The sequence below is a fragment of the Stomoxys calcitrans genome, chromosome 5 (genome assembly GCF_963082655.1).
Source record: "Stomoxys calcitrans chromosome 5, idStoCalc2.1, whole genome shotgun sequence".
Taxonomy (NCBI): domain Eukaryota; kingdom Metazoa; phylum Arthropoda; class Insecta; order Diptera; family Muscidae; genus Stomoxys; species Stomoxys calcitrans.
In genome coordinates, this window is record NC_081556.1 from 56,751,380 (window position 1) to 57,321,712 (window position 570,333).

At 39.7% G+C, this 570,333-nt stretch overlaps 5 protein-coding genes and 2 long non-coding RNA genes across 15 annotated transcripts; 5 read left to right on the forward strand and 2 right to left on the reverse strand.

Moving 5' to 3' along the window:
* Positions 1-18,545: 18,545 nt before the first annotated feature.
* LOC106083305 (Krueppel-like factor luna) lies at positions 18,546-450,590 on the reverse strand. Of its 2 annotated transcripts, none has more exons than XM_059368425.1 (6): positions 450,026-450,590; positions 440,778-441,530; positions 386,722-386,757; positions 289,078-289,135; positions 28,005-29,099; positions 18,546-18,944 (listed from the first exon to the last, which is right to left on the reverse strand). In XM_059368425.1, the coding sequence occupies exons 2-6, from the start codon at positions 440,787-440,789 to the stop codon at positions 18,772-18,774; spliced, it is 1,374 nt and encodes a 457-aa protein (XP_059224408.1). In that variant the 5' UTR covers positions 440,790-441,530; positions 450,026-450,590; the 3' UTR covers positions 18,546-18,771. The 2 variants fall into 2 exon arrangements, with proteins under 2 accessions (XP_059224408.1, XP_059224409.1); XM_059368426.1 differs by lacking the exon at positions 450,026-450,590 and adding an exon at positions 309,165-309,451 and having other exon boundaries at positions 440,778-440,803.
* LOC131997574 (uncharacterized) lies at positions 291,063-292,801 on the forward strand. 2 transcript variants are annotated; one of them, XR_009398279.1, is made up of 4 exons: positions 291,063-291,349; positions 291,697-291,841; positions 291,912-292,299; positions 292,384-292,801. It is a non-coding gene; the product is annotated as an uncharacterized LOC131997574 (long non-coding RNA). The 2 variants fall into 2 exon arrangements; XR_009398278.1 differs by having other exon boundaries at positions 291,912-292,801.
* Positions 293,537-304,103, forward strand: LOC131997573 (uncharacterized). 7 transcript variants are annotated; one of them, XR_009398273.1, is made up of 8 exons: positions 293,537-293,620; positions 294,709-294,772; positions 294,837-294,934; positions 301,670-301,782; positions 301,848-302,651; positions 302,999-303,143; positions 303,214-303,601; positions 303,686-304,103. It is a non-coding gene; the product is annotated as an uncharacterized LOC131997573 (long non-coding RNA). The 7 variants fall into 7 exon arrangements; XR_009398274.1 differs by having other exon boundaries at positions 303,214-303,304; positions 303,434-304,103; XR_009398275.1 differs by having other exon boundaries at positions 303,214-303,304; positions 303,437-304,103.
* Positions 358,743-360,447, reverse strand: LOC131997571 (uncharacterized). Its single transcript, XM_059368424.1, has 2 exons — positions 358,912-360,447; positions 358,743-358,831 (listed from the first exon to the last, which is right to left on the reverse strand). The coding sequence occupies exons 1-2, from the start codon at positions 360,370-360,372 to the stop codon at positions 358,823-358,825; spliced, it is 1,470 nt and encodes a 489-aa protein (XP_059224407.1). The 5' UTR covers positions 360,373-360,447; the 3' UTR covers positions 358,743-358,822.
* Positions 450,591-519,095: 68,505 nt separating the features above from the next.
* On the forward strand, positions 519,096-542,509 carry LOC131997906 (uncharacterized). The gene is made up of 6 exons (XM_059369776.1): positions 519,096-519,190; positions 535,746-535,904; positions 536,388-536,442; positions 539,012-541,082; positions 541,182-542,287; positions 542,380-542,509. The coding sequence occupies exons 1-6, from the start codon at positions 519,096-519,098 to the stop codon at positions 542,422-542,424; spliced, it is 3,531 nt and encodes a 1,176-aa protein (XP_059225759.1). The 3' UTR covers positions 542,425-542,509.
* An 819-nt stretch (positions 542,510-543,328) lies between these two features.
* On the forward strand, positions 543,329-544,327 carry LOC131997907 (uncharacterized). Its single transcript, XM_059369777.1, has one exon. The coding sequence runs from the start codon at positions 543,329-543,331 to the stop codon at positions 544,325-544,327; it is 999 nt and encodes a 332-aa protein (XP_059225760.1).
* A 10,867-nt stretch (positions 544,328-555,194) lies between these two features.
* LOC106083302 (protein twist) lies at positions 555,195-557,865 on the forward strand. The gene is made up of 2 exons (XM_013246235.2): positions 555,195-556,709; positions 557,022-557,865. The coding sequence occupies exons 1-2, from the start codon at positions 555,409-555,411 to the stop codon at positions 557,263-557,265; spliced, it is 1,545 nt and encodes a 514-aa protein (XP_013101689.2). The 5' UTR covers positions 555,195-555,408; the 3' UTR covers positions 557,266-557,865.
* Positions 557,866-570,333: the final 12,468 nt, after the last annotated feature.

Consider the following 570,333-nt stretch of genomic DNA (forward strand, 5'->3'; position numbering starts at 1 on the left):
CAGTCTTTAAAAATAGAGACATTGAGCTGAAACTTTGAACTGATTCTTTTTTTGTCCATAAACAGGTTAAGTTCGAAGATGGGCTATATCGGACTATATCTTCATATAGCCCCAATATAGACCAATCCGTCGATTTAAGGTCCTAGGCCCATAAAAGTCACATTTATTATCCGATTTCGCCGAAATTGAGGATAGTGAGTTGTGTTAAGCCCTTCGACATACTTCTTCAATTTGGCCCAGATCGGTCCAGCTTTGGATACAGCTGCCATATAGACCGATCTGACGATTTAAGGTTTTGGGCCGTAAAAGGCACATTTTTTTGTCAGATTTTGTCAACATTAGGAACAATGAGTTGTGTTAGGCCCTTCGACATCCTTCTTTAATTTGGCTTAGATCGGTCTTAATTTGGATATAGACCGATTTCTCGATTTAAAGTTTTGGTCCCATAAAAGACGCATTTATTGTCCGATTGCGCCGAAATGTGGGACAGTGAGTTTTTTTAGGCTCTTCGACATATTTCTGCAAATTGGCACAGATTAGTTCAGATTTGGATATAGTTGCCATATAGACCTATCTCTCGATTTATGGTTTTGGACCCAAAAAAGGCGCTTTTATTGTCCGATCTCTCAGAAATTTGGGACAGTAAGATGCGTTAGGCTCTTAGGCATTTTTTCTGCAATTTGGCCCATATCAGTTCAGAATTGGATATAGTTGCCATATAGACCGATCTCTTGATTTAAGGCTTTGGGCCCATAAAAGGTGCTTTTATTGTCCGATGTCGCCGAAATTTGAGACAGTTAGTTGTGTTAGGGCCAACGACATTCCTTTTCAATTTGGCCCAGATCGGTCCAGATTTGAATAAACCTGCCAAAAAGACCAATCTTTCTATTTAAAGTCTTTATTCCCCTTAAGGCGCATTTAAAATGACTTAAGTTAGGCTTTTTGACATCCGTGTCGTATAGGGTTCAGATCTATTTTTAGATATAGCTACCAAAAAATCAATATTTTGTTCTCCAAGTTAAACCATTACTTGTACTTATTAGACCACTCAATGTCTGTGCTGAAGTTTGTCCAAAACGGACCAAATTTTGATATAGCTGCTATGGGGGCATAAGTTATGCATTTTTCACTGGATTATGGCGAAAAATAGTTTGCATATATACCCAGGGTGGTGGGTATCCAAAGTTTGGACCGGCCGAACATAACGCCTTTTTACTTGTTTTTATTGAAAACAACAAGCAATTGTTTACTATCCACCAAAAACAACGTGATGGCCCGCTACCAAGTGCTATAAGTAACTGGAGAAGCACAACCTGCTTTTGTTGGCGAACTCGAACATATCTAAATAAACAAAATGGTTATATATTGTATATTGTTTCTGATTTCTCGGAAACTATACGACATAATAACAGGGAGTTTAGTTGTCATTATTAAAGTTTTAACCCGATTGCACCACAAGAAGAGAAAGTGGTCTCGAATGGGTTAAAGATGTAAACAAATCCGCACGGCCAAACTTATGCCATTTTTTCTTTTAAAATGGAAATATAATCCTATGTTTAACAATTCATTTCTGGTGAAAGACAAATTAAAGAAATTTCCGTGCCAGTCTAATGTTATATCGAAGTCATACTACAGTTTGTAGAGAATTGTGATTTTAGTTGTTGCTAGTTTTTTGGATTCGCTTGTAATTATTTCCAACGTAAATTTAACGTTTATTTCCCACTTTCAGTTCATCAAGATTTACCTGAAAGCATATCGTCTCGTCTCGATCATCTTGCCGCTTGCTTCAATATCAGATTGAAACGGTTAGGTTTTTGCAGATTTCATTGGACTCCGTACGTCAGTCAGTATAAGAAACAACGAGCGTTCCAAAAAGTCCAAGCTAAAGCTACGATTGGCTAACAGAGCATAAAAGCGCAGTTTTTATGTCTGATGTGCATTTGCACTCACATCTGCCCATACGGCTCTGCTTTTGCTGCTTGCATGTTGAAAAGCACGTAAGGATATGTTTGTTTATGGGAGTAATTGTTGCAAATGCTTATCTGCTTTTGGATGTTTCTCACTGACAAAATTTATGAAAAACTGTTAAATTCGATAATTGAAAATTCGTTTTATCTGCGTTTTATTTATTGCAAAATAAAAGCCTACAATTGCAAAGTCTCTGCAAAATTTCTGGGTGTTTGACATCACAGAGAAATAAACTCAATGTGGGAATGTTGACTTGGAAACCATATTGTTTAACTCGAAGAGAAATAAGTTTGACATTCAAATATTTCAATCAACTCTAAGACAGGTGTTCAGAATAGTAAAAAATTATACTCCTTGTTCCGGTCGTATTCTAATTTCCCTTCAATAACTTGACGAATGCAATTCAATGGTGGAGGGTATTTAAGACTCGGCCCGGCCGAACTTAGCACGCTTTTACTTGTATGTCCGCCCGTACTTGTTATTTATTTCGATCATTGGGGATTGCAAATGAGCCATACCGATTCAAATTTATAAATGGCAACCATGTAAACAAATCCTTAGTTTTGACTTCTTGTGTCTCTAGAGGTCAATATGCACAAAGAAATTTTGCACATGGACTTGTGTTATAATTTCCAACATCCGTACTAAGTATGATCCGAATCAGTCCAAAATGGTAGTGAGTACCAAAGATTAGGCCCGGCCGAACTTAGTAAATTTTTACTTGTTATACACACCACCATTCGATCTAATCTAATCAAGTCATTTCGTTTGTAAAACCTCGAAATCTTGATCTAGGACCCCATAAAGTATGTATATTCCTGATCGTCTCGACATTCTGAGTCGATCAAGCCATGCCCGCCTCTAGAAATCACGATATCGGTCGAACGCGTTAAGCTACCCGCTTGAAATTTTGCAAAGATGCTCAATATTGATGTAGGTCTTTGGACCAGATTGGTTCGGAATTAGATGTAGCCCCCATATAAATCGATCTGCCTTCATCAGCCCCTGGAAGCCGCAATTTTTGTCCTGTTCTGTTATCTTATTCTCAACAACAGTACCAAGTACGGTCCAAATCGGAGATATATGTTTGATACCTATTCTTTAAAAACAAGTAAAAAGGCGATAAGTTCGGCCGGGCCGAACTTTTGATACCCACAACCTCGGGTATATATGTAAAACACCTTTCGTCAAAATCCGGTGAAGAATGCATACCTCATGTCCCATAGCAGTTATACCGATTTGGACCAAATACTAATAAGTACAAGTCATTGTTCAATTGTGTATAACAATATATTGGTCGTTTTAGTAGCTACTAGCTGACCTGGGCCCGTTCCGCTGCGCCTTCTTTTACTTTATATGGAACAAAAAATTCCTTGGAATATTAATTTTCGACAATTAAAGAGTTTTTAGTGAAATACCATGCAAAATTGACTAACAGTTTAACAATATAAGTGCCTTTATCTGAATCCCACATGAGCTTTATTGGTCTACGAATTTAAGTTTGGATGTAAGGTGTACTCCATTCTTAAAATATTTAATTTCAGCTCGATATTCTCATGATTTCTGATTTAGTGGTGTCTTCGGGGAGGAGGTGGTCCCCCAGATACTTGGCCCTGAAAAAATACCAGCATCGTGCTCTTCCCCTAAATACCATTTATTTAAACCCCATATTGCCATTGGCTTAAGAGGAGTTTACAGGATGAGGCATCCCCCAAACACTTGGGCCCAAAACAAGTTATCAAATTCGTTTTCTAATCTCAAATACCTTTCATTTAAGCCACATATTGTCATGGTAGAAAATTTTTTTCCTTTGGGGGTATTTTGGGAAAGGGGTGATGCCCTAAATACATGGTCCAACATTTGAATATCAAATTCGTATTCTACTCCGAAATACCTTTATTTGAGCCCCATATTGCAATGGTCACTAAAAAATTGCTGTTTGTGGGGTATTTTGGGAAAGTGGTAGACCCCCAGAAATTGGTCCCGAAAATGGGTATTAATTCTTGTTCTACCCCCCAATACCTTTCATTTAAGCTCCACATTGACATGGTCGGTAAATATGCCCAATTTAGGGGTGTTTTGGGGATTGGGGTGGTCCCCCAAACACTAAGCCCGGAAAAAATATCTGCAACGTGCTCTATAATCATATATCTATATATCATTTATTTGAACCCAATATTGCCATTGCCCTCAAAATTGGATGTCAAATTCGTTTTCTAACCCCATTTAAACTCCTTATTGCAAAAGTCAGCAAATATGTCCGGTTTGGGGTATTGACCCTAAAAACTATGAATATTTAGTTCCACTCCGCAAATATGTACTATTTGGGGGTTTTTATGGTGGTGGGACGTATGCGACACGGATGTCGAACAGCTTAACATAAGTCACTGTGTAAAATTTCAGTGAAATCCGATTATAAATGCGCCTTTTATGGGGCCAAGATTTCATTTCGAGGTATCGGTCTATATTGTTATATCCAAATCTGGACCGATTTGGGCTAAGTTGCAGAAAAATGTCGAAGAGCCTAACATAAATCACTGACGGGTCTACGCAGTCCGAATTAAGAGAGTGGGCGACGAATGCGCATGCAACATTGTGGAACAGGGAAACGGTCGGTAGGACGGCGAAAATCCTATGGGGGGATCTAGATCGTGAGAAGACGAGGCTGTTACTGAAAGGAAGCAAGAAGGAAGTTAGAATAGCTATTGGAAGTGTCACATTCAGGATCGTACTGGGAAGGCTCACAGATGTTGAGCACTATGTAGGCGGGCCGTAGGCTCGAAATGGGGCCTGAATCCTAGGATAGTTCACTGGCTCTACAGGAGCGTGAGTAGACCAATACTTACTTACGCCTCAGTAGTTTGGTGGACTGCTATGGAGTAAAAGTGCAACATAAGCAGTATACAACAGTTTCAGAGAACATGTTGTCTTGGCAGAGGCGGAGCGATGAGGACCACGCCCACTAGAGCACTGGGGACTATTCTAGACTTATGTAAAATCGGTGCGGCTAGTGATAGCATGTGTAGGGCCTGCGGGTAAGATGATGAGACGTTGGAACATTTCCTTTGTCATTGCCCGGCTTTCGCGTCTAACAGATACCGGCACTTAGGTGGGAACACAATATTGAAAACAATTAAGGATTTTGTAAGAAGCTCGGAATTCCTAACTTAAAAATTTCTTTTTAGAGGTTACTTTATTGTTTTTAGAGCCAACAACAAGCCTATTACTGGCTTAGGTGTATGTCCATAGTGGCATGGGCGGATTAATATCTGCACCCTCTTTTCAACCTAACGTAACCTAACCTAGAACAGTTGTTGGTACTCATACCAAAACGACATATGCAATTTCAACCATATTGGATAAGAATTTTAAAATAAAACACTTCAAGCAAAATTTCGGCTAAATCGGATAAGATTTGCGCCCTCTAGAGGCTCAAGAAGTCTATTCGGGAGATCGGTTTATATGACGGCTATATCAGGTTATGGACTGATATAGACTATACTTGGCACAAATGTTAGAAGTCATACTAGAACACTTCATGCAAAATTTCAGCCATCGGATAAGACTTGCGTCCTCTATAGGCTCAAGAAGTCTATTCAGGAGATCGGATTATATGGCGGCTATATCAGGTTATGAACTGATATAGACTATACTTGGCACATATGTTGGAAGTTTTACCAGAACACTTCATGCAAATGTTCAGCCAAATCGGATAAGAATTGCGTCCTCTAGAACTCAAGAAGTCACGACCCAAGATCGGTTTATATGGCAGCTATATCAAAACATCGGCCGATTTGGACCATTTACAATCCCAACCGACCTACCCTAATAAGAAATATTTATGCAAAAATTTAAGCGCCTAGCTTTACTGCTTCCAACGTTAGCGTTTTATCGACAGACGGACGGATATGTCTAGATCGACTTAAAATGTCATGACGATCAAGAATATATTCTCTTGATGGGGTCTTGGACACATATTTCGAGGTGTTATAAACGGAGTGAAGAAATTAGTACATATATAGTGGAGGGTATAATGAAGAAGCACCAGCGAAGAAGTCTTTAGAAGGCGACCACGATAGTACATGCAAACCGGGATGGCCAAAAGCCCGATGGTAAGATCAAGTGGCGAGGGACATCTCGAAACTCGGTGTAAGAGATTTCGGAAGGAGCGCAGAAGATTGAGGCGCTTGGAATACTATTCTGCGTGCGGCTTATGGGACAAATGTTTTGTCATAGCTAATTAACGAAAAGTAAATGGGATCAAGGCCTTTAATTGGAATGCGAGCAATCTTATCCACCATGAAAATTGTGAATAGACTGTAATGCACTATACAGAATAAATGTATCGAATTCATTTATTGGTTGAACCAAATCCGAAGCATATAGCAATGCATTGTTCATAATCTCAGATTTGAGTTTGTTTCTAACAAACAACATTGGTAACATCCTAGTCAATTAACATACAATCACAAATATGAAAGTGTTGGTTTGTGAAGTGGGTGCTATAATGGCTAAACGTGCAATGACATTCAATTTACTTACCGCTTATATCCAAGTCAGATGGCCGATGGCATTGTTTCAATTGCCATGTGAATGTGTGTGTGTGTGCGGTGGTTTTTTGTTAATTAAAATGCAACATTTCGTTGGAAAATTTTAAAATAACTTTATTATTTATATATAAATATGTGTTGTAAAAATGTTCGTATAAAAAATATACTAAACTTGATTTAAGAGTATGCAAAAAAAAAAAGTTAACAGATTCTGAGCACCATTCGAGTGGTCTATTGAGTTGGTGTTGCTTGCTGTCCGATATGCTTTTGTATTGTCATTTTTGTTGTGGGCTGTCAGATGTCAGTTACCTGTACGCGGAATGAGTGAGTGAGCCAGCGAGCAAGAAGGTACGTATTATAATTTTTATTGTTTTTATTATCCGCCATCAATAGCAATATTTCGTTAATTCTATGAAAAAGGAGACAAACAAACAATGGTTGGTCGTTTATTGGAATGCTTAGTTGAGTGGTGTTTTGGTGTTTCTCTAATTAAAACGGAATACATTCATACTTAGTATGTGTCTTTAGTAGATACAAGTCATATAAGCTAACAGCCCATAGCTCCAAGTTAGAAGCCGCTAGCTCTGAGATTCACGATATGCCTGCACTGACCACTGGCGCAACAGACAGAGACAGAGAGCGAGATATGCTTTACATTACATTATTGGTTTTTCCATCTATGTACAGAATTGAACTAACTACGAGTACAAACGAATAAAATCGTAAAAAATGTAACTAAATTTAATGCAAATAAATACGATACCAAAAAAAAAAAACATTACCTTACATACGAATACATTTATGCTACGTATAGTAATATGATCTAAAATGTACAAAGAACTCACACGATTGTGTGAAATGAACCAATCAAATTAAAGTTAATCTAAAAAAAATAAATATCTGCTGAAATGAGTAATGGTGGTACATTTGTTGCAATGGAATCTTGCGAAAATACATTTAATGATTCTCCATACAAGTCCGATAAATAATTTTAGCTTTGCTTTTTTTTGAATCTTTTTAAGTCTATCTTAAATCCTATAATGTTATTGATTTCGTTTAAGGCCTCCTTGAGCAATATACCTAAAAAGAAATAACTTTAAAAGTAGACATCCAATTGGCTTCAACAGCTTGTTACACCAGCAGTGGTGCGAAGAATTTTTTCTTTTATTTTTGAAAGTGTTTTAAACTTTTGTTCTTGTGTTTCTTAAACCTCTAAATTTGTATTAAACATCGATTGATCTACAGGCAATATTTGAATTAATCCTTTATTGGCATCTAACCTTTGCCATTGTATACGAGTAGAAAGAGGTTAACTCCGGAAAGTTTAATACGATGTTGACGAATGACAATTTTCAAACGGGCTTGAGTCTATTTGTACACCCTACTTCTGTGGAACAGAGTATAGTTGAACATGTTACCAAAGACCAATAGAATTTTCTCTCATTTTCAAGATTTTTGTCTGTTTTAATTTAATTGAATTTAATGATCTTTGTCCTAAATTTAATAAAAATCCCACCAAACACGACCAAAAACTACCAAATGCTATAAATGTCTTTATATCCACCACCGAAGAGTTGGTGGAGGATATTTTACATTCCATTTGGACATTCCATTTGGAGAATATAAAATTGTAAATTTTCAACGCTACAAAGTCGACCGTCGTTATTAATATAGAATCTAGACATGTCCGTCTGTCTGTGTGTCGAAATCACTGTATAGCCTTAACTTCAAAGGTGAGCTATTGCTTGATATAGCATCCTTTATCTTAAGTTCATAAAGTCGTATTTTTGCCCCTTTTTCAATGATCAACCGCACCGAATAATAGCGAATAAAGCGATCTTCCGATTTAAATGTTTGAGCGCAGAAATGCGCTTTTACTACCCATATTCGCCATTACAGGGAGTTGCATGGACCCCTCAACATCTGAGCATGGGTCAGATCTGATCATATTTGTATGCAGCTGCCACAATGCCCTGATTAACGATGGAATGCATTGAACTCTCAAAAACCGCATTTCTTAGCCAGCATTTATGAAGTTTGGAAGAGATACCTTAACATTATAGTCAATATCAGAACTTACGGCATTTTGACTGAAATATTAAGCAGTAAGACCCCTTGTAACAGTATTTGGCCCCTTGACATCCATGGTTTTGTTCTGCACTCTTAACGAATACACAGAAATGAATTTTGATTTATCATCAGTGATTTTTTCAGTATGTAACTTGGTATGTTGGAAAAAACCAACCAAGCATTGAGGTCAGCCTACCAACCTACCAATGCAATGAAAATCTACCAATTTTGGTAGGAACCTACCACAAAGGGCAGCACTGATCAGAATGATATAATCCTAATATTCAAGGATTCTGGAGTTCAAATAGGTCGACAAAGGGCAAGCCTCCAGAAAAGTCAACACTAATGAGTTCTACCGACGAAATTAAGTCTCTGAAGGACAATAATACATGGGCGATTGTTCCGAAACAAGACAACAAGAATGTTATTGGTTGTAAATGCACATTCGAACCATAGCGTGATGCAAACGGTATAGGTCAGCGATATAAAGCACGGTTAGTTGCACGTGGGTTTGTTCAACAAGTTCGGACAAGACTATGACGTGGCTTGACAGTCCATTTTGCGTATTTTGCTGTCAGTTGCTGGTGTTGATGTGAAATCTGCTTTCCTCAATGGTGAACTTGGAAATCTGTGTGAAGTGAGCAAATCGGATTTGAGAAAAAGGCTGATGGATTTGTTTGCAAGCTACGAAAAATATTGTACGATTTAAATCAGGTCCAGCTGCGAAGGTTTTAAACAAAGCTCTTCAGATCAATGCTTCTATACAAAACACATCACCGAAAAGGGACATGTGTACATCTCGCTTTTTGTTGATGATATTTTGGTAGTAAGCGATTCAACTGTATGCATAAATCAAGTAGAATGTTTGCTGAAACTAAATTTCGACATCACCAATCTTGGAAACGTTTTTCACTACCATGGTTTATAGCTCATAAAAGACAAAGAATTTTAATTTTTGCATTCGGTAGAAGTCATTTATTGAGAATTTACTTACAAAATTTGAAATGCGGAATTGCAAAAGTTCAAAATACCCACTTGACCCTGGTTACGGCAACAGGGCATCTAATAGGTCGATTATGGATTGCAACCAAGCTTCACTTGAGTTGCCATCGGGCAAATTTAATATAAAAATTTCAAGTTCTGTATTGAATTGCATAATTTTTTACCAATTTATTTGGTAGCTGTATAGTCAAAACACTGTTATTGAATGAAACTGACTTGAAATGAAAAAATTTGGCAGAGCCCGGCCGGGATTCGAAGCTGGACACACGGAGCAATAGCGAGAGCTATTGCTCCTATAACGGCGATCTCAAGAATTTTGCGAATTCAATCTTAATTAATGTTTCGGTTATTGGAAATCGCAAAAATGTTCCGGTTCCAATTCGGGCAGTCTAGCCTCTGCGAATTGAAAATAAATGCAGTGATTTCATAATAATTATGAAATCTTTTTTAAAAGTGCACATCTAAGGAGCAAAATCACATCCTAATAATCCATTTTTATGATTTTTTTACAAACAATTTTTTATATATTTAACAACAATCCAAATTTACCGCTGTTAGTATATTTGCGAATTCGTTACAAAACACATGGAAATAAACAGCTGATAAAATTTTTCTACAAAATATTGAAAAAACACCAGTAAAAGTATATCGGATTAAGAAGACAGTTTGGCATTATTCTATTTATATTTGTGTCTTTGCAAGAGGTTTTCTGTTGAATTCAGCAAATTTTGGTCTGTGGCTGAGTTCTTGCTACATAAAACACACGAGGTTAACGTAACATTGGTGGAAGTTCTGAATCCTGACTATGGTCCGGCTTCTGCAGATAAATCTCCATCATTGTAAGGCCGCTTCGGCGGCACTAAAGGTCCTCCTGTTGGCAGGGGGAGTTGATGTGGTTCTTACCCAGGAACAATGGGTGCGTGGAGGAATGGTTCGTGGATAGTGGAATGGTACGTGGCGAGAAGAATTCCGAGATTTAAACTACTCAAGAGTATGGGAAATAGGAGACACAGAGCCTGTATTCTTGCAAAGAGTAGTCTAAATGTTTTTCTTCTTTCCTCGCTAAGCACAGAAGATTTAGTACTAGCCAGCCTTGCTATTAATAAGTCTAATTATTGGCTGGCTTCCCAACATTTGGCACACGATTTAGAGATGCCGCCTTCAAACCTTAAGTTGCTGGTTGAAGCCGCTTTTGCAGGGAAGAAGAGCCTCATTGTAGGAAGATATGCTAATGCACATCACCATATATGGGGAAGTTCGGATGTCAACGAAATGGGTGAGCTGCTTATCGAATATATATAATCTGGCGAATTGTAATAAACCTTTATTACCAGGAGAAGTCTGTAGGTACTAGATATTATATTTGTAATGCAAATTTGCCCATGAACATTCCATTAGGGACTGGGGCAAACTTCTCACAAATCAATGAGTGCTGTCCGATTCAATTGTGAGCTCAATGATAAGGAATCTGCTTGTTATAGCCGAGTCCGAGCGGCGTGCCGCAGAGCGACACCTATTTGGGGAGATGTTGTTACATGGCAAAGAACCTCACAAATGTCGCCAGTATTAGGAAGGGATGACAACCGCAGAAAAGTTTCTGATGATCCTGCCAGAATTCGAACCCAGGCGTTCAGCATCATAGGCGGACGTGCTAACCTTTGCGCTACGGTGGCCTCCTTTGTATCGGAAGATATAATCGCAGGAATATATCAAGAATGTATCGAAATATAAAATCGGAACAATATGCGACTGGGAAATGTTGGATGACCATCATCGTTATATTATTGTTTCAGCCTTGGAGAAAATACTGCAGAAGTGGTCTCTCGGCTTAACAGAAGAAAGTCGGATTGAGATAAATTTCGCCACGAATTCCGCACGTCTTTCCCTTCTAGACTAGAAAAGGAAGTGGAAACTGTGGAGGATATAGACATAATGGTCAAGCGGATCACGGACATGCTGTCCTAGTGCCAAGCCAAGGGGCAAACAATGACCGCCATGGCGGACCCCAGAGCTGGTTGGTCTCACAATTGGGACATCTGTAAGGCTGAGCTAAGAAAATATAAGGGCAAGCTGAGAAAGGCTCAGAACAAATTCTGGCTGGAATTCTGTAGCTCCGTGGATGATACATCTAAGACCTCTAGGCTAAGGAAGATTCTCTCCTCCAGACCTATTACGGTGGGGAATATTCAGAAATCAGAGAATGTTTGGACAATGTCTAGTGAGGAAACACATGAACTACTCGTTTATTCACATTTCCTGGGAAATTTTCCAACGGATAACGTGGCGCCAGAAGAGGTTTTCAGTGATATGCATTCGTCGGAGGTCATTAGGGAAATTGTGTCTGAGCCGAAAATCCTTTGGGCGATAAGAAGTTTCGGCTCCTTTAAGTCGTCAGGGCCTGGTGATGTTCCTTGGCTTAGGGAGATAAAATTTGCTTGTATCAGGTATTATATATGTCTGTGAGATGGAGGGACATGAAGGTAATTTTCATTCCGAAAGCAGGAAAACCACACGAAGGCCAGAAATTTTCGTCCTATTAGTCTGTCATCCTTTATGCTGAAGACTCTTGAGAAGTGGATAGAAACATACCTTGGGACAAAGATCCATAGAGATAGCCTGTAGCGCCAGCAGCATGCATAAAGTTAAGGCAAATCCACTGAAATAGCCCTTCACGACCTAGTCGGCTACATAAAGGGTTTTCTCACTGTGAAGAAAGATACGATGGTATTCTTGGCATTGAAGGTGCTTTCAATAATATAAAACCGACGTCATTTACGAAGGAGTTGGAGTTTCTAGCTATCAATCTTCCGCATGCAAGTTTATTAATAACTTACTTACTAAAAGATGCATTACGGCGGGCTTGGGATCAGTGGATCTAACAAGATGGGTCAACAAAGGAACATCTCCTTGGAAGGAGAGACAGTTTCCCACATTCAATTGAAATTGAAATCTGCGGGTATGCCTCTAGCTACATGTAAGCTAAGTTTTCAGGACCAGGCCAGACCAAGCCAACGAATGATAGATGGTCACAAAGACGGGAAGCGAGCATTCCAAAACTATGTGGCCTAATCTAGACTTCTACCGCTATTACCGCCAGTGACAGCCAACTGGCAAGAACAGACGTCTCAGTCATTGTGTCCGTCATGGCAGGTCACTGACAGACTTAAGGTTCCCAGGAACGACTTCTGCAGAAGCTGTGAGGACATCGAAGAAGAAGAGATTATAGAACACCTTCTGTTGTTAGGCTTTTTAAAGCGATCTGGATGGTTCAACGGTAGGAACTATAAGGCATCTTCCTTCTTCTGTTTCTGTGATATCACAATGGACAAAAACAACTAAGTGAGTCTGATGGCAGACTGACACTTAAACCTATCCTAACTGAATTGCGTCTGTCAGAATAAGAAACGGTGGAGATATATATAGATAATGTACACTGAAGAAAAAATATGACCCAAAAATGAAGAAAGAAGGAAAGAAGTTGTTGTGCAAAATTATCATGTGTGGGCGAGAGGTTTAATTTCACAATAGGGCAAAAGTAAAGTACCAAAGACGAAGGATCACCTTATTTGCGATATATTCGAGACGTATCATAGATAGGGGGATCGAGGTTCTGGTTGTAATAACCTAATTCTCGCATCCGCTATCGAGCGAATTTTCGTTTGTTCTATGCACGGTATCTCTTTATATCAAGTTATAGTCCGATTTGGACCATAAATGAATGCTGAACATTGTAGAAGTCATTGTGTAATATTTCAGTTCATTCGGATAAGAAATGCGCTTTTAAGGGGCTCAAGAAGCAAAATCGGGAGATCGTATGTTGATGGTCATGATAGAAGCCGTTGTAGAAAATTTCTTCCAATGCGGATAGGAATTGCGCCCTCTAGAGGCTCAAGAAGTCAAGGCCCAAGATCGGTTTATATGGCAGCTATATTAAAATATGGACCGATTTGACATATTTACAATCCCAACCGACCTACACTAATATAAAGTATTTGTGCAAAATTTCAAGCGGCTAGATTTACTCTTTCGAAAGTAAGCGTGCTGTCGACAGACAGACGGACGGACTTGAAATAGCATTACGATCAGGAATATATATAATTTATGGGGTCTATGACGCATATTTCAAGGTGTTATAAACAGAATGACGAAATTATTATGCCCCCATCCTATGGTGGAGGGTATAAAAAATGCGAAACTCGATCGTAATAAGTCGATTACGGATGCTAGAATAAGGCCTCAGGTATTTAAATGTGAGGTCAAGTATCTAGCGGGAATGCCCCAACCAAAACGCTAGGAAACGAGCATATAAACCGGTCGGCACAATATGCAGTAAATTACGAATATAAACGCACTAAACGCACAAAAACCTTTTCTGTATCATGAATATAGACCGATTAGTACAAAATAGGACTTAAATTAAGGTTTTAAGTAGTAAAGTACAAATATTCTTATATTTTTATACAATAAAATTACGATTTTTTTTATCAAAAACGGCTGAACCTGTTTTGATGAAATTATTAGAGTTTGGGCTTCCTATGACAATAGTGCATGGGGCGGACCCTCCCCCTATCGCAGTTTTCAAAAACGCCATATGGAAATGGGTACATGGGTTTAAGCGAAATGTTGTTAGCATTTGAATGATAACCCACAAAAAACGAAACTAGCATATAACTGTTGAGTAAAATAACCTGGAGGAGCCTCCCACTCACAATACACCCCAAAATTGGCATGAAATATGATTGAGCACAAATTTGACATACAATAAAGGCCTGCAAGGTCATAGTTTTCTCTTTTATTGCCATTTGCATTGCTGCGACAAGCGAACAACAACACAATATTCCATGAAGACTGAACAAAAATGAGATGTCATAGGTTGGAATGCCGAAACAACCACCATGTCATAAATTAATATCTCAGCAAGCATTAAAGATAGTTGTTTCAGAAAATAGGCATTATAAAACCTTTATCCCAATTTGTAATTATGGATATTTATGGTACTTCAAATAGCTCCAAACGATGGGAGTAAATTCATTTTATCATTCTGTTCCACTTTCCATTTCCAGCCCCACAAAGTTTAAATAATCTTGATAGTCGTAAAAATCTAAGACGATCTAGCAATGTCCGTCCGTCTGTCTGTCTGTTGAAATCACGCTACAGTCTTTTAAAATAGGGAAGTTTAGCTGAAACTTTGTACAGATTCTTTTCTTGTCCATAAGCAGGTTAAGTCCTAAGACGGGCTGTATCGGACTTTATCATGATATATCCCCATATAGACCGATCTGACGATTTAAGGTCTTAGGCCCATAAAAGCCACATTTACGATCAGATTTTGCTGAAATTTGGGACAGTGAGTTGTGTTAGGCCACTCGACATCCTTCTTCAATTTGGCCCAGATCGGTTCCGATTTGGATATAGTTGCCATATATAGACAAATCTTTCGAATTTAGATCTTGGCCCCATAAGTGGCGCATTTATTATCCGATTTCGCTGAAATTTGTCACAGTATATTATTGTATATTACATTTTTCGACATCCGAGACCTGTATAGTTCAGATCGGTCTATTTCAGGATATAGCTGCCAAAAAGACAAATATTGAACCAAAATTTAACAATGACTTGTGTTAATGAGACCGCTTAATGTAGGGACCATATTTGGACATAGCTGCTATGGTTGCATAAATAATGCATTTTTCACCAAATCATGAGGAAAGGTGGCTTACATATATACCCGAGTTGGTGGGTTTCCAAACTTCGCCCCGGCCGAACTTAACGCCTTTTTACTTCTTTATACCCTCCACCATAGGATGGGGGTATACTAATTTCGTCATTCTGTTTGTAACTACTCGAAATATCCGTCTGAGACTGCATAAAGTATATATATTCTTGATCGTCGTGACATTTTATGTCGGTCTAGCCATGTCCGTCCGCCGTCCGTCCGCCTGTCTGTCGAAAGCACGCTAACTTTCGAAGGAGTATAGCTAGCCACTTGAAATTTTGCACAAATACTTCTTAGAAGTGTAGTTCGGTTGGGATTGTAAATGGGCCATATCGGTCCATGTTTTAATATAGCTGCCATATAAACCGATATTGGGTCTTGATTTTTTGAGCCTCTAGAGTCCGCAATTCTTATCCCATTGGAATGAAATTTTGCACGACGTGTTTCGCTATGACTTTCAACAACTATGCCAAGTATGGTTTAAATCGGTTCATAACCTGATATAGCTGTCATATAAACCGATCTGGGGACTTAACTTCTTGAGCTTCTAGAGGGCGCAATTCTTATTCGATTTGGCTGAAATTTTGTACGACGGATGCTCTTATGACCATCAACATACGTGTTTATTATGGTCTGAATCGGTCTATAGCCTGCTACAGCTTCCATATTAATCGATCTCTCTATTTTACTTCTTGAGCCCCCAAAGAATGCAATTCTTATTCGAATTGGCTGACATTTTACACAGGTCTCCAACATATAATTGAATTAATTTTTGATATATGTACTCCATATTTCTCACTTGCGTGCAACAGTTTCTTTGTAGAGCTAACTCGAGTATGAAATATGGGGGGTTTACTGATGGGGGTATACTAACTTCGTCGTAACTTATGCAAATTTCGAAGAAATAAAGCTAAGTGCTTGAAGTTTTGCACAAATACTTCCTATTAGTGTTGGTCGGTGGGGATTGCAAATGGGCAATATCAGTTCCTGTTTTGATATAGCTGCCATATATGCCGATCTTGGATCTTGATTTAATGAGCCTCTAGACAGCACCATATTATCCGATGTGGCTGAAATTTTCTAGTATGGACTAAATCGGTCCATAACCTGATATAGCTCTCGTATAAACTAATCTCTCGATTTTATTTCCCGAATCCCTATAGGGCTCAATTCTCATCCGATTTGGCTGAAATTTTGCAGAATGACTTCTCCATTATAGAAACCAAGTAGGGTCCGAATCGGTCCATAACCCGATATAGCTTCAATAGCATGTCAATTTTTATCCTTTATCCTATGTTTGCTTTTAAAGGGAAATACGATCCATGGTGAAGGGTATACAAGATTCGGCCCGGATGAACTCAGCATGGTTTTACTTGTTTTATCTACCTGGGATGATGTCACCTATATGTCTGTGTTATTGCACGCCATGCCACGCTAGGGACCCTGTACATGTGAGCATTGTGAGTGTAGTTGTGGTGAAGTTCATCTGTTTTTTTTTTTTTCAATTTTTACATTTGCATCTGAAATGAACTTATAACCCTGAATGTCTTAATTATCTGAATAAAAGAGTTTAACCATATTTTAAAAAATAACCTTTTTTCAAAAAGCTATTTCAGAATGCTGCGAAGCGCTTGTTAAACAAAAACAAGTAAAAGCGTGCTAAGTTCGGCAGGGCCGAATCTTATATACCCTCCACCATGGATCGTATTTGTCGAGTTCTTTCCCGGTATCTGTTTTTAGACAAACAAAGGATAAAAGAGAGGATTGTGCTAATTGAATTGAATGTTGGAGACCACAGTAGAATTTCCATTTGCAAAATTTCAGCCAAGCCGAATAAGAATTTTGCCTTTTAAGGGCTCAAGAAGTAAAATAGTTAGATCTGTTTATATGGAAGCTGTACCAGGCTAAAGATTCAGACCATATTTGAAACATATGTTGGGGGTCGTAGGAGGAGCCGTTGTATAAAATTTCAGCCAAATCGCAAAATAATTACGCCCTCTTGAGGCTCAAGAAGTCAAGATCCCAGCTCGGTTTATATGGCAGCTATATATATTTGAACTATATTTGGCACAATTGTTGGAAGTCATATCAAAACATCTCATGTAATTTCAGCCAAATTGGATAGGAATTGCGCCCTCAAGTGGGTCAAGAAGTGAAGATACAAGATCGGTTTATATGGCAACTACATCAGGTTATGAACCGATTTAAACCATAGTTGGCACAGTTGTTGGAAGTCATAACGAAATACGTCAAGCAAGTTAAATCGGATAGAAATTGCGTCCTCTAGTGGCTCAAGAAGTCAAGATCCCAGATCTGTTTATATAGCAGCTATATCAAAACATGGACCGATATGGCCCATTTACAATCCCAACCAACCTACACAAATAAGAAGTATTTGTGCAAAATTTCAAGCGGCTGGCTTAACTCCTTTGAAAGTTAACGCTTTTTCGACAGATAGACGGACGGACGGACATGGCTAAATCGACTTAAAATGTCACGACCCACAAGAATATATATACTTTATGGGGTCTTAGTCGAATATTTTGAGGAGTTACAAACAGAATGACGAATTTAGTATACCTCCATCCTATTGTGGAGTGTAAAAAACTAAAGGCAAACTGTCAAGGGGGCAGGCCCTAAAAATAACAAATATTTCTCAAGGACTATTGTACGATAACAAAACATTTGTAGATATTTTACTACCGGTTTTTAAAGGTCCCATTTTGAGAAAATAATGTGGACTTGAACAATTTTTTTTCACTTAATTTCTCCGAAATTCTGCTTTTTCGCTTCCATTTTAGAGCGAGTCGATATTTTGATACTTGTTTGAAATTAAATTTCATCCAAATCGCTGCCCGCTTAAAAACCAATTCCAAATTTGGATGATATCTTGCATGACGAGTACTCCAAATTAAGTTTTAGTGGGTTAAATTTTGATTAAATATTTTCAAAAACATAAAATAATTGTTAAGTGTTGAACCATATGGTAGGTACTATTTAAAAAAGGTACTAATTAAACTATGTTCTGACATAACGATTACCAGCCATGATATATTGTATACGTCCCTTATATCAAAAAACGCTGTTCGAATTAAGTTTAAGATCAATGATGTTAACTGGTCCTTAACCAATAGTTGTCCATGTAATTGGTATTGTATTGGACACCTGTTAAGCTTAGGACAATTATGAGGTTCAAAGGAGTCCCAGTTGGGTCCTAAATTTAATTTTGATTTCTAAAGTGTTTCAAAAAACGCGACATTTGCATACTGCTTATGCATAACAAGCTGTGATTAAATTATTTGCTTACAGCTACGAGTATTTAAATATTTATCTTAAGTTACGAACTAACATCTTTAAATAGATAAAATATACAATTAGAATTTGCTAACTGCTTTTGTGTTTTTTTTATGAACATGAATTGGGCTAAGGAGATTTGAGTTGATTTTTGGGCCTGGACACTTAGCATCAATGACGACGCATATGTAGTGATAGGTGGTCGGATCGACTGAACGATCGGGTGCATAGTTGACATCTGAAAGGCTTGACACCAGTGTGCTTGCGATAATGGCGGGTTAATTCGTCAGAACGTGCAAAACGCCAGACACATCCTTCCCAAGTGCAGACATACGGCTTCTCACCTAAAAAGAAAAACCAAACAAATTAATTTAAATATGGTTGATAAAAATTTGTCTGTTTTATTGGTGATTGCTAGATGGAAAGAAATCAGAGATACTTCATTGCGAAAATCCTCAATTTGAATTTTCAATTTACAAAAATTTTCCCTTTTTATACCCACCACCATAGGATGGGGGTACACTTATCTAGACATTCCATTTATAACACCTCAAAACATTCGTCTAAGACACAATAAAGTATATATATTCATGAACGTCGAGACGATCTAGCCATGTCCGCCGTCCGTCTGTCAAAATCACGATAGAGGTCGAACACGTAGAGCTAGCCGATTGAAATGCTACACAAATACTTGTTATTGATGAAGGTCGTTGGGAATCCTGTTAGTATATGCAATTAAATACTTGTGGTATTGATACTTTGTTTTTACATTTTAATTTAATCATGTATGCTTTGTTCTTGAATGTATATTAGAAGCATAATTTTCTTTTTCTTGTCAGTCGTACAAAACTTTTTCTTCAATAAAAACCTTTTCTTGTATTACCCTAAACATTTTAATTTATTGAAAGTTATCTGGTTATGGGCCCAGATATGGCGGAAGAGATGTTCGCACTGCATTTGTTCGAGGGTCGGAATTACGATAATTGGAAGTTTAGATTGGAAACGGTTTTGAACGAACACAATCTGTTGGAACTAATACAGAAAGATGTCACGGAACTTATTTCGCAAGAAACTGTCGAGGCTAAGAAATTGGAATGGAAGAAGAAGGACGCGAAGGCGAAATCTTTGATGAAAAGAAGAATTGGGGATTCACATTTGGAATATGTAAAGGACAGCAAAAGTTCTTTTGAAATCTTGCAATCATTGTCAAATGTGTTTGCCAAGAAAAGCATTTCAAATCAATTGTTTCTCAGGAAAAAGCTGTTGACCATGAAATGTGAAAGCAATGAAAATTTGAACTCGTTTTTCCTCAAGTTTGATAGTGTTGTTCGACAACTGAAATCGTCGGGAGCTACGTTGGAAAAGTTGGATACCATTTGTTTGCTACTTCTTACTTTGCCGGAATCCTACAATAACGTGATAACAGCAATTGAAACATTGAACCCAGATACTCTTGAAATGGACTTTGTCAAAAATCGTTTACTTGAAGAGGAAAGAAAACGTATGTGTTCTAGCAATGAAGATCCAGTGGAAAGTGTTGCTATGAAAGTTTCATTTAAATTCAAATGCCATTATTGTGGCAAAATTGGACACAAAAAGAAAAACTGTTTCAAATTTAAACGAGATCAATCTGAGAAATCTGGAAACGTGGCCAATTCCGATTTGTGCTTTATTGCTGACGAAGAATGCTATACAAGTCAAGTGAACAGCAATATGAAATGGATAGTTGATTCCGGAGCCAGCGATCACATGGCCAATGATGAGCGATTTTTCTTCGAGTTGCACAAGCTAGATAATCCAGTAATTATTGGTGTTGCAAAAGATGGTGTAAGTATTGTAGCCGAAAAATGTGGAACAATTGTTGGATACGTCAAAGTGAATGGGAAGTTTTCAAGGTGTTCAATAAAAAACGTTTTACTTTGCAAGGATCTGAAATGCAACTTATTTTCTATACGACGCATTGAAGAAGCAGGGATGAAAGCCGTATTTGAAAACAAAAGAGTGAAAATTTTTAAAGGGCATACTTTGATGTTGGAGGGTGATAGACAAAATAAGACATATGAATTTCAACTGAACTATGAAAATGCAAATGCCAATTTAAGTAACCATCAGCAAGTCGCAGATTTATGGCATCAACGACTATGCCATTTAAATGAGCAAGATATGAAAAAGTTTAAAGCAATGGTATATGGGATGGACGATATTAAGGATCAAAAACCTTTTTGCGAATCATGTGTTTTCGGAAAGCAACACAGATTGCCGTTTAAAGGTAAGAAAGACAAGGAATATTCTCTTAGACCTTTGCAGCTGATTCATAGCGATGTATGTGGACCCTTAACACCAAATTCCTGGGATGGAAAGAAGTACATATATTGTAACATTCATAGATGACTATTCGCACTTTACTTGTGTTTATATAATGGCTAATAAATCAGAAGTTTTAACACATTTTAAAAACTACAAGGTAATGGCTGAAAATTTGCATGGCACTAAAATTTCAAAATTGAAGTGTGATAACGGCGGTGAATATTCATCGAATGCATTTAAGGATTCTTGTAGAAATTCTGGAATTACAATACAATATACTCATGCTTACACACCAGAACAGAATGGAAAATCTGAAAGGATGAACAGAACTCTAATTGAAAAAGCAAGATCTATGATATCAAAAAGTGGTGTTCCAAAATATTTGTGGTCTGAAGCAATTTACTGTGCTAATTATGTCACAAACAGAAGTCCAACCAGCTCTCTTTCATCCAACAAAACTCCTGCTGAAGTCTGGTCCGGAAATAAGCCTAACTTGTCAAACTTGAGAGTGTTTGGCTGTGCTGCATATTCCCATATTCCAAAAGCTCAACGAACGAAACTGGATATGAAATCGAGGAAACTACTTATGATTGGTTATAGTGGAAATGGCTATCGTTTATGGGATACAGCTGGAAGGAAGCTAGTTCTGTCAAGAGATGTTTTATTTAATGAGACCGAGTTTAATAATCCGCTGCCTGTAAGAAAGGATGTATCTATAGTACTAGAGAAGTCGTATAAGGAAAATGAAAATAGCCTGGAACAAAGTACTGGGACTGAAGAAGAAAACAGTGAGGATGAAATATTCGAAGAAACAGTTAATTTCCCGGAAGAACCAAATATGTTGGAAAATGGCGATATAGATCCAGTTGTGCTTAATGAAAGCACAGAACCAACTGTAGAACTGCGTAGAAGTACAAGAACAATAAATCCCCCTAGACGATTTCATTATATGGCTTTGGCTTTAAGTGCAGAACAATTTGTATCGGAAGTTCCTACTAGATATGAAGATGTTGAAAACTGTATTGATGCTGATGAGTGGTATGCTGCAATTAATTCAGAATTAAATTCTTTGAGCAAGAACAACACATGGGAATCAGGTCAACGTCCAAACGCAAAAAGTGTCGTAAGTTCGAAATGGGTATTTCGGCGAAAGTTGGATGAAAACGGGAATCCAGGTGAATACAAAGCACGAGTTGTTGCTAGAAGATTTACTCAGTGTCAAGGTTTTGACTACAATGAGACCTATTCTCCTGTGGCTAGAATTAGTATTTTCCGTATTTTGTTAGCAGTCGCGAATAAAATGAAATATATCATACATCAAATGGATGTCAAGACCGCGTTTTTGAATGGATATCTATGAGAGGAAATATACATGGATCCACCGAAAGGTCTTGAATGTAAATCAAATGTTGTGTGTAAACTTAACCGTTCCCTGTATGGATTAAAGCAATCACCTAGAATGTGGAATGAAAGATTTAATTCCTTTATATTATCATTGAATTTTACAAGATCGAAAAATGACTATTGCTTGTATATCCGCACAGACAATGGCAATGTAATATATTTACTGCTTTATGTAGACGATCTTCTTATTGTTGGCAACAATATGAAAGCAATTCAAGATTTAAAATTACAGCTCAAATCGGAATTTGAAATGAAGGACATGGGGGACATTGACGTCTATTTGGGAATTAAAGTAAATAGAAATATTGAAGAATCCACAATTGAAATGACTCAAAAAGGTTTCATAGTAAATCTATTAAAGAAGCTTGGAATGGAAAACTGTAAAAATGCAGATACTCCAATGGAGCCTAAGTTGTCCTTACCTAATGATATCAATGAGAAAACTCAACTCACTAAAGAACCTTACAAAGAATTGATTGGCTGTTTAATGTATTTGATGCTTACTTCGCGGCCTGATATAAGTGTCAGTGTAAACTATTTAAGCCGTTTTCAAAATTGAGCTACAGATTGTCACTGGAGTCATCTGAAAAGAATTCTTCGGTATCTAAAGAAGACCAAAGATATGAAGCTTTTATTTGATGGAAAATCTGATGAGACATTATTTGCATATTGCGACGCAGATTGGGGAAATGATACCAACGATAGAAAATCTTTGAGTGGTTATTTAGTACAATTATTTGGATCTACGGTTTCATGGTCTTCTAAGAAACAACCAACGGTTTCACTTTCTTCGACCGAGGCAGAATACATAGCACTTTGTATTACAGCTAGTGAAATTATGTATCTACTGAAATTATTGCAGGATTTGAACATAAATATTGATTTGCCTATAACTATTTACGAAGATAATATGTCTTGCATAAAGATCGCGGAAGAGCCTAAAGAACATCAACGAATGAAACATATTGATATCAAATATCATTTTCTCCGAGATCTGGTTCAAGATAAGATAATCAACATTGTTTACAAATCAAGTAAGGAACAAGTCGCAGATTTCTTTACCAAGTCTTTGACAAAAATTCCTTTTGAAAAATTTAGAAATAGTATTGGATTTATTTTATTGGATGGGGGTGTTAGTATATGCAATTAAATACTTGTGGTATTGATACTTTGTTTTTACATTTTAATTTAATCATGTATGCTTTGTTCTTGAATGTATATTAGAAGCATAATTTTCTTTTTCTTGTCAGTCGTACAAAACTTTTTCTTCAATAAAAACCTTTTCTTGTATTACCCTAAACATTTTAATTTATTGAAAGTTATTTAATCCTCCCCTGGAAGCCGCAATTTTTGTCCGAATTTGCTAAAATGACTTCTTGAGTCCTTGCAAGACGCAATTTTTGTTCGATTTTGCTGAAATTTTGCACTCAGTGTTCTGTTACGACTTCCAACAACTGTGCCAAATACCAAATAAGTCTATAACCTGATATAGCTCCTATGTAAAGTGGTCTCTCGATCATCTCTGTTCGGTTCCTAGAAGCTTTAATTTTTACTGGTTTGGCAGAAGTTTGGTATGTCGAATAAAATTATGCCCTTCAACTAAATATATTTTGTATAAGTTTTTAGCAGAACCCATATTTTGTAAAAGTTTTAAGCAGAACCCATGTGGTGGGTTCCCAAGATTCGGCCCGTCCGAACGTAGCACGCTTTTACTTGTTTTCTTGTTAAATTTGAGTGCATGAAGCATTATAGAGTAACAAGAAATCAAATTTTAAAAAATTTCAACTTTCAAATTTCAAATCGCACGACCGAGGCGACCGAATGACTGGACCATTTCGTGATATAACACGTTCTCCAAATTTCGTTTCCAATGAATTGATTGTGCCATTCGCTGTGTGGCTTGTGGTGTCGTCTTGTTGGAACGTCATGTCCTCCAAGTCCACATCATCCAATTGGGGCCAAAATGTCTGTTTTCATTGAACAGTAGCGATTGCCATTCACAGAAAAATGTCTTGATAATCTCGGAAGAACTACGGCCCAATAACGCTGCCACCCCATAAACCGCACCAAACCATAATTTTTTCAGGATGTAATGATGACTCATGGAGAACGTGTAGATTGCTGTCTGACCAATAACTCATATTTTGCTTATTGACGAAGACATTAAGCCAGAAATGAGCCTCATTGCTGAAGACGATTTTTTGATGAAAATGATGAGGCAACTAACTCAGAATTTCGGTAGTAAACTTTAATAAAAAGAGCGGCAAGTAAATGTGACGTCGATTGCTGTCCCTTTAGGTCTACTTTTTTAGCGTCCCCGAAAAAAACCACATTTTTATACCCATCACCGAAGGATGGGGGCCACATTTTTATACCCATCACCGAAGGATGGGGGTATATTCATTTTGTCATTCCGTTTGCAACACATCGAAATATCCATCCAAAAATCTAAGACGCTCTAGACATGTCCGTCCGTCTGTCTGTTGAAATCACGCTACAGACTTTAACAAGTAAAAAGGCGTTAAGTTCGGCCGGGCCGAAGTTTGGATACCCACCACCTCGGGTATACAAGTAAACCACCTTTTGTCAAAATCCGGTGCAAAACTCATACCTTATGTCCCATAGCAGAAATATGTGGAGGGCTTAACTTAACTCTTTGTCCACAATTTCGGCAACATCGGACAATAAATGCGCTTTTTATGGCCCCAAAACCTAAAACCGAGAGATCGGTCTATATGGCAGCTATATCCAAATCTCGACCGATCTGTGCGATCATGCAGAAATATGTCAAGGGGCTTAACTCAACTCACTGTCCCAAATTATAGCAAAATAGGATAATAAATGTGGCTTTTATGGGCCTCGGACCCTGAATCGGAGGATCGGTCTATATGGCAGCTATATCCAAATCTAAACCGATCTGAGCCAAATTGACGGAAGACGTTGAAGGGCCTAACACAACTCACTGTCCCAAAATTCAGCAAAATCGGATAATAAATGTGGCTTTTATTGGCCTAAGACCCTAAATCGGCGGATCGGTCTATATGGCTAAATCAGGCTATGGACCTAGCTTATGGACTTAGCACAGATGTTTGAAGTCATAACAAAAACACTTCGTGCAAAAATTCAGCCAAATCAGATGAGAATTGAGCCCTCTAGTGGCTAAAGTAGTAAAGATCCAAGATCGGTTTATATGGCAACCAGAGATGGCCTGTCAGAAACAGTGACGTATATGACATACATTTCCGACGTATATTACATACGTCGAAAACGTCGTAAACCTAGCCAAAAAACTAGGTTTCTGACAGAAAAAAAATTCGAACGAAAATATGTCGAATCTGATTAACTAAAAATTTTGGCATAAGTAATTTTTTCCTCCTGGAGATGAAAAATATTGAAATTGGAAAAAATCGGTTAAGAATTAGAAAAAGCTACCGTAGGTTTACACGATTTTTACCAATATTGTTATAAAATGAATGACATCTGAGGTAGTGTCAAGTGAAATGGTAGATGGCGTGTTAAGTATGCTAATGTGAGGTAATGTCAAGTGAAATGGAAGGTGGCGTGTTAAGTATTTTATTGAATAAGTAATGTTATTTTTAAGTATTGTTATTGAATAACATAATTAACACTCCATGTACCATTTCACTTGACACTTCCTCAGATGTCATGCATTTTTAACATATGTCGTTTACAACAGCTTTCAAAAAGCAAATTAAAACGGGAGAAGCAAATAATTTTGCAAAAGGATACAAAATAATTGCAATTTCTAAATATAATTGATGAAAACTAATAATTTATTGATTTTTTGCTTCAAAATCCTTAAACGTTACTTTATAAATTGACTTGAAGTTGCGTATATTTCCAATTTATTGTGTGAAAAATGTAAATGCAAAAATTAAAAAAAAACTTAATATTTCTTTTATTGCGAAATTTTTTTACATAAATATAAACTCTTCTATATACAACAAATAAGTGACAAAAATATTTGTTAAAAATCAAACTTTTGCACTGAGTTATTAAGGTTTATGACGTTTGCGACTTTTTCTACGTTTTATACAAGTATACGACGTTTTCGACTTTTACAACTTTTTGACAGTCGGAAACCTAAAAAATCGTCTTACGGACCATCTCTGATGGCAACTATATCAGGTTATGAACCGATTAGAACCATACTTAGCATAGATGTTTGAAGTCATAATAAAACAATTCGTGCAAAATTTCAGCCAAATTGGATGAGAATTGCGAACAGCCATCTCAGGCAATGTGTCCGTCATAACAGGTCACTGTCTGATCGGAAAACATGCTGACAGACTGAAGGTTCCCAGTAACGACTTTTGCCTAAGCAGTGAGTCCTCACGAGGAAGAAGAGACTATAGATATATCTGCTGTGTGTGTGTCCCGAACTGGCAGTCAGAAAGAGTTCCACTTAATGTTCTCATTTCTTTGAGAAATTGTATGATTTAGCGGCTGCGAACATTCGCAAGTTGTTGGGCTCTTTAAAGCGACCTGGATGGTTCAACGGTAGGAACTAGGAGGTATCTTCCTTCTCCTGTTCCTGTGGTATTACAATGGACGAAAACGTCTAAGAGAGTCTGATAGCAGACTGCCACTTTAACCTAACCTAAACTAGTTCGACTGCAGAAAGTTCATCAGTTGCCAGCGTTATGTGCTGGATCGCGTTTTTGGCGAATTCATGGACTATGAGCTCCATGGATCGCCTTGATCACCAAACATCGAGTACTTCTTTGATGCGCAATGATGACGAATTGAAAGCAGCCTTCAGGAATAGTAAAACTCTGATTAAGGAACTGGAAGCCACCGTAACGCAGAGGTTAGCATGTCCCCCTATGAGGCTGAATGCCTGGGTTCGAGTCCTGGCGTGACCATAAAAAAATTGTGTCCAGCGGTGGGTTTACCCTCCTAATGTTGGCTACATTTGTAAGGTACTATGCCATGTAAAAACTTCTCAACAAACAGCTGTCGCATGTTCGGCACGCCGTACGGACACGGCCATAAAAAGGAGGCCCCTTATCATTGAACTTGAAACGGACTACATTCATTGGTATGTGAGAAGTTTGCTCATGTTTCTTAGCGGAATGTTCATGGGCAAAATTTGGAATAGTTTAGCTAGATTCCAAACATTTGCAGTGCACGCTGGAACTCCCATGCTTTTCTATCTCCTTTTGCGTTTATTCTGATGTCTGAACCCCGAAACAGGTTTCGTAAAATCTGTTCATTAATTTCTTACTCATGGCCTGATCACTGGTTCAGTAGTCAATTGTTTTACGTTGAAGATTTGTAGAACCATTTGTAGCTCTGAATGACTACTCCAATGATCTTAAATACTTGAAGACCCACTGAAAAAAAATGAAACTCCAACTAATCAACATTTCCCGAAACAACCAGTGCTGTGAGTGTGCGATCAAAGTTATGCAAGATTAGTAAAACTTTTGCCGCAGCAAGGACAACGTCCGACTAAGATTCATCCTATCCAATGACAAAATGAATATTAAATGAAAATTTAAGGTAAATTTAGTGGGGGCGTTAGAGGGCATAAGTGTATTTGAATTTTCAACCGAATCTTGCAATAATTTGGGATTCTTAGGTTTTTAGGAGATGTAGTCGGGAGGGTATTTTGTCAATATTTGGTGGTGTTTAACAGCAGATGTTATAAGAAATACTTTTTCACATACCTGTATGCGTTCGTTTGTGTGCTTTTAGGTGAGAACTTTTTGTATAAACTTTATCACATCCTTCGTTGTCACATTTGTGCACTTTGCGATTTTTTGAGGGATCACCGCTGCAACCGTTGGACGTTCCGCTAATTACACTCGTATCGTTTGATCGCCCAAATGCATTACTGCCGCCAGGAACTATGCTGCTGAAACTGGTTTTACGATCGGCTGAGCTCATTGAACCGAATGCTCCCTGGTGATGATACGAATGGCTGAATGGCGAACTTTGGTGATGATGATGGGCTTCGGCCATCAGTTTCCAAGGTGAAACCGCCGCCGACGAGTTGGCACTTTGGGCTTTATGGCTTAAGACAGCCGCATGAGCGGTGGGACTGAAGGCCGAAGCCGACAGGGCTGGACTGGCCATTGAGAAGGCCGATGTTAGGGCGGCAGCTGCAGCTCCGCCACTGCTACCAAAGGCAGTGGGTGGAATATGCACCGCAGCCCTCCGTTCCATGGTGTACTTATAGGGATTCTTGAAGAGGCTAAGCAAACTAAACTTCCGATCGTAGTCCTGAAAGTACGAAGACGCACTGCCTCCGCCACCATTGGTTGCTGAGCTGGCACTGGAGAATGACGATGTTGGCGAGTGGGCATGCAGCGAAGAAGACAAAGCGCTGTGCGAGGTTGCAGACGAACTGCCATTGCTTTGGCTGCTGCTCATGTAGGGTATATTGTTCGATGTATTGCCACTATTGCTCGTTTCGTCCTTGAGACGGCGGTAGGTGAAAAGAAATGGCGAGGCGGCTAAAAAAGGCGGTATGGGCAGCTTTGTTACCGCTGCCGAGGCACTTGAGAATGATGAGTACTGGCGGTTCAAAGCCATTTGTGCTGAGGCCGATGCCGAGGCAGATGAGAAAGGAGAATTGCGACTGTTGTTGCTACTACTGTGGTGTGAGTTATTGCTGGAGAAGGCGTTGTTGCGAAAGGCACTTGACGCAGATGTGCTGGATGGTGATGGTGCAGATGATAAACTATTGTAATTACTTTTAATCAGCGCTGAGGTGGCTGACGATGATGCAGTTGATGATTTGTAGCCTTGGCTCTGAGATCCTGTAACGAGAAGAGGCAAGCGGAAAACATTCGTTTTATTATTTAGATATCATAAACAACTCAAATAAGACAACGAAAGGTAAGCAAGACTCTTCGCCGCCATTTAAAATCTCTGAAATTGGCAAACACTCTCTCTCTCTCTCTTTCCATATTTTAGGTTTTAAATTTATAAATAATGATAGCTTCTAATAGATTTGACAGCAAATTTATCCTTTATCCACCTGCGGAGGACTCTGTGAGTCGCGTTTAAATGTTCATCACTGATGCCTGGCTTATAAATCATTTCAATGTATTTATCTTGAACAACAGCAACGAGACTCTGACAAATCATAGCAGTTGCAATCACAATGACCAGCTTGTTCAGCGGTCAATCCCCAAAGAACCTGGCACTCTCCACATAGACGTGGCATTGGTGTATGAAGTCATACTGGGTGATGTCGTTGGTGATACCTGGCAATTAGCTCAAAATTTTACCAAGCAAAGAGTTTTATTGATGACCCCCCAAAGGCAGTGCTCTTTTTCAAACGAAATGCAATCAATATTCCTGCATCCAGTGGTCTACTGCATGAAATCCACGAAACCCACTTTGGCAATAGGGCACAGTTTATTAATGTAAAATGTCTTAAGAATGCAATTAGGGTATGTCGAAGCCATAATTCGTTGACGGACACACATGGAGCAAAAATTGAGCATATTTTAAAATATTATTTTTGAAAATGAACTCAGTGGTTCGTTTCTCAAGAAGTGTGCCACATTTGATGGCTTCCACTACAGAACTTCCCAGCTATCCAAACTTAATGGCTTTAGTACAGTAATGGCATACTCACATATTTTCACATAATTTCCGAGCCCGATAGTTATGTTCTTGTGTACTTCCATGATAATTGGCAAATGTTTATGTGCATTTGCCCATGCTGCCTTAGTTTTAGACTTGGTGCCCTTGAGAACACTGTTGACTTGTCCCATTACCGTTTGGAATAATTGAAGTCTATACAGATGGTATCTTAGCTGCTCAGTATTAAGTATGACGTGACAGTTCATACTATAAACTGAGAAAGCGGACATTAAAATAATAAAAACAAGTGAGATCGTGCTAAGTTCGGCCGGGGCGAATCTAATATACCCCCTACCATGGATCGAATTTGTCATTTCTTTGAATGACTTTTTCAAATAGAAAAATACCAGTCATTGAAATACACCACCTCCAAAATTTTAGGCAAATCGAGTAATAATTCTGCCCTCCAGAGGCTCAAAAATCAAACTGAGAGATCGGTTTATATGGAGCTATATCAGGTTTTATGCCGATTTAGACCATACTTGGATCAGTTGTTGGAAGTCATACCAAAACGACATACCCAAAATTTCAACCATACTGGATAAGAATTGCGCCCTCTAGTCTGACTTAGACCATACTTGACACAGTTGTTGGAAGTCAAAATAAAACATTTCATGCAAAATTTTGGCCAAATCGGATAAGAATTGCGCCCTCTAAATGCTCAAGAACTCTATTCGGGAGATCGGTTTATATGGAAGCTATATCAGGTTATGCACTGATTTAGACTATACTTTTCAGCCAAAGCGGATAAAAATTACACCCTTTAGAAGCTCTAAAAGTCAAGACCCAAGGTCGGTTTATATGGAAGCTATATCAGGTTATGAACCGATTTTAACCATTCTTAGCACAATGGTTGGAAGTGATTCCAAACCAACATATGCAAAATTTTAGCCAAATCGGATAGGAATTGCGCCCTCTAGAGGCTCAAGAAATCAAGACCCAAGATCGGTTAATATGGCGGCGGTATGAGGTTATTGACTGATTTAAACTATACTTCACACAGTTGTTGGAAGTGATACAACAACACCACGTGCAAAATTTCCGCCACATCGGATAAGAAATACACCCTATAGAAGTTCAAGAAATCAATATCCAAGATTGGTTTATGCCAGCTATATCAAAAACATAAACGGATTTGGCCCATTCGCAATCTCAACTGACCTACACTAATAAGAAGTATTTGTGCAAAATTTCAAGCGCCTAGCTTTACTCCTTCTAAAGTTATCGTGCTTTCGACAGACGGACGGACATAGCTAGATGGACTCAGAATGTCATGACGATCTAGAATATATGTACTTTATGGGGTCTTAGACGCATATTTCGAGGTGTTACAAACGGAATGACGAAATCTTATGGTGAAGGGTATAATATGTAATTCTCAATGGGAGAACTGAAAACTTTGGGAGCTAGTGTTACCGCCAATAAGATTAATTATAACTCACTTTACCAACACCGTATTGCACCCAGATTAGAATCTATCGATCTTCAGATACACCTCAGTAAAGTAACACGTGAAGGTTGAAATATGTAACTGCAAATGTTCGCAATATCTAACTCTTGTTCTATGCATCAAGAGGTCAATTGTTAAGGTGTTAAACCTGGGGGAATGCCCCACCCTCAAAACACGCAGATTGATATATAAACGATAAGAGCAACCTGGGTGTCAAATACCACAACAGTAAAGTGCATATTGTTATACAAATTCGGACCCAAGAGCCTGTGGGGCCACCCCACCCCCAAAAAGCCCCAATACCTGATTGGGCAATATGGGTATTAATAAGAAAGGTATTTGAATTCAAATAGTAATTTTGCTTCCCCAACCCAAAAAACCCTCAATAGAACATATGTATTTACAAATTTTGGCAATATGGTATCATATGAAAGGTATTTAGAAGTACAGTACTAAACTGATGTAAAACATTTGACTCAAGGAATCCGGGGGTCCGCTCTTCTCCCCAAACAACTCCCTAATGGGACTGTATGCCTTTTGAGACAATATAGAATCTAGATTTTTATTTGCGACCACGTTACTGAGGGATCTTCCCCAACAAAAATTAGAAGCAAACTGCGAAGTTGATCGACAGCGACTACATTTTACTAAGGTTGAATTTTTGTGGTTGTGGTTTACTGAATCTGATATCCAAATTTTGGACAAGCGTCTCAAAAAGATCGAAGGCAAAAAAACATGAAGACCGTTCTGGACAAAATAGGACTCCAGTGAATGGTCTTTGGTACTAAAGTGAAATTTTTGCAATCAAGAAGTATCTGTGGTTCTTTGAAAATGTGATAGATTGATTTTGATGTGGTGTTTCCCATCCCACATTTATTCAAAATCGAAAAATTACCAAAATTGCTGTAAAATTAATAAAAATACATCAAATAGTTTATTGAATATTGTGATCGCTATTGGGTTCAGGAACTATATTAAAAAAAAAAGTTGTCGCTAAATTCTCCTTAGTTTTTCGTACATAACACTTCTGGAAATCATTAATCGCATTGTAAAGAGTTGTTCTTGGAAGAAAATTAGAAATTTAAAAAGTATATTTTGAATACTTTACAAAATATTTTTTTTTCAAGTTTTTTGCCTATTAGGTCGAAGATCATTAAATTTTGCAATTTTTGTTTGTTTCTCTTTCGAGACGAACTCAATAATCGGAGATAAAAATGGAAAAGGAAAGCCAAAGATAGAGACACACACCAACCACTATGGGACGCGTTTCGTCTTTGGTTAGAAGACTTTTCAACCATATTAGGAGTGATGGCTTTAAGGGCCGTGCGTTGGTATCTTGTATTTGAATCGTATTAATAGCAAAAACGCATCTATGATACAATTACCACATTAACCACACTCGAACAACAGCGAGAGCCATTGCCGTCGTCTTATCATTCGAAGCCATCAATACAACTTCCAACAGATGCACAAAATCATGTGTAGTACGGAAGAAGTGTAATTTGTCACAGAATGAATGTTTGTCATTACAGAAAAATAAATGCGTTGGGAAAAGTACAGCTAATAGACAGGGTTGTCGAGTGTGGTTAATGTGGTAATTGAATCATAGATGCGTTTTCGCTATTAATACGATTCAAATACAAGATACCAACTCACGGCCCTTAAAGCCATCACACCTAATATGGTTGAAAAATCTTCTAACAAAAGACGAAACGAGGCCCATAGTGGTTGGTGTGTGTTGCTACCTTTGGCTTTCCTTTTCCATTTGCATCTTCGATCATTCAGCTCGTCTCGAAAGAGAAACAAACAAAAAAAAAAACACTTTACAAAATATTTAACTGTGCCCAAATCTACGGTCAAAGTCTACCTAACTAAAAAATTTCTATGAGAATCAACGCTGCTTGCTATTGAGTACTATATTAAGACCCTTAATCACAATGAGCTCCGTATCAATTGCTTAAGCCTTTGCAAGCCCAAATCCCCATCATTTAAAGAAACTTTATTTTATTGAAAAAAAAGTGAACATAACTTGCCTTACGATCCATAAAATTATAAATCCAGTAGTATATACAAATAATTTGTACTTGTGGGATTACGAATATGTTTCCATGTAGATAGGCATGTGCCTTCGACCAACTCATGCAGAAACTGTCTTAATGAAAAAAATTGTTCCCTTGTTGCAATTTTTATATTCTACCCCACTACTGTAGTACAGGGTATTATAACTGAGTGCATTTGTTTGTAACACCCAAAAGGTAGAGAGATAGACCCATTGATAAGTATACCGATCGACTCAGAATCACTTTCTGATTCGATTTAGCTATGTCCGTCTGTCTGTCTGTCCGTTTGTCCATGTTAATTTGTTTACAAACTACAGGTCTCAATTTTCATCCGGTCGTCTATAAATTTGATACAGGCATGTTTTTCGACCTAGAGACGAAGCCGATTGAAATTGGAAAAAATCGGTTCAGATTTGAATATAGCTTCTATATATATGTTCGTCCGATTTGCAGTAATACTGCAAAAAAATGATCATTTGTTAACCGATTCTCACGAAATTTGGTAGGAATAATTTTCTTTTGACTCCCGACTCTACTAGAGCCACTGCAGGCGCATTTAGTGACCAATCTTCCCAAAAATTTTGTACAACGCTTTCCTCGACGACTTCCACAATATCGATAAAGTTTGGTCGAAATCGGTTCTGATTTAAATATAGCTCCCATGTATATGTCCGTCCGATTTTCGCCCCTAGAGCCACTCCAAGCGCATTTATTGACCAATCTTTCCAAAATTTTATGCAACGCTTTCCTCAACGACTTCCACAATATCCATATAGTTTGGTCGAAATAAATATACATGGGAACTATTCCCATGTATATGTTCGTCCGATTTTGAGAAATATTCCAATAAAGTACTCATTTGATTACCGATGCTCTCGAAATTTAACAGAAATGTTACTGGGGAAATTCATAGAAATCGGTTCAGATTAAGATATAGCAGCCATATATTTATATCACCCGATTTTCATTCCTATAACCACTGCAAACGTATTTACTGACCAATCTTGGCAAAACTTTGTACAACGCTTTCCTCGAAGTAAATAAAAAAATGGCAGGCGATTTGGTGGTGAAGGCCAGAGGACTGCCGTAAATAAACTTAGTTAACCCGAAGCCTTTCGGGTCGACGCAGTCCGAGTTAAGAGGGAGTGGGCGACGAATGCGCATGCAATATTATGGAAAAGCGAAACGATCGGTAGGACGGCGAAAATCCTATGGGGGACCCAGATCGTAAGAAGACGAGGTCAGTATAGCTATTGGTATCCTAACGGGACACATAGCTCACTTATGTAAAACCGGTGCGGCAAGTGATAGCATGTATAGGGCATGCGGTGAAGATAATGAGACGTTGAAGTATTTCCTTTTTCATTGCCCGGCTTTCGTGTCTAATAGATACCGGATTAATATCTGCACACTCTTTTCAACCTAACCTAACCTAACCTGTTTTGATACGTTGTATTTGAATCGTATTAATTGCGAAAACGACTCAATGATACAGTTACCACATTAACATTAACAACGCTGGACTACCCTCTCTATTAGCTGTACTTTTCCCAATGCATGTGTTTTTCTGTAATGACAGACTTTTTTTGCGACAATTACACTACGACTATTACACTACTTCCATAGTACACATGATTCTGTGTATCCGTTAGAAGTTGTATTGATGGCTTCGAACACTAGACAACGGCAACAGCTCCCATTGTTTCTCATTTAAGAAAATTTTACTCAACTTTTGTATTTAGATTATATTTAATATTAATTTTTTTCTTTAACCACAATAATTTTGGGTGGGGTTCGAGCCCTATAGCCCTTCCCCCTGGCTACGTGCCTGGCTTCCATATAAACCGATCTCCCGATTATATTTCTTGATTCTCTAGAGGGTTTAATTCTTATCCGATTTGGCTAAAATTTTGCACAACGACTTCTCCTATGATCTTTAACTTACTTGCCTGATATGAGCTGAATCGGTTCATAACCTAATATAGCTCCCATATTAACCAATCTTCCTGAGCCCCATGTAGGGCGCAATTCTTATTCGATTTGGTTGAAATTTCGCACAATGACATCTGCTATTCTATCAAAGTCATATATTTCCAAAAGATTCAATAGCATAGCAATTCTTATCCATTATCCTTTATTTGCCTACAAGAAGACAAAGACCAAAGAACTTTACAAATGCGATCCATGGTGGGGGTATATAACATTCGAACCGGCCGACTTTAGCACGCTTTTATTTGTTATACCCACCACCATAGGATAGGGGGTATATTCGCTTAGTCATTTTGTCGAAACATCCCTTTCCGACCGTACGTATATTTCGATTTGTTGTAAAATTCTAAGATGATTCAACGATGTCCGTGTGTCTGTCCGTCCGTCTGATACGTCTTTTAGATGCAAGCAGGTTAAGTTTTTGAACAGGCCCAATCGGACCACATTTGGATATAGCTGCCAAATATAGACCGATCTGCCGACTAAGGGTCTTAAGCCCATAAAAGCTGCATTTATTATCCGATTTCACTGAATTTTGAACAATGAGTTGTGTTAAGCCTCTCAACCCACGTATGGTTCAGATAGGACTTTTGTTTAGATATTGCTTCCATATAGACGGATCTTCCAATTTAGGGTTTTAGTCCCATAAAAAGCGGAATTATTGTCTGATTTCGCAGAAAATGTTACTTTTATATGCGTTTTTGGGACCTGAATAGAATATGATCTAGACCAGCCACTGTTAAGATATAACTTGGATATGGTGGTGGATTTATTATAAAATAGGATGATTAATATATCCATGGTGGTGGGTATGCAAGTTCGCAACGGTGGAACTTAGCGCGCTTTTACTTGTTACACCCACCACCGAAGGATGGGGATATATTAATTTTGTCATTCCGTTTGCAACACATCGAAATATCCATTTCCGACCCCATAAAGTATATATATTTTGATCAGCGTACAAATCTTAGACGATCTAGCCATGCCCGCCCGTCTGTCTGTTGAAATCACTCTACAGTCTTTAAAAATAGAGTTATTGAGCTGAAATTTTGCACAGATTCTTTTTTTGTCCATAACCAGGTTAAGTTCGAAGATGGGCTATATCGGACTATATCTTGATATAGCCCCCATATAGACTAATCTGCCGATTTCGGGTCTTACGCCCATAAAAGCCACATTTATTATCCGATATTGCTGAAATTTGGGACAGTGAGTTGTGTTAGGCCACACGACATCCTTCTTTAATTTAGCCCAGATCGGTCCAGATTTGGATATAGCTGCCATATAGACCGATATCTGGATTTAAAGTATTGGTCCCATAAAAGACGTATTTATAATCCGATTTCACTGAAATTTGACACAGTGACTTATGTAAGGCTTTTCGACATCGGTGTTGTATATGGTTCAGATCGGTTCATTTTTAGATATAGCTACTAAAAATATCAAAATATTGTTATACACAATTGAACAATGACTTGTAGTTATTAGTATTTGGCACAAATCGGAATATATTTCGATATAGCGATATAGCATGGAGGAAATGGGGTTTACATATATACCTGAGGTGGTGGGTATCCAAAGTTCGGCCGGGCCGAACTTAATGCCTTTTTACTTGTTTATCTTCTTGTCTGTTTATTTCTACTGCTACTTCTAAATTTTCCGTGAACATTCCATTAAGGAACAGGAGATACTTCTCTCATATCAATGAGTGCAGTAAGATTAAAGTTTAAGCTCAAAGATAAGGGGCCTCCTTTTTTTAGGTCCAGTCCGAAAGGCGCTCCGCATAGTGCCACCACTTGATAGAGAAGTTTTACATGGCAGGATACCTCAAAAACGAAGCCAATATTGCTTGTGCAGGTATCGATCCTTGGCAAGCTCCTTGGGGAGCGAAAATGTTCGGATGCGAAAAAGTAACAAGGCAACAAAAATTGTCAAAAACGGACAATGTTGCTTGAAAACTTTTTCCTGGTGTTCTTGCCAGGACTTTAACCCAGTCACAGTGCGTCATAGGTGGAATTGCTAATTTCTACGCAACAGTGACGCGTTTATTTTGAAAACAACACGTCTTAAAATCCTTACTGTTGAGACTTATTCCCTAGTTCGTAACCTATTACTATCCTTTGCTCGTGGAAGAAGTCTTTAATTATAAGGAATTTTTTTGACAACATATCGTAGTGTTTTTAATATCTTGCCTTGCTCTTCTGACATGTCCCTCATTTTCACCTTGTGTCATGAATTCAAAGAACCAAATATTTTCAAAAATTCTTACCTTAAGGTAAAAACTTGATGCAAAAGGCATTTAATAGGCAAAATCCTAAAACACTTGTGGGCAGATGTGATGGCGACAAGTGTCAAATCAAGAGATACCGAAGCAAACAATGAATTCTTGAATACTGCCTCAGCTGGCATTCTTTTCGTGGCATTGTTTTGGGTGACAGCATTGTTGGACCAGTGAGCGGCAACATGTCTGTCTGCTCTTATTAAGGCCATCATTTGTAGTTCCTTCGTGTCCCCTGGCAATAAACATTGTGAATAAATTGAAAATTATGCTCCTCGAAAGTAACCGATTGGATGGGGAATGCATGGCCGCCGTCACAAAGCAAGTGGCAAGTGGTGCCAATGCCTCTGACCCAGTGTCAAATCGAGTCAAATGCAAATCAAGAGTTCGGCTTGATTTTTTTGGCTTTTGCCTTCGAAAGCGTGCCATTTGCTGCCCGGCTAATATCTGGCTCTGCCTTTGGCTGGTGGCGATGGTGGTGAAGTCAAATGTCTTTGCCGTTTCCATTTCCCATTTTAAATCCATTTCCATTTGCCGAGTGCAGCGGTGCAACTGCAACTCTGCCACTTGGCAGTGTGACACAGAGATCAGGTTAAATGGATCACGACTGGCACGGATTTGTTGTAAAGTGTTTTTCGATTTTGTTTTCGGCTGTGTTGCTTGGTGTTGTTATTGTTGCTGTTGTCGTCGTTGCTCATTGGATTAAGCGGCATTAACAACTGATGAAGTGGTTGTAAATTGCACAACAAACAACACAAGTGACGAAACATTGCTACCAATTTCGAACAGGTGTGAGTGACTCGAATTTTAAGCCAATTCAACAGCAACCGAAATAATAGAAACACCACACTAATAGAAACCGACAATTCTAGACAAAAAGAATTTCCAAACACATTTACCAAAAAAGCTACAATTAGTGTACGATAACGTGTGAATTTGTAAATATAGCACTCAATACTTGTGATTAGAAGACAGAGGATGTTCAAAGGAACAAAGTAGACAACAAGGAGCATGTGTTTCAGCCCATCACATAATTCAAAAAATCAGTTCACGGTTAAAGTTTTCTTCTCTTGTCAATTAAAGGACAATGTTATGATTCCAAAACTGGTGACAAGTCAACACCGAAGCGGACTGAGAAGTTAGATTGTATTGTATATACATACCGAAGCAATCGTCTATTCAGAGTATAGCTTTTGCTGGGTTATTCTTTTTTGGGGGGATACTGTTATTGTCACCAGGTGACATTGGTAGAGGGGTATCTTTGCCGCCAAACATTGTGAAAATTTTCCTTTTTTTAAATCGCGGTGGACAGGATATCAAGAGGATCTTTAACAGAGTAGAGGACCTGTACGAACCTGGACTGGTTCAAGCAGTAAACTAGGTGAGCGAAAAGAAACTTCTGGTCGAAGTTCTGCGGAGAATTGTAGGGCACTAGTGAGACATCTGGTTAGCGCAAAGTGCTCTCTATTAGCAACCTTAAGACGGTGGAACCACTGAAAGAGACACACTTCCCAGGCAGCCAGGTGGAGTTATGGGAAAAAGATATTCCATCTACGGAAAACGCTATCGGTGACATTGTCAATGAAGAACTAGTTCTTTTTCCGGTATCTCTTTTTAGGCAAACATATGATAAAAGAAAACAAGTTATGGTCCGATTTGAACCATAAATGTATGCTGAACATTGTACAAGTCATTGTGTAATATTTCATTTCATTCTGATAAGAATTGCGCTTTGTAGGGGCTCAAGAAGCAAAATCGGAAGATCGGTTTATATGGGAGCTGTATCAAGGTATTGATCGATTCAGACCATATTAGACAAGTATGTAGAAGGTCATGAGAGAAGCCGTTGTACAAAATGACTCCCAAATCGGATGAGAATTGCGCCCTCTAGAGGCTCAAGAAGTCAATATCCCAGATCGGTTTATATGGCAGCTATATCAGGTTATATACCGATTGCGCCATACTTATCACAGTTATTGGAAGTCATAATTTCAGCCCAATCGGATGGGAATTGCGCGCTCTATGGGCTCAAGAAGTCAATATTCAAGATCGGTTTATATGGCAGCTATATCGAACCAACCAACCATACTAAGTGCAGTTGTTGGAAGTGCTACCAAAACTCCACGTGCAAAATTTCAGTCCAATCGGACGAGAATTGCGCCCTCTAGAGGCTCAAGAAGTCAAGATCCAAGATCGGTTTATATGGCAGTTATATCAAAAGATGGACCGAATTGGCCCATTTACAATCCCAGCCGACCTACACTAATAAAAAGTATCTGTATAAAATTTCAAGCGGCTGGCTTTACTCCTTCGAAAGTTAGCGTGCTTTCGACAGACAGACGGCGGACATTGCTAGATCGACTTAAAATGACATGACGATCAGGAATATTTATACTTTATGGGGTCTCAGACGCATATTTCGAGGTATTACAAACAGAATGACGAAATGAGTATAGCCAACATAGTGGAGGGTATGATAATGTGGACATTTGGCTTTTTCCAGTCATTAAATCAGCCGGACCGGGAAAAATCAGTCCGGTTATGCTGCAATAGTCTCTTGGCGGTACTCTACTGCGGCTGAAATGAATTTTTGGGGCGAGCATGGCATTGTCCTACATACCGAGAGTATGGAGAGAGGTCCCAAGGCGGAAAAAACAAAAAAAAAGTTTATAGGACTATCATTCAGTTATCGCTTTTGCTTAAGACACTAGAAAGACTGATAGGACCTGAAGATGAGGATGGAACTAGCATCGAAGAACTTGAGTGGGGCACAACAGGCATACCGCGAGGGAATGCCGGTTTTTCGCTAAAGACCGTTTTCCATGAAGTGCTACCAGTTGTCGAGATGTCTCTCCAGCTGAAGAAGTATGTGATGGAGGCCTTGCAGGATATTGAGGGACATTTAACAATGTGGAGATATGGTCGCAATTTAACCCCCCGGACAACACAGGGGTCCACCCGAATATCTCCCGGTTGTATGCTACGCGGCAAGACTAGGGGCATAGTGTGGTCAGAAGGCGGTTGAACGCCTCAGGGAGGAGTGTACTCGCCAATTCTATGGAAACTAGTGGCAAACGAAATCCTGTTGAATCTCAACAAGGGTGGTGCGAAAATAATTGTAAATGCAAAATAAGTCGTACTATTGACACGAGGCAAGAATCTAGTAAAGGTCGTTGGATAGACTATGAAGATGGGCTACGTGAAATGGGTTTCGAATAAACCCAGAGAAGAACAAACCCAAAGAAAACAGAGATGTCCATTTTAACTCGTAAATATGAGATACCGCATTTGAGACTCAAGTCTTTGAATGGGATCTTCCTTCAGTTGTCGAAGGAGCAAAATATCTGAGCCTAGTCATCGATTCCAAACGGTCGAGGAAAAGGAATATGGAGGAAAGAAAGCGAAAGGCATCGCAGGCGGGTGTGGAAGCGATGCTAGATATACAACCTGTTGAGGTCTACAAACGGAATTGTGCCGCCAAAGTTTTCTCTTAAGCTTGAGCTTGGCATGCTGAAAGAGAAACAAGTAAAAGCGTGCTGCTGGATCAATTTCAGTCAAATCGGACAAAAATTGTGGCTTCCAGGGGCTCAAGAAGTCAAATCGGGAGATAGGTTTATATCGGAGCTATATCCAAATCTTAACCGACATGGCAACTATTTGCAATCCTCAATGACCTACATCAATACTTAGTACATGTGCAAAATTATGCGCTTGACCGTTATCGTGATTTCGACAGGCGGACGACATGGCTATATCGAATCCGAATGTCAAGACAATCCAGAATATATATATTTTATGGAGTCGCAGATCAATATTTCAAGGTGTTACTAACGGAATGTCTAGATTAGTATACCCCCTTCCTATGGTGGGTACACAAAAACGATTCGGGTACAGGGAAATCCCGCATGATGATTACTGTGGAAGCTGCCTTGATGAGGTTGAGAAAAAGGCGATCGAGCACATGCTCTGCTAATGGCCGGGTCTACAGGGGCAGAGGCTTTCCGAGTAGACGTAAGGCTGACCATGAATCTGTGCTTCGGGGATGTACATACGTGTGGGAAGGCTAAGCGCCTGACCCCGACCCTTTTTATACCCACCACCGAAGGATGGGGGTGCATTCATTTTGTCATTCCGTTTGCAACACATCGAAATATCAATTTCCGACCCTATAAAGTATATATATTCTTGATCAGCGTAAAAATCTAAGACGATCTAGCCATGTCCGTCTATCTGTCTGTTGAAATCACGCTACCGTCTTTAAAAATAGATATCGAGCTGAAACTTTGAACAGATTAGAGTTTTGTCCATAGCCAGGATAAGTTCGAAGATGGGCTATATCAGACTATATCTTTATGTAGCCCCCACATAGACCGATCTGCCGATATGAGATCTTAGGCATATTAAAGCCTCATTGATTATCTGATTTCGTTGAAATTTGGGGCAGTGAGTTTTGTTAAGACTCTCAAAATTCTGATACTACACGGATTGGTCCAGACTTGGATTTGACTGGCTTTTAGATCGATCTTTCGAATTAAGGTCTTGGGCCTATTACAGGCGCATTTATTGTCCGATTTCGCTGACACTTGGGATAGCGAGGTGTGTTAGGCCCTTCGACATTCCCGTTCAATACGGCCCAGATCGTTTCAAATTTGAATATATCGGTTATATATACCGACCTTACGATTTAAGGTTTTAGGTCCATAAAAGGTGAATTTTTTAACCGATGTTTCTGAAATTAAGCACAATGATTTAAGATCGGTCTATATTTGGATATAACTGCATATAAACCAGTCTATCAATTTAAGATCTTGGGACCATTAAGGTACATTTATAACTCGATTTAGCTGAAATTTGAATCAATCGGCTGTGTTAATAACACTTCAGCAGAAGTGTTATATATATAGCAGATCGGTCTGCATTTAGATATAGCTGCGATATAGACCAATCTCGCGATTAAAGAACTGTTAAAGGCGCACAGCGAGCCCTTTTAAGTTTTTCGACATTCTTACCCTATATAGTTCAGATCTGTCTATATTTGGATATAGCTGCCATGTACATACAGCGATTTACCGATTTAAATTCTTATGCTCGGATATTGGAATGAAATTTTGCACGACGTGTTTTGTTATGATATCCAACAAGTGTGCCAAGTATGGTTCAAATCGGTCCATAACCTGATATGGCTCCCATATAAACCGATCTTGGGTCTTGACTTCTTGAGCCTCTAGAGTGCGCAATTCTTATCCGATTAGAATTAAATTTTGCACGACGTGTTTTGCTATGATATCCAACAACTGTGTCAAGTATAGTTCAAATCGGTTAATAACCTGATTTAGCTGCCATATAAACCGATCTGGGATCTCGATTTCTTGAGTCTCTAGAATGCCCAATTCTTACCCGATTGGAATGAATAATATGAAAATATAGCTGCCATGTACATACAGCGATTTACCGATTTAAATTCTTATGCTCGGATATTGGAATGAAATTTTGCACAACGTGTTTTGTTATGATATCCAATAAATGTGCCAAGTATGGTTCAAATCGGCCCATAACCTGATATAGCTGCCATATAAACCGATCTTGGGTCTTGACTTCTTGAGCCTCTAGAGTGCGCAATTTTTATCCGATTGAAATGAAATTTTGCACGACGTGTTTTGTTATGATATCCAATAAATGTGCCAAGTATGGTTCAAATCGGCCCATAACCTGATATAGCTGCCATATAAACCGATCTGGGATCTTGACTTCTTGAGCCTCTAGAGATCGCAATTATTATCCGATTTGCCTGAAATTATGTATTACGGATCCTCTCATGACCATCAACATACGTGTTTATTATGATCTGAATCGGTCTATAGCCCGATACAGCTCCCATATAAATCGATCGCTCTATTTTACTTCTTGAGCCCCCAAAGGGTGCAATTCTTATTCGAATTGGCTGACATTTTACACAGGTCACCAACATAAATTTTAATCGTGGTCCAAACCGGACCATATCTTGATATCGCTCTAATGGCAGAGCAAATCTTTTCTTATATCCTTTTTATACCCTCCACCATAGGATGAGGGTATACTAATTTCGTCACTCTGTTTGTAGCTACTCGAAATATTCGTCTGAGACCCCATAAAGTATATATATTCTTGATCGTCGCGATATTTTATGTCGATCTAGACAGACCATAATAAACACGTATGTTGATGGTCGTGAGAGGGTCCGTCGTACAAAATTTCAGGCAAATCGGATAATAATTCCGACCTCTAGAGGCTGAAGAAGAAGAACCCTGATCGGTTTATATGACAGCTATATCAGGTTATGAACCGATTTGAACCTTATTTGACATAGTTGTTGAAAGAAAGAATAAAATACGCCATGCAAAATTTCAGCCAAATCGGATAGGAATTGCGCCCCCTAGAAGCTCAAGAAGTCAACTCCCCAGATCTGTTTATATTAGAGCTATATGAGGTTATGAACCGATTTCAACCATACTTGCCACAGTTGTTGGATATCGTAACAAAATACTTCGTGCAAAAATTCATTCAAATCGGATAAGAATTGCGCCCTCTAGAGGCTCAAAATCAAGATCCAAGATCGGTTTATATGACAGCTATATCAGGTTATGGACCGATTTTAGCCATACTTGGCACACTTGTTGGATATCATAACGAAACACGCCGTGAAAATTTCATACCAATCGGATAAGAATTGCACACTCTAGAGACTCAAGAAGTCAAGACCCAAGATCGGTTTATATGGCAGCTATATCAAAACATGGACCGATATGGCCTATTTACAATACCAACTGACCTACACTAATGGGAACTATTTGTGCAAAATTTCAAGCGGCTAGCTTTACTCCTTCGGAAGTTAGCGTGCTTTCGACAGACAGACGGACGGACGGACATGGCTAGATCGACATAAAATGTCGCGACGATCAAGAATATATGTACTTTATGGGGTCTCAGACGAATATTTCGAGTAGTTACAAACAGAATGACGAAATTAGTATACCCCCCATCCTATGGTGGAGGGTATAAAAATTCCAGCGGTGGTTATCCGCTCCTAATGCTGGCGACATTTTCGAGGTACTATGCCATTTAAAACTTCTCCCCAAAAAAGGTGTCGCACTGCGGCAAGCCGTTCGGACTCGGCTATAAAAAGGAGGTCCTTTATCAATAAGGTTAAAATTTAATCTGGCGGGACTCATTGATAAGTGAGAAGTTTGCCCCCCTTCCACAATGGAATGTTTAGGCTTAATATGCATTTTTGATCTTAGTAATGCGTTGGGTTATTATATAACCACTGTTTCATGTTTTCTTCCACAAGCCGCGTATCCACTTTCAAAAACTGCAACTTTTTGCAGCAAATCCTTTCTTGTTATACAACCTAGTCGATGCATCTGCAGTTATATCCCTAAGGGCTCAAGAAATTCAATCTTCTTTATGTCTAATGGTTTCCAAATTGCCTACGGATATTCATCTCTTGTCCAGCTATTCACTCGAAACACCAAAAAGGCATCCTAAAATCGTTTGTGTGTAAATTGACATTGGTTAACTATTCAGCAGACATGTGGGATTAATGGGAAATGGGGGACTAAGTACTAAACGTAAAGAAACTCCACGTATACACTCACATAGAAGTGTTGAAAACTTGTGAATTAACGAAAAGACATGTATGCCAGTCCCCTACCCCTCCAACTATGAAATTGACAGCTGGCCCAAAGTCTTGTGACTGTTACTCCTATGGAGAGAAAACAACCACATGATTTTCTTGTTTGTGTTTGATATATTGCTCGGAGCATCGTTTTGGCCACATTCTATTACACGTTCAGTTAAGCGGTGTTATTAAAATAGATGGCGATTTAATTGAATCGGTTATCAATGTCAAATTATAGCCTCAGAAAATTATGTAGGTGCACTCTTGTTCATCGTACTTAGCCATTGGGTCAAGATGATAGGAGTTGGAAAAGACAGGCCCATCTATATAGGCGTTGCCAAAAGGCCAGAATCAATATGCTTAGATAAACCAAATAAATTATTTGCACTGCTAATGAAAATTCGACAATGTAGAAAATTTTGTCAAAAGAATAACTGCAATTTTAAATTTACCCAATAAAACGCAATGTACTTAATGATATCCGACGGACCAAGGGCCATGTTGTGACTATTTTTATACCCTCCCCCATAGGATGGGGGTATACTAATTTCGTCATTCTGTTTGTAACTCCTCGAAATATTCCTCTAAGACCCCATAAAGTATATATATTTTTGATATTAATGACATTTGAAGTCGAACTAGCCACGTCCGTCCGTCCTTCCGTCTGTCTGTCGAAAGCACGCTAACTTTCGAAGGAGTAAAGCCAGCCGCTTGAAATTTTGCACAAATACTTCTTATTGGTGTAGGTCGGTTGGGATTGTAAATGGGCTATATCGGTCCATGTTTTGATATAGCTGTCATATAAACCGATCTGGGATCTTGACTTCTTGAGCCGCTAGAGGGCACAATTCTTATCCCATTTGGCTGAAATTTTGCATGAGGTCTTCTTATTATGAGTTCCAACAACTGCGCTGAGTAGGGTTCAAATCGGTCCGTAACCTGATATAGCTGTCATATAAACCTATCTTGACTTCCTAAGCGTCTAGAGTGCGCAATTCCTATCCGATTTGCCTGAAATTTTGCACGATGTGTTTTGTTATGACTTTCAATAACCGTGCTAAGAATAGTTCAAATCGGTTCATATCCTGATATAGCTTCCATTTAAACCGATCTGGGGTCTTGACTTCTTGAGCCACTAGAGGACGCAATTATTATTCGATTGGATGAAATTTTGCATGAAATGTTTTGTTATGACTTTCAATAGTTGTGCTAAGTATGGTTCAAATCGGTTCATATCCTGATATAGCTGCCATATAAACCGTTCTGTGGTCTTGACTTCTTGAGCCACTAGAGGACTCAATTATTATCCGATTTGGCTGAAATTTGGCATGAGGTGTTTTGTTACGACTTTTAACAGATATGTTAAGTATCGTCCAAATAGGTCCATAACCTGATATAGCTGTCATATAAACCTATCTGGGGTCTTGACTTCCTGAGCGTCTACAGGGAGCAATTATTATCCGATTTAGCTGAAATTTTGCACGACGTGTTTTGTTATGACTTTCAATAACTGTGTTAAGAATAGTTCAAATCGGTGCATATAATGATATAGCTGCCATATAAAGCGATCTAGGGTCTTGACTTCTCGACTTCTTGAGCCACTAGAGGACGCAATTATTATCCGATTTGGCTGAAATTTCGCATGAGGTGTTATGTTGTGACATTCAATAACTGTACTAAGAATAGTTAAAATCGGTCCATAACCTGATATAGCTGCCATATAAACCGATATGGGATCTTGACTTCTTGAGCCTCTAAAAAGCGCAAGAATTATTCGATTTGGCTGAAATTTTGTACAACGGCTTCTCCCATGACCTTTAACATACGTGTCGAATATGGCATGAATCGGTTTATAGCCTAATACAGCTCCCCTATAAACCGATCTCCCTATTTTACTTCTTAAGCCCCTTAAGTGCGCTATTCTTACTAGATTTGGCTGAAATTTTACACAATGACTTCTACTATGGTCTCCAATATTTAATATTCTTTCATCCTTTGTTTGCCTAAAAAGAGATTCGGCCCGGCCGAACTTAGCACGCTTTTATTTGTTTCTTTTCTTTTCAAGGGGGCATTACAGTACTGTTGTGTGCAGGCTGCTTTAATAGGTGGAGTTTGCCAATTTTTTTTATCAACTTTTCCCCGCCACCATTCTTGTGCACTGTGCACGTCCATGTTCCCGAAATAATCACTATTTTAGCTGAATTAATGTCCAACTGAATTGATATTTCTTTCTAAATTTTTGGTATACCCATAAGACATGCCACACAGCCGCCTATCTTTTAGAACCAACAGTTTGCGGAAAAGTAGTGATAAGGTATGACACCGTGGTTTATGTTGTATAAATAATTGTTCTTATTAGCATTTTGATCTCACCAACGCATTTGATTTAAATGTTACAGGTCAATTTTCTTTTCTCCTTTCTAAGGAGTAAAGCTAGCCTCTTGAAATTCTGCACAAATACTTGTTATTAGTGCAGGTTGGTTGGGATAATAAATGGGCCATATCGGTCCACGTTTTGACGTAGCTGCCATATAAACCGATCCTGGATGTTGACTTCTTAAGCCACTGGAGAGCGCAATACCTATCTGATTTACCTATAGCTTGATAGAGCTCCCCTATGAACTGAACTCCCCATTTTATTTCTTGAACCTCTAAAGGGGCGCAATTCTTATTAGATTTGGCTGAAATTTTACACAATGACTTCTACTATTATGGTCTAACTAAAACTAACCATAACTTGATATAGTTCCAATATCATAGCAATTCCTTTCTTTTATAAATCGTTTGTCTAAAAAGAGATACCGGGAAAGAACTCGATAAATGCGATACATGGTGGAGGCTATATAAGTTTCGGTCCGGCCGAACTTAGCACGCTTTTACTTGTTTATTGCTACTTTTATACCCACCACCGAAGGATGAGGGTATATTCATTTTGCCATTCCGTTTGCAACACAACGAAATATTCATTTCCTACCCTATAAAGTATATATATTCCTGATCAGCGTAAAAATCTAAGACGATCTAGCCATGTCCGTCCGTCTGTCCGTCAGTCTGTTGAAATCATGCTACAATCTTTAAAAATAGAGATATTGAGCTAAAACTTTGCCCAGATTCAATTTTTGTCCATAAGCATGTTAAGTTCGAAGATGGGCTATATCGGACTAAATCTTGATATAGCCCCCATTTAGACCGATCCGCCGATTAAGGGGCTTTGGCCAATAAAAGCCACATTTATTATCCGATTTCGCTGAAATTCGGGACAGTGAGTTATGTTAGGCCACCCGACTTCATCAATGTTTCAGATCGGTCCAGATTTGAATATAGCTGCCATATAGACCGATCTCTCGATTTATGTTCTTGCGCCCATAAAAGGCGCATTTATTGGCCAATTTTGCCAAAATTTGGGACAGTGAGTTGTGTTAGGCCCTTCAACATCCTTCTTCAAGGACTTCTTCTTGACCAGATCGGTCAAGATCCGATGACCGATCTATCGATTTAAGGTTTTGGGCTCATAAAAGGCGCATTTATTGTCCGGTGTCGCCGAAATTTGGAACAGTGGGTTAAGTTAAGCCCTCCGACATACTTCTGCAATATGGCCCAGATCGGTCCAGATTTGGATATAGCTGCATAAGGTATAAATTTTTCACCGGATTTTGACGAAAGGTGGTTTACATATATACCCGAGGTGGTGGGTATCAAAAGTTCGGCCCGGCCGAACTTAACGCCTTTTTACTTGTTTAAGATTCAGCGTGATTTCCACAGACAGAGGGACGAACGGACATTGCCAGATCGTCTTACATCAAGAATACAACATTATCAATCATTTAAAGACTCTCTTATTATAATGCGTTTTTGTGAATTTAGCTTAGGTTCTCTGTTGTCTCGTCCCAAAGTAATTTTTCAAACCTTCAACGACATTTTGACTTTCATTTTAGATTTATATAGCTGCCATTAAACCGATCTGGGATCTTGACTTCTTGAGCCGCTAGGGGGCACAATTCTTATCCGATTTAACTGAAATTTTGTACAACGGCTTCTCTTATGAACTTTAGCATACGTGTCAAAAATTGCATGAATTGGTTTATGGCCCAAAGCAACTCCCCTATAAACCGATCCCCTATTTTACTTCTTCCGCCCCTAAAGTGCGCAATTCTTACTAGATTTTGCTGAAATTTTACACAATGACTTCTACTATGGTCTCCAATATTCAGTTCAATTATGGTCCGAAATTAATCATATCTGGATATTGTTCCAATCACATAGCAATTCTTTTCTTTTATCCTTTATTTGCCTAAAAAGAGATACCGTGGCAGGAGCTCGACAAATGCGATCCATGGTGGAGGGTATATAAGAGTCGGCCCGGCCGAACATAGCACGCTTTTACTTGTTGCTTCTAAAAAACGGTTGGAGGGAATATAAGATCCAAGCCGGCAGAACCTGCTTGTCGTGAAGTATTTTCCACCAAACTTCATCTAGCTAATTTGTGCAGACAAAGCGGAATCAGCTTGAATGTACATTATAAGGTTACCACTGTGCAAGTTGCCGGTAGTTTGCATGTTTGTCCTGAGATGATTTTCGCGGCTATGTCTGCCTAGTTTCAGAAACACCACTTGAAAGTCGGAGTTGTCTGAGTGGTGTCATAAAAAAGTGAATGTTGCCCCGAGATTGCAGGTAGTAGTGAGATTAAGGGAAAATGTAAACGCCATGGCCTGCATCTTCTTCCCAAAAGTTATTATCGTGTGTTCGGCGGTGTCGTTGCTGCCAATGTAGCAGTAAGCATTCGTTTCTCATAAAGCTCATAAACATTTCACTTGCGGTTGCATGTGATCGCTCACTTGTTCCCGTGCAGTTGCGAGTACATGAGCATTTAAGCCGCAGCCAAGGCAGGGTGCTTGATGGTAATGATGCCAAAGGAGAGTGGTTGACTGCATGGTTGGATAACAGTAACAGCCATACAGCGAGTGAACGCACGCTCAAGTGGCAAATAAAAAGCAGTAAACGAAACAAACGCATCGATCGTGGCTTAGCGATAATTATGATGAACCCATACTTAAAGCAAGACAATTTGTTGTTCAGTTCAATCGAGTTAACTCGAAAATGCAAAAATCTCAGAGATGTGTATGAGTACATTACAGTGATCAAAATAGATTTATACAATAGAATGAAAGAAATTATGATATTCATTCTTTACTGCAATAACTCCTAAAGAAAATTATGGTTAAAAAAAAACAGGCTAAAGTAAAACAAGTAAAAAGGCATTAAGTTAGGCCGGGCCGAACTTTGGATACCCACCACCTCGGGTACATATGTAAATCAGATTTCGTCACAATCCGATGAGGAGTGCATTATTTATGCACCTATAGCAGCTATGTCGAAATATGGTCCTATTTGGATCAAATTCGGCACGGACATTGACAGGTCTAATAAATACAAGCCACTGTTCAATTTTGTAAAACAAAATATTGTTCGTTTTGGCAGCTTTATCGAAATATAAACCGATCTTAACCATATAGGATACGGATGTCAAAAAGCCTAATATACGTCAATGTGTCAAATTTCACCGAAATCGGATAATAAATCCGCCTTTTATGGGACCAAGACTTCAAATCGAGATATCGGTCTATACGGCAGCTATATCCAAATCTGGGCCGATTTGAACCAAGTTGCCGAAAAATGTCGAAGTGCCTAACAAAATTCACCGATCTAGACCAAACTAAAGTGGGCTGTCGCAAAGCCTAACACAACTCAATGTCCCAAATTCCGGCAAAATCGGGCAATAAATGCGAATTTTATGGGCGCAAGTTCTTAAAATGGAGAGATCGGTCTATATTGCTGCTATATCCAAATCTGGACCGATCTGGGCCAAATTGAAGGGCCTAACACAACTCACTGTCCTGAATTTCAACAAAATCGGATAGTAAATGTGGTTTTATGGGCCTAAAATCTTATATCAGCAGATCGGTCTATATGGGGGCTATATTTAGATGTAGTACGATATAGACTATCTTCGAATTTAACCTACCTATGGGCTAATTCTTTGCAAAGTTTTAGCTCAATATCTTTATTTTGAAAGACGGTAGCGTGATTTTAACAGACGAACGGACGGAGATGGCTAGATCATCTCAGATTTTTACGACGATTGAAAATATATATACCCTATAGGGTCGAAAATGGATATTTCGATGTGTTGCAAATGGAATGACAAAATGAATATACCCCCATCATTCGGTGGTGGGTATAAAAAATTAAGATAGGAATTTGGTTAACGTTGGTCATAGTGCTTCAAATCCAGAACACATTGCAAATTATGAATGAAATTAGACCTAATATTTACGTGACTCATGGTCATGAGCTCAAAATGCATATACCTACATCTCGGCAGAAAAATTAAGACTGAGTATAAAAACAATTTTAGGAAATATTTGAAACATTTATATGAGAAGTAAGTACAGGCTAAAGTTCGTCATTGCCGACCTTTTGATACCCTAACTAAAAATTGTTGAAACCACATGTCACGAAAGTCAAGATCTTGCATTTAGGGCAAACAAGTTGGATATCAACTCACGGTAGCGCTCACCATTCACAGTTTCGTTCCGATTCACATTATTTTTGAAAAAGTACGGTCCAATGATGCCACCAACTCATAAACCGCACCAAACTGTGACTTTTTCTAGAGCTACCCTACGGGAAATGGGACAGGACCCAAATCTGCCATGGGATAGGGCCTCTGGTGATAGGGACCGGTTCCAGTTCTCGTCTCCTTAAATGGAAAAAACCTATCTCTTTTTTAGGGATTTGTCGCTAGAGGTAACGAATTGCCACTATTCAAGCACTGTAGGATAGGCCTGGGACAGTTCGAAAAGGATGAGTATTATTTACAAGTATTTTTAGGGAGATAACATAAGTTAGAAAATACATTGAACGTATTGTTCTTAATTTTTAAGAATAATTTAGCGACTTTTTAACAAATAATTAAAAATCATGAGTTACGACAATTGAAACTTTTCATTCCCTTTAAAACTTATAGCCTCCAAATGTTTGAGAGCTGAAAGGTGGTTTAATGTAACACCCTGTGTTGTACCCTTTATTAGTGAAGAGAGCCACTTACATACATTAAAGGAAAGGATGCATATCAATAGGTGAAAAGTTTTGTCTTTATAACGGCTGCGGTCCCCTTGGACCTCATCGAATAGATATGACAATCGCAATGTTGGTTATCGAAGGGTTAATATTGCTTTAAGTTTTTCTGATTAAACTGAGTAAAAATTGAGCAAGTGGAAAATGACAGCACTATTCAATTGATTTTTCAAAAATATATGTAAATTTTTTCCAGGTGCAGAAATTAAGGATATGGAACAACATACCCTTTTTAAAAAAAAATTGGATGTGGAACAAAATTACATTTCAATACCTCAAAAACTTAGGGGTTACGCCAACATTTCTTGAAATCCTGAAAAAACATACCACAAAATCTTAGAAATGATCATAACTCAAAAAATTCAGAAATGGCTTACCATTGGGCCGAAGTTATGTCGCCTGGATTACTTGCGCACTCACAAGTAAACGACTGAGTATTTGACATTTCTTCCTCTGCTTCTTGGAACAAATTTTAAGGAGTCTATACGTTTCCTCTGTGGTAAATATTCAAAGTAAAATTTTGTTGTTGATATTGTTATTGTTAATCAAATTATATGTTGGAGACCTGTGCAAAATGTCAGCCAATTCGAATAAGAATTGCCCCCTTTGGGGGCTCAAGAAGTAAAATAGAGAGATTGATTTATATGGGAGCTATAGCGGGCTATAGACCTATTCATAATAATAATAAATAAACACGTATGTTGATGGTCATGAGAGAATCCGTCGTACAAAATTTCAGGCAAATCGGATAATAATTGGGACCTCTAGAGGCTCAAGAAGTCAAGGTTCAGATCGGTTAATATTATAGCTATATCAGGTTATGAACCGATTTGAACCTTAATTGACACAGTTGTTGAAAGTATGAATAAAATACGTCATGCAAAATTTCAGCCAAATTCGGTAGGAATTGCGTCCTCTAGAAGCTCAAGAAGTCAAGTCCCCAGATCTGTTTCTATGACAGCTATATCAGATAATGAACCGATTTGAATCATACTTGGCAGAGTTATTGGATATCATAACAAAACACGTGGTGCAGAATTGCATTCCAATCGGATAAGAATTGCGTACTCTAGAGGCTCAAGAAGTCAAGACCCAAGATCGGTTTATATGACAGCTATATCAGGTTATGAACCGATTTGACCCATACTTGGCACAGTTGTTGGATATCATAACAAAACACGTCGTGCAAAACTTCATTCCAATCGGATAAGAATTGCGCACTCTAGAAGCTCAAGAAATCAAGACCCAAGATGGTTTATATGGCAGCTATATAAAAGCATGGACCAATATGGCCCATTTACAATCCCAACCGACCTACACTAATAAGAAGTATTTGTGCAAAATTTCAAGCGGCTGGCTTTACTTTTCGAATGTTATCGTGCTTTCGACAGACGGACGGACGGACATGGCTAGATCGACTTAAAATGACATGACGATCTAGAATATATATACTATATGGGGTCTCAGACGCATATTTCGAGGTGTCACAAACAGAATGACGAAAATAGTATACCCCTATCCTATGGTGTAGGTTATAAAAATTGGGTATCTTAATTTAGGGTGGGGTACCTGGGGGGACCACTTCGCCTCAACAACCCTTAAAAGGGATACAGACCAACCATAACATATGGACTCAAATGAAAGGTTGTTGAGAGTAAAAACGAACTTGGTATCCGATATTTGGTCAAAGTGTTTGAAGGAGCGGCCCACCCCGAAAACCCTCCCAAGGCAGACATATTTACCGAAATTTCAAAATATGAATCTGATATGCAAATGTGGGACTTAGTGTTGGGGTGCCGCCCATTTACCAAAACACCCCCCAAAGAGGACATGTAACCGACCATAGCAATATGACGCTCACGTGAAAGCTCTTTAGGAGTAGAGCACGAATCTGATGTCAACATTCGGGAAAAGTGACTATGGGCCCACCCCACCTCCATTATACACCACATATATGACGTATTTTTTAACTATTGCTATATTTACCTCAAATAAAAGATATTTTAGAGTAGAACACGAATCTGATACATATTTTCAAGGCCAAGTCACTCAATGGCCGTCCCAACTCCCCAAAACATCCACCCAAACCAGACATGTTTGTCGTCTACAGAAATATGGGTCTCATATGAAAGATATTTGGAAGTTGAGCACGAGTCTGATATCAACATTCGGGACCAACTGCCTAGGGGACGTCCCACTCCCATTACAACCCATAAATAGTACGTATTTGCTCACCATGGAGGCACGATGTTGGTAGTTTTTAATACCAACCCGCCAAATATTACACATTTGCTGACTATTGCAATATGTGGCTCAAATGAAAGGTATTTGTGATTAGAATACGAATTTGATATCCAATTTTAGGGCCAAGTGTTTGGGGGACTGCTCATCCTATAAACTCCCCTTAAACTGGTAGCAATATAGGATTTTAATAAATGGCATTTGAGAGTAGAACACGATGCTGATATTTTTTCGGGGCCAAGTGTTTGGGGGACCACCCCAACCTACAAAACACCCCTAAATCGGATATACATATTTATCGACCATGGCAATATAGGACTCAAATAAAAGGTATTTGGGAGTAGAGCACGATGTTGATACTCACATTCGGAACCAAGATCCTGGGGGTATCTGGCGAAATACAGATATTTGGAAACGCATTTAGGTTCCTGGGTGTAAATTACCTTGTGCAAAAGAAGCATGCATTTACTACCTGGTTTCACCGAAATTTGGCGCAGTGAGAGTGAATATAGCTTCATCTAGATCGGTCTCCGAATAATCTTATTGTGTCCATAAATTTCACATTTTCATCGGATTAAAATAAAATGTCGAAAGCACATGTGTTCGTTGTGGTAGGCACCCAAATTCGGCTCGGCCCAACTTAATGCGTGAAGGTCGGCCTTAATTTGACACGAGTTGTTTCCTTAGCCATCTGAAAACTCTTCATAAATGGGTTCATTTAACGATATTGTCCCATTTACACTTAAAGATTAGGTGCAGATACTATATAGTCGGATCGCCATTTTTATTTCCTTTCCTTACTTGTTTTACATTCGAAGTGAATAAAACTTTGCTGCCACACGCAAAAGAATAATTCGTTTCACATGAAGGTAATTTTCGACATTCAAAATTCTTTTATGAAAAACGTTGTACATAGCTCACGACATAAGTACATGTTTTTATACCCACCACCACAGGATGGGAGCATACTTATCTAACCATTCCCTTTGTAACACCTCGAAATATTGATCTGCGACCCCATAGAATATATATATTCTCGATCGCGTCGATACTCTGAGTCAATCGAGCCATTTCCGTCCGCCTGTCTGTCGAAATCACGATAGTGGTCGAACGCGTAAAGCTAGCCTCTTGAAATTTTGCACAGATAATAACTGTTAATGTAGGTCATTGAGGATTTCAAATGGGCCATATCGGTTTAAATTTGTATATAGCTCCCATATAAACAGACCTCCCGATTTGACTTCTTGAGCCCTTACAAGCCGTAATTTTTGTCGGATTTGGCTGAAATGTTGCAAACAGTATTCTGTTATGACTTCCGATAAGTGTGCAAAGTACGGTCTAAATCGGTCTATAACCTGATATAGCTCCCAAATAAACCAATCTCCCGATGTTACTTCTTGATTCCTTACAAGCCACAAATTTGTCCGATTTGGCTGAAACTGAGCATGTAGTGTTTCGATGTGACTCCCAACAACTGTGCCAAGTTCGGTCTAAATCGGTATATAACCTGATATAGCTCGCATATAAACCGATCTCCCGATTTGACTTTTTGAGCCTCTGGAAGCCCCAATCTTTGTCCGATTTAGCTACAATTTTGCACATAATGTTCTGTTATGACTTTACACAACTGTGCCAAGTACGATTTAAATCGGCCTATAACGTGATATAGCTCCATATAAACCGATCTCGTGATTTGACTTCTTGAGACCTTACAAGCCGCAATTTTTGTGAGATTTGGCTCGAATTTTGCACATAGTGTTCTTATGAACTCCAATAACTTTGCCTAGTACGGTCCAAATGGGACTATAACCTGATATAGCTCCCATAAAAACCGGTCTCTCAATCATCCTTGTTCGATTCCTAAGAGCTTTACTTTTTGCTGATTTAACGGATGTTTGGTATGGCGAATAAAATTATGCTCTCTTTTTTTTTTTGTGTTTCGTAGTTTTTCAAGCCAACCAAGAGAATGCAACGCCCAAAAGAGAGACTTCTAAATAAGTGTTGAAGAAAAGAAATTGCCAGCTGCTCAGGCAAGGCAGGACACATGTCACCCCGCTGGTGGACACTTTTCGATAATTGGGTTTCTTTATCTCTTGGGCACCATCGTGAACTATGTCCGTCCGTCTGACCGGCCTACAATTCACAGCCTGTTGTTCGTAGTACTTATAGTTGAGATCATAAGTACAAGTCCTATGTGAAATCTCAACTACTACTACCAGAATGTTCTGTACGGGGTTTCAATTATTTTTTCTTTACTTATAAATTAGTTTAGTGTCATGTATATTTATATATTCTTTTCAATTTAAAATAGATCTCAGTTGGTAATTCAAACTCTTCCAGAGTTTATTTGTATTTAACGGGGCTTTTCAGGGACGCTACAAAAGTAGACCCACAGGCGTACTTTTGAGCATCAAAGTCCTGTGGGTAAGGTTTTCCATTTCATGATGGAAAGATATTCGAACCAACAACGAGTCGAAATTATTAAAAGAAACTACCGAAATTCGGAGTCCGTGGCCTCATAATTGTTATCGAAAAATCTGGCTGAATGGCTTTGCCAATAAGCAGAATATGCGTTATTGGTCAGACAGCAATCCACACGTACTCCATGAGTCATCATTGCATCCCGAAAAATTTACGGGTTGGTGCGGTTTATGTACCGGCGACTTCATTGGGCCATACTTCTTCCATGATGTTTAAGTCCAGTACGTTACTGTTAATAGGAATCGCTGCCGTGCAATGATAACATAACATTTTAAGCCACTATTGGATGATATGAACTTTGAAGACATGTGGTTCCAACAGGATAGCGCCACAACCCATACAGCGAATGTCACAATCAATTTGGCGAAACTCAATCAATTTGGCGAAAGTAAAGGCGTGCTAAGTTCGGCCGGGACAAATTTTACATACCCTCAACCATGGATCGCATTTATCAAGCTCTTTCCACATTATATCTTTTTCGGCAAATAAAGGATAAAAAAATATTGAATATTGGAGACCATAGTAGAAGTCATTGTGTAAAATTTCAGCCAAATCTAGTAAGAATTGCGCACTTAAGGGACTGAAGAAGTAAAATAGGGAGATCGGTTTATTGGGGAGCTGTTTTAGGCTATAAACCTATTCATGCCCTATTCGACACGTATATTAAAGGTCACGGGAGAAGCCTTTGTACATAATGTCAGCCAAATCGGATAATACTTGAGTCTTTTAGAGGCTCAGAGAGGCTCCCAGATCCAGATCCCAAATTATATGACAGCTATATCAGGTTATGGACCGATTTGAACCATTTTTAATGCAGTTGTTGGAAGTCGTAATAAAACACGTCGTGCAAAATTTCAGCCAAATCGGATAAGAACTGCTCCCTGTAGAGGCTCAAGAAGTCAAGACCCCAGATCGGTTTTTATGGCAACTATTTCGGGTTATGGAACGATTTGAACTAATCTTAGCATGGATGTTTAAAGTCATAACAAAACACCTCATGCAAAATTTCAGCCAAATCGGATAAGAATTGTGCCCTCTAGCGGCTCAAGAAATCAAGATCCCAGATAGGTTTATATGACACCTATATCAGATTATGATCCGATTTCAACCATACTCAGCACAGTTGTTGGAAGTCATAATAAAACACCTCATGCTGAATTTCAGCCACATCGGATAAGAATTGTGCCCTCTAGCGGCTCAATAAGTCAAGAACCCATATTGGTTTATATGACAGCTATATCAGGTTATGGACCGATTTGAACCACACTCAGCGCACAATTGTTGGAAGTCGTAGTAAAACACGTCGTGCAAAATTTCAGCCAAATCGGATAGGAATTGTGCCCTCTAGCGGCTCAAGAAGTGAAGATCCCCGATCGGTTTATATGGCAGCTATATCAAAACGTGGATCCATATAGTCCATTTACAATCCCAACCGACCTACAGTAATAAGAAATATTTGTGCAAAATTTTAAGCGGCTAGCTTTACTCTTTCGAAAGTCAGCGTGCTTTCGACAGACAGACGGACGGACGGACATGGCTAGTTCGACTCAAATTGTCATGACGATCAAGAATATATAAACGGTATGGGGTTTAGACGAATATTTCGAGGAGTTACAAACAGAATGACGAAATAAGTATACTCCCAGGTATATAAAAAATTTATTTTCGAGTTTAGACTCTGTAAAAAAAATGGAATAATGTTGTGCGTGAGAATATCTCTATACTAGTGTCGAGCATATTGGAATTATTTGCTAGCCCATGAGCTTGTTTGGGATTATTTAATTGTGTAAGTACAGTGTAATGTTCAATATGATTGCATCAATGGTCTATACACTCAAATATTCATCTCCCTCTTTCTTTATTAGAGAAGAGAAAGAGAATAATTTTTTGTCCAGTAAACGAATGATCGTTTGTGGCTATCGCAACACTTTCGTCATTAAAGAGTTTTTGGTTTTACGACAAAAGAAAGGTACTTTTACAGTAAGCGAAGCCGCTAAAGGGCTTACAACAAACAAAGTTAGTTATGTTCAATAATGCTGGGGCTACACAGTTTTATTTTTTTGAGTGCATGTCATTCTGCAAACTTAGGCAGAAGTAGAAGATTTATTCGCATATACAAAGACTCTCCAGTATAAATTAGTGTGTGTGGTTGCATGGATCAGGAGCTTCGCATAACTGACAATAACAACTTGGAAAAATGAAAGAACATGTGTTTTTCCGATGGAGGTTGGATTTTTGCCAAAGTCATCATGAAGGCGACAACGATCGTGATCATCAACGAAGTGATGATGACGCTGATCATCATTAACGAGCGCTCTGCCCGCTTGAGCCAAGCGTTTAACCGCTTAAAAATATGCATTTGCTGCCATGCGGATCTCATCGCTGGAGAGCTTTGTTTTCGTACGGTTTTGTTTTTCAGTTTTAAGTTTTATTTTCATTCAGTCGTTTCGACTGCTGATTGCGGAAAAGTTTAGAAAAACAGAGCAATAAATTACGAAAGTGGTTGATAGGGTTTAATGTGCACTTGGTGCGCGATTGGTTATAATTGACAGTTAGCTGCTGGGAACGTTCGAGTACAGCCAGTACTCATATGCCCGCCTGTTGGTGGCAGCAGTGTGATTGTTGTTGTTGCTGTTGCCGTCTCTGTTGCCGCTGTCTAACGTCGGAGGTTTAGTTAGTTGCGGCTTGCTCCATCGCTTAGAGACTTAATTGCCAACTTCGTTACATTAAGTCAGTCAGTTTGTTTGGTACTGTCGCATTTAACATAAATAAAATATTGGGCGCATGTTCTCCTCCGTGGCTAGAACTCGTACGTCAGTCTGTGCACTTTTCTTCGCCGCGAATCTGACTGTGGCTGCCGTCTACATGTTGTGTCCCTCTGTCGTCCTGCTATCTATTTGCATCTAAATCTATGGTACTTGATTTAGAATAGAGAGCAACAAATTTCCTTTTTAACACCAAACCATTTAGCCGAGACAAACATATTTAAGATAGCGAATCTCACCAACAGACTAGTGACGTTATCCCAAAGATTATGAATAGGGTAGCAGAATGGTGAGCCAAAAGTTAAACGTTATATGGAGATAAGACCAAAAACAAACAATTTGCTTTTTTTTGGCTTTGAGTGGGTTTTATATTAAATCTTTTTATCGCTATTCTAGCATTAGCGATCAGATAAAAAAAACTGATAATTTATCAAGGGTTTAAGTTTTAATACATGTTGTAAAATTCTAAAACTGACAATAACATTGAGAAAATTAGGTTAGGTTGAAAAGAGGGTGCGTATATTAATCCACTCCCACGCCAAAATGGACATACACCTTAGCCTCTCGAAAAAGAAAACCTAAATTAGGAGTTCATTGCTACTTTTAAAATCTCAAATAGTTTTCCATACCGCGCCCCTAAGTCGATTCATGTCTGGTATTGTCTGTCCATTTAAGTGTCGGTGTCTGTTAGCTGCGACACATCCCACACTTTCCCACATGCTTTCACTTACCGCACCTATTTTTGATAAATGAGCTATGTGTTCCGTTATGATACCGAAAGCTATACTGACCTCTTTTTTCTTCTCTTCGTCTTTTCACTGTCCGGATCTTCCTATAGGGTTTTCGCATTGATTGCCAAATCATCTGCTGTTTTATTCCCTTTACTCCGTAACGACCCGACATTCAAGCAATGCGGATCGTGTCATCCTCAGAGAAGGCGTTAATCTCCTTCTAGCACTCCAAGACCGTTCGTGACCTCACCGTTCTGGTTGTTATTGCCCGGATGGCCGGTTTACTGTCCGTAAAGATGTTCATACTCGGCGTATTCGCGTTAACACCACCCCCCTTCGAGCATTCCGTGATCGCTCGGATCTCTGAACCGTATTATGGTCAGGCAGTCGAAAACAGATCTCGGTCTCTGAGTTCACAATTTATACCCCAGGCCCACTATGTCTTCTAGCTTTGATCCATCTGTATAGCACGAGCTTCCAGATGGCGATGACAGAGTTCCGTCAATCCAAGACGGTTCCGCTGGCAGCAGTGCACCGCACTCAACCTCAAGTGTTGTCTCAGGTATCCGATCGGAAAAGTTGTTAAAAGTTTTTTTGTAACATTGCAGGCCACCGTAGCGCAGAGGTTAGCATGTCCGCCCATGACGCTGAACGGCAGGATTCTAATCCTGGATAGAACATCAGAAAATATTTTCATCGGTGGAAATCCCCGCCTAACGCTGCCGACATTTGTGAGGTACAATGCCATGTTCAAAACTCGGCTATAAAAAGGAGGCCCCTTATCATTGAGCCTTAATTTTGAGTTGGACAGCACTTTGTGACATGTGAGAAGTTTGTCCCGGTTCCTTAGTGGAATGTTCATGGGCAAATTTGTTGCATTTCTGGGCTGTGATCTGACCAGGCGCACTACTGGATTCTGTCAAGAAGGAAGATATTTCTTCTCGACCAATGGCACACACATGGATCCCAGCAGTCCTTCTGATCCTGAATTCATTGGCTTAGGAGATCACTCGTCACAATCTTTCAACCACAGACTGAAAGATTGGTAAATTGGAAGAGGCTAAGCATATCGGAGACATGCAGTATTCTTGCTTAACTCTGGCTGTCTCGCGGACCAAAAGAGATTTAAAATAGATCAACAAGTAGATGGAAAATCTAGTGTGAATTATTATTCACATAGCTAAAGTCTGGTGGTTCTTGGTCGGTGGGTCTTTTGGTTGGATTGGGTTTTGGGTGTGAGCCAGCGGGGAAGTAGGGAACTCAAAAGGTATTTCGACAGCATCAGCAGGAAAAGCATCTAATAACGAATCATCCACCGCGCAAGTGTCCGGCGACCTAAAGAAGAGTCGTTACACTGCTTTCGGCTTCCCCTGGATGCGTAGTGAAACTCATTATCCCAAGATCAAACGAGTGTTGTCGGGAAGAACTGCGGGTGGTCTCAGACGACAAGATAACGCAACAGTGGTGGAAAATCTGTGGCCGAATTACCGAATTACAAATCATGACGTATATAAACATTTGCGTTCTTAAATATCAAAAATTCTCTTTCAATAAGGAAATGCATAATTCACAAAAGAGAGATTTTGAACAGTTTTACTCGTTCACGAATGCAGTAATTCGGCCCCTGAACACTAATTTTGGTCCGATTTCTGCGGATAAATCTCCACCATCGTAAATACTATCTAAGGGTACAACTGATTGTAGAAGAAGATGTCAAATTTTCGATATTAGCAACAGTCGATGTTTTTAAAATAGATATCGATCGATATTATCGCTACTATCGTTAATTCCCTACCACCATTTTTTTTTAATTAAAACAACTTAAAATGCATTAAGTTCGGCCGGGCCGAACTTTATATACCCACTGCCTTGAAATTAAATATATCTTAACGACTGTTCAGTTATTCAGAATCCGATAAATGATGCACAATTAATGAACCCATAGCAGCTTCATAGAAATATAGTCCGATGTGGACTAATTTCGGAATAGACGATGAAGGGACTGTAACAGGAATTACTGTGCCAAGTTATTAATATCGGGTAATAGATGCGCCCAAATGGGCACGGGAGATCGTTTTGTAAGACAACTTTAAGCAAATATAGTCCGAACTTGAGCGTACTACGTAGATACAACTTTCGAGTAACTCAGCATAAAACACAGTGCTAGATTTCAGAGAAATCGGGTAATAATTGTGCCTTTATGGGCTCAAGACCTTAAATCGGGAAACAGATATATATTTCGGATATATGGAAATATGGTCCGGTCTAGTCGTAACTCGGTACGGATGTCCAGCTTTTTTACATAACTCCATGTGCTAGGTTTCAGATAACTAATCTTATGAGATTAAGACCTAAAATCGGGAGTTCTGTATATGTGAGCTATATGCAATTATAGTCCGATCTAGATTAAGTCGAGGGTAATAATACAACTCGCTGTGCCAAATTTCAATGAAATCAAATAATCTCTACGGCTTTTGTGGGCCCAAGATCGAGACCAATCGGGAAATTTTGCAGCAATATCCAAATATGGTTCGATGTGGATAATACGTGGTACGGATGTCAAGCGTTCTACCATAACGTCTTAAATTGCTGTGCTAAAATTTCAGCAAAATCGGTAATAAATGGAGCTTCTATGGGCATAATATCTTAAATCGGAAGATCGGTCTATTTAAAAGCTATACAAAGATGTGACCTAATATAGCCCATCTATGAACTTAACCTTAGCCTACTTGGCCAAAAAATAAGATGTAAAATGTCCATGGTTAAAAAACATGTCTAGATTGACGGGAATTCTGCGGGTTGGGCGGACTCCAGACAATTGGAAATCCAATTTGGCTCTACCTCCCAAATTTTTTCATATTTGGCATAAATGGTTGTTATGTCCAGTTTGGAGTGGCTTTGCAGCTGGGTCCGTGATAATGTCCTGTTGGGGGCTGTTTTCGATATGCAACGGCACCACAAACAGATCAGATTCGTTTCTACCCTTAACATAAATAACTTTCATTTGGCACCCATATTGTGCTGATCTCCTCCCTTAATTTTTTTTTTTGGGTTGGCACCCAACTTCAAATTTGCCAATAATTTCGCTTTGTCCATGTCTAAGCTCTTGCGTTTCGGAAAATTAAAGTAAAAATTTCTCAAGAATTTCAAGATTTAAGGTCTTGCGCCCATAAAAGGCGCATTTATTGTCCGATTTGCCAAAATTTAGAACAGTGAGTAGTGTTAGACCCTTCGACATCCTTCTTCAATTTGGCGTAGATCGGTCCAGATTTGGATATAGCTGCCACAGACCGAACTCTCGATTTAAAGTTTTGGGTCCATAAAAGGAGCATTTATTGTCCGACGTCTCCGAAAGTTGGGACAGTGAGTTATTTAGTCCCTTCGACTTTCATACTCAGTTTGGCCCAGATCGGTTCAGATTTTGATATAGCTGCCATATAGACCGATCCAACGATTTGGGGTCTTAGACCCATAAAAGACACATTTATTATCCGATTTTAGTGAAATTTTGACAGTGGGTTGTGTTAGGCCAGTCGACATCCCAGTTCCATTTAGACCGATCTCTCGATTTAAGGTCTTGCACCCAAGCCCCTTCTTCCTTATGGCACAGATCGGTCCAGATTTGAATATAGCTGCCATATAGACTGATCTCCCAATTTAAGGTTTTGTGCTCATAAAAGGCGCATTTATTGTCCGTTGTCGCCCAAATTTGGGACAGTGATATATGTTGGGCCCTCCGATATCCTTCTTCAATATGGCACAGATCGGTCCAGATTTGAATATAGCTGCCATATAGACTGATCTCCCAATTTAAGGTTTTGGGCTCATAAAAGGCGCATTTATTGTCCGTTGTCGCCCAAATTTGGGATAGTGATATATGTTGGGCCCTTCTTCAATATGGCACAGATCGGTCCAGTTCTGAATTTAGCTGCCATATACACTGATCTCTCTCGATTTAAAGTTTTGGGTCCATAAAAGGCACTTTTATTGTCCGATATCGCCGAAATTTTGGACAGTGCGTTGTATTAGGCTCTTCGACATTTTTCTGAAATTTGCCAAAATCGGTCCAGATTTGGATATAGCTGTCATATAGACTGATATCTCGACTTAAAGTCTTGGTCCCATAAAAGGTGCAATTGATAAAGACTTGTACTTATAAGAATTTGGTCCAAAACGGATCATATGTCTATTTAGCTGCTACCGGATTTTCACGAAAGGTGGTTTACATATATTCCTGAGGTGGTGGATATCCAAAGTTCGGCCGGGCCGAAATTAACGCCTTTTTACTTGTTCCTTTTGAAGTTTACCACACTAACATATCATGGGATTCAGGCATGGCACCACTCGTAAGTCGGTTAGGTTCGTTGCGAATACAATTGTATGATATCCCTCATTTGTGGCATATAAACATGATGATTTCATACGGAATATATGCCAATAATCCGGAGCTACAACCCATTTGAATTGTTAACAAATAAAGGCGAAAAATCATTAGATGTTTCCCTTGGCCAACATCGATAAACTTTACACATACATAAAGCCAATGGTCTATGATCTCTAAGTCCCCGAAATCTTATTAATGTTGACCAGGCCCCACTAAGTTTAAAAAACCTAAAGGATTCTCTTTCATGTAGATCACAAGATTGCCATAATATTTTTGTTCAAATAAATAGCAAAAACCTTACACACATATGTACACATGTAAAAACACACAACACACTTCATCTAAAAGTGTTGACATGTGTTCCATGTTGTGGGCAACGAAAAGTCACACAGAACTTTTTATGGTAATGGCAACTGACTTTATAGCCAATTTGTGAAAATAGCAACGCAGTCTTGCTTTTCGCATAGCCCACGGGTTCACGCTGGTCTCAATTCTCATAAAACATAAAAAAAATTCTATTGAGAAATACGAGTATAGGATTGAATGCGCATTTCAACTGTGCGTAGCAGTTTTTGCGCATGCGCGTTTATTTTAAGATATTTCTTGTAGATTTGAGCTCCAACCAAAGCCAGAAGTGCGTTTTGTTCATTTCGCAGAAAGCGCGTAACATGCAACGTCAAAGATGTGATCACATTTTCTTAATACTGCCTCTACTTGATAGTGTGTTACATTTAGTTCCATGGTGAGCTTGTAACAAATACCATGCTACGAAAATAGTGTATGTATATCGTTTGACTAACAGTACAACAATATAAATGCTTTTATCTGAATTCCATATGACCTTTATTAGCCTATGAATTCGCTCGGAGGGTTTAGGGTCATTAACGATTGGGTGTTAGATATACTCCATTCTTCAAAGTCTTTATTTCAGCCCGATATTATCATGATATCAAATACCATTTAGTTAAACCGCATATTACCATTGGTTTAAGGAGAGTTTATGGCTCAAACACTTGGCTCCAAAATTTTTACTCCTTGGGGGTGGTTTGGGAAAGAGACGGTACCCCAAATACATGGTCCCACATTTGAGTATTAGATGCGTATTCTACTTCCAAATACCATTATTTGAGCCCCATATTGCGATGGTCAGTAAATAATTGCTGTTTGCGGGGTGTTTTGGGGAAGGGGTTGACCCCCAGAAAATTGGTCCCGAAAGTGGGTATCAATTTCGTACTCTTCACCCCAATACCTTTTATTTGAGGAGTGGGTTGGTTCTCCAAACACTTAGGCCTGAAAATGTATCAGCTCTATTCTCAAATATCATTTATTTGAACCCCATATTGCCATTGGCCTCAAAATTGAATATCAAATTCGTTTTCTTATCCCAAATACCTTTCATTTAAACTCCTTATTGCAAAGGCAGCAAATATGTCCGGTTTAGGGTAAGGGCTCCAAAAGCAATCAATATCGAGATCAACTCCCTTTAAGACCCAAATTGTTATAGTTTGTAAATACTTCCTATTTGGGGGTTGTTGTGGGGGTGGGACATCCCCTAGGCAGTAGGTCCCAAATGTTGATATCAGATTCGTGGTCTTCTCCCAAATATCTTTCATTTAAGCCCCATATTTCCATAGTCAGCAAACATGACCGGTTTGGGGGCCCCATAGATACTCGTTCCCGAATATTGATATCAAATTCGAGATTTACTCCCAAAGACCTTTCATTTGAGCCCCATATTGCTATGGTCGTAATTTGTCCTCTTTGGTGGGTGGTTTTGAGAAGGGTGGCCCCCCAAAAATTTGGCCTCACATTTGGATCAGATTCGTATTCTATACTCTAATAGCTTTTATTTAAGCACATTGCACACAGCATATTGCCGTGGCCAGTAAATAAGTCCTGGATATCAAATTTTTATTCTACTCTCAAATACTTTTCATTTGAGTCGCATATTGCCATGGTCAGTAAATATGTCCGATTAAGGGGTGTTTTGGGGATTGGGCTGGTCCCCCTAACACCTTGTCCGACAACTGGATATCAGATACGTTTTCTTATCTTTAATACCTTTATTAGCTATTTTAGTGGCATTTCCAAATCTGAACCGATTTTGAAGAAATAATACCGAACCAAATTTCGCATAAATCGACTGAAATAGTATTAATTGCGGCCTTATAAGTATAAATCTAGCGATATAAACGTGGGAGTTATATCTAAATCTGAACCAATTTTTCATAGCGTTCGTCTTTGGGTTAAAAAAATGATATGTGAAAAAAATCGATATGATTTGATAAAAAATGTGATCTCCGCCTTAACTACAAGCAACGAAAGACGTACAAATGGTACAGAATGCATACACGAACAGACGGACATGACTAACCCGAATTAGGAAAGATTTTTGACTCGAACCGTACACTGCATCATAGCCACAGAAGCAGACCAAAATACTTAATCCTACCGATCGTCATTATATTGCATATTCCATTATTGGTATCAAAAGGAAAAAATAAAGGGTAAAACGTTTTAAGCACAAACTTTAAGTTTTTGGAACTCTCTAATGTTAACCCGTCTGCTATCCAACCGATGTTAGAATACTTCTGAAAAGTAAGGATGCGAATTAGTTATGCATAAGGGCCGAAAAGGTCTTGGAGATGATGGCATACGGCTGGACTAATCCTAGGGATCTCAAGGTTAACCCAAAGAAGACTGAAATTTTCCTATTCACGAGGAAGACGAAGGTTGGCCAATTTAACGCAGCACGTTTCATCAATAGACCGATTTCGATATCTGACAACTGAACTGAATTGGATGTGTCACATTCATGGGCGTACCAGTACCTAAGCGTAGTGTGGTGTTAACGCCGAAGACGTCAAGTGTCAACATCTTTACGCACGGTAAAACGGTTATCAAGGCAATAGGCCTATCGGGTCGATCAGTCCCCAGAAAGGTCATGGGCAACTAACGCACATGTAACACTGTGAAACTGTGCAGTGATCGGTAGGACGACGAAAGTCCTAGGGGGAGATTTGGATGGTGAGTAGAAAATCTATCACTGAAAATAAGTAAAGGAGGTCGGCATTGCTTTCGAAATCCTATCGGGACACAAAGGTATTCGAAATCACCTATGCAAAATAGGTGCGACAAGTGATAGCATTTGTAGGTCTTTTGGGGATGATGTAGATGCATAAGAGTATTTTCTATGTCATTTAGGTGGGGACAAATACCAGACATGAACCAATTTAGGGGCGTGAAATGGAAAGCCATTAGAGATTTTGTAAATATCACGGAATTCCGTACTTCGATTTTATTTGTTCCAGATTACTTTTTATACCCCCACCATAGGATGGGGGGGAATACTAATTTCATCGTTCTGTTTGTAACTACTCGAAATATTCGTCTGAGACCCCATAAAGTATATATATTCTTGATCGCGACATTTTATGTCGATCTAGCCATGTCCGTCCGTCTGTCCATCCGTCCGTCTGTCTGTCGAAAGCACGCTAACATCCGAAGGAGTAAAGCTAGCCGCTTGAAATTTTGCACAAATACTTTTTATTAGTGTAGGTCAGTTGGAATTGTAAATGGGCCATATCGGTCCATGTTTTGATATAGCTGCCATATAAACCGATTTTGGGTCTTGACTTCTTGAGCCTCTAGAGTGCGCAATTCTTATCCGATTGGAATGAAATTTTGCACGACGTGTTTTGTTATGATACCAACAACTGTGTCAAGTATGGTCCAAATCGATTCATAACCTGATATAGCTGCCATATAAGCCGATCTTGGGTCTTGACTTCTTGAGCCCCAAAGGGTGCAATTCTTATTCGAATTGGCTGACATTTTGCATAGGTCTCCAACATATAATTTAATTGTGGTCCGCACCGGACCATATCTTGATATCGGTCTAATAGCAGAGCAAATCATTTCTTATATCCTTTTTTGCCAAAGAAGAGATGCCGGGAAAAGAACTCGATAAATACGATCCATGGTGGAGGGTATATAAGATTCGGACCGGCCTAACTAAGCACGCTTTTAGTTGTTAGTATTCAGAGTGCACAAGAAGCCGATTACCGGATTAGTTGTATGTCCATAGTGGCATGGTACGGATTAGCATCCGCACCCTCTTTTCAACCGTACCTAACCCAATGTTACCACTATGGTAACATTTTATTACAAGTACAGATTGGTCGCAGATGGTTACCGATATTGGCGACAACAAGAATACTCAAGAACCAATATTTAATGGCAATAATGAATTTATACCGCCTAGCTCAAATGATATAGTAACCCTCTTGAAGAACAACAAGTCGGCACAAGTCGATGGGTTGCCAGATGAACTATATATGAGCGTAGGCAATACCTTTTACAATTTGGCTTAAAGAACAAATGCCTGATGATTGTACCTCACGCACACGACATATGTGTGCGTACTGTGTAAAAAATTTTGATATTTTTGGTTATTAAAGCGACTGAAACTCTGTTTATTCCACCATATACTATTGGGTTGCCCAAAAAGTAATTGCGGATTTTTTAAAAGAAAGTAAATGCATTTTTAATAAATCTTAGAATGAACTTTAATCAAATATACTTTTTTACACTTTTTTTCTAAAGCAAGCTAAAAGTAACAGCTGATAACTGACAGAAGAAAGAATGCAATTACAGAGTCACAAGCTGTGAAAAAATTTGTCAACGCCGACTATATGAAAAATACGCAATTACTTTTTGGGCAACCCAATACCTTTCATTTGAGCCTCATATTGCTATGGTTGGTACATGCGTACCGTTAGGGGGGTATTTTTGGAGGTGAGGTGGACCCCCATATATCAGATTCATACTCTAAATGAATGTAAATAAACAAAATTTCGCTTAAATCTCCCCACCCATATCCGAAATCTGTCATTTTTGAAAATAAGGTAAGGATAATGATGTAGATCTCATTTGTTTTGGTGGTAGATTGAATTGCCCCGTAAGTGGATATCAAATTCATACTCTACTCCCAAAAACCACATTTTAGATTCATATTACTATAGTTGGTGTATATGTGTGGTTTAAGGGGAGCTTATGAGGTGACTCACTTAGACGTTTTCGTCTATTGTAATACCACAGGAACAGAAGAAGGAAGATGCCTTCTAGTTCCCACCGTTGAACCATCCAGATCGCTTTAAAAAGCCCTATAACTTCCGAATGTTCACATCCGCTAAATCAGACAGGTTCTCAAAGACTAACTGCTAGTGCGGGACACACACACAAAAGGTGTTCTATAGTCCCTTCTTCCTCGATGTCCCTACAGCTCCAGCAAAAGTCGTTGCTGGCAACCTTCAGTCTGTCAGCATGTTTTCCGATTAGACAGTGACCTGTCATGATGGACAGAATGACGGAGACGTCTGCTCTAGCCAATGGCAGCAAAGCAGTAAACCTCTTCGAGTCTGGATGAGGCCACAGAGTTTTGGAATGCTCACAGCCCCCTCTTTCTGACCATCTATCATTCGTTGCCCATTGGGCCTGGTCATGAAAACTTAGCTAACATGTCGCTAGAGGCATACCCACAGATTCCAGTGTCCTTGGATTGTGTAGGGTAGTTCCTGAAACACTAAGCCATAGAACGGGTATCTTAGTTGAGCCCATTTTACCAAGATCCACAAATATGTCCAGTTTGAGGGGTATGTATAGTGGGGCGGCTACCCACGCACTTAGCCCTGAAAAAATATCAGCATCGTGCTCTACTCTAAAATTTATTTTATTTAGGGAGAGTATGTGGGGTGAGACCACCCCCGAATACTTGGCCTGAAAATTGGATATCAAACTCGTTTTCTACTACAAAATACCTCTTATTTATTGCCATAGTAGGCAAAAATGACCTATTTGAAGGGAGTTTAGGTAGCGGATCCTGAAATATTATCGGCATCGAGTTAAAGCACTATTTTGTTTGAGCCCCATAATGTGAAGCATTTTGAAGGTGGTTATCAAGGCTACGGGCCGCTTTCAGATCCACACTATTTTTTTTTTTTTTGTATTGGTCATCTATATTCAACATCATATTGCAAGGCTACCACTTAGAATACCACAATTTTAAAGATCCGCAGGTCATCCTGTGTCTATCCAGATCTACTACCAAAGACCTTTTATAGCTGTCCTATTCTATCCTGATCGGCTTTCATATATTATTTGTAAATCCTTTTTTTATGAGTAGAACAGGGGGAGGGGAGTTGCCCTCTGATACATCCTTTCATTTGAGTACAATATACTCTCGGTAGTCCGGCGGAAATGGTCGGTCCCCCGACGCTAAAACCCACAAAAAAACAATTTATTTGAGTCCTTTATTGTCGCGATCCACATGTCCTGCTGAACGGCAGGGCATGACCCAGATACTTGAATCTGTTTATCAACATTAGATTCGATATTTATTTATATCTACTGAAATAGAACTTCCTTTTAATTCACATAATATCCCGCTCGAACTACACGTCCTATTGAAGGGTATTTAGCGGTCCCAAACTATGTCCAAATGTGTATACGTACCAGATTCGTAGTCAACTCCCAAACACCTTTCATTTGATACCCATTTTGTAACGTTGGACATTAAGCCTCGTTTTGGTGGATTTTGGGGTTGGGGACGCCCCTTTGACACCTTGGACCAATTTCTTATAACACATGTGTACTCAACTTTCAAATACCTTTCATTTGATACCCATATTGTCCAATCGGTAAATATGTACTGTTGAGGGGGTTTCGGGTTGTAAAGGCGCCTTAGACACATAGGAATAAATTTGTATATTAGCTTTTAATCTACTTTAAAATACCTATCATTTGATATCCATATTGTCAAAATTGTGGGGAGTGGGGAGGCGCCTCAGACACCAGAATATTATCTGTAAAAATTTCATGAAATCGGTTCAGCCATTTTTGAGTCTATATAGAACAGACAATCAAACTAATAACCAGAACGCAACAATTTCTTTTTTATATAATTGACAAGCTGAAACGGCCCCGCTCCGCTGCGACTTTTTTAACTCTCAAATATATTTTCAGGGTGAGGACACTTCGCCCGCTGGTACTTGAACTTAAATTTTAATATTCGTTTTCTGGTCTCCAATACCATTCATTTGATATCCTTATTGTGTCCATCGGACCCCTTTCGGATATAAGTGGCGTAAGAGTCTGCCTCCACCCGACATCTAAAAATTATATAGCCTATGTTTCCTTCAAGACAAACGTATACAATCTATGAAAATTTTATGAACATCAGTTCAGCCAAGTATCATATAGTCATAATGGGTCTAATGGCGTTTTTGAGGGGTGGAGTGATTCCCTATATTTCGTTCTGATTTTGAGATTCGAAATCTACTCCCGAATACCTTTCATTTGAGCCCCATATTGAAATACACGTCCAATATGTCTGTTTGGGGAGTTTTGGGGTTGGGGCGGCCCGATGGGCACTTAGACTCAAATTTTAATACCATATTCGTATTCTACGCTCCAATATCTTTCATTTGATACCTACATTGTCCCGACCGGTCCACTTTTGATTTTTTGTTGTATTTTTGACATAAGGGGGAGGGTCCCCCTTCCGATACCGAAAAATCGTATAGCCTATGTTTCGTTCCGTATTTTAGTCTATACGGAGCAAAAAACCCGAGTTCCATATATTCGTGATAGGCTAATGTGCCCTTTTTGGGCGTTTTTGTGGAGGTGGGGAGACCTCCTCTACTTCGACATAAATTTGTTATCTACTCCCGCATACTTTTCATTTCATTGTTCTTATCGGTCCACTTTTGATTTTGGGTGGTGTTTTTGGGGAAACGTAGGAGGGTCTTAGTATTTGGACCCAACTTTTATAATGAAATTCGTACTCTACTCTTGAAACCTTTCATTTGAATGCCATGTTGTCTCGATAAGTCATTTTTGGGTAGTACTTTTGGATGTCGTAAACCATAAAATAAATCACTGTGTCAAATTTAGGCGGCATCGAATAATATGGACCAAAATAAATAAATATGGACCAACGCCTTTTATGGACCAAAACCTTAAATCGATATGGCAGCTATATCGAAATCTGGACCGATCATGGCCAGATTGCAGAAATATGTCGAGGGGCCTAACACAACCCACTGTACTAAATTTCGCCGACTTCGGACAATAAATGCGCCTTTTATGGGCCCAAAACTTTAAATCGAGAGATCGGCCTATATGGCAGCTATATCGAAATCTGAACCGATCTGTGCCATATTGCAGAAAGATGTCGAATGGCCTAACACAACTCAATGTCCCAAATTCGGCGACATCGGACAACAAATGCGCCGTTTATGAGCCAAATACCTTAAATCGGCGGATCGGTCTATATGGTCAAAAAAAGAATGAAAGAATCTGTTCAGAGTTTTAGCTCAATATCTCTATTTTTAAAGACTATAGCGTGATTTCAACAGACAGACGGACGGACATGGCTAGATCGTCCTAGATTTTTACGCTGATCGAGAATAAATATACTTTTTAGGGTCAGAAATGGATATTTCCATGTTTTGCAAGCGGAATGACAAAATAAATATATCCTTTTCCTTTGTTGGTGGGTATAAAAAGAGGATCAGGGTTGCGTATGAGGAATGGCGTACGTTATATCTTGTAGTAGTTATGCGCAACCTTGTCCAATTGTGTATTTTATATGGAGTACAACATGCAGTGATACAAATGTCATGTTTGCCGACTATGGAAATATGGGGCTCAAATTAAAGGTATGTGGGAGTAGGCCACGTATCTAATATCAACATTAGGGGCCAACAGTCTAGCGGACGTGCCACCACCATAACAACCCCCAAATAGGATGTATTGTATTTGCTCACCAAGTCTATTTGGGTCTTAAAGAGAGTGGAACAAAATATTCATAGTTTTTAGGGTCAATACCCCAAACCGGACATATTTGCTGACTTTTGCAATAAAGAGTTTAAATGAGATTAGAAAACGAATTTGATATCCAATTTTGAGGGCAATGGCAATATGGGGTTCAAATAAATGATATATATTTAGATATATGAGAATAGAGTACGTTGCTGATATATTTTCCAATGCCAAAACACCCTTAAATCGGGCATATTTACCCACCATGTCAATGTGGAGCTTAAATGGACGGTATTGTGGGGTAGAGCAAGAATTGATACCCAAAATACCCCACAAACAGCAATTTTTTAGTGACCATTGCAATATGGGGCTCAAATAATGGTATTTTGGAGTAGAATACGTATTTTAAGAATGGAGTACACCTTACATCCAAACTTAAATTCGTAGATCAATAGAGATCATATGGGATTCAGATAAAGGCACTTATATTGTTAAACTGTTAGTCAAGCGATATACTATTTTCGTAGCATTGTATTTCACTAAAAGATCTTTAATGGTCGAAAATAAATACTCCAAGGAAACTTTTGTTCCATATAAAGTAAAAAAAGGCGCAGCGGAGCGGTCCCGGGTCAGCTAGTTTTATATGAAGTATAACATGCTGTGGTACAAATGGGCCATGGATGCCGCAAGAAGTATAGTGTTTTGTTTAGTCCTCCCATTCATGAATGGAGCATATGTAGTATTAAGATTAGACATCGCGCAATTCTCAAGTACAATATGAGCAACCCATTTCTTGTTCGAACGACGTTATTATATTTTAAAGTATTGCTGATATGCAAACTTGACAAAGTCGCTTATAGGCTTTCTGAATTGTCTTTAACCTAGATTTTTGTGTCAAAATCGTCTAATTGAAAAAAAAAAAAAAAATATTGAGGAATCCTGAGTATCCATCATGGGTTCTGGTAAAAATGTCAAGAAAATATATAGATCGGTTTATGTGGGGTCTATATCCAAATCTGAGCAGATATGGCTCATTTGCAATCCTCGACGACCTAATTTGAATTATAATGCCAAGACGATCCAAAATAAACATACTTTATGAGGCCTCAGATAAATATTTCTAGGTGTTACAAACGCAATATCTAGAATAGTTACCCCCATCCTATGGTGGTGGGTTTAAAGTTTGATATATAAGATAGTTTATTGATAGCAGTGCGAGCGCAGCAGCTGTATTACAGTTCCTTTTGTACTGACAATGGGTTGCATTTCAGTTAAATACACGAAATCGGAGGCCATCATTTCACAGGTTTTAGCATGTCCACCTATGACGCTAAGGCTCGTGGTGAAAACATCAGACAAATATTTTCAAAGGCAGTTGGCATCATTAAGGTGAGGTACTGTACCACTTGGGCTGCCATATAAAAACTTCTCCACAAAGAAGTGTCGGACTGCAGCACGTCTTTCGGACTCGCCTACAAAAATGGGCGGCCCCTGTTCCTTAATGGCATGTTCAAGGACAAATCTGCATATTTGAAATGTGCCGTATATTTGGAGTAGATCTAGTGGAATGACGTATTCCTGAATGATTTTGTTTTTATACCCTCCACCATAGGATGGGGTTATACTAATTTCGACATTCTGTTTGTAACTTCTTGAAATATTCGACTAAGACCGCATAAAATATATATATTGTTGTTCGTCATGACATTTTAAGTCGATTTAGCCATGTCCGTCCGTCTGTCCATCCGTCCGTGCGTCTGTCTGTCTAAAGGACGCTAACTTTCGAAGGAGTAGAGCTAGCCGCTTGAAATTTTGCACAAATACTTTTTATTTATGTAGGTTAGTTGGGATTGTAAATGGGATGTATCGGTTCATGTTTGGGTATAGCTGCCATATAAACCGATTACGTGTCTTGACTTCTTGAGCCACTAGAGGGCACAATTCTTATCCGATTTCGCTGAAATTTTGCATGAGATGTGTTGGTATCACTTCCAACAACTGTGCTATATATGGTTGAAATCGGCTTATAACCTGATATAGCTGCCATATAAACTGATCTCAGGTCTTGACTTCTTGAGCCACTAGAGGGCGCAGTTCTTATCCGAATTGGCTGAAACTTTGCATGAGGGGTTTTATTATGACTTCCAACAACTGTGCTGAGTATGATTGAAATCGGTTCGTAACCTGATATAGCTGCGATATAAACCGATCTCGGGACTTGACTTCTTAAGCCACTAGATTTTTATCCGATTCGGCTGAAATTTTGCACGAGGTGTCTTATTATGACTTCCAATAACTCTACGAAATATAGTTCAAATCGATACATAACCTGATATAGCTGCCATATAAACCGATCTTGGATCTTGACTTCTTGAACCACCACAGGGCGTAATTATTATCGGAATTAGTACAACAGTGTCTCTCATAATCTTAAACATACGTGTTAAATATGGTCCGATATCGGTCCATAGCCTGATATAGCTCCCATATAAACCGATCTTTCTATATTACTTCTTAATACCCTAAAGGGTACAATTCTTACTCGAATTGGCTGAAATTTTGCACAATGACTTCTACTATGGTCTCCAACAGACCGGACCATAACTTGACATAGCTCCAATATTCTTTTCTTTTATCCTTCATTTTCCTAAAAGGGATATCGGGAAAGGAACTCGACAAATGCGATCTATGGTGGAGGGTATATACGATTCAGCCTGGTCGAACTTAGCACACTTTTACTTGTTTCAATTTGTTTAACGCTACTGGTACTGCGCCTTTATTTGAAATGCTGATTTCCATGGATTTATATAGGATTTCAAGGGTTTTGTTTTTTCAATCTGTTTAACGCTTTTGGTATTGCGGCTTTATTTGAAGTGCAGATTTCCAAGGATTTATTTAGGATTTCATCCAAAATTTGGATATTTTCAACATTCATACTTCTCTCCATATTTTTGTCAAGACCAGATATCTGTAGCTCCCATATAAACCGATCGCCTTATCCGACCTCCAGTAACACTATTTTACTTGTGTATATTAAAATCAAAACCACCTCCTGTTTCTTTCAGAATAGCGATTCCGTAGCTTCATTAGTTGTCTCTTGGTGGGAAGCACTTATTCAAGTCCATCTAGAATCAGACCCTATATTTGATTAGGGATCTTATTTTGCCTATGGAACTTCGCTTAAACTTTCGTCTACTTAATTCGATGACACTTTGGCAAGCTGATGTTGTCCCTGGGCAATATCAGTCAATATGTTCAACAGCATCAAAATAATGTGTAAAAATCGAGTATTCTAAAAAAAGTCCTGGCGAGAAAAACAGAAAAATATACTCATGGTGGCAACACTGACAAACTTCTCAGCATAGGGGTTGCCTTTAAATCTTTTAGCTCTTTATATCTGTTAGCACTAATTGATGGGATGTTCGTGAAAAAATTCGCACTAAAAATTTCCAAAATACTTTTATAGTAAATTTTGCAACGATTCCATTGCGATCTGTAATTCTAAAATCAACTCCATTTCCGGTATAGGGTATCAAAGGCTTGGCTCTGTCTGCTTTACGGTACATGTCTTTCATTTGTACACATATGGCAATCTCTGACGTTTTTGTTTTTGGTATTTCCGCAAAAGATTTAAAGGTGAAAATGCAACACTTGCAACAACATTATTCAGCATTAATTGTATTTTATTGGAGAATCATTTGCTCTCTCACTCCCATGGATCGTGCCACACACATTCTAGCATTGAACACTGGAACATTGTTTGGGGCACTGAAGCGGAAATTAAAGGTCGGCAAGGGGAATGAGAATTTTGGTGTGACAACACTATGGTCGCACAAACGTCTGCTCACACTTTTTCTAAGCCTAGGCCGTGTATGCCTAGATAGACAAATATTCTGCATAGCGCTGGAAAAGATTGTCAGCACGATGGGGGATTTTGGGCCTTTTTGCGTTAATGAAATTTTCGAAACGCTTGTGAAATGTTTATCTGACTGAGTGGTTGCTGTTGTTGTTGTTGGTGCTGTATTAACAGTGCCAAACATAGGTATCTGCAGTCTACATGTGTAAGTAGGTTCGATCTCGACTATCTGTCTGTTCTGTCCGTCGGAGGGTATATCGCTCCTTCGAATGTTGCTGGGGATAAACCCACATGCATTTAGCTTGAACTTTTCTTCTTCTTCTTCTGCCATTTGAGAAGTTCATATGAATGTTTTGGGGCTCATGCTTTCGAGTGTTTGGGTGTGTATTCGAAGACGCTTTCCTCTTGCATCTGCCACTTATAACACTGAAATAGGCGATCAAAGCATCTTTTGGGCTTGAGAGCATAGATGCCTACAAACACACAAACGTATGTAGCAAAATAGTGTACCAAAGGTAAGCACACGACTTTGCTGAAGATTTGCGAATGTTTTCCCACAGTTTGACTTAGTTCTTATTTGTATCCATCCATTCCTTCTTTTTTATTGTTGATGGGACCGTCGTTGTTGTTGTTGCTTATTTTTTTTATTTGCGAACCACTCCGTTTCTTTGGTTTAGAGAAAAATCGATTGTTTTGAGCAAATCTTCCCAGGAAAATCCAAATATCCCCAAATGGAATGGAAATATCGTTTAGAGCGACACAGCTAGAGCATAAAAAGGAAAAAAATGAAAAACTTGGTTGGCAGGCGTAACAAACCAACAGACACTGAGGCAACTTATGTTGTGGTGCATTTATTTGAGGCGCATTGCGTAAGGCCGCAAGCTAAGTTGAAGGGCGCTGATAACCTAAACGCTTACGTTTTGTTTCTTTTTATACCCACCACCCTAGGATGTGGGGTATACTAGTTTGGTCATTCTTTTTGCAATACTTCGAATTATTGATCTGCGGCCCCATAAAGTATAAAACATTATCTTGACATTTTAAGTCGATCTAGACATATCCGTCCATCGGCTAAAATCACGATACCGGTCTAACGAATAGAGATATACTCTTAAAATTTTACACAGATACTTCCTATTGATGTGGCTCCTACACTCACAAAAGCCTGCTGAATCTAGCAAACACTGTTTGCTGTTTGTTAGTAGTTAATTATGCTGCTATTACAGCAGTAGTTGTGCAATTTTAGAACAGCAGGCTTACTGATGAAAAGTCTTTTGTTAGCTGAAAATGCCTGCTGCTTTGTGATGGCTTTGTTAGAAAAAAATTAAATGAAAGAGAAGATATTTAGAAGGAAAATGAGCAAAAAGGTTGCGGTCATGCATCCACTCTGCGCGTCAAAGGATAACCTTTTGTTGTTTACTGCACAAGCTGTTTGTAAAATAATCTTGAGCACAGAGAGCGCACATGCGTTTTATTTGGATACCCACTACCTCGGGTATATATGTAAACCAAGTTTCGTCAAAATCCGGCGAAAAATGCATACCTTATGGCCCATAGCAGCTATATCGAAATATGTTCCGATTTGGACCAAATACTTATAAGTACAAGTAATTGTTCAATTGTGTAAAACAAAATATTGGTTTTTTTATGCAGCTACATCTAAAAATAAACCGATCAGAACCATATCCGACACGGATGTTGAAAAGCCAAACATAAGTCACTGCGTCAAATTTCAGTGAAATTTAATTATAAATGCGCCTTTTATAGGGCCAAGACTTTAAATCGAGATGTCGGTCTATATGGCAGTTATATACAAATCTGGACCAATTTGCGCCAAATTGCAGAAAAATGTCGAAGAGCCTATCGCAACCCACACTCCCAAATTTCGGCGAAATCGGACAATAAATGCGCTTTTTATGACCCCAAAACCTTAAATCAAGAGATCGGTCAATATGGCAGCTATATCCAAATCTGGACAGCTCTAGGCAAACTTAAAGAAAGATGTTGAGTGGTTTAACACAACTCACTGTCCCAAATTTCGGCGACATCGGACAATAAATGCGCCTTTTATTATTCCAAAACATAAATCGAGAGATCGGTTTATATGGCAGCTACATCCAAATTTGGATCGATCTAGGCCATATTGCAGAAGTATGTCTAGGGGCTTAACTCAAGTTTTGCAAATTTTGCACATGAACATTTTACTAAGGAACAGGGGCAAATTTCTCACATATAAATGAGTGCAGTCCGATTTAAGTTTTAAGTTCAATGATAGGTCACTTATCATTGAACTGTCCCAAATTTTGGCGACATCGGACAATAGATGCGCCTTTTAAAGGTCCAAAACCTTAAATCGAAAGAGATCGGTCTATATGGCAGCTATACCCAAATCTAGACCGATCTGGGCCAAATTGAAGAGGGATGTCAAAGGGTGTAACACAAATCACTGTCCGCAATTACTTTTTGGGCAACCCAATATATACTTTATAGGATCGGAAATGGATATTTCGATGTGTTGCAAACGGAATGACGAAATTAATATACCCCCAACCTTCGGTAGTGGGTATAAAAAACCAAACAAATTTGTTTCCTCGCAGAAGCGGAATAAGAGAGGGTACAATACGAGGTCTGATCAAAAAATTACCGTTATTTTAAATTTTTCCAAAAAGTATTTATTTTTTCATCAAAAACTATCTTGTCACCTTCAAAGTAATCGCCCTCAAATATTTTTTTCGTTTTTTCCAATCACCGAAACACTTCTGAAACACGCTTTTTGGTTATACAAAACTTAATTCAATTTCTTTGACCCATTTTTTCGAATGGTAAAAAATCGAAGACTTACGTTTTTATCTGTCAAAAAAGTTGACAATGCAAAATGGCTGATATTACAAACATATCTAACACTATACGCGAAATTTTAGCCAAATCGAATAAAAATCGCGGCTTGTAAGGGCTCAAGTAGTCAAATCGGGAGATCGGTTAATATCATGTTCTTGACCGATTTGTTGGGAGTTATAACAGAACACCATGTACTGAATTTCAGCCAAATCGGATAAAACTGCGGCTTCCAGGCGATCAAGAAGTCAAATCGGGAGATCGGTTTATATGGGATCTATATCAGGTTATACACAGATTTAAACCGTATTTAGCACAGTTACTGGAAGTTAAAACAGAACACCATGTGCAATTTCAGGAGATTGGTTTATATGGGAGCTATATCAAGTTATAGATCGATTTGGACCGTACTTGGCTCCGTTGTTGGGAGTTATAACAAAATCCTGCAAAGTGCAAAATTTCAGTCAAATCGGAGAAAAATTGAGGCTTTAAGGGGCTCAAGAAGTCAAATCGGGAGATCTGTTTATATAGGAGCAATATCAGGTTGTAGACCGATTTGGGGCGTATTTGGCACAGTTGTTGGAAGTCATAACAGAACACTATGTGCAAAATTTGAGCCAAATCGGATAAAAAATGTGGCTTCCATGGGCTCAAGAAGTCAAATCAGGAGATCGATTTGTATGGGAGCTATATCCAAATCTGAAACGATTAGACCAATTTGCAATCCCCAACGACCAACATCAGTATTAAGTATCTGTTCGAAATTTCAAGCGGCTACCTTTACGCGTTTTTGATTTCAACAGACGGACGGACATGGCTGGATCGAATCAGAATTTCGAGACGATCAAGAATATATACTTTATGGGGTCCTAGATTAATATTTCGATGTGTTACAACCGGAATGACTAGATTAGTATACCCCCATCCTATGGTGGTGGGTATAAAACGGAAACATATAGGGATATGTATTTCACACGCGACAAAACGTGCCTCCTGGGTGCTTTTCTACGAATAAGTCGATAGCGTTAGTGACGTCGCCAAGATGAAACTTATGTCCAAACCAAAACGTTAGTAGACGACATAGGAGTGAGAGCAGAGACAATGGAGGAAATGTTAAGGCTTTTGATGAAAACCCATTTTCCACAGGATACGACGGAGATACCGGACTCACAGAGATACCGTACTCTTTGAAATGAGGTTGATCGAAGGCTTATCATTACATATTTTATGGTGAAGTAATCCTTAGAGAGCTTCAAAACATAAACGTCACCCGTACCGGATGGGACATTTTCGGCGTTACAACAAAAGGAGACCGATTATCTGGAGCACTACCTTGCCAAAGTTTCCACAGCGTGCCTAGGTTTTGCATATGCTCCGAAAGCCTGGCAGGAGGCAAGGGTGGTGTTTATACCCAAGCCCGGCAAGGCAAGTTATGCGTCACCAAAGGCCTACAGACCAATGAGCCTTACATCCTTTCTACTCAAAACCAAGGAATGCATTGTGGATACTATGATAAAGAGTTGGACATCCAGCGAACATCTCATACAAACATACAAACAGCATGCCATTATCAAGGGAAGGTCGATGGAGACCGCCCTGCACGAGGTTGTGCATTAAATAGAAGAATCCTTCGATGCCAAGATATACACATTAGCGGTTTGCATTGACATCGAGGGGGCTTTTAACAATGTTCGGACCGACACACTGATCTTATCCTTAAACCAGTACCGGATGGGCCCTATATTTAGAGACTGGATGAACCATATGCTAAGGAACAGGTGTATAAATTATGTGTCGCATGACATGCATATGGGGGAGAAATTGGCACAAGGCACGTAAAAGGGGGTCATTACTAGACCACTATATATAACCTATTATGGGTGCTGACTGAGGAGGTATTTGAGCCCGTTTGATGATGGAATTGAACCCAACGATGTTATAATACTTCTAGAGGTAAGGATGCGAACCTGCAAAATGGCCGAAGGGGTCTTGTTAATGGCACTGGACTGTGCTAGACCTAGAGGTCTCAATGTTAACCCAGAGAAGACTGAAATCTGCTTGTTCAAGAAGAAGACGAAGGTAGGCCAATTTGACGCACCAAATTTCCTCAACGATTTCGAAATCTGCCCAGTAGTTTGGTGGACTGAGATGGAGAAAAGTGCAACATAAGGTTAGTAAAACAGGTTCAGATAACATGTTGTCTTGACTTTTGTGAGGTACTTTGCCATGTAAAGACTTCTCCCCAAAGAGGAGTCACTCTACGGTATGCCGTTCGGACTCGGCAATAACAAGGAGGTCCCTTATCGTTGAGCATAAATTTGAGTAGGACAGCACTCATTGATTTGTGAAAAGTTTGCTCCAGTTCCTTAATGGAATGTTCATGGGCAAATTTGCATTTGCAGTATTGCCATCTTGAAAGTCATGTTACCCGGTTGATCAAAGATAGAGTACAGAGTGGGTCTGGGGGTCTACATTGAGAACCCAGGACTGAAATCTGTTTTAGACTGCCTGACAATAATAATATTTTGAGAGAAAGATTCTTCGTAAAATATATGGACCAGTTTGCGTTAACGGAGAATATAGGCGACCTATGAACCACGAGCTGTATGAGCTGTATGACGACGATAGCATAGTTACACGCATCAAAATACAACGGCTGCGTTGGCTAGGTCATGTTGTCAGAATGGATGAAGAAGCTCCAGCAAAGAAGGCTTTTGAAGGCAAACACGGTGGTACACGCAAACCGAGAAGACCAAAAGCCCGATGGAAAGATCATGTTGTGGGCGACACATCGAAACTTGGTGTCAGAGATTTTAGAATGAGCGCAGAGGACGAGGCGGTTGGAACGGTATTCTACGTTCCGCTAGTGGAACAAATATTCTGTCATAGCGAATTATAGAAAAGAAAGAAGGCAATAATAACGTACTGCAGGCGGAGTCCGGGTGATCACGGATAGCCTGAGGTGGTGTGATTTCAACGCGAGGACGTTAATGGGTACACCTTTATGAATAGTAAACTGGCTATAAGGGCAATAATAACCAGGACGAACAGTGTTGGAATGTAAGAAGGAGTTTAAAGCCTTCTCTGAGAATGGCACGATCCTAATCGTTTGGATGCAGGTCGATAAACTTGGTTAACCCGAAGCCTTTCGGGTCGACGCAGTCCGATTTAAGGGCGTGGGCGACGAATGCTCCGTGTAACACTGTGGAACAGCGAAACGACCAGTAGGACGGCGAAAAACATATGGTGAGATCCAGATCGTGAGAATACGAGGCTATTACTGAAAGGAAAAAGGCAAGAGTTCAGTAAAGCTTTCGGTATCATAACATTACACATAGGACTACGAGCTCACTTATGCAAAATCGGTACGGCAAGTGATAGCATGAGGAGACGATAATGAGAATTTGGAGTATTTCCTATGTCATTGCCCGGCTTTTGCGGCTAAAAGACACCGGTTCTTTGGTGGGAACACAATACCAGACATAAGCCAACTAAGGGGAGTGGTATGGAAAACAATTAGGAATTTTGTAAGCAGTACGGAATTTCTGACTTAATTTTTTTTTCTAGGTTTTTTTTTAGTATTTTGTCTTAGGTATATGTCCATAGCAAAATGGGGTGGATTTATACCCGCACCCTCTTTTCAACCTAACCTAACCTAACCAAAGCATCATTATTTGCGATTGGGTTTACAGTTCAGCTAGCCATACGTATAATACAAGCTTAATTCACCAAATTGAGCTAACACTTTAATCCGACAGCACACTTTGGACACCTTACTAAAGAATGGATTGTATACTTCAAACTTTAAGGAACAACGGGAATATTTCCCTTACATCAATGAGTGAGGACCAATTTAAGATTAAGTTTAGTTATAAGGGACCAACTTGTTATACCCAACTTCGAACTGCGTCCCGCTGAAATCATTATAAAGAAGTTTTGAGCCCTGTTCTCCAGCATCATAAGTATACATTAAGTTGATTACTTTTTTGGTTTGTTTCTCAAAAAATTATTTCCTCTTACAAGAATAAATGATCTTGTGCCTGTAAATAACCAAAATAAAATTTGTAACATTTTAATATTGAAAAGGGCGCACACAAACCGCTTTGAAACGTAAAATTTTTTAAATAGTTTTGTGCGTGAGATTTTTATACCCTCCACCATAAAGGGTATACTAATATCGTCATTCTGTTTGTAACTACTCGAAATATTCGTCTGAGACCCCATAAAGTATATATATTCTTGATCGTAGCGATATTTTATGTCGATCTAGCCATGTCCGTCCGTCCGTCCGTTCGTCCGTCCGTTCGTCCGTTCGTCCGTTCGTCCGTCCGTCCGTCCGTCCGTTCGTCCGTCCGTCCGTTCGTCCGTTCGTCCGTCCGTCCGTTCGTCCGTTCGTCCGTTCGTCCGTTCGTCCGTTCGTCCGTCCGTCCGTCCGTCCGTTCGTCCGTCCGTCCGTCCGTCCGTCCGTCCGTCCGTCCTTCTGTCTGTCTGCCGAAGGACGCTAACTTCCGAAGGAGTAAAGCTAGCCGCTTGAAGTTTTGCAAAAATACTTCTTATTAGTGAAGGTCGGTTGGTATTGTAAATGGGCCATATCGGTCCATGTTTTCATATAACTGCCATATAAACCGATCTTGGGTCTTGACTTCTTGAGCCTCTAGAGTGCGCAATTCTTACCCGATTGGAATGAAATTTTGCAAGACGAGTTTTGTTATGATATCCAACAACTGTGCCAAGTATAGTTCAAATCGGTTTATAACCTGATATGGCTGCCATATCAACCGATCTCGGGTCTTGACTTCTTGAGCCTCTAGAGTGCGCAATTCTTATCCGATTGGAATGAAATTTTGCAGGACGTGTTTTGTTATGATATCCAACAACTTTGCCAAGTATGGTTCAAATCGGTCCATAACCTGATATAGCTGCCATATAAACCTATCTTGGGTTTTGACTTCTTGAGCCTCTAGAGTGCGCAATTCTTATCCGATTGGAATGAAATTTTGCACGACGTGTTTTGTTATGATATCCAACAACTAGAGGTCGCAATTATTATCCGATTTACCTGAAATTATGTACTACGGATCCTCTCATGGCCATCAACATACGGGTTTATTATGATCTGAATCGGTCTATAGCCCGATACAGCTACCATATAAATCGATCTCTCTATTTTACTTCTTGAGCCCCCAAAGGTCGCAATTCTTATTCGAATTGGCTGACATTTTACACAGGTCTCCAACATGTAATAATATAATAATAGCAAAGCAAATCTTTTCTTATATCCGTTTTTGCCTTAGAAGAGATGCCGGGAGAAGAACTCCCAAATGCGATCCATGGTGGAGGGTATGTAAGATTCGGACCGGCCGAACTTAGCACGCTTTTACTTGTTTTATATCGAATCGACTTATATCTAAGATTTTCTCTAATCTTAAATAAAAACTCATCAAACTATGATGATACACTGAAACTAAGATGCATAAAAGTCATCACCCTAATATGTATTCAACAATGATTTTTTGCCTATACTACATTTCTACCCGGCAAGTCAATTTGAGTCTTGTTCATTAGGGTGATGGTTTTTGATTTTTTTTTTTTTTTTCAAAAATAATTTCCTTTTGTCCGAATAAATGAACTTTCGTCTACGAGTATAAAATATTAAAATAACACTTATTCCATTAAAATAACTTTAAAATTACATTTTTAAGAAAATTTTTAGATCATTTTGTGCCCGAGATTTTTTTTTCGAATCACCTTATATGTATGATTTTATCTAATCTTAAATAAAATGTCATCAAAATATGATAAAGGGATATGAGGTTGTAAAAAAGTTATCACCCAGCGTACATGCTAACCTATGCGCCACGATGGCCACCAAACATTAAAAAAAAAAAACAAGTAAAAGCGTGCTAAGTTCGGCCGCGCCGAATCTTACATACCCTCCACCATGGATAGCATTTGTCCAGTTCTTTACCCGGCATTTCTTCTTAGGCAAAAAAGGATATAAGAAGCGATTTGCTCTGCTATTAGATTACAAGTTGGAGACCTGTGTAAAATGTCGGCCAATTCGAATAAGAATTGCGACCTTTGGGGGCTCAAGAAGTAAAATAGAGAGATCCATTTATATGGGAGCTGTATCGGGCTAAAGACCGATTCAGATCATAACAAACACGTATGTTGATGGTCGTGAAAGGATCCGTCGTACAAAATTTCAGGCAAATCGGATAATAATTGCGACCTCTAGAGGCTCAAGAAGTCAAAATCCCAGATCGGTCTATATGGCAGCTATATCAGGTTATGTACAGATTTGAACCTTATTTGACACAATTGTTGAAAGTAATAATAAAATACTTCATGAAAAATTTCAGCCAAATCGGATTGGAATTGTGCCTTCTAGAAGCTCAAGGAGTCAAGTCCCCAGATCTGTTTATATGACAGCTATATCAGGTTATGAACCGATTTGAATCACACTTGGCACAGTTGTTGGATATCATAACAAAACAATTCGTGCAAAAATGCATTGAAATCGGATAAGAATTGCGCCCTCTAGAGGCTCAAGAAGTCAAGACCCAAGATCAGTTTATATGACAGCTATATTAGGTTATGGACCGATTTGAACCATACTTGGCAGAGTTGTTGGATATCATAACAAAACACGTCGTGCAAAATTTCATTTCAATCGGATAAGAATTGCGCATTCTAGAGGCTCAAGAAGTCAAGACCCAAGATCGGTTTATATGGCAGCTATATCAGGTTATAAACCGATTTGAACCATACTTGGCACAGTTGTTGGATATTATAACAAAACACGTCGTGAAAAATTTGATTTCAATCGGATAAGAATTGCGCCCTCTAGAGGCTCAAGAAGTCAAGACCCAAGATCGGTTTATATGGCAGCTATAACAAAACATGGACCGATATGGCCCATTTACAATACCAACTGACCTACACTAATAAGAAGTAATTGTGCAAAATTTCAAGCGGCTAGCTTTACTCCTTCGGAAGTTAGCGTACTTTCGACAGACAGACGGACGGACGGACGGACATGGCTAGATCGACATCAAATGTCACGACGATCAAGAATATATATACTTTATGGGGCCTCAGACGAATATTTCGAGCAGTTACAAACAGAATGACGAAATTAGTATACCCCCCATCCTATGGTGGAGGGTATAATATGAGAGATATGGCTTAATAAAATTCGTTTTTCTAAGCTGACAAAAAACAAGTAAAAGCGTGCCAAGTTCGGCTGGGCCGAATCTTATATACCCTCCACCATGGATCGCATTTGTCGAGTTCTTTTCCCGGCATCTCTTCTTAGGCAAAAAAAGGATATAAGAAAAGATTTGCTCTGCTATAAGAGCGATATCAATATATGGTCCGGTTTGGACCACAATTAAAATATATGTTGGAGACCTGTGTAAAATACCAGCCAATTCGAATAAGAATTGCGCCCTTTGGGGGCTCAAGAAATAAAATAGAGAAATCGATTTATATGGGAGCTGTATCGGGCTATAGACCGATTCAGATCATAATAAACACGTATGTTGATGGTCATGAGAGGATCCGTCGTATAAATCCGTCGGCAAATCGGATAATAATTGCGATCTCTAGAGGCTCAAGAAGCCAAGATCCCAGATCGGTTTATACGACAGCTATATCAGGTTATGGACTGATTTGAATCATACTTGGCACAGTTGTTGGATATCATAACAAAACGAGACGTGCAAAATTTCATTCAAATCCGATAAGAATTGCGCACTCTAGAGGCTCAAGAAGCAAAGACCCAAGATCGGTTTATATGGCAGCTATATCAAAACATGGACCGATATGGCCCATTTACAATACCAACCGACCTACACTAATAGGAAGTATTTGGGCAAAATTTCAAGCGGCTAGCTTTACTCCTTCGGAAGTTAGCGTCCTTCGGCAGACAGACGGACGGACGGACAGACGGACGGACATGGCTAGATCGACATAAAATGTCACGACGATCAACAATATATATACTTTATGGGGTCTCAGAAGAATATTTCGAGTAGTTACAAATAGAATGACAAAATTAGTAAACCCCCCATTCTATGGTGGAGGGTATAAAAATACATTTTGAAATTCCAACATTGTATCGGGAAATTGGTTTAAAAGGCAGCTGTATCCAAATATAGTTAAACCTGAACCATACTAAGCACGAATCTCAAGGGTCCTAACACATATCTCATTGCAAAATTTTAGCAAAACTGGGTAAAAAGTGCGGCCTTAATCGGCCTAATACCTCCGAACTTAACCTGCTAATGTAAAAAAGTATCTTTGCTATGTTTCAACTCAATATCTCTATTTTTAAAAACTGTTGCGTGATTTCAAAATACAGATGTAGGGACGGACAGACGAACGGATATTGATAAATCGTCTAAGATTTTTACGCTGATCAAGACTTCGGTATGACCAAATGAATGTAGCCCCATCTTTCGTTGGAGGGCTTAAAATCAGTTCAATAGTTTCAAATTTATCTCATTAGTTTTCTATTTGAGGCAGCTGTGTAATATTACCAACTATGATTTCTGCTTTAAATACCGATATGATTATCAAGCGATACACGATCTTAGTGCATTGTATGGCCTTCGGGGACTCTTATTCCGCTTCTGTTATGGCATTCGAACTATTCACATATGTGCGAACATGTGAAGGTGTACATGTGCAGATGAGTCCAAATAAGCAGTCTAAGAGTTTCAAAGTCTTTTCCAGACGAGAGCAGCCAGCTAATGAGCAGAAAAAAAATACCAACTGAACTATCAAGTCTTCCCCAATATTCTCGGCGTCATCAACATCAACATCAGAGCGTCGTCTAAAAGCTGCACCTGACTCAAAGTAGCGGCACATTTGCACCACACCATAAAACTCAACAAAAGCTGATGTTAACTCGTCTTTGGCTTCTCTGCCAAATCGAACTTGGTCGAACGTCCCACCAGCTCTGGCGAAGCTGGGTTCCATATGTGACACAATATTCGCTCGTTTACTCGAACCTAGAGCATGAATGAAACAGCCCCACAAAGTGTCTGTCATTGGTTTCAGAAGACATTAAAGAGCTCGCTGGACGGACGATCGGCGATGGTGGCCAACCGTACATAGAACCTCCAGCCAGCCAACACAATGAGTGCATCCATCCATTCGATGCCATTCGAGCTGAAGGCGAGGACAGCGGTCGCGACGGTGCAGTGCACATGGAACAACGGCTCAGTTTATTTGTTTTTTACGAGCAAATTGTGCAAATCTCTGTGAAACTTAAGAATTGACAACAAGATAAATTCAAATTAATTTCGTTTTCATAACAGTTTTGCATTCATTTGTGCGACCGACGAACGACACACTAACCGGCCGGCCATCCATCCGACTTAGCGGAGGAATCAGCCAACTAAAGGAGAGTATTTTGTTAAATCGCTACCATAAATTGCCCATGTGTGTATGATCGTAGGTAGGCCAACGTTGCCTGACCATTCAATGGATGGAGCTGACCACCGTCCGCTTGACAATCTTACATATGCTTAGTTTTGAGCCTTTGCCAAAATACCGACCACCGCTAAGTGGCAACAGCTTAAAGAGTGCTCCACTAAAGCGACTTCTATTTCTTTTCGGCGACAGCGGATTTGAATTCTGTGCGTTGTGTGCCGCCATTGTCGTCATTGTTGGCTCACACAATGTCACCATGCATCCATGAATGGCCAGGAGATTTTCTTGTACTTTTGGCCCGACAAGTGTTTATCGTCTCAATTGAGATATGGCCGCGGCCATGTGTGAAATGTTTGGTGTTACTTCTTTTTTTTTTTTTTTTTGTTTGTTGCCGACTTGTTTAAGGAGATTGTCCCCCGATAACTAAGCGGTGATCAATGACAATGAAGCAGAATAATTTAATGTGCAGCCTATATTCGGCATGAATTGCTATTTTCTTGAATTAAAATGGAAGACCTGCTACCATAGTTACAGGTAAAGTTTACAACTCAGTATATGTCATAGAAGTGATTTGATTTCAGCTTTATCTGATTAGAATTTTACCTGACAAGAGTAATTAACTTCTAAGCTAAGATGCCTATCATCATGGATTCTATAACGTACACGTGAGTCAAATGGGTCTGCCTTGGCAGTTAAACAGGTGTAGTATGTCGTATGGTCCCAGATCACAATCAAGAAACACATTCTGCACGTTGGCATCATTGCAGTATCTACTCAATTACGATCCAAATGCAGCCTCCTCAACTCCTATAGGACAAGAACTGGTGCCAACGTGCAAGATGTGTTTCCCGATCCTGACCTGGGACCACATGACACCTGTTTAACTGCCCATCCAGATCCACTCGACTCAGATCCAGATCCCTCTGGACTCACACCACCTTAGTTGTAGAGTTCCTGGATCTGGATATTCAACAGAACCAAGCAGACAACAACAAAACAACAACTCACCTACACTGCATAAACGTTGATACCAAGTTGGAATTTGGAGTATTTATCCAATTACTTCAATCCTGAAAGCTACTTTCCTAATGCCTTTCTCCATTCGATCTTTCCATCGCAGTTATATTCTCTTCTGTCATCGTTAAGCACTCATGGATTACCATTGAAAAACTTTCAAGCTGGAGCATCTCCTTCGTCATATCTATCATACTGTGCTTTCTGTTTCATGTCACATCTACTCATATTTTCACCAACAACACAGATTGGTTCTTATGTTTTTGCGAAGGATTTTCCACTAAAGTACTATCATGCCTGCTTAAGTAACTCCCCATTCAGTATCTGGTAGACCGTTATTTTTTTATTTTCTGTAGAAAGTATTTCTATAAAATTATGTTTCAGTACATTTTTATACCCTCCACCACAGGATGAAAATTGGAAATTTGCCAATTAAAACTTCATTAAGAAACAACGGAGATTGCTCTGAGAATTCAGCCTCAAAGGCGGACATTCTAACCTTTTCAGATTTATATTTCGAAGTGTTACAAATCAAATGTCTAGATAAGTATACCCCCATACATGTGTAAATTTTTGATTGTATTGAAAGTCTGAGTCGATCTAGCCATGTTCGTCCGTCTGCCGAAGGCCCGATTGACTTCGAACATCGGTTAAGATTTGGATACAGCTGCTTTGTAAATGGCCCTTCGATTTGAATTCATAAGCCCATAGAAGAAACAAATAAAAATATGATATGTTCTCCCTCAAATTGGTTATCACCCACAGTGAATTATACTAAAAATTAACAAATTTTTGGCAGAAATTAGATACAGGCACTTATATTGTTAAACTGGTAGTCTAGCGATATACTATTTTCGTAGCATGGTATTTCACTAAAATATCTTTAGTTGTCGGAAATAAATATTCCAAGGCAACTTTTGTTCCATATAAAGTAAAAGAAGGCGCAGCGGAGCGGGCCCGTGTCAGCTAGTATCAGAACAAATTTCATTGCCATTTGGTCTTTAACAAAAATTCATCAAAATTTTTTCATTAGAAAAAAATCTATACGGTTCCCGGGCTTGAGCAAAAAAAAAAAAAAAAACATTCTCATTTACGTCCTGGTTCCTTTATAAAGTGGTCCTTCGACTCAACTTCTTGGGCCCTTAGAGGTCCCTAATTTTTTTCCAATTTTTCTAAAATTTTTGATGTTTAGACTTTCTGTGACTTCTAACATTTATGGTAAGTATGCCCACAATTTCTCCTTATTTATTTGAGCCCCATATTGAGAAGGTTAGTAAAAAATTGCTGTTTGTGGGGTATTTTGGGAAAGGGGTAGACTCCCAGAAATTTGGTCCCGAAAGTGGGTATCAATTATTGCTCTACTCCCGAATACCTCTCATTTAAACTCCACATTGGCATGGTCGATAAATATGCCCGAGGGGTGTTTTGGGTATTGGGGTGGTCCCCCAAACACTGAGCCCGGAAGATATATCAGCAACGTGCTCTATTCTCATATATCTATATATCATTTATTTGAATCCCATATTGCCATTGGCCTCAAAATTGGATATCAAATTAGTTTTCTAATCTCATTTAAACTACTTATTGCAAAAGTTAGCAAATATGACCGGTTTGGGGTATTGGCCGTAAAAACTATATATATTTACTTGCACTCTCTTTAAGACCTAAATTGTATTAGTGAGCAAATTCGTCCTATTTGGGGGTTGTTATCCTTGTGGGACGTCCCCTAGACAGTTGGTCCCTAATGTTGATATCAGAAACGTGGTCTACCCCCAAAAACCTTTAATTTGAGTCCCACATTTCCATTGTCGGCAAACATGACCGGATTGGAGGGTGTTTTGGGGAATGGATGGCCACTCAGTGAGTGGGCCTTGAAATTATGTATCGGATTCGTGTTCTGCTCTAAAAACCCTCTTATTTGAGCCGCAAATGGCAATAATCAGCAAATACTACCTATTTAGGTGGTGTTGTGGGGGTGGTGTGGTCCCAAAGACACTTTTCCCGAATATTGATATCAGATTCGTGCTTTACTCCCAAAGACCTTTCATTTGAGCGCTATATTTATATGGTCGTAAATTTGTCCCCTTTGGGGAATTTTTTGGGGAGGCGGCCCCCCAAACACTTGGCCCATATTTGGATATCAGATTCGAATTCTACACCCAAATACCTTTTATTTAAGCCCATATTTCCATGGTTAGTAAATAATTCCTGTTTGGGGGTTATTTTGGGAAAGGGGTGAACCCCCAGAAACGTGGTCCCACATTTGGATATTAGATTCGTATTCTACTCGCAAATACCTTTCATTTGAGTCCCATATTGCCATGGTCGGAAAATATGTCCGATTTAGGGGTGTATTGGTGATTGGGGTGGTCCCCCAACCACTTGGTCCGACAATTGGATATCAGATACGTTTTCTTATCCTAAATATGTTTGGTAGGTTTTAGGTACCCCATCCGAAGTTTGGATACCAAATTTTTATTTTTAGGGTACTATATGAAAGCTGGCGAGACCATCAGAAAAAATTTTCAACGGTGGTTTTCCCTTCCTAATGCTGGCAACATTTGTGAGGTACTATGCCATGTAAAACTTCTCTCCCAAGAGATACCACACTGCGGCACGCCGTTCGTACTCGGCTACAAAAAGGAGGCCTCTTATCATTGAGTTTAGAAACTTGAATCGGACTGCACTCATTGATATGTGAGAAGTTTGCGCCTGTTCCTTAGTGGAATGTTCATAGGCAAAATTTGCTATTTGCATATGAAAGCACACAAAATTTCGTTTAAATCGCACCGTCCATCTCCGAGATCTGGCGTTTCTGATATCAAAAAATGTAGTACCCTATAAGAAAATCGGTTCAGCCGATTTTGAGTCTATAAGGAACGCACAAACAAACAAACATCGATCGAATAACAAATTCCATGATTACAATTCAATCTTGACCACTGGAATTATTCCACATTCTTGGAAATCGGCAATCATAGTTGTCATACCAAAACCAAATAAGGACAAAACAAACTTCACGGGATATCGACCTATATCTCAGCTACCCTATTTAGTAGAATTATTAGAGAGAATAGTTTCTAATAGATTAGCATGGTTTTTAAAAGCACGTAAGTTGCTGACAAACAATCAATTAGGATTCAAATCTAAACGAGGATGTACAGACGTCTTGTTACACCTAGATTACTATGTAACAAAAGCCCATTCAACTAGAAATCACACCTCTATCTTAGCTATCGACTTCGAAAAGGCGTTCGACCGTGTGGCCATACACATTATTCTACGAATATTGAAAAAATGGGGTGCAGGATCAAAAATTCTTAACTATATTAAGTCGTTTCTTATTGGGCGTACATTCAAAGTACGTGTCAACAATGTTTTCTATTGTCATTTTTCGTGGTCAAATCTCAAGGTTCACCATTATCCGTAACTCTGTTCCAAATAGCTTATAACGAAATTAGCAACATCATAAGTAAATACCCCAAAACATATCAGTGCTCATGATTTTTACATTTTAAATATGATTAAAAACAACTCCGACGCTAACGAGTTATTCAGCAAAATAGTTAAGGATATACTCATATGGAATGACACATCCGGCGACAAGATATCGTTCCCTAAATCATCCATCCTCCACATATGTAGAAAACACAACTGTCAGTGGGATGACTTATAGATAAACGGTGCAATAATTCCTCAAGTAGCCTCCCTTAAAATCTTTGGTGAGAAACATATATCCAAAGTCAAAAAAGAATTCATACCTCGTCTGAACATCAGACGATATCTCGCTAGGAAAGGTTTTACACATATAAACCCTCTTACTAACTTTGCCAAAACTTTAGTACTCAGTAAAATCAACGATGGCTTCTTCTAATATGGCAAGTGCTCCAAATCAATGCTAATATCAGTTAAAACAGAATATCATGACACTATTCGTACCAGCATCTATTCATATCGCACCACGACTCTTCATAGAGTCCGGCCTGCCTTCTCTTGAGAGGAAATAAAAAACCAGCTATTGCCCTAAATACTTTCCATGAACGCGTCGGTTATTGATTAGGACGTGTCACGAATAATTACTGCAAAAAAAACACCAAAGATCCATTCGACTATGTACAGCTGTATGCACTACAACATCATTGGATTTCGAGAAAAGCTCACCAAATATCCTTTACTCTTCCCATCGATGTCTCTCTTCCAACTGCGATGTCTCTTTCTCCCAATTAGCAAAGAGTGAACTCTCCAATAGAAATTTACAAGCAACTTTATTTTGATCTGGCGAACAGATATAGGGACTGGGAGTTTCTGTTGACCGACGCTTCAAAGAATAACAATAGCACTGCATACACTGCAGTTGACAACTCTAGACTTTTACTAGGAGCAAAAACCATATCAAATTATTATTCAATTTTCACTGCAGAGGTCGCCGGTATTATTTGCGCCTTGCAATTTATAAAGCCTAATAAAAAGAAAATAATAATTTTCTCTGACAGTCTGTCAGTGATAAAAGCTATCATTAACATCTCCAATACATACTGGAATTGTGTAAATAAAATATGAGGTATTTTAACTAAACATGGGGAAAAAGTTAAAAGGATATGGAGTCCGGGGCACGTAGGAATAGTTGGCAATATGTATGCTGATAATGCCGTCAAGTAAATCCAGACCCATTAGTGGAAAAAGAAGACATTAAATGTTTTATCAGTTTTTATGAACCTAATAGAATTCAAACATCACCATTAGTTAAATTTGTCCAAAAAAATGTAACCCCACCACCTGGTATAGCTTTCGTTTGCAATGGTGTTGCTTATAGAGTGTGGAAAAACGTTTCATTTCCTACACCGTACCCAGTCTACTGCGTAAAACGTCGCACTTTAAATCAGCTGCTATTATTTCATAGGCACCTACACCAAAAATAAAACATTTGCAAAATGTTGTCCCCAATAAATGCTACATTAGTGAACCATTTTTTTTCAGAATCGAAATCACCCTAAGATATCCGCAGAACATTTTCCAATCGGCAAGCAATACAAAGTTTCGCTCTTGTTGTATGACCAAGCGTCGCCGCCGATGAGTCTTTCCCTGAGCCCATTAGTTAATAAAATTGTCCATAAAAAAATTTGCAGTATTTTTATCCATTTCACAGTACAGAAGGATTTTGAGAATTCCTCGATTGCGAATCACAGTTTGGTGGGACCCCCCCTAAATGAAATCATGGCCACTCCAGTGATGGGAGCTTTATCCAAATATAAACAGATACGACTCATTTGCAATACCCAAGATCAACATCAATAAAAAGTATCTGTGGAAAATTTCAAGACGATACGGGATGACCGGCCGATACGGGATGACTATGAGCACCACACAGGCTGGAACTTTGAGCTCCGACTTGTGTGGTGCTCATCGATATCACGGGAAGCTTAGATGAAAGCTACCGGGCGCGTCCACAGGTTGCAGATGGTGGAAAGCTCCGTTTTTATGCGGAGCAGCTGCAAATGCGGCCGCAGGCAGTCAGCGATTTTCGAGAGGAGAGTCTCAGTGAGGAGTCAGGTGGCACAGACTCTTAATTAAATACTGAGTGCCAATGATACTTGAGATGACAAGGCGAGTTATTGGCGCCTTTAAATAACCAATGGCCAACATCAGCGTCTGTTCCCAGGTTAGGGGCGGCTGGCGGCTAACTTCGGATCTTGAAGCAAGCGGCTCACCACAACGAGGGATACGTGTGCAATCCCACAAAACCCATGCGGTTGGGGCGCTGGGCCAGTAACCCGCCCCCGGAAAACATAGAACTACTATGAAAAACAAAGGAATAGTAAAAACGGATCCCCCAACGTTGACGACCCACGCAAACGAAAAAAGACAATGATTTGCGGATCTGCACCTGGAATATCCGCACTCTTTATAGAGAAGGTGCAGTATACGCGCTGGCGGATGTATTAAAGAAGTACAAGGCAGATATAACCGCCTTATAGGAAGTGCGATGGACTGGGAATGGCGTCACTACAACCCAAAACGGTGACGAACTATACTATAGCTGCCATAACACGAGGCATGAATTTGGCTGCGGATTTGTGGTTAGTCGGAGACTGAAACAGCTTGTCTAAAGCTTTACTCCGGTGGATGAGAGGCTAGCCACAATCCGCATAAATGCCAAATTCTTCAACATCAGTCTTATTTGTGCCCATGCCCCGACGGAAGACAAAGACGAGCAGACCAAGGATATTTTCTACGAGCGCCTAGAGAGAGAATATGACCGCTGCCCCGCCCATGATATTAAAATCGTTCTGGGAGATTTTAATACGAAAATAGGGAAGGAAGACATTTTTGGTCCAACAGTCGGAAAGTTTAGCCTCCACAAGATAACGTCCAGTAATGGGTTGAGGCTGATAGATTTCGCCGCGGCAAAAAACATGGTAGTTAGTAGCACCAGATTTCAACATAAAATTATTCACAAAGCCGTCACCCGATTAAAACACGAGAAACCAAATTGATCACGTTGTGATAGATGGAAGGCATCCATCCAGCGTGTTAGATGTACGATCGATCCATGGAGCGAATACAGATTCGGATCATTAACTTGTTGGAGCAAAGGTTCGCACCCGTTTGAACATGACGAGAAAAGTACGATCTGACACTACACGGAAGCTGGGCATTGACTGACCCAACTGCTTCATGAAAGCACTCCTTGTTCCGATGATATAATGGCGCAGTGGCAAACTATTGCCCACTCCATGGAAAATGCCGCGAAATCCGTACTTGGGTACCGGAAGCTTCCTCCAAAAAACCCATGGTACGACCAAGAGTGTCGGGAAGCTACTGAAAACCAAGAATGTGGCATATAGAGCAACCCTGCAATCCGTAGCAACGCGCCAGATGAAGGAGAGGTATCGGGAGAAAAGGAGAGAGGAGAAACGTCTATTCCGCAGAAAGAAAAAGAAAATGGAAAGACGTGAGTGCGAGTGAATTGAGATTTACGGCAGTCAGAATGAAGTCCGGAAATTCTACCAAAGAATTAAACACCAAACCGATGGCTTTGGTGCAGGCACATCCTCCTGCAGAGACTAAGACGGAAATCTGGCAAGTGACACAGAAAACATGCTGAGGATATGGAAAGAACATTTTATCCAACTGCTAGTGTCCGACGTTGGCCGCGAAGAGTATACCGCAGAACCAATACCTGATAATAACAAGGCAGCAGGAGCCGACGGGTTACGCGCTGAACTATTCAAGACAGGAGGCGACAAGCTGATAAGGCGTATGCATCAGCTTAACAGCGCAAACTGGCTAGAAGAACGCATACCCGATGATTGGAACCTCAGCATACTATGACACGTACACAAGAAAGGAGACAAGACGGAATGTGCCAACTACACACCAATAAGTCTCCTCCCCATCGCATACAAGATACTCTCGAGCGTACTGTGTGAAAGATTAAAACCTAAAGTCAATGAGATAATTGGGTCCTATCAATGCGGCTTTAGACCAGGTAAATCCACCCTAGACCAGATATTCACACTGCGTCAAATCCTGGAAAAGACCTGAGAAGGATAAATCAACACCTACCATCTCTTTGTTGACTACAAAGACGCCTTCGATACTCCTTTACGTCTGAGTTTGGTATCCCTGCAAAATTAATAAGACTCTGCAGGATGACACTTGCTGATACGCGTTCCTCAGTAAGAATAGGAAAGAATCTCTCCGAACCATTTAATACCAAACGAGGTTTCAGACAAGGAGACAGCCTACCGTGTGAACTCTTTAATATCCTGCTGGAGAAGATTATACGAGATGCAGAAGTGAATAGATATGGCACACTAATCACAAGAGAGCACATGCTACTTGCCTATGCAGACGATATCGATATCATGGGTCGGTCACCGGAAGTAGTAACTTTAGCCTTTGAAAGAATCGAAAGAGAGTCAGTGAAAATGGGTCTGGCAGTAAATGGAGATAAGACGAAATGGATGGTTGCAACTCCCAAAAAGCCTTGCACAACCGAGCAGATAAAGAAAATGGAGAAAGTTGGGAACCACAACTTTGAGATAGCCAGTATCGGCACCGCCGTAACCGAAACGAATGACACCAGAATAATACTGGCAAACAGATGCTACTTTGGACTAAGTAAGCAGTTTAGAAACAAGGCCATCTCTCGACAGACGAAGACTACATTTTACAAGACACTGATACTACCCGTGCTGTTATATGGTTCTGAAGCATGGGTACTTGTGAAAGCAGATGAGGCAGTGCTTGGAGTATTTGAGAGAAAGATTCTTCGCAAAATATATGGACCAGTTTGCGTTAACGGAGAATATAGGCGACCTATGAACCACGAGCTGTATGAGCTGTATGACGACGATAGCATAGTTACACGCATCAAAATACAACGGCTGCGTTGGCTAGGTCATGTTGTCAGAATGGATGAAGAAGCTCCAGCAAAAAAGTCGTTTGAAGGCAAACACGGTGGTACAAGCAAACCGGAAAGACCAAAAGCCCGATGGAAAGATCAAGTTGTGGGAGACACCTCGAAATTTAGTGTCAGAGATTTTAGAATGAGCGCAGAAGATCGATTCGCTTGGAACACTATTCTACGTTCGGCTAGTGGAACAAATATTCTGTAATAGCCATTAAAAGTAAAATAAAGGAAAATTTCAAGCTGGAATCTTTATTCGTTCGATAGATTTCGCGACGGACGGACGGACATGGCTACATCGACTTGGAATGTGAAGACTCTTAAGAATATACATACATCATGGGTTCGCAGATCAATTATTCGAGGTGTTATAAACAACATGGTGGCGCTCGGTTCAGTAAACTTGATCATTTTGGTAGTTAAGCAGATCGTAAGCTAAATTAGAAAAGTTTTCTCGTTTTGATATTCGCCACGTTCGTGGCAGCCGTCAACTCCTTTGCTCTCTTGAATCTAATTATACCCTTCACCACAGGATGGGAGTATACTAATTTCGTCATTCTGTTTGTAACTCCTCGAAATATTCCTCTGAGACTGTTCAAGTCGGTTCATAAGCTGATATAGCTGCCATATAAACCGATTTTGAATCTTGATTTCTTGAGCCACTAGAGAGCGCAATTCTTATCCGATTTGACTGAAATTTTGCAGGAAGTGTTTTGTCATGACTTCCAACAACTGTGCCTAATATGGTTTTAATTGGTCCATAGCCTGATATAGCTACCATAAAAACCGATCTGGAATCTTGACTTCTAGAGCATCTAGAGGTCGCAATTATTATCCGATTTGGCTGAAATGAAATTGTACAACGACTTCTCTCATGAACTTTGACATACGCGGCAATTATGGTCTGAATCGGTCTATAGCCTGATACAGCTCCCATATAAATCGATCTCTCTATTTTACTTCTTGAGCACCCAAAGGGCGCAATTCTTATTCGAATTGGCTAACATTTTATACAGTTCTCCAACACATAATTTAATTGTGGTCCGAACCGGACCATATCTTGATATCGTTCTTATTGCAGAGCAAATCTTTTCTTTTATCCTTTTTTGCCTAAAAAGAGATGCCGGGAAAAGAACTCGACATTTGCGATCCATGGTGAAGGGTATATAAGATTCGGCCGTCCGAATCCATTCAACTAATGTTTTCTCAGTGAAGGCATAACCACTCCGCGATATGTAATTATCTTCATATGACTACGGGATTTATTCTTAACACTTTATTCCTACCTCCTAACACCTTGGCCCCACTCTACAATGAGACATTTTATTCTTAGTTTTCAAAATATTAAATCTCTCTTAAGTAAGAACGGCTTTCTTTTTCTTTATTCAAAATTGATATCCAAAGCATTTCCATACTTGTCATTTGTCTATGAATCAAGCTTATCTAGGACTTTGACATTGACGGCATAGTCAAGCGGTGTTTATTGCATTTCATAAAGTAAGCCGTTTTGTTTAAAACAGCGCACAATTTAGATAAGAAAAGCGGTGTTAATCGTAAGACAAATTTCACATTAGTTAAAGTTTAAAGCTAAACATTTCTTAAAAAGATAGAAAAGTAATAAGTTCTAAGCTTTGTTCTGAAGGCATAAGCGTAGAAAGGCCTCTGGGGGTGGGCTAAGCACCTCCCAGAAAAGTTTAAGGTCACCAGAATTTTAAATGCTATGTTGGTTTCGATGGTTCAAGTTCCCCCAGACAAATGGTCTGGTGGCTCCATAGCCTAAAAGCAATATTTTATTAAGACTGTATACGCTTAGATTTAGTTAGTAAGGCCAAGAATTGGCTGGTTTTTATACCCTCCACCATTCTGTTTGTAACACCTCGAAAAAGTCGTCTGTGACCCCATAAAGTATATATACTCTTGATCGTCAAATCAGTTTAAGTCGATCTAGCCATGTCTGTCCGTCTGCCTGACGAAAGCACGCTAACTTTCGAAGGAGTGAAGTTAGACGTTTGAAATTTTGCACAAATACTTCTCATTAGTGTAGGACGGTTGGGTTTGTAAATGGTCCAAATCCGTCCATGTTTTGATACTGCCATATAAACCGATCTTGGGTCTTGATTTCTTGAAATTATATACAACATGTTTCGCTATGACTTCCAACAACTGTACTAAGTATGGTTCAAATCGGCCCATAACTTGATATAGCTGCCATATAAACCGATCTTGGGTCTTGATTTGTTGAGTCTCTAGAGGGCGTAATTCTCGTCCGATTTGACTGAAATTTTGCATGAGGTGTTTTGTTATGACTTCTAATAACTGTGCTAAGTAGAGCGCAAATCGGTGCATAACCTGATATAGCTGACATATAAACCAATCTGCGATCTTGACTTTTTGAGCCTCTAGAGGGCGCAATTATCATCCGATATGGCAGAAATTTTGTACCACGGCTTCTCTCATGACCTCCAACATACGTGTTTAATATGGTCTGAATCGTTCAATAGCTTGATAGCATAACAGTTCTTATTCAATATTCTTTGTTTGCCTAAAAAGATATACCGCGAGTAGAACTCGATCCATGCGATCCATGGTGGAGGGTACATAAGATTCGGCCCGGCCGAACTTAGCACGATCTTACTTAAATACAAAGCTTCAATTTTTACACATTGGCATGTAGAGCACACTTGTGCCTCGAATGCAAATGCAAATTTAGCCCATGAACATTCCACTAAGGAACAGGGGCAAACTTCTCTCAATGAGTGGGGGCTCAATGCTAAGAGGGCTCATTTTTATAGCCGAGTCCGAAGTTTTTTACATCTCATAGTACCTCACAAACGTTGCCAACTTTAGGAGAGAAAACTACCGCTAAACATTTATTCTGAATCACTCTTACCACTATGCTACGGTGGCCTCTAAAACCCAAGTCAAATACCGTATATTATATTTTCAATAAAGAAAATTGCATACCCACTTAAGGTTAGGTTCGATTTATTTGGCAGTCTACTATCAGACTCACTTAGGCGTTTTCTTCCATTGTGATACCACATGAACACGAATGTCGAGTTTTACGCAGATACCTGCCATCACGGCCCAAACCTGCGAGGCCCAATGCGTCTACCAACGTCCCCACATGTGGTAACCCATACATGAGTACCAATTTGTTCCCACGTATTTAGACGTGTTCACCTCCTTGTTTAGGAGCGAAGCACTACCTAAAACTCCTTCCGATCTATGGGTCAAGGCACCCGGTTGAAAACGCAACTCCACGCCGAGCTTATGCTCTACCCGCGATTTGGGTACAAACGACAGCCACCACGTTTCTCCCTACTGGGGCCTCACCATTGTCAGGCTGAAACCAAAGTTCCAGGGGTTCCTGACAACCGATATCACATGAACAGTAGAATGATGAAACTTTCTTGTTCCTACCGTTGAACCATCTGGATTGCTTTAAAAAGCCAAACAACTTGCGTGTATGTTCACATCCGCTAAATCAGACTGGTTCTCAAAGAAATGAGAACCTAGAGTGGAACTCCTTCTGACTACCAGTGCGGACCACACACACAGCAGATGTGCTATAGTCTCTTCTTCCTCGACGTCCTCACAGATTCGGCAAAAGTCGTTACTGGTAAACTTCAGTCTGCCAGCATGTCTTTCGATCAGACAGTGACCACATGACGGAAACAATGAGAGAGACCTCTGTTTTAGCCAGCGAGAGCAAAGCGGCAGACCTCTTCAAGTCTAGATGGGCCACATAACCCCCAATTTGTAACCTTTTGTCATTCGTTTTCCTTCGGGTCTGTTCCAAAAACGTTGCATACTTGTCCCTAGAGGCATACCCACAAGGTTGTTCCTGGTCTTGCAAGCTCGTCTGCTTTACAATTTGAGTCAAGCATTTAGCATCCCTGTTTATTAATAAACGGCCGAGGAGCAGCTTTGAGAGAAGAGTTTTAACATCACCTTTGAGAATGAATGAAAAAACCTCTTGAACATTGTATCAATATATCCCATATGTGAGAAATTGAATACCTTAAGAAAATCCCGTTAAGAGACAACAGTAGCCCAGCTGTCTACTGGCCCACCATATCCTCGTCGACGAAGCTGTCATAACTCAGGTGTTGAATAACCTTTAATAATTGGCTCTTGTAATATTTCACTTAAGGTTTCTATGCAATCTCGTATGTTCGGTAAACTAACAGTCTGAGTTGGCCGGATGGCCATGCGACTTGCTGGCTGGTTGACCGGCCGGCTGGATGGTCGCTTTGTCAACATTCCGTTGTTGCAACCATAAATCGTTCCTTTAAGCGATGTTTTGTAAAGGTGTGAATAAAAAAAGCCAACAAATTCTGCTATGGAATGCGCGAAACAATTGGTATTCGTTTTGATGGAAGGGGCAATTAACTTTTTTCTATAATCCACGTTTCTATTGTGTTTGAGTTGTTGGTGTTTGTTATTGGTATGTCACCTAATGTTGCTTGCTGCTGGCGTTGGTGTGGCATGCATTCGCACTTTTGGTCTATCATTCAATTTAGACAACTTGTGTGGCAAGACGTAATTGTTTGATGGATGGACGTATGGATGGACGGATCACTACCAGTATGGAGCGATGCGACAGATGGACATGGCTGTTGGGTTTGAAGTATGCTTTTTGCTCTCCCCACCGGCAACTCTTTCGAACAACTAAAACAATTTAGTACAAATATGTCATTCGCCGATGTTCAAGCGAACTCCTTAATTAGAAGTGGGCAACATTTAAATTATTGTGAATGTTTAGTTTTTTACAACTTTGATTGACTTCGCAATGGATGCGTGAGAATTAATTGCAGGCTTGGGTGCTTAGATGCTAAAGTTTTCCTAGCCTTTCCAGTATGTGCTAGTTCCCATGTACCATGTTGCTTATGGAGAAATAAAGCAACCAGGTAACTGACTAAGGCATATTATTATTATTCTAAATATAAATTCCTTAATAGTTTTGTTTACGTTTTAAGACTAGCTTAGATATATTAGTACATTCTGATACTACATGTTATATATAAAGGGTGATTTTTTTGAGGTTAGGATTTTCATGCATTAGTATTTGACAGATCACGTGGGATATCAGACATGGTGTCAAAGAGAAAGATGCTCAGTATGCTTTGACATTTCATCATGAATAGACTTACTAACGAGCAACGCTTTGGTGTGCCTCATCGCTGAACAAAATTTGTCAAAATTTGAACACATTTCGAACCGAACACTGATTTTGGTAATAAAATTCAATGATTTGCAAGCGTTGCTCGTTAGTAAGTCTATTCATGATGAAATGTCAAAGCATACTGAGCATCTTTCTCTTTGACACCATGTCTGAAATCCCACGTGATCTGTCAAATACTAATGCATGAAAATCCTAACCTCAAAAAAAATCACCCTTTATATAGCTGTACCTCAAGGTTAAATTACTCACTTAATGCAAGTACAATCTGCTTAACACAAGTAAAAACTATAGTAAGTTATTCCGGACAGTTATACTATGTTCAGTTCAAAACTGTTTTGGACAGACGACTCGTTTCCCCTTCATAATGCTCTAAAAACGAGTCGTTTTTCCTTTAAACTTAATTTTTTTTTCTGTCAGCCAACACGCAGGGGATGCCCCCTATGAATGCAGTGCATTGCGTTGGCGAGAGGAAATTAGGAATTGGAGGGGGGAAAAGGATGTAGTGTTTATTGACATTTGTCTTAAAATTTTGGATGTTAAAATGGGTGGTGAAAACATTAGCCGGAAGACGATTCCACATTCCACGAACGATTCGGATGAAATAAGAATTCTCTCTATAATGCATTGTGCGGTCCGCTGGCCAATCAATTACAAACGGGTGTGAGTTCCTGGAATGTCTAGTATCACTGACATATATCCTTACATCATGAATAAGACGACGAATATCAGATGAACACACACCATGAAAGTACCGATAGAACAGCGCCAAACAACCCACATTGCGACGATGATGAAGGGAGGCAATAGAGTGGGATACCCCACTGTCCCCAGTCAATGGCATCGCTCTCCTCTGTATACGGTAACTCCAGTGATGATTTTGAAGCTCCAGCCCAAACATGTGAGTTGTACTGCATTTTCGGTCTTATGAAAGTGTGTCGATGTTAAGAAGATCAGACGGAGTGAAGTAATTTTTCAATGTTTAAGGAAGCCTAAACACTTGAATGCTTCTTTCGACACTTCAAATACATGTTTAGGCCAACGGACATCACTTTGTATTTTCATGCCCAGAACATCAAGAGCTTCTGAGTCTTCCGTGCATTAAAATCTACTCGATTCATTGGACCCTACTCAGAAATGGCTAGCAAATCCTGGCAGAGTATATCGTCCATAACCCGCCTCTTGTCCTCAATCTCTTGAAAACTCGGCCCATGATGGAAAGAGTTCGGATGACAGAGATTACTGTCATCCGCAAATGAGTAGATCGAATTCGATGTCTGACCCAACAGATCGTTGATGAAAATAAGAAAAATAGAAGGAGAAAGAGCAGAGCCCCGAGGTAAACTTGCGGTCAATTTGTGCTAATTGGATGAAAACCCATCTATAACGACTCGAATAGTGCGATCTCTGAGAAAGCTCGAAATAAATCGAACGAAGCCATTACCGATACCAAATGCGACACCCTTTGATAGTAGTGCACCGTGCCAGACCCTATCAAATGCCTTGGAGATATCGAGAGCCACAACCTTACTCTCACCAAACTGGTGCATTGAGCGACTCCAAAGTTCCGACAGAAGTGCCATGACGTCGCCGGTAGAGCGATTTCTGCGGTAGAACGATTTCCCATACTTTCAACGCGCCGGGAAGACTCCGACACGGTAGGTAAGGATGAAAAGGTTGCGTAATGGACGAACGAGCGTCGAAAAACATTTGCGTAAGACAAGCGTTGATATGCCTTTCGAGCCCGGGGATTTATTCACGTCTAGATTCTCAAGAACCCTTTTAACTCTACGAGTTCGATAAAATATTTGGGGCATGATGCCAGATATATTTTCGATTGAGGGGAGTGTTTGATTGCTATCCGGCAGGGAAGAGTTCCCTGCAAATATATCAGCCAACAGGTTAGCCTTATCAACCGGGTAAGTGAAGGATTGATCATCCTTAATAACAGTTAGAATAGATGAAGAACTACCCTTTACCCTTTTAACGAACGACCAAAAGCTCTTACTTCCACGTGTAGAAGCAAGAACCATAGTACGCATACGCTGTTCGTAAAGAAATTTTGCGCGCCTAAGCACACTGGCACACGAAGTTCTTGCCTGCTTGCGCAGCAGTTCAGTCTTGGCATTTTTTATCCAAGCGCCCGTTCCTGATTGCCACCTCTTTCGATCTGACAGCATCTCTGGTTAAACCAAACTTTGTCGTCTGATTTAGCCGTTATAGTCTTATAATGGCAAAAAGAATCGTTTGCCACAAAAACGAGTCATTCAAAGGATGTGAGCCCAAATAAAGCCTAAATTGTGCTTAATAAACACAACCCTGAATAATGTCAAAAAATCATGAAATTTATGTTGCAGTGTTAAAAACGAAATATGCAAAACATCTCAACTGGTGTGAATGATTGAAGCATAATCAGAAAAAAACTTTTTGTCGTTCGTTCCCACGCCAATCACAAACTCCTTGGACCAACGTTTATAAAACCCAACAACGAATTTGCCGACGAGTCAATTTGCAAATTAAAACGTAATCTACAATCCAAAATAACACCTAGATCAATAAAGGAATATACGTTATCCAATTTATTACAACCTATATAATAATCACCTAGAATAGGTCTAACCCTGAAAAGAGATAACTTCTTGCACTTCCTAAGATTAAGTGCCATGCCATTAACATTGAACCTAAATGGCTGCCCTGTGGAACACCAGAAAAACAGCTATATCTTTGGAAAGAATATTATTAAAGTAAACTTTCTGTGTACTTTCTTGTAAATAAGAAGTTAACCAATTCAAAAGCTTGTCGCATTTGGTGTCGGTAATGACTTCGTTCGATTTATTTCGAGCCTTTTCAGAGATCGCACTATTCGAGTCGTTATAGATGGGTTCTCATCCAATGAGCACAAATTGACCGCAGGTGTACCCCCGGGCTCTGTTCTTTCTCCTTCTCTTTTTCTAATTTTCATCAACGATCTGTTGGGTCAGACATCGAATCCGATCTACTCATTTGCGGATGACAGTAATTTCTGTCATTCGTACTCATTCGATCATAGGGCCAGTCTTCAAGAGATTGAGGACAAGAGGCGGGTTATGGTCGATATACTCTGCCAGGATTTGCTGGTTATTTCTGAGTGGAGTCGAATGAATCGAGTAGATTTTAATGCACGGAAGACTCAGTGCTGCTTGTTGTCACACAAACGATTCGCTGACCCATTACGATCATCTTTGTCTATCAACGGTGTAGATGTTGAGCAATCAGAAGCTCTTGATGTTCTGGGCATGAAAATACAAAGTGAGGCTCGTTGGGCTAAACATGTATTTGAAGTGTCGAAAGAAGCATTCAAGTGTTTAGACTTCCTTAAATGGTGTAAGAATTACTTCACTCCGTCTTATCTTCTTAACATCTACACACTTTCATAAGACTGAAAATGCAGTACAACTCACATTTTTGGACTGGAGCTTCAAAATCATCCCTGGAGCTACTGGACCGTGTACAGAGGAGAGCGATGGCGTTGACTGGGGACAGTGGGGTATCCAACTCTATTGCCTCCCTTCATCATCGTCGCAATGTGGGTTGTTTGGCGCTGTTTTATCGGTATTTTCATGGTGTGTGTTCGTCTGATATTAATCTTCTTATTCCTGATTTAAGGATGTATGTCAGGGAAACCAGACATTCCAGGAACTCACACCCGTTTCTAATTGATTGGCCAGCGGACCGCACAATGCTTTATAGAGAGAATTCGTATTTCGCCCGAACCGTTCGTATGTGGAATCGACTTCCGGCTAATGTTTTTCCCACCCACTTTGATATCCAAGGATTTAACACAAATGTCAATAAGCACTACATCCTTTTCTCCCCAACAATTCCTAATTTCCTCTCGCCAATGCAATGCATTCATAGGGGACATCCTCTGCGTGTTGGCTGACAGAGAACAGTTGGGAACCCCATCATGTCAAGTTTAAACAATAATAAATCATGCACCACAGTATCGAAAACCTTACTAAAATCTGTGTAAATTAGATCTGTTTGAAATTTGTTTACAAAACCATCATATACATAATACGTCAGTTTTATTACGTTGGTCAAAGTCGACCTCCCCTTAACAACGGCGTGTTGGTAGGGTGAAATAATTGGTGTGACATAATGGGATATCCTACGAGAAACCAGGAGTTCAAACTGCTTTGGTACTCGTATTGCACTTACTTTCGCAAGACCCCTGTAATTTTCAATAATATATTTGCTTCCATTTTTATGTAAAGGAATTATATAACTTGGCCTCCAGGAATGAGGAAAATATCCTGAAGATAACAAATCATTCTCGTAGGCTCAAGATTTAAGAATATTCGCTGGTACACCATCCGGCCTGGTGTTTGGGAACACTTTAAAGGCTTCACACCTTTCAGCAGACAGTAATAATTCAATTTATTACTGTCATAAACATATTTGGAACAGGAAGACATGTGGTATAACTAGTTTGGAAAAAGTCTGCAAACATATCGGATATCTCCGAATCGTCAGAAGATTCCCTACAATCAAGCTTCATGCAACTAGGGAATTTATCCCAATCTCATGACAGCCGGTTCTACGTACCGGATTGACCCGATGGAGTTCTTCATCGGCAAGGGCTCCCGCATCAGTGTAAACACACTGCGACAACAACAAGGGAATTTACGAACCTTTCTCTTAGAATTCACAAACTTATAAAAGCTACTGGGATTACTGTAAAGACAATTCCTCATCCTGACAAGATAATCAGAAAAAGTGTTAAGTTCGAGCGGGCCGAATCTTATATACACTCCATCATGGATCGCATTTGTCGAGTTCTTTGCGCGGTATCTCTTTGAAGGCAAATAAAGAACAATGGATTAGAACTGTTATGTTTGTGGAGCTATATCAAGTTAAAGTCTGATAAGGACCATAAATGAATTGAATGCTGAACCTTGTAGAAGTCATTGGGTAATATTTCAGTCCATTCGGATAATAATTGCGCCTTGTAGGGGCTCAAGAAGCAAAATCGGGAGATTGGTTTATATGGGAGCGGTAACAAACTATGGATCGATTCAGACCATATTAGACACGTATATTGAAGGTCAAGAGAGAAACCGTTGCACAAAATTTGTGCCAAATCGGATGAGAATTGCGCCTTTTAGAGTCTCAAGAAATCAAAATGCCAGATCGGTTTATATGGCAGCTATATCAGGTTATTTGCCGATTTGCGCCATACTTAGCGCAGTTGTTGGAAAGCCAAATCGGATGAGAATTGCGTCCTCCAGCATCTCATGAAGTAAAGATCCAAGATCGGTTTATATGGCAGTTACATCAAGTTATGAACCGATTTAGACCATGCTTAGCACAGTTATTAGAAGTAATACCAAAACACCGCGTGCAAAATTTCAGCCAAATCGGATAAGAATTGCTATAGGCTAAAGAAGTCAAGACTCCAGATCGGTTTGGCAGCTTTATCAGGTTATGAATCGACTTCGACCATATTTAGCACAGTTGTTGGAAGTGAAAACAAAACAACAATTGCAAAATTTCAGTCAAATCGGTCGAGAATTGCGCCCTCTAGCGGCTCAAGAAGTCAAGACCCAAGATCGGTTTATATGGCAGCTATATCAAAACGTGGACCGATTTGGCCCACTTACAATCTCAACCGACGTGCACTGATAAAAAGTATTTGTGCAAAATGTCAAGTGCCTAGCTTTACTCCTTCGAAAGTTAGCGTGCTTTCAACAGACAGACGGACGGACAGACATGGCTCGAGTTAGATCGACTTAGAATGTCATGAAGATCTATAATATATATACTTTATAGGGTCCTATACGCATATTTCAAGGTGTTGCAAACAGAATGACGAAATAAGTATACCCCCATTCTATGGTGGAAGGTATAATAACATCTCATATTCTCAGTGTTGTATAATTGGTATAATTCAATGAAGTATTACATTTCTTAAGTTTCTTGAAAAGTCTTCTTTTGACATTACGCTAGCGTCATAGAATAAGCTTTTCCCCTTTTAGAATAAGGCCTCACAGTGGGAACAGATATTTCGAAAGCATCATTCAGCACATTATAAAAAGACGAAATTCGCAAATGCAAGTGGCAATCAGAAACCCAGCCAATGCCGAATAAAATCAAATGCAGCAGCTCAAAATCAACACTGCCAAAATCAAATATTAGTCCCGTATCCTTTACTTGAATATATTTCATCATGTCATGCAGCAATAGAACTTATTTTGCAAAAAAATGGAATTAACTCGTGAACATTTTCGTGCGATCATTTTTCACAACTTTCGCCGTGGATTATCTTGACAAGAATGCATTGATGAACTTGAATCTTTGTATGGCGATGGAGCACCATCGTATTGCACTGAGTAAAACTGGTTTAATGAATTCAGTCTTGACAGAAGCTCATTCAAAGTCGAATGTCGAGAAGGTCATCCAAAAACGGCAGTTTTAACAGAGAACATTGATGCCGTGCGTGATTTTATAATGTATCGTGGATGTATGCTTATGAGCACGAAACAAAACAGAAATCAATCGCGTGGGTCTACGAAGATGACTCAAATTCTAGGAAAGTTGTTCGTCTGTTTCTTCCGCAAAACTGTTCCGCTTGCACAACGTAGGAGTTCAATTCTGAGTGGCACATCGCAATTTGTTGGTCTGAAGTTTTAGGAGAAATTCGAAAATGAACAAACGAGGACGAGTCATTGTTCACCACGACAATGCGAACCCTCACACGTCGTCATTTTTAACCAGCCAAAACTGACTTGGCGCCCAAAGACTATTTTTACTCCCACTCATTAAGGAAAAAAATGCTTTAAAGGTGTTTCAATACTGGATTCTACAATTGGTTTGGTTTCATTTGTTTTTCAAAAGAAAACTTTGAAAAACAATAAAACCATGTTTAATGGTAAATATTTGTAATTTTATTATTAGGCCAGAAACTTATTGGGTTGCCCAAAAAGTAATTGCGGATTTCACAGCTTGTGACTCTGTAATTGCATTCTTTCTTCCGTCAGTTATCAGCTGTTACTTTTAGCTTGCTTTAGAAAAAAAGTGTAAAAAAAAGTATATTTGATTAAAGTTCATTTTAAGTTTTACTAAAAATGCATTTACTTTCTTTTAAAAAATCCCCAATTACCTTTTGGGCAACCCAATATACAGCAACCTTCATGGCTTTCGCCCCATTTAAGAGTTTTCTGCAAGCCTTTCTTAGACCAACTAGTTTTTGGATCTACCATGGCAGTAGCAGTTTGCTTGGTTTGGCTCTAGGTCATCGTGATCTATTTGATGATTACAGTTTAGCTGAAGCATCACCTTTGCAGTATTTTCTCCAAGGCTGAATACAATGTAACGATGATCCGAGAAGATTGGATTGATTGTCGATCTAGCCATGTCCATCCGTCCGCCTGTCCATCCGTCTGTCTGTCGAAAGTATGCTAACTTTCGAAGGAGTTAAGTTAGCTGCTTGAAACTTTGCATAAATACTTTTTATTAGAGTAGGTCAGTCGGGAATGTAAATGGGCCAAATCGGTCCATGTTTTGATATAGCTGCCATATACACCAATCTTGGGTCTTGACTTTTTGAGCCTCTAGAAGGCTCAATTCTTATCCGATTTGACTGAAATTACAATAACTGTGTTAAGTATGGTTAAATCGGTTCACAATCTGGTATAGCTGTCATATATACCGATCTTGGATCTTCACTTCTTGAGCAGATATAGCTCGCAATTTTCATCCGATTTGGCTGAAATTTTGCATGAGGTGTCTTGTTATCACTTCCAATGACTTGCTTAGTATGGCGCAAATTGGTACATAACCTGATTTAGCTGCCATATAAACCGATCTGGGGTCTTGACTACTTGAGCCTCTAGAGGTTGCAATTCTCATTCGATTTAGTAGAAATTTTGTGCAACGGCTTCTCTCATGATCTTTAACATGCGTGTTTAATATGGTCCGAATCGATCAATACCTTAATACAGTTCCCATATAAAACGATCTCCCGATTTTGCTTCTTGTGCCCATACCAGGCGCAATTCTTATCCGAATGAACTGAAATATTAAAAAATTAATCGGACTATAACTTGATATCGCTCCAATAGCATAACAGTTCTTATTCAATATTTTTTGTTTGCCTAAAAAGATCGGCCCGGCCGAACTTAATGTCTTTTTATACCCTCCACCATAGGATGGGGGTATACTAATTTCGTCATTCTGCTTTTAACTACTCGAAATATTCGTCTAGGACTCCATAAAGTATTTATATTCTTGATCGTCGTGACATTTTATGTCGATATATCCATGTCCGTCCGTCTGTCTGTCCGTCCGTCTGTCTGTCCGTCCGTCTGTCTGTCGAAAGCACGCTAACTTTCGAAGAAGTAAAGCTAGCCGCTTGAAATTTTGCACAAATACTTCTTATTAGTGTAGGTCGGTTGGGATTGTAAATGGGTCATATCGGTCCATGTTTTCATATAGCTGCCATATAAACCGATCTTGGTCTTGACTTCTTGAGCCGCTAGAGGGCGCAATTCTTATCCGATTGGAATGAAATTTTGTACGACGTGTTTTGATATGACTTTCAACAACTGTTCTAAGTCAGGTTCAAATCGGTTTATAACATGATATAGCTGCTAGCTAGAGATCGCAATTATTATCCGATTTGCCTGAAATTTTGTACGGTTGATCCTCGCATGACCATCGACATACGTGTTTATTATGGTCTGAATCGGTCTATAGCCTGATACAGCCCCATATAAATCGATCTCTCTATTTTATTTATTAAGCCCCCAAAGGACGCAATTCTTATTCGAATTGGCTGACATTTTACAAAGGCCTCCAACATATAATTTAACTGTGGTCCGAACCGGACCATATCTTGTTATCGCTCTAATAGCACAGCAAATCTTTTCCTTTATCCTTTTTTGCCTAAGAAGAGATGCTGGGAAAAGAACTCGACAAATGCGATGCATGGTGGAGGGTATATTAGATTCGGCCCGGCCGAACTTAGCATACCTTTACTTGTTACTTGTTAATTATCGTACATTAAAGTTGTACTGTAAGACATCAAGAATAATAAAAAATTAAATCTGGTTTTTGGCCGGTCCTTTCATTTCCCCTGCACAATAGCTGAGTTTCCAAGCCGCAAATGATTGTTGGTGTAGGTATCGAACTCTCATTTCTCGATCGATTCGATTTCGAATCAATACAAAAGAAATATCCTGTCGATTTGATTAGTCATGGTCAAGTGCTTAATGCTATATCACCTGCAAATCGCTTGTCATGCTTGTACTAATTTAAGCCTTTAGAAGATGTATCGCCAATATTCGCAGACATACAGCTACCCATCCCCATGTAATCAAAGCCATGAATAATTGTCACCAATTTATGGTCATTTCTCGGTTTCAAACGCACGCACCGTTTTAAAGAAGGCTTAATGCAAATAAATGATAGAATCTTTGCAAAGTGAGATGTGAACGAAGAAGGGGATTTGCAATGAGCACACGTTCTAGGCTGCTCATACGTTAGTCGTTCGTAATGGTGAAGTGAGTAAAATTAATAGTCACAACTTCATGTTTAATTTATTTGAAAGTACAAAACTTGGCTGCCAAGCAAGCGTACACCGTACGGCGGTATTTGGGGAAGTGGCATTAATAACGGCTAAAATAAAAATACATGAGCAGCGGTGCTGGTGCTGGTGCTGTACTGTGTTTGCCCCCGGTGCAGTTTTGGAGGCACTGCTCATTTCCTCTGGTATTGTTCATCTTTATGGCAATGTCGTTTTAGTTTGCTGACAAAAGTTGTGAGCGGCAACTAAGTGCGGCTCCTTGAGGTGAAGTGAAGTGAAATGCGTTGTGGTCACTCCCAGCACAGCATATGAGGCAGATGATCATGACGATGGCAGCATTGATGAAGACAATGATTTTAAATGCGTTTTCGTTGTTAAACATTTAGCTGTTGCTGCAACAACTTTTGTTGGACTAGTGGTAATGGCATGGAAAAACTAACATTAAATAACCAATACAAGTCACTCATTTCCCCCCCTGTAATGGCCAGGCCAACCAACAACACAAATGGTAGACTTGAAAAGAAACAAGCCAAAGCTGCATCAGCAGCAGGAACATTCACAACACCAACTGTTGCGGCAGCAGCTACAACAGCTTTAACAACATAAATGAATAAACAAACAAAAATCAGAAAAATCTTTCATTGCGATTTCGCTGGATGAATGTCTAAGCCTTCAATCCTACTTACGAATGGACGCAAGGTCTACGAATATATTCACTATGTGAAATACTTTGGGCGGACGAACTATTATGACGCTACGTCAAATAAATGTGAAGAGTGTCAAAAATGTACCAGCTCTCGAATGTACGATGTACACCAAAAGCCTTTAAGAGGTCTAAGTAAAAAATAAAGGAACAATTAAACAGGCGTTAAGTTCGGCAGGGCCGAACTTTGTATACCCACCACCTCGGGAATATGTGTAAACCACCTTTCGTCAAAATCCGGTGAAAAATGCATATCTTATGCCCCATAGCAGCTATATCGAAATATGTTCCGATTTGGACTAAATACTTATAAGTACAAGTCATTGTTCGATTGTGGGGCCAGGAGAAGGAAGGGTTTCGGATGGCCTAACACAACTCACTGTCCCAAATTTCAGCAGAATCGGGTAATAAATGTGTCTTTTATGGGCCTTAAATCCTAAATCGAAGGATAGGTATATATGGCAGCTATATCCAAATCTCAACCGATCTGAGCCAAATTAACGAAGAATGTTGAAGGGCCTAACATAACTCACTGACCCAAATTTCAGCAAAATCGGATAATAAATGTGGCTTTTATGGGCCTAAGACCCTAAATCAGCGGATCGGTCTATAAGGGGGTTATATTAAGATATGGTTCGATAAAGCCCATCTTCGAACTTACCTTGCTTATGGACAAAATCGTATATAACCTCCACCATGGATCAAATTTGTCGATTTCTTATTTCGGTATCTCTGTTGTGCTGTTTCAAGCTATAGACCGATTCAGACCATATTTGACACGTATGTTGAAGGTATGAGAGAAACCGTTGTACACAATTTCAGCCAAATCGGATAATAATTGCGGCCTCTAGAGGCTTTAGAAGTGCAGATCCCCGATCGGTTTATATGACAGCTATATCTGGTTACGGACCGATTTTAACCATACTTAGTACAGTTGTTGGAAGTCATAACAAAACGTGTCATGGCAAATTTCAACCAAATTGGGTAGGAATTGCGCCCTCTAGAGGCTCAAGAAGTAAAATATGGAGATCGTAAAAAATTATGCCCTCTAGACAGCTTATATGACAGCTATATCAGGTTATGAACCGATTTCCACAATTGTTTAAAGTCATACCGAAATACGTCATACCAAATTTCAGCCAAATCGGATAAGATTTGCGCCCTCTAGAGGCTCAAGAAGTCAAGATCTAAGATCGGTTTATATGACACCTATATTAAAACATGAACCGATATAGCCCATTTACAATCCCAACCGACCTACACTAATAAGAAGTATTTGACAAAATTTCAACAGGCTAGCTTTAGCTCCTTCGAAGTTACCGTGCGACAGAAAGACGGACGGACAGAGGGATGGACGGACAGAGGGATGGACATGGCTAGTTCGACTTAAAATGTCATGACGATCAAGAATATATATACTTTATGGGGTCTTAGACGAATATTTTGGGGAGTTACAAACAGAATGACGAAATTAGTATACCCCCGTCCTATGGTGGAGGGTATAAACATTGATAAACACGTTAGGAATGATACGTAGCACAGTTGGTGGAAGTCATAGAGATACACGTCATGCAAAATTTCATTCCAATTGGATAAGAATTTCGCCCTCTAGAGGCTCAAGAAGTCAAGACCCAAGATCGGTTTGCAGGATATTGCAGCTATATCAGATAATGGACCGATTTGAACCATACTTGTACAGTGGATGGATATCATAACAAAACACGTCGTTCAAAATTTCATTCCAATCGGATAAGAATTGCGCCCTCTAGAGGCTCAAGACAGACGGACGGACGAACGGACAGACGGGCGGACTTGACAAGATCGACATATTCGATACTGCGCATAGAACTAGACAAATGCGATCCATGGTGAAGGGTATATAAGATTCGGCCCGTCCGAACTTAGCATGCTCTTACTTGTTACTTCTCAGTTTTGATGGTCTTCATCAAGGGATGGGGCAAATTCGAGACGGAAGGTTAAAATTCTGAGTCAAACAAAACAAGCTTTTGTAGCGAAGGAAATGTGAGGTTTTCCATAGGGAGGAGAGAAGGAAAGAACTCTCCTTGTGGTGGGCATTGATCAAGTCTCCGTGATAAGTTTGGCTAAAGCTAAGTGAAAGGCTGTCTTTTTAAAAACTGTGCAGTGGAAGGTGACGCAATATTGCCTAACGAACAGGGACTCGACGATGGAACCATCCAAAGAAGCCTATTACTCAAGTTTAAAAGACTTGCATTGGCAAATATCCTATTATTGGAACATCAGGCAGCGCAGGGACGGGAAACTCAATACACCCTAACGAACAGGGACCTGACGATTAACCGATCACCGACTTTATCAGGATACAAAAGATTAGGATTGGCAAATATCCTAATATATCGGGCAGTGCAGTGACAGGAAAACCAATACAGCCCAACGAACAAGGAGCCTACGATGAGACCATCACATAATTCCCAAAAACCCCATTTACTCAAGTTCGGATGACTTGGATTGGTTGAGATGCTAATATTGGAACATCATTCAATGCAGTCTAAAGAACAGGGAGCAGACTATGAAACCATTACCCAGCCAGATAAACCTCCACCGGATCGAGAAAGTTTTAAACTCCATCAGAGCTACACACACTCTGATGGAGAAAATCAGCAAGGGCAAGATTCATATTGCTATAATTCAGGAGCCATAGACGACCCGGAATAAAGTCTCTGGACTAACCCATATCAACTACCAATTATTTTATGCTTACACTGCTCCTCGGCCGAAGACAGTTGTCCTCTTCGAGAAACGAAAGCAGCCCAAGATAAAACCCGGATGACCGGGTAGATTCTCAATATTGGGAAAGCGGTCTGCAGACTTTGTGCAACAAATTATGCTACACCGAAGACCTGCAGACCTTTAAGCCTTACGTCCTTTTTAGTTAAAACCACGGATCGTATTGTGGATACCATGATAAAGACTAGGACATCCCGATAACTGCTCAAATGCATGACATGTTCTGTGTCAAGGGAAGAGTGTGTGTGACTGTTCTACATAAGGTTGTGTATAAAATAGAGGAATCCTTCGATGCCAAGACGTACACATAGGGCCTTTGAGGGTTGAATCCGAGGAAAGTCTACTGGTACTACAGGAGCATAATTAGACCCATTCTTACTTACGCCTCAGTAGTTTGGTGGACTCCGATGGAGAAAAAGTGCTACATATGAATAATGCAACGGGTTCAGACGACATATTGCTTGGCATAGGCTGAGCGATGAGTACCACGCCCACTAGGGCACTGGAGACTATTCTAGATTTTCTACACATAGACATACAAATTAAGTGCGAAGCAGCCACAGCGCTATGAGACTTAAGGCAATGGGAGAATGGATTGAGGAAAGGAGCAGATCTTACCATTGTGGTATAATCGAAGCGACAATAGGAAACCTGTAAGGAATGGAAGAGGTTTCTGAACGGATACCTTAAGACTATACTTGATCAAGGCTAGTGGACAGGGGGGTCTACATTGAGAACCCAGGGACTGAGATATGTTTTAGACTGCTTGACCATAATACGGTCCTGCAGCCGTAGATCAGGGTGATGAGGTGGTGTGATGTTAATCGTTGATCGTTTTGGTGCTAGGCCATATGAGGAGTAAGGGGGAATAAAAGAGAAGACGATTTGGCAGTGGAGGCCAGAGAACTGCCTTCAATAAACTTGGTTAACCCGAAGCCTTTCGGGTCGAAGCAGTAGAAAAATTACTGTACTTTGCCAATACCACCTGCTAATATTTTGTTCGCGTCATTGGCAAAGATTTTTGATAACATTTGGTATCAATTTAATAACAGACAAAGAAGGCTATTAAGAATTGACGGCGTCACATTTGTATTCTTGGCATCGCGCCGGAAGTGTTGTTGAGCCTTGTACTTAAAATATGGGCGCCACAAATACAATACAATACATTTTAATACAATGTTCAAATACACAAAAGCGATGAAAATGGAAGACGTAAAAATTCTAAGGACATTCTATTGGGTTGCCCAAAAAGTAATTGCGGATTTTTTAAAAGAAAGTAAATGCATTTTTAATAAAACTTAGAATGAACTTTAATCAAATATATTTTTTTTACACTTTTTTTCTAAAGCAAGCTAAAAGTAACAGCTGATAAGTGACAGAAGAAAGAATGCAATTACAGAGTCACAAGCTGTGAAAAAATTTGTCAACGCCGACTATATGAAAAATCCGCAATTACTTTTTGGGCAACCCAATATTAGATTTCATATCAAAATTCGGTTAGTATTTGGAATGAAATGTAGAAAGGCACAACCGAGTTCTACGTCATAGGCATAATTTCAAAATTAGATTCGATATGTCAGCAAAAACAATAGATTTCTGTCCGGTGGCTGACCTAACAGGCGGAGAAAAATGTGATATTTTGCATCCTTATACTTCAGTGGGATACCGTGCATAGTAATGAATGCTCACACTTGGTATCACACGCATATGCACTTGGTTAGTCAGGTCGGGTTATTGCAATGGATCCAAAAACCTCATCCACACCACATCAATATTAGCGACTTATGCGATCTAACTGTGCTTAAAGCATGGTACGCGCCTGCCTAACTGATTGATAAAATAATTGGTTGCACGTGATCGGCGCATCAGTATTCGGCTTTTGTTTCGGTGCAACCAGGCAGCGGGCATTGGACGATGGGAGGAAAAATGCAGCAACATTCATTTTCATGTTGCTGAACAACAAGTGCGTGAGGAAGAGGTTTTCAATACGTCCACCACCAGCAATGCCAATTCGTTGTGCTATCCGCAGTCAAGAGGCGCGCGAAAGAGAAAGGTACAAGTGTTAAAGTGTTCTAAAAGTAATAAACGTTAACACAAACACACTCACTCTCACATACAAAGATCAGCATTTATAATTTATTGCTGGCCGAATCCCAATTACATCTCTGTTTGTAAAAGGCGACTAAATGCTGTTGCTGCAAACGTTATTAACTTTGGCTCTTTGACTTTTCCGTTGCCCCCCCCCCCCCCCCCCCCCCCCTCTCTCTTTGCAATTACATTTGGTTGATACTGTGCGCATTAGATGTGGTCATGATATAAACATCAGCCGACAAGACACTTGTATTATTCACAGGTTCCTGCGTTTAATTCGAAGAAAGTCGTGAGTTCCCAATACACGTACACGGAACAGGCCAACAACAGCTATGTATGAATGTGACTGATGTTGAAGGCGCTTGATGCCAGTTCGATTTGTAAATTGTCCAATAGCACTTTAAATGGATTATTTAGGAATACATTTCTAACGAAATAACTCCCATAGGACAAAATAGAGTTTTGCCACCTCAAACAGTTGGCTAGGTTATAGTGTCTGCCTGTAATTCCACTCTCAGACTCGATAAAAGCGAATTTAAGTTCTCAGAAAATTTTCATGTTTCTTCTAAAGGAAACTGCTAACAACGCGGGCAGTTTATATCTGATAAGAACAACCTCGCGATATATCGTAAATCCCTTTTGCTCAGCTCACTGGTGAGATATAGCCTAAAGGCGACAGTAACTTCCACCGGATATTATAACAGACGAAGAGAAATACTTATAAACAATTAATAGCGTGCTAAGTTCGGCCGGGCCGAATCTTATATACCCTCCAAAATGCATCGCATTTGTCGAGTTCTATTCCCGGCATCTTTTCTTAGGCAAAAAAAAAAGGATAAAAGAAAATATTTGCTCTGCTATTAGAGCGATATCAAGAGATGGTCCCGTTCGGACTACAATTAAATTATATGTTGGAGACCTGTGTAAAATGTCAGCCAATTCGAATAAGAATTGCGCCCTTTGGGGGCTCAAGAAGTAAAATAGAGGAATCGATTTATATGGGAGCTGTATCAGGCTAAAGACCGATTCAGACCATAATAAACTCATGAGAGGATTGGTCGAACAAAATTTCAGGCAAGTCGGATAATAAATGCGACCTCTAGTGGCTCAATAAGTCAATATTCAAGATCGGCTTATATGGCAGCTATATTAGGTTATGCACCGATTTTAACTTTATTCGGCACAGTTGTTGAAAGTCATAATAAAACACGTCGTGCAAAATTTCATCCAAATCGGATAGAAATTGCGCCCTCTAGAAGCTCAAGAAATCAAGTTCTCAGATCGGTTTAGATGACAGCTATATCAGGTTATGGACCCATTTGAACCAGACTTGGCACAGTTGTTGGATATCATAACAAAATACTTCGTGCAAAATTTCATTTCAATCGGATAAGAATTGCGCCCTCTAGTGGCTCAAGAAGTCAAGATTCAAGATCGGTTTATATGGCAGCTATATCAGGTTATGAACCGATTTAAACCTAACTTGGCACAGTTATTGGATATTATAACCAAATACTTCGTGCGAAATTTCATTTCAATCGGATAAGAATTGCGCCCTCTAGAGGCTCAAGAAATCAAGACCCCAGATCGGTTTATATGGCAGCTATATCAGGTTATGAACCGATTTGAAACTTGGCACAGTTGTTGGAAGTCATGGCGAAACACGTTGTCCAAAATTTCATTCCAATCGGATAAGAATTGCGCCCTCTCTTTGGGGTCTTAGGCCCATAAAAGCCAAATTTTTAATCCCATTTTGCCAAAACTTGGTACAGTGAGTTGTGTTAGGCCAGTCGATATCCTTCTTTAATTTGGCCCAGATCAGTCTAGACTTGGATATAGCTGCCATATAGACCGATCTCTCGATTTGAAGTCTTGGCCCATAAAAGGCGCATTTTTTATCCGAATTCGCCGAAATTTGGGACAGTGAGTTATGTTAGGCCCTTCAACATTCTTCTTCAATTTGTCTCAGATCGGTCCAGATTTGGATATAGCTGCCATATAGACATATCTCTCGATTTGAGGTCTTGGGCTCATAAAAGGCGTATTTATTGTCCTATTGTGCCGAAATTTGGGACAGTGAGTTGTGTTAGGCCCTTCGACATTTTGCTTAAATTTGGCTCAGATAAGTCCAGATTTGGATATAGCTGTCATATAGACAGATCTCTCGATTTAAAGTTTTGGGCCATTAAAAGGCACATTTAATGTCCGATTTTCCAGAAATTTGAGAGAGTGACTTGTGTTAGGCTTTTCGACATCCGTGTCGTTACCATATACGATCGATCAGATCGGTCTATATTTGGATATATCTATCAAAAAGACCAATATTGTGTTCTACAAAATTGAACAATGACTTTCACTTATCAGACTACTCAATATCCGTGTCAAATGTGGCCAAATCGGACGTATTTCGGTTAATCTGCTATGGGGGCATGAATTATGCATTTTTCATCGGATTATGACAAGAGGTGGTTTACATATATACCCGAGGTGGTGGCTACTCAAGGTTTGCCCCGCCTTTTTATTTATTTTTTATGCCGAGTCCGAACGTCGTGTCGCATAGTGACACCACTTGGTAGAGAAGTTAAACATGGCAGGATACTTCACAAATGTAGCAAGCATTTATAAGGGGATAACCACCACTGAAAATTTTTCTGATGTTTACGCCAGGATTTGCACCCAGGCGTTCGGCGTCATAGGCGGACAGGCTAACATCTGAGCCACGGTAAAGTTCTTGATAACTTACAAAAATCTATGTTGATCGAGTTTTTAAAAACTGATTTTGTTTGTTTTTGGTTTGAGTATACAATATTTGGGGGTTTTGGTAAATCGGTTTCTTGCCAAAAGTTACCCATTTCTTACGAATGGTTCATTTCAAACTATATTTGTTGACAATAAACAGAAAAAATATAGTCCTAAATTTGACCGATTAAAACATGGTATCGAATCATAAAAAACTCGTCAAACATGGTGTTAATTGCCTTAATTATTTTCGTCATTGAAATCCAACTTTTTTAGTTTCATTGCAAGTGATTGGCAAAGAAGGCATTCTTTGAACACATTTTTAATTGTACGAACTAAATTGTTATTTAATAATACAAATTGTGAGTTTCTATTTTTTTCTATGCGTTCTGTTGTGTCTTTTTTCACACATATGTAATATACAGACACATAGTGGCGGCGGCTAAACAAATAATTTTTTTTATTTATCTCTCAATAAAATAATTTATTAAATAATACCTAGTCCACCCAGGCACGCTCCGTTGTGCCTTCTACAATATACAGAATAAAAATCTACTTGTAAACACAATACTCCAAAATGCTAGGTGGTACTTGGTACTATAACTTAGTGCATTTGTTTGTAACACCCAGAAAGAAGAGAGATAGACCCATTGATAAGTATACCGATCAACTCAAAATCACTTCCTGATTCGATTTAGCCATGTCCGTCCGTCTGTCCACGTTAATTTGTGTAAAAACTAGAGGTCGCAATTTTCATCTGATCATCTTCAAATTTGGAACAGGCATGTTTATCGGCTTAGAGACGAAACCTATAGAAATTGGAAAAATCGGTTCGGATTTGGATATAGCTCCCATATATATGTTCGTCTGATTTGCAGTACTTATGTAATAAAATAGTAATTTCTTAACCGATGGAAATCGGTTCAGATTTAGATATAGCTTTCATATATATGTCGCCCGATTTTAACATCTAGAGTCACAGCAAGCGCATTTATTGACCAGCTTGCAAAAATTTTGCACACCGCTTTCCTCGACAACTACCACAAGTTTGGTCCAAATCGATACAGATTAAGATAAAGCTCCCATATATATGTTCGTCCCATTTAGAAAAATATGGCAATAAAGTGCTCGTTTGTTAACCGATTCTCACGTAATTTGGCAAGAAGGATTTTCTTATGACTATCGACATTACTGGTGAATTTAATAGAAATCGGCTCAAATTTCGGGTGTATATCACCCGATTTTAACTCCAAGAGCCTCTGCAAGCGTATCTATAGGCCAACCTTGGCAAATTTTGCACAACGGTTTCCTTGACGACTACCAAATAATGTGAGAAATTTGCTCGAAATCCGTTCAGATTTAGATATAGCTCCCATATATATGTTCATCCGATTTGTCTTAATAATGCAATAACAAGTAAGAGCGTACTAAGTTCGGTCGGGCCGAATTGTATATACCCTCCATCATGGATCGCATTTGTCGAGTTCTTTGCGCGGTATCTCTTTTTAGATAAACAAAGAATATTGATTAAGAATTTTATGCTATTTGAGCTATATCAAATTATAGTCTGATTCGGACCATACATGAATTGAATGCTGAACATTGTAGATGTCATTGTGTAATATTTCAATTCATTCGGATAAGAATTGCGCCTTGTAGGGGTTCAAGAAGCAAAATCGGGAGATCGGTTTATATGGGAGCTGTATGGAAATAGTGCATTTTATATTTCAATATCAGAAGGGGGTTGTGTGTGATTGCTCTGCCACCGAACAACCCTTAGGGGCATGTTGCGCGATCTGGTAATATGGAGTCTCAAATGAAAGATTGAACGAATCTGACATAAAAATATGACGTCAAGTGTTTGAGGGTCATCCTTAAACACCTATATTGACAATAAGGATTTTACAAGTGGAGTACGAACCTTACTTGGAAATATGGATTCAATTTTCAGAGAGTTTTACTCTAAAAGGCACCAATGTCCGTGTAGCCTCACTATGACAATATGGGGCTCAAGTTCAAGGAATTTGAGAAAAGAGTAGAAATTTCACATCGAAAATTTGTGTCAACAATCTCAAGCCCCCAAATCTGCTCGAAAAGACATGTTGCCGATTTAAAATAATCTGGGTCTAAATGAAAGGATTTTAGAAGTAGAGTACAAACATAGTATTCAAATATCTAGTAAGTGGCTGAGAGTTCGACTTATACCTAAGATTACATGTAGCCCAATAATGGCAATATGATATTCAAATGAAGGGTATGTGGTAGTAGGGTAAACATTTGCTGCGTCCACTTGTAAAAGCTTTAGACAGCAAGTGTGGAAAGCACCTGAATAAATACCAGGCTAAGTACCGTGTATTCAACCGATAGACATTGGCAAGTTGTGTATGCCAATAATGTGAAGTATATTTGAAGTCAAGACCCATGAGTCCTAGAAGTTTTGATTATCAATATAAGTAAATTTTTATTCTGTGCGTTGTAGAAGGCACAAAGGAGCGTACTTGGGTGGACTTGTATAAATAAAAGAGTTGCGTGAGTCACTAATTGCTGACTAATCATCGCCCAGCCCAAACGGCTAAAGCTAGAATTATGAAATTCTGCACACATGTGGGTCTTGAGTCATAGACTTGGTTTAAGGCTGGATTTGGTGATATTTGTTCGTTTAGGTACTAAAAAGTACCAAACACTACGAAACGGTACATATTTGCCCAACGCGAACGGAAAGGGCTAGAATTATATTCTTGAGCTCAAATTAAAGAATGTTTCGAAAAAATCGTACCGGAAGTAGAGAAATGTTGCGTTTAGTACCGCAATTGGTACTTTCTTTGTAAATTGAACTAGAGCTCTGAAGTTTGGTACTAAGATACACCATGGCAACATTAATTGGATGACTGAGGTACGTAATGGGTGAACTTTGTACAGGGCGGATGTATAGTGGCAGAATTTTGAAATTTAAATTAAGCGACTTCTGTTGCAAATGGATAAGAGTGAAAAGAAAAAATGGAAAAATAGTATTGGTAATTGGTAATTGGTACCATTTGGTACTTTCTTTTTAGATGAAGGCAAAATGCAAATACAATGAAAATTTTGCCCATGAACATTCCACTAAGGAACAGGGACAAATTTGTCACATATCAGTGAGTGCAGTCCGATTCCAGTTTAAGCTCAATGATAAGGGGCCGCCGAGTCCGAAAAGCGTGACGCAGTGCGACATACTTATATTGCATAGTACCTCATAAATGTTGCCAGCATTAGGAGGGGAAAACCACCGTTGAAAATTTTGTCTGATGGTCTCGCCAGAATTCGAACCCAGGCGTTCAGCGTCATAGGCGGATATTCTAACCTCTGCGCTACGGTGGCCTCCCTGCAGGCAGATGTCTGAAATTTGGCATGTGGACACAACGAGGAAATTATACGATGGGTGACAAAATGATCTATTGGAAATTCGTCCATTTTGGTACATAAACTGGTACCAACTTGGAACCTTCTTTATAGATAGGTCTAGAGGTCCGAACTTTGGCGTGCACATACAACTATTGGGTTGCCCAAAAATTAATTGCGGATTTTTCATATAGTCGGCGTTGACAAATTTTTTCACAGCTTGTGACTCTGTAATTGCATTCTTTCTTCTGTCAGTTATCAGCTGTTACTTTTAGCTTGCTCTAGAAAAAATTGTAAAAAAAGTATATTTGATTAAAGTTCATTCTAAGTTTTATTAAAAATGCATTTACTTTCTTTTAAAAAATCCACAATTACTTTTTGGGCAACCCAATAGGAAAAATATGGTGGGTGACTTTGATCTTATTACAATTCGAACATATTGGTATCAAAATTAGTACTATTTGGTACTTTCTTTATAGATGGAGCTATAGGTACGAAATTTGGCATGTAGGTGCAACTAAGCAATAAATGATGGATGACTAAATGATCTTTTCAAAATTCGTACATTTTGGCTCAAAAATTGGTACCATTTGATACTTTTTTTACAGATGGAGCTAGAGGTCTGAAATTTTGCGTACAAGTACAACTAGGAAAAATATGATGGATGACTATGTTTTTTTACAATTCGTACATTTTGGTATCAATATTGGTACCATTTGGTACTTTCTGTGCGGTTGGAGCTAGAGGTCTGAAATATGGCATGTAGGTGAAACTTGGAAATATATGATGGGCGACTAATGTTTTTTCATAATTCGAGCATTCTGGTACCAATATTTGTACTTTTTGGAACTTTCTTTATAGATTGAGCTATAGCTCCGAAATTTGCCATATATAGATACAACTAAGAAATAAATTATGGATGACTAAATAATCTGTTCAAAATTCGTACATTTTGGAAAGAAAATTACTTACTTTTCAGATGGACCTTGAGGTCTGAAATTTGGCATAAAGTTACAACTAGGATATATATGGTGTTTAATTAAAAGTTCTATTAAAACTTCGTACACAAAGGCGCCATTTGGTACTTTATGTTTAGATGGAGCTAGAGGTCTGAAATTTGGCATGCAGATACAACTAGAAAAATATGATGGGTGACTAAATAATCTATTCACAACTCATACATTTTGGTACCATTTGGTACTTACTTTGTAGATGGAGCTAGAAGTTTGAAATATCGCATGTAGGTACAAGAAGAAATATATAAACCATTAAAAATTCGTACATTATTTGGCCAAAACTGCAAAATAGTACGAAATAGCTTACTTTTATACGAACGGGTCTCATCGCAGTATCGACGAAAATATGACTTGTGGAAGAAAACGTACTAATTGTGGTGTAATTGGTACCTTGAAAGAATATATTTATTAGATAGTTTTTATTCGTATATTTAGGTACTTCAATGTACAATATGGCACTTTCTTAACGGAGTGAGCTAAATCACTCAAAATAGGGATACAAGTACGCCTTTACTATACATTTTGGGCTACCAAAAGATTCAAATCGTACATTTTGGTATTAAAACGAACAAAATGGCACATGCTTTACGAATTGAGATAAAGCACTCAAAATTAAAACCAAAAAAATCCTTCCTGCCAAATTTCAAGAGAATCGGTTTACAAATGAGCACTTTATTGCAAAATTTCTCAAACTCGGACGAACATATATATTGGAGCTGTGTCTAAATCTGAACCGATTTCGACCAAACTTCTTCTCAGACATGTGGTAGTCGCTGAGGAAAGCGTTGTAGAATTTTGGCAAGATTGGCTAATAAATGCGCTTACAGTGGCTCTAAAAGTGAAAATCGGGCGATATATAAGAGTTATATCTAAATGTGAACGGATTTTTATGAAATTATCGTATTATCGAGAGTCAAGAGAAAATCCTTTCTACCGAATTTCAATAGAATCGATTAACACATGACCACATTATTGCAATATTAGTCTAAATAGGGCGAACATATATATGGGAGCTATATCCAAATATGAACCGATATTTTCCAATTTCAATAGGCTTCGTCTCTACAGAAAAAATGTATGTACTAAATTTGAAGACGATCGGATGACCAGTAGTTTGTACAAAAATTAACAGATGGACATAGCTAAATCGAATCAGAAAGTGATTCTGATGCGGTCGGTATACTTATGAATGGGCCCATCTCTCTTGATTCTGGGTGTTATTATAAATGCACTAAGTCATAATACCCTGTACTACAGTCGAGGTGTAGGGTATAAAAAAGTGAAAATCGAACATATGTAACCAACGAAATTTGAAAATTCGTATATTCCCGATCGTCTTGATATTCTATGCCGATTTACACATGTCCGTCCGTTTATCTGACGAAAGCTAACTACATCCCAAAGGAGTAAAGCAAGGCGCTCGTAATTTTGCACAAATTCTTTCTCTTAGTGTAGATCGGCTAGGATTGTAGGGCTAGGAATGCGCCCTAGGCTCGGCCCTACAAAATATTGTTCGAGCTGCCAAATTGTTCGAGCTGAAGGGCCGATGTTACCAAGGTTAAATCCCTCCGTAAAACTATGGGGCCAATGACAGGGTTTCGAGGCAAAAAGTCAAGTGGATTTCCACGAAATTTAACATAAGTACCTGCGACAACCAAATGACAGCACTAATAATTTGTGTGGTCAACTTAAAGAAAAGTAGCTTAAAAATTACAGGAAAAAAAGTCTACTGAGACGGTCACTAAACTAAAAGATGGCGATGTTGTAAGGAAATGAGGTCGTCCATATGTTGGTTATAGCGAGGGAAGTGAGCGACAAAAGAGAAATGTTGCTTCGAAAGTGTCGTCGGAATACAGACTCAATACCCAGCTTTTGATTCATGCTGCTATAGCTAAATCTGGATCGATTTTGATAAAATTTCGGGCACATATTGGAAAGTCAAATAAAAAACCTCATGCTAAATCTTTATAAAGGTGTGGCCTTAACTGTGGCTCCTACAGCCTTAAAAGATAATTTTGGAAAAAAGCTAGCTATATATATAGCTAGGTATATATATATATATATACCTATATTTATGTTCATCCGATTTGGATTTTTTTACCAATCGCAATATTTGGTAAATTTAAACCATTTCACTCAAAATTTAGCTGGAAGGTTTTTTTTATGGCTCTCAACATTACTGGTGATTTTCATAGAAATCGGTTCAGATTTAGATATAGCCCTCATAAATATATTTCGCCCTATTTTCACTTCCAGATAACGGATCTGTACAAAATTTGGCATGGACTGTATTATTACTGATGCTAACATATCTGCAAGATTTCATCAAAATCGGTTCCGATTTAGATATAGCTCCAATATATATGTCTCGCCCGATTTGCTCTTGAATGGCCGTAGTTACCACAATTTTCAGACAATTTGCACAAAATTTGGCACGGACAATTCTGTTGCTGATATCTGCAAGATTTCATCAAAATCGGTTCAGATTTGGGTACATATATGTATCGCCTGATCTGCACAAAATTTAGAACGGATCGTTTTGTTACTGATATTAACATATCTGCGAGATTTCATCAAAATCCATTAAAATTTGGATGTAGCACGCATACATATATATCACCGGATTTGTACTTATATGGCCATAGTAGCAACAATTTTCAAACGATCTGTTTGAAAGTTGGTTCAGATCAGATATAGCTCCCATATACATATGTGTATATATATTGCCCGAGTTTATAATTGTAGGGCAGGTGTAGGGAATTATATAGTCGGCTCCGCCCGACTTTTGCCTTTACGTCGAGCAGAGCATACTTGGCATGGATATTGGAGGTCATAGGAGAAATTATTATTAGCTCATTCCATGACATAAATATAAGGGAGAAAGTGGCACAAGGTACGCAACAGGGGGTCATTTTATTGCCACTCCTTTCGGTGACCAAAAAAAGTTAAATTAACTGGTAATAGGCTTAAAAAAAGCAAAAGAAACTTCATCAAACCCACCACCGAAGGATGGGGGTATATTCATTTTGTCAATCCGTTTGCAACACATCGAAACATCTATTTCCGACCCTATAATGTATATATATTCTTGATCAGCGGAAAAATCTCAGACGATCTAGCCATGTCCGTCCGTCTGTCTTTAAAAATAGAAATATTGAGCTGAAACTTTGCACAGAATCCTTTTTTGTTCATAAGCAGGTTAAGATGGGCTATATCGGACTATATCTTCATATAGCCCCCATATAGACCGATCTGCCGATTTAGGGTCTTAGGCCCATAAAAGCCACATATATTATCCGATTTTGCTGAAATTTGGGACAGTGAGTTGTGTAAGGATCTTCGAAATTCCTTATCAATTTGGCTCAGATCGATCCAGATTTGGATATAGCTGCCATGTAGACCATTCCGCCGATTTAGGGTCTTAGGCCAGTAAAAGCCACATTTATTATCCGATTTCGCTGAAATTTGGGACAGTGAGTTGTGTAAGGATCTTCGCAATTCTTCATCAATTTGGCCTAGATCGGTCCAGATTTGGATATAGTTGCCATATAGACAGATCTGCCAATTTTGGTTTTTGGCCCATAAAAGCCACATTTATTGTCCGATTTTGCTGAAATTTGTGACAGAGAGTTGTGTTAAACCCTTCGACATCCTTCTTTAATTTGGCTCTGATCGCTCAAGATTTGGATACAGCTGCCATATAGACCGAACTCCCAATTTATTTTGGGCCACAAAATACGCATTTAATGTTAGATTTCGCCGAAACTTGGGACAATGAGTTGTATTAGTCTCTTTGACATTTTTCTGAAACTTGGCCCAAATCGGTCCAGATTTGTATATAGCTGCCATATAAACCGATATCTCGATTTAAAATCTTGGCCCCATAAAGGGCACATTTATAATCCGATTTCGCTCAAATTTAACAGGCTTTTTAGGCTTTTCGACATCCGTGTCGTATATGATTCAGATGGGTCTGTATTTGGATATGGCTACCAAAAAGACCTTTTTTTTTGTTCTGCAAAATTGAACAATGACTTGTACTTATTAGACCACTCAATATCTCAATATCTATGTCGAATTTGGTCCACATCGGACCATATTTCGATAAAGCTGCTATGGGGGCATACATTATGCATTTTTCACCGGATTTTGACAAAACGTTTTTATTATGTAAAACGTTTTTATTTATTTCAAGTTATGTGACTACCACCATGTTTATACCAGGTCCCCTAATTACGCAACACCATTCGTATATCACTCATTGGTGGTATCCATATCAACTAAATTTATTTCAGCTATTTTGATAGAGAAGAACTGATGGCCTTTTTTGCGTCATCCCAAAACCATATTTATTTAAATTATTATTATTTTTCTTACCAAAGAATCGTATCTTGGCATTAGGATTGACATGAATTGCTTTTACACTAAATTTATGGTCCAGAGAGAGAGAGAGAGAGAGCTGCTGTAATGGCTTATTGATGTAGGCATGTCAAAAGACAATGTGACGAATACAACAAGAACATAAACTGGAATCATGCAAAAGAACAGTAAGCCAGGGTGCGAGTGAGATCCACCTATGAGTCATTCAATGATCACTTCAATCCAATGTTTTGTATTTATAAAATAGTACGAATACTCCTTACAAATAATTTTACGTTCTTTGCATTTGGAGAAATGCTTCAATTCTTTTTACGACCAAGTAAACGAGCTCTTTTTGGCATTATTTGTAAGAGTATTTTCTGTTTTTTTGCTGATATTTCGATGGAGGAGCCCGTATCTGCACCATTTGGTTTCTTATTTATTCTTTTACTGCCTATTCGGACGCTAATTTTGCATAAACTTGACTTAGTACACGACAAAGTTCCCACGTTACAGTTTGCTGAAACTTGTCTAACCTTCCTGATGGGTTTTCGTTGGTTTCCTTATAGAGCTCCGTCATACCATTTCTATGAATGAAGTTGTATTTTTTCACTGACGACTACTACTCAAACCTGCACTCAACAGCCATCGATCAAAATTGATGGGGATGTGATTGGATTTTCTGTGGTTGATGTGAAATATATTTTTTTCTTTAATAAAATAAGCCAAGTCATTGCTTCTAAAATAAAATTCAATATTTACTTAACTGTACATGACATAAACCCTAAAGAAAAGAAAATGTAACAAGGAAAAGCGTGTAAAGTTTGGCCAGGCCGAAACTTAAGTACCTTCAGCCATGGATCGCTTATGACAAGTTCTTCGAATAGTTTTTATACTCTCCACCATAGGATGGGGGCATACTAATTTCGTCATTCCGTTTGTAACTCCTCGAAATATTCGTCTAAGACCCCATAAAGTATATATATTCTTGATAGCCATGACATGTTAAGTCAATCTAGCCAAGTCCGTCTGTCTGGCAGTCGGTCGGCCCGTCTGTCCTAAATCGCCCAATTTGACTTTCTGAGCATCTGAAGGGCGAAATTATTACTTGATTCGCCTGAAATTTGCAGTTGGTATTTTTCTTTGTCCTCTAACAGCCATGCAAAATTCGGTCCATTTCGGTCAATAACTTGATATAGCTCAAGTAAATTTGAAAAAGTCATTCAAAGAACTTGACAAATGAAATCCGTGGTGGAGGGTATATACCGGCCCGGCCGAATCGAGTTTTGGTCAGAACCAAACACTTTGTGCTAAATTTCAGCCAAATTTCTAAAAGCTTAAGAAGTCAAATCGGATGACCGATTATTATCCGATTATTTCAAAGTTATAAAGGTACTATTTGTTATGACTTCTTAAATGCATGACAGGTACGATCCATATCGGTCTGTTACCTGGTATAGCTTTTATATCGGTCTATAACTTGCAATGATTCTTTCAAAGAACTTGTTATCTATGGTGTAGGGTTTATAAGATTCGGCCCGGCGAACTCAACTTGCTGCTACTTGTTTTTAATATTTTTTATTGAAAGTAAAATTAAAGGACTGAATGACTGCGACAGTTATTTCTATACCCTTCACCATACGATAGGGGTGTACTAATTTCGTCATTCTGTTTGTAACTACTCGAAACATTCGTCTGAGACCCCATAAAATATATATATTCTTGATCGTCGTGACATTTTATTTCGATCTAGCCATGTCCGTCCATCCGTCCGTCTGTCTGTCGAAAGCACGCTGAAGGAGTAAAGCTAGTCGCTTGATATTTTGCAAAATACTTCTTATTAGTGTAGTTCGGTTGGGATTGAAAATGGGCAATATAGGTCCATGTTTTGATATAGCTCCTATATAAAACGATCTTGGGTCTTGACTTCTTGAGCCTCTAGAGTGCGCAATTCTTATCTGATTGGAATGAATTTTTGCACGAAGTATTTTGTTATGATATCCAACAACTGTGCCAAGTATGGTTCAAATCGGTCCATAACCTCATATAGCTGTAATATAAACCGATCTTGGGTATTGACTTCCTGATCCTCTAGAGTGCGCAATTCTTATCCGAATGGAATGAAATTTTGTACGACGTGTTTTGTTATGATATCCTACAACTGTGCCAAGTATTGCTCAAATCGGTTCATAGCCTGATATAGCTGCCATATAAACCGATCTTGAATCTTGACTTCTTGAGCCTCTAGAGGTCCCAATTATTATCCAATTTTCCTGAAATTTTGTACTACGGATCCTCTCACGGCCATCAACATACGTGTTTATTATGGTCTGAATCGGTCTATATCCTGATACAGCGGACACTGACTGAGACGTCTGTTCTAGCCAATGACAGCAAAGCAGTAGACCTCTTCAAGTCCAGATGTGGCCACACAGTTTTGGAATGCGCAAAGCCTCCTATTTTTGACCATCTATCATTCGTTGTCTTTCGGACCTGGTCCTGAAAAATTAGCATACATGTCGCTAGAGGCATACCCAAGGATTCCAGTGTCCTTGTAGTGTGCAAGGTAGTTCCTAGCCTCGCAAGCTGGCCTGTTTTTGAATTCCCTGGGATATCTCTGTGGCACGGCACCCAGAACAGGTGACTTTTGAACTGTTCAGCCATCTCGATGCGAGATCTGTGACAGTCGAAGGCGGTTTTTGTGCTCAGAAATTCGTTCTCCAGGGATTTAATGGCTGCCTGGCTGTCCGAGAAGATATTTATGCCAATCGTCGTAATGACATTATATCTTAGCCATTCCACCACTCTCTTAATGGCAAGGATCTCTGCTTGAGACACACTGCAGTGGTCGTGTAACCTCTTCGATATGACCAGTTCTAGATCTTTAGAGTACACCTCAAAGCCCACCTGGTCGTTTAGTTTGGAACCATCCGTCTAGAAGTCTATGTAACTTCTATTACCAGGGATATCGTAGTTCCAATCGGTTCTATCAGGAATAGTGGTATAGTAATTTTTATCAAAAAGCGGCTCAGGTAGGGTGTAATCCACACTGCCTGGAACATGGAATATTGTATCAAAGACAACACAGTGTCCGTAGCCGCCACATGACCAATGAGAAAGCTCCCTTAACCTCACGGCAGTGGTCGCTGCAATTGAAATGGATACCCACAATGTCCAGAGGCATAAGATGTAGCATTAAATTCAGTGCATCAGATGGTGTCGTCCTCAGTGCGGCTGTGATGCACAAGCAAGTCATCCTTTGGATACGGTTAAGTACTGAGCAGTAGGTGGATTTTTGAAGTGCCGTCGACCAGACCACAACACCACAAAGCATAACAGGTCTGACAACTGCAGTATAAACCCAATGCATGACACGCGGTCTAAATCCCCAACTTTTGCCAGTGGCTCCCTTGCAGGTATATAGGGCAAGAGTGGCCTTTCTTGCCTTTTCCAAAATGTTGGGTTTGAAGTTCAATTTCCTGTCCAGCAAAACACCCAGGTGTTTTGCGCTTTCTGTAAAGAGATCATTCTCCCCACCCAAGGAGACAGGTACCACTGTAGGCAACTTGTATCTCCTGCTGAAAAGAACTACTTCTGTCTTGCACGGATTTTTACCCACAACACTTTCGGTAGCCCACTTTGCTGTTGCACGTAGAGCTTCCTGAAGTATTTCTCTTAGAGTGCTGGGAAACTTTCCCCTAACCGCAATTTCCATGTCATCAGCATACGCGACCACTTTTACGCCTTTTTCTTCCAGAGACAATAATTTATTGTTAATGGCTATATTCCAAAGTAGAGGAGACGGTACACCTCCTTGAGGTGTTCCTCTGCTGACCCATTTTTTAGATCCACAGATCCCAAGCTCGCCGTAATGCATATTTTAGTAAATAAGTTATTTATAAAATTTCTTACGGCAGAGTTGATGCCTATAAACTGCAACTCCTTCATGATTGACGTCGGCTTTACATTATTGAAAGCACCTTCAATGTCAAGAAATGTTTCCATTGTAAAGGGTGATTTTTTGAGGTTAGGATTTTCATGCATTAGTATTTGACAGATCACGTGGGATTTCAGACATGGTGTCAAAGAGAAAGATGCTCAGTATGCTTTGACATTTCATCATGAATAGACTTACTAACGAGCAACGCTTGCAAATCATTTTCAGTGAATGGGCCCTAGAAAAGTTGGCAGAAAATCCGCTTTTTTATCGACAAATTTTGTTCAGCGATGAGGCTCATTTCTGGTTGAATGGCTACGTAAATAAGCAAAATTGCCGCATTTGGAGTGAAGAGCAACCAGAAGCCGTTCAAGAACTGCCCATGCACCCCGAAAAATGCACTGTTTGGTGTGGTTTGTACGCTGGTGGAATCATTGGACCGTATTTTTTCAAAGATGCTGTTGGACGCAACGTTACGGTGAATGAACACATTTCGAACCGAACACTGATTTTGGTAATAAAATTCAATGATTTGCAAGCGTTGCTCGTTAGTAAGTCTATTCATGATGAAATGTCAAAGCATGCTGAGCATCTTTCTCTTTGACACCATGTCTGAAATCCCACGTGATCTGTCAAATACTAATGCATGAAAATCCTAACCTCAAAAAAATCACTCTTTATATTCCTTGACAACGAGAGAACCCTCTATGTAGCCGATTTGGTCGTGAAGGGCTGTTTCAGTGGATTTGCCTTTACTATATGCATGCTGCTACCGCGACAGGCGATCTTCAGGGATCTTCGCCCTAAGCTTTGTTTCTATCAACCTCTCAAGAGTCTTTAGCATAAAGGATGACAGACTAATAAAACGAAAATATTTCGCCTTCGTGTGGTACGGTTTTCTTGCTTTCGGAATGAAAATGGCTCTGGTGTTCCTCCATCCCACAGGTATATATGACATTTGGATGCAAGCAGAGTAAATCTCCCTAAGCCAGGGAACCAGTCTATCAGACACAGCTTGTTAATTCAACCGGTGATACATCATCAGCACATTGCAACTTAAAGGAGTCGAAACTTCTTATCGCCCAAAGGATTTTCGGCTCAGACATAATTTCCCTAATAGCCTCCGACGTAACTACCTCTTCTGGCGCCACGTTGTCAGTTGGAGATATTCCCGGGAAGTGTGTATCAACGAGTAGTTCTAGTGTTTCCTCACTGGACATTGTCCATGCATTCTCTGTCTTCTGAATATACCCCACCGTAATAGGTCTCGAGGACAGAATCTTCCTTAGGCTAGAGGCCTCAGATGTGTCCTCCACGGAGCTGCAGAATTCTACCTTGAATTTGTTCTGAGATTTTCTAAGCTCGCACTTATATTTTCTTAGCTCAGCCTTATAGATGTCCCAATCGTGTGGTGCTCTTGTGGCTTTTGCTCTGTTTTCCATTTCCTTTTCTAATCTAGAAGGGATAGTGGTGCAGAATTTGTGCCGAAATTTATCCCAATCCGCCTTTCTTCCGTTTAGCCGAGGGACCACTACTTAAGTGTTTTCTCCAAGGCTAAAACTAATATAACGATGATCAGAGAAGCTGTGGTCATCCAACACTTCCCAGTCGCATATTCTTCCACTTATATCTTCCGATACAAAGGTAATATCTAGTACCTCCTGCCTGTTCCTGGTAATAAAGGTCGGTTTATCCCCTTCATTACAAATCGCCAGATTCCAACTTCTAATATATTCATTAAGCAGCTTACCCCTGAATCGTGTGCCATATATAAGGAAGCCAGCCAGTAATGAGACTTGTTTATTTCAAGGCTGGCTACTACTAAATCTTCAGTGCTTAGCGACGGAAGAAGAAAAACATTTCGACTACCCTTTGCAAGAATACAGGCTCTATGTCTTCCCCGTACCGTTGAGAAGTTTAAATCCCAGAATTTGTAGTCCGCGTACCATTCCTCCACACCCTCATGGTTCTTGGATAAGAACCACGTAAAATCCCCAAGCCATCAGGAGGACCTTTAGTGCCGCCGAAGCGGTCTTAAAATGGTGGAGATTTATCTGTAGAAACTGGACCATAGTCAGGATTCAGAACTTCCACCACTGTTGTGTTAGCCTCGTCTTGTAGGTTTGTTTGTAGGTTTGTTTGTTTGTTTGTATGTAGGCCAATCACGACAATATGGGACTCACATGAAAGCTATTTAGGATAAGAAAACGTATCTGATATCCAATTGTCGGACCAAGTGCTAGGGGGAACACCCCAAGCCCCAAAACACCCCTAAATCGGACATATTTACCAACCATGGCAATATGGGACTCAAATGAAAGGTATTAGCGAGTAGAATCTGATATCGAAATGTGGGACCACGTTTCTGGGGTCAACCCCTTCCCCAAAACACCCCCCAAACAGGACTTATTTACTGACCATGGGAATATGGGGCTTAAATAAAAGCATTTGAATGCAGAATACATCTGATATCAAAATATGGGACCAAGTGTTTGGGGGCCGCCTCTCATTAAAAACATCCCCCAAAGGGGACAAATTTACGACCATAGCAATATGAGGCTCGAATGAAAGGTCTTTGGGAATAAAGCACGACTTTGATATCAATATTCGGGAAAAGTGTCTATGGGGCTACGTCACACCCACAACACCACCCAAATAGTAAGAATTTTCTGACTATTGCAATATGAGGCTCAAATAGGAGGGTTTTTAAAGTGGAACACGAATCCGATATATATTTTCAAAGCCAAACAGCCCCCAAGACGGTAATTTTTTCCGACTATGGAAATATAGGGCTCAAATTAAAGGTATGTGGGAGTAGACCACGTATCTGATATCAACATTAACAACCCCCAAATAGGGCGTATTTCCTCACCAAGACAATTTGGTCCTAAAGAGAGTAGAGCTAAATATTCATAATTTTTTGGGCCAATACCCCAAACCGGACATATTTGCTGACTTTTGCAATAAGGAGTTTAAATGAGTCTAGAAAACGAATTTGATATCCAATTTTGAGGGCAATGGGGTTCAAATAAATGATATATGAGAATAGAGCACGTTGCTGTTATATTTTCAGGGCTTAGTGTTTGGGGGACCACCCCAATCCCCAAAACACCCCTTAATCGGGCATATTTACCGACCATGTCAATGTGGAGCTTAAATGAAAAATATTGGGGGGTAGAGCAAGAATTGATACCCATTTTTGGGACCAATTTTCTGGTGGTCTACCCCTTTCCCAAAATACCCCACAAAGAGCAATTATTTACTAACCATCGCAATATGGGGCTCAAAAAAAGATATTAGGGAGTAGAATACGAATTTGATATCTTAATGTAGGACCATGTATTTAGGGCATTACCCCTTTCCCAAAACACCCCAAAGGAAAAAAATGTTCAACCATGCCATGTGGCTCAAATGAAAAGTATTTGAGATTAGAAAACGAATTTGATAACCTATTTTGGGGCCATGTGTTTGGGGGACGCCTCATCCTGTAAACTCCTCTTAAGCAAATGGCAGTATGGGGTTTACGTAAATGGTATTTTAGTGAAGAGCACGATGCTGATATTTTTTAGGGCCAAGTATCTGGGGGACCACCTCTCCCCCGAAAACACCACTAAATCAGAAATCATGAGTAGACGGGCTGTAATGAAGTATTTTAGGAATGGAGTACACCTTACACCCAAACTTAAATTCGTAGACCAATAAAGATCATATTGGATTCAGATAAAGGTACTTATATTGTTAAACTCTTAGTCAAGTTAGTTTGGTATTTCACTAAAAGATCTTCGAAAATAAATATTCCAAGGAAACTTTTGTTCCATATAAAGAAAAAGAAGGCACAGCGGAGCGGGCCCGGGTCAGCTAGTGATATCTATATATCCGTAAAGGCGTAGCGTTACTAAAACATCCAGACAGATGGATAAGCATACGGACATCGCCAATTTGTCTTAAAACTTGACGACAATCAAGAATAAATAAGCAAGAAATAAAGCGTTTTTGTACTATTCAGTAACAATGCTAATTCCATTTGATCGAATAAACATTGTGATAAGCCATGAAATCTTATTAAATCAAATGTGAAGCATTTAGAGCCAATTATGTTGAACCCGTTGGTGGCTATTTACTCTCCGCCACCATGTCAATAAGCCATATTAGAAAAAATTCTTAGCCTTAATTGTGTCTAAGTAAATTATAAGGCAATTTTTCAATAAAGTTGTTAACAGAAAACGATATCTCAACACTAAGTAGGTGTAATTTACAATGGCTACCGACTGGCCTGACGAACTCTCAATATCGGTACATACATTCGGACATAGCAGGCCAGTAGTTAGTCAGAGGTAGTCACTTGAACCTCCATACTTACTGGCTGCTCTGCCACTGTAATGGGGAGTGATTGAGAATGGCAAAAAATAGTTAAACGCCTTACCAGTAAGGCCGGCATAGATGCCCAACCCAAAAATTGTTAGCCGCAACTTGTCAGATCACACAGAACAAGTGATCTTTTCATTATTGGCGTATTTTTTACGCTCAATTGCTGTGAATTTATTAATTGCACTTGGTATCTGCCATGGACGAGCTCGCTGGGAAACCACACTTGGGCAAATAAAAAAAAATTCTGTGAGGCACGGGTATTAGCCATAGCAGCGGGCATCAGCATCCAGCCAACCAACCAGCTACAACGGCTGTGTGTGAGTGATCTCTCCTCCCCAGCCAACCAACGATGACGACCGACCAGTAGAGGCTCGAAGCGCCGCCAATCCAACGGGCAGATTGCCAAGAGAAAGAGATTTAATTAATTGTAAGATTTGGTAGTTGACTTAACACGACCAAGCGATAAATTTTGCTCTGATTTGCTGGCGGAGGCAACTAAACCGACGACGACGACACATACTCGCCCATACAGAGCAGCATCAGTCCCAATGCCAGACTGGGCCGGAGACCAAGCGCAATACATGACACTCACTCACTCGCTTACTCCACCCTGCTCCATGGCGGGCAATGTCGTCTCGTAACATAATGTGAACACTTGTGGACAAATTGTGGTAATTGAAATAAATGTCTTTATTATGTCGCACGACCACTGCGCGACAAAGTGTTAAGCGGTGGACCCACTCCAGCTGCAGACACACCATCTCGGCAGAAGTAGAAACACAATCGGATAGAACGACGACATTCATCCACAGCAGAGCCAGCCAACGACGACGCGAGTCTAGATACAAACTAGGGTGTGTCCAAAATGCTCCTAGTAATCATTTTGTGTTTGGTTAATTTCGAACAATAGCAAATTAAATTGTAAATAATATCAACAAAAAACAACCACAACAACATCATCAGAAAATACTAGCGGCAAGCCAACGCTGGTCAGATTTCGAATCAATTCATTTTAGTTGAGGGGAGTCCATCGCGTTGAATTCAATTCGGAGAGATTCAATTGGATTCGATTCACTTTGATTTCGCTTTTGTTGTTGGTCAACCATAAATTATAGACTATTATACAGAACCCAGTGTATCTGGCGGCTATTATGGGCTGAGCCAGTGGGAGGGTTTTGTTTATCATGAAATAGAGATGTTGGCACTCATTCAGCAGTTCACCGCTCATTCATGCAGCATACCTTAATCCCACATTCAAATAAGAAGAAAAATAACTTAATTAAATTTTCTCATGATTCACACAAATATTTAGATTTTTTATACCCTCCATCATAAGATGGGGGTATACTAATTTCGTCATTATGTTTGTAACTACTCGAAATATTCATCAGAGACCCCATAAAGTATATATATTCTTGATTGTCGTGACATTTTATGCCGATTTAGCCATGTCCGTCCGTTCGTCCGACTGTCGAAGGCACGCTAACTTTCATAGGAGTAAAGCTAACAGCTTGAAATTTTGCACAAATACTTCTTATTAGTGTAGGTAGGTTGGGATTGTAAATGGGCCATATCGGTCAATGTTTTGTTATAGGTGCCATATAAACCGATCTTGGGTCTTGACTTCTTAAACCTCTAGAGGGCGAAATTCTTATCCGATTGGAATGAAATTTTGCACGACGTGTTTTGCTATGACTTTCAATGACTGTGCTAAATAAGGTTCAAATCAGTCAATAGCCTGATATAGCTGCCATATAAACCGATCTTGAATCTTGACTTCTTGAGCTACTAGAGGGCGCAATTCTTATCCGATTTTAATGAAATTTTGCACGAAGTATTTTGTTATGATATCCAACAACGGTGCCAAGTATGGTTTAAATCGGTCATATAAACCGATCTGGGGACTTGACCTCTCGAGCTACAAAGTACAGGTAGCAAGTTTCATCCGATCGTCTTTAAAGTGTAAATTTCAAGCGGCTAGCTTTACTCCTTTGAAAGTTATCATGTTTTTCACAGACAGACAGACTTAAAATGTCATGGCGACCAAAGTTATATATATAATTTATGGGGTCTTAGACTAATATTTCAATAAGTTACAAACGGAAGGGTATAATAAGCAACAACAAGTAAAAAGGCGTTAAGTTCGGCCGGGCCGAACTTTGGATACCCACCACCTCGGCTATATATGTAAACCACCTTTCGTCAAAATCCGGTGCAAAACTCAAAACTTATGTCCCATAGCAGGAATATGTGGAGGGGCTTAACTTAAGTCTTTGTCCCAAATTTCGGCAACATCGGACAATAAATGCGCTTTTTATGGCCCCAAAACATTAAACCGAGATCGGTCTATATGGCAGCTATATCCAAATCTGGACCGATCAGTGCGATAATGCAGAAGTATGTCAAGGGGCTTAACTTAACTCACTGTCCCAAATTTCGGCGACATCGGACAATAAATGCGTGTTTTATGGGCCTAAGACCCCAAATCGGAGGATCGGTCTATATGGCAGCTATATCCAAATCTGGACCGATCTAAGCCAAATTCACAGAGGACGTCGGAAGGCCTAAGACAACGCACTGTCCCAAATTTCAGCAAGATCGGATAATAAATGTAGCTTTTATGGACATATAACCCTAAATCGGATGATCGGTCTATATGGCAGCTATATCCAAATCTGAACCTATCTGAGCCATATTGACGGAGGATGTCAAATGGCCTAACACAACTCACTATCCCAAATTTCAGCAAAATCGGATAATAAATGTGGCTTTTATGGGCCTAAGACCCCAAATCGGAGGATCGGTCTATATGGCAGCTATATCCAAATCTAGACCGATCTGAGCCAAATTGACGGAGGATATCGAAGGGCCTAACACAACTCACTGTCCCAAATTTCAGCAAAATCGGATAATAAATGTGGCTTTTATGGGCCTAAGACCCTAAATCGGAGGATCGGTCTATATGGCAGCTATATCCAAATCTAGACCGATCTGAGCCAAATTAACGGAGGATGTCGAAGGGCCTAACACAACTCACTGTCCCAAATTTCAGCAAAATGGGATAATAAATGTGGCTTTTATGGGCCTAAGACCCTAAATCGGCCGATCGGTCTATATGAGGGCTATATCAAGATATAGTCCGATATAGCCCATCTTCGAACTTAACCTGCTAATGGACGAAAAAAGAATCTGTGCAAAGTTTCAACTCAATATCTTAATTTTTAAAGGCTGTAGCGTGATTCCAACAGACAGACGGACGGACCTGTCTAGATCGTCTTAGATTTTTACGCTGATCAAGAATATATATACTTTATAGGATCGGAAATGGATATTTCGATGTGTTGCAAACGGAATGACAAAATGAATATACCCCCATCCTTCGGTGGTGGGTATAAAAATTAGCCAAAAACAGTCAGAGATTTACTATCATCTAAGCGTAAGGTCAGGAAAACGCTGCGGAAAAATAGAGCCCCCCAAAATAAAATTTTTAGAGCTTAAGAGTTTTAAACAATTTACAACAAGGATTAAATGTCGCATGAGAGCCATAGAAAACATTAGCATGTCGGAAAAAACAAACTACGTCTGAAAAAAAGCAAATACAGCCTTTGGAAAGCTATTAAACACTTAAACCATGTGAAGCCAAAGATACAATCATTGAAACTTATATGGAAAGTATCTGAAATAATCGTATATGAAAAACCCGGCAAACCACCAAACGAATTGAAATCCTACAGGCCAATGTCCTTGCTTCCAATATTATCAAAAATATTTGGAAAATTGTTTGCTTCTAGAATAAAGAAAATAATTGATACAAGATATTTATTGTAATACCCCCACACCAATTCGGTTTTCGAGAATGCCAATGAACAAGTTCGCAGAATCATTAATATCGCTGAGAAGAAGTTTTCTTGGATGTGGGACAAGCTTTCAAAAGGAATAGCATAAAGGCTTCATATATAACTTCCATAAATACTTGCCCATTGAATTATATGAAATTTTAAAATCACATCTACAATGTCGGTACTTTAAAGTAAACATTGAATATGAATACGCGTCCCTAAAACCTACGACAGCAGGAGTCCCGCAAGGCAGCGTAAAAGGACAATTTATATCTTTTTTACTCACATGATATAAAAAAGAAAGGGCTAAATTCGGACGAAGCTGGCTTTTTGATACCCTACACTACATTGGGCATGCAGACTTAGAATGTAGAATTTCGAACAAAGTCCGAACTTATTGTAGTTATCATAGAAGAAATCACTGGGCTAAATGGTGAGAATATCGCCTGATGAATGCGTTAGAAAAATGCCCTAGAGGAGAAAATCGTATTGATATGGAAGATGACAAAGGCAAATTTTTACTTTCAAAATCAGTTGATACATATATAGGAGCTATATTTAATCTGAACCGATTTCTATGAAATTCAACAGTATTTCCCATTTTTGCATGAATCGATTATTAAATGAACACATTATGGCAATATTAGTCCAAACCGGGAGCTAAATCCAAATCTGATACCATTTCTTCCAGTTTCAATAGAATTCGTCTCCAGACCCAAAAAAATGCATGTGACAAATTTGAAGACGATTGGAGGAAAATTGCTATTGCAGACTGACATACATAGTTAAATCGAATCAAAGAGTGATTTTGAGTCGATCTGTATAATTATCAATGGGTTTATAGCTCTTTCTTCTGGATTCTACAAATTCCCTAAGTAATAATACCCTGAACCACAGTAGTAGTACAGGCAATAAAATAGCTGCCATATTAGAACGAGTAAAGATAACTCAATGGAATGGTCGGAGCTGAGGTGTTATCGAGGTCAAGGGGAAAATTTCAATGCTCAAGGTGTTCTGGGCGCCTCTTGGCAGGGCCCAAGAGGCATTTCGAAAAATTATACGGGCTGTCAAATCTTCATTTTAAAGTCTGATTTTTTTGCTGGATAGTGCTTAAGAACCTCTGAAAAAGTCCTGGCTAATTTTGCGTAAAAGGTGGTTCCTAGGATATGGCTCCAGCATCCTCCATAAATATTCAGGTTCCAAACGAGCTTTCTTCTTAACTGTTCCGACTTGTCGCTCTCAGTAGGATATTGTCTGGAATCTCTATAATGGGAGGGCAGGCTTGCTCTTCCCAGATTACTTGAATGTAGGCAGATCTTATTTTTTTTTGCTGTTTCGCAGTGTTCTGTTCTTCGGAAGACCTGATTCACTTTTCAGATTCCATAGAAGTGGTTGGAACTTCCGTTCTATCTCAACGAGCATCCTGACTTCCTTGCCGGTAAATTGTCTTCAGTTTAATTCATTGTGCCCAGGATAGCTTTCTAGTTCTTGTTGCGAACTTAGCAATGTTTTCGCTTACTTCTGTTCTTATCCCGCTGACCTCATCTCTCGACTCGGCTGTGATGACTGTTTCATTTACACAGTCGTTGTTTGAGTCTGAATCGGAAACACCAACTTTACTAAAGTCTGGGGATGAACAATGCATACCTCTGGGTTAACCGTCTCTTCCTCATTTCTTAGTCTGGTCGGGCGCTTGAAGCATAAACCTCGACTGCAAGTGCCTTCGCACCCAGGAGGAGGGGCGTACAACCTGTTACCTTCTGATATCATAGGTCTTTGGTGTCCATTCTGAGCCTACTCCAGGACTTAAGATATGCCACTGCCCTGGAATTAGACGCATATCTTCAATATCCAAGTGGACAACACAATCGCAGCTATTCTCAAACGGCTATAAAATTTCTTGCCTAGTAGGTTCCTCTAACGAGATACAGATGTTTATGAAGAGCGAATTAAAAACACGTCCGCTTCCTTATAATTCTTTTATAACAGTCAAAAGTTTAGTGAATGTCATAAAACTCGTTTTGGATTAAGTTTAAGCATAACTTAACACAACTGCACATAGATACCTATGCTCTTGGAACAACGAGCAGTACAACACATACAGTTTAAGCAACATCGTGTGACATCGTTTAGTTGACAGATCCCTAAAAAAAATGTTCATAACTTTGGTAAAGTGTTCGTCAGGGCAATAAATAAAACAATTTTTTGGAATAGATGATTTTTTCTTCCGTATTAGTCGCGAAACACTCTTCTACGATATAATTGGACAATTCATTGCATGTGCGGAAGTTTCAGCAACTCTTTGCTATGATTCTTTTACAACCCATTGCGTTACAATCGTCCGTATGACTCGTGAAGCACTCTTCTAGGTTATCATTGTGCAATACATTACGTGGGCGGAAGTTTTTGAAAGTCTTCACGAGGATTATTACGCAACCCTTCGCGTTACACTCGTCCAGACGATTTGTTTATTAATCACCTGAGTTAACTTTTCGCTATTGTTTTTATTTTCAAGCTTGGTGCGCTTAGGAATTGTATTGAATTATGTTATTTGATGTTTTATTTTGAGTGGACAATTTTTCGCAACACCAAACAGAATTCTCAATTGGCTTATATGACGATTGGTACCTATGTGACGAATATGATGAGTAATATAATTTTTTTTGCGTTTTTTCGTATTTCTTACGTTTTTGATGAACAACAAAAATTGATGTTTGTTTTTAAATCTTTTAAGCGATAGAGCAATATTTAATTAATGTTCCAAAACACTTATTTTACTCGTCCAGACGAGAAATGCGCAACTCTTCTAGAAGCGTATTGTATTAATCTTCCAAAACACTCATTTGTTACTCGCCCACACAATTCTTGCGCGATTTTAGGATCTTCCAAGACTCTTCTGAATTACTCTTTAGTAAATCATATAGAAGATTCGCACAACACTCTTCCACAAGATTCGTCTCGGTGAAACGTTCCTCACGACAACGGAAACGTCCGCGATCGTAACCTTCTTATAGAAGATAAGCGGAAGATTGTTTGACAATCAAAAATGTTTGCATATAGCTACTTCTGTTAGTTGATCGTTGGTGTTTTACTACACCCCATACAAACAAAATGTTGTATTTTCAACTGTGTTTGTATGCTCAGTGGTAAACTATTGCCCACTCCATGGAAAATGCCGCGAAATCCGTACTTGGGTACCGGAAGCCTCCTCCAAGAAACCCATGGTAGGACCAAGAGTGTCGAGATGTTACTGAAGCCAAGAATGCGGCATATAGAGCAACCCTGCAATCTGTAGATGAAGGAAAGATATCGGGAAAAAAGGAGAGAGGAGAAACGTCTATTCAGCAGAAAGAAAAAGGAAATGGAAAGACGTGAGTGTTAGCGAATTGAGATGTACAGGAGACAGAATGAAGTCCGGAAATTCTACCAAAGAATTAAACATCAAACCGACGGCTTTGGTGCCGGCACATCCTCTTGCAGAGACAAAAAAGGAATCTGGTAACTGACACATTTTACCCAACTGCTAGTGTCCGACGTTGGCGGCGAAGAGGATACCGCAGAACCAATCCCTGATGATGGTATAGAATGTTTACCTCCTAGTCAGAATGAGGTCCAAGTAGAACAACAAGGCAGCAGGAGCCGACGGGTAACCCGCTGAACTGTTTAAGACCGGAGGCGACACGCTGATAAGGCGTATGCATCAGCTTATCTACGCAATCTGGCTAGAAGAACGCATACCCGATGATTGGAACCTCAGCTTACTATGTCTCGTACACAAGAAAGGAGGCAAGACGGAATGTGCCAACTACAGAGGAATAAGTGTCCTCCCCATCACATACACGATACTCTCGAGCGAACTGTGTGATAGATTAAAACCTGAAATCGATGAGATAATTGGGCCCTATCTTTTAAATCCACCCTGGACCAGATATTCACACTGCGCCAAATCCTGGAAAAGACCTGAGAAGGATAAATCAACACCTACCATCTCTTTGTTGACTACAAAGCCGCCATCGATACTCCTTTACGTTCAAAGGTATTTCAAGCCATGTCTGAGTTTGGTATTACCGCAAAATTTATAAGACTCTGCAGGATAACACTTGCTGCTACGCGTTCCTCAGTAAGAATAGGAAAGAATCTCTCCGAACCATTTAATACCAAACGAGGTTTCAGACAAGGAGACAGCCTATCGTGTGATCTCTTTAACATCCTGTTGGAGAAGATTATACGAGATGCAGATGTGAAAAGATATGGCACACTAATCACAAGAGAGCACATGATACGCGCCTATGCCGGCGAGATCGATATCATAGCTCGGTCAACGGAAGTAGTAACTGCAGCCTTTAAAAGAATCGAAAGAGAGTCAGTGAAAATAGGTCTGGCAGTAAATGGAGATAAGACGAAATGGATGGTTGCAATTCCCAAAAAGCCTTGCACAACCGAGCAGATAAAGAAAATGGAGAAAGTTGGAAACCACAACTTTGAGACAGTGAGCAAGTTTATCTACCTCGGCACCGCCGTTACCGAAACGAATGACAACAGTTTTGAGATTAAGCGAAGAATATTTCTGGCAAACAGATGCTACTTTAGACTAAGTAAGTTGTTTAGAAACAAGACCACCCCTCGACAGACGAAGATTACACTATACAAGACACTGATACTACCCGTGCTGTTATATGGTTCTGAAGCAGATGAGGCAGTGCTTGGAGTATTTGAGAGAAAGATTCTCCGTGAAAAACATGGACCAGTTTGCGATAATGGGGAATATAGGCGACGTATGAACCACGAGCTGTATGAGCTGTATGACGACGATAGCATAGTTACACGCATCAAAATACAACGGCTGCGTTGGCTAGGTCATGTTGTCAGAATGGATGAAGAAGCTCCAGCAAAGAAGTCTTTTGAAGGCAAACCGGGAAGACCAAAAGCCCGATGGAAAGATCAAGTTGTGGGAGACACCTCAAAACTTGTTGTCAGAGATTTTAGAATGAAAGCAGAAGATCAAGGCCCTTGGAACGCTATTCTACGTTCGGCTAGTGGAACAAATATTCTGTCATAGCCAATTAAAGTAAAAGTAAGTAAGTTTGTGTGCTCATCATTGTTATGAGGCATAACAGTTATAATTCGATATTTGGGCGGATTGTGTAATCATTCCTAAGAAACTTTGTTCCTAACTATTACTTACAGATCCTTACGTGTTGAACTAAACGGTCCTTTATCGTTTAGTTATTTAGTTGGCATTCCCAAAGAATAATTGATTTAAAGACTGCTTTCACACAATGTTTGCTTTCACTTCAGTCCAATGACCTCCCTCTGTAATTTTGCATACGAAATTCCTAGATGTTTTCGCTCCTTGAGCTACCAGCTAAGATTTGGTCTTCCCGCCAGGGTGAGTGATATAATATAGTTTTGGCTACAACGTTCTTATCTTCTGTCACAAATTGACCAAAACTCACTCCCCCATTAATGTGGAAGAATTCCTTAATTTTCAAAAACTTAAAATCTTGACACATTTTTATTCTATATAGGATGTTTCCAAAGCAAAATCTTATATATATTATTCCATTCGGTTTCCATTTATCATTTTCACGGTTCGTAAACAAACATGCGTAAATTATACCACAGTTTCCAATGCTCACCATTGTTGCTTCAATTGTGTGCTTATATTCATTTTAATGGGAGTACACGCTTGGATAACCATTTAGGTGTGAAGGTTAATGGCTATAAAAGCGCACTTGGATGATGGGGGGCATTCATCTAGGTATGCGCAAGGAAAATGTGGCTAGAACCCATAAATTGGGTGGAGTGTTACAACCCAGGGCTGCGAATGCATATCCGTATGTAAAAGATGGAATGATTTAAACTTTGTTGCCCATGGGGCTGAATTCTAATCTGCGATAACTATTCATACTCTGAACAACGTGATCAGCCCATGTAGGGATGGTGTGCTAGGTGGTAGTGTAATCAGTATCTTCTTTCGCCCATTCAACTCCTCCAGTTCTCTATCTTCGTTCTCCGTTCACCATTGACTTGGGCACATAGCTGCTGTGCTGCACTCACTGGAGCGCTGTCAAACATGGAGTGTGAACTTTAATTGGCACAGTCTACAGCCGTAGATGGGCAGCAAGCTGGCTGGCTGGCTGGCTGGTTGGCTGGCTAGCAGGCAGGCAGTCTCTTCAGCTGGGCGAGATGGTTGAGGTGACTCATACTGTGATGATTTCCATCAGTGTGAGCCATGTCGTGATTCCAATGAACTTATTTACTCGCGCCGTTGTCTTGGCCATTTATTAGTGCTGGTGTTTGTGTTATGGCTTTTTGTTCACGTAATTCTTTTTATTCGACTTCTTCGTGGTCTTCTTTTCTGTTAGTTTAGGAGGTTCCCATTCCTGGGTCGGTCCGTGACTACTCCTGTCAGGGAGGCGGCTGTGCGGAGAGGGAAATATTGTAATTTTCCCAAGCATCCTCCACCATGGGGACTGATGCTGCCGCTGCTAAATGGTACTTTGCACGGTATTCCAGCGACAACAAAAACGACAGCGACGACGATTTGGCGTGGCTTGATTCACTTCATCGCAACGTCTTTGCTTTGACTGCCAAGTCACTTAACGGTAATTTCATGGCCACAATAAATTTGTTTTAGGTTTTTTTTTTCTTGTGTGCTCTTGCCGCTTTTTGTTGGCTTGGTAAATGGATGCGCAAGCAGGCGAGCGGACGGGCGATTGAATCAGATCGGTGGCATGGCTTTGCAAAGATGCTACCCAAACGACCAGAATAGTGTTTCTTAATTCCCCCATCGCCCCTCCTACCAAAGGTACTGATGGGGCGACCTGATGGGTGTGTGTGTGACTGGCAAATGTGATTTCTTGTAATTCAAGGCAATCGTTGTTGTTGTTAATTTGAAAGCAAAAGTGTTTGTTGTGCGAGCTCTCATTTCTTAATTTTTATTCGTGATCACAGTGTCCTCGGATGTCTCAAAATAAAGTGTAAATATTGCGAAAAGGAAAGTAACGCAACTTTCAGACCTATATAATGAAAAAAATGTAGACCGATTGATTTTTGCTCGCGTGCCACGTGCAATTGATTTTTTCTCACTTTGCCAAATTTCTGCGAAATCTGTTAATGTCTTATCTTGTTAGACTTGTCTTGTTAGTGTCTTATAGACCCAAGAAATTAAATGGGGAGATAGGTATATATGTCAGCTACATATATCCAAAAATTCGGTCTAGCCCATACCTTGGTGCGAATGTCGAGGGGTCTAACACAACTTGCTGTGGCGAAATTCAGAAAATCGATTTCATTGCAGCAAGACCTTTAATCGGGAGATCGTTATAAATAGCAGCTATATCCGGTATATATGGCAGCTATATGCACAATGGAGGCCACCGCGCCGCACAGTTCAGCATGTCCGACTATGACGCCGAACTCCTGGGTTCAAATCCCGGCGTGAACATTGTACAATTTAATTGGACTGTTCTTGGGAAGTTTAGTAGTAGTAAAATGCACATTGCAGCTTTAATGGGCCTAGAAACTTAAATTGGCAGATCGGTGAATAGGGCAGGTATATTGAAGTCCGATATAGTACATTTTTGAAATTAACCTGTCTTCAGGAAAAATAATTTCTCTATCTGTTTTTAAAAAATCCTCTTAACTAACGCTTTGATGGTCATAGGCGATTTGAATATACCGTATATTGCTTCACTCATAGAAAAGAGTTTGATGTTAATAGCAAACACTGTCTGCTGAATATAAGTAGTAAAAATGTGCTGCTATGACAGCAATAGTTCTGCTATTACTGCAAATTTCAGAGTGGCAGGCTTACTGGTGAAAATTCTGTTGTTTGATGAAAATGACTGCTGCTTAATTATGAAGAGGATTTTGAAAGAAACAAGTAAAAGCGTGCTAAGTTCTGCTGGGCCGAATCTTATATATAAAAATCAATTTGTGTTTGTTTGTTTGTTTGTGTGTTCCTTATAGACTAAGAAACGGCTGAACCGATTTTCTTGAAATTTTCACAGATGGTGCATAATGATCCCGTGGTGAAAATAAGGTACTACATTTTTTGATATCTGAAGGCGGGGCGAACCCTCCCCCTTACCCTAATTTTCAGAAACGCCAGATCTCGGATATGGGTGGTGCGATTTAAGCAATATTCTGTGTGCTCTTATATAGTACCCTAAAAATAAAAATTTGGTATCCAAATTTCGGATGGGGTACCTAGGGGGGCCGCCCCACCCTAAAACCTACCGAACATATATTTAGACCAATCACGACAATATGGGACTCAAATGAAAGGTAATTAGGATAAGAAAACGTATATGATATCCACCCCAACCCCAAAACACCCCTAAATCGGACATATTTACCGACCATGGCAATATGGGACTCAAATGAAAGGTATTTGCGAGTAGAATACGAATCTGATATCCAAATGTGGGACCACGTTTCTGGGGGTCCACCCCTTCCCCAAAACACCTCCCCCCCAAACAGGACTTAGTTACTGACCATGGGAATATGGGGCTTTAATAAAAGGTATTTGAGTGTAAAATTAGAATCTGATATCAAAATATGGGACAAAGCGTTTGGGGGGCCGCCACTTCCCAAAAACATCCCCCAAAGGGGACAAATTTACGACCATAGCAATATAGGGCTCAAATGAGAGGTATTTGGGAGTAAAGCACGAATTTGATATCAATATTCGGGAAAAGTGTTTATGGGGCCACCCCACCCCCACAACACCACCCAAATATTAAGTACTTTCTGACTATTGCAATATGTGGCTCAAATAAGAGGGTTATTAGAGTGGAATACGAATCCGATATATATTTTCAAGGCCAACTCACTTAGTGGCCGCCCATCCCCCAAAACACGCCCCAAGCCGGTCATGTTTGCCGACTTTGGAAATATGGGGCTCAAATTAAAGGTATTTGCGAGTAGACCATGTATCTGATATCAACATTAGGGACCGACTTCTAAGGGACGTCCCACCACCATAACAACCCCCTAATAGGACTATTTGCTCACCAAGACAATTTGGGTCTTAAAGAGAGTGGAACTAAATATTCATAGTTTTTAGGGCCAATGCCCCAAACCGGACATATTTGCTGACTTTTGCAATAAGGAGTTTAAATGAGATTAGAAATCGATTTTGATATCCATTTTTGAGGCCGATGGCAATATGGTCCAAATATGGATAATGTTGGAGGCCACCGTAGCGCAGAGGTTAGCATGTCCGCCTATGACGCTGAAGAAAAAATTGTCAACGGTGGTTTCCCCACCTTATGCTGACAACATTTGTGAGGTACTATGCCATGTAAAACTTCTCTCCCAAGAGATACCACACTGCGGCACGCCGTTCGTACTCGGCTACAAAAAGGAGGCCTCTTATCATTGAGTTTAGAAACTTGAATCGGACTGCACTCATTGATATGTGAGAAGTTTGCCCCCGTTCCTTTGTGGAATGTTCATGGGCAACATTTGCATTTGCAATGTGGGGGGACCACCCCTAAATCGGGCATATTTACCTACCATGTCAATGTGGAGCTTAAATACAAGGTCTTGGGGGAAGAGCAAGAATTGATACCCATTGCGTGCTCTCTGGGCCACTCAGTCGGTTACTCCGCTGCGGGTTAGGTCTCTCTTGGCAAAGACTTATCTTGTTCCTGGCATTCTCTACGGCTGTGAGTTGTTGTAAGTTGATGAATGTTAAGACTCATTTACATATTTATTTTTATTCTTTTATACTTACCTTAATTTCTTTTTTTTCGGATCAACTAAGTCTATTAATTCCTCTTTAATTGATAAATTCACTTTTGTTTTTTTTTTCTTTTAAATTCAAATCTACAAAGCTACAAATGTTAGTTTTTTTCCGTTAGTAAGTTATTCATTCAAAATCTGTGATGTATTGTATTGCTATAGATTCTTAGTTTTAAGTGTTTACTATGTACAATTGTTGGAGATATTACCCGCACTTTAGTTATAAGAATTTTATATTCTTGTTGTGCGGGTGTAAATAAATAAATAAAGAAGACATCATTCTCTGGGGGTCTACCCCTTTCTCAAAATACCCCACAAACAGCAATTTTTTCTGACCATCGCAATATGGGGCTCAGATAAAAGTATGTAGGACCATGTATTTTAGGCATCACCCCTTCCCCAAAACACCCTCCAAAGGGTAAACATTTTTCGATCATACCAATATGTGGCTCAAATGAAAAGTGTTTGAGATAAGAAAACAAATTTGATAAGCAATTTCGGGGCCATGTGTTTGGGGGACGCCTCATCGTGTAAACTCCCCTTAAAACAATGCCAATATGGGGTTTAAATAAATGGTATTTGAGTGAAGAGCACTATGCTGATATTTTTCAGGAGCAAGTATCTGGGGACCACCTCACCCCCGAAAACACCACTAAATCAGACATCATGGGAATATCGGGCTGAAATAAAGTATTTTAGGAATGGAGTACACCTTACATCTACATTACATAAATTCGTAGACCAATAAAGATCATATGGGATTCGGACAAAGGCACTTATATTGTTAAACTATTTTTAATTGTCAACATAGGTGTTTATTATGGTCTGAATCGGTCTATAGCCTGATACAGCTCCCACATAAATCGGTCCCTCCTTTTTTATTCTTGAACACCCAAAGGGCGCAATTCTTTTTCAAATTGGCTGACATTTTACATAGGTCTCCAACATATAATTTAATTGTGGTCCGAACCGGACCATATCTTTATATCGCTCTAATGGCGGAGCAAATCTTTTCTTTTATCCTTTTTTTACCTAAGAAGAGAGCCGGGAAAAGAACTCGACAAATGCGATCCATGGTGGAGGGTATATAAGATTCAGCCCGGCTGAACTTAGCACGCTTTTACTTGTATGTCCATAAGCAGGTTCAGTTCTAAGATGGACTATATCGGACTGTATGTTGATATAGCCCCCATATTAGTTAGTCCTATAAACACCACATTTATTATCCGGTTTTGGGACAGTGAGTTGTATTAAGCCACTCGACATCCCTACTCAATTTGGCTCATATCGGTCCAGATTTGGATATAGATGCCATATAGACCGATCCGACGATTTAGGGTTTTAGGCCCATAAAAGGCTCATTTATTGTCAGATGTCGCCGAAATTTGGGACTGTGAGTTGTGTTAGGCATTCGACATTTTTCTGCAACTTGGCCCAGATCAGTCTAGATTTGGATATAGCTGCCATTTACATCGATATCTCGATTTAAAGTCTTGGCCCATAAAAGGCGCATTTATAATCCGATTTCAGTAAAATTTGAGACAGTGACTTATGTTAGGCTTTTCGACATCCGTGTCGTATATGGTTCAGATCGGTTTATTTTTAGATATAGCTACTAAAAAGACCAATATTTTGTTATACACAATTGAAAATTTACTTGTACCTATTAGTATTAGGTCCAAACCGGACCATATTTCGACATAGCTGCTATAAGGCATAAGGTATGCATTTTCACCGCATTTTGACGAAAGGTGGTTTACATACATACCCGAGGTAGTGGGTATCCAAAGTTTCGCCCGGCCGAACTTAACGCCTTTTTATTTGTTTTTAACTTATGTTGGATTTGTAACTTTAATTTTGAAAATATTAATTGTGCAGAAATTAATAAACAAACAAATACATCAAAAGTGTACTTGGCAATGTAAGGTCTTAAACAAATTTAAGACCTTACATTTCAGGCAGAATCCATGGTAATCCGTTTTTATTACATTTCGTAAAATTTTTATTCCCTTTTTTCAACGCTCAATCCATTCACCTCTATGAGTCACTGTACAACGTTAACCTAGTTGCGCAGGCTCTATGTAAAGAGATTTTCCCATGGATTTTTGTCTTAAACGTATCAGTTTAGTTTTGGATGACAGTAAACTTTGCTATAAATTTCATCAAAACATTTTGTTTGGCACGAAGTGGTAATGATTGTAAAGAATATGACTATGACTTATAAAATAACCATAACAGAGTCAAATCTTTGCCGTCAAATTTTCGCTTTGAAGGCAAAGAGCTCTTCTGCCATGGGAGAATAGCATCGTAACATCGAATTGGAAACAATAAAATCAAAATGAAATTGTGGTAGGTTGTCTGCGGGTGGTACGAGCACCATGGTAGGTGGTGGAAGCATTTGTAATGAAATCTAACCATTTAAAACATTTGGAGGGTGGTGATCTTCATCAAATAAGGCGACGAAAAGAGGCCAATCAACGAATGTTATAGCCATAATATATCTACTACTAATGGAACAATATGGTGTGAAAAAGTTCACACACAACTCATGCTCATGAGTGTACACTTTGGTAAAATGGAAAAGCTCTTGGGTTAAGGAGACTGAACAGTTTGTCAGTCCAGCAATAATCACAGCATAATTAGTGCTAGTGGTGAAGAAGATATTTCGACTACCAAACATCTCAAGAGATATGGATTTTTCTTTTTATACCCACCACCATAGGATGGTGCAATTTTGTACGACGGATCCTCTCTTGACCATCAACATAAGTGTGTATATTATGGTCTGAATCGGTCTATAGCCCGATACACCTCCCATATAAATCGATCTCTCTATTTTACTTCTTGAGCCCCCAAAGGGCGCAATTCTTATTCGAATTGGCTGACATTTTACACAGGTCTCCAACATATAATTTAATTGTGGTCCAAACCGGACCCTATCTCGATATCGTTATTCTCTGTAGCCAAAATCAAGGATGCTCCAAAAAAATTTTAAATAGAATTTGTAGATTATTTAAGTGAAAACCAATAAGGAAAGGCAAAAGTCGGGCGGTGTCGACTATATAATACCTTACACCACCTAGTGCATGTAGTACCTTTTATATGTAGAACTTATCTCGAAATCTAGTCCGACTTTAATTTGGATACAAATTGAAAGAGCAATTTAGAACCTTATAAGATTTTGCTACCATAGGACAAAAGATTTGGATTTCCACATCTTAAAAAGGCCATATCGTATAAAAGATTATATGGGAGTTATATTGAAATCTGTGCCAATTTTAATGACACATACTGCTACGTCAAACAGAGCATCTCACGCCCTAAATTGTAGAGATGTGACGAAAATTGTGGTTTTTACTGCCTTAAAAGCCCATATCGGATGAAATATACACATTAGCTCCAATCTAAATTAGGACTAATTTTAATGAAATTTTGCGCACGTATAGGAACGTCAATTTTTAAAGATCGGACCAAAATTGTGGCTTTTACATCCTTAAAAAGCCAAATCGGATGAAAGGTATATATGGGAGCCATATCTAAATCTGAACTGATTTTTATGAAATATTGTACATACATTCACAAGAACGACTTCACGCCAAATTTGGTAAAGATCGGACCAAAATTGTGGCTTCTACAGCTTTAATACTTCTAATCGGATCAAAGATATATATGGGAGCTATATCTAAATCTGAACCAATTTTTATGAAATTTTTCAGATATATTCCGTCCGTGCCAAATTTTGTGCAGATCGGTTGAAAATTGTAGCTACTACGGCCATTTAAGTGCAAATCGGGCGGTACATATATATATATATGGGAGCTATATCTAAATCTGATCCGATTTTTATGAAATTTTGCATACATATGTAGACCAAATAAAATACCCAATGCCAAATTTTGTGAAGATCGAACGAAAATTATGGCTTCTACAGCCTTAAAAAGCCTTATCGGAAGAAAGATATATATGGGAGCTCTATTTAAATCTGAACCGATTTTTACAGAATACATGGACTCACAGACGGACAGACGGACATGGCTAAATCGAATCAGAAGGTGATTCTAAGTCGATCGGTATACTTATCGATGGGTCCAGCTCTTCTCCTTCTTAGCGTTGCAAACAAATGCACAAATCTATAATACCCTGTACCACAGTGGTTGTGCAGGGTATAAAAACAAGTAAGAGCGTGTTAAATTCGGCCGGGCCGAATCTTACATACCCTCCATCATGGATCGCATCTGTCAAGTTATAGTCTGATTCGGACCATAAATTAATTGAATGCTGAACATTGCAGATGTCATTGTGTAATATCTCAGTTCATTCGGATAAGAATTGCGCCTTGTAGGGGCTCAAGAAACAAAATCGGGAGATCGGTTTATATGGAGCTGTATCAAGCTATGGATCGATTCAGACCATATTGGACATGCATGTTGAAGGTCATGAGAGAAGCCGTTGTTATATGGCAGCTATATCAGGTTATGAACCGATTTGAACCAAGCTTAGCACAGTTATTGGAAGTAATACCAAAACATCGTTTGCAAAATTTCAGTCAAAACGGACTAGAATTGCGGCCTCTAAAAGCTTCAGTAGTCAAGACCCTAGAACGGTTTGTATGGCAGCTATACCAGGTTATGTACCGATTTGCGCCATACTAAACACAGTTGTTGGAAGTCATAACAAAACACCTCATGTTGAATTGCAGCCAAATCGGATGAGAATTGCGCCCTCTAAAAGCTGAAGAAGTCAAGACCCCAGATCGGTTTATATGGCAGCTATATCAGGTTATGAGCCGATTTGAACCATATTTACTTCAGTTGTTTAAAGTGATACCAGAACACCGCGTGCACAATTTCACTTAAATTGGACGAGAATTGCGCCCTCTAACGGCTCAAAAAGTCAGGACCCAAGATCGATTTATATGGCAACTATATCAAAACGTGGACCAATTTGCCCTATTTACAATCCCTACCGACCTAGACTAATAAAAAGAATTTGTGCAAATTTTCAAGCGCCTAGCATTACTTCTTCGAAAGTAAACGTGCTTTCGACAGACAGACAGACGGACGAACATGGCTAGATCGATCAGGAATATATATGTATACCTTATGGGGTCTTAAACGCTTGTTTCGAGGTGTTACAAACAGAATCACGAAATTAGTATACCCCCATCCTGTGGTGGAGGGTATAAAAATAAGCGTTGAAATATGGCCCAAACTATTACAACTAGTTAGATTTTTGGCACTTAAAATGACTTCGTACACACTAGTAGTTCAGACTTTTGTAATAGTGCGAAATATGTTTTCAAACCATGGAGCTTTGTTGGTCAGATGAAATGTCTTAAAATTTGCTGCAAATGAAAAGTTCCAAAAAACCAGTCCCACAAGCAAATACTCGTAATGCATTATGGTAATTGATGTTGACGTTTTATGGCCAACACTTTAGTAGCGCATAAACAGTGCTAATGCCAGTTGTGGCCATTAAGCATCACTAAATCAATAATCGGCTATGATTATAAGCCAAATGCAAAAGACATTCAACATCGTTGCGCCCAATAAAAGAGACCACTTTTATCATAAATATTTTATGAAAACACTTATACGAGGGCTTATCCACTCCAAACTATCCAACAAAAAGTGTTGCCATTATTCAGCTAAAGTTGTCAGTCGCAAAGTCCGCATGTACGGACCAGCTAGGATCTTAAGATTTACACCCTCGGATAGGTTATCACTTGCTCTCTGTGCAAGCAAAATTTCATGAAGATCGTGTGTGTCGTCACACATCGAAAAAAAACTGTTGGCATTGCGCCAAAATTTCACGCTTATTTCAAACGTGGCACGAAAATCGAAAATACTCGAAAAGTCATTAAAGCCGATAATATTTGTCAATATTTCAGACGTGCGAAGAGCCTTTTGTTTTAGTACCCTACACAACTACTGTGGCATACAGTTCGGTAAGGTCACGAACATACTTGGAGTGTAAAAAGGAGATTAACGCCTTCTATAAGCATAGCACAATATTCATTGTATGATTGCTGGGCCAAAGCGGAGTAATTGGTAATGAAAGGGCAGACGATTTGGCGGTGAAGACCAGGGGACTGCCGTCAATAAACTTGGTTAACCTGAAGCCTTTCGGATCAACGCATTCCAATATAAGGGCGTGGGCGACGAACGGCCATGTAACGAATCTCACTTCTAGCGCCCCGTTTCGAAATTTCTCAACGGTAACGTTAACGAATGGGGTATGCGTTTTTCTAGCCAGATTGCGCAGATAAGCTGATGCATACGCCTTATCAGCGTGTCGCCTCAGGTCTTAAATAGTTCAGCGGGTAACCCGTCGGCTCCTGCTGCCTTGTTGTTCTTTAGTCGGGTCACTGATACTTGGACCTAATTCTGACTAGGAGGTAAACATTCTATACCATCATCAGGGATTGGTTCTGCGGTATTCTCTTCGCCGTCAACGTCGGACACTAGCAGTTGGGTAAAATGTTCTTTCCATATCCTCAGCATGTTCTCTGTGTCAGTTGCCAGATTTCCTTCTTTGTCTCTGCAGGAGGATGTGCCTGCACCAAAGCCATCTGCTTGATGTTAAATTCTTTGGTAGAATTTCCGGACTTCATTCTGACTCCTGTACATCTCAATTCGCTCACACTCACGTCTTTCCATTTCCTTTTTCTTTCTGCGGAATAGACGTTTCTCCTCTCTCCTTTTCTCCCGATACCTCTCCTTTATCTGGCGCGTTGCTACTGATTGCAGGGTTGCTCTATATGCCGTATTCTTGGCTTCAGTAGCATCTCGATACTCTTGGTCGTACCATGGGATTCTTGGAGAAGGCTTCCGGCACCCAAGTACGGATTTCGCGGCATTTTCCATGGAGTGGGCAATAGTTTGCCACTGCGCCATTTTATCATCGGAACAAGGAGTGCTTTCATCAAGCAGTTGGGTCAGTCGAGTGGAGAATGCCGCTGCCATTTGTTGTGTTTGCAGCTTTTCAATGTCCAGCTTACGTGCAGTGTCAGATCGTACTTTCCTCGGCATGTTCAAACGAGTGCCAATCTTTGTTGCAATATGGTAATGATCCAAATCTATATTCGCTCCACGGATCGATCGTACATCTAACACGCTGAATGAATGCCTACCATCTATTACAACGTGATCAATTTGGTTCCTGGTGTTTTGATCGGGTAACAGCCATGTGGCTTTGTGAATATTTTTTCATGTTGAAATCTGGTGCTACTAGCTACCATGTTTTTTGCCGCGGCGAAATCTATCAGCCTCAACCCATTACTAGACGTAATGGGTTCCCTTCCCTATCTTCGCATTAAAATCTCCCAGAACAATTTGAATACCATGGGCATTTTCTTTCTCTAGGCGCTCCTTGGTCTGCTCGTCTTTGTCTTCCGTCGGGGCATGGGCACAAATAAGACTTATGTTGAAGAATTTGGCATTTATGCGGATTATGGCTAGCCTCTCATGCACCAGAGCAAAGCTGGAGTCGAGTGGTTTCAGTCTTCGACTAACCACAAATCCACAGCCAATTTCATGGCTGGTGTTATGGCAGCTATAGTATAGTTCGTCACCGTTTGGTGTTGTAGTGACGCCATTCCCAGTTCATCGCACTTCCTGTAAGGCGGCCATATCTGCCTTGAACTTCTCTAATACATCCGACAGCGCCAGCGCATTGTTGTATCTTCTCTATAAAGAGTGCGGACATTCCAGGTGCAGATCCGCAAATCGTGATCCTTTTATCGTTTACGTGGGTCGTCAACGTTGAGGGGGTCCGTCTTTGCTATTCCTTTGTCTCTCATAGTTTTCCGGGCGCGGGTTACTGGCCCAGCGCAACCGCATGGGTTTTGTTGGATTTCACATGTATCCCTCGTTGTGGCGAGCCGCTTGCTCCAAGATCCGACGCTCGCCTCCAGCCGCCCCTAACCTGGGAACAGACGCTGATGTTGCTCATTGGTTGTTTGAAGGCGCCAATAACTCGCCTTGTCATTCCGTACACAAGAACGGAGGCAAGACGGAATGTGCCAACTACAGAGGAATAAGTCTCCTCCTCTCCTCGCATACAAGATGCTCTCGACAGTACTGTGTGAAAGGTTAAAACCAAAAGTCAATGAGATAATTGGGCCCTATCAATGCGGCTTTAGACTTGGTAAATCTACCCTGGACCAGATATTCACACTGCACCAAATCCTGGAAGAGACTCGAGAAGGACAATTCAACACCTACCACCTCTATGTTTACTACAAAGCCGCCTTCGATACTCCTTTACGTTCAAAGGTATTTCAAGCCATGTCCGAGTTTGGTATCCCTGTAAAATTAATAAGACTCTGCAGGATGACGCTGGCTGATACGCGTTCTTCAGTAAGAATAGGAAAGAATCTCTCCGAACCATTTAATACCAAACAAGGTTTCAGACAAGGAGACGGCCTTTCGTGTGATCTCTTTAATATCCTGTTGGAGAAGATTATACGAGATGCAGATGTGAATAGATATGACACACTAATCACAAGAGAACGCATGCTACTTGCGTATGCCGACGACATCGATATCATAGGCCGGTCACCGGAAGTAGTAAATGCAGCCTTTGAACGAATCGAAAGAGAATCAGTGAAAATGAGTCTGGCAGTAAATGGAGATAAGACGAAATGGATGGTTTCAACTCACAAAAAACCTTGCACAACCGAGCAGATAAAGAAAATGGAGGAAGTTGGGAACCACGACTTTGAGACAGTCAGTAACTTAATCTACCTCGGCACCGCCGTAACCGAAACGAATGACACCAGAATAATACTGGCAAACAGATGCTACTTTGGACTAAGTAAGCAGTTTAGAAACAAGGCCATCTCTCGACAGACGAAGACTACATTTTACAAGACACTGATACTACCCGTGCTGTTATATGGTTCTGAAGCATGGGTACTTGTGAAAGCAGATGAGGCAGTGCTTGGAGTATTTGAGAGAAAGATTCTTCGCAAAATATATGGACCAGTTTGCGTTAACGGAGAATATAGGCGACCTATGAACCACGAGCTGTATGAGCTGTATGACGACGATAGCATAGTTACACGCATCAAAATACAACGGCTGCGTTGGCTAGGTCATGTTGTCAGAATGGATGAAGAAGCTCCAGCAAAAAAGTCGTTTGAAGGCAAACACGGTGGTACACGCAAACCGGGAAGACCAAAAGCCCGATGGAAAGATCAAGTGGTGGGAGATACCTCTAAACTTGGTGTCAGAGATTTTATAATGAGCGCAGAAAATCGAGGCGCTTGGAACGCTATTCTATGTTCGGCCAGTAGAACAAATATTCTGTCATATCCAAGTAAAGTAAAGTAAGAATCGCTGAGTAATTACCACCCTGAATTGAGTAAAATTCAAATGAACATAATAATATGAACAATATGTTTGAAAAGAAATATCAAAACGAAATACGCGATGGTATTAAAATCATTTGAAGCGCCCCAATCTGTTAGGAAATGAACTTACCTGCGAATTTCCAATTAAAGATAGAACAAACTTTTCAGTTTATTGCAATTACATACCTACAAGTATAAATAAGAAATACGAAAATGAGTTATGAAAATGAAGTACAATTACGCTGAAATAAACAAAACCCAGCAAAAAATCACATTACTTCCTTCCGAAGTTAGCGTGCTTTCGACAGACAGACGGACGGACGGACGGACTGACGGACATGGCTAGATCGACATAAATGTCACGACGATCAAGAATATATATACTTTATGGGGTCTCAGGCGAATATTTCGAGTAGTTACAAACAGATTGACAAAATTAGTATACCCCCCATCTTATGGTGCAGGGTATAAAAATAAATAATTAATAATTTGCATGCTTGTGAGCAAATATTTGTTCAAAATTATTTAAGAGATTTTTAGAACGGGAAAGTGTAGAGAGTTACAGTGGCTTAAAAAGCCAAATTTTCTATAATGGCGCAGTGACACACCATTACCCACTCCATGGAAAATGCCGCGAAATTAGTACTTGGGTACCGGAAGCCTCTCCTAAGAAACCCATGGTACGTCCAGGAGAGTCGAGATGCTACTGAAGCCAAGAATGTGACACAGAGAGCAACCATGCAATCAGTAGCAACGCGACAGATAAAGGAGAGGTAACGAGAGAAAATGAGAGTGGAGAAACGTCTATTACGCAGAAAGGAATTGGAATCCGAACTAGTGAATGGTAGTCAGAATGAGGTTCAAATAGCAGTGCCCCTATTGAAGCAGCCCTATACGTTCAAAGATATTTCAAGCCATGTCTGAGTTTGCTAATACACGTTCCTCAGTAAGAATAGGAAAGAATCTCTCCGAAACATTTAATACCAAACGAGGTTTCAGACAAGGAGACAGCCTATCGTATGATCTCTTTAATATCCTGCCGGAGAAGTTTATACGAGGTGCAGATGTGAATAGGTTTGGCACACTACTCACAAGACAATAAATGCTACCCGCCTATATCAACGACATCGATATCAAAGGTCGGAAGGTCACACCGGAAGTAGTAACTGCAGCCTTTGAAAGAATCGACAGAGAGTCTGCGAAAATGGGTTTGGGAGAAAATGGAGATAAAATGAAATGGGTGATTTTTAATTCCAAAATGCCGTGTACAACCAAGCAGATGAAGAAAATGGAGAAAATTGGGAACAACTACTTTGAGATAGTCAGCAACTTTATCTACCTCGGCACCGCCGTAACCGCAAAGAATGACACCAGTTTTGAGATAAAACCAAGAATAATACTGGCAAACAGATGCTTTTTTCGATCAAGTAAGCAGTTTAGAAACAGACGAAGATTACACTATACCAGACAATGATATTATCTGTATTGTTATATGGTACTGAGGCCTTGGTAGTTGTAAAAGAAGACGAGGTAGTGCTTGGAGTGTTTGAGAGAGACATTCTTAGTATAATATATGGACCAGTTTGCATTAATGGAGAATATAGGCGTCGTATGAACCACGAGCTGTATGACGACGATAGCATAGTTACATGCATCAAAATGCAACGGCTGCGTTGGCTAGGTCATGTTGTCACAATAAATGAAGAAGCTTCAGCAAAAAAGGTAAACACGGTGGTACCCGCAAACCGGGAAGACCAAAAGCCCGATGGAAAGATCAAGAGGTGGGAGACACCTCGAGAGATTATAAAATGAGCGCAGAAGATCGAGGCAGTAGGAGCGCAGTTGGAACGCTATACGTTCGGCTAGTGGAACAAATGTTCTGTCATAGCTAATTAAAGTAAAAAAATATTGGCCATAGCTTGATATATCGCCTCTATATTTAAAAATGTCATTCAAAGAATGAGTCAAACACGATCCATGGTGAAAGGGTATATACCATTCAGCCTGGCCGAACTTAAGCGTTTTTATTAGCTATATAAGATAGTCACTCTCGTATTCCATACTTACCTATAACATAGGTATTGGAAGGTTATTGAGTGTAGATGTGAGCACCGAGACCTCCTATCACCATTTAATTGACCACAAATGTTGGTTGTTATATGACTTTGTGGGGAATTGGGTTCCGAACACCTGAGATTACAATCCCATATTGTGACAATCGTCTTTTATGCCGGTTTTGAACGATTTGGATGTGAGCAGATATCTAGAGCAAATTTTAATTATCATCTTCCTGCCCTACCGTAGCAAATATTATTCATCAGAGTCCCTTATTGTCATGGTTGGTCTATATATTTTCCATTTTCGCAAATTTAAGTAAATGGGAGCGGACAGATATCAAAACCTTGAATAGTCTGTCGTTTTTTAAGGCTCACAATGATATTCCACCCATATATTTTTATACCCACCACCGTAGGATAGGGGGTATATTCATTAAGTCATTTCGTTTGCAATACATCGAAATATCGATTTCTGACCCTACAAAGTATATATATTTCGGATCGTCGTAAAATTCTAAGACGATTTAACCATGTCCGTGTGTCTGTTCGTCTGTCCGTCTGTACGTTGTAATCAATCTACAGCCCAACGTCTTACGTCTCCCAACATAGGACCCAAATATGGTTCAGATCGGCCTATATTTAGATATGGCTAACATATAGACCGATCTGCGACAAAGGGTCTGAAGCCTATAAAAGCTTTATTTAATACACGATTTCGCTGAAATTTGAAAAGGTAAGTAGTTTTGCGCTTCCTAACATACAGGGTGGCTGATGAAAGCCGCTACCAAAAAAAAATGTAATAACTTTTTTTCTATTTAATAATAATAATTTAATAATTAATTTAATTAATTAATTAATTAATTTAATTAATAATAATTTAATAATTAATTTAATAATTTAATTTAACATGAATAAAAGAAAAATGTATTCCATACACCGAAAAAAAAATGTAGCAATATTCATCATTGTAGCAATATTCATCAGCCACCCTGTAAATATGCTGCAGATAGGACTATATTCAGATATAGCTGTCATATAGACCGACCTGCCGATAAAGGGTCTGAAGCCCATGTAAGCTGTATTTATTACCCGATTTCGCTGAAATTTGAAACATTGAGTAGTTTTACGCCTCCTAACATAGGACCTAAATGTGGTTCAGATCGGACTATATTTAGATATAGCTGCCATATAGACCGATCTGCCAATAAAGTGTCTGAAGCCCACAAAAGCTTTATTTATTACCCAACTAGCTGACCCGGGCCTGCTCCGCTGCGCCTTCTTTTACTTTATATGGGACAAAAGTTTTCTTGGAATATTTATTTTCGACTATTAAAGATCTTTTAGTGAAATACCATGCTACGAAAATAGTATATCGCTTGACTTACAGTTTACCAATATAAGTGGAAGTAATGTGTACTCCATTCTTAAAATAATTCATTTCATTTTCATTCATTTTCGGGGGAGAGGTTGCCCCCAGATACTCGGCCCTGAAAAAATGTCAGCATCGTGGTCTTCTCTTAAATACCATTTATTAAAACCCCATATTGCCATTTGCTTAGGAGGAGTTACCAGTTAATGGTCCCCCTAAGACCTGAAAATATACCAGTAACGTGCTCTATTCTCATATATCTATATATCATTTATTTGAACCCCATATTGCCATTGCCCTCAAAATCTAATATCAAATTCGTTTTCTAATCTCATTTAAACTTATTGTTGCAACAGTCAGCAAATATGTCCGGTTTGGGGTATTGGCCCTAAAAACTATGAATATTAAGTTCCATTTTCTTTAAGACCCAAATTGTCTTGGTGAGCAAATACGTCCTATTTGGGGGTTGTTATGGTGGTGGGACGTCCGCTAGACAGTTGGCCCCTAATGTTGATATAAGATACGTGGTCTACTCCCACATACCTTTAATTTGAGTCCCATATTTCCATAGTCGGCAAACATGACCGGCTTGGGGGGTGTTTTGGAGGATGGGCGGCCACTAAGTGAGTTGGCCTTGAAAATATATATCGGATTCGTATTCCACGCTAAAAACCCTCTTATTTGAGCCTCATATTGCAATAGTCAGCAAATACTTACTATTTGGGTGGCTTGGGGGGTGTTTTGGGGGATGGGCGGCCACTAAGTGAGTTGGCCTTGAAAATATATATCGGATTCGTATTCCACTCTAAAAACCCTCTTATTTGAGCCTCATATTGCAATAGTCAGCAAATACTTACTATTTGGGTGGTGTTCTGGGGGTGGGGTGGCTCCATAGACACTTTCCCGAATATTGATATCAAATTCGTGCTTTACTCCCATAGACCTTTCATTTGAGCCTCATATTGCTATGGTCGTAAATTTGTCCCTCTTGGGGGATGTTTTTGGTGAGAGGCGGCCCCCTAATCACTGAGTCCCATAGTTGGATATCAGATTCGTATTCTGCATTCAAATACCTTTTATTTAAGCCCCATATTGCCAAGATCAGTAAATAAGTCCTGTTTAGGGGGTGTTTTGAGGAAGGGGTGGACCCCCAGAAACGTGGTCCCACATTTGGATATCAGATTCGTATTCTACTCGCAAATACCTTTCATTTTGAGTCTCATATTGCCATGGTCGGTAAATATGTCCGATTAGGGATGTTTTGGGGTATGGGGTGGTCCCCCTAGCACTTGGTCCGACAATTGGATACGTTTTCTTATACTAAATACCTTTGTTTTGAGTCGTGATTGGTATAAATATATGTTTGGTAGGTTTTAGGGTGGGGCAGCCCCCCTAGGTACCCCATCCGAATTTTGGACACAAAATTTTTATTTTTAGGGTACTATATGAGAGCACATAAAATTTCGCTTAAATCGCTCCACTCATCTCCGAGATCTGGCGTTTCTGAAAATTAGGGTAAGGGGGAGGGTCCGCCCCCCCCCCCCCTCCCCTTCAGATATCAAAAAATTTAGTACCCTAAGCATACGCATAGGTTCGACGCATAGGTGCTCTCACATCCTTCTGGGTGTATTTGCTTAAAGTGGTAAATTTTTACTTAACCAGTTAGAATTGTATTTTTTGTGGCATCCTTTAGACTCGCACACAGAACTAGAAAGGTTGCAAAAAACATTCGAAAACTATTTCAATTCCTCATGTATAAATGAAAAGATTTTACATGTTGCATGTCGACATTAATAAAGCAATTTTAATGGCTTGCTGTAGTGACTGCTTTTTGGAAACAAAGTTTACAAGCAGTTTAATCGCGCTAGAACGAAAAGTGGAAAACTGGTGTTCTAGTTGTGTACTTGAACACCGTTTGCTAAAAATCATCAAATTGAAGCGAAACGGCATCGATCCATAGAATTCTTGAATGTTCGCATGGGTGCCTTATGTACAAGTGTTAAAAACACTCCATTCATGACTTGACTGGCACATGTAACGATTCTGATTTGAATGGTGTCGCAAACGCAGTACTGGCATTATGCCCTCAAACCGTAGGCCAGACCACATTAAAGTGATCTGCAGATAGGACTATATTCAGATATAGCTGTCATATAGACCGACCTGCCGATAAAGGGTCTGAAGCCCATGTAAGCTGTATTTATTACCCGATTTCGCTGAAATTTGAAACATTGAGTAGTTTTACGCCTCCTAACATAGGACCTAAATGTGGTTCAGATCGGACTATATTTAGATATAGCTGCCATATAGACCGATCTGCCAATAAAGTGTCTGAAGCCCACAAAAGCTTTATTTATTACCCAACTAGCTGACCCGGGCCTGCTCCGCTGCGCCTTCTTTTACTTTATATGGGACAAAAGTTTTCTTGGAATATTTATTTTCGACTATTAAAGATCTTTTAGTGAAATACCATGCTACGAAAATAGTATATCGCTTGACTTACAGTTTACCAATATAAGTGGAAGTAATGTGTACTCCATTCTTAAAATAATTCATTTCATTTTCATTCATTTTCGGGGGAGAGGTTGCCCCCAGATACTCGGCCCTGAAAAAATGTCAGCATCGTGGTCTTCTCTTAAATACCATTTATTAAAACCCCATATTGCCATTTGCTTAGGAGGAGTTACCAGTTAATGGTCCCCCTAAGACCTGAAAATATACCAGTAACGTGCTCTATTCTCATATATCTATATATCATTTATTTGAACCCCATATTGCCATTGCCCTCAAAATCTAATATCAAATTCGTTTTCTAATCTCATTTAAACTTATTGTTGCAACAGTCAGCAAATATGTCCGGTTTGGGGTATTGGCCCTAAAAACTATGAATATTAAGTTCCATTTTCTTTAAGACCCAAATTGTCTTGGTGAGCAAATACGTCCTATTTGGGGGTTGTTATGGTGGTGGGACGTCCGCTAGACAGTTGGCCCCTAATGTTGATATAAGATACGTGGTCTACTCCCACATACCTTTAATTTGAGTCCCATATTTCCATAGTCGGCAAACATGACCGGCTTGGGGGGTGTTTTGGAGGATGGGCGGCCACTAAGTGAGTTGGCCTTGAAAATATATATCGGATTCGTATTCCACGCTAAAAACCCTCTTATTTGAGCCTCATATTGCAATAGTCAGCAAATACTTACTATTTGGGTGGCTTGGGGGGTGTTTTGGGGGATGGGCGGCCACTAAGTGAGTTGGCCTTGAAAATATATATCGGATTCGTATTCCACTCTAAAAACCCTCTTATTTGAGCCTCATATTGCAATAGTCAGCAAATACTTACTATTTGGGTGGTGTTCTGGGGGTGGGGTGGCTCCATAGACACTTTCCCGAATATTGATATCAAATTCGTGCTTTACTCCCATAGACCTTTCATTTGAGCCTCATATTGCTATGGTCGTAAATTTGTCCCTCTTGGGGGATGTTTTTGGTGAGAGGCGGCCCCCTAATCACTGAGTCCCATAGTTGGATATCAGATTCGTATTCTGCATTCAAATACCTTTTATTTAAGCCCCATATTGCCAAGATCAGTAAATAAGTCCTGTTTAGGGGGTGTTTTGAGGAAGGGGTGGACCCCCAGAAACGTGGTCCCACATTTGGATATCAGATTCGTATTCTACTCGCAAATACCTTTCATTTTGAGTCTCATATTGCCATGGTCGGTAAATATGTCCGATTAGGGATGTTTTGGGGTATGGGGTGGTCCCCCTAGCACTTGGTCCGACAATTGGATACGTTTTCTTATACTAAATACCTTTGTTTTGAGTCGTGATTGGTATAAATATATGTTTGGTAGGTTTTAGGGTGGGGCAGCCCCCCTAGGTACCCCATCCGAATTTTGGACACAAAATTTTTATTTTTAGGGTACTATATGAGAGCACATAAAATTTCGCTTAAATCGCTCCACTCATCTCCGAGATCTGGCGTTTCTGAAAATTAGGGTAAGGGGGAGGGTCCGCCCCCCCCCCCCCCCCCCCTCCCCTTCAGATATCAAAAAATTTAGTACCCTAAGCATACGCATAGGTTCGACGCATAGGTGCTCTCACATCCTTCTGGGTGTATTTGCTTAAAGTGGTAAATTTTTACTTAACCAGTTAGAATTGTATTTTTTGTGGCATCCTTTAGACTCGCACACAGAACTAGAAAGGTTGCAAAAAACATTCGAAAACTATTTCAATTCCTCATGTATAAATGAAAAGATTTTACATGTTGCATGTCGACATTAATAAAGCAATTTTAATGGCTTGCTGTAGTGACTGCTTTTTGGAAACAAAGTTTACAAGCAGTTTAATCGCGCTAGAACGAAAAGTGGAAAACTGGTGTTCTAGTTGTGTACTTGAACACCGTTTGCTAAAAATCATCAAATTGAAGCGAAACGGCATCGATCCATAGAATTCTTGAATGTTCGCATGGGTGCCTTATGTACAAGTGTTAAAAACACTCCATTCATGACTTGACTGGCACATGTAACGATTCTGATTTGAATGGTGTCGCAAACGCAGTACTGGCATTATGCCCTCAAACCGTAGGCCAGACCACATTAAAGTGAGAGCCATGAAGGAGGTTTGCACTCGACAATGCAAACAAAACAGACATCATTCAAATGCTCTCGAAGAAGCCAAGTCCAAACAAGGAAGGATCTTTGGAAATATGAAATGGACAGGGGCAAACGACGCCAGTCAGCATCCGATGAACAGATGTGTGAAATGACGCTGCATTGATTCCAGTTGTCGTAACACTCACTCACTTGCTCGGTCAGTCAAGTCAACAACCGGCCGTTTTGAGCTGGTCATCCACTAAGCGTTACACCGATCTGTGCTTCATGTGATTTTCAACAGTCCATCGTCTTACAAGTAGGTAGTAGAAGTAGTACCCTTAGTGCTACCTTCAAATTCAATGAATCCACTAAAGGCAAACGACACCGTGTGGCGTCGCTAGCGGCCGAACGAAATGGTGGACGAAACACATGTACCCGTAGTACGAGTACATGCATCACTAGTCGATCCATCCGATAAAAATAATTGGAAGTTGTTGTAGTTGTTGCCAAAAGTAGTAAGCCAAAAAGTACTAAACTTTATTTGTTAAACGCTGCGTTTGCGAATGCTCGAGTGCACATGCATATAGGTGTTGATGTGTGCGCGTTTGTGTTTGTGGACGCGACATAATAGGGATGTCCACAACAAACACCCTCATATTTAATGATAAGGCAAAAAGGAATTGCCCATCGATGCCTTTACCAAATACCATGATTTACAAATACAGAGCTGAACCCGGCTAGCTTAGCAACTCCTTTTTTCACAAAGCGACCTATGTTCGTTTGGATCTTTGTACCTTACATCATAGGGTGCATTAATCCAATCATTCAAACTACATGTGAATTGTTATCGGGAATACCTTTTGGAATCTGCTTTGGAGCCAAGGGCACGCAAGCATTTCAAATTAGGAATGACTAAATGCCATTGTTCAGCATTTCACCTCGTCTACACATTAGCTGTCCAATTCGAAGCCACCCTGCTGCTTTCCTATGTATCGATAAATAAATGTTGCCCCCACAGGATCCGATCACCTGTACCTCTTAATGGGGACCTACAGGTTTCAATCACAATCCGAATAGATGTTTTCAAAATAATACGTTTTTATTTGTTTTTTCTATTGTCCAATCGTTTTCATATCAGGGGTCAATGGGCCCACTTCGCCGGTTAATATATCTATTTTGTATTCTTCTCTTGTACTTGATTCCAAAGAAGAACGTTGAATTTATGCTCTGATAGGCCTATATATCCGACATATCCTTTGGCTGTGAAACAACCACCTGTCTTTTAAGTCTTAGTCTGTCTGGATGGGTCCCAAAATCCCTAAGTGTAATTTAAGATGGGGCATCCCATATGTTTGGATATCAGAATCGCAACATAATTTCGAATACCTTTCATTTTAATCCAGTTTTGTCGCAATCGGTTCATATGTCCTCTCTGGTGCTAGGCAGTCAGCTGACACTTGGTCCCCAACATAGGGATAGAGCTTCCCTCCTGAACGTTTTTGTGTTACTAATAAGCCAGGCATGGGCATATACACATACTATAGCAAATTATTGTGTATGTACGCAAGAACATAGTGGCATGGGCTATATGGGTTCTAAAAATAATTCAATTAAATCCATTCATGCATCGCGGAGATGTCCTGTTATCTGTTATTAACAAATAAAAGCGTGCTAAGTTCCGCCGGGCCGAATTTTAAGTACCCAATACCATGGAATCCTAAAAACAGTTTGCCCTAAAAATACACTTAACTGAGTTTGAATTTGAATTATTTTGGTCTCAAGACGCCATATCGGGATATCGGTACTAAAGGCGGCCTATATCACCATATTTAGCAATTCAAATAAAACTTAACACTGATGTTTTAAGTCACAAGATAGGGTTTTGGGCCAAATTTCAGCCAAATCAGGCAATTATTTAAACTCCTAAGGGCGATCAAATTCGGGGATCGGTTTATATGGGTGCTATATCTGTTTATAGAACGATTCGGATCATACTTGGTTTGGATGTTGAAAGTCATCACACAAGTGTTTGTTTAAAATTTCAGCCAAATCGGATGAACATTGACGTTACTAAGGGCCCAACAAGTAAAAAAAAGGGGATTGGTTTATATGGGGGCCATATCTGCTTATAGACCGATTCAGATCGTAATTAGCACGGATGTTGGAAACCATAATTCAAGTCTTTGTTCCAAATTTCAGCCAAATCGGATAAAAATTGAGGCTTCTAAGGGATCAGGAAGTCCAGATCCAGAATTTATATACTTTATGGGCTCACAGATCAATATTTCGAGGTATTACTAATGGAATGACTAGATTTGTATACCCCCATCCTATGGCGATGGTACAAAAATTTGGATAAAGGAAGATCTCTCAAATAGATATAGAAAAATTACAAAACATCTCTGAAAATGGCAAATAAATCGGGTAAACTAAATATTTGTGAGTGTATATAAAACAAAAAAACACACCATGACAAGTATGCATAAGACTATGTAGACATGTAGGCATAAGCTAAGTTCGGCCGGAACGAATCTTGGGAACCCAACATCATGGATTCTGCTAAAAATTTATACAAAATAAATTTAGTTGAAGGGCATAATTTTTTTATTCCTCATACCAAACTTCTTTCAAACCTGCAAAAATTAAAGCTTCTGGGAACCGAACAGGGATGATCGAGAGACCGGTTTACATGGGAGCTATATCAGGTTATAGACTGATTTGGACCGTACTTGGCACAGTTGTTGGAGGACATAACAAAACACTTCATGCAAAATTTCAGGCAAATCGGACAAAAAATGAGGCTTGTAAGGGGTCAAGAAGTCAATTCGGGAGATCGGTTTATATGGGAGCTATACCAGGTTATAGACTGATTTGGACCATATTTTTCACAGTTGTTGGAGGTCGTAACAAGTAAAATTTCAGCCAAATTCGACAAAAAATTGTAAGGGCTCAAGAAGTCAAACCAGGAAATAGGTTTATATGGCAGGTTATAGACCGAATAAAGATTCATTAATGAAAATACTTCTTTAGACCAAAAAATACAAAAAAACGCCTTTTTCCCATATTTCGATTTCCAACTGTATAACTGTTAACTGAATAATCAGATGTGGACACTTGTCGCGGCAAAGTCATTGTAAATTTTGTCACAAATCGGAATCATGCAAAAACAAGTAAAAAGGCATTAAGTTCGGCCGGGCCGAACTTTGGATACCCGGGGTACTTGGGTATATATGAAAACCCCCTTTCGGCACAATTAGGTGAAAATTGGATAATATATGCACCTACGACACGGATATTGCGTGGGCTAATAAATATAAATCACAGTTGAATTTTGTATTTCAAATTTCAACAAAATCGGGTAATAAATTAAGCTTTTATGAGCTTCAGACCCTTATGGGCACATCGGTCTATATGAGAGCTATATCAATATACAGTCCGATCTTTACCATATTTGGGTCGGATAGCGGGTGGGCTAATAAATATAAATCACAGTTGAATTTTGTATTTCAAATTTCAACAAAATCGGGTAATAAATTAAGCTTTTATGAGCTTCAGACCCTTAATGGGCACATCGGTCTATATGAGAGCTATATCAATATACAGTCCGATCTTTACCATATTTGGGTCGGATAGCGGGTAGCCTCAAACTACTTGCTGTTTAAAATTTCAGCGAAATTGGAAAAAAAGTAAAACTTTTATTCGCTTCAAACCCTTTACTGGGATATCGGTCTGTATGACAGCTATATCTAAATATTGTCCGATCCGAACCATAATTGGGACGGATGTCGGGAGAACTATAACTGTTTCAAATTTCAGCGGGTAATAAATAGAGCTTTTATTAGCTTAGACCCTTTATCGGCGGATCGGTCTATATTTCAGCTATATCTAAATATACTCCGATCTGAACCATATTTAGTTCCTATGTTAGGGGGCGTAAAACTACACAATGTTTCAAATTTCAGCAAAATCAGTTAAAAACTAAAGCTTTTCTGGTCCTTAGACCCTTTATCTGGAGATCGGTCTATATGGCAGCTTTACCTGAAAATAGTTCGATTTGATCCATATTTAGATCAGATATCAGGAGGCTTAAGATAACCCTCTGTTTCAAATTTGGACCAGATGTCGGGAGGCCCAAAACTACTCACTGTTTCAAATTTCAGTGAAATCGGATGAAAAATAAAGCATTTATGTACATTAGACCCTTTATCGGAAAATCGGTCTATATAGCAGCTATTGTATATCCAAATATGCTCCGATTTGGTCCGTTCAAGAACTTAAGCAGCGTGCTTCAAAAAGACGTATATGTGCCAAATTTCAGCTGAATATCTTAATTTTTGAAGGCTGTGGAGTAATTACAACAGACGGACGGACAGACACACGGACATCGTTAAATCGTCTTAGAATTTTATGACGATGACGATCAAATTGATATTTCGATGTGTTGCAAACGGAATGACTAAATGGTGGGTATAAAAACGGAAAATCGAACCAGAAATGCCTTCACAATTGCAAAATACGAAGCAGATAACGGTCAAAATTGCACAAACAAATGTAAGTCAAATATCTCCGAATCCGGTGATGTTGTTGTTAACTTTAAGCGGACTTTTTGTAGGGATTTTCGAGCATGGTTTTAACATGGCAGGATACCTCAGAAATGTTGCTAGCATTAGTAAGGGAAACCACCGCTGAAATATTTTCTGATGTTCGCTTCGGGATTTGAACCCAGGCTTTCGGCGTTATAGGAGGACAAGCTACTCCTGCGCCACGGTGGCGTCCTTTATTGGTACATACATATTCACATATATATTATCGGGTCCATATTTGGATGTAATTCACTAATTTTCCATATTGACGTGAATGGTCAACATTTTGAGAAATGCTAATTTGTCCATAAACATTCCATTAGGGAACAGGGGGAAAGCTTCTCACATATCAATGAGTGCTGTCCGATTCAGGTTTAATCTTGATGATAAAGGACCTCATTCTATAAGCGGAGTACGAATGGCGTGTCGTAGGGCGACACCTCTTTGGAGGAAGTTCTTACTAAGCTGCCATGACATTTATAAGTCCATAGTACCTCAAATTTGTCGCCAGCTTTAGGCGATAACCACAACTGAAAAGTTTTTTTGATGCTCTCACCAGACCTCGAACCCTGGCGTTCAGCGCCATTGACTTGCAATTACTTGACTTTATATTTGATTGTGAACTTGTACTTTACTGCCGATTATCTTCTACTTGAGTTGAAAGTGGGTCTGATGGGTTTACATATTAACATAAGGGGTTTCTTTGGGGCCTCAAATTTTAATTCTTATTGTGTTTGTTAATTGTTTTTTAGGTTTAAATCGAAATTCATTTCGCAATCCCTAATGTGCGAAAAGGTAAAATGTGTTTTGTATTTTAGTGGAAATGGTCACAAGTTTGAATGTTGTGGTTCTTGTCAATTATAACTATAAAACATATTTTATTGAATGCGAACGATTTTAGTGTTGCCGTTTTTTCTTTTTTTTCCATTTTGTTGGTGCTGCTGGTACTGCTGCTATTGCCGTAGCTGTTGACTGTTGTTTATAGATCATGCAACAACCAGAGGCCGAAAGAGCCGTGGCAACCTACGATGACTTTGGCTAAATTTGGTGAATGCAAAATTGGATGTTGCTGGCTGCCCGGCAAGCCGTATGGCAACGACAAGAAGTATGTTTTGTATTTTCCCACGATCATCAATGATGGCTAAATGAAGTGGTTGTTCCTCTTGTTGCGGCGGCTGCTGCTGCCGCTGCTGTTTTAGCAGGAGTAGCTCTTGTTGATGGTGTTAGCAACGCTACCACTCCAGCCAGCATCAACAGCAGACAATTTGGTCCATGATGTCACATAAAGTACTTCAGAATATTCCATAGTAACACTTCATATACAACCTTAAACCGAAAAGGAGACCAAAAGCCAGCAGATGGACAGACTTGTAAACATCGCATTCGTCCAATGTTATCGCGCCAATAAAGTCATTTGGAGTCTTCTTGAGTGCTCTTAAAATTGTGTGTTTTACAAGCTCCATTTTAATTTGGAAATACATCTTCTCAGCTACCGGCCAATGCTGCCTGCACCTAACTAGACCCCAAAGGAAGCCGGGGGCATCAGCTTGTATTTGTAATTCCAAATATGGCCAATATGGCATGTAAATAATCCCTTTAGAGCAATGCGGGAAGATATTGAGTTTGGTGTCGCGGTTTGACAAATACATTGCCATAATCTATAAAAGGCCATATTTTTGGCTACGGATAGGGGAGCTTACTAAGTATCAGTGACGAGTAGTGTGATTGATTTATGATGAAAACTCTTTGCCGATATTCCAACTTGCCATACGTTATTCCTTAATGTGGAATACTGTAATTTGAATTATACATGGGCATTTCTGAATACAAAAATTCGACTACACAGAGTAATGCAAAATCAATTTCAAATATTTCGGAACATTATTTGGCATGAGCCGTTAGGAAAACTGTCGAAAAATTGAATAAATATCGAAGATGTCGGTGTTGTTTTATTTTCCCCCTCAGTAGATTTTCTCGCTTATTTTGTATGAAGAAAAATGCTTACATAGGTTAGGTTAGGTCGAAAGGAGGGTGCTGATATTAATCCGCCCCATGCCACTATGAACATACAACTAAGCCAGTAATCGCCTTGTTGTGCACTCTAAAAACTATAAAGTAACCTCTAAAAAGAAAATGTTAAGTTGGGAATTCCGTGCTACTTACAAAATCCTTTATTGTTTTCAATACCACTCCCCTAAGTTGATTCATGTCTGATATTGTGTCTGGTATCTGTTGGACGCGAAAGCCGGGCAATGACAAATGAAATGCTCCAACGTCTCATCATCTTCCCCGCATACCCTACACATGCTATCACTTGCCTCACCGATTTTACATAAGTGAGCTCTATGTGTCCCGTTATTATACCAATAGCTATACTGACCTCCTTCTTGCTTCCTTTCAGTAATAGCCTCGTCTTTCCACGATTTGGATCACCCCATAGGATTTTCGCCTTTCTACCGAACGTTTCGCTGCTCCACAATGTTGCATACGCATACGTCGCCCACTCCCTTAACATAAATCATAATTATGAACATTGATTTTTTGGATGAATGTTGTTGTTGCAGTCACGTGCTGAACGCCTGAAGTGTTTCTATACCCACCACCATAGGATGGTTGTATACTAATCTAGTCATTCTGTTTGTAACACTTCAAAATATTTGTCTAAGACCCAATAAAGTATATATATTCTTGATCGTCTCTACGTTCTGAGTCGATCTAGCCATGTCCGTCCATCCGTCCCTTCGTTCGTGTGTCGAAATCACGATATTGGTCGAACGCGCAGAGCTAACCGCTTGAAGTTTTGCACAGATGCTTAATATTGATGTAGGTTGTTGGGGATTTGCAAATGGGCCATATCGGCTTAGATTTAGATATAGCTCACATATAAATCGATCTCCCGATTTGACTTCTTGAGCCCCTTAAAGGCGCAATTTTTGTCCGATTTGGCTGAAATTTTGGGTGTAGTAATCTGTTATGAAATCTTTCAACAACTGTGCCAAGTACGGTTCAAATCGGTCTATAACCTGATATAGCTCTCATGTAAACCTGTCTCTCGATAATCCTTGTTCGGTTCCTAGAAGCTTTAATTTTTGCTGGTTCGACAGAAGTTTAATATATAGAATAAAATTAACCCGTTCAACTAAATTTATTTTGCTCTATTGTTTTTTTACCCACCACCGAAGGTGGTGTAACCACCACCGAAGGATAGTGGTATATTCATTTTGTCATTCCGTTTGCAACACATCGAAATATCCATTTCCGACCCTATAAGGTATATATATCAGCGTAAAAATCTAAGACGATCTAAGCATGTCCTTCCGTCTGACTGTTGAAATCACGCTGCAGTCTTTAAAAATACAGATATTGAGCTGAAATTTTGCACAGATTCTTTCTTTGTCCATAAGCAGGTTAAGTTCGAAGATGGGCTATATCGGACTATATCTTGATATAACCCCATATAGACCGATCCGCCGATTTAGGGTCTTAGGCCCATAAAAGCCACATTTATTATCCGATTTTGTAGAAATGTGGGAGAGTGAGTTAAATTAAGCCCCTCAACATTATTTTATAATTTGGCTCAAATCGGTTCAGATTTGGATATAGGTGCCATATAGACCGATCCGCCGACTTAGGGTCTTAGGCCCATAAAGGTCATATTTATTACCCGATATTGCTGAAATTGGGAACAGTGAATTGTATTATGTCCTACAATATTCTTCTCTAATTTGGTTCAGATCGGTTCAGATTTGGATATAGCTGCCAATAGACCGATCTGTCGATTTAAGGCTTTGGGCCCATAAAAGGCGCATTTATTATCCGATTTTGCTAACATTTAAGATAGTGAGTTATGTTAAACCCCTTAACATCCTTCTTCAATTTGGTCCAGATCTTTACAGATTTGGATATAGCTGTCATATAGACCGATCTCCCGATTTAAGGCTTTGGGCCCATAAAAGGCGCAATTATTGTTCGAAATTCGCCGAAATTTCGGACAGTGAGTTAAATTAAGCTCCTCGACATACTTTTGCAATTAGGCTCAGATCATTCTAGATTTGCATATAGCTGCCATAAAGACCGATCTCTCGATCTAAGGTTTTGGGGCCATAAAAGGCCCATTTATTGCCCAATTTCGCCAAAATTTGGGACAGTGAGTTGTGTTAGGAAGTTCGACATCCTTCTTCAATTTGGATCAGATCGGTCCAGATTTGAATATAGCTGCCATATAGACCGATCTCTCGATATATGGCTTTGGGCCCATAAAAGGCGTAATTATTTTCCGATGTCGCCCAAGTTTGGGACATTGTGTTAAATTAAGCCCCTCGACATTATTTTGCAATTTGGCTCAGATCGATCAAGATTTGCATATAGCTGCCATATAGACCGATCTCTCGATCTAATGTTTTGGGGCCATAAAAGGCGCATTTATTTTCGGATTGCGCCACAATTTGGGAAAGCGAGTTGTGTTTGGCCCTTCGACATTTTTCTGCAACTTGGCCCAAATCGGTCTAGATTTGGATAAAGCTGCCATATAGACCGATATCTGGATTTAAAGTCTTGGCCCCATAAAAGGCGCATTTATAATCCGATTTCACTGAAATTTGACAAAGCAACTTATATTAGGCTTTTCGACATCCGTGTCTTATATGGTTCAGATCGGTTTAATTTATGATAAAGCTACTAAAAAGATCAAAATGTTGTTATACACACTTGAACAATAACTTGGTACATATCGGAACATATTTCGATGTAGCTACTATGGTTCATAAGGTATGCATTTTCAACCGGATTTTGACAAAAGGTGGTTTACGTATATTCCCGGGGTTGTGGGTATCCAAAGTTCGGCCCAGCCGACTTAACGCCTTTTTACTTTTTTTTCAAGTCGAGCTTAATGACCAAGCGAATTCCAAATCCAAAGGAGAGATTGTTAAATGAGTCTTGAAGAAAAGAAATTGCCAGTTCCTCAGACAAGGCAGGACACATGTCACCCCAGTGGTGGATGCGTTTCGATAATTGGGTTTCATTATCTCATGGGCACCATCGTGAACTATGTCCGTCCATCTGACCGACCTACAGTTCACAGCCTGTTGTTCGTAGTACTTATAGTTGAGATCATAAGCAAAAATCCTATGTGAAATCTCAACTACTACTACCAAACTGTTCGCTGCAAGCTTTTTCACTGAATTTATTTTGTATAAATTTTCAGCAGAATCCATGGTGGTGGGTTCCCAAGATTCGGCCCGGCCGAACTTAGGACGCTGTTACTTGTTTCTTCACGATTTTGTAATTGATAAAAAATGTAAGCTATTAGTAAAAATGCGATGAACAGTAGTATATAATCTGGCCAAAAAAACCTCTTCATAGTATATTTGGTGTAAAACATGTACCATACTTTTTGAAAATAATTATTGATTCAATTAAGAAAATTTAGATATTTAGTTAAAAATAGACCACTTGTTACGATTTTCATTTCATGAGTTCGCAATGGCAATCTTGTTATTAAGAAACATTTACTAACTGTACTCTGGCTTCACTGATGGCTCCAAGACGAAATCATGAACGGGATCTGGGGACTACCCCAGACACTCGATTTCACCATCTAACTGAGACATACAAAGATGATTCAAAGGTCTGAGGAGCATCATGTAGAGGTGCTAAGGTCTTATTTCAGCTCTGATTACTGATGCTGGAGACCTTTTAAAAATTCTCTACTCTTATTCGTTTAAAATAGCACAAGGTCTTAAAAAAACTACTTAAATAACACATTGCACAAGTGAAGAATATTTTAGATCAGCACCTCTTAGCTCAAAATTTTTGCTATTTTAGCAAAAAATTACTCATTTCACCTTTTCAGCAGAATTTCTCTCACTGATTTGTTCCATTTACAATCCCGACCGACCTTAAGTATTAGAATAAGAAATATTTGTGCAAAAGTGCCTACCTTTACTCCATCGAAAGTCAGTGTTCATTTGGACCAGATGGACGGGTGGAAAGACGGACGGACATGACTAAACCACTTGTGTTCAAAGACGAAGTTCATATCTGGCTCAATTGATACGTAAATAAGCAGAATTGTCAATTTTGGAGTGAAGATCAGCCAGAAGCAGTTCAAGAGCTACCAATGCATCCAAAAAGTCACAGTTTGTTGTGGTTTATGGGCTGGTGGCATCATTGGACCGTATTTCTTCAAAGATGATGCGAAACGTAACGTAACTGTGAATAGTGAGCGTTATTGTGAGATGATATCCAACCTTTTTTTTTGCCCAAAATGCAAGAGCTTGACTTGCATGACAAGTGGTTCCAACAGGACGATGCCACATGCCACACAGCACACGTAATAATGAGAGGCGAGTTCGGTGAACATTTTATTTAAGTTCGGGACTGGTCAATTGGCCGCCTAGATCGTGAGATTTATCGCCTTTAGGCTATGTGGCTAGGTTCAAACTCATGTCTATACAGACAAGCACGCTTCAATTGATGCATTGGAATATAAAATTGAAGCATTTATTCGTAAGATACCGGTTGAAATGTTGGAAAGAGTATGCCAATATTGAGCGGAAACGGATGTACCATTTGTGGTACAGACACGTTCAACATTTGCATGAAATAATTTTCAAACATAAAATTATATATTGTAGACCGTACTATCGATTCAAATAAAGTTTTCATGCATTTTTCTGATTATGCGTTTTTTTTAACTTTCCTATGGCTCTTAAAAAACACCCTATAGTTGTCAAACAAAGCTCCTATTCTGAAATATTTGAGTCGCCATCAACTATTCTTACCTGAGGCGCAATGTTTTATAATAGTTTATTTGACACACTGTTTGTGACCCTTCCTCGTGTCAAAGATCCACAAACGTTGTCAATCAGGAAGGCTACAACAGCAACACAATCAAATTTACTGAAGTGTAGACTTTGATCAAATTTCAAATAATCATTGATTTGATTTCAACCCGGATACCACAGTTCGATTGGTTATAGTGGCAAAATACAAATAAACCAACTTGAATGAAATATGAATGCCCCTGCAAAAGGCATCAATTCGGAGTAGAGATGAATACTCGCATTTGTTTGGAGTGGCTCTTTTGTGGCATTCAGCATCACTCAATCATTCTACGAGAGTAGCATGTGGGAGTGAACCATTCAAAAGAAACGTGCATGGTGTCTTCGCTGCTTCCTTGCCGTCAGCAGTCATCAGTTCAAAACAAAAACCTACAAAAACTTAAAAGAAGGTGGGTAACAATGAAATGAAAGCAAGAAAAAAAAAATACCACAAACGATGATTTCAATTGAAATTGTTTGGAATATCTTCAGTACTTTACCAGTACAAGAGGCAGAACAAGTTTCAAGTCAAATCAAACCGACGGATGATATAGAGCTGCGTCAGAGTGGGTGGAGAGGAGTTTAAACGCGGGTGTGGTTGCCACACAATTATATTGGCATGTCACATCATCACCACCGCGACTTTTTGGGCGAGGACTATTCTCATGTTGTGGGTGTGAAAAGTGTATTAACAAGCTTCATGAATTATTTGAGCTAGCGATGCAAGTAACACTAGTTTGCGCACATCTATCTTTCATTCATAGATAGTCAGTCATTTGTAAAATTTTAACTACCTGGGGGAATAAGTAAGTTTTTATACCGTCTGTCTCTCTATCAATTGTAATCACGTTTAGGTTAAACAAGTATAACGGCATTAAGTTCAGTCCGGCTGAATTTTGGATACCCGCCACCAGTGGTTCTGCTAAAAATGTACACATACGAGTACTTAATCAATAACTGTATTAAATAGTTTGATAAATGGAAATAAGAAAATAGGAAATATTTCTTTGCTCCTCAAGAAGGCAAATCGAGGGATCATTTCCATTTATTGGAGGTCACCTATGACTGAGTTGTAATTCAACCACTGGGTTGTAATTCTGGCAAGAACATCAGAACAAATTTTCAGCGGTGGTTATCCCCTTCTACTGCTGGCGACATATATGAGGCAATATGCCATGCAAAAACTTCGCCCCAAAGAGATGAATCGGACTGCACTCAATGATACGTGAGAAGTTTGCCCCTGTTTCTTAATGGAGTGTCCATGGGCAAATTGTAATTGGAATTTCCATTTTTCAATTTATCTGAACGTGCTTTGGTGTGAATGTTGAAAGGTACCAATTTTCCAATTTTCAGCCAAAGCGAATAAATCTTAATGCTTGCAGGTGCTAAAAAAGGTAAATCGGGGGATCGGTCTTATATATGTTTTCTGAGCGGGACTAAGGGTGTTGGAGGATATAAACATATTTCAACATTGGCTTTGACTCAACAAAACACTTCGCACGTACTCAAGATGTCAATTCAGGAGGTCGGGGTATATGGGAGCTACATCAAGTTATAGATAGATTTGCACCGTACTTGGCACAGTTGTTGGTAGTATTGGGTTGCCCAAAAAGTAATTGCGGATTTTTCATATAGTCGGCGTTGACAAATTTTTTCACAGCTTGTGACTCTGTAATTGCATTATTTCTTCTGTCAGTTATCAGCTGTTACTTTTAGCTTGCTTTAGAAAAAAAGTCTTAAAAAAGTATATTTGATTAAAGTTCATTCTAAGTTTTATCAAAAATGCATTTACTTTCTTTTAAAAAATCCGCAATTACTTTTTGGGCAACCCAATAATAACAGAAAACTACGTGCCTAACCGTACAGCAATTGTAACTTCTAGGGGCTAAAGAAGTCAGATCGGAGATCCACTTTCAATTAAAACTATATCCAATTCTGAACTGATATTGACCATTTGCCATTCCCAACGACCTACAAGTCTTTGTGTAAATTTCAAGAAGATATCTATATTTATTCGAATACATATAAATTATGGCGTCACGGATCAACAATTTGAGATGTAATTAACGGAATGATTAGAATAGTATGCCCCATTTCAATTTCAGCCAATTCGAGTGGTAGTTGCCCTTCCAGAGGCAAAAGAAGTCACATCCGAAGATCGGTTTATATGGCAGCTATTTCTGGTTACGAACCGATTTAGACCTTACTTAGCACGACGGTTGGAAATTATAGCAAAACACCTTGTACAAAATTTCAGCCACAGAAGATAAGAATTGCACGCTCTAGAGGCTCAAGAAGTCAAGATCCGAGATAGATTTGTATGGCAGCTATATCAGGTTATGAACCGATTTGGACCATTCTTGGCACAATCATTGAAGGTAAATAGAAAAAAATTGCGGAATCTTAGTTAAATCAGGTGAAATTACGTCGTCAGAGGCTCAAGAAATCAAGATACGAAATCGGTTTATACGGCAGTTATATCAAAACAATAAATTTGGTTAACCCGAAGCCTTTCGGGTTGACGCAGTCTAAGTTAAGGGAGTGGGCGACGAATGCGCATGCAACATTGTGGAACAGCGAAGCGATCGGTAGGTCGGCGAAAATCCTATGGGGGATTCAGATCGTGAGAAGACGAGGCTATTACTGAAAGGAAGCAAGAAGGAGGTCAGTATAGCTATTGGTATCATAATGGGACACATAGGACTACGAGTCCACTTGTGTAAAATCGGTTCGGCAAGTGATAGCATGTGTAGGGCATGCGGGGAAGATGATGAGACGTTGGAGCATTTCTTTTGTCCTACAGATACGGGTACTTAGGTGGAGACACAATATGAGACATGAACCAACTTAGAGGAGTGGCATTGAAAACAATTAAGGATTTTGTAAGTAGCACGGAATTCCTAACTTAAAAATTTTTTTTTTAGAAGTTACTTTATAGTTTTTAGAGCGCACAACAAGCCGATTACTGGCTTAGGTATATATCCATAGTGGCTTGGGCCGGATTAATATCTGCACCCTTTTTTCAACGTAACCTAATCTAACCTATATCAAAACATGGACCAATATGCCGTATTAATAATCCCAACCGACGCATACTAAAAGTTTTTGTGCAAAATTGCAAGCGCCTAGCTTTACTATTTCGCAAATTAGCGATCTTTCGACAGACAGACGGGCGAGCATCGCTAAATCTCTACTCAGTATGTCAAGAGGATCGAGAATATACATACATTGTTGGGTCTCAGATCAATATTTCGATATATTCCAAACGGATTGGCGAAATTAGTATACCCCCATCCTGCAGTGGAGGGTATAAAAAGAGGAAGTGGAAACAACTAATATTTTCTAGTGCATGCGGAACCTCACAATTTTTATAATAAATAATAAACAAGAAAAAAGGCATTAGGGCCAGGCCGAACTTTGGATACCCGCCACCTCGGGTACATATGTAAACCCCCTTTTGTCTCAGTTCGATGAATATTGGATAACTTATGCACCGAAGTTCGGTACGGACATTGAGTGGTCTAATATATATAAGTCACTGTTCAATTTTGTAGAACAAACCAGTAAGGAAGGGCAAAAGTCGGGCGGTGCCAACTGTATAATACCCTACACCTACCCCATAAGTACAATGTGGGACCTATATTAAATTCTGAACCAATTTTTATGGACCTCGCCGAGCAAATATGTTCAAACTGTAAGAAACTACGGTTGACAAATGACAACATAATGGCAAATTATCCAAAATCTGACGAACGGAGCTATATCTAATTCTGAATCGATTCCGAGCAAATCTCTCAGATAATGTGGTAGTCGTCAAGGAAAGCGTTGTGCAAAATTTTGGCAAGATTGGTCAATAAAAGCGCTTCCAGTGGCTCTTAAAGTGAAAATCGGGCTACATACATATATAACAGCCATATCCAAATCTAGGTCGATTTCTATGAAATTCACCAGTAATATTGAGAGTCATAAGAAAATCCTTTCTGCAAAATTTCGACAGAATCGGATAACAAATAATCATTTTTTTGCAATATGTTTCCAAATCAGACGAACATATATATGGGAGCTATATCTAAATCTGACATGATTTCGAGCAAACTCCTCAGATACTGTGGCAGTCGTCGAGGAAAGCGTTTTGCAAAATTTTGGCAAGATGGATAAATAAATGCGCTTGCTGTGACTCTAGAAGTTAAAATCGGGCGATATATATCTAAATCTGAACCGATTTCCATGAAATTCAACAGTAATGTCGACGGAAATCCTTCCTGCCAAATTTCGAGAGAATTGATTAACAAATGACCATTTTATTGTATTATTACTGAAAATCGGACGAACATATCTATGGGAGCTATATCCAGATCTGAACCGAATGTTTTCAATATCAATAGGCTTCGTCTTAAGGCCAAAAAACATGCCTGTACCAAATTTGAAGACGATCGTATGAAAACTGCGACCTGTACTTTGTACACAAATTAATATGGACAGACAGACGGACGGACAGGCAGAAAGAAAGACAGACGGACAAAGCTTAATCGAATTAGAAAGATATTCTGAATCGATTGGTATACTAATCAATGGGCCTATCTCTCTTCCTTTTGGGTGTTACAAACTAATTCACTAAGTTATAATACCCTGTACCGCAGTAGTGGTGTAGGATATAAATATCGGTCTTTTTGGCAGCTTTATCCAAATATAAACCGACCTGAACCATAAAGGACACCGATGTCGACATGCGTCAAATTTCAACGAAATTGGATAATAAATGCGCTTTTTGTAGGGCCAAGACTTTAAATCGAGAGTTTTTTCTATATGTGGCACCCCAAAGACTTAAAAAATTCACTGTAAAGCTTTTATGGCCTTCAGACCCTTTATCGGGAGATCGGTCTATATGACAGCTATATCTAAATATAGTCCGATCTGAACCATATTTGTGTCAGATGTCGGCAAGCCTCAAACTACTCACTGTTTTAAATTCCAGCGAAATCGGGTAATAAATAAAGCTTTTATGGGCATCAGACACTTTATCGGCAGATCGGTCTATATGGCAGCTATATCTGAATATAGTCTGATCTGAACCATATTTGTGTCAGATGTCGGGAAGCCTTAAACTACTCACTGTTTTAAATTCCAGCGAAATCGGAAAAAGAAAGCATTTATGGGCGTTAGTCCCTTCATCGAAAAATCGGTCTATATATCATCTGTATCCAAATATGCTCCGCTTTGGTCCGTTCAAGAACTTAACCAGCGTGCATCAAAAAGACGAATCTGTGCCAAATTTCAGCTCAATGTTTGAAGGCTGTAGAGTGATTACGACGGACGGACAGACAGTCGGATAGACGGACAGACACAGACAGACAAAAACAAGTAAAAACGCCGTGCCGAACTTTTGATACCCACCACCATGGATATATTTTTATACCCCCCACCATAGGATGGGGGTATACTAATTTCGTCATTCCGTTTGTAACTTCTCGTCTTAGGGGTCTTAGACATTCGTCTAAGACCCCTAAAGTATATATATTCTTGATCGTCGTGACATTTTATGTCGATCTAGCCATGTCCGTTCGTCTGTCTGTCGAAAGCACGCATACTTTCGAAAGAGTAGAGCTAGCGGCTTGAAATTTTGCACAAATACTTCTTATTAGTGTAGGTCGGTTGTGACTGTAAATGGACCATATCGGTCCATGTTTTGATATAGCTGCCATATAAACCGATCTTGGGTCTTGACTTCCGATTTGAATGAAATTTAGCATTAAGTATTTTGCTATGATATCCAAACACTGTGGTAAGCATGGTTCAAATCGGTTCATGTTTTGATATAGCTGCCATAGGAACCGATAAACCTATCTTGGATCTTGTTTTTATCATTCAGATTTATTATAACACTACTGAACCCATATTAATTTCTAAATAAATAGTCGCCGATCACACTTGTTTCAGGTGCCGAGAAGCTCTTTACAAGTAACAGTTCCAAATTTTAGCGAAATCGGGTAATAAACTAACTAAGCCCTCGTTCTAAAGGGTGATTTTTTTGAGGTTAGGATTTTCATGCATTAGTATTTGACAGATCACGTGGGATTTCAGACATGGTGTCAAAGAGAAAGATGCTCAGTATGCTTTGACATTTCATCATGAATAGACTTACTAACGAGCAACGCTTGCAAATCATAGAATTTTATTACCAAAATCAGTGTTCGGTTCGAGATGTGTTCATTCACCGTAACGTTGCGTCCAACAGCATCTTTAAAAAAATACGGTCCAATGATTCCACCAGCGTACAAACCACACCAAACAGTGCATTTTTCGGGATGCATGGGCAGTTCTTGAACGGCTTCTGGTTGCTCTTCACTCCAAATGCGGCAATTTTGCTTATTTACGTAGCCATTCAACCAGAAATGAGCCTCATCGCTGAACAAAATTTGTCAAAATTTGAACACATTTCGAACCGAACACTGATTTTGGTAATAAAATTCAATGATTTGCAAGCGTTGCTCGTTAGTAAGTCTATTCATGATGAAATGTCAAAGCATACTGAGCATCTTTCTCTTTGACACCATGTCTGAAATCCCACGTGATCTGTCAAATACTAATGCATGAAAATCCTAACCTCAAAAAAATCACCCTTTATATGGCAGCTATTTCTAAATATGGTCCGATCTGGACCATATCGGAGAACTACTACGCCTTCTATTGTCTTAAGATCCTAAAGCTGAAGATAGAAACTGATGACAGCTATATTGAAATATAGCCCGATCTGTATCATTTTCGGGGCAGATGTTGGGAGTCTTAATCCATTTCACTGTTTCACATTTCAACTAAGACCTATAATAGGCATGTCGGTGCATATGGCAGCTATATGTTAATATGGTCCGTTAAACACCATATTCGGGTCGAATACCGAAGCATCTAGTGTTTAAAATTTCAACAAAATCGGAGAACAATCGCACCTTTTATGGTCTTTAGACTTTAAAACTCTATAGCAGCTATATCTATATATAGTCCGATGTGGACCAATTTGGATGTTAGGAGTTTTGATACAACTCACTGATCCAAATTTCAGCGAAGTCGGGTAATAAATGCTCCAGTTTCTAGACTTAACAACCTATTGTAAATCGCAAGACTATATGGCAGCAATATCCAAATATAGTCCGATGTGGTCCATTCAAGTACTTAACCTGCGTATGGAAGAAATACTAGTCTGTGTGAAACTCAATATCTCAGTTTTTAAAGACTGTAGCGTGATTACAAATGACGGACAGACGCACAGACACACGGACATCATTAAATCGTCTTAGAATTTTACGACAATCCCTAGGGTCGGAATTCGATATTTCGATGTGTTGCAAACGGAATGACTTAATGAATATACCCTATGGTGGTGGGTATAAAAACGACTTTCTTATTTTAAAGAAACAGATTGCTCGATATTTTGTGCTCCCCTTCCATAGGAGCTAGCAAATCTATTAAGCTTTTTTTGTTCTTTAAAAAATTTGGATCTTAAGATAAGATCCAACTTAATTCATAGTTACCTAAAGATCCCACAAAGCTCGGGTGTTAGCTTTGACACCCTGATCATTATTTATACTCCTTTGAGACAATGCTAATCACAACATCCTTGCCTAACATGTGATTTACGACCATTGCACGACACTGTGCATCAAGGTAATTAAATGTCAAAAAATTTAAATGGTCTCTTTGGTGGTATGGTGTGTTGCTTTGTCTGCACTGCCATTGAGCTCGAGGAGAAAAGCTGGCGAACGAACATGTGCAATTGAGCTTGAGCTTTGGTTCCAGCAGTGAGCAACCAGCGGCTGCCTGTCCAACTATGATCCCAAACAAACGAACCGAGTTGAACCGCAATAATAAATTATCTATTAAGCACTTCTGGCCAACATTGGTCATAAAATAATTTAAATGTCATTTTAATGAAGCTCATAAATTAGCGAATGTGTCAAATGTACAAGCACCGGCCGGCGCAGCAACAACACTGCCGAGATGCGAATCAGTGTGGTAGATGGCAACACTGTTGCCAACAATAACTAGCCTGGCGAGCCAAACCACCAAAACAATGGTCCTATCCATGGGCTACAAGAACGCCGTCAGTCAGCAACAGTCGCCACCGTTTGCCTGGATAGAGACTTGCAGTCGCAGAGCCAATATCTGCTGAGCGCGGCCACAGGTACTTGCCGAGTCACTGGTCAGCATCATCTGGCCAACGCTTTTGTTGTAGACGTTGACAGCTGTGATGTCAAACAAACGCTTGAAAAGCGTTTGAAATGGAACTGTTGCCATTGCTGCTGCCCAGCCATCGGCGGGCAGCAGAGCAGCAATCATCAAACTCCTCAGCATGACTTTCACAAATAACCTTCACGAAATCACACTCGCACGATAACCTTAAACGAGAGCGCCGCGCCGCAACACCATCATCACTACAACGTACAGAAGGAGACTGTAAAGAAACAAGTGCGGAGCTATAAGATAATCGAAGGAATAGCCAACCATCAATCTACGAATGCTCAAACCCATATAGGTCGACTCGAAAATCATGGTCTAAAACTCGGCAAACGATCCCGTGGAAAGCTGATCAAACATGAGAGAGAGGAAAATGCAACAATTTGAAGGAATGGGGGCTGCTGCGCCAAAAGAAACTAAAACGTCATTTTCCCACACTTGATAGCCATCGCACTTTGTTGTCGTCGTAGTCATCAGCAACAGCATCGTCATGATCACACGTACGTGAATCGTCTACACGCAGAGAAATTATGGTGGTGCCATTAATTTGAAATGAAAGTTACATTTTCACTTTTACAATACCAAAAACAAAATATATCACCGCCTACAGTTGACTAACTAGCATTACCATCGACATGGACGCAACCGAATGAAATGCAATGGCCTGGGAATGGAAATTTAGGATTGGGTGCAAAATATAAAGATTTAAAGGAGGGACAGACAGAGGAATCAATGATTTATTCTGGAATATCATCGAAAAGGGTATTAACATAACAAGAATGCCAGCAGTGCAAGGCACACAAACTCGTTGAAATCAGATAATGGTAAGCTTTTCATATGGTCTGTATCCCTAAGCAGCAACTTTGGTTCAGGGTATTATCACTTAAATCATTTGTTTGTAACACCCAGAAGGAAGAGGTACCGATTCATTGATAAGTCTACGGATCGAGACCTATTGAATCTGGAAGAAATCAGTATTGGCGGACTTTCTAGTTTCCGCGCTGCACTGGCCTCCTCCCACTTCTCGAACTTTTGCAAGCGCATTTATCCACCCGATCTTACCCAAGTCTGGCGCAATGCTTTCCTCTACTATTACCACAATATATAAAAATTTTGATCGAAATGTTTCACATTTCTCTCATATATTATATTTTCTTCAATACCCCCCACCATAAGATGGGGGTATAGCAATTTCATCATTCTGTTTGTAATTCCTCAAATGGGCATTTCAAGTCAATCTAGCCATGTTCGTCCGTCTGTCCGTCCGTCTGTACATCCGTCTGTCCGTTCGTCTGTCCGTCTGTCTGTCCTTACTTCTATTCGTCCGTATGTCCTTTGGTCCGTCTGTCTGTCGAAAGCACGCTAACTTTCGAAGGAGTAAAGCTAGCCACTTGAAATTTTGCACAAATACTTCTTGCCGATGTATGGTTGATGTTTTGATATAGCTGCCATATAAACCGATTTTGCATATTGATTTCTTGTACCACTAGAGGGCGCAATACTTATTTCTTGAGCCACTAGAGAGCGCAATACTTATTCGATTTGATTTCCCACAACTATGCTAAGTCCGGTTGAAATCGGTCCATAACCTGATATAGCTGGCATGTAAACCGATCTGGGGTCTTGACTACTTGAGCCTCTAGAGAGCGCAATTCCTATCCGATTTGGCTGAAATTTTGCATAATGAGTTTGGTTATGACTTCCAACAGCTGTGTTAAGTATGGTCTAAATAGGTACAAAACCTGATATAGCTATCATATAAACCGTTCTGGGATCATGACTTCTTGAGCCTCCAGAGGGCGTAATTCCTATCCGATTTGGCTGAAATTTTGCACGACGTGTTTCGCTATGACTTTCAACAACTGTGCTTAGTATGGTTGAAATCGGTTCATAACGTGATATAGCTGCCATATAAACCGATCTTGAATCTTGTCTGCTTGAGCCACTACATATCCTACTTGTCCAATTTGGCTAAAATTTTGCACGACTTTCAACAACTATGCCAAATATAGTTGAAATCCGTGCATAATGTGATATAGCTGTCACATATACCGATCTGGAATCTTGATTTCTTGAGCCTCTAGAGGTCGAAATTTTGGCTGAAATTTTGAACAACGGATTCTCCCATGACCTTCAACGTGTCATATGTGTCATATATAGTCTGAAGCGGTCTATAGCCTGATACATCTCCCATATAAACCGATCTCCCTATTTCTAATCTCCCTAGTTCTTTTCTTTTATCCTTTCTTTTATTCCTTTATCCCTATCCGGCCTTCAAGGGACGCATGTGGTTCCTCCCATTGTGTTTTAGCCCTTCCCCATGAAATCTGCTTGTTCACAAGGAAGACGAATGTTGGCACACCTTTTCGTCAACAGAACGGTTTCGATATCAAACAAGGTCAAATGCTTGAGAGTGATGTTGGACTGGAAACTGAGTTGGATGTGTCACATTCGAGAGCATACTAAGTCACAAAGGTTGGGCGCTATTTAGATCGGCCGCAGGCTCGAAATGGGGCCTGAATTCGAGGATAGGCAACTGGCTCTACAGGAGTGTGATAGGACTAATACTTACAATACAATGGAGAAAAAGTGCAACATAAGGACCATACAACAGGTTCAGAGAACATGTCGTCTTGGCAAAGGTGGAGCTATGAGGACACGCCCACCAGGGCGGCTACTACGGCAATGAGACTTCAGGCGATGGGAGGATGGCATTGAGGATTGAGGATGGCAGCTCATACCATCGCGGTATAGTCGAGGCGACGATAGGAATCCTGGAGGCACTGCTTCCATCGGCACAGTCTTGAATTGACGGAACCCTGGTATTGCCATGTGGAAGATCATGTTACACGGATGGATCAAAGCTAGAGGACAGAGTGGGCCTGGGGGTTTACATTGAGAACCCAGGGACTGAGTTTTGTTTTAGACTGCCTGACCATAATACGGTTCTGCAGGCGGAGATACGAGAGATCACGGAATGCATGAAGTGGTGTGGTGCTAACGCGAGGACGTTGAGTGTGAACATCTTTAACGACAGTAAAATTGCCATAATGGCAATCACAACCAGGACGATAAGGTCACGAACAGTCCTGCAGTGTAAGAAGGAGATTAACGCCTTCTCTGAGGATGGGAAAATCCGCATCGTTTGGGTGCCGGGCCATAACGGAGAAAGGGGAAATGAAAGGGCAGACCGCTAAAGCGATGAAGGCCAGAGGACTGCCGTCAATAAACTTGTTTAACCCGAATCCTTTCGGGTCGACGCAGTCCGAGTTAATGGATTGGTCGACGAATGCGCATGCAACATTGTGGAACAGCGAAAAGGTCTGTAGGACGGCGAAAATCCTATGGGGGGATCCAGATCGTGAGAAGACGAGGCTATTACTGAAAGGAAGCAAGAAGGAGGTCAGTATAGATATTGGTACCATAACGGGACACATAGGACTACGAGCTCACTTATGTAAAATCGGTGCGGCAGGTGATAGCATGTGTAGGGCATGCGGGAAAGATGATGAGACGTTGGAGCATTTCCTTTGTCATTGCCTGACTTTCGCCCACCAGTTGGTTGGCTTATATCAAATATGGAGTGCATAATTCACCAACAAGAAGAAATACTTCTTTAAATAGTTTGTTCTCAAATTAAAAAAATTTAAGGACATTTTAAGCCTCCGTTACTCTTGATTGTTCGATTTATTAACTCCTATGTGCTAAGTGTAGTCACTTGCATTATCCATTCACACACAATATTGAAGTTGTCAGTCCTTGGCGTTCGTTTGTCTCTCGCTTGGTATGAATACCGAATTTTTATCTGGTGCCGGCCGACAATTGTTCGCCCATTTTGATTGTTTGCTGGTTGGCTGGCCTTTGCTGTTTGTCGATATTGATCTTGCCACGAAGTTGCTTCAAATCAAATGTCTGTGAGCAGTTGTTACTGCTGTTGCTGCCGATAGTTGGATGGTGGATATGAGAATAATTGTTGCTGTACACGTCATAATTCTTCACGGAATTCAAAAAGTACAACATCACATCAGATGTGATCATATCATTAGCAATTAAGTCAAAAACATTTATCGCCACAATCTTTCGATCGATTTGAAAGTGCTGGAAAATGAGATCTCGTAAGTGTGTTATCTGATCGCTTTGGTTTTGAAGTCAGTCATGTTAAAGATAATTCATTTAAAGACAGATAGTCAGCAAATGGTGTTTAAGATGACTGAAAAAAGGACTAACCATCTAGAAAGTAGAGGGAATCTCGTGAGCAGTGTCATTCTTTAGAGAAGGAAATCAAACCATAAAAAAATATAAAATTTTGTCACATTAGGTATACTAACATCAGCAATAAAAGTCTGATGACCTGTCTTCTCCCCCAACCCAACAATATGTCGGTCTGGGGCCCTAAGTAGCTCAAACCATGTCCGTCCACCTGTCTGTCTGTTGATAGCGCACTGGTATTTTATAGTCTACAGCACCACTGTAGTATCGGTTATTTTAACTTTTAACTTATTATTAGGTCTGTTTGCGTAATTTTCCAATAAAAATTTGCTGGAGAGTAAGAGCAATGTTACTTTAAAAAATTTGCAAGCAAAAGTACGTGAGCGACTTTCAGTGAAAATTTGCAGAACAACAGCTTATTTTTGTTTTAGTTGGTTTTTTATTTGCTTGCTTAGGAAAACAATTGTTTTCAAATAAAAAATGCTGGCGATACTTGTGAGGTATTTCCCTTAGATAAACGTCAATTTATTGGCCCGAGAGTGTCAAGGCTCGAAGTGGAGCCATTCGTCGTATCCGTGATCTATTGGGTTGCCCAAAAAGTAATTGCGGATTTTTCATATAGTCGGCGTTGACAAATTTTTTCACAGCTTGTGACTTTGTAATTGCATTCTTTCTTCCCTCAGTTATCAGCTGTTACTTTTAGCTTGCTTTAGAAAAAAAGTGTAAAAAAAGTTTTATTAAAAATGCATTTACTTTCTTTTAAAAAATCCGCAATTACTTTTTGGGCAACCCAATAGGTTCCGCTGGACAACCATTACAATTTACAGTGCACGCAGCTAAGTATGTTATCCGTGGCGCAAGGCGCTGGTCCCAGACGGAAACTATACACTGATGCTAAAGAATTTAGATCTGCCTGGAGACAACTAACTTACACTTTCAGTGTACACTTGTCTGTCTGAACACTATTATAGTACCCGATGTTTGGAAGATGGGCAGTGTAATCCTGCTACTGCTACTTGGGAAGGACACGAGCAAAGGGAAGTCGTGCAGACCAATCTGTCTTCTTTCATCGGTAGCCAAGACGCATGAGGGACTACTCCTTTTGATCCTCCCGTTGGACAATTTCCATTCGCCGAGCACCAGCATACGTTTCGAAGGCAGCACAGGACTGCAACTGCTTTACATGCTATCACCGTACACAAAAGTAGAAACAACGTTCTTAAGTCCCCTGTCGGCAGCACTTGGTGTGCTGAAAAAAGAACATAGAACTAACCACCTAATGCTTCTGGATATTTTGGCCAACAATTTGCTGCAACCACTGATTTGAGGCTAAGGGAGCTTTCTTTTTGGTCATGTGGCTGTGTTATCATTATTATCAAGATATCTGTATCCGTTTACAATTGGCAGACTAATTTGCACTAATATTTTTCAATCTCACTGCGCGTCACAGACCCACTTAAACCCATGGCAGCATCTTCCTTCCTTAACAAATTCAAAGAAGCGGCGTTCATCTCATTGTAGCTCTTTGGTAAGGATGATTCCATCAAAATACTTAAGATACCGACCATTGCTCTTTAATAATTAACAATAAAAAAATATTTATATTTTTTTTTCACTTCCGCTTTTTAATCCATTTTGCCGTTAGCTTCTGTATTTTCATATAACGGCTGCTTTTCATAAAACAGCTGACCTTCACAAAACATCGGTTCAAAGTTGGAAATTTCTGCTGGCAAAGTCCCAGTAGAAATTTGCAGGTTCTCTATTTTCGAATTGTCAACATTTGCTCTCTCGCAGAAGAAAGGGAGATAGATGCATAGATAAAAATACGGGTCGACTTGCTATCACTTTTCGATTCGATGCAGCTTATCAGTCGGGCTATCTTAAACTTGTGTAAAAGGTGCAGATCATAATTTTCATTCGTTCATCTTCAAAAAAATTAACTTTTTTCTCCTTTTCAGTTTTTTGAATCCCGCGAACCATTTTTAGGTGTTAATGATATTAATTACGAAACGAATATTGCAATAAAGCATGTAAAATTTGACCATGAACGTTCCATAAGGTACAGGGGCTAACTGTTCACCTCCTTTTTATAGCCGAGTCTAAACGGCGTACCACAGAGCGACACCTCTTTGGGGAGAAGTTTTTATATGGCAAATTACCTCACAAATGTTGCCAGCATTAGGAGGAGGAGGAGGGGGGATAATTACCGCTGAACATTTTTTTCTGATATTCTCGCCATTATTCGAACCGAGGCGTTCAGCGTCAAAGGCGGACATGCTAAACTCCACGCTACGGTGGCCTCCCAAGTATTGAGTACTAATCATTTGTTCTTCTCTTCTCTTAGATTTTAGGTTACAAATAAAAGACAATTCATAGACATTACAATGTTTTTTGATAAGTGTCCCTATTAACTGAGTGAACTCAGCAAAAAAATCACCAAACGAGTATTCGTTAATTAAATAAGATTTAATATCATATTTAGATCACCGTTGTCCCTTTTTTTCACCACTGTAGCTTCCCTATTACGTAAGTCCTGCCGAGGTCCATTAAAATAGGTACTGCATAGGATTAAACGTCGATATAATGATAGGGTATTTTTTTAAGCCGGCAATATTCGCATTTGGCCTTATCTTATCTGCGTTTTCAAACACACCACAACTCAGAAATGGGATACACCTAAAAGCTGGCTAGGCCGAATCTTGTATTACCTTCACAATGGATCACTTAAGTCAAGTGACTTGCACGGTTTTCCTTGATAGGCTTGCTATACTTTATTTGGCAATGACAGAACATTTGTTCCACTAGCAGAACGTAGAATAGTGTTCCAAGCGACTCGATCTTCTGCGCTCATTTAAAAACTCGGATACCAAGTTTCGAGGTGTCTACCACTACTTGATCTTTCCATCGGGCTCTTGGAGGTCCCCGTTTGCGTGTACCACCGTGATCGCCTTCAAAAGACTTCTTTGCTGGAGCTTCTTTATCCATGCTGACCTAGCCAAAGCTGCCATTGTATTATGATGCATGTAACTATACTCTACTAACGCAAACTGGTCTATATATTTTACGAAGAATCTTTCTCTCAAATACTCCAAGCACCGGCTCACATGCTTTCACAAGTACCCATGCTTCAGAACCATATAACAACACGGGTAGTATCAGTGTCTTGTGTAGTGTAATCATAGTCTGGCAGTCTAAATTGCTTGCTTAATCCAGCATCCAGTAGCATCTGTTTGTCAGAATTATTCTTTTCTTTATCTCAAAACTGGTGTCATTTGTTTCGGTTACGGCGGTGCCGAGGTAGATAAACTTGCTGGCAATATAAAAGTTGTGGTTCCCAACTTTCTCCATTTTCTGTATCTCCTCGGTTGTACAAGGCGTTTTGGAAGTTGAAACCATCCATCTCGACTTATATCCATTTTTCGACAGACCCATTTTAACTGACTCTCTTTCGATTCTTTCAATGGCTGCAGTTACTACTCCCGATGACCAACCAATGATGTCGATGTCGACAGCGTAGGCGAGTAGAATGTGTTCTCTTGTGTTTAGTGTGTCAAATCTATTCATATATGCATCTCTTATAATCTTTTCCAGCAGGATTTTGGATACACGGTAGGCTGTCTCCTTGTCCGAAACCTCGTTTGGTATTAAATGGGTTAGAGAGATTCTTTTCTATTCTTACTGTGGAATGCGTATCAGCAAGTGTCATCCTGCAGAGTCTTATAAATTTTGCAGCGATTCCAAACTCAGACATGGCTTGAAATACCTAGTCAACAAAGTGATGGTAGGTGTTGATTTGTCCTTCTCGGGTCTTTTCCAAGATTTGGTGTGGTGTGACTATCTGGTCTAATGTGGATTTACCAGGTCTAAAGCCGCATTGATAGGGCCCAATTGAAAAGTGCAAATTTTGCCCATGAACATTCCTCTAAGGAAAATGGGCAAGTTTCTCATCTATCAATGAGTGCCTCCTTTTTATAGCTGAGTACGAGCGGCGTGCCGCAGTGCGACACCTCTTTAGAGAGAAGTTTTACATTGCATATTACCTCACAAATGTTGCCAGCACTAGGAGGGGAAAGCCACCGCTGAAAATTTTTTCTGAAGGTCTCGCCAGGATTCGAACCCAGGCGTTCAGCGTCATAGGCCGACATGCTAACCTCTGCGCTACGGTGGCCTCCCAATTATGCGATAAAAAGGGGGCCCAATTATGCGGTGAATAGGAGACTTATTTCTCTGTAGTTGGCACATTCCGTCTTGTCTTGTTTCTTGCAAAAGGGACAAGGGCTATGCTGAGGTTCCAGTCATCGGGTATGCGTTCTTTTAGCCAGATTGCGCATACAAGCTGATGCATACGCCTTATCAGCGTGTCGCCTCTGGTCTAAAAAAGTTCAGCAGGTAAACCGTCGGCTCCTGCTGCCTTGTTGTTTTTCAGTCAGGTCACTGCTACCTGATTCTGACGGTATCCTCTTTGTTCTTTCTATATCCTCAGCCTGCTATCTGTGTCAGTTATCAGATTTACTAATTTGTCTTTGCAGGAGAATGTGCCTGCACCGAAGCCTTCGGTTTGATTTAATTCTTTGGTAGAATTTCTTCATTCTGACTCCTTTACATCTCAGTTCGCTCACACTCACGTCCTTCCATTTCCTTTTTCGTTTTGCGTAATAGACGTTCCTTCTCTCTCCTTTTCTCCTGATACCTCTCCTTCATCTGGCGCGTTGCTACTGATTGCAGGGTTGCTTTATATGCCGTATGCTTGGCTTCAGTAGCATCTCGACACTCTTGTTCCTACCATGTGTTTCTTGGGAGAGGCTTCCGCGGCATTTTCAATGGAGTGGGTAATGGTTTGCCACTCCGCGATTATATCATCGGAACAAGGAGTGCTTTCATCAAGCAGTAGGGTTAGTCGAGTGGAGTATGCCGCTGCCATCTGTTATGTTTGCAGCTTTTCAATGTTCAGCTTCCGTGCCGTGTCAGATCGTACTTTTCTCGCCATGTTCAAACGTGTGCGAACATTTGCTGCATATTCGCTCCACGAATCGATCGTACATCTAACACGCTGGACGAATGTCTTCCATCTATCACAAAGTGATGAATTTGGTTCCTTGTGTTTTGATCAAGTGACAGCCAAGTGGCTTTGTGAATACATTTATTTTGAAATCTGGTGCCACATAATACCATGTTTTTTGTCGCGGCGAAATCTATCAGCCTCAACCCATTACCAGACGTTATCTCGAGGAGGCTTAACCATCCGACTATTGAACCAAAGATGTCTTCCTTCCCCATCTTCGCATTAAAATCTCCCAGAACGAGTTTAATATCATGGGCTGGGAAGCGGTCATATTCTCTCTCTAGACGCTCGTAGAAAATATCCTTGGTCTGCTCGTCCTTGTCTTCCGTTAGGGCGTGGGCACAAATAAGGTTGATGTTGAAGAATTTGGCTTTTATGCGGATTGTGGCTACTCTCTCATCCACCGGAGTAAAGCTTGAGACAAGGTGTCTCAATCTTCGACTAACCAAAAATTCATGCTTCGTATTATGGCAGCTATAATATCACTCGTCACCGTTTGGTGTTGTTGTAACGCCATTCCTAGTCCATCTCAATTTCTGTAAGACAGTAAATTCCTTCAAGGGCAGAAACTAAAAAACGCATAATGGGATGTCATATGAAAAAATATATTTGGATAAAACTTACTTCTTTTAGGTATTCAACATGTCAAAACGGAAGATCAATTTATGTGGGAGCTGTACCATGCGCTTGGAAGGCTTTTCCACGTTCGGCTAATGGGACAAATGTTCTGTCATAGCCAATCAAAGCAAGTGAGTAATATTCCCTTGCCTCAGTCCCCTTACGCCTCAGTAGTTTGGTGGACTGCTATGGAGAAAAAGTGCAACATAAGGACCATACAACAGGTTCAGAGAACATGTTGTCTTGGCATAGGCGGAGCGATGAGGACCACGCCCACTAGGGCACTGGAGACTATTCTAGATATCCGACCCATTGACATACAAATTTAGTGTGAGAATTTTCAACCTAACCTAACCTAAGTGAGTGATAGAAGTTAGGATGCTAAGTTTCCAACAAGCAGGTTTGAAAAGTTTAATAAGGAGATCGGCTTAAAATATTTATTAAATTGGAGCTATATTAGGTTATGCACAATTCAAACCATAGTTAGTATAGCTGTTAGATGTCGTCGGACAAACCACCGTGCAAAATTTCAAAAAAATTTGATAACAATGAAGGCATGTAGTGGCTTAAGAAATATAACCTTTAGATCGTTTTATATGGGATTTGAGCCCATTTGCAATTCGAACTGACCTACAAGTTTTTGTGCAAAATCTCGATTACGAATGTGGCGAGATCGACTATATATTGTTGCGGGGTCATAACAATCAAGAATATATAAATTTTGCAGAGTCCTAGATCAATACTACGAGGAGAGTCTGACCGGCATGCTGCAGTGCGAAACCTCTTTTGGGCATAGTATCTCACAAACGTCGCTAGCATTAGAGGGGATAACCACTACTGAAAAATTTTCTGATGTGCTCTCCAGGACTCGAAATCAGTGTCATAAGCGGACACTGCGCTATGGTGGCCTCCATCTATCTAATCTCTGGAGGAATTGATCATAATTAGTCACCGAAATCTTGTAATTTAATACCTTGCATCTTCTTCCTTTGGGGCCACGTGAAAGATACGGTGGCCAACAGCTCTGCTTGGATTAAAGACCTCAAAGATAGAACTCGTTAGGCTATCAAGGATATAGTGCAGCCACTTTGCGATTTGATTATGACAAATTTCATGTCGTGGTGGACATTTGCCTGGTGTTCTTTTTCATTATTAACGGCATACCTTCTTAATTATTATGAAATAAACATCAGATCATTTATCTCAGAAAATTTATTTTTTTTTTGAATACGAAAGTAGCACCACTTTTTGGAAAACCATTTAGAATTTCTTCAGATTTCGATACATATTGCGAAATCTTGTACGTGAAAATCTCTTATGGCTTAAGATGCTTTTGGTGAATTTCTTTAAATCGGTTGAGATTAAGATATAACTCCAAAACTTATGCATTGAGGGATACCAATTATAGGGCTCTCATGTATACTAGGCCTCCCAGGCACGCTCCGCTGTGCCCTGTTTTACAATACACAAAACAAAAATTTCCTTAAATTTGTAATCTTAACTTCTAGTTCATACTTGCAAAGTGTCTTCAAAGGTTTGCGTACAATATTGCAAAAAGTTGCACCCAGAGAAATTTGTTAGTATAAACAACTGCTACACTCAGAAGAAATTGTTAGTAAAATCAATCCACATTAGACAAGAGGCCACCGTAGCGCAGACGCATGTCCGCCTATGACGCTGAACGCCTGGTTTCGAATCCTGGCGAGACCATCAGAAAAAATTATCAGCGGTGAAATACTATGCCATGTAAAACTTCTCTCCAAAGAGGTGTCGCACTGCGGCACGCCGTTCGGACTCGGCTATAAAAAGGAGGTTCTTTATCATTGAGCTTAAACTTGAATAGGACTGGACTCATTGATATGTAAGAAGTTAGCCCCTGTTCCTTAGTGCAATGCTCATGGGCAAAAATTTGAATTTGAATAGGTTTATTTGACAGATTTCCTTTAAAGAACTGTGGAATAACCTATTTAAAGGCTTCATTAAGTTTGATAGAGTAAGATAAGAAATACTTTCAAGCCTACGTAAGTTCTTCTGGGTCTACAATTTATATTTTTTATAACCTCCACCATAGTAAGGAGGGTATACTAATTTCGTCATTCTGTTTGTAATATTCGTCTAAGACCCCATAAAGTATTTATATTCATGATCGCCATGACATTTTAAGCCGATCTAGCCATCTCCGTCTGTCTGTACGTCCGTCCGTCCGTCTGTCTGTCGAATGCACGCTAACTTTCGAAGGAGTAAAGCTAGACACTCGAAATTTTGCCCAAAGACTTCTTGTTAGCGTAGGACGGTTGGGATTGTAAATGGGCTAAATCGGTCCATATTTTGATATAGCTGCCATATAAACCGATCTTGACTTGACTTCTTGAGCCACTATAGTGCACAATTCTTATCCGATTTGCTGAAATTTTGCATGCGGTGTTTCATTGTGACTTCCAACAACTGGGTTGAAATTTGTCAATAACCTGATATAGCTGTCATATAAACCAATATGGGGTCTTGACTTCTTGAGCGACTAGACGACGCAATTCCTATCCGATTTGGCTGAAATTTTGGATGAAGGTGGACACTATGTATTAGGTCGTAGGCTCGAAATGGGGCCGGCATCCCAGGATAGTTTACTGGGTCTACAGAAGCGTGATTTGACCAATACTTTCTACTACGCCTCAGTAGTTTGATGGACTGCGATGGAGAAAAAGTGCAACGTTAGGATAATACAACAGGTCTAGAGAACATGTTTTCTTTGCATAGTTGTGCGATGAGCACCACGCCGACTAGGGCACTGGAGACTATCCATGATATCGGGCCCATAGACATACATATTAATTGTGAGACAGTCACTGAGGTTAAGAGACTTTAGACGATGGGAGGATGGATAGAGGAAGAAGCAGGTCACAGGATTGACGGGACTCTGGTATTGCTATCGGAAGTTCATGCTACATGTAAGTGATAGCACGTGTAGGCCATGTGGGGAAGATGATAAGACGTTCGAGTATTTCCATCATTGTCCGGCACACATTACCTTACCTACCTGCCCCTTAAGTGGGCACACATTACCAGATATAAACAGAATAAGGGGCGTGGTATAGAAAACAATTAGGAAATTCATTAGTAGCACAGTATTCCTGATATAGATTTGCTATTTAAGGATACTCTTTAGTTTTCAGAGCTCACAACAAGCCGATTACGGGCTTCGGTATATGTCCATAGTGACATGGAGCGGATTAATATCCGCGACCTTTATCAATCTAACCTAACCTGCATGTAAAGTCCCGATTTCCGCTTATAAGACCTAGCTTTTATGGTCGTTGAGAAAACTCAGGCAATCTCGCGAAGATTATATACATATCTCTGAATAATTCTTATAAAGTAGGTTCATATTTAGATATTGCTCATATACATTTTTCGACCAATTTTCACTTATTAGGCAGTTTTAAGGAGAGATGCGTGAAAATTTCTTGTGAGTGGCTACAAAACTGAAAAGTTTGTCCTGGCTTAATTTAATGAATATAACCTGCCTAATGTCGTCGTGTATTTTATAACACCCTACAAATATGAGCTATAGACTATTAAAAAAAAAAACAAGTAAAAGCGTGCTAAGTTCAGCCGGGCCGAATCTTACATACCCTCCACCATAGATCGCATTTGTCGACTTTTTTCCCGATATCTCCTTTTAGGCAAACGAATTGAATTGAATGTTGGAGACCAAAGTAGAAGTCATTGTGTAAAATTTCAGCACAGATGTTGGGAGTCATATCGAAACACGTTGTGCAAAATTTCAGCAAATCGGATAGGAATTGCGCCCCCTAGAAGCTCAAGAAATCAAGACCCCAGGTAGGTTTATATGATAGCTATATCAGGTTATGGACCGATTTCAATCATATTAAACACAGTTGTTGGAAGCCATAACAAAACACCTCATGCAAAATTTCAGCCAAATCGGATAAACATTGTGCACTCTAATGGCTCAAGAAGTGAAGATCCCAGATCGGTTTATGTGGCACCTATATCAAAACATGGAGCCCATAGCCCATTTACAATCCCAGCCGACCTAAACTAATAAGAAGTAGTTGTGCAAAATTTCAAGCGGCTAGCTTTACTCCGTCGAAAATTAGCATGCTTCCGACAGACGGAGGGACGGACGGAGGGACGGACGGAGGGACGGACGGAGGGACGGACGGAGGGACGGACGGAGGGACGGACGGAGGGACGGACGGAGGGACGGACGGAGGGACGGACGGAGGGACGGACGGAGGGACGGACGGAGGGACGGACGGAGGGACGGACGGACAGACGGACGGAGGGACGGACGGACAGACGGACGGACAGACGGACGGAGGGACGGACGGAGGGACGGACGGAGGGACGGACGGAGGGACGGACGGACAGACGGACGGACATGGCTAGATCGACTTAAAATGTCATGAGGATCATGGCGTCTTAGACGAATATTTCGAGGAGTTACAAACAGAATGACGAGGTTAGTATGCCCCTATATTGTATTCGTTCTCTTTGAACCATAGTCCAAAAAAAAGTACACGTAAAGTTTTAATTAAAAGGCAATGAAGTAAGATATTCACACCATTTTCAGATAAAGCCAAATAAAACGAACAGGATTTCCCACAACCTCTAATAAAAAAAAATCAAACAATGATTGGTTGTTAGTTAGTTGATTTGGTAAAAAAAAAGTTAAAACCACATGAAGCACAAGAAAACTCGTGTATCAAACAATTATCAAAGGAGCCGCTTGCAGACTTTAAAGGAGTTCAATTCAGGTGATGGCATTGACTTCAAAGCTATAGGCCAATTTCAAATCAAAAAACTCAAGTAAGCGCAGTGGCTCTAACAAGCGATGATATCTTCCCCATATGTGTCAAACGCAGGAAATAACCATACACACATAAGTATGGGTGATCTGCGCTGGAATTTTACGGCACACAGCCGGACAGGCGGACAGTCAGCCGGCCATGCCAAGATATCAACATTTTATAAGTATATATGTAAGCGATGAGAGCACAACGCTTAATTGGTAGGGTCACACATTTTGTATCAATTTCCCATAATACTAGCAGAGCAAAATTATTCGCACACTGGTGATGAATTGCATATGGATATGTGATATATTTCAGTATTTTATTTACAATATTTGTAGAAATATTAAACTATTAAAAAGGATATTGGATTATGATTTGGCGGCTGAGCCATATTATTTTTGTTGAAGTATTTTAGAGTAATTCTTAAGCCTGAAGAGTGCGCAATTATTATCCGATTTGGCTGAGATTTTAAAATAGCTATTTATTACGACCAACTTTCGCATAGCCTGATATAGCCCCCATTTAAACCAATCTCTAGAATTTATTTCTTGAGGCTCTAGAGCACGGAACTATTATCCGATTTGGCTGATATCCGCATGTGGTTTTATATTGTGACTAAAGGCCAAGTTCGTATTGCTTGCCGCACCACAAGGTAGAAAATTTTTAAATGGTTGAAAACACATATATTTTGCCAGGATTCAAAGCCCCAGTTATTGATCTTCATAGACAGATAAACAAACTTCTGCACCTTGAAAGCATCCATATTACGAGCATCCAAACTTCAATAGCAGAGGCAAGCAGGCCAGGGAGACGCAGTGAACACGATGGCACTGATGATGGGGTCCTAACCATGCCACCGAAACGTCCTCCAGTGGTGTATTGCCTGTGTGCATTCCGCCTGTATGTCTGGCGATTTCTTTTCTGTAATCAATAAAAACCTTTTTTATACCCCCACCATAGGATGGTAGTATACTAATTTCGTCATTCTCTTTGCACCACATCGAAATATGCGTCTGAGACCCCATAAAGTATATACATTCTTGTCATGTCATTTTAAGTCGATCTAGCCATGTCCGTCCGTCTGTCTGTCGAAAGCACGCTTACTTTCGAAGGAAAAAAGTTAGCCGCTTGTAATTTTGCACAAATACTTCCTATTAGTGTAGGTCGGCTGGGATTGTAAATGGGCCAAATCAGTCCATGTTTTGATATTGCTGCCATATAAACCGATCTTGGGTTTTGACTTCTTGAGAGGGCGCAATTCTCCGATTGACTGAAATTTCCGATTTGACTGAAATTTTGCACGTAGTGTTTTGGTGTCACTTCCAACAACTGTGCTAAGTATGATTCAAATCGGTTCATAGTCATATAGTTGTCATATAAACCGATCTTGGATCTTGACTTCTAAAGGGCGCAGTTCTTATCAGGTTTGGCTGTAATTTCGCGTGAGGTGTTTTGTTATGGCTTCCAATAACTGTGCTAAGTATGGCGCAAATCGGTACATAACCTGATATAGCTGCCATATAAACCGATCTGGGATCTTGACTTCTTGAACCTCTAGAGGGCGCAATTCTCATCCGATTTGTCTGAAATTTTGTACAACGGCTTCTCTCATGACCTACATACGTGTCTGATATGGTCTGAATCGATCAATAGCTTGATACAGCTCCCACATAAACCGATCTCCCGATTTTGCTTATTGAGCCCCTACAAGACGCAATTCTTATCCGAATGAACTGAAATATTACACAATGACTTCCACAATGTTCAGCATTCAATTCATTTATGATCCGAATCCGACTATTATTTGATAAAGCTCCAATAGAATAATAGTTCTTATTCAATATTTTTTGTTTTCCTTAAAAACAGATACCGCGCAAAGAACTCGACAAATGCGATCCATGGTGGAGGGTATATAAGATTCGGCCCGGCCGAACTTAGCACGCTCTTACTTGTTCATTCTAGTGATATTCATTCTCATGGTCAGCAACATGTACCTCTTGCCTTTGGGAGATTTATGAAGAATATATGAAATCAATGATCAAGCCATAATAGGCAACAATAACGAATATTTGGTTTGAATTTGGCGAAAGAGTCAGAGGCCATAAATATATTTTACATACCTAACTTGAACCCAATCAGTTACAAATTGAGGTTTGAAAAATCTCAGAAAGTGACTTCGCAGCGTCGGTTCGCATGAAAGAATTAATCAAATATGTATAAGATCCAATTCCTACCCTAAATCATATATAGGTAAAGAACAGGTGATCCCTTTAGACATTCTAAGAAGTTCCCCTTGCTTCCCCTTGTTTTTAAAGGACTGGTCCATTAAAAATGAACTACATTTTCATTCCCATCGTTAAGCGATGTGCGCAAAACTACCAAATGTTCTCTATAGGCATATATAGTAGATGCTGTCAATAAAGGCTTATCGGATCTTATTCAAATGACGTAGAGTGTGGACATTCGCATACATAATTGGCAAACACCAATGGACAGATGAGGGAAATACACACCGTCCAACAAATTCATTTCTGGACATCTATAGCACAATCTGAATCTCAAATCCACCAACCAAAAACCAACAAAACGATGTCGACAACAACAACAGCAACGACGAAGAAACAAAAAAACGATCAACCTATCAAGCGATTGATCTTGTCGTCGTTGCATTTCAACTTGATCATTTAACAATCGATTTATTGATTGAGGTCTCAGGTGTAATCGATAAGATTTTTTGTTGTTTTTTGATTTGTTTGTCTGCTGTTTGAGTTTTTCTTAGTCTGAGCTGCTCTATTGGAAGGTATTGAAGTGTGTGTGTGTGTGTTGGCTATCTCGTTAACAAACCACAGAGCTCCCCTTAAAACGCCAAATAACACCATTTGTTTTTTGGATTTGCGTTCGTTTTTGACCTATTCGGAGGTGAAGCTGTAGTGGCCGACGCACAGTGGTCCGAAAGTTTGGAATTTCGTGGATGATATTGATTTAACTTTTCAAAAAACAACCCAGCTGAAGGCGACGGTCTACATCAGGGTATGGGGCAGTAAATTTGCGACGGAACGCATGTTGGGATTCTTGGGCAAGCAAAACCATAGTTTGCTCGCAGAGGAGTGGGTGGTCTTCCACAGGGAGGAGAATGAGGAAGGAACTCTTCTTGTGGTTGGCATGGATCTAGTCTCCATGGCATGTTTGGCTAATACCAAAGGCATATCGCACTACGGGAGCAGGGCTGTCTTTTTCCAGATTGGGAAGACAAGGATAGGCAAAAATCCTCATATTGAGACATCAGGCCGTGAAATGGCAAGTAACTCAACACCACCCAACGAACAGGGGGCTGACAACGAGACAATCACGGCCTCTCTCAATATTGGAAAGACTAGGATAAGCAAAGACCCTAATTCTAAAATTTCAGGCAGTGCAGTGGCGACAGACCCACCACGGCCTAACAAACAGGGATCCGACTACGGACCCATCATCGACTACAAGATTCGCCATTCTGGGATAGGTAAAGATACTAATAATGAAACATTAGGCAGCGCAGCGACAGGAGTGGCAATGCAGCCTAACGTACAGGGAGCTGACGATGGTACCATCACCTGCTCCCAAGAAGCCCATATACTTAAGATTTTGAAGATTAAAATAGGCAAAGATCCTAGTATTGAAACATTAGGTAGTACAGGGACGGGAAACTCAATACAGCTTTACGAACAGGGACCCGATGATCGAACCATTACCGACTTTATAAAGATTGGGAATACATGACATCAGGCAGCGCAGTAACAGGAAAGTCAATGCAGCCTAATGAGCGAGCGGGCGAGCGATGACATCTTCACCCATTTCCAAGAAGCCCATTTACTGCAGGACCAATGATTGAGGTTATCCAGACAAACCGGATCAACCGGAGCGAGACAGCTACACACACTGATGGAGAAAATCAGCAAGGGCAAGAATCATATTGCCTTAATTCAGGAGCTACTTTTGTTAATAGGATTAAGGAGGAAATATTAGATGTGACGATATCTTTGGAAAATCTAATCGATGAGGTTCAGGATTGGAGGGTCTCCATGGAACACTCTTTCTCTGACCATCGCTACAATTAGGTTTAGAATAGCACGGCCTGCGCCGAATGGGATAAGCTCCCGGAATAAGTTGAAAACCAACTGGACAAAATTCAAGATAATTTAGATTGTCCAAGCATAGAAGACATTGTCCAAGCATAGACAGAATTATGCCTGCACTCGTGGGGTCTTCCGAAGATGCATGCCCTCTTCGGCCCAAAAAACCTTGGATAACCGGGGAGACTCGCAATATTGCGAAAGAGGTTCGCAGACAGAACACGTCGTTAAAAAGCAGAAGTATATTGGGATGTGTATTACGTGCGGCTCAAGGAATACAATAAGATTACCAGAGCGGTAAAACGTGCATCCTGGAATCTTTTCTGCGAAAAGATCAATAGTATAACGACGCCGCGAAGATGGAAAAGTTTCAAACTGAAACTTTAGTAGACGATATGGGAGTGAGAGCAGAGACAATTTATGACATGTTGAGGCTTTCGATGAAAACCCATTTTCCACAGGATATGACGGGACTCACGGAAGCACCGGAATTTAAGTCATGGAATATTTCCAGCGCTACTACAGAAAGAGGCAGACTATCTGGCGCCACATCTGGCCAGTATTTTGGCAGGGTGCCGAGGACTTGCATGTACTCTGAAAGTCTGGCAGGAGGCTAGGGTGGTGTTTATACCCAAGCCCGGCAAGGAAAGTTATGCAACACCAAAGGCCTACAGACCTATAAGCCTTACATCCTTTCTACTCAAAACCATGGAATGAATTGTGGACACCTTGATAAAGAGAAGGACATCCAGCGAACTGCTCGCATACAAACAGCATGCCTATGTCAAGGGAAGGTCGGTGGAGACAGCTCGTGCAAGGCTGTTGTGCATAAAATAGAAGAATCCTTCGCTACCAAAACGTACACACTGGCGGTATACATTGATAACGATGGAGCTTTTAACAATGTACAGACCGACACGCTGATCCAATCCTTAGGCCAGTATCTAAGGACCGGGTCTACGGTCCTTAGAGACTGGATAAACCTTATACTATGGAACGGGTGGATAAATTTCGGGTCCCATGACATAAATATAAGAGAGAAAGTGGCACAAGGCACGCCACAGGGGGGAATTTTATAGTAATTTTTATGGGTGATCAGCATAAGTAACCTATTATGGATGATAACTGAGGATAATTTAGATAATTAATATAGAAATTTGGGTTAGATAATTAATGTAGAAATTTGAGAGTGAATAGAAGATTAAAGTTTACAACTACGCACAACAAAATAAAACTTTTAGATTGACTTTGGGATAAAAAAATAATATTTCCCTCCAAGGTTAAAGGCTAGTCTTTAGTCAGTTTTTTTATTATTATTTTTATTTATTAATTTTTTTGATGAGCAATTCACTTCAAAATTTTTTTAAAGGCAAACATTTTTGGAAGATAGCTTGTTATGCGAAAAATTGATTCGTTTGCTTTATACATCTCTAGTGCCGCATTCATTTGACAAAGAGTGTGATCGCGTCAGCATAAGAAAGCGTACTAATTTTTGATTGTTTCATTGAGGTATAGTTAGTATGTATTGGCAAGAACGCAGTCGTGTGCATTGATCGAAAATATTTTTCATTTTAAAAAAAATTTAAATTGAAAAATATATAAAGAAAAGGATAGTTTCTTCTATATAAAGAAAAACCTGATGAAATTCTCAAAAAATGTTTTATTTATTAGAAATGCATGGTATTTTTTGGACAAACTTTGTAATCGTCACAAATTTTTGCAAGAATTTATAATAAGCAAGTAAAAGCGTGCCAAGATCGGCCGGGCCGAATCTTTTATACCCTCCATAGCATTTGTCGAGTTATTTGCCCGGTATCTCTTTTTAGACAAACAAAGGATAATGGATAAGAATTAAATTGAATGTTGGAGACCAAAGTAGAAGCCATCGTGTAAAATTTCCGCCTATTCGGATGGGAGTTACGCCCTTTAGGGGCTCAAGAAGTAAAATCGGAACATCGATTTACATGGCTGTAAAACCTGTATCAGGCTATTGACCGATTTAGACCCTATTTGATACGTAGGTTGAAGGTAATGCAAAATTTCAGCTAAATCAGATAACAATTGAGCCCTCTAGATGTTTATGTAGTATAATGGGAAGGTTGGTTTATATGGAAGCTATATCAGGTTATGGACATATTTAGACCATACTTGACATAGATGCGAGACAGATCAAAACACTTTACGCAAAAATGCAGCCAAATCGGATAATAATTGCATACTCTAGAGGCTCAAGAATTCAAGATGCCAGATCGGTTCATATGGCAGCTATATGTCGTTATTGACCGATTTGAACCATACTCAGCAAAGTTGTTGGAAGTCACAACAAAACAAATCATGCAAAATTTCAGCCAAATGTGAAAAGAATTGTGTCCTCCATACCCTCATTCTATGGGCCCGAACGTTGTTCTCAAAGGAAGTTTACAAGCCGATGCAGGCTCAAGAATTCAAGATGCCAGATCGGTTCATATGGCAGCTATATGTCGTTATTGACCGATTTGAACCATACTCAGCAAAGTTGTTGGAAGTCACAACAAAACAAATCATGCAAAATTTCAGCCAAATGTGAAAAGAATTGTGTCCTCCATACCCTCATTCTATGGGCCCGAACGTTGTTCTCAAAGGAAGTTTACAAGCCGAACATTTCGTTTATGGCTAATGATAATGATTAGTGTATCTATTCGTCGTCTTTAATATTGAAATGTTGTCATCTTAAATATTAAAATGTTTGATATTGAACCACTGTGCGACAATAAATTGTGCTGGTATAGTGGGAACTATTGTTGATTTGAGTTCATATCGCTCATATGTATATTTTCTTCGTTTATCCGCCGTGTTACATACTCGCACTTGTAGGACACTACAATCTTATGTGGTATAATGTTCGCTATGGACTTCATCACAGGGTTGCCTTTTAATTTTTTTTTTTCATGTTCACGACACCACAAATTATTTTACCAGCATTTTTTAGCTCCCATATTTGACTTCTTGAGCTCCCCGAAGACGAAAGTTTTGTCCGATTAGGCTGACATTTTGCAAGTCGATTTCCGTGTTCTAACAACTGTGCCAAGTACGGTTCAAATCGGTCTATAACCTGATATAGCCCCATATAATCCAATCTCCCGATTTGATTTCTTGACCCAATGGATTTGTCCAATTTGGCTAAGAATTTGCACAAAGTGTTCGGTTATGACTTCCAATAACTGTACCAAGTGCAGTCCAAATCGGCCTATTACCTGATATAGCTCCCATTTAAACCGATCTCCCGATTTGACAACTTTAGACCCTGGAAGCCCCATTTTTCATCCGATTTAGTTAAAATTTTGCACATAGTCTTCTGTTATGACTTCCAACAACTGTGTCAAGTACGGTCCAAATCGGTGAAAGTGAAAATTGTTTAGCTACTCTAACATCTCAGCTGGGAGAAAATCACAAACCAGCAACGACTCCAAATCGTTAAAATTTGTAAGCTATTGTAAATTTGTGATCTTCGACAACAGCTCGTTGAAAATCCAGCGTTTTTCGAAAAATTTCTGGCTAATTGGAAACTTTCGCATCTTGGATGAAGAACTCCCACACACTGTGCACGTTACTGATGCATTCTGAAAAAACCAAGTTTGATGTGTTTTATGGACAGGTGGCATTATCGGTCCATTTTTCTTCAAAGGCGACCATGGAAGAATAATAACTATAAACTTCAGTGGTGTATGTAATGAATGGTCTTGAGCTCAAACCATCCATTCATATTTATTGTTTTGAAGAAAAAAATGCTGTTTAAATCGATCTGCAATTGAAATGTACAGGGTAGCTGCCACTAAGTGCTACCTACTCAAACGAAAATTTTTTTGTGTAAGCACAGTGGAATTAAAATGAGCTTCCCTTTGATCACAGCGTTCCTAATTTCCTCTGCAAATTGAGTTTTATTAGTATTTTGGTAAAATTTGGCGAACAGGGGTACTGCTTTATACAAGGGTAAAAATGACCTATAATCTCTCTATATGTATCTACCTCACATGTATCTATGTATTTTTTTTTAATAAAGGAATGTGTTAAACATTAAGCATGCCGAGGATACGGAAAGAACATCTTACCCAACTGCTAGTGTCCGACGTTGGCGGCGAAGAGTATACCGCAGAACCAATCTCTGATGATGGTATAGAATGTTTACCTCCTAGTCAAAATGAGGTCCAAGTAGCAGTGACCCCTCTAAAGAACAACAAGGCAGCAGGAGCCGACGGGTTACCCGCTGAACTATTTAAGACCGAAGGTGAAACGACAATAAGGCGTATGCATCAGCTTATCTGCGCAATCTGGCTAAAAGAACGCATACCTGATGATTGGAACCTCATCATACCATGTCCCGTACACAAGAAAGGACACAAGAGAGAATGTGCCAATTACAGACGAATAAGTCTCCTATCCATCGCATACAAGATACTCTCGAGCGTACTGTGTGAAAGATTAAAACCTAAAGTCAATGAAATAATTGGGCCATATTAATGCGGCTTTAGACCTGGTAAATCCACACTGGACCAGATATTCACTCTGCGCCAAATCCTGGAAAAGACCCGAGAAGGACAAATCAACACCTTCAATCTCTTTGTCAACTACAAAACCGCCTTCGATACTCCTTTACGTTCAAAGGTATTTCAAGCCATGTCCGAGTTTGGTATCCCTGTAATATTAATAAGACTCTGGAGGATGACACTTGCTAATACGCGTAAGACGAAATGGATGGTTTCAACTCCCAAAAAGCCTTGCACAACCGAGCATATAAAGAAAATGGTGAAAGTTGGGAACCACAACTTTGAGACAGTCAGTAACTCTATCTACCTCGCCACCGCCGTAATCGAAACGAATGACACCAGTTTTGAGATTAAGCGAAGAATAATACCGGCAAACAAATGCTACTTTGGACTAAGTAAGCAGTTTAGAAACAAGGCGATCTCTCGACAGACGAAGATTACACTATACAAGACACTGATACTATCCGTGCTGTTAAATGGTTCTGAACACGGGTACTTGTGAAAGCAGATGAGGCAGTGCTTGGAGTATTTGAGAGAAAGATTCTTCGTAAAATATATGGACCAATTTGCGTTAACGGAGAATATAGGCGACGTTTGAACCACGATCTGTATGAGCTGTATGACGACGATAGCATAGTTACACGCATCAAAATGCAACGGCTGCATTGGCTAGGTCATGTTGTCAGAATGGATGAAGAAGCTACGGCAAAGAAGTCTTTTGAAGGCAAACACGGTGGTACACGCAAACCGGGAAGACCAAAAGCCCGATGGAAAGATCAAGTGGTGGGAGACACCTTAAAACTTGGTGTCAGAGATTTTAGAATGAGCGCAGAAGAACGAGGCGCTTGGAACGGTATTCTACGTTCGGCTAGTGGAACAAATATTCTGTCATAGCCAATTAAAGTAAAGTAAAGAATGTTAAACATTAATATAACACCAATCTTATGGAAAGCTACATAAATTCCAGACAAAAAAAAATATTTTGAAGAGAATTAGGAATGAATTTCAAAAAATGGTCAAAATCTCCGGTTGGGGATACTTCTTTTATATCAATGAGTGCGGCCCTATTTAAGTTTTAACTGAATTATGTGGGTCTTCCTTTCTTATGGGTAGTTCGAACGCCGGTTAGCGACACCACTTGTAAGAGAAGTTTAAGATGGCTGTATAGCTTACAACTGTCGCCACCACTGTTTTTCGATGTTTCTATCGCGCCTCTAGAGACCGCAATTCTAATCCGATTAGGCTGAAAAAAGGTTCCAAGTATGCTCCGAAACAGATCAAAACATGATATAGCCGCCATAAGATACAATTCTTAAACGATTTTACTGCACAATGACCTTCTTTATATGTGGCAAGTTTGGTCTGAATCGCTCCATGACCTGAAATTTTACAAAATAATTTCTGCCATCATCCAATCCAAGTATGGCCCAAATCGGCCAATAACCTGATATGGCTTCTATGCTAGAAGTCCTTATTCATTATAATTATTTGACAATAAGGATCTACCGAACAAAAAACAAAAACGATCCATGGTAGAGGGTATATAAGATTCGGGCCATCCGAACTTAGCACGCTTTTACTTGTTAAATAAGCTTAAAAGCAAATACTTTTGGTGGTTTGTAAACAATAAAACGAATGTCATGTAACTATTGGGTTGCCCGAAAAGTAATTGCGGATTTTTTAAAAGAAAGTAAATGCATTTTTAATAAAACTTAGAATGAACTTTAATCAAATATACTTTTTTACACTTTTTTCTAAAGCAAGCTAAAAGTAACAGCTGATAACTGACAGAAGAAAGAATGCAATTACAGAGTCACAAGCTGTGAACAAATTTGTCAACGCCGACTATATGAAAAATCCGCAATTTCTTTTTGGGCAAACCAATATATTTTCTAGTTTGACAGATTTGCCAGTGTGAACTTGGTAACACTTCGTGTGAGCTACCCTGTATATTTCAAAAGATGTCACATATCGCAATGTTCAAAATTATGGTTTGAACAAAGGGAAAGTACAGATGAAACCCCGTTTATACTGCTCATTAAATCCGCATTTAAAGCTCTCGTCAGCTAATTTTTTTAAAGGGAAAACAGATGATCGAACCATTAAATTCAGATTTAAAGACCCGTGTAAATGGGGTTTTACATTAAAACTAAAGCTATTTCGATACAGGGTTTGTTTTAATTTTGGAGAATACCTAGTTTTTTATAATAAGTAAAAAGTCTTTGTTTGAAATATAATTTTTTAAACAAAACAAGAATGGTTCATTTGAAATACTTGGGCAACTCTAAACTAGTTAATGTCATAGTGTGTGGCAGTTAGTTGTTTTGGTGTTATACTTTTTTTCTTTCATTTTTAGGCGATTTAAGTGGACGTTAAGACAGGCCTCCACAGGCAACGGTAGCTATGCGGATAACACCAGTGGCCGTGGACTACGGGGCAAGTATGTGGAACAGGATTCAACTAACAACGACTGTTCTCACTAATGTACAATTACCGAAGCTCCCAAGAATTCCAACATCCTATGGTGAATGACCAACAAAAAGACTAACGAAATGACCAAACCAGCCGAACAGATAGGCGATCGATCGATCGAGAGCGAACTGGCGTACCAACATTAATGCTAACATATGACATTGTACATGACATTATCCAATCTGGTTGATCTTGTTAAATTAAAGAGATGCATAAATTTCGTAACCGCTGACAGATAGATACTTGCTCCTATTGCTGGGCAGCCAGTCAGTCAGCCAAACTGCCTGCCAATTGGAAAAGACAAAACAGCGAAAAATTACAAAAACAACATTGATTTTTTATGGTAATAAATGTAATCTATCAAAGCGATATCAAAACGACAAACAAACGAAACACACACACATACCAAACAGACAACAGACAAAGAACATTAACATAACATTTGAATTGTGGCAATTGTTACAGATGGCGACCGAGCGATACACTTACATTTGTCGATCGATACCAGACCGTCTCCAGCTAAATGACAGACCCACCAAGAGATAGGTGCACTTGATCTCTTTCGCCTAATAACTGCGCTAAGGTTAGATACGACTTCTACTGCCGATACTGCGCTGCTGAATGTTGATGTTTACATTGCAGTGTATTTCTGTTCACTCCTTACTAACATGGTACATATAACAATGCCTGAACCCTATATATCAATCAATGTTCCATGTGGAATTTTAAACTATTTATTTTAAGACGCGGACCGACTGCAAACAAACGGATGAGATTTCGGAGCAGACAGAGCTTCAAATTTGACACATATTTATCGCGATGTTCTTGTGACCCCATTAACTTTGTAAGAATTATTAATGATATATAACAAATAAAAAGGCATTAAGTTCGGGCCGAAAGTTAACCCGGGCCGAACTTTGGATAACCACTACTCACTGTTTCAAATTTTCAGTGAAATTGGATAACAAATAATGCTTTTATAGGCTTCAGACCCTTTATCGGGAGATCGGTCTATATGGCAGCTACATCTAAATAAAGTCCGATCCAAACTATATTTGTGGCGGATTTCGGGAGACCTAAAACTACCCACTGTTTCAAATTTCGAAATCGAAAATCGAAATCGGATAATAAATGGGGCTTATATGGGTTTCAGACCCATTATCGGGAGATTGGTCTATATGAAAGCTATATCCAAACCATATTTGGGTCAGATGTTAGTAGGCCTAAAACTACTCGCCGTCTTCAATTTCTGCGAAATCGGATAACAAATAGGGCTTTTATGGGCTTCAGACCCTTTATCGGGAGATCGGTCTATACGACAACTATATCTAAATATAGTCCGGTCTGAACCATATTTGGGTCCTATGATAGGAGGATTAACATAACCCACTGTTTCAAATTTTAGCGAATTTGGGCATTAAATAAAGCCTTTATGGGCTTCAGACCCCTTATCGGCAGATCGGTCTACATGGCAGCTATATCTAAATATAGTCTGATCTGAACTATATTTGGGTATGACATTGGTAGGCCTAAATCTACTCACTGTTTTAAGTTTCAGCTAAATCGGATAAAAAAAAGCTTTTATGGGCTTCAGACCCTTTATCGGAAAATCGGCCTATATAGAAGGTATATGCAAATATGGTCCGATTTGGCCCGTTCAAGAACTTAACAAATTGGATGTGATGAAAACCTATTCAACACACTCCTAAGAGTTCTTCTCAAATTTCAGTTGGTCAAGAAGGAATTCATGATTTCGAGGTCATACGCAGAAAAAAATTCTGCAAACGCTTTGGTTTTGTTCAAGAAGTCTCCTTCCCCTTGATCTTTACTATGAAGTTTCGGTCCTCCTGTTGGCCAAACCTACCCAAGGCTGCCGATTTAATATCTTTCCCACTGGAGCTTTTTCAAATATAGGGCCCAATGAGCAACAGATGACAAGTGGTTCCGAACTTGGGGCTGAAAACGCATCAATATTATATGGCCTAATGTAAGCTTGAAAAGATCTACCCCTTTGGTGGCGTTGGCTAGCACAGAAATCTAACACATTTTAACCTTTGACAGGTTACTGTTTAATTGATACGCTAATGATTGCGACAAACGATTTCAGCATAAGCTGCTTGACCGTCGAAGAAGAGGAAGTATCTGCAGTGTGAGTGTCCCGCACTGTGTAAAAGCAGCGTATTAATTATATTTATACCCACCTCCGAAGGATGGGGGAATATTCAATTTGTCATTCCGATTGCAACACATCGAAATATCCATTTCTGACCCTATAAAGTATATATATTCTTGATCAGCGTAAAAAACTAAGACAATCTAACCATGTCTGTCCGTCTGTCTGTTGAAATCACTCTACTGTTAAACGGTTAAGTTCGAAAATGGGCTATATCGGACTTTATCTTGATAAAGCCCCCATGTAGACTGATCCGCCGATTAAGGCTCTTAGGCCCATAAAAGCCACATTTATTATCCGATTCTGCTGAAATTTGGGACAGTGATTTGTGCTAGGCCCTTCGCCATCATTCTTTAAAAATTAGAAAATTTAATTTTAACCAAATGAAAGTCGTTCAAGGTAGAACTTGCCTTGCATATGATTCAGCTTAACTATGAAACTTGAAATGTAAACGGATATCAGAAAATTTAATTTTTTTTTTATCTATTGGATATGGATTTTATCTTATTGATCAAATAACCAATGGCCAACATCAGCGTCTGTTCCCAGGTAAGGGGCGGCTGGAGGCGAGCGTCGGATCTTGGAGCAAGAGGCTCGCCACAACGAGGGATACATGTGCAATCCCACAAAACCCATGCGGTTGGGGCGATGTGCCAGTAACCCCCCCCGGAAATGAAAACTATTATGAGAAACAAAGGAATAGTAAAAACGGACCCCCCACGTTGATTTGCGGATCTGCACCTGGAATGTCCGCACTCTTTATAGAGAAGGTGCAGTATACGCGCTGGCGGATGTATTAGAGAAGTGCAAGACAGATATTACCGACTTACAGGAAGTGCGATGGACACCAAACGGTGACGAACTATACTATGGCTGTCATAACACGAGGCTTGAATTTAGCTGACTTGTCTCCAGCTTTACTCCGGTGGATGAGAGGCTAGCCACAATCCGCCAAACGGAAAGCCAAATTCTTCAACATCAGCCTTAAATGTGCCCATGCCCCGACGGAGGACAAAGACGAGCAGACCAAGGATATTTCCTACGAGCGCCTATAGAGAGAATATGACCGCTACCCCGTCCATGATATTCAAATTGCTCACGGAGATTTTAATGCGAAGATTGGGAAGGAAGACATTTTTGGTCCAACTTCGGAAAGTTTAGCCTCCACGAGATAACGTCTAGTAATGGGTTAAGGCTGATAGATTTCGCCGCGGCAAAAAACATGGTAGTTAGTAGCACCAGATTTCAAAATAAAAATATTCACAAAGCCACATGGCTGTCACCCGATCAAAGCACGAGAAACCAAATTGATCACGTTGTGATAGATGGAAGGCTTTCACCCAGCGTGTTAGGTGTACCATCGATCCATGGAGCGAATATTGATTCGGATCATTACCTTGTTGCAGCAAAGGTTCGCACCCGTACCTGAATATGGCGAGGAAAGTACGATCTGACACTGCACGCAAGCTGGACATTGAAAAGCTCCAAACGCAACAAATGGCAGCGGCAAACTCCACTCGACTGACCAAACTGCTTGATGAAAGCACTCCTTGTTCCGATGATATAATGGCGCAGTGGCAAATTATTGCCCACTCCATGGAAAACGCCGCGAAATCCGTACTTGGGTACCGGAAGCATCCTCCATGAAACCCATGGTACGACCAAGAGTGTCGAGATGCTACTGAAGCCAAGAATACGGCACATAGAGCAAACCTGAAATCCGTAGCAACGCGCCAGATGAAGGAGAGGTATCGGGAGAAAAGGAGAGAGGAGAAACGTCTATTCCGCAGAAAGTAAATGGAAATAGAAAGACGTTAGTGTGAGTGTAAGCGAATTGAGATGTACAGGAGTCAGAATGAAGTCCGGAAATTCTACCAAAGAATTAAACATCAACCCGATGGCTTTGGTGCAGGCACATCCTCCTGCAGAGACAAAGAAGGAAATCTAGCAAGTGACACAGAAAACATGCTGAGGATTTGGAAAGAACATTTTATCCAACTGCTAGTGTCCGACGTTGGCGGCGAAGAGTATTCCGCAGAACCAATACCTGATAATAACAAGGCAGCAGGAGCCGACGGGTTACCCGCTGAACTATTCAAGACCGGAGGCGACAAGCTGATAAGGCGTACGCATCAGCTTAACAGCGCAAACTGGCTAGAAGAACAAGAAAGGAGACAAGACGGAATGTGCCAACTACAGACAAATAAGTCTCCTTCCCATCGCATACAAGATACTCTCGAGCGTACTGTGTAAACGATTAAAACCAAAAGTCAATGAGATAATTGGGCCCTATCAATGCGGCTTTAGACCAGGTAAATCCACCCTGGACCAGATATTCACACTGCGCCAAATCCTGGAAAAGATCCGAGAACGACAAATCAACACCTACCATCTTTTTGTTGACTTCAAAGCCGCCTTCGACACTACTTTATGTTCAAAGGTATTTCAAGCCATGCCTGAGTTTGGTATCCCTGCAAAATTAATAAGACTCTGCAGGATGACACTTGGTGTTACGCGTTCCTCAGTAAGAATAGAAAGGAATCCCTCCGAACTATTAAATACCAAACGAGGTTTCGGACAAGGAAACAGCCTACTATGTGATCTCTTTAATATTCTGTTAGAGAAGATTATACTAGATGCAGATGTGAATAGATATGGCACACTAATCACAAGAGAGAACATGCTACTCGCCTATGCCGACGATATCGATATCATAGGTCGGTCACCGGAAGTAGTAACTGCAGCCTTTGAAAGAATCGAAAGAGAGTCAGTGAAAATGAATCGAAAGAGAGTCAGTAAATGGAGATAATACGAAATGGATGGTTTCAACTCCCAAAAACCCTTGCACAACCGAGCAGATAAAGAAAATGGAGAAAGTTGGGAACCACAACTTTGAGACAATCAGTAACTTTATCTACCTCGGCACCGCCGTAACCGAAACGAATGACACCAGTAATGAGATTAAGGGAAGAATAATACTGGTAAACACATGCTACTTTGGACTAAATAAGCAGTTCAGAAACAAGGCCACCTCTCGACAGACGAAGATTACACTATACAAGACACTGATACTACCCGTGCTGTTATATGGTTCTGAAGCATGGGTACTTGTGAAAGCAGATGAGGCAATGCTTGGAGAATTTGAAGGAAAGATTATTCGTAAAATATATGGACCAGTTTGCGATAATGGAGAATATAGGCGACGTATGAACCGCGAGCTGTATGAGCTGTATGACGACGATAGCATAGTTACACGCATTAAAATACAACAGCTGCATTGGCTAGGTCATGTTGTCAGAATGGATGAAGGAGCTCCAGCAAAGAAGTGTTTTGAAGGCAAACATGGTGGTACACGCAATTCAGGAAGACCAAAAGCCCGATGGAAAGATCAAGTAGGAGACACCTCGAAAACTTTGTGTCAAACATTTTAGAATGAGCGCAGAAGATCGAGGCGCTTGGAACGGTATTCTACGTTCGGCTAGTGGAACAAATATTCTGTCATAGCCAATTAAAGTAAGTATGTTATGGATTGAAGATGGAATATTAATCAGTCTCCCATTTACCTTCTTGAGCCCTCAAATTATGCATATTAAGCACAACTAAGATTTTGGAGTATAAATTTCGCCTATACACATGCATTCATTGCCTTTAGCAAATTAATATTACAAGTAGTCAACTCAAAATCAAAATAAATCTTAGCCCTAATAAATATTCGCAGATTTTAGCCAATGCCCGAAAAGGAGTTTTATTACAAAAACACGTGAGGATTTGAGTTCCATGCCAAAGAAAGAGTCCTCTATCGATATGGGGGTTGACTAAATGAGTGGGCGGTATGCGCATGGCAACAGACCCATAAAAGGAGTTATTTGTGTAGAGTTCCCCCATGATTATATTGTTAAATTTGTATTGTTAACCGCAATTAGTAACCTCCGAATGCCAATAATGCATGGACAACGGTAAACCCCCAGTACTCTTATGGGTCGCTGAGTTTGTCCAGGAATTGCAATCTTTGCATCCGTTTTTTTAAGAAACAATGCTAACAACGGCCAGCCAATCCACTTGGTGTGTTACACGTACAATTATGTAGACAAAAGGGGAAAATTCGACAACAAAACACGCTAATAGCTTTAACATTGTCCAAATGCCTTAAGCCAACCGGCCGAAGAACATTCAGGCTATACGAGTAGTACAACAAGCACACAGAAAACTCTGTCAACCTTCCAGAGCAGCCAAATTGACTGGAAACAGCCCCAACATACTATGTATGCGAATTCGATGCGGTAGCATGCCATAGCTGCAGGAAAAGGAAGAGCAATACATACGAGTACTTAGCAATTGGTCGGATACTCAAACCAATTCACTTATTCACTTTGTTTTCCATCTCTTCGCACACCGCCTACCGCATGGACCTATTGTGTGTCCGGGCACCCTCATGGTGTTGGGAATTTACAAGACACAATCAAAGTGTGGGTGCTGAATGTTCATGCGCAACTTCTTGCCGTGGCAATTCACTGTTTAAAAAATCAGAGCAACATGACTAAACCAAAGACGCAACTACTGCTCCTGGCGCAAAAAGGAAATCAGTTACAGCAAACAGCAGTTATTGCAATACCCCATTTACATGGAAGCCACGTTACATTTGTACTCTTTGGCCAATGCACAATGGGCCGATGTGAGTATGAAAGGAAGATGTCCTGTTTGTCAACAGTTACATCCAAATATAGTCCAAATTGGCCCATTCACGAACTAACCTGCGTATAGAAGAAATACGAGTTTGTGCAAAATTTCAACTCAATATCTCATTATTAAAACTGACACACAAGCGCACAACTAGTCGTCAGACTAATTAATGAGAAAGAAACGAATTAACCAGTGGGATGTACATTTCGATCCCAGCCTTTAAGTAAAGGTGGTGTTTTCGACTACCACCTTTACTTTACGACAGCATCAATGAAACAGTCATCGCAGCCGAATCGAGAGATGAGGGCAGCGGGATGACGGCAGAAGTGAGTGATGACTTTGCTAAGCTCACAAGCAGACCGAGAAAGCGATCCGGAGCACGACGAAGGAGACAGAGGAGTATGTACTGGCAGCGTAAACGGGCGAAAGTGCAGTGCTGGAAGGGATAGAAATGGCATTCCAAGCACTTCTACGGAAACTGGAAAGAAAATCAGAGAATCTTATAAAGAGCATAAAACTGCTAAAACGCTGAAGATGAAAAAGTGCTCCCCGCTATCAAGTATTCTGGGAAAACCAAGTTAGTCATCCCTCAATGGAGACTCCAGAGAGTGTCCTGCAGAGGTAGACAAAGTCGGAACAGAAAAGAAGGATGCACGACTACTGAGTCCTCATGGAGGACTGCGACTCCCAAAGGATGCCACATCCATCACGGAAGGTGAAGATGGTTGCTGAGAATGGTAAGGTGCCGCCCTCGTACGCCGGAGTGGCAAGGAAGCACAGGGAGATAACATATGCAGTCATCCCAGGTGAGGCATTTGGTAAACGAACTGTTTATCGAACATGTGATGAACTCTGAAGGGTCCACCCATTCGAATTATGAGCTGAGAGTTTAGAGGGGACATTTTAATGTTGGGCTTTGTGTCAGCGGAATTTCAAAAAGCTCGTTGGAAGTATCCACTCTCCCTGAGGCTCAAAGATCGACCTTGTGATAAAGATGGACATCCCACAGCTCACAAAGGCGATGGTCTTCATCAAGGATGTTAGCGGCGAAATCCCTACGGAACGCACGATCGGAGGAGAAGGAGGAAGGTACTCTTCTTGTTGTGGGCATTGATCAAGTCTCCGTGGCAAGTTTGGCTAAGACTAAAGGCATGGCTTACTACGGGTCCGTGGCCGTGTTTTTCAAGATTGAGAAGACTAGGATAGGCAAATATCCTCATATTGAGCCATCAGGCAGTGCAGTGGCGGAAAACTATAACGCCTAACGGACAGGGGGCCGACGATGAGACAAGTTTTAAGCTCAATGATAAGGGGCCTCCCTTTTATAGCCGAGTCCGAACGGCGTGCCGCAGTGCGACACCTCTTTGGAGAAAAGTTTTACATGGCGTTGTACCTCACAAATGTTGCCAGCATTAGGAGGGGAAAGCCACCGCTGAGATTGTTTTCTGATGGTCTCGCCAGGATTCGAACCCAGGCGTTTAGCGTCATAGGCGGACATGCTAACCTCTGCGCTACGGTAGCCTCAAGATCCTAATACTAAAACATCAGGCAGTGCAGGGGCGAGAGACCCAACACATCCTAACGAACGGGGACCCGACGATGGAACCATCAATGACTTACTCGAGATTCGGCGTGGGCGACAAACAGTGAAATAGTCGGTAGGACGGCGAAAATCCTATGGGGTGATCCAGATCGTGAGAGGACGAGGCTATTACCGAAAGGAAGCGAGAATGAGGTCAGTATAGCTTTTGGAATCGTAACGGGACACATAGGACTAGGAGCTCAGTTATGCAAAATCTGTGTGGCAAGTGATAGCATGTGGGGAAGATGAAACGTCGGAGCCCGGCTTTCAAGGCTAGAAGACACCAGTACTTAAGTGGGGACACATTACCAGACATGCACCAACTTAGGGGCTCTGGCATGGAAAACAATTAGAGTTTGTAAGTAGCACCGAATTTCTAATTTCGTCATTTGTTTGTAATACCTCGAAATATGCGTCTAAGAGTATATATATTCTTGAACGTCATGTCGTTGTAAGTCGATCTAGCCATAACCGTCCGTCAGTCAGTCCGTCCGTCTGTCTGTCGAAGGCACACTAACTTTCGAAGGAGTAAGGCCAGCCGCTTGAAATTTTGCACAAATACTTTTTGTTAGTGTAGGTCGGTTGGTATTGTAAATGGGCCAAATCGGTCCATGTTTTGATATAGCTGCCATATAAAACGATCTTGGGTCTTGACTTCTTGAGCCTCTAGAAGGCGCAATACTTATCCGATTTTAATGAAATTTTGCACGTAGTGTTTTGGTATTACTTCCAATAATTACGCTAAGTATGGTTTAAATCGGTCTATGTTTTGATAAAGCTGCCATATAAACCGATCTTGGGATCTTGCCCGATTAAACTGAAATTTTGCACGTAGTGTTTCGGTAGTACTTCCAACATCTACGCTAAGTATGGTTTAAATCGGTCCATAACCTTATATAGCTGTCATATAAACCGATCTTGGGTCTTGACTTCTGGAGCTTCTAGAGGGCGTAATTCTCGTCCGATTTAACTGAAATTTTGCACGTAGTGTTTTGGAATCACTTTCAACAAATGTGGTAAGTATGATTCAAATCGGTTCATAATCTGCTATAGCTGTCTGGTATAGCGCGCAATTCTCATCCGATTGGCTGAAATTTTGCATGAGGTGTTTTGTTATGACTTCCAATAACTGTGCGAACTATGGCGTAAATCGGTATAGAACCTGATATAGCTGCCATATAAACCGATCTGAAATCTTGACTTCTTGAACCTCTTGAGGGCGCTGTTTTCATCCGATGTGGTTGAAATTTTGTACAACGGCTTCTTTCACGACTTTCAACGTACGTGTCTAATAAGGTCCGAATCGATCAATTGCTTGATACAGCTCACATATAAACCTATCTCCTGATTTTGCTTCTTGAGCCCCTACAAGGAGCAATTCTTATCCGAATGAACTGAAATATTACACAATGACTTCTACAATGTTCAGCATTCATTTGTGATCCGAATCGGACTGTAACTTTATATAGCTCCAATAGCATAACAGTTCTCATTCAATATTCTATGTTTGTCTAAAAAAAGATACCGCGCATTGAACTCGACAAATGCGATCAATGGTGGAGGGTATATAAGATTCGGTTCGGCCGAACTTAGCACACTCTTACTTGTTTTTTATTTACTTTTGTTTTTTGCTACGAATGCTCAGACATTAATAAATGTCTATGTATCATTGCTTGAGTTGTATATGTACTTAAATTGGTCCAAGAGTCATCAAATTCACCATACAATACAGATATAAGTTCATTCATGTCGATGTTGGATTTTCCAAAATATGTTATCCTGAATTCTCCTAGAATTGGCCATCTTGCTATAAAGTGATACAAAGTTTCGACCTCCTCAGTAATACACAGAGAGCATTTTTTGTCATTTTCATTTCCGTATCCATTATTTTTAAGACCCAAAATATCGCATCTAGCCTTAAAAATTTGTAATTGTTCGTTGATTGGTCGTTTGATGAGTTGTAGTAGTTTTTTCCTGCCGTAAGGTTTTGATTCTTGCAGAAGCGCGATTCGCTACGGAATTCAATTGTTGGAAAGCTTTGAAACTCATTCTGGTGTAAAACAAGGATGCATTCTCTACCTACTAAGACACATCTGTTTATATTTATAGTCTAAAATTTTGCTCATTTTGGTCTCACAAATTATTATCAAATTCTAATCATACCCATTGTGCAAATGAGTACGGAATTACACACATGGTGGTAGTGCTATTGAGAAGTTTCTTTAACTGTTGTAGTTGTTTCTTTTGCCATGGACTCATCGGGATAGGTTGCCAATATATGATGTTGTTGCTGCCGCTGCTGTTTTTCTTGACTCCAGTTCTCCATTCGGTTAGTAAAGCAATCACTGCTATCCATTGTTCTGGAGGATAATTAAGGTACTCGTATGGCAGTTTAGCAACATCACAGCCGCAACAGCTGGAAGCTACAACATAAATACCCACTATATATAGTCGGTACAATTACTTGATGTCCAAATGTGCCACGGCTGCTTGTTTGCAATGTTCACTACCTACCCGCCAGGAGCTGCAAGAGTGCTGCGAAAATGTTCACATCCTTACAAAAAAATACACTCCCAGTGATTGTTGATTTTATTTTCGATGCAAAAGTCGCCTTATCGGGACTTGATATTATTTCTGTGCTCTGTTTTTCCCCCTTTTTTGTTGTTTTTTTTTTCAAGCAAAAGATTAATGAGTTAACGCATTTGTACAATTAACTAAATCAGATTATCTAAATTGACCATAATGGATAGATTAAAGAACATACAACTATGTATTGGTTGATTGGTAACAAATGTGCTTGGCTACCAAAGCTGATGCCGTTGCCTCGGCTTCTCCTTGTAAGAGTGTGACCATGCACTACAATCCACCCAATTGCCGCTACCAATACCGTAAGTAATCGGGTGTGCGCAAGCGCGCATATCGGCGTCATGAATGCGGATATATCGCTAAACATCGTTCAGTGTATGAAACCAAAGTGCATTGCCACATGATTTAATGCGAATGGTACCTTGAGAAGTTGATAATATTACTAGGATCCGATGGTGAGATTTATTTTGAAGTTGATAAATTTGCAATAAACGTAAATTACCACATAGTTAGGTGCCAGGATAATGTTTTTACAAAGTTTTGTGTGAAAAGCCCAAGGTAGAACTTTATGTAAAAGACTTCAATACATGAGTTTAAGGTGCGAATTTTACCTCTCTTTGTTAAGACAAAGAAATACCAGAAAATTAATAATAAGAATGTTTGATGAGTTTGGTGACAACATTTGAATGCTGCAAACTTAAAACTGTTGTTTTTATTATATTTAAAGTAAATCATTATAGCATTCTAAGCTTCTTAACAATTCCAAACAAGTAAAAGCTAAGATTATAAACCATCAACCATGGATCGCATTTGTCGAGTTCATTACCCGATGTCTCTGTTAGGCAAACAAAGGATAAATAAAAATAATTGTTATGCTATTGCAGCTATACCAAGTTATGGCCCGGTTCAATTGAATGTTGGAGACTATAGTAGAAGTCATTGTGTAAAATTGCAGCCAAATCGAATAAGAATTGCGCACTTTAGGAGCTCAAGCAGTAAAATAGGGAGAGCAGTTTATAAGGGAGCTGTATCAGGCCATAGACCGTTTCAGACCATATTCAACACGTATGTTGAAGGCCATGATAGAAGTAGTTGTAAAAAATTTCAGCCAAATCGGATAATAATTGGCCCTCTAGAGGCTCGAGGAGTTAAGATCCCAGATCGGATTATATGACAGCTATACCAGGTTATAGACCGATTTGAACAATGCTTGGCAAAGCTGCTGGAAGTTACGACATAGCACCTCATGCTAAATTTCAGCCAAATCGGATAAAAACTGCGGTTCATATGGCAGCTTCATCAGGTTATGAACCGTTTCAATCATACTAGCACAGTTGTTGGAAGTCATGACGAAACACGTCATGCAAAATTTCATACCAATCGGATAAGAATTGCGAGCTCTAGAGGCTCAAGAATTCAAGACCCAAGATCGGTTTATGTGCCAACTATATCAAAACATGGACCGATATGGCCCATTTACAATCCCAACCGACCTTCACTAATAAGAAGCACTTGTGCAAAATTTCATGCGGCTAGCTTTACTCCTTCGAAAGTTATCGTGCTTTCGACAGACAGAGGGACGGACGGACATGGCTAGATCGACATAAAATGTCACGACGATCAAGAATATACATGGGGTCTCAGACGAATATTTCGAGTAGTTACAAACATAATAAAGAAATTCTTATTCGAATTCGCTGACATTTTATACAGGTCTTCAACATATAATTTAATTGTGGTCCAAACCGGACCATATCTTGATATCGCTCTAATAGCAGAGCAAATCTTTTCTTATATCATGTTTTGCCTTAGAAGAGATGCCGGGAAAAGAACTCGACAAATGCGATCCATGGTGAAGGGTATATAAGATTCGGCCCGGCCGAACTTAGCACGCTTTTACTTGTTGACTTTCACCAAATTCTTTAGTTGAGATATTTGTTAAAATAGGTAGAGCACAAAAAATGCCATTCATGACAGTTTCGAGTCCTCCGGTCGGCCAAGAAAAATTGTATTTTTTTTTTTTTCATTAAACTTATTTTTAAAAATTTGGCATAAAAAAAATATTAATTCGTATTAAAATTAAAGTGGTTTTAACCTTTTATTTTAAATTTAATTAATTGAGACGCTTATTACTGTGCAGCAGTACTTATTGAGTTATTTCATCATAAAGATGATGTCGGTAGGCTAGAGGATGCGTGCAAGACTACCAAACATGAGATCATGAGTTCAATACTCTGCGGCATCAAAATTGTTAAAAATTGTTTTTAATGGTAATAGTAGAGGTTGACAGGAAACTCGACAACAGCAGTAAAACGAACGCGACAAAGCAGCGCGAGCCGAGCAAAGAAACAAAAACACCACCACCCAATGTAAAGCACATGTGTTGGCTGGTTAGATGGTTTTTGCCTTGCTTATGGATATATTGTTGTTATTGTTATTTGTTCGCTTGAAAAGAGTGCCTCTCAACAACAAATTTATACTTTGGGTTGTTGAGATTCAAAATAAATTGTTGGAGGAAAATTTCAGATTTTCGTAGTTGTTTTTTCGACCAAAGTCGTTGTTTTTCAAAATTATTTTTATCAGTGTAGGAAAAACGGATTAAAATGACCGGTTTGATTTTAAGGTTAAGTTAGATGGTTAAGAAAAACTATGTTCCTTAAACAAAACTGAAGATCATTTTATAGTTAAAAGAATGAACATATGTTTAAACATTGGCAGAAAAATATATAAAAAAATTAAAATTTTGCCCATGAATATTCCACTAAGGAACAGGGGCAAACTTCTCACATATCAATGAGTGCAGTCCAATTCAAGTTTAAGTTCAATGATAAGGGGCACTGCTTTTTATAGCCGAGTCCAAACGGCATGCCGCAAGGCGACACCGCTTTGGAGAGAAGTTTTACATGGCATAATACATAGTAAATGTTGCCAGCATTAGGAGGGGAAAAGCACCGCTGAAAATTTTTTCTGATGGTCTCTCCAGGATTCGAACCCAGGCTTTCAGCGTCATAGGCGGACATGCTAACCTCTGCGCTACGGTGGCCTCCATTTCAATGTGGGGCTCAAATAAAAGGTTTTTTAGAGTAGAACCCAAAACACCCCCAAACTGGGCATGTTCGCCGACTATAGAAATATGGGGCTCAAAAAAAAGATATTTGGGAGTAGAGCACGAATCTAATATCAATATCGGGACCAACAGTCTACAGGACGTCCAACCCACATAACAACGCCTAAATAGGACGTATTTGCTCACCATGACAATTTGGGGCTCAAAGAGAGTGGAGTTCGATGTCAATAGTTTTTCTTGCCTAGCCTCCAAACCCAACATATTTGCTTACTTTTGCAAAAAGGGACTCAAATGAAAGGCATTAGAGATCGAAAAAAGAATTTGATATCCAACTTAGGGGCCAATGTCAATATGGGGTTCATATATATAATATTTGAGAGCAGAGGACGATGCTGATATTTTTTCAGGGCTAAGTGTTTGAGGACCACCCCACCCTCAAAACATCCATAAATCCAATGCGGACCTAAATGAAATGTATTGGGGAGTAGAGTACGAAACTAATACCCACTTTCGGGACCAAGTTTCTGGGGGTCTACCATTTCCCTAAAACAACCCAAAACTGAAATTATTTACTGGCCATGGCAATATGGGGTTCGAAAAAAAGGTTTTTGAGATTAGAAAACGAATTTGATATAGAATTAGCCGTTATAGCAAGAACAAGTTCCAATATCGATAACATTCGAAATGGTTTGATACCTTTCACCTATGATTTTTTTCAGGAACATTGATCACTTACGTTTGCGTCTACTTCGGTTTCTTTGAAGATCCATGGAGTTGGGTATACAAATTATTGACAGGCTAAACCTCATCCGTTTTTATACCCATCACCAAGAGATGGGGGTATATTCATTTTGTTATTCCGTTTGCAATATGTACATCGAAATATCCATTGGCGACTCTATAAAGTATATTCTTGATCAGCGGAAAAATCTAAGACGATCTAGCAATGTCCATCCATCTGTCTGTTGATATCACCCCACAGTTTATAAAAATAGATATATTGACATATAGACCGATCTCTCGATTTAAGGCCTTGGACTCATAAAAGGCACATTTGTTGTCCGATTTTGCCAAAATTTGGAACAGTGAGTTAAATTAGGGCCCTCGAAATCTTTCTGCAATATGGCACAGATCGGTCCAGATTTGGATATAGCTGTCATTAGACCGATCTCTCGAAATAATGTTTTTGGCCCATAAAAGGCGCATTTATTGTCCGATGTAGCCGAAATTTGGAACAGTGAGTTAATTTAAGCTATATAGACCGATCCGCCGATTTATGATCTTGGACCCATAAAAAGCGCACTTATTGTCCGATTTTGCCGACATCCTTCTTTAATTTGGCAAAGATCGGTCCAGATTTGAATATAGCTGCCATAAAGACCGATCTCTCGATTTAAGGTTTTTGGCTCAAAACAGGCGAAGTTTTGTCCGATTTCTCCGAAATTTGGGACAGTGAGTTGGCCCAGATCTGTTCAGATTTGGATATGGCTGTCATGTAGATCGATCTCTCGATTTAAGGTTTTGAGGCCATAAAAGGCGCTTTTATTGTCCGATATCGGCGAAATTTGGGAGAGTGAATTGTGTTAGGGCCTTCGACATCCTTCTTCAATTTGGGCCAGATCGATCTAGATTTGTATATAGCTGCCATATAGACCGATCTCTCGATTAAAGTCTTGACCCCTAAAAGGCGCATTTATAATTCGATTTTGCTGAAATTTGACGCAGTGACTTATGTTAGGCTTTTCGACATCCGTGTCGTATATGGTTCAGATCGGTCTATATCTGGATATAGCTACCAAAAAAAAAACAATTTTTGCTCTACAAAATTGAACAATAACTTGTATTTATTAGACCACTCTATGTCAGTGCCGAATTTGGTCCAAATCAGACCATATTTCGATATAGCTTCTATAAGGGCATAATTCATCAGATTGTGACGAAAGGGTGTTTGCATATATACCCGAGGTGGTGGGATTTCAAAGTTCGGTCCGGCCGAACTTAACGCCTTCTTCCTTGTTTATATTAAAAAAGTGAGAGATGAACACTGAGAGTGAGACCCCCCTCTATGTTGGCTGTTTGGGATGGTGGATATCTACAAAGGCGAATGCGTAGACGCATAGAACGTCGATTGTACTTGAGCTGGGGAAGCATGATCTTGAGAGCCCTTAACGGCCACTGCGATGTCAGGATGCTGACATGGCGATGCAATCGGGGCGATGGGAATTTCTGCAGGGTCCGTGGAGATGAGGAAGAGATGGGATTATGGGTGAGCATCTCTTCTCTTCAATAAGCTCACTACAGTTCTTCAACCCCCAATTGCTTCTGGACTTGTGTGAGCTCCTGGGATGGTTGGCGGGGTCGGTGAAACTTATTTCGGTCACTTATCTCTCTCTTATTTCAGTTCTTTCTAGGCCTGACACATTGGTCCAGAGGTCTCTGATTGAAGTGGTTGACAACAGCGATTGTCAATAAGTAGAAATTGGCGCCTCAATTGTTATTCGATTTTGCTCATTTTTTGTTAATATAACCATCAATTCAAGATGGGCATTAAATTAATTTGGTTGTTATAGTTGTTGTAGCCATATGCCTGTCTTTTGGTGTTGCCATCCTTGCCCCAATGACTATTGGGAAAGGCCCAATAGTCATTGGAAAGGCCCTGTGTCTAGTGAAACGTTCATTAGGACATTATATTTCCAATACAACGAAATATCCATATACGACCCTGCAAAGGAAAATTTTGATCCTTGCTTTATACCATTTTCACACACAGTCTCTCTCGTTTTTAAGACTTGAGCCCAAAGAGGCACGCTTGTTATCCGATTTTGTATATTCTTCCAATAATAACCCAAAAATTAGAGAAACGAGATGAATTATAATCTGTGGAATATACCCCCATGGATTCTACTGAAAATGTCCACAAATGCAAATGGTTTAAGTGCATATGTGTTCTTTACGTACCAAATTTCTGCCAAATCGGGCAGAAGCTTCTAGGAGCCGTATAATGTACCAAATTTCACAAAAAATAAAAAAAAAAACAGAGTATAAAAATTTTCAAAACACTTGCAATTTCAGATTTCACCAACAGAAATGTTGTGGCTTCATATTTAGGTAAACATTTCCTTCGATTACTTTTACATTCACTCGTGAATGTGAACAATTTGAATAAAACAGAGAAAAACTTTGAATGTACAATACACATACATAAGTACATGTTTGTATAGGTATTTGTGTATATGGCAATTGTGTGCGAAATACAGAGCACTGCTAACGACAAGCAGCACGATTCCTAGTTGTTTTGCGCGGGTGCTTTTAGCACGATCTCGACAGAAATTCTTTCACAGTTTGGAGCATATGCAACAATTTGGAACAGCGACTTCTTGCAACAAAATGCTGCAACACCAAGAACGTCAGTGACAGCAATACCAACACCATCAGAAACAGCCAAACAAGGACAAAAAACCAACAACATTCAAATCAAATATTATTAAATGCAAGGCAAATGCAACTGAACCGGAGACTAAATTTGGAAAGTCTCATGTAAATGGACTAACCAAGGTATCTGCTACCCGCCTCCAATAACGACTCAAGAGACCCCCACTTATCTAGAATAAGTGAAGAGTCACCACAGAGTAAGGAACTTGGCATACGGCTAAGCCATGACATCGGCCAGAGTTCGAGCTGAGACTATAGGGGGGCGGTGGGCTGGCTGGCAAGTATTTGCGTCAGTCAGCATTTGCAGACAACCTTCTAACCATATTTGTTTGTTATATATTTTAGTTGTTCTTTTTTTTTGGTTTTGCTGTTTTTATTTGGTCTGGGCTTGGATTTAAATTTGGAATCCGCTTCAAATTTGGATGCGGATTTGAATTTGAATCTGTAAATTTGTTGCCATTCGTGCCAATTGAGGCTCACATTATGTGGTCCACCTGGTCAAAAGCGTTAAATTTAGCGCTTGCCCGCTGTTACTGTTGCTGTTGCATTTTGCATTTAACAAACAATGCAAATTGGTTTAGAAGGAGATTTAGTATTGGAAAAAAATAAGCGATTGCACAATGTTCCATGTGATTCTGTGTTTGGCGATCTTTTTTGTTGTTCTCTTTTATTGATGGTGTTGTTTTTTCTGCTGGTGTTGTTCTTGTACATTTTAGTTGTGTTATGTTTTGTTTTGCGACCAAATTGGCGACACATGGAGACAAATTTTCCACAATCTTGTAATCGATGGACATCAGAACGGCACAATCCCAACGTCTGTCCTACCAATTCAGCATTCGTTAAAGCATCCATCCATCCATCCGGCCTCCCCTCCACCCATCCACCCGTCCATCTATGGTTGTTTATGCCAAATTACTGCAAACATTGTTTATCGTGCGAAGATTGTGTCGCAGACGTTGTAGCAACACACGATTTTAGCGTACAACACGATCGGCCACAGATCACAACTGATTGCAGCCTCCAACAATTATTCACCTTTTTTTAGTAACGGCTGCTGCATTCGAAGTTAGTTTGCTTGATTGGCCAGCCGTTGCATCAACGGAAGTTGAAAGTGGTCTAATACAATTAAGGCAAACACATTTCAAGATGGCCCTGATTGTCACATATCGAGATGTGTTTGACACACTTTATGGAAATGTTGGCAATGAAAAAATTTAATGGTGTATTTTTTTCAACATTTAATGCTACTTCGTAGACACTATTACACTATATGATTATAGTGGCGACGCAGTTATACTAGTTGACACCGTGTGCTTAACAATATCCTAGGGCCGCTATTTAAAAATAAATATTTCTTGGCTCCTTCTCCTATTTGTCATTTTCTTCCGGATACATGTGTTGCACATAAGTCTGTAACCGATCCATTATTTTGTAAGTCCCACAAGTCCTTTTTGGATCAAATTAACACAAAATTGTACGATGTTCAATTTTTGTCATCATTTCATCCCATATTGTCCTGGTCGGTCTGCATGTGTGTGTTTTGGCGATTTTTGGCGGCACTCAGTCCCTTTTTGCTTAATACAATATTAATCTCAGATTCGTACTCTACATCCAATGACCTCTCATTTAAGTACACTCAATCAAATTTGTTATTAAAAACAGCAAAAAAGCTAACACAGCAGTTTTTGTCTGCAATAAATATACTTGATCAGCGTAAAAATCTAAGACGATCTAGACATGTCCGTCCTTCTGTCTGTTGAAGTCACGCTACAGTCTTTAAAAATAGAGATATTGAGCTAAAACTTTGCACAGATTCTTTTTTTTTCAAAATCAGATTAAGTTCGAAGATGGGCAATATCGGACTATATCTTTATATAGCCCCCATATAGTACGATCGGCCGATTTAGGGTCTTAGGCGCATAAAAGCCACATTTATTATCCGGTTTTGCTGAAACTTAAGACAGTAAGTTATGATAGGCCCTTTAACATCCTTCTTCAATTTGGCCCAGATCGATCAAGATTTGGATATAGCTGCCATATAGACCGATCCCTCGATTCAGGGTCTTAGGCCCACAATAGCCACATTTATTATACGATTTTGCTGAAATTTGGGACAGTGAATTGTGTTAGGCCCTTCGACATCCTTCTTCAATTTGGCCCAGATCGGTCAAGATTTTGATATAGCTGCCATATAGACCGATCCTCCGATTTAGGGTCTTAGGCCCACAAAAGCCACATTTATTATCCGATTTTGCTGAAATTTGGGAAAGTGAGTTGTGTAAGGCCCTTCGACATCCTTCTTCAATTTGGCCCAGATCGGTCAAGATTTGGATATAGCTGCCATATAGACCGATCCTCCGATTTAGGGTCTTAGGCCACAAAAACCACATTTATTATCCGATTTTGCTGAAATTCGGGAGAGTAAGTTGTGTTAGTGTGTTAAGTTAAGCCCTTTAACATCTTTCATCAATTTGGCTCAGATCGGTCCAGATTTTGACATAGATGCCATATAGACCGATATCTCGATTTAAAGTCTTGGCCTAATAAATGGCGCATTTATAATCCGATTTCACTGAAATTGACACAGTGATGTATGTTAGGTTTTTCGACATCCGTGTCGTATGTAGTTCAGATCGTTTTATTTTTAGATATTGCTACTAAAAAGATCAAAATTTTGTTTTACACGCTTGAACAATGACTTGTACTTATTAGTATTTGGTCCAAATCGGAACATATTTCGATATAGCTGCTATGGTGCATAAGGTATGCATTTTTCACTGGATTTTGACGAAAAGTGGTTTAGATATATACCAGTGTTGGGGGGTATCCAAAGTTGGACCCGGCCGAACTTTACGCCTTTTTACTTGTTTGTTATACACAATTGAACAATGACTTGTACTTATTGGTATTTGGTCCAAATCGGAACATATTTCGATATAACTGCTCTGGGATATAAGGTATGAAATTTTCACCGGATTTTGATGAATGGTGGTTTACATATATACCCGAGATGGGGGTATCCAAAGTTCGGCCTGGCCGAACTTAACGCCTTTTTGCTTGTTTTAATACTTTAAGCATTTTTTAGATTTTTTTCAGAAATTTTTTTGGAAGAGATGATTTTAATATGTGGAATGTTAGTAAAGAAGCTATCAGTTCTATCCATTGCTATACATTTCGAAATGTGGCTAAGATAGATCGCATTTTTTGTTATTGTTCTGCTAATGTGCACATGACCTGCGTCACCTTTTGTATCCAAATTTAAAGAAAATGGTATGAAATGGTTATTATAAACATCTGCTGAGACGCATGTTTACATGTGTTTTCTGCTTTATTTTCTAAAAGTCCCTTCATAATTAAGTAGCAGTCCTTTTCCTTTTACTCCGAATCTGCAGTACTATTGCTGTAATAGCAGAACTACTGCCACAATAGCAGCAAAATTAACTTATAATATTCAGCAGACAGTGTTTGCTATTTTCAGCAAACTTTATTCTATGAGTGTACCATATTGCCTCGATCATTCGTATGTGGTGTTCTTTGAGGGAAGGGTGGCTCCCACAGCATGGTCAGGAGTTTGGCAAACAAATTTGTTTGGCGGTTTTGGGTATGGAGCATTAAGTCTTGGTCTCGATCGGTCTACATTTCGTTTGTTGAGTTTTTAGGTTATGGTCGGGTTCTGCGAGAATTGGTGCATATTGTCTCGATCGGTCCACAAGTCCGTTTGGTGGGAGACTTGAAACGAGGCGACTTCCGTGAGACGCTGCTCTAAATATTTATTTAAGATGCCTCTTCTATTCCTTAATATCTAATCTTTGGGGTCATACTGGGGTGATTTTTTTTTTTTTTTTTTTGCTATTATCTTTTTGGCAACACTGGTTTAAACAACGCACGCACATTTCGTGTTCTGTTATACTGTAAAACATATTCAGTTTGATATATAATTTAACGAACAAAGATTGCACATTTTTGAATTGTATTGTCAAAATACTTTCTCTGTTAAGAAAGTTAATTTAGCGTTTCTTCCATTTTACGTCGAAACTAATTTTTGGCTCAATAGGTACGTAAATCGGCAGAATTGTAGTTTTTGGAGTGAAGACCAGCCAGAAGCATTGCAATAGCTACCAAAGCATCCAGAGTTTGGTGCGGTTTATGGGCTGGTGGCATCATTGGACCGTACTTCTTCAAATATGATGCGAATCGAAACGTAATTGTGAATGGTGAGCTGATATCCAACTTTTTTTTCCTAAAACGCAAGAGCTTGACTTGCATGACATGTGGTTTCAACAAGACGTTGCCACATGCCGTACAGCACGCGTAACAATAGACTTATTGAGAGGCGAGTTCGGTGAACATTTTATTTCATATTCGGGGCCGGTCAATAGGACGGCTAGATTGCGTGGGATTTTCAAAAACTTTCCTATAGCTCCTAAAATCTTTTATATCTTCCACCCGATATGGCCTTTGAAGGCTGGATAAGCCACAATTTTGGTTCGATTTTTATTAAATTTTGCGTGAGCACGAGATATTTTATTTGAAGTACTCATATGCGTGCAAAATTTCATCAAAATCGGTCCAGATTTATATATAGCTCCCATATATATCTTCCATCCGATGTGGAGTTTTAAGTCATGAGGTGTTTTATTTGACATCCTTATATGTGTGCAAAATTTCATAAGGATCGCACCAGACTTAAATATAGCTCCCAGATATATCTTTCATCCGATATGGAGTTTTAGGGCTGCAGCAGCCACAATTTTGGTCCGATCTTTACCAAATTTTTCATGAGCTGTTTTATTTAATGGCCCAATACGAGCGCAAAAATTTATTAAAATCGGTCCGATATGGACTATTAAGGCAATAGCAGCCCCAATTTTGGTCAGACGTCTACAATATTGGGCGAGGGATATTATATATCACGCCCTGGTATGCGTGCAAAATTTCATCAAAATCGGTATAGATTTACATATTGCTCCCATATATATTTTTTATCCGATATGGCCTTTTAAGACTTAAGAAATCCACAATTTTTGTCCTTTCGTAAGAATGTCTTATAAAGTTCTATTCAATATTTCCATACAACCTCTACTACTAAATTGTCGATGAACATTCCTTCAAGGAACAGGAGATACTTCTCTAACATCAATGAGTGCAGTCCGATTAAAGTTTTAGCTCAATGAAAAGGGGCCTCCTTTTTATGCCGACCCTGAATGGAGTGCCGCATAGCGACACCACGTGGGGGAGAAGTATTAACATGGCCAGATGCCTCACAAATGTAGCCGGCATTAGCTAGGGGAAATTTTTTCTGATGTTCACGCCGGGATTTGAACCCAGGCTTTCGGTGTCATATGCCACCATGCTAACCTCTACACCACTGTGGACTCCTATATTACTATACAAAGAATAAAATATTTTTCGGGTTCATTTTACCCCATATTTGGATGTAATACTCCAGCCTCGCATATTGACGTGAGTGTCCAACATTTTGGAAAATGCTAATTTGCCCATGAACATTCTATTAAGGAACACTGGGGTAACTTCTCACATATCAATGAGTGCTGTCCGTTTAAAGTTTAAACTCAATGATAAGGGGCCTCACTTGTTATGCAGAGCCCGAACGGCGTGCCACATGGCAGAATACCATTCAAATGTAGCCAGCATTAGTAAGGTAATAACCACCGCTGAAAATGTTGTTGATGTACACGCCGGGATTTGAACCCAGGCGTTCAACATATTGGCGGACATCCTAATCTCTTCGATATTTTAATAGGTTTGCAAAATTAAATTCTGACTAGACTTGGAGATAAGATCTGTACGAGTATTTTAAAAGTATAACGTAGACTTGGTGGTGTAGGGTTTTATATAGGCGGCTCCGCCAGACTTTTGCCTTTCCTTACTTCTTTTGGTACATTAATGGGTGGAATATTGATGTATTGGTACTAAAATCTATAACAGGTTAATATTAACAGAAATACCAGTTCGTTAATAAGACCAATAGCAAGCGGTACTAATCATTTTGAATTTCAACCATTCCCTACGGTATTGCTTTGATACCATACGGCGATGCTGTACTATCAAAACAGTATGGTACTGAAATGAGCACGTTTGGTATCAATTTTTCTCTGTGTGTAGGCGTTGAGTCGGATTTAATTTAAGTGCGATCGCACTTCAATAAAATTCCAAAGTTCTTAAAAAAAATCTAATATCTAGATATTCCCGCTTGATTTTTCTAACATGAATCTAGTAATGTTTATAAAAGTGAGGTAAACCCAGAGTAACTGTATTTCTAAGCTCGTTCCGGCTTGATTTACACCAATATTATGAGTTAGTATACCCCCATGCTAGGGTAGTATACCACATCCAATGCAGTGCAGCACGGCAAAAAAGAACAATAAAATTTCTGGGGAGGGGTGGATTAAATCACCCCCCACTAAATACCTCTCTGTATTTATGCTCTTATCAAAATGTGTCCTCCAGTATAAGAAGAACTTCCTATTACCCTTTTATACAGTTATTTTTTTTCTGGTACTTATCACCATTTGACGCTTGTGGGAAAATTTAAATTCACATCGTCACAAAGTGTTTTTCGGGTTTGCAACTATCATCAAGGGTACTGCTCCCAAATTGGAGCAATCAGATTCCTCAATAGGTCATCAGACATCATCGCATCATCGAAGTCATGATGATGTATTTGTATTTTGCTTGTCTATCAATCATCTGATTGTTATGACTGAAGGCGCTGTTCCTCAATCGAACCCTCCCTCGGCGCCGTTGTTGCTGCTGCAGTTATTGTCGTAGTTTGATCGATGCAAAAAAGACAATGAAAGTTCAAACTAAATGAAAACCCTCAAGAAACGGTGCATAGCCTCAATGAAAAGGCCAGAAAATGTAATCGAACTAATGATTATGATTTACAAAGAAGGTGGAATACGTTAACATGTCACCGCTTGACAATTTTGTCAACTTTCGGATATTGTCAAGGCACGACTTGAAACAATCACTAAGTCACTTTTCGTGGTGAATGTGAAGCTGACGAGCTGACAGGCTGACTTAGTGCATCAAACTGACAGTGAATGTAGTCAACTACAGTCAAGTTTGTGGAGTTTAAGGTAGTGACTACAACATCTACGGCCGGCTGTTTGGGGATCTTCTGAGACTAAGTGTCTCCAACAGCAGCCGCGCATCTGCAATGAGTGTATATGTATGTTAACCAAGTTAGCGGGCAGATAGCTGCATACCAAACTGTTCCTACTATCAGCTAGCCAAAATTGCTCTGACAATGTTGGCAACATCACCGATTCATGTCGTCCGTCTTACAATCGTACCAAAGGGAATGCGAATGATGTCGAGTACTTGAGCCAACTCCTTAATTCAGCCTCGGACTCAAATTGGATGATGCAGCAGACAGTGGTTTTTTGAAGAAGAGAATTCTACAAACCCAGAAAAATGTAAACAGTTATTGTATTTGTAACTCAATATCCAATAGCAATTGGAGTCAAAAATGATGTTCTTCGATATATAAATATATTCGTCAATGACAAAAGAGCTTAAGCTCATTGAAAATTAATACCAACAAGTAAGAGCGTGCTAAGTTCGGCCGGGCCGAATCTTATATACCCTCCACCATGGATCGCATCTGTCGAGTTCTTTGCGCAGTATCTCTTTTTAGGCAAACAAAGAATGATGAATATGGACGTAGTAGGAGGAGAAGCTATATCAAGTTATAATCCGATTCGGGGCTCAAGAAGCAAAATCGGGAGATCGGTTTATATGGGAGCTGTGTCAAGCTATAGATCGATTCAGACCATATTGCACACGTATGTTGAAGGCCATGGGAGAAGCCGTTGTACAAAATTTGTGCCCAATCGGATGATTGCGCTCTCTAGAGGCTCAAGAACTCAAGATCCCAGATCGGTTTATATGGTAGCTATATCAGGCTATGGACCCATTTGGACCATAATTCGCATAAAGTTTGGAAGTGATACCAAAACACCACGTGCAAAGTTACAGCCAAATCGGATAGGAATTGCGCCTTGTAAAAGCTCAAGAAATCAAGACCCAAGATCGGTTTATATAGCAGCTATATCAGGTTATGGACCGTTTTGAACCATACTTCGGACAGTTGTTGCAAGAGATATCAAAACACTATGTGGAAAATTTCAGTCAAATCGGATAAGAATTCCTCCTTCTAAAAGCTCAAGAAATCAAGACCCAAGATCGGTTTATAAGGCAGCTATACTATGTTATGGACCGATTTGAACCATACTTATCACAGTTGTTAGAAGTGATATCAAAACACTATATCAAATCGGACGAGAATTGCGCGCTCTAGAAGCTCAAGAAGTCAAGACCCAAGATCGGTTTATATGGCAGCTATATCAAAACATGGAACGATTTGGCCCATTTACAATCCCAACCGACCTACACCAATAAGGGGTATTTGTGCAAAATTTCAAGCGGCTAGCTCTGCTCCTTCAAAAGTTAGCGTGCTTTCGACAGACGGACGGACGTACGGACAGACGGACGGATATGGCTAGTTCGATTTAAAATGACATGGCGATCAAGAATATATATACTTTATGGGGTCTGAGACGCATATTTCAAGGTGTTATGGTGGAGGGTATAAAAACCAACTTGATATCTGAATTTGGATCAGAGTGACTTTTTCCGTTCGCCTACATTTAAATTGGTGCAACTGGTGCTAAGCATTTCTTTCATTTGCCTCACTAGAAACTCCAAATACTGCGGACACCTGGAGATCATCCCATTCCCAAGACAAATAAGACGAACAATACTTGCGATATAAGAACCTAAGAATAGAATGTCTGCGACAAGCCGGCTCATAGGGCTTGTCGCACTCATGTTCAAATCCGACTTTCATGATTATGAGTTCACTTTCTTGATTATTAGTTCGACTCACTCCCTCTTTCGACGAAATAACGTACAGATATTTGTACATAGACATATACCAGTCATAACAGGCAAACATAAGACACCACATTTTAAAACTGTTCATATCTGAATACATGTGATAAAACCATTCAAGCTTACTTTTCTCTGACACGAACTGTTACCAATTTCACTCTGGTATATCTGTCAAACTAGAAATGACAGCTTCATGATATTGTTTACAAGCCATAAAAGCACACTGAGTTTATTTAAAAGGAAAGTGTTTCATGGTGGAGTTCAAGCTTAATGGTGTGATTGCGTTGTATTTGGCTCGAAAATCGCAACCGGCTATTGTTGGCGAACTCAAGCACCTCAAAGTGTACTAAATGTTTGTACACGCACCATACATCACTATATGATGTTTTAGCAGTGTTATGCTCTTCTGGAGATCCGATTTATCTTCTCAACTCCCGTGGAATGCCTAGAATCAGTTATATTCCTTCCAGTATCCTACACTTTCGCCCGATTGCGCGCCGGTGCATTCTCATTCTCATTTGTCATGCACCGAATTGTTTTCTTGGTCTTCTTGTGAGCTTAGCAAATTCTTCGATTTTGCAACGATGACACTGTCGACGTCTAAATCTTAGTCGGAAACAAAGTAATATTTCCTTAAGCGCTGGGGACGACTTATCCGTCTCTTCTACATTTTTGAGTCTGACGACTAGTTGTGTGCTTGAAGCATTACTCATTACTCTCGACCACAGGGACCGAGGCGCCCACACCCATAGGAGGGGCGGAGAACAATCAACGGTCTGATGCCGTGACCGCAGCTGTTGAGTCTTTGGAGTACATTTTGAGAATACTCCTGAAAGGCTATTCGTATGCCTATTCCGAGATGCAGATATTTTTCTTTGAGGAGCGAAATGAAAAACACTTCCGCTCAACTCAGCGGTAGCTTATTAACTTTTCCAGGTTACTTTTTATAACCACCACCATAGGATGGAGGTATACTAATCTAGTCATTCCGTTTATAACACCTCGAAATATTCGTCTAAGACCCCATAAAATTGCAATAACAACCAGGACGGTAAGGTCAAGAGCAGTCTTGAACTGAAAGAAGGAGATAACGGAGTAAGGGGAAATGAAAGGGCAGACGATTAGGCGGTGAAGACCAGAGGAGGTACGTTTTATTATTATAAGTTACCTTTCATTTGAGTTCCATAATGTGCTGATTGGTATATATTTCGGTTTCCAGTTACCATACCCCAAATTTGGATTCCAATTTTTTATATTTAGGTCACTATAAGACGACAAACAGATTTTTGCTTGAATCTCACCACCTATTTCTAAAGATCTGGCGTTTTTGAATAATAGGCTAAGGGGAGGGTCCGCTCATTTTTGAAAATTTGTTGACTTCTAAACTACTATTGAACCATTTGCTATACACACTTTAATCTACAGTTTTGGCCATTTTTGGCATAATTTTTTTGTTTAAAAGCATAAAAGAAATTTTATTATTTAATTTTTGTCTGCTCTTGGTAAAAATCCATAAGAGATATTTCAAATTGATGATAATTAAAAAAAAAAAAATGTCAATATATAAAATTTTAATGAAATTTTTAAGCTTATACATTTACCATTTCAAACCAGCAGTAAATGTTTGCTGTTTTAGCAACACATCGAAATTTCAATCTCCGACACTAGAAAGTATATATATTTCTGATCGTCGTAAAATTCTAAGACGATTTAACGATGTCTGTGTGTCTGTTCGTCTATCCGACTGTCCGTCCGTCTGTTGTAATCAATCTATAGCCTTCAAACATTGAGATATTGAGCTGAAATTTGGCACAAATGCACTCAGGTTAGTTCTCGAATGGGCCAAATCGGACCACATTGGAATATAGCTGCTGTATATGGACCGATCCGTCGGTAAAGGGTCCAAGGCCCATTAAAGCTTTATTTTTATCGTATTTCGCTGGAATTTGATACAGTGAGTAGTTTTAGGCCTCCCGATATCTGACCCAAATATGGTTCAGATCGGACTACATTTAGATGTAGCTGCCATATAGACCGATCTGCCGGTTAAGGGTCTAAGTCCCGGAAAAACTGCATTTATTACCCGATTTTGCTGAAATTTGAAACAGGTGAGTTATTTTAAGCCTCCCGACATTCGACCCATATATGGGTCAGATTAGACTATATAGATATAGCTGTCGTATAGACCGATCTTCCAATTTAGCGTCTTTATCCTGAAAATGTTTCTTGTATATAAGTTTTCGGGGCCTAACAAAAATATGACCAAGACCAGCCCTATAGTAGTGGAGTTATAAGAAATAGGATGACTACTATATCCTTGACTTCGTTTGGTCCAGATCGGTCCAGATTTGGTTATAGGTGCCATATAGAACGATCTCCCGATTTAAAATCTTGGCCCTATAAAGAGCGATTTCGTTGAAATTTGACGCAGTGGCTTATGTTAGGCTCTTCGACATCCGTGTCCCATATGGTTCAGATCGGTTTATATTTGGATATAGCTGGCAAAAAGACCAATTTTTTGTTCTGCAAAATTGAACAGTGAATTTGTTGTCAATGACCGTGCTGAATTTGAGTGCATAAGTTATCGAGTTTTCACCGGATTGTGACGAAAGGTGGTGGATATCCAAAGTTCGGTCCGGCCGAACTTAACGCCTTTTTAGTACTTGTTGTTATTACAGCAATACTCTTTGATGTTTTTACTCACAATTTTCAAACTTGTACCTCGATGATGTGGATAAGCACATTGCATTAAAAAAATTTTTATCAAATTCAATTTTCAAACTATTAAGGGAAGTCAAAATATTGTACACCCTGAAAAACTTTTTTTTTGTCATGCACCATTTAAACCACTAAATCAGTGTTCGCCTCTCTTGGGTAGTTGCAGTCACCGCAAATTCATTCATATCTATGTAGGTGTGTGCGACTGTGACTGAGGACTGTTGGGAGCAGAATCGTGGTGTGGCGGTGGCATACTCATCTTGAATTTTTCTTTGTCGTCTGTTGATGAGTCTGCCGAAGACCGGTGTTGGAGCAGACTGATGACGAAAGCATCTTCGCCTTCCTCCTTTTAATTTTCGCCATAGCCGCAACCATAGTCATCTCCATCATCATCAACGGCGTCTTCTACGTTGTTGTTCTTCTTCATTTTGAATGAAAAATCTCTCCGTGGCCTTTAAAGAGCAAGAAAGAATACTGGGATATTTGGTAAATGTTTGAATGCGATCACGAACTTGACCTTTCACATAACCTCAAAAGCAAAAACCACTAAACAGCCAGCTAGCAAGTCATTCAGCCACCCAGACGGACAGACAGTCACTTAGAAAAGCTCAAATCTTCTTCATTTAGCCCAGTGTTGCGATGTTTATTATACAAGTACAGAAAGGTCCCTGCCCGTCCTCATATTTACTGGCCATAGAAGCAGTGCAACTTGGCTCTTCGGAAACGGAAAATATTCAATATTGTTGATTCTTTTGTATACTCGACGTACATATGTGATTATAAACACTTGGAAATTGACAGTTAGTTGGGTTGCTTGCATAAATATCAATTTTGATGCTGGGCTAGGACGAAGACGGCTACACATGCCAAATAACACAGAGACAAGCAGAGAGTTCGTACTGTTAGTGTTTTTCAGTGGTGGCGATAGTGGACATGTGTCATTGGCATGATGATTTGGGTGGTGCCAGAGGTCATATTGGCAGAACTAGCTAAACGATCACCCTCACATAATCCATTCAGTCATAATCAGATCTAATTTAGATAAGTAATCAAGTACTCAAGAATATAGATGAAATATATTACATTCAGTGAACCTTCATCAATTTTATTATTGTGTCGAGTAGCGGATATGACAATTGCATCAAAAGCGTGTTAATATACATTAAGCTGACTTAGGTCGGGGAAGATGATAAATGGCCCATGTTTATAAATACCTGGCATTGTATCTGGATCTTTCATATTATTATATATATATTTCATATATTATTAATATTTCATTTAGTTAGAACATCATCGTTGGAGGAAATTGGAGAGTTATAATACCACTACAACAAGGTTGAAGATGGGAAAATTGTTCAGAAAACTGACTTGCAGTGAGCAGTCTAAACCACAAGCGATCCACTGTAAGTCAGTTATACTTCCAAGATTCTTAATAAGCCATGAAACTGTTGGCCAAAATTGGTTAATCGCGCTTAAAAGCGCTCATTATGGGCGAATGTTGAGATACCTTCTATAACTCATTTTCAGCGAAATTAAAACACAAATACAGTTTTCATGACCTCAAAAAGCGCTATCGGGATATAGGTCTTCCACCTCGAGATCATATTCGATGCTTTCTATTCAAAGAATAGCATAGCAAAGAATTTATGATAACCGTAAAGAATACCAGCGATGGGATTGTCTGCCTTAAAAACTCACGATTTATGAGGGCAGTGTGGCAGCGCTTACCCTTTGGATTCGAGGACAGGAAAGTCGAAGTGCGTGGCGAAATACATTTGCCCATGAACATTTAATTAAGGAACAGGGGCCAACGTATCACATTTAAGTTTAAGCTCTTGAGATGTTTTTGCATGACTTCAATGCAAGTCCTAGTACCTTACAAATGTCGCCATCATAAAGAGGTGAAAACCACCGTTGAAAAAATATTTTCATACCCTCCAACATAGGATGGGAGTATACTTTTTTAGTCATTCTGTTCGTAACACCTAGAAATATACGTCTATAAAGTATATATATTCTTGATCGTCGTGACATTTCAAGTCGAACTAGCCATGCGCGTCCGTCTGTCTGTCGAAAGCACGCTAACTTTTGAAGGAGTGAAGCTAGCCGCTTAAAATTTTGCATAAGTACTTCTTATTAGTGTAGGTCGGTTGGGATTGTAAATGGGTTAAATCGGTTCAATGTTGTAATATAGCTGCCATATAAACCGATCTTGGGTCCTGACTTCTTGATCCTCTAGAGGGCGCAATTCTCGTCCGATTTGACTGAAATTTTGCACGTACTGTTTTGATATCACTTCCAACAACTGTGCTAAGTATGGTACAAGTAGGTCCATAACCTGATAGAGCTGCCATATAAACCGATCTTGTGTCTTGACTTCTTGAGCTTTTAGAAGGCGCAATTCTCATTCGATTTGGCACAAATGTTGTACAATGGCTTCTCCCATGGCCTTCAACATACGTGTGCAATATGGTCAGAATCGATCTATAGCTTGGTACAGCTCACATATAAACCGCTCTCCCGATTTTGCTTCTTGAGTCCCGAATCGGACTATAACTTGATATAGCTCCTCCTCCGTCCTTATTCGTTATTCTTTGTTTGCCTAAAAAGAGATACTGCGTAAAGAACTCGACAGATGCGATCCATGGTGGAGGGTATATAAGATTCGGCCCGGCCGACTTAGCACGCTCTTACTTGTTTTGTAATGTTCTCGACAGGATTCAAACCCATAATTTAGCGTCTTAGGCGGACATATTCACCTCTGCGCTACGATGGCCTTTATGCTAATGACATGGCGCTTACCGTGGTTGTCGGGCATGATGGTATTCCGCGATATGATATGACAGGCACCGCGAGCGAGGCTACTTTGTATGGCCATTGCGTAGTCGGTGGCGAGTTGGGAATCTCTAGATAAACCCTGAACAGTCAGTACACACTGGCTTATCGTCAACCGAAAAAGGACGAAGGAACTGTTGGTTTTTAATAAAAGGTCACTAAACACTATAACATGAGTTTCACTTAGGAACCGCGCATATTCATCTTTGCAAAATCTGTCTTGATGAGAATGTGGAGGGGTCTTTTGAGCGCTTGCTCTGTTTATGACCGGATGTTTGGCTTACACCAATGTACCTCCGGTGGGTCAATTTATATGGGTCAACAATTCTCAGCGAAACTACAATAAGCTCTCTTTTTTACCAAATAACTTTTATTTTTGGTCCAATATTGACCCATTCCTTGCCTTTGTTCTCGATAGACTACAGCAAAGTAAAAATTTTATATTCTTAATTTTTACGAGAATAAACAACGCTTTTCGTTTGTTTAATCAAACGTTCCATGAACAACTAGCAAGTTTTTTTTTTTTTGCTATTTGTGTATAGCGTTTTGGGGAAGAATTATCTCGTTAAAATTCTCCGTAAACTCAGTTCGACTTTAGACCCATGGTTTCTTGGGCAAAACTTCTTAGAATTTGTCTTAGATAACGATTTAAACAATCCCAATAACAATAAACCACCCCAATGTACGGGTAGACTCTAGCTGCCTACTCTCTTCTTATATTTCTTCATATCCCTATCTCCTTTCTAAGTCTGATCTGGGTAATTTTAGGTGCAGTTAAAAAAAGGGTGCGGATATTAATCCGCCCCATGCCACCATGGACACATACAAGGCCGGCACGGTATAGCTGTGAGCCCACACAGGCAGGAACATTCTGAACATTCGATCTGTGTGGTGTTCATTGCTGTCACGAGAAACTTAGCAGCGAGATAACGAGCGCGGCCGAAAGACAATCAGCGGTACCGAAAGACAGGGCGGCACTGGCTCTTGCATAAATACTGAGTGCCTATGATGCTCGATAGGTCAAGGCGAGTTATTGGCGCTTTTAAATAACCAAGGCCATCTTGTTCTCGCGGCGATCGACTTTTTGGTCGGAACGAGCTTGTTCACACAGGAGCTTGACGGGGATTGCAACCTCCAATGAAAATGTGGTTACAACAAGATCAACCAAAGCTCACTGGCGCTCTAAATACTAAAAATTAATCTTGAAAAAAATTTAAATCAGGAATACCGTGCTACTCATAAAATCCTTAATTGTTCTCCATTCAACACCCCAAAGTCGGGGATGGGTGTCCTCAATTAAGTGCCAGTGTCATCATCTTCGCGGCAATGATAGAAAAAGGACGGTACTTTGCTCGTAATACCGGCCGGTATTACTTTATTCGCGTTATTGGCAAATATTTTTAATACCATTTAGTATTAATTTTATGCCAGACGAAGGAGGTTATTAAGAATTTGTATTCTTGCCATCGATGCAAAAGTGTTGTCCAGCTTTGTACTTAAAATATTAACGCCATTATAAAATAGTTGTTTTAATTTAATAAAATACTTTAATGCGATGTGTGTGCGAAGAAACGAAGAAAAAACTACTCGACGGCTGTGAAAATAGATATGGTAAAATCTCTATGACATTATCTACATCAGAAATTAGAAAAAGACTCTTGTGTGGTAAACGATTCCCACTCCTGGGAATCAATGGATATGAAATGAATTGCTGAATACAAAGAATCAAAGTAGGTCACGTTGTAAAATTATTTTTATAATTATTTAATTGCAACTGGAGGCCACTGTTACGTAGAGGTTAGCATGTCCGCCTATGACGCTAAACGCCTGGGTTCGAATCCTGGCGAGACCATTAGCAACATTTTCAGCGGTGGTTTTCGCCTCCAACATTTGTGGTGTCGCACTGCTGCACGCCGTTCGGACTCGGCTATAAAAAGGAGGCCCCTTACCATTGAGCTTAATATTGAATCAGACTGCACTCATTGATATGTGAGAAGTTTGCCCCTGTTCCTTAGTGGAAAGTTCATGGGCAAAATTTGTTTGTATTTTGTATACCTGCTTTTCGGATGCATTTTGAGATGAACAAGAAACATTCTTGCAGGATTCCCAACATTCGTCATGCCGAATGTTTGTTTTGTTTGGTCTATAAACATCTGAGATTTTATTTTTATACATTTCTTATATGAATGACGACATACTGTATTCATAAGTAGCACCCGTGATTGGTGGCCGCTAAAGCCGAGCAATGACATAGCAAATGCTCCAACGTTTCATCATCGTCCTACACATGTTATTACCTGCAGCATCGATTTTTCATAAGTGAGCTCGCAGTCCTAAGTGTCCTGTTATAATACCGATGGCATATTGGCCTTATTCTTACTTATTTTTAGTAATAGACTCGTTATTTCACGATCCGGATCTCGGATCTCCCAATAGATTTGTCGTCGTCCTACCGACTGTTTCGCAGTACAGTGTTACATACGCGATTGTCGCCCATGCCCTCGGACGACGTCGCCCCAAAAGACTTCGGATTAACCGAATTGAGAAGGCGAATCTCCTTCTTACACCCCATCACTGTTGATGACATGACCTTACAGTCCTGGTTGTTATTGCACCCTGATGGCCAGTTTACTGTCCGTAAAGATGTTGATGATGCCCTCCATCTCACGCATTCCGTGATCTCCCGGATCTCCGCAGGTCCGTATTATGGTCAGGCAATCAAAAACAAATCTCAGTCCCTGGGTTCTGCAGACCTCCAGGCCCACTTTGTCCTCCAGTTTTGATCCATCCGTGTGGCAGATGTCAATACAAGAGTACTGCCAATTCAAGACTGAGCCGCTGGCAGCAGTGGCAAACACTCGACCTAAGTTGCGTCAAATTGGCCCACCTTCAACTTCTTCATGAATAGGCAGAATCAGTCTTCTCTGGGTAAACTTTAAGACCTCTAACCAAATCGAATGTCATCTGCAAGACCCTTTCGGCACTTCTACATAGCTTATTCGGATTCTTAAGTAGTACTACATTGTCTGCGTAGAAGACGTGTTCTAATCCCTCTTCAGTCAGCATCCGTAATAGATCATTTATGATGATCACCCATAGAAGTATCGATAAGCACTCTATCTTTCGAAGGATTAAAGCTAGGCACTTGAAATGTTGCACAAATACTTGTTATCAGCGAAGGTCGGTTGGGATTGTAAATGGGCCATATCGGTTCATGTTTTGATAAAGCTGCCATATAAACCCCATCTTGGGTCTTGACTTCTTGAGCCACTAGATGGAATTTTGTAGAATTTTCTTTAGAATTTTTTTTTTTTTTTTTTTTGGAAGAGATAATTTTTATTTGTAGATTATTACTGCGCAGAAGCTACCTGACCCATCCATTGGTGTATATTTCGAAATGTGGCTGAGCTCGCTCGCATGGCCGACATGGCCTTTTCGATCTAAATTAAAACAAGTTATAGTTCGATTCGGACCATAAATGAATTGAATGCGGAACATTGTAGAAGTCATTGTGTAATATTTCAGTCCATTCAGGCTTCTTGAGCCCTTGTAGGGTTCAAGAAGCAAAAAAAAGGAGATCGGCTTATGTGGGAGCTGTATCAAGCTATAGATCGATTCACACCATATTGGACACGTATTTGAAAGTCATGAGAGAAGTTGCAGCCAAATCTGATGAGAATTGCGCCCTCTATCTAGAGACTCAAGAAGTCAAGATCCCAGATCGGTTTATATGGCAGCTATATCAGGTTAAACCATACTCAGTACAGTTATTGAAAGTCATAACAGAACACTTCGTGCAAAATTGCAGCCAAATCGGATAAGAATTGCGCCCTTTAAAGGCTGAAAAAGTCAAGACCCATGATCGGTTTATATGCACCGACTTTAACATTACTTAGCACAGTTGTTGGAAGTGATACCAAAAGAAATCTGACTAGAATTGCGCACTCTAGGGGCTCAAGAAGTCAATACCCAAAATCGGTTTATATGGCAGCTATATCAAAACATGGACCGATTCGGCCCATTTACAATACCGACCTACAGTAAAAAAAGTAATTGTGCAAAATTTCAATCGCCTAGCTTTACTCCTTCGGAAGTAAACGTGCTTTCGACAGACAGACGAGCGGACACAGACGGACAGGGATAGATCGACTTAAAATGCCATGGCGATCAAGAATATTTATACTTTGTGGGTTCTTAGACGCATATTTCGAGGTATTACAAACTGAATGACCAAATTAGTATACCCCCAACTTATTGTGGAGTGTATAAAAAAGAATATGGAAAGTATTTAGTGGTGATTATAAACATCCGCTAAGACACAAATTTACATTTGTATTTTACTTTTTCTTCTAACATCTCTTTCATAATTAAGCTGCACAGCAGTAAGCCTACTGCTCTGAGAATGCAGATCTACTGCTGTAATACCAGAACTACTGATACAATAGCAGCAAAATTAACTTCTAATATTCAGTAGACAGTGTTTACTATTTTCAGCGAATTTTTTCTATGAGTGTGTCCTATCCGCTCAAATATTCACCCGTTTTGCCCAATAGTAGGCCACCGTAGCGCAGAGGTTAGCATGTCCGCCATTAACGCTGAACGTCTGGGTTCGAATCCTGGCGAGAACTTCAGAAAAACCTTTAAACGGTGGTTATCCCCTCCTAATGTTGGCGACATTTGTGAGGCCATATAAGAACTTCTCCCCAAAGAGGTGTCGCATTACGGCTTGCCGTTCGGACTCGGCTATAAAAAGGAGGCCCCTTATAATTGAGCTGAAAAGTTGGATCCGACAGCACTCATTATAATGCGAGAAGTTTGCCCCTGTTCCTTAATGGAATATTCACGGGCAAATTTGCATATTTCAATCTTATGCCACATATTTATAAATGAAAATTTTTCAAAAAAATTTGTATGCCATTGATTCAAAAAGACGTAGAGGAAGTGTGTTATTTTGATTTTCCCAATCCCTATAGTCGCCTTGATGCCTCTGGCTGTGAATAGCATCGGTGAAGCTTAGGAAAACACAAACATACATTTTTGGCTAAATATTTTGTTTTATTTTTCGCGCTTTGAACTCCATATTTTCTTTGGGCTTGGTAGCGAATGTAAAAAACGCTTCCCAACTCCACAAAGGAACAGTGGATTGGTTACTCCACCCCATTCCATGGTTAGCACATAGCAAAAGTGCAAACAGTGAAACTGGCAGTCTGCAGCAAAATGATGACAAAACGTGGCATCTTCGATGATTATTAACGATGTTTGGCGCTTCACCATGCAACGTTGCAACGACACACAATAACATGAAAAATATTGGTGTAAAAATTGTCTTTAATATATTTGGGATTTTGGCCGGTTCCCCAATTCATGCCATGCCATGGACTGACGACAGCCCATTGTAATGGGAATCTTGTCTAAGGAAAGGGGGGGGGGGTGGGTGGTTAACTTTTCCTGCAAGAAAATGCTTCTACAGCAGACTGATATGCGATATGCTGTAGTTGTTGCTGGCGGATTTTTGGAGTGGCACTATGTTGGCAACTATTATTACGCCTGTGCCCTCTAAAACAATCACGGATTGTCGACTACATTATACTGCCATTAAACATTTGAATTCCGTTTACTTCGTTTTGAGGTCGCCGTATGGATTAAATTAACCCGACCGACATCCAACTTAGAGGAGCGCAGACACACCAGCGAGCGAGCAGGCATTCACGACTACAGCAAGCAGATGACTCGACCCGCGTGTTGCAGCATCTGCTTAACCCAGAACCTATGCACCTTTCATTGTTTTGTACATTCACACACCTATGACTGTAGATGCGCAAACAGACAGACATCATCATCATCTTCGTCATCGCATCCTGACAAACAATCGTACCTACCTACAGCCATACATAAATCCACACCATTACCATAACATAAATATTTCCCCTAAACATCCAGGAAAGCTATTGATTTGAGCAGCCTTTAGACAAACATTGGCAGGGTAAGAGGATAAGGGGCAACTTTCAAAATGTATATATTAGGATGTAACGCCAGCTCTTGGCGCTAAGGAGAATTCTCCTTACTTTCCTATTCGTAACAAGTCTTATGCAAATGCACTCAGAAAAATTTATTTGTAAAAACAAGTTTCAATTGTGTAAAACAAAATATTGCTCTTTTAAGCAGCTATATCTAAAAATAAACCGACCGATAAACGATCTCAACCATATACGACACGGATTTCGAAAAGCCTAACATAAGTCACTTGTCAAATTTAAGTGAAATCGGATTATAAATGCGCCCTTTTTGGGCCAAGACCTTAAATCGAGATATCGGTATATATGGAAGCTATATCCAAATCTATACCGATTTGGGCCAAGTTTCAGAAAAATGTTAGAGAGCCTAACACAACTCACTGTCCCAAATTTCGGCGAAATGGGACAATAAATGCCCCAAAACCTTATATAGAGAGATCGGTCTATATGGCAGCTGTATCCAAATCTGGACCGATCTGGGCCATATTGTAGAAGCATGTCGAGAGGCTTAATATAACTCACTGCGCCAAATTTCGGCGATATCGGTGAATAAATGCGCCTTTTAGGGCCCAAAGCCCCAAATCGAGAGATCGGTCTATATGGCAGCTATATCCAAATCTGAACCGATCTGGGAGAAATTGATAAATGATGTCGAAGCACCTAAAGCAACTCACTGTCCCAAATTTCGGCGACATCGGTCAATAAATGCGCCTTTTATGGGCCCAAAACCTCAAATCGAGAGATCGGTCTATATGGCAGCCATATCCAAATCTAAACCGATCTGGGCCAAACAGAAGAAGGATATCGAAGGGCCTAACACAATTCATTGTCCCAAATTTCAGCAAAATCGGATAATAAATGTGACTTTTATGGGCCTAAGACCCTAAATCGGAGGATCGGTCTATATGGCAGCTATATCCCAATTCGGCACCTTCTTAGCTTAATTGAAGAAGAATGTCGAAGGGCCTAATAAAACTAACTGTCCCAAATTTCAGCGAAATTGGATAATATATGTGAATTTTATGGGCCTAAGACCCTAAATCGGCGGATGGGTCTATATTGCAGCTATAGCCAAATCTGGGCCGATCTGGGCCATATTAAAGAAGAATGTCGAAGGGCCTAACACAACTCACTGTCCAAATTTCAGTAAAATTTGATAATATATGTGACTATTATGGGCCTAAGACCCTAAATCGGCGGATGGGTCTCTATGGCAGCTATATCCAAATATGGACCGATCTGGTTATATTAAAGAAGAATGTCGAAGAACCTAACCAAACTCACTGTCCCAAATTTTAGCGAAATCGGATAATAAATGTAACTTTTATGAGTCTAAGACCCTAAATCGGCGAATCGGTCTATATGACAGCTATATCCAAATCTAGACTGATATGAGCTCAATTGCAGAAGGATGTCGAAGGGCATAACACAACTCAGCAAAATCGGATAATACATGTAGCTTCTATGGGCTCAAGACCCTAAATCGGCGGAACGATCTATATGCCAGCTATATCCAAATCTGGAACGATCTAAGCCAACTAAAGAAGGAAGTTGAAGGACCTAATACAACTCACTGTCCCAAATTTTAGCAAAATCGGATAATATTTAAATGTAACTATTATGGGCCTAAGACCCTAAATCGGCGAATCGGTCTATATGACAGCTATATCCAAATCTAGACTAATATGAGCTAAATTGCAGAAGGATGTCGAAGGGCCTTACACAACCAATGCATGTGGCTTCTATGGGCTCAAGATTTAAATCGGCGGAACGATCTATATGCCAGCTATATCCAAATCTGGAACGATCTGAGCCATCTAAAGAGGGAAGTTGAAGGACCTAACACAACTCACTGTCCAAATTTCAGCAAAATCGAATAATAAATGTGGATTTTTTGGGCTTAAGACCCCAAATCAGCGAATCGGTCTATATGGGGGCTATATCAAGATATAGTCCGATATAGTCCATCTTCGAACTTAACCTGCTTATGGACAAAAAAAAGAATCTGTGCAAAGTTTCAGCTCAATATCTCTATTTTGAAAGACTGTAGCGTGATTTCAATAGAAAGACGGACGGACATGGCTAGATCGTCTTAGATTTTTACGCTGATCAAGAGTATATATACTTTATAGGGTCTGAAATGGATAATTCGATGTGTTTCAAACGAAATGACAAAATGAATATTCCCCTTATCCTTCGGTGGTGGGTATAAAAATAATTGGATCAATTAATTTCATGATTGGAACCTATTATTATTTTTTTTTATGTGGGGATGTTCCAAATAATGCGATTTGGCTGAAATTTTGCACTTAGTGTTCTGTTATGACTTCCAATATCCATGGCAGGTATGGTCCAAATCGGTATTTAACATGATCTAGCCGAGAAATAATCCGATCTCCCGTTAGTCTTCTATGGCCCCAAGAAGCGTCAATAGTTGGCTAATTTGGCCAAAATTTTATTCGTTACGTATACATGTGCCCTTCAACTAAGTTCGTTTGTGTTAGTTTTTAGTAGAATCCATGGTGATGGGACCCCTAGATATAAATTTAACAAAAAAAAAATCCAAAAGAACTATAACAAACTCCTTAAACAGTGGCTGTGAGGTCCAGACTAATGGATTCTACTTCTGGCCAATTTTGGACTATTTAGTAAACCACCAATTTTAAGATGAATGTATTACTTAACCATATGCAAGACACTGGCGATTTGTAAGCAACACATCGCCACATCCTAATGTCCAAAGTGCAAAGCAGAGATGACTGCAAAGTAAACAAAGTAAACAGATTTATTTATGAGATGGTTTGGTAGCATAAATAAATCAAGTTGTGAGGTATACTTGTAATGTTGATTTTTCCCAGCGCTCCTTACATTTAGCTGAACTTTAGGGACTTTGCTTTGTTTTTTGGGCAGACTGGTAGGTGGTGTTAGCGCGGCGATGGTGGCTATGCCTTCCTTTGACTTTTAATATCGGTTTCGGATTTTTTTTTTTTTTTATATGAGAAGTTCGCGATGTTAACTCCTAATCACTATGGTCATCCATACCGTGCGGTCGTCCTTTCGGCCCCTTTTGCCTAATGCTTTGTCTGTCCTGGCCTTTTTAGGTGTCCGTCCGTGCGGTGGGCAATTTATGCCTGTGGGAATTCACACAAATCGTGTTGAATTTGGGCAAATAAACTTCTTCACGTAAACGCCACCAAGAACATGTAATTTGAGGATTAAGTTAGTTTATATCAATGTTCATCGCCGTTGTCGTTGTCGTTGTTGTTGCTATTGCTGTTGGCGTATTCTCAAGCGCCGCTTAAACTGAATGCAGTGATCGTTCACCGTCGTCGTCGTTGTTGTCGTTTATTGTTCACGTTGCCAATGTTCGAGTGGAAAGAAAAAAAGTGGCCAACAACGTTAACTTGATACCCTGCCTGATTTAGTTGTTGTTGGTGGCGGTGATGGTGGTGTTGGTGTTGGTGTTGGCCATTGCTGTCGTTTCTATGGCTGGCTGGCTGGCAGGGTACGTTCATCACAGCTAAACACGTTGTTGTGCATTTTAAACAAATTGTTGTTAATATGGTCTTAACATGGTTTTTAACATAATAAACCGCTCTGCTCCATTACATGCCCATCGCAACAACAGCAACAACATTTTTACAATTCTGCAATCGGCGCGAAGTGTTGATTGAATTACTTTCAGTCTTTTTTGGTAGTGCTGGGGCTGGGACTAGTGCCGGTCTTTCTCCGTCTATGGCCATCCCAAGAAAAGGCAACCAACAACAACGTCATGTCACCACACTACTCTACAGGCACTCCGATACGGTATACGATTTATTACTTGGAAATGTCATTATAAATTTGCGATTTAGACTCTTACGGCCAGCGATTAAGTCGAGTCGTCCAGTGGCCAGTGAGTACCCCGATGCAGTTTGCATTGCTTTGGATTGCCATCACAATGCCTGAAATGGAGAAAACCCATCAACAAGATACAGAAGGGCTTAGATTTTTATCGTTTAAGGAAAAGTGCTGAAATGTGAGGCCTCTCGAAAAGCGTTTCAGATGAATTTGTGCAAAAGCGTTTCAAACAAATGTGAAAGCATGTGACCAATCATGTTGGGCTTGTACCAGCTAAATTTCCTATAACTTTACTACGGGTGGTCCTCATTAGCTTTTATAAAAATAATTTTCCCAATAATTACTTGGAGAGTGTTAATGTGTCATGATAAGAGTGCTAAAACGAATGATGTTACCAAACACTGTAGCCTTTTTCTTGTTAGATTAAGCCTAACATTTACTCACTTTCCTGCAAAAACCAAATAATAAAGGGAAGCTCTCATACACTAAAGAGATTTTCTGTTAGGGGTAAATAGTTTTCACAAATAATTGCTGAAGTCTAGTTTGGACGATTTAGAGGAACTGATATCAAATATCTAGATGCACATTCGGGCAGATTTCTATAACACTAAAAAATTATTGATTCGGTTTAGAATTTTTGGGTTTTTGACGAAAGGCATACAAAAATAAGGCAGAACTGGCAAAATAATTGTGTATTTTGCGAAATAAGCAGAACATTATAATTTTTATAAGTATGGTCGCAATGTTTTCTCCAAATTTTCTGTATTTTTGTTGTTGTAGCCACATATGCATGTGGAGGTGTCGATCATCTTCAAACTGTTATAGGCAAGCTCTTTCCGGTCTACGACCGATGACCGCTGAAACACGATGGCCATTGGTTATTTAAACGCGCCAATAACTACATTGTCGTATCGAACATCATAGGCATTTAAAATTTAAGCATGAGCCGGTGCCACCCGGCCTCTTTCTGCCCACCCCATACCGCTGATTGTCCGCGACTATAGTTGCAAATACTCCGTATGGAGCATTCCACTATCCGCAACCTGTGGACGCGCCCGGCAGCTCCCAGCTAAGCCTCTCGCGATAACGAACAATACCACACAGATTGGAGCTCAAAATTCCAGCCTGTGTGATGCTCATAGTTACCCCCTGAACCGAATGAAATTTGTATGCCTTCTTCTATTCTTTTTGTAAAACCTTGAAATATGCGTCTAAGATCCCATAAAGTATATATATTCTTGATCGTCGTGACATTTTAGGTCGAAATAGCAAGTCCGTCTGTCCGTCCGTCTGTCTGTCGAAAGCACTCTTATTGGATTGTAAATGGGCCAAATAGGTCCATGTTCTTATATAGCTGCCATATAAACCGACCTTGGGTTTTGACTTCTTGAGTCTCTAGAGGGCGCAATTCTTATCCGATTTGACTGAAATTTTGATATTAGTGTTTTGATATCACTTCCAACAACTGTGCTAAGTATGGTTCTAATCGGTCTGTAACCTGGTATAGCTGCCATATAAACCGATCTTGGGACTTGACTTCTTGAGCTTTTAGAAGGCGGAATTCTTATCCGATCTGACTGAAGTTTTGCACATAGTGTTTTGGTATCATTTCCAACAACTGTGCGAAGTATGGTTGAAATCGGTCCATAACCTGATATAGCTGTTATATAAACCGATCTTGTGTCTTGACTTCTTGAGCTTTTAGAAGGCGCAATTCGTATCCGATTTGGCTGTAATTTTGCCCGTGGTGTTATGGTATCACGAAGTATGGTCCAAATCGCTCCATACCCTGATATAGCTGCCATATAAACCGATCTGGGATCTTGAGTTCTTGAGCCTCTAGAGAGCGCAATTCTCATCCGATTTGGCACAGATTCTGTACAACGGCTTATCCCATGGCCTTCAACATACGTGTGCAATATGGTCTGAATCGATCTATAGCTTGACACAGCTCCCATGTAAACCGATCTCACGATTTTGCTAGCCCGGCCAAACCTAGCACACTCTTACATGTTTGATATTTTTTTTTTCCACAGATAACACCTCAAAATTACTGCCATCAAATTCGTTAAAATCGATTCAGCAGTATTAGAGAAATTTTAGGTCAAAGTTAAAGTAAATAGAGAGATCGATTTATATGGGAACTGTATCAGACTATAGACCGATTCAGACCATAATAAACACGTATGTTGATGGTGATGACAGGATCCGTCGTGCAAAATTTCATTCCAATCGGATAAGAATTGCGCCCTCTAGAGGCTTAAGAAGTCAAGAAACAAGATCGGAATTGGAAGTTAAAACGGAACACTCCGTGCAAATTTTTAGCCAAATCGGTCAAAAATTCCGGCTTCCATGGGCTTAAGAAGTCAAAGCGGTTTATATGGGAGCTATATCAGGTTATGCACCGATTCAGACCATACTTGACATAGTTGTTCGAAATCTTAACAGAACACTATATGCAAAATTACAGCCAAATCGTACAAAACTGCGGCTTGTAAGGGCTCAAAAATCAAATCGGAAGATCGGTTTAATGGGAGCTATATCAGGTTATACACCGATTTGGACCGTACTTGGCACAGTTGTTGGAAGCCATAACAAAACACTAAATGCAACATTTTAGATAAATCGGAAAAAATTGCGGCTTGTTAGGGCTCGAGAAGTCAAATGGGGAGATCGGTATATATGGGACTATATCTAAATCTGATATATCTAAAACAGATATCGACCACTGTCATAAAATTTTGCCTAAGTCAGTTTTTTGGTCCAAGGACGAACGCTATTGATTTCGATTATGAAAAAAATCGGTCCAGATTTAGATATAGCTTCCATATATATTTTCTTCCAATATGCCCTTTGAAATCTGTAGAAGCTACAATTTTGTTTTGTTCTTTACCAAATTTTGCACGTTGTGTTTTGTTTGATCCCTTAATACGTTGGCAAAATTCCATCAAAAGATTTAAATATTGCTAACATATATATCTTCAAAGACTGTAGAAGAATCAGTATTAGTCCAAGGTGTTTTATTTGGCGTCCAAATATGTGTGTCAATTGCATCAAAATCGGTGCAGATTTATATGTAGCTCTCATGTAAATTTTCATGCCCACCACCGAAGGATGGGGGTATATACATTTTGTCATTCCGTTTGCAATACATCGAAATATCCATTTCCGATCCTATAAAGTATATATATTCTTGATCAGCGTAAAAATCTAAGACGATCTAGCCATGTCCGTCCGTCTGTCCGTCACGCTACAGTCTTTAAAAATAGAGATATTGAGGTGAAACTATGCACAGATTCTTTTTTTGTCCATAAGCAGGTTGAGTTCGAAGATGCGCTACATGGTCCGATGTCATGATATAGCCCCCATATAGACCGATCAGCTGATTGGGGGTCTTAAGCCCAAAAAATCCACATTTATTATTCGATTTTGCTGAAATTCGGACAGTGAATTGTGTTAGGTCCTTCAACTTCCTTCTTTAGCTTGGCTCAGATCGGTCCAGACTTGGATATAGCTGCCATATAGACCGATCCGCCGATTTAGGGTCTTAGGCCCCTAATAGCCACATTTATTATTTGATTTTGCTGAAATTTGGCACAGTGAGTTGTGTTTGGCCACCCGACATTATTTTTCAATTTGGCTCAGATCGGTTTAGATTTGCATATAGCTGCCATATTGACCGATCCGCCGATTTAGGGTCTTAGGCCCATAAAAGCCACATTTATTATCCGATTTTGCTGAAATTTGGGACAGTGAGTTGTGTTAGTCCTTTCGACATCCTTAGTCAATTTGGCCTAGATCGGTCCAGATATGGATATAGCTGACATATAGACCGATCTCTCTATTTAAGGTTTTGGGCCTATAAAAGGCGCATTTATAATCTGATTTCGCCGAAATTTGGGACAGTGAGTTGTGTTAGGTTCGTCAACATTCTTCGTTAATTTAGATCAGATCGGTCCCGATTTAAATATAGCTGACATATAGAACGATTTCTCGATATTAGGTTTTGGGCTCATAAAAGGCGCATTTATTGTCCGATTTAGCCGAAATTGGGGACAGTGAGTTGTATTAGGCCCTTCGACATCCTTCTTTAATTTGGTTCAGATCGGTCTAGGTTTGGAAATAGCTGCCATATAGACCGATCTCTCGATATAATGTTTTTGTCCTTAAAAAGGGGCATTTATTGTCCGATGTCGCCGAAATTTTGGACAGTGGGTTGCGTAAGACTCTCCAACAACTTTCTGCAATTTTGCCTAGATCGGTTCAGATTTGGATATAGCTGCCATAAAGATCGATCTCTCGATTTATGGTTTTTCGGGAAAGTTAGTTGTGTTACGCTATTCGACAGTCCTCTTCAATTTGGCCCAGATCGGTTTAGATTTGGATATAGCTGCCATATAGACCGATGTCTCGATTTAAAGTTTAGGGCCCATAAAAAGCACATTTATAATCCGATTTCGCTGAAATTTTACACAGTGGCTTTTGTTAAGCTTTTCGACACCCGTGTCGTATATAGTTCAGATCGGATATGGCTACCAATATTTTGTTCTACAATATCCATATCGAATTTGGTCCAAATCGGACCATATTTCGATAAAGCTGTTATGGGGGCATAAATTATGCATTTTTCACCGGATTATGAAAATGGTTTACATATATACCCGAGGTGGTGGGTATCCAAAGTTCAGCCTGGCTGAACTTAACGCCTTTTTTACTTGTTCTTTAGTACTAATAAATTGTTTTGGATTATGACATAGTACGTTTCAATATTTCTGTTGAAGGAGCTAAAATTTAACATTCCCTCATTGGACGAATCAAAGTGTCTAACCATAATGTGTGTAGTTACTTTCTAGGAAAAGACATTCGATGATTGGTCGCGGAGAAGAATTTTGAAAACTAATCGCTTCTACGCTTGATCCCGTAAATATTTTTTTAATGAATGCAGTGACGAAAAACCCTCCATGATTTGGACGCGCATCAAACTGTCGCCACATATCGATCATTGTGATCATTATACTCGGACATGAAACTCAATTTGTTTGGTGTCGTTTGTTGTTTCACTTCTAATTGTTTTTCCTTGTGTCAAAAATAAAGAAATACGAAAAAATACCTCTAGTCAGTGGTGTCGCCGGGCATTCGTTGCAACAACATCGCTGGTTAGGCTCAAAGGCTAAGCGCAAACTAATTAAATTCGGTAAATCTAGTGTTAGCCAATAGTGCAGCTTTGGTCGTACGACTCGTGTATGTGATGAGACAAAGGCTCTAGGCAAAGATCAGTAGTCTGTCACCTTCGTCTGCTTAGCGAAATGCATCCAAAGCTAAGTGTGTTAACAATTTCCCAACCAAGGTGTCAACAATCTGATGTGTATTTATGGTCAAATTGAAGTTTGCAATTTATAGGGTTCGCTGCGATTTACTACTGTCAAAAACCGCTCCTCGGCCAATGCTGGCTAGCCACAATGACGGACAGGCTGGTCTATCTTGCCTGCCCGCTGACATACATTGAAAGCGTCAGGACAGTGGCCAGTGGCTAGTGAACTGCCAGAGAAGGAGTTTTGTGGGTTGTGGACGTGGCTATGTGGTGCGCAGTGGTCTCGTTTATTAAAAACTCCACTCGTAAGTCTGAACACGCTGTCGACACATAATTATGTTAAAGAACTGACAAAGTCTACATTGTTTTTAGACGATTTTGATGAGCTTGCTGCGTCGTCGTCGTGGAACACCATCCAGTAAAGCTAGCAAACTATGCAACCCAATGATCAACTGTTCGCTCGTCCGTCAGGTTTGTCTGTCTGTCCATCTGACCGACCATTCATGCCGGCGTCCAGCAATGGGCGACTCGGATGGCGGCGCTGCTGCACGTAGTATTGCGGCCGCCATGGCCACTGGCCCAACTGCCATCTAGCGGAGGAGAGTAAGCGCCAAGACGGCGATCATCAGGCTGTCATTTGATGACATTTGGACAACATTTGGCGACAACAATTACGTGTGGTTACAAGAATAAAACTGCATGTATCGCATCACAATACGCTACGCTCGTTCGTTTGTTCTTTCGCATTAAAGTTGATTGAATGTTCAGAATTCAGTGAATAGAAGAGTAGAGCCTGCAACTAGAGCTATCTGGTCTAGAATGTTGTGGACGAAGCTACCAACAACGCTGTCGTATTGTCGTCATCATGATGATGACGACTATACGACATCATCGTCTTCGTCGCCGCCGTTTCCAAGAAGTTAACATGCATGTCGGGCTCTTTAGGGCCGTTTGACGAAAATCGACAGTTTACAGTTCAGCCATTGATTTGGAGTAAGTTACGAGCTGCACTCCCCAGCTCATTCCATGCATGGCCAGTGGCCAGTGGCCAGTAACCAGTGGCCAAGGCTATTGCTAAACTTTGCTCAGTGTCACAACGGAGCGTAATAATTTAGCCATGTTACAGTTAACGAAGTTTTTTTTCTGCTGCTCCCCACAGTGAAGACAATAAATATTTGAATTGTATCATAAAAAGTGAATGGAGTAGCCGGGCAACAAGCTCGTCAATTCATTTAGGACAGATGTTGGCCGATAATTTGGCCAGAACATGACATTAGCATTTGTCAATGCCCCTAACGATTCCATCACAATTGTCATTTAAATGAACATGTTTGTCAATGGTTTTGGTACCATCAATTATAGTTTTTATATTGTCTGCAACCACCATCGCCTGCAAAATGTGAATAAATGTGTTCGTCGCAGACAATTCAGTTGAAATTTCCCATAGATAAACTCGATTTGCTTGCAACAGAATTCGGGAAAAATATAGACTTATCGCAACAAATATGACAAATGCACGGATTGACATTCAAAGTCGTGAGTCCTAGAAATGTCAGTAAACTTAAGGCTTCAACTATTTAACAAAGTCCTGGAAATATTAACCGAAATGTATGTGTATATTGGAAATCCTTGTCAAGATTGTAACAAAACTACTATCAAAAATATTCCCGTATGAAACACCAATATTTTAGTATAGGTCGACGAGCATGTAACATTGTGGAAAGCCGAAAAGATTGGTAGGACGACCAAAATCGTATGGAGAGATCCGGATGGTGACAAGACCAGGCTATTACTGAAGGGGAGTAAGAGGGGGGTCAGTATAGCCTACGGTAATATAAAGGGACATATACGAGCTCACTTATGCAATTGATAGAGCATGTGGGAAGGAAATCGAAAAAACAGGTACAAAATATGCGGTATGAGTACGGGTTAAAGCTGAGGTGCGTGCTATTGTGGTTAAAGCTGAGGTGCTATTGTGTGCAAAATTTTAAGATCGTAGGTTGTCTGGGTGCCTTTGGCTGGCCTCTTAAGCAAGTCATCTCGGTATTTGGAAAATTTGTTGAGGCTGTCCGATTTCCAAATTTTTCCAATAATCATAATTTAATATTTTTTAACAGAATTTCGTCAAAGTAGATGACAACTCCCTGCCACAAAATTTGTGTATTTCTTTGAATGCATATGTGTGGATAAGTTTTGTCTACCATGTATGTCTTGGTATGTTTGGGCCGCGACCGCCGTTTTGCCTTAAAATTAAATTTTAGCAAATGTGTGTCCTTGTGTGAGAGTGAGTGTGTGTGAACGCTCGTTGTGTCCACACAATCATCGTAGCGGAAACGGTTCGATTTTCTTTTCTGTTGTTAAACATTCGAGCGTGTATAGTGGCGTATCGATCAGAAGATATAAGTTTCGTTATGTGGCAGACAATTTGGTTTGTTATTTGCAGGAATGAGGTTCGGAAGAGAGCAACGGAACACAAACAAAAGCGTGCAATTTTCGGCAGGGCCGAATCTTATATACCCTCCACCATGGATCGCATTTGTCGAGTTCTTTTCCCGGCATATCTTCTTAGGCAAACAAAAAAGGATAAAAGAAAAGATTTGCTCTGCTATTAGAGCGATACCAAGTTACGGTTCGAATCGGACCACAATTAAATTTTATGTTGGAGACCTGTGCAAAATGTCAGCCAATTCGAATAAGAATTGTGCCCTTTGGAGGCTCAAGAAATAAAATAGAGAGATCAATTTATATGGGAGCTGTATCAGGCATTAGATCGATTCAGACCATAATAAACACGTATGTTGATGGTCATGAGAGGATCCGTCGTACAAAATTTCAGGCATATTGGATAATAATTGCGATCTTTAGAGGCTCAAGAAGTAAAGATCCCAGATCGGTTTATATGGCAGCTATATCAGGTTATTGACCGATTTGAACCCTATTTGGCACAGTTGTTGAAAGTCATATTCAAATACGTCATGCAAAATTTCAGCCAAATCGGATAGGAATTGCGTCGTCTAGAAGCTCAAGAAATCAAGTTCCTAGATCGGGTTATGTGACAGGTTACAGACCGGTTATCAGGTTACAGACCGATTTAAACAATACTTGGCACAGTTGTTGGATATCATAACAAAGTACTTCGTGCAAAATTTCATTCCAATCGGATAGGAATTGCGCCCTCTAGTGGCTTGGGAAGTCAAAACCGAAGATCGGTTTATATGGCAGCTATATCAGGTTATGGACCGACTTAGCACAGTTGTTGGATATCATAACAAAACATGTCGTGCAAAATTTCATTCCAATCGGATAGGAATTGCGCCCTCTATCGGTTTATATGGCAGATCGGTTTATATGGCAGCCATATCAAAACATAAACCCATATGGCCCATTTACAAACCCAACAGACCTACACTAATAGGAAGTATTTGTGCAAAATTTCAAGTGGCTAGCTTTACTCCTGCGAAAGTTAGCGTGCTTTCGACAGACAGACCCCAGATGGCTTTATATGGCAACTATATCGAACTATGGACCAATTTGGCCCATTTACAATCACAACCGACCTACACTAATCAAAAGTATTTGTGCAAAATGTCAAGGGTCTAGCTTTATTCCTTCGAAAGTTAGCAAGCTTTCGACAGACGGACGGACATGGGTAGATGGACATAAAATGGCACGACAGTCAAGAATATATACACTTTATGGGGTCTCAGACGAATATTTCGAGTATTTACAAAAAGAATGAAGAAATTGGTATACGCCAATCCTATGGTGGAGGGTATAAAAATGTGGCTAGATATCATAGATCAAGGCAAAAATACAACAACAAATGACCCCTTTGTAAAAAGTGCGACTTTATAACCAAATAGCAAGTAAAAGCGTGCTAAGTTCTACCGGGCCGAATCCTATATACCCTCCACCATGGATCGCATTTGTCGAGTTCTTTTCCCGGCATCTCTTCTTAGGCAAAAAATGATATAAGAAAAGATTTGCTCTGCTATTAGAGCGATATCAAGACATGATCCGGTTTGGACCACAATCACACTATATGTTGGAGACCTGTGCAAAATGTCAGCTAATTCGAATAAGAATTGCGCCCTTTGGGGGCTCAAGAAGTAAAATAGAGAGATCGATTTATATGGGAGCTGTATCGGGCTATAGACCGATTCAGACCATAATAAACACGTATGTTGATGTTCATGAGAGGATCCGTCGTACAAAATGTCGGGCAAGTCGGATGATAATTGCTCAAGAAGGCAAGTCCCCAGATCTGTTTATATGACATCTATATCAGGTTATGAACCGATTTGAACCATATTTGGCACAGTTGTTGGATATCATAGAATTGCGCCCTCTGGAGGCTCAATAAGTCAAGACCCAAGATCGGCTTATATGACAGCTATATCAAGTTACGGACCGATTTGAACCATACTTGGCACAGTTGTTGGATATCATAACAAAACACGTCGTGCAAAAGATCAAGACCCAAGATCGGTTCATATGGCAGCTATTTCAAATAAAAGAACCGATATGGCCCATTTACAATACCAACCGATCTAATATAATAAGAAGTATTTGTGCAAAATTTCAAGCGACTAGCTTTAATCCTTCGGAAGTTAGCGTGCTTTCGACAGACAGACGGACGGACACGGATAGATCGACATAAAATGTCGCGACGATCAAGAATGTATATACTTTATGGGGTCTCAGACGAATATTTCGAGTAGTTACAAACAGAATGACGAAATTAGTATACCCCCATCCTATGGTGGAGGGTATATAAAGGGTGCAGATATTAATCCGCCCCATGTCACTATGGACATACACTCAAGCCAGTAATAGGCTTGTTATGAACTCTAAATACAAAAAAAGTAACCTCGAAAAAGAAAATCTAAGTTAGCAATTTCGTGCTGTTACAAAGTCCTTAATTGTTTTCCATATCACTCCCCTAAGTTGGTTCATGTCTGGTATAGTGTCCCCACCTAAGTGCCGGTAACTGTTAGTCGCAAAAGCCGGGCAATGACAAAGGAAATGCTCCAACGTCTAATCATCTTCCACGCATACCCTACATATGCTCAATTGCCGCAACGATTTTACAAAAGTGAGCTTGTAGTCCTATTTGTCCTGCCATGATTCCAATAACTGCACTGACCTCGTTCTTACTTCCTTTCAGTAATGGCCTCGTCTTCTCACGATCCGGACCGACTGTTTCGCTGTTCCACAGGGTTTCAGGCGCTTTCGTCGCCCACGCCCTTAACTCGGACTACGTCGATCCGAATGGTTTCGGGTTAACCAAGTTTATTGTCTACAGTTCTTTGGCCTTCACCGCCAAATCGTCATCCATTTTAATCCCACTTAGTCCCATTAGCCCAGCATCCAAACGATGCGGATTTTCCCATCCTCAGAGAAGGCGTTAATCTCCTTCTTACTCTACAAGACTGTTCGCGAACTTACCGTCCTGGTTGTTGTTGCCTTTATGGCAATTTTACCGTCCGTAAAGATGTTCACACTCGACGCTCCTCGTCCTCATCGCTCCGCCTACGCCAAGACAACATGTTTTCTGAATCTTTTCTATGGTCCTTACTTTTGCACTTTTTCTTCATAGAAGTCCATCAAACCATTGAGGCTTAAGTAAGCATTGGTCTAATCACGCTCCTGTAGAGCCAGTGGACTATTCTCAGATTCAGGCCCCATTTCGAGCCCACGGCGCGTCTACATAGGGCCCAACATCTGAGAGAATTCTCAATACGCTGTGACACTTCCAATTCAGTTTCCTGTCCAAGATCACACCTTAGTATTTGACCTTGTCAGATATCGAAATCGTCTTATTGAGGAAACGTGGTGCGTTAAATTGACCCACATTCGTCTTCCTGGTGAACAGGCATCTTTCAGTCTTCTCTGGGCTTACATTGAGACCTCTGGGTCTAGCCCAGTTATAAGCCATATGCAAGAAACTTTCGGCCTTTCTCCATAGCTGGTTCGGATGCTTACCCTTTAAAAGTATTATAATATCGTCTGCGTAGCAGACCGGCTAAAATCCCTCCTCAGTCAGCTTCCGTAATAGGTCACTTATGATGGTCACCCATGCGTGTGGCGACAAAATGCCCATCTGTGACGTGCCTTGTGCCACTTTCGTAAATCAGCAGAATTGTCGATTTTGTAGTGAAGATCAGACAGAAGCATTGCAAGAGCTACCAATGCATCCAGTAGAAGTCACAGTTTGGTGCTGTTTATAGGCCGGTGGCATCATTGGACCATACTTCTTCAGAGATTATGCGAATCGTAACGTAACAGTGAATGGTGAAAGCTATCGTAAGATGATATCCAACTTTTTTTTCCCAAAACGTAAGAGCTTGATTTGCATGGCATGTGATTTCAACAATACTGTGCCACTTGCCACACAGCACGAGTAAAAATGGACTTATTGGGTGGCGAGTAGGGTGAACATTTTATTTCACGTTCGTGACCGGTCAATTGGCCGCCTAGATCGTGAGATTTAACGCCTTTAGACTATTTTTTGTGAGGCTATGTTAAAGCGTATGTCTATACAAACAAGCCCGCTTCAAATGACGCATTAAAAGACAACATTAAAGCATTTATTTGTGAGATACCAGCCGAAATGTTAGATAGAGTATACCAAAATTGGACTTATCGGATGGACCATATAAGGCGCAGTCACGGTCACCATTTGCATGACATAATCTTCAAACATTAAAATATATGGTCCTTACTATGTATTTTAATAAACATTTCATGTTTTTTTCTGAATTTTATATGTTTTTATACCCTCCACCATAGGATGGGGGTATACTAATTTCGTCATTCTGTTTGTTACTCCTCGAAATATTCGTTTAAGGCCCCAAAAAGTATATATATTCTTGATCGTCATGACATTTTGAGTCGAACGAGCCATGTCCGTCCGTCTGTCCGTCGAAAGCACGTTAACTTTCGAAGGAGTAAAGCTAGCCGAGGTGAATTGTTATGACTTTCAACAACTGTGCTAAGAATAGTTCAAATCGGTCCATAACCTGATATAGCTGCCATATAAACCGATCTGGGGTCTTGACATCTTGAGCCTCCATAGGGAGCAATTCCTATCCGATTTGGCTGAAATATTGCATGATGTGTTTTGTTATGACTTCCAACAACTACTAAGATCTAACTGATTTAACCTAATTAGATTTAACTTTTATACCCCATACGTTCAAAATTAACTTTCATGATACAAGAAAAAGGGTTCATTTTTAAGAAACACATCACTATTTTAAAGTTTTAATAAAATAAATTAAGGGTTATCATACGACAAATTTGTGTGAAATTGGTATTAAAACGCATAACAATTTTTCGTATAATTATATTGAGTTAAGTTGCGATATTCCAACTTATTGAAAAATTCAGCTGGATTTTACTACACCTTGAATAAGGAATTGTGTATACCAAACGGGACAAAAAAATCTTAAGCCTCAAATCATGGTCAGTTTTACTCCCAAATGGTTCAATATTTATACATTTGCAGAAATGGGCGATGGGTAAATACCCAAAAGGTATTTACCTGGAAAATTGGGTAATCACCCGGGTATTTACCCATTTATACCCAAAAGCTGGGTATTTATGATTTTGCAGATATCTTGGGTATAAAAACAAAAATGCTCCTTTTAAGAGCTCAATATGGCAGATATATCCAAATATGGCCCGATCTGGACGATGTTCGACATAAAGGTGTAGAGGTCTATCAAAACGCATTGTTTCAAATTTCATCGAAATCAGATGAAAAATGCTCTTTTTATGGGCTCAATACTGTATATCAAGAGATCAGTCTATATGGTCAAATATGGTCCGATTTGGGGTGTTGAACTCCCATTAAGAAAATTGCCAAAACTCGCTGTGCCAAATTTCATCGAAATAGGATGAAAATGGCTCCTTGTATTTGCTCATTACACTATTTCGGGAGATCGGTCTATATGGCAGCTATATCCAAATATGGTCCGATCTGGACCACATTTGACAGGAATGGGTAGGAACATGCTGTGCCAAATTTCATCGAATTCGTGTAATAAATGGATCTTTTATGGCCTTAATACTCAATATTGGGAGATATCCAAATATAGTCCTATCTGAACAGCACTTCTCAGTAATAGGAAAGGGTCTACCAAAACTCACTGTGCCAACTTTCATCGGAATCGGAGGAAAAATTACCAATATTTTGCCTCAAGACTTTAAGTCTGGAGATTGGTCTATGTAGCGGCTATATATAACTAATATCCGATTTTATGAAATCAGAAGATCAGGTTTATGTACAAAGAATACGAAGTCATCAACAATTTTTTGCTAAACGTTTTTATAACCAAGATATCTGTAAATTATAAATATCCAAATAAATACCCAAAAAAGGTATCTATTGGGTATTTACACAATAAATACCCAAGCGTTGGGTATTTACCCGGTAGAAACCCGTCTCTATTCATTTGGGGTTCTCTTTTTTTTTTTGAGTGTAACTACTAATCGACAATTTTTGAGTGTAATCACTAATCGTCATATAATTTCTACGATATTTAATCAAACCGTAGATATATGTTATTGCAATTAGAATTGTTGATATACTTTATACAAATGACCTTTATGGCAAGCACTTCAATCTTCGACATTGGGTTAATTGATTCAGTTGAGAATGTCCCATGAAGAGTCACACAATCATGAAGCCTATATCTGTATTTCATTCTAAACTTTAGGTTATTTAAAACACTTTAGAATAAGTTGAAGTAGCCCACCGAATAAATTCCCCCAACACCACTATTTTACCCACTTGCCATGCCCACCCTTCATCAGATGTTAACGAAACTAAAAATAAAACCAAAACGCAAAAAGCAAAAATAAAAATGTATAATCGCACTAACCAAAACGTTTTAACAGCTCATAAAACAAGTCGCATTTGCTTTCTAAATATTAACAAAACGCCACAGCATGAGGTAGTGGCCCCTGCAAAAGGGCAATTAATCAATTTCATCGATACCGGTGAGCTTCACAAGATCACAATTTGCCGAATGGGGGAAAAACGCCAAAACGTCAAATCAACGCTTTGTTTTGAACCCCAAAACTAGTATTCTGACTTGACCGCTCACGGTGACCTTTCACACAAACGCCAGCAGAGCTGCGCAGACGCCGCATAGCAAAGAAACGCCCAAAATCTCCAAATTGGCATAGGCGCTCGCTTACACACTCACACTGGGGGAACCATGTGGCTTAATGATAAGATGATGTATACATGGACGTATTGTTAAATGGTTGTTAATTGAATTAGAAAAACATTTAAGCCAAACAGCCAGGTTCGACTTAATGATATGTTTGGATTACCGAGAAATACAAGAAAAATTGTCTTGTAATAGCCCCCGGGAATATTATGGGCCGTGATGAGTTGAGCTGTTTGTTGCGTAAAGTGGCTTCCAAAGAATAGACATATTGGAGTTGTTCCGCTGCACAGTGATTGTGTGGAGTGTAAAAACTTCCTATTACTGATGGAAAGAGCAACAAGGACCCAAATAGGGGCCCAGGTTTGTGGACCCTTATCTGTAAACCAATATCCCAATTCGAAGTCTTGAGCCCCACTGAATTTTGGTTTATACTCGTATTCGATTTTCCCCAAATTGGGATTGAATGACATATTCTAATAAAAGCTATGTGTGTCCTCGATTTGATACATATATAGCATAGTATAGCACCCATATAGTGTACCCAGATTTGTCTTTTTGAACCTATTTCACTTCCACTTTTATCGAAGTTTGATGAAATTTAGACTAAGAAGCTATATGATACTTAAATGGTCCAGTTAAAAATGGACCGCAACTTCATATTTGTCAAAAAATTAAGTTAAGTAAACCATCCTTCCAAGAGAAGAAATGCCTACTACTAGCAACGCAGTGCCCTATAGTAATATCGATTCTAGAAAAAAAACAAGTAAAAACGCGTTAAGTTCGGCCGGGCCGAAATTTGGATACCCACCACCTCGGGTATATGTAAACCACCTTTCGTCAAAATCCGGTGAAAAATCCATACTTTATGCCCCCTTGCAGCTATGTCGAAATATGTTCGGATTTGGACCAATTACTAATAAGTACAAGTCATTGTTCAATTGTGTATAACAAAATTTTGAATTTCTTAGTAGCTATATCTAAAATTAACTGATCTGAACTATATACGACACGGATAAAGAAAAGCCTAACATAAGTCGCTGTGTCAAATTTCGGTGAAATTGGATTATGAATGCGCCTTTTATGGGGCCAAGACTTCAAATAGATATCCGTCTATACAGCAGCTATATCCAAATCTTGACCGATCTGAGCCAAATTGCAGAAAAATGCCGAGGGGCTTAACATTACTCGGTGTCCCAAATTTTGGCGACATCGGACAATAAATGCGCCCTTTTTGGGCCAAAGAACTTCAATAGAGAGATCGGTCTATATGGCAGCTATATTCAAATCTGGACCGATCTGGGCCAAATTGAAGAAAGATGTCGAAGGGACTAACACAACTCACTGTCCCAAATTTCAGGAAAAACGGATAATAAATGCGCCTTTTATGGGCTCAAAACCTTCAATCGAGAGATCGGTCTCTATGGCAGCTATATCCTAATCTGTACCGATTTGGGCCAAATTAAAGAAAGATGTCGAAGGGCCTTACACAACTCACTGTCCCAATTTTGAGGAAAACCGGATAATAAATGTGGGTTTTATGGGCCTAAGACCCTAAATCTAGACCAATCTGGGCCAAATTGCAGATTGATACCGAAGGGCCTAACACAACTCACTGTCTCAAATTTCAGCAAAATCGGACTGCCTGCTTATGGACAAGAAAAGAATCTGTGCAAAGTTTCAGCGCAATAGGTATACAATGAAAATTGTCTCATTTTCGAAAATTTGATGGGGGAAGTCAAGTTCAAGTAAACTAGTTAATGTATACTTGGAAGAATTACAGCATTTTGTCAATGTTTCACATGAAAAGTGTAACAAGTAAAAAGGCATTAAGTTCGTCCGAGCCGACCTTTGGATACCCACAACCTCGGGTATATATGTAAGCCCCATTTCGCCACAATCCGGTGAAAATTGGATAACTTAAGCACCCAAATTTGGCACGGACATTGAGTGATCTAAAATATATGTCACAATTCAATTTTGTAGAACAAAATATTGGTCTTTTTGGCAGATATATCCAATTATAAACCGATCTGAACCATATTAAGGTCGGATATCGTGAGGCTCACTGTTTCAAATTTCAGCGAAATCGGGTAATAAATAAAGCTTTTACGGGCTTCAGACCCCTTATCGGCAGATCGGCCTATATGGCAGCTATATTTAAAAATAGTCCGATTTGAACCATATTTCAGCGCTAAAATTTGAAACAGTGAGCTATTTTTAACCTCCTGACTAAAAATAGCTCACTGTTTCAAATTTTGGCGAAATCACTTTAAAAAAAGCTTCTATGGGCTTGAGACCCTTTATCGGCAGATCGGTCTATATAGCAGCTATATCTAAATATAGTCCGATCTGTACCATATTTGGGTCGGTTATTGGCAGGCTTAAAACTGCGCACTATTCTAAATTTCAGGGAAATCGGATAAAACATAAAACTTTTATGGCCATCCGACCCTTTATCGGTAAATCGGTCTATATGGCAGCTATATCTAAAATAGTCCGATCTGAACCATATTTAGGTCGGATGTCGAGAAGCTTGAAATAACCAACTGTTTTAAATTTCAGCGAAATCGGGTAATAAACAAAGGTTTTATGGTCTTCAGACCCTTTATCGGGAGATCGGTCTATATGACAGCTATATCTAAATATAATCCGATCCAAACAATGTTTAGGTCAGATGTCGAAAGGCTTAAACTAAACCACTGTTGCAACGAAATCGGTTAATAAATAAAGCTTTTATGGCCTTCAGGTAGCTATATCTAAATATAGTCCGATCTGAACCATATTTGGGTCAGTTGTCCTTTAACTACTCACTGTTTTAAATTTCAGCAAAATCGGTTGAAGTTTTTATGGGGATTAGACTCTTTATCGGAAAATCGGTCTATATAGCAACTATATCCAAATATGGCCCGATTTGACCCGTTCAAGAACTTAACCGACGTGCATCAAAAAGACGTATCTGTGCTAAATTTCATCTCAATATCTCAATTTTTAAAGGCTCTAGAGTGATTACAACAGACGGACGGACAGATGGACAGACACACGGACATCGTTAAATCGTATTAGAATTTTACGACAATCCGAAATATATATACTTTGTAGGGTCGAAATTTGATATTTCCATGTGTTGCAATCGGAATGACTAAATAAATATACCCCCTATCCTACGGTGGTGGATATAATAATACATGTTTTTTGCTTTTTTTTGAGTGCGAACATTTATACGATTTGTTAGAAGTAAACAAGTAAAAACGCGTTAAGTTCGGGAATATGAGTAAACCACCTTTCATCAAAATCCGATGAAAATTGTAAACCTTTTTTCCCATAGCAGTTGACAAATTTTTTCACAGCTTGTGACTCTGTAATTGAATTCTTTCTTCTGTCAGTTATCAGCTGTAACTTTTAGCTTGCTTTAGAAAAAAAGTGTAAAAAAAGTATATTTGATTAAAGTTCATTCTAAGTTTTATATTTGCATTTACTTTCTTTTAAAAACACCGCAATTACTTTTGGGGCAACCCAATATGTTCCGATTTGGACCAAATACTTATAAGTACAAACCATTGTTCAAATGTGTATAACAAAATATTGGTCTTTTAAGTAGCTTTATCTAAAAATAAACAGATCTGAGCTACATACGACACGGATTTCGAAAAACCTAACACAACTCACTGTCCCAAATTTCGGCGAAATCGGATTATAAATGCGCCTTTTATAGGCCCAAAACCTTAAATAGAGAGATCGGTCTATATGTCAGCTATATCCATATCTGGACCGATCTAGGCCAAATTGACTAAGGATGTCGAAAGGACTAACACAACTCACTGTCCCAAATTTCAGCAAAATCGGATAATAAATGTGGCTTTTATGGCCTAAGACCCTTAATCGGAGGATCGGTCTTTATGGCAGCTATATCGAAATCTGAACCGATCTGAGCCAAATTGACGAAGGATATCGAAGGGCCTACCACAACTCACTGTCCCAAATTTCATCAAAAATGTGGCTTTTATGGGCCTAAGACCCTAAATCGGGGCTATATGAAGATATAGTTCGATATTACCCATCTTCGAACTTAACCTGCTTATGGACAAAAAAAGAATCTGTTCAAAATTTTAGCTCAATAACTCTATTTTTAGAGACTGTAGCTTGATTTCAACAGACAGACGGACGGACATGTCTAGATCGTCTTGGATTTTTACGCTGATCAAAAATATATATACTTTATAAGGTCGGAAATCGATATTTCGATGGGTTGCAAACGGAATGACAAAATGAATATACCCCCATCCTTCGGTGGTGGGTATAAAAATGTAATACCCTAGTTTCACCGGAGTCTAAAACTCCACAATCTGTAAAAATTTCATGAAAATCGGCCCAGTCGTATTTGAGTCTATTCGGAACAGACAAACAAACAAACAAAGCGCAACAATTTCATTTTTATAGCCTCCACCATAGGATGGGGGTTTACTAATTTCATCATTCTGTTTCTAACTCCTCGAAATATTCGACTAAGACCCCATAAAGTATATATATTCTTGTTCGTCAGGACATTTTAAGCCTTGTTCGTCAGGACAGATTTAGCCACGTCCATTCGTAGCCGCTTAAAAGTTTGCACAAATACTTCGCATTTGTGTAGGTCGGTTGGGATTGTATATGGGCAATATCGGTCTATGTTTTGGTATAGCTGTCATATAAACCGATCTCGGGTCCTGATTTCTTGAGCCACCAGAGGGCACAATTCTTATCCGATTTGGCTGAAATTTGGCATGAGCTGTTTGATTATAACTTTCAACAACTATGCTGAGTATGGTTGAAATCGGTCCATAACCTGATATGGCTGCCATATAAACCGATCTCGGGTCTTGACTTCTTGAGCCACTAGAGTGCGCAGGTGTTTTGTAATGACTTCCAACTAATGTGCTGAGTATGGTTGAAATCGGTCCATAACCTGATATAGCTGCCATTTAAATCGATCTGGGATCTTGACTTCTTGAGCCTCCCGAGGGCGTAATTATATCCGATTTGGCCGAAATTAAGGACAACGGCTTCTCCCATGACCTTCAGCATACGTGTTAAATATGGTTCGAATCGATCCATAGCCTGATATAGCTGCCATATAAACCTATCTCTATTTATTACTTCTTAAGACCCTAAAGGGGGCACAATTCTTACTCGAATTTTCTGAAATTTTGCCCAATGACTTCTACAACGGTCTCCAACATTTAGTTCAGATCGGATCTTAAGTTGACATAGCTCCAATATTATAACAATTCTTTTCTTTTATCCTTTGTTTTCCTAAAAAAAAGATATCGGGAAAGAGCTCGACAAATGGTGGAAGTGGAAACGTTAAATCGGGAGATCGGTCGATCGATCGGTATCCAAACATTGTCCGGCATGGATCCAATTTGGCAAAGATTTGAAGGGATATAAAATAATTCACTGTTTAAAATTCCGCGAAATCGATTTTTAAATTTGCCTTCTATGGGCCTAAGACCTTTTAATAGGAGAACGGACTATGAAGCAGCTATATCTGTACAGTACTACTGGTTGCTGCTATGCTGACCTCTTTTTTGTCCAGCTGTACAGATTCCACATTGTCATCAAGGACTGGTTCCGAGATAGTCCCATTACTTTTAAGGTTTAATTCCTTGGTAGAATTTTCGGACCGCATTCTTTCTTCTGACACTTTCTGCTTCTCGTTTCCTCCTCCTTTCTCTCTCATAACCCAGCCAAAATGTCCTATGCTCTTTCATTTGAAACACACTAGCAAGTACAACTAATGGTGTTTGGTATACAAATGGTAGCTTATGTTACATAGTAATATTGATTCTAAAAATCACTTAATCGGAATAATGTCAGTCATGGAAATCATTTGGAGATATCATTTTATGAACATACGAACTTTGTCAGTAATATTCTCATAATTCTGTGCTGCAATGAATTAAGGCATCATCATTGAGTGTGGAATTAATAAAAGGATAAAACGATCACCGCCAGTTAAAAACACTGTGCAAAGAATTTTATTGCATTTCCCTCATCAATTTTACCTTTTCCAAAAACTTATATCGCTCTCTCTCTTTCTCTACGTCCATGTTTAAACAAATGGCGATTGTAATAACCATGATAATGAAAAAAAAAAAATAATAAAATAGAAACTACAGCTTTAATTTTGCTGAGCTGTTGAATGCAAAGCATTCCCTGATTGCCTTGTCGTGGTGGCCTCTTAGATTAAATTGTGTTTTTTTTTCGGAACAAAAAAAGACAAAAAGCGAAGCGAGCGGGACAAATTATATGCTGGAATAATCATCATTAATTTTTGTCATCCGAATAAAGTCCCCAGCGAAAAGCAAAACGCTTGAAGAAGAAAGAGTGGTGGCTGACTCGATATGCAAATTATCTCAAGCCGGCCAGAATGGTCAGAATAAAGCAAATTAATCTCTCTATTGATAATAAATACATAAGACGGTGGCGTGGCATTACTTCTGGACAAACAACCATCTTCGAGATTTATCGGAATTTTTATGTTTCAGTATTTCCATAACAGAGCAGCTGGAGAAGCAGCGCGATTCCGCAACGAATCAAGTTAAACATATGCTACTGGCTTTAGGTCATTTAGACAGATGTGCCGGGTTAACGAAGACCTTTTTCTTCCACTTGGGTTCGTTTGGATTTAAGACAACGACAGACGGCCAAAGCGCCAAGCACCAAGCGACTACGACAAAGAGATAGTGGTGCCTAATGCCGTGTTAATGTGTTGGTTGTTGGAGACACGATCATTAGATACCGGTATTCGGTGTTTCGGTTTGTCCATCAATCAGCGTTGCTCTGCTGTGCCTGCCCTGGCCTGGCCTCGTCTCTGAGTGAATTTTTGTAATAACGGTTCGGAGTCGCCCTAAAAATAACCGTCATAATGACGACCCCATGAAAAATGATCAATAATTATTGGTAACCATGGCCATCGCCACCAACACAACCAATGATTAAGTCCTCCTTGGCAGCAAAACCACCACCAGCAGCAGCCAGCCATGGAAATTCCCGGGGAAGAAATTAAGCAAAAGTCCAGTTCCAAAATCAAATGTTGCCAGTCTGAAGCTTCACTTAGGCTGCTTTCACACAATTCTCCATGGTTTTGCTGGCGAAAATTATATACATATAATTATTTTGGAATTTATTTTCAAATTGAGCACGTGTTGCTAAATGGCCACAAAGAATACGAGTAACTATTTAAGAAGCTCAACTGAAATTTAGAAAGCATTCAACGCAGACATTGGCTAAACAAAGTCAATGCCAAGTTTGTTACAATATCAGACAAAAGATACGAAAGATAATAGCATCTACTCAAATGCAATTTTGCCCAAGAACATTCCATTAAGAAACAGGGTAAACTTCTCACACATCCATGAGTGCAGTCCGATTCAAGTTTTAAGATCAATAATAAGGGGCTTTCTTCTAATAGCCGAGTCCGAACGGCGTGCCGCAGTGCGACACCTCTTTGGTGCAAAGTTTATACATGGCATAGTAGCTCACAAATGTCACCATCATTGCGAGGGGTTAACCAGGATTCGAACCCAATAGTGAGCTCGCAGTCCTATGTGTCCTGTTATGATAACGAAAGCTGTACTGACCTCCTTCTAACTTTCAGTAATTGCCTCGTCTTCTCACGATCTGGATCTCCCCATAGAATTTTGCAAAAGGTAACATGCGCATTTGTCGCCCATGCCCTTAACTCGGACTGCGTTGAGCCGAAAGGTTTCGAGTTAACCAAGTTTACTGACGTCAGTCCTCTGGCTTTCACTGCCAAATCGTCTGCTTTCTCATGCCCTCACTGCTCCGCCTATGCCAAGATGACATGTTCCCTTGTCTCCTATAAGGCTTTCGGTACTTAGACCAGTACCGGGTGGACCAGATCCTTAGAGACTGAAACAGGTGAATAAATTGCGGTTCCCATGGCGTAAATATAAGAGAGAAAGTGCCACAGGACACTCTACAGGGCGGCATTTTATCGCCACACCTTTGGGTGACCACCCTAAATAACCTATTGCGGATGCAGACTGAGAAGGGATTTGAACCCATCTGTTATGCAGAAATGCCGAAAGGGTCTTGCATAAGGCATATGACTGGGCTAAACCCAGGGGTCTCAATATTAACCCAGAGAAGATAGAAATCTGACAATTTCGACCAACCTCTATAGATATTGTGGTAGTCGTCGAGGAAAGCGTTGTACAAAATTTTGGGAAGATTGGTTGATAAATGCGCTTGGAGTAACTCTAGATATTGGGTCTCTTCAGTTAACCCAGAGAAGACTGAAATATGCCTGTTCACGAGGAAGACGAAGGTGGTCCAATTTGACGCACCACGTTTTCTCAATAAAACGATTTCGATATCTGACATGGTCAAATGCTTAGGAGTAATCTTGGATAGGAAACCAAATTGGAAGTGTCACATTCAGGAGAGTACTGAGAAGTCTAACAGATTTGGACACTATGTAGAAGGGCCGTGGACGTGAAATGGGGCCTGATTCCGAGGATAGTCCATTGGCTCTACAGAAGCGTGATTAGACCAATATTTCCTTACCTCTTAGTAGTTTGGAGGACTGCTATGGAGAAAAAGTGCAACGTTAGGACCATAAAACAAGTTTAGAGAAATGTTGTCTTGACACAGGCAGAGTAATGAGGATCTCACCCATGGGAGAATATTCTAGATATCCGACCCATTGACACACAGATTAAATGTAAGGCAGCCACTGCGGCTATGAGATGTAAGGCGATGGGAGAATGAATCCATCCTAGGAGCAGCTCATGCCATCGAGGCGACGATAGGAAACCTGGAAGGAAGGGAAGGGACGACACTTGAGGTCGAATGCGAGGTACTGCTTCCAGCGGCGCAGTCGCGGTGTGACGGAACCCTAGTATTGCCATCTGGAAGATTATGTTATACGGATGGGTCAAAGCTAGGGGACAGAGTGGGCCTGGGACTCTACATTGAGAACCCAAGGACTGAGATCTGTTTTGGACTGCCTTACTATAATACGGTCCTGCAGGCAGAGATCCGGGCGATCGCGGAATGCGTGAGGTGGCGTGGTACTAACACGGTGACGTCGAGTGTGAACAACTTTACGGACAGTAAAATATCCATAAGGGCAATAACAGCCAGGAGGTTAAGGTCAGAATGTTTGCCTTGTGGAGTATCTGTTGGTGAGACGATAGTGAACGTTTTAATGTATGCGGACGATATTGACCTCTTATCAGATTCAGCGGTCGAGTTAAAGGACATGACAGATGTTCCCTTTTCCTACTGCAGTTTAGGAGTTTGGAAATCAATCTCAGTTAATCAAAGATATGGATTTTTAGGAAAGGTTCGAGAAATGGGACAAATAAGAATTGGATGTATGGGAAATGGAAAATTGAACTGGTAAATGAATATAAATACCTACGTGTTAATATGACATTTAACCAATCTACATCCAAGCATCTAGATTTGAAGCTCGCTTTGGCAAAAACGGCTATAAACGCCAACTGGCTGAGCTACGTTTATAATCCGAGAATAAATCTTTCGAATAAGATGAAGATATTTAACTCGGCTGAGAGGTCTATACTATTTTTCGGCGCAGAGATTTGGGGTTTTTCAAAGATACGAGTGGGTTGAGAAGTTGATTTGATTCTTTTTAAAGAAAATGTTATTTTTAGCGAAAAGTACTCCAAATTGCATGCTGGTATTTCATCACTGTATATGGGTACTCCATCCATACTCCATCTGCATTTGTGTTACATTAGAAATGATTTTACCCTTGACGTTGGTAGGTTATCACGGTTACTTGCGGAAGAGACTGTAAAACTGGGTACGTTTTAGTATTCGCATTGGTCGGCATTATGTGAAAAAAATGGGATCTCTTTAGAATTTAAATGGTGAAGATGGGACCTATAGTCTCTACAAACTTTTATGATGGAATCATTGAAATCATTTGAATATAAAGACTTTATAAGTAGTGCGAGAGACCTAGTTTTCATGACATGTATCCTACTTTGCAATATGATATACCGCCCTACTTTTTAAATTGTAATTCGTCTCATTTAGTTGGTACGATCATTGAAGCCAGAGGTAGTTTGCTGAATTTAAATGCAATTTTAAACAACATTGATCAGTGATGTATTAACCAATATATATTTTAATGTCAAAAACGAAGAAGAAAGCTTTTTTAATTTTTTCAATCCTTAATATTCAAATAGATAATTACTGCCAATCTGACACACAACATATAATGTTTTGTCTTATTAAGATTTATTATAATTAAATTAAAAGTAAGTGTGACGTTTGTATTATCAAATGAATTACACAAATTTATCATTATACATACCCAGCAAACCAAATGTCTGATGTCAGACAAATCTGACCAAATTCTGAAGTCTTCCGACAAATTCTTACCGAATTCGTTCCGAATTCTGTTCGACATTCTGAGGGAATTTTTGTTCCGACAGTTCTGAAAGATTTCTGACCGCCTTTTCGTATGGGGTATTTTTGAATTTTCTTCTGACGGTTCGGAAGGAATTCTGAACGATTTCTGGACTGTTTCTCGGAAAGAATTTTTGTTCCGACAGTTCTCAAAGAATTCTGAACGACTTTTTACCGTTTATTCGAATAGTTTTTTTTTAATTTTTCATCTGACAGTTCGGGAGGAATTCTTAACGATTTCTGCATTATTAACTGGAGGAATGTTTGTTTCGACAGTTCTGAAAGAATTCTGAACGATTTATGTTTGGGATTTTTGTGCAATTTTTCTTCCATCAGTTCGAAAGAAATTCTGAACGACTTCTGCCCTGTTTGTCGGAAGAAATTTTTGTTTCGACAGTTCTGAAATTATTCTAAACGATTTCTGACCGTCTTTTCGTATGAGGTATTTTTGAATTTTTCTTCCGACAGTTTGGAAGGAATTCTGAACGATTTCTGCATTGTTTATCTGAAGAAATTTTTATGAACCTTATAGGTAAAATATTATAATATTTTCAATAAAAATTTTTTATGTTTTTTGTATACCCACCACCGAAGAACGGGGGTAAATTCATTTTGTCATTCAGTTTGCAACACATCGAAATATCCATTTCCGACGCTATAAAGTATATAAATATATATATTCTTGATCAGAGTAAAAATCGAAGACGATCTAGACATGTCCGTCTGTCTGTTGAAATCACGCTAGAGTCTTTAAAAATACAGATATTGAGCTGAAACTTTGCACAGATTCTTTTTTTTTTTTTTTTGTCCACAAGCAGAATAAGTTCGAAGATGGGCTTTATCGGACAATAGCTTGATATAGCCCATAAAAGCCACATTTATTATCCGATTTTGCTGAAACTTGGGACAGTGAATTCCGTTAGGCCTTTCGACATCCTTCGTCAATTTGGCTCAGATCGGTCCAGATTTGGATATAGCTGCCATAAAGACCTATCCTCCGATTTAGGGTCTTAGGCCCATAAAAGCTACATTTATTATCCGATTTTGCGGAAATTTGAGACAGTGAGTTGTGTTAGACCCTTCGACATCCTTCGTTAATTTGGCTCAGATCGGTCCAGATTTGGATATAGCTGCCATATATGACCGATCTCTCTGTTTTAGTTTTTGGGGCCATAAAAGGCGCATTTATTGTCCGATATCGCTGAAATTTGAGACAGTGAGTTGTGTTAGGCCCTTCGATGTCTTTCTTCAATTTGGTCCTGAATGATTCAGATTTCGATATAGCTGATATGTAGACCGATATCTTGATTTAATGTCTTGGCCCATAAAAGGCGCATTTATAATTCGATTTCACTGAAATTTGACACAGTGACTTTTATTAGGCTTTTCGACATACATTAACTATAAAACCCCTTAATCTAGTTAAGGTGCTACACTGGAAATTATTTCCATTTAATGTAAAGCACAAACTTTACCTACAATAAAGAGGGGAAAAGACCCACAGTTAGAAAATACTAAACTGTATAATAGGGCGAGTAATACATGTCTTTAATTAAAACTAGCCGGAACCTCTGGATGGAACAGAAATATGAATTATCTCTTTAGCACATTGACGATTGATAGCAACCACAATATATTTAGCAGACAAAACTAATTATCTCCTTAAATTATATGGTAGTGCCACTACCAATCTCAAAAGTGCAACATCTGAATATCTGTGGTTTAACACTCTTGCCATTAAACATCGATCCGTCCACTCAGTCAAATTACCAATGCCATGCCAGTATGTAAAGTAGCGCATAGAGATAACTAAAGCTATAATGTCAGCTACTCCCGGAAAACTACAACCAAGGCAGCATCAACAGCAGTCGCAGCAAACTTCGACGCCAACATCGTCCAATAAATGTAGCTTTTAATCTTTAAATATCCAAAGAGCCACTGCATTGATGCTGACACAAAGCGCCTAAGAAAGGAAAACCAGAAACCCCCAAAGGCGTTTTTAGCTCAACAACAATGATCAGGTAGAAATCTACGCTGAAATTTCCCAAAGTAAATAATAGAAGCCAGGCAGACAGGCGTACGGTTTGACAGTCAAATGTTTAAAAAGTAAAATACGCCGAAGAAAGAATAATGAAAACTTAACAGTTCACCACTTATGTCCACAACATTTCAATTTTAAATTTATTAATCATCAATTTGAATTTGCATACCACTCACGTTAAGGCTAGCAGATAATGTGGCGTGTATCGTCACTGTGGCATTCGCTGCAGATCTGTGAGCAGTAAACAGAGTTTGCGCGATTCAATCGAAACTGACCATACAATGACAATATATTCGAGTAACATCAGGTTGAGTCCAACCCAGAGTAATGCATAGCTGTAGTGACTAGCGTAGTTTGACATATTGTCTGCTGCTTTTCGTTATATGGAAATACTCAATAAGGTTTATACGGGAGCTTTGTAGTCATTATGCAACATTTCATCCAAATCGGATATGAATTGATCACCTAGAGGGCTCTCTAAGGGCTCAAGAAGTCATTATGATGGAACGGTTTGTAGGGGGGCTTTATCCAAATCTGAACCGATATGGCAAGTAATCCCCAAAGTTATACATACAATTATAGGGTCGCAGATCAATATTTCGATGCGTTACAAACGGAATGGCTGTATTAGTATACCCCATCTTTTGGCCGAGGGTTTAAAAACAGTTGACATTTGCTGATTGATAGGAGCGATGAACCTAAATTTTAATGTGTTCGGAATTAGTGGAAAATTTTTTGTCAGATGCCCTTAACTACAAGAAGTAAACCCAAGATACACTTAGGAAACCGTCTGGGGAACCACTGGCTAACATAGAAAAAACCGTTGCGGCTGAAAAATAAAACATGATTTAACACCCGTGATACCAAATGGCATTTCTAATGAATGCATCGGCATATTGTTAAATTAATTACATAAACAATTCATTTTCTAAATTACTCGATCTTGTTTTCGCTAATCAACCATTTCAGTTTATGTTTAAGTTCTAATGATCCGGTTGTAAGTCCTGAGGATAGACATCATCCGACATTCAAATTACTTATACCCTATCCCACAATCCCAGTTAAAAGAGATGTAGCAATTGAAAAAGTGTACTGTTTTGCTAAAACTGATTACATCAAACTGAACTCACTACTCTCACGTGTTCATTGGATCGAAATATTCAGATCTAAAGATATCGATGTAATGATTTCAACATTTTATACTGTGCTACTTGACTTTATTTCTCAATCTGTCGCTAAAACAACTTTTTGCAACGCATCTGGTCCTCCAAGGAATACAACCAATCTTTCTAGGCTGAAGAACAAGAAGAATAAATTATATAAATGGTTTAGACGCTCAGGGTCAACGTCTGACTATTAGATAGCAAGATGCGAATATAATAAAGAAAACAAATTGGCATATGGTAGCTATTTGAATAAAATTAGAAATCAAATCCTAAATCCTTTTACAAATTTTGAATTCAAAGCGCCGTTGTAATATTTTACCGATCTTTCTTAGATATAAAGCTAAAGCAGCTGATAACGATTCAGGTATTGCCGACATCTTTGCTGACTTTTTCTGGGATTGGCGAAAATGTAGTTCTTGAAAATTTAAGGTCACTGAAGATAACTTTTAATCCCGGTCCAGATGGAATTCCATCGAACATTTTAAAACATTGCGCTCTCGAACTTTCGTATCCCCTTTGTACACTTTTCAACAGTTCATTAAAACATGGATAACTGCCGGAATTGTGGAAGCAATCTTATATAAGACCGTCGGAAACCGCAATGAAGTTTCTAATTACAGGGGTATTTCAATTTTGAATGCTATTCCGAAGCTATTAGAGAAAATTCTGACTGACACTATTTCATATCAAGTCTCTTCTATATTGTCTCCCTACTAACATGGGTTCCGGAAATCAAAATCGACGATAACAAGTATTTTAGAATTTACTTGTATGGTCAACGATGGCTTTAGGAAACGCTACCAAACGGATACCTTTATATACCGATTTTAGTAAAGCATTTGATAAAGTCAACCAGAACCTTCTGTTAAGAAAAATAGACCTTATTGGTTTCAGTCCATCTTTACTAAAGTGGATCAGATTATATCTGACTGGACGTACTCAAAAGTGTTAAATTTGGTACTGCAGTTTCCAAATCAATTGTTGTCTCTTCAGGTGTTCCACAGGATAGTCACCTTGGCCCTGTGCTGTTTTGTTTGTTCATAAACGATCTCCCTTTTGCTTTAAAGCACTCGAATATTTTGATGTATGCAGATGATGTAAAGATCTTCAGATCAACGAGAGACTTTGATGAACAGTGTTATCTTCAGTATGACCTTGATACTCTTTACGAATGGTGCAACCAGAACTTTATGGAACTTAATATTTCCAAATGCAAACACATATCAATTTCAAGAATAACTTCTCTTAAAACTAACTACTTTTTGGGTTCCAATCAACTTGAAGTAGTCTATAGCTTTAAAGGCCTTGGATTTCTTTTAGATCAACGCTTAAACTTCCGTCAACACATCTCAATGGTTGTAAACAAAGCACGTAGTGCTCTTGACTTCATGAAACGCTGGAGCAAAGAACTTAACGATTTCTCTGTGACGAAAAACTTATATACGTCGCTAGTTAGAAGTAATATACTAATTTTGATCTTTTGACAATTTCTCATAAAAAACCAACTGCCAATAATGATCCTTTTCGGCAACTATGCTATCAATTTAATCAACTGAAAGATTTAATAGATCTATCGGAGAATCGAGAAAGTTTAAAAAGGAAAATTATATTATTTTTAAATTCTTAGGTTAATACATTTGTAAATATATTGTTATTAGTCTGTAAGGGTATAATGCCCCTTGACAGGTTATGTTTTAAGATGAACTATCTCCTAAATTGCTTCTTAAGATTTTAAGACGTGAAATGTTGCGATCACGCTGAAATTTGGTTGAATTATTTGTACGCAAACTCTGTTGACACCCCTATTAGACCTTTCGAAATTTCCATGAACTCCTATCTAGGATTTCTAGGAAACCAAGAGGAATTATCAAACACATGCATGCAGATTTTCGTTTTTAAGGTATTTTGCTTTTTCCTAAAATTTTATTATAAAAACATGTGGACTTAGCGGCTCATGTTTGCTCACTCCCCTTAACGGGTATCAAATGCAGATACCCTATGCGGCACCCCGGGCAGCTCCATGAGGGAGCAACCAAGTTTGGCCTGGACTTTGCCTTGGCTAGCATAAGCCACTCAGAACTGTTACTTGAAATCCCTTTAAAATGGGATGAAACGCAAATGTTTCTGCTTCAAACAATGTTCTAACCTAAACTGGGAATTTTATTTGTAGTATGTTCTTCCACACAGTTTTCTTTTTCTCAAATAATCCATTCCATGGTGGACAACTTTTCCAAGTTATGGCAACCCGCTTCATTAACATTAATGTAAACATCTATTCCATGTTGATCTAGAAACTCTACCTGCATCCCAGAGAGCATGTGGTACAATGTGATATGCATATGTTTTTATGTTCGCATTACATTGTAGTGGCAAATAAAACAATCGCTTTGCCATTCAAATGCTTTAACAGTCAGTTAACAAATTTAAATTTGTTGTAGAGTTTCTTGGGTTTCAGCAGAGCTTGGTTCAGCCCAAGCAGCAAGTCAAGTTTATCACGGATTGTTTTGTCCATCATAACCACAACAAGAGGAGCTGTGCTGTGAACCAGCAGCGACATTTGCAACAGGCAACAGCACTACCACAAAACATGACCACTGGTCATTGCAAGTCGGGACAATGACAGTTTAAATGACCACCAATAAGCATTTGTTGGCATTTTTATACCGACCGCAAATAAAATGACAACCAACACAAGTCATCGCCCATGCAGCAGCGGTCTTTAATGAAAGCAACCCAAAATAACCAGGAAATGGAGGACATTGGACATCGGGTGTAGTTCCTGTCAGAATAAACCAATTTATTTGTCCATTTAATACGAAGAGTGCATACATCATTTGTGTTATACTATGGAGACTATTGTGTGCTGAACTCCGAAAAAATTGTCCTCTTCGAAATTCCTTTTATGAAATTCCAATTAAAAATTTATGAATTATTTTGACGCATAAATAGAAGTATCCAAATGCTACCCATGCTTCCTCCTTTGACTCCCAAAAACATGCCAAATGAAAGAAGTTTTCAAAGCTTGGCATTTCGTTAGAATTGGCATTAGAACAGGGAAGCAACAATAAAACTTACCTTTTGGTGAACGTAAACTTAAATCTACAGGTTCGACTTGAACGGGAGGGCCCTCTGCCTGCAACAAAAAAGATAGTGGAAAAGGTATTAAAATAAGATTCTGAAAAATACAGTAATATGAGAAATATGAGTAAGGGTAAATATCCAGAATAATACAAAAATGGTAAATATTGAGGTATATACAGGGTGGCTGATGAAAGCCGCTACCAAAAAAAAATGTAATAACTTTTTTTCTATTTAATAATAATAATTTAATAATTAATTTAATTAATTAATTAATTAATTTAATTAATAATAATTTAATAATTAATTTAATAATTTAATTTAACATGAATAAAAGAAAAATGTATTCCATACACCGAAAAAAAAATGTAGCAATATTCATCATTGTAGCAATATTCATCAGCCACCCTGTATTCGAAAACAGAGTACAAACTCTGTTGTTGAAATATCTCTCCACTTCCGTGCCGAGTATGGTCTTGGTGGAGCCATATTTGAATATGCCTGGTATAAAGACCAGCATCATGACAAAAAGTTTTCGGCCATAAAAGGAGCACCAATTTTCGATTTCAATGAAATTTGGAGCACCGAATGGTTTCGGACCCTTCAATAAATTTGGTTGACATTTTCTCTTCATTGAATTCAAATTTGACACAGCTGGATAATTTTAAAACTACAGAATAAAAGCGTATTTACACCATACACCACAATAGTGTTATAGAGTATTAAAACTTGGTGCATTTGATTGTACAACCAGAAGGAAGCACACAGACCAACTCATAATCAGTCTGTCAGACCGCCTAAGTTCAGGTGTATCTGATCGTCTTCAAATTTGGCATTGGAGTAACTCTAGGAATTAAAATCGGGATATATATTTGATACCTATGTCTTAATCTGAACCGGTTTCTATGAAATTCACCAGTAATTTCGAGAGTCAAGAGGAAATCCTTCCTGCCAATTTTCGCAAGAATCGACTTACAAATGAGCACTTCATTGTAAAATTAGTCCAAATGTTGCCAGCATACCCCTCCTAATGCTGGCAACATTTGTGAGATACTATGCCATGTAAAACTTTTCTCCAAAAGAGGTGTCGCACTGCGGCACGCCGTTCGGACTCGGCTACAAAAAGAAGGTCCCTTATCTGGAGCTTAAACTTGAACCGGACTGCCCTCATTGATATGTGAGAAGTTTGCCCCTGTTCCTTAGTGGAATGTTCATGGGCAAATTTGCATTTGCAGGACGAACATATATATGGGAGCTATATCCAAATCTGAACCGATTTTTTCTAATTTCTATAGGCTAAGTCTCTTTGCTATAAAGAATGTATATGGCAAATTTGAGGACTGCCAGATGAAAATTGCAACCTATAGTTTATACACAAATTAACATGACAGACGGATAAAGCTAAATCGAATCAGAAAGTGATTCTGAGTCGAACGGTATACTTATCAATGGGTCTATCTCTCTTCCTTCTGAGTGATACAAACAAATGCACTAACTTATAGTACCTCACAATGGTGGTTGTAGGGTATAAAAATCGTTTCCGATTTGGTTATAGCTTCCTAATATTGCAATGATATAGTCATTTTTTGACCTATTTTCACCAAATTAGGCACGAAAAATTTTCTTTTAACTCTCGATACTACTGGCAAGTCTCATCGAAGAAATCGGTTCAGATTTAGATATGGCTGCCGTACACATCTCTCATCCAATTTCTACTTAATCAGCCTTTGTCAGCGTATTTGTTAACAGATTTTCTCAAAATTTCACATAAAATGTTTTATTATGACTTTTGCTTTGTTGCCGATTCTGGTCGAAATCAGTTGGATCTAAAATTAACCGCTATTTTCCAATCACTACTTCGAAGAGTTGCAAACGAAAGGACGATGTTGGTATTGCTTTGAAGGGGACAGGATGGTTATTGATAAATTGTCGCGCTCCCGAAGGAACCCTGCTTTGCTTGGAGGGGAGGAAATGAGCTGACGGGCGCTGGCTGCTGGCGTTCGAGCACCGGCTGTGGCTCAGTCGAAAAGGGCGCGGTTCTTGCCAGTTCACCTCCTCCAAAGCAGGTGACAAAAAACAAAAATCAACCAGCTGATGGAGGGACACTGATACCTACACAACAACCATGAACAATACTAGACAGACACACACTACCATGTTGACACCACTTAGCATTCAGCTGGTGTCTGGACGCACCCACCCCACCATGGTGCCCTCTTGCGTCATAATCTATGAGGACACCCCAAATACACCTGTTTGTCCTGGACCGGTAAGTTTGAGCTACCCTTTTTCTTACCTGCTTTTTTAGCCTTCCATATTCATAAGATAAAACTGAACTATTTCATGTTAAAACGTTATAAAATTCCAGTTTTGGCTTTATTGCATTTTCGCAGTAGCTAAATTCTAACAAATCTTTATAATGATGATTAAATAAATAAACAAAATAAAAAAACAAATAGGAAGATCGAATGAAGCAATTCAAAAAATCAATTTAAAATATAGGTTGATTCAAAATTTCATGTTCTAAATTCAATGACAAAAAAAATTATATATATATAAGAAAATGCCTTCAGTTCAGCATTTAATTCGATTTCTTTTCTCTCTTCTTCCTTCCAGCAATATGGGTCATCGAATCTTCTTTCTGGTCTCGCCTAGTGATGGCCTTGATGTCGGAGCTGGGATTGCCTAGCTGTAGCACCAGTCCTGCAATGGTACCGACCCTGTTTGTCGTCTACCCTATTTCCTGTCCGTCCGTCTGATGGTAAGTATAATGTTGCTGTAGTCCTATGTAGGTGTTCTTTAAATAAAAGTTGTATTGCTTTCTTTTATAGGATGTTGTTGGTCAACGCTAAAACAAGGTGGACATCTATGATGGAGCAAGGGCCCCCACGTACCTTTTACTGAAACCTTCCTGGCCTATGGGTGAGCTCAACCTAAGCTGAAAGGGCGCTTCCTAATTTCCTGGCGCTAAATAAAATACAAGAAATGATGTCAGCCCTGCCTCAACAACTTTTCTATAATGGTTTCCTTATTTAAAACCTTTATTTTCAGAAGTTTTGTGTCAGGTAGCTGTCTGTCCGTCCGTCTAAGTCAAGCGTATTGTCCTGTTTTATGTATGGGAAAAGGGCTCTGATAGAGGGTACCTTTGGCGTTGTCGGCTGACCAACGCTGTGCTGTTATCGCCTGGTTGGCTGATGTTCCAACGTCGGGACAGTGGAGGTGGAGTTTTGGGTTTTTTAAGTATTTACTTTCTTCGTTTTATCTTATTTATTTACAGATAACTTTATTTTCTTTTCTTTTCAGGTTAATGTTTTTTTTTCTCTTTTCAGGTATCGTTTTCTTTTCAGGTGTTTAGTGTTTTCTTCCCTTACAGGTTTTTACGTTCCTGTCTTTTTCGCCTTCTAACAACTTTCAATTTTTATCGTCTTTTATTTCTTTAAGCATTTTAATGTTTTTAATTTCCTTATAGGTTTTAACTTCAGGTGCTTTACTCTTATCAACAATTTTGTTCGGATTTTAGCCAATGTTAATTATTCATTTCTTTCGTTTCAGGTGTTAATATCTCTTTCTTTTCAGTCTTTTCTAAAACTTAACACAGCCATTAAATATTCTTCAAAGCTTGTTTTTTAGTGTTTAATTTTAAGTTCTTTTATTTGCTTTTTATCAATTAGACAAACAAACGCTTTGATATTCAATAAAACAACACTTTTTCACCGCGGTTTTCGTCTCGTCTTTTTCTTTATTTATTTCCACTTGGGTCTCACTCCACCTCCGGTAAGCTTGCTGTCCATAACCAAAAAGAACGCTTCATCTTGGGGACTCTAGCCAGCTTGGCTTTGGTTGGTCTCCATCATGAAGTTGGTCTTCCAGCCGGCACCAACAAAACATATGGGGGCAGCCATACTGACAGGTTGGTGTCAGCTGGTTGTCTCCCTCTCCCTGATGAGGGCCAACCATAGCCAGTAGGTGTCGCTGGAGTAAGGCAAGTCACAACCAGGTGGCGCTGTAGCGCCATTATTCGGCGCACACCACAAACCCAACCATCCTGCCGATATTCCTATCAAAGGATGGGAGGGAAAAAGTGCGGTTCCCACTGGATTCCTGTTATCTGCAATCCCTATCTTTACGGCGCTGTCGAAACGGAAAATCGCACGGAACTGTCGTTCAACCATTTGTAGCAACAAAAAAAACATCTCTTTCCGGTGGTATTCATCAATAAAAATGATCCGATCAATCTTCTCGGACTCCTTATATGAAATTCTAGCATTCCCTGCCGATTAAAACCGTAGTTTTCTAAAATCAATTACAACCAACCATGACCTGAAGTGTATACGCCCCACTATTGCGACAAATTTGCCGCCTGTCAAAAAGCGTCTGCCGCTTTCATTGTGAACCGCGCTGGCTACGGTATGGATGGCAGCACTGATTTACGCCGATCATTTTAATGAATGGCCGCTGTCGTTCATAATTAAATGAAAAAAAAAAACCAACACAACACGGACCGGCTGCTGATAAAAATTAAAATGGATGAAAAAAAAAGGTAAGTATTTAGTGACTAAAACGAAAGTGACAGTGAAAAGTGTGTAAAAAAAAAAAATCTGTGTAAGAAGATATTGTGTGTGAAAGAAAGGGGAAAAAATAATAAAAAACTATTGTCCACTGGGCCTAAAAAGGTTTTGTGCATGTGCGTGTGTGTGCGTTTTTCATGAATGGGCCAATTCGTTGTACAATTACCCATAAAACAAAATAACACTAACTGAAAATAATAACAAAAACGAGAGCTAAAAAGCTCCGAATAGCCCTGGCCAGAAAAGAAATATATTTCGGTGTTTGTGGCGTTCCTAAGTTTCTCGTTAAGCCGGCTACACTAAGAAAAGGTTACCCTCAAAGGTTATGTGCCCGTCGATGAGAAAAAAGATAAAAACCGTGCCAGTTCTCTGTAAAAAAACCCAAAATCGCAAAATAAAAAGAATGGAATCACCTTAGAAGGCAGTGAAAGTATACAGAAAAAACGTGTAACCTCAACAAAAGAAATGTGAAGCCAACATGTTACGAGAAAAAAAGACGGTTCCTGGCACCGCGTGGGTATATTCGCCTATATTTGCAACTGTGAAAACGGGTATTCTATTACAATGATCGTATGGTGTTACGATGATCCTATTAGTGTATGCGTAAGACCAGTTAAACTATCAATGGAGGTGGGGGGAATACACTCCTCAGTATCTGTGACTTGAAATATAAGAAAATGGGAAAAAGTGTACCAGTATGCAAAGTGTACCAGTATTCAAGGTGTATCAGCATGCTTAGTCTTCGTCCATACAATCGGGAAAAAGGCTAAGTGTTAAATGTAAAATTGATGTCATAAAATACGAACCTTGTGCCCTAAGGCCAGTACATCAACAATACCAAAGCCGCACTCGAATATGATAAAAAACACAAATAAAAAAAATTAAATAATAAAATGCAAAAGAAAGATCCAAAATAAATAACAAAAATTATCATTTGCCAGAAAAAGAATCGTACCCATCTGGAACTATATCCAAGAGAATTCATATAGAACCCTATACCAACATTTCTCCATTAATTAAACAAAGTGAATAATGCATTTCCTCATCATTCTCGTTTCAGATCGACGGATTGAAGTAAAACCTGGAGTGACCAAGGAAGCACGTTGGGATCAACGGATAAACAGGTAAGTATCAGTTCCAACCCAACCCTCGAGCGGGCTTGTACTAAATATATCGTCCTCATTCCAGGTTCTCCGCACGCAAAGCATGCGGCTACACCCAATACTGAAGCCGCAGTGGTAGAAAACACCCAAAAAGGAGTCTTCGTGGAAAACCCCTAGTTCAAGGTAAGTCCATATAACCTAGGATGGCCAATTCGGTTCTTGCAAATCGGGTTTTCGCAAAAAACATAACCGGTTTTCCACTAATGAATTACTCCTAACCAAGCAATAGTCTTAGAGAGCTTCGCGTGTAAGAACTAGAGTGATCAATTCGGTTTTTGAAAACCGGGTTTTCAGTTGTTCTTTTTTTTTTTTTTGAGCTCACTATACTAATCGGCTTCTTTAAGATGGCCATTTCCCGGGTATTTGGTAAATCGGTTTCTTGCCAAAATTAACCGGTTTCTTACTAATATTTAATTTTTAACCATGTTTATGATAACTACCACTTTTCTGCTGAGAGAATTTCAAAACAAAAAAAAATTGCCATTTTTGGAAAAATTTTGAAGAATCAAACTTATTTTATGGAACCTTTAACTAAAATTTGGTCTACGAACAACTTTATTGAAATTTTGTTTTAAAAATTTAATCGAAGCTTTGTCTAAAAATTTTATCTACATTTGTCTAAAAATTTTAACTTTTGTTTCCACCGATCCTTTACTTAAAACTTTTCTTTGGAATTTTTTTTCCATTTTTCCTGAGAAAACAAAAAAAAAAAAAATGAGAAAGAGAAAGATTAAAAAAAAAAAAAAAAAAAAAAATAAAATAACTTCTGTTGGAAAAAAAAATTAATTGGAAAAATTTCATCAATTTCTTTTGTTGAAAATTCAAAAAAGAATACCTTTGATGACTATTTAGACATAAAAGAAAATAATTAAAAAAACTTTATTGAAAATTGATTTAAGGAAAATTTTCATTGAAATTTGGTCTTTATAATCAACTTTATTAAAATGTTGTCGTTAGAGAAAATTTCATTCGATATTTCGTCTTCTCAAAAATTTCAAAAATCCTTCAGCAAACCTTTTTCAGCCACTGAAAAAGGATACGCTGCTAGATTTTTGACCTCACCTAAGGCTTATTTAAAAATTTTAAAATGGTTTACGTTTATAAAAAAAAAATAACCGCCTAAACCGGTTTTTTTTTTAAATCTCAAAACTCAAACCGGCTCTTTAAAAAGTTCATTTTTCGGATAGTTCGATAACCAGTTTTAGGAAAAAAAAAACGGTTTAGTGATCACCCTCTAGTAAGAAACCTTGAAGCTCGCATAGTATGGCGAAACTTTTTTGGAAAAACTTCAAACTTTCAAAACCTCTTAAACATAGGATTTTATTCAGGTCTTATATCTCTTCGTGCACACATCCAAAAGATGAAACCGACCACCACCAACCAGAACACTATCCAGAGCCACCGATACCGGATACGATAACCCATCAGGTACACCGCGGTGAGTCTTGATACTTGTTCTCCCCCATCTCTGACTCAGCTTCGATACATACCGATAGCTCCGAGGCCTTGTTTATCACAGCTCACGATCCCGTGGCATAGTCCAGACGGATACTTAAGCATCCGCAGCAATGCGGTGTTTAGCGAGATGAGCTGAACCTTGCGCCAACGACAGACATACTTGTCTTATCCCATAAATGTATACATTCCCGCTCGAGTCAGACAGCGGGGAGCTTCCCATCGTAATCTTGTTTTGGAATCTCTGAAGACTGCTCTGGTGGCAGGTGTTAGGTGAAATCTCGCGGATGAGTCATGGGCTTCCAGACCTCCTGTTCCTCACTTAAAAAAAAAAGGTGTTCTATTGTTTTAGGTCCTTGGCGTGATAAACGCCAATTAGTTTACCCCTAGTATCCTCTATCTCATAAAGGCATCTTCCTATTGAGCGCACTATTCTGCACTTCAAGTACTTTCTGTTCAGCTTCGCATTAATATTCTTGCTGAAATCGCTTAACTGGTGGTTTCGACGATAAACTTCTTGGCCGGGGAAAAATTTAACTACTCTGGCTCTCGTGTTGTACTTCTTGGCCCTACCTAGGTAGCTCTTTGCCATGTTCTTCCTGAGCTGTTCCCTGATTAACTCTAACTGCGTAGCCTTAGGTAAAGCCGTATATTCTGGGTCTTTCAGTGCGTCCAGCTGGCGAGCCACTCTGTAGACACTTCCGTGTGTTATCATACTTGTCCCGAACAAGGCAAAGTATGGTGTCATCCCGGTGGAAGCGTGTACAGATGACCGAAGCGCGCATTCGATAGCGGTCAGGTTCTGGTCCCAGTCGCGTTGATCATCTTTTAAATAGGATCTTATTGCCGCCAAGATGGACTGGTTGACTCGCTCTGAAGCATTAGCTTGGGGCGAGTACAAACCAGTCTTGAAATGTCTCACGCCGAAGGCGTCAAGGAATGTAGAAAAATCATTTCCGGTGAACTGTTTCCCGTTATCGGACATAAGTGTCTCGGGCACCCCGAACTTATGAAAAACCTCTCCTGTTAAGAACTTGATGACGTTGCGAGATGTAGCTTTTGACATGGGCTTTAGGAGCACATATTTCGATAGGTGATCTAAAACAATAAATATAAATGAATTCCCCGATTTAGATCGGACATATGGGCCCAGGAAATCGACATAGATCTTTTGGAAAGGCCGATCGATCTTCACCTCTTCACCTATAGGCTGTTGCATGTTCTGGTAGTTAGGCTTTGACTCCTTGCAGGTGTGACATCTTTGTATGTAGGCTCTGACTTGGGCACTCATATTTGGCCAATAATATAACTGTTTCAACCGCTTCAGCGTCTTGTGGAATCCTCCATGCGCTGACGAAGGCGGGTTGTGGGCCTTAGTAATGGTCTCGGTTGTTAATTCTTCGGGCACCCAAAGTTTCCAAGCAAACTCCTCGGACGGCAAGTCTACCGCCACCGGAATTGTCCTTTTGTAAATCCGACCCTCTTTCACTCTTAAGTCTGGGAAGGCTTCTCCGTTTTCCTCTATTACGCGAATTTTCTCCAAGTAATTGTCAGCCTTGAACTCAGGTGCTTCCAAATCCACTGCACTGCTGAACTCCAGCTCGTCCATGTTGTACCTTGAGAGAGTGTCTGGCACTACATTTAGACTCCCACGTCTATGCTCCATGTCGAAGCTATGCCCTTGAAGCAGTAAACTCCACCGAGCCAATCGTCCACTCAACTCCTTATTGGACATTAGCCACTTCAAGCAGGAATGGTCTGTTATTACTGTAAAGGGCATAAGTTCGACATAGGGCCTAAACTTCTTAAGAGCCACCACTACTGCCAGGCACTCTCGCTCCGTAACGGAGTAGTTTCTTTGGGCCGAAGTCAGCTTTTTGGACACGTATGCGATTGGATGTTCTCCACCCTCTTCATCCTTCTGGAACAACACCCCGCCTACGCCAACATCCGAAGCGTCACATTGTATGTAAAAGTGTTTGTCAAAATCCGGGTGCTTTAATACTGGGCTTTTCGTTAGGGCTTCTTTTAATCGGCAAAAAGCCACTTTGGCTGCGTCACCAAACTCAAATGTCTTGCCTTTCTTCAGGGTGTTAAATATCGGCTCTGCGATGGTAGCGTAGTCCGCAATGAACCTGCGGTACCATCCGGTCATACCGGTGAAACTTCGCACCTGTTTGGCGCTCTTGGGGTAATCAAAATCCATAATCGCCGAAATTTTTCCTGGGTCCGGTCTTAATTTGCCTTCACCCACAATGTACCCAAGGTAGCGCAACTCCCGAAAGCAAAACTTCGACTTTGCGACGTTTATGGTCAGGCCGGCGTTCGTCAACAAATCCGCCACTTGACGGAGAAGGACTAGATGAGTTTCAAAGTCGGGGGCGACTATCAGCAAGTCGTCCAAATAAACGAATACCCTTTCACGGAGATGCGCTGGAATCACCTTATCCATCAACCGGCATAGCCTCTGGGCTGCGTTGCACAGCCCAAAAGGCATGACTGTAAAATGGTATAAGGGTCTTCCGGGAACCGTAAAGGCAGTTTTCTCTCGGCTCTTTATATCGAGTGGGATTTGCCAGAAGGCGTCCTTCAGGTCCACACTCGATATAAAATGTGTATCCCCAAGCCGGCTAAGCAATCCCTCAATGTTTGGGAGCGGATAAGCATCCTTGACAGTGAGGACATTGAGCTTTCGCGCATCCAGGCATAATCTGTTCTTGACGCCCTTTCGGACCAAGGTTACTGGATTATTCCACGGACTTTGGCTAGGCTCAATGACCCCCATGTCAAGCATTCTGTCCAGCTCGGCAAACATCAAGCGTTGCACAGCTGGAGAAACGGGGTAGTGCCTTTGCTTCACTGGTTCCGCATCTGCCGTGTCAATGGTATGCATTTCTAGGGACGTCTTGCCCAAGCCCCGAACCTCAAAAGATGGAAAAAGGCTAATGACATCGGCGAGCCTTCTGTCCTCCTCAACGCTAAGACGATGACGGGATGGATCATTTGTGTCTTCCTCTTCTTCGTCACCTAGAGAAAGACTTTCCACACTAGCCAAAAGATTGAAGGCCTTCATAAAGTCGACACCCAAATACAAGGCTTTACTCAAAGCAGGGACTAAAAAGAAATCAATTTCCTTTTCTAATTTCTTAACTCTAACCTTCAGCCTAATCCGGCCCAGTACCTCTAAGGGTGTACCGTCTGCCGTGTGAACTGCGGCGCTATACGCGTAGATTGGAACTCCAGCTCTTTCTACTCTACCTAGACAATCTTTGCCCAAGCAACTAACTGTGGCTCCGCTGTCCAAGAGCCCCTCAACTTCCTCATCGCCAATCTTAATACGCATGTATAGCCTGGTGTCTTCCCCCTCATACAATCGGGCTGCCGCTATTTCCTTCCTAAGCCTTTTTCGGTCTAAGTATCTGTTTCTTGCCCTTTCGACTTTCTTGCTCATCTTCCGGCTTTCGGGTATGCTAAAGATTATATTTCGAGCTTTTTGATACTCCTCCATTCTGCTACTCCAAGGTTTTAATTCTCTAATCTTACAACTATTCTTGAATTCATTATTTACTTCATTGCTTAAACTATTTTCACCTTCACCCTCATCTAAATCTATGATATCCTTATTCCTACTTAAAATAGTTATTTTGGCACTTTCCTCTTGCAATTCGGAGGAGACATTAACTACTGGGGGTTCGCAAAGTGCGGGCGCGTCTCCCCCTTCGTCGTGCCCGTCTGTCGGTTTCCCTTGCACCTAGGACAGTTTGGTTTTACCACATTCTCCAAACCACAACCATAGCAAAACAAACTCCTTGTGGTTGATCTGCAATCCATGAAACCGTGGCCCTTTTCTCTGCAATTCCAGCAGATATAATTGTTTTGCCTTGATATAGCTTCCACCTCAAGCTCAGCGTCTCTTTCTTCATATTCTAACTCACTCACTCGAGGAGCAAACTGTTGCCGATGCGCCATGGCCGCCTGCCTTTGGTTAGTTAGCAGAAGCTCTGCTTTGCGGCATTCCTCTCTAAAATGTTGTAGGCCAAACATGCGTATAGGGAAAACCAGGGCTGCTAATGATGATTTCAGATTCCCCTTCATCATTTCTACCAGCATTTGCTCTTGTAGAGGCTCTCGCTGCTGGTTCCGCAATCTTAGCACGGCGTTGTAAAAATCTTCGAACGACTCATGCGGTGCCTGTCGACGATCCATCATTTTCCGCTGCACGTCAAAATCGCTTTCGAATTTGCGGAACTGGCTGAGAAAGGCCTCTTTCAAATCAGGGAAGCTATTGATGCGTCCTAGTCTTCGCTGCATCCAGTACCAGTCTTCAGCAGGGCCATCCAAGAGCTGGGGAAACTTTACCAGCACTTCATCCCAATCACATGCAAAATCTTGACGGAGCTGCTCGAGCCGGAACATAAAATCTTCGGCCGTTATCGATTTTGAAGTTCCATCGAACTTCAGCCTCCATTTCTCTATGTCCACTTTCCTCGGGCTTGCGCGCATTGGCGCGTGTGGATACTCAGGTGCTTGGAATCGGCCGGGAGACATATGAGCTGCTGCTGGATGTGACTGGATTGGTGGCTGGCTATACTGGTAATCTCCACCATATTCCATTTCAGCTGCTGGTTGTCCTCGCTGGTGAGCTGAAGACACTGGCCATTGACTCTCTGCCGCTGTGCCATATTGGCGTTGTTGCACTGGCTGGACGCTTTGTGGATGTGGCGTTATCTGACAGGCTTGCCTTGCATGACCTACAGGTGGTAGCTGCGGTCTTCCTGTGTGGACTACTTGTGTTGCCGCCAGTCCGATTGGTTGTTGATCACTCGCCTGTATTTCTCGGTTTGCTCGCTGGTCAAAACCCTGCATGGTAGGACCTCGGGTTCCTTCCAATGTTTGATGGACCAACTGCGGAACTAACAACCGCAGCCTTTCATCCAAAAGCCTTACAAGCTCCATCTGCCCCACACCAATTGCAGAGTTTATAACTGCGTTGAGCTGCGCGTCTGCTTGACTCTCTTGACACACAGTGGCGTGCTCTTGACCAGTTCCTGCTTGGTCTCCCTGTTCTCGTCGTTCCCGCTGGATTGTTCGCGCTGTTATGCTGCTGAAATTCGGTGTTTCGGGAGTTGACTGACCCAAAGAAGAGCCAGAGGTGTTCGTTTCGGATGGAGCTGGAGTCGCCACCGCGGAAGTTACCATCATGGGAGCCATGGCTGTTGTTGTGGTTGACACCGTTGCTGACGGGACCGTCGTGGTTATGGTTGTTGTTGTTGCCATCGCTTCGCCGTTTGCAAGAGTAGTTGCGCTCGAATAACTATTCGCTCTTGTATTCACCATCTAACCCTAAATGTTACTTCAAAAATTACAACTAAATAAATTCTCTGCTTCTTTAAATTCCTACAGGTAATCGGATTACCAGATCCTGTAAAAACTATGTGTTACTAACAACAATTCAATTTATAAAGAAAAATGGTAGCTCTCCCTCATATCATCCAGGACAAACAAAAAACATGGTAGTATGTGCAAACAAACATAAAACAGAAATCTCCAAATAAATTCTGAATCTGTCTTCTTCTTATAGGTTAAAATCTCGGTATCAGGAAATTGAAAAGACTGGGTTTGTGTTTGCCAACAAACCAGCCTGTCGGCTAATCGGCGTGAAACAACGTCCCTACTTGCCGGACTCAACAGGAGAACCGGTCTATTGTCCTGAAGAGAGGACTGGCAAACACAAATTGGGCTATTGCAGTGCTATTGAATGAAATGGATGTTTCCTGTTCCATCTCTATGGCCACAAGGCTATGTCGAAGGCCATCCATACATACTGCCTACTACAGACTCAGTGTCGCACATAAGCAATGGGCAGGAAACTCTGTCACAATTATATTCTTCGCTTTCCTTGGGGCTTGCGACCAATGTTGTATTAAAACATTAACTGTCGAGACACACAAGTACACTCACAAAGGACACATCGTAACAGCCACTATAAAAAAAATGAAACGGTCACCCGAATTCTCGGGCCCCATGTTGCGGGCGCCATTCTTGTCGCGCTCCCGAAGGAACCCTGCTTTGCTTGGAGGGGAGGAAATGAGCTGACGGGCGCTGGCTGCTGGCGTTCGAGCACCGGCTGTGGCTCAGTCGAAAAGGGCGCGGTTCTTGCCAGTTCACCTCCTCCAAAGCAGGTGACAAAAAACAAAAATCAACCAGCTGATGGAGGGACACTGATACCTACACAACAACCATGAACAATACTAGACAGACACACACTACCATGTTGACACCACTTAGCATTCAGCTGGTGTCTGGACGCACCCACCCCACCATGGTGCCCTCTTGCGTCATAATCTATGAGGACACCCCAAATACACCTGTTTGTCCTGGACCGGTAAGTTTGAGCTACCCTTTTTCTTACCTGCTTTTTTAGCCTTCCATATTCATAAGATAAAACTGAACTATTTCATGTTAAAACGTTATAAAATTCCAGTTTTGGCTTTATTGCATTTTCGCAGTAGCTAAATTCTAACAAATCTTTATAATGATGATTAAATAAATAAACAAAATAAAAAAACAAATAGGAAGATCGAATGAAGCAATTCAAAAAATCAATTTAAAATATAGGTTGATTCAAAATTTCATGTTCTAAATTCAATGACAAAAAAAATTATATATATATAAGAAAATGCCTTCAGTTCAGCATTTAATTCGATTTCTTTTCTCTCTTCTTCCTTCCAGCAATATGGGTCATCGAATCTTCTTTCTGGTCTCGCCTAGTGATGGCCTTGATGTCGGAGCTGGGATTGCCTAGCTGTAGCACCAGTCCTGCAATGGTACCGACCCTGTTTGTCGTCTACCCTATTTCCTGTCCGTCCGTCTGATGGTAAGTATAATGTTGCTGTAGTCCTATGTAGGTGTTCTTTAAATAAAAGTTGTATTGCTTTCTTTTATAGGATGTTGTTGGTCAACGCTAAAACAAGGTGGACATCTATGATGGAGCAAGGGCCCCCACGTACCTTTTACTGAAACCTTCCTGGCCTATGGGTGAGCTCAACCTAAGCTGAAAGGGCGCTTCCTAATTTCCTGGCGCTAAATAAAATACAAGAAATGATGTCAGCCCTGCCTCAACAACTTTTCTATAATGGTTTCCTTATTTAAAACCTTTATTTTCAGAAGTTTTGTGTCAGGTAGCTGTCTGTCCGTCCGTCTAAGTCAAGCGTATTGTCCTGTTTTATGTATGGGAAAAGGGCTCTGATAGAGGGTACCTTTGGCGTTGTCGGCTGACCAACGCTGTGCTGTTATCGCCTGGTTGGCTGATGTTCCAACGTCGGGACAGTGGAGGTGGAGTTTTGGGTTTTTTAAGTATTTACTTTCTTCGTTTTATCTTATTTATTTACAGATAACTTTATTTTCTTTTCTTTTCAGGTTAATGTTTTTTTTTCTCTTTTCAGGTATCGTTTTCTTTTCAGGTGTTTAGTGTTTTCTTCCCTTACAGGTTTTTACGTTCCTGTCTTTTTCGCCTTCTAACAACTTTCAATTTTTATCGTCTTTTATTTCTTTAAGCATTTTAATGTTTTTAATTTCCTTATAGGTTTTAACTTCAGGTGCTTTACTCTTATCAACAATTTTGTTCGGATTTTAGCCAATGTTAATTATTCATTTCTTTCGTTTCAGGTGTTAATATCTCTTTCTTTTCAGTCTTTTCTAAAACTTAACACAGCCATTAAATATTCTTCAAAGCTTGTTTTTTAGTGTTTAATTTTAAGTTCTTTTATTTGCTTTTTATCAATTAGACAAACAAACGCTTTGATATTCAATAAAACAACACTTTTTCACCGCGGTTTTCGTCTCGTCTTTTTCTTTATTTATTTCCACTTGGGTCTCACTCCACCTCCGGTAAGCTTGCTGTCCATAACCAAAAAGAACGCTTCATCTTGGGGACTCTAGCCAGCTTGGCTTTGGTTGGTCTCCATCATGAAGTTGGTCTTCCAGCCGGCACCAACAAAACATATGGGGGCAGCCATACTGACAGGTTGGTGTCAGCTGGTTGTCTCCCTCTCCCTGATGAGGGCCAACCATAGCCAGTAGGTGTCGCTGGAGTAAGGCAAGTCACAACCAGGTGGCGCTGTAGCGCCATTATTCGGCGCACACCACAAAATAAACAAATACTTTTTGAAAAAACTTAAAATAACGGTTATTTTTTTGATCATATATTATTACGATTTTGACAAATACTGCAATATGCAGTCGTTTATTAACTGCTCCTCTCAAAATCCTCCTCGGATGTTTGTCTTATGACCTTTGAGATTGGTGGTGAATTTCATAGAAATCGGTTCAGATTTCTAAATCACCCAATTTTCACTTCTCGAACTATTGCAAGCGCATTTATCAACCGGCCTTCTCAAATCTCAAATCATGAAATCTTTATCCTACGGCTACCACATTTTTCCCAGCTGCTTGTGTCCGACGACGACTTTGAAGAGGATACCGCAAAAACAATAATAATCAGAATGAGGAACAAGTAGAAGTGAATCAACCAAAGAGCAACAAGGCAGCAGGAGCCGGAGGCGACACGTTGATAAGGCGGATGCTCGTCTGCGCGATCTTCCTAGAAGAACGTATACACAATGTTGTTATACGGTTCCGAGACATTAGTACTTGTGAAAGCAGACGAGGCAGTGCTTGGAGTGTTTGAGAGAAAGATTCTTAGTAAAATTTATGGACTAGTTTGAATTGATGGACAGTACCGGCGTCGTTTGAACCACGAACTATATGAGTTAGCTATGCTAAACACGTGAAAATATTGTACAAAGGTTATGTTGGCTAGGTCATATTGCACAACATAATTGAATCGATAAAAACTAGTTACAAGTAAAAGTGTGCAAAGTTCGCCCGGGCCGAATCTTATATACCCCCCACCATGGATCGCATTTGTCGAGTTCTTTTCCAGGCATCTCTTCTTAGACAAAAAAGGATATAAGAAAAGATTTGCTCTGCTATTAGAGCGATATTAAGATATGGTTCGGTTTGGACCACAATTAAATTATATGTTGGAGACCTGTGTAAAATGTCAGCCAATTCGAATAAGAATTACGGCGTTTGGGGTCTCAAAAACTAAAATAGAGAGATCGGTTTATATGGGAGATGTATAGGGTTATATACCGATTCAGACCATAATAAACACGTATGTTGATGGTCATGATAGGATCCGTCGTACATAATTTCAGGCAAATCGGATAATAATTGCGACCTCTAGAGGCTCAAGAAGTCAAGATCCCAGATCGGTTTATTTGGCAGCTATATCAGGTTATTGACCGATTTGAACCATACTAGACACAGTTGTTCCGTATCATAGTGAAACACGTCATGCAAAATTTCATTCCAATCGGATAAGAATTGCGCCTCTAGAGGCACAAGAAGTCAAGACCCAAGAACGGTTTATATAGCAGCTATAGCAAAACATGGACCGATATGGCCCATTTACAATTCCAACCGACCTACACTAATAGGAAGTATTTGTGCTTTACTCCTTCGATAGTTAGCGTGCTTTCGACAGACAGACGGACGGACATGGCTAGATCGACATAAAATGTCACGACGATGAAGAATATATATACTTTATGGGGTCTCAGACGAAATCGTACCTTTTCGATCATGCTGTGGAGGGGTTTATGCCAGGCCCGTTTGCCCCCTACCGTCCAGAAAATTTTCTCAACGCACTCATAATGAAGTCCCTAATAGTAGAGAGCAATCGTGTACCAACCATGATGACGAAGTCTTCCGCGTCATCATGGTTAATTCCTCTTCTTCTGGAAAAACCTCGGAGGCCCATTGATAACCAGAATCCACAATCTTCCTGATGGAGGCTTCCGTTAAAAGTGCGTTGATAATCGTACCTTGCAGCATCGTATCATTTTCATTTAACAAAAGAGAGACACTATCAGTGCCACCAGAGCGAAATGAATGTATTCAAGCTACACTTTATTAAAAGTCCCTTCTATCTCCAAAAAGCCTATCAAAGTGAAGTCGACCACCATAAAGGGCAGTGTTAACCGATCGACGCAGATCCGTCAACAAGATGATCTGGGTGCCGAAGCACAGAGATAACCCAGGAAATTGTAGACCAGACGAGCTTGCTAGACTTGGAACTACATTACACAATAGGGGGAACTGGAATCTGTGGGTATACCTCCAGCGACATCTAAGCAAGGTCTCCAGGATCAGGCCCGAAGGGCAATGAATGACATATGGTCATAAAGAGGGGGTTGTGAACACTCAAACCTTACGTGGTCTAATCTTGACTTGAAGAGGACTACCGCTCTGCCATCGCTGGCTAACATTAACGTCTCACTCATTGTATCCGTCATGGCAGGTCACTGTCTGATCGGAAAATATGTTGACAGACTGAAAATTGCAAGTAATGACTTCTGCAGATGCTGTGAGGTCGTCAAAGAAGAAGAGATTGCAGAACATCTGCTGTGTGTGTGTTCCGGACTGGCAGTCAAAAGGAGTTTCACCTACGGATCTCATTACTCTAGCGAATGTCAAAATTCTCAAGTGGTCTGGATGATACCGTCTGGATGAGAGCCATCTTCAAAGAGCTATCTTCCTTCTCCTGTTTCTGTGGTATCATAGTCGACGAAAACGTCTAAGTGAGTCTGATGGTAGACTGCCACAAAAGGACATAAATATTTAGTTAATGTTTTAACTATCGCGCAGAAGTTCAAATATTTTACACCGTTTCCTCCAAAGTTTAAAAATATTTAATTAAAAATGGTCTATATACTGATATAGCACATTGCAAATTGGCACATGAACATTCTATTAAGGAACAGGGACATTTTAATAAGTTCTGTGCGACTTAAGTTTAAGCCCAATGATAAAGGGCCTCCTTTTTATAGCCAAGCCGGAAAGGCGTGCCGCAGTGCGACACCTCTTTTGGGAGATGTTTTTACATGGTTACCATACCATTTTTTCAAATGGCAAAGTACCTCACAAATGTTGCCAGCATTGGGAGGGAATCACCACTGCTGAAAATTTTTTCTGATGTTCTCGCAAGGATTCGGTCCCAAGCCCTCATCGTCCAAGGCGGACATGATAAACTCTGCTTTACGGTGGCCTGATGTGTACTAAAATAACCCGAATATAAACCGATCCCCGCATTTGACTTCTTGGGTTCCTAGAAATCATTTGTGATAAGCACATGACTTATCACAAATGATTTTTTTTTTTTATTTTAGACAACTTAGTATAAATTTACGATTATATAGGTGATCTGAACCTTTTAATACATCTTGAAATTCTTCGAATGCGAGACACTTTTTTCTTAAATATGTTACACTGTCATTAAAGTAGATGAGACCTCTGACATATAACTGATAAGTATTTTCAATTCCATATAAAGGGTGATTTTTTTGAGGTTAGGATTTTCATGCATTAGTATTTGACAGATCACGTGGGATTTCGGACATGGTGTCAAAGAGAAAGATGCTCAGTATGCTTTGACATTTCATCATGAATAGACTTACTAACGAGCAACGCTTGCAAATCATTGAATTTTATTACCAAAATCAGTGTTCGGTTCGAAATGTGTTCATTCACCGTAACGTTGCGTCCAACAGCATCTTTGAAAAAATACGGTCCAATGATTCCACCAGCGTACAAACCACACCAAACAGTGCATTTTTCGGGATGCATGGGCAGTTCTTGAACGGCTTCTGGTTGCTGTTCACTCCAAATGCGGCAATTTTGCTTATTTACGTAGCCATTCAACCAGAAATTAGCCTCATCGCTGAACGGTGAATGAACACATTTCGAACCGAACACTGATTTTGGTAATAAAATTCAATGATTTGCAAGCGTTGCTCGTTAGTAAGTCTATTCATGATGAAATGTCAAAGCATACTGAGCATCTTTCTCTTTGACACCATGTCTGAAATCCCACGTGATCTGTCAAATACTAATGCATGAAAATCCTAACCTCAAAAAAATCACCCTTTAGTTACATATGGCATTTCTGTATTAATTTTCCAGAAAAATTTCCATTTTTATAGCCTCCACCATAGGATGGGGGTTTACTAATTTCGTCATTCTGTTTGTAACACCTCGAAATATGCATCTAAGACTCCATGAAGTATTTATTTTTTTGATCTTCATGTCATGTTAAGTCGATCTAGCCTTGTCCGTCATTCTGTCCGTCCGTCGGTCTATGGAAAGTACGCTAACTTTCGAAGGAGTAAAGCTAGGCGCTTGAAATTTTCCACAAATACTGTTTATTAGTTTTGGTCAGTTGGGATTGTAAATGGGCCAAATCGGTCCATGTTTTGATATAGCTGCCATATAAATCAATATTTGGTCTTGACATGTTGAGCCAATAGAGGGCGCAATTCTCATCCGTGATGTTTTGGTATCACTTGCAACAACTGTGCTAAGTATGAATTAATCGTTTCACAACCTGGTATAGCTGCCATATAAACCGATCTGGGATCTTGACTTCTTGAGCCGCTGGAGGGCGCAATTCTAATCCAATTTGGATGAAATTTTGCATGAGGCGTTTTTTTATGACTTATGGCGCAAATCGGTACATAACCTGATATAGCTGCCATATAAACCGATCTCGGATCTTGACTTCTTGAGCCGGCTTCTCCCATGACCTTCAACATATGTGTCCAATATTGTCTGAATCGATCAATAGCTTTATACATCTCCCATATAAACCGATCTCCCGATTTTGCTTTTGAGCCCATAACAGGCGCAATTCTTATTTTTACATTTTTTGAACAATCGAAGTCACCATTAGTTGTTACCCCTTTTTTCATAAAGACCAGTATGTATAACAATGATACACTGCCATTACTCTCTAAAAGTCCAAAAAATACACTTTAAATTTTGAATAAATACATACCTCTCTTGTATCCATAGTCCAAAGAAAACTTGGTCTCGGTGCCAGTACCCTTTAGGTACTCCCCATGCAAATATTCGATATTTGAAGCGACAAATTTTTGTTGTGTAAATTTGTCCACAATACTCGTATATCGCATGATTAATATCCGGGTAATGCATGTTTCAACATATTTTTAACAATTTGTTAAATTTCAACTAAGTTCTCAACATGTTCAACTATAAATTATCTGATAGGGTGGACATGTTCATTCAACTCTATTTGTGTATCTGAATATATGTATGTATCGTCTGCAAGTAGAAGAAATGTTTGGTGTTAATAGCAAAGAGTCAATGCAAAATAGTTGAAAGGTGCGTTCGATTTGAATCGAAGTAGAAGATGAAAAGACAAGACATTTTAAATAGGCCAAATTTTTTACCCTCCGCCATTGTTAAATTTAAACAACAACTACTCGTGTCCGTCTTTCTGTTAATATCATACTATAGTCTTTACAAATGAAGTTTTTTTTTTCAACGAGTACTAAAATTTACAAATGTACAGGGTCTCCACGAAATGGATAAGCAAAATAACCGATTTATAAATTGTGGTTCCCATGACATAGAAACATGGAATAAGGAGTACAGAGTACGCTACAGAGCGGCACTTTATTTCTACTACCATGAGTGATCACCATAAACAGTTCTAGATACCTGACTCAGTGCCAGACAGATTAAGTGTTAGGAAAATACTGAGGCTTTAGACAATGGAACTGAGAATTAAGATAATTGGAGAGTGATAAGAAGATAGGAGCAGATCATCATACGATAGATGACCTAGATTTATTGCAAGACTTTTCTGAAACGATACCCTACACTACACTTGAGGTACGGTGCTTAACAATGATAACCGCGGCACAGTCTTGGATTGACGAAATTTCTAATTTTGAAATGATTTTTACAAGCGCTGCGGAGTCGAGCAGTTTGTACTCGACTCCTACTCCGAAGTCGATTCCGACCACTTAATTTTTCTTGATTTTTTTAACAATTTTTTTCTAAGCCAATATTTTCTTATATATAAAAATCAATTTGTGTTTGTTTGTAGGTTTGTTTATTTGTTTGTGTGTTCCTTATAGACTCAGAAAAGGCTGAACCGATTTTCATGAAATTTTCACAGATGGTGCATAATGATCCCGTGGTGAAAATAGGGTACTACATTTTTTGATATCTGAAGGGGGGGGGGGGGGGGGGGGCGGACCCTCTCCCTTACCCTAATTTTCAGAAACGCCAGATCTCGGAGATGGGTGGTGCGATTTAAGCGAAATTTTGTGCTCTCATATAGTACCCTAAAAATAAAAATTTTGTATCTAAATTTCGGATGGGGTACCTAGGGGGGCTGCCCCACCCTAAAACCTATCAAACATATATTTAGACCAATCACGACAATACGGGACCCAAATGAAAGGTATTGAGGATCAGAAAACGTATTTGATATCCAATTGTCGGACCAAGTGCTAGGAGGACCACCCCAACACCCAAAACACCCCTAAATCGGACATATTTACCGACCATGGCAATATGGGACTCTAATGAAAGGTATTTGCAAGTAGAATACGAATCTGATATCCAACCCTTCCCGAAAACACCCCCCAAACCTGACCTTATTTACTGAACATTGGAATATGGGGCTTAAATAAAAGGTATTTGAATGTAGAATACGAATCTGATATGCAAATATTGTACCAAGTGTTTGGGGGGCCACCTCTCACCAAAAACATCTCCCAAAGGGGACAAATTTACGACCATAGCAATATGGGGCTTAAATGAAACGTCTTTGGGAGTAAAGCACGAATTTGATATCAATATTCGGGAAAAGTGTCTATGGGGCACCCCACCCCCACAACTCCACCCAAATAGTAAGTATTTTCTGACTATTGCAATATGAGGGTCAAATAAGAGGGCTTTTAATGTGGAACACGAATTCGATATATATTTTAAAGGCCAACTCACTGAGTGGCCGCCCATTTCCCAAAACACCACCCAAGCCGGTCATGTTTGCCGACTATGGAAATATGGGGCTCAAATTAAAGGTATGTGGGAGTAGATCATGTATCTGATATCAACATTAGGGGCCAACTGTCTAGCGGGAGTCCCACCACCATAACAACCCCCAAATAGGATGTATTTTCTCACCAAGACAATTTGGGTCTTAGGGCCAATACCCCAAACCGGACATATTTGCTAACTTTTGCAATAAGAAGTATAGATGAGATTAGAAAACGAATTTGATATCCAATTTTGAGCGCAATGGCAATATGGGGTTCAAATAAATGATATATAGATATATGAGAATAGAGCACGTTGCTCATATATTTTCCGGGCTTTGTGTTTGGGGGACCACTCCAATCCCCAAAACATCCCTAAATCGGGCATATTTACCGACCATGTCAATGTGGAGCTTAAATGAGAGGTATTGGGGGATAGAGCAAGAATTGATACCCATTTTCGGGACCAATTTTCTGGGGGTCTACTCCTTCTCCAAAATACCCCACAAACAGCAATTTTTTAGTGACCATCGCAATATGGGGCTCAAACAAAGGAATTTGGGAGTAGAATACGAATTTGATAACCTATTTTGTGGCCATGTGTTTGGGGGACGCTTCATCCTGTAAACTCCTCTTAAGCCAATGGCAATATGGGGTTTAAATTAATGGTATTTGAGAGAACAGCACGATGCTGATATTTTTTCAGGGCCAGGTATTTGGGGGACCACCTCTCCCCCGAAAACACCACTACATCATGAGAATATCGGGCTGAAATAAAGTATTTTATGAATGGAGTACACCTCACATCCAAACTTAAATACGTAGACCAATAAAAATCATATGGGATTCAGATAAGGGCACTTATATTGTTAAACTGTTAGTCAAGCTAGTATGGTATTTCACTAAAAGGTTTTTAATTGTCGAAAATAAATATTCCAAGGAAACTTTTGTTCCATATAAAGTAAAAGAAGGCGCAGCGGAGCAGGCCCGGGTCAGCTAGTGATTTTATAAAAAAGAAGTCATTATTCAATTGTGTATAACAAAATATTGGTCTTTTAAATAGCCATAAAAGGCACGGTTGCCAAAAGCCAAACATAAGTCACTGTGTCATATTTCATTGAAACCGTATTATAAATGCGCCTTTTATGGCCCCAAAACCACAAATCGAGAGATTAGTCTATATGGACCGATCTGAGCCAAATTGAAGAAGAATGTCGAAGGGCCTAACACAACTCACTCTACCAAATTTCGGCGACATCGAACATTAAATGCGCCTTTTATGGCCCCAAAACCTTAAATCGAAGGATCGGTTTAAATGTCAGCTATATCCAAATCAGGACCGATCTGTGACATATTGCAGAAGTATGTCGAAGGGCTTAACTTACATCACTGACCCAAATTTCGGTGACATTGGATAATAAATACGAATTTTATGGGCCAAAAACCTTATATCGAGAGATCGGACTATATGGCAGCTATATCTAAATCTGCACCGATCTGGGCCAAATTGAAGGAATATGTCGAAGGACCTAACACAACCCACTGTCCCAAATTTCAGCAAAATCTGATAATAAATGTGGTTTTTATGGGCCAAGACCCCTAATCGGCCGATCGGTCTATATGGCAGCTTTAACCAAATCGTAACCGATCTGGGCCAAATTGAAAAATGATGTCGAATCGCCGAACATAACTCACAAATTTCAGCAATATCGGATAATAAATCTGGCTTTTATGGGCTTAAGACCCTAAATCGGCGGATCGGTCCAAGGGGGCTATATCAAGATATAGTCTGATATAGCCCATCTTCGAACTTAACCTGCTTATGGACAAAAAAATAATCTGTGCTAAGTTTCACCTCAATATCTCTATATTTAAGGACTGTAGCGTGATTTCAACGAACGAGCATGGCTAGATTGTCTTAGAGTTTTACGCTGATCAAGAATATATACTTTATAGGGTCGGAAATAGATATTTCGAGGTGTTGCAAATTGAATGGCAAGATGAATATACCTCCATCCTTCGGTAGTGGGTATAATAATTTTCTTAATATTTTATGAAAGTGGATTTTAGTGACATTGTCATACAACCTGAACCTTGAACTTCTAGGAGCGCAGTTTTTATCCGATTTGGTTGAAATTTGGTATGACTTCCAAAAACTGTGTCAAGTATGGTTTAAATCGGTTGTTAATCTGATATAGCTGCCATATAAACCGATCTCCCGATTGAAGTTTTTAGGCTCATCAATTGTTCATTTATTTTCACAGCGATTTGTGCTAGACCCCTTAACTTCCGTACAGAATATGGTCTAGATCGGCCCATGTTTGGATATATTGTAGTTGTTATATTTAGTACTTAATAGCACCAGATTTCAACATAAAAATATTGCCAAAGCCACATGGCTTTTACCCGATCAAAACACGAGGAAACAAATTGTTCACGATATAATAGATGGAAGGCATTCATCCAGCATGTTGGATGTACGATCGATCCGTGCAGCGAATATAGATTCGGATCATTACCTTGTTGCACGGAAACTGGACATTGAAAGGCTGCAAATACCACAAATGGCAGCGGCATACTCCACTCGACTGGCTCAACTGCTTGATGAAAGCACTTCTTGTTCCGATGATATAATGGCGCAGTGGCAAACTATTGCCCACTATTTGGAAAATGCCGCGAAATCCGTACTTGGGTGCCGGAAGCCTCCTCCGAGCCTGGTACGACCAAGAGTGTTAACATGCTACTGAAGCCAAGAATGCGGCATATAGAGCAACCCTGCAATCAGTAGCAACGCCAGATGAAGGATAGGTATCGGGAGAAAAGGAGAGAGGAGAAACGTCTATTCCGCAGAAAGAAAAAGGAAATGGAAAGACGTGAGTGTGAGCCAATTGAGATGTACAGGAGTCAGAATGAAGTCCGGAAATTCTACCAATGAAGTAAACATTAAACCGATGGCTTTGGTGCAGGCACATCCTCCTGCAGAGACTGAGAAGGAAATCTAGCAAGTGACACAGAAAACATGCTGAGGATATGGAAAGAACATTTTACCCAACTGCTAGTGTCCGAAGTTGGCCGCGAAGAGTATACCGCAGAACCAATACCTGATAATAAAAAGGCAGCAGGAGCCGACGGGTTACCCGCTGAACTATTCAAGACCGGAGGCGACAAGCTAATAAGGCGTATGCATCAGCTTAACTGCGCAATCTGGGTAGAAGAACGCATACCCGATGATTGGAACCTCAGCATACTATGACACGTACACAAGAAAGGAGACAAGACGGAATGTGCCAACTACAGAGGAATAAGTCTCCTCCCCATCGCATACAAGATACTCTCGAGCGTACTGCGTGAAAGATTGAACCCTAAAGTCAATGAGATAATTGGGCCCTATCAACGCGGCTTTAGACCAGCTAAATCCACCATAGACCAGATATTCACACTGCGCCAAATCCTGGAAAAGACCCGAGAAGGACAAATCAACACCTACCATCTCTTTGATGACTACAAAGCAGCCTTCGATACTCCTTTACGTTCAAAGGTATTTCAAGTCATGTCTGAGTTTGGTATCACTGCAAAATTAATAAGACTGCAGGATGACATTTTCTGATACGCGTTCCTCAGTAAGAATAGGAAAGAGTCTCTCCGAACCATTTAATACCAAACGAGGTTTCCGACATGCAGACAGCCTATCGTGTGATCTCTTTAATATCCTGTTGGAGAAGATTATACGAGATGCAGATGTGAATAGATATGGCACACTAAGCACTAGAGAACACATGCTACTCGCCTATGCCGACGACATCGATATCATAGGTCGGTTACCAGATGTAGTAACTGCAGCCTTTGAACGAATCGAAAGAGAATCAGTGAAAATGGGTCTGGCAGTAAATGGAGATAAGACGAAATGGATGGTTTCAACTCCCAAAAAACCTTGCACAACCGAGCAGATAAAAAAAATGGAGAAAGTTGGGAACCACGACTTTGAGACAGTCAGTAACTTTATCTACCTCGGCACCGCCGTAACCGAAACGAATGACACCAGTTTTGAGATTAAGCGAAGAATAATACTGGCAAACAGATGCTACTTTGGACTAAGTAAGCGGTTTAGAAACAAGGCCACCTCTCGACAGACGAAGATTGCACTATACAAGACACTGATACTACCCGTGCTGTTAAATGGTTCTGAACACGGGTACGGAGAATATAGGCGACGTTTGAACCACGATCTGAATGACGACGAGAATGGATGAAGAAGCTCCAGCAATGATGTCTTTTGAAAGCAAACACGGTGGTACACGCAAACCTGGAAGACCAAAGGCCCGATGGAAAGATCAAGTGGTGGGAGACACCTCGAAACTTGGTATCAGAGATTTTAGAACGAGCGCAGAAGATCGAGGCGCTTGGAACGCTGTTCTACGTTCGGCTAGTGGAACAAATATTCTGTCATAGCCAATTAAAGTTCGTATGTATTTATTGACCTCCCGATTTCATGTCTTGGGACCAATAAAAGCATTTAGTGCCCGGTTTCACTATGAGCTATCAAATGATCAATGGAATTTTTGGCAAAATCTGGCATTGCAGTTGTGTCCTGTTTAACATGATTTTCATTTGCTCGCATTTTAAGTTCATTATTTATTAATTCTAAAGTGAGTCTCTATTTACGATTAGGAATAAAGGGAATTTCTACTTAATTTTAATGTTTTATGACGGGATCTAAAGAATTCCTTAAGTTATGGGGGTGACAATAGTCTTCATGATAATTTTGTATAATAAATAAACAAAATTTCAACTTGAAAAAGCTCTAACCGAGAAGCCGCGTTCTACTTCTTTATCGTGTGCCTTAGCTTGCAGAAATCAAAAAGTAACTATACCACCTGGACAATATTCGGCATATTTTCAAAAGCCAATAACGTTGACCCAAAAGTTCACCATAATTGAACTAAATCAGCATTGAAATTATTGTTCGTCCAAATATTTGCACTGATTTTTGTATTCTCTTTTGTGTTTAGCTCAGTTAGCGGCACTCATTCACCGCTAACAACATTGTTAAGGAACCACTTGTAGCTCGCAGCATGTGATCCGATCGATACAATAAATTTCCAACAATGCAACATATGAGGGTTTAATGTGCCACCGTTTCTGGCCAACCACTCGTTGCAGACCAGCCACATAAGTACGCAAAGAATAACAAAACTCCCCACTTGCCCGACGGATCCACACAACCCTTTATTCATCAACAGCAGCGGCTCAATGGTCAGAGTCCAGCAGAAACGCTAAGAGCTGGCCATCGATAATAAAGCCGAGAGTGTGCTCTAAAGTCCGTCGGTTTGTAGTAAAACTGTCAAGAAATATGGTGGGTGTTTTTGAGCGAATGGCTCATTGCTGGTAGGCAGCTCGATGCTAAACCTAGCTTCTCTTGCCAAGCGTAAATAAACAATGGTCAACAATGGCAACTGTAACCAGCAACACTGCCAGCAAGCAACGATGGTTCAGCAAAATTATGTGGCACATTAACTACGATGCCGGACCATGGCATGGACACGCTGGGTATGTTCACAAGTTCTGCTGCATAACAGCGTTTTATTAATTAGATACTCGTACTAAAAATATGAATGCGATTACAATTGACTGGCTGCACATTGAAAGCACACTACGAATGCCTAGTATGACTACAATGGAGGCGATTTGCAATTACGATTGCAACGCGATTCCGTAAAGGAAGAAACGAAGAACGGTGGGTTAACAAAACGTGAATGCAAATTTACGGCAACAAATTAAATGTATCATTTATCTAAACATGCTTCTCTGAGCAACTAACTGTTGACAGACAGATATTTACAGTGCCGGCTAAAAGGGCCTTTCTGAAAGGCCTCAATAGAATACCTGATGGTAATACCTGATGGTAATTTTTGAGGCATCACGGTGTACAACTTTGAAATCAAACAGTGCTGATCGAAACACAGAAAAAAGTAAAAGTGTGTGCCAAGTTCGGCCGGGCTGAATCTTATATACTCTCCTTCATGGATATCATTTGTCGAGTATTTTGCGCGATAAATCTTTTTAGGCAAACAGTCCGAATAATGAGTAAGAACTGTTATGGTATTGGAGCTATATTAAGTTATAGTCCGATTCGGACCATAAATGAATTGAATACTGAATATTGTAGAAGTCACTGTGTAATACTTCAGTCCATTCAGATAAGAATTGCGCCTTGCAGGGGCTCAAGAAACAAAATGGGCAGATCGGTTTATATGGGAGCTGTATCAAGCTATAGATCGATTCAGACCATATTGGACACGTATTTGAAGGTCATGAGAAAAGTCGTTGTACAAAGTTTCTGCCAAATCCGATGAGAATTAACAGGTTGTGATCCGATTTAACCTATACTGAGCACAGTTATTGTAAGTGATACCAAAACACCACGTGCAAAATTTCAGCCAAATCGGATAAGAATTGCGCCCTCTAAAAGCTAAAGAAGTCAAGATTCCAGATCGGTTTATATGACAGGTATATCAGGTTATGAACTGATTTGCGCCTTACTAAGCACAGTCATTGGAAGTGATACCAAAACATCACGTTCAAAATTACAGCCAAATCGAATAAGAAATGCGACCTCTAGTCGCTCAAGAAGTCAAGACCCATGATCGGTTTATATGGCAGCTATATCAGGTTATTTACCGATTTGCGCCATACTAAGCACAGTTCTTAAAAGACATAAACAACTACCTCATGCTAAATTTTAGGTGAATCGGATGAGAGTTGCGCCCTCTAGCGGCTCAAGAAGTCAAGATTCAAGATAGGTTTATATGGCAGCTATATCAGGTTATGAACTGATTAGAACCTTATTTGGTACAGTTGTTGAAAGTCATAATAAAATATGTCATGCAAAATTTCAGCCAAGTCGGATGAAAATTGCACCCTCTAGTGGCTCAAGAAGTCAAGATCCAAGATTGATTTATATGGCAGCTATATCAGGATATGAACCGATTTGAACCATAGTTAGCACAGTTGTTGAAAGTCATAACAGAACACCTAGTGCAAAATTACAGCCAATTCGGACAAGAATTGCGCCCTCTACAAGCTAAAGAAGTCAAGACCCATGATCGGTTTATATGGCAGCTATATCAGGTTATTTACCGATTTGCGCCATACTAAGCACAGTTCTTAAAAGACATAAAAAAGCACCTCATGCAAAATGTTAGGCGAATCGGATGGGAGTTGCGCCCTCTTGCGGCTCAAGAAGTCAAGATCCAAGATCGGTTTATATGGCTGCTATACCAAGTTATGAACCATTTTGAACCATACTTAGCACAGTTGTTGAAAGTCATAACAGAACACCTAGTGCAAAATTACAGCCAATTCGGATAAGAATTGCGCCCTCTAAAAGCTAACGAATTCAAGACCTTTGATCGGTTTATATGGCAGCTATATCAGATTATGCACCGATTTTGACAATATCGACCTACACTAATAACAATTTTTTGTGCAAAATTTCAAGCACCTAGCTTTACTCCTTCGAAAGTTAGCGTGCTTTCAAACGGACGGACAAAAATGTTATGACGATCAAGAATATATATACTTTATGGGGTCTTAGAGGCATATTTCGAGGTATTACAGAATACGAAATTAGAATACACCCATCCAATGGTGGAGGGTATAAAATTATTTCATTACTCATAAAACGACAAGTCAACTTATTTTATAAAAACGTTGCGACATTGTTTACGATAATAATTCAAGAATTTGTGACGAATTTATGGCGCAAAATATTGTTAAAATATTGCTGTCTCCAGCCTGGCGCCGTTTTGTGTGAGGTTTTCTTGTTTGTGGTTAACATCTGCTCACGATATCGAACCTTCTAATCCTAACTGCTGTATACGCTGCCAAATTCAAATGTATACGAGCAACTGTGTACTAGTCTTATTGAAAACTCATTTACTTTTCGGTGTGTTGATGAGAATGGAGTCTGCGAAAGCATCACTAACATTAAATCCACTGCCATGGGCCTAAACGATATTGATCCATGCATTATGCGGATAATACTGCCATGATTTATCCCTTATGTTATATACATATTCAACACAATACCAATTAAACCGATTTCTCCAACAAAGTGGAAAGTAGCAAATTATACCTGCACCAAAACCAAATAACGAGTACAGTCCAATAACCATACTGCCTCTCTTATCTAAGGCTATTGAGCGAATTATGTGTGATCTAATTGATGATTTCTTAGCTGAGGGAATTTGATATCTGACAGACAATCGGGATACCGAAAGGAGAGGAGTTTCAACACAGTGCTGTTAGACATATTTGAAAATATCCGAAAAAACATGGTCAGTAAAAAGGTGTCCTTTTTATAACCACCACCATAGGATGGGAGTATACTAATCTAGTTATTCCGTTTGTAACACCTCGAAATATTCGTTTAAGACCCGATAGAGTATATATATTCTTGATCGTTTCGACGTTCTGAGATTCAGGAATTCACGGTGGTGGATTTCCAAGATTCGGCCCAGCCGAACTTAGCACGCTTTTTCTTGTTAATTTTTCTAGACCATAGTTAGGCGTTGACATTATTGATCATCACAAATTGAAACTAAAACGTCAAAAACTTTTTAATTTTTCTCTTCTGTAATCATCGGAAATCAATGTTCCAATTTACTTGTATTATTCTAAAGTGTCCCTAAAGGATTCATTCTTGGCCCTCTTTTCTTCTCCGTCAATATAAATGATCTTCCTGATGTTTTGACAGGCTTTAAAGCACAAATGTACGTTGATGATGTGCAGCTATATATTGGGGAAAAACAAAGAGATCTACAAAAATGTGTGTCTGCTATTAACTATGATCTGAATCAAATGTGGAACTGGGCGAAAATAATAAATTGTCGAAACTATTATTAAATTGCAGGCGTAAATTAACCGACCTGAATAATTTAAAACAGAGGCCACCATAGCGCAGAGCTCAACATGTCCACCTACGCCGCTGAACGCCTGGGTTCGAAACCTGGCTGGAACATCAGAAAATTGTTCAGTGGTGTTTATCCCCTCCTAATGCTGGCGACATTTGTGAGGTACTTCACATGTAAAAACTTTTCCCGAAAAAAGGTGTCGTTCAGCGGCACGCCGTTCGGAGGTGGCTATAAAAAAAGAGGTCCCTTATCATTGAGCTTAAAATTGAATCCGACAGCACTCATTGATTTGTGAGAAGTTCGTCTCAGTTCCTTAATGGATTGTTCATCGGCAAATTTGCATCTTAATAATAATCCAATACCTCGAGTTGATATTGCTTGTAACTGGGGTATAAACTTTAATTGTAATTTGACCTGGATAAATTAGATAAATAAAACGCTTGGCGAAGTATATGAAATGTTATGCAATCTTTGGGCACTCCGTCACTCAACGTCAAAAAAATTCGACCCGCCCTAATATATACATTGATATGACCAATACTGTTACATATAAGGTTATATCTTGTCGTGTTGGTATCACAAATAAATTGAAATTGGTGTTAAATTGGACAATTATTCCCGCCTTCTAGAAGAACTCTTGGCGTGTAGTGCCGCCTCCAAACAACCTTTGAAAATAACGTGGACTTGCTATCTTTTGAGTAGAACTCACTAAGTGCTTATTGTTGGTTGCGGTTATCAAGGGTTCAACTTTGCTGTCAAAAGGCCTCCCATTGTGTTTGCCTGACCTTTTCTTCCCCAATGTGTCATATGCCATAGCTGTGTTTTTTGGGGAAACCCTGATTGAATTTTGATATAGGTATTTGCAGACCACATAGTGAGCAGCACGTTGTAATGCCAATAAAGCTGGAGTCGTATGTTCGTGCGGTGGTGGTGGCGAATAAAAATGAGTGCATATATTCCTAAGTAGATTCACATGGCGGTGCTGGGGCCAATTGAACCTGGTGTTAAATTGATAAATAACGCTCGATTGATTCGCATACTTATTGACTGTGGTGCACCAGCAAACAAAGAGGTATTTATTGAAATATGGATTGGGCCAATTATTCATGCTTAACATTTGCCGGACTAATTTCATTGGGTATCATAAACGCTGTTATTAATTTCCATGTAAAGATATGAATTTATCGCATCTAATTTCAGAGCTAAACTTCATTGCACAACTGCGAAAGTGTGGTGGTTGAAATTCCTCTTTATAGGCCAGTTTTAAACACTAAACCAACACAGATAGAGACTTTCAAACCTGACGATGGTCCGGTTTCTACAAATCAATATCGGCAATTGTAAAGCCGCTTCCGTAATTCTGACGGTCCTCCTGATGGCAGGAGAATTTGAGGTTGATCTCATTCAGGAACCATGGTAAATCTTGGATTTAAACAAGCGTGTGGGGAATGGTCTTATGCAAAGCGTAGTCTTAGTATTTATCTTCGTCTGTCGTTTAGGATTGAAGATTAACAAATGGTTTGATAGATATTTTTTTTTTTATTGCAAAGATTCATAGATATCTCCTGTCTTGACAATAGCACTCCTATAGCAATAGTTAGGTTAGGTTAGGTAAGAGTGGCAGTCCTTAACAAACTCACATAGACAATTTTAAGTCCATTGTGATACCACAGTAGCGACTGACCAAGGCTTCTAGCGGGAATCGAACCCACGACCTCTGCACTGGTAATCAAAGCACGACTCCAACTGGGCTGCCGGGGCGCCATATATATATAGCAAGAGTTAGTCTACAGAAAAATCTCTGCAGTCAAGCAAAATAGAAATTCTTGTTGTCGTTTGTTTGTGGTATTGTAGTTAAAAACATTTCTTAGGCCTAAAGTAAAATTTTTAAATATGGCCACTTTTCGAGTGACTATTTACTTGTCAGCAATGTCAGGTTACAAACCGATTTATACCATACTGGGAATAGTTGTGGAAGTCATGCCAAAACGACATATACAAAATAGCAACCATATCGGAGAGTAAGAATTGCACACTCTAGAATCTCAAGAAGTGTAATCTGGAGATTAAGACCATTGGAAGTCAAAATAAAACACTTCATGCAAAATTTCGGTCAAATCGGATAAGAATTACGTCCTCTAGAAGCTCAAGAAGTCAAGACCTAAGTTCGGTTTGTAAGACAGTTATATCAGGTTATCAACCGATTTAGACCATAATTAGATCAGTTGTTGGAAGTCATACCAAAACGACATATGCAAAATTTTAACTATATTAGATAAGAGTTGCTCCCTCTAGCTCAAGAAGTCTATTTAGGAAAGTCTATTTCGGTTTATATGGCAGCTAAAACGTGCAAAAATTCAGCCAAATCCGATAAGAGTTGCGCCCTCTAGAAGCTCAAGAAATCAAGATCCATGATAGGTTTACATGGCGACTATATCAAAACATGGATCGATATAGCCCATTTACAGTCTCAACTGACCTACAACTGACCTAGCTTTACTCCTTCGAAAGTTAGGACAGACGGACGGATATGGCTAGATCAACTTTAAATGCCATGACGACCAAGAATATATATACTTTATGGGGTCTTTGACGCATATTTTGACCTGTTACAAACGGAATGACGAAATTAGTTCACCACCCATCCTATGGTGGAGAGCAAAAAAATCCACAAATGCGTAATTTTTTTAAGCTACACACTCAGCCAAATGGAAGAGACACGAGATAAAATCTATCGTTTAAAAAACCATATTTTGCTGTAAACAACACATTTGTGGCAAAGCAAAAGATTTGAATTTACGCGTAAGAAGCCTACCTTTACCACAAACGAATGTCCTTAATGTTTAATCATGACCGAAGTGACTTTTTCATCAAAATGTGGCAATTTAACGGCTAATGTTCAACAGTGGAGGAAAATGTTCCGCAGCTACTATAAAATTAGTATTTTCGCAACAAAAAACATTTGTTTGCCGCAAATATATTCCAAACATTTTATTTATTCTTTTTGCGTGTAGGAAGTATGAAGGCATCTTCCTTCTCCTTTTCTTGTGATAACTAAAATGTCCACCTGAATTCAATTGCACACTAAAATCTTACCTAATCTCACAGCTTTGGAGGCCAACGTAGGACAAGGTTTAGCATGTCCGCCTATGACGCTGAAGGTCTGGGTTCGATTCCTGGCAGGAATATCATAAACATTTTAAAAGGCTGACGATATTTGCAAACGCGTATAGTAGCCATGTTAAAACGTCAACCAAAGAGTTGTCGCCCTGCGGCCTGCCGTTCGGACTCGGGTGTAAAAATAGATTCCTTACCCTTGAGTTTAAACAAGAATCGGGCAGCATGCGTGAGAAGTTTGCCCCCTGTTCCTTAATGGAATGTTCGTAGACACATTTGCAATTTCACCCAACAGTATTAGAAACAATTTCTTATTTTATACCTCTAGAAAAAAGGTTGTATTTTGAGCATGAGTGAATTAATTTATGCTGCAGCAAGTTGAGCTCAAATTGATTTACAATTAAGCTATGCTTTTAACGTCCAAGTAATATTTAAAAAAGGAATTCAAACTATAAAATTGAAAATTGAATTGGTGCATCATAATTTCAGCTAAAGTGTAAGCTCCAATAAAATTAATTTTCAGGTTTAAGTTTTGGTTTTGAAGCTATTCTATGTGGAAAGTTCACAAAAAAGTTACTCAAATTTATCGCTATCGATTTATAGGCAATTAAAATTTAAAGCAAGCTTAAATATGGCAAACAGAGAATCCTCTTCTGTGTTTCCCACATAGAATGCAATGGTCACAAGCATTCCCGTGAGACTTCTTCGCTTCGTTGTAGAACATATCAAGAAAACCAATACCAGCACTGCGAGACATGGAGGCAGCAATTCTCCCCATCCTCTGACATCTTGCAATGACAAGCATATGTTTAGTTGGCCACAATCAGAAAACCTACCAAAACCTGGCAATAATTTTTCATTTTGATTGCATCGGTCTATGAATGAGAGAGTCTACAATAAAATGTCTCGAGGAACCAAAAGAAGTAAAAACGTTTTACTAGAAGCCCGCATTATGATCGTGTTTGCAAATGTTTGTTTTCAACAAATAATAAAATAAATCAACTTATCAAGGACTCAAATTCGCTGCATACAGGCTACTCAAGCTAATGAACGAGGCTGGTATAGAAATGCAAAAATTATTCTATATTTTTTTTTTTTGGGATGTTTGCATTTTATCACATTTAATAGAAATGTAGTGTACCTCACGTGGCCATCCCAATTTGCCAATAAGGTGGAATTTTCAGAATAAAAAATAAGTATTTGACGGGACAAAAGCGGGATCCCTGAAATCTTCCATATACAATAAACATTAACAACTTTTAAATACAAATTAATTTTTGAATTGTTTCTTAAATAACTATTCAACATAAAACTATTCATTAAATTTATAAAAGCTAAAATCATGTTTGAAATCGAATTAATTATTTTTATATTTGCACTAGCTGGACTGGGCCCGCTCCGCTGCGCCTTTTTTCACACTATTATTTTATCTGAGCCCTATACTGTCACAGTCAGGAAAAAAGTCCAACTTGCGTATCAAATTGGTGCTCTACTGCCAAATTTCTTTCGTTTGAGCCTTATATTGCTATGCTCGGTAAATATGTAAGATATGGGGGGTTTTTGGGGGTGAAGTGGACCTCCATGTATCAGAATTTTGTATTACAAGTTCGTACTCTAATCTTAAATACCTTTTATTTTATATCCGTAGCCGACCTGGGCCCGCTCCGCTGCGCCTTCTTTAACTCTCTAATATCTTTTTAGGGTTGGGACACTTCGCCTTGAATGTGTATATCGAATTCGTGCCACTGTCCGCCTATAACGCTGGACGCCTGCTTCAAATCCTGGCGATAACATCGGACAAAATTTAAAGCGGTAGTGATCCCCTCTTATGCTGGCGACATTTACCATGCATGGTCATGTAAAAATTCTCCCCAAAGAGATGTCGCACTGCGGCACGCCATTCGGACTCGACTATGAAAAAAGTCCCTTGTCATTTGAGTTTAAACTTGAATCGGAAAGCTTTTACTGATGTGTGGGAAGTGTGTCCCTTCTCGGTTCCTGGTTAAATTTTTACTCCACTCCCAAATACCTTTCTTTTGAGTCCTATATTATTGTATTGGTAAATATTTCCGGTTGAGAGAGACACTTTGCCCTTAATGTAAATATACGCTTGGTGCTCTACTTTCAAATGCATTTTGTATGAGCCCCATAATGGCATGATCGGTAAATAAATTCTGTTTGAGGGTGGGATGGACTCCAGGAACTTTGTCCCGAAAATGATTATCAATTTCCCGAAAATCAATCAATTTAAACTTCAAATAGCATTCATATAATAGGGAGGTGTTTTCAGGTAGGGCAGTTCCTCAGAAACATGGCTCTTCAATTGTATATTAAAATCGTTTTTTTTTCTCTCAAGCACCTTTCGTTTGAGACGGCCCCCGAGGCACCCGATCCCAACAAGTAAAACCATGTTAAAAATTAGGGTAATGAGAAGTGCTTTTTAGGGGAGGGGTGGCACATACACATTTCGACTCAAATATGGATATCAAATTCATGCTAAACTCCCAAATCCATTTAATGTGAGCCCCATATTGCCATGGTCAGTAAATATGAAATATTTGGAGGGTATTTTAGAGCTGGGGCGGCCACCGGCACTTTTCCCTGAAAATGTATATCAAATTAGTTCTTTACTCCCAAATACCGTTGATTTGAGCTCCATATTGCCATAATCGGAAATGAAGTTCAGTTTAGGTGTGCTTTAGGGCTTACTCACAAACAGTTGGTTCCAAAATTGGATATCAAATTCGTTTTTTACTCACAAATAACTTTCATTTGAGTCCCATATTGTCATAATGGGTCAATCAACCTATTTGATTAATTTTTGGAAAGAAAAGCGCCACCTAGAGTGGACCACAAATTTTAATACAATATTTGTAATCTACTCCAAAATACCTTTCATTTGAGTCCCATATAGACATGGTCGGCTAATATACCCATTTGGGGGTATTTGGGGGTGGGGCGACCTCCCATTACTTGGATTTAATTTTTTATTTGGAATCTACTGTCGAATACTTTTCATTTGATACCCATATTGTGCCCATCGGTCCACTTTTGGTTGTGGATGGCATTGTTGGGGCAGGGCGAGGGACCGCCCCATCCGATATCTAAAAAGTATATAGCCTATGTTTCCTTCCAGACAAAATTACACGATCTGTGAAAATTTTAAGAAAATCGTTTCAGCCCTTTTTGATTCTATGGAACAACCACAAAAACCGAGTCCCATATGGTCATGATGGGCCAAACGCCCATTTAAAACGTTTTTGGGAGGTAGGGTTAGCCAATATTAAAGCTTATTCTAATTATTAGGAAGCGATAGTTGATTTCCCCGTTTATAAGCTCCTGCACAAAAACAATACCAGGCACACAACGTCCATTCTCCAGTGATGACAAGTTAATCAATTTCAAACGGTCCCCTTAGGGCGGAAGATCTAAAGGATCCGTCTCACTTTATCCTCTTAATGCGAAAACAAGAAATTGTTCCTGGGCTGATTCAACTCTGTCAATAACTAGGAGACCATACGAAGGACGCGTATTTGAGCGTTGAGATGAGATGACTTATGCAGTCATCGATCCGGTAGTATTCCATCAGATCGTCGGTCCCATGTGAGGCATTTGGTAAACGAACGGGTTATCGTACATGTGTTGAACTCTGAAGGGGATCCACCCATACGAATTATGAGCTGCGAGTTTAGGGGATACGTCTTAACGCAACGGTTTGCGTCGGCAGAATGTATTGATACCGTCAACAAGCTCATTGGAAATATCCACACTCCCTCGGGCGCATAGCTCGACCCTGTGAGAAAGATGGACATCCCACAGCTCACAGAGGCGACGTTCTTTATCAAGGATGTGGGCGGCGAAACCGCTACGGAACGCATGATGAAAATCTTAAAAAAGCAAAACCATTATTTGGTCGTGGAGAAATGGGAGGTTTTCCACAGGGAGGAGAAGCAGGAAGCACAAGGAACTCTCCTTGTGGTGGGCATTGATCAAGTCTCCGTGACAAGTTTGCTAAGTCTAAAGATATGGCGTACTACAGACCATGACCGTCTTTTTCAAGATTCGGAAGACTTAGATAGGTATCCTCATATTGAGCCATCCTTTGGTCCAGTGGCGGGACACTCGATAACGCCTAACGGATATAGCATCGACGACGAGACAATCACCGACTCTCTCAATATTGGATAGACTAGGATACGCAAAGATCCTAGAGGCACTGCTACCAACGCCACAGTCTTGGACTGACGGAACCCTAGAATTGCCATCTGGAAGAATATATTGCACGGATGGATCAAAACTAGAGGACAGAGTGGGCCTGCGGGTCTACATTGAGAACCCAAGGACTGAGATCTGTTTCAGACTGCCTGACGATAATACGGTCACGGAATGTGTGAGGTTGTGTGGTGTAATATTAAGTGTGAACATTTTTACAGACAGTGAAATGGCCATAAGGGCAATGACAACCAGAACGGTAAGATCACGAACAATCTTGGAATGTAAAGCTGAGTATTCTGTTCAGCCTTTCAAACGGAATGCTGTCAGTACCATATAAAAAACATCGGCGAAACGCGGGCTAAAAATAGGCGGAAAAGTAGTACTCTGCTTTTAGTAAGGAAAATGACAAAAAAAAATTAAAGTGGCAAAATTTGAAACTATTGCGGCATAATTTTTGTATGTTTTATTGGTTTCTATGGTTCGTTTTTCTTCGTTTATTTGCGAAAAATAAATTAAATGGAGAAAACAATAATTACAGATACAAAATAAGATACACTTGATTACCGTCAAATTCCGCTCGCGGAACAATTACAAATTTCAGCGACTATTCCGAAAGCAGAATAGAATACCACCTCTAAGAAGGGCTCTCTGACGATAGCACAATCCACATTGTTTCTGCACCAGGCCATTACGGAGTAAGGGGGAATGAACGGGCAAACGATTTGACGGTGATCCGGATCATGAGAGGACGAGCATGGGGCGTATTAATATCCGCACCCCCTTTTCAAACTTACCTAACTCAAAATTGAACGAACATATACATGGGTGCTATATCTAAATCTAAACCGATTTCGACCAAACTCCTTAAACATTTTGGCTGTTGTCTAGGAAAGCTTTGTGCAAATTTTTGGAAGATTGGTCATTAAATGCACTTGCAATATCTTTAGAAAGCAAATTCAGCGATATATATACACATGTGGGAGTTGCATCTAAATCTGAAGCGTTTTCGAAGAAATTCATCAGTAATCCTTCCTGTAAAATTTTGAGGGAATCGGCTAACAAATGACCAAAATATTGCAATATAGTCCAAAGTCAGACATATACAAAATGAAATATCTTATTAGAAGATCATACAGCTTCTTCCGACCTAGTGTTCGACGTACACCCGAAGAACTATTGAGGTTTACGGCTACTGGATTAACATGCGCTCTCAATCGCGAGTCATGTTTTGTTGCAATGTGTTTTACTTCTTCGGCTGCAGTTTTCCCCTGAAGATCTCTATGAATATCTTTATTCCAGACGTACGAAGGAGTTTTTATTCCAGACGTACGAAAGAGCTTTTATAATGCTTCTTAGTACTGTGTTTTGGAATGTTTCGATCTGTTGGATATTTTCATTGGTGGTGCATCTCCAAAGTTGTATGCCGTAGATCCAGATTGGTTTCAGCTATTGCTTGTAGATTAAAAGTATATTTTTGATTGATAGAACTGATCTTCTACCAATTAGATACTTAAGTTTAGAAAATTTCATATTTAACTTCAGACTGTGATTAAGTTTTGTTCACCATTCCCTCAAGGAACAGGGGATACAGGAGAAACGCCAGATCTCGGAGATGGGTGGTGTGATTTAAGCGAAATTTTGTGTGCTCTGATATAGTACCCTAAAAATAAAAATTTGGTATCCAAATTTCGGATGGGGTACCTAGGGGGGCTGCCCCACCCTAAAACGTACCAAACATATGTTTAGACCAATCACGACAATATGGGACTCAAATGAAAGGTATTTTGGATAAGAAAACGTATCTGATATCCAATTGTCGGACCAAGTGTTAGGGGGACCACCCCAACACCCAAAACACCCCTAAATCGGACATATTTACCGACCATTGCAATATGGGACTGAAATGAAAGATATTTGCGAGTAGAATACGAATCTGATAACCAAATGTGGGACCACGTTTCTAAGGTCCTCCCCTACCCCAAAACTGGACTTATTTACTGACCATGGGAATATGGGGCTTAAATAAAAGGTATTTGAATGTAGAATACAAATTTGATATCTAAATATGGGACCAAAAGTTTGGTCCCTAAAAACATACCGCAAAGGGGACAAATTTACGACCATAGCAATATGGAGTACAAATGAAAGGTCTTTGGGAGTAAAGCACTAATTTGAACGCTACCCCTACAACACCACCCAAATAGTAAGTATTTTCTGACTATTGCAATATGAGGCTCAAATTAGAGGGTTTTTAAAGTGGAACACGAATCCGATATATATTTTCAAGGCCAACTCACTGAGTGGCCGCCCACTCCCAAAAACACCCCCCAAGCCGGTCATTTTTGCCGACTATGGAAATATTGGGCTCAAATTAAAGGTATTTGGGAGTAGACCACGTGTCTGATATCAACTTTAGGGACCAACTGTCTAGGGGACGTCCCACCTCCATAACAACCCCCAAATAGGACATATTTGCTCACCGTCTTGGTGTTTGGATCTTAAAGAGAGTTTTATAGTTATTAGGGTCAATACCCAAAACCGGACATATTTGCTGACTTTTGCAATAAGGAGTTTAAATGAGATTAGAAAACGAATTTAATATCCAATGTTGAGGCCAATGGCAATATGGGGCTCAAATAAATGCAATATAGATATATGAGTATAGAGCACGTTGCTGATATATATTTCGGGCTTAGTGTTTGGGGGACTACCTCAATCACCAAAACACCCCCTAATCGGGCATATTTACCGACCATGTCAATGTGGAGCTTAAATGAAAGGTATTAGGCGGTAGGGCAAGAATTGATACCCATTTTCGGGCCAATTTTCTGGCGGTCTACCCCTTTCCCAAAATACCCCACAAACAGCAATTTTTGACTGACCATCGCAATATGGGGCTCAAATAAAGGTATTTGGGAGTTGAATACGAATTTGATATCTAAGTGTAGGACCATGTAATTTAGGCATCACCCCTTCCTCAAAACACCTCCCAGAGGTTAAACATTTTTCGACTATACCAATATGTGGCTCAAATGAAAGGTATTTGAGATTAGAAAACTAATTTCATAACGAATTTTAGGGCCATGTGTTTGGGTACGCCTCATCCTGTAAACTCCCCTCAAACCCCAAGGGCAATATGGGGTTTAAATAAATGGTATTCGAGAGAAGAGCACAAAGCTGATATTTTTTCAGGGCCAGATGTCTGGGGGAACACCTCACCCCCGAAAACACCCCTAAATCAGACATCAGAAAATATCGGGCTGAAATAAAGTAATTTAAGAATGGAGCACACCTTACATCCAAACTTAAATTCGCAGACCAATGAAGATCATATGGCATTCAGATAAAGGCACTTATATTGTTAAACTGTTTGTCAAGCGATGTACTGTTTTCGTAGCTTGGTATTTCACTAAAAGCTCTTTAATTGTCGAAAATAAATATTCCAAGAAAAATTTCCATATAATAATTCCATATAAAGTGAAAGAAGGCGCAGCGAAGCGGGCCCGGGTCAGCTATTCTCGTATATATTGCAAAATTTAACCTTCGGTGAAGATAATATAAAAGGGTTGGTTTGGTGGTTTTGCTCTACTGAACAAGTTCTTACATCCCTATTTGGAATTTGTCATGCGCCAGATCATGATTGTGGAATAGTTTCACCGTGTAATTGTAAATCTTGAAACACGCCTCGTATGGACCCTTAGCTCTGTGCTCATTATAGAAAGAAACTTGGTCGTACATTTAAGAAGACTTCTATAGATTTTCCGTATGTGGCACTTTTACCCTTACTGTTGACCATTCACGGTTAAGCAACAACAGCGTAGTATGAATCCCTAGTTCAGGCGATGCCAATCGGTGGTCCAAACAAGCGTGCTGCTTTTATGAGATGTACGTCTTAGATGGTCAACAGTGATGAGATGCGTTAAGTGAATTCTGTACGTATTGCCAGCCGGTTGTTTGCGCACATCGACGTATGTTCGGCTTTGAAATTGGCGGTCGTAGACAGACTGAACCAAACCTATGCTCTTGCCAAACCTCTTTAATAAGCGTTTAGCCAAAAAAAAAAAAAAAAACAAAAAAAAGAGTAAAAAGGACACTAAAGGCAGACACAGATGGAAAACAGTTCAAAAGCATATTTGTCAGTGGCAAGTTAGTCCGAGTGGCTGTTTTACCACTATCAGTGGCATCGCCAATAACAGTCATAAATTTCGTTATGCTGATTGGAAGATTATTTCAGCATCACCCGTGTACGCCCGTCCATCCTATCACAATGTCATTGGATCCCATTGTCTCTGTGTGGAAGCTTCAATGGCAGATACCTGCCATAAGCTCACAAGTTAACAATTTAAAATACAAGCGTCGCATCGCAATGTAAACAAAACGTTTCCAGCAATTTTCGAATCATAACTGGCTAGACATAATTCGCAGGGAGTACCAAAAGAAGCTACACGATGACTACTTCAAAACACCAACTAGCTCCCATAAAAACTGAAAACAAGTCAAAACTTAAGTTAACCGCTGCTCGACTCGAGTCAGCGACAAAATAATAGATTTTTCACCTTTATGCTCTGACTTAAGCAGCAGCCAGTCTGAGAGTGTCATGTACTGAAGCAGACAGACGGGCGGGTAGACAGCTTGCCGCAACAGAATCAATGAAAATTTATACGCTTAAACACAATCAGAGTTGTTGACACGTCGAAAAATTATTGCTGGCAAATTTTCGCACCATACCACATCGCAACCAAATCGGCAGACAAGGTTACACCGCTGCGACAATGGGTGTGAACCTGTGAGTGGCAGCGCATGTTAAGAATACTGTTCGAAAGGCACGCGCATACATTACACGTTCGGCAAGCTAGAGTTACCATTAGTGTGGAAGCGAATCCCAATAAACACTGACAAACTTTTCAAGTCAATTGGTTTTTGCATAAATCCAGTTTCAATTACGCCACTCTCCAAAAATGAAGGTCTTCTCTCTAGCCTTTTGTTATTTCTAAAACTAATGTACCGATAGGCCATACTACACCAATGGCATGATGGGCTTAGTCACCTGGTTCAGCGGGATCAAACGGCAACTGGAGGAGAGTCTGTTCAAACAATTTTAGGATATCACATCAGATATAGGGCTGCCAAGGCGCCGAGGACCTACTATGTATATGGCCTCGCGAAATTGGATTGTATTACAGAGCTATAGGCAGCAGATGAAAATACCTGCGTTTTAGCATATCCACAGTAAAAATATCTAACTCTATCCAATGGTTGTCCAAATAATTTATTATTTGACAACCACGGATGATTTTATTAATTAATAAAATCACTATTTGGTTTTAAATTAAATGTTTTCAAAAATATTGTCGAAAGGTTAACCGGACTGCAAATTCTGGGATTCCATCCCTTCATCAGCGATATAGTCTAAATGAGAAAACACTATTGCTCATAACTTCGAAGAAAGCTGTCAGCAACAATTTTAAAAACATTTTGATATTCATAAAGCTCCTCTATTTGCAGAGAACTAACATCGTTGTACGCCAAGTTTCTTCTTCGCTTTTATACCCTTCACCATAGGATAGGGGTATACTAATTTCGTCATTCTGTTTCTAACTATTCGAAATATTCGTCTAAGACCCCATAAAGTAAATATAGTCTTGATCAACATGACATTTTATGTCGATCTAGCCATGTCAGTCCGTCTGTCAGTCCGTCCGTCCGTCCGTCTGTCTGTCGAAAGCACGCTAACTTTCGAAGGAGTAAAGCTATCCGCTTGAAATTTTGCATATTAGACACATATGTTGAAGGTCATGGGAGAAGTCGGTGTTCAAAGTTTCTGCCAAAACTGATAAGAATTGCGCCCTCTAGAGGCTTAAGAAGTCAAGATCCCAGATCGTTTTATATGGCAGCTATATCAGGTCATGAACCGCTTTAAACCATACTTACTACAGTTGTTGGAATTCATACCCAAACCACACGTACGAAATTACAGCCAAATCGGATAGGAATTGCGTCCTCTAATAGCTGAAGAAGTCAAGACCTATGATCGGTTTATATGGCAGCTATATCAAAACATGGACCGATTTGGCCTATTTACAATCCCAATTGACCTACACTAATAAAAAGTATTTGTGCAAAATTTCAAGCGGCTAGCTTTACTCCTTCGAAAGTTAGCGTGCTTTTGACAGACAGACGGACGGACATTGCTAGACTTAGATCAAGAATATATATACTTTATGGGGTCTCCGACGCATATTTCGAGGTGTTACAAACAGAATGACGAAACTAGTATACCCCCATTCTATGGTGTAGGGTATAAAAACGGATTAACCGGGGTTTAAAAAGTTAAAAAAGCTAAGTCTTCGAATAGTTCGAAAACCGGTTTGAAAAAAAAAGGCGGTGAATTAATCATCCTATCCTTCACCCACTTTTTAATCATTCCATAGAAATTTCGGAATTACCTTTCTAGGTCACTATTACAAACAAAAAGAAAAATCTTAAACTGTTCCCTGCCAAACAACTGTAATCAAGGTAACTCTTGCATTTGATACCAAATCATCACTATGAGTTTTGATAAAAAAAAATGGATTCAGATTTAAACATAAATCCCAAAAATATGTATACACAAGGACGATTTACACTTCAAAGGACGTTAGGTTAGGTTAGGTTGAAAAGAGGGTGCAGATGTTAATCTGCCCCATGCCACTATGAACATACAACTAAGCCAGTAATCGGCTTGTTGTGCCCTTTAAAAACTATAAAGTAACCTCTTAAAAGAAAATTTTAAGTTAGCAATTCCGTGCTACTTAAAAAATCCTTAATTGTTTCCAATAACACTCTGGTTCATGTCTGGTATTGTGTCCCCATCTAAGTGCCGGTCTCTGTTAGACGCGAAAGCCGGGCTATGACAAAGGAAATGCTCCAACGTCTCATCATCTTCCCTGCATGCCCTACACAAGCTTTTACTTGCCGCACCGATGTTACATAAGTGAACTCGTAGTCCAATGTGTCCCGTTATGATACAAATAGCTATACTGACCTCCTTCTTACTTCCTTCCAGTAATAGCCTCATCTTCTCACGATCTGGATCTCCCCGTAGGATTTTCTCCGTCCTACAGACCGTTTCGCTGTTCCACAATGTTGCATGCGCATTCGTCGCCCGCTCCCTTAACTCGGACTGTGTCTACCCGAAAGGCTACGGGTTAACCAAGTATATTGACGGCAGTCCTCTGGCCTTCACCGCCAAACGGCGCTCAAACGATGTGGATTTTGCCATCCTCAGAGAAGGCGTTAATCTCCTTCTTACATTGCAAGACTGTTCGTGACCTTACCGTCCTGGTTATTATTGCCCTTATGGCAATTTTACTGTCGGTACCACACCACTTCACTCATTCCGTGATCGCCCAGATCTCCTCCAGGCAGTCTAAAACAGATCTCAGTCCCTGGGTTCTCAATGTAGACCCCTAGGCCCACTCTGGGGATCTATATTGAAACGTAGGACGTAATAACTAAAATTTTTTAAAGTGATTTGGAAGAAATTTAGTATGGAATGTTTTATGAAAGCCTCAGCTAAATTTCATCGAAATTGGTTCAAAATTTGGAAATTTTATATGAACATACTCGTATCGTCTCAGTATGTGGCAATAGTCGCATATCCCTGTCACTTCATGTGCTCATGTAGTCTATGTTTTATCGTTGGAACTATCGAATGCAACATAAATTTTTGCTTTATAATCCATCGAATATTTATTCTGACCGCACAACAAATTTTCACTTTATATTATATGCTGCTAGTCATACTCTTAATACGAAATAATGATAGCATAGAGCTTAAAATTATGGCAATTCGTTTTCAATTTCGTCGTTACGCTTGTTGTGATCCGCTTTGGTTTCCTCGCCTGCGTTTTCGCGCTCAGACCGAAAACACACATTGCCCAGTCGACATTGCAATCAAGATCGATTACCAGCAATAAACAGAGTAATTGCATAGTTGCATGTGAATTGTGCGCAGTCCAGCGTTTGCTGTTACCGGCGCAGCAACTCGCATTCCCAATCCTACAGATTCGCTCGCATTTTTTTCAGTGGTTGCAGTTCTGCATTAATAATAGCGTAGCTATCATTTGTGTAAAAAGCCCGTTTATGTGTGAGCCAACAAGCGGCTAAGCCGCTCAAATCGACCAAGCATTGAAAAGTTGGTGGCAACTTCACCACCCAATCACTGTCAAAAAGGATATCGCACAGTGGGACAGAATCGAGTATAACAACATCATTTCAGTAGTAGTTTAACAATTTATAAGCATTATTGAATCTACCTCCTACGAAATAATTAACACCGAAATGTTTTATGAGGTACTATGCCATGTAGAAGTTTTAGCATGGAACAGTGCATCACAAATTTCGCCAGCACTAGGAGGGGAATACCACCGCTGAAAATGTTTTCTGATGTTCTTGCCAGGATTCGAACGCAGACTTTTATCGTAATAGGCGGACCTGCTAACCTCTGCCCCAGGGTGGCCTCCTTAAACAAATGGGCCAGAAAATATTCAAATAGACTTTTTTTTTAGTTTTAATTTCATCATTTTAATCTACTGTGCAGTGGCACATGCTTCAATCACGTAAATATGGCTTTGAAACAAATTGGCTTCAACAATGTGATGGTAAAACCGCACAATTTTAAATAAAAGTCTGCATTTATTTCTGCTTCTACGCACAACATACAAACAGCAGCCATTTTAGAGGCTGCATTAAAAGACCTATTAAGAGAGGGCCTTCAGCAAACAGACTACATTTTCTCATTTAAGGTAAAATAAAAAATTTTAAGAGTTCACAAAGTTGGTTTTTATTCCGTCGGTTGTGTGTGTTCTTTATTGTTTGGTACCTCAGTAGCGGGTTTACTAATGTGATAAACTTCTTAAAGACTTCGTGACGGGTTCAAGTCGTACCAGGGGGTTTGACCTGTCGCTAAAAAATATGACTCTGATATCACAATAGAATAGTTTGTAAGTTCAATTACAGACGGCCCATATAATCCAACCAAGTAAAACAATTAAAAAGGCATTAAGATCGGCCGGGCCGAACTTTGAATGCCCACCATCTCGGGTATATATGTAAATCCCATTTCGTCACAATCCGGTGAAAATTGGATAACTTAAGCACCCAAATTCGGCACGTACATTGAGTGGTCTAATATATATGTCACTAGTCAATTTTGTAGAACAAAATATTGAACTCTTTGGCAGACATATCCAATTATAAACCGATCTGAACCATATTAAGGTCGAATATCGTGAGGTTGAGAAAAACTCACTATTTCGAATTTCAGCGAAATCTGGTAATAAATAAAGCTTTCTATATGGCAGCTATATCTATATATAGTCCAATCTGCACCATATTTGGGTCGGGTATCAGGAGACTAAAAATAACTCACTGTTCCAAATTTCAGCGAATTCGGTTAAACAATAAAGCTTTTATGGGCTTCAGACCCTGAATCGGAAGATCGGTCTATATGACAGCTATGTCTATAAATAGTCCGATCTGTACCATAGTCCGATCTGAACTGGGACGCTTAAAATAACTCACTGTTTTAAATTTCATCGAAATCGGGTAATAAATAAAGCTTTTATGGCCTTCAGACCCTTTATCGGGAGATCGGTCTATATGACAGCTATATCTAAATATAGTCTGATCTGAAACATATTTAAGTCAGATGTCGGGAGGCTTAAAATAACCCACTCTTTTAAATTTTAGCGAAATCGGGTGATAAAAAAAAGCTTTTATGGGCTCCAGACCCTTTACCGGGAGATCGGTCAATATGGCAGCTATATCCAATTATAGTCTGATCTACACTGTATTTAGGTCAGGTGTCAGGAGGCTTATGATAACTCAATGTTTTAAATTTCAGCGCAATCGGGTAATAAACAAAGCTTTTATGGGCATCAGACCCTTTATCGGCAGTCCGGTCTATATGGCAGCTATATCTAAATATAGTCCGGTCTGAACCATATTTCGATCAGATGTCGGAAAGCTTTAAACTACTCACTGTTTCGAATTTCAGCGAAATCGGATAAAAGTAAAGCATTTATGGGCATTAGACCCTTAATCGGGAGATCTGTCTATATGACAGCTATATCTAAATATAGATCTGATTCCTATTTGCGTCAGTTGTCGGGAAGCCTTAAACTACTCACTGTTTCAGCAAAATCGGATGAAAAATAAGGTTTTTATGGGCATTAGACCCTTTATCGGAAAACCGGTCTATGTATCAGCTATATCTAAATATGGCCCGATTTGGCCCGTTCAAGAACTTAACCAGCGTGCATCAAAAAGACGTACATGTGCAAAATTTCAGCTTAATATCTCAATTTTTTAAGGCTCTAGAGTGATTACAACAGACGGACGGACAGATGGATAGACGAACAGACGGACAGACACACGGACATCGTTATATCGTCTTACAATTTTACGACGATCCGAAATATATATACTTTGTAGGGTCGGAAAGTGCAAAATGCTTGGTTAAGTCCTGTGTCTTCCATACACCATTTTTGAATAAGCTATGTGATTTCGCCATACCCTTGCAGATTTTTTGGTCAGTTTTACTCTTATTGTTTGCCAAAATGTGTATAAAGTCCATTTTGTAAAGCGAATTAAAAAACTTTAGGTATCCCTTTCCTCATTATCCAGTGAACAATTCAACACTTATTAACCCATAGCAACATGGAAATATGGTCCGATTTGAACCAAATTGGGCACGTACGTTGAATGGTCTTATACAATCTACTATTCAAGATGCTAAAACAGAATATTGGTCTATATGGCGGTTATATAAATATAGTCCCATCCTCACCACATTTGGGAAGGATATGTACCAAATTTAAACAAAATGTCTTAATCAGCGCCCCACTTAATAAATGGTGCTATATCCATTACAGCTATATCCAAATATAGAGCAATGGGGGCCATATTAAATGCGTATGTCAAAGAGCCTAATGTGCCCCTTTTCAGCGAATGTGCCTCTTTCAGATAATATATAAGCCTATAGCGGGCCCAAGACCTTAAATAAACTTAAACCGGGAAATCGGCCTGAATGGCAGCCATATCTAAATATGGAAAGATCGGGGGCCAAAATAGAGTCATAAACGCTGCTTTTATGGGCTCAAGGAATAAAATCGGGAGGTCGGTACATAAGATGCAAATGCAAATTTGACCATCAACATTCCGTTGAGCAACTAGGTCAAACTTCTCACAAATCAATGAGTGCTGTCCGATTCTCCTCCTCTTTATAGACGAGTCCGAACAACGTGCCGCAGAGCGACACCTCTTTAGGGAAAAGTTTTTATATGGCAAAGTAACTCACAAATATCGCCAGCATTAGGAGGGGATAACCACCGCTGCAAAATTTGTTCATGTTCATGTTAGCGTCATAGGCTGACATACTGACCTCTGCGATAGGGTGGCCTCTCGGTATATACGATAGTTATGCCCAAATATAGACCGATCTTAGCCATATATGGCAAGAATGTCGGAAAGCCTAACAAAGCTCAGCGAAATCGGATTACAAAGTCGCCTTTTATGGAATCGGAATAATATAAATCGATCTAAACCATATAGGGCACGAATCCAGCGAAATCAGATACAACAAGTAAAAAGACGTTAACTTTGGACACCCACCACCTCGGGTATATATGTAAATCTCCTTTCGTCACAACTCGGTGAATCTTGAATAACTTTTGCACCAAAATTCGGCACGGATTGAGTGGTCCAATAAATATAAGTCACTGTTCAATTTTGTAGAACAAAATATCGGTCTTTTTGGCAGCTATATCCAAATATAAACCGATCTGTACCATAGAGGACACGGAAATCGACAAGCCTAACATAAGTCACTGTGTCAAATTTCAACGAAATCGGATAATAAATGCACTTTTTGTAGGGCCAAGACTTTAAATCGAGAGTTCTTTCTATATGAGGCACCCCTAAAGGCTTAAAAAATTTACTGTATCACTGTATATAAATATAGTCCGATCTAAACCATATTTGGGTCGGATGTCGGGGGCCTAAAACTACTCATTGTTTGAAATTTAAGTGAAATCGGTTAAAAAATAAAATAAAAATCGGTCTATATGGCAGCTATATCTAAATAAAGTCAGATCTGAACCATATTTGGGTCGAATGTTGGGAGGCCTTAAACTGCCCCCTGTTTCAAATTTCAGCGAAATCGGATAGAACATAAAGCTTTTATAGGCTGCTGACCTTTTATTGTGAGATCGGTCTATATGGCAGCTATGTCTATATATAGTCCGATCTGAACCATATTTGGGTCAGATCGGAGTCCTAAAACTACTCACAATTTGAAATTTCAGCGAAATTGGATAAAAAGTTAAGCATTCATGGGCATTAGTCTCTTTATCGGGAGATAGGTCAATATAGCAGCTATATCCAAATATAGTCTGATCTACACCGTATTTATGTCAGGTGTCAGGAGGCTTAAGTTAACTCACTGTTTCAAATTTCAGCGCAATAGGGTAATAAACAAAGCTTTTATGGCCATCAGACCCTTTATCGGCAGTCCGGTCTATATGGCAGCTATATCTAAATATAGTCCGGTCTGAACCATAAAGCTTTTTTAGGCTGCTGACCTTTTATTGTGAGATCGGTCTATATGGCAGCTATGTCTATATATAGTCCGATCTGAACCATATTTGGGTCAGATCGGAGTCCTAAAACTACTCACAATTTGAAATTTCAGCGAAATTGGATAAAAAGTTAAGCATTCATGGGCATTAGTCTCTTTATCGGGAGATAGGTCAATATAGCAGCTATATCCAAATATAGTCTGATCTACACCGTATTTAGGTCAGGTGTCAGGAGGCTTAAGTTAACTCACTGTTTCAAATTTCAGCGCAATAGGGTAATAAACAAAGCTTTTATGGCCATCAGACCCTTTATCGGCAGTCCGGTCTATATGGCAGCTATATCTAAATATAGTCCGGTCTGAACCATAAAGCTTTTATAGGCTGCTGACCTTTTATTGTGAGATCGGTCTATATGGCAGCTATGTCTATATATAGTCCGATCTGAACCATATTTGGGTCAGATCGGAGTCCTAAAACTACTCACAATTTGAAATTTCAGCGAAATTGGATAAAAAGTTAAGCATTCATGGGCATTAGTCTCTTTATCGGGAGATCGGTCAATATAGCAGCTATATCCAAATATAGTCTGATCTACACCGTATTTTAGTCAGGTGTCAGGAGGCTTAATATAACTCACTGTTTCAAATTTCAGCGCAATCGGGTAATAAACAAAGCTTTTATGGCCATCAGACCCTTTATCGGCAGTCCGGTCTATATGGCAGCTATATCTAAATATAGTCCGGTCTGAACCATATTTCGATCAGATGTCGGAAAGCTTTAAACTACTCACTGTTTCAAATTTCAGCGAAATCGGATAAAAGTAAAGCATTTATGGGCATTAGACCCTTAATCGGGAGATCTGTCTATATGACAGCTATATCTAAATATAGACCGATCTGAAACATATTTATGTCAGATATGGGGAAACCTTATACTACTCCTATTTTAAATTTCAGCGAAATCGGATACAAATAAAGCATTTATGGGCATTAGACCCTTTATTCAAAAATCGGTCTATATAGCAGCTATATCCAAATTTGATCCGATTTGGGCCGTTCAAGAACTTAACCAGCTTGCATCAAAAAGACGTATCTGACCCTACAAATACTTTGTAGGGTCGGTAATTGATGTTCGCTGAAATTCGCTGAACGCCTTCGTTCGTATCCTGGCGAGAATCTCAAGAAAAATTTTGCTGGCGCCATTGTGTTATACTATGCCATGTAATAACTTCTTCCCAATTAGTTGTCGCACTGCACCATGCCAATCGCACTCGGTCATAAAAAGGAGGTCCCTTATCATTGAACTTAAACTTGAATCGGACAGCACTCATTGATATGTGAGAAGTTTGCCCCTGTTCCTTAATGGAATGGCAAACTTGCATAGTACACTCAGAAAAATTCGATAGTATAAACAGCAAAAATGTAGTTGTTAAAGAAGTCAAATCGAGGAATAGGTTATATGGAGCTGCATTGTGGTTCACGAGGGTAGAACCCCTGAAATATTGGCCATTTGCAGCGTCTTATCTAAAGATAAGGCAGAGTACTTGGATTTTGTTTTATAAAATTTGTGAAAGGCATGCCACTCACTGCCGTCAACTAATTTTTGGTGTTGTTGTTGTAGTAGTTTGTTGTGTTCTATTAAGGTCTTGGGCCCATAAATGGCGCAATTAATGACCAATTTCGCTGCAATTTTGGACAATTAGTTATGTTAAGCCCTTCGACTTCCTTTTTATACCCACCACCGAAGGAAGGTGGGTCATTCCGTTTGCAACACATCGAAATATCCATTTCCGACCCTATAAAGTATATATATTCTTGATCAGCGTAAAAATCTAAGACGATCTGGACATGTCCGTCCGTCAGTCTGTTGAAATCACGCCACAGTCTTTCAAAATAGAGATATTGAGCTGAAACTTTGCACAGATTCTTTTTTTATCCATAAGCAGGTTAAGTTCGAAGATGGGCTGAATCGGACTATATCTTGATATAGCCCCCATATAGACCGATCGGCCGATTTAGGGTCTGATGCCCATAAAAGCCACATTTACTATCCGATTTTGCTGAAATTTAGGACAGTGAGTTGCGTTAGGCCCATCGACATCCTTCGTCAATTTGGCTCAAATCGGTCCAGATTTGGATATAGCTAACATATAGACCGATTCTCCGATTTAGGGTCTTAGGCCCATAAAAGCCACATTTATTATCCGATGTTGCTGAAATTTGGGACAGTGAGTTGTGTTAGGCCCCTCGACATCCTTATTTAATTTGGATCAGATCAGATCGGCTGCCATATAGACCGATCTCACGGTTTTAGGTTTTGGGGCCATAAAAGGCGCATTTATTACCCGATTTTGCTGAAATTTGGGACAGTGAGTTGTCTTAGGCCCATCGACGTCTTTCTTCAATTTGGCCCAGATCGGTTCAGATTTGGATATAGCTGCCATATAGACCGATCTCTCGGTTATTAGGTCTTGGGGCCATAAAAGGCGTATTTATTACCAGATTTTGCTGAAATTTGGGACAGTGAGTTGCGTTAGGCCCCTCGACATCTTTATTCAATTTGGCCCAGATCGGTCCAGATTTGAATATAGCTGCCATATAGACCGATCTCTCGATTTTAGGTTTTGGGCCCATAAAAGGCGCATTTATTTATTACCCGATTTTGCTGGAATTTGGGACAGTGAGTTGTCTTAGGCCCATCGACGTCCTTCTTCAATTTGGCCCAGATCAGTTCAGATTTTAATATAGCTGCCATATAGACCGATCCTCCGATTTAGGGTCTTAGGGCCATAAAAGGCGCATTTATTATCCGATGTCGCCGAAATTTGGGACAGTGAGTTAAGTTAAACTCCTTGACATACATCTGCATTATGGCCCAAATCGGTCCCCATTTGGATATAGCTGCCAAGTAGACCGATATCTCGATTTAAAGCCTTGGCCCCATAAAAAGCGCATTTATAATCCGATGTCACTGAAATTTGACATAGTGACTTATGTTAGGCTCTTCGACATCCGTGTCGTATATGGTTCAGATCGGTTTATTTTTAGATATAGATACTAAAAAGGCCAATATTTTGTTATACACAATTGAACAATGACTCCTTCTTAATAGTATTTGGTCCAAATCGGAACATATAACTGCTATGGGACATAAGGTATGCAATTTTCGCAGGATTTTTATGAAAGGTGGTTTATATATATGTACCAGAGGTGGTGGGTATCCAAAGTTCGGCCCGGCCGAACTGAACGCCTTTTTATTTGTTTAATTTGGCCCAGATAGGTTTAAATTTGGATATACAATAGCTGTCATATAGACCGATCTCTCGATTTAAAGTTTTGGTCCCATAAACGGGGCATTTATTATCCGATTTTGCTGATATTTGACACAGTGACTCATGTTAGGCTTTTTGACATACGTGTCCTATATGGTTCCTATGGGTCTATATATGGATTTAGCTGCCAAAAAGACCAATATTTTGTTTTACAAAATGGAAGAGTGAGTTTTTATAAGATGCCGAATTTGGATTCCAAACCATATCGGAATATATTTCAATATAGCTGCTATGGATGCATAAATTATGCTCTTTTCACCGGAGGTGATGGGTATCCAAAGTTCGACCCGGCCGAACTTAATGCATTTTTAGTTGTTATTGATTTTTTAACTTTCGTATAATGAAACATTGCATATTTTCCCATGAACATTCCATTAAGGAACAGGGGCAAACTTCTCACATATCAAAGATTGATGCCCGATTCAAGTTTTAGGTCAATGATAAAGGGTTGCTCTTTTTTATAGCCGAGTCCGAATGGCATGCCGCACTATGACACCTCTTTTGGGAGAAGTTTTTGCATGGCTAGTACTTCAGAAACGTCGCCAGCATTAAAGGGGAAACCACCGCTAAAAAATGTTTTCAGATGTTCTCTCCAGGATTCCATCCCAGGCGTTCAGCGTCACAGGCTGACATACATACAGCTGCGCTATGGTGTCCTCCGCTTGCCATATATATACTCGTACAGCTATTAAAGTGCATATAATGTAAAGTTTAGATTTTCTGGTAGGTCTTAATGGACAAAGCGGTTATCAAACGACGAGTATACATCAACTTCTAAGAGAATTGGCCTACGGATTTAGTAGTAAATCGTTTATAAAACTTCATTCCCTTGTTTAGCCTCTGGTACCTCTAACATTCACACGTTCTCAGCATGCAGCAGTCGCAGCCAATAAGTGCGAGTTTGCGCAGCATTCATGCTAACGAATCATTATCCGGGTACCAGTAGTATACTCTCATATTGGTGGTCATATTTATATATACGATTTGATCTTTGGCGGTGTTGGTTGTGGGCACAAATGATGTAGCACAGAACCACATTCGCATATTCATACCCCAGAAAGCTGGCACATATCTAACATGGGTAGCAGTCTCATTCATGAATTCATTTTTTAACCATCCATCCATTCATTCAGTCCATCATCATTCATTCAGTTTTCGAACAAACCGCCAAAGACGGCGGTTTGTTTGGGGCGCGTGGTATCACGCAATATTCAACAATCAGCCAGATTGTAAATTTGTTGTTACAGTTTTCAAAGCGTTTCTGTTTCTTCGGCAACCGTGTCTTTTCTTCTTGTGGGGGGACTTTTGTGGGATTTAAGAAATTATTGCATGTTTTACTGGGTGCCTAATTAAGTCGTTTGTGGTGGAGGAAGTTTGGCGAGGGCAAGAATGAGCGTACGACAATACCACTGCTACGCGGGGAAAGATTGCTTTTGTGGTTACATTCAAATGCAGTATTTGTTGTCCATGGTCTTGGATAATGAAATAATACTCGCAGTTGTGGCTACTGAATTCAAAATTGTGGTTTTGCCTACAGTTTAACATTTTTTTTTTGGCAATTATGAACCGAAATTAAATAAAATGTTTGTTAATATTCTCATCCAAAATCTGTAATGAAAGATGACACGCAATAAACCCCATTTAATTCTGGGGAGGTAATAATGCATAGATGCTAACATCAACTAACCGCCAATTTATGCAGATATTATTTGGTATGTATTGGCGATTTAATGAAATTTTCGTAGATACACCAGATGTTTTCAGAAACTTGAAGAACTTCGTTTAAGCATGACGATGTTTTAATACTTCTAAGGGGTAAGGGTCTGAATCAGGTATGCAGAAAGAGCATTCGAGATGGCATACGACTAGGCTAAACCTACGGGTCTTAATCTTAACCCAGAGAATACTGAAGTCTACCTGTTCACGGGGAAGTCAAAGGTGGGCTAGTTTGACGCACCACGTTTTCTCAAAATATGATAAGGTCAAATACTTAGGAGTGATCTTGGGCAAACTTAACTTGAAGTGCCATATTCAGAAACGTACCGAGAAGTCTCACAGATGTTGAGCACTATGTCGAGGGTCATTTCGTATGCAGGCTCGAAATGGGTCCTGCATACGAAAATAGTCCACTGGCTCTACAGGTGTGTAATGCTTACATAGGATAGATTAAGTTAGGTTGAAAAGAGGATGCAGATATTAATTCGCCCCATGCCACTATGGACATACGCCTAAGCCAGTAATCGGCTTGTTGTGCGCTCTAAAAACTATAAAGTAACCTCTTACAAGAAAATTTTAAGTTGGGAATCGCGTGCTATTTACAAAATCCTTAATTATTTTCAATACCACTCCCCCAAGTTGGTTCATGTCTCATATTGTGTCTCCACCTAAGTACCGGTATCTTTTGGACGCAAAAGCCGGGCAATGACAAAGGAAATGCTCCAACGTCTCATCATCTTCCCCGCATGCCCTACACATGGAATCACTTGCCGCACCGATGTTACATGAGTGAACTCGTAGTACTATGTATTCCGTTATGGTACCAATAGCTATACAGACTTCCTTCTTGCTTCCTTTCAGTAATAGCGTCGTCTTCTCTCGATCTGGATCCCCCCATAGGATTTTCGCTGTGCTACCGACCGTTTCGCTATTCCATAATGTTGCATGCGCATTCATCGCCCACTCCCTTAACTCGACCCGAAAGGCTTCGGGTTAACCAAGTTTATTGACGGAAGTCCTCTGGCCTTCACCGCCAAATCGTCTGCCCTTTCATTTCCCCTTACTCCGTTATGGCCCGGCACTCAAACGATGCAGATTTTGCCATCCTCAGAAAAGGCGTTAATCTCCTTCTTACACTGCAAGACTGTTCGTGACCTTACCATCATGGTTGTTATTGCCTTATGGCTATTTTACTGTCGGTAAAGATGTTCACACTCGACGTCCTCGCGTAAGCACCACACCACCTCACGCATTCCGTGATCTCCGGATCTCCGTCTGCAGGACCGTATTATGGTCAGACAGTCTAACACAGATCTCAGTCCCTGGCTTCTCAATGTAAACCCCATCCCCAATCTGTCCTCTAGCTTTGATCCATCCGTGTAACATGATCTTCCAGATGGCAATACTAGGATTCCGTCAATCCAAGACTGTGCCGATGGCAGCAGTGCCTCACACTCGACTTCAAGGTTCATCTCAGGTATCCGATCGGAAACCTCTTTCCGTCCTTCTAGGTTTCCTATCGTCGCCTCGATTATACCACGATGGTATGAGCCACTCCCATCCTCAATCCATTCGCACATCGCCTTAAGACTCATAGCCTCAGTGGCTGCCTCATACTTAATTTGTATGTCAATGGGCCGGATATCTAGAATGGTCTCCAGTGCCTTAGTGGGCATGGTGCTGATCGCTCCGCCTATGCCCAGACAACATGTTCTCTGAATCTGTTGTATGGTCCTTATGTTGCACTTTTTCTCCATAACAGACCACCAAACTACTGAGGCCTAGGTAAGTATTGGTCTAATCACGCTCCTGTAGAGCCAGTGGACTATCCTCGGATTCAAGCCCCATTTCGAGCCTACGGCCCGCCTACATAGTGCCCAACATCTGTGAGCCTTCTCAGTACCCTCATGAATGTTTCCTGTCTAAGATCACATTTAAGTATTTGACCTGCTTATTTGATGATTACTTACGCCTCGGTCCTTTGGTGGACTGCGATGGAGAAAATGTGAATCGTAGGGATTATACAACAGGTTAAGAAAACTGGCCGCCAGAGCAACAACAACCGGACGCTAAGGTCAATCACAGTCTTGGGGTGTAAGAAGGAGATTAACACCACTGAGTATGACATGATCCGCATTATTTGGATGCTAGGCGAAAGCGGATCAAGGGTGAATCAATCAGTAAGTTTGGCAAATACGAAACCTTATGGGTTGAAAAGTGCAACTCTGCAAACAAATGTCAAAAAATCAATTTGCAAAGTTTAAACAATTTTAAACTTTGACGACTAAAAAGACTCTTTTTCGCATAGCAGCACGGAATGACGCTCGCTTTCAAGCGTCAAAGTTGGAATAATTTTAATATTTCCGCGTTGTTTTTGGCGGGGTTTGTGTGTAGAGTCGCATTTTTGCATCGCGAGGCTCAAAAACCAAGCTCAACGCGCTAATTATGTTTCGGCCTTAAGCACGTGGGTGAAGAACTCGCATTTAACACTGTGGAACAGCAAAACTGTGGTTAGGTCAACGAAAATCCTATGAGGAGATCGTGAGATTAAGAGGCTATTGCAAATGCAAATTTGCCCATAAACATTCCATTAAGGAACTGGGGCAAATTTCTCACAAGTCAATGGGTTTTGTCCGATTCAATTTTAAGCTCAATGATAAGTGACCTCCTTTTTACAGCCGAAACCGAACGGCATGCCGCAGTGCGACACCTTTTTGGGGAGAAGTTTTTGCATGGCAAAGTACCTCACAAATATCGCCAGCATGAGGAGGGAATAACCACCGATGATGGTCCTGCCAGGATTCGAACCCAAGCGTTCAGTATCATAGGCGGACTTGCTGACTCTGTGCCACGAGGCTATTACTGAAAGGAACTAAGAAGGAGATCGACATCATACCGGCACATAAGTGGGGACACAATTTTAGATATTAACCGACTTAGGGGCGTGGTATGGAGAAAAATTAAGGATTTTGTCATCGTCACGAAATTCATGTCTTAAATTCTCTATGTCAAAGTAACTTTTAGTTGTAATAGTATTTAGAGCGCACAACAAGCCGATTACTCGCTAAAGCTGCTATTACGCGACAGCAAAAACAGTTGATTTCTTTATGTTCTCGTCAGAAGGAATAGAGCACACTCTAAACCAAAAAAATTGCATGTGCTATTCTGAGAAGTGATTATTATATGTTAGTTTCACACGACATGTACAACTCTACATGTGTTTATGGACATGTCATAACCCACTTACATATCGTTTAATAGAGCCACACTCTCTTCAACGTAGCCTAACTTAGCCCATAATATTGCTGGTTAGCCATCATGAGAAATGGTCCTTCACAAATCTATAGCAAATACCGCCCATATAGGACCATAAAGTGAATAGCCCCCTATAAAAAGGGTCTCCGGACTTGTAATCATTAGCCCCAGAAATCTAAATAATTTCCCATTAGGCTGTAGAGCTTAAAACGGCAAAACGGCTAACATTCTATAAATTTATAAATGGAAAATATTAACACCTCCCATGCAGTGCGCCATGTTTTCCATCGTATATGAGATCGCATTTTATTTTTTTATTATAATGACCTGCAGCGGCTGCTTGACTTGTTTGTGTTGACAAATTAAATGTTATCGTCTATCTATGGATAAAATCTATAAAGCATGGTTGAAAGCAATGTTAAACGTTAATAAAGTGTCAAAAAGGAAAATTTTAAAAAACATAAATGCAAATGGCAATGATTCATACGCCAACGGCCCCAAATCAGCTGGAGTCCAGGCATTCGTGGAGTGTATGGCAAATTGTAACGACATGAAGAACACAAACATGAACAGCAATCAGTGCCTTGCATCGGTGCCATACCAAGTTGACTGCGAGTATGACATCTCCACATGAGTTGAGTGGGCGCGAACTCTGGCATAATTTGAATTAAACCACTGATATTTCGATCGTTTATAGGCGATACGGTCACCAGACTACGGACGAGTTTGAATGCTGCTAATCGGCCGAAGAGAAATAGAGCTTACAAAATAAAATTTGTAGTGAGGTGGTTGCGGGGAGCGAATAAGAACACTTTTCAGTCGAAAAGCAAACAAGCACTGAACCATTTTATGGATTGAGTTCAAAGCAAATATTTAAAGTCCCCAATCTAGCCTTCTATCGTATTCATATTGGGTGAAATGAAAGCGCTTTGCGATGCGCTACATTTAATCGGACCGAATCTTATACAACCTCCACCATAGAGCGAGCATCATTTTTTCCGAAAGGTGACACTAAAGGACAGTATTTGGAATTCCTGTAGTATCACAATGAACTAAAATGTCCAAGTGAGTCTGACTGCAAACTGCCACTTAACACTAACATAACCAAATTGAAGTGCAAACAGAATACCACTTGCATAACTTAGGTTTGTACGGACTTGCAATGAGTCTTTTAAGAGCTAAAGAAGCCACGTCGGAAGATTGGTTTAGGCTTTGGATTCGCAGAGCATGGATCCTAGAAGACATATCATAACTCAGTATGCAATGTTTTACAATTCCCTATCAAGTTTTTATGCCAATAGTTGATCAATTAGCCCTACTCATTTGATAATGTCTTCTCAGACAGCCAGGAAGCCATTAAATCCCAGAAGAACGTATTTCTGAACACAAAAACCAACCTGGACGGTCGCAGATCTCTCAACGAGATGGCTGAACAGTTCAAAATTCACATGTTCTGCGTGCCGGGCCACAGAGATATCCCGGGGAATTGTAAAGCGGATGAGCTTGCGAGACTAGGAACTACCCTACATATTCCAGGGATACTGGAGTCTTTGGGTATGCCTCTAACGACATGTGAGCTAAGTTTTCAGGACCAACCCCGAAGGACAACGAATGATAGTTGGTCACAAAGCGGGGGCTGTGAGCATTCCAAAATATGTGGCCAGGTCTACCGCTTTGCTGTCATTGGCTAGAACAGACGTCTCAGTCATTATGTCCGTCATGACAGGACACTGTCTAATCGGAAAACATGCTGACAGACTGAAGGTTGCCAGCAACGACTTTTACAGAAGCTGTGAGGGCATCGAAGAAGACGAGACTATAGAACACCTTCTGTGTGTGTGTCCCGCACTAGCAGTCAGAAGGAGTTTCACTTTAGGCTCTCATTTCTTTGAGAACCTGTCCGATTTAGCAGATGTGAACATTCGCAAGTTATAGGGCTTTTTAAAGCGATCTGGATGGTTCATCGGTAGGAATTAGAAGGCATTTTCCTGCTTCTGTTCCTGTAGTATCACAATGGACGAAAACGTCTAAGTGAGTCTGATGGCGGACTGCTACTTAAACCTAATCTAACCTAACCTTGATTATAATTGTACTTACAACGGAAAGGCAAAATTGATTAAAGAAAAGACGGGAATGGCGAATACGGCTATCAACTAGCACCCATGGAAGGCTCTAGAAGTCAAATCCTTAGATCCAAACCTGAACCGATTAAGCCTACCTACTTAACTTATCTACCTGGATAGCTTTGTTTGAAAGTACGCGTGATTTCTATTGACGTACGGCCGGAGAGATGAACTAGTCATAAATTTATATTTTATAGACCAAAAACCTCAAATAGGGAGATCGGCCTATATGCCATCTATATCCCAATATTCCCTGCTCCAAAATTGAGCGCCATTGGAACAAAAACTCATCATCGGACCAAGACCTAAAGTCAGGAGATCGGTCTATGTGGTATATATACCAAATTAATCTTCCTGTTTAAAGTCTTGAGTGCAAACAAGTAAAAGCGTGCTAAGTTCGGCCGGGCCGAATCTTACATACCCTCCACCATGGATCGCATTTGCCGAGTTCTTCTCTCGGCATCTCTTCTAGGCAAAAAAGGATATAAGAAAAGACTTGCTCTTCTATTATTATATTATTAAATGTTGGAGACCTGTGTAAAATGTCAGCCAATTTTAAAAATTGCGCCCTGTGGGGGCTCAAGAAGTAAAAAAGAGAGATCGATTTATATGGGAGCTGTATCGGGCTATAGACCGATTCAGATCATAATAAACACGTATCTTGATGGTCATGAGGGGATCCGTAGTACATAATTTCAGGCAAATCGGATAATAATTGCGACCTCTAGAGGCTCAAGAAGTCAAGATCCCAGATCGATTTATATGGCAGCTATATCAGGTTATGAACCGATTTGAACCGTACTTGGCACATTTATTGGATATCATAACAAAACACGTTGTGCAAAATTTCATTCCAATCGGGTAAGAATTGCGCACTCTAGAGGCTCAAGAAGTCAAGGTCCCAGATCGGTTTATATGGCAGCTATATCAGGTTATGGACCGATTTGAACCATACTTGGCACCGTTGTTGGATATCATAACAATGCACGTTGTGCAAGATTTCATTCTAATCGGGTAAGAATTGCGCACTCTAGAGGCTCAAGAAGTCAAGACCCAAGATCGGTATATATGGCAGCTATATTAGGTTATGGGCCGATTTGAACCATACTTGGCACATTTATTGGATATCATAACAAAACACGTTGTGCAAAATTTCATTCCAATCGGATAAGATTTGCGCACTCTAGAGGCTCAAGAAGTCAAGACCCAAGATCGGTTTATATGGCAGCTATATCAAAACATGGACCGATATGGCCCATTTACAATACCAACCGACCTACACTAATAAGAAGTATTTGTGCAAAATTTCAAGCGGCTAGCTTTACTCCTTCGAAAGTTTGCGTGCTTTCGACAGACAGACGGACGGACGGACGGACGGACAGACGGACGGACGGACATGGCTAGATCGACATAAAATGTCGCGACGATCAAGAATATATATACTTTATGGGGTCTCAGACGAATATTTCGAGTAGTTACAATCAGAATGACGAAATTACTATACCCCCCATCTTATGGTGGAGGGTATAAAAAGTCGTATTTATTACCCAATTTCGGACCAAGTCAAGGCGCCATATTTCCTCAATAGAATTATTTATATATCCTAGAAGTCCAGTATCCAGGAACGTACTGAAAAGGCTCGCAGATGTTGGCCATAGGATCGAAATGGCGCCTGAATCCGAGGATAGTTCAATGGCTCTACTTACGCCTCAGCAGTTTGGTGGACGGCGATGGAGAAGAAGTACAACACATGAACATTAGAAAAGGTTGAGAGACCATGCCGTCGAATCTGGCGGCATTTGTGAGGTACTTTTTAATATAAAGGCTTCTTCCCAAATGTCACACTGCGACACGCGGTTCGAAAAAGGTTACATAAAGGAGGCCCCCCATCATTGAGCTTAAATTTGAATCGAACAGCACCACAGATATATTCAAGTGGATACCTCTCTCTCCTTTTATACTGTAGTGATTTAATTTAAAGATGAACAGACATATTTTCGAAGCTATTAAATCAGAAAAGTGGCTATAACAGCCAACACGCAAAAAGTGCGCACATTCCTTTAACCATATGATAAAGAAGACTTCACTGAAGATATTTACATGTAATGTTGGTTAACGGTCGGTGACGTTGAGCGATTACAGGCGAAGTATATCCAATTATTTTTGTATATCGAAGCAAAAAATCTTATACACCCCCCACCATGGATTGCACTTGTCGAGTTCTTTTTCCGGTGTCTCTTTTTAGGCAAACAAAGGAAAGGAAAGGAGAAAACAAAAGAATTGCTATGCTATTGGAGATATATCAAGTTATGGTCCGATTCGGAGTGAATGTTGGAGACCACAGTAGAAGTCATTGTGTAAAATTTCACCCAAATCGAATAAGGATTTCGCCTTTTAGGAGCACGAAATGTAAAATAGGGAGATCGTTTTATAGGGGAGCCGTATTAAGTTCAGACCATATTTAAAACGTATGTTGAAGGGAGAAGCCGTTGTACAAAATTCACCCAAATCAGATAATAATTGCGCCCTATAGAGGCTCAAGAAGTCAAGTTTCCAGTTCGGTTTATATAGCAGGTATATCAGGTTATGGACCGATTTGAATCATACTTTGCACAGTTGTTAAAATCATATCGAAAACTCATGCAAAATTTCAGCCAAATCGGATAAGAATTGCGTCCTCTGGTGCTCATGAAGTCAAGATTCAAGATGGGTTTATATGGCAGCTATATCAGGTTATGAAGCGATTGGAAACACACTTGGTACAGTTGTTGGAAGGCATGGAGAAACAAACACAAATTGCGTTTTATATGACAGCTATATCAGGTTATGGACCAATTTGAACCACACCTGGCACAGTTGTTGGATATCATAACAAAATACTTCGTTCAAAATTCCATTCAAATCGGATAACAATTGCGCCGTCTGGTAGCTCAAGAAGTCTAGATTCAAGATCGGTTTATAAGGCAGCTATATCAGGTTATTGACCGATTAGAACCTTATTTAGCACAGTTGTTGGAAGTCATTGCAAAACACGTCGCACAAAATTTCATTCCAATTGGATAAGAATTGCGCCCTCTAGAAGCTCAATAAATCAAGACCCAAGATCGGTTTAAATGGCAGCTAAATCAGGTTATGAACCGATTTGAACCATACTTGACACAGTTATTGGATATCATAACAAAACAAGTCGTGCAAAATTTCATTCCAATCGGATTAGAATTGCGCCCTCTAAAGGCTCAAGAAGGGATTGTAAATGGACCGATATGGCCCATTTACAATCCCAACCGACCTACACTAATAAAAAGTATTTGTGCAAAATTTCAAGCGGCTAGCTTTACTCCTTCGAAAGTTAGCGTGCTTTCGACAGACAGACAGACGGACATAAAATGTCACGACGATCAAGAATATGTATAGTTTATGAGGTCTCAGACGAATATTTCGAGTAGTTACAAACAGAATGACGAAATAAGTATACCTCTATTTTATGGTGGAGGGTATAAAAATAATCATCAATATCGGTGCCGGATGGCACCGGAACAAGTTTTCTCACCTATGGTGCTTGACAAGAATCGCTATCTTCACATACAAAAGTGACTATAACAACAACAACGACATTGTGAATATCGTTACTAACAGTTAGATGGTCATCCGGGCTATAAAAACTAGGACGTTGAGGTCACTAACGAGTGTTAAAAGGAGATTAACTCCTTCTCGGAGAATGGAACGATTCGCATCGTATGGGCAAAGGGGAATGAAATGGCAGACAAATTGGTCACAAGGGCCAGAGGACCTCTGTAGGTAAGTTTGGTGAATAAGGAACTTTTCGGGGCGAGTTTTTGGGTTTCAACCGTACAACAATTTCGATGAAAATTGGAACCATATGTAATATTACTCCAAGCTGCTATTTCGACCGATCTCACCAAAAGCGTACTTTTTAGTCGATTTCTCTGGCATTTTGAAAAGGAGTTCTATGTATAGAACATCTTGATTCCAATTTGGAATGAATTTCAAGAAGGTGTATAACATTTATTATTTGAATGTGGGTATAGTAGCTAATCATTATATATACTAAGAAAAGGTATCCGTGGTGGGGGGGGGGGTTTACTTGTTTTACTATGAAACAGAACTTTGTTAAAGAAATAACTCCTTGCATTTTTGTAATACCGCGAACAATCGACCCCTATTAGACAACGGCGTTGTCACATTTCCATTTTAGCCCACACTCGTCGAAAATAACTTCTTTTTGGAGCTAAAGAACATAGCGCCACACGTGCAACAACATTATTAGAATAGTTAAGCGGTAATTGGTAATTCCTATTCAATGCTTTACAAAAAATAATGTTGTTGCACTACTATAAATGACAGCGTCTTTACTATCCCCGTATTATAAGTCACAATAAACAATAACTGTCACTTGCTTCATTCCGCAGACTTGTAACAATCAAGGCTCAAAAACATAAGTGCAACGCCGACGCCGCCGCCATCAAAGTCTACACCCAATTCTGCGAATATGAGAACCATTGTCGACCATGTTGTCAAAGAGTTGTTTTCTTTTTCTTGCGTTGATATTTTGACTTAATTTGTGTTGGTTGTGCGCGCGGCATTTAAATTTCATTTCAAACTTTTATTGGTCATTAGTGTCACTTTGGACAATGTAAAATAAATGCTGGAGTTGTCTCAGTAGCAAACCGTTTGTCTGAATTATAGTCGTCGAAAGATCTTTTTACAGTACTTTGAGGGTATAAAAAGATTCCATTACAAGACTACGGTGTAGAAATACAAATGGGGAGTATTAGGGTGGGTCTCCTTGTTATAAGTTATAATGGCATAATGAATTTCCATTTGATGAATGGTACAATGCTAGCTTTTCGCCAGCGAAATCCCATATTAAAAAGAGGAAATTATTAAGTAATACAATCAGATTTTACACACCTAAAATCTAAGGCGATTTAACGACGTCAGTGTGTCTGTCCGTCTGTTGTAATCACGCTAGAGCCTTCAAAAACTGAGATATTGAGCTGAAATTTGGCACAGATACGTTTTTTTGCTGCACGCAGGTTAAGTACTTGAACATGTAAAGCTTCTGTCAACAAACTGACTCTTTTTATTATATTTTTCAAACAAACAACATTAAAGGAACAAGCTAGTCTACTTAGTTTCATCAAAAGTTTCTTATAAATACGAGTATAACAAGTTATCATATTACAGTTCGGCCAACCTGACAATATGATTGCCCACAATCATGATATAAAAATTGTGCATATTATATAAGTGTGACCAATAACATAAATCTATAACCTAGGTGTCAACCATTTCCGAAGTCGTTTTGCTTCAATTATACCCTTATATGGGATCTGTGTCAGTTGACAATTGTCAACATCTCTCACAACGTAGCGATCATTATCTAATACTTTTTCAATAATGTAGGGACCACGATATTTTTCACAAAATTTCTTATTCTTCCCAACTGTATTGTCAATATTCATAATAACAACATAATCACCCTCATCGTAACGTTTTGCCGGTTCATGATGTTTGGAAAAGTATAATTCGTTGTAGTTCTGAGATCGCTGTATAGAATTCAATGCCTTAACCCTCATATCCCTCAAATTTAGTTTCTCCTCATTACCCATTTTCTTATCTAGATATTCCGACAGCTTATCTACCACCACCCCTCGTTGATTCGTTCCAAAGAGTAACTTCGCTGGGGTTTCCTTTGTAGAACTGTGAACACAGTTAATGATAGCATATTCCACCTGGGACAATTTCAATGACCAATCGGAATGATCTATTGGGTCACTCAATTTGCTCAACATGGACTTAATAATACGATTTACACGCTCAACCTGCCCATTTGCTTGTGGAGAGGCAACCGCCACCTTAACATGATTAATATTATTTTTCAAAATGAATTCAGAAAACTCCAATGACGTAAAACATGATCCTCTGTCCGAGATTAGGCGTCTTGGTCTACTGTAATAACTAAAATACTTTTCGAGAGAACAACAAACCTCCTTAGTGCTCGTCGAATTTACAGGATAAAGTCGAACAAATTTTGTAAAAGAATCAACTACCACTAAAATGTGTTTTCTTTTCGATTTTAATGATGGAAGTGGTCCGAAGTGATCCACGTGTATCGTATCGAATGGCTCCGCCACCTTTGGTATGCTGTACATGTTCTGTTGGTTTATTCTAGCTGGAGCAGCATAAATGATACATTTTATACAATTCTTAATGAAGCTATCTATCTTATTGAGCATGTCTGGGAACCAAAAATTCTCTCGAATCTTATAATAACATTTATCTGTCCCCAGGTGTCCAAGCTTCTCATGTATCATTCTTATCACATTATCTTCCATTTCCTTTGGGACATATAAACAAACGGTTGCACCCACTTTCTTAAATAAGAGACCGTCTATTAGGTCAAAATCACATATCTCTTCCTTTTCCAAACGTTTACATAAGTCCTTAATAACAGGATCTCTAGCTTGGGTCAGTTGAATTTGGACATCGAGTTGATTCGAATCTACAGAGCAAATCATGTTACATCCCACATGAGGGGATATTTCCTTTTCTATACATCTGCTTAACATATCCACATGACCCATAGAAGAACCCTTCCTGTGTTTGATAGAATAGTCATAGTTCTCTAGTTCCAATGCCCAGCGGGATATCCGAGGATTAACTTGTCTCTTGTTCAAGGTCATTCTAAGTGAATTGCAATCTGTGACTATGGTAAAATGTAATCCTTCTAAATACACACGAAACCGGCGCAACGCGTAAATAATTGCGAGTGTTTCCAGTTCGAAGCTATGATATCTCGATTCTGCATTGGTTGTAGCCTTTGAAAAAAATGCTACGAGGTGGAACTTTTTATCATCCTGACGCTGCATCAATATTGCTCCGAATCCATGAGAACTTGCATCACAATGTAACTCCGTATCGCTTTTAGGGTTATAGATAGCTAATACTGGGCCCGAAGTAAACGAGACTTTAATTCACTAAAGGCCTTTACACATTCTTCAGAGAAAACGAATTTTTTCTCTTTACGAAGCAAATCTAACAATGGCCTTGCAATATTTGAGAATGACGGAACGAATTTCCTAAAGTAGGAAAACAACCCAAGACAAGTTTGTAATTCCCTATGATTCCTTGGCATTGGTATTTGTTTCACAGCTCGCAAGTGATTTTCTGTCGGCCGTATACCTTTTGGGCTGATTAAGTATCCTAAATACTCTAAACTCTGATAACCAAATTTACATTTAGTTAACTTGATACGTAATCCGTACTCAAAAGCACGTCCAAGTACAACCGCCATTGTCTGAACATGAGAATCGAAATCAGAGGATGCAATCAATATGTCATCCATATATATAACCACTCTATGGTCCTCTATTAAGTCGCGAAATATACCATTTATAAAGCGTTGAAAGTTTGCTGGAGCATTCTTTAAACCAAATGGCATCTTCAAATACTCGTACTGTCCAAATGGGGTTACAAATGAAGTGTATGGAATTGAATCATTATGCATTTCTATGTTGAAAAATCCATCCTTCAAATCCATGAGGCTAAACCATTTTTTGCCTGATATGCTCTCAATACAGTCCTCGATGAGGGGTAAAGGAAAGTTATCCCTAATAGTCTTTTTGTTTAACGCTCGATAATCGACACACATCCGCGTTTCCCCTGTCTTTTTCTTTACCAACACAATTGCTGACGTGTATGGAGAATTGCTGTAACGTATTATTTTCCTTTCTAACAAATCACTAACAATCTTCTGCGTTTCCTCACGATCACGAACCGACAATCTACGGGGAGAGCAGTGTATTGGAATATCATCAGATAATTTAATCTGCATCCTATAATCAGATGACTTTTTATCAATTCCCTTTGGAGTTATATAACGATTATGAATAAGATCTTCTAAAGTCTTCTTCTGGAATGAATTTAACAAAGGATTTAGATCAATATCGTCCGTACGTATCTTGGGAATTCACAGGACTATCATAAGAATTGCTTATCGTAGATGGTGTAGACACCGAGGTTATATTATTATTGTCATTTATTTTTCTTGTGGATTCAAATACTTCTATATCATTCGTAGTTTCCTTGACTTGAAGTAATTTTACATTAAATGCATGCATAAAGTTCCGTCCAAGAATCATTGGAACATGAATGCTCTCGTTCGGAACAACAAGTAATTCTATTTGTTTAGACGATTTTTTAAATTTTATTAAACAAGAAATATTTCCATATATTTTCAAAGGGGAATTGCCAACTCCAACATACGAAGTTGGTATTAAATTCTTCGAACGTATCACACCAGTCGGTAATAAAGACATCTTAACCAAACTAATTGGGCTACCGGAATCGATCAAGCACGAAATATTCGCAGAATTAGTATATTTGGATCCACAAGAATATTTAAAGGCCACACTTACCATTTGTGTTGTGTCTACAATATCATTACTACAAAATATGGGAGCAGTAACATTCATCCTTTTAGGACAATCCTTGTAAAAATGTCCCATTTGGAAACAATGGAAACAAGATCCCGGTGGACGTCGAGGCTTATTGCAGGTGTTCTTCATATGTCCAAATTGAGAGCAATTGAAACATCGTATGCCTTTAGTATTGTCACGGCCTTCTTTATGAGTACTGACTGTTTTTGACCTGCGTTTCTCGTATCTATCTATTCCATGCATCAATTCTTGTAATGAGTTTGATCCGTATAGAATGGATATGTTGTTGGTTTTATCTTCCATTCCGTCTATTATAATGTCATCCAGTTCTTGCTCGTTGATTTCGCCTTCTGCTGCAATAGTTTGCATTGCTACTATATAGGCAATACACGGCTCTGTTGGCTTCAACTTGCGCAAACGCAATTTTTGATAAACTTCTTCTTGCGTTACCGTTCTCTTGAAAATGTCTAAGAGCGATCTCTTCAACTCCTTATATTCTTTGTAATTTGAATTTTCCATGAACTCTCGCGCAGTTCCAACCAGCAAATATCTTAAGCACATATATTTTTCTTGGTCAGTCATATTTATAGTGTAGCTTTCAAAAGAGTTTATCCATTTTTCAATATTTCGTCCATCATTCCCAGAAAATTTCAGAACCATCATAGAGAGCTCGTCATAATTGATATTTGTAGAAACCTTTTTTCCACCGTTTTCTAAAGATTTAATTTGGTTTCGAAGAGCCAACATTTCCTGCTTCAATCTCAAAACTCTAATTTCACTCTCTAGTTCATCAGCTTCACGGGATAAAACGCTTGAACGAATGAAAGGGTCTGTTACCTGTGATGGAACAGAAGGTCTAGAAAATTGTCCTCGAAGTAAGTTTGCAGGAACGGAAACTGAGGAATAATTGACGGAGGGTACGAAAGAAACAACACAAGAAGATACGGAAGGAGGTACGGAAGTTTGTGTTTGCGGAAGAACATCACAGGACACGCCAATTGCTCTATTGTTAAAAGCGACACCCAATGTATTTGTATTCATTAAATCGGAAATAACTGATGAAGTCCGGGCGGCAGAAACAGAAGCAGCAGTCCCTGAAGTACCAGGAAATTGTCTTTGAACTGTATTTACAGGAACGGAAGCAGAAGAATTATAGACGGAAGGTACGGAAGAAATTACGGAAGGAGGCACTGAAGTCTGTGTTTGCCGAAGATTTGCACAGGATACGCCAATTTCGCTGTTATTAAAAGCGACACTCAATGTATTTCTAGATATTAAATCGGTTGAAGTCCGTGCGGCAGAAAAACAAGCGGCAGTTCCAAGAACCAATTCAGTTTGATTTGTGGACTCACCATTACATTGAAATGACTGAAGCAAATTTTCAGGATCGGCAGTTGCGGAATTAATAACGGGAGTTTCATTCAAAGTATTGGATGACATTGTAGTGACAGTTACAGATGAATTCCCAGCAGAATCAGAAGAAACCACATTTCCAGAAGGCAATTCAGTCTGCTTTGATGGATCACCGTTAACTTGCAAATAATCATATAATGTTCTCAATTGTGCAATTGACGCTGTTTCTGGAAATTCCACATTTGAAGCTTTCAAAGCCGAGTAGGGCGTGAATCCATATTTAAAAAAAAAAAAATTTTTTTTTTTTTTGAGTCTTCTTTTTTTATTTTTTTTTTTTTTTTTTTTTTTTTTTGGGAACCCCACACCTGAATTGTAAAGCTTCTGTCAACAAACTGACTCTTTTTATTATATTTTTCAAACAAACAACATTAAAGGAACAAGCTAGTCTACTTAGTTTCATCAAAAGTTTCTTATAAATACGAGTATAACAAGTTATCATATTACAAACATGCCAATTCAGACCATATTTAGATATAGCTGCCTACATGGCCGATCTGCCGGTTAAGGGTCTGATTTATTTATTGTCAGATTTCATTGAAACTTGGAATAGCGAGTTGTATTCAAATTCCCCTCATCCGACCCAAATATGGTTCAAATCGGACTATATTTAGATATAGCTGCCGTATACACCGATCTGACGATTAAGTGTTAGAAGCCCATAAAAGCTGCATCTATTATCCAATTTCCCTGAAATTATAATTAGTGAGTTGTTTTAAGTCTCCCAACATCCAACCCAAATATGATTCAGATCGGGCGATATTTAGATATAGCTGTCATATAGACCGATCTGACATAGTGCCAATATGCCGTAAAAGACGCATCTATTATCCGATTTCGCTGGAATTTGGCACAGAGATTTGTATTAAGCCTACCGTCATCCGACCAGAATATTATACAGATTAGACTTAATTTAGATATATCATATAGATTTATTTGGATATCAGATAGACGATCTTCCAATTCAGAATTTTAATCAAATAGGTAGGTATCCAAAGTTTGGCGCGGCCTTAACACGCTTTTACATGATTGTGTTAGGAAATGTGTTTATAATAGAAAATAACTTACATTTATATTAAAGACGTTAATATGTCGATAAGAAGTGTCTGGCCAAAATTTCAAGCGTATCGCAATTTCAACGGATGAACATGGCTTGACCGACTCAAAATGTCAAGACGATCAAGAATATATATACTCAGGACCCAAGATCGGTTTATATGGCAGCTATACCAGGTTATTGACCGATTTGAACCTAATTAAGCACAGTTGTTGGAAGTCGTAACAAAACATGTCGTGCAAAATTTCATTCCAATCGGATAAGAATTGCGCTCTCTAGAGGCTCAAGAAGTCAAGACCCATGATCGGTTTATTTGGCGGCTATATAAGGTTATGGACCGATTTGAACCATACTAAACACAGTTTTTGGATATCATAACAAAACACGTCGTCTAAAATTTCATTCCAATCGGATAAGAATTGCACCCTGTAGAGGCTCAAGAAGTCAAGACCCCAGATCGGTTTATATGGCAGCTATATCAAAACATGGACCGATATGGCCCATTTACAATACCAACTGACCTACACTAACAAGAAGTATTTGAGTAAAATTTTAAGCGGCTAGCTTTACTTCTTCGAAAGTTAGCGTGCTTTCGACAGTCAGACGGACGGACATGGCTAGATCGACATAAAATGTCAAGACGATCAAGAATTTACATACTTTATGGGATCTCAGACGAATATTTCGAGTAGTTACAAACAGAATGACGAAATTAGTACACCCCCATCCTATGGTGGAGGGTATATTAAAAAAATTTTAGTTATGCACATATAAATATCTTTTTTAAAACAAATTTTTAAATATATTTTTTTTCCTATCAAAAAAAAGGTGAAAGAAACAAAATCAAAAAAGAAAAAATTAAAAAAAAAACAAGCAAGAGCGTGCTAAGTTCGGCTGGGCCGAATCTTATATACCCTCCACCATGGATCGCATTTGTCGAGTTCTAAGCGCGGTATCACTTTTTAGGAAAAAAAGAATATTGAGTAAGAACTGTTATGCAATTGGAGCTATATCAAGTTATAATCCGATTAGAAATATGTAAATGAATGCCGAACATTGTAGAAGTCATTGTGTAATATTTCGGTTAATTCGGATAGGAATTGCGCCTTGTAGGGGCTCAAGAAGCAAAATCGGAAGATAGGTTTATATGGGAGCTGTATCAAGCTATTGATCGATTCAGACCATATTAGACACGTATGTTGAGAGTCATGACAGAAGCCGTTGAACAAAATTTCTGCCAAATTGGATGATAATTGCGCTCAAGAAGTCAAGATCCCAGATCGGTTTATATGGCAGCTATATCAGGTTATGCAGCGATTTGCGCCATACTTAGTACAGTTATTTGAAGGTCATAGCAAAACACCTCATGCAAAATTTCAGCCAATCGGATGAGAATTGCGAGCTCTATTGGCTCAAGAAGTCAACATCGGAGATCATCAAGATCCAAGATGGCAGCTATACCAGATTACGAATCGAGTTTAATCATGCTTAGCACAGTTATTGGAAGTGATACCAAAACACTACGTGCAAAATTTCAGACAAATCGGACGAGAATTGCGCCCTCTAGAGACTCAAGAAGTCAAGACCCCAGATCTGTTTATATGGAAGCTATATCAAAACGTGGACAGATTTGAACCATACTTAGCGCAGTTGTTGGAAGTCATAGCAAAACACCACGTGTAAAATTTAAGTCAAATCGGAGGAGAATTGCGCCTTCTAGAGGCTCAAGAAGTCAAGACCCAAGATCGGTTTATATAACAGCTATATCAAAACATGGATCATCAGACATCATATCAAACATCCCAACCGACCTACACTAATAAAAAGTATTTCCGTAAAATTTCCAGCGCCTAGCTTTACTCCTTCGAAAGTTAGCGTGCTTTCGACAGACAGACTGACGGATGGACAGACAGACGAACGAACGGACACATGCACGGACGGACATGGCTAGAACGACTTAAAATGCCATGACGATCAAGAATATATAAAGCTTATGGGGTTTCGGACGCATATTTCGAGGTGTTACAAACAGAATGACGAAATTAGTATACCCCCATCCTACGGTGGAGGGCATAAAAATAATTTTAATTTTTTAGCGCAGTTTTACACAATGCCTAACTCGTATCTTATTTGCTCGTAATGCATAACATAAAGGAGATTATGTTTAGAAACAAAGACAAATGTTCCCAAATTTTTTGTGTTTTCATTGTTTAGTCGGGTGGTTTTGCTACAGCCCTCGTAATTAGACAACTTGTCTACTTAGTCAAACTAATTTAGATTATCTTAAACTGAGTGAAAACTTCTTGTATATGTGATTTCTTAAATAATAAATTGTGACAAGGATATAATAACAATGCTAGGCAACGGCATATAGAGGTAATTTTCTGAAATTCAATCTTATCCGTACTAATTTGTTCTGCTTCACTCCTAAGTAAAGCAATACAAATAAATTCACCATAAAACTAAATTAATTGTTAATAATCTGCTCGTTCAGTTTTATTTTGTAGTTCATACGTTTCTTTTTTGTTCGATATTTGAATTGGCCATTATACGGTAGCCAACAACCACTTTGACATTTTTATAGCGTTTTGATAGTCCCACATGAACTATAAAGCAAAACCTCAGCACATTTCAGTTCGAGTCACCACCAACTTAACAACATTACCGACAGGCCACAACGTTCACAAATGACCAGCAAGCAACCGAACAACACAACCCCAACGCCAACGCCATCGGCTCTAGCACCAGAAAGGCAGAGGCCAAGACTGATGCAGATATGGAGTCGAAGATATGGAGCACTACAAAAAGTTATAAATTTTAAATAGTTGTGACCGAATAATTAAGAACGTAAACCCGCCGCTGAAAGCCAACAAAGTGCTCACCAACAGTTTACTTACCGCCATGTATTCTTATGTAAATCGACACCTTATAGTGAAGGAATACAATGCGACAACTCGAGACGGAGAGATGAATACATTTCTGCTTTTCAACTTCACTGTCTTTGGATCATCGAAAAAAAGAACACAATTTCCAGAAACAGGTGTTTCGATAAAGGAATTATGCTAATGGCGAAAAGAAAGGTTTCGAGACAGCACGTCTACAAGAAGTGGCAAGTTTTCTAAATGTTAAGCATAGCTATCAAAAAACTATGATTCATTGCTGAAACAAGCGATGATAGACTTTTTATGGATGTCATTCCGGATGACGCCATGTATATAATAAATGTCAAATAAAAGCTATGACATCAAAAGTACGGATAGTTCGAAATACAGAGCTTCATTTTAAGCGCTTTCGTGGTTGAGACGTTTCTATTGTTTGCATATTAGGTTAGGCTCATTATTTTGGGAATTTCAAGGGGTAATTTTCAATGTATTAGGAAAAAATGTATGTGATAATGTCACTTAAACCACCCAAGTGTAAAGCAGAGTTACATTTTTGCACATAGAAAAACCACCCTACTCTTTTCCTTTGAATATCTTTAAGCAATATACGAAATACGAGGACGGTCCCAAAATAGCCGACCTAACAAAGAAATCCCAAAAAATTTGGAAAACCCGTTCTTTATTTCCCAGCGATTTTCAATAGTGTCGATACCGGGTTTTTAGCAACATCTTCCTAGCCATAATAACGATCAACCATGTTCTTTTTGAAGTTTAGAGACAGAAATAATCTGAGGGAGCTTATACTGGCGATAAAGTGCATGCTATGGCAATTCGAACTTTAATTCGTGTATCATTGTCATCACAATGGTGAATTTCTGAACGGTGCTGTTTCTACTGTATTGAGAGCATAAGTGGCACCCATCCTGAGCACAGCTTTCTCATTGTCTAATTTTCCATTAAGATACGATGTACAGCACTTAGTGAAATGCCTCTGACTTCAACGGCTATAAAGGATGATTTTTTAAAAGCTATAGGAAAGTTCAAAAAACCCAGTAAGGAAGGGCAATAGTTGGGCGGTGCCGACTGCATAATGCCCTACACTTGCCCTATGAGTGCAACGTGGGAGCTATATTCAATTCTGAACCAATTTTAATGGACCTCAGCCTGATGTTTTCAGATGGGATATTAAACATTCCGTATCAAATTTCGAAGAAATATGGCAAATTACCCAAAATCTGACGAACATACATATGTGAGCTACATCAAAATCTGAACCGATTTCCAGCGTTGTGCAAAATTTTGGCAAGATTGATCAATAAATGCGCTTTGCAAATTTTGCAAATTTTTTCCCATGAACATTCCACTAAGGAACAGGGGCAAACTTGTCACATATCAATGAGTGCACTCCGATTCAAGTTTAAGCTCAATGATAAGGGGCGTCCTTTTTATAGCCGAGTCCAAACGGAGTGCCGCAGTGCTACACCTCTTTGGAGAGAAGTTTTACTTGGCATAGTACCTCACAAATGTTGCCAGCATTAGGAGGGGAAAACTACCGCTGAAAATTTTTTCTGATGGTCTCGCCAGGATTCGAACCCAGGCGTTCAGCGTCATAGGCGGACATGCTAACCTCTGCGCTACGGATATAGCTGCGCTTATGGCAGCTATATCTAAATCTGAACCGATTTCTATGAAATTCACGAGTAATGTCGGTTTAAAAATGATCTTTTTACATCATCCACCATAGGATAGGGTATGCTAATTTGGTCATTCTGTTTGTAACTCCACGAAATATTAGTCTCAGACCGCATACATTATATATATTCTTGATCGTCATGTCATTTTAAGTCGATCTAGCCATGTCCGTCCGCCTGTCTGTCAAAAGCACGCTAAATTTCGAAGGAGTAAAGCTATCCGCTTGAAATTTTGCACATATACTTCTTATAAGTATAGGTCGGATAGGATTGTAAATGGACCATATCGGTCCATGTTTCGATATAGCTGCCATATAAACCGATTTTGGATCTTGACTTCTTGAGCCACTACAGGGCTCAATACTCATCCGATTTGGCTGGGGTTTTTTCTATGAATTTTAACAACTGTGCTAAGTATGGTTGAAATCGGTCCATAACCTGATATAGCTGTCGCAAAAACCGATCTGGGGTTTTGACTTCTTGAGCCTATCCGATTTAGCTGAAATTTTTCACGACGTGTTTCGCCATGACTGTGCCAAGCATGGTTCTAATCGGTCTATAGCCTGATATAGATGCAATATAAACTGATCTTGAATTTTGACTTCTTGAGCCACTAGGACGCAATTTTTAACCGATTTGGCTGAAATTTTGCATGAGGTGTTTTGTTAAAATTTCCACTGTGCAAAGTATGGTTCAAATCGGTTCATTACCTGATATAGCTGCCATATAAACCTATCTGCTATATTGACATCTTGAGCCTCTATAGGGCGCAATTATTATCTGATTTGGGTGAAATTTTGTTCAACGGCTTCTCCCATGACCTTCAATATACGCGTCAAATATGGTCTGAATTGGTCTATAACCTATTACAGCTCCTAATACAGGGCGAAAACCTTACTCGATTTGGCAGAAATTTTACACAATGACTTCTGTTGTAGTCTCCAACATTCATTCCATTATGATCCGAATCGGACCAGAACTTGATATAGCTCCAATAGCATAGCAAATCTTATCTTTTACCCTTTTCTTTGTTTGCCTAAAAAGAGACACCGGGAAAAGATCTCGACAAATGCGGTCCATGGTGGAGGGTATATAAGATTCGGCCCTGCCGAACGTAGCACGCTTTTACTTGTTATGGCAATATAACTGCAAATCGAACGGACTTATATATGGGAACTATATCCAAATCTGAACCTATTTTTTTTCAATTTCAATAGGCTTTGTCTATAGGCCGAAAAACGTGTCAGTACTTAATTTTAAGACGATCGGATGAAAACTGCGACCTGTGCTTTGTACACAAATTAACATGGACAGACAGACGGACATAGCTGAATCGAATCAGAGAATGATTCTTAGTCGATCGGTATAGATATCAATGGGTATATCTCTCTTTCTTCTGGGTGTTACAAAGGCACTATGTTATAATACCCTGTAACACAGTATTGGTGAAGGGTATAAAAAAAAAAACATATAAAATTCACAAAAAATGCATGAAATCTTTATTTGAATCGATAGTAAGGTCCATATAATTTAATGTATTGAGATTTTAAGATTTTTGTTTTTTAAGATTTTTAGATTGTTGAAACCACGTGTCATGCAAGTCAAGCTCTTGTATTTTTAGCAAAAAAAGTTGGATATTATCTCACGATAGCGCTCGCCATTCACAGTTATGTTACGATTCGCATCATCTTTGAAGAAGTACGGTCCAATGATGCCACCAGCCCATAAACCGCATCAATCTGTGATTTTTTCTGGATGCATCTAATTCTGAAACAAATTTGATGTATCCAGATAGATTATTAAAATTCCTGTATCAAATTTTGAGCAAAGCAAATATGTTCAAAATGTATAAGTACGGTTGACAAATGACAACAAATTATCCAAAATCTGGCGAACAAATACATGGGATCTATATTTAAATCTGAACCGATTTCGACCAAACTTTATGGATATTGTGGAATTCGTCGAGAAAAGCATTGTACAAAATTTTGGGAAGATGGGTCAATAAATGCGCTTGTAGTGGGTCTAGGAGTGAAAATCGGGTGATATATATATATATATATATATATATATATATATATATATATATATATATATATATATATATATATATATATATATATATATATATATATATATATATATATATATATATATATATATATATATATATATATATATATATATATATATATATATCTGAAAAGATTTCTATGAAATTCACCAGTAATATCAAGTCATAAAAAATCCTTCCTGTCGAATTTCGAGAGAATCGGTTAACATATGACAATTTTATTGCTGTATTACTGCAAATCTAACGAACATATATTGTATAGGGGGGCTATATCCAAATCTGAATCGATTTCTATGAAATTCACCAGTAATATTGAGAACCATAAGAAAATCTTTTTCGCCAAATTACGAGTGAATCGGTTGACAAATGTGCATTTTATTGCTGTATTACTCCCAATCGGGCGAAAATATATATGGGAGCTATATCCAAATCTGAACCGCTTTTTATCAAATTCACCAGTAATATTAACAGTCAGAAGAAAATCCTTCCCAACAAATTTCAAGAGAATCGGTCAACAAATGAACTTTTTACTGCTGTATTACTGAAAAGCGAACGAACATATATATGGGAGCTATATCCAAATCTGAACCGATTTCTATGAAATTCACCAGAAATTTGAGAGTCATAAGGAAATCCTTCCTACCAAATTTCGAGAGAATCGATTAACAAATGACCATTTTATTGCATTATTACTGCAAATCGGACGAATATATATATGGAAGCTATGTCCAAATCTGAACCGATTTTTTCCAATTTTAACAGGCTTCGTCTCTAGGCCAAAAAACATGCCCATACCAAATTTGAAGACGATCGGATGAAAATTGCGACCTGTAGTTTGTACCCAAATTAACATGGACAGACGGACGGACAGACAGACAGACATAGCTAAATCGAATCAGAAAGTGATTCTGAGTCGATCGGTATACATATCAATGGGTCTATCTTTCTTCCTTTTGGGTGTTACAAACTAATTCACTAAGTTATAACACCCTGTACCACAGTAGTGGTGTAGGGTATAGTAAGCAGAATGAGCGCGCGATGAACTTTCTTAACAGATCACCCATTTTGATAATAAAATTCAATAATTTGTAATTCGTTTGTAAGACTATTCATGGTTAAACTAAAGACCAAACTGAAGATGTTTAACAGCGAAACAAAACACGAAACGTGTCTGAGCTGTTTAAACCAGTTGCCAAAAAGATAATAGCTAAACTCACCCTGCATATCGGGTTATAGACCTTTCGGGCCTTACTTGGTTTGGATGTTGGAGACCATAGGTCAAGTCATTGAACCAAATTTCAGCCAAATAATATAAGAATTGGGCACTATAGGAGGTCATTGACCAATTCAGAGCAGATTTGGAAATCGTAAAAGAATTTCGACTTCTAGGGGCTCATGAAATAAAATCTGAAGATCGGTCTATATGGGAGCTATATCAGATTATAAACCAATTTAGATCGTACGTGACATAATGATTGGAAGTCGAAACAAAAAACGTCATGCAAAATTTCAACGAAATCGGATAAGAATTGCGCAATCTAGAGGCTCAAGAAGTCAAGACCCCAGATCGGTTTATATGACAGCTATACCAACACATGGACCGATTTGGCCTATTTACAGTTCCAACTGACCTGCACTGATAAGAAGTATTTATGCAAATTTCAAGCACCTAGCCTTATTTCTTCGAAAGTTAGCGTGCTTTCTACAGATAAACGGACAGACGGACGGACAGACGAACAAACTGACGGCCATGGCTAAATCGTCTTAGAACGTCGAGACGATCATGAAAATATATACTTTGGTTTCTCAGATCAATATTTCGATGAGTTACAAACCATGGGATGGGGGTATACAAAATCAAACAAGACAATGAGAAGTGGTATCGTTTTATATGGGGGCTGCATCTATTTACCAAATTTTAGCTTAATTGTATACAAAATGTGGCTCGAAGGGACATAATATGTCAAGAAGAAGGTCTAGCTGGGAACCCGGTGCGCTTTGCTATACATTCAATGGCTTTTACAAATAGTTTGTTCTCTATATATTGTATTTTGTAGCTGATGCCCAGATGGTTAAGACATTCTGGACTACTGGTCCTTCCCAAATCCACATTAGGTGATTCGTTTGATGTATTTGTTATTTCAAATTTGTAAAGTCCCACAGGTCTTTTCCAAGTTAACCTCACACTTTATTTGAGTACAAAAACTGTGCACTATGTAATATCAAACCCTTTAAAGGATTCCAATTTTATGCCAAAGCGACCTACATGTTCATTGTGAGGGGTTTTTATACCCTCCACCAAAAATGGGGGTATACTTATATCGTCATTCTGTTTGTAACACCTCGAAATACGCGTCTAAGACCCCATGAAATATATATTCTTGATAGTCATGTCATTTTAAGTCGATCTAGCCATGTCCGTCCATCCGTCAGTCTCTCTGTCAAAAGCACGCTAACTTTCGAAGGAGTAAAGCTAGCCGCTTTAAATTTTGCACAAATACTTTTTATAAATGTATGTCGGTTGGGATTGTAAATAGGCCAAATCGGTCCACGTATTGATATAGCTGCCATATAAACAGATCGTGGGTCTTGACTTCTTGAGCCTCTAGCGCAATTCTCGTCCGATTTGGCTGTGTTTTGGTTTCACTTACAAAATTCGTGTTAAGTACTGTCAAATTCGGTGCATAACCTGATATAGCTGTCATATAAGCCGATCTTGGGTCTTGACTTCTTCAGCTTTAAGAGGGCGCAATTCTTATACAATTGGCCGAAATTTTGCATGAGGTGTTTTGTTGTGAGGTTTTTTTTTGTGGGTGGGGCGTAATCCAGACACTTGGTCCCAAATTTGTATTCCAGATTCGTGATCTACTCGCAAAGACCTCTCATTTGAGACCCAATATGCATCGTTGAACCAACATGTACGTTTGGTACCGACTAACTTGGAACCAATTTTTATACCAGATTTGTACTCAACTCTTTAATACCTTTCATTTGACACACACATTGTTCGGAACGTAGTATATGTTAATTTTGGGGGGAATTGTGCGTTGGGCGTTCCCCTAGGTTATTTGACCCCAAATTTTTTGACTTTTCGAGGCCTCATAGAGTCACACATAAATATTTATTTGTGTTACGAGCTGAACGACCAGATTAGCATACCACCATCCTATGGTGGTGGAAATAAAAGTTACAAAATGCTTAATCAAATAATTTAGGTAATTTGTCACAAAAGATGACCCAATATAAAAACTCTCGCTTCAACACATCTACAGTTGTTTCGGTTTTTTGTTTCTGCAAAACGCAGCTATCGATATCAAATAATGGAAAGAGACAAAGAAATTATTGGCATAAGAGAGTTGTTAGCCATTGTTGAAACCATTCACAGTAGTGGTAAAACATGGAAATTTTAAACCATAAATCCAAATAAACATGTCAAGAAATAAAACAAAAGCCCCTATCCAGTTTGTCCGGAGGCACTTTAATTTAAATCATAAAACAAATAATTGGCTGTATTTATGGAGGGAACAAAGAAATAATATGGCTTGAACATAGTCAAACGGTGGATGGAATGCTATTCAATGGAGTTTTTCGCTAATCATATTCAAATATGTACCGGGCAATAGTATTTATAACCTTTACCATGGCAGTATACCTAAATCGCCGTTTTATTTGTATCGTTCCAAAATATTGATCTAATACCCTACCCCAAAGTTTTTACTCAATACAAATTTGCCTCAACAGGCAAACTTGAAAATAAAATTTTGGATCTGGACACCGTCATCTACCGTTTGAAGCTATTGACATAACTTCCTAAAGATGCGCAAAAGTTAAAGCGTGCTAAATTCGTGCAAACTCCACCATGGATTTCATTTGTCAAATTCTTTTCTCGATATCTCTTTTTAGGCAAGTATAAAAAAAGAATTGCTATGCTATTGAAGATATATCAAGTTATAGTCCGATTCGGATCATAATTGAGGCACATGTTGGAGACCATAGTAGAAGTCATTATGTAAAATTTCAGCCAATTCTAATAAGAATTCAGCCCTTTAGAGGCTCAAAAAATAAAATAGGGTGATCGATTTATATGCGAGCTTATCAGTCTATAGACCGTTTCAGACTATATTTGACACGTATGTTGAAGGTCATGGTTGTACAAATCGGATAATAATTGCTGCCTCTAGAGACTCAAGAAGTTAAGATTCAAGATCAGACTATATGGCAGCTATGTCAGGTTCTAAAAAGATTTGAACCATACTTAGCACAGTTGTTAGAAGTTATAACAAAACACGTCATGCAAAATTTCAGCCAAATCCGATGAGAATTGCGCCGTCTTGAGGCTTTGGAAGTCAAGACCTCCCCAGATCGGTTAATATGACAGCTATATCCGGTTATGACTTGCGTCATACTAAGCACAGACATAACAAAACACCTCATGCAAAATTTCAGCCAAATCGGATGCGATTTGCGCCCTCTAGAGGCTCAAGAAGTCAAGATCCAAGATCGGTTTATATGGCAGCTATCCCAGGTTATAAACAGATTTAAACTTTACTTAGCACAGTTGTTGAACGTCATGACAGAAAACCTCGTGCATAATTACAGCTAAATCGGAAAATAATTGCACCCTTTAAAAGATGAAAAACCCAAGACCCATGATCGGTTTCTATGGCAGCTATATCAGGTTATGCACCGAATTTGACAGTACTTAACACACATTTTGTAAGTTACTCCAAAACACCGATTTCACCAATTTCAGTCAAATCGGACTAGAATTGTGCCCTCTAGAGTCGCAAGAAGTCAAGATACCAGATCGGTTTATATGGCAGCTATATAAAAAAATTGGACCGATATGGCCCGTTTAAAATCCCTACCGATTGTAAAAATTTCAAGCGGCTATCTTTACTCCTTCGAAAGTTAGCGTCCTTTCGATAGACAGACGGACGGACATGGCTAGATCGACTTAAAATGTCATGACGGCATCTCTTTTATGGCAAACAAAGGATAAAAGCATATTGAATATTGGAGACCATAGTAGAAGTCATTGTGTAACATTTCAGCCAAATCTTGTGAGAGTTGCGCACTTAAGGGACTGAAGAAGTAAAATAGGGAGATCGGTTTATAGGGAAGCTGTATTAGGCTATAAACCGATTCATACCATATTCGACACGTATGCCAAAGGTCATGGGAGAAGCCTTTGTACAAAATTTCAGCCAAATCGGATAATTCTTGCGATTTTTAGAGGCTCATGAAGTCTAGATCCCATATCGGTTTATATGGCTGGTATCTCAGGTTATGGACCGATTTAAACAATTCTTAGCACAGTTGTTGAATGTCATAACAAAACATTGCTCCTTGTAGAGGCTCAACTAGTCAAGACCCCAGATTGGTTTATATGACAGCTATATCAGGTTATGGGCCGATTTGAACTAATCTTAGCACAGTTGTTGAATGCCATAACGAAACCCCTCATGCAAAATTTCAGCCAAATCGGATAAGAATTGCGCCCTCTAGTGGCTCAAGAAGTCAATACCCCAGATAGGTTTATATGGCAGCTTTATCAGGTTATGAACCAATTTGAACCATACTCAGCACAGTTGTTGGAAGTCATAATAGAACACCTCATGCAAAATTTCAGACAAATCTGATAAGAATTGTGCCCTCTAGCGACTCAAGAAGTCAAGACCCCAGATAGGTATATATGACAGCTATATCAGGTTATGGCAGCTATATCGGGTTATGGACCGATTTCAACCATACTCAGCACAGTTGTTGGAAGTCATAATAGAACATCTCGTGCAAAATTTCAGCCAAATCGGATTGAATTGTGCCCTCTAGCGGCTCAAGAAGTCAAGATCACAGATCAGTTTATATGACAGCTGTATCAAAACGAGGACTGATATAGCCCATTTACAATCCCAACCTACCCTCACTAATAAGAAGTATGCTAAATTTCAAGCGGCTAGCTTTACTCCTTCGAAAATTAGCGTACTTTCGACAGACAGACGGATGGACGGACAGACGGACATGGCTAGTTCGACTTAAAATGTCATGACGATCAAGTATATATATATATATACTTTCTGGGGTCTTAGACGAATATTTCGAGGACTTACAAACAGAATGACGAAATTTATATACCCCTATCCTATGGTGGAGGGTATAAAATCGTGAGTGTGAGCGAACTGAGATGTACAAGAGTCGGAAAGAAGTCCGAAAATTCTACCAATGAATCCAACATCAAAGCGAGGGTTTTCTAGCAGGCACATTCCCCTGCAGTGACAAATAATAAAATCTGATAAGTGATACAGATAGTGAGTTGAGCCAGCTGCCGACGATGGCGTTGAAGAGGATATCGCAGAACCAATCCCCGAGTTCCAGAATTATTTCCGAGATTTTTCGATTTGTCAATACTGTGCGATGATGGTATAGAATGTTTACCTCCTAGTCAGAGTGAGGTCCAAGTAGCAGTGACCCGACTAAAGAGCAACAAAGCAGCAGTAGCGGATGGGTTGCCCGTACACAAGATAGGACAGAAGACGGAATGTGCTAATTACAGAGGAATAAATCTCCTTCCCATCGCCTACAATACTTTCCAGTGTACTGTAGAAAGATAAAAACCTAAAGTCAATGAGATAATTGGGCCCCATCAAAGCGAATGTAGACTTGGTAAATCCACCTTGGACCAGATACTAGAAAAGATCCTAGAAGTGCAGGTCAACTTCTACTATATCTTTGTTGACTATAAAGCTGCTTTCGATAGCCTTTTACATTCAATGGTTTTTAAAACAATGTCCGAGTTTGGTATGTCTGCAAAATTAATAGGATTCTGATACAGGTCCCTCATTAAGAACAGGAAAGAATCTCTCCGAACAATTCAATACCAAAAGAGGTTCCAGACAAGGAGACAGCTTATCGCGTGAACTCTTTAATGTCCTGCTGGAGAAATAATGGGAGATGTAAATACAATAGATATGACGCACCACTTATAAGAAAACGCATGCTACTCGCCTATGCCGATGACATCTATATCATGGGTCGTTCACCGGAAATAGAAACTGCAGTCTTTGATATAATCGAAAGAGAAGCAGTGAGTGTGGGTCTGGCAATAAATGGAGATAAACCAAAATGGATGGTATCAATTCCCAAAACGCCTTGTACATCCGAGGAGATAAAAAAATTGAGAAAGTTGGTAGCCATAACTTTAAGATAGTCAACAACTTTATTTACCTCTGCACCACCATAACCAAAACGAATGACACCAGTACTGAAATAAAGCGAAGAATAATACTGGCAAGCAGATGCCACTTGGGATTAAGCAAACTGTTTAGAAATAAGGCCACCTCTCAACAGTCGAAGAGTACTTTGTAAAAGACGCTGGTATTGCCCGTGCTGTTCTGAAGCATGGGTACTGGTGAAAGCGCACGAGGTAGTACTTGGAGTGTTTGAGAGCAAAGATTAGTTTTTGAGCCAGCTTGCTCATAAAGCTGTGAGCTGTATGACGACGTTAGCAACGGCTGCCCTGGCATGGTCATGTTGTCAGAATGAATGAAGAAGCTCCAGCGAAGAAGTCTTTGAAGGAGATCACATTGGTACACGCAAACGGGGACGTCCAAGAGCCCGATGGAAAGGTCAAGGTGTAAAAAACAGTTCGAAACTTGGTGTCAGAGATTTTAGAAGGAGCACAAAAGATCGAGGCGCTTGTGACGCTATTCTCAGTTCGGCTAATCAAAAAAAAATGTTCTGTCATAAACAATTAAAGTAAAGTAAAGTAAAGTTTTTGGATCTTAACCTTCGCAATGGTGAATTTTTAGAATGTCGCTGTTGTGTTGCATTGAGATCAAATGCAGCACTCATCTTGGATACCGCTTTCTCATTATCAAATGTTCCGTCAGTATGATATACACAGCACTTATTGAAATGCTTCTGACCTCTGCTAGCTCACGAACTTTCAATCGAGGTCAACCACTACCTGGAATGCAAAGCGGAGCGGAATGGAGGCGAGGTGGCCGGAGAATTTTTCATTCTCAAAATGCTTTCCGCTCCGACAAAATAAATAACTTTTAAATAAACATTTTGATACCATGCGCCATTGGATGCGGGAATAGCAACTTTGTCATTCCATTTGTAATATCTCGAAATATTAGTCTAAAACCCCATTAAGTATATATATTTTCTTGATCGTCGTGGCATTTTAAGTCAATCTAGTCCATCTGGCTGTGTGTTAAGTTCGGCTGGGCCGAATTTTATATATCCTTCACCATAGATCGCATGTGTCAAGCTGAAGAAGTATATTCGAGAGATCTGTTCATATAGGAGATATATCCGACCTTGGACCGATTTGGCCCTATTCCGTGGTTTTCCGTAGAAAGGACTCAAGGCTTATAGGTCTGTGAGTCTGATGGCAGACTGCCACTTTAACCTACAGGTCTGTAGGCCTTTGGTGTCGCATAACTTGCCTTGACAGGCTTGTGTATAAATACCACCCATGTCTCCTGCCAGAATTTCGGAGTATACGCAAGTCCTGGGCACGCTGTGGACTTCCGGGTGACTTAAATGGTTCGAAGCTCCTCGAAGCTTCGTTTACCATAAATTCTGTAATTATAAACCTTCGATCAACCTCATTATTCCAAGATTCCGATATCTATGTGAGTCCTGATGTATCCTGCAGAAATGCATTTAAATCAGAGCCTTCAACATATTATCCGTCATCTATGCTCTCGCTCCCAGGTCATCTACTAACACTTCAGTTTGGATTTGGGTTTTTGAGAGAAACTACTTAATTTTGGCGGTGTCAATAACGCTATCGACCTGTTGGCAGGAAAGCTTCCTGAAGGCACGTTTTGCGCTCTGAAAATCAAATTAGGAGAGAAATACTGCGAGACGGGACCCGAAAAATTTTGTGGATGAAGCACAAAATGTATGTTAGGCGAAACTTGGATATTGCTTTGAAGCTGCGTTATTATCTGCTCCGGCATCTATCTACGTATTCCCACCATATTAGCCTGCCTTGTGGTTTCAATAGAAAAAATGCTGCTAATGCTGTTTTTGTTATCATACCTCAAACCTTAAGTTTTGATGTTTTTCTCTAAAATCCATTTCATGTCTCTCTTGCAAGATTACAATCACATTCAAATATTTTGTTTGCAGTTCGTACAATGTAATATTTTGATCTAAGCCTGTTAGAGCTTGGCATTAAGGCCGCTCGAAAGACTAATGGCAATTAGCGTTTTCTTCTGCAGTAGCGTTGTGGCTGTTGCCGGTTGTTGTTGCCAATAAAATTCAATCAAACAACTGCAAATCAATAACACGACAACATTTTACAAATATTTTTCAAGCCGCACACATTTATTTCCGGACATGTGCCGTCAATACTTAGCTCTCGCCCGTGGACCATAAACACAGCAGCAGCGGCAACTTTTTCTTGGTGATTTAGAGCTGATTTTTTGTGTCTTAGAGTCTTTAATGAATTTTTCTTCTATAATTTTTTTTTTTTATTTGTTTGCAAACAAACAGCCTTCGTTTTCATACGAATTGAAAATGTTTTTATTTGTTTGGAAATGGCCGCAATTGCAAAAACTACCAACAACAACATCAACTTTAAATGATCGAAATGAAAACATGTTCTACAAGATCTTTAATCAATTGGCTTTTAATATAGATGACGTTAAATGGATGCGCTAATATTTATCCACATTTGACCGCACATTGGGCGACACTTGAGTCACTTTAAAGAAGGAAATTCTATGGGAAATATGTACGACTCTCAAAAGCCTAATTATATCCTACACCACAACTGTGATAGGTTAGGATAGGTTTAAGTGACAGTCTGCCATCAGACTCCCTTAGACGTTTTCGTCCATTGTGATATTACAGGAACAGAAGAAGGAAGATGCCTCCTAGTTTCTAACGTTGAACCATTTAGCTCGCTTTAAAAAGCCCAATAACTTGTGAATGTTCACATCCGCTAAATCAGGCAGGTTCTCAAAGAAATGAGAAGCTAAAGTGGAACTCCTACTGACTGCTAGTGGGGGACACACACGCAGAAGGGGTTCGATGGTCTCCTCTTCTTCGAAGTCCTCACAGCTTCTCCAGAAGTCCAACGACTGACATCCTTCAGTCTGTCTGTCTGTTTTCCGATTAGACAGTGACCTGTCATGACGTGCACAATGACTGAGACGTCTGTTCTAGCCAATGACAGCAAAGCGATAGACCTCTTCAAGTCTAGATTAGGTCACATAGTTCTGGAATGTCTAGATTAAGTCACATAGTTTTGGAATGCTCACTGTGATCAAGTACATTATAAATTAATGCATTTGTTTGCAGCACCCAGAAGGAACATTTAAAGACCTGCACCCTGGCAATAGCAATAGCAATAGCAGCAAACACTGTGTGAATGAATCCAATAAATTTTTTGAACTTTTAAACCGCAATTTAGGCATTTGCTATATACTAATAAAAAATACCAATTTTAGAAGCAAATTTTTATACCCACCACCGAAGGATGGGGGTATATTCATTTTGTCTTTCCGTTTGCAACACATCGAAATATCCATTTCCGACCCTATAAAGTATATATATTCTTGATCAGCGTAAAAATCTAAGACGATCTAGACATGTCCGTCCGTCTGTCCGTCTGTCTGTTGAAATCACGCTACAGTCTTTAAAAATAGAGATATTGAGCTGAAATTTTGCACAGATTCTTTTTTTGTCCATAAGCAGGTTAAGTTCGAAGATGGGCTATAGCGGACTATATCTTGATATAGCCCCCATATAGACCGATCCGCCGATTTAGGGTCTTAGGCCCATAAAAGCCACATTTATTATCCGATTTTGTTGAAATTTGGGGCAGTGAGTTGCGTTAGGCCCTTCGACATCCTTCGTCAATCTGGCTCAGATCGGTCCAGATTTGGATATAGCTGCCATATAGACGGATCCTCCGATTTAGGGTCTAAGGCCCATAAAAGCCACATTTATTATCCGATTTCGCTGAAATTCGGGACAGTGAGTTGTGTTAGGCCCTTTGACATATTTCTTCAATTTGGTCCAGATCAGTTCAGATTTGGATATAGCTGCCATATAGACCGATTTCTTGATTTATGGTTTTGGGCCCGTAAAATGCTCATTTATTGTCCGATGTCCCCGAAATTTGGAACAGTGAGTTACGTTAAGCCCCTTGACATACTTCTGCAATATCGCACAGATCGGTCCAGATTTTGATATAGCTGCCATATAGACCGATATCTAATTTTTAGGTTTTGGGGCCATAAAAGACGCATTTATTGTCCGATGTCGCTGAAATTTGAGACAGTGAGTTTGGTTATGCTCTTCGACGTCCTTCTTCAATTTTGCTCAGATCGGTCCAGATTTGAATATAGCTGCCATATGGACCGATCTCTGGATTTAAGGTTTAGGGCCCATAAAAAAGGCATTTATTGTCCGATTTCGCCGAAATTTGGGACAGTGCTTTGTGTTAGGCTTTTCGACATGTTTATGCAATTTGGCCCAAATCGGTTCAGATTTGGATATAGCTGCCATGTAGACCGATATCTCGATTTAAAGTCTTAGCCCCATAAAAGGCGCGTTTATAATCTGATTTCACTGAAATTTGACACAGTGATTTATGTTCGGCTTTTCGACATCCATGTCGTATATAGTTCAGATCGGTATGAGGTATATGAGTATAAGGTATGAAATTTTCACCGAATTTTGATGAAAGTTGGTTTACATATATACCCGAGGTGGTGGGTATCCGCCTTTTTACTTGTTTTTTTTTAAAGCATGTATATAATAGTAGTGGCAATTTTATTTGCGTTATTTAAATTCGTTCAAAAATTAAAAAAAATTTGAAAATTAAAGAAAACAAGTTATGGTACATTTCGGACCATAATTGAACTGAATATTGGAGACCATAGTAGAAATCATTGTGTAAAATTTCAGCCAAATCTACTAAGAATTGCACACTTTTAGGGCTGAAGAAGTAAAATAGGGAGATCGGTTTATAGGGGAGCTGTATTTGGCTATATACCGATCCATGCCATATTCGATATATATATGTTAAAAGTCCGTTAAAAGCCATTGTACAAAATTTCAGCCAAATCGGATAAGAATTGCGCCCTCTAGAGGCTCAAGAAGTCAAGACCCAAGATCGGTTTATATGGCAGCTATATCAGATTATGGACCGACTTCAACCATACTCAGCGCAGGTGTTGGAAGTCATAACAGAACACGTCGTGCAAAATTTCAGCCAAATCGGATGATAATTGCGTCCTCTAGTGTCTCAAGAAGTCAAGACCCCTGATCGTTTTATATGGAAGCTATATCAGGTTATAGCCCGATTTGAACCATATTTAGGCAGTTGTTGAAAGTTATACCAAAACACCACGTGCAAAATTTCAGTTAAATCGGACGAGAATTGCGCCCTCTAGAGGCTCAAGAATTCAAGACCCAAGATCGGTTTATATGGCAGCTATATCAAAACATTGACCGATATGGCCCATTTACAATCCTAACCGACCTACACAAATAAGAAGTATTTGTGCAAAATGTCAAGCGGCTAACTTTACTCCTTCGAAAGTTAGCGTGCTTTCGACAGACAGACGGAAGTTATTGGGCTTTTTAAAGCCTTCCTTCCTTCTTCTATTCCTGTGGTATCACAATGGACGAAAACGTCTAAGTGAGTCTAATGGCAGACTGCCACTTAAACCTAACCTAAAATATTACACAGACTACTTTTGTGGCCAGTGGCAAGCGAAGCCTATTTAAAATTAACGAAGTCCGCTCTGATATAGGTAAAGTTCCAATATAGATTTTCGCCCGATTCGGACTAATAATGCTACAATGCGGTTATTTGCCAACCGGTTCTCATACCACAAAGGATTTTTTATGGCTCTAGACATTACTGGGGAATCGATTCAGATTTAAATATAGTTCCCATCGGCATTCCTTCTCCAGTCTCTGACACTAAGTTTTGATATGTCTTTCACCACCTCATCGGAGTTTTATACCCACCACCCTAAGATAGGGGTATATTCATTTTATCATTCCGTTTGCAATACATCGAAATATCAATTTCCGACCCTACAAAGTATATATATATTTCGGATCGTTGTAAAATTCTAAGACTATTTACCTATGTCCGTGTGTCTGTCCGTTCGTCTGTTGTAGTGACTCTACAGGCTTCAAAAATTGAGATATTGAGCTCAAATTTGGCACAGATACGTATTTTTGATGCACGCTGGTTAAGTTCTTGAACGAGCCAAATCGGACCATATTTGGATATAGCTGCTATATAGACCGATTTTCTGATAAAGGGTCTAACGCCCATAAAAACTTCATTTTTCATCCGATTTTGCTGAAATTTTAAACAGGGAGTAGCTTCAGGCCTAAAGACATCTGACCCAAATACGAATAAGATCAGACTATATTTAGATATAGCTGCAATATAGCCCGATCTGCCGGTAAAGGGTCTGATGCGCATAAAAGCTTTATTTATTGCCTAATTTCGCTGAAATTTGAAACAGTGAATTATTTTAGGCCTCATGATATATGACCTAAGTATGGTTCAGATCGGACTATAAATAGATATAGCTGTCATATCGACCGATCTCCCGATAAAGGGTCTAAAGCCCATAACAGCTTTATTTTTTAACCGATTTCGCTGAAATTTGAAACAGTGAGTTGTTTCAGGCTTCTCAACTTTGAACCTAAATATGATTCAGATCGAACTATATTCAGATATAGTTGCCGATAAAGCCAGATCTGCCGATAAAGGGTCTGAAGTGCATAAAAGCTTTATTTATTACCCAATTCCGCTGAAATTTGAAACAATGGGTCATTTTAAGCCTCGCCACATCTGACATAAATATGGATCATATCGGACTATATATATATGTATATATATGGATCAATCTATATATATATAGCTGCCATATAGACCGATCTCCCGATAAAGGTTCGAAAGCCCATAAAATCTTTATTTTTTAACCGATATCACTGAAATTTAAAACAGAGAGTAGTTTTAGGCCTACTAACATAGGACCCAAATATGATTCAGATCGGTTAACAGAGGATGCACATTTAAACCCGCCTTATGAGACTATGGGCCACTAGGCTTAAGGTTTGCTTTTTGTACTCTGTGCTCACTTATTATTTTCCATTATATGGCAGAGGAAATGCTCGCCTTCCCCCAAAGCTAGCATACCACACACTTATCACCTGCTTCACATATTCTTCATTATTTGACTACTTTGGCAGTTGTGGTGCAATGTTGTTAAATTATGCTCTAGATGTTGTCAGACGGTTCGTTCAAAATAGGTTAGGAAAGGTTAAGTTGAAAAGAGGGTGCAGATATTAATCCGCCCCATGCCACTATGGACATACACCTAACCCCGTAATTCGCTTGTTGTGCGCTCTAAAAACTAGAAAGTAACCTCTAAAAAGTAAATTTTAAGTTAGGAATTCCGTGCTACTTACAAAATCCTTAGTTGTTTTCAATACCACTACCCTAAGTTGGTTCTTGCCTGGTATTGTGTCTCCACCTAAGTGCCGGTATCTGTTAGACGCGAAAGCCGGGCAGTGACAAAGGAAATGCTCCAACGTCTCATCATCCTCCCCGCATGCCCTACACATGCTATCACTTGCCGCACCGATTTCACTTAAGTGAACTCGTAGTCCTATGTGTCCCGTTATGATACCAATAGCTATACTGACCTCCTTCTTGCTTCCTTTCAGTAATAGCCTCGTCTCTCACGATCTCGATCGCCCCATAGGATTTTCGCCGTCCTACAGACCGTTTCGCTGTTCCACAATGTTGCATGCGCATTCGTCGCCCACTTCGGACTGCGTCGACCCGAAAGGCTTCGGGTTATCCAAGTTTATTGAAATCGTCTGGCCTTTCATTTCCCCTTACTCCGTTATGGCCCGGCACCCTAACGATGCGGATTTTGCCATCCTCAGAGAAGGCGTTAATCTCCTTCTTACAATGCAAGACTGTTCATGACCTTACCGTCCTGGTTGTTATTGCCTTTATGGTAATTTTACTGTCGGTAAAGATGTTCACACTCGACGTTCTCGCGTTAGCAACACACCACTTAATGCATTCCGTGATCGCCCGTATCTCCGCCTGCAGGACCGTATTATGGTCAAGCAGTCTAACACAGATCTCAGTCCCTGGGTTCTCAATGTAAACCCCCAGGCCCACTCTGTCCTCTAGCTTTGATCCATCCGCATAAAATGACTTTCCAGATGGCAATACTAGGGTTCCGTCAATCCAAAATTGTGCCGACGGCAGCAGTGCCTTGCACTCGACTTCAAGGTTCATCTCAGGTGTCCGCTCGGAAACCTCTTTCTTCCTTCCAGGTTTCCTATCGTCGCCTCAATTATACCGCGATGGTATGAGCTGCTTCTATACTCAATCCATTCTACCATCGTCTTAAGTGTCATAGCCGAAGTGGCTGCCTCACACTTAATCTGTATGTTCATTTGTGGTATTGTGCCCCTACCTAAGTGCAGGTGTTTGTTAGCTCCAACGTCTTTTCATCTTCCCCACATGCCCTACACATGCTATCACTTACCGCTCCTAATTTGCATTAATGAGCTAGCAGTCCTTTGTGTGCCGTTATGACATCGGCAGCCATCATCGGCAGCTATCATCGTCGTCTCATCTACATCTAGGATTTTTATCGTCCTACCGACCGTTTCCCTGTTCCATAGTGTAACATGCGCATTCGTCGCCCACGCCCTAAACTCGGACTGCGCGGCCCCGAAAAGTTTCGGGTTAACCAAGTTTATTGACGGCAGTCCTCTGGCCTTCACTGCCACATCGACTGCTTTGTCGTTCCCCCTTTCTCCGCTATGACCCGGCACCCAAACGATGTGGATCGTATCATCCTCAGAGAAGGCCTTAGTCTCCTTCGTACACTTCAAGAGTCTTGATGATCTTAAGCCCTGGTTGTTATTTCCCTGATGGCTCGATGTTTTCGCGTTAACACCACATCATCTCACACATTCCGTGGTCGCCCGGATCTCCGACTGCAGGATCGTAGTCGCTGGGTTCTCAACGTAGACCCCAGCACCAATCTGTTCTCTAGCTTGATTCATCTGTATAGCATGATCTCCCAGATGACAATACCGGAGTTCCGTCAATCCAAGACTGTGCCGATGCCAGCAGTGCCTCGCACTCGACCTCAAGTGTCATCTCATGCATCCGATCGGAAACCTCTTCGAATCCATCCCGATTTTCTATTGTCGCCTCGATTGTATAACCTGCTCCTATCCTATATCCATTCACCCATCTCTTTTAGTCTCATATCCACAGTGCCTGCCTCACGCATACTTTGTATGTCTATGGGTCGGATATCTAGAACAGTCTCCAATGTCCTATATGGCGTGGTCTTTATCGCCCCACTAATGAGATGACAACATTTTCTCTCAATCTGTTGTATTGTCCTTACTTTGCACTTTTTCCCCATCGCAGTCAACCAAAGTACTGAGACGTCAATATGTATTGGTATAATCACGCTCCTGTTGGTCCAGTGAACTATTCTCGGATTCAGGCCTAATTTTAAGTCTAAGGCCTGCTACATGGTGCCAAACATCTGTAAGCCTTCTTGGCACGCTCCTGAATGTAACACTTTCTATTCAGTTTCTTGTCCGAGATCACTCCTAACAATATGACCCCTGGCTCTAGCCCAATCGTATGCCATATCCAAGACTTTTTGGGATCTTCTGCATAGCTAAGTTGGATCCTACCCCGTAGATGTATTCTCAAGTCGTCTGAGTAGCTGATGGTCCTCATAGAAGTGGAGATAAAATGGCCTCTGTGGCGTTCCTTTTGCCATTTTCTTTCTAATTTATTTCATGGGAACTATAATTTATCCACCTAATCGTAAACCTAAGGTTTTTGATGTCTCTAAGGACCCCGCCCACCCTATACTGGTCTACGGATTGGATCAATGTGTCAGTCCGCACATTGTTAAAAGCCCCCTCCATGTCAATGCAAACCCCCAATGTTTACGATTGAACATCGAAGCATTCTCCTTTTTGTGCACAACCTCGTGCAGGACAGTCTCTACTGACCTTCCCTTGACATAGGCATGCTGTTTGTATTGAGCAGTTCGTTGGATGTCCTACTCTTTCTCATGATATCCACAACACGGTTCCTGGTTCCTTGAGGCAAGGTTTATAGGTCTGTAGGGTTTTCATGTCGGATAACTTGTCTTGCCATATAAATACCACCCTTGCTTCCTGCCAGGCTTTGGAACGCTGTGAAAATAGTGACCTAATACTCCAACAGGAAGAGGGGCAAGAGAGAGACGCTGGAAATATTCCATTAGATCCGGGAAGCTCCTCAATTAAAGCTCGACTTTCAATTTTTCAAAAAATCTCCCATTGTTCAGGAGCAAAAGGCAAAATCCATCCATAAAACTGTGAATTTTGTTATTTGTACTTGTGGCGGTCAGAGATAATACGCCTAGCATTAGATCCAAAAAGAAAAAAAAACACGAGAGACTCAAAAAATCGTAGAGCTTCTGCCTGGCAAATGCATCGACAAAGTGATTTATATTGGCAATTTTATTGCGTTAATATATTGCAATTTCCACCAAGCGTGGCATGAATTCACACTAACTACTGATACAGATGCATGGTGGACGCGCTCTTCGGGGAAGGACCAAGATATGCCCGGCCAGCTATTAAGTAGCGTTGCCACAAATGGTAGCTGAAAAACACACGACACACCAACGGTAACAATGCAGGAAAACAGATCACGCACTGAAGATCGAATGAGGAAGAGCCGCACTAACAAATCGATATCGAACGGATACAACGAAACTCACAGGAAGGTTAAATGGGGGAAATTGTAGCACAACTCACTGGAGTTTCCAGAAAACCGAACAGAAGCGGCATTACACAGAATTCGCCAAAGAGTTCTTACTTTCTATGCGGTTATCTGCACGTCTGTCCATCTAGCAGTCTGCACATTTAAGGCATAAGAACACCAACAACAACAAAGATGAAATAGCCATAACAGCTGCATCAATTGCAACAAATTCTTTGATTAATTTACGATCAATTGCAAAGCTACAAATGCCCCATCCTGTAAGATTTTTGCGCAATTTGTCCAAAGATACTTGTACACCATACAGACAAACAACACACTAGATTGCAGTTTTTCTGCTCTCATGATTATTCAGCAGTGGTGGCTTTAAGTCCTTACTTTCCCTTAGCAGTCGTTGGAAGATCAACCTGATGACTCTTAGCAACATCATTGGTAACATCCAGATACCTTGTTTCTCTAATGTGTCACATTGCCAGGAGAATGTTTGCTCTTTTTTCGGTACTAATGGATGAGCCAGCACTGGCTGATCTACTCCCTGGCCAATGGCGATAGCTGATGCACCAAACTGCATTCCAATTACAAACCAGATTCCATTGACGGTTGCAGCCGCTCTTTTCCCAGAGAACGAAAGCAAAAAAAAAGCCTCGGGCATTTATTCAATATCGCAAAAATGTAACAACTGCAGTGCTTGACCACTGCAATCGCATTCAATAAATTGATATTTATTCATTGATTGGGTATTAATTTGTCAATGTGTCATGTCATTCCCGATGACATATTTATGCTCAATTTAATGAAAACGGCTCTCATAATTGACAGAGATATGCAGTAGTTAAACTTACCTCCTTTGCTGGCAGAGGGTCAGGCCCAAGTCCATTCTGAAATAAAATTGAAAATGGATATTTAATGATTTTGTAACACTGTCGAGAACTTTATTCAACTGAAGATAAAAAGGAAAGAGTAAAAAAGAGTCTGCAAAAATGTTCGCATCATTTATTCAAAGAACGTATCTTAGGATGAACCTGTGCCAGTATGTCATCCGCACTGCATACACAATTTTTATGCCCTACACAACCACTGCGGTACAGGGTATTATTATGATACCCAGAAGGAAGAGAGATTGAAACCGATCGACTCAGAATCCATTTCTGATTCCATTCAGCTAAGTCCGTCTGTCTGTCTATGTAAATTTGTGTACAAACTAAAGGACGCAATTTGCATCGGATCGTTTTAAAATGTGGCACATACGTTTTCTTTGGTGTAGAGACGAAACCTATTGAAATTAGAAAACATCGCTTCAGATTTGGATAAAGCTCCCACCATATATATATTCTTCCGATTTGGACTAATATTGCAATAATGTGGTCATTTGTTAACCGATTCTATCGAAATAAGTTAGGGAAGATTTTCTCTTAACTCTCGATACTACAAGTGAATTTCACATAAATCAGCTTTTCATTCCTAGCGCCACTCCAAGCGCATTTACTGACCAATCTTCTCAAAATTTTGTACAACGCTTAACTCGATGACTACAACAAAATCTAAGAAGTTTGCTCGAAATCGGTTTAGATTAAGATATAGCTTCCATATAACTGGTGATTTCTTAACAGCTATAAAAAAGCTTTTCAAAAAAAAAAAAAAAGTAAAAAGGCGTTTAGTTCGGCCGGGATGAACTTTGGATATCCACCACCTCGGGTATATATGTAAACCACCTTTCATCAAAATCGGGTGAAAATTGCATACCTTATGTCCCATAGCAGTTATATCGAAATATGTTCCGATTTGGACCAAATACTAATAGGTACAAGTCATTGTTCAATTGTGTTTAACAAAATATTGGTCTTTTTAGAAGCTATATCTAAAAATTAACCGATCTGAACCATATACGACACGGATGTCGAAATGCCAAACATTAGTCACTGTGTCAAATTTCAGTGAAATCGGATTATAAATGCGCCTTTTATGGGGCCAAGTATTTAAATCGAGATATCGGTCTACATGGCAGAAAAATGCCGAAGAGCCTAACGCAACGCACTGTTCCGAATTTTGGCGAAATCGGACATTAAATGCGCCTTTTATAGTGCCAAAACCTTAAACCGAGAGAACGATCTATATGGCAGCTATATTCAAATCTGGACCGATCTTGGCCAAATTGAAAAAGGGCGTCGAAGAGCCTAACACAACCCACTGTTTTCAGCGATATCGGACAATAAATGCGCCTTTTATGGCCCCAAAACATAAATCGAGAGATCGGTCTATATGGCAGCTATATCCAAATCTTAACCGATCACCGAGGGGTCTAAGACAACTCACTGTCTCAAATTTCAGCGATATCGGACAATAAATGCGCCTTTTATGGCCCCAAAACATAAATCGAGAGATCGGTCTATATGGCAGCTATATCCAAATCCAGACCGATCTGGGCCAAATTGACTAAGGATGTCGAGGGGCCTAAAACAACTCACTGTTCCAAATTCCAGCCAAGTAAGGTAATAAATGTGGCTTTTATGGGCCTAAGAACCTAAATCGGCCGATCGGTCTATATGGGGGCTATATCAAGATATAGTCCGATATAGCCCATCTTCGAATTTAACCTGCTTATGGACAAAGAAAGAATCTTTGCAAAGTTTCAGCTCAATATCTCTATTTTTAAAGACTGTTCATGTCATGTGACATGTCTAGTTCGTCTTAGATTTTTACGCTGATCAAGAATATATATACTTTATAGGCTCGGAAATGGATATTTCGATGTGTTGCAAACGGAATGACAAAATGAATATACCCCCATTCTTCGGTGGTGGCTATAAAAACACATAAAATTCAGAAATATGCATGAAATCTTTATTTGAATCGATAGTACTGTCCATATTATTGAAGATTGTTTCATGCAAATGTTGACAGTGACTGCGCCTCAAATGGTCCATCCGCTTAGCCCAATTTTGGCATACTCTTCAATTGTAGCGGGCTTGTCTGTACAGACAAAGGCTTTAAAATTGCCCCACAAAAAATAGTCTAAAGGCGTTAAATCGCACAATCTAGGCGGCCAATTGACCTGTCCCGAACGTGAATGGAAATGTTCACCGAACTCGCCTCTCAATAAGTCCATTGTTACTGGTGCTGCATGGCATGTGGCACCTTCTTGTTGCAAGTCAAGCTCTTGCCTTTCGGGCAAAAATTGGATATAATCTTACTATAGCGCAACCCACTCACAGTTACGTTATGATTCGCATCATATCTGAAGAAGTACGGTCCAATTATGCCGCCAGCCCATAAACCGCACCAAACTGTGACTTTTTCTAGATGCATTGGTTACTCCTGCAATGCATCTGGCTGATCTTCACTCCAAAACCGACAATTCTGCTTATTTACGTACCCATGGAGCCAAAAATGAGCTTTGTCGTAAAATGGAAGAAGCGCACGATGAACTTTCTTAACAGAGCACGCTTTTTGATAATAAAATTCAATAGTTTGCAAGCGTTGTTCGCTTGTAAGACGATTCATGGATAAATTAAAGACCATACTGAAGACGTTTGATTGACAGAGAAACAAAAAACGAAACGTGATTGCCCAAAAGATAATAGCTAAAAAATCACCCTTTACAACTAACATTACGTAAAAATACTTGGTCAGAGAGTCAAAAAGGGGATAAAAAGTTGAAGTTGACTGCTATGATTTTGAGATATTTATATACCGTCAAATGTGGTTCAGATCGAATCATATTTGGATATAGCTGCCATATAGTCCCATCTCCCGATATAGCGTATTGAGCCCATAAAAGGAGCATTTTTCATCCGATTTAGATGAAATTTCAAACAATGCGTTTTGATATACCTCCACATCTGTTTGAGATCGGACAATGATTGGACGATATTCAACAAACAGGTGTAGAGGTCTATCAAAACGCTTGTTTCGAATTTCATCCAAATCGGATGAAAAATACTCATTTTATGGGCTCAAAGCTCCATATCGGGAGATCGATCTATATGGCAGCTATATTATTGCGAAAACGCCTCTATCATACAAATACCACATTAACCATGCCCGCAATCGCTGTCTATTAGCTGTTCTTTTCCCAATGCATGTGTTTTCGTGTAATGACAGATTTTATTCTGCAACAATTACACTGCTCACATGGTATGCACATGAGACTGTGCATCTGTTGGAAGTTGTATTGATGGCTTCGAACGCTAGACAACGGTGGCGGCTCTCGGTGTTGCTCCGTGTGCTCAGGACCGAATCCCGGTCGGGCTCTGTTGAATTTTTAAAGTTTTCAAGTTTTTTGCCTGTCAGAGCGAAGATTATTAAATTTCAAAATTTTTGTTTGTTTCTCTTTCAAGACGAGCTCAATGAACGGAGATTTTAGTTTTTTATATTTTTTACTGCCGCCTTACAACTGCATCATAAATTGAACAGCAGACATTTCCAGCAAACAACATACTTGTTAGAATTTTAGCTATAGCAGCAGAACTGCTGCTTTAATAGCAGCAAAATTAACTACTAATAGTCAGCAGACCCACCATCGTAGGATAGGGGATATATTCATTTAATCATTCCGTTTGCAACACATCGAAATATCAATTCCCGACCATACAAAGTATATATATTTCGGATCGTCGTTAAATTCTAAGACGATTTAACGATGTCCGTGTGTCTGTGCGTCCATCTGTTGTAATCACTCTACAGCCTTCAAAAATCGAGATATTGAGCTGAGATTTGGCACAGATACGTCTTTTTGATGAACGCTGGTTAAGTTCTTGAACGGGCCAAATCGGACTATATTTGGATTTAGCTGATATATAGACCGATTTTCCGATAAAGGGTCTAATGCCCATAGAAACTTTATTTTTCATCCGATTTGGCCAAAATTTGAAACAGTGAGTAGTTTAAAGCTTCCCGACAACTGACCCAAATATGGATCAGATCGGACTACATTTAGATATAGCTACCATATAGACCGATCTCCTGAGAAAGGGTCTGAAACCCATAAAAGCTTTATTTATTACTCGATATCGCTGAAATTTGCAACAGTGGGTTATTTTAAGCCTCCCAACATCTAACCTAACTGTGGTTCATATCGGACTATATTTAGATATAGCTTTCATATAGACCGAACTCCCGATAAAGGGTCTGAAGGCCATAAAAACTTTATTTTTTGTCCGATTTCGCTGAAATTTGAACCAGTGGGTAGTTTTAGGTCTCCCAACATCCGTCCCAAATATGGTTCGGATCGGACTATATTTAGATATAGCTGCCATACAGACCGATCTGCCGATAAGGGATCTGAAGACCATAAAAGCTTTAGTTTTTAACCAATTTCACTAAAATTTGAAACAGTGAGTTATTTTTAGCCTCCTGATACCCGACCTAAATATGGTTCAGATCGGACTTTATTTAGATATAGTTGCCATATATACCGATCTGCCGATAAGGGGTCTGAAACCAATAAAAGCTTTATTTATTACCCGATTTCCCTGAAATTTGAAACAGTGAGTAGGTTATAACCTCCCAACATCCGACCTATATATGGCTCGGATCGGACTTTATTTAGGTATAGCTGCCATATACACCGATCTGGCGATAAGGGACTGAAGCCCATAAAAGCTTTATTTTTCGCTGAAATTTGGAATTGTGCAATTTTAAACCTCCCAATATCCGACCCAAATATGGTACAGATCGGACTATATTTAGATATAGTTGCCATATAGACCGATCTGCCGGTAAGGGGTCTGAAACCAATAAAATCTTTATTTATTACCCGATTTCCCTGAAATTTGAAACAGTGAGTAGGTTATGACCTCCCAACATCCGACCTATATATGGCTCGGATCGGACTTTATTTAGGTATAGCTGCCATATACACCGATCTGGCGATAAGGGGACTGAAGCCCATAAAAGCTTTATTTATTACCCGATATCGCTGAAATTTTTTTCTGAGCCTCATGGTATCCGACCTTAACATGGTTCAGATCGGTTTGTAATTGTATATCTGCCAAAAAGTCCAATATTTTGTTCTACATATTAGACCATTCAATGTACGTGCCGAATATATACACTAGGTGCGGGATAACGAAAGTTCAGACCGGTTTATGAGTACACTTTAGTATGGCGGCTACATTTAGTAATGATCCAATCTGAACCGTTATTAGCTTTGACGACGGGTCTGCACCAATTTACTGTTAGTCGAGTATTATTGGCCAGACAGGTGAATTGGTGACGTGTGTCGTGTAAACAGAACGTTGGCATTATTCAATAGAAATGTACGCGCTATTGATTTAGATGCTGCCTTTTGTAACCCGAAATTCCTGATCTAGATCATGAAGATCCGACCTTATGCCTCTAGGAAGTTGCCTATTTTCAAGGTGATGAGTGGGATAGTTGTTGTGATAACAACTACAATAGATACTGCTGATACAACATATTAGGAACGTTGTCTTCCAAAGGAGATGGTCCATATGAGTGCTGGCAGCCCGTCGAATTCTGGCAGTCCTGGATCTTACGCCACCGCGCATCGCTTAACTGGCGAGTCAATTGTATAGTTCACTGCTGCCGGTAGCCGCTTGAATTTTTGCACAAATACTTCCTATTAGTGTAGGTCGGTTGGAACTTTAAATGGTTCAAATCGGTCCATAACCTCCTATAGCTGCCGATCTTCGGCCTTGAGTTCTTGAGCCTCTAGAGGGCGCAATTCTTATCCGAATTGAATGAAATTTTACACGAAGTATTTTGTTACAACTGTGCCAAGTGTGATTCAAATCGATGCATAACCTGATATAGCTGTCATATAAACCGATCTGGGGCCTTGACTTCTTGAGCTCCCATATAAATCGATCTCTCTATTTCGAATTGGCTGATTCTTATTCGAATTGGTTGACATTTTACACAGGTCTCCAACCATATCTTGATATCGCTCTAATAGCAGAGCAAATCTTTTCTTTTATCCATGTTTTTTTGGCAAAGAAGAGATGCTGGGAAAATAACTCGACAAGTGCGATCCATGGTAGAGGGTATATAAGATTCGGCCCGACCGAACTTAGCACGCTTTTACTTTTTTGTTATGTAGTCAGCCATCCAAAAGCTGCCTCCCCCCGTTGCATTGAAAGGAAAATAGACAAGGAAGTTTAGACGCAGCTTACGTACTCATGAACTTGAATGGATTTAAAATAAAAAGGTAGTTACTAATAAGTAATTGTTGTGCGAACATCGCACGAATGTTTGCTTCTCAATTTTATAGCCATCCCTAATGTTGTTTGATGGGCCAGCATCATTTTGCCGTGTGCTAAATCACATTAGTTGCTCATTAAATAGGCGATTTGCGAATGCAAAACGAATTCACTACAAATTACACTTGTTCGTATTCGCAATTTTAATCATTTTTCAGTTTTGCGGCTACTATCTTACGTTAAGGTCTTATTGAAAAACGGTTGCAATTAGCACCAGATTAGCTAATGTGTAGGAAGGTTGCTTCTTTTCTACTTGGTTATGTGGCAACACACCAAAAGCAGATGGCTGGCTGGCTGCACTCACCAGCCATCAAAAATTCCAATTCATTCCAATCCATGCCACAAATGCACCAACAATGGAGAGGAGTAGTACAAGAACACTACGTAGACTATCAGATTTTGTAGTAAAATTCGTTGGAGTTTGACAATAGTTCGAAATATTCCAAAGCATTTGCAATTATGTCGTGATGTTTAAGTTCCTTTATTTGTTTTGAAAAAAGGTCAAGTTGTAGTACCCAATAGTGTAGCTGCAGTGATTTTAAATTTGTTATAACTTAAGTTTTAATTGTGGCCCTCTCAAGCGAGATGTTCACAAAATTCACCTACTCTCAGTCCCACACATCATACATTTGGACAAACTTTATGTTGAGAAAATGTTAAATTTTATGAGATTTTAACAGATCACTTTCAAAATGCTGGTAATCGTTTTTATTTGCCAACTGCGATTAGTTTTTGCAGTCGAACCTTTTATAATGACTTCGAATAAAACTATGCTCCGATGATGTATTCACTCTAGCGACTTTACAAAGCAACAAAGTTTCAAATTGAACAAAAAAACGTATAAAACCTTTTAAAGATGTTCAAATAGTGCACATCATCACTACATGTGGATTTTTTGTGATGCAGCAGTTACAGTTTGTTGCTAAGGCCACATTTAATTTAAGTCTATTTATATATGTAGGATGAGATATATTCATTGGTTAGATCATCGCCCAATCGACAACGCTTTTAATAATATAAATGCTTGACTTTCACTGTGGCCTGTGCAAATTAAAAATAATCAATGTCAGGTGGATTTTTATGCTCAACACTATCGGGTAGGGTTATACGAGAAGCCTCGATACTTGGTGTTAGCGATTTAGAGTGAAGCTAGCGTGTCCGCCTAAGACGCTGAACGCTTGGGTTCGAAGCAGTAGCTATCCGCTCCTAATGCTGGGGACATATGTGAGGTACTTTGCCTTCTCTATTTTATAGTCGAGTCCAAACAAGGTGCCGAGAGCGACACATCTTTGGTGTCGCTCTGCGGCTCCTCGTTTGGACTCGACTATAAAAATGAGTTCCTTTATCCAATGATAAAGCTTATACTTGAATCGGATAGCATTCAGTGTTAGGTTAGGTTAGGTTGAAAAGAGGCTGCAGATATTAATCCGCCCCATGCCACTATGGACATACACCTAAGCCAGTAATCGGCTTGTTGTGCGCTCTAAAAAGAACATTTTAAGTTAGGAGTTCCGTGCTACTTAGAAAATCCTTAATTGTTTTCTATACCACTCCCATAATTTGGTTTATGTCTGATATTGTGTCTTCACCTTGGTGCCGGTATCTGTTGGACGCGAAAACCGTGAGCCTTCTCAGTTTCAGTTTCCTGTCCAAGATCACACCTAAGTATTTGACCTTGTCAGATATCGAAATCGTCTTATTGAGGAAACGTGGTGCGTTAAATTGGCCCACCTTCGTCTTCCCCGTGAACAGGCATATCTATGTCTTCTCAGGATTAACATTGAGACCTCTGGGTTTAGGCCAGTCATATGCCATATGCACGATATATAGTGCCCAACATCTGTGAGCCTTCTCAGTTTCAGTTTCCTGTCCAAGATCACACCTAAGTATTTGACTTTGTCAGATATCGAAATCGTCTTATTGAGGAAACGTGGTGCGTTAAATTGGCCCACCTTCGTCTTCCCCGTGAACAGGCATATTTATGTCTTCTCTGGGTTAACATTGAGACCTCTGGGTTTAGGCCAGTCATATGCCATATGCAAGACCCTTTCAACCCTTCTGCATAGCTCGTTCGGATCCGTACCCCTAAGAAGTACTATAAATCGTCTACGTATCAGACGGGTTTAAATCCTTCCTTAGTCAGCATCCGTTATAGGTCATTTATGGTGGTCACTCATAGGAGTGGCGATCAAATGCCCCCCTGTGGCGTGACCTGTGCCACTTTCTCCCTTATATTTATGCCATGGAACACAGAATTTATCCACTAGTTCCTTAGCATATAATTTCTCCAGTCTCTAAGGACCGGGTCCACCCGGTACTCGTCTAAGGATTGTATCAGCGTGTCGCTCAGCACATTGTTAAAAGCCCCCTCAATGTCAATGCATACCGCCAGTGTGTACGTTTTGGCATCGAAGGATTTTTCTATTTTATGCACAACCAGGGTGCAGGGCAGTCTCCACCGACCTTCCCTTGACATAGGCATGCTGTTTGTATTTGAGCAGTTCGCTGGATGTCATACTCTTTATCATGGTGTCCACAATACGTTCCATGGTTTTAAATAGAAAGGACTTAAGGCTTATGGCTCTGTAGGCCTTTTTTGTCGCATAACTTGTCTTGCCGGGATTGGGTATAAACACCTTCCTTGCCTCCTGCCAGGCTTTCGGAGTATATGAAAGTCCTAGGCATGCTGTGAAAATTTTGGCCAGACGCCAGATAGTCTGCCTGTTTCCGTAGTAACGCCGGAAATATCCCATCAGGTCCGGGTGACTTAAATGGTTGGAAGATCTTCAAGGATTCCTTCACCATAAATTCCGTTATTATTAACCATCGATCAACGTAATTATTCCAAGATTCCGGTGTCTCCGTGAGTCCCTTCGTATCCTGTGGAAAATGGGTTTTCATCAAAAGCCTTAACATGTCCTCCGTTGTCTCTGCTCTCACTCCCATGTCGTCTACTAAAGTTTCAGGTTGGTAATGGGGTTTTGAGAAAAAAATTTTTATCTTGGCGGCGTCATTAACGCTATCGACCTGTTCGCAGAAAATGATGTATAATTCTTTGGTTGAATTTTTGGAATTCAATCGGACTTTTCAACATCTCAATTCGCTCACACTTTCACTTCTTCCTTCGGAATAGACGTAGACGTTACCGATTGCAGAGTTGCTCTGCATGGCGCAATATTGGCTTAAGTAGCATTTCGACACTTTTGGTAGTACCCTGAGTTTCTGGTATCCAAGTATGGATTTTGCGGCATTTTCCATGGAGTGGGCAATGGTTTGTCACTGCTCGGTAATATCGTCGCAACAAGGAGTAATTTTATGAAGCAGTTCGATCAGTCGCGTGGAGTATGCCGTTGTCATTGCTGTGTTTGCAGGCATTCATTGATGAATGCCAACCATTTATTACAGCGTGATCCTCGGCACTGGATGACTATGAGCACCATACAGGCTGAATCGTTAAGCCTCGATCTGTGTGGTGATCATCGTTGTCATAAGAAATTCAGCTGAGAGCTTCCGGGCGCGTCCACAAGTTGCGGAAAGTGGAATGCTCCATAGTAGTAGCTGCAACTTCAGTTGCGGACGTTTACCGGTATCGATTAAAAAATCTCAATGCGACTGGCCGGAAATGACTCTTGATTAAATACTGGGTTCCTTTTATAAGCGATATGTCAAGGCGAGTTATTGGCGCCTTTAAATAACCACTGGCCATTAGGTTCATGCGGCGATCGGTCCCATGGACCAGAACGAGAATGCTCACCCTCAATCGATTATCGGAAGTTTCCAAGTGTAGGCTAAATTTTCCGACTGTTGAGCCAAAGATATTTTTCTTCCCAATTGTCGTATTAAATTCTCCTAAAAAGATTTTAATGTAATGTGCGGAGCAGGAATCGGACAATATCCGATTGTGTAAAAATCTTATCTTATATATAAAAATCAATTTGTGTTTGTTTGTTTGTGTGTTCCTTAAAGACTCAAAAACGACTGAACGGATTTTCTTGAAATTTTCACAGATGGTACATAATGATCCCGTGGTGAAAATAGGATACTACATTTTTTGATATCTGAGTGGGGTAGACCCTCCCCTTACCCTAATTTTCAGAAACGCCAGATCTCGGAGACAGGTGGTGCGATTTAAGCGAAATTTTGTGTGCTAGTAACCTGAAAACAAAAATTTGTCATCCATTTCGCATTGATACCCCAAAACCTACCAAATATATATATATATATGGACCAATCAAATGAAAGGAATTAAAGTTTAGAAAACTTATCTCTTATCCAATTGTCTGACCAAGTGTTTGGGGGCCATCCCAACCTCCAAAACACCCCCAAATTTGACATATTTACCGACCATGGCAATATGGGACTCAAATTAAGGGCATTTGCGATTAAAATACGAATCTGATATCCAAATGTCAGACCAAATTTCTGGCGGTCCACCCCTTCTCCAAAGCACCCCCCAAACAGAACGTATTTACTGACCACGGCAATATGAGGCTTAAATAAAAACGAATCTGATACCACCACGAATCTGATATCAGCTTTCGGCACCAACTGTCTAGAAGCATCCCACCATATAACAATCCCCAAATAGGACGTATTTGCTCACCAAGACAATTTGGGTCTTCAAGACACTGAAGCTCAATATTGATAGTTTTTAGGACTCATACCACAAACCGGACACATTTGCTGACTTTTGCAATAAGGGTTTTAAATGAAAGGTATTTGAGATTAAAAAAGAAATTTGATATCCAATTTCGAGGCCAAGGGCAATATGGTGTTCAAATAAATGATATATAGATATATGAAAATAGAGCCCGATGAAGGGTATTGGGGAGTAGAGCACGAAATTGATACCCAATTTCGGGACCATTTTTCTGGGGGTCTTCCCCTTTCCCAAAATACCTCAAAAACAGCAAGTTTTTACTAAACACCGCAATATGGGGCTCAAGTAAAGGTATTTGGGAGTGAGTAGAATGCGAAACCAATATCCAAATGCGGGGCACCATATATTTGGTGCACCGCCCCTTCCCCAATGGGTAAAAATTGACCGACCATGGCAATATATGGCTCAAATGAAAGATATTTGAGATTGGGAAACGAATTCGATATCCAATTTTGGGGCCAAGTGTTCCGGGGACGCCTCATCCTATAACCTACCCCTAAACCAATGACAATATGGGGTTTAAATAAGTGGTATTTGAGAGAAGAGCACGATGCTGATCGTTTTTTCGGGGCCAAGTGCCTGGGGGACCACCTCACCCCCTAAAGCATCCCCAAATTGGACATCATGAGAATATCAGGCTGAAATAAACTCTTTTAAGAATGCAGTACATCACACATTTAAACTTAAATGACATTAAACCCTCCGAGCGAATCCGTAGTCCAATAAAAATCATTTGGGATTCAGGTAAAGGCAATTATATTGTTAAACTGGAAGTCAAGCGATTTACATATACAATTTTCGTAGAATGGTATTTCAGTAGAAGCTTTTTAATTGTCGAAAATAAATATTTAATGAATAATTTTGTTCTATATAAAGTAAAAGAAGGCTCAGCGGTGGGGACCCGGTTCAGCTAGTCATATATATATTATTTGTATTCGGCAATATGAAATCATCCTTATTCGCCTATTAAAGAATACTTTCTTTATATGAAAGCATATTCAGATACTGGTTTGATGATGGCACAAAACAACTTTCATTCGAAATAGATGGCGCCGTTGTACGCCACATGTACATGCCTAATGTTTTGCCATGGATCACATCAAGAGACAGCTTGCCAGCCAAATTAGCGGCCACCAAACTCTTTCTTATTCACCACAGACATTGTGTACTTTATGACTGTTAACAGTGATTTTATGGTTCATGCGATCGTACGAAACAGATTAAATCGCGGCTTATGAAATGCCATTACGACGAACGATCATAACTGAGGTACTAATAAATAAATGGCCGTGCCAGATTGAATAGATAATACGATTATAACAATTCTGCAATGACCGCGACTGCTAACATCACACCCCACTCCGCTCCTATGGCAGCTACACTCATGCAAACAATTCTTGAATGAACAACATCGAATTGTTGTTTGCATTCATTAACATACGCATGCGCAAATGAACTCAGAATTGAGCGGCGAGCAATACTGAGGCAAAGAAGCCTGCCGTACCGTCGCAATTTCAATTAACAATGGTGTGTGCTGTTTTGTGGCTGCAACCATTTTTTATTCATTTTACAATTATCATTTGAGATCGTGTTCATGTTGTTGTTTCTCTTGATTGTCCGGAGTGTGGTTAGCTGTAATCGAGCTGCATTATCCCAGGAAAAGGCACTCCAATGTTCCCGTGGACAGACAAATGGGGCGACATTTACGTTGCGTACGTCAGCCTACAGAAACAATGTCGACATAATTGCGAAGTATGAATGTGAAGCTGCAGGTGCACCTTGCCAAATGTGGCCTTAATGTCATAAATTTCCCAATGACCATGGTCATAGTGGAAGCCATGAAAGGCATTGCTCTGCCATGCCTCATGCTTCCTGGCTGAAATGCATACAATTTTAATACGCATTCAGTGGCAAAAATTGTTTGGGCCTGTGGCTTAGGAGTTCCTTGTTACATTTGCTAACGATTGCCGCAGTTTCACTCTCTGTCACAAGAACACAGACTGTTGGGAGCGTAGGAATTTAATCGGTTCTAATGTTAGAAACAATTATCGGGTCAAATTATTTGGCTACTACATTTGTTGATGATCTTTGCTATGGGAAGATTATGTGTACTTTCCTTAGTTGGCAGCAGATACGATCTTCTCCAATAAACAATTTGAATCTAGTTTCAGTTTAAAGTTCAAGGCTTCGAAAATAAATGCCGAAGCCCCAAATCCGTTAACAATAAAACGAACATGTGTGTATTTTATGGCTTCAATGGCAACCTGTTTAATATTGGGTTGCCCAAAAAGTAATTGCGGATTTTTTAAAAGAAAGTAAATGCATTTTTAATAAAACTTAGAATGAACTTTAATCAAATATACTTTTTCTACTTTAGTTTGGTGTTTCCCAAACATCCCAGAGTGTAACAAATGAGGGAAACTAACTTCTCACAACATCAATTGGGTGCTGCCCGATTCAAATTTAAGTTCACTGAAAAACGACATCTCTTTGTTGAGAAGATGTACTTGGCAGAAATACTTACAAATGTTGTCAGCATTTGGTAAGAGGACAACCACCGCTAAAAAATATTTTAATGTGTTCTTTGCGGCAGGATTAAAACCCGGGCATTTGGTCACGATAGGCGGGTATGCTTATCTATGCACCACGATGGCTCCCTATTATATTTTAAAAGGCGGTAACTCTAATCCTAGATAAGTATGAGAATCGTATGTCTGCCTAGAACGCTGAACGTCTGAGTTGGAACCTTGGAGGGAAAATCACATAAAAATAAAATTCAGCGGTGGTTTTCCCCTCCTAGTAATGGCGATATTTATGAGGTACTATGCATAGAAGACATGTAAAAATCTTTCCCCAAAGAGAAGTCGTACTGCGGCACGCCGTTCGCACTCGGGTATAAAACCATTGCATACCGTATGTCCCATAGCAGTTATATCGAAATATGTTCCGATTTGGACCAAATACTAATAAGTGCAAGTCAGTGTTTAATTATGTATAACAAAATATTGGTCTTTTTAGTAGCTATATCTAAAAATAAACCGATCTGAACCATATACGACACGGATGTCGAAAAGCCTAACATAAGTCACTGTGTCAAACTTCAGTGAAACCGGATTATAAATGCGCCTTTTATGGGGCCGAGACTTTAAATCGAGATATCGGTCTACATGGCAGCTATATCCAAATCTGAACCGATCTGCGCCAAATTGAAGAAGGACGTCGAAGAGCCTAACACAACTCACTGTCGAAAATTTCAGCGACATCGAACAATAAATGCGCCTTTTATGGGTCCAAAACCCTTAATCGAGAGATCGGTCTATATGGCAGCTATATCCAAATCTGAACCGATCAGGGCCAGGTTGAAGAAAGATGTCGAAGGGCCTAAGACAACTCACTGTCCCAATTTTCAACAAAATCGGATATTAAATGTGGCTTTTATGGGCCTAAAACCCTAAATCGGCGGATCGGTCTATATGGCAGCTATACCCAAATCTGGATCGATCTGGACCAAATTGACGAAGGATGTCGAAGGGCTTAACATAACTCACTGTCCCAAATTTTAGCACAATTGGATAATAAATGTGGCTATTATGGGTCTAAGACCCTAAATAGGAGGACCGGTCTATATGGCAGCTATATCCAAATCTGGACCAATCTAGGCCAAATTGACGAAGGATGTCGAAGGGCCTAACATAACTCACTGTCCCAAATTTTAGCAAAATCGGATAATAAATGTGACTTTTATGGGCCTAAGACCATAAATCGGCCAATCGGTCTATATGGGGGCTATATCAAGATATAGTCCGATATAGCTCATCTTCGAACTTAACCTGCTTATGAACAACGAAAGAATCTGTGCAAAGTATCAGCTCAATATATCTACTTTTAAAGACTGTAGCGTGATTTCAACAGACAGACGGCCGGACATGTCTAGATCGTCTTAGATTTTTACGCTGATCAAGAATATATTTACTTTATAGGGTCGGAAATGGATATTTCGATGACAGGATACTCGGATTGACAAAATGAATATACCCCATCCTTCGGTGGTGGGTATAAAACCAAGTAAAAGTGTGCTAAGTTCGGCCGGGCTGAATCTTATATACCCTCCACCATGGATCGCATTTGTCGAATTCTTTCGCCGGCCAACAAAGGATAAAAGAAAATAATTGCTACGCTATTGGATCTACATCAAGTGATCCGATTCGGATCATAATTGATTTGAATGTTGGAGACCATATTAGAACCCATTGTGTAAAATTTCAGCCAATTCGAATAAATATTGCGCCCTTTATGGGATCAAGAAGTAAAATAGGGCGATAAGTTTATATGGGAGCTGTATCAGGCTATAGACCGATTCAGACCATTTTGGACACGAACTTTGAAGGTCATGTAAAAGGCCGTTGTACACAAATTCAGCCAAATTGGATAATAAGGCTCAAGAAGTTAAGATCCCAGATCGGTTTATATGGCACCTTTATCGGGTTATGGACCGAATTGAACCATATTTGGCACAGTTGTTGGAAGTCAGAACTAAAACGTCGTGCAAAATATCAGCTAAATCGGATGAGAATTGCGCCCTCTAGTGGCTCAAGAAGTCAAAATTCAAGATCGATTGATAGGGCAGCTACATCAGCTTATGGACCGATTTGAGCCATACTTAGAGCAGTTGTTGGTCGGTTTATATGGCAGCTATACCAAAACATGGACCGATATGGTCCATTTAAAATCCTAACCGACCTAAATAATAAGAAGTATTTGTGCAAAATTTCAAGCGGCTAGCTTTACCCCTTCTAAAGCCCCTCGAAGAGCTGTATGAAAAAAATGGGCATACATTTTATTGAGAAGCTTGGTGCGTCGGATTCTAAGATTCTAACCATTAAGGGGAGAGATTTTCATAATGAGCTCGGTGAACTGTTGCTGGCCTCGCAACCCCAGATGGTACATGGTACATCCATGTCCTAATTCGATAACGGTACAGAAGTCAGCCAAAACAAATAATTCTATTGAGGACGAAGCAAACTAATATCTATTGGCTTCTGGCTTATTTTTTACGACATACGATTCAAAGCTAAGCAATCAATACTAAGCTACTGCCGGAAGCCCCTTGTTTAAAAAAAGATGAGCCTTATTGTGCATAGTAAAGCTAGTATTCATCATTTCCCATTAACATTCCATTAGGGAACAGGGGATGCTTCTCTCATATCAATTAGTGGATTTCGAAAAGGAATGAGCTATTTACTGAAAATTGTATACAGGGTAGCTGTCACGAAGTGTTACCAAGTTCACCCTGGTATATCTCTCAAACTAAAAACGATGGTTACATCATATTTATTTCATTATCAGCTTATTATATTGTATTTGCTTCTGAGATTATTTTTCATTAGAAAGGTTTTTGTGATAAAGTTATAATATAACGACGAATGCGCATGCAACATTGTGGAACAGCGAAACTGTCGGTAGGACGGTGAAAATCCTATGGGGTGATCCAGATCGTGAGAAGACGAGCCTATTACTAAAAGGAAGCAAGAAGGAGGTCAGTATAGCTATTGGTATCATAACGGGCATCTTTGGAGCATTTTCTTTATTATTGCCCGGCTTTCGCGTCTAACAGATACCGGCACTTAGGTGGAGACACAATACCAGACATGAACCAACTTATGGCAGTGGTATTGAAAACAATTAAGGATTTTGTAAGTAGCACGGAATTCCTTACTTAAAATTTTCTTTTTAGAGGATACTTTATAGTTTTTAGAGTGCACAACAAGCCGATTACTGGCTTAGGTGTATGTCCATAGTGGCATGGGGCGGATTAATATCAGAACCCTCTTTTCAACCTATCTTAACCTAACCTACAATATAATAGTATAATTGTATTATATTTGGCAATAAAATCATAACCAGCTATTGTTAGCGAACTCAAACACCTCAATGATACTGGTTGTGTTCCAAACGCCATGGTGGTGATCCTTTAAAATTCAGCAACACTTGAAATGGTTCGCCGACTGAAGGCTCGAGTTCAACGAAATTTACGCTTTTGTGGTAATAAAATGGCTAAAAATTGGAATATCCCGTGATAGCATGCAATGGTAAAGTGAAAAGAGGGAGCGAATATTAATACGTCCCATGCCACTATGGACATACACCTCGAAGAAGAAAATTTAAGTCAGGAATCCCGTGCTACTCACAAAATTCCTAATTAGTTTCTATACCACGCCGCAAGTTGGTTCATGCCTGTTATTGTGGCCCCACCTAAGTTTCGATGTCTGTTAGCCGTGAAAGCCGATAAATGACAAAGGAAATGCTCCAACGTTTCATCAACTTAACCACATTATCTACACATGCTCTCATTTGCCGTTCCGATTTTGCATAAATGAGCTCGTAGTCCTATGTGTCCTGTTATAATACCAAAAGCTATACTGACTTTCTTCTTACTTACTTTCAGTAATAGCCTCGTCCTCTCAAAAATTGGATTGCTCCATAGGGTTTTCGTTGTCTTACCAACCGTTTCGCCGTTCCACTGCGGAGCGGACTGCAGCATGATCTTCCAGATGTGCAGCATGTTCTTCTAGATGGCAATACCATGGATCCTTCAATCCATGACTGTGCCGCTGGCAGCAATGTCTCGCACTCGACCGCACGTATCGTCTCAGGTATCCGATCGGAAACCTGTTCCATTCCTACCAGATTTCGATTACACCGTAATGGTATGAGCTGCTCCCATCCTCTATCCATTCTCCCATCGCCTTAAGTCTCATAGCAGCAGTGGCTGCCTCACACTTAATCTCAATGTCTATGGTTTGGATATCTAGAATAGTCTCCAGTGCCTTAGTGGGTGTGGTCCTCATCGCCCCGCCCATGCCAAGACAACATGTTCTCTGAACCTGTTGTATAATCCTTACGTTGCACTTTTTTTCCACCACAGTCCAACAAAATACTGAGGTCTAACCACGCTCCTGTAGAGCGGGAGATAGGGTTATATGGGAGCTGTATCAAGCTATTGATCGATTCAGACCATAATAGACACGTATGTTAAAGGTCATGAGAGAAGCCGTTGTACATAATTTCTGCCTAATCGGATGACAATTGTGCCATTTAGAGGCTCTAGAAGTCAAGATCCCAGATCGGTTTTTATGGCAGCTATGTCATGTTATGTACCGATTTGCACCATACTTAGCACAGTTATTGGAATTCATAACAGAACATCTCAAATGCAAATTTCAGCCAAATCGGATGAGAATTGCGCGCTCAATTGGCTGAAGAAGTCAAGATCCAAGATCGGTTTATATAACAGCTATACCAGATTATGAACCGATTTTAACATTTTGAACACAGTTGTTGGAAGTGATACCAAAACACCATGTGCAAAATTTCAATCAAATCGAAAGAGAATTGCGGCCTCTAGACCCTCAAGAAGTCAAGACCCAGGTCGGTTTATATGGCAGCTATATCGAAACATGGACCGATTTTGTCCATTTACAATCCCAACCGACCAACACTTATAAAAAGTTTTTGTGCAAAATTTCAAGCGGCTAGCTTTACTCCTTCGAAAGTTAGCTTACTTCGACAGACAGACGGACGGACATGGCTAGATTGACTTAAAATTACATGACGATCAAGAATATATATACTTTATGGGGTCTCAGACGCATATTTCGAGGTGTTACAAACAGAATGACTAAATTAGTATACCCCCATCCTATGGTGGAGGGTAAAATAGGTCTCCAACATATAATTTAATTAATATAATTTAATTAATGGTCCAAGCCAGACCATATCTTGATATCGCTCAAATAGCAGAGGAAATCCTTTTTTATATCCTTTTTTGCCTAAGAAGAGATGCCGGGGAAAGAACTCGACAAATGCGATCCATGGTGGAGAATATATAAGATTCGGCCCGGCCGAACTTTGCACGCTTTTACTTGTTTTTACTAAATATGTCTCCTTAGCCCAAGCAAAAGAATTTTTTGCACCCAGCAGTATTTGAAGTCTCCACAGTAAATTTACCAAAAAATGCTAATTTCGAAACCATCTTGCCCGAAAGGAGTATTTTGGGATTATTTTTTGTTTTTTAAAGGCACTTCTATTTGCAAAATTCAATTTGGGAAGCCAATTTGACCAAATTTTCAACAAATAAAAATTAAAACTCTTATCCCCGAACCCAGTGGAGAGATTGTATAGCCCAAGCAAACTTTTTTGTAGGGATTTTTAACCACTATCAAGCAATAAAGAATTTTAAAAAACGGACAACGGCCCGAACAATTTTTCGAAACTTTAGGGGTCTGCAAAGACACGCCCGGACCACCTAGGGCAATTTTGCACATGATCTCGATGACACTTCAGCTTTAACCACTTCAAATATCACAAAGGATATATCTTTATGTTCTTAAATAGTTTCACTAGTTTTATTGGTTTTCTCCCACTGTGCGTCATTTACTCTAAGAGCATGCAATAAATATTGACAAAATGAGCTCAAAGAAAATCTTACCAAATTCCAAAAGGCACTCGATGTTACAAAAATGCTGACAAAAGTTTGACTCCAAAGAGCAAAGGAGTTGAACTTCCGAACATCGTGTTCTCTGACAAGAAAAATTTCTCGATTGAGCAATTCTTAAATTTCCAAAATAATCGTATTTATTACAACTAAGATATTTACAACTAAGACACAAAACACCGCCGCGGATTTTTCCAAAAATTTGCCGTTGTGCCATTGGTATACAAATTTTGATATATATAAGAGTAAAATTGTGTATCTAGACAAACTAGTCAAAAGACTGTTTGTACTGGTGTTTTATTGGATATATAGAAAATGTTTTGCAAAATTTCGATTTATTTGAAAATCGAAGGGTCATAGCTTTACTAAATTGATAGAACGAGATATAATATCAGTTTACTGTGCCTAAGATCATATTTAAAATTGAAAAAAAAAATATATTTAAAATCTTATTATTTAACTAAAAAAGATAAAATTTTTAATCATATTTTTTATTTGAAATTTTTCCAGATTCAATTAAAAAAATTAATGAATCGATTAATTTTTTAACTAAAAATGACAAAAATTTCGATCACGTTTATAATTGAAAAAAATTCCAGATTCGTTTAAAGAAATTATTGAATAAATTATTTTTTAATTGAAAATGTTTTTATTTTCAATAACATTTTTATACCCTCCACCATAGGATGGGGGGTATACTAATTTCGTCATTCTGTTTGTAACTAGTCGAAATATTCGTCTGAGACCCCATAAAGAATATATATTCTTGGTCGTCGCGACATTTTATGTCGATCTAGCCATGTCCGTCCGTCGGTCCGCCCGCCCGTCCGTCTGTCCATCCGTTTGTCTTTCGAAAGCACGCTAACTTCCGAAGGAGTAAAGCTAGCCGCTTGAAATTTTGCACAAATATTTCTTATTAGTGTAGGTCGGTTGGTATTGTAAATGGGCCATATCGGTCCATGTTTTGATATAGCTGCCATATAAACCGATCTTGTGTCTTGACTTCTTGAGCATCTAGAGGGCGCAATTCTTATCCAATTGGAATGAATTTTTGCACGAAGTATTTTGTTATGATATCCAACAAATGTGTCAAGTATGGTTCAAATCGGTTCATAACTTGATATACCTGTCAAATAAACAGATCTGGGGACGACTTCTTGAGCCTCTAGAGGGCGCAATTAATATCCGATTTGGCTGAAATGTTGCACGACGTATTTTATTCTTACTTTTAACAACTGTGTCAAATAAGGTTCAAATCGGTTCATAACCTGATATAGCTGCCATATAAACTGATCTGGGATCTTGACTTCTTGAGCCTCTAGAAGTCGCAATTATTATCCGATTTGCCTGAAATTTTGTACGACGGATCCTCCCATGACAATCAACATACGTGTTTATTATGGTCTGAATCGGTTTATAGCCTTATACAGCTCCCATATAAATCGATCTCTCTATTTTACTTTTTAAGCCCCCAAAGGGCGCAATTCTTATTCAAATTGGCTGACATTTTACACATGTCTCCAACAAATAATTCAATTGTGATCCAAACCGGACCATATCTTGATATCGCTCTAATAGCAGAGCAATTCTGTTTTTATATCCTGTTTTGCCTAAGAAGAGATCCCGGGAAAAGAACTCGACTAATGCGGTCCATGGTGGAGAGTATATACGATTCGGCCCGGCCGAACTTAGCACGCTTTTACTTGTTCCTAACTTGTTTAAACTTTGCCGATTTGGCTATTTTAATGCTATTAAATCGCATCATCAAAAACAAATAAATTCAAATCTTCTTGTATTTTAAAGTCTGGTTAAAGTGATTGCCTCCCGAAAATCACAAACAGATCCGTTTGTTGTGCAATGTGCCAGTATTTAAATCCTTGGTCTATGGACAATGTGATTCTTGTCGACATTGTATTTCATGATAATTTAATTTTATTTCTATTTCGAAGGAGACCACAAGAAGCCAAATGTTACGTAAAATAGACCGCCATAGATCAAACCCTTAAAGACCAAATAATTTTGCTTGAAGTCTATCGCTTAGCAAAACAGCTATTTAGAAGTACACAAGCATGTCATGTGTGATTGCTTCCACTGAGAGATTTATGCTGACACGCCATGGCCGCAAAGAACATTTCAATGCATTGGGATGAGGAGCTGCACCAGCAGCCGATGACGAAAGACACTCAATAATTGTGCATTAGAACACATTCAATGTAATGCAATTTGACCAAAGAGAACCACAAATGCCGCAAACCAAGAAAAAGAAACTTCGAAACACAGTCGGATTCCATGTACCCCCACTGAGAATTCGGCCACATCATCCCCATTAGGCGTCAATTGGCCTGAAAAGACGGGACCGTTTTAAAGGTGTCAAGGATCCAAGAGCAGCAGCGTTCCATTTTGTGAGCATATGGGGGAGCATGGAGCATATACCCCACACGGCAAAGTACAGAAATAATGACGAACATCGATCATGTTATCGCTGTCTCAGATTCTCTTCACCATCGTTACACTCGCAGCAGATGCCTAAATGGACAGCTGGAATGACTGTTCGGGTTGATGCTGGATAGATGATACATATCTTAGAAACGCTATTACGGCAGGAGACAGATGGATAAATGGATACTTGCCTCGTTGGTCGCCAAACGCCGTTGTTTTTGGGAATGTAGTGCAAACGCTAATTCGTTGCCAAATTGAACTTGCAAGTACTTTCAAGGTGTTAACGATGTGCCACACGGCTCAATGCTCTTGTCGTATTTATTGCCATTGCGGCTATGCAGCCATTTTTGGCAAACAACTGATCTGCATACAATACCAAAACTTCCATATGAGGGTCAATGGAAAACCACAAAAATACAAAACAAAACTCGCTCAGCTAACCACTAATTCGCCGAGAGTCAAGTAATAGAGCAAACGGGTCCTCACTCTCTGTGTGCTGCAAAAGTGCGTCATAAATCATAAAATGCAAACATTACTTGCCACAAACAGGTACTTGGTAATACGAACAACTTGCCTCTTTTAATGCACAGTGTTGTGAATCAAAAACAAAATACAAATTCAACGACATATGATCCAGATTTGTATTCCCATGTACGTATATTCGGAAAGTCTTACAATTCTAAGACGATTCTAAGCAGTCAGTGTGTTGAAATCTAGCTTCAGTCTTTAAAAATTAAGACATTGAGCTGAAACTTTGCAATTTTTTTTTTTTATTTTACAGGCAGGTTCAGTTCGTAGATGGGCTATGTCAGACAATATCTCGAGATATACCATCCGATTTACGGCCTTTGACCCGTAAAGTGCTTATTGATTATCGATTTTACTGAAATTTGGAACAGTCCGATTTGCAAGACTTCGCAACATCCATGCAGGATATGGTCCAGATCGGATCGGATAACTGTCATATAGTTAAATTACCACCAAAATAGTTATGATCGTTTTACATAGAAAATACATCGACAGTTACGTTACGATTCGCACCATCTTTGAAGAAGTACTGTCCAATGATGTCACCGGCCCATAAACCGCACCAAACTGTGACTTTCATGAATGCATTGGTAGCTCTTGCAATGTTTCTGGCTCATCTTCACTCCAAAATCGACAATTGTGCTTATTTACGTACCCACTGAGCCAAAAATAAGCTTCGTTGATGAATGGAAGAATAGCGCGATGAACTTTCTTAACAGAGCACGCATTTTGATAATAAGATTCAATCATTTATTGGCGTTGTTCCTTTGTAAGACGATTCATGGTTAAATTATAAACCAAACTGAAGATGTTTAACAGTGAAACAAAAGATGAAAAGTGCGGGAGCTATTTAAACCAGTGTTGCCAAAAAGATAACCGCTAAAAAATTACCCTTTTTATAAATTTCCGCATGAATTACGTTGGGACGTAGAGGATGCTGACGCTGAATGCCTGGATCCGAATCCTGACGGGAAATTCAGAAGTAATTTTCAGAAGTGGTTATCCCTTGCTAATGCTGGCGACATTTGTTAGGTACTTTGCTATATAAAAGCTTCTCTCCAAAGAGGTGTCGCACTACGGCACGCCGTTAGGGCTAGGCTATAAAAAGAGACCCCCTATCAATGAACTTATGCCCCTATTCCTTAATTAAATGGCAAACTTGCATTTTACACTCAGAGAAATTTGTAAGTAAAAACAACAAAATTGTTTGTAAAAGAAGCTCAAAAATGCCAAAAATATTTTAAAAAATTGTATATTCCATCATATCTTTCAATTAAAAAAGCATATAAAGCACAATTTTTTCCATTTTCGTGGAGACTTGAACTCACGATCTCATATTTGAAGAAAAAATAAATACCAATCAATGAACCAACAACGCGGGGTGGTGACAGGTGTTCGACAGTGTCCTATTCCTCCTCATTCCCACAGACACTGAAGGAGCCCTCCCCCTTTCAAGACCATCGCTATGTCTTCAACTTGATCTGGCACATAATTAGTCACGTCGACTATGCCACGTAGTCGTCCCACACCAGCGGCCTTCCGCAGAACAGACGAATGCTCGAAATCCGATGGGCGCCAAGTTCCTGACTCTCTTAGTCTGAGAGCAATCCTCATTGCGATGTATGGCATTCAAAACTTCCTCGCCCTCTTTATTAGCTCCACAGCAATACGCGCACCTTCTCCAACATACTGCGAAGACTCACCCTTTCCAGGGCCCTATGACACACCAATCACATATAGGTGAGAATCGGACTAACCACAACAGTCTACATCCTTTCGACTGCTCCTGATCATAGTCCCCAACTTTACCCATTGAGCGCCGACATGAGTGGAGTCCCCGTTTTACTCTCATCAAAACGCCCCTTCTCTAGTTCAACTTCTGGTCAGGAAAAACGCCCAGTTATTTATCCTCCGGAGAGAGCGGCAGTTCCACTCCAACCAAAACCGGTCCCTTAAACTCGTCATACCTCTTGCTACTGGTGAACAGTAACAGCTGTCTTTTTGGGGCTTATACCAAATCCATTGGCCCATCCAGGTTAGGTTGGACGATACCAGACGTAAGATGTCTAAGTATCCGCTGGGACCAACTGTACCTCATCGTGATTAACTGGCGTCGCCATTGATTGGGGCACAATTCATCTATGTACCCTCTCGTACCACCCCTTCGTCATGGGTAGGTTAACTGGCACCGTCACTGATTGCTACACAATTCATTTCCGAACCCTCTGGTACCACTTTGATGATAGGACAAAACATTTAAATCTTCCTTGGTCAAGTCTTCTTAACTCCTCCAATGCCTGAAAGGAGAAAGTATCCAGTATTTTATTCCTACTATGAATAAAGGCCAGACATTGGCGGAGAAAGTGATAACTGTATTCCGATGAATCAGTTCCATGACATCATTTCTAATACCAATGCGAGGCATGGGTGTACTTAGCTTATTGTACACACAGAAAACAGATTTGTTGACCCAACCAATTTTTTTGCCAACCGAAGAAGCCAAAACTGGAGATCAGTTTAAATTGGGGCTATATTATGTTATATGCAGATTTTGACCATGCTTAACAAATCAAAATAAAACTCTTTGTGCGAATTTTTTACAAAAGCGAATGATAATTACACTTTTTAGGGGCTCATGAATTCAAATAGGAAGATCGGTGTATACGGGGGCCTTATTCAATTCACCGTTTCAAATTTCTGTGAAATCGGGTATATGGCAGCTATATCGAAATATCGTTCAACTTAAACCATATTCGGTTTGGACACCGGGAGGCATAGTACAACCCATTATTCCAAATTATTAAAATCGGGTAACAAATGGGGCTTTAAAAGTTTTTGGCCGCTCTTCCCATAAAAATCCGAACACAGCCCTCTGAATAGATAGTCTTCCTTATCCTAGATTTCCTATTCAAGCACCAATTCGACTTGCAAATTTGCCCATGTACATTCCATTAAGGAACAGGGCCACCGAAGAGCGGAGGTTAGCATGTCCGCCTATGACGCTGAACGCCTGAGACGAATCCTGGCGAGACCGGGCTGGTGACGTTTGTGAGGTACTATGCCATGCATAGAAGCTATGTAAAAACTTCTCCACGAAGAGTTGTTCTACTGTGGCGGGCGTATGCACTCGGCTATAAAAAGGAGGCCTCTTATCATTGAGCTTAAACTTGAATCGGACAGCACTCATTGATATATGAGAAGTTTGCCCCGGTTAGTTACAAATTCAAGTTATTATCCAAAAGTATCGATTGTTTTCGATTATGTTTTTTATGTTTTTATTTTTGGTGCCACGAGTATACACATTAAAAAAAATAAAAATCGATTTCAATCACAAAATTAATTGATCCAATTAATTTTTTAATGAAACTGCTGCAATCACGAAAATGATAATATTAATCACAGTTTTTGTAAACGTGATTAAGAAAAAATATATTAAAAATTGCTTATTTAATCAAATAATTATTGCAAATTTTTTTAAATTTCCTATTAATTTTTTAATTGATGCAATTAAAAATGATTAAAATTTACGAAATGTTCGATTAATTATTTAATTGGATCAATTACTAATGTAATTGAAAATATGCAAATGTTATATTAAAATTTTTGCGAAAAGTACGCTGTATAGGGCGCACCGTCGATTGCAAATTGAAACACGAACTTGAGTTTTAAATATGTTTGGGTCCATGATCACTCCTTAGAAACAAAACACTTCCGGGGATTTTTCTAAAAATGAAAAAAAATTGTAGTGAAGCGGGTTTAGGTCTAGCTGCTGACATAGACTAACAGTAATTAATAAATATTTTATCATAGTAACTTTATGAATTACATGCATTGGGGAAATAAACTGTATGTATAGAAAGTTGTTATCAGAATTTTGAGCGGCTAGACTTTTCAAAAACGGATTCAAATAAAAAATGATTGAAAGAACTTACTGCCTAGACCACAAACTTTTTTTTACCCTCCACCATAGGATAGGGGTATACTAATTTCGTCAATCTGTTTGTAACACCTCGAAATATGCGTCTGAGGCCCCATAAAGTATATATATTCTTCATCGTCATGTCGTTTTAAGTCGATCTAGCGATGTCCGCCCGTCTATCCGTCTTGGGTCTTGACATCTTGAGCCTCCAGAGGGCTCAATTCTCGTCCGATTTGATTAAAATATTGTATGTTGTGGTTTGGTATAACTTCCAACAAATGTGTTAGGTATAATTCAAATCGGTTCATAATCTGGTATAGCTGTCATATAAACCGATCTTGGAACTTGACTTGTTGAGCCAATAGAGCACGCAATTCTCATCCGATTTGGCTGAAAATTTGCAAGAGGTGTTCTGGTATGCCGCAAATCGGTACTTAAACTGATATAGCTATCATATAATACGATCTGGAATCTTGCTTTCTTGAGCCTCTAGAGGGCTCAATTTTTATCCGATCTGGCAGAAATTTTGTACAACAGCTTCTCTCATGACCTCCAATATACGTGTCTAATATGATCTGAATCGATCAATAGCTTGATACAGCTCACATATAAACCTATATCCCGAGGTGCAATTCTTGTCCGAATGAACTGAAATATTACACAATGGCCCGAATCGGACTATAACTTGATATAGGTCCAATACCATAACAGTTCTTATTCAATATTAGTTGTGTGCCTAAAAGGAGATACCGAGTATAGAATACGAGAAATGCGATCCATGGTGGAGAGATATAAGATTCGGCCCGGCCGAACTTAGCACGCTCTTACTTGTTTCTTTTTATACCCTCCTCCATAGATTGGGGGTATACTAGTTTCGTCATTCTGTTTGTAACTCCTCGAAATATTCGTCTAAGACCCCATAAAGTATATATACTCTTGATCGTCATGATATTTTAAGTCGATCTAGCTATGTCCGTCCATCCGTCCGTCTGTGTGTCTTTCGAAAGGACGCTAACCTTCGAAGAAGTAAAGCTATCTGCTTGAAATTTTGCACAAATACTTCTTATATGTGTAGGGATTGTAAATGGGCCATGTTTTGATATAGCTGCCATATAAACCGATTTGGGATCTTGACTTCTTGAGCCACTAAAGGACGCAAGTCTTATCCGATTTGGCTGAATTTTTGCATGAGGTGTTTCGTTATGACGTCCAACAACTATGCCAAGTACGGTGTAAATTGGTCCATAACCTGATATAGCTGCTATATATAACCGATCTTGGATCTTGACTTCTTGACCCATTTGAGGGCGATCTTCAAATTTTTTGTCAAATATGGTCCGAATCGGTCTATAGCCTAATACAGTTACCCTATAAACCGATCTCCCTATTTTACTTTTTGAGCCCCTAAAAGACCCAATTCTTATTCGATAACGCTGAAATTTTGCACATAGACTTTTACTGTGGTTTACAACACTCAATTAGCAAATCAATTAGTTTCTTTTATCATTTGTTGTTGTAAAAAGAGATACCGGGAAAGAACTCGACAAATGCATTCAATGGTGGGGGGTATATAACATTCGGCCCTGCCAAACTTATCACGCTTTTACTTGTCGTTCGCCAGTTCAATAAAAACGGCTGTTTAGCCTTTACATAATCAGCTGTTTCCAATGAATTGGTGAACGAATCGAGTGACAAACAGAAAATATTTAAAAAAAAATTAAAATTTTAAATCAAATTTTATATACAAAATTCTTTAAGATGCAACTAAAAAAATTATTGTATCAATTAAATTTTTAATTGAATATTTAAAAAATTACAATCACGATCGTAACTGAAAAAATTTCAGATTCAATTAAAAATTGGTTGAATCAATTAATTGTTCAAATAAAAATTGCATTAATGTCAATCACTATCGTAATTGAAAAAAATCGGGATTCAATTAATAAATGATTGATTCAATAAAATTTTAAATTTTATTTTCAATTAAATTTTCGTTGAAAAAAATTTTCGTGATATTTCTTTCTGTATAGGGGAAAAGTACTGCGATAAGAACTTAGCAAAAACGGTTTATAACTTGTTGAGAGGCCAAGGTATCAGCAAGGCTTCGTTTGAATATAGTCGGATACCCTTGACTACAAACCATGTTAATAATCACGACTTTTGAGGGATACTTTTATAGTAAAGACAGTAACTTTATGAAGTTGGTAGCGTGTTTGGATTACCAGTGCGAGGCTCGTGGGTTCGATTTCCACCCGAGACCTGGTTTGTCGCTATTGTGGTAACAAATTGGTCTTAAATTGTCTAAGTGTATATGTTTAGAGTATGTTTAGAAAATAGTCTGTAACTCTAAGCTTACGCTGCAATGTGAAGCAGAGGGTGGAGGGGATTGTCCCGTACTTGAGGAAGACCCCTTTGGAGTTGCTATTTCTCTTTGCTGGAATTTGGTCACACTGCTCTAGGATGAGGGTCCTGGGATAATCCTATGCGTAAATCCGGATCCAATTAATTCGCTGCTGCCAAAAGTTCTTGCTGGCGTTGGTCAGGCTGGGGTGGGGGCGAGGGGCAAAAAATAGGGCCCTCCCACCACGTTCGTAGTTTTAAGTAGAATAGGGTTTAAGCCCTTACCTCGCATCAAGACTATTACCTCGGCAGTGGTAACAATCATGTCGGGAACTTCAACGAATGTTGGTAGTGTCTAAATTAACAGAAGAATTTTTTCAAAATCTTAAAAATTTCAATTATTTTCTCTGTCAATCATCTACTTCAAAAAATAGTCGTAATATCTTCAAACCGCTCTTTAACTCATTTAACATTGACTGTTTCCCATACAAATGTAGTTGCTGATTTTTATACCCACCACCGAAGGATAGGGGTATATTAATTTTGTCATTCCGTTTGCAACACATCGAAATATCCATTTCCGACCCTATAAAGTATATATATTCTTGATCAGCGTAAAAATCTAAGACGATCTAAACATGTCCGTCCGTCTGTCTGTTGAAATCACGCTACAGCCTTTAAAAATTGAGATATTGAGCTGAAACTTTGCACAGATTCTTTTTTTGTCCATAAGCAGGTTAAGTTCGAAGATGGGCTATATCGGACTATATCTTGATATAGCCCCCATATAGACCGATCGGCCGATATAGGGTCTTAATCCCATAAAAGCCACATTTATTATCCGATTTTGCTGAAATTTGGGACAGTGAGTTGTGTTAGGCCCTTCGACATCCTCCGTCAATTTGGCTCAGATCGGTCCAGATTTGGATATAGCTGCCATATAGAACGATCCTCCGATTTAGGGTCTTAGGCCCATAAAAGCCACATTTATTATCCGATTTTGCTGAAATTTGGGACAGTGAATTGTGTTAGGCCCTTCGATATCTTCCGTCAATTTGGCTCAGATCGGTCTAGATTTGGATATAGCTGCCATATAGACCGATCCTCCGATTTGGGCTCTTAGGCCCATAAAAGCCACATTTATTATCCGATTTTGCTGAAATTTGGGACAGTGAGTTGTGCTAGGCCATTCGACATCCTCCGCCAATATGGCTCAGATCGGTTCAGATTTGGATATAGCTGCCATATAGACCGATCTTCAAATTTAGGGTCTTAGGGCCATAAAAGCCACATTTATTAGCCGATTTTGCTATGATTTGAGACAATGAGTTGTGTTAGGCCCTACAACGTCCTTCGTCAATTTTGCTCAGATCGGTCCAGATTCAGATATAGCTGCCATATAGACCGATCCTCCGATTTGGGGTCTTAGGCCCATAAAACACGCATTTATTGTCCGATGTCGCCGAAATTTGGGACAGTGAGTTAAGTTAAGCCCCTTGACATACTTCTGCATTATCGCACTGATCGGTCCAGATTTGGATATAGCTGCCATATAGACCGATCTCTCGGATTTAGGTTTTGGGGCCATAAAAAGCGCATTTATTGTCCGATGTTGCCGGAATTTGGACAAAGAGTTAAGTTAAGCCCCTCCACATATTTCTCCTATGGGACATAAGTTATGAGTTTTGCACCGGATTTTGACAAAAGGTGGTTTACATATATAGTCGAGGTGGTGGGTATCCAAAGTTCGGCCCGGCCGAACTTAACGCCTTTTTACTTGTTTCCTTTGAGTTATTTTAATCTCGCATTTAAAAAGTTCTTTGAATAACTTTAATAAATAAGATAATCAAATAATTTAAGAGCTATATCAATTTATGGACCAATATGGGCCATAGTTGTCATGGCTGTTCGAAGTCCTAACAAAATACCACTGGCAAAACTTTCGACAGACAGACGGACGGACATGACCAAATCAACTTAGAATATCAAAATTTTGATGAGTTCCAAACGTAATGACAAAGTTCATCCATCCCCCATCCTATGGTGAAGGGTATAAAAATAAGCGCTTCTTAAATCCTCCTTTTGTCTATTCAATAGCAATTATTAAATATTTTAAGATATGGTCAAGATTTGCCTGTGGGGAAGATAGATACTGTGCCAGGGGAAGCCTTAATGTATGGTGAGCAATGTGCAACGACGAAGATTGAAGAACAACACAACAAACGAGCTTTTTATTATGCAAATCCTCAAAATAACAACACTCCACAAATATGTAGATAGGCAAAAACAAGGCCTAGAGTCAGAGAAATAGGCAAGCGTGGGACGGGGCCGGGCGAGGGCTAGTCTATTGCCATGCTTGCCATGGTGATGGTACCAACCAACGGACGAACGTGGACTTGGTTGCTAGACAAACAAACAAGTGCTGATTGACATTCGTATAAGATGTTAATGGTTAAATGGTAAACCACGTGCCTGTGTGGGCCAACATCATACACCAACATTGTTGGTTAACTTTTCTGATGCGGCGGGCGACACTTGCACATACACACACACACATACTGAAACCAATTCTAAACAATGGTACTGGTAGATGAGGCGACCACCACTTGTTGCATGGTTGGAGTGCTTTTTATATAAACTTTGTTTGCTTGCACGATTACCGCTTGCCGCCTGTGCCCAAGTATGCCGGTATGTAGCAAAAAACGTGTGGCCAGCCCAAACAACATCCATAACAACAATCTAATGGCAAACGAAAAACATTAGAAATTTGCTGAAATGACAATTCTACATTTCTTTCTTTCTTTTTTCTAATGTCATTGGTGCACTTGCTCTCTCGTCCGCCCCCGCCCACATACATATGTATATGTAGGTGCACAGGGCACCCTGTGGCGTATGCGATAGTCTGGGCCTTTCACAACGGCTACTCCATCTTCACGAATGACCAAAGAACATCACTCGAAGTCAAGGTAAACAAACAATTTACGGAAATTGTGTGCAAATTGTTTGTTTGCACTTCGGGAGTAAATGTAAGCAACACCCACGTGACTAAGGAAAACAAATATGGCCAAGGAGTTCCTCTATGAAATTAATTTTACAGCCCGCGGCATAGTCAAGGATTGCCTTGACGTCAACCAAGACTGTAGCATGATAAAATTAACATTTAAAGCCATTCCCACGGAGTGATCTGGTGAAATGTTGTAATTGTTTAATAAGCTTTAGGTACATAATCTTCCAAATATGTAAATATGAACACAGCTCTTCACTATATATATACCTAACGAAATCATTTTTCAACAAAAATGCTTTCCATCATAACTGTGCTGTAGATTGTTTAAAACTTGTGTGGGAATATTAAGGAATGTAGGTGATGGTATGTGCCCATTATTTTGGATGAGGTATCAAACCCCTTTACAAATTTTGCCTTCTTCTTCGCCTAAAGCTAAAAGCTTTAAGAGACCTTTAGATATTTAAACAGCACGTCAAACTGATCGTGATACTTTGGACCTCAACAGATGTAGAGCCAAATGCATTAACCCCAAATCAAGTAGAAGTTTCCACATGAAAAAGTTAACAATGTATACCAATTTGATCGGGTAACACTTTAAAAGGCATTAAGTTCGGCCGGGCCGAATTTTAGATACCCACCACCTCGGGTATATATGTAAACCACCTTTCCTTATAATCCAGTGAAAAATGCATTATTTATGCACCCATAGCAACTTTATTGAAATATGGTCCTATTTGGACCAAATTCGGCATGGACATTGAGTGGTCAAATAAATTCAAGTCTATGGTCTTTTTTATAGCTTTATCCAAATATAGACCGATGAATCTTTTAGAACACGGATGTCGAAAAGCCTAACATAAGGCATGGGATAAAATTTCAGCTATATCGAGAGATCGTTTTTTATGGCAGCTTTACAAATCTGCACCGATCCGGTACAAATTGAAAATGGATCTCGGAGTGCTTAACACAAATCACAATCCCTAATTTCAGCGAAATCGGACAATAAATGCGCCTTTTATGTTTCCGAGATCTTCAATCGAGAGATCGGTCCATATGACAGCCATATCCACGTCTGGACCGATCTGGGCCAAATTGAAGAAGGATGTCGAAGGATGTCTCACTGTTCCAAATTTCAGTAAAATTGGACAATAAATGTGCCTTTTATGAGTCCAAAACCTTAAATCGAGAGATCGGTCTATATGGGGGCTATATCCAAATCTAATCCGATCTGTGCCAAATTGAAGATGGATGTCGAAGGGCCTGAGACAACTCATTGTCCCTAATTTCAGCATTTCCATAGCGGACAATAAATGTGGCTTTTATGGGCCTAAGACCTTAAATCGGCGGATAGGTCTATATGAGGCCTATAACAAGATATAATCCGATACAGACCATCTTCGAACTTAACCTGCTTATGGACAAAAAAATAATCTGTGCAAAGGTTCAGCTCAATATCTCATTTTTTAAAGACTGTAGTGTGATTTCAGCAGACAAACGGACATGACTAGATCGTCTTATATTTTTACGACGATATATTTATAATTTATAGGGTCGGAAAAGGATATTTCAATGTGTTGAATACGGAATCACAAAATTAATACACCTCCATCCTTCGGTGGTGGGTATAAAAATTAAACTCAAACTGTTGTATCAAGAAGTCCAATCGGTTGCTCTGTTGATATTGGCGCCATATCGATGAGAATAACAAACATTTTTTTTTGGGCACGCAGTGACGACTCCAACGCAACCCCGAGGAGGCACTCCATCAGCGATTTTGGTGCCAAAGGCACCAACCAAGTTGCACCCAAAGAGTTAACAGTGGGTTTCCTTCTTCTTGACATTGCAAACCCTTTACCCCGGACCATGACCGTCCGTCGGTCGTAAATTAACTTTCGAACGGTTTCTCTAAATGTGACACAGTGAGTGTTGTATTCTTGGCTAATACACAGAGTTTATTATACTTGGCTAATACACAGAGTTCAGATCGAAGTAAATTTGGTTATATAGACGAATCAAGCGATCAAACACTATAACTACTTGTTGATACACATTTCCCTGGAAACTCTCCAATGGACAACGTTGCGCCAGAAGAAGTTGTCACTGATATGCACCCATCTAAGGTTGTTGGGGAAATTGTAACTGGGTCGAAAATCTTTTGGGCGAAAAAAAGTTCCGACTCCTCTAAATCGCCAAATCTATCTATTTGGCTTAGCGTGACATACTCTTCTTGTATCATATATACCTGTGGGATGGAAAAACATACAGCTGCTTTTTGTCTATGTGCCATATACAGGCGAAAGATCTCGGTAACAGCATGCATATAGTAAGGGCAAGTCCACGGAAACGGCTCTTCACGACCTTGTCTGCTGCATAGAAGTTACTCTCGCTGTCAAAGAATATACAAAGGTAGCATATTTTGACATTGAGGGTGCTTTCAATAATGTAAAACCGAAGTCAGTGGTGTGATAGCTGGAGTATCTGAGCGTCAGTAACAATGTGAGCATTCGAAAACTATGTGGTCTAATCTAGACTTGCAGAGGTCTAAAGCTTTACAGTCATTGGCTAGAACAGACGTCTCAGTCATTGTGTCCGTCATGACACGTCACTGTCTAATCGGAAAACATGCAGACAGACTGAAGGTTGCCAGCAACGACTTTTGCAGAAGCTGTTAGGACATCGAAGAAGAAGATACTATGGAACACCTTCTGTGTGTGTGTCCCGCACTAGTGGTCAGAAAGAATTCCACTTTAGGTTCTCATTTCTTTGATAACCTGTCTGATTTAGCAGATGTGGACATTCGCAAATTATTGGGCTTTTTAAAGCGATCTGGATGGTGCAACGGTGGGAACTATAAGGCATCTTTCTTCTTCTGTTCCTGTGGTATTACAATGCACGAAAACGTCTAAGTGAGTCTGATGGCAGACTGCCACTTAAATCTAACCTAACCTACCACCGTATGATAAAAAGTAAAAGAGGGCTAAGTTCGTACGGGCCGAATCTAATATACCCTCCACCATGGATCACATTTGTCAAGTTCTTTATATGGGAGCTATATCAGACTATGGACCGGTTCAAAGCATATTTAACACGTATGTTAAAAATCATTGTCGCTGTGAAAAATTTCAGCCAAATCGTATAAGAATTGCTCCTTCCAGAGTCTCAAGAAATATAATCGGTTTATATGGAAGCTATTGGGTTGCCCAAAAAGTAATTGCCGATTTTTCATATAGTCGGTGTTGACAAATTTTTTCACAGCTTGTGACTTTGTAATTGCATTCTTTCTTCTGTCAGTTATCAGCTGTTACTTTTAGCTTGCTTTAGAAAAAAAGTGTAAAAAAAGTATATTTGATTAAAGTTCATTCTAAGTTTTATTAAAAATGCATTTACTTTCTTTTAAAAAATCCGCAATTACTTTTTGGGCAACCCAATATATCAGGTTATGCACCGATTTAGCCCATGCTTGGTGAAGTTGTTGGAAGTCAAAACAAACTACTTCATGTAAAGTTTTAGCCCAATCGGCTAGTAATCGCTTCCTTTAGCGGCTCAAGAATTGAAAATCCGAGATCGGTTTATATGGGAGCTATATCAGGTTATGAACCGATTAAGACCATACTTGGCACAGTTGTTGGAAGTCAAACCATAGTTGGTGCGTGCGCCCTATAGAGACTCAAGAATTGAAAGTTCGAGATCGGATCATATGTGACCTATATCAGGTTATGAACCGATTTGAACCACACTAGGAACAGCTGTTAGTCGTTAGAACAAAACATTTAATGTAAAATTTCAGCCGTCTAGAGGCTCACGAATTCAAGATCCGAAATCGGTTTATATTAGAATAATATCATGAAAATATAAATTTGCATGAAATTGGTTCAAAATTTCAGCCAAATCGGAAAAAATTGCGCCCTCTAGAGGCTCGAAATGACATAATGCAGGATCGGTTTATATTGCAGCTATATCAAAACATAGACCGATATAGCCTATTTACAATCTTAACCGACTCATACTAATAGGAAGTATTCGTGCAAAATTTCAAGCAAATGCAAATTTGCCCATAAACATTCCACAAGAAACAGGGGCAAACTTATCATATATCAATCAGTGCTGTCCGATTCAAGTTTAAGCTTAATGATAAGGAGCCTCCATTTTATAGCCGAGCCCGAACGCCGTGCCGCAGAGCGACACCTCTTTAGGGAAAAGTTTATACGTAGCGAAATGTCTTACAAATGTCGCCAGCATTAGGAGAAAATAACCAGCGTCTAGCTTTATTTCTTTGAAAGTAAGCGTGCTTAAGATAGACAGACGGATGGACGGACAGGCCTATATCGACTTAGAATGTCAAAACGATCAATAATACATATACTTCGTTGGGTATCAGATCAATATTTCGATGTGTTACAAATGGAATGACGAAATTAGTATACGCCACATCCTATGGAAGAGGGTATACAATTCTTAATAACTTGCTAACTAAAAAATGCATTACGGCACACTTGGGATCTTAGGATCTGCAAAGACGTGTTAGCAGAGGAAGACCTCATGAAGGAGTACTGTTACCAACAGTGGCACCTGTGTCCTTGAGAGAATGTTCCCTTTACTGAAAGCACAAACCGCCTAGGTGTGTTGCTGGACAGGAAATTAAACTTAAAATAAAACATTTTGGAAAGAACAAAGACTTGAAAGACAACTATCGGCAAATGTTGGGGGTTTAAATGCACTGGCTGTTTACAACAGTTGTAAGCCATACAATGCTATATTGTGTTTCGGTTTGGTGGCAGGCACTTCAAAAGTTCACCTACAGTTCTACAGTTAACCGTATCCTAAGGATGGCTTGTTTGTGCATCACAGCCGCTCTTAAGAAGACAGCATCTGATGCAGTGAATTTAATGCTACTAACTCTGGACATTGTGGATAGACTACTTGCTGCGACCACTGTTGTGAGACTGAGAGAGCTTCCTCTTTGTTCATGCTGCGGCAACGGATACTATATTATCCTTAATACAAGGCTCGACGTTTCAGACAGTGTGGACTATACATTGCTTAACCTGAGAAGTTACAGAGACTTCTATACGAAAGGTTAAAAATGAGCTTTGGGTATACTCTGAAAAACTTGGACTAGTCATGTCGGGAAAATTACCCGACTACAGTAGAAGCGGAGACCCGCTTGACGATTGGCATATATATCCTCTCATGGTTGCCTCATGAAGCTATTAAATCCCTGGAGAACATATTTTTTTGAATTCAAAGACCTACGTCGACTATCGCAAATCCTTCAACGAGATGTCTGAGCAGTTCAAAATTCATCTGTTCTGGGTGTCGGGCCACAGAGATATCCCAGGGAATTTTAGAGCATAGGAGCTTGCGAGACCAGGAGCTAACTTACACATTTCAGGGGAGCAGTGATGACGTCGAGGAAGAAGAGACTATAGAACATCTTCTGATTGACTGTTCCACACTGGCAGTCAGTGGGAGTTCCACTTTAGGTTCTCATTTCTTTTTGAGAACTTGTCTGAATGAACGGATGTGAAGATTCTGCGCTACGAAATCCACCATGCCGAAGAGGTTAGCATGTCCTCCGATGACTCTGAACGCCTGGGTACGAATGCTGGCGAGAATATCAGAAAAAACTGTCAGCGGTGGTTATCCCCTCTTAATATTAGCGGCATTTGTGTGGTACTATGCCATGTAAAAACTTTTCGCTAAAGTGGTGTCGCTCTGCTGCATGCCGTTCGGACTCGGCTATAAAAAGGAGGCCCCGTATAATTGAGCTTAAACTTGAATCGGGCAGCGCTCATTGATATGTGAGAAGTTTGCCCCTGTTTCTTAAAAAATATTCATTGAAAAATTTGCATTTGAACATTCGCAAGTTCGTGGGCTTTTTAAAGTGATGTGGACGGCTGAACGGAAGGAAATAGAAAGCATCATCCTTTTTCTGTTCCCGTGGTATCACAATATACGAAAACATCTAAGTGAGTCTGATGGCACACTGCCACTAGAACCTAACCTATTATTAGATTAAGCTACAATTTACTCGTCTCAAATTTTTTCGCGGTCTAGGTGTTTTGGTTATTTTGTTGCCTTATGTTTGTACTCACATCCTTTATTGGTTGTAAAGGTCGCACAGTTTGGATCATTAGTTAGATTTTGACTTCTGATTTGCTTATTAATTGTTTGCTTATTCCACAAAATGGATAATCTGTATAAAATTTTGTATGAAAATCAAAATCAATCATTCCGAATGTTGACTGTGTCATAAGGGGAGTTTTTGGGCCAAGCATTTTTTTATTTTTGAAAATTATTTAAATTCCATTTGGATGTCGCTGTCACAAATTGTGTGAAACTGTAACCAAAGTTGATTTCATTTTTAAAAACAGAAATCTTAGAATACTACGGAAGAAGCACCTGGTACCTGGTGGAAGCACGAGTTGTCCCTGGACATGTAAACATCAATGCATTCGAAATCAACATTGAATGAGATCTGACGAAACGATGAAACCTGAATGTCGCATTCACGTCATCATAAATTCCTTGGACCACTTAGGCCACTTGCAGCAGTTTGCTGAGCCGTAAAGGATGGTGGGTCGGTCAGCCGGCGGATTGGTTCACATTCCCATGCAAGGCATTCAAATAAAACAAAACTATCCGCACAAATCACTTTTGTGCAACATTAAAGTGACACAAAGTTTATCTTTTGCCTGACGTTGCTCGACATAATTGCCATTGCAAGTGCACTGCTGCCCAACTCTCGTCTGAACTCGAAGCGAGCACACATGTGCGGTGGCAGCATCATGGAAATACTCCATGCCAGTACCCAAGAGTCGAATACATCTTTTTCGGCGCCAAAATTGTTTGCCACACAGGCCATAAAAATGTTTCCACTACCATTTCCATTTTCAGCCACAGTCTGACACTGACCGCCCGCCCAACCGTCAACCGTTAGCCACAACCAAGAGCGGCAGGCGGCTAGACAAAGTGATAGCCAAAAGTGCCAGTACCCGCAGACGCAGGCTGCAGCCATAAAACTTCTAAGCCGAGCTGAAATTAAACAAAACAGTTTAACCACTCACTCACTTGAACTGGTGGCCACCATTACCAACACCAACCACCAACTCTGCTCGTACAACAGGTGAGTGAGTGATAGTTGGTCTTGGAGTAACCAGACGCTAGGTGAGCAAATGTTTTGGGAACTGGGCAGGCTGGCCGGTCGACTATCTAGGCGCAAAAAAACGGGCAGTGTAAAATATTAATTAAAATTATGGCCGGGAGGTAATGAGAATGTGTTTTTATTGCAATGCCAGTGGTTGCACGCTCACAAACTAATGCTTGCTGGCCAATATGCAAGCAGGTACTCTCATCGTTTTGCAGCCCGATGTTCATGCAAGTAAATTATTTTGTAATGAGTCTGAGACTGACTTGTATGGGACAGCCCACCAAAACGGTTGCGAAATGTTTAAATCTTCGAAACATGGGGCTGCCGTATTGATTGGGAGGATGACATGCTAAAAGCATTACAAGCGTTCCCGTTCTTTATATGGGAGTACCATTCTTTGGATACAAGATCTTCATTAGCCTAAATCAACAGTTTGTTGTACTTTTGGATAAACTAAGGAAAATCATCCAAGACGAAGCCAGAGTTTTGCAAATTTCAATACATCATTTGGGTTTAGCTTATCGTATGGTATTAGGCAAACTTCTCAAACCCATTTTTTTTCAACATCTAATAAATTTAGTGCAAATGTACAAATGATTATTTTAATATTTATGGTAAAAAATGCAAATTTTGCCCATGAACATTCCACTAAGGAACAGGGGTAAACTTTGCATATATCAATGAGTGCAGTCCGATTCAAGTTTAAGCTCAATGATGAGGGGCCTTCTTTTTATAGCCGAGTCCGAACGGCGTGCCGTAGTGCGACACCTCTTTGGAGAGAAGTTTTACATGGCATAGTACCTCACAAATGTTGCCAGCATTAGAAGGGGAAAACCACCGCTGAAAATTTTTTCTGATGGTCTCGCCAGGATTCGAACCCTGGCGTTCAGCGTCATAGGCGGACATGCTAACATCTGCGCTACGGTGGCCTCCAATGGTAAAGTTCGAAAAACGGTTAAGCGCTCGTATTACCGAAATTGTGAAAGCATGAATTAACACCGACGGGTTTCTATCATGCCCAACATTGATCTAATGAAATCGTAAAGGTTTGACTTAAATTGTCCAAAGTTATCCGCAGAATCCAAATATAAACGCGAAAAATCCATAACCGATTAAATACAAATTCGAAGAGTTGTGTAAAATTGAGAACCGTGGCCCGAAAAAATACCAAAGTTAACCACTTTCCAGAAAACTCTTCAATAGGACAAAAGCCTCAACGGCACCAAACGATTGTTTATAAGGCTGAACTAAGCAAATACAAGGGAAGCTGGTAAAGTCTCATAACAAATCTTTTGTGGAGTTCTGCAGCTCCGTGGGGATACGTCCGATGAAGATACACCAGAACTACTGCTGGTTGCACATTTCCCGAGGAACTCCTGGCGCCAAAGGATGTTTTCATTGATATGCATTTGACGGAGGCTGTTGGAGAACGTGGTGTCTTAGTCAAAAATCCGTTGTGCGTTAAAAAGCTTCGACTCCTTTAAATCCCCAGGACCTGATAATGCATCTTCATTGGAATGCTGTGGCCGATAGACTGGTTGCTTGACTTATGGTGATATACTCGTATATACATGTGGAATGCAGAGACATAAACGTCATTTTTATTCCAATAGCAGAAAAACCTTAACACAAGAAGGCGAAAGACTTTCGTCCTAATAGTCTGGCATACTTCATGCTAAAGGCTCTAGGGAGGTTGATAGAAAAAATTTTAGCGCAAAGATTCTTGGAGATCATCTATCTCGACAACAGCATGCATACAGTAAGAGCAAGCGAACTGAAACAGCCCTTCACAACCGAGTCGGCTATATACACCCAAAAAAATAAAACGTTAGAGACGTTTTACGACAAACAAAATACTCCTATCACAAAGTTGTTCTTTCATTGTAACCGTGCAACGTTTCTCTTCAACATATCAAACATTAGCCATAAACGTAGCATTATTGAACGTAACTAACTTTGTCTATTTTAAACCTTTTAGAAGCTTTGTTTACGGTAAAAAATCTTCCTTTTGTTGTAAAACCAAAAAGTCAAAGCGCCATAAAGTCTTTTAGTGCTTTGATAGCCGCAAACGATTATTCGTGTACTGGACCAAAAATTATTCTCTTGTGCGTATCCTACTAGAGCGAAAGGGTGAGTGTTTGGACATATAGACCAGTGGTTGGCAAAAATACTCACTCTATTGAACATTACTTTGTACGTACACAAGAAAATAATCCCAAGCAGACCCATAGGCTAGCAAATATTTACAAATGTGTTTTCGTCACTGGTATAGACACATTCTCACGCACAATATTTTTTCCCTTTTTGTTTTTACTGAGCAAAGAGCGGTCAAAGAGAGTGCCGAAGGAGAAAACGAGAAAATAAAAACTTATAAACTTTCGGTACAAAAATGCTGGTATGTCCAATGAGAAAATCATAAGAACATCATACAAATGGCTGCCAAGTACAAGAAAACAAAACAAGAAGTTCTAAGGCACATAGCATACCAAATACAGCAGATCCTAATACAAAACCATAATAGAGTTGTGCGAAAATGGGAAGCTGTTTAAATATAATTGTGTATCATAACAACGAAATAAATCCAAATAAACTATGAAGGAGTTTGAATTATCAACTGAGATCTACTAATCATTCGTAAAATTTAAGTTTGAATTTTGTTACAACATTAAATTGAACTTGGCATCCTTTTCAATATGCACAATCCAATTTTAACGTTTGAAGTTGAATTAATTTATAAATAAACGAGAGTCAAGAGAAAATCCTTCCTGCCAAATTTCTAGAGAATTGGTAAACAAAATACCATTTTATTGCAATATTACTGCAAATCGGACAAATATATATATGGGAGCTATATCTAAATCTGAAACAATTTTGACAAAACACTATGTAAGTTGTGGTAGAGGTCGAGGAAAGCGTTGTGCAATATTTTGGCAAGATGGGTCAATAACTGCGCTTGTAGTGGCTCTAGGAGTTGAAATCGGGCGATATATATTTGAGAGCTATATCTAAATCTGAACCGATCTCCATGAAATTCACCAGTAATGTCGAGAGTCGTAAAAAATACTTCCTGCCAAATTTCGGGAGAATCTGTTAACAAATGACCATTTGGTTGCATTATTACTGAAAATCTAAGGAACATATATACGGGAGCGATATCCAGATCTGAACCGATTTTTTTCAAATTCAGTAGGCTTCGTCTCTAGGGCGAAAAGCATGCCTGCACCAAATTTTAAGACGATCTGATGAAAACTGCGACCTGTACTTTGTACACAAATTAACAAGGACAGACAGACAGAATGACAGACCGACATTGCTAAATCGAATCAGAAAGTGTTTCTGAGTCAATCGGTATACTTATCAGTGGGTCTGTCTCCTTTCATTTTGGGTGTTACAAACAAATTCACAAAGTTATAATACCCGGTACCACAGTAGTGGTGTGGGTTTAAAAAAAAATAGCTAAACACCGAATAACATGTTCCATATATCAAAAAGTCGGAGGCCACCGTAGCGCAGATGTTAGCATGTCCGCCTATGACGCTGAACGCCTGGGTTCGAATCCTGGCGAGACCATCAGAAATAATTTTCAGCGGTGGTTTTCCCCTCCTATGGCAACATTTGTGAGGTACTATGCCATGTAAAACTTCTCTCCAAAGAGGTGTCGCACTGCGTCACGCCGTTCGGACTCGACTATAAAAAGGAGGCCCCTTATCATTGAGCTTAAACTTGAATCGCACTGCACTCATTGATATGTGAGAAGTTTGCCCCTGTTCCTTAGTGGAATGTTCATGGGAAAAATTTGCAAATATTGGGTTGCCCAAAAAGTAATTGCGGATTTTTTAAAAGAAAGTAAATGCATTTTAAATAAAACTTAGAATGAACTTTAATCAAATATACTTTTTTTACACTTTGTTTCTAAAGCGAGCTAAAAGTAACAGCTGATAACTGACAGAAGAAAGAATGCAATTACAGAGTCACAAGCTGTGAAAAAATTTGTCAACGCCGACTATATGAAAAAATCCGCAATTACTTTTTGGGCAACCAATATATCAAAAAGTAGCCTCGAAAAAGAAAATCTAAGTTAGGAATTCTGTGCTAGTTACAAAAACCCTTAATTGTTTTCCATGCTACTCCTCTAAGTTGGTTCATGTCTGGTATTGTGTCTCCGTGCCGGTATCTGTTAGACGCGAAAGCCAGGAAATAACAAAGGAAATGCTCCAACGTCTCATCATCTTCCCCGCATGCCCTACACATGCTATCACTTGACGCACCAATTTTACTTAAGTGAGCACGTAGTCCTATGTGTCCCGTTGTGATTCCAATACCTATACTGACCTCCTCCTTACATCCTTTCAGTAATAGTCTCGTCTTCTCACGATCTGGATCGCCCCATAGGATTTTCGGCGTCCTACCGACCGTTTCGCTGTTCCACAGGGTTGCATGCGCATTCATCGCCCACGCCCTCATCTCGGCCACGGTCGGCGTGGACGCGAAAGGCTTCGGGTTCACCAAGTTTATTGACGGCAGTCCTCTAGCCATTACCGTCAAACCTTTATATTTGTCACAAATTCTTGCAAGAATTTTTCGCAAAAACATGTACTTTTATGATAACAAAGCCCTAAGTTTTTCAGAAAAGAAGTTTACTTGGCGAAAATGTTCTTTATATTAAACGCATTATGATTGGCTTATGAAAACAACTGGAAAGCGGCCATCGGCGGTCACAGCTGCCCATGTCATCACTTTAGATGAAAATTACTTAAGGCGGCAGATTGTTAACGTAAGTTAACGAATTAGAAAAAGGTTCTCGTCAATGAACACGATTCTCAGAAATTCAATCAAGAGAAGCAATCCTTTGCTCTTTCGAGTATAACTGTTTTTGCTTTGGTGTAAGATCCTGTGCCTTTAAGAAGAGAAGTTAAAAGGCGAAATCCTCTACGGCGTGGATTTCAATGAGTTAGAATCGCCACTCACTGAACCATTTTAGGTCTTACTGTAGTTTGTTTTGGTCCACCATGGCGTTTGGCAACTCCACCTGTATCATTATAACGATTTATAGTGATACATGAATTTTTGTTCACATTGAGGTGTGGGTTCGCCAACAATAACCGTTTTTGGTTTTTTTTTAGCCAAATATAACACAATCACACTATTACGCTTGAACTCTATCAAGAATTACTATGATTTTAAATAAACTCAGAAGAAAATGTTCTTGGTGACTTGTAAACAACATAATGGTCTGTCAATAAAACAAATATATGTAGCTGTCATTTCTAGTTAAAAAAAATATATGAGGGAGGTACGTAAAGTACCTAAGAAACAAACACAACAAATTTGAGAAAATTTTGCTTAATTTCTCAACATAATAACCACCAACAACAAATTCCACCTCATCCTTACTAGCTTGATCGTCATCTCATTTTAATTCGATACAGCCATGTCCGTCCGTCTGTCCGTCCGTCCATCTGTCTGTAGAAAGCACGCTAACTTTCGCAGGAGTAAAGCAAGCCGCCTGAAATTTTGAACAAATTCTTTTTATAGGTGTAGGTCGGTTGCGAATATAAATGGGCCAAATCGGTCCATGTTTTGATATAGCTGCCATATAAACCAATCTTGGGTCTTGACTTCTTGAGCCTCTAGAGGGCGCAATTCTTGTCCGATTTGACTGAAATTTTTCACGTAGTGTTTTGGTATCACTTCCAATAACTGTGGTAAGTATGATTCAAATCAGTTAATAATCTGGTCTGGCTGTCATATAAACCGATCTTTGATCTTGACTTCTTGAGCCAATAGAGCGCGCAATTCTCATCCGATTTGGTTGAAATTTTGCATGAGATGTTTTGTTACGACTTTCAATAACTGTACTAAGTATGGCGCAATTCGGTACATAACCTGATATAGCTGCCATATAAACCGATCTGGGATCTTGACTTCTTGAGCCAATAGATCGCGCAATTCTCATCCGATTTGGGAGAAATTTTGTACAGCGGCTTCTCTCATGACCTTCAACATACGAGTCTAATATGGACTGAATTGATCAATAGATTGATACAGCTCCCATATAAACCGATCTCCCGATTTAGCTTCTTGAGCCTTGAGCTTCAAGGCGCAATTCTTATCCAAATGAACTGAAATATTACATAATGACTTCTATAGTGTTCAGCATTTATTTATGGTCCGAATCGGACTATAACTTGATAAAGCTCCAATAACATAACAGTTATTATTCAATATTCTTTGTTTGCCTAGAAAGAGATGGCACGCATAGAACTCGACAAATGCGATCCATGGTGGAGGGTATATAAGATTCGGCTCGGCCGAACTTAGCACGCTCTTACTTGTTCCATACTACAACCGCCAACAGCGTTCCTAATTTTAGGAACGCTCTCGTAGCTGTTTGAACTTGCTAACACTTCGTGGCAGCTACCCTGTATTGTAGCCAAGTTATGGTATGTGGGTCCAGCATGAAAATAGATCACTTGATTCCGTTCAAAATAATTTTAACCATTTAGTATTTAAGCTGATCTGAACAAATATTTTGAGGTACTATCAACTTCGGAGTATGAAATATACGAGTATGTACAATTTTCGTTCCTTTCAATTTAAACACTTTGTCTGTGTTAGTGGTAGCTTCATTACGAACCTATTTGTCTAGTGGTTGACTTTAAGTGAAACTTTAAAACGTAAATGCAGTAACCGCAAACAACTGGCACCGTAAGCAATGAAACTTAGAGAGAAAAAAAAACCGTCAACTTATCTGACTGCTGGTGTTTGCAAGCTCTGCATCATAGGGACAAGAGTGCGGTTAACAGCCACGGCTTATAAGGGCATTTTTTTTTGTTGTCGTTAAGGGTCTTTCTGGCCCATACTTTCGATTGTCGTTGTAGTGAAATAGCTCAGATTGTTAATGCTTTATTTCGTTAAAAACAAAGTCCATGTGTGTCAATGCTGCCATAGACAACATTAGCAACAGCAGCAACTGGCAGCATTTAGTACAAACAATTGCTACCATATGGTTGGTGAAACCTTTTTTATTATGTATTTAAAGCCAACTCTTAGCTTCAGGGTATACCAAGATTGTTAATCATTTTTTTAGCTACACTGGTGGCACTTGCAAAAGGAGAACCCGTAAAACGTTGATGCAAGAGTGCCACAATACAAATATGATATTCCAATACCCTTGACGAAATAATTGTGAAATAATTCCTTATAATTTATTGTAACAATCAACGAAATCCACAAAATTTTTTAATTTGGCAATTTGTGCTCGATTTCAAGGAATATGGAATTGCTTATCATTACAACGTTGATATTTCAAGCCAACGTATTAGCACTAATTGTTGTAAAATATTCATCATGCGCTCATTTGCACTTACATTTAAGAACAAAAACACGGCCGTCGCACAAAGGCGCAGAAAGTGGTCTTTAGGATCACATTGAGATGTAGGTCGTTGGGGATGCAAATTGGCTATATCGGTTTAGATTTATTTGCAATGCCACAGGAAGTATCCTAATATTAACCGATTTGACCCATTTGCGTCTCCAACGACCAACATACATCTCAATATGATCCTTAAGACAACTTTTCTCTCATTTCATTTCTCTTTCGAGACGAGCTTAATGATCGCAGTTTTCTTTGTAATGGAAAAGTAAAGCCAAAAGATACCACAACACCAACCATGGTTTGAGCGAAAGATTTTCGTCCTATTAGTCTGTCATCCTTTATGCTGAAGACTCTTGAGAGGTTGATAGAGACATATCTTAGGGCAAAGATCCCTGGATATCGCCTGTCGCGATAAAGGCAAATCCACTGAAACAACCCTTCACGACTTAGTCGGCTACATAGAGGGTTCTCTCGCTGTCAAGGAATACATAGTGGTAGCATTTCTCGACAATGAAGGTGCTTTCAATGATGTAAAGCCGACGTCAATCATGAAGGAGTTGGTGTGTCTAGGCATCAACTCTACCGTAAGAAAGTTTATTAATAATTTACTAAAAGATGTATTGTGGCAGGCTTGGGATCTGTGGATCATAAAGATGGGTCTTCCTCAAGAAAGTGTATTGTCTCCTCTACTTTGGAATATAGCCATTAACAATATACAATATTATTTTCTCTGTAAGAAAAAGGCGTAAAAGTGGTCGCGTATGCTGATGACGTGGCAACTGCTGTTAGGAGAAAGTTTCCCAGCACTCTAAGAGATATACTTCAGGAAGCTCTACATGCAACAGCAAAGTGGGCTACCGAAAGTGGTGTGGGTATAAATCCGTGCAAGACAGAAGTAGTTCTTTTCAGCAGGAGATACAAGTTGCCTACAGTGGAACCTATCTCCTTGGGTGAAGAGAATGTGCCTTTTACAGAAAGCGCAAAATACCTGGGTGTTTTGCTGGACAGGCAATTGAACTACAAATCCAATATTTTGTGCATGACAGCCGCACTGAGGACGACACCATCTGATGCACTGAATTTAATGGTACATCTAATGCCTCTGGACATTGTAGCTAGACAAATTGCAGCGACCACTGCGGTGAGGCTAAAAAAATTATTGTACCACTACTCCTGATAGAACCGATAGAGATAGATAGATCTAGAACTGGTCATATCGATGAGTCTACCCGACCCCTGCAGTGTGTATCAAGCATATATCCTTGCAATTAACGAAGTGGTGGAATGACTAAGATATAATGTCATTACGACGATTTGCATAAACGTCTTCTCAGAGAGCCAGGCAGCCATTAAAACCCTGGAGAACGTATTTGTGAACACAAAAACTGCCCTCGACTTACGCAGATCTCTCAACGAGATGGCTGAACAGTTCAAAATGCACCTGTTCTGGGTGCCGGCCCACAGAGATATCCCAGGGAATTCTAAAGCAGACGAGCTTGCAAGACTAGGAACTACCCTACACACTCCAGGGACACTGCCATCTGTGGGTTTGCCTCTAGCGACATGTAAGCTAATTTTTCAGGACCACGCCCGAAGGGCAACTAATGATAGATGGTCACAAAGAGGGAGTTGTGAGCATTCCAAAATTATGTGGCCTCTTCTAGACTTGAAGAGGTCTACTGCGTTGCTCTCAGTGACTAGAACGGACGTCTCAGTCATTGTAGCCGCCATGACAGGTCACGGTCTAATCAGAAAACATGCTGACAGGCGGAAGGTTGCCAACAAAAACTTTAGCAGAAGCTCTGAGGACATCGAGGAAGAAGAGATTATAGAACACCTTCTGTGTGTGTGTCCCGCACTAGCAGTTAGAAGGAGTTCCACTTTAGGTTCTAATTTCTTTGAGAACCTGTCTGATTTAGCGGATGTGAACATTCGCAAGTTATTGGGCTTTTTAACGCGATCTGGATCTGTTCCTGTGGTATCACAATGGACGAAAACGTCTAATTGAGTCTGATGGCAGACTGCCACTAAAACCTAACCTAACCATGGTGTGACGCGTTTCGACATCTGGGTTAAGGAGGTCGTCATCAGATACCTTTTGGTGTGAAGGCTTCAAGGACCGTACGTTGGTAAGTTGTGCTTCTATCGAATTCGTTGTGATAACGCCTTTGTGATGGATGTACGACAAATTCGACAACGCATGTGCTTTCTGTTTTTTCTCCAATGCATGTGTTTGTGTTGTTGTATGGATTTTGTGTCCACCAACTACAAATAATTATGTATTTATGTGGTATAAACATGTCTCTGTGCATCTTTCAGAAGTTGTATTGATATCTCCGAACGCTAGATATCGGCAATTTTCCGCCAATTCTAAAAATCTGAGTTCAAATTTTGTAATTCAAAAGTCTGAAATACAATATTTTGTTGACAATGTATCGAACTATCAGTCGAAGAGCGCTATATTTGAATACCTTTCTTTAAACAAATGTTCTGTCTGCACTGTTGTGATTGCACTGTTGGACAATTTCAGGGTTATGATCTGGGGGAGGGAAATTCAATGTTTGGATGATGTAGAGCAAAACCTTTAAACGCATTGGAGTTTTAAGGAGAACATCCCTTTATTTTAACGCTTAACCAACCCCAACGGTATACTATATAGTGCGATGTATAGGAGAAAAATCCAAGATAGGTACACCGATTTGAGTATATTTATGTTTGAACTCTAGAAGTAATCCAAAATTTAAATCTTATTTAGAGTAAAGTACCTAAAGAGAACGCCCAATAACAAAACTCCGAAACTGTCATATAGACCAACATGAGCATAACATGCGGTTTACACACAAGGTAGTTGGAAACAGAGAAAGAATTTGTATACAAAAACATAATAAGTTACGAGTAAATGTCGAACTGCGTCGACTATATAATACCCTACACCCATCCTATAATAATATTTGGGCGATATAAATTCTGCTTGTATTTGAGGAGTTCGCTGGTTTATCATGCTATCCACAATGCGTTCCATGGTTTTACATCCTTTTTACTCAATATACTGGAACGTATTGTATTGGATACCATGATAAATAAGTAGGGCATTTGGTGAACTAATCAAATACAAACGGCATTCCTATGTGAAGAGAAAGTCGGTGGTGACTGCCCAGCACGAGGTTTTTCATCCTTCGATGCCACGACGTACACATTTGCGGTTTGTACTGATAAAACGATTTCGATATCTGACAAGGTCAAATACTTAGGAGTGATCTTGGATAGGAAACTGAATTGAAAATATCATTTACAGGAGTAAACCGAGAAGGCTCACAGATGTTTGGCACTATATATATTGGCCGTAGCACTGTAAGTGATATGATTGATTAAAAGCTCTAAACTTTTGGCGCTTAGTGTAGTTTTCTATATCCACCACCGAAGGATGGGGGTATATTCAATTTGTCATTCCGTTTGCAACACATCGAAATATCCATTTCCGACCCTATAAAGTATATATATTCTTGATCGTCGTAAAAATCTAAGACGATCTAGCTATGTCTGTCTGCTGAAATCACGCTACAGTCTTTAAAAATAGATATATTGAGTAGAAACTTTGCACAGATTCTTTTTTTTTTTTTTTTGTCCATTCGCAGGTTGAATTCGAAGATGGGCTCTATCGGACTATATATTGTTATAGCCCCATACAGACCCGTCTGCCGATTCAAGGTCTTAGGCATATAAACGCCACGTTTATTATCAAATTTTGCTGAAATTTGGGAAAGTAAGTTGTCTTCTTCAATTTGGCCCGGTCGAGATTTGGATATAGCCGCCATATAGACTGATCTCTCGATTTAAGGTCTTGGGCAAATAAAAGATGATCGAGAAGAGAAGATCGGCCTATATTGGATATAGCTGCCAAAACCACCAATACTTTGTTATACAAAATTGAACAGTGATTTGCATTTTTTGGACCAACCAATGTTTATGACGAATTTGATCCAAATCCGACCATATTTCGATATAGCTGCTATGATATAGAGGTGGTTAACATAAATACCAGAAATCCAATGCTCGGCCCGGCCGAACTTAATGTCTCTTTATACTTGTTTTTGTTTTTCTAATATTTTTTGATTGAATATAGACTATGCGACAATAAAAATCAAAACAAAACAAGTAAGAGCGTGATAAGTTCGGCCGGGCCGATTCTTATATACCCTCCACCATGGCTCGCATTTGTCGAGTTCTTTGCGCGGTACCTCTTTTTAGGCAAACAAAGAATATTAAATAAGGACTATTATGTTATTGGAGCTTTATCAAGTTAAAATCCTATTTGGACCATATATGAATTGAATGCTGAACATTGTAGAAGTCATTGTGTAATATTTCATTGCATTTGGATAAGAATTGCGCCTTGTAGGGGCTCAAAAACAAAATGTGTACGTCTTGGCATCGAAGGATTCTTCTATTTTATGCACAACATCGTGCAGGGCAGTCCCCACCGACCTTCCCCTGACATAGGCATGCTTTTTGTATTTAAGCAGATCACCGAATGTCTTATTCTTTATCATGGTATACTCAATGCGTTCCATGGTTTTGAGTGGAAAGGACGTAAGCCTTAAAGACCTGTAGGCCTTTGTTGTCGCATAACTTGCCTCGCCGGACTTGGGTATAAACACCACGCTTGCCTCCTGCCAGGCTTTCGGAATATACGCAAGTCCTAGGCACGCTGTGAAAATAGTTGCATGATAAGGCGCCAGATAGTCGGCCTCCATTTGTAGTAACGCCGGAAATGTTCCATTAGATCCGGGTGCCTTAAATGGGTTAAAGCTCCTCAAGATTTCCTTGACTATAAATTCCGTTATGATAAGCCTTCGATAAGCCTTCCGGTGCCTCCGTTAGTCCCGCCGTATCCTGTGGAAAAATGGGTTTTCATCAAAAGCCTCAACATTTCTTCCGTTGTTATTGTCGTCAATGTCTTCTTTGCTTGGAAAATCTAAAGTCCCCTTCTGAGTAGTTTTGGGCAGTTGGGCTTCATGAAGCTTATCAGATTAGGCGATGGCCGTGCTATTCCACACCTAATGTAGCGGTGGTCTGAGGAGGAATGCTCCATGGAGACACTCCAATCCTGAACCTCATCGATTAGATTTACCGAACATATTGTGACATCTAAAACCTCCTCCGTAATCCTATTAACAAAGGTAGCCGTGTTACCAATATTAAGTGTCATTATGTCGTTAGTACTCAAGAATTCTGCTAGAGCTTGGCCCCGCTTATTAATGTTGGTACTGCCCCAAGAAATGTGGTGAGAGTTCGCATCGCACTCTATTAGTACCTCATTTTCTGTCTGTTTTGCCACTGTTTTCGCACCAATCAATGTAGAATTAATATTTAAGGTTAGTGGAATGTTAGAGATCTACAGAGATCTACAGAACAAGTTAGAAATGGAGCTTTGGGACGCTAGATCGCTCATTTTGCCGTAGCAGTCCACGAAACTACTAAGCCCTGAGTGAATATTGGTGTAATCACATTTCTGACTCTCCAGAAATGTGATAACACCAATATTCACTTGCACCTCAGTTGTTTGGTGGACTGCGACGGTGAAAAATGCAACGTTAGGATAATTCAGGGAGCATGTTGTCTTGGCATAGGCGGTCGATGAGGACCTCGCCGATATCTTGAACCATCTCTGGCCCTGGAGACGGTTCAAGATATCCGATCCATAGACATACAAATTAAGTGTGAGACAGCCACTGCGGCTATGAGACTTAAGACGATGGGAAAATGGATAGAGGATAGGAGCAGGTCACACCATCGCGGTATAGACGAGGCGACGATAGGAAACCTGGAAGTAATGAAAGAGATTTAAAATAGTATACCTGAAACGATACTTGAGGTCTAGCGCGATGCCCTGGAAGTAATGGAAGAGATTTCCAATCGGATACCTGAAACGATACATGAGGTCTAGAGCGATGCCCTGCTGCCAGCGTTACGGTCTGGAATTGAAGAAAATATGTGCAGAGTTGGCCTGGGGATCTACCCAGGGACTAAGATCTGCTTCCGAATGTTTGACCACAATAGGGTCCTATATTCTGAGATCTGAGAGATCACGGAATGCATGAAGTGGTGAGTGTTAACGCGGGGACGTAAAGTTTAAACATCTTTACGTACGGTAAACTGGTCTTGGTCAGTTTGTTTACTTAAAAAGGCTGTTTATATGTTGCGCCAGTCTAGTGTATTAAACCTAAAAGTTACTAAACTATGTTACAATACCACAGTAATAGTGTAGGGTATAAAAGAAACATTTATGGCGCTTGGTCTACTAATTTTGACCACAAATTCGAATCTATATCAAAGTCATATGTTGTAAATTTGTTTTTTTTTTTAATTTTACATTTCTTGTAAAGAAACATAAATTTTGAATAATTTCGATGTCATTAGGAATTTATGAAGTTTCATAAAAATCGTAAACATTTCTGGAAATCGAGGATCAGGCGTTAGTGTATCAACACGAAAATTCAGGAAGGCTTAGCTTAAAACCAATAAGTAAGAGCGTGCTAAGTTCGGCCGGGCCGAATCTTATATACCCTCTACCATGGATTGCATTTATTGAGTTCTATGCGCGGTATCTCTTTTTAGGCAAACAAAGAATATTGAATAAGAATTGTTATGCTATTGGAGCAATTTCAAGTTATAGTCCGATTCGGACCATAAATGAATGCTGAACATTGTAGAAGTCATGGTGTAATATTTCAGTTCATTCGGATAAGAATTACGCATTGTAGGGGCTCAAGAAGCAAAATCGGTAGATCGGTTTAAACGGGAGCTGTATCAAGCTATTGATCAATTCAGACCATATTAGATACGTATGTTGAAGGTTATGAGAGAAGCCGTTGTACAAAATTTCTGCCAAATCAGATGACAATTGCGCCCTCTAGAGGCTCAAGAAGTCAAGATCCCAAAATGGTTTATGTGGCAGCTATATCAGGTTATGTACCGATTTGCGCCAAACATAGCACAGTTGTTGGAAGTGATACCAAAACACTACGTGCAAGATTTCAGTCATATCGGACGAGAATTTGGCCCTCTAGAGGCTTAAGAATTCAAGACCCAAGATCGGTTTCTATGGCAGCTATATCAATTTGGCCCATTTACAATCCCAACCGACCTACACTAATAAAATGTATTTGTGCAAAATTTCAAGCGGCTATCTTCACTGCTTCGAAAGTTGGCGTGTTTTTGACAGACAGACGGACGGACGCACGGACAGAATGACGGACATATCTAGATCGACTTAAAATGACATGACAATCGAGAATATATATACTCTATGGGGTCTCAGACGCATATTTCGACGAAATTAGTATACCCCCATCCTATGGTGGAGGGTATAAAAACAAATCACTAATGAAATAATGTTGCACTATCTAAGGACTTGACCAAACAGAAATACTATTACCTAATTTCGATTAAAACGGAGTCTAATGAGGTGTTATCAAGAAATTAGGTCACATGCTAAAGACAGGTATCACTTAAATTGAAATATTTCAAATTAGAAGTTTTTCCCACCTATTTCACCTTCGGTTGATGATGTAAGTCGTATTTCAATGTTTTCCAGTAAAAGGGGAAGAACAAATAGAACTTTTCCTATGGTCAAAGGGCTCATAAAATTCGTTGCCTACCATAGATATGTGATTCCTTTTGGGTTTTTTCATGTTATTTACCAAAAGTCTAAAGAAATAAATTTTTGGTTTCGTTTTTTTTTTGTTTTTTTTTTAACTTACCATGAAAACCATTAAATTGTAAAACTGCTTACAAAATAATGATTGCTGCCGCCTGTTGCCCGATTTCAATGAGCAGTTGTTGCACTGATTTTGATGAAGACAATTGAAGATTTGGTCTGTTGCTTGTTTGTGTTGTTGCTGTGGCTGTTTGTCTTTGTTGTATTTAGTGGTAATTGCAGTGACAATAAAGCGACGGCAACGACTACAACTGTTGCAAAAAATGTTGTTGGCAATTCTTTAGTGACTGTTGTAATTGTTGTTGGCGGTACTGGTGGTGATGGTGGTGCTGGCCAAAAATTGCAGTACTGCATGCTACTCTGCCACTCTACCCAGAGGCTAGAGCGTATAGCTTGGTTCAGTCTACAATTCCACAATGTTATCACTGGTGTTGCAGTTGTTGCATTGCATTTGGTGCAATGACAACTGTTGAACGGGGAACACTTTCCTCACTGGCGGATGATGATGGTTACTCGGGCTGATGTTGTTGCCCCAACTTGGATTTCATTTTTTTCCTAATTTCTTTTCTGTTTGAGAAAAAAAATGCAGCTATTGTTGTTCACTTATGTTGCAAGACACCCCGAAATTTATAACAGTTGCACTTTTTCGTTAAATCGTTGCTGTTGCTTTTGTTTCTGGTGGTGCAACGACTTCAATGAGCACTTTTGTTCAGCTCCGCAAAAAGCAGAAAGAAATCACGCAGCGAAATGGACGGACACTCAGTCGCCGAAAAAAGGCACAGACACACAAAAATAGCTATAAAAGAAAATCCATCAAAAATTGTGCAAGTTTAAATCATTTTTCAAACATAACATATGATACGTATGCACATATGCCCGTACGTTTGTATGTTTGTCTATTTGTAATAATGCTAGCCGTTGTAAGCTAGCACTCAAGCTGCTGCTGTCGTTACAACGGAAAATATGCGCCGTTTGTTGCTGGGATGGCACGGTGCAGCGCGGCGGCGTTTACAATGCGTGACGATGTTCAAGTAGGGCGGCAACTGGGGTAGGCGGCGGCGCTCAACTGTTTTTCTTTTACGAAATAACAACAATTCTTTAATATGGTTTATGTTTTTTAGTGTAGCGACTGTAGTCATTTTTTTTTCCTTGGCCAGCTATTCTTTTTCTCGCTGCAAGAGGTCTTCGCGCAGGCGCGTCGCGTCGTCTTCGAACCCATAAACTTAAAATTTATGAAGCAGAAAGCTTACGCGCTAGTTGTGTTGTATGCAACGCGTTGTGCCAACTTCCCAATTTAGTTTTAGTCTTAGGTCTCAGGCTTAAGAAACGGCAAAAATTTCCAAGTTTTTTTGCTTATGCCTAATGCTATAAAACACACACATACACACACACCCACACATAAAAATAGCTGCAAAACTCTATGCCCTATACCATCAGTAGAGTAGGTTGGCCATAGGCTTTGTTACATCAGCACAATAGAAACTTCCTTTGGCATGTTAGGCCCGGTATGCAGCTCAAACGAAATTTTCGGTAGCAAGCACATGGTGACAAAACACTATACATTCGTTTGGCCACACTTATTTGCTGATAAAGTATGCATATTAATGCATTATTCTATTTACGCGAAAAAATAAAGCGTTTGGGACACTTTTATGAAAAAACAAAATACTTTTACTACGAAGTTTGTATTTTATTCTAACATATCAAACCTAAGCCATAATCGTAGCATTATTGAACGTAACTGCAAATTTGCAAATTTTGGACATGAACATTCCATTAAAGAACCGGAACAAAATTCTTACATATCATTGAGTGCAATTCGATGCAAGTTTAAGTCCAATACTAAGGAGCCTCCTTTTTATAGCCTAGTCCGAACGGCGTACCGCAGTGCTACACCTCTTTCGAGGAGAAGTTTTTACATGACATAATACCTCACAAATGTCTCCACCACTAGGAGGGGATAACCACTGATGAAAATTTTTTCTTATGTTCTCGCCAGGATTCGAACCCAAGCGTTCAGCGTCATAGGCGGGCTAACCTCTGCGCTACGGTGGCCTCCATTGAATGTAACTAACTTTGTTTATTGTAAACCGTTTAGTAGCATCGCCTACGGTTAAAGGACCTTTATATTGTTGTAAAACCAAAAACTCTTTATTTGTGTTTGTTTCTCTTTCGAGACGAGCTCAATGATCGGAGATTTTCTTGGCAAATGGAAAAGGAAAGCCAGAGATCGCAACACACACCAACCACTATGGAACGCGTTTCGTCTTTGGCAAGAAGACTTTTCAATCATATTAGTTGGGACGGCTTTAAGGGCCGTACGTTTCTATGTTGCATTTGTATCGATATTATTGCGAAAACGCCTCTATGACACAAATACCACATTAACCACGCTCTACAAATCTGTCTATTAGCTGTACTTTTCCCAATACATGTGTTTTCTTTTTAATTGCAAAAGTGCTTCGATAGCCGCAAACGATTATTCGTCTACCGGACCAATAATTATTCCCTGGTGTCTCTCCTACTAGTGAGAGTGAGTTTTTAAGTATATAGACCAGGGGTGGCAAAAATACTCACACCATTGCACATTACATTGTATGTACAAAATAAAATAATCTCAAGCAAGCCAATGGGCTTGCACTTACTAGCAATTGTGTGCTCGTCACTGGTAGAGACTTTCTCACACACATAATATTTTTCCTTTTTTTTTGACTAAGTAAAAAGCAGTCAGAATTTTTTAAATTAAATTCAGAAAGTGACAATTTTAAAGTTTCGCTTAAGGTACCAAAATTCTGATACGTCCAAAGAGAAAAATCATTAAACCAACGAATAAATGGCTACCAGGTATAAGAAAATACTACAAGAATTTCTAAGGCACTTACATTGTTTGGTAATATTTACACGAAAAAGAAATATCTGTTCCAAAGTAGGTATTTAAATATGCGAAAACAACAACACCAACAAGTAGAAACGTGCTAAGTTCGGCCGGGCCGAATCTTATACACCCTCCACCATGGATCGCATTTGTCGAGTTCTTTTCCCGGCATCTCTTCTAGGCAAAAAAGGATATAAGAAAAGATTTGCTCTGATATTAGAGCGATATCAAGATATGGTCCGGTTCGGACCACAATTAAATTATATGTCAGCCAATTAAAATAAGAATTGCGCCCTTGGGAGGCTTAAGACGTAAAATAGAGAGATCGATTTATATGGGAGCTGTATCAGGCTATAGACCGATTCAGACCATTACAAACGCGTATGTTGACGGTCATGAGAAGATCTGTCGTACTAAATTTCAGGCGAATCGGATAATAATTGCGCCCTCTAGAGGCTCAAGAAGTAAAGATCCCAGATCGGTTTATAAGGCAGGTTATGAACCGATTTGAACCTTATTTGGCACATTTGTTGAAAGTCATAATAAAATACGTCATGCAAAATTTCATTCCAATCGGATAAGAATTGCGTCCTCTAGAGGCTCAAGAAGTCAAGACCCAAGATCGGTTTATATGCCAGCTATATCAAAACGTGGACCGATATGGTCCATTTACAATCCCAACCGACCTACACTAATAACAAGTATTTGTGCAAAATTTCAAGCGGCTAGCTTTACTCCTTCAAAAGTTAGTGTGCTTTCGACAGACAGACGGATGGACATTGCTAGATCCATATAAAGTGCCACGACGATCAAGAATATATATACTTTATGGGGTCTCAGACGAATATTTCGAGTAGTTACAAACAGAATGGCGAACTTAGTATGGGGGTATAGTAATTTCGTCATTCCTATGGTGAAAGGTATAATAAGTAATTTTTATACCCTGCACCTTAAGATGGGATTATTATATATTCTGGATGGCCATGACAATATATGTCGATCAAGCCTCTCAAGCGCTAACTTCCGAAGGAGTAAAGCTTGGCGCTTGAAATTTTTCACAAATATTTCTTATAAGTGTATGACGGTTGGGATTATAAATGGCCCATTTTGACCATCAAACCGATCTTGGATCATGACTTCTTGAGACTCTAGAGGGCGCAATTCATATCCAATTTGGCATAAATTTTGCATGAAGTGTTTTGTTATAACTTCCAACAGCTGTGTTAAGTATGGTTCAAATCGGTACCTAACCTGATATAGCTGCCATATAAACCAATCTGGGATATTGACTTCATAAGCCACAAGAGGGCGCAATTCTTATACGATTTGACTGAAATTTTGTACAAAAACTTCTCCCATAACCTACAACATACGTGTCCAATACGGTTTGAATTGATCTATAGCCTGATACATCTCCCATATAAATGGATCCCCCGATTATGCTTCTTTAATGCCTACAAGGCGCAATTCTTACTCCAAAGGGCTGAAATATTACACAAGGTCTCCCACTATGGTCTTCAACACGCAATTAATTTATGATCCGAATCAGACTATAACTTTATATAGCTCGAATAGCATAACAATTCTTAACCATTATTCTTTGTTTGCCTAAAAAGAGATACCGTGCAAAGAACTCGACACGAACGGGTGAAGATGTTGTTTTTGTGGGATAGAATCTATGTACAACAACTCGTATAGTGCGTTCCTCAAGAAAATTCGCTATAAATCGATAGAAGTCATTACCGACTCCAAAAGAGTTTAACTTTGATATAAGTGCGAAGTACCAGACTCTATCAAATGCTCTGGAGATATCCAGAGCCACGACTTGATTTCGCTGAACTGGTGGATAGAGCGGCTCCAGCGTTCCGACAAAAATGCCATAAGGTCACCCGTGGAGCAATTTTCGCGGAAACCATAATATCTGTCTCTGACAAAGCCATTGGACTCAAGATACTTCACAAGATGGTAGTGAACCATGCTTTCCACAATTTTGGAAGGCGCGGAGCAAATTGCAATTAGTCGGTGCTTCGTTGTTGTTCTCCTGGCCCTTCTTGGGTATCGGCTGAACGTTCGCAAGCTTCCAACACGGTGGGAATACTCCCGCACGGTAAGCAAGGATGAAAAGTTTGCGTAGTGGACAAGCAAGCGTCGAAAAATACTTACCTAGAGCAATTGTCGATATACCATCCCGTCCAGGGAATGTGTTGAAGTCGAGAAACGCGAGGACCCTTTTGGACCCTCGGAACTAACCGGTAGGGAACAATTAGCCGTGAACATTTCAGCCAGCAGGTAAGCCTTATCAACCGGGTCAGTGAATATTTGGTAATCCTTAACTTATCGATCTAGCCATGTCCGTCCGTTCGTCTGTCGAAATCACGATAGAGGTCGAAAGCTTAAGGCTAGCCGCTTGAAATTTTGTACAGATACTTATTATTGATGGAGGTCGTTGGGGATTGCAAATGGACCATATCAGTTCAGATTTAGATATAGCTCTCATATAAACCGGTCTCCCGATTTGACTTCTTGAGCCCATGTAAGCCCCAATTTTTGTCCGATTTGCCTGAAATTTTGCATGTAGTGTTTTGTTATGATTTCCAACAACTTTGTCAAGTACGGTCCAAATCGGTCGAGAACCTGATATAACTCTCATATAAACCGATCTGATGATTTGACATCTTGAGTCCTTACAAACCGCAATTTTTGTCCGATTTTGCATGCGGCGTTTTGTTATGACTTTCAGCAACTATGTCAAGTACGGTCCAAATCAGGCTTATTTGGACCGTACTTGGCTCCTATGTAAACCGGTCTCTCGAACATCCTTGTTCGGTTCCTAGAAGCTTTAATCTTTACTTTTTACTGGTTTGACAGAAGTTTGGTATGTAGAATAAAATTATGCCCTTCAACTAAATTTATATTGTATAAATTTTAAGCTTTAAGCAGAACCCATGGTGGTAGATTCCCAAGATTTGTCCCGTCCGAACTTTGAATGCATGGAGCATTATAAAGTAACAAGAAATCAAATTTTGAAAAACTTTCAACATGACATCGATCTTATGAAAATGCATACTATTCTTTTGGTTTTTTCTCTAGATAATATATTTGTTGTGTGGCGTGTAACTTTCATAATATTTGCCTATTTATACCCTACACCACCATTGTAGTACAGGGTATTAAAACTTTGTGCATTTTTTTGCAACGCTAAGACGAAGAAGAGCTAGAGCCATTGAAAAGTATAGCGATCGGCTTAGAATCACTTCCAGATTCCATTTAGTTATGTCAGTCTGTCTGTCTGTCCATGTATTTTTGTGATCAATGTACAGGTCGCATTTATTTTCCGATTCTCACGAAATTTTGCACATGTCACTTCTTTGGTCTAAGCACGAACGCTATTGATTTTAAAAAAATCGGTTCTGATTTAGATATAACTCCCATATATATCTTTCATCCGACATGGCCTTTTAAGGCTGTAACAGCCACAATTTTGGTCCGATCTTTACAAAATTAAAAATGTGGTACTTTATTTAACTTCTTCATATATGTGCAAAATTTCATCAAAATCGGTCCAGATATACCTCCCATATATATCTTTCATCCGATATGGCTTTTTAAGGCTGTAACAGCCACAATTTTGGTCCGATCCTTACAAAATTTAGTATGTGTGCAAAATTTCGCCAAAATCGCCACAGATTTAGATATAGTTTCAATATATATCTTTCATCCGATATGGAATTTTAAGTTTGTAGTAGTTCGATTTTTACAAAGATATGTAAGATATATATTTGCACTTGTTTTTATATCTAAAGACCAACATTGCTATAAAGCGGGAATTTTACAGAGATGCAGCCTTCTATTGGTGCAGAAGTCCTCTAGTAATTTTCATTGATCTGTTTAAGTACACGTCTAACAATAACTAGTTCATTTCAGATGTTAAAGGCGTTGTTTTTGTTTTGCACGACACTGTATATGGTCCATTTGTTATGCTCACGTATTCGCTTAAAAGTAGTAGGTAGGCTCGATCGTGTAGTGTATTATATAATCGGCTCTTCCCGACTTTTGGTTTTCCCTACTTACCACCATAGGATGGGAGGTATGACTAGATGTGTAGTCATTGCGTTTGTTGCACCTCATAAAGTAAATATATATATACTTGATCGTCTTGACTTAATTAGTCGATCTAGCCACACCCGTCCGTCCCCGTCTGGACCTACGATATCAGTCGTACGCGTTATGCTAGGCGCTCGAAATTTTGCACCGATACTTCTTTGTTATGTAGGTCGTTGGGGATTGTAAATGGGAAATATCAGTTCGGATTTGGATATAGCACCGCAATTGTTAATCTATTTGGCTGAAACTCTGAACACAGTTTTTTGTTGTAATTTCCTACATTAATGGTAGTTATAGTCCAAATTAGTCCCAATTAGCCTTTTACGGCCCCTAGAAGCTTTAACTTGTGCCTGATTTCGTAGAAACTTAGTATGTGAACATGGAATCCATGGACGTGGATTACCAAAATCAGGTACGGCCGAACTTAGCACGTTCTTACTTGTTTTATATTAATGACGCGTGTAAGAAAAAGTTTAATATATAACCTTAATTATTGACCTATCTACTTTACTTTAGCCTGATCCAGGGAGGGTGTGCTAGCCTTACAGCATAACTTCGTTTGGAGCCACAACTTGAGGCAGCTTTACTTTCATTTCATGTTTCTATTATCGAAGTTCACAATACTCGACCCCATAAGGTCGGTCGGCTCTTATTTGCACTTTTCGCTCGCTACATTTTCTACTCAGCAGTCGCATTTGTGGAAACAAAAACGGAAAATATTATTAAAGCAAAGCAGATTCTGCGGCATTTCAAGCAGAAATCTCTGTTGTTCAATTGTCTCTAATTGGCACCACCCGCGGAAAACCTAACGCAATACATCCGGCCAACAATGACTTGTTGCAAGACTACAACAACAAAAAATGCGTGAGAGTTGAATGTTCGCTTCTCCGCCCCAACACAGTGCTGCAGCATGGTGCAGTGCAATAATTTGATGCAGCTACAGCCAGGGCGCTGTACTGATGGCGAAGGCGATGTTGATGGCAATGTTGTAACATTCAAGTCCCGACAATTGGTGTGTCACACTGTCTTAGGTGCCATGCCCAAATGACAGCAAAATAAATAACCGAATGTTGACGAGAGAGAGAGAGAGGCGGTGGGGAAGAAGCAACCAGCAGCAGCAACAGCTATAACTGAAGAACACTGCTCCGCGGCACACACATCCGATGGATGTTTGTTGCAGCTTACACTGCCATGGTGGCGCGCAGTTGTAATGTTATTTATGGCAATTTAATTGGGCGACACTAGTGCGCGCATACACAATCACTGGCACTGGCACTGGCACTCAGGGTGGGGGCATTCGCGAACAGACGGACAAACTGCCGGTACAATGATGATACAATGCGAACACACCCTGTAGAGCGCAAAATCACTTGTTTTGTGCTGTGAGTCCAGGGCGCGAGCGCGCGCACTCCTTGATTTTGTTGCTGCTCGCGATGTTCGCTGAGTATGTCAGTTGTCAGGGTGTACGACATGTGATGCCACGGTGACGGCGTGCAAACATTCATCAACACACAACAACAGGGTAACACCTAAGCCGAGCATTTACACCTCTACACGTTTCCACACACACACACACATGCATATAACCATAGAAGCGACCATGGGAAGCTTGCCTACCTACCTACCAGCCAAAAGCAAGAAGATACGCTATACCTTGTTACTGTTGTTATTGTTCGTGACTACATTTGCTCCTTTGTCCGGGCATCGTTCTAGCTTTGAATGATTGTTGTTATTGTTTTTGTTTTCAACATCACGTCCCAGCAAGTTAACAGTAGCGTGGGCTAACCCAAAAACACCTAAGATTGGAAAACTCTTTCAGTTTGTCAATTTGGTGCATTTGAATATTAAATCAACATTTTATTATGTGGCTATAGTAAGCTTCTAAATTTAGCAACATACTCTTCACTTGATGGGTTTCGCCTTTTTTTGTATGCTCTTCACTTTAACCAGCTGATCGATTGATGAATGCACATCACTCGGCATTCATTTTTCATCGTTACATACGCCTCACTTACTCTCACGCACACTTGCTCGCCCTCTCACACTCTTCAATTTGACAGATAATCACCAATTAACGTGTTTACATTTCTTTCCTTATTGTTGTTTTGATTTCAACATCACAAGTTTTGGATGGTTGGTACATTCATCCATTTCGAGGCAGTTCACACAATTTAAACACGCAACACTTCGCACTTTACCACACCGCATACCGTGTCATGCCATGCCAACGCAATGCAACACTTGTTGCAGCGGGCCCAGAGGCGAGTCGATTTGCAACCGAAACAAAACAATAACAAAACCCCCTCACTCACATCACTTGTCGTCGTCGGGGAACCACAAATCAATGTAATAAGTCATCGGTGGTGGTTTGTTTTCCTTTTTGTATGTGCATCTTTTATTATTGTTGTTGCTTGTTTGTTTTTGCTTTTAGTTGTTGTTTTTTTTTTCGATTCGCTACAAACACATAACACACGACTTTTTTAGCAGAAAAAATTGCAACAAAAGGAGATAAACTCGCGCTTTCGCTTTATTCAATAATGATCTGTGGCCACTACGGTTTTTGATGCCTTATGCAAAGAAGCTTCTTTGGGCATACACCAACTCTAGTACACGCAAAATACTCAATGTCACACGCATTCACACATTGCTCTTTGGGCATGCGCCGTCGCCTCACACTCGACAACAATAACAACCGGCAAAAACAAACAAACGAGAATGCACCGCAACAATACCGAAACAGATACGCGAACAATATCCCCAAAGTAGCGACTCGAGACGACTGCAACACACGGAAGGAAAACGATGTTTAACAAAATAGCATTGATAAAGATGGGCTTCAACCAAATAACGAAAGTATAAAAGCACGACCGAAAAACTCAAAACAAACAAACAAAACGGCTCAAAAGAAAAACATAAAACGAAACGATGAAATTTAACCGCTTACACGTTTTGCCGCATCACGCGACAACTTGATACTGGGCTCGGGCAAGTGTCGCTGTTATTCGTTTAACCGCGCGCTGTGTGCTCAGTCAGCGACATAACATAGCAGACACATACCCACATTCTTACCACCCAACCAACCAACCAGCCATCTATGCTGTGCCCAACAAGACACCACCAACAACAGCAGTCGTTTAAGCAGCTGTTAAAACTCAACTTGAACTCCCCACCACAAATGTTAAAGAAGTCCAAGTGATGTTGTCGGAATTTATTTGGGTGTTTGTGTGTGTTCCTTTGTGAGCCCCACAATAAACGCTGGCATAGTTATTAAAGTGTGGCCAAGTTAGCGTTTTATTTTTCACAATAAAATTTACGGTTGATCATAAGATTAACGACGCACTGCGGGCCAAACGGCGAAAAAAATTCGAAATAAGTCCACAACTTTTTATCTGTTGATCTGAGCGGTAAACAATGTTGTGGACATTTGTAGAGGACAACACAGGATTTCGGGAAAATTACTTTTTTGGTCTATATTTTTAGTGCAGGGTAAGATACAGGATGTCCAAGTTGACCACTTCTCCAAGTTTCTGAGGGCTATATCTTTTGATCTACTAGACCGATTTGCACGATTCATGACTCTGAAGAAAGGGCTTGACAAGATCTATCTGTTAACGAGATATAAATAGTTTGACTCTTAAATATAAAAATTTTGCTTTATTTTTTTTTAATTCCAGCGTTTCGATAAGGAAACAAGAAAATTTCTAAAATTTGCAAAAAATGTTTCCAGAACAGTTACTCTTATTTTCTTCAAAATGTTGGCTACCAAAACGTAATCATTTCTTCCTATTTTCATAAATCGGAGGTATTAAGCAAAGGATTTCGTTAAATGCTAAATTGATCCAGAGGTACTTTTCACCTTTTTTAGACTTAAATAAAACATGAATCCAACAATATAAGCTAAATCTTGCCATATTCTACACAGAAAAGAATATCACAAAAATTTTTTCAATTAAAAATGTAATTGAAAATAACAATGTTTTCAATTAAAAAATTTATTGATTCAATAATCATTAATTGAATCTTAAAAAATTTTACGTATAAAATGTGATTGAAGTCGGCTTGTTGTGCTCTCTTAATTTATTGTAAATCAATTAAACAACAAGTAAAAGCGTGCTAAGTTCGGACGGGCCGAATCGTGGGCATAATTTTATTCTACATATTCTTATTCTAGGGCATAATTTTATTCTACATACCAAACTTCTGTCAAACCAGCAAAAATTAAAGCTTCTGGGAACCGAACAAGGATGATCGAGAGGCCGGTTTACATGGGAAATATGTCAGGTTATAGACCGTGCTTCACACAGTTATTGGAAGTTGTAACAAAACACCACATGCAAAAATTCAGCCAAATCGGACAAAAATCTCGGCTTGTTAGGGCTCAAGAAGTCAAATCGGGCGATCGGTTTATATGGGAGCTATATCAGGTTATAGACCGATTTAAACCGTACTTGGCACAGTTATTGCTAGCCATAACAGAAAAGTACATCCAAAATTTCAGCAAAATCTGACAAAAATTGGGCTTCCAGGGTCTCAAATCGGGTGATTGGTTTTTATGGGAGCTATATCAGGTTATAGACCGATTTGAACCTTACTTGGCGCAGTTATTGGAAGTCATAACAAAACACTACTTGCCAAATTTCAGCCAAATCGCATGAAAATTGCGACTTCTAGGGTCTCAAGAAGTTAAATAGGGAGATCGGTTTATATGGGAGCTATATCTAAATCTGAACCGATATGACCCATTTCCAAGCCCCAACGATATTAAGTATATGTGAAAGTATTTTTATTAAGTATCTGTGCAAAATTTCCAGCGGCTAGCTTTACGCGTTCGTCCTCTATCGTGATTTCGACAGACGGACGGACATGGCTAAATCGATTCAGATCGACAATACGATCAAGAATATATATAATTTATGGGGTCTTAGAAAAATATTTCGAGGTGTTTCAAACGGAATGACAAGATAAGTATACCCCATCCTATGGTGGTGGGTATAATAACTGCGTAGAACCTTCTTTTTGTCACTCGATTCGTTTGCTAATTCATTGAAAAGAGCTGATTTTATAAAAGAAAGCATAAAATTGGCAAGCGAATCGAGTGACATAATCAAAAAAATAATCGGTTTTTTCTAATTTCGATCGGATGAAAACTGCGACCTGTAGTTTGTACACAAATCAACATGGACAGACAGACAGACGGACATAGCTAAATCGATCAATCATCATAGTATAAAATTGAGATTGAACAAGATTGCGCTCTCCAGAGGCATAAGAAATATCTTCGGGAGATTTATATGGGATCTATATCAGGTTTTGGACCGATTCGGTCGATCTGAATGTCTTGGAAAACGTCATAGTAAAAAGTTTCAGCCAAATTGGATAAGAATTGCGGTCTTTAACTTCTCAAGAAGTATAATCGGGAGTTTGCTCTATATGGGAGCTAAATCAAAACTTGGATCTCCATTTCCAATTTACAATCAAAACCGAACTGCACTAATAAGAAAAACTAACTTAACTTTAATGGGCCATTACATTAAAAGTATTACTCTTACTTACAGTAGAATAGACGACCAAGCGCATCGATCTTCTGCGCTTCTTCTCCAATTTCTGACACCCGGTGTCAAGATGTTGTTCTCCAATTGGTCACTCCATTGGAGATTTGCTACTTTATTATGGCTGCCTGCAAAAGACTTCTTTGTGGAACTTCTTCATTCATTCTGACTACATGACCTAACCAACGCAACCGTTGTATTTTGATGCGCTCGTTGTTAATACGACGCTTATATTCTTCATCAACGTAGACTGGTTCTTATATTTTACGAAGGATTTTTGCCTCAAAAACTCCAAGTATAACCTCATCTGCTTTTGCAAGTACCCATGCTTCAGAGCCATACAACAGCACGGGTTAGTATATGTATAGTGTAATTTTTAATTCATCTGGCGATGGCTTTGCCCCTCATCTGCTTGCTTAATCCAAAGTAGCACCTGTTAGCCAATATTTTGCTTATTTTATTTCAAAATTGGTGTCATTTGGCTTGGTTACGATTATGCCGAGGTAGATAAAGTTGCTGACTATCTCGAAGTTGTGGTTCCCAACTTTCTCGATTTTTCTCATATGCTCGGGCTTGCAGGATTTTGTGGAAGTTGATATGATCTACTTTGTCTTATCTCCATTTAGTACCCAAAAAACCCACTTTTGTTGATTCTCTTACTATACTTTCATGGACTGTAATTGCTTCCTCCAGCGACCGACTCTTAATTTCGATGTCGTCGGTATAGCCGAGTAGCAAATGTTCGCTTGTGAGTATGTGTCACGACTTATCGCACCTGCTTCTCGTACAATCTACTCCAGCAGGATATTGAGGATATCACATGATAGGCTGTCTCATTGTCTGAAACCTCATTTGGTATTGAATGGTTCGGAGAGGTTATTTCCTATTTAACTGAGGATTGTGTACCAGCAAACGTCATCCTGCAGAGTCGTATCAGTTATGGACGAATTCCAAGCTCAGACATAACTTGAAATACCTTCGAACGTATAAGGCTGTTGAAGGCGGCTTTGTAGTCGATGATAGGTGTTGATTTGTCCTTCTCGGGGCTTTTTTCAGGATTTGGCGCGGTGTGAATATCTTGTCTATGGTGGAATTACCAGGTCTTAAGCCACACTGATAGGGCCCATTTATTTCGTTGGCTTTAGGCTTTAATCTTTCACACAGTACCGTCGAAGTTATTTTGTATGCGAGAAGGAGACTTAATCCTCTGTAGTTGGCACATACCGTCTTGTCTTGTGAACGGGACATAGTATGCTGAGGTTCCAGATTGCGCATACGAGCTGATTCATTCATTCGCTCTAACAATGTGTCGCTCCGGCCTTTAACAGTTCAGCCGGCAACCCATCGGCAATGCTACTATATGGACCTCGTTCTGACTGGCTGGTACAAATTCTATACCATCATCAGGGATCGGCTCTGCAGTATACTCCTTGCCATCATTATACCAGGATACCAGTTGCGGAGAAAAGTGTTCTTTCCATATCCTTAGCACACTATCTGTATCAGTTACCAGATTTCCATCTTTGTCTCTGCAGGAGGATGTGCTTGCACCAAAACCATCGGTTTGATGTTTTATTCTAATGAAGAATTTTCGGCACTCCTGGTCGTATCATGGGTTCTTTGGGGAGGCCTTTTGTACCCAAGTACAGATGTTGCGGCTCTTTCCAAGGAGTAGGAAATGAGTTTCCATTGCGCTGCTATACTATCGGGAATGGCAGTGCTTTCTTAGAGCAAATTAGTCAGTTGAGTCGGGTATGCCGTTGCCACGGGTTATGTTGCAGCTTTCCGATTCTCAAGTTCGGTGCAGTATCAGATCGTACGTTTCTCGCCACACTAATCCTAGTACGAACCTTTGCTGCAACAAGGTAATGATCCGAAATGATGTTCGCCCCTCGGAGAGATCATGCATTTTACACGCTGGTTGAATGCCTCCCATCTATCACAACATGATCTATTCGGTTTCTCGTGGTTCGATGGAGTGACAGCCATGAGGCCGTGTGGAATCCTTCGGTGTTGGAATCTGGTGCTGCTAACTGCCATGCACTATGCCGCGGCGAAGTCTGTTAGCCTCAATTCATTATTCATTCTTCGTGTAGGCTAACTTTTCTGACTATTGGGCCAAAGATATTTTCCTTTCCTCTTTTCGCATTAAAATTTCCCAGAATGATTTGAAAATCATGGACGGGACAGCTTTCATATTCTCTTTATGGGCACTCGTAGAAAATATCCTTGGTCTGTTCGTATTTGTCTTTCGTCGGGGCATGGGCGCAAATAAGGCTGATGTTGTAGAATTTGGCCTCTATGCCGATTGATATTGAGATATTCTGCAATTTTCTATCTCTGCGCCGCCGCAACCAAAACAAATGACACCAGTTTTAAAGTAAAACGAAGAATAATATTGCCTAACAGATGCTGAATTAAACAAGCAGATGTGTAGCAAAGCCACCTCCCGCCACCGAAAATTACACATTACAAGAAACTGATACTACCTATGCCGATGAGGTGGTGCTTGTAGTGTTTGAGAGAAAAATCCTTCATAAAATATATGAACCAGTCTGCGTTAAGGGAGAATATAGGCGTCGTTGCATCAAAATGCAACGGTTGCGTTGGTTAGGTTACGTGGTCAGAATGGATGAAGAAGCTCCAGCAAAGAAGTTGTAGGCGACCATAAAAGAAGAAGAGGGTTAGATCAAAACTCCGATGGAGTGACCAAGTAGAAAGCCACATCTCGAAACTGGTTGTCAGAGATTGGAGAAGAAGCACCGGAGACCAAGGCCCTTGGACATCTATTTTACGTTTGGCTAGAGGGATAAATTCTCTGTAATGGGCAATAAAGTAAAATAAAACACAACATGAGATTTTCTCTAAGACAAAATTTCTGAAAAATATTCTCTAAAGACAATTTTCGGCTTAGCTCGGGCATAATTCGAATGTATGTTTTAAAGAGAAACCAGTGAGGAAGGGCCGACTGTATAATACCCCACACCTTCCCAATAAGTACAATGTGGGACCTGTATCCAATTCTGACCTTTTTTGATATTTGCAGATGTGTTATTTAACAATCCTTAACAAATTTCCAGCAAATATGTTCAAACTGTAATAACTACGGTTGACAAATTACAGCATAATTGAAAATTACCCAAAATCTGACGAACGTATATACATGTGGGAGCTATATGTAATTCTGAACCGATTTCGAATAAAGTTCTTAGATATTGTGGTAGGTGCTGAGGAAAGCGTTGTGCAAAATTTGGCAATATTGGCCAATAAATGCGCTTGCTGTGATCGTATAGTTGAAAATCGGGCGATATACATATATGACAGCTATATCTAAATCTGGACCAAATTCTATTAAATTCACAAGTAATGTCTAGAGTCATAAGAAAATCCTTCCTGTCAAACTTCGAGTGAATCGATTAAAAAATTAGAACTTTAGTGCAATATTTGTCAAAATCGGACGAACATATATATGGGAGCTATATCTAAATCTGAACCGATTTCGAGCAAACTTCTGTGGCAGTTGTCGAGGAAAGCGTTTTGCAAAATTTTGGCAAGATGGGTCAATAAATGCGTTTGCTGTGACTCAAGAAGTTAAAATCAGGCGATATATATATTGGAGCTATATCTAAATTTGAACCGATTTCCATGATATTCACAAGTAATGTCAAGAGTCAGAGAAAATTCTTTCTGCAAAAATTTCGAGAGAATCGGTTATCAAATGACAATTTTATTGCATTATTATTGCAAATCGGAAGAACATATAGCTAGGAGCTATATCTAAATCTGAACCAATTTCGAACAAACTTTACAGACATTGAGTATCAAGTATGAGTCATCAAGTAAAGCGATCTACGAAGTTTTGAGAAGATTGGTCTGTAAATGCGCTTGTAGTGGCTCTAGGAGTGAAAATCAAGCGATATATAAATACAAGACAATTTTGGTTTTCAAGACAGTGGAGCTCGATATTCATAGTTTTTAGCGTCCATACCCCAAACCAGATATATTCGCCGGCTTTTCCAATAAGGGGTTTAAGTGAATGGTATTTCAGATTAGAAAACGAATTTTATATCCAATTTTGAGGCAATTGGCAATAGGGGGTTAAAATATATGAGAATAGAGCACGTTGCTGATATGTTTTCAGGACTCCCCTCAAAACTAATGTCAATATGGGGTTTAAATAAATGGTATTTGAGAGAAGAGCACGATGGTGAGTGTCTGGGGGGCACCGCACCACCGAAAACACCCCTAAATTAGACATCATGGGAATATCGGGCAGAAATAAAGTATTTTAAGAATGGAGTACACCTTACATACCAATAATAATGCACAACGAGGGCAATTGTGGTCGTGTGGGAAATAAATCCATCACTGCAAAGAAAAACACTTGAGGGGTAAAAGAAAAGCTAGTGTGAAACGTGCCATACTGGTAAGTGTTGTACTTACATCGTAAAAACTTTTCACGGTATGTTGGTTTGTTGTTAACACTGGCTTTCTTTGTCCATTGAAAGCAAATCAAAACGTGTTAAGTTCGGCACGGCCGAAATTTGGCTACCCACCACCATGGACAAATTAATCATCCTCTTTTATTACAACTCCACTGCCATATCCATTGTGATACGCCAATCGGGGCTGGTCTGGATCCTATTTGATTGAAGTCCCGAAAACCCGTATACAAGTCACAGTTTCAGTGAAATCGGGCAACAAATCCGCTTTTATAGGATTAAGACCCTAAATTGGAAGATCGGTCTACATGGCAGCTATATCTAAATTAGTTTGATCTGGAGCATGTGCTGGTTGGATGGCGTTAGGCTTGATCAAAAACAACGTGTCAAATTTCAGCGAAATCGGGTAATGAATACAGCTTTTATAGGCTCAAGACCCTTAATCTATATATAGTCTATGTGGCAGCTGTATCGAGATAAAATCCGATCTGAACCATATTAGGACCTAATGTCGGGGGGCTTATAACAGCTAACCATTTCAAATTTCAGCGAAATCGGGTAATAATTGCGGCTTTTATGGGCCTAAGACTCCAAATCGGCAGATCGCTCTATATGACAGCTATATCAAAATATTGTCCGATCTGATCCATATTTAAGTCGGGTGTCGGGAGGTTTAATAACCGCACTTTTTCCATTTTCAGTGAAATCGGAAAATAAATGCTTCTGCTGCGGGCTTAAGACCCTAAACCGGCATATCGGTCTATATGGCATCATATGTAAATACGGTCCGATATCGGGGCCCCTAGTACAACTTCCAGTCTCAAATTTCACCGAAATCGGACAAAAAATGCGGCTTTAACAGGCATAAGACCTTAAATCGCCAGATCGGTCTATGCAGCTGCTATATCCAAATATAGTCCGATTTGCCCCACTCACCGGATAATACTTCTAGTGGCTCAAGGAGTCAGGATATGGACCGATTTGAACCATTCTTAGCACAGTTGTTGAAAGTCATAACAAAACACCTCATGCTAAATTTCAGCCAAATCTGATAATAATTGCGTACTTTATTGGCTAAAGAAATCAAGGCCCCAGATCGGTTTATATGGCAGCTATATCAGGTTATGGACCGATTTGAACTATTCTTGATACAGTTGTTAGAAGCCATAACAAAACACGTCATGCAATATTTCAGCCAAATTGGATAGGAATTGCTCCCTGTAGAGGCTCAAGGAGTCAAGACCCCAGATAGGTTTATATGGCAGCTGTATCAGGTTATGGACCGATTTCAACCATACTCAGCACAGTTGTTGGAAGTCATAATAAAAAACGGGTATGAATGGCGCCCTCTAGCGGTTCAAGAAGTCAAGATCCTAGATCGGTTTATATGGCAGCTTTATCAAAACGTGGACCGATATAGCCCATTTACAATCCCAACCGACCTACACTAATAAAAAGTATTTGTGCAAAATTTCAAGCGGCTAGCTAGCTAGACAGACAGGACGGACGGACAGGGCTAGTTCGACTTCAAATGTCATGACGATCAAGAATACATATATACTTTATGGGGTTTTAGACGAATATTTCGAGGAGTTACAAACAAATGATGAAATTAGTATACCCCTATCCTATGGTGGAGGGTATAAAAACTTCATCAAAGTTCTAAGGGTAATTATTCGAAATTCTTAACAATTTAATTCAATAGCCCATATCTCAGTAGTACTATTGAATTAAGACATCCACTAAGACAAACACATTTTGAAGCTATAAATAGTGTTTTGGAAAGCAATACAAAGTTTAGCGTTCACTTTAGGACCATATATCATCGCCGATGTGCCAATTCCTGGAACCAGTAAAGTTGGCTCATAACCCAATATAGCTCCCATATAAACCGTTCGACCGATTTGAATTATTGAGCTACCAGAAGGCGCAATTCTTATCCAATATGGCTAAAACTTTGTACAACGACTTCTCCTACGACCTTCAAAATACATGTCAAATACGTCCTGAATCGGTATTTAATCTGACATAGATCCCATATAAGCCGATCTTCCGATTTTTCTTTTTGAGCCGCTATAGGGCGGTCCCGGCCGACATGGGATAGCTGTGGACATTAAAAAGCTACAAACACAACAGATGGCAGCGGCATATTCTACTCGACTGACTCAACTGCTTGATGAAAGCACTCGTTGTTCCGATGAAGAATGCGGCATATAGAGCAACCCTGCAATCAGTAGCAAAGCGCCAGATGAAGGAGAGATACCGGGAGAAAAGGAGAGAGGAGAATCGTCTATTCCGCAGAAAGAAAAAGGAAATGGAATGACATAATCCAAACCAAGTATGATCCATAAGAATGTAGTCGGTAATAATTTCGTTCGATTTATATCGAGCTTTCTCAGAAATCGCACTATACGATTTGTTGTAGATGTGTTCTCATCAGATGAGTATACATTGACCGTAGGTGTGCCACAAGGCTCTGTCCTTTCCCCTTCCCTTTTCCTTATTTTCATTGACGATCTATTGGGTCAGACTTCGAATCCAGTCTACTCATTAGCCGATGACAGTAGTCTGTGTCATTCATATTCATTCGGCCATAGACCCAGTCCTCAAGAAATTGTGGACAGGAGGCGCATTATGGATGAGACGCTCTCCCAGGATTTGTTGGCCATTTCCGCGTGAGGTAGAATGAACAGAGTAGACTTTAACCCACAGAAAACGCAGTGCTGCTTCATGTCTCACAAGCGATTTACTGACCCACTTTAATCGTCGATATCTATCGACGGTATAGATATTGAACAGTCAGATACTCGTGATGTTCTGGGTATGAAGATACAATGTGATGTCCGTTGGTCAAAACACGTATTCGAAGTGTCGAAAGAAGCATTCAAGTGTTTGGGCTTTCATAAGCGGTGCAAGAAATATTTCACCTCTTCTGAATTTCTCAATATCTCTACTACCTACATCAGGCCGAGGATGGAATATAACTCTAATATATGGGCAGGAGCTCCAAAGTCATCCTTGGAGCTACTTGACCGGGTTCAACGGAGAGCGGTTTTTGTCAACGGAGAGGATATTTGTCAAATTAAATTTCGATTAAAATCTACCAAAATCGAAATAGGCCGACCATCCGCCCAGGCCCTTAAAATTTAAAGTTAATTCTACCAAATTTGGTAAAAAAAAGTCCAAAACAGCAACGCTGCTCATACACCAATCAATTCTCCTTCAATGCTGTTGTCTCTGTTGGGTGTTGTTATACCCTACACAACCACTGTGGTACCGGTTATTATAGCTTAGTGCATTTATTTGTAACACCCAGAAGGAAGAGAGATAGACCCACTGATAAGTATACAGATTGACTCAGAATCACTTATTGATTCGATTTAGCTATGTCCGCCTGTCTGTCTGTCCGTCTATCCATTTTAATTTGTGTACAAACTACAGGTCGCAATTTTCATCCATTCGTCTAAAAATTTGACACGTGAATTTTTTTGGAGTAGAGACTAAGCTTATTGAAAATGTTCGTCCGATTTGGGCTAATATTGCAATAATATGGTCATTAGTAACCGACTCTATCGAATTTGACAGGAAGAATTGTCTCTTGACTCTCGAAATTATTAACCGATTAGCACTGATGAATTTCATAGAAATCGGTTCAGATTTAGATATAGCTGACATATATGTATGTCACCCAATTTTCACTTCTAGAGCCACTGCATCCGCATTTATTGACCAATCTTCCCAAAATTTTGCACAACGCTTTTCTCGACGAAGAAGTTTGGTCGAAATCGGTTCAGATTTAGATATAGCTCCCATACATATGTTCGTCAGATTTTGGGTAATTTGCAATAATGTTGTCATTTGTCAACCGTAGTTATTACTGTTTGAACACATTTGCTCGAAATTTGATACGGATTGTTTAATAACCCATCTGATACCATCCGCCTAGGTCCATAAAAATTGCTTCAGAATTAGATATAGCTCCACTTTATACTTTTAGGGTAGGTGTAGGGTATTATACAGTCGGCACCGCCCGACTTTTGCCTTTCTTTAATGGCTTTTTGACTTTTGTTTGTGTTCTGGCGAATAATAAAGTCCGTCAGATTTCGCAATAATTTAATGGGCATTTTCGGTGCGAATGAAGTCAGTACTGGGCTTGACGAAGAAGCATCTCATCCGAGCTCTGCCATATTATTTGTATATGCCCTCCATGGGATGGAAGTATGATTAGGTTAGGTTGAAAAGAGGGCACGGATATTCATCCGCTCCATGCCACTATGGACATTCCCCTAAGCCAGTAATCGGCTTGTTGTGCGCTCTATGTACTAAAAAGTAACCTCGAAAAAGAAAATCTAAGTTAGGCATCCCGTGCCACTTGCAAAATCCTTACTTGTTTTCCGTACCACGCCTCTTAGTACCCGTGTCTGTTGGCCACGAAAGCCGGGCAATGACATAGGAAATGCTCCAACGTCTCATCATCTTGCCCCACTTGCCGCACCGATTTTGCATAAGTGAGCTCGAATTCCAATGTGTCCCGTTATGATACCGAAAGCTATACTAAGCTCCTTCTTTCAGTAATAGTCTCGTCTTCAAACGATCTGGATTCCCCCATAGGATTTTAGCCGTCCTACCGACGGTGTCACACAGTGTTACATGCGCGTTCGTAGGATGGGGGTTTAGTAATCTTATCATTCCGCAATGTTGATCTACGTCCCCATAAAGTATATACATTCTTCATCGTTTTGACATTCTGAGTCGATCTAGCCATATCCGTCCGTCTGTCGAAATCACGATAGGGGTCGAACGCTTGAAGGTAGCTGCTTCAAAGTTTGCACAGATACTTTCTATTGATGTGGGTTATTGCAAATTGCAAATGGGCCATATCCCATATAAACCGTTCTCCGGATTTGATTTCTTGAGCCCGTGGAAGATACAATTTTTCTCCGATTTGCCAAAAATGTGCAAGTAGTCCTCTGTTACGAGTTTAAACAACTGTGCCAAGTACGCTTCAAATCGGTCTATGCCCTTATATAGCCCCCATATAAACCGATCTCTCGTTTATCCTTGTTCGGTTCCTTGAAGCTTTAATTTTTACCTGGTTTGGCACAAACTCGATATGTAGAGTCAAATTATCCCCTAAATGTAATTTGTGTTAATTTGTAGCAGAATCCATGGTGGTGGGTTCCCAAGATTCTACCCGGCCGAACCTATGACTTTTTTACTTGTTGTATTTTCTTTGTTATAAACATATTATATAATAACTTGAATTGCTCGTCTTGACATTCTGAGTCGATGAAGCGATGTCTGTCTGTCCATTGCTGAAATTGCGATGGTGTTCGAACAAATAAATGTTTCCGCTTGAAATTTTAGACAGATATTTCTTAACGAAGGCCACCGTAGAGCATAAGTTAGCATGTCCGCCTATGACGCTGAACGCCTTGGTTCGTACCCTGGCGGGAACATCAGAAAATTTTTCAGCGGTGGTTATCCCCTCCTATTGCTGGAGACATTAGTGAGGTACTTTGCCATGTAAAAACTTCTCCCCAAAGAGTTGTCGCTCTGTGGCACGCCATTCGGACTCGGCTATAAAAAGGAGGTTCCTTATCATTGAGCTTAAAATTGAATCGGACAGCACTCATTGATATGTGAGAAGTTTGCCCCAGTTCCTTAATAGAATGTTCATGGGAAAATTTGCATTTGCATTTTTACTTCTTAACGACGCACAGTGAGAGAAAATCAAAAAAAAGAAAACTAGTTAAATGTATGACGTGAGAGAATGGTTAGACCTATCCTTTTAAAATTTGGTGAAACTTCAAGGCCCCAGGTTGTCTGCAGGGCTTTTTGGCAGGCCCCTAAAATTTTTCACTTCGGTATTTTGAAATATTGTTCGGGCAGCCAAATCATTATTTTTGGTTCGATTTTCAAACTTTTTTTTTGATGGATAGTGCTCAAAAATAACAAGAACAGGCCTTAAAAAAAACGAATTGAGATATCTCATTAATTATTTGGGGTTTTTACAGATAAAAGTGTCCTTCAAAAACTTAACATAAATTCTGCCAGAAATGTTCTACGAAAAATCCTCATTTCGGCAAGATGGTTTCAAAATCGGTATTTTTTAGTACATTTGCTGTGGCGGCTACAAATATTGGTAGTTGCAAAAAAGTTTTTGCGTGGGTTTGGGAGGCATATGGAGTAAAAAACCTTTGCCCAATAAAGCGCCCGTTTTTACAGCCTCCACCATAGAATTGGGGTGTACTAATTTCGCAATTCTGTTTGTAACTCCTCGAAATATTGGACTAAGACACCATAAAGTATATATATTCTTGATCGTCATGACATTTTAAGTCGTACTAGCCATGTCCGACAGTCCGTCTGTCTGTCGAAAAACTTTCAACGGAGTAAAGCTAGCCGCTTGAATTTTTCCACAAATACTTCCAATTAGTGTAGGTCTGTTGGGATTATAAATAGGCAATATCGGATCATATTTTGATATAGCTGCCATATATACCGATCTTGGATCTTGCCTTCTTGAGCCACTAGAAGGCGCAATTCTTATCCGATTTAGCTGAAATTTTGCATGACATGTTTCGTTATGATTTCCAACAAAACTAAGAATGCTTTAAATCGGTCGGAACTACTCGACATATTCGTCTGAGACCCCATAAAGTATATATTATCTTGATCGTCGTGACATTTCATGTCGATCTAGCCATGTCCGTCCGTCCGTCTGCCTGTCGAAGCACGCGAACTTTCGAAGGAGTTAATCTAGCCGTTTGAAATTTTGCACAAATACTTCTTATTAGTGTAGGTAGGTTGGGATTGTAAATGAGCCATATCGGTCCATGTTTTGATATAGCTGCCATATAAACCGATCTTGGATCTTGACTTCTTAAGCCACTAGAAGGCGCAATTCTAATCCGAATAGGCTGAAATTTTGCATGAAGTGTTTTATTTTGACTTCAACAGCTGTGTTAAAAATGGATCAAATCGGTCCATAACCTGATATAGCTGCCATATAAACCGATCTTGGGTCTTGATTTCTTGAGCCCCTAGAGGGCGCAATTCTTATCCGATTGAAATGAAATTTTGCACGACGTGTTTTATTCTTACTTTCAACAACTGTGTCAAATAAGGTTCAAATCGGTTTATAACCTGATATAGCTGTCATATAAACCGATCTGTGATCTTAAATTTTTGAGCATGTAGAGGTCGCTATTATTATCCGATTTGCCTCAAATTTTGTACGACGAATCCTCTCATGACCATCAACATACGTGTTTATTATGGTCTGAATCGGTCTACAGCCTGATACTGCTCCCATATAAATCGATCTCTCTATTTTACTTCTTGAGCTCCCAAAGGTCGCAATTCTTATTCGAATTGGCTGACATATTACACAGGTCTCCAACATATAATAAATTAACTATGGTCCGAACTGAACCATATCTTGATATCGCTCTAATAGCACCTTTTTTGCCTAAGAAGAGATGCCGAGAAAAGAACTCAACAAATGCGATCCATCGTGGAGGGTATATAAGATTCGGCCCGTCCGAACTTAGCACGCTTTTACTTGTTTTCTGTTTTGTTTGTAAAGAAGACATATTGCAGATGTGTTTTAAGTGACATTTGAACAAGATATATCAACTGAACGAGTGCTATGGTACTTCAAAATAGACAATTGCTGTTTAGGTTCAATATTTTCAATGTGGTTAAGTGTTTCCCAAACATCCCGTAATGGAACATATGAAAAGGAAACCAACTTCTGACAATATCAATTAAGTGCTGCCAGATACAAATTTAAGCGCAATGTTAAGGGGTCGCCGAGTGACTGGATTCAAATCCCGGCGCGAACATCAGAAAACAATTTTAGCGGTGGTAAGCCCCTTACTTATGCTGGCTACATTTGTGAGGTATCCTGCCATGTTAAAACTTCTCTAACAAGTGGTGTCGCTATGCGGCACGCCGTTCGGACTCGTCATAAAAAAGGAGGCCCTTATGATTGAGCTTAAACATTAATCGGACTGCACTCATTGATATGTGATAGGTATACCCTGTTCCTAAAAGGAATGTTCGTGGAAAATTTAACACGTTCCTGATGTGACCTATATCTAAATCTGAATGATATTGATGACATTTTGCACGCTTATTGAGACTTAAAATCTAAAATCTCGTGCAAAATTTTGTAAAGATTGTTTCAAAATTGTGGCTACTGCAACCATAAAAGGGCATATCAGATGAAAGATAAATATGGGAGCTATATCAAATTTTGAACCGATGTTGATGAAATTTCTAACCACAATTGGGACTTCAAATATATCACCTGGTTCTAAATTTTGTATAGATCGGAACAAAGCGTTCGTTCTTTGGCCAAAAAATTGCAATTGTGTGAAATTTTACGATAATTAAACACAAATGCGTTCAGATCGCATTGATCACAAGAATGCATCGAATCTAAAAGTGATTCTAAGCCGATCGGTATATTTATCAATGGTACATTATCAATCGGAATACTCTTGTCCTTCTAAGCGTTGCAAACAAATGCACAAAGTGAAAAAATATAAATTTCTCAAAGCGCATTAATGTTGTTGTGTGTTGCTTTCTCTACATCAAAGTAACTTTGCGTAGCACAAACCATCCAAGGATGTGGATTCAATTTTCTTTCGGGCTGCAACATCTACTTTCAATTTCGCAAACGGTCTGATTCAAGTTTTAGCTTAGTAATGCTTGATTTTCTTATTATAGGAGAACAATAATTTCATCTGTACACACTGTGTAAACGAATGATACTAAGTTTTCTTTTAATATTTGGAAAAAAAGTTTCTTCCTTCCTTTCTTTTCATAGTTTTTCCTTAAGTAACAATTTGTAAGTTTTGAATTTCATATGGCATATCTCTTAACAGTCTACTGCAGCTGTTAGCACTACACCGCACACACATTCAACGATGTACTCAAGGGGCCAAAACCTCGTTAACAGGGGTTTTAACGCCCGTCTACAGCCAAAAATTCAACACAGCAAAGATTTTCACCACTTGGAGCCTGAGCATGGGGCTCTGCTGCTGGGTGGCTTTCAGACGGGCTGCACTGTTATTGTTCGGTCGTTCGTGGAGTCTGTTGGCAAATTAACTGTAAATGCGCATCGTTCGTCGTGTATGTCGTGTCTCATGTTTGGTTGCGTGGTTTTTACCGTTTTATTGAAAGGTGGAGCTATGCTCCAACAACAACAACACAGCCGAACACTTCAACGTTGAGTATGTCGACGTTTTGTTGTGCAGTGGTATTTGTAAGCGCCAGCATTGGTGTTATTAATAATGTCCGTCCGTCCGTGGTGTCGTTGCTTTGAATACACAATTTCCAAGCAAAGTGGTGTGTCGTGCAGTCGTCCGTCCGTCTGTTCGAGAAGCGCGAGTACTGTTGTTTTGTTATTTCTCACAATTTGCACAAGTGCGCACTTGGGCGTTGGGGTGTGTGAACAGAAAAATAAAATGGAATGAGAAATGAAATGCTTTCAAGTTGTTTTCGGACCCGTTGTGGTTGTAGTAGTGTTTGTTGCCATTACCGGCAGTGTGAAGGTGGAGCAATTGGCCAATCTAATTTATACTCATCGACACATTGTGCTCACAATGTGGTCATCAGTCGGTCGATCGGCCAATCGATCATGAAGGTGTTAACGTTGTAACCCGTTACTGGTCTTACAATTTAATTTTATTCAACTGAGTAGGTTTAGAGAATATGCGATAAGTGTTGTCGATTCTCTCGATTTATGCAAATGCAAACACTTTCATGTATGAGTAAGTGGCTTATGGGGCTATGTATGGGTCGAACAACCTCATCAAAATTTAATGATCAGAAACGACAGTTACATGGTTAGCATATACTCGTAGACAGGGTATGTGCGAGTGTATTGATATTCAATCTGAATATCTTTTGTTCTAACTGCTTTGTCAATTCAAAAAACATAACTACCTACAATGATTTTAAGGCTTAGTTTTTATGCCCCCACGATAAGATGGAGGTATACTAACTTCGTCATTCCGTTTGTAACACATCGACAATATGGTCTTAATATTTTCAGTACATCTAGCCAATTCCGTCCAACTGTCTATGGAAAGCACTTTCGAACGAGTAAAGGTAGGCGCTTAAAATTTTGCACTAATAGCTCCTATTAGTGTGCGTGACTTGGGGTTGAAAACCAAGCAACGGTTCTGATTGGTTTTAACTTGTCAAAATACAGGCTTGTCTTGGTATTTCTTCATCTTAAATGTGGACATAAACCTCTCCGCGGTGTCACCTGGGCAGCTACCTTTAACTTCCGTTAAAGGTATTGAGTTAAAATGTGCCACGACTTCACCTGAAGAACGGTAAAAGGTGAGTTGGGGCGTTGGGATAATAGCCCATCACACGGAAAACTTGATGAGATTAATTTGAAAAAACGAAGAAAATAAAAAATGGGAACCCCCTATGTTGACAACCCCCGCAATCGTTTTAAGGACCAGTATTTGCGTATCTGCACCAGGATTGTCCACACTCTTTATAGAGATCACTGGCGGATGCGATGGCTCGGGAATTACTCCACAGCAACACCGAGAAGTGACGCCCTACATTTAGCTGCCATAAAACGGAGGCATGGATTTGGCTGTTGGAGACAGAAACACCTTGTCTCCACGTTTACTCCTGTGGATGAGAAGCTATCCACAAATTCTTCAACATCAGCTTTATTTGCGCCCATGCCCCGACGGAAGACAAGGACCAGGGATATTCTCTATGAGCGTCTAGAAAGAGAATATGACGCTGTTCTGTCCATGATATTAAAATCGTTCTGGGAGATTTTAATGCGAAAATAGGGAATAAAAACATTTTTGAGCAAGCAATAGGAAAATTAAGGCTTTGACTTTTTCTTGGCTGTCACACGAAAAACCAAATATGTCATGTTGTGATAGATGGAAGGCATTCAAACTAGCGTGTTATATGTATGATCGATCCGAGGGGCGAACATCAATTCGTATCATTAGCTTGTTGCATCAAAGGTTCGCACTCGTCATAGTGTGGCGAGAAACGTACGATCTGACACTGCAGGGAAGCTGCAAACACAAACGGTGGCAACTGCACTGCTGACTCAATTAATTGAAGAAAGCACTATCCGCCCCGATAGTATAGCAGCGCAATGGGAAACTATTGAACTCTCATTGGAAAGAGTCGCCATATTTTTACTTGGGTACCAAAACCTCCCTCCCCCAAGGAACCCATGGTACGACCAGGAGTGCCAAAAACACTACTAAAGCCAAGATTGCGGCATACAGGGCAACCTTACAGTCAATAGCAATGCATTAGATGAAGGAGAGAAAACGGGAGAAAGGAAAAACGTTTCTTTCGCAAGAATAAGTAGGAAATGAAAAGACGTAAGTTTGAGCGAGTCGAGATGTTTAGGAGCCAGAATGAAGTCAGAAAATTTTACCAAAGAATTAAACATCAAACTTATGGTTTGCTACAGGCACATCCTCCTGCAGAGACAAAGAAGGAAATCTGGTAGCTGAAACAGACAATGTGTACCACGTAGTAAGTACGACATGCATGTATCAGGAACCTGGGTGAAAAATTAAAAGGCAGCAGAAACCGATATGTTGCCGGCATAACCGTTTTAAACCAGAGGCGACACGCTGATAAGGCGTATGATTCAGCTCATCTGCGCAATCTGGATAGAAGAGAGCATATCCCAAGCTGGAACCTCAGCATCCTGTACACAAGTAAGGGGACAAGACGGTATGTACCAATAAGTCTGCTCGCCATCGCATACAAGACACTATCGAGAGTACTGTATGAAATATTAAAGTCTAAAGTCAATGAAATAATTGGGCCCTATCAGTGTGACTTTAGATCTGGTAAATCTACTTTAGAACAGATATTTTCACTGCGCAAAATCCCGGAAAAGACCTGAGAAGGATAAATCAGCACGTACCACCTTTTCGTTGACTACAAATCCGCCTTCAACAGTCCTATACGTTCATAGGTATTTCAAGCCATGTCCGAATTTGGTATTCCTGCAAAACTGATACGATTTGCAGGATAGGAAAGAACCTCTTCAAAATTCAAAATTTCCCCAAAATCGGACAAAAATTGCGGCTTCCAAGGTATCAAGAAGTCAAATCGGGAGATCGGTAAAATGGGTTATTTGGATCAGGTTATAGGCTGATTTGGACTGTACTTAGCACAGATGTTGGAAGTCATAACGGAACACCACATGGCAAATTTCAGCCAAATCGGACAAAAATTGCGGCTTCCAGGGGCTCAAGAAGTCAAATTAGGAAATCAGATTATATGGGACCTATATCCAAACCTGAACCGATAGGGCCCATTTGCAATTCCCAATGACCTACATCAATATTAAGTATTCTTGCAAGATTTCAAGCGGCTAGCTTTACGCGTTCGACCGTTATCGTGATTTCGACAGATGGCCAGACGGGCAATCGGGACATCGGTTTTTATGGGAGCTATATCTAAATCTGAACCGATATGGCCTATTTGCAATCCCCAATGACCCACATTAGTACTAAGTATCTCTGTAATATTTCAAGTGGCTAGCTTTAGGCGTTCGACAGCTATCGTGATTTCGACAGACGGACATGGCTAGATCAATATATATTCTTGATAGTCTCAACATTCTGAGTCGATCTAGCCATGTCCATCCGTCTGATTTTGGTATAAATTATTTTGCATAAGTTTTTAGCAGAATCTATGGTGGTTAGTTCCCACAATTCGGCCAGGCCGAACTAAGCCCGCTTTTAATTGTTTTCAGGTACAGACATGATTAAATTTTTTGCAATTTTCAATTAAATTATGTTACTGATTCAATTGGTTTTTTATTTAAATCTGAAAATAATTTAATTTCAATTAACAAATTAATTGAATTATTAATTTTTCAATTGATAATAAGCATAAGTTTTTAGCAGAATCTATGGTGGTTAGTTCCCACAATTCGGCCAGGCCGAACTAAGCCCGCTTTTAATTGTTTTCAGGTACAGACATGATTAAATTTTTTGCAATTTTCAATTAAATTATGTTATTGATTCAATTGGTTTTATATTTAAATCTGAAAATAATTTAATTTCAATTAACAAATTAATTGAATTATTAATTTTTTAATTGATAATAAGCTTATGAATAAAATAGCCGTTATTTGATTTTACTTAAGATGAAAGAATATTTCATACGTCCCACAGCATTCTGCCAGCAATCCCATGGCGGTCGGTTGTACTGTCTCCTCTACTTTGGAATATAGCAATTAATAATATATAATTGTCTCTGGAAGAAAAATTTGTCAGAAAGGTCGCGTATGCTGATAACGTGGCAATTGCGGTTAGGGGAAAGTTTCTCAGCTCTCTAAGGAATATACTTCATGGAGCTCAACATGCAACAGCATATTGGGCTATCGTAAGTGGTCTAGGTATAAATTCGTGCAAGACAGAAGCAGTTCTATTCATCAGGAGATACAGAAAGAATGTTCTACAGAAAGCGCAAAATATCTGGGTGTTTGGCTGGACAAGAAATTGAACTTCAAATCAAACATTTTGGAAAGGGCAAGAAAGGCAACTCTTGCTCTATACACCAGCAAGCGAGCCATTTGCAAAAGTTGGGGGCTTAGACCGCGTGTCATGCATTTGGTATAAAATGCAGTTGTCAGACCTATATTGCTTTATGGTGTTGTGGTCTGGTGGACCTATTGCTCAATACTTAACCGGATCCAAAGGATGAGTTCTTTTTGCCGCACAGCCGCACTGAGGACGACACCATCTGATGCACTGAATTTAATGCTACATCTTATGCCTTTGTATATTGTGGCAAGACAAATTACATCGTGGAATGTTTAAGATATAATGTCATTACGACGATTGACATAAATATCTTCTCAGACAGGCAATAAACGCAACAGCTTCTCCCCAGCCGGACCAGTGCCGGTGAGTGTATAATTCTTGTAATTGAATTGCAATGGTGTCCGAGGCATTATTGACGACAAAGTACATTTTATGAGTCGGAAGGTTTTCACTGCGTGCCTAGGACATTCATATACTCCGAAAGCCTGGCAGGAGGCAAGGGTGGTGTTTATACCCAAGCCCAGAAAGGGCTTTCTACTCAAAACCATTGAACGTATTGTGGACACCATGATAAAGAGTATGGCATCCAGCGAACTGCTCAAACACAAACAGCATGCCTATGTCAAGGGAGATCGGTGGAGACTGCCCTGCACGAGGTTGTGCATAAAATAGAAGAATCTTTCGATGCCAAACCGTACACACTGGCGGTATGCATTGATATCGATCCAATCCTTAGACCAGTAACGGGTGGACCCGGTCCTTAGAGACGGGAACAGGTGGATAAATTGCAGGTCCCATGACATAAATTTATGGGAGAAAGTGGCACAGGGCACGCTACAGGGGAGCATTTTATCGCCACTCCTATGGGTGACCACCATAAATGACCTATTACGAATGCTGACTGAGGAGGAATTTGAACCCGTCTGCTAGCAGACGATGTTATAATACTTCTAAGAGGTAAGGATCCGAACGAGCTATGCAGAAGAGCCGAAAGGATCTTGCATATGGCATATGACTGGGCTAGACCCAGAGGTCTCAATGTTAACCCAGAGAATACTGAATTATGCCTGTTCACGAGGAAGACGAAGGTGGGCCAATTTAACGCACCACGTTTCCTCAATAAGACGATTTCGATATCTGACAAAGTCAAATACTTAGGTGTGATTTTGGACAGGAAACTGAATTGGAAGTGTCACATTTAGGAGCGTACTGAGAAGGCTCACAGATGTTGTGCACTATGTAGATGGGCCGTTGGCTCGAAATGGAGGCTGAACCTTAGGATAGTCCACTGGCTCTACAGGACCTTGATTAGACCAATACTTACTTACGCCTCAGTAGTCCTGTGGTCAGCTATGGAGAAAAAGTGCAACATAAGGACCATACAACAGGTTCAGAGAACATGTTGTCTTGGCATAGGCGGAGCGATGAGGACCACGCCCAATAAAGCACTGGAGACTATTCTAGATATCCGACCCATTGACATACAGATTAAGTGTGAGGCTGCCACTACGCCTATGAGACTTAAGGCGATGGCAGAATGGATTGAGAATGGGAGCAGCTCATATCATCGCGGGATAATCGAGGCGACGATAAGAAACCTGGAAGGAAGGGAAGAAGTTTCCGATCGGATACCTGAGATGAGTGCGACGCATTGCTGCCATCGGCACAGTCTTGGATTGACGGAACCCTAGTATTGCCATCCGGAAGATCATGTTATATGGATAGATCAAAGCTAGAGGACAAAGTGAGCCTGGGGGTTTACATTGAAACCCAGGGACTGAGATCTGTTTTAGACTGTCTGACCATAATACGGTCCTGCAGGCGGAGATCCGGGCGATCACGGAATGCGTGAGGTGGTGTGGCGCTAATCTTTACTGACAGTAAAATTGCCATAAGGGCAATAACAACCAGGACTGTAAGGTTACGAACAGTCTTGCATCTTGCAGTGTAAGGAGATTAACGCCTTCTCTGAGTATGGCAAAATCCGCATCGTTTGGGTGACGGGCCATAGCGGAGTAAGGAGAAATGAAAGGGCAGACGATTTGGCGTTGAAGGGCAGAGGACTGCCGTGAATAAACTTGGTCAACCCGAAACCTTTCGGGTCGACGTAGTCCGAGTTAAGGGAGTGGGCGACGAATGCGCATGCAACATTGTGGAACAGCGAAACGGTCTGTAGGACGGCGAAAATCCTATGGGGTGATCCAGATCGTGAGAAGACAAGGCTATTACTGAAAGGAAGCAAGAAGGGGGTCAGTATAGCTATTGGTACCATAACGGGACACAGGATTACGAGCCCACTTAAGTAAAATCGGTGCGGCAAGTGATAGCATGTTTAGAGCATGCGGGGAAGATGATGAGACGTTGGAGCAATTCCCGGCTTTTTCGTCCAACAGATACACGCACTTAGGTGGAGACACAATATCAGACATGAACCAACTTAGGGGAGTGGTATTAAAAACAATTAAGGATTTTGTAAATAGCACGGAATTCCTAACTTAAAATGTTCTTTTTAGAGGTTACTTTATAGTTTTAAGAGCGCACAACAAGCCAATTACTGGCTTAGGTGTATGTCCATAGTGGCATGGGACGGATTAATATCTGCAATCTCTTTTCAACCTAACCTTACCTAATAATGCCGCCCATCCTATTCTCATGCGTATAAACTTCCCTAAAGGGTTTTTCGAATGCCTTATATGAAGATACATCAAAATCAGTTTTTCAGTTTACCTTATACATGTTGCCGTTAATTAATATTTCAGTGCGTGCTAAAGACAACCCTGCCTGCTATGTTGTAGAATATAAAATTGCCATATAATTCAAATCAAACAAGCATGCAACATCTCATTTTATGGAAACAACATTCATGCAAGTTTATCCTATGAAGCCAAATTTTAATTTTAACTACCAACAAACTTTTGGCGATGACGCGATAAGATTGCCATCATATTCCGCGCATGACCACCACACTGAATCAATTTTCTGCGCCTTAGATTTGTTTAACTCAAATTCCCATGCTGGCTGGTACTATCCAAAAATATTGCCACACAAGAAAACTAAAAAACAAGACAGGAGAAAAAAAAAGAAACTCGTGAATATGGTCACACAATTCCCAAAACTTGTAATCATTACACCAAAATTTTCACTTCTTACAAGCGCCTGTCGTTATTGCAAAAATGCAAAAAACAGCCTAGGAATGAATCGGACAAAAAATCCCACGAATGTCAATTTAATATGAAACAATTGGAATCAGATGGCTTGCAATGGCACAGCTGTCAAAGCGCTTATGGGGTGATATGCAAAAGCGCTTTACACCAATTCACCCATCCACTGAGCCAGTCGGTGGCTGCAATCCAATTCTGTCGTCCAACATCACATGCACCACAATCTCCCATTTGCGAGCGAGCAAGAGCTAACATACGGGCCTTTGGCAAACATCCCAATCGAACTCCTACGGAGGCAACACACTGCCAACAGGCAACTGCCAACAGACAAACAAGTAAAACATTTGGTGCATTAAAGCGCATCTATTTAATTGATTGATGATAATAAAGGCACTGTTGCTGCTTCCTTGGGCCCCAACTACACGAAAATATGCACTAATGCCTCGCTCTGGCTCAGCCGCTGGATGCGCATGCGCGAACACAGACCCTGATAGGCAGAGCAGTATTCTGTTGCTGCCGGTGGTGCCATTTCTCAAGGGGGGAATTTTTCAGACGCCGGCTTCGGCATTCTGGACGACAACTCAAAGCAATTGTCAGTTGTACTAACTGCTGGTGTTGTTGTTACCTTTGGCTGTAAGTACGTTCAGTGGTACTGAGAAAAAATCATGGGGATGCCAATGTGCTCCTGTGACCATTCGTGTGCATTTCGATGTGGTTGTGTCTGATTGTGGCATTGCCACAGATACCAGAGTTCCTATGTTGTTGACAGGTTGATCATTGATCTATCTATCGGATTGCAGCGATGATTTTCATTTCAATACGATCGTGAGGATCACCGTTTTCCCATCGATTTTTGCCACACACCGAATTATCGACCAAATTAATAGTGTGGCCATGTGTTGCCTTTCAATGAATGAAAAACAGCCAACAAGGGTATTCGAAAGCGGCAATAAACTGAATTGGAAACTACAAGCTGCATTAATAAGCATGATGTATGCAACACCAATGGCAACCACATTCGTTATAAGCTTTAAGTTAATCGCTTAAACATGTTTTGAATTTAGGATTTGTACATCAAATTTGCAAAAAAAAACTCCGCTTTAAAAGTACAGGAAGTTCTTAGGCTGAAACTAATGTAACGATAGTCAGAGAAGCTACAATATTATCATTCAATATTTCCTAGTTGCATATCCTTCAGCTGATATTCTCACATTTAGTAGTAACATCTTGGACCTCCTGGCTGTTGGCGGTAATAAAAATCGGTTATCGGCTTATTATATATTCGAAAAGCAGCTCACCCCTTTCGTTGATATCGGAACATCTCCACTTCTGGTAATGTGCCTTAGAATTACTTCCCACAATGAGTCTCGTTTTCCCTGCAGAAGCAGCTTCAACCACCAACTTAAGGTTCGAAGACGGCTTCTCTGAATCGTATGTTATATATAGGCCAGCTAGTAATGATACTTTTTTATTTCAAGGCTAGCTGCTACTGAATCTTCACTGCTACATACTCTGCCAAGAATACAGGCTCTATGTCTCTACCTCGCTCCATTAAGTAGTTTAAACACCGGAAATCTAAGTCCACGAACAACATCTCCATTCACGCATGATTTCTAGATAAGAATAACGGCAAATATTTCTCCCATTTGCAGGGCGTTAAGAGCCGCTTAAGAGTCTTTGCAATAGTGAAGATTTTCTGAAGGAACCGGACCACTTGCATGTGGCCGAGTTCTCCTCAGATAATTCCCTAGCTAGTGCTATGGAAGTATCTTCTTTAACCCGCACACCTTAAGCCTGAACCGGCCTTCAAATAACCGAAATTTGTGCCAATACTGCATGTCCTCGTTTCCCATAATCCTAATCCAATCTGCCAATCTTTCAGTCCATGGACAGATAAGGATTATAGTCCATTGGTTTCCACGAATGGATTTGCTGCTCCAGGTCCAATTTCACAAATCTTTTGTAGGATGCAACGGTTCGTGTTGGCTGATCATCTGAGTGGCCGATGAAGCGCTTGACACTTGCGGTGTTGATGAAACTGTTTAGATGGCTGGGTTGTTACTTTTAACTTTGGAGGCCAGGTACATGGGACTGATTCTTGACCAGAAACTAAGCTGTAGAAGGAACTTCTTGAGGGGAAGGAGTTGGGCAACTTCGGGTTCGGTAAACTGAATGTAACGATGGTTGTTCGACCGATTCTCACCTATGCATGTCTGGACAACCATGTTCGCGACAAAAATGGTGGAGAACCTTCAAAGTACCGAGTCGGTGCTTATCTCTGGGGCATAATGGTGTGCCTCGAGTGAGAGAGAGGCGCTTGGAGGTATATCTGGACAACTATGTTCGCGACAGAATGATGGAAAAGATACAGAGTACCGAGTCGGTGCTTATCTCTAGGGCATAAAGGTGTGCCTTGAGAGAATGAGACGCTTAATACCATTCTCGATCTTAGGACTTTTTTCCTGTATGCTGGGTGTGTGGCAACGAAGATCGTCCTAATATGGAAGGGGTCAGATACATAGCATAGGGCTCCTTTGAGTATATGTTCTACTCGAATATTGAAATGCGGCGAGATGGTATGCTCGGCTCGACTAATTGTGTACCAGGGGAGTCCTTCCTTGAGACTGGCTGGGGGTCTCCTCATTTCGCTGAACCCTATGTATACACGTGGCTATCTAAATTGGGAGGCCACCGTAGCGCAGAGTTTAGCATGTCCGCCTATGACGCTGAACGCCTGGGTTCGAACCCTGGCGAGACCATCAGAAAAAATTTTCAGCGATGGTTTTCCCTTCCTAATGCTGGCAACACTTGTGAGGTACTAAGCCATGTAAAATTTGCAATTTGCAAATCTAAATTGCATGGGGCAACGGGACAGAGGTGTTCGTTAAATTCCTTGGAATCTTATAGACTTCTGAACGGATGCAAAATATATCAGGCGAAGATGTTCGTGGTTCTGGAGGCTCTGAAGATGTGGATGCGGTAGCAGCAGCCCTAGCACAATGTCACGATATACGCGGACAGTAGTGCGGCGCTGAAGTTTCTGGCGTCGGGCCATGTGAAGTCAGGCTCTGCTGGGCCCCGTGCCATCAAGGTTTGGGGGGAACGAGATGGCCGACTAATTGGCCAAGAATGGAATCAGTGAGCCCTCTCTTGTGCGAGTTTTCCGTAGTGAGGACGCCTTCTACAATAACCGCCAAGTGAGCTTTGAGCTGGTGTTGTGGGCTGCAGGGTGCGAAAGCCCTGTACCCGAGAATTTCGTGAAAAAGACGTCGGTTATCCTTGGGATGAGGACGCATAACTTCATATAGGGCCCGGACTGGTCATTGCAACCTCAGGTCCGCCTGGAGAGCCAGACTTCAGCTTGATGTGCAATAGTGAACAAGAGTTGGAGACTAGCACTTGGGCTAGCATTTTTTATGTCACTGCCCCGCAATTGCTAAAAAGGCACAGGATTTTCTCCTGGCATTTAATCCTCGAGTTTTCTGGAGTTCTGCGCAGGCCTGAATGGGCTGACCATATTCTCTCTAGTGAGCGTTCTCTCACTTGTTTTATGTCATGGTTGCTTTTTTCTGTCCTTTTTGTTGTCTTGTTGTGGTGTGTCTTTATCTGCCTTTCTCCGTCTTGTTTTTATAGGATGGGGGTATACAAACTTCGCTATTCCGTTTGTAACACATCAAAAGATTGGTCTAAGATCCCATAAAGCATATATATTCTTGATCGTCTTGACATTTTAAGTCGATCTAGCCATGTCCTACAGTCCGTCTCTCGGTTTGTCTGTGGAAAACTAGCTAATTTTCGAAGCAGTAAAGCTAAAGGCTTGAAATTTTGCACAAATACTTCATATTAGTGTAGGTCGGGCATTTTCTGTTCATATTAGATTGCTCCTTTAGTAACCCATAAGTTTGCACAATAACTTCTACAATATTCTTATGTGCTAAGTATGGTTTAAATTTGACTTTTTGCACCTCTAGAGTGCGCAATTCTTATCCGATTTGGCTGATACTTTGTACTATGACGTCGTCTATGACATTTAACGGATACACCGAGTATGGTTCGAATCGGTCTAAAACATGCTTTAGCTACCATATAAAGCGATCAACCGAAATTACTTCTTGAGCCTCCAGAGGGCGTAGTTCTTATCCGATTTGCACAGTGACTTCCTCCATGCCGTCTAATATACGTGCCGAATTTAGTCTGAATCGGCCAATAACCAGATATAGCTCCCATGCAAGTAATCTCCCCATTTTACTTCATAAGTCCCTTTAAGCCACATTCTTATCCGATTTGGTTGAAATTTTATACAGTGGGATCTACAATTGTCTTTAACATCCAAGCGATGTATGGTCCGAATCGGTTTATAACCTGACATAGCTCCAATATCATAGCCATTCTTATCCATTGTCCTTTGTTTGCTTCTAAAGAAATACCGGGCAAAGAAGTTGACTAATGCGATTGATGGTGGAGGGTATATAAGATTCAGCCTGGCCGAACATAGCACGTTTTTACTTGTTCTCTTCTACCTTCTATTCTATAAAGTCCGTTGTGAAGTGAAGCGGCAAGAAACCAAGGTTAGTACATTGTCACAATCTGGAGAAGGTCCCGGCATTTCCATAAGGACGTAGGGTTATATGGATTATTATTATTAGTATTTTAGATGACTGATGTACCGTTGATGAATTAGGACATGGACCCAGCCAGCGGCTATGATTTCACCTAGTCATTTGCTGTTCTTCTCTCTCTCTCTATTGGAGATAGTCTTAGATAAACTTGACAGCATGGGGCCTTTTATTTTTCCACAACCCCGAGGGGCCAATGTTTTTAGCAGAGAAGATCAATGGCATAGGCAAATGACATGCAAACATGCGAAGACGATATTGGATAAGTCTTGTCCTCAGAACCCAAAGTAGATGTTTAGGTCAGAACGCTCTGCTGTAAGCTAGTGGCGACACGCGCAGCCAATCCATTGGTCTAAGTTTTAAGTAGGAAACAACATGATACGTTTTGATACGCAACATTTTGGTCTTGTAGTCCCTATCCAGGGTTTTAGGACTTCCAGGTTAATGCCTTTACAACTATCTTGAATAGTTGTTCAATTATCGTGGGAAACTAGTACATGTTATGAGGTGCAAGTATGAGCTGATATACGGCTCCAACCGCAGCAAAAATTGGTCGAAAACTGTGCCCCTTGATTTGAATTTATAATATTATACACCTATTAATAATTTAACATGGATATCGCTATATCATATTGGGTTGCCAAAAAAGTAATTGTCGGTAATATAGTAGTAATATAGTCGGCGTTGACAAATTTTTTCAACGCCTTGTGACTCTGTAATTGCATTCTTTCTTCTGTCAGTTATCAGCTGTTACTTTTAGCTTGCTTTAGAAAAAAAGTGCGCGACTTTTTGTTTACATTTGTTTGTTTGGCGTCAATTTTAATATGGGTACCACATGTATTGAAAGAAATTCATTTAACAAACCGAATCAACGCTTGTGATATGCACCTTAAACGCAATGAATTCGATCCGTTTTTAAAACGAATCATAACTGGAAATGAAAAATGGATTGTTTACAACAACGTTAGTCGAAAACGATCATGGTCCAAGCATGGTGAACCAGCTCAAACCACTTCAAAGGCTGATATCCACCAAAAGAAGGTTATGATGTCTGTTTGGTGGGATTGGAAAGGTGTGGTATATTACTATCAACAATTGGACAAATTGAATACAGCCATCAAGGAGAAGCGACCAGAATTGGTCAATCGTAAAGGTGTCATATTCCACCAGGACAACGCTAGACCGCACACATCTTTGGTCACTCGCCAAAAACTGAGTGAGCTTGGCTGGTAACTTTTGATGCATCCACCATATAGCCCCGACCTTGCACCATCAGACTACCATTTATTTCGATCTTTGCAGAACTCCTTAAATGGTTAAATTTTCGGCAATGATGAGGCTATAAAATCGCACTTGGTTCAGTTTTTTGCAGATAAAGGCCAGAAGTTCTATGAGCGTGGAATACTAAATTTGCCAGGAAGATGGCAAAAGGTTATCGAACAAAATGGCAATTATATATTTGATTAAAGTCCAATTCTAAGTTTTATTAAAAATGCATTTACTTTCTTTTAAAAAATCCGCAATTACTTTTTAGGCAACCCAATAATTATTGGCATAGCTAGCAATCTGGGGAGCTACAGCCTAACAACAACAAAAATTAAAACGAGCGAATCTACAGCAGCTGTATCGACATTTAGTCCGGTGAGAATTCATTGTACAAATTTTCAACAAAATCGGGTAATACACGGGTCTTATATGGGCTTAAGACCGTTAATCGGGAGATCGATTAATATCGCAGCTATATACGAATATGATCTGATCTTCATCATCTTCGCACGGATATCGGGGATCTTTACACAAATCATTGTGCCAAATTTCAAGATATAGCTCTATATATCCATCTTCGAACTTTACACCCAGAGAAATCATTGTTTGGAATTCGAGTGTAAGAACAAAAATATAATAATGTCATAACAATTTCAATTGTTTGAACCACAGTTTGGTTATTTTCATAGTTCAGTAGCTCCCCTTACCCCAAAAGTACTATCCAAAAATAAAATCGGACCCATCGAAATAATATGGGATTCACATGAAAGGTATTCAAGAGCAGAGTACGAATTTCAAAATAAAGGTTGGGTCTAAGTACCTGGGGGGCCACCCCAGTCTCAAAACCCCTTAAATAGGTTTATTCGACGATCATGACAATTATTACAAATATTACAAGATTACAAATATGATCAGAAAGTAAAAATAGGCTTAAGAATTTATTGATATCGGAAGGGGTCGGACTTTCCACCGTTACCCCAAAACAACACCCAAATCATTAGTGGATCGATAAGGACAATATGGGTATCAAATAAAAAGTATGCGGAAGTAAATAACGAATCTGGCAAACGAATTTATGTCAAAGTAGTCCCACCCACCCCCACAAAAACGCCCAAAATGGAGACATTAGCCAATCACGGGTGTATGGGACTCGGATTGTTTGTTCCGTATAGACTCAAAAACGGCGGAACCGATTTTCTCGAAATGTTCGCATTTTTTGAAGGTTAGTCTGGAAGGAAACATGGGCTATATAATTTTTCGATATCGGAAGGGAGACGGTCCCTTCCCCCTTATGCCAAAAATACAACCCAAAATAAAAAGTGGACCGAACGAGACAATATAGGTATCAAATGGTATTGGAGAGTAGAATACGAATATGGTATTAAAATTTGAGTCGGGCCGCCTCAACCCCAAAACTCTCCCAAACAGACATATTGGACGTTCATGTCAATATGGGGCTGAAATAAAAGGTATTCGGGAATAGATTTCGAATCTGGCATACTAAATCATATCGAAGTATAGGGGGTCACGCCACCCCTCAAAAACGCTTTTAGACCCATTGTAACAATATGAGACTTGGTTGTACTGATTTTCTTAAAATTTTCATAGATTGTGTACGTTTGTCTGGAAGGAAACATAGGTATCGAATGGAGGCGGACCCTACCCTTTACCCCAAAAACGCCACCCATATCCGAAACTGGTCTGATGGGCACAAAAAGGGTATCAAATGAAATGTTTTGGAGACCAGTAAACGAATATGGTATTAAAATTTGGGTCCAAGTCCCAGCGGGGCCCTCCTACCCCAAAACTCCTCTAAACAGATATATTCTGTGTTCATGTCAATATGGGACTCAAATGAAAAGTAGTAGACAGTAGATTACAAATGTGGCATACAAAATAAGGTCCAATTAACAGGAGGTCGCCCACCCACAAATAACACCAAATGGGCATATTAGCCGACCATGGCTATATGGGACTCAAATAAAAGGTATTTGGGAATAGATTACGAAATTTACATTAAACTTTTGGTTCCTCCTAAAGATACGTTAAATGGGTTAATTGACTTATTATGACAATATGGGACTCAAATGAAAGGTATTTGAGAATAGAAAACCAATTTGATATTCAATTTTGGTGCCAAGTGTTTTGGGGTACGCCCTAAAGCGCTCCCCTAACTGAACTTCATTTCCAACTATGGCAATATGGGGCTCTAATCAACGGTGTTTGGGAATAAAGAACGAATTAAATCTCTATTTTCAGTGCAAAGTGCCAGTGGCCGCCTAGCCGCAAAACACTCTCGAAACGGTTCATATTCATCGACCATGGCAATATGGAGCCCAAATTAAAGGGATTGGGAAGTGTAGCACGAATTTGATATCCATACTTGAGCACTTCTCATTACCCTAATTTTTAAAAACATCTGGAAACGAGCAGAGACAAACTTCTCACACATCAATCAGTTCTTCCGATTCAAGTTTAAATTCCTTTTCTTTGGAGAAAATTTTTTAAATTACCATTCATGGCATTATACCTCGCAAATGTCGCCAGCATTAAAAGGGGATAACCACCGCTTTGTCCAATATTCTCGCCAGGATTCAAACGCGTTCAGCGTCATAGGCTACAATGGCACGAACTCAATATCCACATTCGAAGCGAAGTGTCCCACCCTAAAAACATATTATAGAGTTAAAGAAGGCGCAGTGGAGCGGGCCGGTTCGGCTAGTTTCTTAAAAAAAATATTTTTAAAAATGGTTTTTAAAATTTTTTTTAATTTTTAGATTTTTACGACGACCAAGAATATATATTTTTTGCAAATTGTGAAAATCATTCCTTCCATTTTTTGGATTTTGATGCCAATAAGCAAAACACGAAATATTATGGCAATCGGTTAACGATAACCTGTGCAGACATGTCTTTCAAATAGGATGTAGTGACTTTCAGGGAATCCAGTTGATTATTTTCGGCCCTAGCATAAAATTGGCAAACAAAGAACACTTGTATGTGGCATAATTCATAGTGAGAACACAAACAGTACCCTACACTTTACTGTGGTTGGGATATTAAAAAAATAATAAAAAGCTATACCCTTCTGTCCGAGTAACCTTTCTGTATCGTATATAAAAATAGGCTTAAGAATTTATTGATATCGGAAGGGGTCGGACTTTCCACCGTTACCCCAAAACAACACCCAAATCATTAGTGGATCGATAAGGACAATATGGGTATCAAATAAAAAGTATGCGGAAGTAAATAACGAATCTGGCAAACGAATTTATGTCAAAGTAGTCCCACCCACCCCCACAAAAACGCCCAAAATGGAGACATTAGCCAATCACGGGTGTATGGGACTCGGATTGTTTGTTCCGTATAGACTCAAAAACGGCGGAACCGATTTTCTCGAAATGTTCGCATTTTTTGAAGGTTAGTCTGGAAGGAAACATGGGCTATATAATTTTTCGATATCGGAAGGGAGACGGTCCCTTCCCCCTTATGCCAAAAATACAACCCAAAATAAAAAGTGGACCGAACGAGACAATATAGGTATCAAATGGTATTGGAGAGTAGAATACGAATATGGTATTAAAATTTGAGTCGGGCCGCCTCAACCCCAAAACTCTCCCAAACAGACATATTGGACGTTCATGTCAATATGGGGCTGAAATAAAAGGTATTCGGGAATAGATTTCGAATCTGGCATACTAAATCATATCGAAGTATAGGGGGTCACGCCACCCCTCAAAAACGCTTTTAGACCCATTGTAACAATATGAGACTTGGTTGTACTGATTTTCTTAAAATTTTCATAGATTGTGTACGTTTGTCTGGAAGGAAACATAGGTATCGAATGGAGGCGGACCCTACCCTTTACCCCAAAAACGCCACCCATATCCGAAACTGGTCTGATGGGCACAAAAAGGGTATCAAATGAAATGTTTTGGAGACCAGTAAACGAATATGGTATTAAAATTTGGGTCCAAGTCCCAGCGGGGCCCTCCTACCCCAAAACTCCTCTAAACAGATATATTCTGTGTTCATATCAATATGGGACTCAAATGAAAAGTAGTAGACAGTAGATTACAAATGTGGCATACAAAATAAGGTCCAATTAACAGGAGGTCGCCCACCCACAAATAACACCAAATGGGCATATTAGCCGACCATGGCTATATGGGACTCAAATAAAAGGTATTTGGGAATAGATTACGAAATTTACATTAAACTTTTGGTTCCTCCTAAAGATACGTTAAATGGGTTAATTGACTTATTATGACAATATGGGACTCAAATGAAAGGTATTTGAGAATAGAAAACCAATTTGATATTCAATTTTGGTGCCAAGTGTTTTGGGGTACGCCCTAAAGCGCTCCCCTAACTGAACTTCATTTCCAACTATGGCAATATGGGGCTCTAATCAACGGTGTTTGGGAATAAAGAACGAATTAAATCTCTATTTTCAGTGCAAAGTGCCAGTGGCCGCCTAGCCGCAAAACACTCTCGAAACGGTTCATATTCATCAACCATGGCAATATGGAGCCCAAATTAAAGGGATTGGGAAGTGTAGCACGAATTTGATATCCATACTTGAGCACTTCTCATTACCCTAATTTTTAAAAACATCTGGAAACGAGCAGAGACAAACTTCTCACACATCAATCAGTTCTTCCGATTCAAGTTTAAATTCCTTTTCTTTGGAGAAAATTTTTTAAATTACCATTCATGGCATTATACCTCGCAAATGTCGCCAGCATTAAAAGGGGATAACCACCGCTTTGTCCAATATTCTCGCCAGGATTCAAACGCGTTCAGCGTCATAGGCTACAATGGCACGAACTCAATATCCACATTCGAAGCGAAGTGTCCCACCCTAAAAACATATTATAGAGTTAAAGAAGGCGCAGTGGAGCGGGCCGGTTCGGCTAGTTTCTTAAAAAAAATATTTTTAAAAATGGTTTTTAAAATTTTTTTTAATTTTTAGATTTTTACGACGACCAAGAATATATATTTTTTGCAAATTGTGAAAATCATTCCTTCCATTTTTTGGATTTTGATGCCAATAAGCAAAACACGAAATATTATGGCAATCGGTTAACGATAACCTGTGCAGACATGTCTTTCAAATAGGATGTAGTGACTTTCAGGGAATCCAGTTGATTATTTTCGGCCCTAGCATAAAATTGGCAAACAAAGAACACTTGTATGTGGCATAATTCATTGTGAGAACACAAACAGTACCCTACACTTTACTGTGGTTGGGATATTAAAAAAATAATAAAAAGCTATACCCTTCTGTCCGAGTAACCTTTCTGTATCGTATGTCCGTCTGTCGTTTTTCAAGGTGGAGATCGCATTGTTTATCCAATCATCACGAAAATATCCACATATTCAATTTGTAGCCTAGAAGAGAATGCTATGAGTTTTGGTAAAATCGGCTTCGATTAAGATAAAGCTCCCATATAACATGTATATAGCTTCATTTTCCCTAATAAGTATGTAGTTAGCAAAACTTTTAACCCATTTGCACGAAATTTGGTATGGAATGTTTTATTTCCCAACTTAAGACCTCTGCTGAATTTCATCAACATCGGTGCACATAGTCCGTGTTAGGTTTAATGAGGTTTTACTCTATAATATAAACGTTTTTTTGATTTGAATATTGAAATCATCATAAGAGATTGGATTGGAACCTTCTAAGGATTGTTCCGCAAACTTAGGCTTACAATACAAGGTAGCTTAATGTGGCTGCACAAGGATGATAAATTGATAGTCTACTGAATCTCTATAGGAATGTAATTGGAAGCTCGGTTGGTAATGTTGGCTCGGCATTATGTCAGAGAGGTGGCTTAGGATACGAAAAAATTCAAAAACTTCCAAAAGATATTCGCATTTCCATTGTTTGGCAACACTACACTAAGGAGCTGCTGTTGTGATGTGAAACGCACTCCATTTTCAAATTGGTCATTTTGTTATTTTGGCTTGGATGACCAGTGTTGGCCAAGTTTAGAGTTAATGCATAGTTTTTGCTCGAATTGTAGGTCGTCGTCATCATCATCGTTGTTGTTGGATTTTTGTTGTTGAAACCATTTGCCGTTACCGTAAATCATGGTTCACATTTTCATTTTTGTTTTTTGGTGACTTGAGTGTGAGACTTTTACATGCGGGAGCTGTGGGAGTCTCGATGTCGGGTGATCAGCTCAAATGATCTATTTTGTTTTTATACCCCCAGTTGCAAGTGTGTGTATGCGCTGGTCGCTTTGTTGGATGGCTGCTAGGTTAGCTAGTTGGCCAGTTTGGTTGTTATTATTGATGCTGCTGTAATTTAGATTTACAACATTTTGTGAGAGAAGAGCGTGATCTACTTTTCCACACGTTAGCGGCAACCTTCCAGCGCCAGCCAGTGTCCAAGCGATCTAAAGCTAAGCCCCAGCATCAGCAGCCACTCGAGGAAAATAAAAACAGAAACGAAAAAAAAGAAAGAAAAAAGAACCAAGAAACAGAGAAATCAACCATTTTTGGTAACTGCTGAAATCGTGATGTATCGCAACAAATTCAAATTTTTCGCTCTTGTTTGGACACATATGTACGTCTGAACGTCCAATTGAGGAATATGTGTGAAAATATTCAGAGTGTTTATTAGGGGTCAAAGTAAAACCGAGTCGACTAACCGGACCAATTGTTCGAAATAATGCAAAATGTTCAATCATTTTCAAAAACAATCACTGGCTTAGGATTTTGGACTCGTTTTGTAAAAAGCATACGAGACACATAGAAAAAATATAGACTTAATTTTGACCGATTAAGTTAATCGTATTATTTTTGATATAGAAATTCCATTTTGAATCGTGACAAGTGATTGATTATGATGACATACATCACATATATTTCAAATTGTACGAGTTATTGTTATTACTTAATAGTATACATTGTGCAAATCTGTTTCATCACCATGATTAAGATTATAGTGTGTTCTTTTTCACACATTGCCATGCAGAAAAAAGTGCAAACGAGCCAAATATATGTTTAGCTTCAATCACACATAGAAACACAGTAGCGTGGCTAGACAAAAAAAGGTAAGAGCGTGCTAAGTTCGGCCGGGCCGAATCTTATATACCCTCCACCATGGATCGCATTTGTCGAGTTGTATTCGCGGTATCTCTTTTTAGGCAAACAAAGAATATTGAATGAAAAATGTTATGCTATTAGAGCTATTTCATGTATTAGATCGATTCGGGCCATAAATGAATTGAATGCTGAACAATGTAGAAGTCATTCTGTAGTATTTCAGTTCACTCTGATAAAAATTGCGCCTTGTAGGGGCTCAAGAAGCAAAATTGGCACATCGGTTTATATGGGAGCTGTATCAAGATATTGATCGATTCAGACCATATTGGACACGTATGCTGGAGGTCATGAGAGAAGCCGTTGCACAAAATCGGATGAGAATTGCGTCCTCTAGAGGCTCAAGAAGTCAAGATCCCAAATCGGTTTATATGGCAGTTATATCAGGTTATGTACAGATTTGCACCATACCTAGCACAGTCATTGAAAGTCATAACAAAACACCTCATGCAAAATTTCGGCCAAATCGGATTAGAATTACGCGCTCTATTGGCTTAAGAAATCAAGATCCAAGATCAGTTTATTTGACAGCTATACCAGATTATGAGCGGATTTGAATCATACTTAACACAGTTGTTGAAAGTGGTATCAAAGCACTACGTGCAAAATTTCAGTCAAATTGGACGAGAATCGTGCCCTCTAGAGGCTCAAGAAGTCCAGACCCAAGATCGGTTTATACGGCAGCTATATCAAAACAAGTACCAATTCGGCCCATTTACAATCCCAACCGACCTACACTAATAAAAAAGTATTTGTGCAAAATTTCAAGCGGCTAGCGAAATTTCGACAGACAGACGGACGGACGGACGGACGGACGGACATGGCTAGATCGACTTAGAATGACATGACGATCAAGAATATATATACTTTATGGGGTCTCAGACGCATATTTCGAGGTGTTACAAACAGAATGACGAAATTAGTATACCCGCATCCTACGGGTATACAAATCAAGAAAATTTGAAAGAGTGATAAATATCTCTCCACACTCAGAAAAATGGTACTCATAAAATGAAGTAAAACCTTATTCCAAATAAGTTTGTCAATTTAATCTGGTTAAATTTTGATTAAAACAAGGAAAAATTGCAAAGTTTTCGTAAGTTTTACTCATCTGCAATTAGTGGAAATTAATTCATAATCTTGGGTTTGGGAAGTCATTTTGCTTAACAAGTTAAATATTCCCAAGCAAACAACGTTTTTATTTACCCAATATAAACATGTTATGTTGAGTTCAAACCTTGCTGCAAATCTTCATTCTTCAGTTTGAAAAAATATTCGTTCAAAATAGTTTACGAATTTCCTAAATTTGAGGACATTATTCGTAATCCGTCAACTTCTCAGTAATAGCAGAGCTCGATACAGAAGCATGGCTGAGACAGAACACGTTCTACACAAGGAGGCAAAAAGTTACTCGCTGCTGTAATAGAAAGGATCAAGGAAGAAAAGTGGGACAAATTATGAGAAGATATAAACCGAAACCCTTGGGGCCTCTGACTCAAAATTGTGATGGAGAAACTGGGCACACGGAACGCAACAGCGGTGTTGGACGGGAGAACAATGGATAATATAGTCCACACACTATTTCCCCGACACGACCGTAGAGAAATTTAGTTTGTAAAGAGCTCACTGCCAACATAAACCCGTTTACGATAGAAGAGCTAAAGAATGTAGCCCGCAGCCTTCGAAGCGGCAAGCCCCTGGTACTGAAGGAATACCGGCCGAGGTCATCAGAAAGATAGCTGAAAACAGACCGAAATTTCTTCTGAAAATGTTTAATCGGTGTCTATTGGAAGGTGTTTTCTTGGAGGTGGAGGTGGAAGAGACAGAAACTGGTGCTCATAAGCATGCTGGATACAGCCGGAAAGCTTTTGGAACGACTTATAAAGCCACTGCTCCAGAACGCCATCATTGAAGGAGATGGACACTCAATGAGACAACATGGCTTCCGGGCAGGATTGTCCACGATCGGAGCTCTCAGAGATGTGGTGGAGATGGTAGAGGCGGCTAGGCAAAGTAACCACTAGTCCACGCCGATGGTCCTCTTAGCCACACTGGATCTGAAAAACTCATTAATAGCCTAAGATGGTCTGACGTCGTCCAAGCGCTCAGAGATGACTTTAATATCCCGACGTATCTGATAGAATAATGAGAAGTTGTTTGCGTGGCAGGTAACTTCTCCATAACTCTCAGGATGGAACGAGTGAATATGAGGTCACATCAGGAGCTGCACAAAGATCCATACTTAGACCGGATCTTAGGAATACCAGTTATGATGGAATACTTCGAAAAGAAATACTAGACGGAACCTTTCTAGTATGACGAAATCGCTGCAGTCATCGCGGCAAGAGACACGTAAGCTACGACAAGTGATGCTTCGGACAAAAGACTGGCTGGACTCCCAAGGCTTGCAACTCGCCATGCATAAGACGGAGTTGCTACTCCAATCGAGAAAAAATATCCCAGTGGAAGTATCCTATAGACGACATACTGGTAAAAACTAAGAGATCGGTCAAATATCTAGGGATCCGACTAGATACAAAGCTGACCTATTCAGAGCAAATTCGGCACGGCAAAGGCCGCGAGGATGACGGCGCAACTCAGCCGACCGATGGCAACATAGATGAGCCTTTCCTGAGCAGGCGCAGACTCTTAATAGAGATATGCAATACAACCTCCTCTAGTGAAATATGGGGCCAAAGACTGCAGACAGCATGCTCTTAGGTTCATATCATCCTACCGGACAGTGGAGCAGCCGCAGCCCTTGTAATAGCCGGAATGGTTCCAATGGACCTACAGGCCATGGACCGGGCCAGACTCTACACTGCACTGACACCCGGAGTGGATAGGGTGAGATTCAAACGGATCATATGAGAGGAGACTATCGAGAGATGGCAACAAAGGTAGACAAATGAGAATCGGGCAAGGTTGACGTGACGACTAATTCCCGATGTACGGATTTGGATAGATAGGAAGTACAGCGACGTCAACTACTACGTCACACAGCTGTTGATAGGCCATGGCTACTTCCGAAAATACCTACAATACAATGCTTTTCAAGCAGGTTCATTTATGAGGATTTAGAAGTTGTAGGCAATTTGGAACACACATTCTTCCACTGCGAGCACTGGGTCGAAAGACGCAGGGAATTGGAAACAGCGATTGGTGACGTTTCGCCTAAGACAATGGTCCAGAGGATGCTGGAAGACTAGAGGAAGTGGCAGGCGGTGATGAGATACGCCAAAGAAGTACTGCGCAGGAAAAAGGTTGAACTGAACGCAGCGGCGTAGAGTATGTGTACGGGGGTCTGGACGCAGACACAATGACGATGATATGTATAATCACCAGATATGGGGTCCACCTCGATGTAATGCGAAAGCGGTTTTGACGTGGAATTAATCCCCAAGGGGTGACAGAGAGTGGGATTTTAGGTGGCACAGTTGATAACAGAATCCGGCGTAAGGCGAAAGACATATTAGTCACATGAGTAAAGCATTTTCCCAACCTGAAACCCCAAAAAAAAAATCATCACTCGTTTATCAAGTCAAAAGACATTAAGAATGGCCGGGCCGAACTTTGGATACCCACCACCTCAGATATATATACAGTGGCCCAGATATGTCTTAATACCTTTCCTTAAATAGCAGTTACGTAAACTGACAGTAACGTAGTTAAGATATGATTTTACCCTAAAAATTTTAACTAATTATACAACTTGGAGCCATGGTAAACAATTTAAGCAACAAAAAATATTTGGCAGAAAATCCTTTTCGTTCAAAAAAGTCGCTTTCTAAAACGTATTTTTTCATCGGGGTATGTAGACTTTTCTGTGCCACTCTATATGTACGACCTTTCCTTATAATACGGTAAAAATGTATCATTTGTGAAGCCACAGCAGCTTTATCTAAATATAATCCGATCTCCACTATACGAGTAATAAGATTTCAATTCTGCATCTTGAAAAAAAATGAACCTGGAAATCTAAATCTAATAGACACTGTAAGAAGCAGCAAATCTATCTATCTACAAATTGCAACACTTGTCTAAATCCAATGTGAATTAAATAACAAACTACACATTTAGGCCTTCCCTTCTCCTATCCAAAAGTAGGGCTTGCAGAAGGCCGTACGTCGAAGGTGGTTTTGTTTTAATTGGACAGAACATTTGTCCCTCGATCTTCTGCGGTTAATCTAAAATCTATGACACCAAGTTTCGAGGTATCTCCAACCACTTGATCTTTCCTTCCGGCTTTTGGTCGTGGTTGGGTTTGCGTGTACCACCGCGATTCCCTTCAAAATACTTCTTTGCTGGAGCTTCTTAATCCATTCTGACAACATGACCTAACCAATGCAACCGTTGTATTGGGATACGTGTAACTATGCTATTTTCGTCATACAGCTCGTGATTCATACAATGTTTATATTCTCCATTATCGCAAACTGGTCCATATGTTTTACGAAAAATTTTTCTCTCAAATGTTCCAAGCCAAATGAACCCATGCCTCGGAACCATATAACAACACGAGTAGTATCAGTGTCTTGTACAGTGAAATCTTCGTCTGTCGAGAGGTGGCCTTGTTTCTAAACCGCTTACTCAATCCAATGTAGCATCTGTTTGCCGGTATTATTCTTCGCCTTATTTCAAAACTGTTGTCATTCGTTTTGGTTACGACGGTGCCGAGGTAGATAAAGTTGCTGACTATCTCAAAGTTGTGGTCTATGGTGGATTTACCAGGTCTAAGGCCGCATTATTAGGGCCCATTTATCTCATTGACTTTAGGTCACACAGTACGCTCGAGAGTATCTTGTATACGATGGGGAGGAGACTTATTCCTCCGTAGTTTGCACATTCCTTCTTGTCTTCTTTCTTGTGTACGGGACATAGGATGCTGAGGTTCCAATCATCGGATATGCGTTCTTCTACCCAGACCGCGCAGACAAGCTGATGCATACGCCTTATCAGCGTGGCGCCTCTGGCCATAAATAGTTCAGCGGGTAATCCGGAGGTAAACATTCTACACCATCATCAGGGATTGATTCTGCGGTATCCCCTTCGCCGCCATCGTCGGACACTATCAGTTGGGTAAAATGTTCTTTCCATATCCTCAGCACACTATCTGTGTTAGTTACCAGATTTCCTTTTTTGTCTCTGTAGGAGGATGAGCCTGCACCAAGGTCATCGGTTTGATGTTTAATTGTTTGGTAGAATTTCTGGACTTCATTCTGATTCCTGAGGGCATGTGGCCATGTGAATCCTTCGATGTTGGAATATTGGTGCTGCTAACTACAACACTTTTTGAAGCGGCGAAGTTTATTTGCCTCAATCCATTATGGAAAGTTTTTTTATGTAAGCTAAATTTCCCGACTATTGGGCCAAAGATACTTTCCTTCCCAGAACGATTTTAATATCACGGTCATATATTCTTTCTAGGCACTCGTAGAATATATCCTTGGTGTTTCATTCTCCGACTAACCACAAATCAACAGCCAAATTCAAGTCTCGTCTCATGCGAGCTATAATATAGGGCGTCACATCTCGTTGCTGTTGTGGAGCCCTTCCCGAGCCATCGCACTTCCTGTAAGGCAGTATTGTCTGCCTCGTGGTCCTTAAAACGTTTGCGAGGGCCTTCAACATGGGGGGATCCCTTTTTTTCTCTTCTTCGTTTTTTCAAAGTAATTCCTTAAGGTTTTCCGGGCTGCAAACCCGACACCCCAACCTATCTTTTTGTCTTTGTATAGGTGAACTCGTGGCATGCGAAGAGATTTGTGTCCACATTTGAGATGAAGGAAGACCATGATAAGCCTGGATTTTGCCAAGTCAAAACTAATCAGAACCGTTGCTTGGTTTCTAACATCCCCAAAATGAATAATGCTCTCTTAATTTTATTTTTTCCGTCCGTCTGTCGAAAGCGCGCCAACTTTCGAAGGAGTAAAGCTAGCCACTTACAATTTTGCACAAATACTTCTTTTTAGTGCAGGTCGGTTGGGTTTGTAAATGGGCCAAATCGGTTCATGTTTTGATATAGCTGCCAAATAAACCGATCTTGGGTCTTGACTTCTTGAGCCTCTAGAGGACGTAATTCTCGCCCGATTTGACTGAAATTTTGCATGTGGTGTTTTGGTATCACTTTCAACAACTACGCTAAGTATGGTTCAAACCGGGTCATGTTTTGATATAGCTGCCTTATATACCGATCTTGGGTATTGACTTCTTGAGTCTATAGAGTGCGCAATTCTAGGCTGATTTGACTGAAATTTTGCACTTAGTGTTTTGGTATCACTTCCAACAATTCTGTTATGTATGATTCAAATCGGTTCATAATCTGGTATCATATTTATAAACCGATCTTGCATCTTCACTTCTTGAACCAATAGAGCGCGCAATTCTTATCCGATTTGGCTGGAATTTTGCAAGAGGAGTTATGTTATGACTTCCAATAACTGTGCTTAGTATGGCGCAAATCGGTACATAACCTGATACAGCTGCCATATAAACCGATCTGGGATCTTGATTTCTTGAGGTCGCAATTCTCATCCGATTTGGCAGAAATTTTGTACAACGGCTTCTCTCATGACCTTCAACATACGTGTCTTATATGGTCTGAATCGATCAATAGCTTGATACAGCTCCCATATAAACCAATCTCCCGATTTTGCCTTCTGAGACCCTACAATGCGCAATTCTTATCCGGATGAACTGAAATATTACACAATGACTTCTACAATGTTCAGCCTTAATTTATGGTCCGAAACGGACTATCTTATATAAAAATCAATTTGTGTTTGTTTGTATGTTTGTGTGTTCCTTATAGACTCAGAAACGGCTGAGCCTATTTTCTTGAAATTTTCACAGATTGATATACAAATTTCGGATATCCAAAACACCCCTAAACGGACATATTTACCGATCATGGCAATATGGGACTCAAATGAAAGGTATTTGCGAGTAGAATACTAATCTGATATACAAATGTGAGACCACGTTTCTGGGGGTCCACCCCTTTCTCAAAACACCCCCAAACAGGACTTATTTACAGACCATGGGAATATGGGGCTTAAATAAAAGGTATTTGAATGTAGAATACGAATCTGATATCCAAATATGGAACCAAGTGTTGGGTTGGCCGCCTTTCACCTAAAACATTCCCCAAAGGGGACAAATTTACAACCATAGCAATATGGGGCTCAAATGAAAGGTCTTTGGAAGTAAAGCACGAATTTAATATCAATATTCGGGAAAAGTGTCTACGGGGCCACGCCACCCCCACAACACCACCCAAATAGTAAGAATTTTCTGACTATTGCAATATGAGGCTCAAATAAGAGGGTTTTTAAAGTCGAACACGAATCCTATATATATTTTCAAGGCTAACTCACTGAGTGGCCGCCCATCCCCCAAAACACCCCCCAAGCCGGTCATGTTTGCCGAATATGGATATATGGGGCTCAAATTAAAGTATGTGAGAGTAGACCACGTATTTAATATCAACGTTAGAGGCCAACTGTCTAGCGGACGTCCCATCAACCCCCAAATAGGACGTATTTGCTCACTAGGCAATTTGGGTCTTAAAGAGAGTGGAACTAAATATTCATAGTTTTTAGGGCCAATACCCCAAATCGGATATATTTGCTGACTTTTACAATAATGAGTTTAAATGAGATTAGAAAACGAATTTGATATCCAATTTTGAGGGCAATGGCAATATGGGGTTCAATTAAATGATATATAGATATATGAGAATAGAGCACGTTGCTAATATATTTTCCGGGCTTAGTGTTTGGGGGACCAACCCAATCCCCAAAACACCCCTAAATCGGGCATATTTACCGGCCATGCCAATGTGGAGCTTAAATGAAAGGTATTGGGGGTAGAGCAAGAATTGATATCCATTTTCGGGACCAATTTTATGGGGGTCTACCCCTTTCCCAAAGTACCCCAAAAACAGCAATTTTTTTGTGCCCATCGCAATATCGGGCTCAAATAAAGGTCTATTTCACGCCTTTCCCAAAACACCCCCAAAGGGAACACATTTTTCGACCATGCCAATATGTGGCTCAAATGAAAGGTATTTGAGATTAGAAAACGAATTTGATAACCTATTTTGGGGTCATGTGTTTGGCGGACGCCTCATCCTATAAACTCCTCTTAAGCCAATGGCAATATGGGGTTTAAATAAATGGTATTTAAGAGGACGCCTCATCCTGTAAACTCCTCTTAAGCCAATGGCCATATGGGGTTTAAATAAATGGTATTTGAGAGAAGAGCACGATGCTGATATTTATTCAGGGCCAAGTATCTGGGGGACCACCTCTCCACCGAAAACACCCCTAAATCAGACATCATGAGAATATCGGGCTAAAATGAAGTATTTTAAGAATAGAGTACATCTTACATCCAAACTTAAATTCGTAGACCAATAAAGATCGTATGGGATTCAAATAAAATCACTTAGTTAAGTTATCATGGTATTTTACTAAAAGATCTTTAATTGTCGAAAATAAATATTCCAAGGAAACTTTTGTTTCATATAAAGTAAAAGAGGGCGCAGCTAGTAGCATTATATAGGTCCAATAGCATAACAGTTCTTATTGAATATTCTTTGTTTGCCTAAAAAGAGATACCGCGCATAGAACTCGACAAATGCGATCCATGGAGGAGGGTATATAAGATTCGGCCCGGTCGAACTTAGCACGCTCTTACTTGTTCTCTCTTGACTGGAATCTCGGACAACCTGTTCTCAGAATAAGAATTTAATATTATTTTTACTTATTTTTACTAAAACCTAATTTGCCTTCGCCGGGATATGATCCTCTGACCCTCTGTTTTCTTAGCCGATATGCTATCTTCTGAATTATGGCACACCGAACCAGGATGTCCTCAAAAGCCTTATGTTTGTTTGAGGTCAGCTAGCTTGTTGTTTGTATTTTATTTTTTACTTGTACAAATACATGACGAATTCATAGCTAAGAATTGCCCTTAAGAAGGTGTTTTTGATGAAGTGAATTTGGAACATGAAAAAGATTCAATACAAAGGTCTTATATAATTGGACATTTGAGATTGAATTGTAGGCCTTATGGAAGGTTTCACAATTTAGGTCCTACCCAAGTTTCCCGCTGGGTGGTCTAAACGCTGAAAAACTCACCCATTCTCTTAAGTAGGAGAGACACAAGAATAATTACTGGTCCAGTAAACGATCAGTAATAATCGAAACTTGTTTGCAGTTCTTGGTTTTAGAACAAAAGAAAGATCTTTTTACCGCAGGCGAAGCTGCTCAAGGGTTTACAGTAAACAATGTTAGTTACATTCAAAAATGATACGTTTGTGGCTAACGTTTGAAATATTGAAGCAAGACGTTACACAAATACATTAAAAGAAAAACTTCGTAATGAATGTATTTTGTTTGTTGCAAATATGTTCCAAACTATTTTTTTCGTATAGATTAAGTCGGGATGTTTTCAATAATTGGAATACTACACTGTAATTTATAATATTTTCTCTTATAGCGTGGGACAAAACAAATTGTAAATAAATAAACTGTCCCATCGCACTGAAAGACTCGCTTAGGTCTGTATGACCGAACTAACGAAACCAAGGGACAAACAATGACTACTATGGTGGCCAACAGAACAAGTTGGAGATATTACCCGCATTTTAATTATAAGAATTTTATATTCTTGTTGTGGGTGTAAATGTGTAAATAAATAAATTACAAAATTAATTACAAAATTAAAGTTGGTCTAAGGATGGGTTGGCATTAAGATGATTGATTAAGAAGATACAACGGCTAGCTGAAAAGATCCGAAACAAATCCTGGATTGGGTTCTGCAGCTCCATGGAGGCCTCCCGGCTACGGAAGATCCTATCGTCCGCACCTATTACGGTAAGTTGAGAAGTCCGATATTGTATGGACAATGTCTAATGAGGAAAACTAGGACTACTTGAGGATACACATTTTCCGCAAAACTCTCCAATAAATAATGCAGCTTTGAAAGAGGTTGTCACTAATATGGCTCCCTGGCTTAGGGAGATATATTCTGCTTGCATAAAACATATACATGTGGAATGGAAGGACACAAAGGTAATTATTATTTCAAAAGTATTAAAGCCGTTCCACTCGAAATCAAAAGAAATTTGTAAATATAACTTTCACAGATATGCATTATTCTACCAATTATTTTTCAAGTCATATTGCCTTGAACCGAATACCCGGTTTTTCGCCATTTTCCCCAAATGTGTGTCACCATGTGTGTTTGAATACTTAAATATGTATGTTTTTATAAACATATGTAGTAGAGCGGAAAGATACATATAAAAAATAATTTTAATTTTAATTGAAGCCGTTACATCGAATGTCAGCGGTACGTATTGTCCACGTAGCATAGTCGCCGTCGTCGTCGAAGTAGATGATTGTCTTCACTGTCCACCGACGTGGTAAGTTGGCCCAGCTTCCTTAGCCGTAGCTCTTGCTGTAGATGTGGCTGCGGCTGTGTTTGTGCCGGGGGCTCTGCTTGCGATGCATCTGTGCGATGCAATGGATGCATGCGCCTCCATTCATATTCATTCGTTTTATGGCTTTGTTTGTTTGATTTGTTTGCCTTCTCCAAGTGCTATACATACTCAGACTTGCACATTTTTGGCTGTTTCGGCCACAGACGGACAGAAGAACGGATGAGAAGTCCGTCAGCAGGCCTGTGGAATTGCTTTGAATCTGTTGCAGATGCGGAGCAAGATGATGCCAAAGATGAAGAGCAGCAGAAGCATTTGTTGTGGCTGCTCCACACAGTCTGCTGTTGTCTAATAGTTCCCACGGCCATATTTGGTGGATTGTAATGAAGTCGTTTGTTGTAAGCTTGTTAAAGATTGATTTCATCCGAGAGTGGGCTGTAACGTCGTTAACTTAAATGTCTTTTATCTCCTCTGTATAGGCAGGAGCAGTAGATGCAGTCGTGGCATTGCCACTTGAATCGCCAAGCTATATAAAGTTGAACAAAACCTCCCCCGCACTTGTATAATGCGACCTGACCTGGAAAACCAAATATCACTTCTTCATAAGATATTTAAATCTAGGGTATAAGAAAAGAGAATAGTCCGTTCCAATCAATCTACCGGAACAAGTACAGGGTGGCTGATGAAAGCCGCTACCAAAAAAAAATGTAATAACTTTTTTTCTATTTAATAATAATAATTTAATAATTAATTTAATTAATTAATTAATTAATTTAATTAATAATAATTTAATAATTAATTTAATAATTTAATTTAACATGAATAAAAGAAAAATGTATTCCATACACCGAAAAAAAAATGTAGCAATATTCATCATTGTAGCAATATTCATCAGCCACCCTGTATGATTCGTAATGTATTCGTTCCATTCATACCACCTGTGTTAATTGCATGTGACCAACAAATTAAAGGAAATTCTGAGCTACTCGAGGGCAAGGTTGTACACTTAAGTTGCCCAACATTGCAATAACGCTTCGAACACGAAGTCTGTGAATATTGCACAATTGTCATTAACAAAAGTTTCAGTGAATAAACGTTAAGCTTTTATTGTCCCAAATTTAACGGGTTCCAGGATTATTATTACAAAAATCTTTGGTCGTTTGTCTAAGTTAGTCTGTTGAAAAGGTTAGCCATTCTCATCTTCCCAAACCTTACAAAAAAAAAAATTCATGAGCCCGGGACGAAATTTCGGACAAGTAAATTATTTTGTCCCGGCCGAAATGGATCAATTGTAAGCAACATACAGGCTGAAACTTAAGCACCGACTTGTGTGAGGTTCAGCTTTATCACGACAAGCTTAGCTGAAAGCCACCGCAAGTCGCGCATAGTGGAAGGCTTGGTATTTGTGCTGCAAATGCGACCGCGAGTAATCAGCGGTTCAAGAAGAAAGTCTCAGCCTATGATACTCACGATAACACGGCGAGTTATTAGCACCTGTAAATGAACAACATCAGAGTCTGTTACTAGGTTAGTGGCGACTGGAGACTAGCTCGCGATATTAAAGGTGCGATCCCACATAACCAATGCAGTTGGGGCACTGGGCCAGTAACCCGCACCCTGAAAACTGATCAATTACACTTTGAAGAAAAAGAAGAGTAAACAAGTAAAAGCGTTCTAAGTTCGGCCGGGCGAATCTTATATACCCTCCACATGGGTATTACATCTAAATCGGATAAGAATAGCGCCCTCTAAAAGCTGAAGAAGTCAAGACCCAAGATCGATTCATATGGCATATATTGGGTTGCCCAAAAAGTAATTGCGGATTTTTTAAAAGAAAGTAAATGCATTTTTAATAAAACTTAGAATGAACTTTAATCAAATATACTTTTTTTACACTTTTTTCTAAAGCAAGCTAAAAGTAACAGCTGATAACTGACAGAAGAAAGAATGCAACTACAGAGTCACAAGCTGTGAAAAAATTTGTCAACGCCGACTATATGAAAAATCTGCAATTACTTTTTGGGCAACCCAATATTATATGCATATATATATAGGGTTGCCCAAAAAGTAATTGCGGATTTTTCATATAGTCGGCGTTGACAAATTTTTTCAGAGCTTGTGACTCTGTAATTGCATTCTTTCTTCGGCCAGTTATCAGCTGTTACTTTTAGCTTGCTTTAGAAGAAAAGTGTAAAAAAAGTATATTTGATTAAAGTTCATTCTAAGTTTTATTAAAAATGCATTTACTTTCTTTTAAAAAATCCGCAATTACTTTTTGGGCAAACTAATATCTATTATGGCATATATATATATTAAGCACAGTTGTTGAAAGTCATAACAAAACACCTCATGCAAAATTTCAGGCAAATCGGTTGAGAATTGCGCCCTCTAGCGGCTCAAGAAATCAAGATCCAAGATCGGTTTATATGGCAGCCATACCAGGTTATAAACAGATTTCATCCATACTTAGCACAGTTGTTGGAAGTGATACCACACACGTGCAAAATTTTAGTTAAATCGGACGAGAATTACGCCCTCTAGAGGCTCACGAAGTCAAGACCCAAGATCGGTTTATATGCTATATAAATACAAGGACCGATTTGGCCCATTTACAATCCCAACCGACCTACACTAATAGAATATTTGTGCAAAATTTCAAGCGCTTAGCTTAACTCCTTCTAAAGTTAGCGTTCTTTCGACGGAAGGACGGATAGTCGGACGGACGGACATGGCTAGTTCGAGTTAAAATGTCATGACGATCAAGAATATATATATATTTTATGGGGTCTTAGACGAATATTTGGAGGTGTCACAAACAGAATGGCGAGATTAGTATACCCCAATCCAATGTTGGAGGGTATAAAAAGAATTCCCCTAACTTTGACGACACACGCAAACTTTTTAAGTACCAATGCCATGATTTGATTATCTGCCCCTGGAATATCCGAACAAAGAAGGGGCAATATGGGCACTAGCGGATGTTGTTGAAAGGTACAGGGCTGATATTACCGCCATAAAGGCAGTACGTTGGCTTGGAAATGGTGTTACAACGACATCGAAAGGTGACGCCCTGTATTATAGCTGCCATGATGGAAAGCATGAATTTGTCTGTGGTTAGTCGGAGACTGAAACACTTTGTTTCCTGTTTTACTCAGGTGGATGAGAGGCTGGTAATAGTCCGCGTAAAGGCGAAAATCTTCAACACTTCACCACCATGGCTGTCCCCCGGTCAAGACACGAGAAACCAAATAGATCATGTTGTGATAGATGGAGGACATTTAACCAACGTGTTAGACTTACGATCGATCTGATTATCGAACATTGATTCGTATCATTGCCTTGTTGCAGCAAAGGTTCGCACCCTTATAAACAGAACGAGAGACGTACAATCTGTCACTACATGGAAGCTGGACGTCGAAAAGCTGTAAACGCAACATATGGCAACGACATACTCCACTCGACTGTCCCCGATGAAATAGCGGCGTAACGGCAGACCATTGTCTGCTCCACGGAAAATGCCGCAAACCCCGTACATGAGTACCGAACGCCTCCCCCAAGAAACCCATGATACGACGAGGAGTGTTGAAATGCTGATGATGCCAACAATGCGGCATAGAGAGCAACCCTTGAATCAGTAGCAATGACAGGCGAAGTAGAGATATAGGGAAACCGCGATAAGAAGAAGCAAATGGACAGGCGGGAGTTAAAGCGAATCAAGATGTTCATGAGCCAGAATGATGTCTAAAAATTCTACCACAAAATATAACATCAAACTGTTGGCTTTTGATCAGGCGCAGAGACAAAGACGGATATCTGGTAAGATATGTAGATAGTGTCTTAAGGATATGGCAAGAATACTTCTGCCAGCTTCTGGTATCCGGCGATGAAAATATTACAGAACCAGTCCCTAATGATAGCATAGAATACGTATCATCTAGTTAGAATGAGGACCACGAAGTAGTAAACCGGCTGAAAAACAACAAGGCAGCAGGAGCCGATAAGTTGCTAGCTGAATTTTTCAGCCGGCAACCCAAATGCGACACGATGATAAGGTGTATGCATCATCCCGTCTGCGCAATCTGGCTAGAATAACGCCTACCCAATGATTGGACCGTTGACATACTATTTCCGTACACAAATATTAAAAAAAGACAGTATATGACAACTACAGAGCCATAAGTCTCCTCCCAATCACTTACAAGATACGTATACTACCGCACGTACTGTGCGAAGGATTAAAATCCAGAGTCAACGAAATAATTGGGTCCAAAAAATGCGACTTAAGACCAGGTAAATCAACCAAAGACCAGATACCTTAATTGCGTTAAAACCTGGAATAGACCAGAAATGGACAAATTGACACTTACCATCATTTGGTCGACTATAAAGCCGCCTTGGGGAGCCCTATACGTTCCAAGGTATTCCAAGCTGTGTCTGAATTTGGTAACCCTGCTAAATTTATTACACTCTGCAGAATGAGGCTTGCTTGTACACATTCTGCTATTAAAATAGGAAACCGTTCAATACCAAACGATATTTCACGCAGGGAGACAATTTATGTGTGATCTCTTTAATATCCACCTAGGAAAGATTATACGAGGTGCATGTGTATATATGCATGACACACTACTCACAAGACAATCGAAAGAGAGCCAGTCAGTCAATGGGTCTTGAGAGTAAATGAAGAAAAGACAAAGTGAATGACATCAATTCCCGCAAAGCCCTATACACTCAAATAAAGATAAAGAATATGGTGAAACTTGAGAACCACAACTTTGAGATAGTCAAAAATTTTCCCGTGTTTTTTACTACCTCGGCAAGGACACCTCTCGACAGAAGATAATTACACTGTACAAGACACTGATACGACTCATGCTAATGTGTGGTTCTGGAGGATGGGTACTTGCGATGAAGAAGCAGATGAAATTGTACTTGGAGTGTTTAGCAGAAAGAATCTCGAAAAAGTCAGAGAAATTTTTCAGCGGTGATTTTCCTCTCCCAATGCTGGCGACATTGGTGAGGTCCTATGGCAAGCAAAAACTTCTCCGCAAAGAAGTACCGCACTGTGGCACTCGGATATTAAAAGGAGGTCCTCACTCAATGATATGTGACAAATTTCCTCAATAGAATGCTCATAGGCGGATTTTGTATGAACCATGAGTTGTATGAGCTGTACGACGACGTTAGCGTAGTTAAACATATGAAAATACAATGATCCTTTGGCTAGGCCATGATGTCAAAATGAATAAAGAAGCTCCAACCAAGTAGTCATTTGAAGGCGACCATAATGGAAAACGCAAAAACTCCAATGGTAAGACTTAGTGAAGAAAGACATCTCGAAACTGGGTGTCAAAGATTGAAGGAGGAGAGCAGAAGATCAAGACGGTTGGAAATCTGTTCCACGGTCGGTTAGTGAAGCAAGTGAATAAAAAGCAGTTATATGTTTGAAGAAATATGAACCCAAAAGTTTTGATCAAATATTTTATTTTTATTGAAGTTTTTTTAATCGTAACATAGACAGATCATCGCACTGTGACTCTGTTACAAGAAAAAATATGCAATGTTTACTTAACTTGGGAAATTACTATCGGAAAGAGGCAGATCTGCTTATATTGTAGTTTCGAATATTCTGTTGAAAAATGTCGAACCAAAAGTTTTGGTCAAACATTTTATTTTAATTAAAGATTTTTTAATCATAACATAAACAGATCATCGCACTGTAACTCTGATACAAGAAACAAGTAAAAATGCATTGATACCCACTACCTCGTATATATGTGAACCCCCTTTCGTCACAATCCGATGAAAATTTGATAAGTTATGCAACCAAATTCGGCACGGACATTGAGTGGTCTAATAAATATAAGTCATTGTTGAATTTTGTATTTCAAATTTCTAACAAAACGGGCAATAAATAAAGCTTTTATGAGCTTCAGACCCTTAATCGGCATATCGGTCTATATGACAGCTATATCTAAATACAGTCCAATCATTATCATATTTGGGTCAGATGGCGGGTGTGAGATCAGGAGATCGGTCTGTATGGCAGCTATATCTAAATATAGTCCGATCCGAACCATATTTGGGACGGATGTTGGGAGACCTAAAACTACCCACTGGTTCAAATTTCAGCGAAATCGGATAAAAAAATAAAGCTTTTATGGGCTTCAGACCTTTATCGTCAGATCGGTCTGTATGACAGCTATATCCAAATATAGTCCGACCTCGACCATATTAAGCTCGGATATCTGGAGGCTCAAAACAACTCACTGTTTAAAATTTCAGCGAAATCGGGTAAAAAATAAATATGGGCTTAAGACCCTTTATCGGCAGATCGGTTCATATGGCACATATATCTAAATACAGTCCGATCTGTACCATATTTGGGTCCCATGTTGGTAGGCGTAAAACTACTCACTGATTCAAATTTCATCTAAATCGGTTAAAAAATAATGCTTTTATGGCTTTCAGGCCCTTTATTTGGTGATCGGTCTATATTGCAGCTATATCTAAATATAGTCCGATTTTATCCATATTTAGGTCAGATGTTGGGAGGCATCGCTTCAAATTTCAACAAAATCGGCTAAAAAGTTAAGCTTTTATGAGTTTCAGACCCTAAATCGGCAGATTGGTCCATATATAAATATGGTCCGATCTGAACTAGGTCAGATGTTGGAAGGCTTAAATTAACCCACTGTTTCAAATTTCAGCTAAATCGGGTAATAAATAAAGCTTTAATGGGCTTCAAACCTTTTGTCGGCAGATCGGTCTATATGGCAGCTATATCTAAATATAGTGCGATCTGAACCAAAGAGAGTTCCTTCCTCCTTCTCCTCCCTGTGGAAGACCTCCCACTTCTCTGTGACCAAACCTTGGTTTTGCTTGCCCAAGAATCCCAACATGCTTTCCGTCGCCCATCCCTTGATGAAGACCATAGCCTTTCTCACCTGGTCGAGCGTTGCGCCTTCCCAGGGAGCGTGAATACCTCTGACGAGCTGTTTGACGGTACCAATACATTCCGCCGATGCAAAACGCAAACTTAATTTGGGTTACCAAAAGCTGACGTACTTAGTAAGATGAACTCTTTAAGTGAGTCCCAACTTAAGTGGATCACAAAAAAGTTTCTTTTTTATGCCTACCACCGAAGTGTTAAGTTTTAAAAAGAATGGTCTATCAGCTGCATTTTTCTGCTTTAAAAAAGTTATCAGTTTTTTTAACACCCACCATAAGATGGGATTTGATGGCTCCCTAAACCTATCCCGATAACCCGATTTATAACCTTCAATCCTTGGAAGCCGTAATTGTTATACGATTTGGCGCAAATTTTGCGAGCACTGGGTTATTGACTTTCAACATCAATGGTAAGTATTGTCCTTTTTGGTCTGTAACCTAATATAGCAAATTTTTGCCGAAATGTGGTATGTAAAGACACATATGTCCTTCAACTAACTTCATTAGCGGAAATTTTTCGCAGAATCTATAATGGTGGGTTTGCAAGATTCGGTTCAGCCGAAAGTAGCTCGCTTTTACTTGTTCAGTGTACTTGTCGACGTTAACACTTAAAATATTCATTGAAGATCGAATAAGAAGGTCTAAGCACAATGAGCCCGTTGAGCAGCGTCGCATTGAAAAATGCAACTGCAAACAAATGTTAAAAAAAGAACTCGCAAAAGTTTAACAATTTTTAACTTTTGGGGAATTTTTGTGTAGAGTTGCAATTTTGCAACGCGACGCTCAAAACCAAAGCTCATCCTGTTTTGGCCTTTACTCTATGTATATTAAATTAACCACAGCCTATGAAACACATATCGACTTAAAAGTTCTAGAAAGCTCTAAAGGCTATCGCAAATATGCCCGATTGGATTCGTACAATAGATTGCTTAGATGGAGGCTCTTATGGTAGCTACATACATCCATACATGGTCTGATTTGGATCATATTCGCTACGTGCACCAAGAAGTGTAATAGAATGCCCTGATCCAAATTTCAGCACAATCGGTTGAAAAATAGGTATTTTATAGGTCAAAACCATTAATCGGAAGTTCGATCTAAATACGCAAAAAAGGGTGATTTTTTAAAAATATATGAAAGTTTTTCAAAAAAAAAAAAAACATAAAATTCAGAAAAATGCATGAAATATTTATTTGAATAGATGGTATGGCCCATATAATTTAATGCTTGAAGATTATTTCATGCAAATGTTGATCGTGACTGCGCCTCAAATGGTCCATCCGCTTAGTCTAACTTTGGCATAATCTTTCCAACATATGGGCCGGTATCTCACGAATAAATGCTTCAATGTAGACTTCCAATGCTTTTACATAGCCCCACAAAAATAGCCTAAATGCGTTAAATCGTACGATCTAGGCGGCCAATTGACCGGTCCCGAACCTGAAATAAAATGTTCACCAAATTCGCCTCTAAATAAGTCCATTGTTTCGCATGTTGTATGGCATCTGGCACCGTCTTATTGGAGCCACATGTTATGCTAGTCAAGCTCTTGTATTTTGGGCAAAAAATTTGGATGTCTTCTCACGATAGCGCTCACAATTCACAGTTATTTTACGATTCGCATCATCTTTGACGAAGTACGGTCCAATAATGCCACCAGCCCTTAAACAGCACCAAACTGTGTCTTTTTCTGGATGCATTGGTAGCTCTTGCAATGCTTCTGGCTGATCTTTACTCCAAAATCGACAATTGTGCTTATTTACGTACCCATTGAGCCAAAGGGAAGAAGCGCGCGATGAACTTTCTTAACAGAGCACGCATTGTGATAATAAAATTCAATAATTTACTTGCGTTGTTCGTTTGCAAGACGATTCATGATTAAATTATAGACCAAGCAGAAGATGTGTGACAATGAAACAAAACACGAAATGTGTGTGATCTGTTTAAACCAGTGTTGCCAAAAAGATAATACCTAAAAAATCACCCTTTATATAGAAAAATTAACCGATTTGGCTCATATTTGACATGGTTGTTTCAAATTTGAGGGAACTCGGATAGAAAATGACATTTTATGAGCTCCGGAAGTAAAATCGAAAGATCGGTCTATGTGGGAACTATTCCAAAACGTTGACCTATATGATTCTTCTTTGGTCCTAAGTCTTCTATAATAATTAAAAATATCTTTGCCAAGTTTCCTCATCCACCTACATTAATTCCTTCTATTTTTGGCCAACTTTTCTGTGAACTCACGACACTGACCAAAAATTACATATTTACCGATTGGTGCAATATTGGTATCAACTGAAAGGTATTTGAAATTAAAGTACAAATCTGATATACAAAATTTATTCCTAATTGTCTGGGGGCCTCCCGCCCCAAAATAACCCAAACAGAATATAATTACCGATTGGTGCAATATTGGTATCAACTGAAAGGTATTTGAAATTAAAGTACAAATCTGATATACGAAATGTATTCCTAGTTGTCTGGGGGCCTCCCACCCAAAAAAAAAAACCCCAACAGAATATATTTACCGATTGGGAGCAAATGGGTATCTAATGAAAGGTGTTGGGAAGCAGAGTTTATACTAAATAAGAATTTAGTACAAGGTCTTTCAAATGAATTGACCACCGTTGGTGATGGGTAAACCTCTTGTAGCAAAATGTGGGCCCGGAGGCAAGATATTGTGGGATGTGAACTCCAAAGGTCATTGAATATCGCTGCCTGATTGAAAATCATGCAACAGATACAACAAAAGAGAAAAAACCTTAAAACTCTTATCCACATTCTATTATATTGTAAGTAAGATATGTAGAGTTGAGCAAAATTATTGGATTATAAAGTAATCTTGTTGGTCCATTCTAATATTAGAATGATCCTGTCTTTTGTGCAATTATTTGGAACAAAAACAAATATAATTTCACTGTATGGATGGCATACATCATAACTATATGAATATGTTTACCGCTACTTTAAAATGGCTTGATAATACCCCGAAAACGCAACAGCGATCATGCAACTAACCGTGTTATGTAACCCAGACTTCAAGGTCAAACATATATTGAGTCAACTCAGCCGACAGCTGCTCCCTTACTTTTGCGTGAATGCATGCATGTCGAATTATAGTCACTTGAATTCATATAGAAATTTGCTATCTGAGCTAGCTGATCTCCGGGGTAAGAGTGCATGGCGGCGATCAGACTCTCGTATTTGCATACTAACCCATTTCGTCACCCGCGGTGTCAAACTTTGAATCACATACCGGCGGGACACATTCGCACACCGATGTATCGGCGCAAAATGCAATTGCAGACATTTATGAATGCGGCCACAAAAGCCCCACCACGACGGTGTGGTGTCTGATACTTTACGCATTTCTTCAAGCGAGGTGTTAGCTGTTGTTGTTGTCGTTTAGTAAGCGCTGGTGTTCGGCGTTTGCTGATCACAACGTTAGCGCTGTTTGTTGTTTGGCAAACTGCCGCACTTAATCGATGTCGGCGTGGCAAAGGCATTAATCATCGTAGTTGACAGACGAACTGTTTGAAATAGCACTATGTAGTGTGCACTGTGAGTCGATTCGCATATGTGCTTCAAGAACCTATGCAAAACGTTTACAAGGCACTGTGGCTGTGGAGCGTAATTTTTTTCTTATGTGATTTTGAAGCATTGTCATAGGATTCTTTTGAGTCTATCGGTATACTAAACAGTGGTACAATCTCTTCTCCTTTTGGATATTTCAAACAAACACATTGTGTCGCAGCAACGATAAGGCTATTACTTATTGGTCTGTACGAATTAAATTCGAAAATGAGAAACTTAGTGCGTCCCAAACAACACGTTTTTGTTTTTGAAACGCATACCATAATTTTTTTTCCTTTTGATTCCTGATTCGACTTAGCCATATCCGTTGGAACGGATGTCCTTTCTTTGCCGTTTGTCCTTATGCGCACGCTTTTATACAAAGAATTTCCTCAGATCCTGAATCCATACTTGGAAAACTAAGGGATTGTACCCAATTTTTTAACCAGCGACTGCAAAATTGGTAGATTAGATGAGGCTGATGGTGACCGGTGACATACAGTAATCGTACTAAACTCCGGCTGTTTCCCAGACCTTAACAAGTCTGAAGGAGTTGTATCCTTCGAATTCAACAAGTTGGGACTGAACAACAAGTTACGACTCAGCAGCTGTTGTTGAACACTTGCCTGAGGAACTGTTGACCACATCGCTAAAGTCTGGCGGATTGCAGGAGACTGAAAATCCCCCTGCCACAATCCAGACAGGAGGGGAAGGCGTCGAAACGGGACCCAACAAGCCTTATGTGGGTGAGTCATCCGGTTGGACTGGGCTCAAGCTGTGCGCCAGCGGGGAAGGACGGAACTCAGAAAGTACTGCGACAGCAGCAGCTAGTGAAGCATCTAAGCCAAGTTGCAAGATGTCTAACTCGTGGCCTTTACACCTGCAAGAGAGCCATTGGCAAAAGCTGGGGATTAAAACCGTTCGTCATTCAATGGTTGTATACTGACATTTTCAGACCTATAATGCTAAATGGTGTTTTAGTCTGGTGGATGGCCCTTCAAAAGTCCACCTACTGTTCAATTTTAGCCATATCAATAGAATAACTTGTTTGTGTATAGCAAGATTACACATTGCCTGAGTCGCTTTTTAAAAAAAAGGTACAGTACTACTTCGGAAAGCAGCGATTGGAACTACAATATCCCTGTTAATTGAAGTGACATAGATTTCTATACGGATGGATCTAAACTAGACGATCAGTTGGGCTTTGGTGTGTACTCTGAAGAACTCGGACTGCTCATATCGAGAAGGTTCACCGACCATTGTAGTGTGTATCAAGCGGAGATCCTTGGTCACCTCGTCATTTAAAAAAAATTTTGGGCCACCACATCTTTATTTGTAATATTTTATTTATTATTTATTATTATTTATTTTGTATTGTGTGTATCAAGCGGAGATCATTGCAATTAAAGAAACGGTAGAATGGCGAAGATGTTATTCCAAGGCATTGTAGAGCGGACGAGCCTCAGAACTACCATGTAATTTACAGGGGAACTGGAACTGTGGGTATGCCTCTAGCGACACATGAGCTTAGTTTGAGGATCAGGCCACAGGTAACTGCCTGAGGGGAACACATGCTGACAGACTGAAGGTTGCAAGTAATGACTTCTGCAAAAGCTGTGAGAAAGTCGAAGAAAAAGAGACTATAGAAATCTGCTCCTTGAGCTCCTTGAAGCCGTTCTGCTGTGACCTCCAACATCTGTTGTAAGTATGGTCCAAATCTGCCTGAAACTTGATAAAGCTCTCATATTAACAGATCGCCTGATTAGTCTTCTTAGGCCCCAAGTAGCCTCAATTTTTATCCGATTTAATTAAAATTTTAAACGAAGAGTTTTGTTGCGACTTTCATTTGCCGCACTAAGTATGGTTCAAATCGGTACGTAGCCGATCTTCCGATATGACAACTTTAGCCCCTATGGTAGTTATAACTTTCATTATATGTGGTACGTATGATCCAAATCGTTCTAAACCCTGATATTGCTTTTATATAAACATATCTCGTGATTAGTCTTCTAAGGCCACAATATTCCACAGTTTTTGGCTTACTTGACAGAAATTTTGTACGTAAAGTACACCTATGCCCTTCTACTAACTTCATTTGTGTAAATTTTTAGTAGGTTCTATGGTGGTGGATTCCCAAGTTACCGTAACACTTATTTGCAGCAAATGCGTTAAAGTTAGGGATAAGGTTTCATTGGCAAATTGCAATCAGACATACTTAAACATTTTAGTCCATTGTGATACCACAGAAATAGGAGAAAAAGAATGCCCTTCTTGTTCTAGTTTTGCAAACTTGTCCCGTCTACAATTTCTTGTGATATCTTTGTAGACCTGTACGCAGAACAAGTGCGTTTTTAACTGTTAAGCCGTATTGTTGAGATATCTGCGACAGTCAAGGGCGACTTTTGAATTCAGAAATATGTTCTCCAGGGTTTTTTAGTTTTAGCCTGGCTGTCTGCCAACCGTCGCACAGGGGGATAGAATCGAGAAAAAAACTAGTAAAAAATATGTCATTTGAGAACGGACAGAGATAACTCTTTGAAATTTAAAAGAGATCATATTCAAATTTCAAGGCCCTAGGTGTTCCGGGCGCCTTTGACAGAGCCCTAAACTTGGTCACCTCGTCATTAAAAACAATTTTTTGGGCCACCAAATCTTTATTTGTAATCCGATTTTCGAAACTCTTTTTGGCAGGATAGTGCTTAAAACTTCATACAAAAACGTTTGCTTGAGGCATACAAGAGTTTTACTGAATTCGGAAATATTTGAATTTTAATTTTTTTTCTCCGAAATTTAATCCCAGATTGAGATAAAATTTTGATATTTACGTAGACCTATGCGAATCGATTTGATACATGATTTCGATTGGTGACCAAACTGACAGTGATTTTGCTGGCGTATGCGTCAACATCCGATAATTGAATTAAAAGTTATACAGTTTGGAAGTCAACAAATGTAAAAAAGTGATTTTTATACCCTCAACCATAGGATGGGGGTATACTAATTTCGTCATTCTGTTCGTAACACCTCGAAATATGCGTCTAAGACCCCATACAACACATATATTCTTGATCGTCATGTCATTTTAAGTCGATCTAGACATATCCGTCCGTCTGTCTGTCGAAAGCACGCTAACTTTCGAAGGAATAAAGCTAGCCACTTGAAATTTTCCACAAATACTTTTTATAAGTGTAGGTCGGTTGGGATTGTAAATGGGCCAAATCCGTCCATGTTTTGATATAGCTGCCATATAAACCGATTTTGGGTCTTGACTTCTTGAGACTCTAGAGGCCGCAATTCTCGTCCGATTTGACTTAAATTTTGCACGTGGTGTTTTGGTGTCACTTCCAACAACTGGGCCAAGTATGGTTCAAATCAGTCCATGTTTTGATAGCTGCCATATAAACCGATCTTGGGTCTTGACTTCATCAGCTTCTAGAGGGCGCAATTCTTGTCCGATTTGACAGAAATTTTGCACGTGGTGTTTTGGTATCACTTTCAATATCTATGGATCAAATCGGTCTAGGTTTAGATATAGCTGCCATATAAACCGATCTTGGGTCTTGACTTCTTGGGCCTCTAGAAGGCGCAATTTTTGTCCGATTTTACTGAAATTTTGCACGTAGTGTTTTTGGTATTTTTTCCAATAACTGTGTTAAATTTGATTCAAATCGGTTCATTATCTGGTATATCTGTCATATAAACCGATCAGTGATCTTGACTTCTTGAGCCTCTAGAGGACGCAATTCTCATACGATTTGAAAGAAATTTTGTACAACGGCTTCTCTCATGACCTTCAATATACGTGTCTATAATGGTCTGAATCGATCAATAGCTTGATACAGCTCCCATATAAACAGATCTCCCGATTCTGCTTCTTGAGCCCCTACAGGCGCAATTCTTATCCGAATGAACTGCAATATTACAAAATAGCATATTCCTTCCCAATATTCTTTGTTTGCCTCAAAAGAGATACTGCGCATACAACTCGACAAATGCGATCCATGGTGGAGGGTATAAAAGATTCGCCCCGGCCGAACTTAGCACGCTCTTACTTGTTTTCGATTGTATTCCACTGTGCGTCTTTAATATTTAGTCATTCTTTAACTGCAAGGATCTATAGCTATCGGGTAATCTTCTCGATCTTCCCAGTCCCAGTTGTTCATGAAAGATATTTAAGTTGAATACGTATTACCCTCGTATTTTTAGTTTATTCAAGCATTTCGCTCATTGGTAACAATATTCCTGTAAAATTCTGCTTCGAAGCCACTGTGAAAAACCCCAACAACGCAGATTGCATTTGGACATACTCACTCGCCCCTACTACATGTGATCTTACCTTCAATCATGCAAAATAGCTGCTAAAATGTTGAATATGTTTTCGACTAAGTGATGCGGAGCCGAGCAAAATAAAAAAAAAATGCCGAAAAAGCTAAACATTTATGCTAAATTTGAACTTCAAATGCTCACAGAAACTTCTCAGATACTGGAGGAGCTGTTTTCGGTTGGCATGAGGAAGGAGATTAACGACTTGATGGGGATGGGTCCCACCAATGCGGTAAACTGACTGCATTGACAACCAAACTGTGTGGTGGCGGTGAACGGTGAACGACGATTGAAGCAACATTTCAACGGGTAACACCAAAACGGTAAAGATCAAAACATCGGTCGGCGGCGTTATTGTGAAGCGACAAAGTGCAAAACAACAAATCATAATGGAAATAGGAAAATTACAAGTGAAAATATTTCATAAAAATGTTGACGTCGCAACGTGCGGATAGCCCCCTGGATAGATACCCCATGTCCCAGTACTCAGTCAATACTCACTTGTGAAGGCATCAAAAAGAAGTGCACTTAGAGCATGCGTTGCCTTCGGATGGCTCGGGCATCCTTAAGAGGCGGCACGTCGTCAGCCAGCAGCTGTTGGAACTATCCATCCTTCCAGCGCATGAGCAGCGGCTCCACTATCTGTCAACCATGCCGAAGAGAGGAAGGAAGGCGATAAGGTGAGGCTGGCAAGTTGAGACGAAACAATGGTGGCATTCATATAGCAAGGCAGCACTCGTTGAACATGAATAATGCAAATCATGGGTGTTAACATGGTGTGATTGTGCGATCAGTGCAGCCGCCTTGCCATCATCGTATCGTTCAATCGAACTGAACTTTACCACACGGCAGCGGCATGAGCATCAGCAGCTGCACCGGTATCGGTCGGCGTATTCTCCCACAGTTGAGGGTGCAGCAGCTTCGCATCAACAGTCGCTGTATCAAGTCAGCAGCACAAAAGCTACAGCCTACATCGCTACTTCCATTTTAGCAAAAACATTCATGATTTGCCGGAATACTTGGATGTGTAGGAAGGCTTTATTCAACACCCAAAATAAAATGCTGCTGTCTGTCTGGCGGCCAGCTTCACCGACAGGCGGATTATCAGACAAGCTGACGGATATTTTCATTTCGAAAATTTTAAAACTCATTTTGGTATTCCTGCTGAAAACAACACCCATATTTCACTTCGTTACCAATTATTTCTGTGGTTTTAAATGTGTCCAATGCATTTTTATCTATTTTTTCGATATGACAATCTCTGCTACTATTATAGTCATGATCCTCTTAATTTACAAAATGTGAATACAATGACAACACCAAATATGTGAGCTGTAAAGGACGTTTCTTTTCTAGTGTAATTATGAGATGTTAATTAATAAGCCAATTCCTGCTTGGTGCAATACTTGCCAGTAGGGCATACATGGTAACAGATAAAGTCCTAAAAAAGAAAGATTGACTTCCAACTCAAAACATCCGTACTGAAGGATCAACATTTACATTGAACGTCTAATGCGTGGTTGATAATATTTCATCGTTTTAAAGGCCTTGAAACATAAACTAAAAGTTACTTCCGCACGCAGAGTTATTTCCGCATTTTCCAGTGGCTTAAGCAGGATATTGTGTTAAGCTTTTCACGCGGACTGCCGTCAAACTCCATATCTAAAACAAAACTCAGTAAGGAAAAGCAATATAATACCCCACACCACCTAGTCCACGTACTACTTTTAATAAATATAACTTACTAGCTGACCCGGGCCCGCTCCGCTGCGCCTTCTTTTACTTTATATGAAACAAAAGTTTCTTGGAATATTTTTTTTTTCGACAATTAAAGATCTTTTAGTAAAGTACCATGCTACGAAAATAGTATATCGCTTGACTAACAGTTTAACAATATAAGTGCCTTTATCTGATTCCCATATAATCTTTATTGGTCTACGAATTTAAGTTTGGATGTAAGGTGTACTCCATTCTTAATATACTTCATTTCAGCCCGATATTCTCATGATGTCTGATTTAGTGGTGTTTTCGGGGGAGAGGTGGTCCCCCAGATGCTTGGCCCAGAAAAACTATCAGCATCGTGCTCTTCTCTCAAATACCATTTATTTAAACCCCATATTGTCATTGGCTTAAGAGGAGTTTACAGGATGAGGCGTCCCCCCAACACATGGCCACAAAATATCAAAGTATCAAATTCGTTTTCTAATCTCAAATACCTTTCATTTGAGGCACATATTGACATGGTCGAAAAATTTTTTCTCTTTGGGTGGGTTTTGGGAAAGGAGTGATGCCCTAAATACATGGCCCTACATTTGGATATCAAATTCGTATTCTACTCCCAAATACCTTTATTTGAGCCCCATATTGCCCCCCAGAAAATTAGTCCCGAAAATGGGTATGAATTCTTGCTCTACCCCCCAAACCTTTCATTTAAGCTCCACATTGACATAGTGGGAAAATATGCCCGATTTAGGGGTGTTTTGGCGATTGGGGTGGTCCCCCAAACACTAAGCCCGGAAAATATATCAGCGACATTTTATTTTCATTTATTTGAACCCTCAAAATTTGATATCAAATTCGTTTTCTAATCTTATTCAAACTCCTTATTGCAAAATTCAGCAAATATGTCCGGTTTGGGGTATTGGCCCTAAAAACTATGCATATTTAGTTCCACTCTCTTTAAGACCCAAATTGTCTTGGTGAGCAAATACGTCCTATTTGGGGGTTGTTATGGTGGTGGGACATCCGCTAGGCAGTCGGCCCCTAATGTAGATATCAGATACGTGGTCTACTCCCACATACCGTTAATTTGAGCCCCATATTTCCATAGTCGGCAAACTTGACCGGTTTGGGGGGGTGTTTTGGGGGATGGGCGGCCAATCAGTGAGTTGGCCTTGAAAATATATGACGGATTCGTGTTCCACTTTAAAAACCCTCTTTTTGAGTCTCATATTGCAATAGTCAGAAAATACTTACTATTTGAGTGGTGATTCGTATTCTGCATTCAAATACCTTTTATATAAGCCCCATATTCCCATGGTCAGTAAATAAGTCCTGTTTGGGGGGTGTTTTGGAAAGGGATGGATCCCCAGAAACGTGGTCCCACATTTGGATATCAGATTCGTATTTTACTCGCAAATATCTTTCATTTGAGTCCCATATTGCCACGGTCGGTAAATATGTCCGATTTAGGGGTGTTTTGGGGCTTGGGGTGGTCCCCCTAACACTTGGTCCGACAATTGGATATCAGATACGTTTTTTTATCCTAAATACCTTTCATTTCAGTCCTATATTGTCGTGATTGGTCTAAATATATGTTCGGTAGGTTTTAGGGTGGGGCAGCCCCCATAGGTACCCCATCCGAAATTTAGATACAAAATTTTTATTTTTAGGGTACTATATGAGAGCACACAAAATTTCGCTTAAATCGCACCACCCATCTCCGAGATCTGGCGTTTCTGAAAATTAGAGTAAGGGGGAGGGTCCGCCCCCCTTCAGATATCAAAAAATGTAGTACCCTATTTTCACCACGGGGCCATTATGCACCAACTGTGAAAATTTTAAGAAAATCGTTTCAGCCGTTTCTGAGTCTATAAGGAGCACACAAACATACAAACAAACAAACACAGCTACAAACAAACAAACACACCTACAAACAAACACAAATTCATTTTTATATATAAGATTCGCTTTATACTCTCCAATAACTTTCATTTGATACCCATATTGTCCCTATCGGTCAACTTTTGATTTTGGGTGGCGTTTTTGTGCTAACTGGGGAGGGTCCGCCCACTTCCAACATCAACAAATTACATAGCCTATACCTCCTTCCTGACCATATTCGTAATCTACTCGCGAATACCTTTCATTCGAGCCCCATATTGTCGTTATCATCCAATAAACCAATATGGGGGGTTTTGGGGTCGGGGCGGCCCCTAATTACTTGGACTCAATTTTTAATATGGAAATCATACTCCACTCTTGAATACCTTTCATTTAATTCCCATATTGTCCCAATCGGTCCACTTTTAGTTTTGGGTGGTACTTTTGGGTAGTTTGGGAGGGTCCGTCCCCCTTGCGATATTAAAAACTTATATAGCCTATTGCTCCTTCCGGGCCATATTCGTAATCTACTCCCGAATACCTTTCATTTGATTCCCATTTTGTCATTACCGTCCAATGAACCTATTTGGGGGGTTTTTGGGGTCGGGGCGACCCCCCAACTACTTGGACCCAATTTTTAACATCGAATTCGTACTCTACTCTTGAATACCTTTCATTTAAGTCCCATATTGTCCCAATCGGTCGAATTTTATTTTTAGCTGGTACTTTTGGGGTAAGGGGGAGGGTCCGCCCCCAATGCTATATCAAACAAGTAAAAGCGTGCTAAGTTCGGCCGGGCCGAATCTTATATACCCTCCACCATGGATCGCATTTGTCGAGTTCTTTTCCCGGCATCTCTTCTTAGGCAAAAAAGGATATAAGAAAAGAGTTGCTCTCCTATTAAAACGATATCAAGATATGGTCCGGTTCGAACCGCAATTAAATTATATGTTGAAGACCTGTGCAAAATTTTAGCCAATTCGTATAAGAATTGCGCCCATTGGGGCTCACGAAGTAAAATAGAGAGAACGATTTATATGGGATCTGTATCGGGCTATAGACCGATTCAGACCATAATAAACACGTTTGTTGATGGTCATGAGAGGATCCACGCACAAAATTTCAGGCATATCGGATAATAATTGCGACCTCTAGGGGTCAAGAAGTCAAGTTCCCAGATCGGTTTATACGGCAGCTATATCAGGTTATGAACCAATTTGAACCTTATTTGACACAGTTGTTGAAAGTAAAAATAAAATACGTCATGCTATATCAGGTTATGGACCGATTTAAACCATACTTGGCACAGTTGTTGGGTATCATAACAAAACACGTCGCGCGAAATTCCATTCCAATCGGATAAGAATTGCGCACTCTAGAGGCTGAAGAGTTCAAGACCCAAGATCGGTTTATATGGCAGCTATATCAGGTTATGGACAGATTTGAACCATACTTGGCACAGTTGTTGGATATAATAACAAAACACGTCACTTCAATCGGATAAGAATTGCGCACTCTAGAGGCTCAAGAAGTCAAGACCCAAGATCGGTTTATATGGCAGCTATATCAGGTTATGGACCGATTTGAACCATACTTGGCACAGTTGTTGGATATCATAACAAAACACGTGGTGCAAAATTTCATTCTGATCGGATAAGAATTGCGCACGCTAGAGGCTCAAGAAGTCAAGACCCAAGATCGGTTTATATGGCAGCTATATCAAAACATGGACCGATATGGCCCATTTACAATACCAACTGACCTACACTAACAAGAAGTATTTGTGCAAAATTTCAAGCGGCTAGCTTTACTCCTTCGGAAGTTAGCGTGCTTTCGATCAAGAATATATATTCTTTATGGGGTCTCAGACGAATATTTCGAGTAGTTACAAACAGAATGACGAAATTAGTATACCCCCCATCTTATGGTGGAGGGTATAAAAATTAGTGGTGCATCGCCATCGAATGTTTATGCTGCGACCGCCCTCCGATCGATTTGATTGACTTATCAGAACTTCTTTTTTGTTTGGCCTAGTGCCTTTTGGCCTAGTGCAGGACCTAAAAAGCCCCAAATCAATTGTGAAAAGCACTACGTTGGCAGCCTTGGTTACAAGGATCGTATCGCTTGTCCCATTGAATTTTCAAGTCTACCTACATTTTTATTGCTACTTCTCACGCGGCTTCCGAGTACTGTCGGCTCCCGTAAACGTCATTGATTTATTAATTTTTAATTGAGTAATTATATAATCCATTAAATCACGTCATTCACACATGCGCATCGCTCTGCCCAAGCAGCAGACAAATAGCCTGCCAGACATCCATCTCTAGCACATGTGGAAAGAGGCTTCGATTGCAAGTACGGCTGGTTCACTATTTTGCATTGCACTGCATTTCGCAGCAGACTTCAGCATCATCAAATATTCATCTTTGCCGTCATTGTCGTCATCATCACCATCTTCATTTCACCCAACTGACACACTTAATGATGTGCTCGATACTTGCGATATGTACTTGCAATGGGGCAAACTCAAGAAGCTATTGCAGCAGACGCAGACAAACAGACATGCATTCAAATAGACAGACGGGCCGACGGACGGCAACAATGAGCAATCGCACGCATTTCATGGTCGTCATTGCTGTCGGAAGCTTTTGCATAAAATCAATATTTTACGTGACTGCTTTGTGATGTTTACGCCTTTCGATTCCAGTCAATTTTGTAATTTAGTGTCTTATTCGGCGATGTTTCGATTATGGCGGGGGCGGCGGTGTGGCGTGAAAATTTACCTCTATTGCTCCAAAGTATGTTAGTGGTGCTGGGAATAGATTCATTGATGTTCACCCAAAAGTATTTGCGTATTAAAATTTAATGCTGTCCTTTTCCTTGCTCCAATGGATGCTTGCCTGCAAATGTGTGTGTCATTGACTTTTAGTATTAAAATCAGTCGTCACGGGCTGACTGTGTTCCATGCGTGGCCATACCATGAGCAAAAGTAATTGCAAATGAAATTTGCAAACATTGTTTCTGCTTCGACCTCAGGATTGTAAATTGAGGTACATTTAAGGGATAAGGATCCGAACCAGCTATGCAGAAGGGCCGCAAGGGGTCGTGCAGATGGCAAGGTCAAATACTTAGGAGTGATCTTGGACTGGAAACTGTAGAGCCAACGGCCCCGAAAAGGGGCCTGAAGCCGAGGATAGTCCACTGCCTCTACAGGAGTACGGTCCCGCAGGCAGTGTTAACATCTTTTCGAACAGTAATCTGGCCATCAGGGTAATAACAAAAGGGAAGGTAAAGTCACGAGCAGTCAAGGATTGTGAGAAGGAGGTTAACGCCTTCTCTGAGGATGGCACGGTCTGCATCATTTGTCTGCAGGGTCATAGCGGAGCAAGGGCAATAAAAAAACAGACGATTTGGCAGTGAAGGCCAGAGGACTGTTGTCAATAAACTTGGTAACTCGAAGCCTTTTGTGTCGACGCAGTCCGAGTTAAGGACGGGGGCTACGAACGCACATTTAACACGAAAATCCTATAGGGAAAACCAGATTGTGAGAAGGCGAGGCTATTGCCGAAAGGAAGTAAGAAGGAGGTCTGTATAGCTTTCGGTATCATAACAGGATACATAGGACTACGAATTCATTATTCAAATAGGTGCGGCAAGTGATGGCATGTGTAGGGTATGTGGGGAAGATGATGAGACGTTGGGGAATTCCTTTGTAATTGACCGGCTTTCACGGATTTCTGTTATGACTTTCAACAGCTGCATCAAGTACGGTCCAAATCGGTTTATAACCTGATATAGCTTCCATATAAACCGATCTTTCGATTTAACTCCTTGAGCCTTTACCAGCAGCAATTTTTCTACGATTTGGAAGAAATTTAGCACGTAGTGTTCTGTTATGATGTCCAACAACTGTCCACAGTACGGTCGAAATCGGTATATAACCTGATATTTCTCCCATATAAACCGATCTATGGATTAGACTTCTTGCACTCTTACAACCCGCAATATTCAACCAAATGAGAGAAAAAATGCGGCTTGTAAGAACTCAAAAAGTCAAATCGGGAGATCGGTTAATATGGGAGCTATATAAGGTTATAGACCGATTTACACCATACTTGGCACAGTTGTTGGAAGTAATAATAAAACACTACATGCAAAATTTTAGCCAAATCGAATAAAACTTGCGGCTTGTAAGAGCTCAAGGAAGTCATAACATAACACTAAGCGCAAAATTTCAGCCACATCGGAGAAAAATTGCGACTTCCAGGTGCTCAAGCAGTCAAATCGGGAGAATGGTTTATATTGTAGCTATATCAGGTACTTGACCGATTTAGACCGTACTTGACACTGCTGTTAAAAGTCATAAAAGAACACTATGTGCAACATTTCAGCCAAATCGGACAAAAATTGCGACATTCAGGGGCTCAAGAAGTCAACTCGGGAGATCGGTTTATATGGGAGCTATATCAGGTTATACACCGATTTGGATCGTACTTGACACAGTTGTTGGAAGTCATAGCGAAACATCGCGTGCTTAATTTCCGTCAAATCCGACAAAAATTGTGGCTTCCAGTGCCTCACGAAGTCAAATCGGGTGATCGGTTTATATGGGAGCTCTATCTAAATCTGAACCGATATGGCCCATTTGCAATCCCCAACGACCTACATCAATATTATGTATCTGTGTAAAATTTCAAGCGGCTAGTTTAACGCGTTCGATCGCTATCGCGATTTCGCAGACGGACGGACGGATATATCTATTCTGAATCAGAACGTCGAGACGATCAAGAATATATATTCTTAATGGGGTCTTACATGAGTATTTCGAGATGTTACCCCATCCTATGGTGGTGAGTATAAGAACAGCAGAAAATCATTGCTATCTGTTGAAAAAAAAAATACTGCTGTTCCATTTTCAACACACGTTCTGCTGTAACAGCAAACATTGTTGTTTTTATACTCTCCACCATAGGATGGGGGTATACTAATTTCGTAATTCTGTTTGTAACTCCTCGAAATATTCGTCTAAGACCCCATAAAGTATATATATTCTTGATCGTCATAACATTTTAAGTCGAACTAGCCATGTCCGTTCGTCTGTCCGTCCGTTCATCAGTCCGTTCGTCTGTCCGTCCGTCTGTCTCTCGAAAGCACGCTAACTTTCGAAGGGCTAAAGCTAGCTGCTTGAAATTTTGCACAAATACTTGCTATTAGTGTAGGTCGGGTGGGATTGTATTAAATGGGCTATATCGGTCCACGTTTTGATATAGCTGCCATATAAACCGATCTGGGACTTCTTGAGCCACTAGAGGACGCAATTTTTATCCGATTTGGCTGAGGTGTTTTGTTATGACTTCCAACAACAGTGCTAAGAAGAGTTCAAATCGGTCCACGATTTGATATAGCTGCCATATAAACCGATCTAGGGTCTTGATTTCTTGAGCCTCTAGAGGACGCAATTATTATCCGATTTTGCTGAAATTTTGCATGAGGTGTTTTGTTATGACTTTCAACTACTGTATTAAGACTAGCTCAAACCGGTCCATATCCTAATATAGCTGTCTTATAACCCGATCTGGGGTCTTGACTTCTTGAGCCACTAGATGACGCAATTATTATCCGATTTGGCTGAAATTTTGCATGAGGTGTTTTGTTATGACTTTCAACTACTGTACTAAGAATAGTTCAAATCGGTCCATATCCAGATATAGCTGCCATATAAACCGATCTGTGGTCTTGACTTCTTGAGCCACAAGAGGACGCAATTATTATCCGATTTTGCTGAAATTTTGCATGAGGTGTTTTGTTATGACTTTCAACTATTGAATTAAGAATAGCTCAAATCGGTCTATATCCTAATATAGCTGTCTTATAAGCCGATCTGGGGTCTTGACTTCTTGAGCCACTAGATGACGCAATTATTATCCGATTTGGCTGAAATTTTGCATGAGGTGTTTTGTTATGACTTTCAACTACTGTATTAAGAATGGTTCAAATCGGTCCATATCCTGATATAGCTGTCATATAAGCCGATGTGGGGTCTTGACTTCTTGAGCCCCTAGATGACGCAATTATTATCCGATTTTGCTGAAATTTTGCATGAGGAGTTTTGTTATGACTTTCAACTACTGTATTAAGAATAGTTCAAATCGGTCCATATCCTGATATAGCTGTCATATAAGCCGATCTGGGGTCTTGACTTCTTGAGCCACTAGATGACGCAATTATTATCCGACTTGGCTGAAATTTTGCATGAGGTGTTTTGTTATGACTTTCAACTACTGTATTAAGAATAGTTCAAACCGGCCCATATCCTAATATAGCTGTCATATAAGCCGATCTGGGGTCTTGACTTCTTGAGCCACTAGATGACGCAATTATTATCCGATTTGGCTGAAATTTTGTACAACGGCTTCACTTATGACCTTTAACATACGTGTCGAAATGACATGAATCGGTTTATAGACCAATACTTACTTACGCCTCAGTAGTTTGGTGGACTGCTATGGATAAAAAGTGCAACATACAACAGGTTCAGAGAACATGTTGTCTTGACATAGGCGGAGCGATGAGGATCACGCCTACTAGGGCACTGGAGACTATTCTAGCTATCCGACCCATTGACATACAGATTAAGTGTGAGGCAGCCACTGCGGCTATGAGACTTAAGGCGTTGGGAGAATGGATTGAGCCATACCATCGCGGTATAATCGAGGCGACGATAGGAAACCTGGAAGGAAGGGAAGAGGTTTCCGATAGGATACCTGAGATGAACCTTCAAGTCGAGTGCGAGGCACTGCTGCCATCGGCACAGTCTTGGATTAACGGAACCCTAGTATGGCCATCTGGAAGATCACGTTACACCGATGGATCAAAGCTAGAGGACAGAGTGGGCTTGAGGGTTTACATTGAGAACCCTGGGACTGAGATATGTTTTAGACTGTCTGACCATAATACGGTCCTGCAGACGGAGATCCGGGCGATCACGGAATGCGTTAAGTGGTGTGGGGCCATAAGGGCAATTACAACAAGGACGGTAAGGTCACGAACAGTCTTGCAGTATAAGAAGGAGATTAAAGCCTTCTCTGAGGATGAGAAAATCCGCATCGTTTGGGAGCCCGGCCATAACGGAGTAAGGGGAAATGAAAGGGCAAACGATTTGGCGGTGAAGGCCAGAGGACTGCCGTCAATAAACTTGGTTAACCCGAAGCCTTTCGGACCGACGCAGTCCGAGTTAAGGGAGTGGGCGACGAATGCACATGCAACATTGTGGAACATGGAAACAGTCGTAAGACAGCGAAAATCCTATTGGGGAATCCAAATCCTGAGAAGACGAGGCTATTACTGAAAGGAAGCAAGAAGGAGGTCAGTATAGCTATTGGTATCATTACGGGACACATAGGACTACGAGCTCACTTATGTAAAATCGGTGCGGCAAGTGATAGCATGTGTAGGGCATGCGGGGAAGATGATGAGACGTTGGAGCATTTCCTTTGTCATTGTCCGGCTTTCGCGTCTAACGGATACCGGCATTTAGACGGAGACACAATACCAGACATGATGCCAAATTAGGGGAGTGGTATTGAAAACAATTAAGGATTTTGTAAGTAGCACGGAATTCCTAACTTAAAATTTTCTTTTTAGAGGTTACTTTATATGTTTTAGAGCGCACAAGAGGCCGATTACTGGCTTAGGTGTATGTCCATAGTGGCATGGGCGGATTAATATCTGCACCCTGTTTTCAACCTAACCTACTTTTTTTATTTATTTAACAACAATTCGTTTAAAGAAAATGTTTAAAATAAAAGTAATAAAAAATTTCTTTTTATTTTCGAAACGAGAATGCACTTACAACAAAAAAAAATAATTTTTTTAATATATTATAACTTTTAGGCCAAGAAAGGTGGATTTAATTATATTGAAATACAATAACACCTGCACACAAAAAATAAAATTTTTGGGAAATTTTACGACAAATAAAATTCTTTTATCACGAAGTTTTGCTATTATTGTAACCGTGTAACGTTTCGCTTCAACATATCATACATATCGCTTCAACATAACTCTGTTTATCGTAAACCCTTTAGCAGCTTCGACTACGTATAAATGACCTTCCTTTTGTTGTAAAACGAAAACCCTTACATTTCAAAAGTGCTTCGAAAACCGCAAACCATTATTCATGTACTGGACCAATAATTATGCTCTTGTGTCTTACCTACTAGAGAGAGGAGAGAAGGCCATCGTAGCGCAGATGTTAGCATGTCCGACTATGACTCTGAATGCCTGGGTTCGAATCCTGGCGGGAAGATCAGAAAAAAAATTAAAGCGATGGGTATCCTCTGCAAAGAGGTGTCGCACTGCGACACGCCGTTCGGACTCGGCTATAAAAAGGAGGCCCTTATCATTGAGCTTAAACTTGAATCGGACAGCACTCATTGATATGTAAAAAGTTTGACCCTGTTCCAAAATGGAATGTTAATGTAAAAATTTGCATTTGAGCGTATAGAGTTGTCGGTTGTAGAGGTTCCGAAAATACTCACTCTATTGCTATTGTATGTGTATTGTTTGGTAATATTTACGCAATAAAGAAATATCCATCACTAAGTAGGTATTTAAATGTAAGAAAACAACAACAACCATTTTTATACCCACCACCATAGGATGGGGGTATACTAATCTAGTCAATCCGTTTGTAACACCTCGCAATATTGATCTGAGACCCATAAAGTACATATATTCTGGATCGTCTCGACATTCTGATTCGATCTCTAGCCATGTCCGGCCGTCCGTTCGTCCGTCTGTCGAAATCACGATAGCGGTCGAACGCGTAAAGCTTTCGTTATTCTTTAAATAAAACAAAACAAGGAAAAGCTTGCTAAGTTCTGCCGGGCTGAATCTTCGGAACCCACCACCATGGATTCGCCAAAAATGTATACAAAATAAATTTAGTTGAAGGGTATAATTACAGGAACCGAACATCGATTATAGAGAGACAGGTTGTACGGTCCAAATCAGTCCATCAGGTTATAGACCGATTTCAACCGTACTCGGCACAGTTATTGTAAGAAGTTTGGCAAACATTTTTGCTATGTTGAATAACATGTTCGCCTTTAATGAAAATGGGTAAAGAAGGGGAAATCTGTAAAGAAGCTACCTGATCCATCCATTGGTATATATGTCGAAAGGTGGATGAGCTCGCTCGCATTTTTTGTTTGTTATTGCTCTACTAATTGTCACATGACTGGTATGGGTTTTTATTTAAAGAAAAACTAGCTGGTGCTGCCCTTCAGATATTTCGCGCCAATGTGTATATTATATTGGTTCTCTTCTCTACATTGGAGCTACAATTTGCTATATTCGGTATATATGTGTGGCTTAGTGGGAGTTTATGGGGTAAGGCGTCCCTGAAATACTTGGCCATGAAACAGATACAGATTTGAGCCCCCTTTTGCCATAATCCACAAATATGTCTAGTTTGAGTGGGGCGGCCACCCACGTACTTAGCCCTGAAAAAATATCAGCATCGTGCTCTACTCTCAAATTTCTTTAATTTGAACCTCAATCGCCGTTGGTTTAGGGGGAGATTATGGGGTGACACGACCCCCAAACATTTGGCCTCAAATTGGATATCAAATTCGTTTTCTACTATCAAATACCTATTATTTATCGCCATAGTAGGCAATCATGACCGGTTTGAAGGGAGTTTAGAGGCGGGCCCTGAAGTAATATCAGCATCATGCTAGAGCACGATTTTGTTTGAGCCCCATATTGTCAAGCATTTTGAATGAGGCTATCAAGATATTCAAGTATTGTTTATCTAGATTCAAATCATATTTCAAAGCGACCACTTGGGATACCACGTTCTTAAAGATCCTCAGGTCCTCCTGTGTCCATCCCAATTTGATGGTAACCAGTGTACTCTACTACCAAAGACCTTTTATTTCTGTCCTATTCTATCCTGATCGGCCTTCATATATTATTTCATAGTACTCATACATTATTTTTAATTCCTTTTTTTTTGTTTTTGAGCAGGATAGGGGGTGGGGGATTGCCCTCTGACACGTCCTTTCATTTGAGTACAATATATTCTCGGACATCCTACATGACAGTTGCCGTTGTAAGAACGAAACGACAATTGGTTTTAGTCTTTTATTGTCGCGATATACTTGTCCTGTGGAAAGGTAGGACGTGACCCAGATACTTGAATCCTTATACCAACATTCGATTCCAATTACTGTCATAGACCTTTCTTTTAATTGACATATTATCCCGATCGTACTACACGTATTATTGAAGGGTATTCAGGGGTGGGCCGGTCCCAGACTCTGTCCTAATTGTGCATACCAGATTCGTAGTCAACTCCCAAAGACCTTTCATTCGATACCAATTTTGGAGGGTGAGGAGGCGCCTCAGACACCAAGGAAATCAAAATATGTAGTGCCCTATTTTCACCGGGGGCTTAAACTTTACCATCTGTGAAAATTGCATGAAAATCGGTTCAGCCGTTTTTGAGTCTATACGGAACAGACAAACAAACTAACAAACAAAGCACAACAACTTCATTTTTATATAATAGACGAAGTAGAAGAAGATTATGGAAAGTATACATTCAGCGGTGATTCTAAACACCGCTGTAAGTTTTTTATGATATTCTCGCCAGGATTCAAACCAAGGCGTTCAGCCCGCCTATGACGCTGAACATGCTAACCTCTGTGCTCCGGCATTTGCTAAGTACGAATATATATTTATGGCAATTTAAGATGTCAATTTTTTGCTCAAAAGCATAAATATGATAGATATAATAAAATTTGCAAAGAAAATTGGAAAAATAATGTTGCACTATATGCCTTTAAAATATAAGATAAGTTAAACATTAAAAATTTTTGAAATATTTCTACAGCTAATAAGTGGAGGAATAATGCAATTTACTTTAGTGGTAGGAAATTTAGTATATAATGGGTAGTGAATACACTATCATTCCATAGTGGTGAGTATACAAAAAGTACTGTATAAAATATTAACTACAAATTTTCGAATTCTGGTTCGTGAATTTGCTTAATGAAATATACTATAACAGTACGTTTCTAACATCCGAGATGGCGCTAAATACAAATGTTATTAGCAAATTGGTTTTAAATCGAAAGTTCGAACTTCTGTGAACAGGGCAAACAGCAAATTGCAATTTAGTTACGCTGCCTAAAAGCCGCAGTCCAACGATTAAACTATTCTTGAACATTTTGGAACTGCATCAATGGTGCTGATGTAAATGACTGACATGTGGATTAAAATCATTATTAGTTGTAGTGTACAAGCAAAAATAATTCACAAAAAACATAAATTCTCCAAGTAAACTTTGTTGAAAAACGTTGGATTTTGTTTAGGATAAAAGTACATGTTTTTTTGCGATAAATTCAAATATAACCAGTACGGAAAGCAAAAGTCGGGCGAGGCCGACTATATAATACCCTATAATTAAAAATTCGGGCAATACATAAATATATATGTATATATTATTTCTATATATCTTAATCTGAACCGACTTTCAAACAGATCGTATGAAAATTATTGTCATATAAGTGCAAATCCGGCGATAATAATGTATGGGTACTACATCCAAATTTGAACCGATTTTGATGAAATCTCGCAGATATGTTAAGATCAGTGACAAAAAAATTGATTGAAAATTGTAGTAACTACGGCCATTTACGTGCAAATCAGGCGATACATATCGAAACCAAATCGAAACCGATTTTAATTAAATTTTGCAGATATGTTAAGGTCAGTAACAAAACATTCCGTGCCAAATTTTGGGCAGATCGGTTGAAAATTGTAGTTACTACGTCCATTTAAGTGCAAATCGGACGATACATATATATGGAAGCTACATCTAAATCTGAACCGATTTTGATACAATTTTGCAGGTATGTTAAAATTAGCAAGAAAACAATTCTTGCCAAATTTAGTGCCGATTGTTTGAAAATTGTAGTTTCTACGTCCATTTAAGTGCAAATCGGGCGATATATATATATGGAAGCTATATCTAAATCTGAACCGATTTTTACCAGAATCGACAGCATTGCCTCCTGGGCCAAAAAATTTGCAAAATTTCGTGATGATTGGATAACAAATACGACCTGCGCTTTGATAGCGCATATAAGAATACATGGACTCACAGACGGATAGACGGACATGGCTAAATCGAATCAGAAAGTGATTCTGAGTCGATCGGTATACTTATCACTGGGTCTAAATCTTCTCCTTCTTATCGTTGCAAACAAATGCACAAACTACAAAAAAAAAAACTTTTTATACCCTGCACCACCACTGTGGTACAGGGTATAAAAAGTTTTTTTTTTTTTAAACTGGCAATCAATGCCTTACATTCTTGATATAAAACAAGAAAAAGTGTGCTATGTTCGGCCGGGCCGAATCTTTAGAACCCACCACCAAGGACTCTGCAAAAAATGTTAAAAAATAAATTTAGTTTAAGGGCATAATTTTATTCTACATACTAAACTTCTGCCAAACCAACAAAAATTAAAGCTTCTAGAAACCGAACAAGAATGATCGAGAGATCGATTTACACAGGAGCAATATCAGATTATAAAATGATTTGGACCGTATTTGGCACAGTTGTTGGAAGTCGTAACAGAACAGTACATGCAAAATTTCATCCAAATCTTATAAAAATTGCGAGCATCTTGAGCCCTTACTAGCCGCAATTTTTGTCCGATTTGGCTGAAATCTTACATGTAGTGTTCTGTAACGAATTCCAATAACTGTGACTCAAATAGATCTATAACTTGATATAGCTCCCATATAGACCGATCTCCCAATTTGACTTTTTGAGTCCTTACGTCTGTCCGTCCGTCTGTCCATCGAAAGCACTCAAAATTTCGTGGCAGTAAAGTTGGGTGCTTGAAATTTTGCACAAATACTTCTTATTAGTGTAGGTTGGTTGGGATTATAAATGGGCCATATAGATCGATGTTCTGATATAGCTGCCATATAAACCGATCTAGGATCTTGACTTCTTGAGCCACTAGATGGCGCAATTCTTATCCGATTTGACTGAAATTTTGCACGTGGTGTTTTGGTATCACTTCCAACAACTGCGCCAAATATGGTTCAAATCGGTCCATGTTTTGATATAGCTGCGTATAAACCGACTTTGGGTCTTGACTTCTGGAGCCTCTAGAGGGCGCAATTCGCATCCTATTTGACTGAAATTTTGCACGTAGTGTTTAAAAAATTGTGTACGTGCTTTTTTTTTTTGTTTGGTGGCATATTAAGGCTTAGCAAGACCCCTTCCTCCTGGCTAGCTAGACCCCAACAAGCCAGCACGTGCTTACAGCTGTGGTGATCGGTATAGACTCTGCAGTTGTGATAAAAAAAAACACCCTCAACCATTACACAAGTGTGATCTAATTTGATCTATAAACTAATATAGCACCCATATAAACCAATCTCGCGATTTGACTTCTTGAGCCTCTATAGTGCGCAATTATGATCTGATTTGCCTGATATTTTGAAGGTGATATTTTTTAAGACTTCTAACAGCAATTACAACGGTGGTCCATATCGATCGATAACTTGACATAGCTCTGCTGCATTTGAGAAAGTCTTTTAAAGAACTTGTCACATGCGATCTAAGGTGAGGAGTATATAAGGTTCGGCCCGGCCGAACTTAAGACGCTTTTATTTGTTATACCTACCACCATTGGATGGGTGTATACTAGTTTCGTCATTTCGTTTTTAAACACATCGAAATAATAATCTGAGACACAACAAAGTCTATATATATATATATATATATATATATATATTTGATCGTCTATGTCTATTTAGCCACTTCCATCCTTCTATTTGATCGTCTGCCTGTCTGTCCAAAGCACGCTAACTTTTGAAAAAGTAAAGCTAAACTCTTAAAATTTTGCACAAAGGCTCCCTTAATGAAGGTCGGTTGGGATTGTAAATGGCCCATATCGTTTGGCCCATATCGGATTGTAAATGGCCCATATGTTTTGATATAGCTGACCTTTCTCGGATCTAAACCCTTCAGCTTCTAGAGGGTGCAATTCTTATCCGATTTGGCTGAAATTTCGATTGAGGTGTTTCGTTTTGACAATTGTGCCAAGACTGGTCCAAATCGCCTTATAACCTGATAAAGCTGTCATATAAATCGATCTTTAGATTTGACTTCCTGAGTCTGTAGAAGGCACAATTTAGACACGATTTGGCTGAAATTTTGCACTTCAAGTTTGCTATGACTTCCAACAGCCATATGATGTATGATATAAATAGGTTTATAACCTGATCAAGCTCCCATATAAACGATCGGCCGATTTGCCTGAACAATTATATTCGAGTTTATTGTCATTCTGTCAGGATTCAAACATAGGCAATCATTACAGGTTTGAAGGGAGTTTAGAAGCGGACCTTGAAGTAACATCCGCATCGTGCTAGGTCACGATTTTATTTGAGTCCCATATTGTCAAGCATATTGAAGGAGGCTATCAAGTTATTCAGGGCTAGGGGTCTCGTTCAGATGTACACTAATTAATTTTTTTGTATTGGTTATCTACATTCAAAATCATATTTCAAAGCGAACACTTGGGATATCACATTCTTAAAGTTCCATCCACATTACTGTGTCCATCCAATTTGAGGGTAAACATTGTACTCTACTACCAAAGTCCTTTCATTTCTGTCCTATCCTACCCTGATTGGGAGGAGAGGGTTGATCCCCCCACGCTTCGAACCAAGCGACAATTTATTTGAGTCTTTTATTGTCGCGATCTACTTGTCCTGCTGCAACGGCTGGTGAGAAAAGCAAAACAGACAGGAAACGAGGTACTAATAGGGTGCGACGCGAACTCTCACCACATTTCGTGGGGTAGTTCCAACACTAATAAGCGTCGCCAAGCCCTGGCAGAGTTCTTGAATACTAACGACCTAATAACACTTAATATTGGTAACACCGCTACCTTTGTTAATAGGATTAGGGAGGAGATATTGGATGTGACAATATGTTCGGAAAATCTGATCGATGAGGTTCAGGATTGTGGGGTCTCCATGGAACACTCTTTCTCTGACTATCGCTACATTAGGTTTATTATAGCACGGCCAGCGCCGAATCCGATAAGCTTCCGGAATAAGTTGAAAACCAACTGGGCAAAATTCGGAAGGCTACTCAGATGAAGACTTGGGCAAGATAATTTAGATTGTCCAAGCATAGAAAAGATTGACGAAAATCTCAAGAGGATTACGACTGCACTGGTGGGATCCTTCGAAGATAGTTGTCCTCTTCGGGAAAGGAAATCAGCCCAAGAAAAACCCTGGATGACCGGGGATATTCGCAATATTGGGAAAGAGGTCCGCAGACTTTTTAACAGAGCACGTCGTAAAAAAGCGGAAGTATTGGGTTGTGTATTACACACGGCTCAAGGAATACCATAAGATTACCAGAGCGGCAAAACGTGTCTCCTGGAAGCTTTTCAGCGAACAGGTCGATAGCGGTGATGACGCCGCCAAGATAAAAAGGTTTGTCTCAAAAACCCATGTCCAAACTGAAACGTTAGTAGACGACATGGGAGCGAGAGAAAAAACAACGGAGGACATGTTGAGGCTTTCGATGAAAATCCATTTTCCACAGGATACGAAGGGACGGAGACACCGGAATTTGAAAAAATGACGTTGAACGAAGGTTTATAATTAAGGAATTTATGGTGAAGGAATCCTTGAGGAGCATCGAACCATTTAAGTCACCCGGACCTGATGGAATATTCCCGGCATTACTGCAGAAAGAGGCAGACTATCTGGCCAAAATTTTCACCGAGTGCCTAGGACTTTCATATACTCCGAAAGCCTAGCAGGAGGCAAGGGTGGTGTTTATACCCAAGCCCGGCAAGACAAGTTATGCGACACCAAAGGCCTACAGACCCATAAACCTTACGTCCTTTCTACTCAAAACCACGAAACGTATTGTGGACACCATGATAAAGAGTATGACATCCAGCGATCTGCTCAAACAAACAGCATGCCTATGCCAAGGGAAGGTCGGCGGAGACTGCCCTGCACCCTGGTTGTGCATAAAATAGAAGAATCCTTTGATGTCAAAACGTACACACTAGCGGTATGTATTGACATCGAGGGGCTTTTAACAATGTGCGGAGCTACATACTGATCCAATCCTTAGACCAGTACCGGGTGGACCCGGTCCTTAGAGACTGGATAAACCATATGCTAAGGAACAGGTGGATACATTGTGTGTCCAATGGCATAAATATAAGGGAGAAAGTGGCACAGGGCAAGCCACAGAAGGGTATTTCATCGCCACTCCTATGGGTGTCCGCCATAAATGACCTATTACGGATGCTGACTGAGGAGGGATTTGAACCCGTCTGCTACGCAGACGATGTTATAATACTTCTAAGGGGTAAAGATCCGAACGAGCTATGCAGAAGGGCCGAAACGGTCTTGGATATGGCATATGACTGGGCTAGACCCAGAGGTCTCAATGTTAACCCAGAGAACACTGAAATATGCCTGTTCACGAGGAATACGAAAGAGGACCAATTTAACGCACCACGTTTCCTCAATAAGACGATTTCGATATTTGACAAGGTCAAATACTTAGGAGTGATATTGGAAAGGAAACTGATTTGGAAGTGTCACATTCAGGAGCGTACTGAGATGGTTCACAGATGTTGGGCACTATGTACACGGGCCGTAGGCTCGAAATGGGGCCGTAATCCTAGGATAGTTCACAGGCTCTACAATAACGTGATTAGACTACTACTTACTTACGCCTCAGTAGTTTGGTGGACTGCTATGGAGAAAGAGTGCAACATAAGGACCATACAACAGGTTCAGAGAACATGTTGTCTTGGCAAAGGCGGAGCGATGGGAACTATGCCCACTAGGGCACTGGATACAATTCTAAATATCCGACCCATTGACATACAGTTTAAGTGTAAGGCAGCCACTGCGGCTATGAGACTTAAGACGATGGGAGAATGGATTGAGGATGGGAGTAGCTCATACCATCGCGGTATAATAGAGGCGACGATAGGAAACCTGGAAGGAAGGGAAGAGGTTTCCGATCGGATACCAAAGACGACACTTGCGGTCTAGTGTGAGGCACTGCTGCCATCGGCACAGTCTTGGATTGACGGAACCCTAGTATTGCCACCTGGATGATCATGTTACACGGATTGATCAAAGCTAGAGGACAGAGGGTTTGCATTGAGAACCCAGGGACTGATATCTGTTTTAGACTGCCTGACCATAATACGGTCCTGAAGGCGGAGATCCGGGCGATCACGGAATGCGAGAAGTGGTGTGGTACTAACGTGAGGACGTCGAGTGTGAACGACAGTAAAATTGCCATAAGGGCAATAACAACCAGAACGGTAAGGTCGCGAACAGTCTTGCAGTATAAGCAGCAGATTAACGCCTTCTCTGAGGATGGCACAATCCGCATCGTTTGGGTGCCGGGCCATAACGGAGTAAGGGGAAATGAAAGGGCAGACGATTTGGCGGTGAAGACCAGAGGACTGCCATCAATAAACTTGGTTAACCCGAATCCTTTCGGACCGACGCAGTCCGAGTTAAGGAAGCGGGCGACGAATGCACATGCAACATTGTGGAAAAGCGAAACGGTCGGTAGGACGGCGAAAATCCTATGGGGGAATCCAGATCGTGAAAGGAAGCTATTGGTATCATAACGGTACACATAGGACTACGAGCTTACTTATGTAAAATCGGTGCGGCAAGTGATTGCATTTGTAGGGCATGCGGGGAAGATGATGAGACGTTGGAGCATTTCCTTTGCCATTGCCCGGCTTTCGTGTCCAACAGATACCGGTACTTAGGTGGGGACACAATATCAGCCATGAACCAACTTAGGCGAGTGGTATTGAAAACAATTAAGGATTTTGTATGTAGCACGCAATTCCCAACTTAAAATTTTCTTGTAAGAGGTTACTTTATAGTTTTTAGAGCGCACAACAAGCCGATTACTGGCTTAGGTGTATGTCCATTGTGGCATGGGGCGAATTAATATCTGCACCCTCTTTTCAACTTAACCTAACCTAACCTACTTTTCCTGCGGAACGGTAGGACGTGAATCAGATACCTGAATCCTTATACCAACATTAGATTCGAAATATACTGTCATAGACCTTTCTTTAAATTGACATATTATCCCCATCGAACTTCACTTCCTATTGAAGGGTATTTAGTGGATGGGCTGGTCCCAGACTCTTTCCTAAACATTTACGCCCATTTTGGGGGTTTTTGGGGTTGGGGAGGCCCCGTAGACACCATGGACCAAACTCTTAAAACAGATGTGTACTCAGCTTCCAAATATCTTTCGTTTGATACCCATATTGTCCCAATCGATAAATATGTCCTGTTAAGGGGTTTTGGGGGGTGGGGAGGCACCTCAGACACCAAGGAATACATTTTTATTTCAGCATTGGACTCTACCTTTAAATAGCCTCCATTTGATATCCATATTGTCCCAATCGGTAAATTTGTCCTACTTGGGGGTTTTGGGGGGGTAGGGAAGGGCCCTCAAACAAATTTGTATTCTACTTTTGAATACCTTTCATTTGATACCTATATTGATTAAAGCGGTTAAAGTGTCCTGTTGGGTAGGGTTTTCGGGGGTGGGGAACCCCCAACACTTCGGGTAACATTTTAATGCCAAGTTCCTACTCTACTCTTAAATATACCCATATTGCCCAAAGCGGTGATAGTTTCCTCTTGGGGCTTTTTTGGGGGTAGGAGACCCCCGAAAATTAAGAATGAAATTTGTATACCAAATTCGTACTCTACTCTTAAATACATATGTCCGTGCGGGTGGGTTTTGGAATGGGGTGTCCCAGGTTATTTGATCCCTAAATTTTTTACCAATTTCGTGTTTTTGGGAAACCATAAAGTGGCATACAAAATTTCGCTTAAATCGGTGCACGCATCTCCGATATCTGGCGTTTTTGAAAATTGGGGTATGGAGGAGGGTGAAAATTTCATGAAAATCGGTTCAGCCGTTTTTCAGTCTATACGGAACAAACAAACTAACAAACCAAGGCAACAATTTCATTTTTATATCATAGAAGAAGATAATAGATTATTTTAATTTTAATGTTGTATTTAAACATTAGTTGCTCTGACTGCATATATTATGAAGCCTAAAATCTATATTGCGATGGGAACAGAACGGCGAAGCATGTACGGTATATTAGTTTCTTCATTATTCACAACACTATGTTGTATTTCATTAGCTATGACATGTTGCCTACTACAAATTCATATTGGCAAGTATAAACACTTAGTGAAATATGCCAAAGACCTTCAAATGTTGAATATTTCGTGGCATTTCCATACCAAGCAGAAAATCCCTTGAAAACCAAAATGCCGATGTGTTCTCCACAATGTTTATGTGTAGATTCCCATTTGTGCGGGGAAAAACTCTTCTCAAACCCACCGAGACTGTAAACAACAGCATTAGCAGCAGCAACAGTGACCAACAAGAACCACAAACAGGATTCAGGTAAACTGACCCTTTTTTGTCTGTCCCTTCTTCCAGCCAATGAGAAATGGGAAACCCGCAATTGCCTTGCCCGTTTCATAAACAAGGTAGACATCTTTATATCATGTTTTATGTTAAAACACCAATACATGTGTACATACATACACACAAAGTGGCAAAGTGGCATTTGAGTGTATGGAATCGGGATGTATTAAGCCCATCTAGTCAAACCTGGAGATCAATAAATGTGGCACAAAATCAGCAGAAGTAGACAACTTCATATGAGAGATCGGTCAATATGAGAGCTACCTCTATCAAATAATGGCATCATTTGTAACATTGTGGTGGTAGGCAGAGAAATTCTCTCTTGAAGAGTACATTTGCACAGAGGTGAAGCACTCATATATATTATTGATAACAACCGCGAGTATAAAAATTTGTCCGAAAAGTATTTAATTTGTTTGGAAAAATGCCTTGTGTAAACACCGACTCATACACATATAGCCGCTCACCCATACCTAAGGCGAGTCGTCCACGCGGTTATTCCATAGGAAGTTGTGTGAGCATAAGCATGATGTCCGTCCATGGTATGTGCACACAAGGACCTGGGATTTTTCATTATGCTCGTCGTAATTACATCCGGAAATTTGACTTTTTGGTCATGTCGTTGTTGTTGGACAAACCGTTCTTTCAGCTCTCATAAAACAACAACATCTTCGGATTCGCTGAGATTTAGTGGCGAGCGTAGGTGTGGAATGTTAAGTAATGCATAATGCCAATGCGCATTAATTCAATGGGAAAGACAATGCAATTTTAATGTTCAGTTTTGTGGGACTTCTATATTTGCTCAAACATACACACACACACACACACTCATTCGCCACCGTATATGATGGCAGCATAAGGCGAAGCAGATAAAGGAATCGCTTGATTGAAACATCAACAGATTAAAATTAAGCACGAGGGAGTTAGGAAAACACAGCGATTAAAAAGTCATCTCAGAAAAAGCCGAGAATAGTCAATGGAATAACATAGAAATATACATAAAATCCTTATTAGAAAACGAAAGAATCCTTTTCATACTCTGTAAATAAGACCAAGACCATAGCAAGAGACCATTTTATACACACACCGCCATGAGAGAGATTTTGTGTGTAGTACAACTCTATAAATCGTCTCCCAACCGCCAAAAAGATGTGAATGATAAATTTGAGATATTCAGTTGTTAATAAAAATCAATGGGAGCCAACGGTGGGGCATAGGTTAGCATGCCCGCCTATCGTGCCCAAACGCCCGGGTTGTAATCCTGCCGGCGAGAACACCTTAAAACATTTTTCGGAGGTGGTTGTCCCCGCACCTAATGCTGCCAACATTTGTGAGTACTTCAGCCAAATTTTTTGACTGAATATCGATTGATATTTTTCCGCGAAAGTTAAAATTTTTTGCAAAACTAAACAAAAATGAGATATCCAATACTGAATGTATCCTTTAAGATACATTGCGCCTATAGAGGGTGCAATTTTCATCTGATTAGACAAACATTTACTGACTTTATTATTTATTTAGACTGTGCATTGATATTGCTACTATATAAATCGATCTCCTGATTTTACTTCTCATTTTTGTTTGAAATATAGGCGATGGGAAATTAACGATATTTATTATTAAAACTATCGCTAATATCGAATGTTGCGATTATCGATAGTTTGCCAGCTCTACAAGGAGATGTCACCGAATCTTATATACCCTCCACCATGGATCGCATTTGTCGAGCTCTTGCCACGGTATCTCTTTTACGGCAAACAAAGGATAAAAGAAAAAAATTGCTATGTTATTGGAACAATATCAAGTTATGGTTCATTTCGGACCATAATTGAACTGAATTTTGGAGACCATAGTAGAAGTCATAGTGTAAAATTTCAGCCAAATCTAGTTAGAATTGCTCACTTTAGGGACTGAAGAAGTAAAATAGGGAGATCGGTTTATAGGGGAGCTGCATTAGGCTATAAACCGATTTATGAAGGCATGAATCGGTTTATAGCCTAATGCGCCTAATTCGACACGTTTGTTAAAAGTCACGAGAGAAGCCGTTGTACAAATTTTCAGCCAAATCGGATAATACTTGCGCCCTTTAGAGGCTCAAGAAATCGATGTCCCATATCGGTTTATAAGGCAGCTATATCAGCTTATGGACCAATTTGAACTATTAACAAAGTTGTTGAAAGTTATAACAAAACACCTCATGCAAAATTTTAGCTAAATCGGATAATAATTGCGCCCTATTATGGCTCAAGAAGTCAAGACCACAGATCGGTTTATATGGCAGCTATATCAGGTTATGGACCGATTTATACCATTCTAAATACAGTTGTTGGAAGTCATAACAAAATACGTCATGCAAAATTTCAGCCAAATCGGATAGGAATTGCGCACTTTAGACGCTCAAGAAGTCAATACCCCAGATAGGTTTATATGACAGTGTATTGGCTTTTTTACTTTAAACCTATTTTAGCGTTTTTTATTTTATAACTTTAATCTCATCACTGATACTTGCCTTAATATAATTGTCTCTTTCTTACAGTATTTTTAAGTAACATTAACTTTGCTCTCACTTAACAAAACCCTGTAACTTACATTTATACAAGAGAGAGTTGTTGTCAACTAAGCCTCAAGCAAAGCAGATCGCTACAGCGAAACATTAATTTGTGTCTTGTCATTCGTCTTTTTTTTTAATGTTAAAATTACTAAATAACCTCTTGTTGTTATAAAAATAATAAGAACAGTTGTTTAAAGATATGTGTAGTATTCTGTGAATAAACTTTTATGAAAATACCTTAAATGAAATCGTTTCACTCAGAAACTCTCGTACATTAAATTGGTGCCGAAACCCGGGACGACTTTCCCGCTACAACAATCAAAAAAAATAATTAAAGCCAACACAAAGTTGTGTAATATACTCCATCTACGTGGTTACAACTAAATCAGTGTTTTTATATCTGGAATTTAAAAATTTTCCCAACTTCATACACCTTTGCATGGTATTTTCTGAGCTTACAGGTTCATCTTTAATCCGCTAAAATAATTAACAATTTATTCCAATTACCTTTTGCCCTATTCATCGCATCTAGAAAATGGAGAATTTATCGTCGATAATAGCAGTTCAACACAAATCACACAGCCATTTGCAAAGGTTAGCAAAACGTTTCAACAATAAACCCGAAAAAGAAATAACAAAGGGCTATATGAAATGCGTTCTAGAAGAAGTCGAAACAATTTATAAAAGTTTTAAGGAAGATCATGAGCAAATTTGTGCTTTGGCATTGGAAAACACCATTAATGAAAAAGATGTGCCATATCTAGCAAATGACTTCTATGAAGTTTTCTTTGATACCTACATTACGTTTAAATCAAAACTATTAGATCTAGCCGAAGAGCCTACAATGTCGCATCATCATATGGCAAGTACCTTCATATCTTCCAACAACAACTATAGTAACTCATCAACATCATCATGTGCCAAACTTCCAAAAATTGAATTACCAACCTTCACAGGAGAGTACCTCGAGTGGATACCCTACTGCGACATGTTCACTTCGTTGGTACACAACAACCACTCATTGACTGATATACAAAAGTATTTTTATTTAAAAGGGTCTTGTAAAGATTCCCCTTTAGATATTATAAACCAATACCCAGCTTCTGATAGAAACTACATTGCTGCATGGGAAGCACTTAAATCAAGATACCAAAACAAAAGAAAACTTATTGAACAAATCTTAAACAAGTTATTTTCAATTCCACAGTCTAATGGTTCGTTTTCTAGTATAAAAGAACTGCTTGATTCAACACGATCGTCTCTATCACTGTTAAGGTCGCTCGATATAGACATTGATACATGGGATCCGATCCTTATATATCTTATGACACAGAAAATGGACAAACAGACCCGTAAAGAATGGGAACAATCCATTAGTAGCACTGAACTTCCTGTAATGAACGATTTGTTCAAGTTTTTGGAAACTACATTTAGAACATTGGAGTCTGTAGAGGAATCAAATAACCGACCAGAAAGGCAGATCTCTGTTAGTCGCTGTCCACAACAAAAACCATTTAAACGATCTCTGCACATGCATAACGCAGCCGTAAGTACGAGCACCTGTGTATGCTGCCAACGTCGTCACCCACTATACAAATGCTTCAAGTTCTTATCGCTGTCGCCAACAGAAAAGAAATCAATCGTATCTCAAAACAACGTTTGTACGAACTGCCTGAACCCAGGTCATTACTTTAGGCAATGTAAAATTGCAGCTCGCTGCCAACTCTGCCATCAAACTCACCACACCATTCTTCACGCTGCTTACGCAACAGACATCGTTCAAGATCAAACAACAACCGCGCTGTCTACTGCAGTAGAAAATATGAATGCTACAGCATTAAGCCATACACAACCAACATCACATATCAACTCGCACCTATCATCGCTTGCAGCGAATCAACAGTCCCAAGTTCTGCTAGCTACCGCTAAGATTCTCATTAAACACCCCCACGGTGTTTGCTATGCTAAAGCATTGGTTGATCCCGGCTCTCAAGCCTCATTTGTAAACAGAGAGTTATGTCAACTATTAAATTTGAATCAAAAGAGAATTGAAAAAACAACGATAGATGGAATTGGAGCAACATCTAAAACATCAATCAAACATATGGTCGAGCTGAAGCTGGTGTCCAATTATAATAAGAATTACAATTTAACCGTGAGTGCTTTTATTTTGCCTAAAATAACAAATTATAAACCAATAGATGTGAGAAAATGTGATCTGCCGGATTTGAATTCATATCAGTTATCCGATCCAACTTTTTACATGCCATCTAAGATAGATGTTTTGTTGGGAAGTGATGTTTATGGTGAGATCTTAAAACAAAATTGTATAAAGTTTCCAAACAGTGTCTTATTGCAGGAAAGTGTGTTCGGGTGGCTAGTTTCAGGCCCTATAGGCAAACCATACCCAAAAACGACCCTGAATGTAAATAGCTGCAATCTCGAGAATCAGCTGCGTTTATTCTGGGAACAAGAAGAGTTGGCAGAAACAAAAAATTTATCGCTAGAGGAAGAAGCTTGTGAATCATATTTTGCAACAACATATATTCGAACGAGTGAGGGCCGATATGAAGTTCACTTGCCATTTAGAAGTTTGTTAAAAGGTGAGACTGCTCCGATATTCCAAAATACAGACTATGTTGCCCTAAAAAGACTGAAACAGCTTGAATCTTCTTTTAAATATCGACCTCAATTTGCGACAGCTTACAAAGCCTTTATGTCTGAGTACGAACATTTGGGCCATATGGAAAAGGTGGGACGATATCCTCAAGATTTACCACCGAATATATACTTCTTGCCTCACCATGGTGTTTTGCGCGAAAGCAGTACCACTACTAAATTAAGAGTCGTTTTCGATGGTAGCAGCAGAGTTCCACCACAGCCATCTCTGAATGATGAACTCGCTAGTGGACCCCCACTGCAAAACGACCTGCCCACTATTATCATTCGATGGCGACGTTTTAAAATTTCGTTTACAGCCGACTTGGAAAAAATGTTTAGGCAGATAAATGTATGCAACGACCATCAGCTGTACCAGTGTATTCTATGGCGTGACCCCAACACCAATGACCTGAATATTTACAAATTGAAAACAGTAACTTATGGTACGACCTCCGCTCCGTTTTTGGCAATAAGAGTTTTGAAACAAATAGCAGAAGATGGCAGATCAGAATTTCCTTTAGCGTGTAAAGTGATAGAATCGGATACATACGTGGACGATGTTATATCTGGATGTGACAGCGTTACGGAAGCAATTAAATTGGCGCATGAGCTTGTCCTCTTGTTGGCGAAATCTGGTTTTACCCTTAGGAAGTGGAGCTCAAATTCTACCGAACTATTAAGTACGATTCCTTCCGAGTTTCAGACTACAGCCAATAGCTTCCCGCTTCAAAATCATGAAATGGTTAAAGCCTTGGGCTTATCTTGGGACCCCAAAAGTGACAATTTTTATTTTAAAGTCAATTATACTTTTTCTGATAAAATTACGAAAAGTGTTGTACTTTCAGATTCTGCAAGATTATTTGATCCACTTGGCTGGTTGGCCCCTACAACCATAATGGCGAAAATCATGTTTCAAACTCTATGGCGAGAAGGTTTGGATTGGACAGATCCTTTGCCAGCGAATTTGCACAATGAGTGGTCTAAATATCGAACTGCATTAAAGGACATTGAGAAGTTATCGCTGCCTAGATGGTTTAAAAGCAAATCGACATCCTCTACTGATCTTCATGCATTCTGTGACGCGTCCAAGCTAGCTTTTGCCGCAGTTGTCTACATAAGAGTTGTGAAGGAAGATGGAAAAGTACACGTAAGTCTAATACAATCAAAACCAAAAGTAGCCCCTCTGAAAGTACAAACCATACCAAAACTTGAGTTGTGTGCCGCTGTTTTGTGTGCAAGGTTGGTCACCAGGGTAAAATCATGCATTGGGCTCAAAGTAGATAATGTGATGTTGTGGTCGGATAGTACCACGGTGCTGAACTGGATCAAAACACAATCTTCTCAGCTCCCAGTATATGAGGCAAATCGGGTTTCTCAAATACAACGCTTGACAAATATTTCTGAGTGGCGATATGTATCTTCATCTGACAATCCAGCAGACTGCGCAACCAGAGGCTTATTACCAGAGGATTTAAAAACTCATACCATTTGGTGGCATGGGCCACACTGGCTACATGAAGACTCAACTGCCTGGCCTGTTTGTAAGCTCAGAAATACCGTGCATCCGGCTGCGAGTAAACCAATCATCTATTCATTCACCACGAGTACAGCCACCAAGCTGAAGACGTCGGATTATCCGGACTACTTTTCAAAATACTCATCATTCAACAGACTGCAACGGGTAACTGCGTATATTCTTCGATTTTACAACAATTTGAAAGCGTCTATCTCAAAAGATTCCATTCAAAAACATCATAAACTGATTGGTTGTCTCCAGACAACAGAATTGAAAAGTTCAAGATTGCGGTTAGTCAAGATTTGCCAACGCATTTCCTTCAAAGATGACATAACTTGCCTTCAAAACAAACTTCCTTTAGCATGCAACAGCCGAGTACTAAAACTGCAACCATTCTTGGATGATGAAGGCGTTCTTCGAGTTGGAGGAAGAATTAAGCACGCAGATTTATCGTTTGGGAAAAAACACCCTATTTTATTAACAAAAACTGATCCTATTTCCTACCTTATATTTGCAGAAGCTCATTCTAAAACATTACATGGTGGAGTGCAGCTGATGCAATCATACGTCATGACTCACTACTGGATCCTTTCAGCACGGAACTTAGCAAAATCTGTGAAGCGAAACTGCGTGACTTGTTTCAAATATTCTGCTAAAGCCGCTACTCAAATCATGGGAAATCTACCACAAGTGCGACTCAATCCTGCAAGGCCCTTCAAACATAGTGGTCTAGACTATGCTGGCCCTATAAATATGAAGCAAAATACACTCAGACGAAGCACCACAACCAAAGGGTACATATGCTTATTCGTTTGCATGTGTACCAAAGCTGTTCATCTTGAGGTTGTTTCTAGCTTAACCACTGATGATTTTCTGGCTGCATTTAAGAGGTTCACTTCTCGCCGAGGACCTTGTACTGATTTGTACTCGGATTGTGGCACAACATTCATCGGAGCGTCCAAAGAACTACAGATTTTGTACCATAGATCCAAAGCTTCATTACCTGAACATTTGGTAGAAGGCCTCAACAACAGTGGTACCCAATGGCATTTTATACCTCCTGCTTCCCCTCATTTTGGTGGTCTATGGGAAGCGGGTGTGAAGTCTACGAAGCATCATCTTCGTCGTATTATGAAAGACCGGACTCTCACATACGAGGAACTTTCAACCCTATTGTGCCAAGTCGAAAGCTGTTTAAATTCCAGGCCTCTTTGCCCGCTCTCAACTGATCCCTCAGACTTCAGCGTTTTGACACCGGCCCATTTCTTAGTTGGCGAGCCTACAACTTGTATACCAGAAGACGACTTGCTAGACTCAAACATCAATCGGCTAACACATTGGAAACAGATTGAGAAACTTAAGCAACATTTTTGGCAACGCTGGTCCCAAGAGTATCTTTGCCGATTGCAGTCAAGACCAAAATGGAATTGCCTAAAACGAGAGGCCCAAATCGGTGATATTGTACTGCTACTTCATGAACGCAGTACCCCAGGACATTGGCCATTGGCTCGAGTAGAAGAAATACATCCTGGCTCTGACGGGCACTGTCGAGTTGTGACCTTGTATTGCAATGGAAAATTCATAAAGCGTCCAATTGCAAAAATTTGTTTTCTCCCATCCAACGATGCATCATCAGTCACTTTAAATGCTTTGGAAGAAAGAAATACTTGAAGTACGGTTTAAGAACTAATGTTCTTAGTGGGGGAGAATGTATTGGCTTTTTTACTTTAAACCTATTTTAGCGTTTTTTATTTTATAACTTTAATCTCATCACTGATACTTGCCTTAATATAATTGTCTCTTTCTTACAGTATTTTTAAGTAACATTAACTTTGCTCTCACTTAACAAAACCCTGTAACTTACATTTATACAAGAGAGAGTTGTTGTCAACTAAGCCTCAAGCAAAGCAGATCGCTACAGCGAAACATTAATTTGTGTCTTGTCATTCGTCTTTTTTTTTAATGTTAAAATTACTAAATAACCTCTTGTTGTTATAAAAATAATAAGAACAGTTGTTTAAAGATATGTGTAGTATTCTGTGAATAAACTTTTATGAAAATACCTTAAATGAAATCGTTTCACTCAGAAACTCTCGTACAGACAGCTATATCAGGTTATGAACCGATTTATTTGGAAGTCATAATAAAACACATCACGCAAAATTTCAGCCAAATCGGATACGAATTGTGCCCTCTAGTGCCTCAAGAAGACAAGATCCCAGATCAGTTTATATGGCAGCTATATCAGAAAGTGGACCAATATAGCCCATTAACAATCCCAACCGACCTACAGTAATAAGAAGTATTTGTGCAAAATTTCAAGAGGTTAGCTTTACTTCTTCGAAGTAAGCGTGCTTTCGACAGACAGACGGACGGACGGACATGGCTAGTTCGACTTAAAATGCCATGACGATTTAGAATATATATACTTTATGGGGTCTTAGACGAATATTTCGAGGATTTACAAACAGAATGACGAAATTAGTATACCCCCATCCTATGGTGGAGGGTATAAAAAATCAATAAATTATTAATCCATCCACCTTCTGTTGCTTTGTGTCGAGAGTGCAAACCGTTTTGATTTTACAACAAAAACAATTATAATACAAGTAAGAGCGTGTTTATATACCCTCCACCATGGATCGCATTTGCCGAGTTGTATGCGCGGTATCTCTTTTTAGGCAAACAAAAAAAAATATATTGCTGAACATTGTAGAAGTCATTGTGTAATATTTCAGTACATTCTGATAAGAATTGCGCCTTGTAGGGGCTCAAGAAGCAAAAGTGGGAGAACGGTTTATATGGGAGCTGTATCAAGCTATTGATCGATTCAGACCATATTGGACACGTATGTTTAAGGGCATGAGAGAAGCCGTTGTTCAAAATTTCTTCCAAATCAGATGAGAATTGCGCCCTCTAGAGGCTCAAGAAGTCAAGATCCCAGATCGGTTTATATATATAGCTATATCAGATTTTGTACCGATTTACGCCATACCTAGCACAGTCATTGGAAGTCACAACAAAACACCTCATGCAAAATTTTAGCCAAATCGGATGAGAATGGCGCGCTCTATTGGCTCAAGAAGTCAAGATCCAAGATCGGTTTATATGACAGCTATACCAGATTATGAACCGATTTGAATCATACTTAACACAGTTGTTGAAAGTGGTACCATAGCGCTACGTGCAAAATTTCAGTCAAATTGGACGAGAATTGTGCCCTTTAGAAGCTCAAAAATCAAGACCCAAGATCGGTTTATATGGCAGCTATATCAGGTTATGAACCGATTTAAACCATACTTAAATCAGTTGGTGGAAGTGATAAAAAAAACACTACGTCAAAATTTCAGTCAAATCGGACGGGAACAATAGACCGATTTGAACCATACTTAAATCAGTTGGTGGAAGTGACAAAAAAACACTACGTGCAAAATTTCAGTCAAATCGGATGAGAATTGCGCCCTCTAGAGGCTCAAGAAGTCAAGACCCAAGATCGGTTTATATGGCAGCTTTATCAAAAAATGGACCGATTTGGCCCATTTACAATCCCAACCGACCCACACTAATAAAAAGTATTTGTGCAAAATTTCAAGCGGCTAGCTTTACTCCTTCGGAGGTTAGCGTGCTTTCGACAGACAGACGGACGGACATAGCTATATCGACTTAGAATGACATGACGATTAAGAATATATATACTTTATGGGGTCCCAGGCGCATATTTCGAGGTGTTACAAACAGAATGACGAATTTAGTATACCCCCATTCTATGGTGGAGGGTATAACAAAAACTATTATAATATAAGTGCCATTTTAATTTTGGGTGGCAAATTTTGTGACAGCGAAGTTCCACACACAGACTCAATGGATCTTTTAAATTAGAATAATTAAATCGATTTATACATATTTATATATATGAGAAATTGTTTAACGTTGTTGAAATTATTATACCCACCTCCATAGGATAGGGGGTATCATTCCATTTGCAACACATCGAAATATTAATTTCCGACCCTAAAAAGTATATAAATTTCGGATCGTCGTAAAATTCTAAGACGATTTAACGATGTCCGTATGTCTATCCGTACGTCAGTATGTCCGTCCGTCCGTCCGTCCGTCCGTCCGTCTGTCCGTCCGTCCGTGCATCTGTCCCTCCCTCTGAGGTAATCACTCTACAGCCTTCAAAAATTGGGATATTGAGCTGAAACTTGGCACAGATCTTGTTGATGAACGCTAATTAAGTTCTTCACGGGCCAAATCGGACCATATTTGTATATAGCTGCTATATAGACTAATGCCGATAAAGGGTTTGATGCCATACACCAAAACACCCCCCAAGCCGGCCATGTTGGCCGACTATGGAAATATAGGGCTTAAATTAAAGGTATGTGGGAATAGAGCACGTATCTGATATCAACATTAGGGGCCAACTGTCTAGCGGACGTCCCACCATCATAACAAACCCCAAATAGGACGTATTTGCTCACCAAGACAATTTGAGTCTTAAAAAAAGTGAAACTAAATATTCATAGTTTTTAGGACCAATTCCCCAAACCGGACATATTTGCTCACTTTTGCTATAAGGAGTTTAAATGAGATTAGAAAAAGAATTTGATATCCAATTTTGAGGGCAATGGCAATATGGGGTTCAAATAAATGATAGATAGATATATGAGAACAGAGCACTTTGCTGATATATTTTCCGGGCACAGTGTTTGGGGGACCACCCCAATCCGCAAAACACCCCTTAATCGGGCATATTTACCGACCATGTCAACGTGGAGCTTAAATGAAAGGTATTTTGGGGGAAGAAAGGTATTTTGGGAAAGGGGTAGACCCCCAGAAAATTGGTCTCGAACATGGGTATCAATTTTCTGGGGGTCTACCCCTTTCCCAAAATACCCCACAAACAGCAATTTTTTAATGACCATCGCAATATGGGGCTCAAATAAAGGTATTTGAGATTAGAAAACGAATTTGATAACCTATTTTGGGGTCATGAGTTTGGAGGACGCCTCATCGTGTAAACTCCTCTTAAGCCAATGCCAATATGGGATTTAAATAAATGGTATTTGAGAGAAGAGCACTATGCTGATATTTTTTCAGGGCCAAGTATCGGGGGGACCACCTCTCCCCCAAAAACACCACTAAATCAGACATCATGAGTATATCGAGCTGAAATGAAGTATTTTAAAAATGGAGTACACCTTACATCCAAACTTAAATTCGTAGACCAATAAAGATCATATGGGATTCAGATAAAGACACTTATATTGTTAAATTCTTAGTCAAGATAGCATGGTATTTCACTAAAAAATCTTCGAAAATAAATGTTCCAGGGAAACTTTTGTTCCATATAAAGTAAAAGAAGGCGCAGCGGAGCGGGCCTGGGTCAACTAGTAAAGTATATATATTCTTGATCGTCATGCCATTTTAAGTCGATCTAGCCATGTCCGTCCGTCTGTCTGTCGAAAGCACGTTAACTTTCGAAGGAGTAAAGCTACGCGCTTAAAATTTCGCACAAATACCTTTGGTTAGTGTATCGTGGTTGGGAATGTAAATGGGCCAAATCGGTCCATGTTTTGATATAACTGTCATATAAACCGATCTTGGGTTTTGACTTCTTGAGCCTCTAGAGGGCGCAATTCTCGTCCGATTTGACTGAAATTTTGCTCCTGGTGTTTTGGTATCACTTCCAATAACTGTGTTAAGTTTGGTTTAAATCGGTTCGTAACCTGATATAGCTGCCATGTAAACCTATCTGGCGTCTTGACTTCTTCAGCTTTTAGAGTGCGCAATTCTTATCCGATTTGGCTGTAATTTTGCACGTGGTGATCTGGTATCACTTCCAACAACTATGCTAAGTATGTTTTAGATCGGTTCATTACCTGGTATATATGCAATATTAACCGATCTGGGATCTTGATTTCTTGAGATGCTGGAGGGCGCAATTCGCATCCGATGTGGCTGAAATTTTGTATGAGGCGTTTTTTATGACTTCCAATAATTGTGCTAAGTATGACGCAAATCGGTACATAACTTGATATAGCTGCCATATAAACCGATCTGGGATCATGACTCCTGGAGCCTCTAGAGGGCGCAATTCTCATCGGATTTGGCAGAAATTTTGCACAACGGCTTCTCCTATGAACATTAATATACGTGTTCAATATGGTCTCAATCGATCTATAGCTTGATACGGCTCCCATATAAACCGAACTTAAGTTTATACTTCTTGAGTCCCTACAAGGCGCAATTTTTATCCGAATGGGCTCGAACATTACCCAGTGACTTCTACTACAGTCTTAAACCTTCAATTCATTAATGGTCTGAATCTTACTATGACTTGATAAATAGCATAACAATTCTTAACCATTATTCTTTGTTTGCCTCAAAAGAGACACCGCGCAAAGAACTCGGCAAATGCGATCCATGGTGGAGGGTATATAAGGCTCGGCCCGGCCAAACTTAGCACGCTCTTACTTTCATTTATTTTGAATAGGTAGATACTTGTTGCATGTGTTAAAAATATGTGCGAAGGCATTTCTCAACCGATTTTAAATTTGGCTGATTTTAAAAGCTGGTAAGGTTTACTATATTTGTGTTGCAATGTATGTTAAGGTACGATCCGTCAGTCAAAATTTATGCGAGTTACAAATCAAAAATGTGCAAAATGTAAATTTTTGGCATATCTTTATAGGTTTCAGTTTTAAAATAATCTCGATTTAAATTTTGGTTTTCAAAAATTTGTATATTTTGGGCACGTTTTGTGGTTTACTTAAATAATCCACTCGAAATGTAATACTTTGATTTCCGCCAAATCACGCATTCGGAAGACTTAAAAGATGTGTAAAGCAGTCTGCCATTTTGGAAAGAATCGATAAAGATAAATGTATAGAGTGGAGGTTTTTGTTAGACGATATACCTGGGTCCTATTCGGTGGCCCTCTGGTTAAGTCATCCCCAACCAATTAATGTTTGCTCTGCGAAATGTTCGTTTGTAGTCCGATTTCCAAATCTTCTTTACTTGTTGGAAAGTGCTTCTGAAGCCCTATAAATTACATGCATTTTGCGCCAAATATCGCTAACTATTGTGGGATATAAGATATACAAACTATTATTTTTTATACCCACCACCGAAGGATGGGGGTATATTCATTTTGTCATTCCGTTTGCAACACATCGAAATATCCATTTCCGACCCTACAAAGTATATACTCATGATCTACGTAAAAATTTAAGACGATCTAGCCGTGTTCCTCCATCTGTCTGCTGAAATCACGCTACAGTCTTTTCTAAATAGAGATATTGAGCTGGAATTTCGCACAGATTCTCTTTTTTTATCTATAAGCAGGTTAAGTTCGAAGATAGGCTATATCGGACTTTATCTTGATATAGCCCCCATATATACCGATCCGCAGATTTTGGGTCTTAACCCATAAAAGCCACATTTATTATCCGATTTTGCTGAAATTTGGGATAGTGTGTTGTGTTAGGTCCTTCGACATCTTCCTTAAATTTGGTCAAGATCGGTTCAGATTTGGATATAGCTGCCATATAGACCGATCTCTCGATTAAAGGTTTGTGGCCCATAAAAGGCGCAATTATTGTCCTATGTCGCCGAAATTTGGGACAGAGAGTTGTGTTAGGCCCTTCGATATTATTATTCAATTTGGTATAGATCGGTCCAGATGTGAATATAGCTGCCATATAGACCGATTTCTTGATTTTGGGGCCATAAAAAGCGCATTTATTGTCTGGTTTCGCCGAAATTTTGGACAGTGAGTTGTGTTAGGCCCTTCGACATCTTTCTATAATTTGGCTTAAAACGGTCCAGATTTGGATATAGCTTTCATATAAACCGATCCGCCGATTTAGGGTCTTAGACCCATAAGAGGCACATTTATCATCCGATTTTGCTGAAGTTAGGGACAGTGAGTTGTGTTGGGCCCTTCGACATTCTTCTTCGATGTGGCCAAGATCGGCCCAGATTTGGATATAGCTGTTATATATACCGATATCTCGATTTAAGGTCTTGGGCCCATAAAAGGCATATTTATAATCCTACTAGCTGACCCGGGCCCGCTCCGCTGTGCCTTCCTTTACTTTATATGGAACATAAGTTTTCTTGGTATATTTATTTTCGACAATTAAAGAGCTTTTAGTGAAATACCATGCTACGAAAATAGAATATCGCTTGACTAACAGTTTAACAATGTAAGTACCTTTATCTGGATCCCATAGGATCTTTATTGGTCTACGAATTTAAGTTTGAATGTAAGGTGTACTCCATTCTTAAAATAGTATATTTCAGCCCGATATTCTCATGATATCTGATGTAGGAGTGTTTTGGGGGGTGAGGTGGTCCCCCAGAAACTTGGCCCTGCAAAAAGAAAAAAAAAGAAAAAAAAAAATACCATGTATTTAAACAACAGGATGAGGCGTCCCCCAAACACATGGCCCCAAAATACGTTATGAAATTCGTTTTCTAATCTCAAATACCTTTCATTTGAGCCACATATTGGCAAGGTCGAAAAATTGCTTCCCTTTGGACGGGGTGATGCCCTAAATACATGGTCCATGGTCAAATACTTTTATTTGAACCCCATATTGCGATGGTCACCAAAAATTGCTGTTTGTGGGGTATTTTGGGAAAGGGGTAGGACCCCTAGAAAATTGGTCCCGAAAATGGGTATCAATACTTGCCTACCCCCCAATACCTTTCATTAAAGCTCCACATGGACATGGTCGGTAAATATGCCCGATTTGGGGGTGCTTTGGAGATTGGGGTGGTCCCCCAAACATTGCTTCCCTTTGGACGGGGTGATGCCCTAAATACATGGTCCATGGTCAAATACTTTTATTTGAGCCCCATATTGCGATGGTCACCAAAAAATTGCTGTTTGTGGGGTATTTTGAGAAAGGGGTAGGACCCCTAGAAAATTGGTCCCGAAAATGGGTATCAATACTTGCCTACCCCCCAATACCTTTCATTAAAGCTCCACATGGACATGGTCGGTGAATATGCCCGATTTAGGGGTGCTTTGGAGATTGGGGTGGTCCCCCAAACACTAAGCCCAGAAAATATATCAGCAACATGCTCTATTCTCATATATCTATATATCATTTATTTGAACCCCATATTGCCATTGCCCTCAAAATTGGATATCAAATTCGTATTCTAATCTCATTTAAACTCATTATTGCAAAAGTCAGCAAATATGTCCGGTTCGGGGTATTCGCCCTAAAAACTATGCATATTTAGTTCCACTCTCTTTAAGAACCAAATTGCCTGGTGAGCAATACATCCTATTTGGGGTATGTTATGGTGGTGGGACGTCCGCTAGACAGTTGTCTCCTAATGTTGAAATCAGATACGTGGTCTACTCCCACATACCTTTAATGTGAGCCCCATATTTCCATAGTCGGCTAACATGACCGGCTTAGGGGGTTTTTTGGGGGATGGGCGGCCACTCAGTCAGTTGGCCTTGAAAATATATATCGGATACGTGTTCCACTTTAAAAACCCTCTTATTTGAGCCTCATATTGCAATGATCAGAAAATACTTACTATTTGGGTGGTGGTGTGGGGGTGGCGTGGCCCCGTACACATTTTTCCGAATATTGATATCAAACCTTTCATTTGAGCCTCATATTGCTATGGTCGTAAATTTATCCCACAATGGGAAGAGGTGGTGAGAGGCGGCCGCCCAAACACTTGGTCCCATATTTGGATATCAGATTCGTATTCTACATTCAAATACCTTTTATTTAAACCCCATATTTTCACGGTCAGTAAATAAGTCCTGTTTGGGGGGTTTTTTTTTTGAAAAGGGGAGGACCCACAGAAACGTGGTCCCACATTTGCATATCAGATTCGTATTCTACTCGCAAACACCTTTCATTTGAGTCCGATATTGCCATAGTCGGTAAATATGTCTGATTTAGGAGTGTTTTGGGGCTTGGGGTGGTCCCCCTAGCACTTGGTCCGACAATTGGATATAAGATACGTTTTCTTATCCTAAATACCTTTCCCATATTGTCGTGATTGGTCTAAATATATGTTTGGTAGGTTTAAGGGTGGGGCGGCCCCCCTAGGTACCCCATCCAAAATTTGGATACCAAATTTTTATTTTTAGGGTACTATATGAGAGCACACAAAATTTCGCTTAAATCGCACCACCCATCTCCGAGATCTGGCGTTTTTGAAAATTAGGGTAAGGGGGAGGGTCCGCCGCCCCTTCAGATATCAAAAAATGTAGTACCCTATTTTCACCACGGGGTCATTATGCACCATCTGTGAAAATTTCAAGAAAATCGGTTCAGCCGTTTCTGAGTCTATAAAGAACATACAAACATACAAATCTACAAACAAACACAAATTGATTTTTATATATAAGATTTCACTGAAATTTGACACAGTGACTTATGTTAGGGTTTTCGACATCACTGTCGTACATGGTTCAAATCGGTTTAATTTTAGATATAGCTACTAAAAAAGACCACTATTTTGTTATACTCAAGTGAACAATGACTTATACTTATTAGTATTCGGTCCAAATCGGAACAGATTTCTATATAGCTGCTATGGGGCATAAGGTATGCATTTTTCACAGGATTTTGATGAAAGGTGGTTTACATATAATTCAGAGGTGGTGGGTATCCAAAGTTGGGCCCGGTCGAACTGAACGCCTTTTTTCTTAAGTTTTTTGCCTTTTAAGGCGAAGATCATTTTATCTTATAATTCTCATTCGCATTTCCCTTTCGAGATGAGCCCGTTTTCTTTTACCTCCAAATCGATCTATAACCTGATATAAATGCAAATTTTGCCCATGAATATTCCCCTAAGGAAGAGGGGAAATCATCTCACATATCAATAGTGCAGTCCGATTCAAATTTTTAAGCTCAACCGGACAAAAAATGTGGCAGATAGGCAGACGTCTATTCGAATCAGGACGTAAATCCAACTGACTCATGTCCATCTTATCGTTGCAATAAAATGCACAAAGTAAAACAGTAGTGGTGTAGTGACAAACTATTTCGACATTGCAGTTTTCTTCGGATGTATAGCATTAGAAACTTACTCAAGCATGTTTATCCAAAAGTTGTGCCCAGCCTTTGTTTGAGCCATATGTGTCATGTAATTGTGTTTGTATTTATTGACTTATGCTCTGTATAAGTGCGTCCGTAGTCCTATGTGATCCGATATTATACCGAAAACCATACTAAGCTCTTCCAACTTTTTCTCAATAATAGCTTCGCCTTCGCACGATCCGGATCTCCCCATAGGGTCTTTGTGGTCTTACCGACCGTTTCACTGACCCACAGTGCTACATGCGAGTCCGCTGTCCACTCCTTCAACTCGAACTTCATTTTGGACTAACCAAGTTTATTGATAACACTACTAAGGACAATTGGACAATTGGTCTGCCCTTTATTTTCCCTTTACTTCCCTAATTGACCCGCACCTAAACGATGCGGATTGTGCCGTCCTCGAAGACGGTTCGTGACCTTACCATTATAGCCCAATTATCACCTATGCTTTGCCTAAGTCAAGAACCTTTCTACATGGCTCCCTGCACCTTAAAAAGTATTTTAACATCGTCTGAGTCATCATTTTGCCCCATTTACAATCGCAACCGAATTTCGTAATGTCATGTCACGATCAAGAATATTTAAACTTTATAGGGTCATGAACGGAATGACATAATTAGAACAATTCCATTCCATGGTGGAGGGTATTTTGATATATTCTAAAAATTCAGCATACATACAGATATTCCTTATATTCCTAAAACATGAGAACCCACAAAATCTGCGACATCTTTTGGCACAATCAGTTGTTGAATTGATAGTTTTGAAATTTGCTACACATCCGTACTGCTATTTGAACTACTGATTTTGACTACGATACAATTCAATGTCATATGGGCAACATTTAATTTATCGAACTATTGACACTGTGCTTTATTGAGCATCCAGTTATTGAAAGCCAATTTAATGCATCAATCCCATATCAACGATTTGCCAAATTTGCTTGATGAACTACCCGGTCGCCGAATTGCAAATAGACATTCCGAGTCCATGATTGATTAGTTCCAAACAATTAAACCACTACCTGTCGCCACAACATGATCATACAAAGCCAAGACACACAATGCTGGTACGCCATTACTTTTAAAATATGGAAATGCTCTTGCTCATACCAACACACTTAGCCGACGGTTCAGTGTGGCAGAGAGCCATTCACATGTATTCAAACACTCACACATACGCATCCCATAATGGCTCTCTCTATTGTTTGCCATTTGCTTTGGTGGTAGCTATGACGTCATAATGAGAGGGTGTCGCTCACTCACACACATTTAGCCCAACTCAACATCATTTCATCTCTTTCTTACCTTCAGCTTGGGAACGCATTCAATGGCGAATAAAAAGAGATCGAGTCTGCAGACAGTTATAGACGAATAGCAGCATTTGTTAATTTCCCACTTTGAGTGTTACTGCAAGGATTTCAACATCAGTTGAGTTTCAATCTTTCCTAAGAGCGGATATCATTTTCTGTGCGTTTAATTGGCGGCATAGTTTTGAGAATCATTTCTTTTTCTAAAGACAAGCGCGAACCCAAAAACGAAACTCGCGATTACACGTTACACACAATTAAAATTTTTGCACGTTTTTAGCACATAAACCGATTTCCAATTGAGTGAAACAGTGCCAAAAATTTCGCATATTGCCCAACTAACATCGCCCAAGATGTCAGTGCGACCTGTGTCCCCGAAAGTTTTGTTGGACATAAGCTACAAACCCTTGCCCAACATCATGGATTTACAGCACAATGTCATAAAATTGATAACGGTAGACCAACAGGCGTACATGCACCAGAACATGCAACAGCATCCCATGGATCAACAAAACCTCTACGGCCAACAGCAGCATGGACAGCAGTTGCCCCACATGAACATCAATGGACGGCAACACCACTTGACGGCCAATGGTAACAATGACTATATGTGCTATGGCGTTGGCCCCGATCACGAAGATACCGACTACAATATTCCCAGCAGTGAAATACTCAGCACCAGCAGCAACAGTGCCAGTTCCACGCCCAATAGTCAAACCCTTGGATCACCTGAAATGAACAATAATAATAATAACAACATCACATTCGGTCATCATGAACCGCAGCAGTATCACATCAACGAGAATGGCAAACGCAGCCGGGAATATGATTGTGGCGGTGCCAACGACTTAATGCAGGATAGCAAGAAGTTGCATATAAGCCCTTTACACCCGGCACAGGCACAACCTCATCAACACATGTCACAGCACTATATCCACCAAGCCGATCAGAAATTCTTTGTGGAGTACTTGCCGACTACCGTGAATGAGGTGAATTCTACAATGCAAGGCAGTGGCAGTGCCCCTGTCGGTGGTAAAATGGATCTCCAAAATTGTGCAACCTCACCGCAATTCGAGTTTGTCGACGAAGAAATGGGGGAGAGTAGTGAGGACAATTTCAAGCACATTTTTCGGCAACAGCAACAACACCAACAGGAACAAGTACAGCAGCAACAACAACGGATAAATTCCACATTAGCCATGAATCCGCATCACAATGCCTCATCCACCTCTGCCGTCGCCATACATTCCTCCAACCCCACCATCACAACAAGTGGTTTCGAGCAATACGAAACAACGGGATCTCTAAACGGAAGTACATACTCCAGCTCGGATCGCGATGAAATGGAATACACACGCCAATCAACCGCCTCTGGCAGCAGTTACCTTTTTCCCAATGAGGATGAGCTAAGTGGTGCCGGCGGCGATACCAATGACGGCAGCAAAGAATTTCGCAAACCTCGCCGCCGCACGAAACGCAAGGCAAGCAAATCCGAAGATACCGAGGACTTTCATACCCAGCGAATCATGGCAAATGTGCGGGAACGCCAAAGGACCCAAAGTCTAAACGATGCTTTCAAATCCTTGCAGCAGATCATACCTACCCTGCCCAGTGACAAGCTGAGCAAAATACAAACTCTCAAACTAGCAACCAGGTAAGCAGATCAAGTCCTCTCTGTGGTTCGGTCCAATACGAATTGCGCCAAGAAATTCCGTGGCATGGGAAATTTATTTTTTACTCAGGGCATTTCCGTTCCGACGACATACGTTTATTTTTCCCAACTCATCAATAAAAACCCGCAAAATTACGCAGCTTTTAACAAACTCCAGGCTACCTGGTTTTATAAGCGCCAGGGGCTTTTCCGGCTGGCTAGGGAATTTTGCTCGGTCATTGACGGCCGTCTAATCTGCCTACCTGGCACTAATTAATTCTCCTTCCCTATTTGTCTTGTGTTACCTCTTTGCAGATACATTGACTTCCTGTGCCGCGTACTGTCCACCAGTGAGATCGGTCTGCTGAAGGCTTTGGATGCCAATGGCATGCAAGGCAATGGCTTCGCCATGGGTGCGGCCTCCATACTCAACGATGCCGAGGCGGACCTAAAGAATCTGCGGAGAGCCGCCGTGGCCCCCATGATTCCACCAGAGAAACTGAGTTATCTATTTGGCGTTTGGCGAATGGAAGGCGACGCCCAGAATAGCAAATCCTAGATCACCCCAACTGCAACTGCAACTCTACGAGTCCGAGCCATCTGAACTTCCAGCAAAATGCAACTCTGTGCTGCACAGTGCGACACTTGTTATACTTTCCATTTAGTATTAACTATTTTATACGAGCAAAACCACTTAGTCTTTAGCGATGTACATACCTATCTATGAATATGAATATTTTTAAGTCACACCCACCCACACCATCCCCCTCTACAACCTAGCCATTTTCATGTTGTATGATCTAAGTTGAGATACCTATATCCATTAAAATATTTTTTATTGCCTTTTTTAGGAATTTTTAGCTTGTAAGATTTTTATATTTATATGATGTGAGGAAGATACTGTTCGGCTATGTGTTATTACGATTTAAGTTAGCGAGTGCCGGGGAAGGGGGTCCGGCAAGTTTTACTATGTGAAACGAATACCCCTAATGTTAGTTTAAACTTTAATGCCGTTATGCCGCTTTCTTTGAGGAAATCATTGTCCAACACCAGAAGAAACAAAACAACGCATAAACAAATGAAGCAAAGAGCGAGAGAGAGAGAAAAAGCGAAGCAAAACATATACAAATAAACACAAACAGAATTGTTAACACGCAAACACTTTGTCTTTTATTTCGTTGCGCCATTTTGAAAAGTAAACGAACGAAATCATCACCATTACCATCAGCGTCATCTGCTGCTGCCGCCACTGCCCCAGTCTGCCAATCTACCACAATGGCTGATAATGATGATGCTGATGAGCATCGTCTTCGTCTTGATCATCACGGACTACTGAATGCACAGACAAAGGAATCTGGGATCCGCCCGTAATACAAATTCACATGAAATAATAAATATTTCTTCAAGTAAACGCACACAGCCATGCATGTCTTCCAATGGATATGTTCGTTCATCTGTTTGTGAAGATGTGGGGCTGTCGATGCCAAATGTACAACTCAAAACTGTTTTCCCATTAAATTAGCCGCAAAAGGAAGGCAGTCTCGCATTCCAATATGGAAGACACTGACAGAGACTGAAAAAGAGGGGGTTGATGTCACACAAAAAAAAAAACTCACATGGGGGACCAGAGGAATTCTAAGACGCCACAATACAGTAGCGGAAATTGGTTAGGCCTTATATGGAAACAATTGAAATGAACTGAATGCCTAGGTGTGAGTTAGTTTAACCCAATATTCGGTTGCAGATATTAATAAGCCCTACACCCAGAGAAAAGTTGATACCAAACGTGCTCATTACAGTACCATTCGGTATTGATAGTAAAACAACACCGTATGGCACAAAAATTATACCGGATGGTATGGATGAACCATATAATGATTAGTACCGTTTGGTACTAGCCTTATTAACGAATTGGTTTTGGTATTATTTTGGCATTAAGCCAATCTGTTTTATGTTTTAGTACCAGACCGTTATTGGTTTTAGTACCAAACGGTTATTGATTATTCCACCCCCTAATGAACCAAAAAAAACCCATTGAAAATAATTTTGGTCTAATTTTATTTCGATTATTTATGTTAATAATTATAAAATAATTTTACAGCATAAACAACCAAATTTTTTTTATTCAGCAATTGATTCCATATCCATCGATTCCCAGGTGTGGTTTTCATATGAATATACCAACACAGCATAGTTTTCCACACAATGGACTATCAAGTTTTTTTTATGTAGAGTATCCTTAGAATTTGTACAATTTCAATTATCACCGCTTTCAAATATTTGAACACATTTTCACGCACTCTAATTGTATTAAAACTTTGTATTTATTTGTTTAACAAATATTTTATAACGGCGAAAATATATTAAGTACAAAGCTTAACAACACTTCTGGCGCGATGACAATAAAAATATAAATGTGACGCCGTCAATTCTCAATAGCCTCCCTGGTCTGGTATTGAATTGATACCAAACCGTTTCACTGTTCCACAGTGCTTCACGCACAAGCCCTTAACTCGGACCCGGCAACGAAACTATTAGGATCGTGTCATCTCAGAGAAGACGTTAATCTTCTTCTTACACATTAAGACTGGCCCGATGGCAGGTCCGAATTTTGGTAAGGCAGTCGGAAGTAGAACTCAGTCCTTGGATCCTTAATGTAGACCCCCAGCCCTCTCTGTCCTCTAGCTTTGAGCCAACTGTGAGGCATGAACTTCTAGATGGCAATACTAATAAAAGTAGTGCCTCGCACTCGGTCTCAATAACATGTGTCAGTTATCCGAAAGCTCTTCCATCCCATACGTGTTTCCATCTTCGCCTCGATTCTACCGAGATGGTATGACCCACTCCAATCCTCCATCCATTTTCTGAATGCCTCATAGCCACCACGGCTGCCTCACACTTAATCTGTATGTCTATAGATCGGATATCTAAAATTGTCTCCGTTAGCCAAGTGCGTGTGGTCCTCATCGTCCCGCCTATGCCAAAACAACATTCTCTATGAATCTGTTCTATTGTCCTTATGTTTAACTTTATCTCCATCGCAATTCACCAAACTATTGAGGCCTATAATCATGCTCCTTTAAAGCCAGTGGACTAAAATAGCTATGTCCGTCCGTCCGTCGTTCGAAATCACGATAGCGGTCGAACGCGTTAAGCTAGCTGCTTGAAATTTTGCACATATACTTAATATTGATGTAGGTCGTTTGGGATTGCAAACGGGCCATATCGGTACAGATTTAGGTATAGCTCCCATATAAACCGATCTCCCAAATAGATTTTTTGAGCCCCTGGAAGCCGCAACTTTTGTCCTTTTTGGCTGAAATTTTGCATGTATTGTTCTATTATGACTTCCATCAACTCTGCCACGTACGGTCTTAATCGGTCTTGTTTGTACTACTTCGCTGAAATTTGGGACAGGAAGTAGAGTTAGGCCAATTGACATCTTTCTGCAATTTAACCCAGATCGGTCCAGATTTGGAGATAGCTGCCATATAGAACCATCTCTTGATTTAAAATCTTGTGTCCGATTTCGCCGAAATTTAGGACAGTAAATTGTGTTAGGGCCTTTGAAAACTTTGAAAAAAATTAACCTAGATCGGTCCAGATTTGAATATAGCTGCCTTATGGACCGATCTCGCGATTAAAAGTTTTGGGTCCATAAAAGGCACATTTATTGTCCGATTTCACGAAATTTGGGACGGTGAGTTATCTAAGCTCCTCGACATCCCTCTTCAAATTGGCCCAGATCGATCCAGATTTGGATATAGCTGCCGTATAGACAAATCTCTCGACTTAAAGTCTTGGCCTCCTAAAAGGCACATTTATAATCCGATTTCGCAAAAATTTGCCACAGTGACCTATGGTAGGCTTTTCGACATCCGTGTCGTATATGGTTCAAATCGGTCCGTATTTGGATATGACCACCAAATAGACCAAAATTTTGTTCTACAAAATTTAACAATGGTACATATTAGACCACTCAATGTCCGTGTCGAATATAGTTCACATCGGCATATTTTTCTATATAGCTTCTATGGGGGCATTAGTTATAAATTTTTCACCGGATTGTAACGACAGGTGGTTAACATATATACACGAGGTGGTGGGTATCCAAAGTTCGGCACGGCAGAACTTAACACCTTTTTACTTGTTTGAACATGACTTTCTCCAGATTTAGGCAATAAATTTGAAATGCATTTTACTTTGATGATATATTTTTACTCTTATACCTTTTTACGGTACTGATGAAAGCATTAGCCACGCTAGATCTTACGGGATCCAAAGCTGCTTGCAATTGATAATAGATTTCGATCCTGGAGTACGGTGGGACCTGTATCAACTACTTGAAAGTGGTAATGTGAGTTATGGAATACCGAGAAATAAACGAAAATGGGAAAATGAAAACAAAATCATGTCGAGTTTTGAAACGAGTTTTCCAAGCATTTCAATTTTTTTTAATTTTTCGTACTTCTAATAACTAATTTTATTGCTTATTTATGTATTTGCCAACCAAATTATAGAAATAAAACTCAAATTATACAAGAGAGCATTTTGTTCTTGAAAGGCATCAAGAAAATTATTGTAAATTTTTTTTGAAAAGATTTCATGAGAATAGTGTTTTTTAAGAATCTTTCAATAATATTTTGTTTAAAAAGGCCCCAAACTTTTATTATTAGAAACAAGTGAAAACCTGTTAAGTTCGGCTACCCCAAGTTAAGTTTGGATACCCCAACATGGAAATAATAATCATACTATTTTATTATAACTCCGCTACCACATCCATAGTTATATCCAAAAATTGGCTCATCTGTATCATATTTGGATTGAAATTTCTTAAATAAGTCACAGTTTCAAGGAAATTTGGCAATAAATCCACTTTTTTGACCTAAAACCCTAAATTGGAAGATCTGTCTAAATGACAGTTATGTCGAAATAGGATCTGATCTGGACCAAATGCTGGTCGGATGGCGGTATGCTTAAAATTTCCACGAAAACGGGTTATAATAACGGATTTTATGGATTTTAATGTTTTTAAGATTTTTATTCTGTACATGCAAAGTTAATTTAGAAGTTCCTTATCATTGATATTAAGACTTATGTTCTACAAAATCTTTTAAGTTACATACTTAAATTAAATAATGTTTTTAGCTCCTTTTTAAAGTGAGTTGCATTGCTTATTGTTAGGATGTGATTCGGCAGTCCGTTTCAAATACGAATTGAATGGACCAAAACTGTTTCGCAGATCCTGAGCTTTTGTATCGAATTTGTATAAGTGTATTCCATCGTGAGGTCGTGCAAATTGAAGTCGTATATAAAGGTATTGTGGTTATTTAGTGCAAATAACTTTGTGCAGCAATAATAGACATTTTAATTTATGATATTGTTTTAAGTTTCATTGTCTTTCAAGTCGAGCTTAATGACCAAGCGAATGCAACATCCAAAGGTTTTAAGCTCATGTTGAAGATCTGTTTTGGGTATATAGATATATAAAGAACTCGACAAATGCGATCCATGGTGGAGTGTATATAAGATTCGGCCCGGGCGAACTTAGCACGCTCTTACTTGTTTATATATCTGCATACACTTCCTGCATGAGACTCTCTATCGGCCCGCAATAAATTGTAGACAGGCCGATTAAATATATTGTTACCTATTCAGAAGTCAAACCAAGCGCGCAGATGATGTCAATTCCCGAAGAAGTACAAATTTGTCGAAACTCGTGCTTTTTATTATTTAAGCTCTGGGCGATGATATGACAAATTTTAAGACCGCTATTTTGTTTGGCAAGAATTATTATCATATTAAAAGTATTGTCTTTGGAACGCAGATCAGTTATCACAGAAGTTATATTGCAACGCATTATCACATGTGAAATATTTGGTGTAAATTGTATATACTCGTACGAGCCAGAAAAAAGAGATATGTGAATTGAATTATACAAATCCACATTTAAGATATATAAATAAGTTGAAATAATATTAAACATTATGATAGATACTATCAGTTTTTCAATAAGACCTTAAATCGGCAGATGTGTGTATATAGCAACTATATCGAAATATGGACCGATCTGTACCGTATTACGATCGGATGAAGAAAGGCCCAATGCAACTCACTGTTTAAAATTTCAGCGAAATCCGGTTATAATGGGCTGAAGACCCGATGAAATTAGATCATCGGTCTATATGGGAGCTATATCTAAATATGGTCCGATTTTTCGCAATCAGGAACTTAAATACGAAATTGTGCCTTAGCTCAATATCTCCATTTTTGAAGGCTTTAGAGTGATTAAAACAGAAGGACATACAGACGGACCGATACGCGAACATCGCGAAAATGTCTTAGAATTTTACGGCGTTCTTTGTAGGGTCAGAAATGGGCATTTCTATGCGTTGCAAACGAAATGACTAAATGTAAAAATTCCCAATTGGTCTTTAGAGAAAATTTCGTAAAAATTTGGCTTTTAGAGAAACTTCCACTAAAATTTTGTCTTTGGAAACAACTATTTGAAATTTGTCTTCTAGATGGTCTTGAGGCAAAATTTCATGAAAAATGGCTTTAGTAGAAGTTTGAAAATACATATTCATTAAAATTATGTATTTAAAAAATATGTTTTGAAAAAAAAAATACACCGACATCTGTTTTTAACAATTGTACATGACCTCAAGCCGAACGAAAAAAAATGCTAAAAATTATTAAAAACTAGTCGAAACGGGCCCGCTCAGCTGCACCTTCTTTAACTCCCCAATATCTTTTTAGGGCGGGGACACTTCGTCCTAAATGCGGATATCAAATTCGTTCTCATTAGGGGAGGGATGACACCTCAGACATTTCGACTCAAATATGGATATCAAATTAGTGCTGCTCTTCCAAATCCCTTTAATTTTAGCCCCATATTGCCATGGCCGGTAAATATGAACCGTTTGGAGGGTGTTTTGGGGCTGGGCGGCCACCGGCACTTTTTACTGAAAATAGATATATATCAATTTCGTTCTTTATTCCCAACGGAAATGAAGTTCAGTTTAGGGGATCTTTAGGGTGTACCCCAAAACACTTGGCTCCAAAATTGGATATCAAATTCGTTTTCTACTCTCAAATACCTTCCATTTGAGTCCCATATTGTCTTAATGGGTCAAATAACCCATTTGACGTATCTTTAGGAGGAATAGCGCCGCCTAGACTTGAACGCAAATTTTAATGCCATATTCGTAATATACTCCATAATACCATTCATTTGAGTCCCATATAACCATGGTCGGCTAATATGCCCATTCGGGGATGGGCGACCTCCCACTACTTGAACCTAATGTTTTATGCCATATTTGTAATCTACTGCCTGCCTAATACTTTCCATTTGAGTCCCATATTGACATGAACTTCGAGTATATCTGTTAAGAACAGTTTTGGGGTTGGAGAAAGCCCGCTGCGCACACAAAATTGCAAATTTTGCCTATTTTTGAACAGGGGCAAACTTCTCACATATCAATGAGTGCAGTCCGATTCAAGTTTTTAAGCTCAATGATAAGGGGCCTCCCTTTTATAGCCGAGTCCTCTTTTAAGAGGAGTTTTGGGGTTGGAGCGGCCCGATGGGTACTTAGACTCAAATATGAATACCATATTCGTATTCTACTCTCCAATACCTTTCATTTGATACCTATATTGTCTCGGTCGGTCCGCTTTTTATTTAGGGTTGTGTTTTTGGCATAATGGGGAGGGTCGTCGTCGTCCTTTCGATATCGAAAAATTATAAAGCCTATGTTTTTGTGTTTCCTTCCAGACCAACCTACACAACATGCGAAAATTTCGAGAAAATCGGTTCTGCCGTTTTTCAGTCTATACGCAACTAACAAACCGAGTCCCATATATCCGTGATTGGCTAATGTGCCCATTTAGCCTTTTTTTGGGTGTGGGTTGACCCCCTATACTTCGACATGAATTTGTATACCAGATTCATTATCTACTGCCGCATACTTTTCATTTGATACCCATTTTGTCCTTATCAGTCCACTTTTGATTTTGGGTGGTGTTTTTGGGGTAACGGTGAAGGGTCCGCCCCCTTCCGTTATCAATAAATTATAAAACCTATTCCTTCCTCCTGACCATATTCGCAATCTATTTCCTAATATCTTTCATTTGAGTCCCATATTGTCATGATAGTCAAATAAACCTACTTAGAGGGTTTTGGGGCTGGAGCGCCCCCCAAGTACTTGGACTCAACTTTTATTATGAAATTCGTACTCTACTCTTTAATACCTTTCATTTGAATCCCTTATTGTCCCGATTGGTCCACTTTTATTTTTGGTTTGTACTTTTGTGGTAAGGGGGAAGGGCCGCCCCCTCCCGATATCAAAAAAAATATATATAGCCTATGTTTCCTTCCAACCTACATAATCTGGGAAAACTTCAAGGTAATCGGTTCAGCCGTTTTTGAGTCTATACGGAACAAACAAACCGACAAACAAACAAACACAAATTAATTATATATAATTAATTGCGGATTTTTTAAAAGTAATTGCGGATTTTTTAAAAGAAAGTAAATGCATTTTTAATAAGACTTAGAATGAACTTTAATCAAATATACTTTTTTTCACTTTTTTTCTAAAGCAAGCTAAAAGTAACAGCTAATAACTGACAGAAGAAAGAATGCAATTACAGAGTCACAAGCTGTGAAAAAATTTGTCAACGCCGACTATATGAAAAATCCGCAATTACTTTTTGAGCAACCCAATATATATAGATTTTTCCTTTAAAAATACTTTGAAATTTTGTCTTTAGAAAAATTTCAGTGAAATTTTGTCTTTAAAACCTTACACTGAAAAATAGCCTTTTGGCTCCAATATTAACCGATCTCCCGATTATATGAAATTGTGTGCTTTAAAGTTTGATTTGATATTCAACAGATGTGTCCAGTATGGCCCGAACGTGATATATGTAGCTCCCATATAAACCGACCTCCAGTTTACACTTCGTGGGCATCTGAAGGGCGCAATTCTTACCTGATTTGACTGACTTTTTTCACGGTGACTTCTCCTATGATCTCCTACATACGATTTGGCCGAAATTTTGCACAATGACTTCTGCTATGGTTTTCAATGTCTAAGTAAAGTTTGTCCCTAATCGTTCCATAGCCTGATATAGCTCCAATAGCTAAGCAATTCGTATCCATTATCCTTTGTTTGTCTTAAACAGACACCGAGCAAAGAACATGACAAAGTTCTATAAGATTCGCCCCGGCCGAACTTAGCTCGCTTTTTTTTTGCTACAAACCTAACACAACCTGTCTGAAACTACAAAATGAAAAATAAGGCCCTCAAATGAGGCCTTTTGATGATATAATTGCCACTGTTGTTCCACATTCATAAGTATGTACATTGGACAATATTGTTTCCTTGCGACACTTTCATGCCGTAACATCATTTATTTGGACTAATGTGATATGTTCCTCGCACACTTGTGTCGTTGTGAAAAAGTCACCGATTACAAAGTAACCTCCCTCTCTGCATCTTTCGCTCATATTTCGAATATAGGGCCATGCATTGGAACCAATTGTTTTTGTCTACTAACTTAGTGAAGATGGCAACTCGTTGGAGTCTTTTAAGCCAACGCCACGTATGGGGGAAGATGGTTTCACAAACGACCACCGCTTCCCATATGGAAATACATGCATACTTATTGACATGGACATAATGACATTTGTGTGAGTTCATAAAAACCTACATTCATCCATACTTGTATTTACGCATATCTTTTTTACTTGAATGTTTGTGGTTTTTGCGAAACTTCACATCCGGTGATTTATGATGATTTGTTTGAAAATTGAAATGAAATCTATGGAATCCAGAGAAGAAATTGCCCATTGCTGTTTAAGTATATATAAAAATTTAATTTGTTGAAACACAATCTAATAGGTAATAATCTATGCTATCAAAATGTACGATATCATGACAAAAACTTTAAAAGGGACAGTACAAGAAATGGCTGTTTGAACCTTGGAATAAAAGCGTTCATAATTCGCTTCTCAAAAATATGTCTTCATGTCGTAATTAGTATAGGGGTTTATGACAATCCTTTCAGGTACTCAGAGTAACTGCACATAATACTATCCTCTCAGTTGATGGTGGTCTGCGACTGTTCTTCTGTGTGACATCAGATCTAAAGCACGTGGGGTTGCCCGAAATTTGGCCTGAATGATCTTAAAGCTCCGATGGGCGTATCAGGCCGTAGAAGAAGTGGCTGCGCCAGGCTCAACGAACCAACAAGCAGTTGTTCTGCAAAGGTTGATCATTTTGGCACGCCTAGAAATTGGTGGCCACCGTAGCGCAGAGGTTAGCACGTCCGTCCATTACGCTTAACGCCTGGGTTCGAATCCTGGCGAGAACATTAAAAACATTTTTTTTCAGCGGTGGCCATCTCAGATACCTAATACATACATGCGATATTCCTACTAAACTAAAGCTGCTTCGACGACCTTTACAATTCCAAAGAAGTTGTGTCCTATGGATTCAATACGATAAAGCTAAAGGTGTATATATAGGGTAAGGTTAGGCACCCAGGGGACAACACAGCAATTGTTACCGAAGACTTGTTCGAAAAGAATCTGACGGATTGCCAGAAGTGGAAACTTCCTCCACCTCAAGCAAAAGATAAGGGGATGGTTCCGTAATGGGACCAGCAAGACACGTGTGAGTGCGTCATTCGGTTGGATTAGGCTCAAGATGTTTGCTAATGGGAAAGGATGCTACCCAGTAGGTACTTTAAGCTGTAGCTAGACATTCTAGAACCTCACACATTCCGCATCCAGAGTCTCCAGCGCTACTTGACTGTCCACATATTTTATGATAGTCAGAAAGTGCTCAACTTCCGCCACAAGATCACATCCAAGGTCCCTAGTATCCAAAAATTTCAGCCTAAAAGGCAGTACACCTGTCCAGAAGTCTGAAAGACTCCCTAACTCCTAGTAACTCAACAAACATTCCTGTTCTGGTGTTTCCATAAAGATTAGACCCATCAGTATAGACAGTGGGGCACGAAAAGGGAGAGACGCCTTGACTCAAAAGCTCCCTCCTGATAGGGCAACCACCAGGTTGTCATTGAAGAATAATCTGGGCGGCACATAATCCGTTGCATCGCCTATGACACGTAGTCGCTTGACGCCAACGACCTTCCGCAGAACAGATCAATACGCTAAATCCTATGAGCACCATATTCCTGACTCCCTTAGTCTGAGGGCAGTCCTCACTACTACATATTAAACGTACAAACACAGACGTCCCATATCAAGTACGGTATTCAATGCCTTCCTCGATGCTTTCCTCGTTCCCACCTATATCAACACACAATACACCCAGGTGAGCCGCACCAGGCATTCATTCATGAGAATCGATCTTATCACAGCATTGGACTACGTGTTTTCCCAACTCCTTCCTAACGAGTTGCGGGGGCGCATGCAGCCCCGTTTGAACCTCTCCTTAACGTTCCTTCCCCAATTCAACGTCGCGTCAAATATAACGCCAAAATATTTGGAATCCCAGCACCACTACATCCAGAACCGACTCTTTAAATTCCCCATAACTCTTTTTTCTGGTGAACAGCGCTAGCTAACTAGCTTTTTGTGGTTTATGTAAAACCCATTTGCCCTCGTCCATCGAGACAACTTCCTGAAGGAGGTCCGTGATGGCTGAGAGAAAGCCATAGTCAACCATTTTGACAACGACATCCACATAGGCATCCACCTTCACTTTTTCCTTCTCAAAGGATCTGAGAGTCCCATTAATAATCAAGAGCCACAAGAGAGGGGATAAAACCCTCCCTTGTGTGTCCCTCTGATCTCAAACCTCCTAATCAGCCCTTAAGCCCTTCAGCAAAACATCAATGCAATTCCCCAAAAGAGGGGAACTTCACGCCAATTCACGTTAATATAAACCTCTTTTATATCCATGAAGGCCTTCAAAGTAAATTCGTCTGTCCCCAAGTTGCCTGATGAAGTGCTCTGTAAATCCTTGGTGTATACTGATAAATTCTAATCAGCGATGGTTCAAGAAAATCCTAGTAGAACGCGTCCAACAAAGGAAAAAGACTAATCGTCCTATAGTCGTTGGCCAGAGAATGGCTCGGTATTCCCCCTTTGGAAATTAAAACCACTCTAAACTCCCGTCATTAATTCAGCACGAGTAGAACACAGGCCCATTAAAATCACCACAAGTCACTGTGTGGTATACGGTCCTGCCCTCCGCAGCATAGCAGGCGATAAACCATCCGATGCGGTGAATATACTCCAAAATGTGTTCCTTTTTAGAACAAATCGGTTTGAAATAGATACAAAACAAATTTTTTACAAATTTTTCCCATTAACATTCCACTAACGAACAGGGGCAAACTTCTCACATACCAATGAGGCAGTCCGATTCAAGTTTAAGCTCAATGATAAGGGCCCTCCTTTTTATAGCCGAGTCCGAACGGCGCGCCGCAGTGCGACACCTCTTTGGAGAGAATTTTTACATGGCATAGTACCTCACAAATGTTGCTAGCATTAGGAGGGATAACCACCGCTAATGGTCTCGCCAGGATTCGAACACAGGCGTTCAGCGCTATAGGCGGAGATGCTAACTGCTACGCTACGGTGATCAAATGGGTGGTTGAAAGTATTTATATGCTATCGTACGCATCAGGTGCTTTATAAACACATGTTCCTTGACATTGTGTTTAAGCATTCAACATTAGCAAAATTAATTTTCCAATCTAATAAAGCGTGCAAATAAAAGAACAAGTAAGAGCGTGCTAAGTTCGGCCGGGCCGAATCTTATACACCCTCCACCATGGATTGCATTTGTCGAGTTCTTTTCCCGGCATCTCTTCTTAGGCAAAAAAAAAGGATATAAGAAAAGATTTGCTCTGCTATTAGAGCGATATCAAGATATGGTCCGGTTTGGACCACAATTAAATTATATTATGTTGGAGACCTGTGTAAAATGTCAGCCGATTCGAATAAGAATTGCGCCCTTTGTGGGCTCAAGAAGTAAAATAGAGAGATCGATTTGTATGGGAGCTGTATCGGGCCATAAACCGATTCAGACCATAATAAGCACGTATGTTGATGGTCAAGAGAGGATCCGTCGTACAATTTCAGGCAAATCGGATAATAATTGCGACCTCTAGAGGCTCAAGAAGTCAAGATCCCAGATCGGTTTATATGGCAGCTATATCAGGTTATGAACCGACTTGTACTTTATTTGACATAGTTGTTGAAAGTAACAATAAAAAACGTCTTGCGAAATTTCAGCCAAATCGGATAGGAATTGCGCCCTCTAGAAGCTCAAGAAGTCAAGTCCCCAGATCTGTTTATATGACAGCTATATCAGGTAATGAACTGATTTTAACCATATTTGGCACAGTTGTTTGATATCATAACTAAATACTACGTGCCAAAATTCATTCAAATTGGATAAGAATTGCACCCTCTAGAGGCTCAAGAAGTCAAGACCCAAGATCGGTTTATATGACAGCTATATAAGGTTATGAACCGATTTGAACCATACTTGGCACAATTGTTTGATATCGTAACAAACCACGTCGTGCAAAACTCCATTCCAATCGGATAAGAATTGCGCACTCTAGAGGCTCAAGAAGT

Excerpts from the sequence above, each read along its gene's own strand:
- LOC106083302 (XM_013246235.2), top strand. The coding sequence starts at position 555,409 with ATGTCAGTGCGACCTGTGTCCCCGAAAGTTTTGTTGGACATAAGCTAC. Across the intron at positions 556,710-557,021 it reads ACTCTCAAACTAGCAACCAG|ATACATTGACTTCCTGTGCC; the intron begins GTAAGCAGATCA and ends ACCTCTTTGCAG.
- LOC131997907 (XM_059369777.1), top strand. The coding sequence starts at position 543,329 with ATGGGAAATCTACCACAAGTGCGACTCAATCCTGCAAGGCCCTTCAAA.
- LOC131997571 (XM_059368424.1), bottom strand. The coding sequence starts at position 360,372 with ATGTCATCCAATACTTTGAATGAAACTCCCGTTATTAATTCCGCAACT.
- LOC131997906 (XM_059369776.1), top strand. The coding sequence starts at position 519,096 with ATGGCGGGGGCGGCGGTGTGGCGTGAAAATTTACCTCTATTGCTCCAA. Across the intron at positions 519,191-535,745 it reads TCATTGATGTTCACCCAAAA|AAAATCCCTTGAAAACCAAA; the intron begins GTATTTGCGTAT and ends CATACCAAGCAG. Across the intron at positions 536,443-539,011 it reads GTTATTCCATAGGAAGTTGT|AAAATGGAGAATTTATCGTC; the intron begins GTGAGCATAAGC and ends CATCGCATCTAG.
- LOC106083305 (XM_059368425.1), bottom strand. Across the intron at positions 289,136-386,721 it reads ACCCTCTGCCAGCAAAGGAG|GCAGAGGGCCCTCCCGTTCA; the intron begins GTAAGTTTAACT and ends TTTTTGTTGCAG. Across the intron at positions 29,100-289,077 it reads AAGTTTACGTTCACCAAAAG|GATCTCAGAGCCAAGGCTAC; the intron begins GTAAGTTTTATT and ends TTCTCGTTACAG.